A 563,761-nucleotide genomic window follows, 5' to 3' on the forward strand; every position below is an offset into this window, starting at 1 on the left:
CCTGTAATTGCCATCTTCATGTGCTTAAAGCACTGCTGAGGCCTGTCTTTCTGCTGGGACTCCTCCTAGATTTTGTCACTGTTGTCCCCGGTCCTAAATGCAGTCGTACAGCATGAAGCTGCTTTGTCTCCTTTCCTCACCTCTGTTTTATTCCCTTCCTAAGAGCGAGGTGCAGTTCTCTATGGGGAGACCTGGCCTGGCAGTTGCACTCCTAGCATAGGGCTTGTGCCTGCACAAACCTGTGGTTCCCATTGTTTGGGACAATTTGTCTTACAGACTCCACGTAGTGCTTCTTTCCCATGCTGGTGATGCTGGGTTGTGTCACAAAGAACAATTTGGGATGGCCTCTCTGTTCCTCCAGCCTTTAACAGATCTGTATGGCACCTGAAAAATATGCACTAGATTACCAAGTAAATAGCTGTGGCTTTTGATGTGTGAAGAGGGGCACCTGTGTTTAGATTTGGGGGCACCTTTGGACCCCTTCCCCTCACTGATGATAGTATTTGCTGGTTTAATCACAAGACTGCTGCACTCTTTTCCCAGCGCTTTTGTTGTATGTATAAATGATTTTATAGCCTTCTTTGATCTGCTGAGATCTGTAGGAGAATTCTGCTTTTGTTTATCTGGTCTTTTAATGGCTGTGTAGGAGGGAACAGGCTTTTATTATAGCGAGTGCAGCCATGAAAGTGGTCACTTGGCAGCAGAGCGGTTTGCACGGGGTCAGGTTGCTTTAGCACACATGCAAATTGCTGTTGTTTTTGCATTGGATCCCAAAGCAGGTGAAATCCTTCCTAAGGAAAAAAAAATCCTAGGATGAGAACATCATAGCTTTGCTATTACCGCAAAGCACTGAGCAGCGCCTGCAGAGTGCTGTCGTGTTTTATTTGCTCCCACTCAGTCAATGGGCTGACCTCTGTTTTGCATAGACGGCCGTGCGATTTGAGCTTAATGAGTCGATGGCATGTGGGACAGAGACAGGTGGCTCCTCTAAGTGCGGGTGAAAGGCCCATTTATGTGCCTTATGAATTATGTTAAAATTGATGGGAGTATATAATATCCCAAGTACTCTGGCGTTTAAAAATGCTCTGCAGCTGCTCCTGTGGCTTTCGGTGCTCGCACACAAGTACCTCGTGGCTCCGGTACCCTCGGGGACCGAGGTGGTATGGGCAGAAGACAGTGGGGGCTCCCTGCCCATGCACAGCTTGTGTCCTGGGGTGGGCAGGACGCAGCCACCTGCTTTGTACCGTTTCTATCCTGAAGCAGCTTGTGTATCTGCAGTCCTCCGCTTCCATCCCGAGCCATTCTACATGGCACCTGTGGTTTATGTCTGTGCCAGCTTCCGCTGTGAAATAAGGAGCTGTAGGCTTGTTCCAGGCTTCTCCATTTAGGAAAAGGCACGAGGACCCATCCTTCAGAGACAGATCATGGTCACAGGGTGTCCTGCTCAAGCACAGGGCTCAGAGCATCCCGTCTGGTGGGACCAGGCCAGCCCAGAGCTGAGAGTGAGGTAGGATCTCTCCCGGGACTGGTGAATTACCCCCTTGCTACTACTGCTTTGTAACACGAAAATAAACCATTGTCTATATATGAAAGCCTGCAAGGTAATTAATATCCTAGCCATTAAATTCTACTGTAGTATACTCAATGTTAATAAGCTGGCTAAGAGCTCTGCTTGAAATTAATAAGTTGCAAATGACCCAAGGGCCACTGCTTCATGCTTGCTTTTTTCCCCCCATTTACCCACCCAAAATTACAGAATTTAAATAGACAATTTTCATTTATGAGCTAGTATCATTATTCATAACCGGAGAGTTGTAAGGAATAAAAAGCCTTTCCGGTTAATTAGAAACTTGAGCATCTCGGGGAAATTTGGAAGGGAAGTAAATCTGTGCTCAATAGAGGGTAAACAAATATAAAACACAAATCAAAAAGAAAGGTAATTTCTGTAGAAACGTGGAAGTGCGTGCTCCCAGGTGTCCAGCTCTCTCGTACAGGTCAGTGGTTTCACTGCGGCGAGCGTGCAGTGTGCCAGGAGGTGCCAGGAGCAGAATATCCACGGGTCTCCCTCTGATGAGACGTGGGAGAGGTGTTTGGAAGAAGCAGGAGTGCGTGCCTCCCGGAGCAGGACACGGTGATAATGAACCTCGCTAGTTAGCTAACTCCTGTAGAACTGAGCGTCTGTTTTAATGAGGCTGACAGTTGTTTTTAATGGTCCTAGGTTGTTGCCTTTAGCCTTGGACTGACAACTCTTTAAGATGATTTAAACGAACATAAAGCTTTATATAATGAAGCCTTCTGCTGTAACGTGCCACCGGGGTTAGAACTTCTGAGCAGGAGAACTGAGGGATGCACAAGTCGCAGAGGTAATTGTCAGCCCTTTCAAGAGCACTACATGATCCTGGGAGTTGCTGCCTGTTATGTGGTTGTTGGTCCTTCTTTGGCTGTGGGCATCCTGGGGAAGCAGCTGTGGCCATTTCCTTTGATACCAAGCTGTAAATGATAGCAAAAAAAGCCAGCACTTCCCAGACAAACTCTTATCTTTTCATTGTTGGACTCTCCAAATTACTGAATACTTGAGATTGTCTTCAAGAGACCAAGCTCCCGGAGTCCTGCAAGTACAGGAAAGTTGTAGCCCTTACTTAAATAGGGGAGGGAGAAGGAATTTTCTTTCACCTTGCTCCTCTTTGTATTTTGGGGCAGACCTTCCAGTTGGAATCACCTCCTTCCTGAGTTCCCAAAGCAAATGTAGAAAACTAGGACCTTCCCCTCAGCATGGTGAGGCCAGGTGAGACACAGTCATTACTAGCTGTGTGCTCCTTGTCCACGAAGCTGGACACGTGGCTCCATCCTTGAGCCCTCGAGACAGCAGCCAGAGCTTGTCCTCCAGCCCCACGCTGCTTTGTGAGGACCTAAAGTCAGTGAGCTGCACCCAAGGAGGGACGTTCGGTTTTCCACGGGGGGGAAAAGAGCAGGCTGGAAATCTGTTGGGAAGGATTGTCCTTTTAATAAAGGCTCCTTGCCTTCAAGGCAGGAACTGACTGTTGATCTCTTGGAGAAGCCCTGCCTATTCAGGGGGATAAGAGGCCTCCAAGAAGTGTCTCTGGTTTTGTGTGAATGGTCCAGGCTGGCAATGACCAGCCCTGGCTCTGGAGATGCTGGGGGAGGATGGAGCTAGGCCTGGCAAGTCCCCTGGGAGACCCAGAGCTGAGACGAGGGGGCTCAGATCCCCTCTCCCCCTTTGACAAGGGGCAGGGTGGGGAGAAGCCTGCGGTGCTTTGTGTATGACTGACTTTTCTTGTTCTCAGGGCTGTCAATCTGCTATTCCCTGCTGGCAGCAGAAGCTCTAATTAAAACAAATTAGAGGGAGAAGACCTAGCGGTATAGAAATGCTTTGCTAATTATGTGGCTTGCTCAACAGAAGAGCTGGGCTGTGGTTTTGTTCCGCTTTTTCGAAGAGAAGGTGGCATTGTGGAGGTGCTGGGGGGGGGGGGGGAGAGAGGGTGGAAGAAGCTTGGAAACTTGAATTGTTTTGTTTGTGTCTGTGGTAGGCAAGTGAGATGCCTCTGCACCCGAAGTACCATCCCAATTCCTGTATTAATGACGCTCTTCCCACATTCTTTTAAAACCTTGTGTTTCTACCAAACTGCTGTGCTCAGAAGCAGAAATATCTCTGCTGCTATGTACCAGTCCCCCTGTAGCTCCAGATGCTCATCTTCTTCAACCCCCTACCCCATTCCTTAGGGACAATTAGGGAAGAGATTGTAAATTCATAATTATGGCCCTTTTCAAACCTGGATTAGTTCCTCCAGTCTATCAGGTAAATACATATTTATAAGTGTTCTTAAAAATGCACCATCCTTCACTCGATGAGGTGTAATGAATCCATCATGTAAATACATGCTCAGGTGCAGAATGGAAAAATCCTTAGGGTATTTTTTAGGATTATTAAAGGGATGTTCCTTGAGTAGCTTGGCTTCTCTCAAAAGTAATAAGAAAAAAAGTGATTTAACTGTGTACAATGCACAGATCATTTACTGGTTGTTTCTTCTTTATCAAAAGCATACTGGTGCCCTTCAGGCAAATGGGACTTTTTCTTATGTCTGCAACTTGGTTGATGTTATGAGTAGAAAGTTAAAGGAACCTAAGGAATAGCACACCTATGATGAGATCAAACTCTGAAGAGTGCATCTTCAAAATACAAAACCAAAAAACTCGGTTACTGATGCAAGGAATTGTTTGGAGAGATGCCTGAATCTGAGATTTCTTGTGCTCCCTTTTCTGCTCTGTTTCGCACTTCCAGTTTTGCTGTGGAATACGGAGCAAAGGCTTTCTGAAGGTGCTGAGCTGGTTGCGGTTATCCCAGTGCTCTAATCAGGGAAAAATACCTGAAGCCAATGTCTGGGGAAAGGGACCGGTGCCTTCCATGTCTGAGGTAGGTCTTAATGTGCTGGAGGCAGAGCATGGTGCATTTGCAGCACGCTGCTGAACTGCAGAGGCATCTCCAGACAGCGAGCTGCTGGCGGCAGGTTAAGAGGAAAGTGTCACCTCGGGCGTGCTGGCAGCTGTGGCCTGATGGAGGAGTTGTGCATCCCGAGTCCTTCGCTCCTGCCTGAGCTCTGCCAGACGTGCTGCATGGGGAAAGCTGCTGCTACTCCATGCCGCAGTTTTCCTAGTAGAAATCCAGGTCCTTGAGCTAGATTAACTGTAAATCCACGTCCAGTATTCCCTGAGCCTCACTGGACTCTGGTGGGTGCAGAATGGTCAGCATGGCAGACCTCTGACTTGTGTGCCTGGTGCTGCCTCTGGCGCTGACCCACGAGTGGCCTTGAATGACCAATTCTGCTTTGGTTTTGTGCTGCAATTTCTGAGTGCAGAACCTGGAACATTTCCTAGTGTTTTGAGTATCCAGTTCACCATTTTTCTGCAAATATTGGTGGGTGTTATGATAACACTAGGGTATGTCTCCGGGACATACATGTGATCACAGTTAATCAGGGCTGTGAGTGCTTAATGAGATTGATGCCAGGGCACTCAATCACACTCAAAATCAGACTTGCCTCTAAAATCCTCCTGCTGCTAGGCAAAAGAATACAGTTTCTCCAGATTACTGGGTGCGCGGGAGGGAAATATTCAGTATTGCAGCTGGAAGTGAGCTTTTCGTCTCTGAGCCAAGTTAGGAAAATTTCCAAACTTCTATTCTGACCCTAATTAATAGAATCCAGTCTACTTTCATTGCATGTCATTACTTAACCTCTTAGAAAGGAAACAATCATGCTGGAGTGCTAATAACGGTATCCTAATTTAATGTTGCGTGGAATGGCTGATGTGGAGCAAAATCTGGGATTCCATGGCTACAACTCTCCCTTTGGGATAGGAAAATTCTGGAGAGGCCTCTTTACTTTTCTGGAGTCCAGACTGAACTCACATGAACCCCACTCTCATCAAATCTGTGTACAGCTGAGTGGAAGCTGCATGTTACCAGCTGCCACCAGCCACAATCCACGCCTGCGCGAGTGTCTTTTTTAAAAAATAGGAGCAAGTATCTGAGTGTGGGACTGCCAGGCAGAATCAGGGTCAGCAGGCAGGGGGACGGTGCCTCCTCTTCATGGCAGCCTTTCTGTCCTAAATAACAATGCATCTGTCTGTAGGTGCTCTGTTTTAAGCCAAGTTGATGGTGTCCCCAGTTCTTACTGGGGCTCTCATGGGCTCTGCCACTGAGCTGCAACACAGAAAAATGACTTTTGAGTGCCTTTCTAAACCCTGATGGCTTGTGTTGTAAGCGATTGTGGGACTGGGCATTAGGGATGCTGAAGCTGGGGTTCTGCCAGTGGGGAGGTATTTGGGCTGCTCTGGTGCAGCTTTTCCAAGGGCTGTGTGTCTGTTCCGTTGAGATCAGCACACCAGGCTCTTGGAGGATCCCCTGAAATCCCCCTCATGCTCCTGGGGAGGCTGCTGAGAGGTTTGGCTCTGCCACCTGTGGCCGGCAGGTCGTCCCGATGGACAAGAGCAGTTCCTGGCACTGAGAGACAGAAGATCCCTCTCCAAGGATCTTTCTCTCCTTGTATAATATCCTGTTAAGTTAATCTCTAAAAATTGCTATTTCTAATGTTACAGCCTGAAAATGATGCTAAAAAGTTTCATTAATTGTTAACGGCTTATTATGGTTTAATTACTGTTTTTAATGCTGGCTAGCTTTCTGTAGTATGAATCTGTTGGCTTTCATTTTCTTTGTTCTTTTTTTTTAATGTAAAGCAGAGTGCTTTACCATCTAATTATAGTGGACTTCACAGAGTTAGCTGAGGGGCAGCATTAATTACCCTTTGCCCCAGCTCATCTCTTGATGCGTTTTCTAATTTTCTAATTATTTCTTTTTATGTTCTTTGCGTTGTGAAGGTGAGGAATGGAATTAAAAACAACCAGGAAGGTCAGGGTTTGGGGCAGGGAGAATTGTGTGCAAAACATCACCAATGCTTTCACACACTGCTGACCTGGATGTGGTGGGCTGTCTCAGGAAATTCAGAGCTGGGACATCGCTCTCTGCACTGGTTTCCCTCCTCTCTACTCTCTTTCTGCTCCTCACATCAGAGAACTGATGGATTTCTTTCCCCCTCCACCCTACCACGAGGGCTAAATCTAATGGCAAAGTGAGCAAGCAGAGGAAGATGGACAGAGGCAGCTGGCAGGATGCTGTGGCCAGGTACTCATTAAAGTCTCCAACTCTCTCAGCGACCATTAACGACTAATTAGTCGTGCTACCGGTGCCTCTGCTGCAGCACTGATTAATTTAAGCTCTCTCCATTACACGCAGTGCCCAGACTGAACCGTGGGGGCTGCATGGTGGGCAGAGGCCCCGCTGGCACAGGGGCGAGCCCTGCCTGGGCACCAGCCGAGGAGGTGGCTGTGCTGTTGGCCCCAGCGGTGGCCATGGCTTTGTCCGTGAGTCTGAGCATCCCCACAACTGGCCCTGCTGTTCCGAGTCCCCGCCTGAGCAGCAGAGGGTGCTCGCTGTTCCCCTGCCCCGCACGCGGAGGGGAGGCGGGCAGGAGATGGCTTGCAGGATGTGCTTGTGGCCTGCGTGCTCCTCTGGCTCCTGCTCTAATTTACTGAGGCCCTGTGGTTTATTAACTGTGGTCTTGGCATGATGGATGGGGCTTATTTAATGCGAGCCTGCCTTTGGTGCTGCTTCTTCAGCAGGTGCTGATTTGTTCTCTTCCCTCCTCTGCCTCAGAGCTGATAGAAACCTAGCAGGGATCAGGGTAAGGGTCTGTGATTTTTATTATTTTTTTTTCCCTCCTCTGACATCTATATGGATATGATCTTGTTCCTTTCCCTTCTGCTCCACCAGCCACCTCCTCTCCCTCTTGCCTTGATAAGAGCCTGGCGCAGTTTCGGGTGCAGAGACACAGAAAAGCCAAACCCTGACCATGGGTGGGCAGCTGGAGGCGGTTGCTGAGGGCAGGAGCGGGGAGCAGGCAGCAGGCAGCACGTTTGCCAGCTGGACAGGGCCAGCACAGGGACAAAGCTTCCCTTCCACCGGCAGCTGCACCTTGAGAAAGGGACCCCACATCCAGAGGGCTTCCTGCGTGCTGGAGGGGAGGAATGCACACCCTGGCTGCTCCGTCTGCCTCTGCCTGCAGCCTCCAAGGAGCAACCAGGAGCTGCTGCCTTCCCCGCACAGCGCTGGGCAGAGACCGGAGACAGCCCTGCCAGGGGACAAGGAGAGCAGACGTGGCTGTGGGGCAGGACCCAAACTGGCCTGGCCCCACCGGTGTGTGGCTGCGAGGCTGGTGCAGAGGCCAGGGGGAGGTTTATTAATTGCTTGGTGGTGCTGTGTTAACGTGGCCCATTTGCAGCTTTTTCTCTTCTGTTTTGAAACTGTGAAATGAGGCACAGTAATCAAGGAAGGTTTTAATAACCATCCCAGCTCTGACATTTAAATTACAGATGGCATTTTCAATTAAACAGGCGCTCTCAGCAGGTTTAATTTAGCTATCAGTTCTGCTCTGTTCTTTAAGTGCTTTCTTAAAAACGGTGATGAATATAAAACTTGCTCCAAGGGGAGGAGGAGCTGAGGAGGGATTGGAACTGGCTGGAGAAGGGGAAGCCCTGGAGGATGCTGAGTGTGCAAAGGAAAGCAGAGACTGAGGAGTACAGAGGATGTTCGATTCCTCCAGCACAGATCTGTGCATAGGATGTCCCACATGCTGCTCTCCTCAAATGTCATTTTGTGTGTCTGCATCTGTGCACAGTCACATGCAACACCACGCTTCCCAGGGCAGTGGGACTTGAGCATCCCATCTGCTCTGCGGCTGATCAGGTGTCTGCCTGCATACCTGCCTCCCTTCACTCCTCCCCTCGGTGTCCTACCTCTTTCCATCTTTCTGATGGTGATACCTAATGCATAGTATTAAAAAAAAAGAGAGAGAAAAGAGCCTGTCTGACATTTAATCATGTGTTGTGCATACAGTGCAGTGTTGCCAGTTGTGTATCCTGTATTCCAGCTCCAATGTGGATGGCTGTACCCAGGCCCTGATGCTTTGCCTGTGAGGAGCCCTGATCTCTCCAGATGTACCTATGTGTTATTGCACCTGTACTTCACGCTGCTCTGCCTCTCCATATGCATTATACACTGTCCTGTGCATGGTGCACTCTCCCAGCAGCACAGCAGCCTACAGATCTGGCCATACATGTGTGCGCTCACTTCACCAGGATGCCCCAAATGCACTTCCCCACGAGCTTGCACTATTTAGTTTGCTCGCTTCTTTCAAGCGAGGCTGAGGCTGTTTCAAGCCCTTCTTGACCCTAGCAAGAAAAGGCTGTAAGGGAGGTGGTGGGAATTACTGGTTTGGTTCAAACCGAGTAGTTTCCCTGGTGATTCTGGCTTGCTTTCCACATTAGTTACTGGATGTGCTGCTTGCCAGCTCACTGAGCTTGGCTTGAGCCCTTATGTGACCTGGGTGCTGCTGCTGTTTGGGGCTGCCTGAGCTGAGAAATGCCCTCCCTGCAGGCTATCCCAAGGTAGGGAGCAGCACGCAAGGTGTACGTGCATGTACGCATGTACTCCAGCATTCAGCTGGGAGAAGGGCTGCCCCTGAAAGCCCCCCTGGCACCCTGGATCTCAGTGGCCTGCAGGCAGAATGGTGCTGGAATTTGCTTTCTAACTGAGGCAGAGGTGAATTGGTTTCTGTCAGCCTGAAGCTAACCTGCAGCCTTGCTTGAGGTGGACACAGCTGCAGCTTGTTTGATATGGGTAATACCTGGTAAGCAGCCAGGGAAGGTGAGTTGTGTTCTTCCTCTCTTGTCCTTCTGTCTATGCAGTGCACAAATCTCCAAGTTGTGGTAGCCCCGTGCTCCTGGGTTCTGCTTTTCTCCATTCTTGGTATGACGAGAGCTGGGCAGCCAGCCTGGGTGCCTGCTGCTGTTGGAGGAGGAAGCCACAGGGCTGCCTGCTTCCAGATCAAGTCCTGATCTCCAGTAACAAAATCCTGCCTGACCTATTTTTTTTCTTGATATATGTGTGTTTCTAGTCCTCCATGGCAGAGCTTGTGATCCTCAAGATCAGAAATATCTCCTGTTGTCTACATCCAGCTGAAACAGCTGCAGTATTGCCTAGTGCAATCACAGGTTAAGGATCATTTGTGATGCTGATGAGGGAAACTTATTCCAAGTAGTACAACTTGGGAAAATCCTGCTTGGGGCTGAGCTCCAAAGGGGGACAGGACTGGCAATTGTGCTGTTGACAGCTGGTTCTGCACGCTGCGGGGCTACAAAGACTTGGAAGTCACGGCTCGCTGGAGGGGGTAGTTCCAGATGGTTCAGCCTACGTGTGCTTATGGCAACTGGTCCTCAGCTGGGGGCTGATGCTACAGAGGTGCTGCATAAATTAAGGCTGCTGTCCTGGGCATTCCTTTCTGGGGAACTGCCATGGGATATAGCGAAGAATCTTTTCCTCTCCTGCCAAGGAGAGAGCCCTCTTCCCAGCAGCTGTCGTGGAGCCTCCTCTGTTTCTCTCCAGTGTAAAACAGGGCTGGATAATTTCATCACTGCTAATAACATTTCTAGCAAGGCAAGCTACAATAATGATAAGGGTAATTGAATCTCATGCTTCAGGGATAAGCTGAGCTCTGGAGGGGGATCAGGGAGGAATTTATTTCCCCCTCCCCTGTGGAAGCTGCTTTGCACAGCCGATCATTTGTGTTGAGAGGCTGCTGCTTTCCCTGGCACAGAGGCTAGGCTGACCTTAACGGGGGGGCTCCAGGAGACCCCTGTTGCCTGCTGACTCTCCTCAGTCTCGGTGCTCTGATCTGGGGTTAAGGATGAGCTGCCAGCAGCCTCGTGCAGGCCATGCCTCACCTCCCATTATCACCACTCTCTGCTTTCTCCCCAAATGACTGCTGGCAGCTTACGGTGTGCTGGTTTCCGCAGGTGGGCACCAGGAGGCTGTGGCCGGTGTCAGCTGTGGAAGGTCAGTGAGAATGGACGAGGCTGCTAGGAGGAACAGAAGTGAGCTGCGCCATTAGCATGTCACGTACCTGTGCGGCTGGCTTGGAGTAGAAAAATCAGGTGAGCAACTTCTGGTAGTGGTAAATTGTTCTGTGTTCAGAGCACTGCTTTGGCTTCGGGAAGGTGAGTTAACCTACGGGGCACACAATGTCATGAAGAATATGAAGCCAGGCTGTCCTAGGAGTCACCAGGAGAATAACAGTACCATCAGTGGCTAATGTCTTTCGGCTTTGGATCATCTGCAAAACTTGGGAAGTCTCCTTTTACCTGTCTGTCCCATCGAAATTCCTAGGATTTCTCATATTCCTGCAATTGCAGGACAAAATTTTTTTGGAGTATTTATGGTGGACACTTAATTTCAGGTAGTATAATTAGAGAAAATCCTGACAGGGTCAAACCTTACAGGGGGCCTCAGAAGCAAAAAGCATTTCTGCATTACCACTTTGTGTTATCTCATTTTCTAATCCCATCTAGAGGTGGATGCATTTCAGTGGGGTCTGAGGGGATCTCTTAATACCCTTCTCTTACCTCAGAGGAACACTGTTTAATTACCTCATTTATGCTCATTTGGAAGCTTAAAGCATTCAGAGCTGTGGGAATGTAAGGGGTTATGGAGGACAGTACGATGTTGTTCGTTAGGAATGAACCACAGAGTGCTGCAGCTCAGCTAAATGGAGCCCTGCATCCCTGGGGTCCTTTCACACCTATCTGATGGGGTGGGAGCTCTTGGTGAAAAGACCTGGCAGGGCTGGAGGGGGGAGATCCCTGGCGTGGGGTGGGAGAAGGATGTCAGCAGCCAGCGAGTAGCCCTTGTTCCCTCCCTGTGCTCCATGACCATCCCTTCAGATGGATTTATTCCCTCAGTGCTTGGTCTGGATGTGATCAGGCAGTAGAGCTGTCTCAAGGTCAAGCGGGCATCTGAGACCTTGAAAATGAAGTGACGTGTTCAAGAGCCGTGCGAGGAGACTGCAGAGCAGCATATCGAGCCCAGAAGCACTGAGGTGTTAGGGATGTTCTGGAGTCTCCTGTCCTAGGAGAGAACCTCCAAGCTCCGCCGTGCTCATCCTGGAAAGAGAGCCCGAGAGGCAGGAAAGTATTGCTATTCATTTTTTTCACCTTAGCAGCTGTGAATTATTCATTGAACTCCTCTGGCTGGGAAAAGGATTTCCAGTTCATTATTTACTGATTTCTTCAGAAGCATTACGCTCTCTTCCTGGGATCTCTTTAGGGGCAGGAGAAATTTCTTCCCTTGAATCTTCAAGGAGTCCTCTGCCATAAGCCTCTGCTATTTATTCTTTATAATGAAGCTGCTAGAATTAATTCCTAAGAAAGACAATGTAAAGAAACATCCCTGTCATTAATCAGTCCTCAGAGCTGTGGTTAAAAGATTTCCAGGTGGCAAATGAATGCCTCAGTGGGCTCTGTCAATTGACTCATGATGTGATTGACTGATGGTGTCTAGTTTCATATCAAAGCTGTCCTTGATGTCTACCACCCGGCTCCTTTCCTAGCTGTGAGCACGGAATGAATTGGCTGCGGTGGGATGCATAAAAGCCCTGGTGACTGTGCTAGGAAGGAGTCCAGCAGAAGAGCTGGGGCCTCTGCTTGGTGGCCTGGGACTAGGCTTCTCGAGGTTACTTGTCCCCTAAGCACCACGGGTGTTGGTGTTAACATCATTAAATTTTCTTGGTTGCAGATCTGTGCCATGCAGCAGTGTCACCCCTTGTTTATCAGACGAAATCTGGGTCATGTTTGTTGCCTCTGCATCATGGCATCTCTGATAGAGGCTGCTCTGTGCCGTCATGTCCTGTCTGTCTGTCCTGGGGCTGAATGTGACAGTGACACGTCTCCTGCCTACAGTCCCACAGATGATGGCATTCACGCACCTGCCAGGAGGCACACTGAGTTTTTGGCTCAGTGGAATTTTTCTTTTCTTTTTGTCAGCCCTAGTGCTTTGTACAAATGCATGCACTACAAGCTCTGGCTGTTGTTTCCATGGGGCACTCGCTGTTTTCTAGAGGTGTTTCATCCTTATCTATTAATTTCTAGGGTTACACGTAGGGTTATTTCTCTGGGTCTGCTTCCAGGGGGAACTGTGATAATGTCAAGTAGTTAATTGGGCTCTGCAGTGTCTGAGGCCAGCTTCAGACTCCCGATGACCTGTGTGGATGAGCCATGTGAGTGCTGCTGTGCGTGTTGATGAAGACAAAAGTCTTCTGTGGGAGTCTGCCAGTCCATGGGGGTGATGAGCAGAGCTGAAGGTTAAGGCCCAGAGAGGGGGGGAATAAGCAGGGCAGTCAGCTGGGGCAGAAAGAGGACACTAGGGGTCTTTGTATGGCTATCTCATGGCACGCTCGGACAGCTGCGTGTTGTGTCCTGTGTATTGTGCTGACTGCTTTGGTTTGAGCCTGCTGTGCGAGGCCTGCCTCCTTGTAAGGCGTACAGCTCAGCAGGACTCATACCCAGGAGAGCCTACAGAAGGCTTTTGGAAGTCCAGAGGAGCAAAGTGAATTAGATGAGGCGTGAAGTCTGTACTTAAAGTCACAGTCCAGAGAAAGGCAGCAGGAGTTCATCTAGAGGGGAATTGCTCTCATCACTGCTATTCCCACCTCCTCCTATCCAAGCCCGTTAGAGTTGTGAAAGAGGAAAACAGGCCTGATTAAATTATTCAGGCAGTTCAAAGGTCTCTGCAGGCAGCTGCTGCTCATGTGTGCGTAGGGGAAGGTCGTAGCAGTGCTGATGAGTGTAACAGGTAAGGGAGGAGACCCAGGGTGGGTTGCTGCAGCCTGGCAGTTCTTGGTTTAGGGGTGTTGGCTCTTCTGCACAGCACCCCAGGGGCTCAGCAGGACAAGTTGCAAGGCAGATGTCCCTGCCTGGCAGCATGCTGCTCTGGCAGGAGTCAGCATGGCCCCTTTCTTCTCCTCCTGTGGTAGGCACCCTCCAGACATGCTCAGGTAGAGAGAGCTTGTGTGGATTCCCATCTGACACCAACAGGATTTTGTTATCGGGCGAAGTAGACTTGATGCTGATGGGGCTTGGAAATGAAATGTCATTCATTTTGCATGCAGGCAAAAAGCACAGTAAATGAAAGGATTAGACAGAGTATGCATGAAGGGAAAAGCTCTTGTCCTGATCAATAATTTAAAAATTCCCAAGCGAGAGTTAGAGCTGAATGTTCAAAACAGTTATTTGAGGCTTAAAAAAAATAGGAAGCAAAAGAAAAAGCCAAAAACCTTCCAAGAAGCTGTTTAAGACTAGTTTGCTAGATTTACTGATTGCACTTGAGCTGAGGGTTGAAGTTAAACCTAACTCACTTACGCATGTATGAGAATACACGTTTACTTCTGTTCAAATTGACCTGGACTCTGTCCATGTCATGATAGCATCAGGAAGAATAAAAAATTTCAGGGAAGCCCTGTCCGGTTATAGAAACGACTTTGTCTTACTGAGATCACTGCACGTCAAATGCTTTTTCTTAATGGATGCTGATTGTGTCTGCGTGGCTGTGTGCCGTGCTGGAGGCTGTACAAAGCAGTGAGTGTGGCTTGGCTGGGGAGGCAGCAGGGTTCAGAGAACGGGGCTGTGGGCTTGGAATTCATCCCTGTACTTGCAGGCTTCCTGCATGACTCCTAGCTAAGGCAGTTTTATGTCTCTGCCATCCCTGTGATAAAATAGGGATGATAGCTCATGGAGGGTAAAAAAAATATATCTGCTGATGGTTCAGAAGTACCTAAGTACATGACAGCCCTCATTCCTGGAACAAGCACTGTCTAGATAGAGATCAGGAATCAATGCATGCTATGCTTTTTCTTTTTTAAGGATGATCTTGTCTTTAAGCCTTGCTTGCTTGTATCAAAGCCTTTTCCCCACCTCTTTTCTATCCATACTGGATTCCAAGCTGTACGAACACAAGTACTGACCTTCATCATTGTCCATCAGCTGCACCTCCTTTTTTTTTATAAGGAGTGTGGCACCCTTATCTATGGCAACTTCTAATTTCTTTGCACTGAAACACCCCATGGCAACAAATTTATAGTGTTTTTTTTTCCTTACAATCACTGTTACCATTATTACTTCCAGACAACAAAGAATTCCTCTGCTTCTTCAAATGTACCATATTAGCTTTTCAGCCTTCCTTAACCCTGACCCTCTCCCAGTGGTGACGTGGTCCCCGAGGGGCTGCAGCAGTGCTTTGGTGTCCTGGTGTCCTCTGATGGGAGCTGGCTCTGCAAATCTGCACTGTGTAGGATGGGGCAGCATCTGTAAGGGGCTGTTGGGGCTGCTGCCTGATTTTTTTTTAAATGTTGCTTAGAAACCAAACAATATTACCTAACTCCACCAGATCTGCAGTGCAGAACTCATTGCACAAGGGGAAAGAATTTTTTTTATTTTTATTTCCTACTTTTTTCCTTTTACAAGAAATAACTCATTTTTCAGCTGTTGGAGAAGGTAGTAATTGATCTAGAGCTTTGCAGCTTGCCTTCCGGAATGGTTTTATTCTTAATGTAGAAATAAAACTCTGTTAGGTCAAATACACAGCAATAAATACAAGAAGCACATTAGCTTTAATATATTGGATTATTCCACTTGGTGGTGACGGGGAAAAAAAAACAAGATTTAATTCCCCTGGCAATGCAGGCAAAGAAAATCACTTTCCCTGCCCATTTTTTTTTTTCTGTTAAGTCATTTTTGTCTGTCAATGCCATTGCTGCAGGCTTTGACAAGGTTTGATTTTATTTTTATTTTTTTTCAACCTGGTGTGAAAATAAGAAGTATTTTCTCCAAGTAAATCGTCCACAAATTCACTCAATGCCTCTTATTTCTTGCTTACGAATTCCCTCCCTGGCAGGACGCGGGCAGCTGTCGCGAGCTGGCAGGGACGGGCAGCTCCTGGCTGAACCCCGCGGTTGGAGCAGGGCAGTGAGATGAACACGGCCACTCTTCTTCTGGGCATGCTGCTGTGGGTTTCTGTTCTTACCTGGACTCTTCCCAGCTAGAAGTAGGGTTTGCTTCTGTTCTTGGGATGCACCACCACCGTTCAGTGCCGCGACTGGCACACCTTGCCTTGTGCCCCATGGGCTGGCGGTGGCCAAGGGCTCCCATATGACGGTGCAGGTTTCCAGCAGGGGGTTTTCCCAAGCAACATGCCTTGTAGTGATCAAGTCTTTCATCTGATCCCATAGTCACTGTTTGTGCCAAGCCTTCCTGTGTTTTCCTGGGAGACTAATGGCATTAGATCCTTTTCCTACAATCCCTCCTTGTCTACAGATTTGTTTCCTGCCAGGGACAGGACAGATGGGAAGAGGCGGGGAGGAAGAGGCAGGAAAAATCTCCTTGCTCGTCATCATGGCAGCAAGGTGGGTAAAGGTGGCTCTGCCATGTACCAGTCAAGTACCTGAGACTGCGTCAGAGATTTAGCTTGGATAACAGAGCTGAAGCTTGTTGGCACAGTGAAAGATAAGATTTGCAGAGAGGGTAAAGCCTTTGTAGCTGAAATGCTCTGGAAAAGGACCAGGTGATAGTCAGGAGCGATGTACAGACGGGGGGCATATCCTATAGGCAGGAGAAAAGGGTTAGGCAAGCCTGTGTTTTCTGGCTGCTTGTGTGTGGGTCGCTTTTGTTTTTAAAGCATCTACCTTCTGCGCAAATTGGCAAGGAAGCAGCAAGGCAGGAGTCTCTGCGTGGTGAACTGAGGCTCTGTGCTGTATTCATCTGTCCAGGCAGAGTTATCGCTCCAATAAGCAGGGCTCCTCCACCAGCACCTAGACGCTATCTGATTGTATTTGTCTAAAACGAGAGAGACTTCACAATAATCCTGCTGGCAATTAATTGGCTTTTGTTCAGCAAGAGTGAACAAGATCTCATCTTAATCTGCTTCATTATTTCTCCTTGTATAGCAGAGTCAACACAAGATTAGGTTTAATTTACAAAAAAATGCAAAGTCATTACTCATATCTGGATCGGGATTTTATCTGCTTCGTTTTGCAATGCTTCATGTGTCAATATTAATGAGAGGAGCTGCACGCTGTGTGGTGAGGTGGAAATGGCACCACTTGACTTCAGGACCTTTTGGAAGGATCGCAAGTAGCAGAGCTTCAATATCATCCCTCCTCTATCCCTCATCTCCTGCCCTTCCTCAGAAGAGAAGCTGCTTGCTTAGGAAAACTAGCCTCTTTCCACAGGGCAGTGGACTTGGAGCTGGTGCTCTTAGCTCTTGTGTCCTAACTCTTCGTGCAACAGCAGCCTGGGGTGTGCATCTGGAAGAGAGCTATGGGAAACCAAAAGGAAAGGTTTGGGGTCCATGGGACAGAGTGGCCGAATTGATGGGTTCTGAAGTGTACTTGTACTATAAATATTATACACGTGAGTGCTCGATCAACCCTCCCATTAGCCAGGCTCCCCTTCCATCCAGTCCCCTCCCAGGTAGCTGGCTCACAGAGCAGTTTGCAGCATGGTGAGTGTCCCCTGGTCTCCCAAAGACACCACCTGCTCCTGCAACATGCTCGGTGGGAGGTGTCTCCTTGCTGATGCTTGCTCCCCTCCCTGGGTAGTGCTGAGCTTGTGCTGCAGTGGGATGCACTCCCCCGTGATCCATCAATGCAGAGGGCTCACTTACGACTTTATTGTGGCCTCTCCGCCTTTCTGGGTGCACTGATTGCACTGCAGTTAATGGGTCTGCACAGATAGCAGCTCCAGATGAGTTGCTCTAAGTGCCTGCGAGGGAGGTTAGCCAAGGGCACGTGTAATGTAGCTGGGACTCTCCTCTTGTTAGGGAGGGCTGTGGAACTTGGCATGCGAGGAAGGTAGCGAAGTGGCTGCAGGTGCCTGGGCACAGGGTGGATGGGGGTGCAGGCAGCTGTGCTGCTCCGGGTGTGATTCTGCTGATTCTCATGGGCTGGGTTAAGGTAAGAAGACGCTCTGCAAGGAAAGGAATGTTACTTATGTAGGTGATGGTTTTAGTAAATCAATGTCTTAGGATGAGGTTGGAGGAGCTCTGCTGCTTCTGATGGAATTTGAAAGCCAGGCCCTTATCTGTGTCTAAGAAAGCTTTCCCTGGTCTCCAATTAGTGTGTTACGGCTTACAAGACGGCCTTCATTCAGAACAACTGTGCAGTGGGTGTCATTTGCACAAGAGGCAGCTGTGCTTCCAGGATGCATGGGGTGTGGGTGACCCAGGTGGCAGAGATGAGCGTCAGGGGCTGGCAAAGCTGCTCTGCAAACCATGACAGCAGGTATTTAAACAGGATAGGAGAAGAAAACGCTAACTCGAGCCTAAGCTGTAGCCAGAAGAGACAAGGAATAGTGGTCAGAAACAGGCCCCCAGATATAACACTTACCGGGGAGCGCTTGCACTTCATTATTCTGCATCTCTCAGCGCTCAGCCGAGCAGGAACCAGAAGCACCCGAGGCCGGGTGGCTCCCGGCTCGCTGCCTGCAACCCGAGTGCCCTCTGCTGTCCCTGCAGCTCCGCGGCCCCATCAGCGAGCCCTGTCCGGGGGCACAGAGGGAGGCTGGTGGCCGCGGGGGGGTTTGGACATGGGCCCTGCCTGGGCAGCTAACAGGGCTGTGTCCGGAGTGCTGTCCTCTTGATGCTGTCAGCTAGCCGGGAGGAGGAGGTGAGAGCAGTCCGGTTGCTCTGCTGCAATCTTTCCTTGCATGAAACAAAGCTCTATTTCTCAAAAAAAAAAAAAAAAAAAAAAGAGGGGAGGGCAATACACAGCTTGTTTGGCTGCATCTGGCTTCATGTTCCCATGGCATTTCTCCCTTAGGCAGCAATCTTAACCACACACCTTCTCTAGGCTGTTCAGGTTTGTCTGGGTGCTCCTCGCTGTGCGTGCAGGCTGCTCTGCATGGAGATGCTCAGCTCTCCTGCAGTGCTCTCATGCAGTACTGATGTTTTCCAGCCTCCACGAGGCTTTTCCCAGTTGAACTCATTATGGCTGTTACCCCTCTAATTCCAAACATGCCTCCCTAGTGGGAAAGCATTGTTAGGCCCTTTATTCCTAACAGCTAGGGAGACTGAGGAGGCCGGGCCCTAAGGACATCAGAACCCAGCTGGATGGAAGGAGAAGCAGGTGTCAGGTCAGCCCAGTCCCAAGGCTGCTCACCCGTGACCTCTCTTGCTCCCCAAGGTACCTGCATGTTGTGGGACATGCTTGCAGAGGGGGACGTGAGCCCAGGGGATGGAGGCTTGTTCCCTGGCCTGGTGTTTGCCAGTTGTTAGAGGAACTCTGCTCCTGACAGGTGTGTGGGCCAAAATAAAGGATGAGCCACTGGTTTTCCAACCCATTTGGGACAGTACTTCTCTGCTCCGATGCCCTGCTATCCTGGCTTTCAGGAACTGCCATTCACAGCCTCTACAAAGTGTTTGATTTAGGAGGAATCAATCTCCTAAATTATCTTCCCTTTTAAACTGGCTAGAACAGCTGGGCTGCAAGCAACAGGGAGTTGTTTTTCTCCTCCTCCCTCCATCTTCAAATGGTTTTTTTGAATGTCTGGTGGGGGAGCAAACTCCTCCATCTGTCTGCATCCTCCCCAGGTGGGTAATAATAGATGCTTCATGTAGAAAAATTCAATTAGACTTGAAAAGAGATCTATGTTAGTGCTTCCTTGCCAGGGCCCCATCTTGCTGTGTTCTGTTCCTCTGCAAGAGACTGACTGTAGAAGCTATTGTGGAAGAAGGGGGAGGGGGGACAGACAAAAGCAACCACCCTTTTGAAGTATAATGGCATTTATAGCCAGGACTGGCTGGGGTGGGCTTTGTAAAAAAAGAAAATTGCAGAAGGTTCTTGAATAACTGCAGCCACCAAGATGCAATTGGCTAGGCAGGATGTCAGACTCCACGTGTGGGAGGAATGCCAGCTGCCGAGAGTAGGAAGGGATCCTGTGGCGTGCTGCATCTAGGGCTTTTCTTAACCTCTCTGAGGGGCAGAGGTGTGTTCATGCGTCTTGGCCAAATGTGAGTTGTTGGCACCTTTTAAACTCTTTCACTGATTTCTATCATCCAGGTGTTTTGTTCCAAAAGGGGACTTCAGAGGGCGTTTCCATTCTTTATTTTGTGTAGCTCACTACTGAGCACAATGGTGATCGACCCCAGAGATGGCTGTGGTGCGCTGTGGGCTTGATGTGCAAAGGCAATATGAGCACATTCTACAGCTCTGGTTGCTATGCTCAGGACCGGGGGAAGAGCTTTTGCTGTGTGTATTTGTTTTGTTTTTTTTTTTTCTTTTTAAGTTTCAACATGAATGTTCCAGCAACTCTTAGTTTTGTATTTAATACTCAGATTTCTAAATATTTTGCATCTGGCTGATGAAAGCATCTGCTATAAATTAATTTCTGCACAGACCTCTTCTGTCTGTATGGTATGTGGCATGTCTGCATTGGTAATCAGTGGTCCCAAAAGCTACTGCATAGTGTCACACAGGTGTTTGTTCGTATTGGCACAATAGGAAGCAGAAGGAACCCCCATTGGTCACTGGAGCACGTGTGATATAGCCCTTTAGTGGCTGAGAGTTAATACACTTAAACCGTTTTGTCACAGTTGTACTGACTTTCTGTAATCCTATGAAATTGTGTGGTCTCCATTTCCATGAAGTCTGTAACATGTGAGAGCCCATTAACCTCCTGTGCTCTGTTCAGTCATGGACAGAGGAGTTGAAATTGTCTTGGAATGGGATGTATGTATGTGTGTGGTGTGTTCAGACTCCTGGCGTTTGATCAAAATTCAAAAGGCATTAGGAGCAAAATATTTATAATGGCTCAAGTGAGCGAGATTTATTTTCCAAGTACACAGACACCTGCTTCTTGTACTTGCATTCAGCCATGTCAGTGCTAGAGCCCTGCTGCAAGGAGCAATCAGTCTCCTGAGGTCGGTGGCAGTTTTTGCAGAGGCACTCTGGCGCGGAGGTAGCTGTTCTCCTTAGCAAAGCTGTGAGACGCTGAATGTCTTGGAAAGCACATCTTGGAGATGGGTGGGAAGGTCAGGGCAGCTCTGCGGGATGCCCCTAGCAGTCAGCGTGAACATCAGGCCTGCTGGCGTGAGGAGGGAAAGCCCACGGCAGCTGCATTCATTGTAACATTGCTGCCGGGGAGGCTGTGTGCGTTTAGTAGTTCAGCCTAGGTAAGCCTAAAGTGGGGACTATGGCCCTATCCTGTATTTACAAGGGCCACTGTATCTGAAGGCTTAATCCTGGGGTTTATCCTGAGTGTAAGATGGTGGCTTAGGAAAGGTTCAGTTTAACAGTTGCATCAAGACCTGGTGTATTGATCCCATTGCTGCACTGATTCCTTAGGGACAGACCAGGGCCTTGTTTCTTCCATGGAGCAGGTCTCTGAGAGTGAGTTGAATATTAACTAGAAATTTGGTCAGCCACACTAAAGGCTGTGCTGAATAAAGTTGCATTGTGTGACAGTGTGTGCAGAGGTAACAGAGAGGGAAGAACTGAATTGGTTCTACTCTCTTGGGTCAGAACTACAGCTGAGCTCATAGTCGAGCTGAAGATGACCTGAAGGGTGTGGGTCAGGGATGGATGTTGCAGGAGCCTGTCTGAACCTCCTCCATGCCTTGCATGAGTTCCCATTACCTTTTGAGCACATCCCTGCAAGTGCTTCTGACAGGTTCAAGTTGCTGGGGTGGGGAACGGAGCATGCACCTTTTCCCAGGAGGCTCGTGTTATTATGTTAGTGTGTAAAGCCTCCTGTTTTTTAGATAGGACTAGTTGACACCTGACTCCACTGGAGAGATAAAAAGCACGCTTAAGCACAAGAAAACAAATACCCAGCACACAAAGGAAGATCCACATACAACTGTCATTTTTTTATTACATTTGCCCGGACTCTGGCTTGGCACAATTGTGGTTTGGAAGGCTAGTGTGCCCAAGACATCTGGGTGCAGCAGTGCAGAAAGCCTGATGAAGCAGAATGCACACAAAGTGACCAGCTCAGAAGTCCCTGTCTTTGGCTACAGGTTAATACCAGTACGCTGCACTTGTACCGGTGTGCTTTGCTGCCAGGTGGCATCTAAGTATGTGCTCTGCCTGGGCAGGCCAGGAAGAGAAAATAGATGGACACAAAAATGGAAGCATGTAGCTCTGGGCAACGTCTGAGGATGCTTTTCTGAGGGGACTGACTAGAAGGGACAGGCTTGGCTCAGGGAAGCTTAGATGTTTCCGTTCAGGATGGTGGCTCACAGCCCTGAGTGATACCGAGAGGCACTGGTGGGCGTATGTACAAAGTGCTGTCTTGGTGAGCATATGGAGCGAAGGCAGGCATGTACTTCTTGCAGACACTGTTAGCAGGCAGGAAGAACTGAGATCAAGCAGAGTTAACGACAGCTTTCTGTGTGAAGAATATTCTGTGAATCTCCTGCCTGCAAAGAGCCCCACTAGACTTGCATGAAGCATGCAGAGGCCAGGAAGTAGACACATTTTGTTTTCACTTGTTCCTGGGCCCCTTCTGCAATTTGCTTGTGAGACATTTCCCCAAGTCCTCGTCTTTCTCGCAGCAATTATTCTCAGTTGCTGTTTGAGAGCCAAATGAAGCTCCACAGTGAACACCAGAGTGGTTTCAGTTCCCAACACTTTCCCTGATAAATAGATGCCGGGAAAGTTGTAATAGAGAAGGATCCAATCCCTATTGCTTGGCATTATCATCTCTCACAATTGAAATAGGGAGCAGCACTTAGCAGCCAAGCTAGAGCTCATCTAAGGCAGGCCATGGCATCTATCACTTACAAATGGGAGAAGCAAAGATTCTCACTACAGGTCATAGAAATAGTTGGTGATAGAGTTGTGGCAGGGTTCTGGCTCTCCTGGTCTGTTCTCAGCATAAACACACTATCTGTGCTTTCTTTCTTTTTTTCCCCTCTTGAACTTCCTGGAAAATATGCCCAGAGTCCTCCTTAGAGTTAACAGTGCTCAAGTCTGGGAAGGAGGCATGAGAGTATCTAGTGCAGGCTGGGCGTTAGAGATAGGGGTGTCCATGGTTGGGGTGATACCTCTCAGGAGAGCAGTAAGGTCTGCTTCTCAGTAAGGATTTATAAGTAATCTATGTGCGACAGAGAACATCAGTGCAAACATGAGGCTGTCTAATGTGGTTTCACCCATCTGTTCCTATTCTTAGTCCTCTTAAGGAGAGATGGATGGTAGCCCCTGGCATCTGGCACGCACGTTCATACAGGAGTTGTATGCTCTACAGCCTGGAAGCAGCACCATGCAGAAGCCATCCAAAGCCCATGGGATGGCCTGAGGGAAGTCAGCTCTGGCAAGCAGGCCCCAGTTCAGCTTGGCTATGGTTCCACCGTGACGCTGCTGTTGGTAACACGTACACCATACCATCCCTTCCAGAACAGCGTGTCCTGGCCACCGTGCTCAAAGCAGACAAAGCGGACCCCAGGACCATAGTTGGAAAAGGTGTGGGAGATCTTTTGGGGTGAGAGAAACAAAACGGTTGTTGGTAAGTGTCAAACCACCACGAACCTACTCTCTAGTGCACAAGGCCTTCAACCCCACCCGCCCCAGCCATACTTACCAGCCTGGGTAACAGTGGGAAAGGAGATACTGGGAGCGCTTTGCCCAAGCACTGTTCAAAGGCCTCTGAACTTCTCCCAGATGGGCATCTCTTCCAAAATCCTACATACTTGTAGTGATGGCTCAGCAAGTTTCCAGGTTTTATCTAAGATACCTTTGCAGTATAATTCCTCTCCTCAAACAGAGTCATGGCTCCACAGAACTTATGACAGAGCCTTCTCCTCCCCAGGGTAACTACTCCCTGCATGTGTTTGCTTGAAAATACTCCTTGTTCATGCAGGTTGGGTGTCACCTGCTGAAACTACAGCTGTCACTCACCTCAGTCCAGTTGGCATCATTGTCCTGTGGGATGGCAATAGTCTCAGTCTTGTACTCAGCCAGCACATCCTCGTTCTCTGAGAGCAGCTTCACATAGAGCTCGTAAAGGCAGCCAGCATCACTGCGTCCTGCGTACCTACAAGGGAGAACCCAAGGTGCCAGCCTTGTCTCTGTGAACTTGACAAAGAGCTAAAGCAAGTAGTTGTGTCCTGCTGAATGGCAGCAATGTTGGCTTCAAACCAAGGTCCCAGGAACCTGGGGAGACTGGTAGAGGTGGTAGACTGTAACAGTTCTTACCCCAAACCACCACCTGCCCTTATTCCCAAAAGGAACCTGAACTTTAGATGTCAGGGGCGCCAACAGCTTGAAGCCTGTGGAGCCTTGTAGCCCTGTCCTACAACTAGAATGACACCAAAAGGGGTGCAGTGGGGTGAGAACAAGGGTTTTAAGGCCCAGTGCAGGTATATGCCCTCCCTGCTCTTCCTTGACTTTCTGCTGGCCTTCTAGGGCATCCTTGCTACTTACCAGTCTTTCACCACAACTTTAGGCTGGGTTGTATCCATCAGCTCTTCCCAGTAGCCCTCAGCTCTAAGGTCAATGACCTGAGACTTCCGACACCACCTAAAATACAAAGATGTTAATTGATAAAACAGCCTCTTCTGAGGCTAGGGGAAGCAAAATTGTACCCTTCCCTGAATAAGAGAAGAAAGCAGCCTTACTCATAAGATGTAACAAAGTATTTATGAACTCCTTCACTAGGGAATTCTTTTCCAAAGTCTCCAGGGAGCTCTTCAATTTTCCAGCCGTCACCTCCATTATGCACTTCTCCCCAGTGTTGCAAGTCTTCTGTAAATGGTAGAGAAGAGAGAATCTGTCTGGCCATAGTTTCTGTGGGCCTGGGGAATCTGACCATTTCCCACTGGGACCTTCCTGTAGCTTGTGACAGATGTGTTAATTTTATATGCGCTAATTTTATATGCGGATCATGGAGCTGTTTAAGTAGAGGTCTGGCAAAAACATCTAGTTTGGTTGAACATCAGTAAACTTGAGCATTCCCCACCAAAATGGCTATGTATATGTGGGCTTATTTAAGAAAATAATACAGTGAAATTACTTAGGTGTTGTGTTGTCTCAGCACTTTCATGTCCTGTTATAGAAGCAGTCTGGGGAAAGCTGATGACTTCTTTATTTCATTTTTGTTAGCAAATAACCATCATATACTAAATTCCTTGTTTTCTATTCTTCCTAGTGATATTTTTAAAACTTCGAGGAACATTGTTGGTACATAGTTAAATTGTTAAGCTGTATATCTTACATAACATTGATGTCAAATAGAGCCCTTTACAAAGGCTGATTTTGACAGAAGGCCACCTTGCCCGTTAAGTTATTTGACTGCATGCGTTAAGTGATTTGGGTCTTGAGTAAGAAGAAAATGCTGCAACCTGATGGCAACTAAGATCTATGTTAAAGACTGGAGATGCCCAGTTCCTAGTGACTGGCCTTCTCTTCAATACTGGGGCTTGTTACGCTTGTCTCTCACCTTCACCACATGGGTTTTTGATGAGATTCCTCCTTTTCTTACTCAGGAAGTAGAAGTTTTGCCAATTCTCTGCATTCTCCTCTGACTCTGTTCCAGTGAGGCCTTCCTGCTGACACTTCAGGATCCAGAGAGCAGCTCCATCGACCAGGTTCTTCCACTGGCAACAGACCAGGCGGCATGCCAACACCAAGTCCACTGCAGGTATGGAAGCCAGTATTCTGATCAGGACTGCTTCAGGGAGGGACTCCATCCTTGGGTCAGTCTGAATGGAGCTTTCTGAGAAAGAGGAGGAAAGGGGTAGTGACACAGTGGACCATCAGAAACAGGGTCTCTTGCCCCTAGTAATGCCAAATATTGAGGTGTTAGGGGAAATAAACATCTTTATCTGAAAGGCAGGTGCAGCATGGTTTTGGGGGCATTCTTAATCTGAATGCCTCTGGAGCCCTACTATTACTACCTTGAAGTATGTGGGTAGATTAATATTTTACATTGTAAGTGAAGACCTTAGTTAAATCTATCCACGAAATGCAAGTACCTGACATATACAGTTGTCTACAACTTCAGTGCCCTAGACTGGAATCACTCCTTCCCAAAATCTCCACTTCTTAAAAGATCAGCTGCTCTGTCTCAGTAGTGACTTCCTCTGAGGACGGAATGCTGCAGGCATCTGGGTTTGTTCTGCCTTTTTAAGAACCTCATTGATGACAAATGCTGCAGAGCAGTACCTAAATATCAGCGGTGAGCATCTTGCCAAGCACTTGCAGTGGTTGTTGGTTCTATATCTGGAAGGCCTCCCCTCAAGGGGTTGGCACTTAATGTCCTTAGTCATGAGCCCGTATAAAGCACAGGTCTGAGAATAAAATAACTGCATTATTTTCAGTTAAACTTCCTTTTTGTATGGTCTTACAACCTTAGCAATTGAGGTAAAAGCACATGCTTCTTACTTATTTGCTGATTCTGCCCTCTGACTCTCAATGGCTCTCTGCTACCTGGGCTTTAGGGCCAGGTGCTGCGGAAATAAGGACAGAGGAGTGTGCAGGTTCAGAGCTCCGTATCATCGCTGTGGGATGCGCTGTGACTCTGCTTTTATCTCAGCTGAGTCCTGATGCTGGGAAGCTGTTGAGTCTGCAGTGAATTGCACAGAGCCAGACTCCTCAGGAGTGAATCATTAAGCCTAGGAGAGCATTATTAACAACGCAGCTCAAATATCCTGACAGTGCTACTTGATGAAATACTGGCAGTGCCAAATCTGGCAAGGAAGGGAAGAAATAGGAAGTCGCTACTGTAACAGCATCCTAAATCTAGGTGGCCCAGAGGCAGAGCTGTCTTCTCTATCTGCATTGCAGACATCAGAGGGGAAAGTGTCATTTAAAACTCGCTGGCTTTTAGGGGGGAGGACTGGGGTTCTCCTATTTCTCCCTTGCTAGCCCTCTACTGCATTCCTGAAGGGCAAAACACGTTTAAAACCCAACAACACAAGCATCCTGGCTAAATCCCCTGCAAGAATTTCCCATGCCTCGCCTGCTGCCTAGTACCAGAGCCTCCCCTCTCTCCTCGCTTAGCCCTCTGTGGGGGCGAAGGCCCCGGCGGGCTCTCCTTTTTCCCGTCCCTTAGCCCCGGGTCAAGCAGCGCCCCTCACCGTTCCCCCCCTCGCCTCACCGGGCGGCTCCTACCTCAGGCGCTGCGCGGTGCGGGGCCGGGCCGGGCTCCCCTCATAAAGCGCCGAACGCGTTGCCCCCGCCTCCTGGCTCCCTCCTCAGGCCCGGCGGCCGCCCGCCGTCCTGGGCTGATGGCAGGCGCCGGGTGCTGGGTGCCGTAGCCCGCAGCCCGGTGCGGGGAGGCGGCGAAGTGCCCGCACGGCCCCACCTCCCCTCCCGGCTGCCCGCCCCGCGCTCCGCCCGCTGCGGAAGGGCGGCCGCCGCCTCACATCCGCGTCCGGGAGGAGGCCGGCGGGCGGCCCGAGCCCAGGTGGGGCCGGGATGGGCCGGGTGAGGGGCGGCGGGGCCGGGGCGCTGCCCTGGGCACGGCTGCGGGCCTCTGGGTTGAGCCCCGCGGCCTGGGGAGGTGTGACCGGTACGCCGGTAACCGGTACGAACTCCGCTCGGTTCCCGGTGTCTCTGCTGCAGGTGCCCGGAAGGCTTCCATCGCCTGCGCTCGCATCCCTCGTCGCCGAGGCGGTGGCTCGGTGATGGCGACCATCTGCGAGCTCCCCGAGGACGTCCTGGTGGAGCTGCTTTCGCTGCTCCCAGCCCGGGACCTGATCCACGGCTGCAGGCTGGTCTGCTCGCAGTGGCGGTACGTGGTGGACCTGACCACCCTGTGGAAACGCAAGTGCCAGCGCGAAGGGTTCTACGTTCAGGCTTTGGACAGAAGCATCTCCGACTGGAAGATCTTCTATATGCTGTGCTATCTGAAGAGAAACTTAATCAAAAATCCCCGTGCTGAAGGTTTGTTTAACTACTTAGAGCAGAGGGTTAAGATCATTTCCCAGCAGTCAGAATGAGTCAGTGTCCTGCATTACTCAACTACTGCTGGTGGTGTAGGGCTGTCCCGCCTCTGATGGGTCCGTCCTGGGTCAGATCCGCAAGGAAACAGCTGCAGTGAAACTATCATGGGCAAGTAAAGAATTGGTAAATGCACATCTGTGACTGAGATCAGAAAAAAAAAGGAAACTGTGAGTCACTAAGGCCTCAGCACTGTGGACACTGACTGGCAAGTATGATACAGCAATAAAACTATCAGCCTAATAGACTAAATAGTCAGGCAGCTGTGTCTTTTAGTTCAAGATGCAGCTAAAATGACTGCAGTTACTCTGTTTCATTATTGACTTTCAGTTTCTGATACAGGCAAAAAGTTGCTATGAATTGTCACAGCTGCTGATAGCTACCACAAACTAATGACAACATAGTGACAGAGGTCACTTTTAGCTTTTTAGAAAGATACAGCACGTCTGACTATTAATCAGAGGAGATTCCTGATATTTTTCTGTAGCTGACTTTTTAGTGCAAGCAGGGATAGTGGACGAAACTAATCTGAGGCCCTAACTCTCATTTTTGTGTGTGTTTTATTTTTTTAGAGAGCTTTAAGCACTGGAAACTTGATAAGAATGAGGGAGATAGATGGAAGATTGAGGATCTGCCTGGACCTCTTGGAAGAGATATACCAGACCCAGAAGTACACAAATACTTTGTCACTTCATTTGGGTAAGAACTGTATTCCTGTGACCTGATGCTGGAAGAAAGCTGTTTCTTCCTCTGTCTCCAAAAGCACTGTGGTTGGAGGACTTGAAGCAGGTCACTGAACCTTAACCCATCTATAGGAAAATGAAGGCAATTTCAACCTTTTGTACTAGCTACTCTAAAGAAACTATATACTATATACAGGATACTGCTGAGGAATTACTTAATCACATCATGTGCTAAAATTCTCTGTCCCTACCAGGAATTTCCTGTAACTTTTTCTATGGTCATAATCATGTGGGATCCCTGCTTCTTTTCCACCAAATGTGGTGGGCAGAGGTTAAGGTCTGCTGAACTGATCAGCTGCACTTACCTCACAAGGTCAAACCTCTTAACCCCTAGGAGTGCCTGGTGCATTTGTCACACTAACAGCCTGCAATAAAAGCTGTCAATAATAGAGGATTTACTGCTTTTACAACCTGTAAGCAGTAGTTTTGTCTTAACAACATATGCTATACAAGCACAGAAACTCTTCTTAATCCAGTTTATTTCTTTTTATGTGGAGGTGAAGCTAACAAGTTTGCTTCCTGGCTGGTTCTGTCTTTGGAAAAAGTCATGCCTTAGCCATGTCAGCCTTGTGGGCATTCAAGGTCTGGATGAGCTTTTAGCAAAAGCAAAGGTGTAAGGGAAACCATGAATGTTGAGAAGGATGTGTTTTGTGAAGTTGTTATATTTTTATTTCTGTTGCAGGCCATGCTTTAAGTCTCAACTTATTACCCTGAAGAAGGAAGGATACTGGAATGAGCTGATGGATGAGAAACGGCCTGAAATCATAGTCAAGGACTGGTAAGTGTGTGCACTGAAATTCTGCATAGAACTTTTGCCATTATGACCTAGATGTAAGCTGGGCCTCTGAAGCTTTTCATGCTATGTTCTTTACCCTTTGGGATCTGTAAGTCTTGAGTAAGGCATAGGCTAAATGTAGGTTTATTCAGTGGGGTATAAGAAGATGATTATCCTGTGAATAGAAAGATAACGGGAAGTTTTAGAACTCCTCCATAACTATGGGTATGACATTCCTTTCCTCGATTCACTTTGGAGACTCTTTCTGAAGGCTAAGGAAAATGGAATGCTGTGTACACAACCCTGGCTTCTTCATTACTCCCTGCCTCTTTAGGTACGCTGCCAGATTTGACTGTGGGTGTTGTTATGAACTTAAAGTGAGGCTGCTTTCGGAAGACTACATTGTGCTTGCGGAGTTCCATCCTGAGCCAGTGGTTATAGAGCAGTGGAGCGATGCAACGTGGAGAGAGGTAAGCAGCAGCTCTCCAGACAGTAGCTTTACATCAAGATTGAGATACGCATCTTTCAAACCTTACCTGGCTAAAAGTCACAAGTGGCCCTGCTTTCTCTGCTCTTCAGCCTCTTCTAACTCAAGATAAAATGTAAATAAGTTCTTGCTGTTGACAGTGCTGAAGAAACATTGAAAGATCAAGGTTGAGTTTGTAGGTGCGTGAGGTTTCCTAAAGAGTATCCCCCCTACGCTTCTGTGCTGTTTTAACTTGGTCTCTTCAAGTGTTTGTTTTTCACTTAAGCTTTTGTCTAAGTTAACTGAGTTATAGGAGCATAGCTCTTATTCGTATTGAAACTAAAAACTTAATTTTAAAAATTACTGCTTGGATGTAAGTATTGCAGACACTACTTTTCCTAAATTGCTAAACATGTTGAGCTTGGTTTGAATGGCTGTAGATTCCCTGTTATGTTGTTCCTTATATGACAAATGCTGTACCCAAGAATCAAGCTTAACATTGTTTGACTTAGCCTTCTGCCCTTTAATCATCTAAATAAGGCTTTTTATTTTTTCCTCCCCCAAAAAGGGGTATGATGCACTTTCATTAAAAGGTATTTTGGAATGAGACCTTCCTGAGACCAAGGCTTTCTTACCATAATTGTCCTAGTTTGAAGGTCAGTGCTGGTTTATTTAGGCAAAACAACAAGCATTTTCTTTCTCTACAGATGTCTCACACCTTCAGCAATTATCCAGCTGGAGTTCGTTACATCTGGTTTCAACATGGAGGCCAAGACACTCAATACTGGGCAGGATGGTATGGGATCAGAGTGACAAACAGCAGCATCACCATTGGACCCCAGACATCGTCGTGAAGGCACAATATAAGTGTTCTTTTTTACCTCAGGATTGTAACCAGGTGGTCTCAGGTGCACTTATTTGTATGTACTCTCTGGGTGAATGTCCTGGCTTTGTTTTGCACAGTTGATCTGGAATACAAGCAGCTAGCACTCCTTGTTCACAGCAGACCTTCTGCAGGCCCAGCCCTTTTGGAAGGACTTCTGTCTTCATCTGTCCTCCTCCTGCACCGTGGATGTTATGGCAATTACTAGTGCCCTTCCTTAGGAGGAAGACTAGGACAATTAAATATGACAACTATCTTTAGTTAATAGTGTTTGGCTGTAGCACCAGGACATAGTAATCTTAAATGGAAACCCTTTCCTGTTTTTGCAGCTTATGAAAGATAAGGCTAAAATGTATCCATTCAGATTATTAATCCCTTTTCTGAAAGACTCTGCTACAGACGGACTCGTTTTGTATTGTCTTTTCCTGTTTGTTTAATTATGTGTATAAATATGTATCTTTCATATCAGCCCTTCCACAGCATAAGGAAGCTGTCGAGCCATTTTCATAAATGCTGTGATGCTGATACCCAATTCCTTTTAGTTTCTGTAAGTATATATGATCAAAATGGTACATGCCTTCCCCGCCCAATACAGCCCATCATTGTTTGAATAAACAGAGAAAAAGGAGGTAAGGATTCCCTTAAGGTGGATACCTTATAACTTAAGTGCCTTTTGACTGTGCTGTGCTTTTTCCTTATTACCTTTGTACTGAGTACTTGGTTTGTACAGAACAGTCTAACCCTATATAAAACGTTCAAGCAGCAAACAACCTGGATACGCGGTGTTCTTGCGCTTTTTACTTTGAGGAAGCAGGGAGGTGCTCTGCTGGCTTTTACCAAGTTACCTGCCCAACAAACTCAACTCAAATACTATGAACCATCCCTTCCACCCCTGTATAAGCAGAGACAATACTAAGGCCCTCTTCCATCCCCTTTGATAAGAGTAGGATAGCAGTATTTTTTTCCCCCTTTTCTGCTGTCTGTTGTAAAAGCAGGACATCTGATAAGTGTCCTTGCTGGAGAGAGACATTCCAACATGCTACTAATGCCACTCATATGTGAAGGTTCTCCATGGTTGTACAGCCTTTCATAGGAACGGATAGATTCCAGCCATGTCCTAGAGAAGGTATGGAAAAGTGGTGGAAGCTCCATATGGAATACAAACCTCCATACAAAATTAAAGTACTTTCTCGCTAGAGGGACGGTTGGTATGGACAGAACGCAGCCTATTTCAGCTGGGGTAAAACTTGATATTTATTGAAGACTACTTGGGACAGTCACAGTGGACAAACGCTACATAAGGCCTCACTCACCCTTGGTATAAGACCATTGCTCTAGTGGAGTATACAACAGATCCCTGTATATCACTACTAATGTGCAATGGAGATGCCCTATTTAAGGCAAGAACTGGATTTGTACAAAGCGCTGACTGCACACTGCAGTCAGCTGTATCCTGCGCCCAGGGATTCACTGTAATGAAACCTATACTCACTCTCACACACGAGCGTACATGGGAACAGGCTCTGGCTCCACATTCCAAGTCAGTTCTATATACAGTGGTAAGAGCACTTGAAATAAAGAGGCAGCAGCTGCTCTACATTCATCCAGAAGGCCAGCTGAAGAGACTGGGTTATCAAGGTATGGTTTGTGAGAGATCTTGCTCCACTGGAAGATTGGACAAGGCTTGCAGGAATGGAATCAGGTGCCTTTGTGGGCTCGTTCTTCGACATACAGCTGCATCTGGAGGAGAGAAACAAGTGTCAGTTCTGTTTGATAGGTAGGTGAATGGAGAGAAGTCTGCAACAGGCTAAAGAGTTTGTACCTTCTCCCAGGTTCCCTATTTCAAGATGAAGAGTTTTCTGATTACATCCAGTTTCAGCCACCTCTTGGGCCAGAATGCTCTGCTCACCTTCAAGATATCAGATGTCATAGTTTTCAGTGGAATAAGCCGGGGGTCATGCATGTGCACATCTTGTTCATCAGCGAGGATCCATGGGAAATCCTAGGGGCAGGACAACAAGTAAGTGAGAGCTCCAGTGACTGAGGGAAGAAACAAATGGTAATGCTGAAGGTAACTCAAAAATTCTTCATACGCTTTAAAAGTTTTTGCTATTATGCTTGGCCCCAAGACCCAGAATATCATTATTTTCAGTTAGAGCCTAAAACTACACTATTAACCCATTATACTTATCTATATTGAGCTTGCACTTCATATATTTATTACATCAGCATTTAATTGCAACTCCAAAACGTTCAGGGCATTGATTTCTGTCTTACCTTGCAAATTCAAAGGCTGTCCTGCTATAACACCAGTTCCAGTTACTAAGCACTATAGAGCAGAATTTGGAAAAAAAGATATATATTTCACATGCTTTATATATTGTGCCTTAAGACATAAAATAACTCGCCTCTGGTGGAAAAAAAAAATGTTTCCCTGTTTCCTAAGCAAGGATACGCACAAAAAAATATATCTTGCTTTAAGATGTGATCTACACAATCTTTTCTTGCAAGATAAATATATTTGTGCACCCAAAAACCACAATTTTAATGTTAGCTTTCCTTGCTAGTTATTGCTAGTAACTGGCCATCTACACATGGTGGATGTGGGATGAGTTTTTTTTTGTTACTTCAAATATTTATGTTGTACATTAGAGTACTTTAAGTGACTGAGCTGGCATTATGCAGTAAATAGTGTTACAGTCTAGATCAGGCATCAAAGCAGCTATTACCTGAACTGCAGCTGGTGCATGGTAAATGTCACTTCACCCCTGAAAACTCTTTAGTGCATTCAAAACAAAGTTGTGAAGTGCATCACAAAATTAGCAATCTAGCACCCCTTAACCTTAGCAACACCAAAATTCTTCAATTTCCATTCTTTGCTCTGCCGTTTGCTCGCACACAGGCAGCCAGTGATATCACTCACTTTTATCACCTGGATCTTCTCCATGTTCCGCGTGGCAGCCTCCCGTGTGTGAACCAGAACTGTGAAGGTGCAACCTGCAAGAAAAACGGCAGGCTCCAGAGCAGGGGAAAACCAACAGCAGCTTGGACACTAATCTATAATCATCTCAAGTTGATCAAATCCATGCTCTCAGGCTGTGTGGACCTGCCTACCTGGGGGATTGTTGTCAAGCACGGCATCGCACACGCTGATCTTCAGGATGAAGGCACGCAGTAATTGCTCCACGTGGGACAGCAAGGACTCCGAACTGTTGAGGAGACACCAACTGTTACTGCCATACAGCAAAGTACTGAGGCCTGTAACTGCTTCCAGAACACCTCTACAGGTGCAGGGGTTGAATGTCATGAGCAAGCACTAATGGAAACCTTACCTAATGGAAAGGAGAGGTGGCTGGGTGATCTCAAAGACAAATCTCTCCACTGGGTGGTGCTCTTTATCCAGGATTACAACTACAACTTTCTCCACATCATTCTGGAAGGATAAATATGGTTAGAAAAAGCACTTAAGCTTTCTTCTGCCCCCCTTTATCTACTTCTGATAAAGTGGTAGTATGTTCACCCGCTGTGGAGCAGCACTAGCAGTTATCCAAACCTTGAGCACTGTCAGATGACACTAGCTTATTAGAAAAAATATTTTTGCAAAGCTATTTGTCTATAAATGTTAAACTGATAGCTTATCTCAAAGTCATAGGGAGATGAAATTCACTAAATAGTGCTTTGGAACCAAGGAGGAAGTGCACAGTGTCCATTGCTGAGTGATGCAATGAGATGAATGTAAAACTGTCCTACTTCCAGTCTCTAAATGTAGTATGATGTCTGTAAAGAGCAGAGAATGCAAACCCTGCCAGCATTTTACATTCTGAAATGTTTGCTATGGTCATATTTTTCTCGCACAGAACCTAGAGTTCAAACCTACCTTCGCTTTCCGGCTTGCTGCCCAGCATTCAAACTATTCTTCTGCCAGATGGGTGCTTAAACCTAACATTCTGCTTTCAGATACATTTAAGTTAATGCGTAGGATGATGCAACTGAAAATATAGAAATGAAGCCTCATGTTTATGTATTAGATGCAACTAAATGCCAATATTCAGCAGCAAGACAGCGCCTTAACTACAAGGAAAGGTTATGGATGTTATTTTTCTTAGCTCCTTTATAAGCTAGCATATTGTATATGGTAAATATGTAATAAAAGCTTTGCAATGAAGGCAGTATTTGTTTTCTTATTTTGTATCCAACCCCCTTGCAGTACATTGGGCCAGCCCAGGTCCTTGGTATGATCTCACCTTCTCAAGCAGTGGCTTTACACAGTGCAACGTGTCTTGGATGTACTGATTCAGCTCCGGGTGGCAGGACATCTGTAGCAAACAGAATGAAGAGTCAGCGCTGTGTTCTGATGTGAGCCAGGCCAATGCTAAACAGGAAGACTTAAACATAAGAGCGTGATGATTCCAGTCACGCTTGAAACGGAATTTTTCACAACTAACTTGCCAATTCAAGCCACTAATTCTTTCATGGAAGGGTTAATGAGCTGAGGCAGATCACTGAACCCCCACAGTTATATTACTCCCACTACTCTTGCTAGCTTAGAAGCTCCTACGTAGCATGCACTGTATACTGCAGCATACCACTTAAAACTGAACCATCTCTATTTCCTAGGAAGCAAGCTTTCACATTACGTCACTGCACATAGCAGGGGAAACATTCTACTGTTATCTGTTAAAACAAACTTTAGAAGTGATTTAGTTTGGTGAGCATTAACTGACTACTGGTATTTTGCTTATCTGCATGGCTGTCGTCTTCCAGGAACATCTCCTACCTGGACAGGTACATTGTATTTTTTCCTCTTCTGAAAAATGCCAATAGGGTAAACTTCTCTGACATACAAGATAAGGTGAACGGCCACTTCTAGAAATTCTGAAAGAACATCTGCAACAACTGAAAAACAAAAGTAATGCTGAAGGTTGCAGAGCAATAGGAAATTTTATTTTAATTCACAAGAAATTGTTAAAGATATTTTTCCCTGCATGAATTTCATCTCCTACCAAGCTAGAGGAAATTTAGAGCTAGAACAATCTTCCACCACCAATCCCATAAGCTCACATGCCAAAAAGAAATCCTGTAAGCACACCAGCTTGCAGCATAACACATTACCTTGCCCAAAATTAAGGTCCTGTCGTGTCAGTGTGGTCATCTTGCCCAGAACCTGAAAGGCAGCATAGAAAGAGCATTTATCCCCTGGCTCCTCCAGGCTTACTACAGTCAGCTCATGGAGCCATCCAATTCCCTGGTGCCACTGAGCTCAGGCCAACAAACTGCCCTCTAAGCTCAGAAACAAGCACAGAAACACTGCTCTGACAAATCCAAAGGCCCGCTGTGAAAGATTTGAGCAGCCTTTACGACCAGCAACGTGTAGTCAAAAGTCACCCATAGCGCAAAAAAAATGAAGACAGCATCTTTGTTGTGTTCTGGTTTACAGCTCAAATTAATAGTTATGCATAGCTTTATTTCTGATCTTTCTTTTTAATCGTGTTTTACTTTAAAAATCTGCCCTGTTCACAGCTCTTCGCTGTCTCTCTCCCTTTTTGACACAGTTAAGAATGGAGGATTTAAAATTCCTAAGACTTAGGCAAGTTTAGACAACCACTTCTTAGGAGCACAAGAAACACTACTTATTATTTAAAAGCCACATAAATGTTCCAGTAACATATTAGAACATACCCCTTTTCTAGGCTCTGTATCCTATTATAGCACAAGATTTCAGTTTTATGGGTTTATTCTCACGCCACCACAAAATATTCCTCGTTCAGGCCAGGATCTGCACCTTCCATCTACCCAACCCAGGTACCCATCTGCTATCCACTAACAACAGCTCCAGAGCCTCTCTCAAATCCCAAGGAATACAAACCCTGCACAGCCATATAATTAAGTTAATTTGGAATTTGTCCTGCAGGAATTTGTGACAAGGGCAGCACATCAGCAGCCAAATAGAATATCCTGTACCAACAATCAATCAGCAGATGTTGGGGCTCAACTTTCCAACAGTTTGTTATATACTGCAGTCAGTACCTTACACGTTTTAGGCTATAACGTACGTAATTTCCTATCACAAATTTTAGCGCGTTTCATTATTTTATTCATTCTCCATGCACGCAAACTCTAACCTACTCTAATCAGTAACTGATCGGAGCAACGCTGCACTTAACAGACTTGCACCTATTCCTTTCAATGTATTTCCTTTCTTCATGGGGTCACTTCCCAGTAAAAGCAGTCCCACCTCCCCAGCATAACGCAGAGCACTCAGAGATGGCTACAGCAAGCAAGGAGCAGGGACTAGGCTGCCTGCACGTCCTTTGCGATGCTTTTGGGGAGCCAGCAATCCCTTAGAGAAGAGATTTGGGAAAGAAAAGCGCAGCACAGGAGGCAGGAACATCGTGTAATTGGCGATCTGTCATCTTGACAGCGATGTCCTTTACGCAGGCTCCTGCACCAGCCCAGGGAAATGAGCACAGGCCTCCCGAATCAGCCGGCACCGCGCCCTGCCCCTTTCATGGCTTCAGAGGAGAGAAAGGAGAAGCCCAAGGGAGCCTTCCTCTCCTCCTCCTCCTCCTCCCGGCTCTGTACCGGCCGGCCCCGCGGAGGACAAAGCCCCAGGGCACGCACGGCTACCGGGGGTGCCTCGGTCTCGCCCTTTCCGAGCGCAGCCTTCACGCCTGCCTTTATTCCTGCCTCCCCCAGCCCACGGTGCGAGGTGCCGCCGCAGGGCTCCCGAGCCCCCCGATCCCCCACCGGGCTCCCACCCGCCCGTTCCCCGCCGAGGAACCGCCGGTGCCCGCCAGCCCCGTGCCGTACCGTGCCCGGCGGAGGGGAGCGCGGTGCCGGTCAGCCCCGTGCCGCTCCGTGCCGTGCCGTGCCGCTCCGTGCCGTGCCCGGCCGAGGGGCGCCCGGTGCCCTCCCGCCCCGGGCCGGGCCCCGCCGCTGCCCGGTTCCCGCCGCCCGCCCCCGCCCGGTGCCCAGCGCTACCGGCCGCGCGGCGGCGCGCGCCTCTGACGTCATGCGGCGGGCAGGTGGCGCGCCCCCTGGTGGCGGGAAACCGGGGAGGAGGGGCACGGGGCCGCTCCCGCTGCCGGTCCCGGTGCCAGCCCCGGGGGGGGTGGTTCCCGGGGGGTCCCCGCGTCCCGCAGCTGCCTCCGCCGCCGCCGCGGGGCTGCAGGGAGAGGGGCCCGCCTGCCGCCCGCCCCCCGCTGCCCTAACGCCGGGGTCCCCATGCGGGGAGCGGGGCAGCCGGGCCGGGACCCCCCCCCCGGCGGCGGGCAGGTGAGCGGGGCCCGGCCGGGGCTTCCCCGCCTTTGTCTCCGTCCTTTGTGTGCCCCGCTGCCGCCGGCAGCCCCCGCGCCCCTCCGCCTGCCTCGCACCATGGCCCCCGCACCGCGCACCCCTCCCCTGCACCCCGCTCCCCCGGGGCTCCCGGCGTCCCCGGTTCCTCCGCGCATTCCCCCACTGCCTCCCCCCCATCTCCGTCGTCTCCTCCTCCTCCTCCTCCTCCTCCTCCTGCCGGTTTGCACACCCCCTGCCCCCCCGCAGACCCGCTCCCCTCCCCTCCCGCTGCACGCACAGCCCCTGCCGGCCCTGCCCTGCCTGCCGGGCTCGGCGCACGCCAGGAGCTGCGGACAGGTAGGCAGCGGGCTGCATGCTCCCCCGAGCTTTTTTTCCCCGTTGCTTTCGCAGGGACGGGGGGCGAGGGGAGGGCGGCACTTCCCCACTTTCCGTGCACCCCGGAGGAGACAAAGGCCGGGGGGCCGGGGACCCCCATCCCCGCCGCCGGGATGCCCGCGGTGCCTCGGGTGGCGGCGGCATCGCGCGGAGGTGGGAGCCGGGGGGCTGGGGGAGAGCCGGGCGCCCTCCCGAGGTGCGAGGTCCCTTCGGTCCCTTCGGCCGTGCCTATTGTCGCCGTGCCGGGCAGCAGCCTCCCGGTGCTCCCGGTCCCGTCGCCCCGCTCGCCCTCGGGGCGCAGGATGCGCAGCGCCGTGCGCCTCCCTCCCGACACGGCCGGGACACGGCCGGGACACGGCTGGGACACGGTCGGGACACGGCCGGGACACGGCTGGCCCCTTCCCTGGCACCAGAGGCACCGCTGTTCGCCCAGGTGGGTGCTGAGCCCCCCGCGCACCCCGGGGGTACGTCCCGGCTCGGAGCTGAGGAAAGTGCCCGAGGGGCGAGGGAAGCTTTTCCCTCTGTCATTGTGTCTGCAGAGCCGCGTGCGGAGCCCCGGCGTACCCACGGGTTTATTCTCCGCTCTTCCTCTGTTGGTAAAAGTGAGACCTCGTTTCTGAATTAAATCAGTTTGGCGTCAGTTAATGGCTTATTACAGCCGGTAATTCATCATGTAGGATTTAAGTGACATTTATCCAATTCACACCTGAAGTCTTCCGTCAACCGGAGGATTTAATGGAAATGGTTTTGTATTTCCATCTCCTCTCCCTTGCAGAAGGAGGCGTTAATCCTACACGTTTTGGTTCAAAGTGAGAATGACACACAAGGAATAATGTTGAAAGCACAGCCTAACTGCTCTGCCACTTGGGGGCACGTCCACTGCTACCCACGGTGAGGACTGGGCCAAACCTGCCCCTCTCCTCCCCGTCACACCGGCGGGTGCTTTCCAGCCGGGTGAGCAGTGACCTTTGCTATTGGCTGTGTCTCATTTGTCACCAGGCATTGTGCATTAAACTGGAGAGTCTTCTCTGCCGTGCTGACAGCAAGCGACTATATCTTGGATGCTAATCTCAGACTCATTGCTATTTTAATCTCATTATTGGGTAGAGGAGCCTCTGGCTGATAGCAGGTTGCCTGTGATGGCTGTGTCAGCCACTCTGTGAAGTCCCAGAGGGAAGCAGAGCAGAGGGTACTGCATATTCATTCATGTGCCTCTCTTCCACTTCAAAACAGTGGCTTGCTGGGCTGCTCTGTCCCTGGAGGCTGCGCCCTCCCTGTTTGAGCATTGAGCTGCGAGCAGGGAAGCGCTCCGTGCGGGCCAGGGCAGGCACAGGAGAAAGGGTGGCACAGCTGCGGCTCAAGGTGAGAGGCATGCAGTGAGTCGGATTTGCAAGGTGTCCAGCGATCATCAGAGCTAGGGTGCTAGAGCTTAGGGCGACTTACTGGCTGGTGTAAAGCTGCCGGCTTCCTCACAGGTCTGGGCCGCAGGAGAGGGCGTTTCCTGGGCTGTGCTGGGTGAGTGAGCCACTTCGGTCCTCGGGGGTCAGGAGGGCAGAGCATGGTCTGTCAGCCAGAGCTGAGCGGTGAGAGGACAGGATCGCCTGGGCCAATGTGGCAGCAAAAAGAGAGTCCCAGTTCCAGCCCTTCAACTAATGGGGAATGAGCCACGTTTCAAGTGGGCACTGGATGCGGGCTGCCTTGGGGAGATGTTTTGTGGAGGCACAGGGGTAACTACAGCTACTGCTTAAACCCCTGCAAGCTCGAATCTGTGTCCTGTCTCCTGTGCCGCTACTGCATGGAATAAACCTGAATTTAGCCCTTTCTACAGCAGGGCGCTGTTCAGTGATGGCAGAAAGTGAGAGAAACCAAGCAAAAGGAAAACGTTTCAAAGGGTGATGGTGGGATTCAAGTAGCCGAGCCTAAATATCTGCAGAAAGAAAGTCTCTCACACCAAATGAGGGACAAGGAAACTGGAATCAGATAAGTATGAAAAGCAGGGTGGGGAGGAAAGGTGACAATGGATACAAGCAACCTAAGAAAGGAGGAGGACAGCTCTGAAGAGGGACCCAAAAGGACTGGCAATCTGTGATCTGGGGACTTTGCCACTCCATCATCCCAAATATGTCTGAGCCAGCAGGAAAAAAATATCCTTTACAAAGTGAGTGTGCAAGAAATGCTGGAGATAAAGAAAGTGATATCTTTACCTGGCGGAAGAAAAGAGAAGGGTGCATATAAAATTTCCTGTCTGCTTTTGGAGACCCTAGAAAAGTGTGTGTGTGGGGGGGGGGTGTCCCTTGGAAATGGGAGGGTCTTTTGGCAGATTATGTATGAAGCTTCTCAGCATTTGCCTCCAGAAACAGAAAAACAGATGGAAAGAGACCCAGCAGGGAAGTGAAATCTCATTTATCTGCACAATGCCATCCTCCTGGCTCCAGCCAGCTCTCTGCATGTCAGCTACCATAGAGCCTACCCCTTCCATTCTGCTCCAGGCCTTCCCAAGCCCATCCATCACCCTATGGCTTCTTATTTACAGAGAGCCTGGCACACGAAGCTGGGTTTATTGTCTGTCATCTGTGCCACACATGCACATACACACAACACCCATGTAGATGCACATACACTTTGTCTATTGCTGCAGCTTGGGGTTATCTGCAGTCCAGGAAATCTTTAGGCACTCCTGCCAAAGTCTGAGTTTATCAGAGCCAAAGAGAAATCTGGCCCAGAGCACGTGCTTGGGTTTAGCTCCTGAGCATTGAAACTGCATCATCTGTGGTGATAAAGGATCTCCATATTCTCTAATTCTGTGTGCAAGTGTTTTGTTCATCTTCGATGTGACACGAAGGACATACGTGAAAAGTTAAAGTCAGGACTGTCAGGTACCATGTTTTAAGTCAGATTTATAAACGATGATCTGATGTTAGCACTTTGTCAAATAAAAAAACAAATACGGCAGCAGAGCCTGCTTCCACACCAAGGTGACAAAGCTGTATTTATAGGGAGAAAACATGGCCAAGTTACTGGGTACCCATTCAGTCCCTGGCTGCGTTGCAGGATTACAAGCAGAGAGCAGAGTAATAGTAATTATATCAGCGAGTCCACAGAAGGAAACTGCCCACGGGGAAAATTACCCGAGATGCAAAAAAAAAACTTAATTTCCCTTACAGGGTTGTGACTATCCACTACTAACCCAAAATAGATCAGAAGTATTGGCTGAGAGACAGCACTGCAACTCATTCATCAGCCCTGAGCCTGCACCCCAGGTAGCTGTAAGCCCTTATCTTTGCTTTACACATTTTCTTGCTAGTAGGCAGATTTGCTACCTCAAGAAGCAGGTGGTTCGTAATCCTGAGGGCATATAAAGGAAGTGCAAAGTGCTGGGTTAAGTAAAGAGGGTGCAGGTCTGGCGTTGTGGAGAGCTGCAGGAGCAGGTTAGTACTTTGGCTATTTCCTTTATTAATACCCTATCCCTAAGAAGAGTATGATTTTTGGATTTGATATAACGTGTGTGTTTGGTTTAGAGCAATTTGGGAAAGGCGTCTCCTTACAAGGCCAGACATCTTTCCTCCTGACATATGCCTCGCTCAGGGCAGAATTTTATCTTTTACAGAAAAGGTGCATCAGCACAGTGAGAACGTTGCTGTCTTCTCTATCTGCAAGTCCTGGGCTAGCACTGACTTCCTTTGTGGACTGCACTCCTCAGAGGGGACAGGGTGGAGTTTGCTTTGGTACTTAGACACCGGGGAACCTGAGCACTGAGGAGAGGAACCAGGGATGTTGTTTTGTCATCTAGCTATCTTGTGGAAGTGTGAATTTTACAGCCTTTTTAGGGCAAGAAAACCTGAGGAGGTAGGAAGAGGTTTCTGCAGTTACAGATGGATCGCAGCATAGAAACACCTGTTTAAGAGAAGGCTGGGACTTCTGTACCTCTAGCTGCATTAATACAAGCTACCAAAACGGGTCCATTTTGTTTGGCCAAACAGCTCAGAGCTCCCCTGACAGAAGTGCAGTCCGGGTGCATTATTAATGCGTTATTAGTCATTTATGTACATTATTAATGCAAGATTCCCAGCGACAGTCATGCATCATGTTAGCCTGCCCTCTGAGCCAGCGCAGAGCTGAGGCAACCCATGTGCTCTAGCTGCACTTTCCTGCTGTGTCATGCCACCAAGCCAGCTGAGCAGCTTAAACGAATGCCCCCTGCACTTTGAAGCAGACCTTCTGTTTAACTGCCCTGCAGCATCTAGCTGTTCTCTGGCTCCTGCCGGAAACTAGGATCTGTTGCTAATGTGTCTGTCAGGTTCCTCATCAAAGGGCCCGTGTCTGTGTGCCTGAGATTGGAGGCACCTGCCTCGCATTTCCTTTGCGCTTGTTCTCTCTTGTTGGCATTTTGCCTATAGATGGAAAGGTAAGATGCTGTTTCCAGCTCTTTGAGTTGTTCTGTGTGATGCCTCGATCCAGCTGGTTTGCTCTGGTTCTTACAGAGAAAATTCTAGGAGGAAAAAAAAAAAAAAAAGACTGTGGACGCAGAGCTTGGGTTTTGCTTGGCTGCTATTTGTTACACTGGTTTTGAAGCAGGAACTTCAAGTGCTCTGCTAATAGATTTAGCTGTCAGTCTGGTTTTCCTTTGTCTCAGGTAGCTGCCAATAAAATGTCATTTTTTAGTGTTATGCCTTCAGGAAATGAGCTACTCAGTACCTCCCAAATCAGCCCTCAACTAGCAGTTTCTTGTCTTTTGTGGCCAGTGGACAGATCCGCTTTTCAGGCTCTGCATTAAAGAAAATGCCCGTGCTGCCTCTCTCTTTCCAGGGAGGTCTGGACTGAAATTTTGCTCCCAGTCTCTAAGCAGTAGCAGAGATGCGTCTTGTAAAGGCAGAATCTGCTGGTGAATGAGTGAGCAGGCTTTTTGGTTAAGAGGATGGAAACATCTCTAAACCCTCCAGATGTTCCATGAAGCTGGGGTTGCAATGATGGCAGAGGTTCCACTGACTGAAAACACTTCACATGCACCTCATGGGTTGAAAGAAAAGAAGAAAGGAAGGACTGAGGTCGTTCTTAGGGTGATTCCTGTCAGCCCTACAAAAAGGCACTGAGATGGGCTTCGAAGGATATTCCCCTTCACAGGTGACACAAGTGACAACGGCCGGTCAAAGAAAAGGAAAGGTCAGAGGAGGGGATTGAGTGAGGAGCTGGGGCTGTGAAGAGCTTTGTGACATTATTTCTCAGAGTAAGCACAGGACTGCTTTTCTGAGCGTCACGGGGAGCTCTGGCTCTAAGCATGCCTTTGTGCTGCCCGGGTTGGGCGGGACAGTCCAAGAAAGCTACCTGAAAGTGAAAGGCTCACTAAAAATGCTGAGTTATTTGCGGGAAAGCGCAGGGAAGAATGACCTAATTAGAGAAGTTTCTAACTTGTGCAATATCCCAAAGCCATGTCTCATAACACAAACACAGGGATGAAGAAAGACCCTTGAAGATATTCCACTGAAGCAGAATGAATGAGAATACTCCGTAGCCACTGTGCTGAGGGACTTGGTCTCATTGCTCTTTGGACTTGAGTTACCCTCCCAGTGAGAGCCTCACCTGGTGGGCTGAGGTGAAGAGACTTGTGCAGGGTCAGGGAGGGAAGTAGGACAAGCTAGAGAAAATTCAGTCTGCCTTCCTTCCCCTTGACCAGCATCCCCTGCTCTGCTGACAGCAGATTTGTTTTTCTGCTCCACTGAGATATCAGCACAAAATTTGCAGTTTTTTTTCTTCCCTTGACCGTTTTCAGGCAGCCTGCAGCAGTATGTGTGTGCATCACGCCTCTCTGTCTCAGGCTGCTCAGGGCTGTTGCTGGTCCTGCGAGGCCACCATCTGTCTCCGGTTCTGTTCATCTTGACATCTTCATTGCAAGGAAACCAGCTGTGGGGGGGCCGAGGGGGGAGACCTGGTGCCAGCCAGCCCCAGGATGCCAACCTGGCATCGAACTGGCCCAGCCTGACAGCTGGTGCTGTGCAGGCAGCTCGGGGGCTGAGGCCTGCAGGAGCCAGCCCCTCAGATGGCAGGCTGTGAATGGGAGGGTAGGGGAGCTAGTCAGCAATCAAAGGGAAATGTCCTGCTGATTGATGGCCCTCATTTGCACATGAAACTGGGACCTCTCAGCCCTGCAGGCCTTGCACGTGTGTCTCAGCTGCTGTAAACAGGGCTGGGAGAGAAGATATGGAGGAGGGAAAAGCTGTCTGCCAGCTCTGGACACCTTAAGTGTTGTCATCTAAGTTGTCCTAGGTTTGATTCTTGGTTGCCTTCACAGTTCCTTGAAGCTGGTTGCTTAATGCATTTTGTTGTTGTTTGTTTTAATTACAGGTGAGGCAGAGCACCCAGGATTATGGCAACTTCTTCCACCTTCTTCTCCGTGTTTCTTTTCCTGTGTGTGCTGGTTCTTTCTGACATCAGTGTTGCAGTCTCCCTGGACCCTGGCACGAAGCTCAAAAATGTTCCAGAGAACAACAACCATCTTCAAAACCAGGAGATGTGGCTGCAGCAGCCCAGAAGTGGGCACCACCACAAACACGGCTTGGCCAAGAAAGAGAGGGCCCACGCCATGCCTCCTAGAGGGCAGCCGGCGGGGGAGGAGGCCCTCAGGACGGGTAGCGGAGCTTCAGCCATGGAAGAACCGGCGGCAGGACAGCCAGCAGCCCTGAAACAGGACAAGGACGTGTTCCTGGGTTTTGAGTTCCCACATCCCGAGAAGGAGAACCAGTCCCCTGGGTCTGAGAGAGGGAAGAAGCAGAACAGAGAACACCGGCGACACAGCCGCAGGGACAGGCTGAAACACCACAGAGGTATTTGAGCTCCCAGGGAAGCTGAGGTTGTTGGGTCGCTTGAAATGAGCCTCAATTGTGTGAGGGCAAGAAGCTGCAGCTGTGGTAGAGCCACATGGGTGTGCAGAGGGTGTGGGGTGTGTGCCTGCTCGGGGGAGAAATTGGCCAAACAAAAGAGGCACAAGAAAAGAGGGAAGTCCAGAACTGGAGGTTTTTACTGCTGGCTGCAATTTTCTGAAAATGACCTGGTTTGCCTTACAGGGGAGAGCTCTGAAAGCTCCTAGGACTGGGGGGGTCGGTTTGGGGTGGCCTGCTTTGTTTTGTTGGCTTTTAAGCAAGTGGTTCAATTTATGAAGAAACATCTCCAAGCCATGCTCAGTCTCTCCACTGACTTCGAAACATGACCAGAACTAGAAATAATTAGAACAACAACAAAAAAACACTTAGCTTGAAGATCAATTTCTTTTCATCACAGCTTGTATTCTTCTGTGCTTATGCTGAACTATGAAAAATATAGCTTTTGCACATGTGAAATTGCAGTAATTAAGTTAAAATATGGCTGAAAATGTTGCTATAAGTTTTTGACCCGGACTGCTTTCCTTCACAGGTCAAGTTGTGGGTGTGTGTCTCTGCGGTATGGTGTGCTCAGTGTGGTAAATCTTTAGTTCTATTAAAGCCAGGCAATCTGTGTCAGTCCACACCATTTGACAAGTTGGGTGTCAGTGTCCCTGCCTTCCAGCTATCACCCCTCCCTGCATCAGTAAGAAGAGCTCTATTGTTTTCTCAGGGGACTGACTAAACAACTCCCATTAAGCAATATATAAGAGCATGCAACAAAGCTGGTTTGAAGCAGTATTTGCAGACTACAAAATAGGCCTCATATCTTAAGTTGCATATTTAGGTATAACTTAAGGTCTATATTAAAATTAATACTTTGCAAAAGCATGGATCAAGCTGTAAAGTTATTCTTATTTCAAGTTAGGTAGGTTCCGACTTGAGCTAGGTAGAAATAACCCGCTCTTAAAATGAAGTAAGAATGTGTTTACAGGAATTTGCAGAAGCTTAAACTATTAGTTTAAAAATGGTTAAACAGGTGCATTTTGTATTCCTGGGACCAGACAACAGGGATTGTTCTTAAAATAATTAGCTTGCTATGCTTATAGCTTCAAGAAATCTTGAAGATTCTCATTTTTCTTAGGAAGAAATCCATTGATTCTTAAGTAAGAAATATACATAACTGCACTTTCTTGAAGATATGTCTGATTTCAATGTGTAAGAATCAAGGTGCATCTACTCTAGGCCTGATCTTTCACTTTAATAGCACATGACTCTGCTTTACACTGGTCTCAACAGCAGCTCAGGTTGGTAGAAAACTAGGCAGTGGCTGGATGAAGTCTGGATTCCTTTGACTCAAATTTTTCCATGGCACACAGAGAGGAGAGAGGGGAGCACACTAATGCTACTGTACCTGTTGTCCTCTGCAGGGAAGACTCCTGATGCTGGGCCAAGCTCCTTGTACAAGAAGCCTGAAAGCTTTGAAGAACAGTTTCAAAACCTCCAGGCAGAGGAAGCTACAAGTCTGACTCCCACCACGCTTCTCTTCACTGCACTGGAGCTAGTTGTTTCCACAGAAGAGCCTCCTGTTCTTCCAGCCACGTCACCACGGTCACAGGTAAAGAGACAACGGGTAACTGCACTGTACCTCTGATGCAGACAGAAATCTCCTGCAGCTAAGGGCCAGTTTCTTCTTTTTTAGTTAAAGGTAAGTGCTTGCCTAACACCAAAGCCATCCCTCAGAGGCAGCTCTCTGTCTTGGAGACATCTAAGCACTCCATAAACAGTTCCTTTAGTCACTTCTCTTCCAGGCCCTATCTCTCCCTTAGCTAGCCATTTTCATTCAGGTTCAAGGCGTGGAAAGGCAGTAGTAGCACTTGGCAGGAGAGGCAGTATGTTTTAATGCTCCTTGCTGGCCTTTCTTCCTCACATGTAAGCAGTGGAAGCTTCCCTCTTGGTTTCAGCTGGAACAAGAGAACGCTCCTTTATTCTGAAAATGAGATGCTAAGAATCCCCAGTGGACGAGGTGGGGGTGAGGGCTGGGGAATTATGAAACCTCATTAAGGTATGAAAGCACAAGGAAAATTTGCAAATGCTTCCGTGTCACTACAGAAGTGTAATCCATTGTCTCCTTGGTTTCTTGTGGTTTGCAGGCCCGGCTCAGGCAAGATGGGGATGTGATGCCCACCTTAGATATGGCACTCTTTGACTGGACAGACTATGAGGACCTCAAACCAGAAATGTGGCCATCAGCTAAAAAGAAAGGTGCTAAACTTACATTGCTGAGCTCCCCATCCTCTTTCCCAGAAGTCATTCTGTAAGTCTTTGCCTATGGTTAGTGTTCACAGAAGGTGAATTGCTGAAGGATATGAGATCATAGTGGTGGGAAAAGAGCAAAAAATCATAATGCTGATTGTATTTTGTGTCTTGTTTCAGCATGCTTATCATTTTGGATAGACAGTTTGAGGGCAAAGGAAAAATGATTAGATGGAGGGTTGAGAAGAAGGAAGAAGACTAACCTATAAAGGCTTAGGGTTCAGATTGCTGAAGTTTAAGGCTGTTTTCACCCTGGAATGATGTAGCCTCCAAAATAAAAACACTAGTGTGAAATTTTCTACCGGCATCGATTCTTTTCCGTAGAGAAACGCCGCAGTAAGAGCCCCAACAGTGGAAATGAAACCGTGTCATCAGAAGGAGAGCCGTGTGACCATCACCTTGACTGCCTCCCAGGTGAGGATCAGCATGATAGTTGTTTCTCCAAACACGAAATTGTTTGAAATCCAGCCCAGGTTCTAATATAAGTAACCTGATTTTTAATACTGTCAGGAAGTGGTATGCCCAGGGTGCAAAGGCTCTCTGGGCACGTTGTGGGAACAGAGGATGTCTGTAAGACAGAGCTGTCTTGGATGCCATAGTTCCACAGGGGGGTAAACCAGCTATGCTGACCTTTGCTCCTGTCTTGCAGGCTCGTGCTGTGACTTGCGTGAGCACCTCTGCAAACCACACAATCGAGGCCTTAACAACAAATGCTATGATGACTGCATGTGCACAGAAGGTGAGTTCAGCTTCTTGCTCCCCCGCTTCCAGCTGGCTTTAGTAGTTGGCCAAGTTGTCTGGGAATAGCGGTTTCTAGGCAAAAATAGGAGCCAGCTCTGCTGTTCTTAGCCTTTCCCTGCCACTGACTCACAACATGACCAATGAGTCATCTAGGATATCTTGTTTTCTCTCTTGGAAAAAAAGAATCCTGATATCTACAAACCTATCTAACAGAAGAAGCCGTTGTATGGGGCTTTGAAGTCTCTCAGACTATGAAACTGTATTACTATCCTTGTTTCACATGAGTTTATGCTTACCATGGCATTTCTGGCTTAATTTCAACTGAAACTGTAGTAATTTAGTAGGTATGGGCAGGATGTGGATTTCTGTTTCTTAAAACTGTTTCTGGAGAATCCACAGCAGCCCTTAATAGACAGTTACGTTATGAAGGTGTTGGAAAGCACTCTTCTAGTCTGAACATATTCAGGATCAGCTCCAGGCACGGGGTCTTGTCTGCCAGAACACTGGCTGCCAAGTTTTGTGACCTGTCTTAAGTACCTAGTGACTTTGACCAGGTCATTCACCTACTTTTTAATCCAGTTAAACCAACTGATTTCCTGGAGTTGTAATGTTAAATGATAGTCTTCATTTTGGGCGTGTCATGCAACACTTGAAGGTCCTCATCAGAGAGGATATTCTGATAGATTAGCCTAGGAAAGTGTTTCTGCAAGTCTAATGAGTGCTGCCTCCAGCCCTGCTTTATTTTTAAGTTAGTTGTTAGTTGATGACAAATGTGAATCTTCTGTAGCACTAAAAAGATCCCCAGAGACAGAAGGTCCAGATAAGACAGCCAAGATGCTTAGATAAGAGCCAGAGCTCTGATCTCCTGTGCTCTTCTTTCTGGGAAGCCTAACTGCCCTGGAGGGATTGGTAATGAGGGGCAGAAACCCAACTTCAAGGTAGCCTGATCTCAACATAGCCCAGGGCACGCACTCCAAAAGGCTGCTCAGTGACCTGTGACATCGGATGGGTCTTCTGTGTACAAGTACTCGAGGACAGTTTATGGGCTGGCTTATTACAGAAGCTATAAATCACCAGCTTTCCCCTCTCTGGAGGTGCCGGCACTGTTGCTGTCTGCTCTGGAAGTAAAGAGAGTTGCAGTTTCTGGGATGGTAAGTCAGTTCTTGGCAAGAACTGTAATGATCAGATCCAGGACAACTGAAAACCAAGGCTTTCATGGAAGTCACTTGCACGTAGGCTGTCCCCCGTCTGGCCCACCTATGTATGCATTCTGTTGTAACAGACAATAGGAACCACAAGATATATCAGTACCAGAAACCAATGAGTTAGCCTGACCAGAGGCTCCCATTGCCTTCCACTGCCATGGGAAACTCTATGTACTGATGTTTGGTTTGGGGTTTTAACAAATAAATCCCCACCCAAGTATTCATCAAAGATATCTCACATAGCTTCCTTCAGACCCAGCACTTCTAGCATCTGAAATAGAGAAATTGAAGGAGATGAGCAGTGAGCTTTGGATCAGACCTCCCAGAGCTTCAGTCTCTTCCCTCCTCTCCCGAAGCTTCAGAGAAATAAATAGTGAGGGGAGCTCCCCAGCCACTGCTGCTGCACATTAAGTCTATGGTAATTTCCCAGTGGAGAGATCACTTAGACAGTAATGGGAAGTAATAGAGGGAAACCAAGCAGGGCTTCCATAAAATCACTGGAAACAATTGGGATAATTCATTGGTATTTCAAAAAGCCAGTGAAACCTTCTGCCAGAGCCAATGAATCCCAAACCAGAGCAGTGAGCCAAGCAGGATAAATAGCAGGGCCAAGGAATTAATCTGCCCTGCCCATGTGAGCCATTCCTCTGCCACCTCATTTGACACAACCCAGGCTTCCCAGGCCTGGGACTGTGCCCGCTGCAGGAAGTTTTGTCACAAACTGAAGCTGGGAGCTAACTGTTTGATATTACTGCCGTAAGGAGCGTCAGTCCCTCCTGCTCACCATGCTTGGTTTTTCTACAGGGCTACGCTGTTACGCCAAATTCCACCGGAACCGAAGAGTGACCCGGAGGAAAGGGCGCTGTGTGGAGCCCGAGTCGGCCAACGGAGAGCAGGGATCATTCATTAATGTTTAGGAGGGCGGGACTCTATCTCCTGCCTGGACGGTCGGTAGCTGGGGTCAAACCGCTTATACCTAGCAGCGGGGATTAGAGAGAAAGTCAAGCAAATGACTGAAGCTGCAGGACAGGCTCCAACAAGACTGAGGCTGGTGTTAATCATAAATAGAGTGGTCTCAGCCTTTTCCATACCAGGACTGTATTCCCCCCCCCCCCCCTTGACCTGGGTCCCCCTCTCCCAGTTGGCTGGAGATGGTCCTGCCTGCCAGTCTGATGGCCCTGGCAGGGAAACGCTCTGCAGTTTCATCTCCTCCTCTCAACAGAGTCAAGATATGAAAGATCCTTCAGGTCAAGGGGGAGAGGTAAAGCTTAAGCCTTACCTTTCAGCTGTTGTTTGAGAAGAAACATAGATGCTCCTTAAGGATCAGAGGTTCTTAGAGGATAGGAAGCTTGTAGCCTCCAGGTGGAAACAAAAATGGGAGATGAAGATGGATCAGCAGGAAGCTGACTGCCTGGGTGAGAGGGGACCCTCTGACGTTGCTCTTGCTCTCTCCTTTGTTCACTGCTACAGGCAGATATTCCCTACCAGTTACACACTACCACTTCCTACCTGTCTTCTTTGGGACTATCCGCTCCCATCCCTTCCTGCCTCTCCTGCTCCCGCAGAACAACCTGGTTTCTGCAAGGACGTGACATCCCAGCCTGCAGCTCTCACTCATTAGTTATCCTGCCAAGTCTGTTATTTTTAATGATTATTTTTAGGAGCTTTCTGGGGAAGTGATAGTTTTCCTAGTGAGCCAAAAATAAAGTTTTTGGTAACAGGAGATAGGAACAGGCTGTTCCGTTGTAGTAAATCCTGTGACATGTTGCATGTGTGTTTCCATGATATGTAAATAAAGCTATGATAGATATTCTTTGTGAAACTCTTCTGCTTCTTTAACTGCACCTAAGGATGGGGCAGGAGCTGGAAGGGCCTATAGGAGAGTTGGCCAGCAGGTAACACTGACACCTTCAGGTAATCAAACAGAGCAATTGTGTCACTTGGTAGAAAAATTTCTCTACCCAAAGTGGGTATTTAGGCTGCCCAGTATCCTCACTCAAATTGCAGCTAACAGTCTATTTCTGCCTGGTAGCTATCCAGATATTTAAAACTTCTCTAAATTTACTAAGTAACTACTGACTTCATTGACCTATCAAGGCAACACGGCTGCCTGTGTTATATGGGAATAGTGTTAATCGATAAAGATGTTCTTTTCTACTGTTGTCATCCCCAGCACCCTGGCTTCTGGTGGGAGACAGCTGTGAAGCCTTTTAAATGTTAAATTCCATAACCTGGATGTTTACAGCACTTTGTGTAGGAGTAGAAATATTAATCCTGGTGCTTTGGTCAGAATCCTCTTTATGCTGCTTCCTTAAATCCCCCTGTGTTCCATTAGGGGAGGCAAACCTCCATTTTGCACTCTCTTTCTAGTGTCACTCCGCGTTGTGTATTCACTCGGATGCTGCTAGCATAATGGTTTACGCCTCTAATATGAGTGCCCAGTCATGACTACAGAGATATGCTGTGAATACAGTAGTAGTTCTGACCCACATCCACCTGCACTGCTAGGAGATGCACCAACAGAGGAATTTGTAAAGGAGGGTTTAGGCAAAACCTGACGCTCATCTGGCCATAGCTGTTTAGATTTTTACTTACAATCTCAACCCCAAAATTAGGAGCAAATAAAGGTAGTTTGGCTCCAGCTCTGTGCCGTGACAGCAAGGATGCAATTTGTTAACCCAGAGAGAGAAATGCAACCCCTCCCTCAGCCCAGATGCAGAATAGTGGGTGGTACTGCCAGTGCTATTGTCAGTGAAAGCATAAAGGGAAAAAGGCCCTAATTGATCACAGTCAATTGCAGAGCTCTCAAACCCCAGTCTGTGTGACACCGATGAGAACCACATGCACAGTCTTTATCAAAGCCAGGTTTTAATACCACAGTGCTTTCCAATATAAGAGCTGAGGTCTGTGACGGACGAGTGCAAATAAAAGCAAAGCTGGAAATTTTGCAGGGATCTTTATCCTCGGTGAAGCAGGTATTCATTGCCCCACATATTTCAAGAATCCTTGTAGGATCCTGGGCAGTGTTTTGAACGAGACTATGTTGCAAATCATGTGCAATACAAGCAAGGGTGAATTTTGAGCCAGAGCTTTTAGATGTCAACAGGGGACCTCTTGCTTCTTCTGCTTCAGGTCTGCTATTAACTGAACATAAAGGACAGCTGATTCTTAATTGGTGGGATTAGTTAAATGTCTAAGGACAGTGAAAATGGAGTTAATTATAATGAATCGAGTCACAGGATTATTGGATTGATTGCTCGCATTGGAGTTTCAGAAAGAGAGCTCATGACCAAGACTCATTCTTTCTGAATCAAAATGTGATGTTGCAGAGGTGAAGCAGAAAGGGTAAGCAGCAGTGGTGTGTGTGCACGCTGCACTGCCACAGCAGGGCGAAAAGAATCAGACAACCTGATTTATAAATCTGCCAGATAAATTACTAACTTCACAACTGCAGTGCAAAGGAAAGCTGTTGAGTAAATAACATGCCAAGATGTAAAATGCGAGACAAGCTCATGACATAAAACCCTAGGGCAACATTTGTAAAACAGCAAGTCCAACCCACTTCTGAGCACCAGAAAGCTTTTTAGTGCTGCTCTGGGCTGTCTCAGGGGCCTGACAGCAGTTGCAGTGATATTATCACTAGGTTACATTTAGCAACTTTCCCCTTCCTTCCCAGTATCTACCAGTTGCAATGCAGTCAGTGACAATTCTGCCTTTGGGGGCATTAGTTCTGAATAAGAGAGGGAGACAAATGTCAAGCAAGTCTTGTTTTATACGTTCTTCTCAACAGATCATTTGAGAAACTCAAATTAAGATTTCACACAAACTCAGCTTCTCTACTGCCCCCAGAGAACTTAATTCTCTTAGAAGATTTTACTATTGTCTTGAAAGGACTTTGGATCACGCCCAAAACAGCCATAGCAGGGCTCTGTGGAATATTTTTGAAAGTTAATTGCAGTACATGCATGCAAGTAAGGTGAGTGACAGTCACACCCAAACTCCTGCTCTATAGCTACTGCTGTTAGCAGCCTCACAATGAGTCCGAGGGGTATACATCATTTTAAACCACTTCTCCAAGGGTGAGAATCATTAGACATGGAAAAGAGAGGACAGCGTGCTGATTTGACATAATCACCTCAGCAGCTGCCTGCTCTGTGAATGCTGTTGAATCTCAGAGATGTTGCTGGCAGTTGCCAAAATGATAACTGCAAGGGAGACGAGGAAGGGAAGCACAAATTAAAACACTTGGGAATCAGTCTGTCTCAGGTCTGTAATAGTCTGCATTCATTTTAGCTTGGGGGTGTTTTATTGAAACCCTCTCTCTCCCCCCTCCCCCAGTAATTACCGTGTTGTCAATCCACAGCGTGTGAAAGTGCTTCAATTTCAAACCCATGCTATACTAAATTGTTCACAGCTATGCCAGTCAGACTCTACTACATAAAGCCCATAGAAAACATTGCTTGCACATTTTTTATCAGAAAGAACGAGGGCTGTTTTCTTCTTTGAACATTCTGAGTACAACAGTACCACAAGTACCCCATAAACTCATTTCTGATATGTCAACTCATTTTTTAGAGGGCCAGTTAAAAAGAGTAGTCCCTCAATTAGATCTCTAGTTAGATTTTAGAAAAACAGAGGAGTAGCAGTTCCTTGCTGAGATTAGAAGGGACTTTTTAATTCTATCTTTCAAGACACCACATTAGTGTAATCCTCCCCACTCCCTACAAAACGTTGCCATAGACTGTTTTACAGTGAAGTTCCTCCCAGCGTAACAAAATGTCTTCAGTGTCCCCTCTGATCCAAATGATGTTTCTGCTTGCTGATTTCCCGCTGGGATCTAAATTTGCAGAGCCGGGACAACTTCTGTATGTCCTTACTCACTCCCTATTCAGAAAGGCTCTATTGATACTACATGCATCTGTGCAGAGCTCATGTTTTCAGTGCTCTTGGCTCTGCGGGCAGGGCACAACTCAAAGACACCACGGTGGCTGTGGCTGCAGTCATTAGTCACCTTCAGACTAGACCCCTAGTGAGTGACAAGAAGGCAGAACTGTCAGCGGTGAGCTTGTCTCTATCTCCATCGGCCAGATAAGTACAGCAGGAGTAATTGTGTTAATGCCCATACCTCCCCACAGAACTGCTGTCACCCTGCACACCAAAGGCACAGTGTCCTGAAGATGCAAAGGAAAGCATTTCTGCCTTATTTGCCTCACTTTTATGCTGCCAGGAAGGGCGTCAGCTGTGTATTAGGTTTTTACTTGGTCTACACAAGAAATACTACCAATACAATTGGCGTAAAGCACCTAATTGCTGGATATTAGGTGCAGTGAGCTGAACTCACCTAAATCAGTCTTCTAGTTAGGAAAATCTCCGTATCCTGTTTCCAGTCTCCTGGGGATGTCTGCTTCTCCCTGCAGGTCTTCTTTAACTTGCTGCTTATCTTTGTCACCATGTTTACATTGCTTTGAGTTATCAAGCCTAGGGAAGGGAACAGAGGCAGCAGGTTACACGGAGAGGCAATTTACAAGGTACAAGCAAAGCAAAGAAGAGATAAAAAACAACTAACCCCCAGATCAGGTAGGTGTGAGAGACGTGCAAATGCATAATGTCTATCATAGCTCTCATTGTTTTCATATCCATGAGATCATTAAGACATTTCTAAGTCCCCTGAGTCCATGACATGCAAGCCCAGGATATAATAAGCAGGGCTGAATTAATTGCACAATACTTTGATGAACAAAATGAAGTAAAGTGCTTTTATTGTACAAGGGGAAATGAATGCTTTGCATTAAATAGCAGTCACATCAATCCAAATTATGGCTCACACTGCATAAATGATAATGAGACTCCCTGTCTCACTCAGAACAAGTGAGAATGCTGAATGGAGTAAAGACACCCACAAACTGCTGCATCTGAACAGTGTAAGTGCTGCATCTGAAGTATAAGTGCTTATGCTTAAAGTGGGCTGCTGCACAACAGTCATTTGTCATTAAAACAAACCATAATCCCTTGCTAGATACTCCTCCTGGTAGAAGGGCATCTCTATTGCAGCTTGTACCCAAACACTGAGCCAGAAATATGGACATTCAGTGCTCTCTTTATCCTTTTCTTTTTTTCTTTTTTTTTTTTTTTTCCCAGATGTCAAATCTTCTTTTTGCCATTTAGGGTAAAATCCAGTCCTCAACATCACTGGGACAATTAGCACTGATCCCATTTGACACCAGTACTTCTGTGAATAGAGGCAGGGCTTCCCTGCAGGACACAGAAATGTAAATGAAGTCACAGCTGATGTGGCCATAGATGAGTTATATTTCAATCTTTCATCTCATAAAGTGTCACAATAAGAGATTTCTGGGGGGGACTTCTGTGGCTTATTTTTACTAATGTTTTGAGCTGAGTGAGTCTTCTTTTTCTGCTGCTTTTTCTGTTTAGCATTTTATAGATTATGTGATTTTAGCATTTAATATTTTGCCTTGGGAGATCTTCAAATGTGCTGCATATTAGCAGTCAACAGGACTCAGGATGCAGTGAAGGCCAGACAGGGCTTGTTTTTGGCTTGTGTGAATGTGTGAGTGTAGATTCAACACTGCATGACTCTTGTACATAACCTTGCACTGCACTGCTTGAACTGGAAATGGTAGCGAAGGGTGACTCATAACATTTCCACATCCAGCTTCTGCAATGAACTTCTGACTCCTTGCTCATTCCTGAGAGGCCCCATCTTTTCTGTAGGAGTAAATTACAACTGACCAAGTAAAATGTCTTGGTCTTACACTGCAGACAGGTAAAGGATACATTGGGAGAGGAAGGGAGGGTTTGAGAGGGGTCACCCTTACTTCTTGGTTCTCTTAGCTCATTGCCATACCTGGAGAGAAGACTGCTATTATGAACAGGGCAGGAAAAAAAAAAAAGTTGTAGCTCTACCATGGGGACTTGTGTTGATCACCTACCTACCAGCTCCAAAATTGGAAAAGCTTTCTTTCAGCACAAGACATGGAGAACTCCTGATTTCACCAGGCTTTTGCACAGAGATCAGTCATCTTGTTCTAGGGAAAAATCTAGGGCCAAAGGAACCAGCTAAATACCTGCCAGCTATTCTAGCTACGTGGCTAGAGACTCCAGCCCTCAACCACAAAGACTGACCTGAACATGACATGGTTATTGTGTGACACAGCTGAGTACAACTAGCATCCTGCATTTTTTTTATTGGTGTCTATTAAGAGCACCTTTGTCACTCCTCACACTTACTCCTTTTTTGTCACACTACTGGTGGGCGCACAAAATCTTTCTTTTTCCCCAGAACGCATCTAAGTCCTAAACACACATTATTAACCTTTAGACTCTGCCTACATGTTGGACCAGATGATCCCAGAGCCCTTTTCCAACCTAAATGACTCTATGACTCCATGCAGTCCAAGTACACTGTCAAACCTTCCCTCAGCTGCGTTACCCGTGTAACCAGCAGGAAGAACTATTTGGATGGATGTTTGGAACCAACAAACTCACACATCTAGCCTAGTGGTGCCTTTCCATCTCGGCGTTCGATACACGTCAGGTAGCTACACTACTCAGGCTACTTCCTCACCTGGAATACAGCCGTCCGGTAAGAGATCCCCACTCGCCATCCAGTCCACAAAGGCACCCTCCAAAATCCCCGTGCATGTGACAGAGGGCGCGGTGCGGGGCAGGGCCCAGGCCTCCACCTCCCTCCAGACCCTACAAAGGAGCTCCAGAACCAAGGCTTTCCCTATAGCGGAGGGGCCAAAAGGGCGGTGGAGCCGGCCGGGCGGGTACGGGGCGGCCCTGGGGGCTGAGGCGAGGCCGCGTCCCGGCTGCTCCCGCCCCGCTGCCCTCCTCTGGGCGGCCCCGGGCCCGGCCCCACAGGGAGGCGGCCCCGCCGCCGGGAGTCCTGGGGCGGGCGGGCCGTGGCCATGGAGCTGCCTGCCGTCAGCCTCAAGGTACGGGGGAGCGGGGCAGAGCCGCTGCCGGGCTCCCCGGGGCGGAGGAGGCCGGAGGGAGCAGGAGGCGGAGGCGGAGGCCGGGGCTGAGGAGGCTCCCGCCGGGGTAACCAGCGGGGGGAGCCTGCGGAGCGGGCGCTCGGCCCGGCCGCCCTCTGGCAAGGCACCAGCCTTGAGCCTGGTGGGTTGTGGAGGGCTTTGAGGAGGAAAAGCGGGAATTTCTGAGCTTTCTTCATCACGCGGGTAAACGCTGCGAAAGCTCTCGGTCGCCCAGGCCGGCAGGCGATGACTCCGAGTTGTCTCTTAAGGGCAGCTGCTGAAGTGGCCGAGGAGTGGGCTGGGGCAGCTGCCTGCCAGCTTGTGTCCCTGCAGCTGCCCGCTAGCCTGTGTCCTTAAAACTTGTGTCCCTGGAGGTTCCTAGCTCAGGACCAGGACTAATCTAGGATAAACACTACCGAAGAGCCTGAGGAGGCAAAGTTTTTGCTTGTCAGGCAAAACGCCTTGGGAAGGTGATCCCATTTGTTTTGAGGTTATCAGCACGTAGATAATAGAAGTTGCTTTTCTGGTTTTGGGCAGGGAGGGCTTGAATGGGAGTAATCTTAAAATTTCCTTAGGTATTTGATAGACAGAAATGGGAAATCAGGGACTTCTCACGGTTGCATTAAATTTTAACTTTAGGAAGAAGCACATCCTTGCAGAGAAGCTATAGGAGGCTAAAATCAATCGTTTGCTTTTGACATTGCTGTTTGATATTGAAGCCTTCCCTAATACCAGGCAGATGAAACTTTCCTCTATTTTCCCTCCTTTTATCATGTTTTCAGATCCCTGAGACTTCCAGGCGCACGTGTCCCTTTTCCCAGCTTCCCTGTTTTGTGTATCTTGTCTGGTATGGCAGGTTTCAGGAGCCGCCTTTGGTTAAAACTTTGCCTGAGGAATGAAAGCATCACAGATCACATCAGGTTTTGGCTGCTATTGATTCACAAAGCTGCGAGCGGTGGGAGCCTTGGAGCAGGCTGCCCACGGGTGGGGAGGACAGCGTTCTCTCAGCTGCTGTTAGGAATTCAGCTTTGTACGGGAAGGCTTTCATATGAATGTGCTAAATGAAAGCTGAGAGTTCATATAATCATGTTTCCCCCTCTTAATAGCGCACAGAGAGAAGTGACTTCCCTTTTTAGAGGCGTATAAGCAAATGGATTCTTCAAGGCCTGTCATGTGGATTGCATCACATTCTGGAAAGTGGCTGATAATTTGCGCTGACAAATTTCAACTACTGTGCAATTCCCAGAGCACTAGAAGATTAAAAGGTCTTGTGTTCTGCTTTGGTTTTTAACTGCGCAACCCCCCCCCCCCCATGTTAAAGCAGTGAAAAATTACATCTAATTAAAAAAAAATTGCCAATGAAATGCATGTTCCACCATGGGAAGTAGAAAACAGACGTAGTTCCTGAATGAACGAGTCACCATGACAACATAACTAAAACCTTGCTGTTCTCTTGTTTTGGGCAACCATTCCCTAATCTCTTCCTGGGTAAGAGTGACCTTGACCTGGACAAACTATTTTCAGCATTAAGAAGTAACTTTTGTCAAGTCTGCTGGTACTGCTCTGGGGCTGAAGGTCTGCAGCATAGTGAGTTAATAATTGTACCTGCATCTTTGTACTGTGCCTGAGTTATGGCTGCTTCTCTGAAACACATCACAAAGGTGGGGAAGGCTCTTATTTGGAGACAGACTGGGAATAAAACATGCTGCTGCTATTCATTGGCATTAACTGCTTACAGTTTCTGTGAGATTAAAAAGATGAGCCTCATGAAAGAAAACTGCAAGAAAAAAAAAAAAAAACTCCAAGAAAACTGCATGACTGAGTTGTGTTTGTGCCAGAACACAACAATGTTTTAGCTTTGAGGTCCCTCTCTAAGCTACTTGCAGATGAGGAATACACCCATGGAACAGCATCTACTGGCTCAGCTCGAGTAGTAGTGCTTATTTTGTCAGTGAATGTTTGACAGCTATGATTATTGCAATAACTGTGCTGAACCTTGACATACAAAGTTTGATCAAGCTTGGACAATGCCTTACAATGCATGCGCCTGGAAACGTAAGTTTTCATTTCAGGCATTTTCACGTGCTAGGTCACAGAATTATAAAATGATTTTTATTAGGAGAGACCTCTGTATGTCACCTAGTTCAACCTCCTGCTCAAAGCAGAGCTAACTTCAAAAGTAGATCAAATTGGTCAGCTCAAAATTCAGCTGACTTGTAAAATCTTCTAAGGATAGAGCCATTACAAGCTCTCTGGATAGCCTGTTCACTGCTTAACTACTCGTTATTACTCTCAGCTCGCCCTGATGGGATGCTTTGAAACACATGATCATCATCTTGCCCAGAAGAGACGGGCACCAAGTTTCTACCCCTCATATTTTACTGCCCTCAACATTAGTTCAACTCTTAGGAGTTGTTTCTCTAAAGAAATAATGTATGCCCTTCTTAGGTATGGACAGATTTCCTTGAACAGATGGAAGTAAAGTAAATTCTTCCGTCTTATTAGGAGACTGCCTGCAAATTACCTAATCTTTTGTGGTGACTGTAGCCTTAAATCCCTTTCATTAAGGATATGTTTTCTATGTTAAAGCAAACCAAGACCATCAGCAAATTCCATACTGCCCTGAAGAACTGTCAGGTAACTCAGACTAATAGCTAGGAGGGAATGTTAGTTTATCTTCATGCAGTCCCCCATGCTATCATCCCTCATTTACCTGACTCTATGCTAGTGACTGAGCATGCTTCGTAATTTAATAACTGCAATATTGATCTAGACAGCTTTAAAAAAAAAAAAAAAAGCATTAATTATGTTAACTGGTGAGCCTTGAGGGGTCTTGTGGGTATGTAACATGCAATTAAATACTACCTAATTAAGAATTTCCCTGATGTTGTGATAGTCTCTTGAGTAAATGCTATTTGCATGTCTCCATTCTTACCCAGGAACATGTTGTATTTTACTGATTTGTTTGTGCCTGGTCTCTGTGGTACAATTTGGGAGGAGGGGGAAGTAGCGGGAGGTGGTGAAGTATTTTGTAGGCTTTTGTGAGCAATTAAATATATCATTATTAAAAATCTGTTTAAGCAGTGTTTGAAGTTATGACAAAGTCTGGGCTTCTCAGGGTGAATGCCCAGCAGATATGCTGGGGTACCGCAGTGAAGCGAGAGCTTTATCTTATCAGATATCTACATTGTGATATCTTAGCAGAACAGTACAAGCCACAGCAGCTGCATCACTCCTGTTGATTTCCTGGCTCTGCTTCACTTGTCACAGCTTCATTGGTTATTAACCCGCCTTAAGCGACTAGTTCTGTGTGAAGCTAAAGCACGGGTAGAGGTTTTGAGCCAATAAACATAGCAGGGTGTTGGTAGAACTTAAATATTTATTTTTTTAGTGTCTTAATGCCCCTCTCTGCATACAGCTTTCCTACGTCAAGCAAGTAATTTAGTTCTTCTCTACTTACCCATTTCCCAATTGTGTGTGTTTTTATATTTATATATATATATATGGAGGGGGGTAGGCATGTTTCAGAGGGGTTTTGATAGTTGCCTCTGTACCAAAGTCAGTGTAAATGCCAGTTGGAGCCATTCTCACGGATGGGGAAAAAGGAAGAATGCCTGCCTCCCTTGGATCCTCTGATATGTAATAGAGTTGGGTCCTGGCTTCAGCCTTTCCCCCGTGAAGCTGCTAACAGGCCCTGCCTTCCATGTCACTGTTTCCATACCTGCTTAGAGAGCAGACACTGAAGAGTAATCTCCCATTGTCAAACATAGTTGAAATTGGCCTGCAGGTTCAAAAGCAAGTGAACACATGGATATATGTATAGGAAAGAGTGAAGTGGTATATTTTTGCTCCCATTTGCTGTTTTAATAAATGCGTAGAGTATATCTCCTTGGTTACAGAAATGTCAAGTGCTTGTGAAGAGAATCCTTGCATGACTTCTTCCAGGGAGACGCTTTCTTTTTGGATTTGTTGCCTTGAGCAGCACAAAGATCAGGATCATTACGGACACCTGAAAAGTACAGAATCTCTGGTAGTGTTATCTTATTGCTACTTAGGGCATTGTCAGAACTTGGGCCCTGGTGGCGTCACTGGGGATGAAAAGAGCTGCGTACTGTGGCAGGATCAGGTCCTTAGGCTCCTAGAAGATACCTTCAGGTCTGTTAATATTGCAGCGAGGTTAATCCACTGTTCTTAACGTGTTGGAAAGAGGTAAAAGGAGGATTTACACAGGACTACAGCAAAATTGCTGGAAGCTTCAATCTTGACTATCCCTGGACATCGTGGATGCCAAACTGGTCATGTATAAACTGCTAGCACAGTGTGAATGAGATTGCCTGCTTTCTGTACAAAGTCTTGTGGAGTTCCAAAATCAATAATGCATTTAGGAAAGACTAAGTCGGCCTGAATCAACTGTCAACAGAGATGACAACAGTAATGAATGACTATAGTGTAGCACCACAGGAAATACTCAGCAACAGAAGCAGAGAAAAATGGTTTTGTCTTCACTGTCCCAGTTGCTAAGCCAGCTTTCTGCAGTGGTTCATGGGTCCAGAGCACTCTTGGTGATGAGATAGTGTAATTTCACATCAATCTTCCCCCGGTTTTCCCAACTTGCTGACCTGTCTTCCTCTCTGTTTTTCCACAGGCCATCATTCTGGTACACTGGCTGCTTACAGTGTGGTGAGTAACTTGCCTGGCCTGGGTGAGAACAGGGTATTCCTTCAAAGTAGGTATGGGATGTTCTTGGGGAATCAGCACTCCCCATTTGTGCCGTGTTCAAGATCCTAAGCCCAAGTGCTTATATGGGAGGGATAAATGCAAACGCTGTTGCAGGCTTATTGTGAATTTGGGCTGGTTTTTTTTTGTCTTGTTTGGCAGGGGATGCATGAATTACTTGTTTCCAGCTTCCTATGCCTGGGGAAATTTCAGTATCCTTGCAGTGGGGATCTGGGCTGTTGTACAGCGAGATTCCCTTGATGCCATCATGATGGTGAGTATGAGAGTATTTGCCTCGACCCAGCTGCTTAGGGAGAGGGTGGAGGGCAGAAACAGCTCCTTTGAATCAGTGATGATCTTCAGCTGTTCCCAATATAGCAGTCAACAAGTCAAACTCACTTTTTTTCCCCCCAAGAGAGCCTGGATTTTACTTAAGCACTATAAACTGTGGTGAGAAGCACTCAGTATCCATTATTTTGCTTCCTGGGGGTAAGGAATATTTGATTATTATTTTTATACCAGCTGTTGTGACTTTTTTAATGCCAGAAGAGGGCTCAGTGTTTAGTATGCTTGAGTTAGAGGGGCTTTATAAATCCCTTCTCTGATCATTAAAGAGATTGGCAAGCAAAAATAAACAGCCTTGGAACATATCACGAGAAGGTGTATAATGGATGTGAAGGAAATGCATGACGTACGAGATCGTATGCTTAGGAATCTGTTTACCTGGGGTCAGTGTCAAGGGTTAGAAATGTGTGATACTGGGGTGAAGACATGATTGTGTGAATGCAGATTTTCCAGCAAACAGACCCTGTAACTGACTGTTACTCCTAGTGGTTAATCCCCTGTTCACCTTACATCCTGTTCTCTCTCTACTTCCAGTTCCTGACTGGCCTGCTGCTCACAGTCCTCACAGACATCATTCATGTCTGTGTCTTCTACCCTTCAAATGATTATTTGACTGATGTGAAGCGGTTCAGTATAGGCATGGCGATCTTCAGCCTTCTCCTTAAACCTGCGTCCTGCTATTTTGTGTATCAAATGTACCGGGAGCGTGGAGGAGAGTACACCTTTAATATAGGTAGGATGCTTCTTCTGCCTCTGCATCCATGTGGGCCCTATCCTCTGGTGTTTCTACTCTGTACCCTTCAGCCTGAGCCTTGTGCAGCTGGATTCTGTCCCCCTTTCCAGGGAGGGGGATGGCCTTTGTCTTTCTCATGTCTGTTTTCCTCTTTTGTGGTCCTGCCATGTCTTAGTCCTTAAATTTGCATTCTTCCTCTTTCCTTGCAGACCTGGAGTCCTCGTCTGACAGCAATTTTGCCCATTATGGTATTGACACAACTGCTGTCACTCTTATTCAGTGTAACTCAGGTTTTTCCTCTCTTCCACCTCCTGCGTTTTTGTGGGCTTTTTGGAAGTCTTTGGGTGTCCTTCCCTCTTTGTCAACCTTTTATTTTCTTTCTGTGGGGAAAGTAAAGGCAGCATCCTGTATAGCTGGATTATGCCTGAGAAGGAAAGAAGCTGGATTTCCTATCTCTGTGCTTATGTGGGTCTCATCTCCTAGCTATCCTGAATGCTTTGGACTTCTGTTTCCTCACCTGGTAAATGGGACTGATGTTTACCTCATGCGAATTTGCTTGGAGGCACTCGTTTTTCTCCTGGTTGTAGTTGCTCATGATAATGTGGCATACTTGCCAGAGAGAAGGGCTGTGGCTGGATGTTCTCAGCTTCTTTGCCAAGCATGCCTGGTGCTAGTTCATAGTGGGGCAGCTGCCAGGGATTGTTTGCTGCATGGGAGTTCACCCTGGCAAAACCAGCAGCTTGGCACAGTTAGCTTTTTTTCCTTCCTAAGGCTGTGCAGGACAAAGGATGGTGTAACTGACATTGCAGTGTTTGAAAGCTGTCACCTACCTTCTTTGCTAGCACCAAAGCAGTATGAGGCTTCCTGTGAAAAGAGGTGAATGCCTCCAGGGAAGGAGATGTCACTGAAGGAAAATGGTGGTTTCAGGGTGTTATGTGCTATTTGCATCTCTCTAATAGTGGAATGTGGATGTCTTCTCCATCAGCTGCTTGTGCAAATGCCAGGCAGATTTGTCTCAGCTATGTCAGAACGCCTGTGTGACAACTGTGGTGTTCTGCTATGGGCTGTGTTTGTGCCAGTTTATGAGCTGCTTACTGCTTATAACTGGGATTTGACATCTGTATCCCATGGGAAGTATAGGTATCATTACGGAGTGACTGATTTTCTCCCCCTTTGCTTGGAACTTGGGAATATTCTCCCTTTTTTACCACACTATTCCAACACAGGCATACTGTCAAAGAGTTTCTTCCTAGGCACAGGTTGGAATTCAGTCACTCTGCAGTTTCATATCTTCTCCTTAACTGTCTTTCTCACAACACTCAATAAGAACTCTGTGCTGTTTTCTGCTAAATGTGGCTGACAAACTTTCCCTCGTTTTCCTAATATCTGGTATTTTCCTTTTGAACTTAACTGTGCTGTGTCTTTTTTTTTCTGGTCCTCTCTCATTTTCTTTTCAAACAGGTTTTTTTCAGCTTGGCAGCATTCTTGCTGCGTAGAACAAGCCTCTCGTGGTTTGGGACCCACCTTTGGTTCAGGTTTTGCTTTCTAGCCATGGCAGATGCCTGGCTAGAGCTCTGGCACAGAGCTGTCTGTGCACATTTTTGGTTTCTGTCCTTTCCCCGCTCATCCCCTGGACAGTAAGGTGATTTTTGTACCAGTCTTGTACCATGGACAAATTGTTCATAGTGCAACTGAGAGCACTGCTGGATTCCAATGTAGTGCCATGGTGTGGCACACTTGAGACATAGCTGGGTTGTTGGAAGAGTGGTTCACAAATGAATCATGCACTTAAGTCCATGCTGTCAGCTGGCCGTGGTTCCTGCTGCTTCTGTTTGTTGCAAGTTCTATTGATTTTTCCATAAACTCATCTCATAAACTTGATCTTGCTGAAATATGCTATTACAGCAGCCTGCTATGTTGCTATGTATTATTGCAAATTTTGCCTTCTAAACAGCCCCATGGCTAAAAGCGCTTCTTGGGGAACAAAGGGGCATGTTCAAATACACCTCAGCTATTCTGCCTTTGTTGGAAGGATGTTTTCTTACCTTCTGCCTGTATACTGAAGGTCACAGAACATGTACTGGGGAGCTGGTAGAGTAGCCAATGTGGTATGCTCCTGAGCTTTTGGTTTCTTCTAGAGGATTCAGTTTCTGTGCTTTTTATTTATTTTCAAGCTTGTTCTCTTCCCCTTCTGTTCAGGTCTCACCCGTGCAGGCCAGGATCGCAGCACCTATGAGCCAATTGATCAACAGGATGCCTCTCCGCAGTGGCCTGACCCAAGCAAGGCAGCCCCGCATCCATACTGAGGTCCTCATCTGCAACAGAACGGACACCTCCCTCACCCAGTCCAGCCTTACACTACTCCCATGTCTGTTCTGATGGCACAAGACCTGCTACTGAGCAAATAGGAGAGGATGTGATTATACTTTTCTTTCACCTCCCTGAAGGTTAGGCAGAGGGGTTCCTGGAGTAAGTCCAGAAGATCTCTAATAACATGTTAAGCACTGTGACTTTGTAATTCCTGTACACTTTCCTTTCCTCTCTCCCCCATATCCCTCCGCTGTATATGCAAGTGGATGAACCTACTATGTTCTTCCAGGTTTTGTACTGGGCATCCTCTCTACTGTAAGTAAGGGAACCACTCAAATACTCCTGGACAAACTATCTTTAAAAGGCTTACAGACTGCTCTTAACACAGTTCTGCCTGCTTTCGTGCTGATACATTTCCAGGAAACATCTGGGAGTTCCTGGGGGGTGTTTTTGATATTTTTTTAATTAAGATTTATGACCATAACTCCCTGTGCTAGCTGTGGTTTTGCATACAGCTGATACATTGGTATCAAATGCTCTTGCTGGACCAGAGAGTATTCACTGATGCTTTTACGCAAGTTGAATGTCCTTTGGGATACTTAAAATGACTGTTAAATGTTGATTATAGATGTTCTGTGCCTTGAAATGTCCTTCCGCCTTCAGCTGCCTGTCTTAACAGAACTTGAAATGTTACATTTTTCTAAGAAAGCTATAAAAATGAACACAGATTTTGTGTTAGAAAAATTACACTGGTCACCTATGTCTTATTTGAAAATGTATGTATTCCCAAGGATTTGGGACTGTAGCCAGGCAGTCTGGGAGTGCCATTATGGGGCAAGATCTACAGGGCTTCAATGGTGTTAGTGTAAGCTTTACACAGACACGTGATGGGTACTGCAAGGGGATGTGTGTGTGGGTGATGAAGATAGGCTAGTAAAAGGACTGAGAAAAGGAAGAGGTGGGTTTGTGTAGCTCTACACAGCAGCAAACTCTGGAATGTGTCAAACTATAAATACTCATCTTATGCACAGCAAACCTGCCCTGCTGTGACTTTCAGGGTAAAATACTTAGAAACCTGTTGAACACTTGTTTTTGTAGGAGAAAAGATTGTCAGCCTTAGCAGAATGAAAATACTAGTGCTGGGAAGATCTGTGTTTTTTCTGAAGCAAGTTCACATTCAAAGCATACATCTGTTGTTTGACAATTGCATTTCTCTTCCGAGACCTGCTGCTGTGTTGACTCTTCAGTGACCAAAAGCCCTGTTAATTTTGCTTTATCCTCTAGAAACATGCCGTTTCTATTCTCAAAAACAAGCATTTTTCTCTCATTTCATTCCTTTAAACATCAGCAGATGCTTCATTCCTTATTCTACACAAGCATTACAGCGAACCGCCGCTGTACCTGGACCATCATCACTTAAGCTTGGACTGAGCGTGTGGTAAATGCCATAAAACTGCAATAGTCTGGTTTAGTCTCCTGAGATGAGTGTTGTGGATTCACTTTGCAGACTGCCATGTAACAAAGCACTGGACTAGGAATCGGTCTACTCTGTTATCAGGTGGGGAAGAATGAAGAATAGGTAGGCAGAATTTTCTAGGTTTTATAGAACTGCATGTTCAGCTACTGCTTTTCAATTCTTCAAAATTGTACAGTGAAAGTATGGATCCCTGAATAACATGCTTAAACGCTCAGACGGTAAGCAGTTTTTCCTTCCCTAGACCAGTGGACCACAGACAAAATGGCTGCTTTAAATGCAAAGCTTTTTGAGTATTTGCATGAACATACGGTTACATCTAATGAGGCCTTTCCAAGCTATTCTCCAGTGGAAGAAAAAAATCTATCAGTACCCATCTAGCTGACCTGCTGTGTGCATTCCTGTGGAGAATTTAGATCTGGGGAGCTGAGAAGAGAAAAAACAAGGCAGGGTTATTAATATGCTTACTGTGAATCAGGGATGCCAATTTGGGGTGTTAAATCAGAGACATGACAGTAAAAACCATGCCCTTCTCCTGGCTTCTGAGGCAGAGGGCGGTTGTTGGTTAAAATAAGCACCAGTGTGCTCTCAGATCAATACCTGATGTCGGAGGGCTTGTGGGGCCTCATCCGGCCTGTTGTGTTGCCGCACAGCCTGGCCTCACCACAGCTCACCACAGGGCCCCTCTCAGTGGGGTCTCCTCAGCCAGACGTGCAGCAGGTGCAATGCTCTGTTCTGTTTTCTTGTTTTTCTCGCTAATTCTCCAGTGCTGATGTGCCCTGGTGTGTGGTTTTTTTTTTTGGGGGGGGGGGTTGGCGTTTCCTGCCTGCAGTGCTGCTGACAGGAGCCGGGGCGTGGGGCGCCTGGCGGGCAGCAAGGGGCACTGAGGTGCTGAGCGGGCACCTGGCGCAGCTACACCCGGGAGAGGCCGCAGGTGAACCACCCATGCCCCACCTCGTCTGGGTCGTGGTGAGGACTCAGCTTTAATTAGCCATGGGCGAGAGCCGCTTTCCATCTGCAGCCCTGGGGACAGGCGGCGTTGCTAATCGTAGGGGATAAGCTGCTTACGGTGGCCCAGCTGGAGTGAGCTCACTGCTGGGGTTTGGGTGGTAAGGGGGGGGCAAAGCAGCGGGTTTGCCCCAGCGCCCTGAGGAGCAGGCACAAAGAGGCGGCTGTCCTGCCCCCGAGGTCCTGGCTAGGCCGAGCGGCATGTCCGGCGACGGCTGTCCGAGTGAGTAAGTGCCTGTGAGGAGAGGTTTGTGTCAGCACCCATGGAGACTGATGTGGACCCCGGTGGGATGCCCCCAGTGATGGGGCCTGTGCCTGCTCCAGGCCTGTGAGCAGCTCCCCCAGGCGCGGGTGGTGGGCGATGGGTCCCTGCTCCCTGATGCAGCTCCTGGGATGCTGGTTCCTGGCTGGCTGCGTGGGAAGGGCACTCCTGTGAGGCTGTTCCTCAGCTGCTGGAGCAGTAACTGCCCCCGGCAGCTTCAGGGAAGAGTACTTGTATGTGTCTTTTCATCTTAAAGTAAAAACGTGAGGCTCAAGGCTGAGCATGCATTAGAAATGATGGTTTGGTTTGTAAGAGCAAGCAGTGGGGTGATAGTCTTGTTTCTAAAGCATGTGTGGTGTGATGTGGGACCAGCCAGTGATCCCAGCTTGGACTGTGATCTTCAGGAATAGGAAAATTATCGTTGTCTGTGTGGTACTTACGTGTTTGTTATGTATTTGTCCTTGATATCATACCACTAAAGTGGTATTCACTTGAAAGAGCTTGAATTACTCTTCATGAATTATGCTATTTACTTTTGTTTATAACAACACCAGAAGTACATTGATCAGCTTAATTTTTGTTTACATAATTGGATTTACTTCATGTTTTAATGCATTAGTGTTTGCTGCACAATGTAAACTGTAAATAGTAAGCATGCGTTAAATGCTTTAGCTGGAAACATTAAAAACAACGTGAAATCCGTAGGTTGTGGATTTTTGCAGTTTGCAAAATACACAGCTTGCCTTGAATATCTCTTTTGGCCTCAGAGGAAATTTTGAAAAGCACTTCATAACAATCTTTTTGCCTTTTGAGTGAGATTAAATACTGCTTAAAAGTGGCTACGTTAAAATCCTGACTGGCAGTTATGGAAAGGCTTACAAACTGCTTTTTAAAGGATGCTATTTCTTTCAGGTCTCAATGAGACTGAAATTAGGAATGAGTCAGGTGAAGAACAACCACTAAAATAATCATGACAGTGTATTGGGTCTGGTACCTGGCAGAAAGAACTGGAAAAGTAATTGGGAAAAAAAAATGCGTTAGTTATTAAGAAAATAGATTGTCTAGGCTCCTGTGAGTAAAAGTCTGGTGCCAGGTTTCAGGTGCTCATGGAGCAAAACAGCACTGATAAGCATGATGCTGTCGTGTCCTTTCACCATTCAAAATCTTTTATAGTATTCCTTTGTGATGCATTGCTAGTTGTCTGGATATTCCTGGGATGCAAGGACAGCTTCTACAGATCACCAATCTGCTACATTTTGATGTTATACATTAGGGTAAGTGCCCTAAAGAAGGCATCGGTGCTTTTTCTGTTTGTTCTGTAGTTGCCAACTTCTGCTTGTCTTTAAAAAATAATGGAATCTTTCCATTCATGCTACGTTTGACATGAAAGGCAGTAACAGCAGTTCCCAGGGATAATTGCAACGTTGCATGACTATCTACTGTCACTTTAGCAATTGAGTGTACTCCCCGGTCTGTGGTATGTGAGGAGCACAGGCATGCTGTTTGCAACCAGGGATGACTCAGGCTCAGATGCTTTGGAAACAGACTCCAATTTGAAAGGAGACTTTCTGCTATTTGAGTACATTTGAAAAAGATGATGGGCATTTATTTTATAAGCGAATCTGTCTTTCTTTTCAAATTGCCTCTTTTTTAAGATGGCATAGGTGTGTCTTTCACAATGCCATTTTCATTCTTTAAATGAAAGATGGAAAAGAATGCTTAGAATGACAGAGTGATTGCTAACTTGTATTTAAAATTTGGGGGAATGAAAGTACAGTCCCCCTGAATTGCACTTACCCATTGGCAGCAACTTAAGGATCTGTGTTCTGCATGAGACTTGTATGTATAACCATCTGACTTAATGGCAAATTAGGCCTCCCGTCTATGTCCTGATTCTTCCATGTTAGGGGACACTATGGATTCTCTCTATATATTTAGAGAGAGTTTCATCCTGTAGTGTGAACAAGAAGAAACTGGTCTCTACATAGCCTTGAACCTTTGTGGGGCTGTAACATGATTTGTGAACAAATTTCCAGTTGTTACGCAGTTAAACAGTACCTTAAGTCCAGATATTGTTATTCCTACCAGCCTTGGAGAAAATGTGTGTGGAGGAGATCTGAACTTGATTTCTGATCAATGAAAGGCTGGTGAATTGGAGACAAGAGACTTACAACGAAAGTACCCAAAGCCTATGGCGAACTGTGGAAGATGTGATGAGAAATATGCATGCTCCTTTGTTTATATTTCTTCTTATTTTTCTTCAGAGCAAAGAAACATTCAGAAGAATGTGAACGTTGATCTGTATTTGGGTGCTAGAAGTCAAGTAGACATTTCTCATCGCTGGCCTGAGGCTGCTGCATTTGGCGTAACTCCCAGCCAGGCAGCAGGACAAGGCTGGGTTTGTACCACACCTCTGTCACCTGGGCAGAGCGAGCCCAGTCTGATACACACTAATACTCTCCTGCCCTTCTCAGCTGTTCCAGGACACCACCAGTCAGTTCTCCAGTTCCCGCTTCCAGCAGCAGAATAATCTCTGCTTCAGGCTGCAGCAGCACAGCTCTCAGTATGTGGCTCACAGGATTCCCCATCTTGCTTTGTCAGTGCAACACCATCAGAAAGCAAAGGCAGTTGGCACCTGCTCCGCACCTACTGCTCACCATCACTGTTCAGAAGGAAGGAATAAGAACGGTGACTACCCAGTAGAAAAACAGCAGCTTCGTCCTGTATCTTGTATCGATCCTGGGAACCCTTCACTGGTCAATAAACATTTGTCACTTCGTACTGTAGATTCCCCTCGTAGACACAAATTAGAGCTGTGTCCCTCTTCAAGGAGCTCAGGTGACAGTGTGAATGCTTGTCATAGTTCAGCCCTGACTTTGGGGGATCTCGGTCTACCTAATTTGGAGTCCCTTCAGACTCTCTTGCAGTTGTCACGGATTTCTGCTGGCTTGTACTGTTCGGTCTGGAGTCTGAAGCAAAAAATTGTTTTGATGGGAATACGGGGCTCCCTTCCTTTGGAGCCCAGCTCTCCTCCAGGCAGTGGCAGTTTGTGCTTTGCTCCTGATGATTCAGCTTCTAGTACCCTGAGCACAGGAGAGCAGCTAGCTGGAGCGAAAAACAGTGCTGCTCAGGCAAGGTTGAAATGGAGCATCCCATTTGCCAAAGGCTGGAGCCTTGATGCAGTGGCAAGGGACTTGAGTCATGCTGAACCTATCTCTGTCTCTCATGGATGTGGGTGTGTTGACTCCAGCATGTGGAGAACAAAACTTTCAGGTGACATCTGGCCAGAAAGACTGTCTGCTGAGGTGGGCTCTGGCAGGCTTGTGGATACAAAAGCACATTCCTCCAACAACTGCTCCCCTCACTTCAGATGCCAGTCCCAGGCAAAGTCAACTCCAGAAGAAACTGGTGGTCTTTGTGTTCATACAAAAATTCATTCTTCTGAAAAGGCTCTTAAAGAGACATCTGGTGGGGCATTCGCATGTCCTATACCTTGGAAAAAAGATCTTCCAGTCAGCCCGTATCCTGAGGGTCTGCAGGTGTCACTGGAAACGTGTTTTGAGGGAGCTCAGATGAATGTTGGTGTAGCCGTGTATGGGACTCCAAGGGAAGTGTGTTTAAGAGTCGCTTCTCCTTCTGGAGATCAAGAGTTTAGACCAATACAGCAGCTTAGTATTAGATCTGCAGAAGTCAACAATTGTGAACCTCCTGTTGAGTCCAGCAAAGTGTTAGAAGAGGTTTGTGACTCTACATCACAAGCAGCCAGGAGAATGACAGTGGTGGGCAACAGCCAGTCCAGCCCTTCCAGTATTCAGGTTGAAAAAGGCTTTGGTGAATATTCTGACATAGAATGTGGGAATGTGAGCAGAGAAGGAAGGAGAAACAAATGCTCCTACCAAAGCAGCTGGAGGAATTGGGAAGCTGATGCCAATCTTGACTGCTCTGAAGATCCTTTGGTGGAGAAGAATGTCCAAGAACCAGAGTACTGTGAAGAAGGGAACCAGGCACAGGAAATTGCCTCCAGAGAGGTGAGGGTGTGCTCACTGTGTAGCATCCCTGCTGACAGATACTGCTTTTTGCTAGAGGTGCAGAGCTGAAGCACAATGGTGTTGGGGATGCTTGTCCTATAGTTTTCTGGCACTGAATGGCCAGAATCTCCTCTGTGATGATCCGGCTCCATCCCAACATGTGCATCTTTCTCTTGCGTGCATCTTCCTAAACACCAGCTTGTTCACTTGGTTGATCTTGGGAATGTAGACACCTGTTTGTATTTCCAGGATCTACATGCAGATGGGAAGCATTAAGCTGGTTTTCACTCTGCATAGCTGCAGGGTCCTGAAATTCCAGTTCTGTTAATGTCTGAAGACAGTCTTCAACAGTGGGGTAGTGAAATGATCATGTGAGTTACTGTTTTCTGTTTATTTGCAGGTGTCAGAGAACAGCTGCTGGTCTTTGAAGGTGCATGAGCAAAGGTAAAAGATTGAATTTGTATGTGTGCTCTGGTAGTTAACGCGAGGAAAACTGGTGGAAAGTGGCTGAGGAACCACATCCTAGTTTTAGGATATAACCTACCTCATTCTGCCATTATTAGATCTGGAGCTACATCTACTTCTTTTCAAAGGTTTACTGTCTAGAATAGTGTGCTGTAAAAAATAATTTCTGTATCTTTTAAATTCTATCCCTTTGAATTTAACCTTGGTTGTTAGTGGCAATGAAAAAGCATTGGTACTGTATGTGTTACTTTTCAGTGCAGCAAATTCTAGCATGCTCACTGCAGAGTTAGTGAAGATTAAGAACTGTGCTTATCCATGAGATGGGATTCAAATTTGTGATCTGTGGATAAGACGTGTGTGAGATGGACACCTTAATTTGGTGTGAGGCTGCAGGTTCTTCACTCTTTAGAGTGATTTGAAATACTTGTTTTCAGCTTGATGGCTGAAGTCTGATTGCCACCTCCTAGCTGCATTTAATTTTTATGTCTGTTAACTGGAGATCACTTCTGTTTGTTTTTCTTTTTCCTCTCAAAGTTTCCAGCAGTTACATGACAGACTAATAGTAAGTAGGTATTTCCAAGCCTGGAGGGACCACATCCTCTGGAAGAGGGCTGCAGCCACACAGCTTTACAGGCGCCGACTGCTTCAGAAGGGCCTTGGGGCCTTTCAGTGGGCTGTGCACCTGAGGAGGATGCAGCTGGAGGTAGCCCAGCAGAGACATGCCTCGGCTCTGCTAGCTGCCAGCTTCCGCAAGGTGAGAATGGGCCAGTAGAAATAGTGCTATGAATTTTCTGTTCTCTGAAATGTTTTCTGAGGTCAGAGAAGACAGAAGTTGTATTTGGATAGGGAGGAGGAAGGAGTACCTGTGTGAAATTCAGTGGTGTGGTTTGCAGTTTGTTCTAACTGTGGTTTCTCCTTCAGTGGAATGAAGCTGTAGCGAAAAGGGGCAAGAAGCAAGCTCCACAGCCTGCGCCATATTCTTATACCCAAAGTTCATCAGTGGGTTGTTCTGGATTAGGAAGATTAGCAACTATGACAACCTCAGCTCAGCACCAGCTTACAGCAGCATACTTGAAGGAAGCTGAGCAGGCTTGTAGGTAAGCTGAGAGGATTCTCTTATGTTATCTCAGACAAGTGGAGATTTACAGACACAGCAAAATTTTTCTCAGATTGTGGAAAACTTGTTTCCAGGTCTGTGGATGTATTGCTGTGGATAACATTGCAACAGTTAGTAACTTAAAGCTCTTAAGAATGAAACAATCCTATTTCAGAACTTCTGGAACTTCTGTGCACTAGTGTTTCAGTCTGATTTGTCTGACAGAAATAGTCCCATACTGTTTCTTGAGTTCAGCTACCATCTGTTTATGGGATACAGGTGTAAATAGCATCACTTCATTCCAGTCTCAAAATCTCTAGCAGGACAGGGGATATGTCAAAAGAAAAGACCTTTTCTTCTGCCTGCTGATTCTGAAAGCAGGAGAGCGAGTCCAGACAGAAAGAGCTATCTAATGAGAAGTAAAGCTGTGGATTCTGTTCTGTGAGCATTTTTGATCAGAAGGATGTTAAAGCATGCTTATGACTTTCAGGGTGGAGAGTGAACTCTGGACGCAGCTTCATCGTAGGCAGGGAGATGAGTTCTGTTGGAGAGCTCAAGCAATCAGAGACATGAGACGTCTGGCTGGTAAGCACGTGTTCCGTAGCCTTGGAACAGTTTGAAGGAAATCACTCTTTTACTATATTTCTTGGCTAGTCCTTAGTTGTTGCTTTGACCTGACTCAGAACTTGATCCTGCAAATAGCTGGGCCAGTCTCTGGCGGTACAGGGTGGCTCACCTGCCCTGCCATACATCTTTTGCTTTGCTTCTTGTATGAGTCCAATTGCAGCAGATGCAGTTGCTCCAGCAGTGTGAGCTCTTTTCCCTTAAATGCCCTTTAAATGCCTCAGACAGGTGATGTTCAGCCTGGAGATGTTTGCTGTGTGACACTAACTAGTCTGAAGATCTTCTAAGTTATTTTTCTTCCTGTCAATCTCTTCCTGCCCTGTAACATAGCAGCTTTCAGACTGTGGTGCCTGCAGAAGGAGCTGCTGAGCAAAGAGGAAGCCAGGCTCCTGGAAGCACGTGCCCTGCTGGAAAAGAAGCGGCTACGAAACATTTTCCAGTTGTGGCGGTCCCAATGCTTAGAAATGAAAAAGATTTTACAACTGACAACTTGTATCCAAAGAAACTTAGTCTCCCGGTAAGTTGCTGGGGTGTATTTTTAATGTGGGAAGTATTCACTCTGAAACTCCAAGGAATGATGGAGCCAACCTAGACAGTGATGCATTGTTCCGTCTTAAAGCCATTGCATTCTTTTTGTTTTAGGAGTTAATAAATGTAGCAGTGTCTGTTGGTTGAAGACTATATCGGTTTAGTGGTAGCAGAAATTTGATTTAAGGGACCTGGAAGCCAAAGTCCTGAAGAAAATCAGTGGTTCAGCATTCTTTTTTTCTTTGGTCTTCTCAGGTGCTTCAGTGTGTGGAAGGAGACTGTTGAGCAGAAAGCACTTTACAGGTGCAACCTGGCCCATCTCAGAGTAGAATCACTGGGGAAATACTTCCAGCAGTGGGTTCAGATGCTGCAGATCAGAGAAAGCAATAAGCAGGTGATGGTGAACTTCTTCCTTCTGAGACGGAGGCAACATTATGGTGAGCACCTTTGGGCATGTGCATAACCTTAAGATTTGGAGGTGCCTAGGCTCATTCCTCCTCCACTTGTACAGTGGAGGAAAATAGCCTGGTAATAGAAGCTCAGATGGTGTTAACAAATACAATGGGCAGTGGATGGAGGGTTAGCTGTTCTGGATGTATCAGTGATACTATAGGCACATTGGTCTCTGTATCATAAACCCTGGAGGAAGCCTTAAACCTTGAAAGAAAGCTATTGGGGGCTGAGCTGGACTGTTTCTTATCAATGCCTGCTGACAAATGTTGTCTTTTGTTTATCTCTGTAACTGGTTCAGGACCAGCTGTAAGCTCAGTAGCTGATAAGACTGTGACAGAGAGGTATGACAGTCAGCCACGGTGGACGGCAGGGAGATGGTTTCCTGAGAAAACAGGCTACTCTCTCGATGACTTGTGCCTGAAGGTGAAACTGCAGAGAGCGTATCTGCTGTGGAAAGCAAGGCTTTACGAGCACCACAGAGCTGAGTGAGTGGTGAAGAGCCAGTTCCTGGAGCTCTGCCCTCTTTGGTAGCATCCATTTGACTACTAGTGCTTCTGGAAAAACCCCTTGTACTATCTGTCATGTCTGTACTAGTGTTCCCCTCTGGTATCTCTCTTCATTCACTTTACTGTCTCAGTGTCTTCTGTCTCAGTTCTTTCACTCAGGCTCTGGAGCAGTATAGACTCAGAAAAGCTCTGAAAGTATGGCATCAAAAGTTTCTCATGCTGAAGACAATTGAACCAAGTCCTAAGCACTCTCATGGGACTGTCTGTGAAGAACCTCTTGCCTTGCTGTTTTGTGAGGACCTCTCAACATCTTCTGGCTTCCACAGCAGCGCTCCAGCTACTCTCACTTCTCAAAGCTCACTGGAAAAGGTGAGGATGTCTTGATACAGGGCATCTCTGCCCCTACATTCAGACTGATCTGATATATTGTATTGTTGAAATTTTTCAAAATTTCTGCTTCAACATGGGACTGTTATTAAGAAACTGTGCTTAGTATTTAGGCCCGAAGAGCCCTCAGCCTGTGGGGCCCTGGAGTTTGTGTCATCAGAAATTGTAAAGTCACTTCTCTCTGCATGTTCCCTACTTCATCATTTAGTGATATGGGGAGCAGCTGAGCTAGTGTGGTTCTCTTGTGTATTTGTTCCTGTTTGTGGCTGCAATGTGGAAAGGGTGAGATTTTAAAAAAAGTCTTATCACTGTGAAAACTGGAAATGGGCATATGCACTGCCTCAGTGATGGTTTGCTGTGTTGTTTTGGGGTTAACCATTCCCAGAGTAGTACAGAAATAACTTTCCCATCAAGGATGTTTGCACTCCAGAGCTGCCCTTGCTAGCCTGCAGTTCCTTTGGAAGTATTCTGGATTGCTGAAAAGAGGATTAAATTATATGGTTAGAACTGTTAGCTGAGTGATTCCGTTGTAAGGACACATCTCATGGCATGTTCTTCTCTCCATGCATACAGGAATACAGCTTTAGTGACAGCAGCCAGCAGAGCTGCTCTTCCATTGTGACTGCTGAAGATGTGACACGTGTGCCATGTTACAGTTCTTTTCTGCAACTGCACCAGCGTCCAGAGCTGCCAGCTGAGCTCGATGGGGAGTTGTACTTGCAGGCCTCTTTCCCTTCACGAAGTAGTGGATCTAGGTGAGTTGGAGCCTGGTTCCTGGGGATGCTGTTGGAAGTGGCCCCTTGTTTGGTCTGGCAGAATTCCTTCCTTCTGGCTAGTCACTCATGTCATCTCACAGCAGCCTTCCAGATACTTTCTCTTCTTTCTCTACCTGTTCTGACTGATGCTTTTGTCTCACAGAGAAAACTGGTTTGTGGGAGGTCAGTTCCAGTCTTTGGCACTGCAGAATCCAGACAGTAATGTCCAGCCGCTCATCGGTAACTCTGCGTGGAAAGAGGTGAAGCTGAAAAACACACAACTGTTTTTTTGCATAGCCTGAATTAGCAAAGAGCCTTTGGGTTTCAGTATCAGCAGATGGAAGATATCACTGTTCTTCTCCTGTGTTCAGACAGAAGGCTTGGGGAATTGAGACGTTTCTCAGGGCAGCTCTTCCCTTCCACTTTCTAGTTGAATTGGAAGTTGGCCATATATCTAGAATTTAAAATGGATGTTAGGCCCTCATGTTTGGACGTACGTGTGGTGTGAGGGGGTTAGCAACAGGGAATTAAGTGTCAGCTTTCACAGAAGGCACAGCAGCAAGAATGGGCTGAGCTGCATGGAGTGACTGTGTCCAAGTAGGAGTTCAGGATCTCTTTGCTTTTCTGTGTTACAGGACTGCAATTCTGAGAGGGATGTGAAGAGCTGCTGGCACCAAGCAGAGAAATCCTGCGTGCAGAGGTACTTCATTGTCTGGTCATCTCTGAATCTGAGTTGTTCCTACAGTTACTCCAGTGACTTCTGTCTTTCTCAGAGTCTTTCTCAGGTGGCACCACTGGGCTGCGGAAAACCAGAAACAAAAAGCAGCAGCAGCCCTTAAACATCAAGTTCATTGCTGCCAGATGGCGTTCAGCCTGTGGAAGAAGAGACTGGTCCAGAAAGTGGAAGCTGACCAGAGATTCAGGTGTCACATCCAGCAGATGACTGCTGATGCTCTGTGGTGTTGGCATTCCTACTGTCAAAGTGAGTTACCCCATCCTACAGCAGCACTTCTCTCTGTATGAGAACACTGGGAATGGCTGGGATGGAGAAACGCCTGCTTCTGGCTGTAACTCTGCACTGCTCATCTGGAATGGCACACTAGTCCAGGGGCTAGGGAGCACCTTATTGCCCTGTTTTATGCTAGGGAACTGATTATCCTTGGGAGTCTGATTGGAGAAGGGGCAGATCTCACTTACCTGCACTACCAGAGGAACGATCAAGTAGTGCATTTTAGCAGCTAGGGAGTTAAATGCAGTTCCTGTGCTGCACTGTGAACTTGAACATGTTTCTTCAGATCCAACTGTCAGGCTTTGCTTCAGTGGGAGCAGGATGTATCTTTAGGGACTGCTTAACAGTCATGATCATGTCCCTCAAGGGATTCCAAGTACTTTAAATGTGTTAAATACTTATACTGTGCCGGGGAGGGAGCACTCACAATTTTTGATGTTAAACTGCCTTGTGGATGAGAGTGGAGTTGATCTGTGATACCTTGCTTGGAAGAGGAAATAAAAAATGAAGGAGGTCTGACACTGCTTCCTGAACAAAAACCAGCTCGGGGAAAGGTGAACTGAATAGTCTTTTCAGCTGCTAAAGAGAGAAGAAATCTTAGTATGGTCGAATTCGGTATTTGTAGCAGGTGTATTTTCTGCTCTTGTCTGGACTCTGTGATGGAGGGTGGGGGAAAGAAGTAGGACTCAGCTCAGCAAGCTCCTTTGTTTTCTCGCAGGGAATTGTGCTATGAGAGAGCTGCAGCAACGATGGGTTCAGCACAGCCACCAGAAGAAGAAGAGGTTGATCCTGCAGACGTGGTATTGCCAAACAAGGCAACTGAAAAATGCTGCTTTATTCTGGGAGCGTCTTCTCCTGCGCAGGTTTGTTTCCTGCCTTTGAAGCATTTCCAAGGGAATCTGTGAGTGAAAAGCAATTTATGCAGGAGTGGATCCTGTATATTTCGACCAGAGGTTGGGTTTGAAAGTACTGTTAACTTGTGCATGAGCGGAGCTTCTGTAATTAAAAAAAGAAACAAACAACAAAAAAAAGCAACAACTACAAAAAAAAGTAAAAACCTTAATGGCTGTGGTGTCTAGGTTTTATGCTCACCCTCACCCAATTGCATTTTCTTCTGCAAATCAGTCTGTGTGGGGGCACCCTAGCAGGAAGTGTGTTTCAGAGAAGTCCTTAATGTTGTTCCTTCCTGTGGAGTATGTCTCCATCGTTAATCTTCCTTCTGAGCTCTCCTTTGAGAGAGAGCTTCTAATTTCTCACCTGGACATCAGTAAATTAATCAGTTTACCAGTCAGCCTGGACATGGTACGGGCTGAGCCCCCCCTCTTCTGAGGGGTACATTTTTCATGCTAGGATAACCTGCAATAGATTATCTTCAGAGAAGCCTGCCAGGCAGAAGATATTTACACCTCTGCCCTATGGTGCAGTGGGGCAATTTGCATAATGAAGGCCCGAGTGGAATGAGGAACCAAAAGGACAAGCCAGGAGTTAAAAGCAGATTTGCTTCTGGGGTTGCACAAGGGGCCATTCTTGTATCAGCGTATAAGATATAGGAGAAATTATAGTAGGTGTGGATTTACAGTGCTGTTGATATGTTAATAGTAACTCCTTCTGTAGAATTTTTTTTTTCTTTCTAAAATTGAAGGGGGCATAAAATTGTCTGCATAAAGATGTATTTTTTCTAGCCATATATCCCATGTATGGCAGGTCCTTCTTTTGTTTCAGGCAAGAAAAAGATGAAAATCTGCATCTTCACAACAAGCTGCTAACTCAAATCCAGCCTTGCTTTACAGCAAGCAGATTTAACTGAGTCTGCTGTGATCTGTGCTGAAGGAGGTTTCGGCAGTTTTATTCTCATTCCATAAGAAAAAGCTTTCGTCTATAATGCATTATCTTAAAGATCAGCTGCTGGCACAGAAAAAGATCAGACTGACTTTTTTTTTTGACGGATCCACTAGGTGTAGTGGCAGGGCAGCCTGGGAAAAGCATTTGTTATGTCAGCAAAGGTAAAATGTTATAACATTGCATTCAGTTTGAAGGGGCGTTTGAAGAGCAGAAATGCTAAAATGACCAGAAGGAAGCAGTCATACTCTTGGGCTTCAAGGAATTAGAAGTACCAGCTCTGGGAAACTGAAGTAAAAGGAGGGGAATTTTTTAGCAGAAAGCAATTGTAGTCAAGGAGTCTGGGCTTATAGCTCCCAAGGACAAGGAACTGGAAGGTACATAACACAAAGAAAGATACATAAATGTTGATTGCAGATGGAGTAACAAGGAACAGCCCGTTTTCTTGTTGAATGCTCTTATGCTTGCTTTGATCACGTGTATGTGATACTACACAGTGGGTTGAAAAAGTAGAATTTGGTCCATAGTCTGTTCAGTGCTGTATCAGAAATGTGACTTTGAGTATCTGCCACTCTCCTGTGTTTGTATTATTTTCCAGGTGCCTAATCATCTGGGTCCAGGTCACTGCCTATAGACTGAGGCAGCATGAAGCCCTCTCTTTTTTCAAAAGAGTCAGAGAGCACCATCTCCTAATAGCAAGCTTTGCTGAGTGGAGGGTGAAATTCTTGACAGCTAAACAGCAGGTGCTGAGAGAGGAGAGAAACCACGAGTGGCAGGGACGCTCTCAGGCTAAAGCCTGTCACCGTTGGCGACTGGCCTCGAGGGGACGGCAAGCCTTTCGCCTAGGGTCTGTGGCTGCTGTGAAACAGGTAAGAGAGGAAGGGCCCTATGAGACAATTAAGAACGCCCTGTTCTCTTCTGAAGCCTATGGTGGGTTGTTAGGCCCTGAGATGCATTGACAGGGCTCATCAGAAAACCTGTTTGGACTTGTGACTGTGGTGACTGCTTAGTCTCTGCCTTGAAATTCTTTACAGACTGTGCACACAACTTCATAATCTGGTACTGATTGCAGCCACCATCTGGATCGCAGCATTAAAGAACGGGGACACTTTGACCAGAGAGACAAGTGCACTCCTTCCTCTCTGCTCAAAGATGAGACGGGATAATCACTGCCCCTGCAGAGCAGGCAGAGCTGTCAGAGGTGCATACGATTTCAAAAGGTTCACAGCCAGTAAACCACAAGGAGCTGGATTGATTTGGAAGGGCTGATTCAGTCCTGCTGGGATCTCATCTGTACAGTTTCTAGCCTGGGGTCTAGCACATTAAACTACCTGCAGGGTTATGAACATAAATGTACCTCTAAAGCTAGTTTGTGTGTCTGTGTTGTATGTGCACGTGTTCAGTCTTGGCTGCAGCTGTGTTAATTCTGTTTGCAGGCCTGCAACTACTGGACAAAAACAGCTGCTTTTTCCCAGTGCTCACGGCAATGCAGTACCCTGATAGGTGCAAGGAAGAGCAGGAAGATGTCTCTGTCTTGGTCCCTAAGTAAGCAGATGCTCCCTTTTCTCTTCCTTTCATGGGACCATATGGGGAGGGCGAGTGAGGAGGAAGGGCAGCAGTGTTTGCCAGCCAAATGACGGGGATTTCTCTGTGAAGTATGTTCTCAAGGCATTCAAATTTTGACTGTGAATTGCTTCTGGCTTTAGTGGCCAAAGGACTGATGGTTCATGACAGCTCTGATCTCTCTGTCTAGCTCCACTGTTAACTCTTGTGTGATCTCTTTTTTCCTTTGCTAGAAAGGAGAGGGTGCAGAGAAAAGGCTTCAGCACTAGCTTCCTTCTTTGGGCTTTTTCCCAGTGCTGTTCACCGTTGGCTGGTGATCTACAGAAACCAAACAAGAGCTGAAAGGCTGCTGCTCCCTCAGCTGCTAGAAAGACATGGCTTGGTAGGACCTATTCCTGCACATGCCGGGATCCAGGAGAATAAAGCAGAGGTGGACTCTGAGAAGCGGGATGAGAAGAGGCTTGGGTAAGCAGAGTGGAGGGCTCTGAGTTTCATCTTTGTGCTGCCTCCGGAGGAAGACTTGCCTCTGAACCCTGTTGGGCTGATAAAGATTGTTTTCCTCTCTTCTTTGCCTATAGGAGGAAGTATCTGAGGTGGTGGCATCGCACAGTGATGCTGCGCCGGTGCCAGCGTGGCAGGAGGCTGCGCTGTCTGGCAAGGGGGTGGCATCAATGGAAAGAAGCCAGCAGGGCGGTGATGCTGGCACAAGTGTTGGTGAGTGTCTGGTACTGCTCCGAGGGTGGCAATGATGGATGTTACTGGGCAAGCCTGCTTTGCTCGTAGCCTCACTTTGTCCCAGGAGGTGAGACCTGGGCATTTAACACGCAGTAGTGTGCATGAGAAATCCCTTTTTGTTTCTGTGGCTATTTTTACCGGATTTCTCTTTAAAAGCCCGCATGGCAAACTGGCGTACCCAGCTATTTAGTTGTGCTTTGCTCCATCTTACGGACAGGAGGCTGAGACAGGATTTGTACAGATTGTCTGCAGCCCGTGCAAAAAGTCCATAGCAAGTATTGCAGCCTGTGTTCCTGAGCATCCCTCTGGAGCCTGCAGCCTGCTGAGGGATGTCGTGTGGTCTCCCGTTCTGCTCAGGCCCCAGCCACCTGTGGAACAGACCCATGGTCTGTCTGGCTTCCTGGTCACGAACTCTGTGAGATGATGTGCTCTGACCTGCCCCTGGGACAAGGTGATGTGAGGCATGTGTAGCACATACATAGTCACTGAGGAGCTGCATGGTGTCTCTTAAAAGGGCACCATCCTTGCCCCAGGGTGCTGTAACTTAATTAGCCACAATATTTGCAGTAGATGGTAATTCAGCCAGAGCTTTGGTAGCAGCCAGCATTGTTCGTTGTTTGTTAGCAATGCAAAGTCATTCAAAAGAGTACTGGGAAAGCAACTGGAAGCAAGGTGGAACTAGATGGAAGTGAGGTGGTTTGTCTGCCAGAGTCCATCTAATCTGTATACTGCCTTTCTTCCTGGCAGGACCAGCAGCGGCTGATGGAAAAAGCCTGGAGGGCGTGGAGACGACGATACTTACAAAGCTGTGTGGTGCAGAACTTCTTGGAAGTAGAAGCCAGGAGCTTACTGTCCCAGGTAAGCACTTAGGACTGCTTCTGTTCTGACATAGTCCTCTGACACAAGGCACCTAACAGTTGCACTGTCTCAAGGGTTAAAAGGTTTAGCTCAGGACACCAAATGCAGTTTTGCAAACCTCTCTAAAGAGGGCTATTACTTATTCCTGCCTGGAAGGTGAAACAGAATGTAGGGATATTGTGTGGGCCCACATGCTTCTTCTCTTGCTCCTGTAAAGTGTCATGTCAGAAAATTAACCACGAACTGCCAGTTGCTTGAGGAATGTGAACCAAATCCTAGACACTCATGGCATCTTGTTGTGTGGGAAACAGCTTCCTCTTACTCTGTGGCTGGGTTTGTGCCTTTACCAAGCAACCAAAATGTGGAAGGTGACAGGCTCCGTGACTGACCAACAAGCACCCCAAAGGGACAACTGGTGTTCCCTGTATCTCTCTCCCTAGACAAAGCGCTTTTGTAAGGAGGAGTTGAATACATCAAGAGATGGGGCTTGTCCTTTACAAAGGGAAATAGCTTCCAGCTTTGTATGGGTTCATCTTTGGTTGTTAGTCGCAGCTTTGTGCCAGCAGTCAATTTCCCTGACATGTGCCCCTTCCCCAGTGTTATCAGATGTTAATCCACTAATCCGCTGCCTCTCAAGAGTCCACTCAGGGAAGAAACAGGCTCCACGTTGTTGCAGGAAGGCTGTGGTGACTTGCACCCAGGGTCAGGCAAATAACTATAAATTTGAGTGAGCAGGCCAAGCCCAAGATCTCAAATAGCCAGTTCCCTCCTTTGCTTCCCAAAGAGCCATGCAGGATTAAGTCTTCCTTTAACAAAATGAGCAAATACTGAAATGGAGGGCATTGTCCCATTGATTTGTACTCTCCACTTGCCTTGTTGGCTACAACTACACAAGGGGCACAGGGGAGGGCTCTCCTTGAATGGTGAGGCAGTTGGTATGGCCAGTGCTAGAGGAAAAGCTGTGTTCATGGATACTGTGAGGGTGGCTGCATTCCCTCATGGGTAACCTGAGTATTTGATTTGTCCACTCTATTTAAGGCCTTTGGAAGGTGGCGCCAGCTAACAGCATTCCAGCTCAAGGACAAAGGACACCGCTGAATGGTGGGGGCCTGTCTGCAGCTGCTCATTTCAGGAGCGGAGGATACAGCTGGCTGTCACAACAAAGAGCTGGTCCGTTGCAATCAAGAAAGCAGCACATGCTCTACTCACATAAAAACAGTGCTGCAGGCAAGAAGTGTGATAGCCAAAGGACAACCAAGAAGAGATGGTACCTAGTGAAAAGTCCTCTTTAAAGGACTGATACCGTACTTCCCTACAGCCACAAACTTAAACTTACTCCCTTTTGTTGTGAGATTACATCTCCTTCTCTTCTAGACCCTGATTTTGTTGGAGTTCTGATTAAAGGTCAAAAAACACCTTATAGGAGCTCCCTTTCATCTTTTTTTTTTGCTAGATGAAAGCCTAGTGTTGTGCATGGGAACAAGCAAGCACATTGGTCTTAGAGAGGTGAGCAGGAGCGTGCCTTTGGATTCTACAGGATGTAGCATTTGCAAAGTTTGGCCTGTCCTTTGTCAGTGTGAACATAGCCCTTTATTTTTAGATTTGGCTCTTCCTGTAGGTGGGGGAATTCTCCTATGGCCCCCACCCCCTCCCCAAGTCCATCAGCTCTTCATTAAGGTTTTCAGTGGGTGGCCAACCTCTTGACTGCTTCCTGCTGGTTCCTTTCTGTGCTGAATGGGCTAGGGATGAAGAAACCTGCTGGGAACAGCTGAGCACCAAAAGCTTTGCTGAGGCAAGACAGGCGTGTCTGACCCCACAACCTTGCCATTACTTGCTCCTGTGATTGATGCCCTGTAATTACCCTGGATATATGAGCCCAGTCTCAGACAGCTGTAATGAGAGGGTCTAAAGACTTTGGAAAAGGCTTTTCTTCCTTGCTTGTTTGAAAGAGATGCTTGCAGCTTGGCAGGGATCTTAAAATCCCACTGGGAACTGCCCCAGGGTCTTGTTTTTCCTAGCCCGTGGTAGCTTGGCAGGATTGTTAAGGGCACAGTGTAGCCCCCACAGCCTCTCATTTCAATGTTGTGAGGCCTAAGGCTACTAGAGTCATTAGGTCAAGAAAGATTAGGTTATTTTTCCCTACTGGTACTGGAGGACTACACCTCCCATGGCCTTGCAGAACTGAGCCAGAGGCTATAGCTGGTTGCTTTCACTGAATTTTAAGACTTAAGTTTTCTTGGCTCTACCAGAGCTTCGTCCATACTTTATTTAGGGCATGTGTTGAAAATGGAAGCAAAATAGGCCTAGGTCCAATTGTTTTAATAAAACTTTCCCTTGTGCCAGTGTAATTAGTTTGCAAACAACATTATTCTTTGGACTGCTTACAAGCATCTAATCTAGAACAAGAGACAGGCGTATTCATGTAGTTTATTGAAATAGTGTGATTCCTATTTGGTCTCATCCAGAAGTGAAATTCATATATTTCCTATTTAAAAAAAAAACAGGAACTATAGTAAGAGAGTTAAGTAGAAAAGTTGGAAAATTTGAACCGTCTTCTGGAGTGAGCACAAAAGAGAGATCATCAGTTATGATGCAATATATCTTCGGAGTGTAATATAAAAGCAGCTTGAGCTTCTTTGAAGGGTTGGTAACCACTGAAATATTTTCCTTGCATAGGCACTGCTGACAGGAGTGTTTCTGCCCCCAAGGCAGTGTATCTGGCATGAGAATGTTACCAGAATCCCACTAAGTTGTACCACATTGATGCACTAGAGTTCTCCTATGTTATAATCAACATAGCCATGATTAGCACCTTTCCATCCTGCAGAACTAGCCTTTAAGCTCAGTCTGGATCCTCACCTCAGAAGTTCAGAGGGTTCTGGCTGCTGTTCAGTAAGAGGAGGTCAGGGAATATTTGTGTTGGGGACAGAGGATGTAGTGTGGGTATATATCTGAGAGCTTGCCCGGCTCTGAGCAGAGCTGCTCATGGTGTTTAGGAGTGCATGGTCCACCATCCTAACAGGAGCTGCCTTTTGGCTCCCTACAGTCAGGGAATGGATGGAAAAAATAAGGGATTAGAAGAATTTTCACTGCTGAGTTGGAGAGTTCAAGAGCTCAAAAGTATCATCCACAACCTGCCAGAGGCAGTTCTCAAGAGGGAAGTCATTGTCCACGAGGTTGACCAAGTAATAGTTGTCATGGATGTACTGGATGATCATGCGAGAGGGTGACTCCTCTTCGTAGAGCTTGGCCCACTGCTCAATCCACAGAGCAAAGGCCTCATCCTGCCAAGGAAAGAGAGAGATGTTTGCAGGGGTGTCATGCACATTTTATTCTATCTCACTTGGGAAAAACTGCATCACACACGCCTGGCAAGCCTGGGGCTTGTTTCTTCTCAGTAAAAAGGGCAAGAGCTGAGCAAGGAGCATCCTGCTTTCCAGTCAGTGGGAGGTGCCCCAAGCACAACTGTTCAGAGCTGAATGAGGCACGCTTGCAGTAAAATGGCTCAATACTGCCCCTGTGCGTGTAAGAGGGGAGGGAGAGCTACTGCTCAGAGCTCTGGGGACTAGTACAGCAACAATGCACTCCCCAGCCCCCTCGGTACAGAGTTTCTCTGAAAAGCTCTCACTAGAGCAAAGCTCTGCATACCCTGAGGGAGCAGGAGGAATGATATCTAGACCACGGCAAGCTAATGTCACAACAGTCCTCAATTGCAATAAGTGTTATAGACTGAAAATAAACCAGACGCTCTGAATTTCCAGGGTATCACAGCAATGTATCTAGCAGCAGGAAGGACTCACCTTCCAGGAGAGGAAGCTTACAGGATCCACTACAGTGGGCTGGATGATCTCCCTGCCTGGGAAGATGCCCCAGGTGACAGCATTGGGTTGTAGATCAGGAGCATTGGTGATATTCTGGCCCTGCAAAGGAAAGAAAATCTTTGAAGCAGCTGCTGGAGGAAGGATTGAGTGAGTCAGCAAGTACATTTATCCTGTCCTTGTTAAGAGATCAGATGGCTGCTTCGGGTCACAGCTGACTTGTTTCACTTTCCCCTCCCTTCATGTTGCACTTTGTTCCTGGGGATGTCTGAATCTTTGCTATTTGCCTCTCTCCCAAGGTGGTGAAAGTATCCTGTAAACAGCAGCCTACCTACCTTGACATTGACAATGTGGTAGTTGACCCGCGACTCATATTTCTTCAGCACTTTGAGCAGTGCCGTGACGATCTCACTGGAGGTGAAGAACTCTAGGTAGGCCTGTGGGGATGTGGAAAGGAAAAGAGTAAGAGCCTTAACTCAAGGCAGAGCTGGGATACATACAGGCAACCAAAAGAATAGCTGCAGACTGTGCTGCTTAGAAACCAGGCAGCTTAAGACTTGCATGTCCATCTTCAGAAACATGCACTACAAAGGAGACTTGAGCAAAGGGTAAAGCAAATTAGTAAGAGAGATGGGAGGAAAAAAAATGGAGAACAGAGGTAACAGCCCAGGAACAGCCAGTTAAGGAAAGCTACAAGCTTCATGTTCTGCACCCATGTAAGCAGACAGGCTGGGATATGCTCCAGGCACTGTAACCGTAGCTGCTGGGCCTGGAAAGCAGCCTGTGCCAGAGCGCTTGGAAGAGGCCTGAGCTGGACTTCTGTTCTGTGTGGTCTGTCTGGCCAAGGCAACCCAGTCTAGCAGGAGCAGAAGTCTGGGGTCTCAGCTGGGCTCTCCAGCACACCCTCTCCTTTGTCCTGTCTCATCTATTGTCCAGTCCTCCCAGTGAGTTTATCCAATCGAATTCTGTACTTGCCCTATCTACTGCTGTTCTGTGCTTGGCTGCTCTCAACAACTGCTTCCCCTCCCCCCATTTCCTGGCTATTGTGTGAGATGATGGATTTCCCCTCACCTCAGGGGAATTTTTTTTTTTTGGAAACATAACTGCATTTACCATCTGCTTGTTTCATGGTTTCAGCAATTTGAATCCCTTTTGAACAGAGCTGCTTTGTTCCCTAGTATGGGCCACTTGCCTGACATTTACCTTGATGCCGGAGATTCCTATCACAGCCATTAGTAGCAAGGCTGTAGGGCCTGAAAATGCATGACAGTAGGAGGCAGACAAGGGAGATAAAGCTACCTGCAGGCCAGAGAAGTAACCTGGCAGCTGTCTGAACAGCACAGCAGTAGTGCTGTAGTAGAGGCAGTTGGTGGAGAACTCTGCCTTAGAGAAGGACAGATGGAAAAGTTAAATACCCTGTTAATACCATGAGAAGCTGGATGGTAGAGATACTACCTCATTGATTCCTATTATTTGAAAAACCTGAGTGCTTCTTGCATCACTGAATGGGATCAGCTGCAGTGGGCAGGCACTTATTTTTTATCTAAAATGTCATAGCTCTGCTTTGGAAAAGTAGTTACCACCAATTACTTGCTAAGAGTAAAAACAAGAAATTGTTTAAGTGAGAGAGAACCCCAGTTACGTAAGCTACAGAGTTGACATAATCTGTCTCAAATCACCAGAGGAGCTTTTCATTACCTCAGCAGGAAGGCATTAGAATAAGGAACCAGAAGTATTATCTGGGTGAAAGCCTAGGACCTCCCTACAAAACTGAAACCAAACCTAGCCCGGAATAGTGCAGTACCTTTTGGAAGACATAACCTCCGCTAGGCCCCCAGCCTACGATGGGGTCGGTGGATGGTTTTCCATTGATATTTGGCTGGGAGTTGATAGTCAGGATTCCTCGTCTGTTCACCTTCTCCAGCTGCTCCTTCAGAAGGTTGGTTTCAGTAGCAAGAGGGTCATCGTTCCAAGGCATACACGTAACCTACCATGAGGAGAGAGGATGGCTCGCAATGTGTGCAACAACCCCCTTTGTTTACCCGCTGGGCGCTGAAGGAACCCAGAAGAGAAGTGCCCTAGTGATCTTGAACACTTCTGCCTGAGGACAGAATTCCCATGTTTGTTTCAAGGGGCAGGGTATTTTCAACTTTAAGAATGATTTCCATAGTCTGTCAGTGCAGACCTGTCTGTCTTGTCCTACTGTAGCAGCTTCCCTTTTATGTTGAGCCCTAGCTCTGGCTCCTGGATTCCCTGCAGTAAGGGTATTCCCTTTAGCCACAATCTCAGCAAATCCTTTTAGATAGGAAAGTGCCAATTCTTGTTTAAAAGAACAATGCGATACCAGGAGCAAGAGGAAGTAAGCGCTGTTGTCTGTGCCACACTGACAGGCCCTTTCTGGACCATCACTCACCTTGTGTCCATTCTTGTTGGGCTCTCCGGTGATGTAACACGTGAAAACCTCAAAAACACTTTCCTCACCAGTCAGTTCTTCTCCCCACATCTTCAGGAGCTCCTCCCGGGGAGACTTGCTCTTCAGGTAGAAGAGATAATAGTCCTTCAGCTCCCCAAAGGCTGGAGAGGAGGAATTACCCCTGTAAGCAGAACAGATGAAAGATTAAGAGGCCACTAAAGAAGATGCACCAATTTGGCGATGGAGGAACGCAGCCAGCTACAGACCAGAAGCCTCAACATCTTGATGCCGTTCTCTTCACCTCATTCAAATCCAAGCAACTGGGGACTGCTTTGTTAAAGGAAACATCTCATCTGCCAGGCCCAAAGCATGCCCAGGACACCAGCTACAAGGACCAACTGTTCAGTACCGCACCTCTACCTCCCTGCCATCACAGGCTAACAGCTTACCATCGGCCGTTAGGGAAATCATCCCATTCTTGAGTTCGATAAATGTAGCTCTTTGGCCTGGAGGCCCAGAAGATTGGCCGAACATCTTCAACTCTTCTCTTGGGGTGAGCACTGACTGCCCAGGGCAGAGGTCTCCTGCACAGAAAAAATGGAAGTTAAGATCTGCTGCCTGTCCTGGAGAATTGGCCCGTGGAGAGAGCAAAGAACAGGGGATGAGAAGAATTCTATTTGTCAAAAAGTAGAACAAACCTCTTCTTGCTTTATGCAAGACCTTTTCTCACTCAGTTCCTTCACAGATGCTGGGTAGGTGTCTGTTAAATGCAGAACTAACACCTGAGATGGGATGAGGTAAGGGAAAAGCACTGTATGAAGCTATTTTTAACAAGTTAACCCTTTTCTTTTGCTTCCTCTTGCCTGTGGACTCAGAGAACCCATTCCCTATCTCAGTTGTAGAGCACTCTAGAAATCTGCAGTGGGAGCTTACAAAGCGCATAGCCTTTAAGAGGGCTATTGAGAGTCTTCAAAAAGAATGTTTCTTCTAAGTGGCAGAGTTTAGTTTTAAAGTTCCAGAACAGGCTACTTTAAAGCCACTTGATTAAAATTCTTCCCTCAGCTGCCTACTCTATTCTTCCAGCTTTTGTCAGAGACCTGCAGGAACCGTGAATTTCTAAATGCAGAAAGATACTTAAAAAAAACAGCAGAACAGAGATACAACCCATCCACTGCTTGTGCCTTCAACAGATGGAATGTGTAAGACGAACTGAAAGAAACCAGCATACTCAGCTCACCTGGGGTCTTCCTTCCAAAGGCCGAGGCGCTTAAGGACTTCAGTAGTAGCCACTTCCCGATTGAGGGTGTAAAAATGGAGCCCATGCACCATGCCACTGTCCAGCAGCTCCCGGCACATGGACACTGCCAGCTCTATCCCGTAGTTCCGGATAGCCGCATCGTTGTCCTTGATGGGTTCAATCACATCTTTGATTTCTTGAGGCACTTCCAGCTTGGAGAGCTTTACCAGCTGGCGCAGGGAGTGGTAACCCTAGATGAAGATACAGAGGATTTCAGTCTTTCCAGACCCTTTTCTGATGTCCCAGTAACACAGGTATTTCATCTCAATTGTGTAGCAGGAGACTTAAAATTGGGGGCTTCTGGATTTTGTACTCTCAGGCCTCATCCCTGAGATGGTAACACAGCCTAGTCATGTCAGTGGAGGTTATTTCTTCCCATTTCTTTACTCAGTGCCCGAGCCCAGCATGCTGACAATGACAACTAACAACTCAAGACTGGTAGACCATTGTCCTCTATATCCCTCTTTGCTATACGGGCACAGAAAACCTTTTAAGCTTATGCCTAAGAGTTGAATTTGGCGAACCACCTACAGACCTATCACATTTAGAACCCTCACTTCCCAGAAAGTTTTGAAGGGTATTTACAGACCTCTCTCAGGCCCTGACCCCAAAACACCTAACGTTCTTATTGCCTCCCCGAGCCAGAATTACTAGATTTCACCTGTATGGGGAAGATGCCAGGAATAATGGGACAGGTGATGCCAATGGCTTGACAGTCCTTCATGAACTTGAGAAAGGTTTCTGATCGGAAAAAAAGCTGTGTAATGATGAAGTCTGCCCCAGCAAGAACTTTCTCCTTGAGGCGCTTCAGGTCTGCCTCATAGCTCTCTGCTTCAGGATGACCCTTTGGGTAGCCTTTGGAGGAGGGGAAGAAAAAAAGAAAGCCAAACCCTGACGGTCAAGACAGTGCAGTAGAAATCAGAAAGTAGCCAATCGGATTGTGCTGTCATTTACAGTCCAGGTCCAGAGAAGGACTGCTGGGCTGATATCCCTCACACTCTGCAATGAAAGATACATACCTGCCACACAGATGTCAAAATAATCATCAAATTCATTGCGAATGTGCTTAACCAAGTCAACAGCATAGTTGAATCCATCTACTTCTTCCTCCCATTCCTCACCAGCAGGATCTGGAAAGAAAATAAACCCAGTTCCTCCAATTGTTATTTCTTCATTTTACCCAAGTTGAATGCAACAGCAACACAACCTCAGCACTACGCATTGTAAGTGCTCTAGGACAAAAGGATTCACCTCCACGCAATGCCATGATGTTCTTCAACCCCAGCCGCTTGGCCTTCTGCAGATGCCCTGTGATGTCATCCTTGGTCTGGTTGCAGCATGTCATGTGTAGGATGGTCTCCAGGCCACAGTAGTTGACTGCAGTGTTGGCAATAATCATGGAAGACGTTTCCTTGTCAGATCCTGGGTCCCCTGCAGGATGCCATGTCACATCAATGAAGAGTGGACCACCTGCTCCCATGCGGTCAAACCTGTGGATTTTAGAGGTGCGTTACCTTACCAGGTAGCAGACTCCCTTCTTTATGCCAGGGATATCTTGCTCACTGCTGGCATGCCATCAACAAGCAGAGAAAGCTTGGATGACAGCAGTAGGAGAGACAAAGAGAAGTGTTGAGCCAAGAGTATTTTCACATTGGCCACTTGCTAAGGATAGTCATCGTTTAACACTGTATGAGGAAGGGCTTAGAAACTCTTGAAGAAACAAGCTGAGTTGTCCCTGTAGAATAAACTTCCTCTCAGCATGCTCTGTTAGACTGATAAATCTGATAGACAACAATGCAAATCCATTCCTTTTGAGATGGAAGGCTATGCCAGAACCCTCTGTTCCCAGCTTTAACTCATACAGGCCACAAATATGGAAAGATGGACCAGATCTCTGTGGTGTTCCCAAGCGTGCCTAATGGAAGAGGCCCCCTACCTTGTTGCTCTCCTGCTCCAGCCCAGAACACAAGCTTCTGTTTAAAGTAGACCTGGCACCGGCACACAGCAGTAACAGAAAGAATTACAAAACTTCTTCTCCAGGTTGAGTATATGGTGGCTCCTGGGGCTTAGGCTCCAGGAGAACCTTTAGTTCTGGTGGAAACTATCACCTTTCATTTAGCATGTAGATGGGAACATCACTCTCAGACTGAACCTGTAGTCCTTAGTAATACAGAGGCATAAACCATAGCAGCTGGATGATTCTGAAAGCAATCTTTCCAGAGACTTGGGCACACTGCCCATAAAATAGTATTTTTCTGTTTTAAATAGGTACTTGTCTGCTCTGTTGTGGCCTAGTACTTTGCTTGAGCATGACAGTGGCCTTGCTCTGTCTTCAGAGCTTGTGAGAGGGAGAACAGTCTGGCACCCTCAATAACCCCGCTGTGACACTTAACTCTTCAGGGCCTCCAAGGAAGATAAGTTACCTGGTGTCCATTACCCTCCTCAGCAGGAAAGCACAGCCCCATTACCTGCTTCGTCACCTGAAAGGGGAGACAGAGCACGGGGCAGAGCCTGCCTCATTAGCTTTTTCCCAGCCCTCCACCAAAGACACTTCATCTGTCCCCTCTCCCACCCTGCAGCCCTCACCTGGAGATGAGATTGACCGCAGCATTGGCTGTGCGTGGAGGGAAGAACTCCAAGGAGAACCACCTGTCTCCAGAGTCCTGCCGGCGGCGCATCTTCTCCCGCAGTCGCTCATGACGCTCGGCATCGAGTACAGGGGTGGAGCAGCGTGAGCTGTCCTTGGAGCTCTCACTCCCGCTGCTGCTGCCGCCATCGGACTTGGAGCTGGAACTGGCACTGCAGGTATGCTGCGTCTCATTGACCATGGTGAGCTCTCTGGAGGAGGGGAACACAAGGAGCACGGTGGGTATAAGGCAGGATAGATCTCTGCTAGGAGAAGTTAGCGCTGGGGTGGGCAGTAGATGACAGCAGGTAAAAGGAAGCCTATGCCAAGCCCACCGTTAATCACCAATCAGCTTCTTTTGCTAGCCCTCCCTGTAAGCTGCAGTGGGGGTTCGGCTGAAAACACAAAATGAGAACGCAATCAATTTAGAGCATGCTGGAAGGAAATAAACATAGCAGTTGGCTTCACGCCACCCTGATGCACCTCTTCTGTACCTACTGGGTCAGATTTGGTTCTCAGAACAGTCAGGTCAACATCACTTTTGCCCTGGCTACAACCTAACAAGCCATGATGCCCACATGCATCAGCTGAGGTCGTCTTTGATCTTGTGGTCTTGGGCTGGACATGCCAGCAGACTTTTTCAGCTGCCCCTTGAACTGTATCCATCTTCACAAATTCCCATCTGTTTGCTCCCCCAAGGCAGTGTTTCTTTACAATGCAGAGATAAGGGCAAGTGCTAATGTGGCAGGTAGACAAGAATGCACAAACTATTCCTCTGTCAGGAAAAAAAAAAAGAATCCCGTCTGGAACAGGGTATCCCCACAAATTCTATCTTTTGTTTTGTCTTCATGGGCAGCCTGTTGCATTTCCAAGCTTTAGTCGCTCTCCACTAGACATATCTTTTCCACAGGCATTTGTCACCGCACACACTCAGCTATTTCCTTCACTAGGTACCCTGTTCACGTTCCTTTCCTCACTGATTGTGGCTGCTTGGAACAAGGTCCCATCCCTTTCTTCTCTGCCTTGTAAAACAATCAGGTGTGCTTGTCTGGCTTTACAGAAAGGAAAACAGCACTGCAAGTACAAGCGGGTCTAGGATGTCCAACTCCACTTATCTCCCTGGGCCACAACTGCTTGATATTTTCTCCCAGAAGTGTTTCACTCTATGCCTTGAAAATGAGATAGTGATTACATCTAATTAGAGAAGAGCTGCCATAAAGTTTGGATCCGCATTGTTTGCTTATCTAAGTCAAAGCTTAGAATTGTCACTGGGAAACAGCAGGCTGTCATTACATAACCTTGGAGCCTATTTTGGAGGAAATTGTTGCACAACCTAGTGCACAGTTTGTCCTTACAGAAACTGTGAGAGTTTGGGTCATCCGAGCAGACTTTGAACTCTTCTTCTACTGTTTACACTGAGCTGGCAATCAAGCAAAAACCCTGTGGGAGAAAGTCTACTTTTACCACCTGGGGACCTCTCCAGCTGGCAGGAGATAAGAGAAAGGAGAGCAGGGCTCCTGGTGCCAAGAGAAACCTGGAGTCTCGAATCTCGTGTACCAACACAGCAGGTCACAGTAAAACCAGCAGCTGTTGACAACTACACAAGCAACCTCTGGTACACAGTTAACAGCCTGCCATCCACATGGCACTAATCTGGGGAATTATCCCAAAGCACAGGGTGGTGATCAAACTAGCGGGTCAGAACCGTGTGCGGTCACCTCCCGCTACCTTATTTCTGAGGAACGTGCTACAACCCCTCAGGCAAAGCAAAGCAGGACTTTGGTTTTCCTACTTGAGATTTAACACCCAGCACGCAGGAAGGTTTGCTTATTAACGTCTCTACGCAGCGAGGCTTTCTCTTGAGGAAAACTCCTTATCTCGGTGGCAATCTAGAACCACACAGACAATAGAAAGACTGCTTAAGTTTTATCTACAAGCAGCGTTTGGAACAGCTTCCTTAGGCTTACACGCATCGCGGATCTGCTAGCAGAAACTTGCGGCTACTGTAAAGACAAAAAGCATCTTTCTAAGCAGCAAAAGCGGTCGCAGCATACATAAGACAGCGAAACACCAGCAGCTGGGGGGCAGCGCTCCCACTCCCCTGTGACCCCCACCTCTGCCACCCCACCGGGCTCGGGGCAGGGATCCGCGGACCAGCACGGCTACGCCCGCTGTGTTTACACGATCCCCGAGGCGCTGCTTTACCTCACCGCGGGGCATTTTCACAGCCCCCAGGCCGGAGCTGACCCCCAGAGGGCCGCACCCCGCTGAGCCGGGCGGCGCCACCCAGGGCAGCGCCTGCGGGGCCGCGCAGACACTTCGGGGGTGGCCCGCGCACGCAAACCCGCGGGGGTCCGAGGGACCGAGCCGCGCGTGGGGCAGCCCCAGAGCTGCTGAACCCGGCGGCACGGCCCCTACGGGGGCGGAACGAGCCGCCCACCCCCCCCCCCTTCCCCGGGGCCCCGCTCACCTCGCGGCGGGGCTGGGCGCTGCGCACCGCGCGCGGCCCCATCCCGCGGCGCTTTAAGCCGGGCCGGCGGCGGCGGTCACGTGGTGCCCGGCGCCTTCCCTTACCCAACATGGCGCCGCGGCTTCACCTCGCTCCCCTCCCTCCCCGCCTAACCTTACCGCGTCGCCCAACGTGCCGCCGCGGCGGGGGTCACGTGGGGGGTGGGGGGGTGTGGGCGCGGGCGGTGCCGGGAGAGGGGCGGTGGCGGCGGCGCAAGATGGCGGGGTGCGGCGCGGGGCTGTGCTGCAGCTGCTGCCCGCGGTGCTGCGGCGAGCGGGAGAGCCGCACCCCTGAGGAGCTGGTACGGCCGCTGCCCCTGCCCCTGCCCCGCGGCCTGCGGGGCTCCCCGCCTCAGCCTCTGGTGCCGCAGCCCCCGCTGTCCCGGTCCCCCAAAGCACCGTTGTTGGCCCCAGCTCCCGCTGGGCCTGGCAGCGCAGCCCCTGCGCCCAGCACCTCAGGCGGTGCTGAGCCTCCTGCCCGCCTCGGGGCTCGTCCTGCCCGGCTCAGCACCGCTCCTGCTGGGGGAGTTGGGTGCGGGGGCAGTGTCCAGCTGCCCAGAGCGGGGTAGCGCTGCCCGTGCAAGTGTCTTGTCCTGTGCCCTGTGAATTGTTGATGTGAAGGAAGGGGGGACGTGGGCTTGGCACACTGCTTTACCTCCACACAGCGGCCCTTTACAACATAGTAACGTAATATATTCGTGCTGAAGGGCAAGCTTTAAGGTAAGGCCCGATATATAGTCACCCCAATGTAAGTGGTGATCTGGTAAATCACACCCAAGCTTTACAACCATCAGTGGGCTAAGTCTTCCCTGATTTTAGCCTTGCTACCAGTGTTTGTGAGCACCAGCGTATGCATGCATTCCCCTGATGTTTTTTCATTCCCATGTTCTTTGTTTGTTTTGTAGACAATCCTAGGAGAAACTCATGAAGAGGAAGATGAGATCCTTCCACGCAAAGACTATGAGGTGGGAAGTTAACTGATACCAGCTTGTGAAACTGACGTGGCAAGAACTACAGACAGGTTTTGATCTGTTTGAATTTACAATGGGGTAGGCACTTAACTTGCATCACTGTAGCTAGGTTGTATTGGTACCAACAGAAATACCAGGAGCTGTTGTGCTTGCAAACACCTGTTGCTTATCATTTGATGGTGGCGTTTGTAGATTAATGCCCAGTGCTCTGAGTTTGCTGCCCAAGTCAGACTCCTATTGAGAAAATGCGTTTTCTGAATCTGTTACGTTGTTCCCCTGTTTTAACATGAGTTTACAGGCTCTTGTGGTCCTATGTCATCGTGACCGTGAAAAAGTATCTATAACTAGTTGGTCACTGTTGCTTTACTGCTGTCTGTGGTGTCATGCTGGCTCAGAGCAGATCTTACCTATCACATCCTGATTCTTACAGGAGACTTTTAATTTTTATGTGTCTGTATGGTGGCCCTGAGCTGTTCAGAGCAGTTGCTCTCAGCATGGATGTCGCCAAGTTGTTGCTGTTTGTTTTAACATCAACCTGTTACTGTTTGGCTTGAAAAGGGGAAGCTGATGTGGGTAGAAGCTAACGGTACTTCGTTCCTACAATGGGGCAACTATTACTTTTAATTTTCTCCTGTGATAAGGTTAAGAACTGGTGCTGCCTGTCTGGAAAGGAACTCGTTTCTAGCGCTCTTGCTGTAGTGAAGGATTAGATTTCATGTTATCCCCTGCACTGTAAAACTGGACACGCTTAAAGTCTAAATCTGTACATTGTGACTTTAACTTAAAGTTGTATTAATCACTGGTTTGGTTCTTTCTCATCTTTGGCAGTGAATTTTGGTCTGTTCTTTCACTTCCCAATTCTCTGAGTCTGCCTCTACTGGAAATATTTAAGTGAAGTTGTTTATGGAAGTTCTTCTCCTACAATTGTTTGCCAAACCTACTGTGGGGTTGTAATGACTTCTGTAATCTTTAGCAAGGCCTTCTGCCCATAGCGTTTTGCACAATCCGTGGGAGATGATTCTCTTACATTGCCCTTTTGGCATTCTTCCAGAGCTTGGATTACGATCGCTGTATCAATGACCCATACCTGGAAGTTTTGGAGAGCATGGACAACAAGGTAAGATTTTTTTTTTTTCTTTCAGTAGCTTGAGAGCTAAAGCTGTAGAAATACCTTCCACTACGGGAAGTTTATTTTTTTCTTCTTTATGGTAGAAATTCTCTCATTTTTTTGATGAAAAGAGTAAAAATAAGTGTAGAGATTGTAGCTCCCAGCATCTGTTCTGATCCTTGCTTTCAGAGTGGATGGGGTGTTAAGCACTTCCATCTCTCTGTTTTCAGTTTGCTGTTGTCACTATGTTCTGTTGATTTATCACTATAGCTGCAATTCACCTGTGGAGCCCAAATCCACCTTTATCTGGTTTCTCTTTGTATGTTGCTTTGACTTGGCTTTTTAAAAATCCTTTTCCTACACAGAAAGCACGGAAGTATGAAGCAGTGAAGTGGGTGATGGTTTTCGCCATTGGAGTCTGCACAGGACTGGTAAGCGTCATGGTGTTTGGGGAATGAAGACACTTCACGACACTAGGCAGGGATAATTTAGAAGTCAATGGCAAAAGAGAAAAGAGGAGATACCATTCACTGTCACGAAGTGGAGAGCTTAGTAGTTGGAGGTGGCTTTTGGGAATTACAGCATGTTGCTCATAGATTATTTTCCAAGAGGACTTTTTTTTGCTTTCCTTTCAGATCTTGCTGTGTTTTCGTTGCGAAGTATTCTGGCAAATTCTTTAATTCTGTGTACAGGAAAACTTGTCCAAAGTTAGCGGTTAATCCAATAGGATGCCAGTTTACAGTTGAGCTGTATTTGTTCTGTTTGGCAATACTTTCTTCACTGTACGTGCTTGAAAACTAGTTTTGCTGACTGTATGCCTCAGTTAAAGTTAGCTTTTTTCTGTACCCTGAAGTACGTTTTAGGTGTTTTTAAAAAAAAAAAAAAAAGGCTACCAGTTTAATATTCTGAAGTATATCTCTTCAGGAATAATTCTGGGATGGATCTGTCAAAGTGAGAACAAGGGAGGCAGAAGATCTGAGCTTTGTAAGCTACTTTACTCTGAAGAATGCTTTTGATTTCCTTTTCCTTTGTCCTCCCTCATGCATACTCATGGTAGGGCTTGCTAGGAGGTGGTCTTTGGTACATGTATGTAGTAATTTCTGATGACAGGTCTGTTTTTTTTTTTTTTTCATAGGTGGGCCTCTTCGTGGATTTCTTCGTGCGACTCTTTACCCAGCTCAAGTTCCGGGTAGTACAGAGCTGTATCTTTTACCTAGCGTTTGGTGTCTGGTTAGGCTTGAGTGACCTTTTTCTTTCTGTTGCTCAGAACAGCTGACTCGTAGACATCTGCTGCCACTCACATTGTTGATTAATCAAGTTTACAACTTGCTTATGTAATTCAGCTCTCGAAACCAAGGAAGTGGTTCGAATACCAATATATGGACAAAGGCTAATCACTGAAAGAGTGACTGGTTTCTCTTCCTTGTATATTAACTCTGAGCTCTGAAAAGGAGACCTGTCTTCTTGATGGGTTGTGTCATCTGTCCTGGCTGGGGTAGGAAGCACAAACTTTGCTCCTGATGCCCATGGGACCCCCAGACAGTACCAAATGGTTGTGTGTTGGTGGGAAGAATGTCGTTTCTTTCCTTGACCCTCTCTGCAGCAGTGGAAGAATGCACAGAGAAAGGCTGTCTTGCCTTGTCTTTGCTGGAGCTGCTGGGGTTCAACCTGACCTTTGTTTTTCTTGCAAGTCTTCTGGTCCTCATCCAAGTAAGATTTAAGTTTGCTGCTGCTCTTTACATAGGCTTCATTTGCTCTCGTGTGGTCCTGGACATGAAGTTTCCTTCTTGTCCGTAGCACTTACTGCCCAAAGGCATTGTACCAACTTCAGAGTGCTAATTGATTTAGCTAAACAGTGTTTCTCGTTCCCTTGCCGTGCTCTCTGACTGCGATACTGTCAGTCAGCTATGAAGTCGATGCAAGACAGCGTCAGTGTTTTCCTTTCTGCAGCCTGTGGCAGCTGGATCAGGAATTCCTGAAATTAAGTGCTACCTCAATGGGGTAAAAGTTCCAGGGGTTGTGCGGCTCCGGACAGTCGTGTGCAAAGCTATGGGAGTGCTCTTCAGTGTGGCAGGAGGTAAGAAGTGCTGCGGTGTCTTCATCTTTTTGGGGTAAGAAATCACCGAAGGGGGAGAAATGAAGGGGAAGGGCGTGGAAAGTTTCTCTTTCGTTCCTGTGAAATGATTTTGGGCCGGAGCCAGGTTGTGAGCCCTGGATACATACAGGGAGTAGAAAAGTAGATAAGACAGACGGATCAGGACTATCAGGGGAACAGATACTTTACTAGGTGGTCTAGTCAGAAGTGGCTCTTTGTGGCTCAGTCCAAGAAGGAGACCTGAGAATTCTCCAGAATGCGTTATGTAGAGTAACCTGAAGGCTGTGCTGTAGGCAGAAGGGCATGGTAACCTGGAGAGTTCAGAGTCCTTGAAACAACGGTTTTTGAATACTTCCACCCACTTGGAGTGCAAAGTCTGTGCAAGTCTGTTCACAAACATCTTGGGGGGAAACGGGCCAGCAGCTCTCTTCACCTTGAGAGGAGAGGGCGTAGCTGCCTGAACTCAGCTGAGGTTTCGGAAATTACCGAGATACTTTTATGGCCTGGTACAGGGAGGTTGTGCTATGCCATGGGAGTGGTGAGCTGATCTCTCCTGCCATTGTCAGCAGGGGAGAGGGTGGGGAGCATGCTGTCTCATCAGTCCTGTTTTTCCAGGTCTTTTTGTTGGGAAGGAGGGTCCAATGATCCACAGTGGTGCTGTCGTAGGTGCAGGTTTGCCACAGGTTAGTGCTGGCCTGGGTCACTGAGATGGGTGAGCTCTGGAGGCCGTTTATCCCTTTCCTGACTGAAATGCAGCGTTGCATTGGGTTGCCTCTTGGCCACAGTGCTGAGTACCATGCCTTTGCTTGACTACCATCCTTGGTCTCCCGCGGATGCCTACTCATAGCTCAGTTTGGTGCTAGAGGAGTACAGGGTGTTGGTGTGTCTGTGCTAAGTGGGGCAGAAAAGAAAATGATTCTGTTTGTCACTCTCCCACTGAGGTGGGAGTAGAGCTTAACATCTCTTGTAAGCTAAGAGCAAACTCTGCAGAATATTGCGTAGAGACCAGCAGTTCACACCACTGCTTTGTAAGAGTACTGTGAGGAGAAGGTTTCCTTCTCCCGTGTTCCTAAAGCTTTGCTTTCTGTGTAGTTCCAGAGCATCTCTTTGAGGAAGATCCAGTTTAACTTCCCGTATTTCCGCAGTGACAGGTACTGTATCCAGGATGGGGAGAGGGAGGAAAAGGGGAGAGAGAGGGTGGTGAATGAGCAGACTTCCTCGGGAGGAGGGTGGCTGCCTGGGATGAATCAGGTTTTTTTCAGTTTCTGTCTAGTACCCTGCAGTCTCATTCTGCTGGAGGACAGCACCAGGATACATAACTTGATTCTTCCATGCTACCCTTAAGGGATCCCGACTGGTCTCCATGTTCGTTGATGTTCTCTTGTACTGCTCAGCAAATCTCTACCCATTTAAAACCTTTAATCTGGATGGTTAAATGGCATCATTATTGGTAACAAGGTCAGTTATGCACCTGGTACGAACAAGATTGGACCAGCCTTCTCTGGAGCCTCCTGCAAGTGAACAAGAGCTTGTCCTTCCCTCACTGGAATTCTTTCAAGTGATGCTGGAGCACCGTGGTTTGGGATGTTTCCTCGTATGCTTAGCAGTCACGTAGTGCCACGGTGCTTTGCCCTGTATTGGTGCTCTAGAGAGAGCATATGCTGCTGCAACAACTTACTGAAAAAATGGTGTCTGCAGTGGCCAGTTCTTCTTGCAGCTGTCACTTGTGTATCTGTGGGATATATCAATAAACGGTCCCTTACTTTGCAGAATATAAGCATGTTCACAACTCTGCAAAGCTGACATTGTTTTCCTTTTCAGGGATAAAAGGGACTTTGTATCTGCTGGAGCTGCTGCAGGGGTTGCAGCTGCCTTTGGAGCCCCAATTGGGGGTACTCTTTTCAGCTTGGAAGAAGGTTCCTCCTTCTGGAATCAGGGACTTACGTGGAAAGTGGTAAGTAATGACTCTGGCTCTTTCTGTTTCTCTTTGAGCTGCACCTTGGGGAGAGCTTATCTGTGAGGGCATTTGCATTATCCTGTGTCCCCTGCCCTGGTAGGGAAGAGATTGCCTTCTCTATCAGTGCCCCAGAATTACTACAGGTCAACGGCAGAGATTAATCTGGTACTATCTAGAACTGCCGGATAACTCTGTAGGTGGCAGATTTATTGTACCTGAAAGAAAAAGTTTTTGTACCTGGACCTTTGCAGCCCAGTTCTTTGGGAGCAGACAGAATTAAGCAGGTGCTGGACTTCTTTCTGCTGTCCTCTGCCTTGGGGAGCTGTATTGCAGCAATGCCCTGTGCCTTCTAGTTACGGATTTCTCTGCCTCGTGCTTGCTTTCATGATGTAGATGGTTTTTCGATGAGTGTATCACATCTCATGATGCTTTTGGCATTTCTCATGCCAAATGTCATGTTGATGGGATTCATCTAGTCTACTCTTTCACAGCAGGGATGAAATGAGCGAGGGATTTGCCAAAATTGCAACTCTCTCTGAGCCAATGAAGACTTCGATTGCAACTCCAAACAAGCTGTGTTAGTGCCTTGTAATTGATTTCTAACTACAAATCAGCATCTGTGACAAAAAAAAAGTCACTGCAGGAATTACTGGGTGAAATTCCTAACTCTTCTTGTGAGAGAAGCCAGATCAGATAGGGTAGTGCGTTCTGGCCCTGCTCTCTTCTGCAGCAGGGAGTGGGCACTAAAACCGCAGTAGGACTGTTGTTGTAAAGCTTGATGTTCCATAAGCTTGATGTTCACGTAGCTTGATGTCCGTTGTCATAAATGCTTTGATCACATTGAACCATAAGTCTCAAGGAAGAGCTAACTGTGCCAGTCTTAATTTGGGGAGTTTTTATTTCTTCTAATTTTTCAACTTCCTTAGCTTTTCTGTTCCATGGCTGCCACCTTCACCCTGAATTTCTTCCGCTCTGGGATTCAGTTTGGAAGTTGGGGATCTTTCCAGCTCCCTGGGCTGCTCAACTTTGGGGAGTTTAAGGTAAAATTTAGCGCTATTATTTTTCCCCCTTTAATCTCCTGTCAGTTCAGTGTTTTTCTGGTTTTGTGGTTACGTGCTTGTATTTGAGTAGCTGATGTGTAGCAGGAACACACTGGTAGCCTATGGCAGTGTTCTGCTATGGTCATTGCTGCTGAAAGTCTCCTGCTGTCAAGACAGAAAGAAGTGTTGGTAGGAAATTGCAATGCCCAATGCTTTTCTTACATTTTTTTGCACGTAGTGCCCTGAGTCTGATAAGAAATGCCACCTCTGGACAGCTGTGGACTTGGGGTTCTTCATTCTGATGGGGATCGTAGGAGGCCTTCTTGGAGCCACCTTCAACTGCTTAAACAAGAGGCTCGCCAAGTACCGCATGCGAAATGTGCATCCGAAACCAAAGCTGGTCAGGTATTTGTGCTTTCTTGAGTTCGTGTGGGTGTGTCTGATCTGTGTTCAGTGTCCCAGTGCAAATGCATTGATCTGGAAGACCACTGGGAGGGGCTGGTGGAAAACCTGTTCCTATTTGTTATTGAAATCAAAAATGAAGCATCCATGGAACTTAAATGAACACCAGAAACCAGATGTTACAATCTCTCTACATTTCTGTAATTACTATGGTGTTATAAGGAAAGCTGTAACCCTCTTCTAATGGCTGTGAAGAGGGCTCTTTATCATAGTGGCTACAGCTGAGCAAACTGGAGCTTCGTCTCCATGCAGGATTTTTGTCTTGTCCAAACAGATGTGGAAAGAATAGCTGAATCCAGCTTTTTTACATTATTATTATCTCGGATAATTAAATCCACAACTGAGCTCTGTGGTATTTAGAGAATTGCCATGTAATTCTGGAAAATAATGTCTGGTGTAGACAGAATTCCTAAATAAGAAGCTCATTTAAAAAAAAAAAAGTATTTCAGTAGCTAGAAAAGAAATATGAAAGACTATGCATCAGTCTGTCCAGTTCTGTCTAGACGAGACAGACTTTTTACCCTGTAAAAATATAGAGAACATTGTTTCCATGTGAACAGTCTCATCACCAAACCCTGCCCTTTAGGTTTTTATATGCGTCTGTGTTCTGAGAGCAGAAATAGTGCCGTTTTGGGGCCGGCAATGAAAAAGGGAAGTTAACTTAATCCTGGCAACCGAGCCATAATTCAGCTTGACTTGCAAGCTCCCCTGCTTCAAATATTAAGCTGCTGTGACTGCTTCTTCTTACAACCATTTAAAAGTTGTGAAGAGGCTGGACTGGGTTACAGGTCTGAGTGCAGCTTCAGTGTATGGTTTCTGCTGTGTGCTTGCAGAGTCTTGGAGAGCCTGCTGGTGTCGCTGACTACCACGGTTGTAGTTTTTGTAGCCTCCATGGTTCTGGGGGAATGCCGGCAGATGTCTTCCACGAGTCACAGTGGCAATGACACTTTGAGCGTGCAGGTGAGGAATCTTCCATGAAGATTGTAGGTCTCCTTCATATTGTTCCTCCCTTCAGAGAAGCACAGGCAGGTATTGAGCCTTGATGGCATGCAGCACCTACAGAGAACTTGAGTTAAAACCTGTGGACATTTGTAGGACCTTAAAGTGACAATGAAAGCTGCGCTTTCTGCTTTTGTAGTTTGACAAAGCAGCTCAGACTGTGAATCAGGGAGCCTACTGTCTGCAGGCCTAATGTCTGCTATTGATATTTTGGTCTGAACATGTCAAACTGTGGGCGGACACCGTATACAGAAGGGTAACTCCTGTTCTGCACAAAGGCTAACATAGCAGGGAGTGGATTTTAACTGTTTGTGTCCTTTGTGTCCTGCATCAGGGTATGTCAGAAGATGTGAATTCAAGCATCAAAACTTTTTTCTGCCCAAATGAAACCTACAATGACATGGCCACACTCTTCTTCAACCCTCAGGAGTCAGCTATCCTGCAGCTCTTCCACCAAGATGGTGAGTAGCTAGCAGACAATGCCTCATGCCATCCTCAGGCTTCAGAGCTTCATCTTGCTTGAAACGGTTTCGTTAAATGGACCACAAAGCTAACAGCCTCTTCAAGCCTTTATGGCTCAAGAGGACTGCTGGTACAAAGGCTTAACGTCCCCTCTCTGGGAAGAAAGGCCTGCTTTTCCTTTTTTTCCACTTATTCAATGTTTTCATGTGTGTTTGGACTGGAAGACTGTTTTGAGATGGGTCTGCTGTGAGCTGAGGGGTGGATGGTGTGAGACTTACCATCTGTCCAGCAGGCCTTTTCCCCTCTAGTCATGATTCTTCTTGTGTTACAGGTACTTTCAGCCCAGTCACACTCTCCTTGTTCTTCCTTCTCTATTTCTTACTTTCCTGCTGGACATACGGGATCTCTGTGCCCAGTGGTCTCTTTGTGCCATCACTGCTTTGTGGGGCTGCCTTCGGACGTCTGGTCGCCAACCTCCTCAAAAGGTGCATTGAGTGTGTGTGAGAGATGTGCTGCAAATGCATGCTGACCTCTCAGTCAGGTTATTCTAATCTCGGGGCTCTGTCTTGCCCTAGCTACATCGGCCTGGATCACATCTACTCAGGAACATTCGCACTGATCGGAGCAGCAGCATTCCTGGGAGGAGTGGTCCGGATGACAATTAGCCTGACTGTCATCCTAATTGAATCCACTAATGAGATCACCTATGGGCTCCCGATAATGATCACCCTCATGGTGAGTGCAGGGTCTTGGCTCTAGCTTCTTGAACATGTACTAGCTGTAAACCTCTTCCTTTCAGGGCAGTGATGAGCCAAGAAGTCTTGTATTTGGATCAACAACTCAGTACACCCTCTGTTTGTTCTGCAGGTAGCCAAGTGGACAGGAGACTTTTTCAACAAAGGCATCTATGACATCCATGTGAACTTGCGAGGCGTACCTCTCCTGGAGTGGGAAACAGAGGTGGAAATGGATAAGTAAGGCTGCTCCTCTTGGCAGGACTGTGGGTTAGAGTTTGTCATAGGGTTCTTGGCTCAGAAAGGAATGCTGTAATGGGGGGATGATGCGTCATGTCCAATGAACCTGGCTGCACCAACTGCTGTGAGAAGAGTTGAAAGTTGTGCATCAGGCCTGCAGCAGGAAAGAGGTGCCTGGAGCCCTTGCTGGGGAGGAGTGGACAGGTGGAGATCTGAGAAATGAATTTGTGAGGCTTGGGAAGAAGCTTGATATGAAGCATGGAGCAATCTTGGGTTTTTCTGTTTCCTCAGACTACGAGCCAGTGACATCATGGAACCCAACCTGACTTACGTCTACCCCCACACCCGTATTCAATCCCTTGTTAGCATCTTGCGCACAACGGTTCATCACGCCTTCCCTGTCGTGACTGAGAACCGGGGCAATGAGAGGGAGTTCATGAAGGGAAATCAGCTGATAAGTAACAACATCAAATTCAAGGTAAGAAGTTGATTGTTCAGTAGGTTGAAAGGGTAAAGAGCTTGGTTGTGCAGGTAGAAGGTCCCTTCCTTTGTTATCATAGAATCATTCAGATTGGAAAAGACCTTTAAGAATCATCTAGTCCAACCTTTAACCTGTACTGACAATTTTAATATTGTCAATGCAGGATTCAGATCAGACATGAGCAATTACTGAAATACAGAGTTTTCAGAAATGCAATTTCATTCCATTCTCCTGGTTATGACAAAGGCAGAACAGTGGTCTGCGTTAGTATAGAAGCAAAACTGAACAGGACTTTAAGTAACCAGTTTAGTATAGAGGTGGAAAAATCTTGGATTCAGCACTGAAGTACTGAACCCGCCCTTGAGATCAGGAATGGTTGCCTAACTGCTTCTCTCCTTCGCGGGAGGGGGAATGGGGAGAATGCTTTAACTTCCTGGGAAACTTGAAATTTAAGGTTGGAATAAGCCACGTGTTTGTGGCATACCTGTGCTCTAGCAAAAAGGGTGCCTGACTTCCTAAATTGCAGATTTCCTGCCAGAGGAGAGTACAGTCCTACTAGCTATTCTTACAACTACTGCGACAGCACTAAGGAACACTTTATCTGGTGATTGAAAGCTACAAAAAATAATTTACAGTTAGCTACTCTTTGATAATTGTTGACCTGCTTAATGGGTATCTGAAAATTGTTGTATCCAGAAATCTAGCATTCTCACCCGAGCTGGAGAGCAGCGCAAACGGAGTCAGTCCATGAAGTCCTACCCTTCAAGTGAGTTGCGTAACATGTGTGACGAGCACATAACAACGGAGGAGCCACCAGAGAAGGAGGATTTGCTACAACAGATGCTAGAGAGAAGGTGAGATACTAGTAGGAACAAAGGTAGGGAAACAAGGTATTTCTTAACATTGGGATGTGTTGTGGTGCTTTGTACAGTCCCTGTTATTTCATATGCTGGAGGAAACAGTACAAGTATCCATGTTGTCAGGAGAAGTAACTTGTCAGTACCCATCAGACAGTGCTGGGACGCAAACCTGTGCCTGAGTCCTGGGCTAATGACTTGATGACTCAATTGTTAAATTTCCATCAAACACCTGCCCAAAAAGTATTTCCTGGAGAGGATAGAATACCTGGGGAAATGACTTGTCTTTAGAAATTAGTGCCCTCTTGTCCACAAAAACCTGAGGGCTCTGCAAAGCTCACTCTTTAAAAGAGAAGAGCTGATGACCTTGTTACCATACTACTTAATACCATCTTTCTGGTAACTGGGCTGAGTCACTAGACTTTTACTGCAGTTATTTCACGTAAAAGCCCAGTGTAGTTAATCAGTTTCTAACCTACTGATTGTGACATGTACAGGTGAAGTTATGACCTGACACTCTATCACATGCTTCAGCTGTTACTAAAATCTGAGTAATTTGGCACTGAAAATTGCTTCAGTAGCAAGTAATCTGAAACTGAGAGTTAGGAGACTGTCTCCATTTTACTGCTTGTGTAATGCTCTGTATAATGGCACTTGACTGTTCTCTGATAGTTTGCTTGGAGAAAAGGCTTGCTTGTCTCTAGAAAGAATCCCTGAAATATTCTGGAGAAGGTTGCAAAGAGATGAAATAGCTGTTGGTTTGGAGGATGGTGTGTGTGTGTGTCTCGTTAGGTTCAAGTGACTTACAATATGTATTCGATCTGTTGCAGATATACGCCTTACCCCAATCTGTACCCTGACCAGTCTCCCAGTGAAGAGTGGACCATGGAGGAACGCTTCAGACCTCTGACCTTCCATGGCTTGATCTTGCGTTCGCAGCTGGTCACCCTCCTTGTCAGGGGAGTTTGTTACTCCGAGAGCCAGTCAGTAAGTCTGCCGAATCTGGAGTTGTAGCAGACATCTCCACCCTCTGAGCTAAGCAAGTTGGGGATGATATTTATAAGCTGCCATGAAGAATTCACCTATTTTTCCATTTTAAGGAATGCATCTTTGCTTTAAAAGCTGAAGGCAGGTAATGTGAATTCTCCCTTGCAGCTCTAGAAGAAAGAGAATGGAATTTCTGTTTAAGCAGCCCAAGGAAGAGAGAACAGCTACTGCATTTGGGGGGGAAAAAAAGCAACAACCAACAGAGTCTGCATAAAGATGCAGTCAAAACTGGAGAATGGAGGGCAGATCTTAAATACAAACAGGGAAACCGGCAGCATATACTTTGTGTTCTTAATGTCATGTGCCAAGGTCTTCGGAGATTGGCAGCTGTATTGCTAAGATCACTATGAGCATTTGTGTTTGAGGCCCAGCTTCCACAGTGCTATTTTGTTGCTGCTCTCCAGTGTTGAGTGTAGATATTTCAGAGGTTGGAGAGTATATCCATAAATCTCTGAACTCAATGCTTGTATGGGTTTGCACTTCCATTGCTGAATTCTGAACAGAGATGTTAGGAATGCCTTTGCAGAAGTTTTGTGTGTGGGCATGGAGGGAAGGCAGTCTGGGTAAGCACAGGGCGTTGGGAGGCATCATTTGCTGTGCTGCTTGCAGGCTGTGTACTCTCATGGAAGGCAACATATTGATTTGGTGGCATTTGGTTTAATTTCAGAGTGCAAGTCAGCCTCGTTTATCCCATGCAGAGATGTCAGAGGATTACCCTCGCTATCCAGATATCCATGACCTGGACCTCACGTTGCTGAACCCTCGCATGATAGTGGTAAGAGATGCACTGTGATGTGATAGTAAGACTCTGCCTGTCTGCTTTAGCTTCCTTCTAGATTTGATTTCTGCCTGAGGGTGAATGGACTGGCAAACTTCTGGTATTTATTAGGAGTTCTTAACATTTCAGTGAATTAGAGCAGCTGTAGCAATTGCTTGTTAGTGATTCTTGGAACTACTGAAAACGCCTCTTGTAAATAACGTTGTTATTTCTTCTTTCTTAGGATGTCACCCCATACATGAACCCGTCGCCCTTTGCTGTCTCTCCAAACACTCATGTGTCGCAAGTCTTTAACCTGTTCAGGACAATGGGACTCAGACATCTACCAGTTGTGAATGCAGTCGGAGAAGTAAGTCCTTATCTCAGTTTTGTCTTAGCTGAGTAAGGAAGCAGATGTGGTTTTTGCAATGCTTTCCCCTTTGAGAGAGTTGAGATCTGTTTTAACATCAAACAGGTATGTTTTAATGGGATCAGAATGTGGTCTTAAGGCTCTGAAGCAGTTGATTGCTGTGACTTCGTTACCATCCTTAGTGTCCAAGTCTGCTCCCCACCTTCACCCCAAAGGACAGGACACGCAGTCTGTCTCCTTTCTCAGGTTGGCAGCATGTGGAAGCTGTTACTGTCTTGCACCTTTTGACAGTCCTTGAGCTCATCAGAGGTCACTAATTTGGCTTCCCCTTTGACAGCTTTATTTGAGGTCAAGAGCAGGATTTCCTGAATGTTGGGCAGGAGGTTCTTCTTTTGGACAGAAACTTGCATTCTGTTCTTACTCATAGGAGTAGAAAAATAAAGAAGCTTTTGAATGGTTTGCGCTTGATTCACTGTACTTATCTCTTTGCCATCTACAGTGCTCAGAAATAGTCAGTAGGTGTCAGTAACTTCCTATCAGCATAATGAGAAACTTTCCTTAAGCCTGAACAAGGAAGCAAAATCCTGATGATGATAATAGCCTGAGCTGGTCTTTCCTTATGAGGCAGCAGTGCTTTTTTCTTTTTTTGCCTCTAGATGTTCCTAATAGTAGGTATGTGCTGGGAGAGTGGGGTGTCTGTTCTGGTGAAACTTGAGCTTGAACCCACTGTAACTCTGCATTGGTCGAGAAGTACTTGAAGGTTCTCACATGTTTTTTTGGGGTTGGAAAGTAGAACGGCTCTACCACGCACGTCTCTTAGTGGCACATCTGTGATACTGACATATCATTTTTTTTCCTTTTTTCTTCCTCTTTAAGATTGTTGGGATAATCACTCGGCACAACCTGACCCACGAATTTCTGCAGGCAAGACTGAGACAACACTATCAGACCATTTGATGCCTCTGCCCCACTGCCGGTGTGGCTACCTCCCTCTTCCAAGCCTGCACATGCGCTCGCATTCTGCTTGGACCCCACAAGGCCCAAGACTTGCCGTTTGGCTTCTCACACGCATATCAAGCCTGGGGAGCTGGAAAACATCTTGCTAGCCAGAGAATTAGAGGAGCTGCTTGAGCCCGGAGCTGTTGACTGGTCTCAGGCACTTGGTTTGATCACTCTTGATCCAGGTTTTGTTTTTTTTTTCTGTGCGCCCAGCCTTTCATGAGATGTTGTCTTGACATTATACATTCTGCTTTTTTTTTTTTGAGGCTTGGACAAAAGAACCATCTAGCTCCACTGTGTCCTGTGCAGAGAACTGCAGCATCTTTTCCGTGTCTACCTGTGCGTTTATTTCCCTCTTCCTCCCTTGTTCCTGCAACTGTTGCCTTACTTGTGTGAGAGGGGGTTGCTGTCAAGGCTGAGAGGAGATAATGAAGTTTGCAGTTATCAAATAGCTGCTTTGCAGGATGGCTTTTCTCAAAAGTGGTATAAAAAGCCAATTCTTTGGAAATGCACATCTCTTTGTGGGTGTTCCCAGTTGCCCATATTTTTTCACTCTGGCTTTCTTTTTTTCCTTTTTTTTTCTACTCCTTACATGGGAGTGTCCTTGCTGTGACGTTTTTGACAACAGCTGACTTCAGAGAGCATCTAAGAGAATCAGGAGTTCTGAACAGTTCAATTCAATTTACTGTTTGGATTATAAATGTTCAATACTTTTGCAGAGCATCTCAGAGAAGGAGGCTTTCTTTTTCCCTCTTAGCTGTTGTTACTCTTATCTCCCTGTAAGAGAGTCTACTAAGGTACTCAACTTGTGGTACTCCACTTTGTCACTACCCTGACGCACCTGTATTTATAGGCACGGTGTTCTTTCCAGCTATGGCCATAGACCAGGGAACCCCGCTTCCTCAGAGCGTGGAGAATTGTGGATTTCTGGAGGCAGTTGTAACTGATGCCCTGTCTCTGGTTTTCATTGAGTTACCTCTGTGTTGTGAGAGGAGCTGGCGTAACTTTAGGCTGCCGTACAGGAAGGATACTTAGTGCTAGTAACTAGCAGGCAGGATTATACTGCAGCTTGATAAGTGGGGCTGTCTGGCTTTAAAAACTCTTGGGTAATGTTTGCAGCTGCAATGGCCAAATGTCTGTAAGGGTAAAATCAGCACTTAGGAGCCAGTTGCAGCCAGTTCACTGCTTTAGCAGGTACCATCCTGGCCAGCACCTGTATTGTTCCAGCAGGCACCTGCCTTTGTGAGTTTTGCATACAGATAACCCTGAGTGGGAAGCCAGCGTTGTGCCTCTGGGGACTGCAGAGCTGATTGGCTTGATAAGGCACAGAGCATTCTCTCAGCCAAGAGACTGGGCTAAGTAACATGGGGAATGTATCCTGGGAAAGCTTCTGCACAGCCTCCAAGCACCCCTGTTAACCTGTTGTCTGCCATAAGGAGCTAGCTAGATGAGAGCTGCGGCAGAAGGAAATCAGACACTGTTCCATCTCCTGAAATCGGGAACTCACCTATGTTGAAAATTCTCCTGAATAAGCGTAGCAGAATTGTGCTCTTTCCTTGCGTGTCAAAACACTACTTCTGTTAGAGCAGCCTCTTTGTGGAAGCTGACTGTTGCAGGGCAGTGCTTTGCAAGCTGCTGACACCTGCTACAGTTAGGGCTAGGAGGTTTTGTGCCCAGGGCACCAGCCATAGTCTTGATGTAGGGCTCTTTAAGTCACGGGGGCTCTTTAAACATTCGTGTAGTCTTTGCAGTCCAGGTAGTTGTGGGACAGATGTGTTCTCTGGCTGTGCTTGCAATAAACACAGATGAGTCACTGGATGCTCTTGATTTCTGTCCTGCAGATGAGAGAAAGCTTGGTCTTACGAGCAGTTCCTGAGGCAAAATTTTAGGGTGGAATTGATCCTTGTCATACAGGGCATAGCACAGCTAAGCTGGAAAGTTTTTTAGCAAAGCTGTTCATAAGCACTTAGATTTATTTTTTTTATCTTTTATTCCTCTCCATTGACGTCTGGAGGCCTTGTTTTTTCTTTCAGTGTTCTTTCTCTCCTGCCTTCTTATTAGGCCTTCTTACTAAGAGAGGAATGGTGGATCTTTGTTTTCAGGAATGGATGTTACAGCATTTCCGCAAAGGAAAGAATGGGCTGTGGTACATGCACTAGCAGTTGTTGCAAGGGAAGCTGGATCCTTTGTTAAACATGGTGAGTGTCCAGGGCTTCTTGGGAAAGGACCTATGCTAAAGAGCAGAGAACACAATTTATTCTTTTTCTTACTGTGGAGCTTGCAACAACAGCTCTTGTCTCCGCCACTAAAGTTGTTTTGCTGGCTTCTGAATATCTTAGTTCTATTTCAGGTAAGGCATGCAAGCTCTTAAACTTTCTAGAGTAAAACAAAGGTGTTTTCCTAGAGCTAGTACCCACCTTGTGCCTTTCAATCTGAACTCCTTAGCTGGAACAGATGTAGCATTGTTCCTAGAGCACACAAGTCAGCATTGTCCTCTGCTTTTGACTTGCAAGTTGTTTCCCAGTTGGTAGGGTAAGGACGTTTTCTCTGGATAGTCTGTGTAGCTGGTTTCTAAATGCCTGTGTTCCCTGAGCACTGGTTGCGCACTGAGCTGCCCCAAGGAACTTCCAGCACCCTTTTGCACTCCCTGAAGCTGCACTGTGGGTTTGAAATATGCTTCTGGTAACCTACCTTTCATTCAAAGGATTTGTGCTCTTGGGTAGTTACAAATTACAGGAATTCTGTTTTGGGATTTCAGATCCTTCTAGTGTGGAATTCACAATCCCATACTGTCAGAAAACCTCTCAAGAGTGCCCTCTCTCTCTGGTAAATCCTTTTCCTATCGCTTATGATGAGTGACTGCATGTGGAAGGTTCCTTCAGTCTGTGCACCTGAACCTGAGGTCCTTAGATTGTTGCCTTGAGCCAGTCATCTCCTGTTTTATTTGTGAACGTGAGCTGCAGCAGTATATTTTGCTGTAGAATGTCTTACCCTTACTATTAAGGCCTGTAGTTAGGTGATCCAGAGAAGACAGAAAAATCCTGCTAAAGTTTGAGCACCAGCTGTGTTTACCTGTGAGAGCTGGCTGTGAGCACTGTCTGCTCTGCCTGTGCATCTGTCTTATTCAGGACTTTCAGCTGGAAAACACGCCTGTTTCACTCCTTCGGTAAGGAATTTTTAAATAGTGATGGTGGGGGACCCTGTCGGCCTTTTTAAAGGGAAATCTGAGTGTGCAATCACCAGTTACGTAGTTTGCAGAAAGGAAGTTACAAGTTCATGTGACACCTGGAGATGCAGCATTTTACCTCTGACTGAAGACTGCTGCAAAGAGCTTGAGTTGAATTAGTCCTGTTCTCACACTTTTCTGGTAACTAAATTCCTTTCTAACAACATGCTAGCTGCTTTTGTTCTGGCTACTTAGTGGTTTACCCAGAACCTTGTAGCATAGGTGCCTATAACTTTTTACTCAGAGCAACACTAAAGGAACAGTAACCAAGAACTGGATTAGTACTGATATGGCAGAAGTTTGGGGTGATATGGGGCACTCTCCCCGCCTCATGTTTTCCTGTGCAGTGTTAATTATGCAGTTTTGAATTAACTTACTGTGAGCCATTCCAATGGTAGTAACTTACCTTTCCATTTGTTTTTTTGCACTGTTTTTGTTACAAAATGATGTAAGCTAATTCCACAATGTATATAAACTGTATTTTTTTTAAATTTGTATGAACATATTTTTATTTGAATTATGGCACTTGGGAAGTATTCATGTAACCATAACATGTCCGAGAGTAAAATGTTTGTGTGTCTCTTCAGCACTTCAAAGCCTCTTCATGTTTCTAGTGTTGTTTTATTTTTTGTCCTTTACTGTAATAAAACTGGTAGAACACTGCAGTATTCAAGAACATGATTTGGGATAGATGAGTAGTTGCTGTTTATAAGCTGTCTGGATCTGACAGTTTCACAGAAGGTGCCCTGAGGCTGGGCAGAAATAGAAGTTGTTATAAACATTTAGGCTGCAACCACTCTAGCCCCTTGTTCTCTCACAACAAAGGGAAGGAATTAACGAATGTATGATAAGGAGATGAATTGTGCACACTGTGCTAGACGTGACTGCTGCTTTTCTTATCTGGGAGCTCTTGCTTTCTGCCCTCCTGTAGGTAAGTTAATGAAAGATATTTAGAGTGTAGTGTTGCGCCTCTTGTTTTACAGGTGATTTCTCCCAGTGTGAAAAATCTTGGTTTACATCTTTAGCCCTTATTTAGTTTGTGGCTATACAGAAAAGAACCTGTGACAATTTTTGATCTTTCATCACTTGCTTAGGCCTGAATTGTGAGCAAGTACAGTCTTTGAGCACTGTAGTATTTGGCCCAAAAACTCACCATTTTTCCATGCTTGTTTTTCTTCATCGGGTAGCTGTGTTATACAGGATGCATGTAGTAGCTCGCTGATTCACTCTCACACAAAGTCAGCCAGCAGCTCATCTGGCTCCTGCCATCAGTCTCCTGTTTGGTGTGTATGTAATGACACAGAGGGAGGGCCTGAAATTGATAAAAGCATCTGTTGGGAGGAGATGGCAGAAAATCTGGGGTTGGGAGCAAAATAAGAAGTGATGTAGTCTGCCTAATTAAGCTGTGCTCCTATTATTCAGAAGAGATTCGGCAGGAGAGTAAGTGGGGGAATTCTGCTTCAGCTCTGCTACTGTCTTCAAACATAAATACAGTAATGTAGGAGGAAGTGAGAGCAGTTAATTTTCTTTCTAAAACCGAGGCACATCAACTGCTGCTTTAGAGTAACAGTAAATAAGGGAGGCAATAGACTGTCTTTTGCCTTTCTCCCTCAAATTTCACACACACAAAAAAGGGAGGTGTCTGGCACATTTATGCTTAAAGCAAATGGCTTCATGTTTAGATTAAAACCCCTTTCTACTGAGGTTTATAGGCTCATAAATCCAACCATGTGTTGTGACCCCAGTACTTGTAAACTGTGTTTTTAACAGAAGAACTTAGTGTTTGGTGAAATTTTCTTCTGCTTTGCTGACAGGAGGCAAGCCACCAGCTTCAGTGAGTGTATACACGTACAAGTGTGTATCTTGCAGCACCCACAGGAAGAAACAGCATGACTGCCCCAGGCTTTCGTTGCACTTATGCGTTTGATGAGATAATGAAGTTGCTCTTCTTGTCCAAGGTGCTGAAATGCTTTTCAGCATCAGCGAGAGACACAAGGCTTCTTTAACATCCACTGTAGTTTTTGAATTGCAGTGTGGGAAATAGTTCATTCACAGCCGGAAGGGAGGTGCCAGTGAGGCTTTCCTCCCTTCACCATCTGGGAAGTGAAGGAGAAGAGGTTTCAATGGGGTTTAGAGGTCACGATTTAAAATTAGTTAAGCTGTCCTTTTTTCCAAGCTGTTTCAAAACTGCACGGGGAAAAAAAAAAGGCGTGAGTAACTGTATGGGCTGTGTGTAGTTTATCACACATTTAACTGATATTTGAGCATCTAGGAGCAAGAGACTGAAACCCATTTTTACCTGTCTGTGGAGAACACACAAAGCAATGTTATGCTGAAGTATGCTGAAGAGCTCACAGCTCTAACAGGAAAGACAAGACAACCTTGAGAGCCTTGCTGCTTATGCTAGAGAATAGCTCAGTGAGATGTCCAACTTTACACACTGATTTTATCTTCCTTTTTCTTCCTACTTCCCAGCACAGTAGATCTCACCCGAACTGCCTCCTCTTGCCTTTTCTTAAAAGTTTCTACTCCTCTCAACTGTGCTTCTGTTTCTGTGCAGGATTCTGCTGGTTTTCCAAAAGAACAGTCAGGATATAGGAAGGGAAAATAGGGAAAGGTCCTACAAATCCTTCTTCCTTCCTTTCCTTCTCACATAGGAGCCCAAATTCTGGTTACAGCTTTAGGCTTTTTTTTTTTTTTCTTCGTTCATGAAAGCGTATCAGAATCTGCTCCTAGGAAAACAAAATACAGACAGGATACAACCTTTTGTTCATAAAGGGCAAGCTGTACTACTGAGATGGGAACTGATGTGCCTGTGACTCTTCAAACCAGGAACACCAGTTGTACTACTGCTTCCATTTTGTTCAGGTGGGTTGACAGGAAGGGAACACTCAGATATTGCAAGTGATCGGTAAAAGGGAGCAAAGATCGTGGCAGTTTCTGGTCCAGCAGTGAGGTGCAAGAGCTTGAAGAATGAAGCCTGCTACGTTCTGTCACTTGCTCTGGTAAAGGATTGGAGATTGGAGTCGGCAGAAGGATTCCCTTTTAAAGTTACTTGTCAGTAGCAGCTGTCACTGGGGTGGCAATGGTTCAACCCCAGCACAGAATGACAGCACAGGGACACTCTTGACTTGTTTCGAGAGGCTTCACAGTTGAAAGGTGTGAGAGAAGCACTAGAAAAGATCCCCTGTCCTGTCTCTCTCAGAAATGCCTCTGACTCTTGCTTCTTCATTGGGGAAATTACGAGACAAGCGTTGGACAACTGGGTGCCAACTGTCTGATGGAGCTGTACCTCTGGGGAAGCGTGCAAGAGACCCATGGAAGGGTTGCTCTCATCACAGCAGAATTGTCAACAAGCTTTCTGTTACTGCATGACCATACTGCTGGTAGCCTCCGTCTTTGGGCACGGTGCCATCATACTGTCAGCTGTAAGGAGCTGCTGCTGGGGATGACTTGGACGCACTCGTCAGCAGGTGTCAGTCAGCAAAAAGGCCTTTGGGGGGCAAGCTTCAGTGGATGTAAATCAAGCAAGCTGGATAGGGCCAGATTGTTATGGAAACTGGCACAGCTCCACTCGTCCCTGCAGCAGCTGAGGATATGCACCCTATACTTCACGTACGATTCCTTATAGACACAAAGCAGTGGTGACAGCTCCTCTTGGCATTCTTGCTTGCAGACGGGGATTTCGGTGATGTTCAGTGAAACATTTTGTGTAGCAGGAGGCTGGAAAGGGATAGTGTAGCCTCTGAGAGGGAAAAAGAAACTCTCAGGTCTGATTTGCAACAACAAAAAACCTGCAGGCCAACTGGCCTGCTCTTCCAAATGAGGTTTGTGCCCTACAGTGTGTATGAAGCATACCAGTGTAATTACTGTATTTCAAAGTTCAAAGGAAAGAAAGCTGCTGAATTATGCGCTACCAGTCAGGGTTACTGCCAGAAGTTATGAGGAAGCGAGGATGAAGTCTGGCATCGCAGGAGGTGGCAAATGTCATCGGAGGCCGGTGGAAGGTGTGAGGCTGGTCTCTCTCTGATCTCCCTGGGACATTTCTTCCTTCGCACAATAAGTGTGATAGCACTGGGGTACGTCCTAGGTGCTGTGCTATGGGGGTTGATTAAGTTTTATAAAGCACTCAGATGCCCGATGGTGTGGAGGAGGGCAGGATTTCAGAACTCTGTCCCATGGTCAGTGCTGAATAGTTGCTTGTAATGTAATTGCCGTTATCTGGGTCTGACATCAGCTCTTCGTAGCAATAGCTTTGTCCCAGAGGCATCCTGTTTCTGAATTGTTTACAATTACAAGCTACATTGATCCTCTGTCTGACCCATAGCACAGTTGCTAAAGCAAAGCTCTGAAGTGCTGGTTTGGTTGTGTGGCCATCAGTCTTTTTCCTACGCTGTTATTGACACGCACTGCAAACCTTGCCTTCCCTTAGGGGGAGTTTCTTTAGAAGATTTGCAATGTATCCTGGATAGGTGTGAAGTCCTAGTAGGAATGCATTAATCTGCAGTTCGTGTTCTCACAACAGCCTGGTACTGCTTATTTCTTCTCCAGTCTGGTTCCCCCTTTTCCTCCAAAACGTTCTATCAGGATTAATTTCCACAATTTGTAGGCGCCAAAGGCAGCTCCACCATAAATCTGAAGGAAGCTGCCTCACATTTTACACGTGGGTCTGTGCAGGACCGGCTGCTGCTGGAAGAGAGCATGCCCTAGTTAGAAGGAATGCCTGCATCCCTCCATGGCTAACATGCAACTGTGTGAATCCGCCACAGTGAAGAGCAGAAGAAACAAAATGCCATTAGGCGTCTGCTTTTATCTGCATGAAATGCCAAGACTGCAGCATGGCTTTAGCACCTCATGTGGACGTCTGGGACAACAGGGCCCTCCTCTGAGTGTCTGAGCCATGAACACAAGTCCAGGTTGCTGCGAAGTGAGGCAGAGCACGAGCACTTGATGCATCTCATGCTGCTGTAAGTGCTTGTGCCTCAGTCCTTCCCCTGCTGCAGACGTCAGCCTGCTGACCTGTTCTGTGAACCAGCTGATAAATGAATTCACATGCTAGCTTGTTCCAGGACCTTCCATTCCTGCACACGCTGACTGAAATTCCTCACCTCGCTGAAGGCAAGTTCCCAGCGGAGCCTTTTGGGTCTCTGTAGGCACCCTCCTGGCCAGAGCCTTTCTGTACCCTCTTCAGAAAGCAACCGATACACCTCCAGAGAGGAGTTCAGCTTTCAGGTGTCCTTGCTCTCTCCCCAAACAGTGGGCTGCTTTTGTCTTGTGCTTGTTTGGGACCGCCTGTTCCCTCCTCTCTTTCCTGCCCTCTCTGACCCGGCTCTCACAGCACCAGTGACTCACAGCACTTTGCTCATCCCTGGGGGTGCTTCCTCTCTGCCCGTAGAGCTTATCAGTGCTAAGTCTCTCTCGTTCAGCTTTTCCAAGTGCTCTTTTCCGTGTGCAGTCCTACTCTGACCTGGCTGTGAGATTTCCCTGGGGGAGGTTTACAGCTCAGTGTGTTTATGGGAGCAGCAGTAAAAATCCGGCCGCAGAGATGCTTTTTTCCTAGATTGCCTGCTCTCAATTAGGTTCTCCCAGACTGTAGGGTCTATTAACATGCTGTCTGCAAGCCAATACAGACTTGTTCCACCGGGAACTGGCTTGCTGTTAGTACTGGACCCACCTGGCTTTGGGTCAGGCAACACCAACTCTTCTTGCCATTTTTAGCACGTTCCATTGAACCCATTAGTGTTTTGTGCCCTGGGGGGCTGACAGGGAGGGATAATTTACAGGGTCTTGGTGCGTCCGTGCAAGTTTTGCTTGACTAGGTAAAATTCAGCTCAAGCAAGGGCTATTAGTGTTAGAGCATGAGGATTGGTTGTACTTCCTTTCATAACAGGGCATGGGGAGCCCAGCGTGGAGGGATCCACCTGTGTTCCCAATAGCTGCAGCAGGAAGAAGGTGGCTGCAGGGCTGTGTTTGGAAAGCCTGTTTGAGGGGACAAAGCTGTGTTGTCCTCACAATGGCTCCCCAAAGCCGTTTACCAGCAGGAGGCCCCTTGATTTATAAAGCCACCTCTGAATAAATGCAAAGTCACTGTAGCTTTTCCCTACAGAGCCATTTCGTGGTTGCTGCTGGGAGCCTTGATCTGGGAACCAGTTTTGCTAGAGAAACCCCTCTGGACGCTATTGCACGGAGTATTTTGTCTTTGGCTGGCTCTGACTAGGAGATGTTCCGACATGTCTCAGGAGGTGTTGGTTCCTGTTGCAGTGGAGCAAAATGATTCCCTCGGGCAGGTTTCTGCTCTTCTCGCCTAGGGAAGAATCACGAGGGCCAGCACGGCGGGCAGCATCAGGTGCCTCTTGGAGGCCTTGTCAGCAGCACGGGGAGTGCCTGGGAGGGCAGCTTGTCAGAAATGCCATGTGTGGCATAAGCCTTTTAAAGGGATTCAGCAGCCTTAGCTGTAAACAATGTGTGCAGGAGTGGTGTGCCACTCAGCACCCCATCTTATGGTGTCACTGTAGCTGGGGTTTCTGAGAGCCGTTGTCAGCAATTTGCATGTCTCTGGCACCTCTGCCTGCCCGTGGCCTGCCTCAAATATTATTCCTCTCCCTACAGACCCCTTCAGTGGGGGGGTGTGCGCCTTCAGCAGCTGAGTCCAGCCTGGTGCTACTGTGTTCTTAGGCCCTGGGAACAAGACCCTAAATCAGATCCTCAGAATAACCCAGTTTCTAGTGGGATGTGGGATCACAGGACAGTTGCCCACAGCCTGGGCTCAATGCTGGTGCTGCAGCTGACCAGGGAACCCAAGTGATTTGGTCCTTGCGATGCTAACTGGATGTGGTCTTGGCAACATAACCCTATTTGGGGGGGGGTGCAGTGGCAGGGAAGTGGGGTTCGGGCCAAATTCAGATCAGAGGTGTGAAATTCAGCTAAAAAGGTTTAAATGAGATCTGTATCAGGCTTGCAGTCTGTGTGTTAGTCATGTTTAGAACAGCTGTGTGAGGGGCCGTTCCCAGAAAGTGATTAATGTTGTACCCAAGCTGCTCTGTAATAGGAGTGACCCCTCCTTCCCTCACATGTAGAAATACTGTGGTAGGATTCACGCCCTCTGAGGATCCTTCAAGAGGAACTGGGGCTCAGCAGCTTAACCCCATACAGAGTGAAACAAGACACAGTCAGTGACGTATCTTTCTGTTGATGCTTGTAGCCTTTATTTGGTCAGTGCTAGAAAGCATATACAATGAATTCCCTTTCCTCCCTCTGGTTATCTTCTTACTTGTGAAGTTTTGCTATCTTTCTAATTTCTTTTCTCATAAATTTTGCTTACACGAGGGATTTGTGGCAGTGGAGTGGCAATTGCCTTGACTGAATAAGCTATATCAGCAAAAGGACTCTCTTGTTACTGAAACCCTGTCTACAGGAGGGCTCATGTTGGTCTTCCAGTGTTGAGCAAGCTTTTTTTTTCCTGATAATGTTATAATTTCTTAGTGCAGGGAGGGAAACTCTAGTGAAAAACTCATTTTCATTTCTCCCAGGTTCATACTTTCTCAGTATTGTGTAAGATCCAGCCTTGTGGGTACCAGAGTACCAATAAAACGTAGGCTTTTGACGTTAGGAAAATACAAGAAATTTAATGCAACAGACAGGAGAGAGGTCCAGCATAGATGTCTAATGTGTTAGTTTTATTTAAAGATGGTCTCTTGGTGCTAGAGTAAGAAATGTTCTTTAAAAAAATCAAATAAATAAATAAATAAATAAATAAAAATAGGAATAACTTTCTGTTGACGAGTTTAGAAAGCATCTGGCTTTCATCTTGGGAGGAACGGGTACTGTAAAGCATTCTTCAGAGCACGGGTAGGGAAGTTGTCCTAATTCTTCCTGGAACCTGCAAGCCAAACATGCAATAAATGTTACTTGAATCTGTTTGTCTCCCGGTATACACCACTATTGCCAGCAGTGCTTTTATCCATCAAATCAATAGACACATTTTCTTTTGAAAAACCACTACTAGCTTAAATTTCATACTGAAGTGAACTCCTTTCCCAAACTGTTTAACTATTTCTTATTATTAAAGACTTAAATGAGAGCCTGCTCCTCCCTTGTTGCCTAACACAGGTATAGTCTGTTCTGTTCACCAAGATGGCTTAGGTTGGACTCACCATTGCAACCCATTCCACTCAGGGAGCCAATTCTGTCAATTCTCCTCCCAAAGCAGCCAGAATCTCTCATCATCCTGGGCATCTGCATCCCCCTCAGTCTCTTGAGGAAGGGGTCCCTGTAGGACAGAGGGGTGTTGGGTGCTAGCTTGGACTCAGTCTTCTGGTCATCAGTGTCATCTATGAGTTCTGGTGGGATCTCCTCCTGGGTTTTGGGCTCTTGCAGGTCAGGATTGGACTCCAGGGCTTCAATCAGTGCAAACTTATCCTCAAGTCTCTCCAGCAGAGCCTACAAGAGAAGAATTAACTTCATGAAACTCAGAGTTTCATGGTCATTTACTAGCCCTTCCGCTCATCTGATTCTGCATTCACCTATGGCCTTAAAGCCACCCCTAGGGAGTCTCTCAGGTTGGATTCTGGAGTTGCTGGTGGTTCTTGAGCTCTGCAGTAAATCCACTAATTCCACACTAATTCCATCTATGGGTAGGTCTAGCCAAAAGCTGATAGAAGCTGTCTTCCACAGCAGTGTTTCTTACTGGCAAGGTTAGAACAGCTCTTGGCAGAGAAACAAAGTAAGGTCTGTGTTGCACCAGGAGATAAAGCTCAACGCATCAGTGGTACACAGTCTCAAAGTACTTCTAAATCCATAGGGACCCCCACGTTCTCAGAAGTTGCCTGCAATGCTGCTTGTCAGCTGTTGGCTTTCTCTTCTTTTTCTGACTAAGATTGTCTGCTTGCTTGTCACCACTTGCTGTTGCAGTGGGCAGCACTGTGAGAAGCTCTTGTTGTCCCCACTAATCCCAGGAGTTGCTGGATTTCTGCTCCTTAAAGTAACATGCATCTCCTTGAAAATACCTATATGAAAAAAATGTCTGCTATCTGACTTCCTTCTGGGTACCATTCTCTATAGTTTTTAAAGCTTTGAATAACCAGGATCAGGAAACCTCCCCAAGGGCAGCTCAACCAATTAGAAGAATCTAATCGTCCATCTCTAGAAGTAGGCTAGAGAGGAGTGAGCCTGACAGTTTGCTTGAGGGTGAGCGCATTTGGCAGCCACCCTCCTCAGCTAGCTGCTGGAGACAGCGAAGCCTGGAGGCGTGAGGCAGTTTGGCTGACACTGTCCTAGTTATCTTAGGGAATTTGGTCTTGGTCTGATGCTGCAATTAGCTGGCCACTGATACCATTCCAAGGAAATGTTGAAGTTGTCAGATTTGGTCTTGCAAGACTGAACCTTAAGTTTGTATTGCTTCCCAAACTATTGTAATAATGTTCTCTAAGTATCACTCTCTGTTCTCTAAGTATCACTCTCTGTTCTCTACATATCACTCACAAAAGTTTGCATGTGGTAATTTTGTAGCTCTAGGGTCTTTTCTGGATGAGTCCCAGTACACGATGATACCGTTCCTCTCGATTTGCACAAGTTGTGCATCTTCTAAAAGTTTGCCTTCGGGTGCTTTGCTTTACCTCCTCAGCTCCCACCTACATGCAGCTCCGTTCTCTTAAATCCACAAAGCTGGAGCAATGTAACTGCCCTGCTCCTCTGGACCTGCCATTTAGCAGGACAAACAGACAGAGCCCACCCGTTGTTGTCTACTGTTGTAGAAAGTTGTCTATTTATTCTCCTAGAGCTACTGCGATGCATTACTTTGTCCTCTGTCTGCGACATTGCTCCACTTCATTAAGAAACCTGAAGGGAGGTGGCTGTTTAAGAGAATAAGAACCAACAACCCAAAGCAGACAGCCCACAACATCACAATTCTGTTTCCCCAGGAGCTTGGGTGATCCCAGCGCCAGAGGGGATTGCTCTACAAAGCTTCGTTAAACCCCGGTGAAGAACTGAGACTTCATCCCCCAGCATGTGATCGCTAATGCGGCTACCTGGTTGTACAACAGAAAGGCAAAGACACCACCTCACACTCTTCTAAGCCCCCTGAAAGTTTAACCTTGCAAAAGCAGAGAGTCCTCACCTCCATGCTGGCCAGTTCTTTGGCAGGGCTGAGGCTGTAGATGGGGTTGGCTTTGCTGGACTGGAGCTGGATGAGAAGCAGCAAGAGGAACCCACAGGAAAATGAGCCCTTAGTGTCCATGGTGCTGCCTTCGTTCGGAATATGGAGCGTTCGAGCTGTTTCTTCTGAGATGGTCCTTCAGGTCTCTCTCTTCCTTGTCCTATCCTCTCTCTTCCGAAGCTTGTCTTTTATACTGTTTGGGTGTGATCTCTGCTTCCTAGGTTATCAGTGGATTTATCTGGGGCGCATTCCAGTTCTCCTGCAGGCATGCAGCTCTGTCAAGGGAAGATTCCCTTTATTAGCTGTCATTAGGCAGCAGCTGCTGTTGCTGAGGAATGTATGTCACAAGTCAGTGATTTCATGTCACTCCCCCTCCTCTTGATACCAGGCGCTGTGATTACATAGTCCAGTTGGAAATTCTTCGCAATTTTCTTTCAAGAGACCCCTATGGTCAGGTTTATGGAGATGGGAAGGAACCCCGAAATGGCTCTAAACTCTGCTCGATCAGAAGATTTCCATAGGGAAATTACCTTGTATAGGGAAAGCAAAAAAGCTTTTCAGATGAGCGCTTGGTGGAGAGCAAAGGCTGAAGGATACTTTTAGGACACCTAAAGTATCATGCGCACTTTCCTTCTATATATGGCATACGCATAGCCACCGCATACCACGGAGTGTGCTGAAAATCTCAGGTTTGGGCCACTTCTCTTTCCCCATTGCCATAGAGGTGAGATCAGCGCTGAGTCTGTGTATTTGTGTGTTGCCAACAACAGAGGCGCCCCGATCCGCACCTCGTTACAGCCGCTAACGTCTGGACTGACTGCAGGGACACCGAGTGCCTCCGGCCCCCAGGCACCCAACTTCGGCACCACGGAAAAATTAGTCTTTATTAGCAGCTACACATTTAAATCAATGGGATTTCTTTAGACTTCGATGGTAAGGCTTGACCTTGCATTAATAAAATGTAAAGATGAGATGGTCAAATTCAGGAATAATTTTCTTGTACTAGTTTTTAATGCCATTGTACCAGAAAGCAACTTGCTCGGTGAGAACTTGAAATAAATGGCTTTCAGTGTTGTTCAGCAAAGGTATCAGAATCTGGCCCAAAGGAAGAAAGAATGAATTTTGTGTTTATGTTTGTTTGTTTGGGGAGGGGGTTAAATGAAACAGTTAATATTTATATCTTTTGAAAAGCATTTATTTGTTTCTTTGAGTGCTGAAGCTTTCAAGATTAGCTGAAAACTGCTTACGTTTAAATGAGAAATTACAAAAACGCAGATTTGCTGCAACTTCCTCCTCCAGCATTGTTTTTCTGTGTATAGTGCAAATAAAAGTTGCTCTTTTTACATAACTATGGGAGATTTCTAAATAATAAAGCGTATTGTTTGTGCTGCATTTTCCTAACATTTCTTGTTATTTGACATTGAAACAGGAACAAATATATAAGGAAGTTGCATACATAACAATTCGCTAACTATTGATATGAATATAGATCTTGAGAGAATCTCCAAGGTAGTTACTTAATAATAGCAGAATGATAAAATATGTTTCATGCCCTAACATAGTGTTTGTATACAAATGTGCACACACTGTTCACATGATCAGCTTCCCAAATTTATACTAGAAAGGACATTCCCAAGGTTGTGAAATCAAGCTCAAACACTACTTTTTCCTAATATAGCATGAAGTCAGCTCAACTCCACTTGTGTTATTATGAGAACACTCCTTATTTTTTCCTCAGTGCTTTTTTTTTTTCTCAGTACATAGAGGCAGTACTAATTTATTTTATTATTCTGTGTCCTAGCCCGATCTTATTTAGTCCTATTCAAATTGTGGTTAAGAAAGAATTAAGAACCTGATAGCTTTTTTATCGACACTCCAATGCCACAGTGTCTATATAGTTCACTAATTAATTACAAGTATTTTCTTTCTGCTCTTCTTCTGTGTGTGTTTGTTTATTTGCACAGGGCATTATCTTCATTTTCTAAACCGAGAAAGGTGAGAATTCATTAATACCAAGTGTCCAATTTAAGATAACTAGGGTCTGTTACTGTTCTATTTTTTGTTTCTTTCCTTTCACCCCCCCACATGCCAAGTATTCTCTAGTGCTGTCTCTGTGCTAAAAAAACGCTGTCATTTCATCTGAGTTTTGCCTGGGAGCTCAGCACATCTGTAAAGCAGCCCCTGGGTCACAAACCCAGCTCTAAGAAAGTGAGGAACATGATACCAGTCCCAGTTGTGAAATATTTAGCTTTGAGTGACCTGTCCCTGTGGGACAACCTAATATTCCAGGATTTCTTTTAATAACCTGGACCAAGAGATACTCCTTTCTTTTACTGGCTGGTTCACTTTCCATCTTTCATCTTCTGCAGAAGATAAATGAGATCTAGGGGCTCGACTTCAGCCTTGACAGTATTTTTCTAAGATGGGGATGTCTGTGTGCTATTCCTGTAGGATGTATGAAAGTATCTAGAAGAGATAAAATGGCTGACCCCCACAGGAGCTCTTGTGTTTACAAAGCCAAATTCTGCCCTCTATTACCCATCTCACATCTCTGCCAAAACAAATGGAGCGTAAAATGTCAGAACTCAGCTATAAAATTCACTTGTTTGTTTGCTTGTGGTATCTCAGTATCATCACCCTTGCAAGGCTTGCATAAACTTCAGGCTTTACAGTCCAATGATGGAGAGACAAGCCCAAGTCATTGCCCATGCTCTGCTGGCCATTCGATCGGTAAAAACCCTGCTGGGAGTCTTAACAGAGCAGTAGGTTCTTATTAAAGTTGTACTGTGACCAGTTTTGGAAGAGGAAATCGGCACATTGTCCCACCCAGCCCCCCAGGGTACGGGACAGGAGGTATGGGGACTCGAGGCTGCATTAGGAAGCAGCACAGGCTGTTGAGAGCAGAGAGGGAGAGCATCAAGGGTGCTGCCTGCAGCCCAGTGTCCGGATCCCTGTGAGGAGGAGGATGGTGGATGGACAGAGCTTAGCTGGGGGTAACTCTGCCACTTCCCCAGCAGGATGAAGCAATGTCCTTTGTTCTTCAGCCCTGTGAGGCTGCCCTAAGGGCTGATGTTTTGTGGATCCCTTCCGCCAATACACCTATTGTAACCAATGCCCTTGCCTGCTGCACATCCTTCCACGGATGTCCATTTTGTTGTCATAGTGCAACTGAAGACTGCTGGAGGGTGGACTGACTGTAAAGAGCCTCTGTAGTCCTGTTCTGGGTTAGAGGCTGATCTGGATTCCTTTCACCCCCCGGTGACCAAACCTTTTGACGAAGCTCTGCCATGCCCTACCCAAGCTCTCTTTCCTTTCAGTTAGGTCAGATTAAGAAGGAAACAAAGAGCCGAGGCGGCCAGCGTGGGAAACAAAGGCAGAAAGTAATGATGTCTGATGAGCTGCATGCACGCCATGATCCCAGGACAGGCCACGCTGCAACTAAGATAAGTGGTGCCTCACTTTTTCCACCGGGGAGGAAACTTATCTTCATCCCAGCCACCCCCTGCCCATGGGGCTATGGGTTAGGGTGCGGGGTGGCTGCTCCCGGGAGGGGGCCGCCTGTCTGCCTGTCCGTCTGCGCAGCCTGTCCGTGCTCCGCAGCCTTGCCTTGGGAAGCCGGAGGGGGCTGCGCTGCGCCCTGTGGCTCACGGCGCTTAGCACGGGTTAAGCCGGACTGCGCATCCCCCGGGAGGAGGGAAGGGAGGCCGAGCCGAGGCCGGGCTGGGCCGAGCCGAGCCGAGCCGAGCCCTCTGGCGTCTGTCCCCGGTGCTGAAGGCCGGCTGCCCGGGGCCCGCAGCGCAGCCCTGCCCGCCGCCAGCTCGCTCTGAGAGCCGCCGAGCCCCGTGCCCGCGGGGCTGCCCCGTGCCCAGCTCGGCGCTGCCGGCAGGGCTCAGCCCGGGCTGCCTGCGACAGGACCCGACAGTGCCCGACAGTGCCGCCACCACCCCTCCTGCTGCCGCAGCCCTCGGGCTAAAGCTGCCCCAGACCCGGCGGGATGCTCCGGCCCGTGTCAAGGACCCTCCGTGCAGAGGAGGAGGAGGGCTCTGCGGGGGTTTTCCGTGTGCTACACCGTGACCCCAAAACCCCACAAACCACTCACAGACGGCCACGCTTTGTACAAAAGGTTTATTGCTGCGTACCCCAGCCCCGCCGAGGCTCCGGGGGGAGCGTGGCTGCCCGGCGGCTGGACGCCGGCCCGGAGGCTCGACGATGCCGGTCCCGGCTTCAGCTTCTCCCTCTCCTCCAGAAACCTGGAAGAAAAGGGGAGGAGAGCTGCGGGGGTGCCCCAGCGCCTGCCCCGGACCCCTCGGCTGTGGCAGGCCGGGACGAGCCGCGGGGCAGCGCCGGGGCCGAGCCGGGACCTACGGGCTCTGTAGTGGTTGCATCCCAGCCCCGTCTGCGCGCCGATCCTCTCCATCCTCGTCCCAAAGCAGCCGGAGAAGTGCCTCCGTCGGGAGGAGGAGAGGAGGCTCCTCCACCGGCTCTGCCCCTCCGCTGGCTCGGTCGGGCTGGGGGCCGGGAGGGGGGTCTCCGGCAGGTCCCACTCGGGGCCGCCGTCCTCAGCTCCGGCCTCCGGCTCGTCCTCCAGAGCCGGCCGCCCTTCCTCCTCCCGCAGCTGCCCCAGCGCCTCCAGGAGGTCCTGGGGGAGAAGGAGAGGGAAGGAAGGAGCCGTGGCAGGGGGACGGGGAGCCCCGCTCCTGCTCCCCCGGTCCCCGGTGGGACAGGAGCGGGTGGCCCGCCCCGGGAGCCCCGGCCCGCCCCGGCCCCGGCCCCGGCCCCGGTACCTGCAGGGAGCGCAGCTCCGCACCGTGCTCGCCGCCGGCTGCTTGAGCCCCGGCCCAGGGCAGGACGAGCAGCAGCAGCCAGGCCCTGCAGCACACAGCCGGCAGCTGCATCCTATCCTATCCTATCCTATCCTATCCTATCCTATCCTATCCTATCCTATCCTATCCTATCCTATCCTATCCTATCCTATCCTATCCTTATCCCTATCCTTATCCTTATCCCACCCTACCCTACCCCAGCTCGCCCTGTGTTTTTGCTTTGCCTACAGATGCCTCCCCTTATATCCCCACTCTCTGCCTGGAGGGAGCTTAGCTGCCTCCTGCCAGATCCCCGCAGGAGCCGGAGCCCTGTCCCCCGGCTCCGATAAGGGAACTGGTTACAACTGGCCCCACAGGTGACCCTCCAGGAGAGGGGGGTTCCCTGAGTGCAGCACCTCCTCCAGAGGGAGAGAACAGCCCCGAGTCATCTCCTCCCCTCCTGGCAGCACTCATTTTCCCGATGATTTCCTCCCCTCCTCTCCACTCTCCATCACTGGTAGGTAGGTAGGAAGTGATGCAGTGGAAACACCTTGTGCTTTCTGCCAGTTTGCTCTGCCTGACATCTGCAGGCACACAGGATCTGTGAGCTGGCCCAAGCAGGGTGTTGCTTTCCCCTCCAAGAGGTGAGGGATGCATCATTTCTCCTTCGTGGGAGAAAGAAGAGGGGGCAGCTGTCTGTAGCAGCTCCCAACAGTTTTTTCTTCTCTGTATAGATATTTTTGTGCTCTGTGAATAGACCAAGGTCTGAGGCTTGCTCTTAAATTTTCCTTCCTTGCAAGTTCATGTGATGATGCTTGTTGCCTTCCTCTGGCATTCCCCACAAACCCACCCCTCTATAGCTAAGAGTCACTAAACTTTTAGTGGCCTAAGTCTGCCTTGAGCAATGCTACAGCCGTCCACTTCGCTGGACAAGTTACTAGCTCTCCAGTCGTGCCTTGGCTATAGCAGCGAATCAGTCAACCACCCTCTCCCCATACTCCACCATTTTACCCATAAATGATGGTGCATTCTGTCCCTCACAGATGGGGTTGGAGTGAGAAATTCCTATGGAAAAAGGGTTCCTTCCAGAAAGATCGGTGACTTTGCCCAAAGAAAGATTTTGTGGAACTTTGGCTTTAAGCTCCCCAGACAAAAGTGTTGCAATTACCAATTTGGCAACTGTAACAGGCAGCCACTTTGTACGAAACTTTCTCGTATTTTGCCTCAGAGCTTTGCAGCACTTTCTTATTAACTTTCAGCATCTCTCCTGTGTGAGTGGCAAATTTCAAATATAAATGAGTACAATTTCTACTGGTCCTGGGGTGCAAATCAAGATGACCCTGTTAGATCCTTACAGAATTCAGTGAGTGGAGCAGCAGACAGGGTCCTTTCAATCACTGCCTGGGTGACATTCAAGCAATTACAGTAAGTCTATGCTTTCTGCACCCCTTGTTGGTTAGACAGACACTCATAAATCTCCCTGGTTTCACTAGATATCCAGTGATTTCTGCTTGGGCCTTTAGCTCTGAGTCTGTCTTGAAGCTCAGCAAAGCCAAAGAAAATCTTGCCTCTGACTTTAAAGAATTTTGAACCAACCTTTTGTGGACTTTTACTGCCATGTGTTGCACAAGCAGCAACATATGTTATGTTTCTACATCTCCCTCTCTCCCTATCCCCCCTTTTTGTGTATGTGAGTCTTTCTGTTCCACAAATTTGCTTAGAGCTGACATAATTCATCTTAGATTGGAAGCAAACCAGCAATGTCAGATGGTATGGGACTGTGATCTCTGTCACGGTCTTAACAGCTGGCAAATTATTTTTTTATAATGGCTTCACAGTGAAGAAGAATTCAAAGAAGAATCTGGCGGAGAGAAATGAGGCACTTATTTTGAAAGTATGGCGCACAAATGAAGGAAGGAGCTGTTACGTTGATACAGAATGAGAGCAGATAGGTAAGGTGAGGGTGTGGAACATCCTTGATTTTGTATGTAGGACAGGCAGGAGTAGGAAGGGGTAAAGCAGTGAGAGTGTACGTGACCAAGACAATTCAGCCTTCTAATGATAAACTAGACCAAATCTTTGTTGCTGCCTAACATCATTTATAAATAGGTACCCAAAAGGAGACACTTTTGGAAAAGATATCTGTATGCTTCTTTCTGTGTGGCAGTCACTTTACTGTAGGCTTTTCTTCTCAGCTACTTCTGTAACCCCAGCTGGTAAATTCCTGCTTAGCAGAGATGGAAATCATACAGCTAGAGGTGAGCTTCCCCTGTCTGACTGGCACGCTAACTTCAAAGCTTAGCCTTGATTATTTAAATGCTAATAGAACTCAGCAAATTACCTAAAGTACGAACACACCTGGCTTTGGTCCTAGGGATCTAATTACGGAGCCTTTTATGTGAAATAAATTGTTCTTAGTTTCTGAAAAGTGGCTTTTTTAAATATTCACAGAAAATGCCAGGTGAATGGCACATTACAAGTTCAGCCTCTGTGGGATTGGAGCTCTTATCAGTCTCATCTTCTGTAGGACTCTGTTCACAAGTGGGCAGCTCAGTCTTCAACATCTTCTGATCTCTGTTATTTTATTTGCAAATATTTGCAGTGCAGCATAGCTGAGTTTAGAAACAGGATGAGGATGTTCAGGAAACAGACCCAGCAGCACTCACCCTTTATTAGGTTTTTAGTGTATTCAGTGTTGAAATTCCAACATCAAGAAGCTTTCATGCTTATGAGAATACACCTGCTCCTAGGGTTACTGAGGGGGAGATCTCAGACCCAGCATCATTAGGAAGAAGGCAGTAACCTTCCCGTTGTCACCAGCTGTCACAACATACTAGCTCTTCATTGTTTGATGCTCTAATGTCAGTGGGCTGTGTGGATTGACCTTTCTACCATATAGGTTGCACCTGGGCCAGCCTTAGGGCTAGCACACCCAAAGAGGGAATCTATTTAAGAAATCTGGATGCTTCCTGCCAGGTTTTCTGCAAGTCAGCATCTATTTCTTCTTATTGTAAATTTCTGTGTATTAGGGGAAAATAAGTGAAATTCTTTTTCTGACTGTGTGAAGGTCTGTTAAATCAAATTTCTCTGCTCGTATTTGTGAGGAACAGAGGTTTTTGTATGATGGAAGCTACAGAAAGGGGGAGTTTTATCTCTATGGTCCAACAAGGCTCTAGGTCTCCAGGAGGATTTGCCCATGAGTTGCTGTGCAGTCTATGGGGCTTCTATTGAGAAAAGCTGTTCACGTTGATCATGCTGCATCATTAGCATCAAGGTACGTGTAGCCTGTCTATTGAAATGTGAATTATGCTGATAAATTGAGTCATTGTTTTATCTTCCATTCCCCCACTTTAATTCTTCATCTGATTAATAAAGTGCTTCATGTTCTTCTTCTTTTGCTTAAGAAAGGCAGCACAGAGTACAACAAGTGAATTACACGGCCTATTCCGCCGTTTGAGAGCTTGTGCTCAGAGGTGCCTGTGTAAGTGATGAGGCTATTCCTTACCTGCAAGGGACTGTTTAGGGTGTTTTCACTGTTGTTGCTGATTTGTTATCAAACTTAGCTTAAACACAGTAAGTAGCAAACAGCAGAAGACCTCGCAAAGACTGAAAACTAGAGAGGCTTCAGGATATGTTGTTGGATTTTCTGCTTAGGACTTGTGGCTCTGTCGTGTTGTTGATAGCCTTGTTACTACTGGTCTGAGGAGATAAAGATTCTGAAGGCTGAAATAGCCATAGACAGGTAGAATTAATGCTAATTTCTATATATGCAAGAGATTGAAAGGAGAAAAGATTGGAAGAAAATATAAAGAGCTGTTGGTAGCTTGGGCAAGGGGAGACCCTCTATTAACAAATGATTCTGTGCTTTCTTGTCTCTGGTAGTCAGCTCTTAAGTGTTGGAATATACTTATGGGCTTGTACTATTGATGTGCTTAATAGAGCAAGTCTGTGGCTAGAAGTGAAAGCTGTATATTGAAACACGAGCAAAGAACCAAACTTTCCTAGTTTGGCTCTGACTAGTACTCCAGCAGGTCCTGGATTGCCTTCATTCCATGGGAATTGCAGTTGGAAGGAGCAGAACCAAAGCATAGAGTCTGAATGATTGAGACAGGCCCAGAAAGTAGAGTTCTGGATGTTCTGTGCAAGCAGGTTTTCTTAAAGAGAGCTGAACTGCCAAAAAATCATAACACATACAGCTAGGGGATTGTTGATATGCTTGCTTTATGTATATGCTTGTGCTCTGTGTTTTTATCCAGGGGTCCTTTTAGGACTAGGCTTACTACCACAATATTTTCTTCCAGGAGCATCTGTCTTGTGGACAAGAAAATGGGAGGAGTACAACTGTGTAGCCCATCTGTCTGGAAGTATACAGCTGTGCCTTCATTTGTGATTGTTGGTGTAGACGTTCATGTGAGCAGCCTTACAGATTTCCATGGAGCTGCTTGCAGGGTTCAAGCTCTCATCAACATCAGGATAGCACAGTCATGATCTTGGCAAACCAGCTTTCATACAGAATTCCTTTTGCTCAGGATGTTTGCCATGTATCTGTTCTCCAGTTTGTTCATAGTTTGATTCAGTGAATACTTGGCTTGCTTAAAAAAAAAGAGCAGATCAGATGTGTTTTTTATATAATCTTGACTTTGCAAATCATTTTTCTAACAGGAAAGTAATATCTGGATTTGCCTATGGAAGAGTAGGGTACCCTTGAACTTTCGTCTAAGAAGGTTAGCATTTTTAAGGGACAAGATGAGATATACTAGTAAGAAACACATTTGTTTTCATAAAAATGTCTCATTCCTCTGTCAATCACAGATCCAAATGCAGAGTAACATCTTTATAATGACGTCTGTAAAAGCTACCCTTTTAGTTCAAATTTAGTTCACTTGGTCAAAGACTTAGTGCTTTGTGTCCTGGATTCTGATTATTCTCTTGTGAAGAATGTTATACATATGTTTAGATAATTGTATCTTAACCTGAGTATAAAGGGCTTGTTTGGTTGTGTTTTGTTGTTGTTGTTTCTTTGCTTTTTGTTTTAAGAGCTGTTAAAAATACATTTTTACCAGAAAGCAGCTTTCAAAATGTTTCTGACTTCTAGTGTGTTGTGTTTAATTGCAAGCAGCAACACTGCTTCACTTTCAAAAACGATATGTGAAAGGGAATCACAGCAAAAAACTGAAGCAAATCCACCCAGTTATGGGAAAGAGTTTATTATCCATGACATAATGGAATTTGTTCATTTATACATTTAGTACATAAGCAAAACAAATGTTTTGGTACTTAAATTTCAGATAGATGTTCACAAATCATTACTTTGGTACAAATAAGTGATACAGCAATGGGGTATTCTATTCTCTCTCCCCTAAGAAACTCAAGGGAGAGGTGGGGTGCAACTTGTTCAGTATATCATCTGTAGATGGATTGGTGGAGCCAGTGTGAATAAGGGCTGAATATATCACTCAGTGCCAACACGTCCTTTGAACCTTCAGAGACAGTCCTGTCAAGAAAGAGGAATAAGTAAAAGAAAGGGAAGTGAATGGGATTTCACACGTGGAAATTAACTGATTTCTTACTGTTCTAGGGACAGGTTCATCTCCAATGTTCTGTTCAGAGGAGTTTCCTTGGATTGACACAAAAATCCCTAAGGAGCTGGTGAAAACCTCTCTGATCTGGTTTCTGTGGCAAGATGAAATGTATACATCTGACTTGGAGAAAGGAGTGAAAAGCAGGTAAAGCAGAGAAATGGCTTTCACAGGTTCTAAGTGTGCATCTGATGATAATGAATTCTGAAGAGGGTGAAACTGGTAAACTGTGTTTGCAGTAGGAGGGCAAAAGTTACTCTAAGGCACCCTTTCCTGAATTAAATCAGGTCTTCTACATATTTATACAAGCTATAATCAAATATGCAAGCCATCAGCCTCTGGCTTTCTCTTACCATAGTAAGCAGTTAGCATCCCAGTCCACTCAGTGACCCAATTCTGTCCAGCTTGACACCAAAACAGCTCCTGGATAGGCCCTTTTTGCTTCTGTCTTGGTATGGCTGGGGTAAACCTAGGAGCTCACCAAGGAACCTCTGGACAGCACTGTCCCCAATGGACGTGCCCCCAGGCTGGTCCCTGGTGTTTCGGGTCCACTGGAACTCTGCATCTTGCTGATCAAAGGCATCTGTTGGGATCCTGTCATCTTGCTCATGGTCCCTCTCTTGTGAAAGCAGTGGATGCTCCAACTCCTCATCTATCAATTTGGACAGACTCTGAGAGGGGGGAAAAAAAAAAAAGAAAGGTATAGGGATGAGAGATGAAAATAGAGGGGTTTTGGGATCTTTCTCATTATTTTTGTGTAGGCCATACTTGGTGATAAGTTTGGAGAAACTTTTTTTGGTCTTGTATCAAAAGATGAAAGTACTGAAGTGATTTCTGAAGCCAGGGCTGGTCATCTTTAGCTGCTTCTGACCCACTAAGCTTCTCTGAGCTAACACTATACTCTCACAAAATGCTGTAAGGCTCTCTATACACTGTTACTGTACTCTATTAGTTCTAAGCTGTCAAACTGCTGGTTAAGTCTTTCCTGGAGCTGGGAGTCTGGGATGTGGGATAAATTGTGAAAGACAATGAAAGAGGCTTGATCAAGAGTGAATATATAACAAGAAAAAATGGTTTGGATACCTTGGAATGATATGAGTAGACAGAAGACATGCTGAAACTGGTGCTAGAAGGATACTGTGTTTTGTTACAGGCTGGGAGGTTACTTCATATTTGGGAACACCAGATCACTGGTCAGGTAGCTGAAATGTTTTTTTTTAATGACTTGGAATTCCTACACACACAAATACACCCCTGGGCACGCACACACACTTTCTTCCTCATGCTCTTCCTCTGGACTGCATTGCTGCACTGCAGAACCAAGGAGGCAGTCCTCCTCTTAGTCACACAGGCCCAATCCATCAATTCCATTTTCAGCTTTAACTAGGGCTTTGAGAGAAAACTGTGCAGTTGACTGCTCTAGAGCTATAGTTAGGAGTCCTTCAAGGCAAATTTCTTTCGCTTGAGAAGTTTACTTCACTCAGTCACAGAATGACCCTAAATTTGCAATCCCCAAACTGACCCCACAGAAAAAAAATAAAATAAATTTAATTTCAATTTCATTAATTGGTCAGAAATTTAAATCCAATAATTGATTACTTCAGTTTCCCTCCATTTAATAACTCTGTTTGCCCAACGTCAGGATTCCTGCTGTCATGAATGTCTCCTACTGTTTTAGCTGGGGTTGGAAGAAAAACAGCTAATCTGAAGTGTCTAAGTGCTAAGAACATCAATTTCTTTCAGTTCCATTGAGCAGCCAGTCACTTACCTGTAAGCTGGAAATAGTCTTGGCCATTGCGTGGTTCTGACTGACAATAAGCAGCAGGAGGAATCCAGGGCAAAAAAGAAGTTTCAAGTTCATCTTTGTGTTTTGCTGTCTGTTTCCTCCTCCCTTGAGTCACTCCACTTCAGTGCTGCTCTGTCTCTCCAGCTACCAGCCTTTATATCTTCCTCCAACCCCTCCCAAGTCTACCTTTTGAGTTCCAGCCAGTGCAAGGATTGGTTTGAGGTTCTGATCTGTTTTCATCCTCCCAAGAGGAGGAGGAGGGAGGTAATAGTTCTTTTTTTTCTGGCAGGGAATGAAAGGAGCATTTTACACTTAGGCAATGCAGCATCATTCTCTTGCTGTGAAGCTGAAGTTCTCTGCAGCCTATGATCTTCATGCCACTTATGTATGTCAGTTTGCTTAGCTCAGTGTTCCTTGTGTTGATCGCTAAACCTTTCCTTTGTCTCCAGAAAAAAATATAATTGTAAGAGAAGTACTGACTCAGAAAGGAATTGTTTGCTACTTATTCACCAGATTCCTTTGTCACTGTGAAGTATGAAATCAGAGGGACGGGGTCTCAACATATGCTATTTAAGAACTAAGTATTATTACCTAATATGATAATATGGCATTGGTAGCTTATGAGACAAAAGAGTGTAATTTCGAGAAGGGAAATCCAAGTCCTAAAAATATGACAAGTGGTGTTACAGTGTAAAATCTTACTGGCCTGAGTGACAGGGAGCATGGCTGAAACCAGGCTGACATGCATAGAAAGATCCTCCATGGTTTAAGGTGAGGTAGAAAGCAGTCTTCTCCCCTGGATACAGCTTACAATATTTCCTCTATGTGTTTTCTTTATCTTTGGCAATTCATAATAAATCTGAAATTAGTCTGACAGGAAGCACAGCCCGAACATCTTTCTTACACGTGTACAGTTACATTAAAAAGCTGTGTTTAGTGTATTCTCTCATTTTTATTCTTGTTTTACTTTGTGTGTGTGTGAAGTGAATTGATGCACCAGCTTCAAGTAAATGGATTTTGTGAAGTGTTAGGGGGAGCAGAAGAAACTGAATCAGTTCTTAGCCAGGGCCTCAAGGGTATTTAAATCATTGCTGTTGGCCAGACCTCTTGCTAGTGTAAACGGACCTAATAGATGTGTGGGTGCCCTGATGAAGATATATGTAGATAATTGATCCTCCAAACCCCTCATCTCTTCTGATGAGCTTTTTACTAGGTTCCAAATCAAGAAATGACTACTCCTTGGGCAATGGGGAAGGGCAGCAATGACATTTTTTGTGTGTTTTCTGGGTGCTAGAAATTTGGCCCCCACAGAAAAATGAGAATGTTCATGAGTACACAGCAATACATCTTGATCTTTTACTGCATTTTTCCACACATGTGGTGCAGAAAGTTAAAGGCCATTAGTCTGGATCTGTATGGAGGAAATGGAAATGAAGGACCATCTGGCACTGTTCATCATATCTTTGAGGTTAACTTTGAGATTAAGATTCTTGTTGGTACTGAAAGCTTGGAAAAATAATTCTGTGATGTGCCAGCAGGTTTAACATTTTCAGCCTCTCTTCATCTGCAGATTACTTTAAGACGTAATAGTTACATGTCGCTAGAAGTGGGTATTCTAAGGAGACAGCTTATAAACGTTCCCCTATCACAGAAAAGGAGGCCTGATATTATTACGCTGTTGGGATTTTTTTTGTTGTTGATGTTGATTAAAACCACATTTGATCTGAATCTTATTAGAAAATGAAATCATAGCACAACTTCATCAGTGGCACATGAGCATTCCTCCTGGAGAAAGTAACTTCTCATTTCACAGGACTGAGGTATGTACTTTGCAGTGTAACAGGATATTAGGAGAAGGTCAGAGCAGTTTCAGGCTCATCTCTTCTCTGAGAAATCATAGGGTTGTTTTGTTCATTTGATGGCTTGTTACAAATCTCCATATATGTGGATAATTAATCTCCTTGGTCAACTTCTTCGAACTTTTTTTCCTGTTTGAGCTCAGGACTTGTAACTGTTTTATGAGGCTTCTGAATGGTCTCTCTGGTAACTGTTGGAAGCTAGCACTTGCTAGGTCCACTAGCACAGTGCTGTCCTTATCCATGACCGTGATGGTAAAAATAATAGAATAATTAAGGTTGGAAAGGATTTCTGGAGGTTGTTGCTTCAACCCTGTGCTAAAAGCAGAGCCAACTTGGATCAAATTGCTCAGTGCCTTGTCAAGATGAGTTTTGAAAACCTTCAAGAAAAGAGATTCTATAACCTCTTTGGGCCCTGTTTCAGCATTTGTCTGGCCTTGTGAAAAAAATTGTTTCCCAATATCTAGTTGGAATTTTCCTTGTGCAACTTGTCATTGCCTCTCATCCTGATGCTGGTCCATAAACAGAACAAAAGGATGTTCCATCTCTCAAATCAATGCTACTCAGTGTGACTGCATTTCACAGTGCTGCATTACCTAGAGAAGGAGGATAGCTTCACTCCATCTCGTCTGCAGCTGCCTTCAAATCAGACTTATTGCAGTGGGCAGAAGCAGTTAGAAATAGAAAGCCATTCAGCAAAAATCTCTGCTTTACTGTCTGGATCTCTTCAGGATTCTGATTAGCATCAGAAGTCAGTGTCTGAATGTTAGCAACAATTTCAATAATTACCGTTTGGGATGGTGGAATTAAAAGAGCCTTCAAAAATAAACTTCATTCTGTGAGAAAGGAGAAACTCCTGAGAGCAGCAGAAAATATTTAGGGGGGGAAGGAAATAATAGCTTTGTGGCCATTTCTGAAGTAATTGAGTGTTCATTTGTTTGAGAAGTCCTCCATATAGGATAGAAGGGGGTATGAAGAAGGCAGGTTGGCGTGTGTTACTCATCTCCAACAGGGTTTTTTTTTCCTAGTTTACTGAGATGCTTCTGCTGCACCAGCAGAGATCTTATTAAAAAGAACAGGGTTAGGGCACACTGTTCCTATTGGGGATGTTTCTGCCCCATCTCTGCAGGCTGCTGTGAGAAAGCCAGGCTCTAAAGTTGATAGCATGTGGCATGCTTAGATATTGTCATTAGAGCACTGCCACATAACTCATTATCCTTTTTCCTAGATCAGTGACTCCTTTCAGTCTCCCCATCCTTCCCAATTGCTCAGGCCAACATTCCTGGCTTGCTGCAGCTGGCTGAAAGGGCAGTGACGTGTTTGTAGTACTTTCGTCAAAAGGGGATCGCCAAATTCTTCATGGAAACTGGCACCAGGGGCCCCTCATTATAAAACATTAACATTTAGCTGTGGTATCCAAGCATTTCCCTGGTCATTCCCCTCCCTTGCCCTGTCCTGAGTCTTTTAGTGGCTGAGCTTGGGTGGTAATTACCCAGCCGCAGGTGCTCTGCTTGCTCTTCTGGCACTTTATTGCCTTCAGCTTAGATTTTGTGTTGACAGCAAGGCCCTGCTGCAGGAGGGGGTGCGGGGGGATCCGCAGCAGTAGCTCTCCCCACAGAAAAGACAGCGGGCACAGAAACTACTGAGCTCACTTACCTAGTGCAAAGCTGAACATGTCCCCTGGATCTGTATCAGCATAATCCAGAGCAGAATTCGGTCCCTTATCTCAAGGATGGCTAGGACTGTGTAGTAGAAAGAACTCTGATCTCCCAACATCTGTGATAGCCTGTCTGTGGGGAATAAACCAAACCTGAACTTCCCTGGTGGGCAGGTCATCCCACAGCAGCCTACTGCATGCTTTCCCTCTCCCCACTAAAGGCCTGGTGGGGCATCTCGGCTGAGTTAAAGCCTGGACTAGTTGGACTCTGGCTTCAATCCATCCTTTTACCTCAGTTTGCCCTGTTCCGTTGCTGATCCAACAAATGCTGCTGTCGCAGCTGTGATGGCTCTCCTCAGGAACCCTCACGTGAGGGATGTCAGCACAGGGGCGTCAGGCAGACAGAACTCCTCAGCCTACTCTGCAAGTTGTCGCAGGTCCTGAGCTCACCAATGCTACAGCAAGAGCGTTATGTTAGCAAATAGGCAGAGCAGAGTTGTGCATGACGAGGCTGGAAAATAGAGAGGGAATTAAGTTTCTGCCTCTGCATCTGTCCGAGAGGACACCTGGACAGAAAGCTGGGCGGTGCTGCCTCCGGTTTCACTCAGGTAGGGCAACTTTTCTCTAAAGTGACTACCTGTTGCTTCACCATAGAAGAGTAAGAAGGGGGAGAATATTAATTCATCATAGGGAATAAAATGACAGTATACAAATATTGATGTGAAGAACACTCTGCGTTAACATACTACCTTTCTGTCCAACAGCACTTTCTGAGGGACTGAAAAGGCCAGTAGGAGGGATTCAGTGCTATCACAGCTCTTCTCTGGGGTCCCAGGAATGCATTTTGCCTTTGCCTGATCTGACATGCTCTCATTAATGCTCGCTGATCTCTTTGACGAGGTGAGGCAGGGATATTTTCCTCTGTAACCCTTTGGGATGAGAAGGGGCCTGGGCCACTTGAGGATAAGGAAGGCAGCAGCCTGGCATTTCGCAGCAGGTCATAGGTGGTTCTGCAGCGTTGGGTTTTGATGGCAAAATTTTAATATTAGCTTTGTCAGGCGGATTTATCACATTCAGCTGATGCTAATGAAGCCTAGCAGGGAAAGAGCAGCGAGGGAGGGGATGATATAGCTGGAGACTGTACTCAGTGTTAGTCAAATGGCTGTGTGCTCTGTGGCTCACTGCTGCTTGCTGGGAGAGGAGGTGGGCCCAATTCTGATCTCTGCCACAGCAGGAGTGGAAACAAAGCAGCCACATGGGACTTCTGTATCTGGCCTGTTGCTGCCAAGATCCAATTCTGACTTCTCTCATTATCTGCCAGTGTTGGTGCTTGGATGACGTTAGAGAGAAGTGCAACATCCAGTGATTCATTGCTGGGTGTTCCTGGCCCCCTTTCAATGATTCATCTCTCGAAGGAGCCTTTTCTTCATGCATAAGGGCATTCTTAGATTCAGTGGTCATGCTGTGTGGCATGGTGCTAAAGATTCACGATTCTGCTCTGTGCTAGTGTTGCTGATGGTTATAACAATTTCTCTGTAAATTCTTTGACATCTAGAAGCCAGCTGCTTTTTCCAATGTACTTTAAACACAGAGTCCCCCCCATTGGTGCAGCACTATTCAGCAGATGGAATCCTCAGTTCTCAAAGGAAAAAGTGGAGAAGGAATGGATTCAGTTATAGATGTAAATAACAGTTGTAGTGTTAAGTGGGTGAAGTGTGAAAACAGCTGGAGACCAATTATGAAAAACCCAGAAGTATGTTATAGGCTGTAATACTGGAGAAGTTTCTCAGATTAATCGTGTCAGGATGACAGGAAGAAGGGAGCGGTTTTGTATTAGACCAATGTGAAAAGTTAGAAAGGGGGGTGAAGGTTAGGCAAACGTTGTAGGAACAGCTGAAACAAACCTTCCAGGTTTTGGAGACACTGGTAAAATCAAAAACAATTTGGAAACAAGCTGAGGTTTTTGGAGCAATGGCACAAGGTTGGTATGTGGTGAGAGGTAGAGACTTAGAGAAGTATTCATGTTCCATAAGTCCTCACCCCAAACTGTTATTTTAGGCTAAGCTTCATCTCCAGTGAGATGAACAGAATCTTACTGCACAGTTGTTTTGGAAAGGTGGGGATGTCTACACAGGCAAGTTGTAAGTGTTCACACTGCAACTGAAAGCATGGTTTAGCTGTGCATGTATGTGTTTTAAACCACTCTTTCTAGCCCTGTAGTAGCCAGTCTTGCTCCCCCCCCGACCTTTAAATCATTGCTCAGAAATTCTGAGGATGATCTTGTGCTAATCTGGCCAGAATCTTTCCTCCTCTTTATGTTACATACCTCTGGTATTTAAACTGAGATCTAATTGGTATACATATTATTCCTTACTGTGGAAAAATTGCACTTTGAGTGGGAGCTACATGAGATCTCTGTTGGTAAAATTCTTTGTGTAGCAAAGCTTACGGCTAAACAGCAGCTGGAAGAAGAAAGGCTACTACATTAATCCCCAGTTCATGAGCTCTGGCAGGAGAAAGAGAGAGAACCATTCCTGGACAGCATGAGCATTACATATCCCCAGTTATTTTGAGCTGAGAGGGAGATTTCCCCAGCAAAACTGGAAGACCAGTCTGGTGAGATCCCACCTAACCTCCTTACTTTGGGTTGGCTGTCTCTATCATTACTGAGGTGTGTGGTGACCTCTTCTGGTGAATGCCTCAAAGTTCGGTTAGAATAAGTTAAGGTTTAAAAAACTCTAACGAAACACACAAACCTACCAAGCAAACAAATCTACCCCAGCAGATCAGAAACTGTGAGAAGTTCGGATAAAATGACCACTTCAGTCTGATTCATGAACAAACTGCAGACAGTACCAGAAGAGGATGAGTGGCTCTATCACAAGCTTTAGCCTCTAATAACTATGTAAGAATGTGTGAGTGGTTCAGTCTTGGGAAGGCACGTGGTATGTGTGTGATATATGAATGAGTATAAATTATGTATTAAAGTCTGTGTGGACAGCAGACTGTCAGGTGTTTTTGGTGGGTGTCCAAGTTTAGATCCACCACTAGATGCGTTGGTCTGGACTCATCATGGATTTTGCAGAATATAAGTTTCTGTAAGAAGCGATGGCATTGAGAAGGACACTTCTGAAGTATTTTGGCTGGGGTAACATTTGCCAGGTTTTTCTTTGCAGCCTTGTGCATCCTGAAATATCTCTGTGCAGTGTCAACAGTGCCCATTGATTTAGAAGGTTTGCTAGCCAAGAAGCCAAATAAAGGGACAAGAGTTCACACTATCCCATTGTGCTATTTATTGCTGCGTGCCATTGTCACTATTGAGCAAGCAGAATGAGAAGCCATTTCTAGAAATGGCTAAGCAGCTACAGGAATGAAATGGCACCTGTCCTAAAAGTTGCCAGGGTTGTTTACTTCCCCTCTCCCTTTCCTGAATGACTGGTGATGAACCCAAGAGTAACTTGACTAATTAAAAATGTTGCTGTTCCATAAAGCCACTCCTCCACTAACAGTCTGTAGAAGTTGTTCAGCCTGTGAGAGAGTGGCACAGTGCGTAACATCAATTTTACATTCCCGGGGCAGGATCCCAGTTCCCTATTAGTTCTGATGCACTTCAGACCTGTGGACTTCCCTTGACTGGAGACAGGTAAAAGGAGACAGCTGGATAGGTTTGGCCCTGCTCTTTGAGAAAAGGGAGGACTGACTAGGGAAACTGTCCAGATTTCTGTTTATCAGAGAACTCGTGTATGCATTATTCTTCCTTCTGCCTACATTTACAGTCCTCTTCACCAATGCTTCTCAACAGTTCAGGCACAACTGGATACGTGCATGTGCCAGTGCTTGCTCACTAAGATTAGAAAGCAAGTGCTTCATGTCACAGTGTGGCAGCAATTAGTTGTGCTAGGAAGACTGTCCTGGAGGTCTGCAGTGGAGCGCGGAGAGCTCCTTGCTGCTTTGAGTGGGTGAGCAACAGTGAGAGGAATGCAGCTTCATGCAGCTCTTAGCTAAGCTACTCTTTATTAGTAACTCACTGTAGTTATGGTGATTCTTATCACCCACTGTTCTTGATTTGACAACCCTTCTTTGTTTTCCCAGAAAATACTCAGTGTTCGCCAAGCCTCTGGAAATAGCTACATCCTTATGTGGTGGAGGATGGTGTGGCCACAGGCCAGAGGGGCAGGATATTTTAGCTGTTGCTTGTCAGCGCAGTGAGATGGATGAGCACCATTTCAAAAACTAACACTTCTAAAGCCGTGATAAGGTGCTCAGGCTACAGGGCTGGAGCCTGTGTTCATGCTTGAGATAAACTCCACTGTCAGCGCCACATTCACGCCTCCCCTGTCACATTAGGCACCCCATGGTCTGCCTTTCTCCCTAGTCAGTTGCTACAAAGCCTCAGCACGGGGGGGGGGGGGGGGGGGGGGGGGGGGGGGGGCGGGTATCAGCCCTGTGACTTCGTCTGCAGAGTCCCCAGGGCTACATTGCTCCCTTTGTCTTTGTTGTGACATTGAGGTGGCTAGAGGAAATAATGTGTGTTAGAATAGATTGTTACCTCTTCACCTTTCTTCTTCCTTGAACCTTCATTGGACCCAGATGCTCTCCTTTGGGATGTACTATCTAGCCCTTACTGTCTTGACAAGAGAGAAATGTGTGGACTAGCTCAGGACTGCTTCCTCATGTGAATAGAAACATGAAACATGCTGTCTGAAATGACAGGATGGGGAGAAGGCAGCAACTTTTTTAATCCCACTGTTAAGTCTGCCTGTGGATACCAAGGAAAGTAATGATTTCACTCTAAGTTACTTATAATCCCTCTCTCTAAAAAAAATTATTTTGAGTCTAGTGTTTAATGGCTATGGATCAGACAGAGTTATTCAGGGATTAGAGGATTTCATGTAATTAATTTACAAGCTCAAATGACACTTGTGTAATGCAGCTGAATGCTATTAGAAAACTCAAAACATTTGCAACTGTGCCAATATGTAAAATCATTCTATTCAGGACAATTTGGGGTTCAAGGGTTTCCTCCTACGTACGTGGTGTCAGCTCAGCTCACAAAAGAGTCCTTCTTGTAAAGAAAAGTAGTGTCACAATCACACTTCCAAGGGGCTTATATGGATGAGATTTTGTGCTAAACTGAGCAGAACTTAAGTCCTCTGTTCACTAAGTGATCAGACAGTTAAGGTTACTTCTTAAACTTGTATAACTGTCAACCAGATTGAGACTTCATGACGCTGGTCCTGCTGATCAACTGAACAGATACAGCTTCAGTTTTCTCTCTATATAGGTGTTTCAGTCCAGACTTTAAAGGACTTTCACCTTGATGGGGCTAAATTCTTTATCCTTATAAATGATACAGCTCTGTTGTTGGACTAGAGAGGACCAATGATTGTGCTAGAAAGCTACAGAAGATGCTGTACCCACTGTCCTGTCGTGATTTGGTCTCCATGTCCTGTTAAAAAAGGGCCCTAGATGACACCTGTAAATCCGAGCTTTAACACCCTGGTTAGGGTGCTTCAGTACTTTCTGAAACACAGGAGAACCCACCAAAGGGTCTTCAGCAGAGCACTGAAACAAACCTTTGAAAAATATGCCCTACTGAGAGCCCTTCTTAATGACAGGGGTCATATCCCTAACAACAGAGATAGCAGTTTATTGTATTCATTGTATTTAATTACATCCACGTTATGGAAACTTGTGAAACGTTGTCTATGCTGTAACCCTTAACTGTGTTAAATTAAAACCAGCATAAGTACAGCTCCTCTCTTGCCACAGCTGATAGATGCCACAAATCCAGCAAACCAGAGGCAGAAAATGTTCTTAGCTTCCCTCCCCACTGGACAATTCTTCACATAACCTCTGCATTGTTTGACCAAGAGGATTTGTTTTACCATGTCACCTCCTGAGGATAACAGCACCATTTTCTGCTGAGTGTTGAAGTGTGAAGACCATTGTAAAGCGATGACATCATATCTCAGGCCAGAGCAGATCAGGAAATGACCAAGAAGGCCTGAAATATTGGCCCTGGGAAGAATGAATGGAGGAGAGAAGGGATATGACACAACAGCATTCTTTAGCTTAGATAGGTCAGATGCACCTGACAAGGTAATGGGACCAGGAGATCTTTGACACTTTAACACCTGATATTTTGTGCACAGAGATGTTTATGAGAGGTAGAGGTGAACTAGGGTGCAAATTCAGTAGCTGACATGCTAATAAATCCTAGCTGCCCTATGACAATAAGGAGTAAAGGGGATATGGGCCTGTCACTGCCTAACTGCTTCAAATCTAACCTTCCTTTACCTCTATGAGGCTTAAAAAATCTTGGTCCTAGTCTTCCACAGCTAAAACCGTAATTCCCTCCAGGCAACAAAACTACAATGAGGACAGATATGTGTAATAAGGGGTATGGCTGTTTTGGGGGCTGAGGGGAGAAGGTAGGGGACAAGGGTAAGGGAACAAATTGAGCTACACTTTCTAGAAAATGTAATGGTATTTGCAAAAAAAATGCCTCATAATGATTTCGGTTTTCATAAACTAAATAGTTTCAACTATTTTTGAACTGATGTAAACCAGAAAGAGGATTAGACAGTTTAAAAAAAATAGTAGGCAAACTGTCTTTAAGGTCTTGCTTCATGTGTTACAAAGCTGAGGGCTTGTTTTGGTCCAGGTTCAACAGCCGTGGGGCTTACACACTGAAGTCAGAGTGAAGACAAATCTTCAGGCAGGGCCATGTCAGTCTCATATTGCCCACAGCACAGGAGGCACTTCATTAAAGTCCAACAGACCTGACTTACAGACAGATTCTTATGTTGCCTTGGTGCTAGTATTGTAAATAATCTGTTTCTCCCAATTGCTAGAGACATTTCTGTGTTGTTCTTTCTCCTTGTTTCCTAGTGTCAGGTTTTGAGAGGAAGATTTGATTGCCCAAGACTTCACTGCTTTTGAGTCTTTTATTCTATAATTTTATGGGACATGGGATTAGCCAGTGATTAAAGTATTGCTTTGTGAATTGGAGATGTGCACTATTCTGTGATCTTGTCCGTGGTCTAAGCAACTGTTTTTTCTGTGTGTTCCCCCTCCATGATGTGTATGATGCTCCCCGTCTTACACAGGTGTTTTGAAACTAGGTTGTTGTCTTTGCAGCTTTGCAAGCATGGAGCCAAGAGAGAATAAGAGCTTTTGCAGATGCTCAGTAATTGCCTGCTGACCAGAAGTCTTCTACTGGAGGAGAGAGGCTGTGTTTACAAACTTCTATATCTCCTAACTGTAATGCCGCACGGCTTTCCAGAGCTATTTTTTACACATCCCTAATCGTTTATACTACTGTACTTTAAAGCTCAAACATGATCCCTACTTGTACAGGTCTGAGAGCTTGATTTGGTACCCTTAACTTAGCTTCAAAGCAAGGACCTTCATTGAGACACAAAATGTCCTGTCCTTCCAGGCTGAGATTCTAGGCCTAGTGCCCACTGACTTGTTCCCTGATGATCCTGCCAGCTCGAGGCTGCTCAGCACAGTGTTTGGGAGGCATGTGTGGAAGGCAGAAAGCTCAGAAAGCAGGAATTCCTGGAGAGCAGCAAGAGGAGGGGGGCATGACAGGAAGAAGGGGCCAGTATTCGTTGAAGGGCCCATCACGAATAGTGCAAGAATAACAGTTCTCTGTCACGGTTCCAGATTCCCTTATCTGGGAGCGTTAAGCGGCGGGGCCTGTCGACACCTCTGCCTCGCGCCCTGCTCTGCACTCAGCCGCCTGCAGATACAGAGTGGCTTGAACAAGTTCCAGTGCTCGCTCTTGGAGCTTCCCAAGACCCCTGGTTGCAGCACAGCCCAGAGCCATCGGGCAGCCAGGTGACATCACTGCCAACAGCCATGGAGGCGCTTCCTGTGTCACATTCCCCACTGAAGAGCCTCTTGCCAAATCCTTGTCGTTCTACACGGTCTTTTTAGGAACAGATGGGCTAATTTTAGCCCGACTGCCACAAACACCTTCCTGAAATAGAGTCTGACTCCTCCTGTCTTGTGCATGTTCCTGAGAGTTTAAAAACAAAATCCCTTGTCTTTAGGGTCCACAGCTAAGGCCTCTGTCAGCCTAAATTTGGCAGTAAGAATTACTGAGCAGTGCACTGGGGAAACTGCTGTCAGTGTCAGGCCCATACTGAGCTGTATGGAATGTTCCAGCAAGGCAGAAGCTCAGATGCTGGCATATCACAAAGTCATATGGGTCTGGTCCAATATGAAGGAGTTGTTCTGTATTTCAAGGACTTTGCAATACAAAGAAATTTTCTTGACTAGCTGCAGCCAGATATGACATTTACAAGTGTAGTGAATGGACTTAGTGTCCTCTGTGGTCTGCCTTGGACAATTGCTCTAATCATCATCCTTTCTTTCTGGGGCCTGACTACGTAAGCACTGCCCTGGGAGTTAATAATCCTGCTTCTGGTCCCATAGCGAAGTCAGTTCACACCTGCCTGTGCTGTACTTGATGTATGTAGCACTGACCTGCTCTGAGAACAGCAAATGAAAGACACTTAGAGAAGAATTAGAAATCACTGTCAGATGAGGACAAGGAGCACAAACTCCACAAAATCACCGGGTTTTTATGCTCCTGCCTTTTGCTGTTTCCATGAGCTTGAATCTGCAGGCTCTTGTGTTGAAGGATCAATGCAGGCCTGAGCTGCTGTTTCTAATTAGGAGAGTAAAAAGCCATGTTGTTAAATAGCTTCCTCTAGATAGGAAAGGAAAAAAGGTTTTCAGGCAGCTGTTGTTTTTATGTCACTCTTTGGAGTGACCCCCCCATCCCCTATGTTCCTTTAGACCTGCTAATTAAGCAGTTCCTTGTATCTGCAGGTCAGTTGATCAGCTAATGGGCTCCCCACAGCCTCCAATGCAGCATGTCCTGGAGGGTAAAGAGGAAAAAGGCAAAAGACCCTTGGAGATCCAACTGGGTCCTGGGCTGGCTTTGCCCGTGGGGCTCTTCCTGAGCAGTACTGAAAGCAAGCACATGAAACAAAAAGAATAAAAGCCCTGGAGGTTGTTACCTGGTATTTGCCAGGGTCCCTGGGTATATGGCTTAGCCTCCACGGGATGGGAGACTATTAGCTAGCCAAGCTTCCCAGCTTGCCATCATTCAGCTGAGACCTAAAATACTGATGTCTCACATAAGGTGAGCGCAAAGTGGCTGGAGTTATTGAGTACTCTAAAGGCCAAACCCCTGGCACCTGGCTGCAGCTGGGCATTAATGGATGAGAACAAAAGTGACAATAGGGTTCCTTTACTGAGTGTCCCCCCAGGTGGTGGGAGTATGCCAGCATGTTAATGGAAGCATGGAAGGGACTTGAGGGACAGGACTTCTGCATTCTGGGTGAATGCACCTGAATCACCCCAACTATTGTACAGCTTGGGATAGCTTTTGCTCTGTTTTTCTAGCAGTATCATATAGGATTTTTGAAATGTCACTGGCAAGAATTTTGTCAAACTGATTTACATGAATCATTTTTGTTTCCAGTTTCCTACCCCTCTCTCACTTTGACACATTTCTTCAATAGCAAACTTCTTAACACCCCAAAAAGAAGTTCAGAGCCCAAAGGTTAAGCAACTTACTGGAGGTCACCGAACAAGCTGTTAGTGAAGTCGGCCTTGATTTTTCTTGCTTCCATTTCTGAGTCTGGGCCATAATAGACACCATCCTCACTGTTCTGGAAGTTGTAAAAGTAGGGAACAGTCACCACCAAAGCAGGCTTGGGAGTCAGGACCTGCTGCTTTGCTAGGAGCCAGCAAATACTCCAGGATATGCTCTTTTCTATCTCATCATATTCATTTGCCTCCCTTTTTACCTGCTCTCCAGTTTCAAGTGCATGTTCCCTTTTAATGCTTCTCTTTAAAGGTCTGTTTTGCCCTTCTTGCTTCTCCGACCTTCTCCATCTCAAGAGGAAAATGCTGTGGCAGATCAATGACATTCCCTTCTTCTCCTTTCACTGCTTTCAGAAGCTTCCCTTGTGACAAAGTTTGTGGTACTCGAGTAGTCTGGCCTCTTAATGTCCCCAAAAGGATGCCTTAAGGACTGTGAATGCAGCATACATCAGGCAGGTCTGTAATGACATCTGGCGTTCAATCTAGGAAAACGCTGATTATTGCCTCTCCCTGCTGGTGTTGTGAAAATTCAGATGTCAGCAGGCTGGCTGAAGGGGGAGCAGAGATTCTTGTTTCTAGATCTGCTAGGAGGACCATAACAGCTTCTTATTCAGACTCTGCATCTCATGTAACTCAGCAGGATGACTAAAATAATCCCTTTGATCTTTATGAAAATGAGGTGTAGCCTTTGAGTGGTACTGGAGGAAAGTTATAGGTAAACTGGCTTCATATGGCTAACTGGAAGAGGGGAAACATAACCCCCATTTTCAAAAAGGGAAAAAAGGAAGACAAAGGGAACTACAGGCCAGTCAGCCTCACCTCTGTGCCTGGCAAGATGATGTAGCAGATCCTCCTGGAAACTATGCTAAGGCCCATGGAAAATAAGGAGGTGATTGGTGACAGCCAACATGACTTCACTAAGGGCAGATCGTGCCATACAAATCTGGTGGCCTTCTACGATGGGGTTACAGAATTGCTGCATAGGAGAAGAGCAACTGATGTAATTTACCTGGACTTGTGCAAGGGATTTGACACTGTCCCCTCTTATATCCTCGCCTCTAAGTTGGAGAGACATGGATTTGACAGATGGACCACTCGGTGGGGAAGGAATTGGCTGGATGGTGACACTCAGAGTTGCAGTCAATGGCTCAGTGTCCAGGTGGCGATCGGTGATGAGTGTTCCTCAAGGGTCAGTACTGGGTCCGGCACTGATTCATACCCAGGCTTTTCAGTCCAGAAAATGTTTCATCTTACCAAAAGTCAGCCTCAGAGGTAAGCCAGCCAACCTTCCAAAATCTTTGGAAACCAAGGCACCATATCAAAGCATCAACAATATGCATATAAAGTAGCTCATCACTTCCTACTTCACCTCTGGAGAGGGATTGTTCAGAGTTGAACCAAAGCATGTTTCATTAATAACACTAATTGCTGTCTATCATCAAGAACACGGCCATTTTCTGCTATTTTCTAAATTAAAAATCCACACAGAAGCCTCTGAAGAGATGAAGATCAGAACAAGCTCAATTTTCCATGCAAATAATTTGCCTCTGATCTTGAACCAGAATTTCCATAACAATTGGAGCCAGTGTGGGGCTCCTGTGGCTCTGAGCTGCCCTGCGGTACCCAGCTGTCCCTCTTCTCTTTTGGTGGGGTTCCTTTCATTGTTTGTGAGGGCGTATGTGCACCTGAGGCATTTTCCTTCACTGACTTTGACGTTTATCTCTGTTCCCAGTTCCCTGTTTTATCCATATTTGATCCTACTTGCTGAGTGCTGAAAGGAAGCAGATGAAAGGATTCAAGTCTTTCAGTATCCATACTGGCCATCAACCTAGATAAGGGATTATAGTCTTTCTTATTAGCTCAGTGAGTGCTATGTCCAGACCAGCCTTGAGATGCCCAGACTGGCTTCCTCTGTAATGAAGAAGAGCTGGAAAGACAGAATGCCTCAGAGATGTAATAGAAGTTATTTAATATTGTTCTCACTTCTTTTGTTCTCTGAAGCAATGATCAAAAAGAGTAATTTACCTGTCCTCTTCTCCATCAGGGTCACAGTACTCCCTCTTCTTCTACCTACAGTTACACACGCCTTGCAAGCAGTAGCTTACAAGAGAGATGTACAGGCCATTTTGAAATAAGCTGGCTCAGGTTCTGGAAGTGTCCTCACTATGTCTGGACTTTGGTTAGATTCTGTGTCACCTACAAATACAAATCTAGAGTAGCTGTACTGGAATGAAAGGAGTCATATTGCTTTCTGATATTTTATCTACCATTTCTGCTCCTGCACTTCTGAAGGCTTTTCTTGCTTAGGGACATCTTGCTATATTTCTACTGGTGTACTGGTGTCTTAGGTTCTCAAGTAAACAGACTAGTTAAAAATGTGAATTATAGCTAAGAACAAAAGATAATATTTAAAAAAACTTGTCTGCCTGGGGCAGTTGAGTCCCCCAGCAAATGTCATTTCTTACCCTGTCACGTCTCAGCTACAAAGCCTGGAGAAACTCTTTTTTTCCTAATGCTTTACAACCGTTGTCTCCAAGCTGTGCCCTGTGTTCTACCCTGGCACCTTTGCCACCTTCCCCAAGGCAGGAGAGCTCAAGGAAGCAAGATTCCCCTGTAGGTTCTGGTTAGAGCTTTGGTGAAAGCCGTTCCTCTGCTTCCAGCTTGTGCCATGGGTGGCACTCTCAGGGGTCCAGGCTGGTCTGGAACTCCCTTGAGGGTGACTGTCAGGGTTCTGCTCATCCCAGGACATTACAGGGCTCTGGTCGGTCGGTACTGCTCCACAGTGCCTGTACTAAGCTATAACAGAGAGTAACACATATCAGAGCTTGTATTTGCACACAGCAGATCCCTCTACTTACAGGACAAAGACGCAAGTTCTACATATCTCAGCCATTAGTGAATGGCTCGCCCTGCTCAATGTTCACCTCCTTACTTGTTGGACAGATCCATGGCTACTTTCCATCTTCTTTTTCTTGGAAGTTGCTGGATTCCAGTGACACACCAGGCTGTCATTTTGGACACTATAGTTCTTGTTACCAAGAAGCCAGTAGGTTTTCATTTTCCCTTTGCCCTGGGACAAGAATAAGGAGAGAGAGCAGGGAGTGGCTATTTTCGTGGGATGTGAGGCAGAGCAGAGAATCACTATGCCTGGGACTCCTATTTGTACTGCATTGTACTGCATCTCTCTCACTATCATGAGAAGCTGCTGCTTAGGAAAAGAATTGTAATTTGTATGCAGTTTGAGTGCTGGTAGTTCTTCCAGTGCAGAAGAAGGCCTTGCTGGTCACTGGCAGTATTTCTAAGGGTTTAAAATCAGCCTTGCATCTGTGTCTTTGTAACTTTATCCTAAGGCTTTCACCCATATTCATGTGGTTCTGTGCAGGGGCACACACACCAGCTGTATTTCAAAGCACACAGTAACATTTTTGCTTTGGTTAGGAGAAGTAACGTTTAGCCATTTCCAACTGAACTAGCAAGAGAATCTTGGTGTCGTGGCTAAAAGACAGCTTGCAACACAGAGAAGAGCAATGGCCAAATCCATCCTATCCCATTAAGCTCCTCTACTTTTGCAAAGTTACAGAAAAGCAGTTACCTTGACATCAATTTCTCCTCTCAGTTCAATTTCATATGCATCTGTAAGAAGGGCGTTGTATGTAGCAGAACTGATGTGGATCTTCTGTGCTAGGATTCAGAACAGAGCATTAGAAGGGAGTGATTCCCCTGTTCCTGGAGAGCGCACATTGGTCCTCCTGCTTTACCAGTCCAGCATTTCTACTTCCTCTTTGGAAAATATAAGGTTAAGGAAGAAGTACAAAGAAGGGGAAGATGCCCAAATGGAGGATGAGGACTGTTTTGTCTCCGTGACGCTGCATGCAGATGTCGGTTAAACCATAGAAGCAGTTTAGGTTAACAGAACCACTGACATGACTATGCAGTGCTGCATGGGGTACCTCTGTACAACAGCGCAGTACATGTATGTGGCATTGGTAGCAAAGGTAGCACAAAAAGCTGGGCCAAGAAAAACATACGCTGTCCCCTTCTGCGTAGCCACAGTGTTTCTACCTAATGCCTTTGTTGTTCAAGTCCTTAAAATGAAACGCAGCTTGCCTAGTGCTATTCAGCACTTTTTACCCTCTTTTCTTATTTCCAATCACTTCCAAGAAATAGCAAAAGAGATATAACTTTATTTGCCACATGAATGCACAAGAGTTTCTCTTGCTTGTTTGATTAGTATATGCACAGGGATAGTAGCAGCTACAGGTCACGCATATGCTTCTTTAGATCTGTGGGAATTAGTTCTCTAGCCTGGCATATTCCCCAGAGAATGCTCTCCTCCTGTATGAACCTTATTTCACACTTGGCCATGCCCAGCGTGAGGGGATGTCAGGGGGTTTCCTTTCACTGCAGTGCCTAAGAGGCATAGAGTACAGCTGGGAGCCTGGCTGGCACACGAGGAACGTGTGAGTGTGCCCAACTCACTTACGCAAGCTGGTGGACTCCATGCGGGAGGCTGTGTTTACTGTGTCCCCAAACAGGCAATAGCGAGGCATTTTGTACCCCACAACTCCAGCTACACAGGGTCCTGAGAAAACACAAGGCATAGAGAACCTAATAAGAAACAAGTGGAAGAAGTGCAGGGAGATGCCGAATGTAGACACCTTTGCTAGACAAATTCTGGATCCTCAAAGAGCAACAGGAATTGGGAACACTCACTGCATCTAGCACACAGCTGCACAGTATTTACTAAAGGAGAGAAGGAATCATTTGATTAGCTGTAGATAATTGGTGTTGATGTCAGGGGAAGGCGTGCTTTGCAGATACTGAACTGTGTCACAGCCCTTTCCACGCTGATGCAAGCAAAAATCATTTTGCCCAACTGTTACTGCTGGAACCTGGAGAAATACTCATCTTGGGGTCCTGTAGGGTGTCAGTGGCTAGTACAGAAATGTAGAAGTGTTCTTCTCACGCAATTAGGCACCATCCTGTTCTCTTTCAAGCCTCTATCTCAGCTCACATACCTGTGTATCCCAGCCCGCAGCTGCAGCCTGCCAGTTGGCATATGAGGGATCACGACTTGACGAACTGCTGTCACCAGATCCAGAGACATTTTGGCAATCTCATCAGCGTGTTTAGTGCCATTCCTCTCCGGCAGGCCACTCACCACCATGTAGGCATCACCAATGGTTTCCACCTGCAGGAAAGGGACACCTGTCACCGAGTGGCAGGCACTAAGCTTTTCTTTCAAAATGAAATCAGAATAAAACGCATCTCAGCTGTCCACCCCTTGCTAAGCTGTGATGTAGGCCCTGGGTAATGGGGGATCTTGGATTTCATGGCTTCTGGCCAGCTGTATTTAACATTCACCAGGGAACGCAGTAAGTAGGATTTCAGCTAGTTCTAGATTCCTTGCCTGCAAGTTTGTACTCACCTTGTAAACATCGTAAGACTCAATCCTGCTGTCAAAGCAGATGTAGAGATTGTTGAGCATCTCAACAACTTGCAACGGGGTGCAGGAGGCAGCAATGCTTGTGAACCCCACAATGTCTGAAAAAAATAGTCACCTGTCACAGGGAAAAGGAAGGCGTGAAGTTAACATCTCCAGGCAGTAGAGACAGAGTCTCTGATGAGTATGGGGATTTGTGAAATTCTGAGCAGAAGAGCCTAAAGCACAGGCTGCATATAGAACCAATTTTGCAAAACTGAATAGATACAAACGTAAATTAGCAAGCTCTGGCTCTGAATTTTTTCTATTACATTGCTGGATAAAATATGTTTATTTCCTAAGTTTATCATCTGCACTTCTTTGAATACCTTGCATGAGATGGGAGACTGAAAGTCAAATGCTTTGCAGCTTGTAAGCAGGTCAAAAACAGGCTTCATATGGAAGTAGAGCCTGATTTTTCTTTTAAAGCAATTTGAACTGTGCTGATCAAGACTGGGTATCTGAACAGACCAAGAAATTAAAACTCAATTGCTACCTGATTTCTTTTTGAATCAGGAAATATTAACTGGATTTTGTTTCTCTTCAAATGATGTTCATCTTTGTTATGATCAAATAATTTACAGAGAAACTTATTATTTTTTTAAAATCAAATTATAAAACAAAGTACAACAGAAACCATAATTGAATTGAGGAAGGGAAATGTGCAATAGCTGGCAAAAAATTAAGTGTTTCTTCTTTGTGCTGCCTGAACTGTGTCAGTGTTTAAACTAAAATTGTTCTTTTATTTGACATTGGTAATACCAATTAATTTAGAAAAGCAACCATTTCACTCCCTGCATTGGCTTAGCTACTTTCAATGTCATAACTATTGTGAATTATAATTAACTGTGCAACTGCATGTCACTGTTTTGGTAACGACACCTACAAATTAAATGTAAACAGTTATTGTTGTATTTCAGAGCTGAAAGTAGCAGTGTGTCCAGGTGGAAAAGAGTGAAGAGAATTGCAATTATTGTAGCATCAGGATTTTGGCTGAGGGCTATGTTGAGCATTAGTGACCACAGGCATGGCATGCTGTGTACACGTGGTCTCATGATTCTGGCTGGCTCTCATGAGTAGTCTCTTAAACCCAGGTGAGACAGCTTACAAGTATAGGCCTTTGACATCGAAAGCTATACTTGTGGAAGTTTCAGCTCTTCTTCCTGCCCCATCAGCCTAAGTAGCTAGGTACTTTATGGCACATTGCACAGCTCTTTCAAAACCCTGTAGTGAATATTAGGATTTACATTCACATTCAACTCTAGGTGCAAAAGCAGGTTCCTCAAAATGGAGGCAAGGTGAGTGCTCTTTTTAACAATATTTTTCTACCCTAGGCAATTGCATCCTTTCCATTTGCTAACGTACAGACTCTGGATTTACCTGATCATAGTTTTCTGCCTCAACTTTTTGCCTTTTCCTTAACTGCTTGGCCACAGATTTTGGCAACATCTGGTGCAAGAGGTCCTCAGCTAGCTGCCTCTCCCGTTTCAAGTCCTGTGTCTTTTCCTTGAGGTTCCTGGCATAATTGTGTATCCATTCCATCATTTGCTTGAAGGATATAAGGATTATGGGGTAAACGAGGCAGGCTATCACTAGCAGACTGATCTTAAGGCTAATTGTGAACAGGATTTCTTTAGATTTCTTGACAAGCTTTTCCTGTCCCTTCTGCAGCAGGCAGCTCTGCACATAACGAAGTCCATTTAACAAGGCTTCAGTGGAGACAAATTCATCTGAGCTCAGGAATGGGATGGAAAAAGAGATCCCTTCGTAGTGAGTGAAATGAAATGAGAGATTGACGTTATCCATCCAGCACTTATGTACGTTCTCTGATGAGAAGATAGCATAGTTCAGAACGGTGGAAAGTTGATGCAATGTGGTTTGAAAACCTGTAGATACTGGCATTAAGTGAGCTTTAAGCAGGGCTTCTCTTATTAGAAGGATGAGTTTAAAAGCTACTATGTCTGCCCAGTCAGGATTGTATCTCATAGCTTTGAGGTTTTCATGGGGACTACTAAAAAGCTCCAGCAGTTCAGAGATCACTCTGGATAGCACCTGGGTAGCTTCAGTATCACCTGTGCTATTGATTTTTTGTCTCATGTCAGTGATGTAAAACCTACAGATGGAGATTTTCTCCTTCCTGCATTGACAATTCTCACAGTACAGTTCTGCTTCGCTTGCCTTACAGAGGGAGTTTAAATTCTCCAGTAGCTGATCAGCACGAAATGGGGTGTTCCTCTTAGCTGCTGGGACCAGCCAACTGTGCCTTTCTTCCTGCAGGAGAGAGATGAGGCGAACAGCCCAAAGGTTTTCACAGGAGGCAAGTTCCTGAATGGCCTTTCCTGTGTCTTTCCATATTTCCAAGTTGTTGCTCAAATCAAAAGAAATGGCTCCAAGAAGGCTGCAGAGGGAGATGGTGCATGCTGTCAAAATCCTTTGAACTGTTTTTCTACCACCAGCATTGGAGGAGTGAGAACATCTAAAAAAAAAAAAAAAAATGAAAAAGGAAAGAAAAAAAGAAAATGGGTGGGATGGGGGTGGTGGTGATGTCTGATCACTGAAGCTCCTGAAAATATAGCTAGAGCAGGTAGTGATATTTAATAATGTGCATGCGTTCTGAAACAACGTACCGAAGTACCAGGGAGTTAGCTGCATGTTATAGAAAGACATCTTTTGTTCTATTTTTCCCTCTGACATTTTGTTTTAAAAGAAAAGGTGTGGTAAAGAGACAGTTCTCATGACAGTCTCAGAGCTGCAAAAACACAGGAACTAAATCAGTTTTACTTCAAGTATTAACACTGATGAAATAATTTGCTGCAGGTTTTATTCCTTGTGTAACTTCTATGCAGACCTTAAAGACCACAAAAAATGGGCTCATGATTTCAATGATCATGAACTGTAATTGCTGACATTTTTTAATCAAAGGAGATACCAAAACTTTTAGAATTTGTTCTTAATAGGAATTTCCAGAAGATTAGTTTGTGCTGATATTTTAAAATAAGCTTAGATGTTTCCACTATGTTGTCTAAATATTTCAAAAGAAAAATTAATCAAATTTCAGTTTTGTTTCAGTTTTTACAGAGGCATACATACCCAATTATCACTGTTTGTGCTTGATCACCTTTTCTCCTTCTCTTGCATTCTGCACCTAACTGATATCCATCTGCACAGCTAAGTAACCTCTAACAGTTTTGATTTTCAGAACTATTAATCATTTGTAATCTTTCGTTAATGATAATCATGAAAACAACTGATGTTATGACGAAGCTGGTGAATCCTGAGTACCCCTGCAACCCTTTTTTCTCACTGAAAAGAACAAACCAAGAAACTGGGTTTCTGATCAATCCTTTTTTATTTTTTCCTTTTTCTCTCCATAGTAGTGGTGACTGGGGGGGAGAGCCCTCCATGTTTTCTCTTATTTATATTCAATATGATTTAATACAATTTGTCTTGATAAAACACAAATGTGTTTAATCCAAAGGTAAGAAAAACAAAATGTCTGATTGAAAGGAACCGCGAGCCTGGAAGAGCTTGTCTCTGAACCCAGATGCATTTCTAGTCTCAGAATCAACTTCCAATCTTTTCCTTATCTTTCCACTGCTAACCTTTGAATTACTCGCCCTCCTTTTATAATCGATAAAATCAATATAATTGATTTATACTTTTGAATCTGCCTAAAAATGTGCCAGAAGGCAGAAGAAAAACAACAAAATCTGCCTCGATTTTACACTGCCTAACTTTTATTGTGGTCAGAGAAAGATAAAGAGGGGCTTTAATTTTGTGCCAGGTTAAAATGTTGTGATTCTGCTTGCACTTTGAAAAAATAAAAATAAAACCCATTTGTGTCCAACTGAGTGTTGGCTGACGGCAACAATTCAGAAGTCTTTACCTGGTATCTGAATTCATTGAGAAAGAGCAATGTGGGCACAAGGGAGAGGGGTCTGCAGCGATGCTGCCAGGGCAGCTGCCTGCCAGCACTTGCTGCTGCATTTTAACATTCCTGTTGCTAAACCCCAAGATCCCAGGGTGTTAAAAACCTCTCTAAAAGCAGGCACTTTGCAGCACTCCCACACTCACCTGCATTGACCTGCTTGCACTCGCGCTGCCTTCCTGCTGGGCATTGCACTGCTTGTCCTGGTGAGTCCTGCTCGCAGGCTTGAGGGTCCTGTCTCCTGCCTGCCTGCCTCCTCCTGCCCTGCTAGTTCCTTGCTTTCTCACCGCTCTACCCCTAGAGTTCATCCCATGGCTTTCTACTCTTCCTGGTGCCCATCTTCTTCACAGCAGGCTGGCATCTTCCCCCAGGTGAGCATCAAGCTCCAGCCCAAGGCAGGGGAAAGCCTTTAAAAGGTTTCCAGCATTATCACTAAATACAGGCTCTGGTCTTGACAATACACAAGACGAATTGACAGGGACACGTGTTTTTCTTTCATGTTGCAAAAATAGTGTTTATTGCAGAGTTAAAAGAATAATTCCCAGCTATTTGTGATCAAAGGTGTCATGATTATGTCTTTATTCAAACTGCTCTCCTTCTTGGCACTGATCTGATCTGTCATCCAGTTCTCTGGATTAGTTGCTTTCCATAACCTACAAAAATGTAAAATGAGGCAAAAATCAGATCACAAGAGATACGAATTTGTGAATAGTGTATGTTGCTTCCAGGATGCAGCATTTAAATAACTGAAACAAGATTTTTGATCCTCATCCACTCTTTAAATTAAGGTCTATATTATCTTAAGAAAAAAATTGTTGCTCCAGACTTGAGCAGCATGTGCTGCCTTCTAGGATGCAATTGTTCCAATCAGTGTTATTGATAAATACAAATTTAAGTAATCGCTTCTGAAGTCACAACAATAAATCTTTTTCTAATGATAAATACATCTGTAGTCTAAAGGGAAAATGAATTCCTAAACATAGAGACTTATTTAAAAGTAGAATATAATTTGGATAACTAATTTCAAAGAGGATTATGTATTTTTGCTCAGGGAATTGTTTTTGTGCTGGTAAGGGCTTGTCTACAGAGACAGGTTACTTGTATGTAAAGTATCATTTAAATTAAAAGTGAAACAGTTCCCTGAGTAGGTGGCAGAAATGTCAATCAGAGATAACTTGAATAATTTTTCAGGTGCTTTTTCTCTAGAAGACACACCTTTAAAACATCTTTTTCTCCCCTGGGTCCTCCAATAATGACCTTAGAAATAGCTAAGAGTCTGTATTCCCCAGTATAAATGCATAGAGCCTTACTTGCTGGATCCAGCTGTTGTAAGCAGAGACCCGAGTGAAGACAGAAGGTTTCCGATAATAGTTGCAGCCAAGAGAAGAGCCAAAGCTGACAATACCGTGCACTTCCCATCTGCCATCAGCACCTTGACAGTTCAGTGGGCCACCAGAGTCCCCCTGAGAGGAAGGGGGATAATAGTTAATTGTGGTCATTGTGTGAATAGTTCTTCCTTGTGTTTTAAGCTTTCCTTCTCATCAGGCCTGTTTGTGTCTGAAACCAGCCCCTAAGAATGATGTTCTCTGGACTCACATTACAGCTGGAGGTGATTCCATCCCCACCAGCGCAAACCATGTTGGTTTTCACTGTGCTTCCCCACCAGGTAGGCCTGGAACAAGTTGCATAATCCACCACCAGCAAAAGACCTTGCTGCAGTTCATCTGGAAGAGCTCCATTTGCTGTGAGGGGATAGAAACAAAGGAGTCACGATACCATGGCACTGAAGGAAGAACAGAAGTGCATCGTTAATTTTCTCTCAGGATGTGGACACTATTCCTCCAGGTAAGAAACTCCATATGAGTTGTATAATCCATTCCTTATATGCATTCTTTCACAAAAAAAAAAAAAAAGGCTGTAATTTACTAATGACTTAAAAATATCTCTTTGTTAGAGAAATAAAGGGCTGCTTTGTTTGGAAGTTTACAATTTACTATATCTCTAGGAATTGCCTCTTGAGTTGAGCTAACACTTCTGCTGAAGAGATTTTTCTTTATTTCTGTTCCCTTATTTGTCTTTTCAGTTATTCAGAAAGGTTTATTAGGACTAGCAAATTCATGCTATTAATGTTTATTCGAATAGTTTCTGAAAGCTGAGTACAGGGCCCTCTAGTGCATTACTAGCTCAATTACAAGCAAAATAAATGCAGGGAAAAATCATAGTGTGGGTGAAGTGGCCTGATCAACTTGGGGTCAAGGGGATCTTGAGCACCACCAATCCACCTTTTTCCAGTCAACTCCAAAAGAGATGGCAGTACTAAAAGACTTTGTTTCAGTTTTGCAAATCTCCAAGTACTTACTCTGCAGTCTTCCCCATCCTGTCACATAGCAAGCAGTGTTGGATGACAGGATGCTTTGTGCAGCAGGGAGGCAGGCCAGCTCAATTTGATCACTCAGGCTGACGTGTTCAGTGAGTTTGATCAAAGCAATGTCGTACCTGTGGTCACATGCACATATATGAGAATGGGGAAGGCAAGGGGTGAAGAGGATTGCAAATAGTTAAGACATAGCAGCACAAAGAGGTGCTGTTGTTCAACACTTCACCTATTTAAAAGAGATGCAAGGGAGCAAGGAGGCCACTGCATGAACAGTAAAGATTCCTCTACCCTTAAAGCAGTGGGGAAATCCATACACTGGAAGACCATTCCCTACAGAACTGTCCACTTTGCTGGCAGCTTTCTGGAGCTTTTATAGGTTTTCTTCACTAAAAACAGGTGCATGTATGAGGACTAACTCCAAGCACCCAGAAAGTGAGGCAATTTCTTTGCTAATGCACTCATCCTGCAGGAATGCATAGGAGTCCTTCAGCAACAAACATATTAATACTATTTATCAATAATTCTCTGTGTTTGTGCTAGTCATATGAGAGCTTCAAAGTGTTGTTTAAATTGATCAATTCATTCCCTTCTACAGTATGAAAGAAATTATTGCATAGAACAACAGTATCTCAGCTAAACATAAACATGCACAACGGCAGCCGAAAACACAATTAGTCAATAATCAATTAATACTGCCAGTTCCTTCTCTTCCCTTGAGGGGGAAAGGTACATACTGGAGTCTCAGCTCTCATCTTCTCATCTATGAGCAAAGGTTTAGAAATACCATTGTAAGCTGTAACAGGAGACTCTAAACATCCATTTAGCTCCTACAGCTCAGGGTAGGTGGGATTCAGTCAATTTGATTTTTGTCTTGCATCTAGTATGTGAAAAAATACTTTCCACCAACTTACCCATTTGCAACATTGTATGAATTCCATTTCTCATGGACAACGATTTTTTCTGGAAAAGCTGTCACAGATCCTTTTTCCTCTTCTGCTAAGTTATATTTTCCAAGAAGTACCCGATATTGCCTGGTAGAACTGGACAAGAAAAGGACTGACAGTTACACAGTTACCAGCTTGCTGCTTAGTCATCTGCATCTTAGCCACCTGAGATACCAGCAAGGTTGTTATCAGTAAGACTGTTAAGACTGGTTATCTTAAGACTGTAGTTTCACATCACACACATGATTTGGCTGGAGCTGAGCCAATGTCTGACTTATTTACTAAGGACAAGACATTGTATGATGGGCTTAATACTCATTTAATCTCCAAGCCATCCTGTTGACTCCTGCTTTAGGATTCATTATCAAATGAAGATGCTTCAAATTTTCACAGGATACAGGTGGTATTCTCCAATTAATAAACAATTTGGACTGTCTTTTTGACAACATGATAGTATTTGCTCATAAGAATCTTCACTGGTAAACAGCTGCAGGACACACATAATATACAAAATTAATAGTAATAACATGCAGCCAATCCTTCTTATTTCATATGATGATGTTTTCTACAACCTAATGTTGCAATAACCAACATGTAATGTATACACATATTCAAGGACGTATATTACCAAGCCACAATGGGTTGGCTCCATGGAAACAACTTTGATGATGAAGGGGCATATGTGTACCTGATGATTTCTTTGTTACACTCTCCCATAGTATGAAGAGTATTCTGAAAACAACAGGGAAATTCAAACCATTTGTGGTTACTTTTTCAGGGAGTGGATTGAGTTCTCTGTGGCTCTCACTGCCACGTATATAGTAGAAGTAGGCAACGTAGCTGAATTTTAATAGCAACTTGAAAATGTAATGATTCTTTAGGTATCTACAGGAAATTAAGGATATAATTAAGTTAATAGTATGAGATTTCTTTTTCCCCCTCTACTTTTATTTTAAGGAAATTAAAAAATGTGCTCCTTCTTGTGACCTATTAGTTATAATAAAAGATATGAAACTTGAAGTTCTTTATTGGGAAAGGAAGAACTGGCATTAATACTATTTTGCTTTCTATCTCTGGTCATGCACTGTTTTCTGAGTACAGACTAACTCAATGATTTACCTGATGCAGTGTGCAGCTGTCATTACCCAGTTGGTTGCAATGAGGGTTCCTCCGCAAGTATGATACCATTTGCCACTTGATTGATATTGAAGGGAGGCCTAGAATCAACATATCAAGTAAGGTTTGGGTTTTTGCTTGCTCATTTTTCATTGTTGCACTTTCTTCCTGCACGCATAACACACTTTGCCAGTTGAAAATGGTGGGAGTTTTTAAACAAGAAGAGTTTCTAATTCCTGTCCTCAGGTTTCCCTCCTTCCCTATCATCCAAAATTTTGATTTTATAATGTTGTTTTTCCCAAAGTCCTCACTAAGTGTGGTCCAAATAGAGCATTTCATTTGCTTCAAAAAGCTATTTGTTAACCATGTACAACTATGCTCCAGTAGGTATTGCACTTTCCACTGAATTTTACAGTCTTCTTGCTTAAATATGGCATAGTGCCCTAGTCTAACGCAAGAACATGAGAGCCTTTCTAACCAACAAGAGGTGGCACATTCAGAGCTTTCTTAAATAGACTGGAAATTTTGAGATTGATCAGAAGGTAATATTCAAAACCTAAGACATGACAGATAAGATGCAATGATCAAATGAAACATAAGACCTGGCTTTGTTCAGCCATGTTTTGTGAGGGCATCACAGGTCTAATTGTTCCAGGGAAGCACAAAATGACTAACCTGCCAGGGCCAGCTGTACGGTATTGCATTTTCCCCTCCAACAACTCTAGTCACAGCAGGTGGGAAGGCAGGTACCCCACAGCCAAGGGCTAGAAGACATACAAAATAAGATGTGTGATTTATAAGTAGGAACTTTAAAAAAATTTTCTAAGGGAGGTTGGGTTTGTTTTTACTAACTGTGTTCATACAGAACATTGCATGGCACAAATATAGGCTATAATTTGTTGTGATAATGATCAAGATATATCCATCAGTCAAGACTGACCAATGTTACATAAAGTCTGTTTTCTGACAGTAACCAAATCATGTTGGCTTAACCAAATTCTCAAGAGTCAATTGAGATGCAGCTCCTAACAAATGCAAAACAATTTGATGTGGATTAACTCTATTTCAGTGTATTCAAGCTATGTAAATTAGCTTTTATTTTGCTATCGGATGAGAGCAGTAACGCTAATTGAGCTCATGTAATAAGAATAGAATAGCATAGCACCTAGTTGCTGTTTTCAGAAAACCTTTTAATTAACCACCTATGCTGTATTTCATTCTGCTTTGTTGCAGAATGTCTAATCCCCCCCCCTTCCCCAAGAAAGGGAAAGTTGCTATTAGATTGTAATTCATTATGCCTTTAGAACTAATACTGAAATTGAGTACAGACCTGCAGCTGCCAGAGTCAACACGGCAAAGAGAATTCCAAGCATGATGCAAGTTGGCTTTATGCTGCAGGCTCTGCTTTGCAAGCTATTTTATATGTTACCATTTATCTCTAGCGTATTACTTAAAATGCAGTGTTATTCTGATACCAATGGAAAACTTGCGTAACTGTGGGATAATTTTTTATATGCACAAATGCTTAAGAAAAAATCAAACAAAAGAAAAAGAAAAAACAGGAACCATGTTTAGATGGACCTTGAATCCAGGCTAAACATACAACTTTGGTTAGAAAAAGACTTCACCTAAGTTGCATATAATCTGTAGCAGCTGTTTGCTTTCCCATTGCCTTGAAATTTCATCACAAAGGTGTTTCTAGAAGGAAAATGTTAAATGAGTTATTCTAACTCTTGATGCAATAACACTATCTGACATTTCAGGCAGTGATATTCAGACACGTCAGCGGGGTTGTATTGAACGATCTGAGGCCCCTTCTGGGCTTAATTATTGTATGATTATATGATTACTTGAAATTTTATTTTATTCTGAATTATTTTGTGACTGAACAGCAACTACCACTTTGTACTAACTGGAAAACCTGTGTTTTCTTTTCTAGACCAAGTTGCATGTGTTTTAGCATGTCATACTTCTTCAATGAAACAAACTGTAAGCACTTTGGAGGGGATACTAGAGGGCACTGGGAACCATAGGAGGTCTCTAGAGTGCCCTGGAAAGGTTCTAATGGGTGCTAGAGCACACTGGAGAGCCCTGAAAGGTCTTCTGGGGGCCCTGGAACTCCTCTGGTGTGCACTTGGGAGGCCTCTAGGTCTCTCTAGGGTGCACTGGTGAGCACTGGGAGGTTTCTAGAGTGTACTTGGAGATACCTAGGGCACCAAAGATTTTACTGGGAGGCCTCTAGAGAGCTCTGGAAGGTTTCTAGGGGATGTGAGAGCACTGCAAGGTCTCTAAAGGGCATTAGAATGCACTGGGGTACCCTGGGCACCTTCCAGGAAATACTATACCACTACACTGGGAGGCCCTTGGAGATTCTAGCGTGTGCTTGGAAGCCTCTAGTGCTCACTAGAGTGGAATTGGGAGCCCTGGAATTCCTCATGGGCATCCTAGAACTACATGTGGGGCCTGGGAGGCCTTTGGGAAGTGGTAGAGTTCACTGGGAGGCCTCGGAAGGTATCGAGGGTCCACTAGAGTGCACTGGTAGGCTTGGGAGGCCTCTAGGGGCCGCTAGAGCATATCAGGGGCACAGTGGGATGGCTGTAGATTAACCTAGAGAGCACTAAAGAAGCCTTCAAGGGGTGCTAGAGTATGCTACAAGGCCTTGCAAGGCCTCCTAAAGGTTCTAGAGTACTGGAGGGCCACAGGAGGCCTCAAGGCTGCACTGGGGGGCTGCTAAGGCATCCTAGAGGACACTGGGGGTAACTGGGAGGCTTTCAGAGGGAGCTAAAGTGTCCTGAGGAGCCCTGATAGATATGCAGAAGTTCTAGGGCAGACTGGAGGGCCACTGGAGGCCTCTAGTGTGAACTGGGAGGCATTCATGGAACCCTAGAGGACAGCGGAGAGCCCTGCCAGGCCCTTAGCTCGCTCTAAACACATTGGGTGTCCCTAGGAGACCTCTAGCATGCTGTAGAGTATACTAGGGAGCACTGGGTAGCCTCTAGGGTGCACTAGGAGACCTCTAGGGTGCCATAGAGTGCACTGGGGGGCCTGGGATGCCTCTAGAGTGCCCTTGGAATCTTCTATGAAACTCCAGAGCACATTGACACACTGTAGAGCCCCACAAGTGCTCCAGGGGGCTCTAGAGCACACAAGGGGGGGTGGAGGGAGTGGGGGAGCCTACAGCTTTCCAGGAGGCACTAGACACACAATTAGGTAGGCCCTGCGAACCTCTTAGGGTGCTTATTATAACGCCTCTCGTGCTCTCTAGAGTGCACTGGAGAGCACCTCAGGATCTCAAGGGAGCTCAATGCCCACCCACGGGCCACTGGGAGGATTTTCAGGGGGAGTTTGAGTACACTGGGGGGATGTTGCGTCGACTGCAAAGGCTCTAGAAGCAGGCTGGAGGGCCATGGGAGGCCTGTAGTCTGCACCTGGAGTCTTTTAGGGGGGTGCTAGGAGCTCACTGGAGAGCCCTGCGTCTCCAGGGGGGGTTAGAGGCACCACTGGATGAGGGACCCCCTACCAGGCCTCCAGAGGGCCTTAGGCACCAATGGCAGAAAACCTGGGGGTGTATCCAGGGGGTTCTAGATTGTATGGGAGTCCCTTGACGGGTCCTAGGGACCACTGGGAAGCTGTAGTGAGCCACTCAGGAGGGACTGAGGTTCCCTATATGGCATCCTAGAGCAAACTGGGAGGCTTTGGAAAGTGATAGAAGGTACTGGAAGGCCCGGGGAGGCCTCCAGGGGGACACTAGAGTGTACTGCAGGGCCATGAGATGCCTCAAGGCTGCACTGGGAAGCCTCTGGGGCATCCTAAAGGACACTAGGGACCACTGTGAGGTTTCAGGGATAGCTAGAGCATACTGGGAGGCTCTGGTAGACAGGCACAGGCTTTAGGGTGGACTGGAGATTCACGAGTGTTTAGTGAGCACTGGAAGCCAATACGGCACCCTAGTGGACACTGGAGAGCCTTGCAAGGCATCTAGTGGGCACTAGAGCTCACTGTGGCGCCCTGAGAGGACTTGAGCGTGCCCTAGAGCATGCTAGAGAAGCCCTGTGAGGCCTCCAGGGGGCAGTAGATTACAGTAAGTGTCCCTGGGATGCCTCTTAGTGTGCAGTAAGAGGCTCCTAGGACACCTGAGAATGCACTGGAGGGCCCTGGGAGCCCTTTTAGCGAGCACTGGGAGGCCTCTAGGTCTCCCTAGAGTGCTCTGTGTAGAGCCACCTCCCTGGGCCCTCCACATTGCATTCTCGGGTGCCCTAGGAGCCTCCTATTGCACCCCGGAGGCCTCCCAGAGACCCTTACTGTGATCTGCTGCCACCTGGAGGCCTCTCAGGGGTCTCTAGTGCACTCTAGGGCACACCAGGAAGGTATTACGAGAATACAAAGAACCATCAGTCCATGACGACAGAGAAACACTGGTGCATGGTAAGCCAGACTTTATTTCTTTTCCTATTTACCTTTAATTGATAGATCAGTAGCACTTCCCTGGCAGAGGACAGGGATTCCATAGCATCGCAAATGAGCATTTTCATACCCCCCAATCAGCATGCCTGACCTGCAGTAGAATGCCGTGTGAATTTGTCAATGAAAGAGGGTAAACCACCTATTTCACCAAAGGACAAACTAGGCAAGGAGTAGGCATTTAGAGGAGCTGCCACAAAAGAAATACTGTGTTGTAATGCTAAAACTAAAGGTTTCCATAAAGCTGAAATGAACCTATTATTTAATGTTAATATTAACAGCAGCAAAATCCACGATTGCATAACTTCCATTCAGCAGTAGGTACTGATTTGGATGAAAGGTGCCTGGAGCACATATGTAGAAGACAGAAATATATAACGCTTTGCTGTTTTGTCTGCCTCTCAGGAATGTATTATCCTACACCAAACAATAGTGCTTGAGAAGCTGCATTCTGAATTTCAATGGAATCAACCAAACTCTGTTCTGGCATCTTGTATTTATTATGTGACAAAAATAAAAATCGGGATTGACAAGCATAGAAATGAGATTCTAAAAAACTAAAAAAAAAAAAAAAAAACAAAACACACAGGAATTTACACGTGAAACAATGTACTGTGCTTTCCAGTTTTAACTTCCATATGGCTTTCTGTATCCTATATTTCCACTCTTTTCACTGAATACTAATTAGAAAGTATAAATTTGGATGTTCAGTTGCTATCTCCATTTTCCTGTTTTGTGGGTATGGTCTTAAACATGGAGTTGTGTTTAGTATTTTAAGCATTTCTGCAATCATTTCTTAAGTAACCTGCTATCTTACATATTATAGACAGAGAAACCCTATTTTGTCTTTCTGTTCCATTTTGTCTTTTTAAAGGTATGCTAAACAGTTATTTTATTACATGGTAGGGAGGTTAATAAGAACGACGATAATTTTAATGAAAAACCCCCTCAAAACCTTTTTTGTTGTGGTTGTTCCATTCCTGCTTTATGTAACAACTGCTTATCCATCTTTTGCAGGTCTAAATAGGTTTGAGTATCTTTCTTGGACTCAGTGGACATCATACTGTTGGCAGTAGTACATCAAAAACCTCAGCCTCCAGCTGATACCATATGGCTTTGAAACAGCTCCCTAGAAGCTCTTATCTCCATGCCAGCTATTTCACAGAAACTCAGCAGTTCCTGGGACTTCAAGAAGAGAGAGCCCAGGAACTTCTGGTATGTTCTGTTAAAGCATAATAGCTAACATACCTGTTAAATATATACTTAACATACAATTACTTATGTACTCTGTTGCTTCACTTCTTTTAATCTATTCCCTTGTAGGGTAGTAAACATGCTAGACCAATTAGTAATTGGAGCAGTCTCCAGACAAGTAACAGATATAAAAATCTACTTTTCTGAGGGAGGTTTTTCATCTGAGACTAGACAGTAACCTATTTAAAAATCTGAAGTTAAGTCCTGCCCCAGCTTTTCACTGGGAGCACCATATGTGCCATACTCATTTCTCGCTAGATGGCCATTAAATCTGTTGCTTGGTTTTTCTCTGGGTCTATTTTTATGTGTTCTTAAATGTTAAGCTTGGCCCGCATGCTTCAAGATGTAACAGTGTTATCTTCCAGCTTCTGCCTTCAAAAATGTTTCCTGCTTAGCCATGTTTATATATTGGTTTTTACACTGTATTTTTTTTTATATCCAAACATTTCTGTAGCTGACATTGGACAGAGGTGTAACATAAGGCTCTGCTTGTTCTAGACTGGGCCAAGAGAAAGGAAAGGAGATAAATCAAAACACAAACAAACAAAAAACACACTTAGTGATCAGGTTAGACTAAAAGGTATTTATTTAGAAACAACAGCTTTGGTATTTGAAAACCAAACAACCTTTAAATCACTAGAAAGTGAGATGTCTTCCCCAATAGCCAAAACAAATTAATGCACAAAGTCTCAATATGCTCAGAATAGGAAACCTGAAGATTAGCATTTCCAAGTGTAAGTCCAGAAAACAATTTCCTTAAACTGATTTTGCACTCTACAATCATAAAGGCTGAAAAATGTTACCTGCACTTAGATATCTACAGTTCAATTGACTGACTTGTTACTGAACTGGAGGCAAAATTATTAACATCTCCCCCAACCCCCCCCAAGCAATAAATTAAAAAATGTATACCAGAAAGGAAGTTATACTAAAGTTTTCTCGTTAAGTTAACTCTCTGATGGGAATCATTATTCTTTAGTTTCCTGTGGGATTAAAAAAAAATCAAATTATCAAAGGATTCGGTATATCTTCAAGTATTTTCACCAAATGGATTACTCTTAGGGAACACAACAGCTTACAAGGAAAAAGAAACATCTGTTATACAAGTTTCTGGGATAAACTCTTGAATAACCACATGTTCCAAGTCTCAGATTCCTTTCTTAACAAGGCACAAAAGGATTGTTGCTTTCAAAAGGTCCTTGTTCTCAGCTGCAAAATTGTCAGATGTATTGTGCAAATGGAGGCTGAAAGCAGGACTAAGTTCACTCAGACACTGGGATATTCCCATTCAATTAATAAAACAAGGTGCTATTTCAACACCATTAATCTTGCTTACTGCTGTGGAGATTTTGAGCTTCAGCTGGCTTCCACTTCATCCCTGTTTTTGAAATTGAATTCTGCAACATCTTCATTTTAAGTAGGTCTAATTAAGACCAGGCAGCAGACTTGTTTGCTGTACACTGCAAGGCTTTTTGCAATTTCAAGAAGGAAGAGTAAAGAGTTAAGTCAGCCCTGGCATGTAGCTATGAAGTTTCTTGCTACTTCAGAAAATAAGGTCAGGGACAGTTACCTGTAGTCATGGTTAACAAGTTATTTTGTAAAAGGCAGAAGGCAAGTCTTGTAGATGACAAAGGCAACCAGACAGCAGTGAAAAAAGGACATAATTTTATAATTTCAAGGGAACATTTCCAGATGCAGCTGTATACACAGTAATTCAAATTACTTCCTTACCACTTCCTCCTTTTGCACTAAGGTTTCATCATCATAGGCTTGCAACTTCAGTTGTCTTTGATACACGTATCTTTTCTACCTCTTCCTCGGTTAGTTTGTCTAGCCACAAGCACCTTCCATCTCATTCTTTCAATGGATAACAGGTATTCAGACCTGCTAGGATGGGGCCAGATTTGCAATGCTCAACATTACAAAACCAGAGAGCTGTCAGGAAAATGGCCAACTCATCTTAGACACCGCTTAAGCACTGACCATCATCATTAGTCCAGCACTTCTTGCCCAGCCTTAGGCAAAATTTAATTTGCTTTTATGATTTGGATAAACAGGGCATTCCAAACCCTGAACTTTTCCTCTGACAGCTCTATTTAACTGTGTCTTCAAAAAAAAAAAAAAGGCCAGATTGAGCTGTCCAACCCTAAAGATCCCTCTGAACAAGATTGCCTGCTCACACAACAAATCCAGTCTTGTTTTTCATTTCTGTTCTGTATAAACACACAAAGTACCAGTACCGAGAGCAGAAATTGCTTGTCTAGTGTCTGTTCTGTACTAAGTTATTACTAGCAACCAAGTTTTCTAGTCAACTCAAAACAAGCATTTCAAATCTTTTGCACCAAAGTGAGAGACGCTTGAAGTCAGAACCTCCAACTCACAGTAAATGCACTCAGTGCTTTTCTTAAAGCTGCACTTTCCCAAAATGATGGTGGTGATGTGGCATGATGGAGGATTGCAGTGTCTGCATAAACATTAACCAGTAGTCCCAACGGTTCAGCACCTTGACCTAAGAACATTAGTTTGCATTTGTGTTCTCACGTGTCAGGACACGCATTCAAACCAGGCAGACAAACGTGCACATCTCCCACACAGCAGTAAAAGACATGCGCAGCAGCGCTCTCAAAAGCACCTCCATACAGCTTAACAAGAAACATTCTCAAGGGACACAGCTGCAACTGTTTGCTTAAATACAGGCTATGTCCTACACCAATGTGTGGAAAAGTGACAGAAAAGTTGTATCTGCCTTAATCTGCAGCCTTATGAATGTTTAAGGACTGACAATGAATTTATCTTTTTTAGTATTTGTGAGCCCTATCGCTCCAATCCCTGCCCTAACCCTACTTCTTGCAAGAAGAGGTCACAGATCACTTGTTCTGAGAGACTGAAAAGCCTTGCAGAGAGAACCTCCCTAGGCACGGCTGACAAGAATAGACTGGTGACATTCAGAAGAGAGCAGCCAGAAGCAGCAGCCTTACACCTTACTCCTGAACAGCGGCTTGGCTCCTGGCCCACAATATTCATTGTAGATGAGCTTGAACAGAAACAGGTGAAACAGTGTGATCAAGGAGGCCACGCTGAACCAGAACAGGAAGGGTAAGCCCGGGTATTGCTTGGCCATGTGTTCCTCATGAGCCAGAATAGCTTTTAGATGGAGTGTGTGTCTCAGGTCCTGCAAGTGGACCAAATCTGTCGATATATAAAGCAGTGGTGTGATGGGCTGAGTCACCATGACGGGGAACGTATGACCTCGTGCCTCTGAGGTTAACTCCACCGGCTCATTCAGACAGCCTGCCTCACACGCATAGAGTCTAACTGGCTTATCTTGGAATTTCACAGACACATGCAAGAAGGGCTTTCCTTCAGCATCCAGCAGAACAGCGAGGTTAATCAAATCCTTGTTGTAATGGATCCCACGTAAGGAATAGCTGTTATGAAGTACATCCGGGTCAGCCTGAAACTGAAGATGGTTTTCTGTGAACTGCAGACCTCCAAAACTAAGCACCATGCCCTGCATAAGTCCATGGACCCCAGCTGCCACAAGACCCTTACATCCCCGTTTCTGGAGAGTTAGCTTCCACAGGTCCGAGAGCTGCAGGATCTGGGGGACACTGGTCAGCTTTGCCGGCCACAGGTTCTCTGCGTGCATGGTCGCATGGCCACTGAAGCAATGGTCAGCATAGTTCAAGCTGGCTTCCATTTTTTCTCTGTCCTCACTGCTAATGACTGGATCTAGCAGAGGAGCTGGCATGCTGGACAGCATATAGTAGAGGGTCATGTTAACAGTCGCACTTGATGGTGTATGTGAATCTGTGATCTTTCTCATTTCAATGCCTGTAATAAATGACAACAACCAAGAGTCAGAGGACCACGCGTGAATGACATTAACTAGGAGAAAAAAGTTCAAATGCGCATGCTACATGATGTTGTTCAATACACAGATGTTCTTTATTAACATCAAAGAAAACTTCAGTGAAACGCCTCCTTGTGTTTTTTTGGCTGCTCTTTCTGCTTTGAGACTGAAAGCCAAGCTCGCACTGAAGGCAAAGCTACCTTGATATATCTACAGATGCCCTGAAGAGCTGTCACCGTGACTCTGCAAGAATCGTCTGTCAAAGGACCATCTATTTTTTTTACTAGCCGTAAAATACCAAGTCCTACATCACTTGGGCAGCTACTCTTTTATGCAAGGCCATGAGAATCTTATTTCAAGAAAAAGCATCCCTGAAGTATCAGCAGGACAATCCTCCACTTCCCTGGAGGAGTTTAAAGATACTCCTTTGTGCTGTAACTGGAGGCCAGCTCTATTTCCAACTTACAGCTGGCTTGCTGGGCATGAAAGCCAGTGCATCCAGAGCTGTGATTAGAAATGTCCTTCCATCATTTTATTTATTCAGTAAGGATGACTCTGATTTTTAAGTACTCTAGGTTCCAAACTAGGAATGCTGTTTTCTTATTCTACAGCATCCCTTCTGGCTCCTGAAAGAAACCTGTCAAAAAGAGTGGGGCCTCTGGAAACCTTACAGGAACCAGGTCACTGAGCTTTCTGTTCTCATCCACAGTAATTGTTTGGAAGTCAAGCATCGCTTTCCTTACCTGAAATAAACAGGTCTGACCAGGTCTGCTGATGCTCCTGGAAAAGATCTTCCACCCCCATCTGCATCACCTCCAGCATCTCTTTCCTGGCCGACTCCCTCAACTTGCTGAAGGTCTCCTCCAGCCTGGCGACTTCGATTGGCTCCGAGGTGTACACCACAGAGAGCACAGTTTCGTCAAAGTGGGATTTGGGTGCCACCTGCACCCGGCTCACAAGCTTCTTGGCGGCCACTACCATGAGAACCACCCTGGAGCTCCCGGCCAGCAGCAGGCGGCCAGAGGAGAGCAGGAACTGCCGCTCCTCCGCCTTCTCCACGCTGGTAGCGAAGCGGCTGCCCAGCGAGGGCGTGGAGCCGGGCCCGCCGCCTCGAAGGTGACCACCCTGTCGGTGGGGTTGGCGACGCGGATGCGCTGCAGGTAGAGGTGCGGCCGGCTGCGGTGGGCCACCACCTCCTCCCGCACCGTCACGCACTCCCCGGGGCTGCCGCTCGGCCCGGAGCCCATCTGCACGCAGCGCACCCTCCGCACGGCGCCGTCCCGCAGCGCCGCCTGCGCCGCCCGAGCCTCGCCGCGGCCCCCCAGCGCCCTGAGCCTCACCAGCGCCGGGTACTCGGTGGGCAGCGCCGGGCCGCCTCCGTTACCCGCCGCCCACACCCAGAGCCGCCCGGCGGCCACGTCCAGCAGCAGGAAGCCGTTCCCGGCCAGCGCCAGGCCCGCTTTCGGCCCGCCGTCGCCGCCCTCCTCGTCCCCCTCACCACCGCCCGGCAGCGGCAGCGCATCGCCGCGCTCCGCCTGGCCCCGCCAGGGCCCCGTGGCCGCCTGCAGGCAGAGGGCGGCGGCTCCCCGGGGCTCGGCCCCTCGCCGCCCGCCGCGCCGCGCCCCCAGGTACCAGCAGGCGACGAGGAGGAGCAGCAGCAGCAGCAGCAGCCGCCGCGCCCAGCTGCTGGACAGCAGCCCCGGCAGCCCCTTCAGCCGCTGCTGCAGCCACATGGGCGGCGGGGCGGGAGGCCCGGCCCGGCCCTCCCCCGCAGCGCTCCCGGCCCCGCTCCCGCCGCCTCGCAGCGCCCCTCACGCCGCCATCGCCCGGAAGCTCCGCGCCGTGCGGCGCTTTGCGACAGCGGAGCCGCGCCTCCCGCCTCCACCCCCCTCACGGGAGGTGCTTGGCGGCAGCCCCGGCCCACCCCCCCCCGTGGTCTGTGAGGGGAAAATGGCTCCGCGCCCCCACCCCCGCCCCCCCAAGGCCCCCCAGGTGGCTTTTCTGACAGGAAAAGCCTGGAGTTTTCCCTCATTTCAGTGGCAATTTGGTCGCGTTCCCACAACACAGCCTAGTTTGGGAAAGCCAGTTGTGTGCCTCCAACGTGTTCCCCACTGCGTAGTGAGCAGGAGAGCGAGCTTTGTGGCGTGGCCAGGACGTGCGCGTCGAGCCAAGGAAAACTTTGCACTCCGGGCTGCTCTCAAAAGACAGTAGCAAACCCCACGGAAAGCCTGTGGGTTAGGATGAAGTGTGAAATTCCTGCCCAGCCAGAGCCGGGGAGGCAGCTCAGGGAACGGGAGCAGACGAGAGGCTTTCCTGACTTCGTCCTGCTAAGGAGATGTCTGATTTTTTAAGGCTTTTTGATTGTTTGTTTGTTTTTGGAGGGGGGCATTGGACTCAAAAGGGTGAGATCTTGTCTCTTGCACACTTCAGTGGTACCAGTGTTTCCTCCAGAAGGTGGGGTGTGTACTGAGGCTGCCTTACAAACTGAGTTCTGCTCCGCTCAGTTTTAGGAAGTTGCGGCCCTGCTCGGAGCACGTGTTGCACGTACTCACAGGCACATCTGCACTGGCAGCTGCCTCTGTTTAAAAAGACAGGCAGCCGACTCCAGCCAGAGCGCACAAAGCAGCACAAACATAGAAACAGGAAAAAAATCTGCTCGCTGGGTTGGCATAGCTACAGAACGCAAACAGAGCTGTCACATAGGGACAGACTGAGTACGGCACTATGAACAATGATGCATTCATGATTTTTAGTGTGCAAAACTGCCTTCATTTTAGAATGGAGAGATTTAACGCCCTTAAAATGAGAAACAACGTTTCTAAAACTCTAGACTGAGTCGCAGACCTTGGTCTGTGCTTTGTAGATGAGGGGCTAAACGCCTTTGCTGTGGCTCCCAGCTTAAATTGTAGAGGCTGCTAAAGATTTAGCAAGGGCTTTTTCAGGGCTTCCAAAGTACAGAAGAAATCTAAAGTGAAAGTGTGTTTGGTTTTTGTTTTGTTTTGTTTCTTTTTTTTTTTTTTTGTGAAACTGGCAGTATTGAAAAAGGAAGTTTCCTGAAGTCACCATCTTAGGGACAACTAGCATTTCCTTGGATTGTTGCCTGCAGTATGTCATTTGAGCATGAGGACTATTCTGTTCGCCTGGTAATTATGAGGGAATTCCTGCTTTGGGAGAAGGGAGTGGAAACAAGAGCTCTTTGAAAAGAATCAAGAGTATTCTCAGTGAACAAATTAATAAGAAGAGTTGTTCTTTGGGAGGATGCTGTTATGAAACATGGAGAATATTAGCTACATTGTGGCCCTTCTAACAGGTGCTTATTTTTTTCCAGGATCCTACCTTCTCGTGTTTATTCTGAAATTTTGAATCCTATAATACATGTGCTTTCTGTTCATTTTAGTTAGGGAAACTTGCATATTATCCCAATCCTCTTATGTCTCCATAGGTGTATTTCCAGCTGCATATTCCATAGCCCCAGTGCGATGTATTGCATTTCTTTTTTATCTCAATGCAAATTGTTCACCAACTGTCAGCATGCATCCTTCACTTTTTATGCCTCTGCTAAACCACCTACCATTGGTGCTTTCTCCCCAACACCTTAATTTTCTATTTTTTTTTGATACATGGACCAACCTTGAGTAGGGCTGAGTCAGTACATCTCCTGTGACGGCTTCAATAATATACCGCAACTTGTCACTTTCCATCTATTTAATATCAACTAAATATCATTGATCGCACACTACGAGATAGAAAATAAGTAAACTCTTAATGTTTCTTTCAGTAATGGAAGCAAAGTTGGCTTTATTTAAATACAGTGCCTAAAACCAGGGCTCTGTCACTTCTAGGCATTTGCTTTAGTAGAAAAAAAATGTGTTGCTTGAGGCCTCACGTAACATATGTGTCAGCAGTAGCTCCTTATTAGTTGTTCTTCAGACTCAAATGTTTCCCTGCATCTGAGTCATAAATTCATTGCAATATAAAAATGACCTTGAAACCAATTAAAAGACTGTAATTTTTGTAAGTATGTTTATTTTGTCGTCAAAGTCAAAATAAACTAGAAAAAGAATCGTCACACTAGAGCAAGAAAACCCAGCACAAGGACAAAGAGTTAAATGTAAGACAGTAAGAAGCACATGTAGCTGGAGAAAAACAGCACAGGAAAGTACCGCAGCAGATTTTGTATTCCAGAAGGAAAAGTTTGAGATGAGAGGACAGGTGAAAAGAAAGTATTTAGTAAGGGTATTTAGTATCCAGAGTAAGGTATTTAGTATCCAGAGCTGTGCATAATCCATTTCTCTTGTGCCTTTTTCCCACTTAATGACTGTGTCAAGCAGATGCAGCCTGGCACTAACTGAAGCTGGCCTGAAAGCAGAAAGTCAGCCCCGCTCCGACAGAGGCTCACACTTGCTTATCGCGTGGTTCTTCTTCTGCAGCCCCCTGCCCAGCATCCCGCCCGCAGCAGGACTTGCCGGGCCCCGCACCCCAGGTAAAGTTGCTGTAGCCACAGGACCTTTCCCGCCGGGCTCTGAACGCCTGCAAAAGGCAGATGTTATATGTTCCCTTGTTTTGCTCAAGCCCCGGCCCCAGCGCTTCCTGCTCCCTCTCCCGGCTCCGGGCCAGCTGCCTCCCCGCCTCTTGCGGGGGCCGGAGCCGGGGCGGCCCGGGAGGAGGAGCCGCCGCCTCCCCTCTTCCTCCGCCCGTCCCCGCCGGGCGGGTCTGGTGCGTGGCACAGGCTCCAGCAGCCCCGGAGCTTTCTAGAGCCGCTCTCTGCCGGGTCCTTGCGGAGCGGGGCAGCGCCCGGGGCCGTCCCGCAGGCAGCGCCCCCGGTCGGTGTCGGCTCCCGGACCGGGATCCAGGCGGGGAAGTCGCCTCCATGGTGCCCCCGGCGGTGCTGCTGCCCTGGGTGGTGCTGGCGCTGCTCGGGGTGGAGGGTGGCGGTGCCTCCAAGCAGGAAGGTAAGAGAGGGGGCTGCTCCGGGGCACTGGGTGGGGGACCGGCTGCACGGGGAGCTGGTGGCCAGGCTGATGGCGGGGCACCTCTGCAGTTGGTGCTCTTACTGCTCTTAGCTCCCCAGTGCAGCTCAGAGGCATTGCCCGACCTGGGACCGGTGCCCACTGCAGAGTCTGAGCTGCTGGTTGGCATCCAGAGCCTGCTGCTGAGCTCGGAGGCAGGGCACAGGCTGGTGTGGGTGCTCTCTGCACGTGCTTCTTGAGTGCCACAGTTACCAGACAGGCACACGCCACTCAGTTGTGTGAGAAGAGCTCTGGACAACATTTCGTGCTGGTAAAGTCCCCTGGGCTGCATCCCACCGGGGACAGCCCTTCCTGCTTTTGAACTTACACAGTTCAAGAAATAGGTAAAAGAGAGCTTTTGATCCGTAGCCTGGCCATGCTGTTACCTGAGATCCAAAATGCTCCTAAACCAACATCATTTTATCCTCACATGTGCAGTTGGTACATGCTGTGAAGAGTAATTGGTAGAACAGTAGAGGGTTAGGGAAGCTATTGAACGTCAAGCAGGCTGACAAAGAGGTTCACACACTGTCACTTTGCCAAGATGTTTGGATAATTATCTTTGTCTTCATTAGGGAAGTGGCAATGAAGAAGAAAGCTCATCTTGTTATCTAGAATATTTCCCTTGACAATGAGTGATTCTGTTTTAATTACCTTCGCTGTGTATATTACTTAATATAGTTAACATGTATCCCTAGGAGTGTTGGGAGTTATTTAGCGATACTGGCATTGCTAACGCAGTGCCATTTCCGCATTTAGGGTTACTATTAGATAAATACAAGTAAGAAATGAGTCTCGGTGTCATCCTGCTTTACACACCCCAAATCATCTATGCTTTCAGCGAAGTTTTAGAGCACACTAGAGATATAAAATGGGGTGCTGGGAATAGACAATCAGGTATGTTGTTTAGGAAAAGGGTATTGGAATTAACTGTTTTCTGAACCCGTCACTTCTATCGTGGCTCAGAAAAAATGCCCTGCCCTGTCTGTGCTTTGGCTTCCCCAGAGTAATACGAGAATAATACCTATCTTCTCCCTTATAAGTTCTTTTACATTTCTTCAGAAGCTCTAAGCATAGTTACATGCAGTTTTTAGTTGAGTCGTTACCTAAAAACTTTGGTAAATGTGAATTTAATTGCATTGAATTGTGCGCTTGATTTTTCTGTTTGATCCCAATAGTAGTGGTATTTTCTTCGACACTAACTTAACAGGAAGCTACACAATAAGATTTCCCAAAGCATAGCCTAGGGATAAATTCATTCCATGTCCTAAAATGCAGCTGCAGCTGTGCTTTTCCTGTCGAGTCAGGGCAGAAGTAAATAACTCTGAAATTTGTTGTTAGTGAACTCATCGCTGATTTTTACTAACCTCCCTGTAAAAACTCAGAAGTCTACCCAGTCGTTTCACTGTGATGTTGATATCAAAGTTCCTGAACTAATACTTTGTCTCTATTGAATCCTTGTCATTGGTAGCGCTCAAAGAACTTCACAAAGCTGTTAAATGCCCTTTGTTATCATTTTACAGATGTCAGTGACGAGGGATTACAAGACCGGCTCCTTGTTGCAGAGCAGAGCTAACAGTACAGTTCAGCTCCTCTGGTTGCTAATCCAGCACTTGCTTCATTGAGCCACGCTGTGCTTGTATTTTGCAGTCATACCATTATTAAACGTATTTCTAATGTTTCTAATTGTCAGCATGGCCCAAGGAGTCTTTGAGCCCAGCTTAACAAAATAGGCTGCCATTTCTAGATATGAAAAGTAACTGTTATTTGGAAAATAGGGAAGAATAAATCTGCTTTTGGAGGTTTAAAAAACCTCCACGCCATCCATGTGATACTGAAATTAAAGGGGCTTACTGCTGTATTTCTGGAAATACCTATCAGCTGCACCAGGAAAACCGCTGAGAAAGAGAAAAAAGGGTTAAAGGAGTAGGAGCGGAGGCAGCATAGCTCAGCACAGTGCTTCAAGTACTGGGCTGAAGGAATGTCTCTTGGGATGGAAAACTCTTGCTACTGCAGAGATTTCTGAGAACAGAAACTGAGCTTATGCGTCTTGGAGTCCTACCCCCGCAGACCAGTAAGGAGAAGGGAATCAGTAACTAGGAATTCAGCTGCGGAGGATAGAAGTCTGTGTGCTGGCAGTTCCATGCTCCAGTGGGCTCACATGCTACACAGTCAAACCTACACAGAAAACTGCCTTAGAAATCTGACACCGCTTCCTGTTCATCCACTGGAGCCTTTTGCTCTCTCATCTGGTCCAACAAACTTTTGGCAATTGTATCAAAGGACGTATAAACAGATTGTTGCTTTCTTGGAGTGGTGGCACAAAAAATGATTTATTGATTTATTTAATGTGAGATACCTGAGCATTCAGGCTGTAATAATTACACTGCAGTCAGGCTCTTTTCTTTTGTCCTTAGGATATGTTTTCTCTTCTCCTTTCAGGTGCCAGAATTTGATGTTTATCTTTACGCTTCTTGCTGGCAAGCCCGCATTTGCCCCCCTCTTCATTGGCAGTATGATCTCCAGTTTCTCAGAAACCAAGAGCTTAGAGCTATCTAGTAAAGCTGCCATGGTTTTCTGCATGCCATCATATGGCTGGAAACATTAATGGCTTTAACATATTCCCCAAAGAAATGCATATTTTACTCATTTGTTTGCACCCTCTGACTAGACAGGGCACAGGGAACTGGAGCATGCTGAAGGAGCTGAATTAGGAATGCACTTCATACAAATTAATTCTGCCTTTAAAGGTTGCACTTATGCAGGATTCATATTCTTTTGTTTGTCACTCTCTTTGTCTGTCTGTTTGCATAAATGCAAACAGAATGCAATTAAAGCTGACCTTATATAGACTGTTGTCAGTGTCTCCAGTCTGTGTTCTGATGCAGATTTCCTTGGGAGCACCCTCTTTCTTCCTAACATAACCTTATTTTTGACTTCTGCTATCTTTGTCAGGTCTGTCTAGGACCCCTGCTCTTAGATCCCTCCTCTGTAAGGTCAGACGATATCAGCTTGGGTACACTGGCAAGATTTATCTGGTATATCCATTGAAAAAAATCACTGTTCCAAGAGAAGTCTGCTCCAGCCAAGAAAACATCCTTTCAGGTTTTCCTGGTATTTTCTGATGTTAAAATCAGATGGTCAGGATTCACATTTAAACACTGTTGCCAGAGCCTATACAAATTCCTATTTAAGTAAAAGTATGAAGATGAAGTATAGCATTTAAACACTACAGTGAAGAAGCCAGGGCCTCCACATAAAAATTGTATTCCAGTGATAGTCTAGAGAAACTTTTGAAAGAGAACTTCAGGATTTAGCTTTGCCATTTCTAAGGGACTGGAAATGAAAAGCAGTTTAGGAGGATGTAAATGAAAGAGATGGCAGAATTAAATTAATCATGCTTATGTCTGAAAAAATCTGGAAGACACCTATGGATTGCAGTAGAAAATTGGAGCAGCCATGGAGGGAGAACGATAACATTCAAACTAATTTTGGTTTTCCCTGCACCCAGTCAATGCTGAATGACAAAAAAGCAACTCTTTGGGGAACAGGAAGCCAGTTGCACTAAATGGGTGACTTCCAAGTGGGCATTTTGTAGTAGTTCTGTTTTTCATCTTCAAGTTTAATTTCCTTCAAACTGTCTGTGAGAGAAGAGAAGAGAAGAGAATGGTAGCTTTCAATAGCAGGGCAAAAAAAAACACTCAGTAAATTGTATTTTCTTTTTTCAGCTTATAACTCAGGCAATTAAATTGTATCTTTCTACAGTCTCCCATTTTAAACCCCGGACCAAGTTCTAATATCAGCTGCGCAAATACAAAGGCAAAGGAACAGTTTTGCTTGCACTGTAGCTAGTTTTGGGTTGTTCCATCAAATGCTGACATTTCTGGGCACCTTTTCCCTACAATAGTTTGTTCCTCCAGTAAAACAATAGCTACGTCCATGCATTCTTTTTTTTCTCTCTATAAGTCTCTGAGGAGTTGCTGCCAAGAAAATCCAGGTAGCAAATAAGTAAGATTTGAAGCTGGTTTTCTTTCTGACAAACACCTATAGCACTTAGCATTGTACAGGGTAGAGATACTTGGGTGAGGCGTAAGCAAGCTGTTTGCTTCTCAGTGGGAAGTGACCACAGCTAGACTACCTCCCTTGCCTGTTTTAAAATGAAACTGGACAGCTGTCCGTGTTATATGCAGCAGACATAACCTGTGTCCCTCAACAGCAGTGACTGAGCTAAGTTGGGACTCCTGGATTCTGTTGCTGGATTCATGACCAACTAAAAGCATGATACTGAGAAAGTCCAAGGGTTGGATTTTATTCCTAATGACTTCCCTTCATCAAATCCATCAAATACCTTTAAGACGAATGATCCCAAACTCGGCTCAGTGTCTTGTGAGTAAAGCGTCTTCATTAATTGTGGAACAGCAGATTTTGAAAACAATGCAAGCTGATCATGTGTCTCTTGCGTTTCCTCCCATATGCAGAAAACCTGCTGGTTCTTACTGTTGCCACCAAACAGACTGAGGGATTTCGACGCTTTAGAAGATCAGCACAATTCTTCAACTACAAAGTCCAGGTGACGACTAGCAGCCTCAGTGGTGGTTGGTCAAAGGGAATTTTGAAATGGGCACTCCTAAGAGCATGGAATAGATAAGACTTGGCCACAGAATGATTAAATAAAATCTCAAGAGAGGACATGCCCATTCAGTCAGCTGAAAAATACTGTGACTGAGGGCATTTCTGCAGCAGTCTTTCTTATTCCATCCCCAGTGGTGGCTTGAGCTGAGTTCCATAACTCCCGCTCAAGGGAGTCCCATGGCACTTTTCCATTACGTTGCTGAAACATACACTACAGATTAGGATGCTCCAGTCCCTGATGCTGAAAGTGCTTTGTTACTGTGCTAAGTGTTGCTCTGACTGTCCATCTCAGAGAGCGGTTCAAAGGCTGGCATATATGCATAGTCTCTCTGTCTGGATGCTTTTTGATTTGAACTGGGAGTTAACAGGGGTAGTGAGGCTGTGCGTTCTGGTTCTTTCCTGTGAGACCTGCTGGAAAAATTATCTGTTCAGTAGACCCTCTGCCTGTCATCTTTTAGGTACTTGGACTTGATGAGGAATGGAAGGGTGGAGACGACAAGAAGCCAGCCGGAGGTGGGCAGAAGGTCCGTCTCTTGAAGGCAGCTTTGAAGCAGTATGCAGATGATGCAGACTTGATCATCCTTTTCATAGAAAGGTAATGGATTGGAAAGGATTTGTCAGGAACTGAATCAGAAAGTTGTTTGGACAGATTCTTATTAAGAAGAAATTAACTGTGAAATGGATTCCTTCTGGGAGGTGTGTACAGATCTGTGTTTTTTTCCCCCTGAATTCTTTGCAGTCGCTTGAGAGTTGCTCAGAGCTGCATCCGTGGCAGCTGGGAAGCTCTGACCAGAGTGGGCTAATTCCAGCTCTTATATAATACAAAAGTTGATAGCGTTGTACCTGTTTTTGCCAGGGTGGAATTTGGCTGCCACTATCTCCAGAGAATGAGCAGACAATTTCTGTGGACCCAGGCAGGCCTTCCTTAGTGGAATTATTTTTTTATAAGGTGAGGCAGGCAGCAACACAATCCTGAGAGCCAAGAAATAGTCTGCCAGAAATATATGGAGAGGGAAAAGGATGGTTCGGAGTCTCAATGTCTTTTCCTGTGCCCAGCAACAGGCAGGGCTGGGATACCAGTATTGTCTCTAGCTCTCGTGGCAGGGAGATCGTCTTTTGCAGCTCTGAGTGTCTACGTGCATTTAGAGGTTGGGAATGATTCATCTCTGGAATGAACAACTTTTTACTCACCACAAGTGGGTCTGTAGTATGCAAATCCTCTTGGAAAAAATGCAAGTCTCATTCTGGGAGTGGTGCTTGGTAATTAGTTCTACCCAGTACTGAAGAGGTAGCGGCTGGTGTCCTGCATCCAGTGACTATTGTCCAGTATAGGTCCCTCATGAAGATTTGCAGAGCTCTATGGAGAGTGGCAGGATGCCAGAACATTTGAAAGGCATGACCTATGGGTTTGTTTAGTTTAGAAAGGAGTGTGGGTATAAAGGAATGGCAGAATAAGTCTTAATGAGTGAGGACACCAGGGCTTCACAGTTGCAAAGCAGGGTAAAGAAGAAAAGATCAGCATGTTTTGCGGCTTGGAAGTTTGGGTTTTACTATCAGTGAAAACTTTGTAGAAGTAAAAATGGGCATAGGTTACCCCAAGACATTGTGGAATCTTCTGCAGTGGAAAGCAACATCTTCCACTCCATGAATAGGACTTCACTTTAATTGGCTGTAATTAAGACATATACTGTGAAGCAGAACTAAAAGAATGGGATTCCTAATAAATGAGCTGTTTCTAGAAGCTTTTTGTGCTGACACATTTTTCTGACTCCATTTCTTCCTGTCCTTTTTTTCGTTTGTCTTTTACTCTAGCTATGATGTACTCTTTGCTTCGGGCCCCACAGAACTGTTGAAGAAGTTCCAACAAGCCAAGAGCAAGGTGGTCTTCTCGGCAGAGAACTACATCTATCCTGACAGAAAGTTGGAAGCCAAGTATCCTCAGGTGCGAGATGGAAAGCGCTTCCTGGGTTCTGGAGGTAAGAAGCAGAACCTTCTTTCAGCTGAGAACCACTCTTAGCTTTGTCCTTGCATTAGAAGGCCTTTGGGAGAAGTATGAAGGAATCAAGGGTGGAAAGCATCTCTGTAGAATATGGTGGGTGCTGAAACCCAGGGCAAAACTGTCCATAATGGAAAGGAAAGACTAACAGTGCTGCTGTCTTTTACCTGCAGAAGGAGGTATAGCTATGAAATACACCTAAAGGATAGGAACCCCCTCCCTATCCCTTCTTTTCTGTGAGCCTTGTTATTTAGGGAATGAGCATCTGAGGTTATCTGTTCAATCTTGGTGTAATTCCGTGCTAAGAAGGGTGGTCTATACATGCTTTTGCTGAAAGCTGGTGTATCTCTGCTGCACCGTAGGGTGGAATGAGACTCTCTGTGTGACAAAAAGTGAGAGTATTGGTATACAGGAGTACTTAACATTTTCTGTTTATCTGGGTTGAAATACCTCTTTTTCCTTATTCCTGCAGGCTTCATAGGTTATGCGCCAAACCTGAAAAAGCTTGTAGAGGAGTGGAAAGGACAGGACGATGACAGTGACCAGCTCTTCTATACGAATGTCTTTTTGGATCCAGAAAAAAGAGTACGTGTAGCTAGACTTTGGGATTAAGAAGAGTTGTCTGAGAAGCATCACAGTTAAGCCTTTTCTGTGCAGTATCCCTGTTGACTTTAAAATAAGTTAATCAGATATATTTGGCCCCAGAATTACTACTCTGGCATTCTTACATGGAAAATGCTAATGGTATGTTCTGTTAACTGTTAATCTTGTGAAAGTTTGCATTATAGCAACTACACCTTTGTTCTGTTATTAGCAGATTTTATCTTTTAGCTTACAATGTGACTGGGAAGATAGGCGTCTTAAAATAAGTCTTACTGGTAACACATACCAATAGCTCTGTGTGCTGATGTTTAAAGCTATTGAGTGTGGCAGAACTAACCAGCCTTCTCCCAGGGGATGTGAAACCCAAACTTTTAAGTGTGTATCTTCCCTGTGCAGCTCTCACTTAGAGATATCCAACTTAGCACTAAAGTACGTTGTAGGTACAAGTGCAGATAAGGCCTGAGCAGATCTGAGGGGATGAAAAGAACAAAGGTTCACAGTCTTGTAGCCACTGTTGTGCCACAGGACAGGGACCATAGGCGTAACCGAGTAACCCTGCTAGAGCAAAGAGGCTACCACTGCCTTCAGCAAACACCTCCGGATCCTGACTGACAAAATTTGCATTAGCCTATGCAGCATGCCGCATAACATCACACAGAAGCTTGGAATGGACCCTGGAAGTATCGCTGCCATTCCAGATTAGCCATGGCAAATCATCCACCCCACAGGATGACTGCTTCTGTTGTGTCTGCCCAGCTCTGCATTACACAGTGGGGGCTGTCCTTGAGGGACGTCACAAATGCATGAGGATTAAGAAGTGAAACTGTAACAGTAGAAGTCAGGAGGAATCATTAGAAATAGGAAAGTGCTTTCAGATCGATTAGAGGAGTTGTGCTTTTTTACCTCCCCAAATATGAATACGGATCGTGACATTTTAACATAAACAGTTCCTTTAACATTCTCATCTGCAGTTCTGGCCCTATGCCACACAAAGGCTGAGTAATTCTACTAACTTGGCATTCAGACAGTGGATGTTAGCACCCTGCTGTCCTTTCCAGTAATCAATCTTAACAGATGCCTGGAGGGACACTGAAATCTGTTAAGTCAGAGCTGGATTTTAGTCTGACAACAATCTAGTCCAGGTGTGACTTGTAGCAGGAGATAAAAGCAATGATTGCACCAGCTGGCCTTACACCCTTACTATGTTCTGGTTCGACACCAGTACCTGAGCCCTTACCTGAGGTGACACTAGCCCTGTGGACAGATGGCAAGAAACTGTTTTGACAGCAAATGTTTTTGTTATCTCGGCATTCCTGCATATTATATATGGGCTTTATGTGACTGTGCTGCAAGTGTACTTCATTAATACGTTACATATTACTATTGGTACACACAGATCAGTATTTAAAATGTTCATTTGTATGGTTTTGCCTAATATAATATGTTGAAATTGTTTTAGAAAATGGTAACTTTTCCCAGATTCTAGTGAAAATGAGGATGATCTGGGAGCGTTTCAGGCTTCAGAGCTTGGAGATTGTGGAAATGATTATAGGAATATGATATATCTCTATTCAGCATAGAGTCTTTCACATGTGAAGAATGGATGCCTGCTTGTGTTCTAATTAAGGTTATTTATCTCATTCTCTTAAAGGAAAATATCAACATCAGTCTAGACCATAGAAGCCGGATCTTCCAAAACCTAAATGGAGCATTAGGTGAGATGGTAGAAAGAAGCCAGTTTCTCCTTGGAATGCAACGGCATGCTCACACCAGAAATAAAGTTGTGTTGTGGCTGAAGGGATTAAATTTCAGAAATTCCTGTCCTTGTAGAACAAGCTCCAGCAAAAAGCCTCTGCCAGAGTTCTGGGATTTATTTGCAATTCCACTGTGACCAACTAGGTTCACATTGCAATTCCCTTTTCACTTGGGGGAATGCAGGTCAGGTTTTCCATCTTACATCTCCTTGCCACTTTGATCTCCAAGCATGTCAGATTGTATTAGCCTTAGGGATTGAAACTGGGAGGCACTTCACTGCAAGTAATAACACATAACACTGCCTAGGGCTTGCCTTGTCTTTCCGCTTTGGAACAGTGTCTGGAATGCCATAGGAGGCGAGATGCAGCCAGACACTGCCTTGGGCACTCGCTGACCCATACCAGGCTTCTGACCAGCTGATTGATTTTGCCAGTCCTTGCTAAATTGATTCACTTACTCTCCTGATATTACTGCCTAATGTTTTCAGTTTATTGTCTTGCACCAGTCCATCTTTATTTCAGTCAGGTAAAAAATGAAAATGGCAATGTAGCTTTTTTGTTCCTATGCTCATTATAACAATGAAAGACTGGAGCTTGGGTCTGTACTAGTCTGTTTTCCAAAGGATTATCCAGATCCGTGCATTTGTCTTTCAACAATTGTTCAGTAGAAATGGGGCATTGTGCTGCTAATTTTTAGTAGTGGCGTTCCTCTGATAACATGATGGCAATATCATTTCCAGATGAGGTGGTTCTGAAGTTTGAAAACGCACGAGTGAGAGCAAGAAACTTGTTATATGACACTCTGCCTGTGGTGATTCATGGAAATGGACCCACCAAGGTAAGGGGGCATCCTGAGAAAAAGGTTTGGTATGCATTTGTTGCAAAGTAATCCTTTAGATTTGAATGTATCAGGTTACTGTCTTCCCATATACTGACTTTCCCTGTGTACATTTACTCTGAGACACAATAAGTGGCCTAGGTCCATAGCAGCAAGGTGGGTCTGGTTCAAAGATCAGTGTGTAGTTAGACCCTCAGACTGTCAGGCTTTACAGATTCGTTAGTCCAAGGAGAACATAAATGAAGTATGGTTGAAATGTGATCTTACACTGGGGAGTGATAGAGGCAAAGATAGTCCTCTGCCCTGTAATATATAACGTGGCAAGTTCCCTTTTGCAGCTGCAGCTGAACTACCTGGGAAACTACATTCCTCAAATATGGACATTTGAGACTGGCTGCACTGTGTGTGATGAAGGTCTGCGAAGCCTAACAGGTTTTAAGGTAAGGCTGATGTCTATTCCGAGCTCTCAAGGCAGGTGTTAAAATTACCATGGGATCTTAGATGTCTGATGAGCTACTGCTTTTCTTCTCATTGAATGTAGGATGAGGCACTGCCAGTGATTCTGATTGGCATTTTCATTGAGCAGCCCACTCCATTCCTTTCCCAGTTTTTCTCACGGCTTCGTAAACTTCATTACCCAAAGCAACGAATCCAACTCTTCATTCACAACCATGTAAGTAAAATGGGCCTGTGATGGCCTGCTGGGAAAATGTATACCTCCTCCTCTACTCTAATCACCTTTGGCAGTCTACTTGAAGGTTGCAGGCTTTATAATCCCAGTACTCATCTGCAATGGCACCTATACAACAGCTGCATTCAGCTGTAAAGACGTGAAAGTGGGAAGAGCTGTTGCTTGTCTGGTTTGGCATTCTCAAGAACAGGAGGCTGAGCGGCCTGGGATGAATTCATCTCACCTGTTTCTCCTTATTTTTCCTCTGGCATAGGAGGAGCATCACTTGATGCAGGTGGACTCTTTTGTTAAGGAGCATGGCAAAGAATATCTCGCCATCAAAGTGATTGGACCAGATGATGAGATGGAGAATGCTGAGGCGCGTAACTTGGGCATGTAAGTGAAGAGGCCAGACATGATGGCTAGCATAGTCAGCCTGTGTCCAAGCTAAGGCAGTCTTTTTTTTCTGATGATCATCATGGTCAAGTGGATTTTTTTTTCCTTTCAGTCACTCTCAATTTTCCTAATGTTAATTCTCCATGCCCATTATACATTGGGGAGAAAATCAGTCCTTACTCCTTCAATTTCACAAACCAAATTCTCACTGGTTGTTTGCTCTGTTAGGATAATAGCCCTCTACCTCCCACCCTCGATAGTCTATATGCCCAGTCCTACATCACAAAGAATATGCACCCATATTTCCAAAGAAAAGGAGTGTAGTAAAGCTGAGAGTTAGTGGCAGAATGTCTTGTTATCTGTGATCAGGAGGTGTGAGTTTGAGCTCAGGTTTGGAATTGGGCCATCTGTAAATGGGAACCCTCTCAGTCTGTGCTGGGGGAACAGTTTGCTACATGTGATACACACATCTCAGCATGTGCTGTTGGCTGCTGAAACTGATGTGCTTTACTCAGCTAGCCCTGTGGATTCTTACATTAAATTAACTTTTCTAGCACTCAGATGAAGACTCTTAGACTACAAGATGAGAGAATTCAACCTTGTGTAGTGGAAGATGTCCCTGCCCATGGCAGGCTGGCTGGAATTAGATCATCTAAGGTCCCTTCCAATCCAAACCATTCTATGAATTCCTGCTGTTCTGTCCCTTGCCTAACTGTTCTAGGAAGATTTTGATGTGACTTTTCTTGTTCTCTGGCTATAGGGATTTGTGCAGAAAGGATCCTGACTGTGACTATTATTTTAGCTTGGATGCTGAAATAGTTCTGAAGAACACAGAGACTCTAAGGATCCTCATTGAACAGAACAAGTGAGTTCTTGGGGCTAAGCAGTCGTTACTGGCCATCTTTCACACAAGGAATATAGTGAGTTCTTCTATCAATGAGATGAGTAGGGCACTAGGTGGACTGTGTTGGGAGTGGAATGTTATACAAATGCCTCTTACTTGGTCCCGTTTTACTGTAGTTGGAATCCCTGATTTTTAAGCAATGAATGTAAATCATCCCCAGTTTTGCTTTTATATAGTCACTAGAACAAATTGGATTCTGAGAGACCTGCTTCTGGATGCAGTTAGGTATAAGATTGTAACCACATTTGCCCTTGCATGTGTGGAATTTTATTTCAACATAGTTAACGGAAGCAGCAAGTAATAGAGAATCTGCCTCTTATGATTGCCTGGTTTGTAAATCTTTCCCTTTACTTCCTGTGGTAACATCCCTTTTCTTTTGTGCTCACAGGCTAGTGATTGCCCCACTGGTAAGTCGTCATGAGAAGTTGTGGTCAAATTTCTGGGGAGCGCTGAGCCCTGATGGATACTATGCCCGCTCAGAAGATTATGTGGATATTGTTCAAAGGCGGAGGGTGTGAGTATACAAGGAGAGTTTCTTACTGATGCAATCCCTCAGATACAAAGCAGGCTGCTGCACATTATCATCAAACCAGCTAATGTCAAAGAACCACAGAATGCAGTTGTCTTTGGGTATAGAAAAGGAAAATAAGTCTGTTCTCCTGGTTGGAAGCTGCTCTGTGTTCTTCCCTGAGCAGAGACCATAATGTACTTCAGGCAGATTTTATTGTGATCAGAGTAAGGTGTTGAGAGTCCTGACTATGCTGAAATCATTTCATCTTACTCATGTCATGTTTTCCCACCTGTGAATGATAGTTAGTGTGATCTGTAAAATCCCATAAAGAGCTGTATAATCATTATCAGATCATCTTCATAAAACACCAGGTGACCATGGAATGGAATACTCACAAAATATAATTGTTGGTTTATTCATATTCTTGAGTGGCCTTTGGGGGGGCAATAAATGCTGGAAATCAGCTTATGCCCTTTTGGCTGGTTCATTTTTTTTTAAATCATTAGAAAAAAATATGCTGATCTCTCTGGGAAGAGATTCAAGCCATTAACTGTGTCCCTAGCAGAAATACACAGTATCAATTAATTGCTTTCACAGTGCCCTGCCATTTGTATGCCTTAAAGTCTCTGGACAATATAAATGATTTTTCCTGGAATGACAATTCCTGCTGGCATGGTTTCTCCTTACTGTTCTGAGTTGGCTCATTTAAGGCCAACCTGGCTGATAGAGCAGTGCCACCTGCCATCCCATCAAGTCTAGCATTTTCTGTACTACTGTTATTTCAAGTCTTACTCTCCTACTCCTGTGTTTCAGTGGGCTTTGGAATGTTCCCTACATCAGCAGTGTTTACATGGTTAAAGCTAGCACTCTGCGATCGGAGCTTGACCAGGGAGATCTCTTCCACAGTGGCAAGCTGGATGCTGACATGGCTTTCTGCCACAACGTACGGAATCAGGTCAGTTGAGCAGAGAGAGGCTGGCAGGGGAGAACTGCATGCCAGTGTGGAGGTGACAAGATTAAGTGGTTTCAAGGCATTCAGCTCTGTCGGTGTATTGGGCAGGATGAATTGGCATTACTCGATCCTGTGCAGGCTTGGAACAGTGTAGGATTTCTGTCTTGCTGTGAAACCACCCAGAGCCAGGGACCGATAAATGCAGATAACATATTTGTTCTTGGGCCTATTCAGGGCTGTTCTAAAAGGGTGCAACTGGGTAAGAAGGAAGAACCTAATCTTACAGCAGCTGCTCTGTTCTGTTTCCAGCCTCGGCTGATGATAGGCACAGAATTACTGTCTCTTGCTATAACTTTTCAAAATTTCTAATATCCAGGGTAGAAATTAAAGTAAAAGCCCACAGGAGAAAGAATGAATAGATGAACTATTTGGGCAGAGCCATCATCACTGGAAAGCTGTCTAGTGCTTTTATTTCACAGATTCTCACAGAAATATGAGGTCTGGAAACAAAGCTTGATCATTTCTTTCTGTCCTGCAGGGAGTCTTTATGTACTTGACAAATCGACATCAGTTTGGACACATACTGTCCCTGGAGAATTATCAAACAAATCACCTCCACAATGATCTCTGGCAAATATTCAGCAACCCTGAGGTGAGATAACCTACATGCTCTGCGCGCTTAGCAGGCTATGTGGGATGTGAAGATTTGATGACCAATTTCACCAATAAGGAAGGTCCAGGCTTCGTTATACAATATCTCTCAACTGGGATCAGGAATTTAGTCACAGAATATAAAGAGAGGCTGTGTGATTCATAACATTTGGATTTTCAAAACGTGTGAAATACTGCTGTACCCTTGCTTTTCATTGCATCTCTAACTAGACCCTGCAGAAATGACTGCTTTGCTTATCTTTTAATTGCAGGACTGGAGAGAAAAGTACATCCATGAAAACTATACAGCAGCTCTGAAAGGGAAATTGGTAGAAATGGTAAGAAAACATTGCTCTAATCCATCAAAATGGGACATAAGCATCAGGATAACACTTGTGTTATCACTGTTGTCATTCTCAGGAACAAGCAGTTCAGCATGACCTTGTAGTCTTTCAAATCCAGAGGACACATGACCTTGAAAGTATTTTTAGAGCAAAATTGTTATTCTAGAAGTACATCTCTAGCTCTCCTAACTGGAAGTAGGGCACACACATCAGAAGACAAACTTCTATCCTTGATATTTTACTTTCCACTTAATCTGACCCTATCTACAGTCAGTTTAGTCTCATTCCTTTTGCCTCAAGCACCTGTCCTTGTATCTGCTGTTCTCACCTATCCACATTCTGCAGCCCTGCCCAGATGTTTACTGGTTCCCTATATTCACCGACACTGCCTGTGATGAGCTGGTGGAAGAAATGGAACATTATGGCAAGTGGTCCACAGGTGACAATACGGTAAGAAAAAGCAGGAGCTGTTTGATTTCTAGGTGACACCATTTTCCATGTATACTTGGTGACAATAATGCCTCCTCTAGAAAGGCATTAGGCCCTGACGTTAAACCAGGATACTGGATGCAATACCCCTATTTTTTCTCCTGATTTACTCCACGATTTTGCCCATGTTCTTAAATGTAAATTAATTTTTCTGAGTCCTTTACTATCTGCTGAAGCTATCTGCCCTTTTGATGGTAATGTTGTTTACCTTGGGGTTTATTTGTTGTTTGACATAAGGTTTCCATCCTGAAAATCCTGATAAATAAAGCTCGTATGTATCGGTAATTACCAGAAACAAGTGCTTTTCATTCTTGGAAGTTCAAGGTGCCCACCCTCATGGGTATTTTCATGATTCATTTTCAGGACAGTAGAATACAAGGAGGCTATGAAAATGTCCCAACTATTGATATCCACATGAACCAAATAGGCTTTGAAAGAGAATGGTATAAGTTTCTTCTGGACTATATTGCACCCATCACTGAGAAACTGTACCCAGGATACTATACCAAGGTAGGTATACCTTGGCATGGAAACGCACAGTCAGCACAGCATCTGCTACAATCACAACCGTGTGAAAATACTACTAGAATCCTTTAGCAATATGGATCCTGTTTCCCAGTATGGAGAACTGATCCTGGACTGTGACTTGAGTATGTGTATCAGGAAACACACAATTTCTCAATAACTTTCTCCTGCCTTATTGTTGTTTTTCTCTCTTATCAGTGAGATGCAGTTTAAAAATGGCACCCTGTCCTGCAGCTCAGTAGTCATGGACTGCTATAGCCCTGTAACAGATGTGCACTGTGTTCTTCTCTCCTGCAGACTCAGTTTGAGCTAGCCTTTGTAGTCCGCTACAAACCCGATGAGCAGCCCTCTCTAATGCCCCATCACGACGCTTCCACCTTTACCATTAACATTGCTCTGAACCGAGTTGGAATAGACTATGAGGTAAGTGCTTGCCAGTGTGTCAGGAATGAAGTACAGGCTCTCAGGCAGTCCAGGCAGCTGAAAACCCTTTCCTTATCCATATCTGGCTTCTCCACACTAAAGATTGCAATCAACGACTGGGTTAGGTTAGAAGATTTTTGAGAACATTAGAACCATTAGATTCCCCAACAACTTTCTCACACTTTTAGAAGGGCTGCCAAGAGAAGGCAAGAGACCCATTCCCTGAGGTGCTTGTACCAAGCTGATGTGTTTCTTGGTCTGTTTCTCTCAGGGAGGAGGCTGTCGGTTCCTGCGCTACAACTGCTCAATTCGAGCTCCACGGAAAGGGTGGACCCTTATGCATCCAGGACGCCTGACCCACTATCATGAAGGTCTTCCAACCACCAAAGGAACCCGTTATATTGCAGTGTCCTTTCTTGACCCCTAGAGCCATGCTTCCAAGGAAAGACCTTTCCCTGGCCCTGCTCACTGCTGACTTTGAGTGGAAACAGGGAATGCTGCTGAGAGTCTCTAAGGCATTGATCAAAGCTATGTGGATATTGTTTTTTAATGATATTTTAAGACTCCACTACTGGAAGATCTCCCTCTCTGATACTGCAGGTAATATCTAGGAATGTTGCTGTAGAATTGGAAGGAGATTTTGTGCCTTCATTTCTGATTCTGCTCCTCATCCGCTGTTTCTTGGAAATGCAATTTACTTGAACCTTCACTGCTCGGTTAGTTTTACAGAAATGCTTTCTTGGACTGGAAATCCAGCTTTTTGGAGGCAAGTCACAAGCTCTCTCTCTCCAAGTAGCTGGAAGCCCTTTTCTATCTACAGCATATACAGGACTGGACATTAGAAAATCATTTCTGGATGCTATTCCAAACATAAACAATCAGGGAGCTGGCTCCAAGAGTCATAACAGTTTAATGTTGTACCAGATGAAACTCAGTAGTAAGAGCCTGAAGATCATCTGATTCCTTACCTCTTTGCAGTCTTGGGAAACATATCACGAAGTTCAAAGCAGCAGCAGTGGCAATACAGGTGCTTCCTGTTAGCTAAAGGAAGGTCCGCTAATGATACTTTACCTCTGGGATTAGTCTGAAGACATAAAAAATAGCCTCCTTATCTTGTAATACTGCAGTTTAAAGGGAGAGTGTATAACCAGACAAATTCAGAACATGTCAATATGTGCAGATTAAATATAAGAAAGGGAAGGCTGACAACAACTAGATCAGCGAGGAGGGCTTCGTTGCTGAATTAGCTAAGCTCTATCCCACGTTAAGATTTTCAAGAGCTCTTAATCATGGGATAAAAATCCTGAGGCCTTACTGGTCTTTGATGGCCTCAGTGATTATTTGGATAATTTTTCTTTGCATCTAGCTAGAATTGGCCATCACTATAAAAGAACTATTTTCTGGTACTTACAGGAAATCATTATTCAGTATTTCTATTATTTGAGATTCCAAACCAAAGCACTCCACTGCAGACACTTCTCCAGTGGGGTTGAGACTGAAAGAAATGAGTGGTTGAAAAGTGCTAAGATATTGTGGTGAATCAATAAGTATAAAAATCTGCCTAGAATAGTAGGGGCAAATAGGGAGAAACCTTTTTGCTGTTATCTGTGAGATACCTGCTCTGCTTTTTAGACACCTTTATTCTCTCAGTCTGCCAGACTAGAATGTTTCACAAGCAGTAAATCCACATCAGAATTGTCCTTAGAAAAATATTCATCTTAGTTCTGTGTGGCTCCAGCCTCTGCTATCTAATTTTCAGGTGTAAGAGCCACTTCATCTAGGACGGGACCTACTGACACAGGCAGGATAGCTTTAGTTGTGTACATTTTGGCAGAGAACTCACTCTCTACAGTTTGAGTGGACCTGCAGAAGGTACAACAGGTCTTTTCCTACTGTTTCCATGGGCTGTTTAGGTCTGTTTCAGTGCTACACACTCACACACGCGGAAGGGAGGAAAAAAAACGCCAGACAATCAACTTGAGTAAAACGGTCGCAATGCGTTAACTGAAATCCATAACAAATGACCCACACGGTTGCCAAATAAAGGGACTTCACAGGCCAATCATTGAGGAGATGTTGAATAGGTGTATGTATTTATTTAGCAGGGTTTTTTTTTTCCCCCCACTTATTTTGTTGCGTTTTCCTCTGCCCGGTACTGTGATTGGAATGAATTAGGAGTCTGCGTGCTCTGGTGTTTCACACAGGATGTACAATTTCAGCCAGGGGAATTCGCATTAAACCATTACAACACGCTGGTGTCTCGCAGTGCCTTTGATTTCCTCATGGACCATTGATGGGGCCCTCCCGCCCGCACCTCAGGCGAGGCCTCGAGGCGGCAGCGCCTACGGACTACGCCTCCCGTGACGCCCCGGGTCAGGGCCCGCCCGTCGCGGCGGTGACGCGCGGGGCCGCGCCTGGCGGGTGACGGTGCGTGGGTAACATGGCGGCCCCGGCGGAGCTGCGGTGAAGGTGAGAGGCGGGGCGGGGCTCCGGGGGGCGCCTCCTGTCAGGGGCCGATTCCCGCCCGCTGCCGCGGCAGCGCTGAGGAGGGGCCGGTGGCGGCCGCCCTGGGGAGCGGAGCCGGGCCGCTCAGGGCTGTGCTCCTCGCCCCCTGCCGCAGGGACGGGCTGGGCTCCGCGTCGCTGGAAGAGCTGCGGGACCGAGTCCGGCCAGGGCGAGGGGAAGGCGGGAGAGCTGCGCTCGTTCGTGTTCCACAAGGGCTGGAGCTGACCATGCCTGGCTTGTGAGACGGGACCCTCATCCTGAAAGTAAGCGGGGCCACGGGAGGAGCGGTCCCGGGTGGGCTGGGGCCTCTCTGCTGGAAGGGAGAAGGAAAGGTGACTTCGTTTCCAATATTTGAATAATTTCTAATTGTGGGAAATGGAAAAAATCCTTTGTTAAAAGAAGATGGTTGTCCTTAAAATGTGTATATGTCTAGTTCTTGGCAGGTGTCTACCCCTTGAATGTTGGACATTTGCATAGCTGTCAGTTGTGGGTGAGTTACCTTTATTTTCTGGATTTTTTTTCCCTATAGCGCAATGTCCCTATTGTTTAGTCGTTCCAAGTCAATAGTTGCAGTGAAGAAGGATAAAAGACACATGGCTGAGGTAAATGCTTCTCCGCTTAAACATTTTGTCACTGCAAAGAAGAAAATCAATGGTATTTTTGAACAGTTGGCTGCATACATCAATGAGAGCTCCTCGTTCCTGGAAGGTAAGCTGAACTCTTCAAATACAAGCCTGTAATGGTCTTTTGCCCACACCTGATTTCCCCAAGCACTGACCAAAAACCCTTATTTGGTTAAATAGTTCTACTAGACCTGTTACTGTTTTTATTTATAAAGGCCAACTCTTTATATGTCAATATTCATATGAAGGACAAAAAAATATTTTACTGACTGTGGGTGAAGTATTCAGGGTTCATATTTTAAATCTGACATAAGTAGTTCATACCTGTTATGAAACTGAGCTAGATAGGGAGCTACTTTTTTGTCGTTGTTGTTTGGGAGGATTGTTTTTTTTGTTTTGTTTTAATGAACTTTGCAAGGCTCATTTGGTTTTCTGCCTATAATCTTTACAGTGTTCTAGCCTAGACATGTCATTGCTAGTGATGTGGAACTTACGCCAGTAGCTGGCATTACCAGCTTCACATGCAGAAGATTTTTGAAGAGTGCTGGAGTGTTTGAAGTGTTGGATGCCTTCTGTTTAAGGCAGTCCTAAGGATAGGAATGGTTATTAGATACGTAAAAGAGACCAGCCGATGCAAAATTGCCTCAGGGTGTAATTGTATGTTTTAAGATTACCCCTGTGGTCTTTGGGACACATTAATATTTGGTTGTGTGTGTTACGTTATGAGGAGATGTTTCATCCTGTACTTAGATGACTTCTGGAATTCAGAGGCGTGATATATTTTGATTTTAGAAACACACAAGAATGTAGAGCTTGATCCTGTCACCACAGAAGAGCAAGTACTGGAAGTCAAAGGCTATCTGTCAAAAGTCAGTGGCATTAGTGAAGTGCTGGCAAGGAGACACATGAAAGTGGCTTTTTTTGGAAGGTGAGTCACGTGCTTACGTTGCCTATGCTCCCTACTTGGTAATGCAATTTGCATCTTTAGGATTGAAGCCAGTAAAAAATATTTATAGAAGCACTAGCGCTTCTGCATGCAACGTGTAGCAGATGTCCCTGGTGCTAGTACTTTGTGAATTGGACACCAATATTGTGGAACATAATCTATTTGGAAGAATTTTTAAAATAAAAAATAGAAAAGTTTTTCTGTAAGTTGCCTGTGGCACCTAAATTGTTACTTCTGGAACCGCTTTGGTTTAGAAAGCTTGTTTTTTTGTTACATCAAAATGAGTATACCTGAATCTTAGAAGCCCAGCTATACCATCCTGTAATCTCGCTTCAGGACAAGCAATGGAAAAAGCACAGTGATAAATGCTATGCTGTGGGACAAAGTCCTTCCTTCAGGAATTGGACACACCACTAATTGTTTCCTGCGTGTAGAAGGGACAGATGGACATGAAGCTTTCCTGCTTACTGAAGGCTCAGAGGAAAAGAAGAATGTTAAGGTACAATTCCCTTAAGCATAAGATAAAGGAGAAGAGCGCTGTCCCTATTTTAAAAAGTGCCAGAAAAGGGAAAGAACAAGAAAATTAAAGCACTATGAATAATTTTTCACAGTTAAGGATTTTAATTATTAAAGGAGCAGAGATTAAGAGCAGGATTTTTATAGATGTAGGAAGGGAGGAATGAAGGAAGCTGTAAGACAGGGCTTGTACATTTTATGTGAAAGTTGATATGCTGTAATTGTGAGTGATAACAGGGAGCTGAAATGATTCACGAAGTTCTGAGCTCTGTATAACAGACTAAGGTTACAGCCTTCCTGATAGTTCCTCAGCCTTTCTTGACAGGAAACTTTCTCATAAACTCTTATTAGATGGTTATTTTTTTGACTGGGGAGACTCAAACAAGTTTTATGTGGGAAAAAATCCCAGGGAGAAAAAGGATACAAAGGTGGGTTTTATTGTTTTATCTTAAATTGTGAACAACCTTGAGGGAAGATAATTGTGTTAAAAAGTATTAGCATACAGATTTTTTTTTTCTGTTTTGAGTAGACAGTGAATCAGCTGGCTCATGCTCTTCATCAAGATGAGCTTCTGAATGCTGGCAGTCTAGTCAGCGTAATGTGGCCCAATTCCAAATGTCCTCTCTTAAAGGATGACCTGGTGCTCATGGACAGGTGAGAATGTCTTTCTTTCCTCTTTATCACAGATTTATTACATAGATGTATTCAAATATAAATTTAGCAAACATCGACGGAAGTGACCCTGTTCTACCCTGTGACAGTGACCAAAGTCCTTTCCTGTAATTAACAGCCACAATTTCTCTTGATTAGTCTGCATCACCTCTGGACACTGTAGCTCAGACATGGGAAATGAATGCCCTGAATAGCTGGAACACATTTCTTATTAACGTTTAAATTATATGTTTAGTGTTTCTACAGCATAGTAACGTCTCTTCTCTTTTTACTGCTAGCCCTGGCATTGATGTAACCACAGAGCTGGACAGCTGGATTGACAAGTTCTGTCTAGATGCTGATGTATTTGTCCTGGTGGCAAATTCAGAATCAACGTTGATGCAAACCGTATGTTCAAGTCCACTTGCTAGTTTTAAGTGAATTTGTCTAAAAGTTTAAACGCTTTGACATATTAATTTAAGAGGTTTTGTTCCTTTCTGCATAGGAGAAACAGTTCTTTCACAAGGTGAATGAACGTCTGTCTCGACCCAATATATTTATTTTAAATAACCGCTGGGATGCATCTGCCTCTGAACCAGAATACATGGAAGAGGTTTGTGGTGTATTTAAACTCCTCCTATTTGCATGGACATTATAGGATCCGCAGTTTTTTTTTTTGCCGTAGTGTGGAGACTAGGGGGAGTATAGCACAGCAGTCTGAGCAAGACTCTTGAGATTTGTAAGAAGGAAATAAAGAACATTCACTGGAGCATTTTGAAGTTAGATGACCTGGATAACTTCTGGAGGATTTTTAAACAGCAAGGGTTGTTATTATTAATACTGTTTTACGTTGGTAGCTTAGACCAGCAGAGGGCATCTGTGTACCTGATCTAACTTTTGAGAAGGAGTATAAAGTGGATTTAACTGCATGTAGAGTTTTTCCTGTTTATCCCTCAGGTGCGTCGACAACACATGGAGCGGTGTACCAGTTTCCTGGTAGATGAGCTGGGTGTGGTGGATCGAGCACAGGCAGGGGATCGAATTTTCTTTGTGTCTGCGAAAGAAGTGCTGAATGCCAGGATTCAAAGGGCTCAAGGGATGCCGGAAGGAGGTAAAGATAACTAACAGAGACTTTCAATTTTCTTATAGAGAAGAAATATAGAATTCCTTGTCCCAAAACAAGACAAAACTGGGGTGGGTCAGATTATTAAGAGAGCTGCCAAAAGTGAAGAGATAACTTAGTAACTCTTCTGCATTGGCTCCAAGGTGAAGCTGGAGTATTTACTGATGTCAAACATCTTACTGCTTTCTCAAAATGTAAGTGGTTGTTTTGTACTTTCCTTCTCTCAGGTGGAGCATTGGCAGATGGGTTTCAAGTGAGAATGTTTGAGTTTCAGAACTTTGAGAGAAGATTTGAGGTGAGCGTTATGTGTACTAACCTTCTCTTTAGGCTTTTCTCCTGAAAGGCTGGGGACTAGAGTTTATAAACATGTGTGACCACATTTTGGAACTAGATTATACAAGAAGGAGAAAGGGTGTTAGTCTGTTTCTGCCCGGCTGCTAATCTTGGCTTTTACATGCAGGAATGTATCTCCCAGTCAGCAGTAAAGACAAAATTTGAGCAGCATACAGTGAGAGCAAAGCAGATCGCTGAAGATGTTCGTCTCATCATGGATTCTGTGCATATCGCTGCCCAGGAACAGCGGTGAGGAGATGCTGATATTTGATACATGACTGGAGCTTGCATTCTGAGAGAAATTTAAGGGAATGTGAGCATTTAAAATACAAAGCAGGATACGGAGGCTTTGGGAGCAGGAAGGATGTGAACTAGTAGTCTTGCTTCTAGTGAATTGTGAAAGTACTGGGAGAGGAAAATCTTTTTTGTTCTGTATGCCATGTATATCTAATGTATTATAGATACTGGCATGCTTTGTTCTTGGGCAGGAGAATGTCTTTTGTCTCTGGGATTCCAAAGGTATATGCAGATAAGAAATGCACTTACCTGGCTTTTTGATGTGTTCTTCTTACCATCAGAGTTTACTGTCTGGAAATGCGAGAGGAACGACAGGAACGTTTAGGTTTTATTGACAAACAGCTGGAGCTCCTTACCCAAGACTACAAGCGGAAAATAAAACAGATCACAGAAGAAGTGGAGAGGCAGGTAAGGAGTGACTGCTGAAGAGAAAAGATCGTCTGAACCAGCCACCAGCATGGTGGTGGAAATGCTCAGTGCTGACAAAGGTTTGAAATAATAGGGATGTGAGAGTTACAGGTGGGAAGAGAAAGAATATTTTCAGAAGAAGGGGATTTTTTTGTTTGTTGTTTTGCTTTTTTTTTCCTAGAGATAATAAAAGGAAAATTATAATACTTGGGGAAAGCTTTCAAACAGACTCATATAAGATGCTTTAAACAAACAGATTAATGTTTGAATTATTATTGCTACTACATTTTGCCATTGAATGCTTCATAAAATGATATAATGTTTCAGACAAGTTTCCATATTTTAGTCTTGAATAACAAGGTCAATTTTTTTACCGTCAATAATAACATGCCATTTTAACTCAATTATGAATATATAGAAAAAGCCTATCCATTTTTCCCACATCCTATTTTGACTTTTTTTTGTCTGAATTGTTACACAGAGCATAGGTTATGTATTTCTAAGTATCTTCTTTGTTTGCAAGTCATTGGTATTGCATTTGGCGGTTGGCAAACGATGGCAACATGGTGCTGCAAAATCATAGTGTCCAGTGTTTAAGAGTGCTTTTTTGGAAATGCATGCTTCAGCGGTGGTTTTCAGAATCTCCTTGGGGCACAACGTATAGTAACCATCCCATATGGCTGTTTCTGCAGGTATCAAATGCAATGGCAGAAGAAATCAGACGGCTTTCCGTGTTGGTAGATGAATACCAAGCAGATTTCCATCCATCTCAAGTAGTTCTTAAAGTTTACAAGAATGTAAGTGGTGGTTGGCTTAAGCAACCTGTAAGAAGCAGGCCTTTTTTTTTACTCATCAGGCTCTGAATCAGTACTTACGCCAGCTCTTTGAGATGCTTAACATTCTTCCAACTGGGACGAACTGGGCTTTTCATATTATGAAATTTTTTTCACATTTCTGTTCACATTTCTTTTGCACTTGGACAGCTTCTGTTTTTTTAAAAAGAAAAAAAAAGTTTAAAGAAGGAAATCTTTTAGTGTGTGTTTTTTTTCTTAAGCTAACCTCAGTGATAATTGGACACATGTATGATGTATTGCATTGTATACATCAAACAGAACCTTCCCTACTTTGCAGAGTATGTGAGATTTTGTGGATTGTTTTTTCTTCTCCTTCACTGAAGAAAGGGAAAAATAAACTAATGCTAGAAGACTGGGCAGACAGAATGCATGCTCCTCTTTTGGGAGTTTTGTTGGGTTTTGTTTTGTTTTTTTTTTTTAACTGGGAAGCTCTAGCACCTCTAACTTGCATCTTACCTATGTTTATTTAATCTCAATAACCTTTGTAACCCTTTTTTCTTTGTCAGGAGTTACATAAACACATTGAGGAAGGTCTGGGCCGTAACATGTCAGATCGTTGCTCCAATGCAATCACAGCTTCTCTGCAGACAATGCAGCAAGAAATGATAGGTCAGTTCTGCAGGAAATGTTTCCCTTTTTCCTCTAACTGTTATACACAATAATTAGGTAGATGTTCTGGTTTTCTTTTTACTCTGATGGCTGATGTGCAGCAGCATTGTCTTAGTTTCCATTGTGATTAGTAACACTTATATTTAGAGGACTAGGTATTCCTGCTTTTCCCACCATGTGCTTGAACTTGTTCTGTGCTTTAGTAATTAATATAATCAATCAGCTTAATCCATTGTGACTGAGAGAGCAACACTTTGGGAACTGGCCTTCAGATTCTGTTTTCCAAGCTATTGCTAAACTGTAAACTACAGTTACTTGTAAGGATTTGGGAGCATCCATGGAAAGACTTCTGAGATGATCTAAGGAACTAAGAATTGCATAATATTTTGTGATGTGGCTCTTGCTTCACAATTTGCTTGGCTTCAGGAAATTTAAATACTAACAAAAATAACTGCAGAGAATTGAATAACCAATAAGCACTCTGATTATGGAATGCAAGTCCTTTTAATTAGTGTGAACTCTATCACCCATTTATTGAATGTGTCTATATTCTGTTGTTGCAGATGGCTTAAAACCTCTTCTCCCAGTCTCTTTGCGAGGCCAGATAGACATGTTAATTCCTCGACAGTGCTTCACGCTCAGCTACGATCTGAACTGTGATAAACTTTGTGCTGACTTCCAAGAAGACATAGAATTCCATTTCTCTCTTGGATGGACAATGCTGGTGAACAGGTTTTTGGGACCAAAGAATGGTCGTCGGGCCTTGATGGGCTATAATGACCAGGTGAGATATCTTGTTGAGTGGTCAGAGCTAGGTGTGATATTCATAACTCCAGTGGTTGTTGCTGCCTTTTTGGTGGGAAGGGCAGTCTTGCATTCTTTTTTCCTGTACTTTGTTTTTATTTTTTTGTTTTTGTTTTTGTCCTTGCTTTTCAAATTAGGTTCAGCGCCCTTTGACACCAGCGAATCCTAGCCTGCCTCCTTTGCCTCAGGGTTCTATGACCCAGGAAGAGCTCATGGTGTCAATGGTCACTGGACTGGCCTCGTTAACTTCCCGAACTTCCATGGGGATCATCGTGGTTGGTGGCGTGGTGGGTTGACAGTCTGAGAAGCATTTATACAAATAACCTTGGCACTGACTTGAAAAGTACTTGCACTGCTGAGTCTTGTAGATATTTCCAATTCACAGATAATGAAATACTTTATCTTCCATTTGAGTGCAAATATTGTGCTTATTTGCATATTGGTTATGTTGAGAGTCATAGTTGTTGTGAAGATAAAAAGCTTTCCAAGTATGTTATAAAAACATTAAATAGTCTTTGATATTTCTGTGAGAATAAAGGAAAAATTAGTATTCGTCCCATTGACAGAGGGACAGGGGAACAGGGGTTAAAGGTGGGGGGGTGGAGGGGGAATGTTTTGAATCCCAAATCTCCCAAAACTTCAGAGGAATAAGAGATCTAACTCAAGTTGCATGATAACTCCAGTTCCTGTAGCAGAAAGAATTGGAGTTTCTCCAATGTTGATTCCTTGCCTACATGCTGTTTCAGAGTGTCTAGGGGTGAACAATTTCTCAAAGGGAAAATGGTTTCCTAAAATTGCCTTTTTCTTCAGAAGCAAGGATTCTGTGAAATGGGCAAAGATCGTTTGCACGTGTAATTGTAACTTAAATGTCCTGGAAAAGTTAACCCATTGGTGGTATTATGTTGTAGACAGGACATCAGTAGTAAGCTATCTAACCAATGAAACTACTTGCAAGTCAGGGTTGTCTCTGGAGGTTTCTGGCTTATTTTTGTGTCCCTAAAATACAAGTGCAGTGTTCCACGCACCATTGTTAGGAGGCAGCGTCATTCCTAGATGATGATTGTGTCATTTACTTTTCCCTGTGCTTATTTTAGGTCTGGAAGGCTGTGGGTTGGAGACTGATTGCTCTCTCTTTTGGCCTTTATGGGCTTCTTTATGTATATGAGCGTCTCACCTGGACTACAAAAGCGAAGGAGAGAGCTTTCAAACGGCAGTTTGTGGAGTATGCTGGAGAGAAATTACAGCTCATTGTCAGCTATACAGGATCTAATTGCAGCCACCAAGTCCAACAGTGAGTTGCCCGTATTCACCTAACTAAATTCTGTTGCATTTTTGTTGTTTTGTTTGTTTTTTTGTAGGGTGATATTCCTTGTTAAAGCAAGATGGGTCTGCATATTTAACTCAATTTAAAAACGTATGACGTGTTTTAAAAGAATATCATGGGGTAGGGTGAGGTTTTTTTGAATAACCTGGTATATTATGTGGGTGCTATATTAACCCCTAGTCTTAATGTACTTCAGTCTCTCAAATGTTAGAGATCTGATGGCTGTAACATATTCTTGTGCAGAAGTGGAAAGATGTTTTCATCTGAGTCAGTGTCATCACTGTCCATCAGAGGGACTTACTCCTTGAGTTCAGTGCTTGATCTTAATTCTCACTGTCCAACTATTCCTGTTTCTTAGGGAGCTTGCTGGAACATTTGCTCATTTATGTCAGCAAGTGGATGTCACACGGGAGAATCTTGAGCAGGAAATTTCTGCTCTGAATAAAAAAATTGAAGTTTTGGATTCACTGCAGAGCAAAGCAAAACTGCTCAGGTGAGATTTTCTTATTACATGTGTACAAACATCTGCATACAGTTGATTTTCCCATGATTGTCCCAAGATGTTTGGATTAGGATGTGTCTCTGATCTCAGTCCTTCTTCTGTCATAGCTTTTGATGTGCAGACATCAACATCTTTCCATAACAAGTTGGGTTCCCTTTTAGTATTATATTTAAAAAAATTGCTGCAATATATTGTTTTGATACCTCTGCCAGACATTTCAATATTCTGCAGCCTCTAAATAGAAAGAAAAGTTACTTAGATTCTTTGGTGAGAGAGGATATTCTTGAGGTGTTGGTGAGCAGTGCTTTTTTTTTTTTTTTTTGCCTGATAGAGGAAGGAAAGATGCTAAGCCCAGGTACTGTCAACAGTCATTTAAATCTTCTATCTCATAAAAACATCTTTTTCTTCTTTCTTTTGGTTTGTATGGAATTAAAATTCCTTTTTGTTTACCAAACCATACAGCCCTGTACTTCTACAAACTCTTCCAGGTTATGAAAATCATGTAAAAAGTCTCTCCCTCACCCTTGTACACAATTGGGTCTGATGTTTGTCTTCACCCTGCAAAAGCTGTTGGGAAGAATTTTTCAAACATACCTTACCTACACAAATAATGAGATCAGTTTGAAGTTGTGACCAAGATCTCACTACGAACCTCAAAACCGCTGGCTAGTGTTCCTGACCTGAAGGAGACGAGCAATGCTAGCAGCATTTTGGAATGGACCTCCTTGGCACTCCTCTCCACACCTTGCTGTTGACTAATCTTAGTCGTGCTTTTTTCAGATTGGCTTGAGAAGAACTACTTTACTTACCTAATAGAGATTTTTTGTCTTCACAGGAATAAAGCGGGTTGGCTTGACAGTGAACTTAACATGTTCACACATCAGTACTTGCAGCAAAGCAGATAGTGTGGGAAGAAGAGGAAAAACAACACCCTTTCTTCCCTTCAGTGCTCTTTCAGTTACTGCAGAGAACGTGGTGGGTGATGGAATCCCTAAAGGGAGTGAGCAGAAGCCTATCGTTATGTTTCCAGTTGCTGTGTGAACAGTAGGATTCTGCATCCTTGTTTTGTGTTCCACCTCTAAACACTAGCTGTTTATAACTCTCTCTTCCTGCTTGGGAGACCAGGCTACTTCAGAAGCAATGTGTGCTTCACACATTTCCAGGGGGCTTTTAAAATCAAAATAAGGTACAGTAACAGTCAAGTTTAAAAGCAAATGTTTATCAGGTTAAATGTTATTCTAACACATCTTTCTTTATGGAGTCATTCGTTTTACTACACGAAGACAGAGCTTTTGACTTCAAAGCCCCAAGTTTATGTATGTGACAAGCAGCTGTTTTTCTAAACAGTGATCTCATGCACACAAGTAATAGCAATTTCACAATACTTTTATAGCCCGTGGAAGCCTATCTCCTAGGTAAACCTTCTGTTATTGTAGAACATGGCAAAGAACTGCTGCACTGTTTCTCTTCATAGAAAGGTTTATTGCTGTCAGCATGTTTAAACCTGTGAACAAAACCTAGTTCTCTTCCAAAGCAAGACAGACCAAGATTTTGCTTTGGTACGTTTATTGTCTTTGGAGTTAATTTCTTCCTCTTCAAAGCTATTTAATAATGCAGTCTGACCCATTTCACATCATAGGTAAATAGTTTGCAAAGACATAGCTAGCTCCTAGGAAGGAGTTAGTGTTGATAATTTGGCATCTTGTTGAGGAAGAAAATGAGGAATGAAAAAATGAGCCACTTAACAGAATGTAAATAACTGCTTTATGAGATAAGTTGATGAATGTGGGGGTTTTCTGGCATTGCACAGCTGTGTTTCTGGAAGCAGGCCTTTGGAATTCCATTACCATTATTTGGCCACGAGGACAGCATGGGGATTACAAGCTGTAAGAGATTATGCTTCATGTAGAGTTCCCATAGGATGTTACAGTCCATGCAGTAATATGATTCGTTGTTTCTCTTCTGTTAAAAGTCTGAAGGTGGGAGACCTGTCCTTCCTATTTAATGCCAGGGTAAGAATGGGTTAAGTTTTTTAAGACATTTTTTATTTGCAAACGGATCAAATTGATTATTGAGTTTTGCCCTGAAGCAAATTAATTTTGAGTATAAGATTTGAGAATTGTAAGGACTTGATTCTCTTTGTGTTGAAATTGGTAGAGGAGACATTCCCACTGATTTCACTAGTACCAGGATCAGGCTCCTATGTTGCAAAGCTTCTTTTCGACTTGGTGGATCTGTATTTTACCATGTATTGGGTATGACCTGTATGTTCCCCACAAAACATCCCTCAGGAATCCAGAATCAGATCCTGTAATTAATTCTGAGGTTAGGGTCAACCAAAATCCGTTCAGTATCAATCATTAGAGAATATGGATCATCTGTGAGCAGGTCACAGCTGAATTCAGAACTACTAAGGTGTTGTTGTTGTATTGAGAGTAAGACTTCTCACTTGAAAATGGTATCAGCTAGCCTTAGGACTTCTCATTTGTGCTCAGGTGTGAATGTATGTGCCTGTGACAAGTTCACCACTTCGTGTGATGTTCCAGAGGAGAAGCTGCCTGATACTTGAGGGAGAAAAAATAGCAGAGTGTCAGTAAGTACTTCAGGCTGTTTAAAGATTTGCAGTAAGACTCGAAGTATCTTGGTTATGTAGGAGCTGGCAGTGAGACTCTTGTTAGGTCCCTGGAATGCAGGAGGCAAACAAACCTTTCACTTCCTGGGGACAGCTTTGAATGCAACCCAAACTGAAAAGCTGTTTTCATCAGAGGGCTCCTTATTGGCCTTGTTCAGTTTCCTCGGGCAGCTGCCAGTACACAAATATGGCTTGGATCAGAACTGAGAATGGGGAAGAGAGAAATTTGAGTCCTTGCCTTTGGAAATGTGTTCTCTAGGCTTGAGGTGACGTATGCCAGGGTAAGTGGAATCATTCACTGTTATTCTGCTGTAGGTATTATGTGAATAAATTCAGATCTTTAGTCTCCCAAGCTATGATGTACGCATTTATAATAGGCAATGTGCAATGCTTTCGAGTTAAAACATTAAGCAGATCTCTGATACAACAGGAAATTGTCAATTCGAGGTAGAGGGAGATGATGTACTACTCAGCAGCTCTAGACTACCTGAAGTGCTGATCTCGCCTTTGAGGACATGCTGCTAGTATCTCTACAGCAGGCCTTTAGAGGAAATCTGATAAGTGATCTGATCTTCAAAGTCAGGGTCAGATTTGTAAACGGAAAGAGATTGATGGGTTCTTAGAATCTGGTGTGCTGCCCATGTGTGCGTTTCTGACACTGTTCGGATTTTGGTGATGTAGGCATTCTCACTGTAGGGGTGAAACCTAACCTATAGAACAGGGGAAAAAACCACTTGAATTTTTTAAGAAGCAAAACTGCTAACAGGGGAGGGAAGTATTTTTTAAGTATGTGCATAACCCTTGACACTAGAAGCTGAGTGATCGAGAATCAAACTTTTAACAGAAAGACCTATGAGTAGTTTCCTCTTAAAAAATACAGCTGTACTTCTTTAATTCAGGTTGGTGGATGAAAGAACACTATTAGCAAGGAGATTATCTTCTGCTTGTCATAAGGAATGATAAACTAATCTTTAGAAGAAATAATTCCAAAAGTACTCTTCCCCCAAGCTCTTATTAAAGAATGTCAGCTAAATGCACTTTATCTTATTGCTGCTACTTATCTTCTGATTGTGTTATGTTGATGGAGCTCTTGGAAAATACTCTTACCAGTGAGTTTTCTCTTTGCTGTATTTAAGGTGATAAATTTGCATGAATTATTCCTGTATCAATGCTGTAAGCAATGGAAACCAAAATAAAAATGAATTGGAAAAATATTTCTTCTGCTGTGTTCTGCATAACTTGATGCAAAGTCTTCAAGTGTAAGTATGATACGTTCTGATGATGATGTGCTGTGTTGTAGTAAATTGTGTGTTTGATAGCGGCTTTTATCTGTATTCTTACTGTGAGAAGTTAGAAAGGAGAGCGATGGTACTGAAAGAGCTGACAGAAAGCTTGTGAGATTCCTAAGTTATATGAAAGTGTCGAAACTGAATCTCAAGTTCTTGAGAATATCGTAGGATGTAATGGCCAGCAACTACTGCATTAATAGAGTGAAAGGGTTGTGCGGAGTGAGTATTCTCAGCTCCTAGCTTATGCTAGGACTGAAAAAGCACTTCCCGTGCTAGGCTTTGCCTCCTAGCTTCCCTGGGACTTGGGGTAGTTGGGCTGCCCAGGCACTGAGCCCGTGAATCCGAGAGGAGCAGGGCTGGGGGCCGCCTCCCCCTGTCCCGGGGCCGCTCTGTGCAGCAGCCCCGGGATAGGACGAGGCTCCCCGTGCCCAGGGAGCTCCCTCTGGGCCCTCTTCGGCGCGGCGGGGCCGGGGCGGGGCCCAGCTCCCCGCGCATGCCGGGAGCGGCGGCGCGGGCCCGGCCCCGTGTGGTGGCCGCGGGAAGGGCCGGGCCGGGACTGCCCGGGGGAAGCCCGGTGGCGGCTGGAGCCGGGCCCGGGGATCCCCCGGCCGCGGGATCGCCCCGAGGGATCGCCCCGAGAGGCGGCACAGGTGGGCCCCGAAAGGCGGAGCTGGGGGGGGCAGCGGGAGGGCCCCCGAGGCGGGCGTGCTGTGCAGGGAGAGGTTACCGGCTCTTCGGCTGCCCGCCTCGCCTCTGTGAGGCGGGAGGGGAATTTTGTAACGCCCGGGGCTGTCTCCCCCGCTCCTGGTGGGTATGGGAGAGCCGAGCCTGCTCAGGAGCTGGCCTGGGAAGCTCTGCAGAGGTGTTGGACGTCTCCAAGATGCGGCTGCTTAGTTCCTGAGGGAACTGTTTATGTTTTACCTAGCCAAACTGAGCTCCCTTTCGCAAAGGAATCTCGCTCAGGCAGTTTCATAAGCTCGAACCCTTGGGGTAGAGCATAAAAAGCTAACATGAGCTTCTTGTCGATTATGCTAAGAGTGGATCTCGTCTGGTAAAACCCGCCCAGAAAGTCCCTTGACTAATGTTAATTTCTGAGTATTCGATTTCTGGTGAGCAATGATGAGAGGGTGCCATTAGCTTTGTCCTGTGAATGCGGTGAGAACTGTGTTGTTTAAACGCGCTCAAATAAATTTAGTGCCTCGAGACTGATATTTCTATTTTATGTCCAGTTGTGCACCCTTCTTGTAACTAAGAGATGTGTTGTGGGTGGGTTTGGTTGGTAGCACTGCTCTTCGCTCCTCCCAGTGCCATTGTACAGTATATGTGTTTGATTCCTTACGTCCAGTTGCCAAGGTAGCAGATGCAAAAACAAATCAGATGAGCTTTTAGAGAAGGACTTAGGGATCTTTTGGTCGTAGAGAAGGTCATAGAGAAGCATATGGTTCTAATTTAGAACTTAATCAATTATGTTAGACAAAGACCCTGTCTCTTTTTTTTTTAGTAAAACACTTTCTGCAAATTTAGAGGACTTTGTGATGTTGTAAGCATCTTGAACAGCATGACAGAACAACCAAAATAAGTTCTGTTTGTTTTGTTTTAAAGTCGTTTTTTTACCTCTCTTCTAATAAAAAGGCAATAACCCTTAGTGATTAGTGTGTGGGACTGGGATTGTCAGAGCCCTAGTACTGAGTCATCACTGAGCCTTTTGAAGTCTTCCTGCCTGAGGAGTGTGGAAAACACTTGATTTAATATTTCTTTTGGCTGTAGTAAATAAATTCATATTTGTATTCATATGGTGAAGTTGTTGTGGTACTAACTGCACGTTCATATGAATTTTGATGCTTAAGAAGAAGATGAAAGCAGAATTATATACGGTTGTCCTAAATATCAGCCTCTGAATCAGATATCTCTCATTTGGCTTTTTGAAGTGACTTTTTCATGTTTACTGTTTCCCCTATAAGAATTTCCTGTCTCTATTCAGTCAGCTACTAGTTTTTGGGTAGAAAATACTTGACATTACACACAAGGGTCGGAGAGGTATGCAGTGATGCTTGTTCTTAGCGTAAAGAGTTTTGAGACTTATCTTTGAACATTGGCTAATTTCTCAGGAGCAAACTCCTAGTATTCCAACACCTGTAAGTGATTTTTGTGAAAAGTCTTCTGAAAGCACAATTATCTGTTGACTTTTTTTTTCCTGTGCCTGATTCTTTGCTTAATGCTTTCATTCATGTGGTTCACCCTTCTCTGGCTTTACAGGAAAACACATCCATAGGATGGAGTTAGAGCACCTGAGTAGGCTGCGTCAGGCCAACAAGGACCTTCTACAAAAGCTAAGAACGAAGCAGGAAGAGATCAGAAAAAGTCTTCCCAGCAAGCCACTTATTCCAGCATCTCTTCCTAATGTAGCAACTACGAAAAGATCTGTCCCCTCGCCCAAGAGAGGGGTATGTGTTGGGTCTGTGCTAAAAGTGCTGGGAAGCAAATGGGCCTCGTATGGTAGGCAGTAGCTCTGCTTATAGAGCAGTGTGAACATGGAACAGCTGGTGGAACATGGAATATAGAGCTTGTTAGAAAAGTAGCTAGACTTTCGGTTTTTGTTTATGCTGTGGTCTCAAATATGTTCTCATTGCAAAGGCTTCAAACATCAGCTGCTGCCTAATAAATGTAGGTTTCTTAATGTAAGATAAGAAGGATCATCATGGAACATAAACCTTTAGTTTCTTCTAAGCATGAAGGCTGAAAGTTTAGCAGCTTCTCAGCTCAGGAAGAAGCTGCATTTAGCTGTAAGCCAGCTGTAAGCGATCCCTTTCTTACCTTCTTCAAACACTTGATAGAGGTCCCATGAATGATATTAAGACTGTTTTCCCCTCGAGAATTTAAAGGCATGAGCAGACTGGATTGAGAAATTGATTTTTCTCGTCGAGTATGCTGTCCTCATAAAAAGTGTTTGTAATCTGATGCCATGTGATGTCCTTACAGAAGGAAAATCAAGTTGATGCTGTGTCTACTCAACATGATCCTGCAACGTTGGTGTCTGTGGAACCCAGAGCTTATGCAGCCAGAGCAGCCCTCTGTTCCTCACTCAAACGCAGCAGAAATGACAGAGGGGTGCAGCAACAAATGAAGGTGCAGGAATTAGTAGGTTTGGATTCCAGCTCTTCTGATAAAGAGAAGAATGTTATGCCTGCGTCTGCAATCGTTGCATGTGGTAGAGAAACCTGCAGAGTGGATAGGTATGGCCAGGATCAAGAAAGTGCAGAGAACGAAACTTTCCTTCTGGGACATGGAGAGAACAAAAACCAGTCCACTCTTCCACATGGTCTCAATGAGAAAAAACAACCTAAGGCTCACTTGGACCTATCACTGAACAAAAAACAAAGTGAAGAGACCAGCAATGAGCCCATAACCCCTAAATCAATCCTGCTGACATCTCAATCCAAAGAGTGGAAGGTAAATGGTGAAACCAATGCCTTGCTCCTTTTCTTAAGTCAGTAGAAGGATGCAGGGAAGGGTCAGGAGAATACTGCTTACTCTGAGCAAATTACTAGTAGAGCTATAGATCCAGCCGTAAACTAAGCCACAGCTGTCTAATGTAAATACCTGCCAGTTACCTCCCAAGCTGTGCCTTTGAATGTCCTGCTAGATGTGTAAGAGGTCTTCATGAATTGTTTTTCTTCCCAGAAGGAAGCTGCTCATGTGACTTTTCAGTCTGAGCCTGAAGAATATGCCTTGCCTATGAGTAGCTGGTCCGTGTGTCCATTCCTGGGCTATGACTGGATTGCAGGTAAGTCTTAAACCTGAAGCAAAGCACTTGGCGTGATGTGTAATATCAAGAGTTAAAACACAGGTTATCCTTCCGTTAAGTTCTGATGTGACAGAAGTACAGACGTGAAGCCCATGGAGCCAGTCTCAGCAGAGGAGCTGTAGTTTTGTCAGTAGCTGTTGCTGCACCAGGACAGAGGTGATCTGTGCTTCCATGTCATGGTGAAGTGGCAACGGTATGAGAATCCAGGCAGCAAATGGTAAAGCTCAGTGGGGTCAGAGGAGACAGCAAGTAACCAAAATGAATGAATGCGACAAGGAACCCAGATCACACCAGAAACCTCTGACTTGACATGATGGTGTGCTCTTCTCATTATCCACTTTGGTGCTCCAGACCTTTGGCTGACTTGATCATTTTGCTCGAGGCTTGCTTTGGTGCTTTCTCAAATTCAGTAAAGCCTTGAACTTTTTTCTTTGCTTCATATTTTCAGGGCTTCTAGATACAGACTCTTCAGTAGCAGAAAAATCTGATCAATATTTTGCTGAGCTGCATGAGTTCCGACAGGCCAACAAAGAAGCATGTATCCATGAGCAGCACCTGGAGTAAGTGGGTACAAGGGGAAGGGCTGAAGCAGCTATGTATCCCTTTAGAGTAATAAGTATGGTCTAACTGCAGTGGGAAATTGTAAGGGTGGCTCTGCGGGTCTCTACCTCCCAGTTAGGAATGTATGCTTGGAAAGGGTGGGGGCTGTTCAGAGGACCTACACCCCTGTCACTAACTGTTGTGTTTGTGTGTTTCTTTAGGCCCAAGGCTCTGGATTACATAATTCCTGAACAAGAACAAGATTTGATAACCAGTTCCCATAAGTGTAAGATCAGATTTCTCATAAGTGTAAGATCAGGTTTCTTCCTAATCCAATTTCTTTGAACAAACAACTAAGCATTCTTGTTGCTCTGACTAAGCCCCACATCATGTAAGACAGTGAAAAATGTTATTTTTCACTGTAATTTCTAATCCAGACTTGACTTCCTCCTCTGAAGAGACTTCTAGGCATCCTCTCTCAATCAGTGTCATCTTATTTTGTCAGGGCTTATTGTAATTGATTACAGTTCTATTTTTTGTTTGAGGGGGTTGAGTTTTGGTTTTGCTTTTTAGGAACTTATTTGGGGACAGGAAATGTAAAAGATATTTTAGGAAAAGCAGCTCTGTTTCTATAGAATGCACGTGTAGCACTGTGGTAGAAGACAGCTTTATATTGCAAGTGTTGAGGAACCTTGTGACAAACTAGAAATGCCGTGATGGTTCATTGTTCTGCGTGGCAGGTGTTTACTGTTACCGATTAAACCAGCGCCTCTTCACTGTCCCTGTGGATTCAGAATCTGCCTGTCCCGTGTGTAAGATGCCACGTGCCCACCAGCCCCCAGAGACACTGGAAGAGCCAACCTATGTCAGGTAGATGAACATCATTGCTTTGTAACATGCAGGACTCAAGGAGACGATGGGAAGAAAAAGCTGATCATGTGAGGGAGAAAAGAGCATCAAAATAGCTCCACAGAAGGATGCTGCTCTCGAGGCAGAGAAAAATCTCTTGCTTAAAAACTCCCTACAAATCTTTTCCACAAGCAGAAATAGTTACAAAGCTGGTGAGAAATGCATGTTTTATCAGAATTTGGTCCAATATCTGAACGTAGGTGTTGTGTCTAATGCCTTAATCCAAAACTGCTTGCCTTCGTTTGTTTTTTGATTGACTCTGGATTTTGAGTGGAGAAAACATGCAGATTTCCTCTGCGTTGTGGAAGGTGTAGGCAATTACTTCCTGTGTGTGGTTGCAGGGTCAGCATTCCTAGGTCTACTCTTCTGCCTGCCTACAAATACAAAGCTCATCGCAGGAATAGCTTTGAACCAGCAGACAGTCTAGCGTTACCCTCGGTAAGTCACTGTTGTCTTTCTGGTACTGATTGCACAGCCCAGATTGAGCATTGTTGCTGTACAAGAAGGAAAGAATTTAGGACTCTCCCCTCCCTCTCATAGTTTGTGCTGAAATTTCTGAGCTGAATGGTTGCTGGACCGTGCGTGGTGGTGAGTGAAGTTCTGATCTGGGTTGCTGACATACCAAGAAAAGTCATTTGCGCATGCTTCTGAGTTCATGCCTTCATGTGACTGGTATAAAGTATATGACTTGTCTCCAAATGCTTTATGCTGAGGAAAAGAAAGAGCCATATGAAGCTGTATGCTGCTGGGGCGTAATTCAGCTGATCGATTTCAGGCATCAAACTTTCAACTAGAAGAACCATACCTAAGAGCACCTGTCTCTGTTAAAAGACATTGAAGAGTCTAAAAGACAAGCTTCTGTGAAATATCCACATGGTACAGAGATCAGGAATAACCGATAGCGGCAAGGTTGGATTTAAAACTGTTTTTGCAGAGTTGGTCCTGTATACCAGCCACTAGGCAATGCTGCAGGCAGTGTTACTAATCAGACCCAGCCCTGCCCTAGAGAGCTCCAGAGAATAAGTAGGAAGAAGCCTAGCTTGAGGTTTGGGGCACTGGATGAGTCAGTTGAGACAAGTTCAGAGGGGTCAGGTGTTTGAGTTCACAAAGCAGGAGATTGGTTTAGAAATAACTAGCCAGAGAAAGATGGAAGAGGGGATAGTTATGCAGTTTTGCATAGAAAAGATTTCTTCTCTTTACTTTTAGTGATTTAAAACTCTTCAGAAATTAATTAGCCTGCCAGTGCCTTCCTGTGGAGTATTTATCTAGAAAGTACTGTCATATAACATTCCTCTCTCTTCTCACAGCATTGCCTGGTTGGCTGGGAAAATATCATCCCTTCCAGTAACTCCACACTCAGCAATTTGGATCTGCGAGCTTCACTGGAAGAGAAGCCTTCTCACCATCCTCGCGTGGTAAGAATAGCTTTTAAACACTCCATGGAGATGTTGTGAATCGTACAGGTGGGGATTGCAATTCCATCTCTCTCAAGAGTATGATAATTATTGATGGCTGAGCAAAAGAAAATGTCTGGAAGAAAAAAAAAAACAGAACTGGATAACAGCAGCACATAGGCAGAAGTCTGTTCAGCTCCCCGGTCTTCAGCAAAATGGGAACAGTCGCTGTGGCATTCTTTGATTAATGATGTCTTCATTTGGATTCCAGAACTTGGTGTCCAGAGTGTCAGGAGGAACCAGAACTGACCAGCTTCTAAACCTGACCCGTTCAACACTCTTCAGATTTAGCAAGGCTTCTCAGCAGAGGGAGCAAACCAAACCTGGACACTACAGAGCAGCTCCAGATTTAAATAGTACTACCTCAACTGTGAACCACTGACTTGTTTGCCTTGGGGAGGGGGTTGAGGTGGGGAGTGGACAAGTTAATTTGGTTAAAAATAAATCTTGAACAAGAGATTTTTTTCTAATTTTCATAGTCCCGTGTCTCTGTCAGCAACCAATACACATACCTCAATGTACCAACCCTCATAACCCTCATATATGTCTTTTCACTTTTCTTTTTGTGAATTTTGCAGCTACTTCTAAGCAGATGCATGAGCTTTCCTCCCTGGGGCTGCATAAAGAGTTGAGAACAGGAAAACTAGGAGAGGCACAGCAACAGATATGCAACCTGCCGCCTCGATTAAGTAAACCAGAAATGTAAGTTTAGCTTTGAATGCAAGGGCAAGGAATTAGTCTATGAATGGCCAGGTTCAGTGGGATGCATACAAATATGCTTATTTCCAAACACTTGAAACATGACACACAATTTGCTAGTGCCTTAGACTTGAGTTACTCAACAATTTAGTTAAAACAAAAAAAAATCCAGTCAATTTTCAGTTCAATGTCTCTAGCTGTAGGAGGGTGTATTACACCAGAGAAATAAACCTGAAAAATGACATTAAAATAAAAGATTTTATTACTCAGCCAGAAAATGCCTTAAGATGTTTTCAAATTATGCTTACCTCTGTTTTTGCAAGTTTTTTGGAGATCAGCCAAAAAACTTTGTGGAGTTTTAAAAACTATACCAAAACAAAGTGTATGATGTGATACGATTTTTTTGAACTTGATAAAATGATCTTACTTTCCTTATCTAAAAATGATTAAATGGATGTCTTATTTTGTCTTCAATAAGCCTCAAACAGAATTTCCTGCCTTAAGAATTCTGTAAGTTACTGTGAAATCTTTACTAGTAATTGCATTCAGAAGCTTTGGTTTAAATTTATTTCTGGGAGTTAACATGACAGAAGTTCTTGGGTTTACACCAATGACGTTTTTGGCTTCTTGCTGTTCAGTGTTATTTACTTACATGTTCAATACTTAATTTAGAAATTAAATGTGCGATTAGACTTTTTTAAGCAAGGAAGGAATGTTGCAAGTTTATGAAAACAATGTGAGACTGTTGGAATGGAAAGTGAACAGCATGACTGATCATCTTAGCTTTGGGTTGTATGTGTAGGGCAAAATAAACAGAATTAGTCACATTCTTTTCATTAAAAAAAATAATTTAAAAATAAATTGAAATGTGCTATGAGTAGTTCGGGTGTGAATACATTAATGAATTATAATGTAGTAAGAAGGTTTCGTCCAGTGACTTTGTCCTGCAGTAAGTGCCCTCATTCCAAAATATTATACCCTTTCATGAAGGAGGGTGGCTGAGATGGCACCTGAGGGTGATTGTAAAGGAGTACATCTATTTGCAGGCTGAAAAATTATATTTATTTCATCCAGTGTTAAAGCAGCTTCTGTACTTGGATCATGGACTCTGCAGCAGCCTGAGCTGTGATGAAACCAGTGCTGGAATCTGCACTTCAAGGGGAGAATGGAGGGTGGGAGTAGTGTGCTTGGGATGCTGGGATTCTGGGCTAGGAAAACAGGAGGTTGAGAGGCCAGGGATTTCTGGAGAGAAGGCTAAGCAGAGGTGAGACTGTGGGGATATACAGTAGGAAGCCAGAGTGGTAGGAAGGGTGGTAGGAGGCAGAGGTTGTGAAATACTGGCAGTGTGGAGAGGGGGGCTGGATTGGGAAAGCAGGAATGTAAGATATGGGATGGGGGGAGACCTTTACAGATCTGCAGATCAATACGATATGGTAAGCAATAGAGTTCCCAATGGTGCACCAGTACTTCCAGGATTATGTCCTTACCCACAAAATAATGCAAATACTAAACTCTGTTGTGCAGGCACAGGGTTCTGGGATAGCTTGTCTCCCATTCCTAGAGGCAGTCGTGCTTCTGTGAGGCCTCTGGCCAAGATTTAAGGAGATTTGTCTTCATACACGTTGGTGAACAAGAAAAGGGGCAACCCCACATGTCTGAGGTGCACAGTAATTCACAAGAAGGAATTCTCTACCACAGTTGGTAAGGAAGGATCTGTAACTGATTTGAAGAGCTCAACTATGCCCAGAGAAAGGTAGCAAATCTATTCCTAAATGTCTCCTGCAACAGGCATAAAAGATCCATTAGGCAGAAGGCAGGGATCCTCCACTCAATGTGTGATAGCAGTGGAAGAATTTGCTTGGAGAATAATGTATGCATTTGGCAAAACTGGAAGCTCCTGTGTTGCTCACACTTCTACTAGAAGCTGGGATAGACACAGTGAGGCCATTCTTGTCTTGGTCTGGATTTTTTTTTTCTCTTCATAGCACTTGGAACATGTTTGCTCAGTCTGTGCAGCGATATCTTCTGTTAACGGCTGGCTCCGGTGTGTGTTCCCTTTTATATTAGTTCTCCTTTGGCATGAGTGATAACCACCAGTTGCTTTGATGGTAAAGCTGGAAGTTCAGTTCCTCTTTCTGACTGTATATAACCCTGATTCATAAGTTGGGAAATCCAGCTTTGCTTAATTAAATATGGCACAGTAAATAATGCATCTGTTCCTTGTTTTAACAGAAAAGCGGAGTTCAGCCTTTAAAACGTAGCTCCATCTGTTTCTTGACAGCAGCATTAGACTGCCATCAGTGTTATTTTGTTTGTTTGCCTCCCCTTGGATTATTGTGAGATAGTTTTAGTGATGTTTCAGGATTAGGTGTTTCTTGCTGTCAGTACAAGAATTAATACTGAATCTTGAATGAGTGTAGTGCTGATTAATCATTCTGTGTAGTTATCAGCATGTCAAGGAATGACATCTCCAGATGTCTCCACAACCCCCAGGTGAAACATTTGCATGTGGCGTGAGCTTGCTTTCTGAGTGATTTGTAAACTTTGATTTTGGGTCTTTCATCTTTTTAGAACTTGTGTTTTCACAGCCCAGAATTTGTTCTCAGTGTGTGTCAAATCTGAAAACATAAGAGAAACTGTGCCCCTTCTTTTCTCTGTTAAAACCCTCGATTTCACAAATTTCCTGGGTAATGTCAGACCAAATGTAAGGACGTGGCTTTCCACTTTTGCTGGTGTATTGCAGTGGTTTGTGCAGAACAAAACCATGCTGCTAAGAAGAAGAAAATAAGAGCCCAGAATTTCAGTGCTTAGATGGTCGGTCTTTGAAACACTCTGGAAAAAAAGTGTGATCCTGAAAATCTTCCTATTCATTTTTTCTTTCACAAAAATTATTTAGTATTTCCCTAATTTCTTTCCTTTGCTTCAGCAGAGGAAAACTCTTTTTTGTTTCTGTTAATAGATAAACTTTATAACTCTCAGCTTTTACATGAGGAGAACCAGATTACCAAGAAAGGAACTGTTACCATGAAAGTCTGTGATGGAACTGGGAACTAATCACTCCCACTCCTGTGGTTTAACCACATGGCTAGTCTTTCCCAAGCAATTTTATTTTTGATTTTGAATTAGGATAAATACAATTGGAAGCTTTGGTGCTTTTTCAGTTTCCCTGTTTTACTTCCTAGAGGTATACACAGAGTGCTTTTCAGTTGCAGCAATAACATTACAATTGCGTGAGTGAACAAATATAAAAACTTGCACAAATAGTATTTAACAAGGAAAAGTTGGGCCTTGTCTCCTCATTATTTTGTACTGAGTAACATTCTTTTCCTTTCTAGTAGTATAGATCCAGAGTTACTCTGTCGAATTCCCTAGAGTTTGTCTGGATTTGTATTTGTGTAAATGTGAGCAGAACTTCTTGTTATCAGAAGGAAGAAAGATGCTCATAATATCAGTAATCTTCTGAAAGGGTGTATTTATTCCCAAAGTAAAAAATCAGTTGATATTGGGAGCACAGTAAGATCATAAGTAATTTCCAGTAAATGGCAGAATAGTGTTTCATTCTGAAACAGCTAGTTTATTTGGGAGCTGTTCACTGACTTACAGATGAACTTCACGGGTTAAATGCTTTGCTGCAATAAATGAACCTGGCTACAGAAGACCTGCCTGTCAGTTCACACATGCAAAATATCTGAAAGTAGAACTTTAGTGAAATGACAGGGCTCCGCAAAAGCCTCTTTTACCTCTCACTTTGGTTCTGTCCTATGCTTGGATCTCTCGCTGTGTTAAGTACTTTACACTGAAGTTTTATTTAGCATCTTCTGCCAAAAGTTTTCAGACTGGAAATTGTTGAGTGCCTTAGTATGCTTGCTGTTTTGATTCTGTTCATGGTTGAGTAGCATCTTCTTAAAACAGTGAAAACTGGATCTGATGGGTTTGTTTTAATGAACAAGGGAATCTTGAATAAAACACCTAGACCGGAGTACAAAGAACACCATTAAAATGCTAAGTCTGGTGCTCAGAAGTTAAGAAATGCTATCATTAAAATTTCTTTGCACATATCCACTCATTCTAACACAGTTTTTGTTCACAGTATCCAATCAGTCCAAGCTTCCCTCATCAGTTGTCTTCCTACCTAGTGAGCTGGTCTCCTTCCTCTCCAGTCCCAGTTGTGAGTTTCTTGTAGTCTAACTTTTTTTCTTCCCTTCAATTGATTCTGTCTGAAAGCAAAGGAGACAGTCTTCGTCTTAGTTTCAGTTCCTGATCATATCCTTGTGAGGAGAAATTACTATAAAGTCCAGTTTTGCTTCCGAAACCCCAGGTGGGAATACAATGATAAGATGATGTGCTACAGCCGACTTTGGGAGCAGTGAGAGGCTTAAGAATGCTTAGAGAAGGAATTTGTTACAGATCTCCCTACTGAAAATCAAGTACGTTCACCAACATGAGGTATAGGGGGTATTCTGAGGCTTTTGGCTGATCAGTTTTTGGCAGGCTTTCATGGCTTCTCAAAAGGTACATTCCTGATACAGGAGTTGCCTTGTAACAGGGGAAAGCAAAAATTCAAATTGAGGCAAATGTCTGCTTTGACAGCGATCTGCTCTCACACTGCAGAATTTGACCAGCTAGTATGTAGCTGAAAAATGAGATCTTGTACCAGATGAAGCTCAATACCAGACTCTTGAAGAATAACCATGCAATCAATATCAAGTAATGTAAGCCTTGAGTGTGCTTCTTTGACTATAACTGTAACTATTTCAAGTAGACTTTTTACGTGGGTTAAATTATTATGAAATAAAGGTGGGAATTTACTGCAGCCTGGCTACTTGTTATTAGCTTTGTGGGTAGACATTCTATGCATTTAGAAACTTGCTAACTAAAGGCAAGTACACGCTTATTTTCTTGCCTTTTACCAGTCCTTTCATGGAGCTGATGGCTTTATAGAAGCCTTCCTGCACTTTGTGTGAGATTTATAGAACTTCAGAGAAAGATCTTGATACGAGTTAAGACAGCTAAAGTCAAAAGCTGATGCTTGTGGATTTATTTGTATCAGTGCCATGGCTGGGGGTGTGGGAAGAGTGGCCCAAATCAACTGCTGGTGGGTGTCATTTTGGTTAACAGCATGATTACTCCAACAAACAAGCAGCAGAGAAGACTTTTGCATTAAATTAAAACAGTGCTAGGGAAGCATGAAGAAAGGACATGAAAGGTCTTTGAAAGGCTTCAGCATTCACATGATAGTACCTGTCTGATCCTTATTACCTGCTGCTTTATTTAGAGCTGTAACAATCAAGTGGCTGTCCTGTCTGGATCATGGAAAATTCACCATTGAGCCTCTTCGTTTCTTGCAAGGTATGGGAGGAAGGGCGTAATTCAAATGATATTCAAATAATACCATCTCTGTCAAGAGCTTTCTCTGTGGAGAATGACAACATGTAAACCTACTGCTAGCTTTCAGTAGCTGTAGTCAGAATTACTGAAAGTACAGACATGATGTGATCTTTTTTCTAAGGTTGTCTCTCTCTCTCAGCCAGCCTGTGGACATAGTAATTCTGTGATATGGTTTTGGTTTCTTTCATGGAAGCCAAGTCTTTCCTGAGAGCACTGAGTTCTCTGTCAGCTCTTCTCATGTTTCAGTCTGACTCAAAATGCACTTTAGTTTTGAAGCTACTGTGCACCAGAAAGAAAAGATAGACATTTTACATAGATTCTTTTTTCTTATATTAGTTATTTTATCTCTCTGTATAAAGTAGTAGAATTAGTTGAGAGGACAAAAATGGGGTTATAAGTTTTTGTGACCACATCAACTTTATATAAATGACATTTGTAAAAGACATTTGATTGAAAAGTAAGCCATGTTACTATTATTCAGATGATCTGTGTGACACATTTTTAGCTGCTTATTTTTTTGTTTCAATCAAAGTTCCGAATGAGTCAACTGAATCAAAAAGTAAATGCCCAGGTTGCCCAGAGAAGCTGTGGATGCCCCATGCATCCCTGAAGTGCTCGAGGCCAGGTTGGATGGGGCTTTGGGCAACCTGGTCTAGTGGGAGGTGTCCCTGCCCATGGCAGGGGATTGGAACCAGGTGATCTTTAAGATCCCTTCCGACCCAAACCATTTTACGATTCTATGAATAAACTTACAGATGTATGATATTTTGCAGGTAAACACTGAGTCCAAATCTGTGTTAGCAGAAATGCAGAAAATTTGACATTTTAAGCATAACGATACTTAGTGACGTTGTTTCTTAAAGGCCAGAGCGTAGCACAGCCATATATTGTACTATTTAAAATGAGGATATGTTCATGTGGAAGTGACTGGAATGAAAACTAGGAAACATAAATGAAGTCAATGGGCTTTGCATGTTAGGGTTTATAGATCTTGGCTATTGCGAGACCTCTTGCAGTAAAACTAATATCAGCTGAGAAAATTACTTTTTTCCCCCAGTACAGCTAGGTTCACTGCTTTCTGGAGAACTCTTCCAACTGCTGTGTTGTAGCTCAGAGTCAGCAAAAACAATTACTGTCAACAGTACTTCTGAGCTTTCCTCATCAGGAATTGGCCATTTCACATAGGTACTTTTTGACATTGTATTCTGTAATTAAAAAAAAAAAGTTACGTTATTGCTTGGAAACAAAGACCAGGACACATCTCCTTCCGTTGGTTGTACGTGAATTGACAAGGAATTTCCTGTGCTCTGCAAGAACACAGCTGATTGGGACAAAAGTCCCCAGTTGCAAACAAACAAGAACTTGTGTGTTCTCCTTTTCTTTTAGGATGCTAGTTTGCATGTGTGTGAAACTCTATATAAAGCAAGAATGTTAATTTCTTTCTCTGTTACTTTTACTAGAGAACAGAAATGCTGTGAGACTGTCCATCCGCTGAGGCTACAATTACTGAAATGACTTGGGATTTCCCGTATGCATTGGGAATTTATTATGACCCCATCTCATTACAGCCATGTTTTTCCTGCTGGGAACTCTTGTTTTAAGTCACTGCTACATTTCAACAAGTATATAACAACAGCTCCCATACCATCTTTGTTGATCAAAATAGACCAAGGTAAATGGCTAAATCCATGTAACTTTGCAGATCACGTTATCAGGAGCACCTGCAATGTATTCTTTACATATTGCAGAGTGGTTTCATTAATGAGACATAATTAAATGGACTGATAAATATTTAATACAAAACACAGGGGAAGTGTATGTGCAATAAAATAAGGATCAATACCAGATTGGCATAGGGGGATAGAATATTGCAAATGTGTAATGTACTCAACATAAATGTTTTGGGTTTTTTTTTTAGCACATTCAGACAAGTTCAGATGTCAGCTACAGCTAGCTCAAACTCCAATTGCTTGCTTACTAAGTGATGTTTCTCAATGAGATCACGTTGTACCAGCATTGCCCTCCCCTCCATCTGACCTCTTCGGGCTACTGAATGACTTCTGGGGAAGTTTAGTATGTTGGCTTCACTTATAATGCCTAAAATTCTTGGGATCTTGGATGCTCGCACTGTGTTTTTACCACAGTGCCGCTTTACCACAAAGAAAGCTCTCCAATGGCTAAAATGCATACATACGTCAAGAAAGGTGTCAAGAAAGTCATTCTTTGTGCCTGGTTGCTTTCCTTCCTTTTGCCATGAGATTCTTTGTTTTTTATTTCTTTGTTTTCTTTGTTTTACCTTCATTTTTCTTTTGTTTTTTTTTTAAAGTATTAAGCATTTCACCCTTTACTTGTACCTGCTATGGTATGTAGCATGCATCCAAATGAACACTCCCTGTGGCACTGCTGAGACTTCGGGTGAAATTTTAGGGTCTGATTTTGTTTCATCTGGCTAAGTAGCAAGACTTGAGTGATTTTCGTCAGCACATTGTGTTGCTCTAAATAGCAACCCTGACAGACACTGAAATACAGATTTTAGACAAGGTTATTTTGATGTGTCCTCTTCAATTCAGTGGTCTCCTTTGTCTGTCTGACTGTTTAGAAATGATACTTCTCGGTGTTTTTTCACGGCTAGATATATATTTAAAAGCACAGGGAATTATGCTAAAAGTACAGTGTAAGACTAAAATAAACCACTTCAAAATTAGAAAATGTCAGTAGTACTATTGTTTGAGCATGTGTGTAGCAAAGCTATTTCTGTGTTATTCTATTACCACTTCCTTCACTGGGCTTTCTCTGTTAGCAAAATGAACAGAACCCGCTGAAGGAGTGTCTTGGGCATGTGTTGGAGACTTTTCCTCGTGGCATTTTCCTCTCTGCATTCTTTTGCTCCATGAATCAAGTGACATTTAAGTAACCACTGACCTAGGGGACCTTCTCCGCTTCCTCCCACCTCATCTCCCCACAGCAAGTACGGATGACCAACACAGATCAGATACCTCGTGTGGAAATGAAACTAGCTAACAGAAAATGCCAACCAGCCTTGTCTTTAGCATTTCTACCTTGAACGTCTAAAACAAGAGGAGATTCAGATGCTGAAGACAGATGCTTGTAATCAACTAAGCATTATAAATAATAATGGCATACTCAAAGGGGCTTTTCCTTTTTTTTTTTTTTGTGATTGACGTTGTCCTCTGATAGAAGGACAGAGAAATGGGGCTTGTTTGTTTGCTTTGCTTTGTTTGTTTTTGGTTTTTTTTTTGAATGCCATAGAGGATTATTTTCTAGGAAATCCAGGCAACATTTAGAGAATGGTAGCGTGGGTTTGTTTTAAAGCAGAGGTGCTTCTTCCAGTTACTGATATGGCTCTGTTTGGAAAGCCCCTTTCATTGTGTTTGAGATCAAAACACATCAAGTCTGAAATGAATGCGTTTAGATTAAAATACATGCAGGTTGGAACATTGCTCTTAAGCACAATCTCTTCACCCTTTTCTTTGTTGTTGGTTTTATTCCCGACTTGTAATTAAATTGTATGATATAATAGCCTTACTGAAAAGTCAACAGCAACAGTGAGCACTTTCCACTTCCCATTGTGAGGATGGAAGCTGGGAAGCCTGCTTTCATTTTGGACATATGGGATGGGTTCTCTCTTGTCTGAGGTCACTGACTTCCCACTGCAGCCTTTCCCTCAGTGAGGGCATTGCTAGAGTCTTTCCTCTTGTATCCAAGTCATCTACTTCCACAAAACCTTGCAAAACTTAGTGCATCCTCAGCCAAATTTCATTGAAGTTATCCAGCAGGTTAAAAAATTACTGACATGATTAGAAAGGAGATGACGTGAATATTCTTAAAATGCTAGATATGCTCAATTCAGTTGTACCTTTTTTTTTCTTTTTTTTTTTTTTTTTTTCTGGAAAACAGGCCAGGAACCCTTCTGTGTTCCCAGTTCTGCGAAAATATTTCAGATGTGGTTTTTTTTGTACTTGGATACTTTGGGTTTGGATCGGATAGATTGACCTCAGCAGTACAACTTTACAGAGGCTAAAGTCAAGGGTGTGAATGGGGCTTTCCAGGCGATATCTTTCATTGGTTCCTGACCTTTTGCTAGAAAAACTTAGAAAGGAGCTGATCATGGAAAAAAAAAAAATAAATAAAACTCACACCAAAACCAAAGCGTACCAATTGCCCTGATTACTGTGTCATTTGAAACAGCACTTTATAAATTGTGAAAATTGCCTAATGGCATAATACTGCACAAAATAAAGATATTTTCTAGCCCATTATTTAATTAGGAAAAAGAAGAATGTAATATTTGGACTAAATATTTAGTTGTCTCTGGACTGCAAAGGTATATATACCACAATCAGCTTTTATAGGCAAGAGAGCTTAGAAATTTAGAAGTAAGCTGATAAAATGATGAAAGGTGGGTAGATCTAAAAGTGTGTGTCAAGTACACAGCACTCTGAAAATGCCTATTTTTTTGTAAGATGGTATTCTTGAGAAAGAAATAGAGGCAGAACTTTAAAAAGAAAAGGGTTACAGCTGTGAGTTAAAGATATTTACATCATCTCAGGGTCCCTATGGAATGCTCTCACCCTTAGTATTCTGTTGCAGTGGCATTGAGGCAGCTTTAATAAAATCATCAATTATCATACTTTGTCTTTTCTCATTTTTCTTTTTCTTTGTGGTGATAAGGGTGAGAAGAACCAAAAAAAAACCATGAGTGTGAGAATACAAATTTTCATTGTTTTCCCAGGCACCTCAGAAAGGTTTTCAAGGCAGGCTGCCCTTTTTTGAAGTGGCTGACTTTTACTTTTGACAAAACTTTTAGGGCAGATAAGAAAGCTGCATGACACCTAAAACCAAATGAAATCTTTCCAGGCATCGGAGCCACGAAGAGCCGAAATGACAAGTAACAGTCCAAGGGCTGACTGTCAGCAGCAGGAATTGATCTCAAGTGGGACGGGATGCACAAAGATGCATTCTCAAGAGGTAGCTCTGCAGTATGTTGGTGTTTAAATTGCAACACGTAAAGCCTAAACCTTCACTGAGTAACCCCAGGTGGTTGTGAGTTTTCACATGCTCATTCAAACAGGAACAAAATGACTGTACTGAACTACTGAGTGTGTTTCTTACTGAGAACTCTTTTGAGTCTTGGTTGCAGTTCTGAGAGTGTGGACAGGGCAGGGCTTGGACTCATGCCTGGCTTTGGGGAGGTGAAGTGCTCGCTGAGGGCAGCCTAGATGACTCAGGAGTCTGTGTTTCTGCGCAGCCAGCCGCGTCCTCAGATGACAACCTTGATGCATGCAACTGACTCACAGAAACCCGACAGCTCTGGGACTAGTGATTGACGTGGTTTTGTTTTGTGTGTGTTTTTTTTTTTTTTATTATTTTTACTTTACTTTCTTGGGCAGCCCCTTCCTTCCAAATTGTTTTCTCAGCTTGATTGAGTCTCAAAGTCTGTCGCCTGCATGTCTTGAACAGCTGGAGTGGCTCTGAACTGAGAAAGCAGACGCTGAGCAAGGCTGGACTGGATCCTGGGAAGACCGCAGACTTCAGGAGGAGCAACATGTCTGTCTGACCTGCGATGCTGGGAGCTCAGGAAAGCTAATGCCACTGCAGATGGCTTCTTGCAGCCTTGTACCGGGACTGTGGCTCCTGCTGCTTCTCCAGGATATCCAGGGAGCCCCACAGGTAAGGCAGGGCAGTATCAGGATCCTACAGCCCTGCAGGACTAAAGAGGACCTGGGAGAGATTTGGGGGAACCCTGGGATGCAGGGCAATTCTGCCCACTACCTGTGTGCAGGGTAGTAGGCATCTGTAGAAACAGGCTTTGTGCAACACAGGGTGATAAAGGTATAAAGTAGAGCTGTCCCAAAGCAGCCAGGAGAGTTTGCCCTCTCTGGGAACCTTGCAGGCAGGAGCAGGGGATAGAGCTCTGATTTGCATGTTTTTCTTGGCATTGCTAGTGTTACTGCACCTCCAGGCATGCCACAGCTAGGAAATGAGGAAAGATTTCATATAGGGATGGAGGACTGCTCTCATGTATTTTGGGTGAATCACTTTTACTTTTGTCCAGAGGGCCAGGTGCTCTCAGGCACATTCCCTGCAGAACTTGGCTTGGCGGGCTTTTGCTCTGCTGCTGTGAGTCAGGGCTGGCAAAGTGAAAGGTGTAGAGGCAAACAAAACAGCAAAATACCTTCCTCTTTACACCCACCCACCCCTCTGACACTGACTTCCCCATGAATGGGCTATCAAATTGAGATAAAATAGACATAGCCCACTAGTCACACTCAGCTGATGCTGTAGGTGCAAGCTAGGTCCCTGCTCAGATCATATCGTCTCTTGTGCATTTGCTCCCCCCTTCCACCCTCCTTACCCCTCCTCTGCTTCCTCCCCAGTGGATCATATGGCAACGAGCCCTTGGTGCCTGGCATAAATCCAGGTGGTTTCCGTGGCTGACACTTATGCACGCATGAGAAAAAGAAAAAGGTCAGTCACAGAGGCTCTTTGCATAGGTAAAGTCAGTAGGTGGCTAATTGCCTGCTGAGTTGGATCCTGAAATTGGTCGTTTCCCTTGCATTGGAAATATAAACGTATCCTAGCTTAAGACACTTGTCTGTGTATTGTAAATGGATGATATAGCGCATCACATGGGCTATTTCACAGGAGATTTTTGACAAGAAACTGACTCCAGTTAGATCTTTGAAAGTAACCAAGTCTGCATCCTTTTCATATATGTTTGAAAAGGCTCCTCGTGACTCTTTTGGTAAGAGTAGGAGTTTGCCCCGGTGTCTGTAGTCGTAAATTCCCCTCCCACATGGCAAGTTTGCTCTACTTTGCTCTGGTTTATCTGCCCTGCCACCATCTCCATCCTGAAGTACATCAATCCCTCTGTTCTTCTACAGGATTACAGCCTGCAGTCCTTACTCATCTGACAAGTACCTAGGAGGACATTCAGATGAACTTGTCTGGTCTGCTGAATGCTAATTGCTTTAGGAGAAAGGTGCTAGAAAAAAAATGGCATTTGTGCATTTGACATCACTTTGGTGTATTGTTCACGAAATGAAAAGGGCAGAGAGAAAATTTGGTTTTCTAATACTCACTGTCAACTTTCAAACTCACAGCAAAATCATCAGTTATCTGGAATAAGCATGTCGATCTTGCTGGGATAAGCAGTTGGCTTCTCACTGTCTTTATTGCATCAATCACAGCAAACTTGGCTTTTGCTGCTAGTGGAGAACAAGTGGTACTGTTTAATGCAAGCAAGTCACAGCTTACTGATTGTATTTTAAACCATATTCCACCTCAGATCAACCCGCAGTTTGGGATTTGGTTGTTTTAATTTTCAGTTAGCTCTCACTTGTTAATGTCTCTTCTGTTGAGCATGAAGCTTGACTACTTGAAGTCTTAGATTATCAGCTTCTTTCTTTCATACTATCAGAATTTGGTTAGAAGCTTGAAAGGGAGTCAACTGTTTTGCTACAGTATTAGTCAGTTCTAGAACAGCCAATACTGATAACTTTTTTTTTTTTTTTTTTACCGTAATATGCTCTCTTTCTGACTTACAGCTTATTTGTAGCAAGCTGATTTCTTGCTCTGCCTCACCATCGCTTTTTCTCTATGAGCTCAAAAGACCATAAATAAATGAGTCAAACCTTATCCTGACTGAATTGTAGAGTAGCCCACTGAATTCAGCACCATCTTTGCAATGGCCATTATTTAAATTGAGATAGCAAACATGTTTGTAGTTTCAAGGATAGGGAGAAGACACCCAAAAAGTGTATTTTCTAAAAGAAATTCTCAAAAACAAACACTGAAAAAAGCAAATACTTCGTATAAAGTATGTTTGTGGTTTTTTAATTGTTATTATTGCGGGGCCTTAATTGGCAGCATTTTAAAGAAAGACAAAAAAAAGGCAGGGGGGCGGGGGGAGGAGGTGAGAGAGGGGTTGGCGTGGTGGGTCAGTGAAAGAACAAGGCCAAGGGATCCCTGGCCATCCCATCCCAACAGTCCAAACTGTTACGACTTGTAGTCTTTTCTTTTGGAAAACATATTCCAGCTCGTGCTATATCAGAAACCTTTCTTTGACTCCATTCATAGAAGGATTCATGAAATTCAGTCTCTATCTCCTTCCAATTTAACAGGATGCTAAACTGAATTGAAGAGTTCCTGGCATTAGAGCAAAAGCAGGTACAAAGTACTAACCTGGTATAGACACATGGCTTGTTCAAATTTGTTCCAAAAATGTGAATGGATTAACATTGTCGTGGCAGGCTTTCTGCTACACTGGCAATTGTTTACTATAACAGCTTACCTTCTTGTTCAAATATTTATCTGTTCTTCTACAACTGGCGTAAAGACACAGTAACTCTACACTGTGTCCTCAAGTCCAATCCAGATCAAAGCAAGTCTGAGATAGTAGATCCAGAAATAATATCCATGAGGTTTTGTGTTACGGGCGTGTGCAACAACAGTCATGCAAAGGGGAGGCCCTGCTCCTGGCTACACAATGCCACCGACTCTTCCACCCTGAGTGAAATGAATGTGCAGCCACAGGGTGCATTGTTCCAGTGCAGTAACCTCCTGGAAATCCAACTTCACCAATTCTAAAAGCAGTTTTCAATCAAATCAGCTCCTAGAACTGATTCGTGCTCTGAAAACATAGTTGGTCTGCCTTAAACGGTCAAGGAGTTAGAGGGGAACAAAAACGTTTTTAAGAAGTGAGAGAGGAAGTGGGATTGCATCCTGGGATGGCAAAGAGATTAGCAGGATTAGCATAATTGCAGTAGACACGTATTTCCACGTTGCTGGTCCATTCTTAGCACAGATCCATTCATACAGTTTCCTTAGAAGCAGCAGGAAGGACAAAGACCAGCTCTCCGTCAATGTTTGGATTCCTCACCCACAGCCCCCAATACTGCTGTGATCTTTCTTGAATGTTAAAGTTTTAGTATTTTACATACATACTAAAAGAACTTTACAAGTAGAGATAGAGGTGTGGTGGTTGGTTGGTTGTTTTTTTTCTCTCACTGGTTGATTTTACTCCCAGGTTACAGGTATGGGCTAGACAGGAGGTAAGGATTTTAAGGATTCAAATGGCATACTTATATATATTGCTTTTTGACTGTTGGACGATGCTACATATCATTGGGATAACATTTGGTGTTTCTTCATTGAACTGTTTGCTTCCCTGTTTTTCAGGGAACACTAGAAGGTGTCGCAAATGCTGCCTTAAAAAGTGAAATTTTGCTAGGATTTTGAAGTTCTCTGGGTAAAGATGCTGAGTCCTGTTTCTGTCTGTCTTGGGAAATACAATATTGCAGAATTCTGCCCTTGCAGAAATGAGGACAGTAACTTCTCTTTGTTCTGTAAAACTTAGTGGAGGTTTCCTTGATGAAGCAAAGCCACAACCTAGTTGCTGATGAATATGAATTATACCACATTCTTCGGTGTTTCTAGGCATTTCAGGAAAAGGGGGGAACTATCACATCCACGTCCTTCCCACAAAATAAGCAATAAGAAACAAAAATGATTAAGTGAATCTCTTCTCACTGGCTAATTGACTATTTTTAAAAGTGTTTTGGAGCCAGGAGAAATAGCACCAGAAATATATCAAAAATGTCTTAATGCTGAGATTTTTGTCGGCAAGGAGAGCAGTGAGAGCATATGCGCTTTTCTTTCCCATGTCATCTTCTTGAGCTCTGGTATGACAAAGCACCACTTTTTACATGAGTTTTTCCCTTTTCTCCTCACTGTCCTCATGATTCCTTCCCTTCTTTTAGGTGATGCCTGTTCTGATTAAGGCATGGTAAGAGGGACATTTTCTTTAAAATCTTGTATTGCTGGCTACCATCAGCTAGGTCACAATTCTGGAAACCCAGCAGAGTTGGCTCTCACAGCTGCATCTGTTGGTAACGCAGCTCAAAAACATGTCTAGCCTCAGTATGTATGCTGGGGAGATCAATGCTGCTGCCACTGGTGGGAATTTTCCTCAGAATTTCCCTCACCTAAAAAGAACCAGTATGTGCTGTCACCAGATTCCTTTATAGCTGCGGTGTAACAGGACAACTTCTGAGCAAATTGCATACCTGTTTTGGACTGGGCAGATGGTTTTATGTTTCACTGGAAAAGCCTGAGAGAACACAAGGTATAAATTCTGCTGTAGCATACTAACATAGCCTAATAGGTGTTGGCCTCACCTTAGCAATTGAACTACTAGTGTAAGCAGGATAAGAAGTGTTTTCAGCTCTATTGGTGACTGACAGTATGCATTCTGTCCTGGAACAGTGAAACAAGCATGCAGTAAGTATTTTGCAGCCCTTACAAATTTGGATGGATTTGGTGGGTGAAGTCTAGTCTTCTGCCATTAAGAAGTAGCCAATAGTTGAGGAACGAACCACCCGTTCTGCCCCCAAGAACCAAAAAAAAAACACAACAAAAAAACCCACCACCACCAAAAAAAGACACACACCACCACCAAAAAAAAAACCAAAACACCACATCAGTCCTATCACTTTGAATCTTCCTGCAGAGTGGTCTAAGGATTTATGATGCTGGTCAAATCAAGAACATGCAGCTTTCCAGAAGTACTGAATCATGAAGGGAGAGAGACTGGTAAAGTTGCAATCCAGAATCCCCTGTGCTTCTTGTTGAATTGTTTCCAGCAATCTCTTCCTAATTTGAGCTACTGAGCTCATCAAAATCTCAGAAGTCAAACAAGCTGACTTCCTACTGCAAACTTGCACCCTAATTGTAGAAGAGATTTAAGACGTGGTATTTTACATGTGGGAAGAGTAGTTACAGGTGGTGAAACTGAGGTAATTTACATATTCAGTCATTGAGTGGGTAAATTACCTCAGTTCAGGCCTTTTGCTACCCGCTAATAATGCATATTTTTGTTCCCTTTCTACACAATATGTCTAGCTTGCTATCTTTCATTTTAGTTCACTTATTACTCTGACATTCATTACACACAGAAAAATAAAACAATTACATTACCTTTTTATGGCTGACATTTCTTTACTTTTTCCCAAAAGTAGCCTAATCAGTCAGATCCCTGTAGAAAATTAGATAGCACCGTCATTTTATGGAAGACTGACATCTTTTGAGACCTTGGCCCTTCACCTCTGCCATTCCTTCAAGGCATGTTCTTTGGGCACTGAGTTGTTTCATTCCTCCACAAACTCATGGGAGTTTAGGGTGGAGAATGGTCTTATGGCAAGATTTTTTTATTCTATATGATGCATGAAAACTTGAAATGGAGCTTACAAAAGACACTGTGCAGGTAGCTATGAATTAGAAGTGGTGGGCTCAGAAGGTGGTTTCTCAGACGTAGAACTGTGCATGTTATGATTTGTTAAAATGACCTTTTACAGCAGAGCACCTTGGGATTGCCTCGTACAGGTGGCTTCAGAGCTGTGCTTGTTAACTGGATGCTTCACAGCAGCATTTGTTGTGAAGCTACAGGTGTTATGGAGTATGTTACAGAGTATCTAGTAGGCTGTAGTATATAGCTGCCCTCTTGTGGAAAGAAAAAAAGTGTTGAGGACTTTCATATGTATATTTACATAGTTGTGCAGTAGTTACGTGTAATTCAGGCAGTAATTTATCACAGCACTAGCATCAGGGGAAAATTCATAATCGGGATTTGCACCACATTACCTAAGAGCAGCATCTTGTCCTCAGCTTGGGATTTCAGTATTTTAGACAAGATCACTTTTTAAAAAGCAGCTCTTCAGTCACACTTGTATGCAGAGATTATTCCTTTGACCACCCTAAAGACGCAATTAAATAATCTGCAAGTTTATATGCTGTAGGTTTATATGTTTGTATCATTCAAGAATTGTGTCCCCATTCTGTTTTAAAGTTCAGCATCATTTGAAGGCAGAGTTGGTTTTCTGAGAGAACCAGGAAGAGAAGATCGGTTTTTTGTGGTGGTGTTTTACAGATGTTAAAGAGAAACTAATCCAGGATAACTTAGATATAGCGAGGATGCTGTTGTTTCTTAATTTTTCTTTATAAACCTAGTCAGTCCACTTCATACCCCTGAAATGACTCCTAAATAACCCCGTGTCTAAGTGTGACTGGTCTCATTGTGTCATTTCCTGTTATTTAATTTAGTCTTAGATGGCTGGCTAACCGGGGTGCTTCTACACACAGATGGAAGGAGATTCCACTTCCTTTTCCTATAGTCTAAGGCTTCCTCTTCGGAAAAGACAAATACAGCGTACACATTTGTAAATTTGACTTGAGTCGGGCTGAGCAACCAGACCTCTGCTATTTCCCCTGTGCAATAAGGTAGAAAAAAATGCTTTGCAGGGAGGCTCTGTGGCCTAGTGGTTAGTGCACAAATGTGAGGCAGGATTTCTCAGTTCTGTTATCAGAGCTCAATGAAATTTAATGGTTTCAATGTGTTTCTATTTCTTGTACTTCTGTTAATTTCCTCCTCAACTGAAAGTTCCTGTTTTCTCATGCAACCTGGGGCAAGTTATTTAACTTTTTTCTTTTTTTTTTTTATGGTCCAGCCATGAAAAGAACAGCGCATTAAACAGGAGACTATGGTTTTGAGATCAGTTAGTAAGATTCTACCTGGCATACAAAGGCAGTAGGAGGCACTAGGTATTCTTTTTGAGGCTGGTGGGAAATTCACCTTCAGAAGGTGGGATGTACATTTCTTAAAATATTTGTTAACTGTCCTACCAGTATCCTGTGGGAAAATCTCTGGAGAATCTGCTGATTCAGTATTTACAGAAAAAAGTTGCCAGTTACTTCTTGCAGCAAATAATGAAAATGAAATTATCAGATAACAATGTTTGTAGGGGATTATTAGGGGAGATGCCAAATTCAAAAATCAGACTTTCTCATCAGAAAACCTGTAGTGCTGTAATTTCCCACAGTGCCTAGTCACCCTGCTGTATGTAAATGAAGCCTTATTATCTGCTTTTTGGTACAGTTCATAGCAGAGTGATTTTTTCTAAGCTAATATTAGAACTGTTGTGGCTTTTTTTATTTTTAATCTAAACAAGTATCAGTTATGTAATCAAATCGAAGGTTGCTCCTGAAAACCTTAACTCACAGAAGTAGTGGGATTAATTATTTGAATAAAGGCTTCACGGTGTGAATAAATGTTTGCAGCTTTATTACCAAGGCAAAAACCACTTGTTCTCAGTGTAGGATTTGTCCCCAGATGAAAAGTGAAAGAATTTATTGGTTTACAGTAAACATATCTTTAGGTTGCTAAACTCAGATGCTATGAGTGGATAAATAACTGAACAGAAAGATTTGTTTGCTGCATTGATAAATAGTGTGAAAGCAGCTAAGCACAGTAGGGTAAACAAACAGGAAGAACTATGAAAACAGATTCAAAGATGCCTAGAAGTACAGATGCGTAGAGTTAACAAAAGTGACAGGATATGTAGAACCAATATACAAACAACTGTAAATTTAAAGAATTAGCTTTGTGGGTTACAGCCAATTTAGCTAGCCTTAGATGATGTTCACTATGGCACCACTTCTCATTTCTGTGCAGAGCTGGAAATCTAATACAGATATTCGGGGATTTTTTTTTTTTATTTTCTAAAAAGTTCTTAAGTCAAGATGGGATCATTTTAAGGACAGTGATTTTTAGCCTTTTTTCATTTGTTAACTGCAACAAGGTTTCTAAAGGAGAGGTAGACTGCTGCACAAGCTTATCTTGGTAATCTTTACTATCTTGTACCTAAGTTTCAAAGGGTGTCTAGAGCATTGGCTAAAAACCATTTTGGTAGAGCAATGCCACTACACATTTTGTTGCATGAAACAAGGAGTTAATTTCTCAGTTCTGAAATGCTTGGTGAAAAGGTCGAGCCACAGTATTCATTCCCTATGTTTGAATCACTTTCAGGGACGAGCCTGCTAAGTGAAGACACATACTGAATTATTGCTAAATACACTGAATATTGCTATCTTTGCTTAACTTTATGGACAGCAGTTATCTAGATGTTTTGGAGGATGGTTGAATTGTCAAAAATCTGTAGACTTTTCCCTACCATTTGTAGTCACCAGAATTCAACACCAGTACTGGGATCTGCCCTAATTGTTTTCTGATTGTGTCTTTTCTCTGTTTAAATTTCTAGCCATCACTCACCTCATCTGGTTCCTGTGATACACTCAGGAATTGGTTCTATGATGAAACTTTACAAAGGTGCTGTTACCGGTGCCCCTCAGGTCAGTATGTTTATGATTCAGTCAAATTAACATGGAGCCTTTCTCATAGGTGTAGTATGAACCGTGTATATCTGCAGAATTGCATTTTGACCCTGAAGTGCAGTTTGGTGAACCGTGATCTGGTGTGGATCCAGATGGGAATTTGTTCTTCACTTCCCTGCTCCTGTTCAGTCTACATTCAAACAGTCTGTAAATTGCAAACAAGATAACTTGCAATTATTATTTTTTTAATTGATTGACTTGACACTCAGAAGTAGCTAGAAGTAGCAGGTGTAAGAATTAATTTCAGTTTGCCTCAGCGTATGAAGTAGCGTAATGATATTAGGCTGAAGATGTTTCTGATCAGAGACACAAAGTATAAAATGATTGTGCAGAAAATCTGTCATTATCCTCATATTCAAACCACTTTAGAAAGCATCTCACATGAGGAACGGAACATTCACTCGTCAGGGGACAGAGTGAGCTTTGCCAGAAGCTAGCTGTGAGTCGGAGGCATATGAGCTCAGAAGCAGGAAACAACTTAGTGAGACAAGGGTTCTGGAAATGTCTGAAACTCGATGGGTGGGACATTTTATGGTACTTCACCATCATCAATCTCTTCTTTCGGAAATGTTTTCTCTTCTCTCTCTCTCTCTTCTCTCTTTCTTTTTTTGGAAAGGAAATTTTTGACATTTATGTGTGCTCTAATAATACAAAGAGGTTTGGTGCTTGGTTGCTAGCATTTGCATGCAGTTATATCAGGGACATCCTGTACTGCTTCTGGGCACATCACTAGAATCATTCAGAAAATGTATGAGAAAGCAAGACCAAGGGATGGAGAAACTGGTCCTGTAAAAGAGGAAAAGGGGCAAGAACTCTGAGCCAGTTCCAAGCAAAGAAGCTCTTTTCTCCTTCAAAACCATACTTTGCAAAATGTCCCACATAGTATGGTCTTGTGAAAAGCAAAGATCTGATCTGCATCTAGCTGTAATGAGCTGTAATTCACAAGCATTTCACCTCTGCTTATTCTTAAAACTCATTTTTTTTGCCACATCCTAATGTCTGTCTTGGACATCTCTTGCCATCCTCCAGGGTCTCCTTTACAACAAAAACTCATAACAATCTTTTATCATTTTAATCTTCCACTACTCCTTCAGACAATAACCCATTCATATCTGCTACTAACTCAACTTCTCGTTGCAAAGAGTAGCTTTTCTAAAATTCCATTTAATCAAAGTGAGTGTATTAGAGTCTTGATGCAGTCTGGCTTTACTTTCCTTGGCGTTCCAACCTACAGATGTAGAGCTTTCCATCTGAGCACGCTGGCTCAAGTGTAAGCCACATCATCTGTTTCAAAGTTCATTTCAAGCTCAATTTCAATATAAACTTTAAACCAAACCTCATAAGATCATTCTAATCGATTTCTACAATTGCCACACTTCTTCTCAGGTGCTTAATTCTTCTTCAGGTAAAATGAGACTTCATACCTGGGACACCAGAAGAACATTATCTTTCTGTCATCACAGAACAGAAAAAAGCCCCCTCTCAAGGGGAGGAATAGAGACTTTCACATGAAATAATGATGTTCCACCTTACTTCTGTTTATTTTGTTTATATTTTATCTTTTTATCTTTTCTTGTTATTGTTGTTTTTGGGGCTGTTGTTGTTGCTTTTGCTTTTAGACTCTAAATCAGATATCCAGCTCCACCAGATAGTATTGCATTCAACACTGAAGATAATTTCCTGCTCACAGTTAACAGCAAATCCTCAGGAGTGAATGAACACACATACTCAAAAAAGGAAAACACTTGTTTCATCTACTTACCTTCAGTACATTTTTCTGTACATACGATTGCAGCTGGTATTCCTTCTGCTTAGGCTTTGATTTGGTTGTTGAGCTATTAACACAGTGAAGGACGGTACCAGAAGACATGACTGAGCAAGCTTCAAAGCTAATCTACCTGGGGCACACATCCCCCAAGAGAGGGGGAAATTTCCCATTTCATGTGTACAGGAAGTCTCAAATGACTGTAGTTCAAGCTTTTGGGACATTGTGGGAGGAGGAAGGAAATAACACGCACGTGGAGGTAACTCGCCTGCAGCTTGAGTGTTGAGATTCAAACCACTCCAGCAGTCAGCCCCAACCTTCAAAAGGATAATCTCAGACAAGTAGTTTTGAGGAGGTACAAGCGATGTGTTTGAAGCTTGTCTGGTGGTATTTGTAGGGCCAAATATAGCATGGCTGGTTTTACTTACACTCCTACACCATGCTTGCCTAAGCAAATAGTAGGTGAGTTATTTTCCTGCCAGGTCTTCCATCCCTGTGGTTAATTAACCCTTTACAACTAGGTGATGCAGTCTAGTGCTGAAAACGGGATACATTTCTCTCCTGTTTACTACTCATGAAACATTCAACGTTCAACTCTATCTTTATGTTGCTGCTTTTGCTTTTCCTTTTGCTCCTGCAGCTGTCACTTTTCCTTACCAGTGTGGTTTAACCTGGCAGGCAGCTAAGCACCACACAGCTATTCACTCACACACCCCCACCCCAGTGGAATGGGCGTGAAACGTGGGGAGGTTTCTGAACAGGTATCCTCCACATTTTGCTTTTCTTTCTCCAGGGTATGCTAAAAGGAAAGCATGTCCCACGGACCCAGATGAAGACTGCATGAGATGTGGACCTGAGCAATATCTGAACGAAGAATCCCAAAAGCCACATTGTGATGCTTGTGTGTCATGTACAAAAGGTAGTTGGTTTACTTTTTATCACACATACTTTACCATTAGAGCCACTCTAAATACTCTCTTTATTAGTATTTTATTAATTTAGAATTTCCAGCAGCAAAGTTATCTGTCCTTGGCTACTGTTCTAGAGAGCAGAATGCTACCTTGCACATAACAAATACCATTTCTTGTTTGGCCTGGGACTGCCTGAAAATTCTCGCATCTAATGCCATCCAAGTCTGATTTCTGCTTTCTGTCTTCTATTACAAACTATTGTCTACAGCTTTGTCCAATTGTTCATGACTTAAATTGCCATCGCAGAGTGTCAGAAGCCCGTTCTGCTTCCCAAGCCTTTGAACTGGTGTTGCTCAGCTTTGCCCCCTGCTTTGCCTTTTCCTTGCAGGGTGATCCTTTGTTACTCCATCTGCTTCTTTCCTGCAGAATCTGACCTTGTGGAGAAAGTGCCCTGCTCCTTCAATTCTAGCCGCGTGTGTGAGTGCCGACCAGGTCTGTTCTGTCAAACCGCTGTAAAGTACACCTGCATGCGATGCCAGCAGCACACTGCTTGCAAGCCTGGTTTTGGAGTCAAAGTCAGAGGTAGGAATTCCTCCCTATCTAGTTTGTCTTTTCTGATCTTGGCCATAGTTCTGGACCTATGGCATTTTGGTTAGTCAGTCAGCAGTCATTGTTTTTATTCAGGCACCTCAACAACTGATGTTTCTTGTGAAGAATGCCCCCCTGGGACCTTCTCTGACCAAAACTCCAGCACTGACATCTGCAAGCCCCATACTGAGTAAGTCCATAGCTTTTCAAAGTGTTTAACTGATTAGCAGAAGCTAATAAAAGACCCAAAGGGACTTCTGTCACTTCTTCTGGTGCAAAGTGTACAAATTCATTTTAGAGGCAGTGTGATAGCTTTGAGCCTATGTGCAGAGTTTTGAAGGCCCCTCGTTATGCTTGTTGCACGGCTCTGTACTGAAGGAAGGAAGGACTCTCCCTTGCCTCATTTTCAGTGCTCTGCATATGGTTAGATTATATGCACAAGTGATTTTTCAGGTTTGCATCCAGGTTAAGAATCAGTGCCACAGAGGTGAGAAGGAAGTTAATGACTTCCTGACTAAAAGCAATAAATGCACATGGTACAAAAATGACCAAAAGTGATGTTTGCCATATAGAACACCTTACCATATATCAGAGCATTTTCTTTCAGCGCTGATACACTGTTCTCTCTTTCATTCCCTAGCTGTGCCAAGTTAAACAAAGTAGCACAAAGCAAAGGAAATGCCACACATGATCAGGTTTGCCTGGACCAATTGCCCACCTACCTCACCCCAGACACTTTCTCCACCAGATTCAGCAATGAAACAAGTAACTCTGACCTACTGAGGCTTGAGGCGAACTTGGTCACTATTTCTAGTATTCTTTTAAGTGCTGCAACAACTGAAAACCCCAGTTCTACTCCCAACGAGAATGGTCCGGCTGGCACTCTTCCCACCTCAGACAAGGGGGAGACAACAACAGGAGGTAACGAAGATAAAGCATTTACTCTTTCTAGCGTATTTTATTTGGATGTATCTTTAGTAAAAGCAATTTTTATGTGGGAGCTTCCTGCAAAACCCTTATGACTTTTAAAATGATATCCATCAAACACACAGATCTACTGACAGTAGGCAGTGCTGACAGAAAAGGCAGTACTCTGCCTTTTCTTGACCTCTCTGTCCTCCCTTTCCCCTTCTGAACAGTAGGTCTTGTTTGGGGAGTGGTTCTCTCTGTGATGCTGCTACTTGTGGGCATGCTGTTGTTTTGGAAATGGAAGATTTGCAAGAGACGAATCCTCATCCTCAAAGGAAAACGTGAGTTTTTAAAGTTGTAACACATAGCATGCTGTTTAACCTCCAAGGACATGCCACCTGGGAACTATAATATCCTAAAATTTTATGGAGGCCAGTAGGGGAGACTATATTTACTAGCCCTGGTGAAGACAGGCCAAATGTTCTAGGCAATCTGTGCAGCATGTTGGAGAACCTTAGAAAAAGACTGAAGCAGCTGTGAATTTATGGAGGAAGATGCTACAAGCTGGGTGAGGAAGTGGTAACCGGTGATTTTTTCTCTCAGTGCAGACACTAATATTAAATGATGCCTGAAGTCTTTTGCAAGTATTTTCTGCTTCCTAGGAGAGGGTTGGACTTTGAACCTGTTTACTGATTGTGACTCTCTGTAGCTTTGCATAGAGTTGCACGTGGGGCGTGCCTGCATAACTACATTCCCTCTTTTGTAGAAAGCAGGATGTGCAATTTGTAGGTTGCTTGTAGACCTGTGGGTGTGGTAAAGCTGTTATAGTCCTTGTGCTCCATGATGAGTTTTGTTAAACGAATGTTTTATTTTATCAGCACATCTCACTTCACACAAATCCAGGATCAGATCTCACGGTGAGTGACTGACTGACCACTAATTGTAATACATATGATTAATGAATAAATGGCTAGTTTTAATGTGGGGTTTTAATTTATGAAACTTTAAAACATGGAACCAATTTAAGTCAAGCGTATGTACCTGTAGACATGCAAAAGGCCAGTCCTGTGGTCTGTCCTGTGTAGGCAAGTACTGCTGTGAATGTGACAAGCCACTAGATGGCAATTTTTTCCCATTGTACCTGAGTGACTGGGTGATGCAGCAGTGTGGGGAGGCTTTGCTGGAAAAATGTCAGGTTCATTTCTGGGCACTCAAACCTGGGAGATGTGTTCCCAAAAACGAGACCTATACATATCTCCTAGATTACATACATTTTGCTTAATTAACTAATCCTCTCTTAGTATTGCCACTTCCACTGACTGCTCTATTCTCATCTATTGTGGTAGATATTTCTGATCACTGAACATCAGAGCATTTTTCACTCATTTATTCAGGAATATGATTTAACACCTCTCACATGAGCTCAACTTTCTCAAAGTGGAATTGTTGCTTCCTGACTTGCTTTACACATTAGGAACTGTTGCTCTGCAGCATTATAGAGCTGATGTTGAGAATAAAGGTGGCTGCATGTCAGAGCTAAATTAGTTAGTAGGCCCGAGCCTGTCTAGCTAGCTTCATGGTATTGTAAAAGGATGCTGTACACTCCCTTCTTCCCACCTCCCTTCTTTCCCCAGTGTTCCCTTCCTCCATCCTTGCATAAAATCCCACCCTCTTTGTATTAATCTGACCACACAATGACTTGATGCAACTTGTTAATCCAGTAGAAAGCTATTCACTTTTTATTTTTTAATTTATTTATTTTGATAAGACAGTCTTCTGCTTCTTTAGAAAGCTTAATCAGTTCATGATGTGATCAGGTGAACACCAGTTTTGGTGTGTGGAATGTGATAGGACCTCACATGGTTGGCAGCAATGTGTCACTGGTTCACCTCACCCCTACCATTGAAGTGTGTCCTCTGTGGTACAGAAAGAAAGATACAGGTGAGTTAGGCTGTAGAGTAGTTTAGGACGTGGGTGGGTGATATTTCAGAGAAAATATTAATATTCTTGTGATTGCTGTGAATTCTCTTCTGATAATTTTTCTTCTTTCTGTTGCAGGTTCTGATCTGGTGAACGGTATTCCGAAACAGATCACTTTCTTTTCCAATGTAAATAGTTAACAATATTTTTTAAATGTTCTGTTAAAAAGTGCCAGCCTTTTTATTTGTAATTTTCTTTGTAACCTGTGATCATCTAGGTGCAGAGATGAGACATACTAGGGATTGCTACTTTCATGTCTTGGGCTCCGTTTAACGTAGTGTTAAATAATGTGTTTCTGCCAGTTTTGCTTCTGAAGGGAGTATATAAATTTGGAAAATATCTTCTTAAAGTTTTTCCTGAACCAAATCCCTTCAAATTCTTACCTCCAGAATCTATCTTTCTTACTGATGTTATATTCTTTGCTGAAAGGTGCCACTGAGCCTCAGCCCCCAGAATGCAACTGCTACTGTATTGCAGGGTAGCACCCTCTGCAACAGAACATACAGTATAAGACATGCGACAAAAAGCCAGAATGACAAATAAGCAGATTTACAAAGGTTCGTCAGCATCTAAATTGCAGATGAGGCAAGTGGAATTTACCAAAGCATCCACACAGGTTCAGGAAACTAGATTTCAGTGGAAGTAAGGTACATTCTTGCAAATCTCACCAAAAAAAAATAAAAATCTGTGCATTTAGCTTAGGAATGCTATTTTTAAATATGGCCTTAAGTAATACAGGAACCTAATTCAAAGGAACTTAAGTTCCTCTATCTGTTAGGCACTTTGAATTTTTTTACTCCCTGTGACAGTGGTGCTGTTATGTTATTCTGGCTGCTACAGAAGGATTCAGTAGACCTGTTGCAATCTTCACAGTGTTCTTTTTGCATTGACCCTATTTCTACTCTTCTCTTTGTATTTGCAGAAGATCATGCTTACTACTGATCAAGGGCCAGAAGAGAAGGAGCTAATTGACAGAAACCTTCCTTTGGAAACCAATAACAACTTGGTTTCCAGCACAGAAAAAGCATATAGTCCTGATTTGAGTCTGACTGATGTGACACAGAGCAATGGAAATGCCCCAGATTGCCCTGTCGATTCTCGAGTGAGAGACCACACAAATAATCGAATTGGTAAGTCTTGCCTTTTTTATTTTTCTTTCTTTTTCCATTTTTAAGCCATAGGCACATAATATCAATCTGAAATTATTAGTAAGCTGGAAAATTATCTAAAGCTCTTAACGGAGCTGGCCCTGGACACTCGACTCTGTTTACCATATGCAGGTTGGGTTATTTTATGTGGGGGGGGTATGTATGTATGTATGTATTTATTTATTTATTGATGTGAGTCAAATCCAAGGAGTTATAATGGCTAAGCTGATCCAGAACTGTTTTCTTAGGATTGCTGGGAACCATTAATGCTTTTCTAGAGGGCAAGAGAAGACAAAGCACAGAAAAAACAAGGAAAAAGGAAAAGCAGAAAATGTATCTTCTGTTTTTAGTGCCGCAGATCAGCAAAGATTTTTGTTATTCTAAGCAGTTCAAAAAACAGGCTTTTGCAAAATGCCAATTCCCTGAACTGGGAGAGAGAAGGCTGTCTGGGGAGGCAAGGTAGTCAAAGAAATGAAAACCAGAAATCCTTAGCATTCCCTACATTTCTGTACAGTGCTGAACTTTGCCCAAGGACTGCTTTTAATACAGATATTTTTGCTTTTCAAAACAGCAGGAACATAAACATTGAACCATAGCTATCTTCCCCAGATCCCAGTTAATCACTTCTTCTACAGGATTCTTGTGAATATCTTACTGCCTTTTCTGATCTGTCTTTCTCCTGTAGTCCTTCAGCTTCATTACAGCAGCTTTATTACAGGAGAGCTAGATCTACTTGATCTAAAATGCCCAGAGTCCCCATGGCAGTGATCCAAAACCACGCAGTGTAGCTTAAAATGAGCAGGCCATCTTTATCACTTAGCGTGTTCAATGCTTTTATTGTAGAGACAATGAAATAGGCAAAATATGTGGGTTAGTGAATTCTGTGTTTTCTCAGTGACACACTTGATTTGCATACCTCTGATTTTAAAAAGAAGCAAATAAAAGCTGAATAACAAGTTAAAATTGTGTGTGAAAAGGAACCATCTCTAGGGACAGACATATTGTTACCTATGCTCAGCACTATTTTTTTCTTTCCTCAGAAAAAATATACATCATGAAAGCTGATACTGTTATAGTGGGGTCCATTTCAGAAGTGCCTGGTAGCAAGAACTGTGCTGCTAGGGGATGTGAAAGTGATGTTGATATCCAGGAAAACACGGAAGAGGAATTGGAGATGCACTATCCAGAGCAGGAGACAGAGTCTTTTCCAGGGAATGATGTCATGGTTCCTGTGGAAGAGGAGGGAAAGGAATTCCATCACCCCACCACTGCCACTGAAAAGTGATAGCCCACCGAGAAGGCGTGCAGCTACAAAAACACCCAGTGTGACACTAAGCCCAAATCTACAACAAGGGAGGTAAACACATAGTGTCTTAAATAATCTGAAAACTCATGTAAAACACCAAAAAATATTCAATCAAGGAGCACTATAACCTATTTCATCTAACTAATGAGAGGATCATCCAAACTGTTGGCCTTTGTAGATCACATCAAATATTTTCACTTTCCCTTGCTCTCCCAGTATCATGCTGGAAAAAAATTTGAGTCAAAGCTACAAAATTCAGAGGACTTCTGGATGCTAACTCAAGTTTCACAGCTTGCTTTCTCTGTGTGAAGGAATGGATCAAAACCTATGTCTGATTACTTCTATTAGCTATTAAAATTCTGGCCATAATTCCAAGTTGATCTTGACACCCAGCCATGTTTCACATATTGTTTCTGTTTTTCTTTTACCAACACTTCCAATTTTGACACAGATTTTGCAACATCTAGTATTTTTCTTAAAGTCTCAGCTCTTGAATGAAAGTGGTGATAATTTCAGTTTTCACTAACAAATAGGACCCTTACCTTGTGGACTTCATGAGGAAACAGGATCAACAAGCTCAGGAAACAGAAGACAAAACTAGTTGAAGTTCATTGTACTTTAGGCCAATCCTTTTATTTTTGTCAAGTCTGATTCATGTTTCTTGACTATTTTAAATCATTAGTAAGCACAGAAAATGGACTCTTCTAATGGAAGCCAAACTAGCTGAACATTTGGATGTTGAATGAACTATGGGTTTAGGCCAATGTGAAATCTGTAAAAAGGGAAAATAAGAAAAACTGGTTTTCTACAAAAAATGAAGGACTGAAAAATAGGCTAGCAATTACTTCCTGTCACATTGTCAATATCTGCTTGCTTTAGAAGAATTGCTCATAATCATCAAAGTGACACTGAATTGTATAAGTTCTTTAAAATAATTCTGTTTGGTTTTGTGGTCAACTGCTTTGTGTTACGCAGTTTCTCAAAGTTCATGCTGCTTGTTTGATAACTGTAAATGTAATAGTGCTGACTATGTTTTTGCACAGGACAGTGGAAAATAAGCAAGGTGACAAAGTGTGCTTTAGTAGTAAAAAAAGGAACCACAAAAACAATTACTTGCTTTGTAGTTTTACCCTGGACAGAGTACTGTAATAACAGCTGTGCAACTTCAGTGCCTTTTGTCTTAGAAGAAACAAAAGGAACGTAAAGGCATAAAAAACACCTTCTTGAGCAAGACTCACAGTACAAGTTACCCGCTATTTTTTACCTGTGACAGTGGCAGTAAGAGATGCTATTTAGGGAGAGAACATAAGCCCAGTTAATATCTGCTGTTTTCATTCCTCATACTTCTGCAACATCAGCTGTAATTGGATTAAGGATGTTAAAGAGTTTGTCCCAGCCTTTAGAATTTCTCTTGTTGCCATTAATTTTTCTTACCTCTTCTGAATTTCCTGGTATAATCTTTCTCCACAATCACTCTGTGACAACAGATTACAGATAGTTTCAATTCACCATGTAAAGTACTTTTACTGTTTTTAAGATGACCTCTATTCAGTGAGTACCACCAGTTCTTGTATTACAGAATTTTGTGCAATACTGAGTTGCCGTTATAATACTTGACTGTACTCTCCCCAGCATCCAAGCTGAATTCCTATCTTTTTATATTTCTTGTGTAAGGTATCTGATCCACTGCCTTGGTGATTTTAGCTGACCTCTTCCTTATCTCCTCTAACTTCACTATGTTCTTCTGGAGGTCTGGATACCAGAACCATGTACTGCACTTAAGAAGAGGGTATGCCAAGGTTCTAAGTGGTGGCAAAATTATAATTTTTATTTTGTTCTCAGCACCTTTCTAGATGATGCCCGGCATATATATATATATATATATATATATATATATATATATATGTATATATATGTATATATATATGTTTTTGGGGGTGTGAGGGGTGGGGGCTGTCCTTGCACAGAGGATGACTCCAAGATCCCTTTTCTGAGCCATAACTGATGGCTACTAATTCTGCACCACGCAGGCCTGGTTTAGATTATATTTTCCTGAATCATAGAATGGTTTGGTTGGAAGGACCTTCAAGACCATCTAATTCCAACTCCCCTGCCATGGGCAGGGACACCTTCCACTAGATCAGGTTGCCCAGGGCCTCATCCAGCCTGGCCTTGAACACTTCTAGGGCTGGGGCATCCACAGCTTCATGGGCAGCCTCTGTCAGTGCCTCACCACTCTCATAGTGAAGGTTTTCTTTCTTGTATCTAATCTAACCCTACCCTCTTTCAATTTAAAGCCATTACCCCTTGTCCCATTGCTACATACCCTTGTAAAAAATCCTTCTCCAGCTTTCCTGCAGCCCCCTTTAGGCACCAGAAGGCCCTTGTAAGGTCTCCCCAGAGCCTTCTCTCCAGGCTGAACAGCCCCAGCTCTCTCCATCTGTCTCCACAGCAGAGTTGCTCCGGCCTCTGATCATCCTCGTGGCCTCCTCTGGGCTCGCTCCAACAGGTCCATGCCCTCCTTGTGCTGGGGGCCCCAGAGCTGAACGCAGGGCTGCAGGTGGGGTCTCACAAGGGCAGAGGAGAGGGGGACAATCCCCTCCGTTGTCCTGCTGCCCATGCTGCTTTTTGTGCAGCCCAGGATACAGTTGGCTCTCTGGGCTGCAAGTGCATGTTGCTGATTGATGTCAAGCTTCTCATCAACCAACATCCCCAAGTCCATGCATTCAATTCCAGCGTCCATGTCACCGACAAAGATGTTAAGCAGCGCTGGTTGTGATACTGACCCCCAAGGAGCACTGCCACTCATCACTGATCTCCACTCAGACATCAAGACATTGACTACAACTCTTTGAGTGCGACCATCCAGCCACTTCCTTAGCCCCGGAGTTGTCCTTCCATCAAATCCACGTCTCTCCAATTTAGAGACAAGGATGTTGTGTGGAAAAGTGTTAAGTGCTTTGCACATATCACGCATTGCAGCCTGTTAAATGTATTATACTTGATTACTTAAGTAACACTGACAATCTTTGAATTAAAATCACCATGGATTTTATCCTGTAGCCACGCTTTTTGTGTCTGATATGTATATGTTTCATTGCTCTTGATGCTTTCAGTACACAGATCAGTTGCAGAAAAAATATTTTTGCAGGAGAGCAGTTTGAAACTTAAGAGGTTATTAGTCAAGTGCAGTTTTTCTCAGGAGCGGAGCAGGAATTTAAGCCCTCTTAATACGATCCTGGCAGCGTGCAAAAGACATTAGCGAACGCGGTGCGGCGCAGTATGAATGAACGCTGTGAAACGTAAGTTCATATTTTGGGGGCTAATAAATAAATAAGCATAAAGAAGAGCATAAATAAGCCCAGAGCGCGTGCTGAGGACCTTCCCTAGGCTACAGCTTCCCGGTTTGAGGGCGGAGACCGCGGCTCTCTACCCCTGCAGACCCCGCGATGCTCAGCCCGGGGCAGAGCCGCGCTGCCCGGGGGCGGGTGCCCGGCGCTGCCTCCCGCAGGCACCGAGCGCGGCCCCGGGAGCCTCCAGCTCCGCCCCGCCGCCGGCCTCCGTCGGCGCGATGGGGCCGCGCTGGCTGCTGCTCGCCGCCCTCCTGCGAGCCGCGGGCGGCCGGGTGAGTGCGGGGGGCTCCGGGGTCTCCGGGGGGCTGCAGGGGGCCCGCGGTGCCGGGCTGGGGGCAGGCGGCTGCCCGCCTGCGGGCGTGGAGGGGTTGCAAAGCGGGCGTGCTCCCGCAGGGCAAGGCGCCAGCGGGCATCTTTTCGCTGTCAAGCTCAACGCCGTGAGTAGGCTGCCTCCCTCTGCTGCTCAATTCATCGGGAGCCTCAAGGCTCTTAGACTTCTTTCCCAGCTCGTCCTGCTCGCTTTGGCCGCGTCGTTATTTCCTGGCTTTCCAAAGGGATGACTAACCGTTTTTTCCTGGATTTTCATTGGAAATGTGTTGGTTTTTCAGGCTTGTTTGAGTATTTGCAAAGATTGTGAGGGTCCTGGCAAGTGCGGAGTGTATATCTGTCCGTATTTAACACGTTATTTAAACAGGAAGAGCTTGTTGTGCTCTACTGCATCCCTTAAAAACATTCCTTATTTACATAGAAAAGCCCTTTAATTTACATCTAAGACCTGATGTGATGCAGCTGTGACCGTTCTCTTCTATATCTTGCTGAGGTACTGAATTCTGTTCTTCAAAGTATCCTTTTTACTGTTTAAAGCAAAAAGTTTCATGGGATCTATTTGACTTCGGGTGTATGCTGTGCTGGTATAATGGATAGCATTTTTCTACCTGATTTTAAGATTTATTGGACTGTGAAGGTAAATGTGGAAATAGTTCTGAGATGTCCATTTCATTGCTTTTTCATGGGATGTGTGTGTTATTTACACGTTTATTTAATCATATTAATTGAGCCTTCATAAGACAAAGGTTCAGTGAAACTAGGTTAGGGTGTCAGAGTGTATATTGAACCTGGAATCACAGAGCTGCCTTTTAAGGAGGACTGGGTGCTATATTGGGTTTGATAATATATCATTTTTTTTTCAGCTGCATTTCATTTTAAATTCAGCCCCTGTTTGTAAGGTGGTAGTATTTTGAACATGATTCAAATGAAACACCGTGGACTGGATGGGTTAGAGCAGATAAAGAAGGGAGAGCCTCAGAAATGTGGCAGATAGCATCACCAAAATGTAAACATGAAGTTTTGTCATGCTTCTTTCTGTCAGCCTCAACAAAGGGTTTGTATTAAAAAGGAATTAACTTTTCTGTCACCCTAAACATTATCTTATAATGGTAAAAAGCATGGAGGAAAGTTTCAGCATCACTTTTTGCATTGTCCTTGGGATCCTGACAAACCGAAGTCCATATATAAATTAGAAAACCAAACCCAGTAGCTTCAGACACATCATCTGCCACACAACAACAACAAAAAAACCCGTTACATCAATTTTTAAAAGTGCTCAGTTAAAGAAAACTTAGTGTAGCTTCGAGGGAGAGAAACTGGTAAAGCAATAGCTCTCAAGTGACACACACTTTCTTGTGTTCCTCAGCCTAACTAATCTGAAAGATTCTAGCCTAATTCCCCGTGTTACTCACAGGAACTGAACATATTTTTTGCCATTTTGAAGACCTCAGTCATCAGACTTTTTTTTATTGAGAAGCTTTCTCAATAGCCTCAACCCTAAATGACTGTCCTTTGCAGAGCAGTACAGTGTGCTCTGCAGTGGAGTTGCTGATGTGTGCAGAGGAAGCCATCCTCTGGATGCTGCTGGCTGGTTTAAAGGAATGCTGCTGGTGTGTGGAAGGTGCACCAAGCTGCAAAAGGATAAACATAACAGAGGATCTTATGGAAAAACCCTGAAATAAAGGGCTCAAGGCAGACTGCTCAGATGCCCTTCTTTTTTATGGTCAGAGCTAGGAAGGCCGTGGGTGACCTGCACCTTTCTGTTGTACATACCCTCATTTGTGGTTGTGCATCAAAGTTCATGGTAACTGCAAGTCTTAACAGACCACTGCAAAAGGCACCTGTGATACAAGCAACACCATTCCAAGAAAATTCTCGGGCCTGCAATCTGTTATTCCACCTGCTTTCCCCCTTGTTTGCCCGTGTAACTTTGCTTTCTGCAGGGTAAGTACAGATTTTAAGGCTCATCAGCTTTGAAAGTACCTTTAAGTATCAGATCTTGATTTAGTGGCTGATATCTTTTATTAGGGCAACATTTGGGAAAACAGAACAGCTTTTGGGTGCATAAGCTGGAATTTTTGAAACATAAGAGCTGGTATTCTGGAAATATATGGATATTGATAAGTGGATATAATATATGAGATACTGGGTCTTCCTGCAAACTGCTTTGCATCTGTAATTTCTGTGTTGCTTCCATATTCCATACCGCCTACTGCCACCTTGTTCTGGAAAAATGTTCTCATGTTATAGTGGTGAGTGGCAGTGAAGTAGAAAATCCCTACCAGTAAGCAAAAAGATACTATTTTCTCAGGAGGTGGGGAAAGTGTGGTTGTCAATCTGTTTGTGGCTATGCAAGGACTCCTGGTTTACACAAATAAAGTTGGATATAATATGGGACAGCAATTCATATAATGGACCTTAATCTTAAGACTTCTTTCAAATACCGCTCTAAGATTAGGTTATGCTTTGAGTATTGTTGGTATAGCCTGCTACCCTGATACAACTCCCACTGATTTTAGTGAGAATTGCTGTTATCTAAGACAACTCTAATCTTCAACTGAATTCTTTCTCTAAATGCCCAGTTCAAATATTTTAAATATAATTTTGTTTTTTTCCTGTCTTCAGAGATTTGGTGGCTCAGCAAATGGTATCTCTGTACCCTGAGACCTTTCCATAACAACAGATTTTTATGTCAGAGTCTTTGGTGACTTCACTGTGGTTTCATTTGCGTAAAGACTGTTATACACCAGATATAGTTCCTGTTCAGACTCCTTTGTTTGACAGCTTCAGTGTGAAGGCAACTGTATGAAAAGGAGACCAATAAAAGTGTAGAAATGTGACGGGATTAAAATATGGGGTTAAATCTCTTTGTTTTAAATGACTTTTTTGAGTGAAACTGAAAAGTATATGAATGGATGAATATATATATATATATATATATACACACATGTAATTAGCTTGTTTTATTTCTAGTATTGAAGTTACTTAAGTTAATTATAGATGAAGTCCAAGAATTCGGGGACAAACTATAAGGCAGGAAGTAAAGGAAATTATTTTTATTCTAATTAGTATTAAGCATATAGAGAATGCATTACATTGTCACGTGCTGGGAGAAGTTGACACTTGGATTTCTGATCTTGGCCTTGCTCACCAATAGGTAGAGCCAGGTTCCGATCCCTTTTAATTCTGAAGAAGTCTGAATCCAAATCTTGGTTTGGCCTTCATGATTCAGGCTCAGCTCCAGGACGGATACTAGGGTCTCGGTTGTGGTAGGCCTCCATGTCCCTGTGTGGGAGGGTGCAGGTCTCAGGCCCTTTCCCTTCGCTCGAGCAGCTCCACACAGCACAGACAGCTGCAGGCCTGAAAGCCACGCCACAGTTATGTCCTCTGCTAGTTTTATCTCCTGGTGGATAGGAAGTAGGGAATCTTGGAAACAATTGTGCATACATATTGAGAAGAGTCTATACTAGCCTCTCAGTTGGTGGGGAGGCTGCTTTTAACCCACTCCTCTCCAGTGACAAATTAGGTCACCTATCTACTGGATGTCAGTAGCACAGATGGGAAAATGAGACAAAAAATGCAGGGACCCTGGAGAGAGGATCTTGAGTAATTGACTTTTTGTACGTAACTTCTGTTGGTAACTTATTGCTTAAAGCAGAGATTGCAAAAATCTCCTGAGTGAGTAGTGTAGTTAAGGGCAAGCACAGAGTTTACTCATTTCTACTTTGGGTGATTGGGGATTACTCATCCTTCTTATGCTGATATCCTAGCACAAGAATGAAGATACGTTGCCTAATTTGATTGATTTGCATAGAAACAGACTAGACATGTTTAATAATGTCTGTACCTCTGCTGCTGGATAGATGAAGCATTTTGCCTTCTACTTGTACCTGTCAAATTAAATGATTTTAATCATTTAATGAACCCCTTCCAAATTCTTCATTTTGTCTGTATAGATATCTTAAGTCTGTTGCTATTAGACACTGCTGCCAATTCTGAGAAATGCTAGGGGTATGATGCAAAAGATGCAGCACCAGCTTAACTTCCTTCATGCTTATCTCCTTGCAGAACAGAATCATGGTTAAAGCGGAAGATAAAATATGGGTATAAGAGATACAAGCAGTAATAAAATGTAAAGATTGTGGGATAGAATCAGGCCCTCGTACTCATTGGTCTTTCAGACTGAAGTAGCTAATGGATACAGATGCCAGAGAATTTCGTTTGGAGCAGCAAATATTGCACAGCCCAACTCAAACCCTGAAACTGGTGAAATGCCTAGAAAAGGTGGGGTCTTCTTGTAGCCAAGAAAGCTAGGAGAAATTTACACCTAGAAAGAGGCCTACACTTGCCCTGACAGAGTACGGGACTTGTTTACTGGCTTTGACAGCTTTGGTTAAGCTATCTTACATGGGAATTAACTACTGAAATTACTGGATTTGCTCCAGTGCAAGCCAAGTTGAGCTCATACGTGTATATAAATTTGATTTAGGTGAGTCTCTTTTGGTTTTCCATAATGTTCTTTAAGGCTACTTGGCAAGAAATTGTCAATTGTATGTCGTTGAGAGCCACAGCTCATCAGATAAACTTTCAGGGAGATTTTATCGGTCAGAGATATCCTTTCAAGCACAACTTAAGAGAAACAGATGTAAACCCATCAACCAATAGGTTTTCCTGTGTCATTAACTCACAAGGCAGTATTTACAACAGACAATGCAGAGGATGAGATAAGAACACTTTTTTTTTTTTGCCAGGAAGCCTCAGCAGCAGGATAATTTGTGATGTGGTTTGTTGTATTTCTTTCCTTTTTTTTCTTTTTTTTTTTCCTGTCTGTGTGTTTTCACTGGAGTTTTACCAATTATAATGACTCTCAAGTGCTTGTATTGATGAAGTTGATCATAGTGACAGCAAAAATGCAACTACAGCACTTTGACTTCTCTTAATAAACATCTTGATCTTTCGTCTCTTAATAAACAAGAAAAGATCTAAAATTTAAAATAGTATTGATGAGAGCAGAACTGTTTTCCTCTCCTTTATTAGAGTTTAGTGTCAGTTTACACTTGCAAATAGTGTGGTTCCTCTATTGTTGTCTGTTACCAAGTTCAGCATTAACAGTTATCACTGAACCTAGAAGGTATTGAAAAGACTCATTTTTCTTTTAACTCTTACGATTGTTAATCTCATTGATCATGATGAAACTGATAATGTTGAAGCCAACCTCCTGTTTCTGCTTCAAAGTCTTCAATCTTTGTGTAAACCCCCTTCAAATAAGCTTTCTTAACTGAAAAGCAAAACTGGAGGCCAAAGTATTTTTTTTGGAGATGTATGTGGCTGCAGCCTGGTTCCTGCAAAACAGTCTTTCTTCTCATCAAAAGGCAAACAACAGTATTTGAAGTATGCAGCTTGCACTCAGCAGCTGTTTCTGACTTCAGCTGCCCTGCTGTTTAAGGAGATTTAAAAAAAATAATAATTTTGGTGTCATTCTTCCTCACCCCATCATGGTTTCTAGCCTGCTGAAAGGGTCTTTTCTAGTTTTTTCTTCACTTTGCAACTGGTCAGTTTCTCGTTAATCTGTGAGCAAACGGGGCAACTACTGGTGAAACCCGTCCCCAGTCTTTCTGGTTTTGAGTCTTCAACTCAACTGACTGATCAGAAGAGAGCAGAATTGTCCTGGTTTCTGGTCAGTGCTACCAGTGTTCACAGTGGTTTAAATAGGAGTGGTGAAATTTCTACTTCGATAGTTTGGTTTCCTTTTTCCTGGAATGGGTATTCAAACTTACGAAGGCCTATCTCTGCCTTCACATTCCCAGGAAAGGCTCTTTCTGTCAGTGACTATTGAATAGATGTGTTAAGCCCTGTTTCTGATATACAGATAAGAGGCAAAACATTTCCACAAAGCAGTTGTTGAGACCGGGAATTGTTAGTCCACTTTGTCAATAATGTGAAGATATAATAGGTAATCAACATGTTTTTTCAGTAAGGAGGAAGGATATTTTCATTACTGGCCTCTAAACGGCTGGTTCCTGTTTTGATTTCTCTTTTTAATATTTTTTTTAAGTACTTCTCTAAATGTGTGTAGATTATACATGGAACAATCTCCTCAGACTACAGACAATTGAGCAGTGTCACAGACTCTTTGATCACCTTCTTTCTGATCTGGCAGGAAACTCCTACGCTTATACTAACGTTAGATTTTTTCTTTTATTCAGTGAGTGTGTATTTCCTTTTGAAAAGAGATGGCACTTCCTCAAATATTTTGACACTTGTTCGTTGAAGTCATTGATACAGATCTATATGAGCTGAAAATTAGGTACAGTGTATTTTATGACTGTTTCATGTGCGTTTGAACTGCCATGAGAGAGGTTTTTTATTACTCTTTTTTAAAGACTTGTAGCCAGTTGCTTCTTTTCAGAAGAAGACGTGCTTTTTTTCAGAGACATTGTTTTCAAAACATCAAGGCCTTTCTTGTTTAAAAAGGGAATCACAAAGTGTTTGGAATTATAAAAGCTTTATTTTTATTTTTTATTTTATTTTTCCTCTTTCCTTTGGTCAAACAGCTTTAAGGGGTAGAGGTTCTTTCACTGAAGGGACGGATTATTTTGCCTGGATATTGCATGGGTGTAAGCAAGGGCATAATCAACACTGAGCACAGTATAAGATTCAGTTTAGCCTCATGTGTCCTTTACACCCTCTGATGAAAACAGAAAGATTCCTTCAAGCATTGCAGTAGTTCTAGACCCACAGCTCCCTTCTCCACCAGCTTGGGAGGCCTGGGGAAAATAACAAGAGGTAAAGTCAATCTTTTAGTTGGCTCTAAATGTGTATGGGGAATTGACCTGCTAAGTAAGAAAGTATGATTTTTCACATAGCCATTTCGCAGACAGTGATTCTCCCTGCAAAGCCAACTATAAGAATTTATGTTTCACTGGTGTTTTCTCAGAGGTTGCTTAAGTCATGCCAACAAAGAACAGGTACGTAGTCCTTTGTTTTAGGGGATTCAGTAGTAACCAGGTGTGCTGCTAATCCCATGGTTCCATTGCATTGCTTTGAACACAAAACCTGGAGAAATTACTTTGTTCATTGTGACAGATTGAAAAGATCTTTGAAAAACAGATGAAACACTAAATGGTCTCAGGTAGGTCACAAGCTGTGTGTTCTTCAGTTTTCTGGCCTCTGCTGTTTTCTGATTCATCAGGCCTACATCAGCATCTCGGAAAGGAAGGGGTAATAACTGCACTGATCATTAAGTCTTTGTCTCTTTTGACTCTCTGCTATAGGGTCAGGATGGATTTGTGACTCATGGTTTTCCTTCAATTTCTCCTAGGATTATTCATTGCCTTATACGCCACAGTTTGCACAATGCAGAGACCCCAGCACTGAATTCTATGAAGAAAGACTTAACAAGTGTTGCAGCCAGTGCCCTCCAGGTAGTTTATAATTTAAACTATTACTTTACACAGCCAAATTCAGACAATTTTCAGATGAGTATAGTACGTGTTGATTATTGACACATCTGAAGAGCATAAGATTTTTGCTGCTACAATGGACTCTTAGCTGGAAGACAGTAAAGTACTCTGACTGTAAAAATATCTGCAGAAGAGACATATTGTTCATCAGAATTGGAGTTGTGTTACAAGTTTAACTTGGCTGGGGCTTATCAGGAGGACCATGTAGGCTGCTGAGCTCTTGTAAGCACAGCTTGGCATGGTGTTTTAATTCAAGCATTTTTAAATGAACATTTGTGTTTAAAAAAGAAAGAAGAGCAACAGCTAACTAATGAAATTACAAATATTGAACAACATTGCAGACCCAAGCCCGCTAACAACAGATATATTGTAAAACGGGATGAGGTATAGCTTAATTTCTGTACTTTGACGTATGACTTACATAAGGGGCTTGCCGCTGGGCAGGTTAATCTCTAATTGCTCACTAAGGGAGTATTGTTGTCTCTTACTGTAAATCAGACACTGCAGACCACTATCAGAGACGAGGTACAAGACTACAGAAACTGTCTGCTTTGAGGTTATGTCACTCCAGGGATAATTATTAGTGGCCTTTTGTTAGCAAAAGCTGATGGCAGAAAAGAGCGTGTGGAGAGTGTTTTTTATTTTTTTTAGGGTATCATAATGCCATTTGTATATTTTAATAGTGGAGTTTTTGCAACAAGTTGGCATTATAGAATTACATTAGACAGAAAAAAAATGTATCTTTGTCTCACAACATGCTGAGCAAACAGAATTTGTCTCCATAAATGCTGAGTTCCTGTCAGAGAGATCCGGAAGTTTAAGCAGGAAATTAGTATGTGCTGAATTAGACACAGTTGTTTGAATTAACTGAAAATGTCTAGATAGATCTGTCAAGCTTCATTTGTTAAAAACATAGTAGAGGAAAGATGATAATTCATAATTAAAAATATTTTTTGCCATAATTTGTCAAAGATTGGAGTTTAAAGCATTAGTAGGATGTGGGAGGTGGAACTTCAAGTAAGTACACGCAAAACAGTCTTGGGAAATAATTTCCATGGCTCGCCTCCAGGGCCCCTTCTTTTGGAAAACATTCTACAAGCAGTTCCAGAGATTTTTCCTAATGATGTCCCCTTCCAACCATATCTTCCAGGATATTTCTGTACAGGATATGAGACATTGACTTTTATCTTCTTCCTCCTTTCACGAAAGGAGGAAATGGCAACTGAGGTGTTTTTCTTTCTCCAGAAAGGATATGTTGGAGCTCATGTTTACTTATTGCCACCACTGCACTAAACTCTGTTTTTGGTGAGAAGCATTGGTGGAAAGAGGAGTAGCAGGCAGTTACTGGCAAAAGCACTAAAACCTGACTGTTCACCTCACTGTGTTCCTGGAGAAACTACCTTTACCAGCTTTCGATACTGTTTGGAGTGCCAGTAGCTTCAGAAACTCATTGCTTTGATGTGTTAAGACTGGCTGATGATATTAGGACTGACTAAAAATGTGAAGGAAGAAGAGTGAGCATTTCTAAAGAGCTACAGCTCGTGTCCTCTCAGTATTGACTAGTGCTAAAGTTCTCATTCAGCTCTGCTTGCTGTGACACTTTATTTTGCCTTCTTCATTTGTTGCTGTTAACAACAGTAAAGGCAACACCCAAATCATAGAATCATCAAGGTTGGAAAAGACCTCCAAGATCATCCGGTCCAACCATCCCCCTACAACCAATGTCACCCACTAAACCATGTCCCCAAGCACCACGTCCAACCTTTCCTTAATCACCCCCAGGGATGGTGACGGCACCACCTCCCTGGGAAACCCATTCCAATGCCTGACTGCTCTTTCTGTGAAGAAATGTCTCCTAATTTCCAACCTAAACCTCCCCTGGTGCAACTTGAGGCCATTCCCTCTAATCCTATCGCTGGTTATCTGCGAGAAGAGGCTGACCCCCAGCTCCCCACAACTTCTTTACAGCTACCTGAACGGAAGTATGTCATTTTAGCAGGTGCCTGACTTTCAGCATGAAACACGATCCTGTGTATTTCACCACAAAACATAGCTTATGTGAGGGTAAAAATCTTAGTTTTATGTACTGTGTTAACTGCATCTAAGTACATGCTGAAGTGTTTTGTTCAGGACTGAGGCCATCTTGTTTTGAAGATGGCTGGAATTCACTGAAATGAACTTAGGAAAAGTGATCAGGCATGAATAACATAAAAGAAGTCAGAGTTTCCCTGTGTATACATGCAGTCCCCCTTTAAAGCAGTACTTTCTTGGTATGCATTACCAGCCTAATAGTGGTGATGAAGGGAAAAGGTTTCCATAGCTAAGAATGAAACATACCTTAATCAACTCCTAGTGATCTTTTCAATGAGATGCTTTCACCATTTGTTTGGTTTTTATAGGTCAGTATAAGACAGAGAGCTGCAGTCACAGTGTGGACACAAAGTGCAGTCCTTGTAGACCTAACACATATACAGCCATCTGGAATCGGTCTCCTCAGTGCTTTGCTTGCTCACCACCCTGCAGGAAAGGTAAGCTTGAATTATGAAAAAGACATTTGTCTTTGACAGCCTGCTCAAAGAGATGGCTTGGTTTAAATTTGACTTTTCTCCTAGGAAAACTCTTAAATAATGTTTGTCTGTGACTTATATAATTCCATTCTTATGCTTTTGCTACTTGTAAAATTTTGGAAAAAAAACACAAACAGGGAACAGACTTGTAAGGACCCCTTCCCTCTTTCTTTATAAGCCATAAAAATGAGACACCAGTCTTATATTCTTGGAAGGTAAGGTGCTACATTAATAAAATATATACAAATGTCAGAAGTAGAGATGAGCACAGGTAACACAAATGTGCATATTTATGGTTATGGTGCTATATACTGTACCTGCAGCTGCAGGTAGAGTTTCAAGTGTGAATTCCACAAATGCAAATTTCAAATCTCCTATACAGACAGACAAAACTCTTCAGAAAATGTAGATGTTGAGGCACATAATGTATTTGCTTTATGAAGTTATACTAGTCTGAAACTGCAACATTGTCTTTAGTCTGTGGTATGCAAACATCACCTCATATTCACTTGATATATTGCAGACTATGATTTTAAGTGTTTCTAATGTAATCTTGCTTTATTCTTGTTTTAAAAACAGGATTTGTACAGAATCAAACGTGCACTAATTCACAGGACAGAATCTGTATTTGCCCACGCAATGAGTACTGTATTTCAAAAATATACCAGAACTGCCAGATATGTAGAGTGCATAAAAAATGTGGAAAAGGTTACCGAGTTTTCAAAAGAGGTAATTTAATTCTCAACTCTCAGAATCGACACACAAAATAGATCTACTGTATGGAGATGGTTATTTATTGCCTAAATAGTCCATTAATATTTTGAATCTGCTTCCAACTTGGTAAATTACATTTGGTAAAATACATTACATATTGTCTTTTAATTCCCTACAGTTTTGCATTCTTTTTAGTACAAGAATTATCGTAGCACATAGACAGTAAAGAGAGCAACAATATTCTCAAGAGACATATCCAAAGAAAGAGAATGCTGCAATCTTTTATTGCCATATACCGTAAAACTCCCCAATCCAACCTAATCTGCTTTTGTTTTGCTCTGCTGTGTGATTTCTTCCATACATGTCAGATTCAGGACCACATATTTCCTGTTTAAATCCTTGAAGCAGGGCATCCAGTTGAATTTTGCTTACATTAAGTAATGAAGATTCTATGCTGCCCAGCAGAATGAATCTCTATTAGATGATAAAATTCACATGATAAATAATATCCAATGAGTTGGAACACTGAATATTATTAAGAATCACTTGAAAAAATACAGAGCTCCAACAGAATTCAATAGGTGATCAGCCTCTTAGGGACTAGGGAAAAAAGCTTCACTGTTGTCTGTAGTGCCACATTTTAACATTTTGGTAGGTTTTAACCTTGACTATCAAGGGTACCAAAGTAACGGGTAATTAATCTTCTGATTTTTGTGTGGGTGGAGTGTTTCAAATTAATCTCTCCCGCAACAGTCAGACTGCATTTTGTATACCGCCCCTGTATCACTTTCAGGATCTGTACCACAGTTTGGTTATTCATTCTTGTTTCTCACTATATGACTAACTGGAGTTCTATTTCTTTAAAGGAACAGATAGCACAGATACAGAATGTAAACCTTGTCCTCCTGGCACTTTTTCAGATGAGGAATCTTATGATACCAACTGTATACCACACACAGTGTAAGCCAGAGTTTCTGTCAAATAGTCTATATCTGTATACAGGGTTGCTTTCTTTTCTAACTTCTCTTTTTGTTTCTTGCAGTTGTAAATCAGTGGCTGTTCCAGGAAACAGCATGAATGACACTGTTTGCCATGACTCAGGAAGAGCAGCTGCCACAGTTCTACCTCACACTGTTGTAAATGTGCTCCCAATCCAAAGTTCAACTTCCAACAAACCTGACGTAGTAACTCGACCTGTCATACTAAACTCTGTACCCGACATGTCTCACATCATCGGTGAGCTATTAAGTCATTTAAAGTCACTTCTGTCTGGCTAGGAAGCAAGATTATCTTTGGTTGACAGCTTGTTTCCAAAACCAATTACCTGTACTTAGACAGAACCTCAGAACAGCTGAGTTAATTCAATGACACTGCTTGTCCTGTGTTGCATAATATTTACCTATACATCTGCCCTGCCCACTGCATTCCATGTTGTCTTAGATTCTGGGCTGAGGCAAGCTTGACTTCATAAACCTCCTGGAAAGAGGTCTTTGGAGACTTCTGGCAGCCTTTCCCAAGACAGTGAATCCTTATAGCATTCACAAGTGTGGACATATTCTATACTGTTCATAGTCTATCCAGAAGGCATGTATATTTAGCAGTATTCAAGACTGCCTGGCCTTGTATTTAATGAACTGCTCTTAGGCTGGTGAGATACCTTTTGTGACTGAGGCCAAAAGTCTGTCCTCACTTTTTGGAACATGAAAATTCAATTTTATTTTGGTGGAATCTGAAAATGAGACTTTGGTATTCAACAATGGAGGCCTCACATGTGAATCTCAGACATACCTGGTACTTATAAATTTAGTTGTGATAACCATGGAAAGAAACTACAAAACTGCTTACTTCTAATTTTGTCCCTTGACAGACTGACCTGCTAAATTACTTACCTGGTTTTTGTTGTTGTTGTTTTCTGTTTTTTTTAATTGTTATTACTCTTTTATTTTCAGGATCAGTAACAGGGCCGTTGTTATTGGTCCTGTTAATCACTATTTTGGGATATTGCTTAATCTCAAAAAAAAAAGGTAAGATTCATGAAGCAAAACCAAACCGTTCTTATAAGTATTGTCACCTCATTTTCTACTAATTTGAGCCTAGTAGTTGACCGATGCCTTAGAAGGTGCTAGCTGTCTTTGAAGCTTTTCTTGTTGCTGGTTATGGATGAAGGATCACCAACATGTAGATTCATTGACATCTAATAATATATGAGTGCATTTATTTTTTTTCAAGGGGAGAAGGCAATGCTTTACAGATTCCTGCCTCACTAGCTGGCAGCCTTATAGCATCATGAAACTCTGAGGAACTTTTGACACCATTCCTCTGTTACACTGGGGGGTGAAATTTGGCCAAAGGATTAAAAAGTCAAAAGGAGAGAGACTACCAGAAACCTCATGCAAAGCAGCTTGATCACATAAGTTTTGCAGGCACAGAAAATCAGAATTAAAAAATACACCAGGAATTCCATGTGTATTTAGAGTAAAAATGTCTTTATTAAATCACAGGGTGAATTTCAGCTTAATACAGGGATACGCTGAGGCAAATATCCCATTCAAATCTCTCTTGTTCCTTAGATTTTAGATAGTTTTCTAAACATGCAATGTGCCGGGGGAGTTGGACAACTGTGAAACAGTTATGCTCCTAATGGAGCTTGTTAAGTGTTTTGTACTTCACTTAAATATTGTACATTATTGAATGTTATAGTTATCATTAAACAGTCACAACTGTAGTTTATTGTTATCAATACCTTTTCTCAATTACACTATACTAGAAAAAATATTAATTTATGCAGAGGGTTCTCTTTGCTCACTGGCAAAATTCAACGTAGCTTACAAACTTAACACAGTATGACTTTCAGCATTTTCAAATCACATGTACTAAACATGCATTTGGAGTTCACTCCAGGAACAGACTATCTGAAAGAGCAGCTCAGACTAGCTGAAAGAACAGCTTTTGCAACTGAGACAAATTTTGATGCTAATGAACCATCTTTACTCATTTGCAGCCCTTGCATACTTGCCACCAACTAGAGAAGCAGATGCGGTGAGTGTCACTCATTTCTTTCCATCTTCTCCACTTTAACATAGACTCATGGAATTTTATCTAATTACATGTATAAGAAAACTGCACAGTAGAAAGACAACTGGAGTGAGAAAGGGGTGGTTTGGACCCCAAACTTAGAGTGTAAGATGTACCTTTTATAATCTATGACACTAATTTTGTTGAATGCCTAATGAGCTAGTAGGAGTTTTACTTACAGTAATCTCTACACAAATGGGGATTATCGGTGGTTTCTTTAGCTGCCTAAGTACTGACCAGTTCTTTGCTAGTGTTCTTTAAAAAGATAATTAATGTTTTGCATTTTTCTGCAACTGTTTCAGCCTTTTTCCCCTTCAGAGAAGCAGTGTGACAAAAAGATAAGAAATACGGGATCGCAAAACTCCAGCAGCTGTCAACAGGAGGAGCAGCATCTCTTGGAAACTCCTGGGTCAAGTAGTAGCTCCCTGAATAATCCAACTGGGTCTGCAAGAGTCAGTGTAATAAATAACAAGAACAATGAAAAGAAAGAAACAGAAGGATTTCCACAGCAATATTCAGCTGCAGAAGGTTGTAAGCTTCACAGTGGAGACAGACACAACTCTGCAAGTTCGGGTAAGAGTCTCTCAAAGAATCTATATTGGAATGTTCCAGAACCTCTTGAAATTTGATTGTCAGTTATGAGTCTTTTTAGAAGTTTATATGACAGGATAAAACATTATGCTGAACATGGCTTCAGCAGAGAGAGTATTTGGCTTCAGCAGAGAGAGTATTTAGTAACCTTTGAAAAGAGAAAGTGATTGTTTTAAGTTGTTGGCCTGGTATAGTGGAGACCATGCTCAATGGAGAAAAAGTTATTTGCAGACTAGGGAATCAGAGTGATGGTATCTGTAAGTGGGACAAAGAGACAAAGGGAGCAGTAAGAAATGAACATTGTCCAAAGCATTCAAAATGGAAACAAATGGATAGGGGTTTGGCTGGGATCCAGAGCTCTGTATTAATTTTTACAGCTTTTTATCCCTGGCATAACACTTAGATTTTATGGTACCACCAAAAAACTAAAAGGTTGCAGAACCAACTCCACCAGTTTACCTAAATTAAGTGAAACAAGAAGGTATCTAGTATCTAATTTAACTTTTAAATCAAAGAACTGGATAAAAAAATTTAACCGTCCTGTTCTGCGCTGCATTCTTCCATGCTTAATCTGATTTTTTGCTCTTCAACAGAACACTCTGGTAATGGAGGAACACAGGTGAATGTGACTTGTATTGTTAAAGTATGTAATCCAGATTGTGGTTCCCAGTTCCCAGAACAGACTAGTTCAACTAGCATGGATTATGGAAACGTTCGTTATTATTCTCCAACAGGGGAAGAAATTCCCCTTTCAAAAGAAGAAAACTCCTTGAAAAAAGAAACAGAAATTCACATCTCAGTGGAAGCCAAGGACAATTTACTTCAGGACTTACTTCCCGAAGAAAAGAAGTTTCCTCTGGGTGTTCAAGATGTGGGGATGAAAACTGTTTAAAGGAGATAACAGATCATACACTGATTGACTGATAAATTCATCAGATAACCCCTTATCTTCTAAAATAAACATGTTAAATGTAGCATTCCTACAGAGTCCTGAAATTTCATCTGAGTATAGACATTTATTTTTTGAAGTTTTTAATCTCTTCTTTGGCAGCTTTAAGAGTTGAAGGATCACCATTGCAGCTTTGAAAAAGTTACGATTTTTAATGCTTTTTCTTTTAAACTGAATGGCCAACTCCTCCCTTTCTTCTGTGATACTCTGAAGAAACCTTTGCTAGCTTTGAAAAGAAATGTTTTTCTAACTTGATGCCATTTACTTTTCTCCTGAAACTTCTTGTGATGATAATTTGGGATCAGGTGTGCCATATGTCAAGAACATGACTGTGAACGCCACTTCTGAGTGACTGGATTAAAATTATCAGTCATACAATGCTAATGAATTATCCATTTAACTTTAGTTTTAAAACTATTGTGTTCAATTTCCCATCCCATATTTTCAAGGATTTGCTTTTCTCCAGCCTCCTGGATATTTATTATTACAGTTTGCTTTCTCTCCTTATTGGACCAAACTTTTCCAATCAACCTTACATATATCAAGGAGTAGAATCTTTTACAGGACCTTTTTTTTTTTTTTTTTGCTAGATTATTATGTCTAGACGATAGCATTATTTCATTAGCTGTACATAGTTCATTTTATTTTAGAAAGGAAAATCTAGATTAAATAGTTATTTTCTTCAAGTAGAAAACAATTTCCTGTTATTGACAGCTCTAAAATTTGTCATCTTTGTGCTCTGGCTGATTTAATATGGTTCCCTGATTTGATTCTGACCTTGTTTTTGAGGTTTTTGAGGCTAACCATGAACCCAAAATATTCTTCTCTACATTCCAGTGGATATTAGAGAAGATCCAGATGAATATGTGGGCCAGGCAGCTCACCCCCACTGATCTCAGGAAAAGGACGCTCTCTTGACGATTGCATAACTTAATCTGTAAAAAGTGGAATTGACTCAGACCTCAGAACCAGAAAATCCTGTTGTCTTCCACATGTTGTTCAATGCTGAAGATCCATCCACGTCTTACAGAAAATTAGTAGAAGCATAGCATTTATTCTACAGCTACAGAAAAAAGACTTTAAAATACATATTTTAAACTACAAAAAACTGAGATTTATTAATATTATTTCTAGAAGTGGAAACTGACAAAAAGGTCTTTAATTCTACTATGATTCTATGAAGAAACTTTTTACAACTGTATATTAAACTTTTACTTGAGGGTCATTTTCAGAAATGACTGTGAAACTGGAAACACTGAAACTAGTGCAAAATTGAAGGATGTAGGAAAAAAAAGTTTTATATAGTACTTTGAACCTCTTCTGTTGTACTGAGTATTTTAATATCTTGCTCATCAGCTCCCAGTATTGGGACCACATGGGAGAAGCAGCAGCAGCTTTTTGAAGAAGTTTTAAAAATGTTTAAAAAGGAGGATCCAGTTATGGTAGTTAATTTACTGTGTTTTCAAATTATGGAGGAGTGTGACAGAAGGGAAGTCCAAGTTTTACGGGGAAGTATGAAATGTACTTGTATTTGTTAATTTAAAAAAGACTATTTTTATACTTGTATCTTCATGGTTCCTACCTCTCTCCTAAACAGAATTCTAATTTTTATCTAATTTTTAGAGTGGGTTGTTTCATTCCACAGGCTAAACAATGGCATTCAAAACAATTTTATTTCTTACTGTTACTGCCTAATTAAAAGAGGATTGATACACTGCAGTCTCATCTCCCATTGTCTGTGCATAGGCACTCTGAAGAGGATTCTATATGCAAATATCACTGTTCCATTCAGAGTTGATGAATAGACATAATATTGACCTCCTGTCTGGCCCAATGGACCTTTAATGCTTTTAAGAGCCAAACAAGTTGTTTATTGTAACTTGCTTGACATTGTAGTTTCTGTGAGGGGCCGGTGGTGCCGTCACCTTCCCTGGGGGTGTTTAAGGAAAGGTTGGACGTGGTGCTTAGGGACATGGTTTAGTGGGTGACAGTGGTGGTAGGGGGATGGTTGGACCAGATGATCTTAGAGGTCTTTTCCAACCTTAATAATTCTATGATTCTAAGTGCTGCTAAAGCGTGCCGCTTATTGGTCACTTGATGGTCTTTGTACTAGTAAGAACAAGACCGAGGAAAAACTGCTTTCTTCAGTCAATAAACTAGGCGGTTGCGTGCAGCGTGATGCCACGAGCAATGCCGGGCTGCCTTCCTTAGGCGCCGGGTTCCTACTTCACGTGCGGGTTACGACGCTCACAAGGAACCGCATCGCGCCCTCCCTCAGCAGCCCGGCCGCGCCTCAACGCCGGCGTGGCCCTCCTCGGGGCCCGGCCGCTGCTGACCGCGTCCCGCTGCTGACGGGGCTCCGGCGCCCCCCCAGCCTCAGCGCCCGCCTCACGGGCGGCGCTGCCCCGCCGGCCTCATGCCTAGGCCCGCCCTGCAGGCGGCGCAGAACAGAGCGGGCCGGGCCCGCCGCGGGCCCGCCTCAGAGAGGCGGAGGCAGAAGCGCAGCGCTAGCCCGGCGCTCCCCTGCCCAGGCGCCCGCCCAGTTTCTCCCCCCGCCGCTCGGCCGGACACCGGCTGGCCCGCAGCCCGCCGCCCCCCCCCGCAGCGCCGTGGAGGTGTCCGCGACCGAGAGCCGAGGTGAGTGCCGCGGGCGGGGGATGGCAGCCCCGGGCCCCGGCCGTCGGCTCCTCCTGCGTCAGCCCGCTCGGCGCTGGCTGCATGGCCCAGGCCCGGCGCGGGGGTGCTCCTCCCTGCCTCACGCCCCTCTCCGGGCTCCGCCCCGCGGTCCCGGCCCCGAGGGCCGCGGAGGGCGGCCGCAGCCCCTCCACTGCGGGGACGGGGAGCCAGTGGGGGGGAACGCGGTAGCTTGCCGGGGCTCTGCGAAGGCGCCTCGGGGCCCGCGGCCGGGCCCTGGCGGTGTCGGGCCCCGGCTGTGTCCGCGCCCCCCTCCGCCCCCCGCGTGCCCCCGGCCTCTCGCTGCTCCCTCAGGGCTCCGCCGGCCGCCTTTGGGCAAGGTGACCTTTCGCTTCGTCTCTCCCCCACGTTGGCGTGCCAACAGGTCTCCTCTTGCCTTTCTCCTCTTCCCCACGGTGTATTTGTTCGTATGGAGGGAGAAAGTGTCTTAAAGGCTCACCCCCGCTGCCTTTTTTTTTTTTTTTTTTGGTGTAGCCAGGAGCTAATCAAAATGCCCTCCCCACCCCCCCCCCCCATGCACTGACCAGGCAACACCATGCCAGCTTTCCTTCCTTGACTTAAACTGCCCCCTGCTCATGGACTCAGACCTCAGACTTCAGAGCCTGGGTTGTGTCGTTTGCGTTGCAAAAAATACATGTTTATCCAGAAAAAGTAAGCCAGCTTTAAGTGAGGTCCTGCTTTGGACTTAAATTCTCATCCTGATAAACGCATACCATTTCTTTTTTACCATGTATGTGAAGGAAATAAAAGCGCTGTAAAAGGAAATAAATATTTTGTTTTTCTTACCACTGGCATAGCAGCGGACTAGAAAGTTACCAAATATACGTGCCTTAAAACATTTGGAAGATACAGAAATAGTTATTAATGTTCCACAAGAAGTTTGGATTAAGGAGGTGACTTTATTTGCTGTTCTTACGATGACTTCAGGCATGGATTATTTCATGCGCTGGATGTTTTCAGTCATGGGGATGCTAACCTCTTACATGTTTCTGAATGACATGTCAAGATCTTCCCTCTGATTTGGCTCCTAACAGCCTGTAGATCCCTTTTTTTTTTTTTACTTGTTTAGTTTTTTGAAGGGTAATGTGACAAGGCTTAATGTATTTGCTTTTGTTTGAGCTTCAGCTTTCTAGTCAGTTTTATAAGAACAAAAGTCTATGCAAGGTGGTGACCCCGCATGTATGAATGCTAAATCTCTATTATGTAGAACTTCAAAACTTTTGGTTTTTGAAAAAATATTTGGAAATATTACAAAGACAAAAATGGTATATGTGCTTAACATGAAATATGCCTCATTTGAATGTAATTTGACCTGTGTTAGTTCTATTTGTATATCATTCTGCATGACAGTATAGTTTCACTTCTCAGCCTTTAGAAAAAGCCCTTTCATTATTTGCTTAATTCTGGTATTGTCTTTAGCTGTATTAGCTAAACATGTTCACCGATTTTTATTTTTATTTTTTAGAGAAGTGGAGGATCAAATGTATAGATGCCTTGAATCAAGCAAACCTCATTATGGGAAAGCCCTGAGTTTAATATAATTTTTAAAATGTAGCTCTTGAAGTTGTCATTTGCTTCTTGTTATCAGACATAACTTTAATGTAAATAAGTCTGACTTACCTGGCACTGGCACAGGCTGCCCAGAGAAGCTGTGGATGCCCCATCGCTGGAAGTGCTCGAGGCCAGGTTGGATGGGGCATTGGGCAGCCTGGTCTGTCGGGAGGTGTCCCTGCCCATGGAAGGGGGTTGGAACCAGGTGATCTTTAAGGTCCCTTCCAACCCAAACCGTTCTATGATCTTGCTTTTCTGCTCTGCAGAACTCAGTCTTTTATAAAGTGGCATAAACAGGTTTGTGGGGTTGAGAGACATTTCTAAATACCAAACTGCTACAATACACTTAAAGCATTCTGACCAGAAGATAAGGCAGGAGCGCTTTTTTTTCTAGCTGTATTAAAACATTCTTGGTCTTGGTCTTAAAGAAGCTAGTAGTAGTTTTCCAATTCACTGGTTAAATTTCTGCAATCATTTCTGTTTCAAGTCGTGGTAGAGTGCAAAGGGAGGTGTTGACAGGTATGACCAGTGTTGCTTTTCTGACACAGCTTTTTTGCACCCCTTGGTGCGGTACTCCACGCTACCGCTTTGAAAACCTTTTGGAGTGATTTTTGATAAACTATTTACATGATTTATATCTGATTACGTCCCACGCATACACTGTTCCCCAAAAAATGGTTTGGCTAGGGTGAGTTGTTTCACAGATAAGATTTCTACAAAAGTACAGTTGAAGGCTCTTGGTTGTAATGTGATTCGGATGCCAAATTGACTTCTTGCTGCTCAGCTGAAAGTGCATCCTTCCACTACTTGTACAGATATCCTTTGTGTGAATTTGTAGGGCTGGTGTATAGCTGTTTTTTTCTAAAATCATGTTCATTGTTGAAGATTAATGGCGAATGTTTTCTTTCCTGCTGTATTTGACATAAATGTTAAGTGGCACCTCTATTTTAGAAACGTAATTGTTCACCACAACTGGAAAGGAGTAAAAACAATATAAACGTTTCAGAAATGCGTTGGGTGCTTTTTCTCAATATTGGTCATGACTTTATTCAGCATAAGTAAAATCTGTAATTCAAACAAGTTTGGAGAAAAAGCGTGTGCTCTCACTTAGCATTGTGCATGGGATACAAATGCTCTTAGCTCTAGTTATCTTAAGTTTCCTGTGAGGTTAGAAAGTCCTTCACCAGAGCACTTACAGGGTATGGGGAGGCAGGATGATGCATGCTGTTCTACTTAGGGAATTTTCAGCATGTTTTTAATTCAGAAAGCTTAGTGTTCTGGCTTCCTAGAATGGGAGTTGCAGATGTTTGGGCCCACAGAGGCGGATGTGAGGTGTTCCTGGTGGCTGCAGAGTCTCTGCGCCATAGGTATTTGTTCCTTTTTTCAATATCCAGTCTTTTCCCGGTATGTTGTTCCAGCCTAGTAGTAGTAGTAGGCTATAATTAGGTCTTCTAGTAGAATAATTTATAAGTGCTGACTCCAGAAAGTTCTGTGAAGAAGCATGATAAATGGAGGGAGAATAATAAATAGTGTCAGTATGATCAGCCCTTATATAAGTTGAGGAACAGTCTGCTTCTTTCCCCAGTTTGAAAACTGACAGATGTGGCGTAAAATCAATTAGAGAGTGGCGCGTGCAGAAGGACACCTGTTACTGTCATCTAGACTTCCAAAACCAGAATGCTGGCAACTTGAAGAAAATACTGGGAGTGGAAGTCGAGGAAGCCAGTGCAAAACTGCTGCAGCTCAGAGCACAATTTTAGTCTTCCCTTTTTGAAAAGAGGATTGTTAATTGGCCTAGTTGATAATCATCACTAAATATGGTGTTTTGATTAGACATAGGTTGGAAAGATGAATTTAATTTGCCAATGGGAGTAATCTGTAATCATCAAAGCTCAGTGTGAAGCTCTGTGCTTTGGGACTTAAAAGGGTATGGTATGAGCTTGACTTCTACCTTTTAAAAATTGCTTTAGTATTTTTACTGCTTTTTAGCTTGAATACAGTATCTTAGGTTTGCTGAGACTGTATTTCAGACACTCATTTTCTTCATGTTTTTTCTTTCAGGGTGAAACCGCAATTATGGAACAGAGATCCAGAAAATGACAGAAAAATGTTAGTTGCCCTCTTCTAGGACACAGTCATGTTGGAAGGATTGGTAGCCTGGGTCCTCAACACCTATTTGGGCAAATATGTCAACAACCTGAATACAGACCAACTTTCAGTTGCTCTTCTGAAAGGTGAGGTTTTGGGGTATTTTCTGTAATGTTTTTGTTCTGTGATTTAAAAAGGAAAAAAAGTTGCTTTTTTTTAATGGAAGATGGAATAGAAACAATCACTTAATATTGTGTTTAACATTTATATAAATGCTTCTAATATAAATTTTTTTGCTAGCACTTGACAATCAATGGTAAATTCTCGTATTCCTGTTTATATTCCTTTTAATCAACGTTGTTAAACTGATTTATATGGGACTCTCAACTGCATGGTAAGCTTATCTTAACAGTTTGTTTTGTTTGCATAATGTTTGCATGTCATTCTTCTCAATACTGTTCAATAACTTCCCTGTTGAAGGACTGCAGCAGGAAATGTCCTGTAGTCTTTACCTCTTACGTTTTGGTGCAAGTCGTTACGCCCTTTTAATTAAGACCTTTGTGAAAAAGGTGGCATAAGGATATCTTGTGCTTCTATAAATCAGTAGTTTCTAATTTACCTTTTGCTGCTATTATCTGCTATTTTATAATATTTCAAAGCTTTTGTTTGGGTACTTTTGGTAATACTCAGAAAATACTTGAAGTGTCCCGTTTGGACGAAGAGTAGAAGCTTTCTCCTTGATGGCAATAAAGTTCAGAGCTAAGTCCTTGCAGAAGATTGCTTCTAGATCACCTCATCAAATGTGATCAAATAGTTTGAGTACGTGGCACTGAAAAATTAATGAGCATGCTAGATATTCATGAGAGCTGTTGCAGAAGGTGGTATGATAGGTTGGCTGTTCTCATGAAATCCTAATTTTTTTTTGTTCTTTGAAAGATGATGCTAGTTATTTTAAACTTAAAATGTTCAAGTTGGCATTCTTCAACATAATTTTGCTCAACAAACTTGTCTGTTCTTTGTGTTTTCAACAGGTGCTGTTGAACTGGAAAACTTACCACTAAAGAAAGATGCCTTGAAGGAACTGGAATTACCATTTGAAGTAAAAGCAGGTATGTATTTTGCCTGTGTGTGCGAGACAAATATTTATAAACAGGAAATATTGTGTATGTTAGAAGTTGTTTTACCTGTGAGTCAGAAGCTTGAACAAGTGAAGTAACCTGATGTTTGGGTAGTTTTTAGTTTGTTGGTTTTAGTTTGTTTGTTTCTTACGCCACTTTTCCTTTCAAGTTTTCAAGGGGTAGTAAAAGTATGTTTACACAAGAATCTGATAGCATCTCTGTTTTGTATTCGTAGGTTTCATTGGCAAAATAACACTACAGATACCATTTTATCGCCCACATGTGGATCCATGGGTGATATCTGTCTCAAAACTGCACTTAATTGGTGCACCAGAAAAGAAAGAAGATTTTGATGAGGAAAGGGAGAAGTTTCAAGAAAGAGAACATAAGAAAGCTCTTCTTCTAGCACTTGAAGAAAAATGGAAAGTGAGTTGCACTTGTATTTCATAGTAAAGAGACTGCTTTTGTAAATTAATTGCATTTTAAGTCTCCTAACAAGTATATGAATTCTGAGAACAAATGCATAGGAAACTAAGTTAGAAATTGATACAAATACGCTAACACAGTGCAGTTTCCAATCCCTGCCCCCCAACATGCATTGGTGATACTGAAATCTGTTTTTCTTCTCTCTCTCTCTCTCTCTCTCTCTTTCTCACCCCCCCCCCCCCCCCTCTCTCTCTCTCTCTCGTTCAGTAATTTCAGTATAATATGTGTACTGTTTCCTGATCAATTGTTAACAGTGGTGGTTAATGCTTATCTCTGTTTTCTGTTTTAGAAAGAACGACAACAGAAGGGGGAATCTTACTGGTACTCAGTTACGGCATCTGTAGTCACCAGAATTGTAGAAAACATTGAAGTAAGCCTTTACATTGTAGAGCTTTTCCCATTTGCTAAAAATAACCTGTGCCCACTGTGCTTCACATTGTGTAGTCCCCAGAGAAGAAACATGTAAATGAATGATAGATGTTTGCCAGAGGACAGTCCCCTTCAATCTCAAACTAGTCCTGAGAGGGACTTGTGAACCTTACACCCTACCAAGGGGAAAACAGCAACTCTTTTTGGTTTGTAATAGTCAGTGGATAATTAATCTGCATGAAAATAAAAATAAAAATCTGGCATGTCTCTACTAAATTTCAAAATGACTCAAAAACATGACTGCTAGGCTCTGTAGCTTTTTGTCTTTGGAATTCCTTATGTAGTTAATGACATTTTAGCATTTAGAAGATGTTGTAGGTTATTGAACTGTATAGTGTTTGCAAAATAAAACTATTTAGCAACATATACATTACTAATCATTTATATTTAAGAACCTGCAACTTTCTACAGATTAATTGCTTGTCTGCTAGTCTCCACGAAAGGACTATTCCTTTCTTCTTCTTGTGCAGATAGAATGACTATATTATTTGATTGCTTTTCAACTCACTAGAGGCAATTTAGAAGCAAGATAGCTCAGACCAATTGCTTTTCCTGGTGTCTGAGAGGGATGTATTTGCTCATGTGAGAGTATCTATACTTATCACAGTCCTGGACTTTACATTCACTGCGAAACCGCCATAACTCAGTGTTCTTTAAGGGTTTACCAATGTAAAATTACTTCAGGTCATCTTGTGCTGCTGCTAGTTTGTAGATCTCGCCTATGCTGATGATTCTAGTACATGGAACATACTTGAATCTTTGTTACATATTTGTTTCAAAAATGGAGAATAATGGTAAGATAGCAAAATAAAGTACACTCTTTTGTGAAAGTGGCTAACTGTTTTGGGGGGAGAAGAGCAGGGAGCGGGGTATTTGAGGAGAAGATAGAACCAGAGGGTACAAAACCAGAAGTGAGGAACAGCATTTTGAGGTCCAAATGAGTACCAGAAATTTGCTGGAGGATTTCAGAAATGCGATATTAAATGGCTTCAGTGTTAATAAATAGTACTGCTGTGCACTCTGATGTAAATAGTTGTCTCTAGTAATTTTTTTTCCTGTCTAGTTAAAAATTCAGGATGTCCATCTGAGGTTTGAAGATGGTGTCACAAATCCTTCGCAGCCTTTTGCATTTGGAATATGCATCAAAAATGTATCAATGCAAAATGCAGTATTTGAACCAGTAAGTATAGCTCTTCTGTACAGGAATTTATGGCAGCTAAGATGTTATGCTGTACTTTATGGGTGCTACTAAATATATAGTAAAAAGTATAGCTTTATATATATAACCAGAAGATTATTAAACAGATTGTGGGCATTTTCTGTTGTTTGTCAAGTATGTAGAACTAAAAACTACATGGCATGTGGTGTATGAGCTTGACTTCATTCAATTTTTCTACTTCAGGTGGAGAAACTGATGCGGAAAAAGCAATTAGATGTTGCTGACTTCAGTGTTTATTGGGATACCGATTGCACTTTATTGGGTGACCTACCTCCTGGACAGCTGCAGGTACGAGAGAGAGATTTCTCATATGAAAGAGGTGTTTTTGTTTATTTTCTTTCCAATAGTTTCCTTGCTATATTTTAGACCTAACTGACATAAAAGTAGTAGGTCCAATAAATTCTAAGAGCAGCAGAAGTTTATGGCTTCATGCTGTCATGGTAGGATATGTGGGTAACCCAAAAAGGTTGTGCTGTGACATACCATATGTTTAATCTTTAAAGAGAGAACACATTGAAGAGGTTTTGTAAATGGACTGATATATTGATGGAGTGTATCCTAATGTATTAAACCAATATATCCTAATAAATATTTTACACTCCCTTCATGTAGAAAAAAATGTTCTTGTAACCCCCAGGAAGCAATGGATAAAAGTATGGAAAGCCGTGATCATAATTACATCATGGAACCTGTATGCACTTCTGCTCTTCTGAAGAGAAATTGTTCTAAGGAGCCTTTAAGGTCTCGCCAGACTCCGCGGCTTGAATGTGACATTCAGCTTGAGACGATACCCTTGAAGCTTTCACAGGTAAACACTGATAATCTTTGTTTAACTCCCAGTTTCTGAGATGGAGATTGCTGAGAAGCAGAGTAAACGAGGCCATCGTGAGCTCTGTGCTGCTATCTATCTATGTTAGGCTGCATTGACTGTCTGAACTAGTTAGGCTTCAAGATTGCTTGGGTATCTGTGTGCTGTATTGCACCGTACTTTGTGGTCAGATTCTAACAAAATGACTGATTAAAGGAGGTATTCCTTTATTTTTTGGTTATCACGATGTCTGCAAAGTCAAATTGGTAGTTTGATGTAGAGTGTATCTTTCCTATCTCACCTACTGCATATGTTGTTCATACGTCCGTGCTCCTGAAGATTCTGCTGGTAAAATGCAATCTTGAATTATGCATCTCTAAGCAAAGAGTTGTTGCTTCAAGCAGTGAAATACTTGCAGAATTGTTGCAAGTTCTTCACCTCACTGGTTGCAAAGCTGGTAGTGTTTGTAACAGCTTAAATACCCCTAGCATAAAATTAAAACTTTCTTAAAGCTTTAGGTTTAGAGGCAACTGAAAGGAATATACTAAAGAAGTTGTTCGGTTTGAAATCAAGCATTCCAAATTATTTAATTATTTTTCTGCAGCCTATTACTGCAAAAAAATACATTTTTGTTTACTGTAATAATAAGAAGGATGCATGTGTTTTGTCGTTGTTTTGTTTGTTTAGGTTTTTGTTTGTTTAGTGGTTTTTTTAGTCTGTATAATGTACAAAGCAGCCAATATTAAGTTGCTTGCTAGTCTTGACCTGACAAGTTTCATGCTCTGTGTTTGTAAACAAGGAAGCCTGTAAGTTTTATCTCACACACTAACCTTTAGCTACTGGAAGAAGATAGGTGACACTAGGGAACCAAATTATGATAAGCATCAGTCTTAATTCTGAAGCCATGTGCAGATCACTGATGCAGATAAGCTAAGCCTGTGGTTGTTTCACCCTCCCTGCCTTTGATTTGGAAAGCACTCTAATATTGCCAAATTGATATTGTCTACTCTTCAACTAAAAGATGCAGTATCAGCAGATCATGGGATTTTTGAAGGAACTGGCTAGAAAGGAACGACAGCTTAAATTCAGGAAGTGGAGACCAAAGGTTACAGTAACAGAGCAGTAAGTATTATCTATGGATGTCTTGTTGAATTAGTATGATATTAAAAATGCTCTAGGTAGAATTGAATGAAGACAAATAGGAGATAGTAGTCATGCTAAGTTTTCATGTCTTATTTCCCTACCTCATAAATCAGTTTTAAATATTGAGACATAATCCAAGCTTAAAATTATTCTTACTTAAGTCTTTCAGTCCTCCCACGGTTCCCAGGAATTGAAATTAAATTGGAGGTTCTTCTCCAATGTAGACACTGTGGTATTCTGAAATTTTCTTTGTGGAAAGAGCTCCTATAAAATGTTTCATCTTACTTTTAGTAAGAAGAAAGATGGTATAATTTCAAACTGCAGGTCCATATAACTCAACATTGTGGCTTTAATGACTGTGCTTGATGTATAACAGATATACTAAATCCCATTAAAGCAGTGGGGACATTGCAAAGCACTTCTTAATACTACACAATTTGTAGAATTAGCCAATAAGTGCTGTCTCTAATACTGATGCCCTTTCTGATCAGTTGCCCTCTGTTTTCTCTCTGGAACTTTCACTAGTTTGACATACATTTGTTTTTTGGAAATACTGGTAATCTAGTAATTTTAAAATATTTCAGCTGCCGAGAGTGGTGGATCTTTGCTTTGAATGCTAATCTTTCGGAGATCAGGGAGCAGAGACGACGTTCTACCTGGGAGTTTGCATTACATCGGGCCCGAGATGCAGTATCTTACACTGACATGTATTATAGCAAGTTGAAGGGGGAACCACTGTCTACTGCAGAGGAGGTATTTAGATTTAAGATTTTACAATGTTGATTAATCATCTTCTATTTGATCTATTTTGTCTTACCAAATTTAAGTTTGTTCTACTTTAGAAACATCTTTAATTTTACTGCAGGTCATTTTCAAGGAACCGGCTGTATTTTGACTACAGCTGAGTTCTTAATGCTCGAATCCTGGGGTTGTGGGAGGTGTGTGCATGACAGGATTCTTGTATTTTTGTTTTGCTGTGCAAAAACTTTTTGAGCTGTAACTGGTTTTCATCAAAAATAGAATTAGCTCTCATAGAATGCTCACGTCAGTCTGTCAAGCTTTGTTAACCCTCATTCTGTATAGACTCAAAATGTATTTAAATATCAGAAGCGTTGTCACATTATGCATATGGTGATGTAGGTAACGTGGGGAAAATGGTGGCTAGTTGTTCAGGGGTGCTTTCCTTTGATTTATTTTTTTAAACTTTTTTCCAGTTGATGTTAGGATGAAAAAATTCAGAGGGAAAATGACCCTACTAATCAACCCATGTTCTACTTTAGGAGGAAGAAACCCTGTGAACTATAATTAACTGCTTTATATCTCTAGGTGCATTGGGACTTAAATCAGTTTCCTTAAATCAGTTCAGGGCACCATGTACAGTCCTATTGAAAGCTTAGGTTGTATGTAATCCTTACTTGTATTATTTAGATGTGAACTATAGGGGTAGCTCAAAGTACTGGAAATTTTTATAGTAGTATTTTTGCTCATGGCTAAGCTCATCTTTCTGTTAAATCAGGTTACTTTCCATGGTTTATATTTTGTGCTGCAAACCTTGCTCCTGATGCATGACAGAAGGATATAGTTGAGCAAAGATTTCTTATCATTAAAAGTGTTTAAATAATGTATTTTACAATCTAAATAAATATACCAAATAAAAGTATTTGAAACAGCAGAGAACGTCAGTATTATGGCTGCCCATATGACTTTATTTTCATATGCTTAAGTACTTGGATCCTGACATTAGTGCCATATTAGTTTTTCCATGAATCTCAAATGTAGTGCAGAGAGATTTGTCATGTTTGTGAGCAAGATGCTATTTTCTCTTAGAGTATTTACTTTACCTTTTTTTGTCTTTTCAGGCAGAAATGCGTCGTATTGAGAATGAGCAAACTTACGAAGAGTTGGAGATACTATGTGAGGTAGTTCATGATAAATTTCATGACCTAGCTGAGGTGAGAAACATTTGTCATACAGGGTAATATTTGGAATCTTTGAGTGAATTATTTTGAGGTGGTGTTTTCTGTTCTGCTAGAGTGTTAGTATGTATTTGTTTTGATTTTTGAAGTGTGGTATCAATACTAAAATGGCAAACAATGCTTGGTTCCTCAAGTTTTACTTTTGTGTCACTTGCATGGTGAGCTTATGCCTCACCATACAATGGTCTTCCTCAATAGTATTCTTTCCAGAGTTACCGGGGCAAGTACTTTCCATCTTAGAGAGTGTAGCAGTTGCTCCGGAAGACAAATGCCTTCATTACAAGCGTCCTCCTGTTCATCTTCTCCCTCCCCCCAGCTTTTATTGCTGAGCATGGTGTCCCATAATATGCAATAACCCTTTGGTCAGTGTAGGTTGGCTGTCCTGGCTGTGTCCTGCCCCAGCCACTTGTGCACCTGCAGCCTACTGGCCTTCACAGAGATGGGGGTTGGAGAGACGGCCTTGATGCTGTGCCAGTACTGCTCAGCAGTAGTCAAAACATTGGTGCACTATCAACACCATTCTAGCAAATGTGCATCAACAGCAAATGCAGTATCAACCCCATTCTAGCAAAAAAAAAAAAAAAAATTTAGTGCAAAGCACAGCACTATATGGGCTGCTGTGGGGAAAGTCAACTCCATCCCAGCCAGACCCAATGCGGTGTTTCTAAACTAAGACTTAGATAATTTCATATGACTTCATATATGAACATGCAGCAATTAAATGGTGGTATGTTTGTTGTTTCTTAGCCCATATAGGAGAGCATCTGCAAAGTATCGATTGTAAATATCACTGTTGGCATACTGAATTTAAGAGTGCCAAGTAAATAGTAGATGGAATCATATTGTTACTCTGATGCTTTTGTGTGCTTGTGACATTCTCCCACTTGCAAGCAGTGATGTATGTGTCTTCAATGTTCAAACACAGAGTGTTAAAGAGCCGTTGCCTGATTCTCCTGGAGTTTCTCCAACAGCAGAATCTGCACGTGGCAGTAGCAGTGGAATGCTGCAGTACCTTCAGTCTTGGTTTCCTGGTTGGGGAGGCTGGTATGGATATGCGCAGCAAACATGTGAAGGTGAAGCTTTTGAAGGACTGTTGCCAGAACAACAGGAACAGTGGAATCCGGAAGACATACTAGGTATGTCAGCATGCGGTTTTCTGTTTCTTCTTATTGCTGCTAACACTTTCATGGTTAAATACGTGATAAAGATGAACAGAAAAAACTTCTTGGTTCAGTACTGTTCAAAGAATATGTGCGTCAGCTGACGGACTTAGGCAGCAGAGCCTGTCTAAAGCTTAATTACCTGTTAAAAAATTCAGTGCCTGGTGTGTTTGCTTATTTCTAAGGGGGTATATGGGATATGTTTGCTTCTAAATATTTTAGATGCTTATGGCAAAGAGCTTTGGGACTTGTTTCCGTTCAGATGGGTGGGGGTAATGCAGTGTACTGTGAATGTGTACAGCAGTAACAATACCATGTTGTTGGGATTGTCTTAATTGGGGATTTATTGTACCATAATTGAAATAAAGAGTTTTACTGAATATTCAGTTTTGTTAAGGAAGATGGTGTATCTGCTTTGTTTTATGTATTTATTTATTTTTTTAATTCAGAGTAACCCTTCTGTTCTTCAGTCGCGTTCCAGGAACTTGATTTATATAACCTAAGTGATGTTTTTGTTTTTTGTTACTTTTTTTTTAAATTAGGAGCAGATGATTTTTTGATCCTGCTGCAGATGCCTCTAGCATGAATACATTTACAAAAAGAGATCATGTTTTTGCTAAATTAAATCTACAGTTGCAAGGTGGCTCTTTTACTCTGTTGCACAAGAAGAAGAAAGTGGTGCATATTGAGGAGAGTGCTTTTATGCAGCTGGAGTTTTCAGGTATAAAGTCAATTTCTGTTTGTTCTTTCTCAGCAAAGATGAGCTTTGTCTACCTTCAGACCTTCCTCTGAGTCTTGCTTTTAGTCCTTTAAATTACTGTACTGAAACAAAGTTCAGAATGAAAATACGAAGCCACTTAGAAATTGATGCCTCAAATTAGAAGTTTTTTCAGTTAAGATATTCACATGATTTCAACATAGTAATCTAATTTTATATGTGTGAAAGAAAAACAAATGTAGAAATATATGCTTCACAATCATTATTATATATTTAAAATTGAGTTTTTAATATTTTAGTAGAATTAAATATATATATATATATAAATAAAAGACCTTCAAACAGATTTGTTTTACATTATAAATAAAAGCTATGCTGTGTGTATTCATAAAACGAAATAAAGACATTTTATGTCTTTATATTTCAGGTGTAAAGATCTTAGCAGAATCTCTTCCTCGACGAAATTCTTCCCTTCTAAAAATTCAGCTTGGTGGTCTTTTTCTGAGGGATTTGGCAACAGAAGGGACCATATTTCCTGTTCTTGTTTTCCCTAATCCAGTAGGTGAAAAAAACTCTCTCTGAGTTACTGTGTAGGATGCGTAAGTGTGTATGAAAACAGTTATATACCAAAATTCAACACAGATGTTTCCCTTGGTTTGTGTCTTATCCCTGAAAGAGATGAGTCTTGAAGAAAAACCTCCACTTCTTGAACTTTTACTCTCCCTTTCCAAGGATCATTCATAGAACTCTTCATTGTTTGCTTTGTATGCTTGCAACTTCAACATTACAGTTATATGTGTTGGCAAGAAGATAATTTGTTGAACAAGATTTCATTCCGGAACAATCAGCATTGCTGCTTAATCAGTAATTGGTGTTTTTCATAAAGCTCTTTGGTCCAAGTAAGGGTTTATTTTACCTGCTTACTGTTACGCTATCAGCAGAAATACGGAAGTTATTTTTCATAATGAAGCGCTAAAGAGATTTTAAGTATCTCTTCTAAGCAAACAAAGCTTTAGTGCATGGGAGTTTCTTATGTGTCTTTTTACTTTGTAATTTGTAGAGAACTGACTGAAAGTGGCACTTCAACCTTTGTCTGTCTACTGCATAGGTAGATTACATTTGCTTTCTCATGTAGTCATACTTGCTTCTCATTTGATTTCATCAAAGAAAAATACACATAAAATAGTCTCAAGCAATACATATGATTCACTTAAAGTGACCAGAAGACTGATAAAGACTTCTGTGTTTTTATCAAGTGACTTCATTTATATTTGTCTAACAATTGTTTTTCTTTTAAATTCTTATAAGCAAAAAGAGGTTGGCTGCGTATCTTCCTTTGGACTACAGAATTTGTCTTCAGAAATGACTAATCAGAACATTGGTAAAGACTTCATTTTATGTTTGATCAAAGCAAGCATATGCGATTATTCCTACTAACTAGAAATTTCAAAACTCAATGCCTAAAGTTTGATCATTGTATTCATGCAAATACTTGTTGCAAATAGTTTCAAGAAACATAAAAGCTTTGTTAGGACATACAAGTGCATGCAAGTTGTCTGACTTCTGACAAAGTGAGTAAATATATATTCAAGACAATGTGAGTTGCAGTTATTCTTTGTCTTGTCTTAAAAGAAAAAATAGGTTAGGAGTTCAACTGTAGGACCCCTGTCCTGAAAATGTTTGTGTATACAAGCATGTTGAATTTTGTTGATAATAGAAGTTGATCTTACTACTTGCTTTTCAGTTAATGAAGAATTTTCAGGCAGGCACTACTAGTAGTACCAATTAAAAATTAGTGTTTATGTACTTTGTAGTTGTGTTTTTTTTTTTTTTTTTTTTTTTTTTACTTTGGGTTAGTTATGTACTTTGGGGTTGTTTTTTTGCTTTTTTCTGTTTTTTTTTTGTGTATGCTTTTTTTTCCCAACTGTTTTTTGTAACTTGCATTTTATTCAGTTGCAGATCCTGATGCTCCAGTGTTTGAGATGCTTTATGAAAGAAATCCAATCCACAGCAATTTTGAGAGGCGCCTGGAAGTCAGTACCAGACCTCTAAATATTATTTACAACCCACAAGCCATTAAGAAAGTAGCTGACTTCTTCTACAAGGGAAGGGTTCATACCTCAGGTTAACCTTTAATGTTTTTGATGTGGGATTTCTTTTGGTTTTCTGTCTTTTCTTAATGTTGATTTTTTTTTAATTAAAAGTGATTTTTTTTAATCTTTAGAAATGTAAACTAGAAGAAAAGTAATCTCCATTTTAAATTCAATTAAGGAAGCTCTGAGACTTCTCTGAATGATTTTCTTGTTTAGTTGAATAAGAGATTTTGCTTGGGCAGACTCCTGTAACTTTTACATTAAAATTGCAAGTTGCTACTATACTACACGATGAGTGTTCATGCTGCCTAAATTAAAATGTCCAAAGTAGGAGGAATCTTTCTGTAAGCTCTCTGGAAAAGGATCTAGAGAACTGGTTATTCCAGAGGACTGTTGGAAACAGAATATTTTCTATGGTAGTGGTACAGGCAAAATTCTTGTTGTATCTCTCCTGTAGATTAAATTAAGTCTGACCTTTGTTAAAGCTGTTTGAGGTATCTTGTGTTTTAGATGTGGGACAAACAGCTTCCATAAGCTTCTAAGGACAGCAAGGTTTAGGAGTCTAGTAACATCATAAAGTAACTGCTTTTGTAGTTTCAGTTGTTAAAATTTGGTTTCTGGGAAGATAAGGGGTGAGAATAAGGAACATTAAGACATTCTTAATGCACCAGTTAAGATATCTGAAGGAAAAAAAAAAAAAAGGTTTAAGTACTTACCTTTTCTGTCAACTCAAAGTAGGTCTCTCTATTTTTTTTCTGATTCAATAACAAATGAACAAAATTATACCTAATCCTGTTTTATATGTCTTGTACAGGTTTTGGGTACCAGTCTGAGTTAGAGGCAAAAGTGGCTGAAGCTGCCAGAAGACAGTACAACAAGCTGAAAATGCAGACAAAAGCTGAAATCAGGCAAACTATCGATCGTTTACTAGTGGGAGACTTCATTGTAAGTTTTTGACCCCAAGTGGTTACGTAGGGTTTCTTAATGAATGTTTTAGCACTTAAAGTTCTATAGAGAAGGCTTTTTTGTTGTTTGTGTGGTGTTCTTTTTGAGAAAGTGTGAAGTTTTACACATGGTAGTGTATTGTTAGGCATCTTGGCCTTAAAGGTTGCAATCAAACGTTTCTATAGATAAACCTAGAAAAGGGCTTGTGTGTTTGAAAGCTCATTTACATTTATACGTGTAATTGTTGGTCAAATAAAAACATATTACCTCCACATATGATATGGAAGTTTCTGTAAAAGCTGAGGAAAGTTGTTTAAGCTCTCCTGGAAATCTTTTATCTGTAACAATTTTTTTTCCATTTTGCTGTGAAGCAGTCTATTTTTCTGGTGTAGGCCTGTTGCGATTAATGGCAGATTAGTATATTTCTGTTCTTGACCCTGTTACTGAGATAATGAGATAATTTCATGCCAACTTCTTGGCTTCAGTGTGTGTTGGAGGTCTGTTAGGTCAAACTTAATTTTGTGTGTCACTTATTTAAGGATTATTTTCTAAAATCAAGATTTTTTGTGCCTTTATTTTTTTATTCATCCTTAAAATTAAACCAGCAGTTTTCAGGTAACATTACCATATGTATCAGTGTCATTTATCCGTAGGCTGATGCAAGAGAATTTTGTTGAGGGTTGTTTTCAGTGAAATGAAAGATAATTGTTCTCAACAACTAATAATTTGATGTTTGATAAAACACAGTCTAGTGCACATTGTATTTATGGATAGCCTTGACAATTCTGCGGAAAATGATAGATGTCTTCTCTAAGCTATGGAGGCAGGTTCAGTCTCCCCAGCCGAGAGATGGGGTGTTCAGTTCAACTATCTTAGCATGGAACTCTTCGCCTTCTGAAAGTGTCTCTTCGTTGACTGTAATGCAAGTCTGAACGGCTATTTTGAACAAGCTGCCAAACATTTACATGTCTGAAGCTTTGTGAAAGTTAGCTCTTCAGCTGGAAAAAGTGCCTAACTAGAGTGATTTGTTTGGCTTTTGTTAGTTTTGGTTTTGCTTTGATTATGTTAAGGGAAGCTATTTCTTGTGGGCCCTTATTTCTTTCTTCTTAATTTTCAGGAAAACAGCAAAAGCTGGACAGTGTGCCTTGATATTTCTGCCCCTCAGGTGATCTTTCCTGATGATTTCAAATTTGTGGATCCAGTGTTAGTTGTTATAGATCTGGGAAGAATATTACTTACCAATTCTCAAGGTATGGTCTAGAATTATTGCAGCAAAGAAAACAAGGGTTTTCTTTGGGGTGGAGGGTGGGGGGCTGTAAAATTACCTTTTAAATGAAATGATTCCCTGTGATATCTTAACTCCTCTTGAAGGCTATGAACAGGTATGAAGCTAGTGTGTCAGGCACTTTACTGTAGATGAGCTTTTGGCTTAGAGGGATACAAAATATAGCTGTAGAATGCTTTTTTTGGGACAGTTCTCCCAGGGAAAGTATGCTTTGAATAAGCCCTCCAGCTCTGGAGTCATATGGGTCTCTGTTCTTAGCAGATGTGTCTATAGCTAGCCTAAAAAAAACTGAAAGGAAAATTGATGTTCTTTATTTATATCAAAAGTTAAAATCATTGCTTCGTAAACAAATCATCACTTCTTTCCTGTTCCACTAGGAAAACAATGAATGAAAGTTAAAAAGAAATTGCAGTGGAACTTGTAAATAAAATTAGACCTATTTAAAATCTAGCTGAACTTTATGGTGTGTGAGAATATGTTAAAAAATTTTGAAAGAGATAAGTATGTGGTATTAATTTAATTTTTAAAAAGTATGGCTGTAGGGTGAGCAGTTGTGTAGTGCAGTTGAAAGTCAAGGTGTCAGGCCCAGAACTGTCCACAGTAGAATTTTATTATTGTATCTTCTGTCTTAGGGCAAACTAGAAAAAGAACACATTGTTTACACAGGGTAGATTTGGATTTCCCTGTGAAACTGAGGCATCAGCCTGTTAGGAGTATCTTGAACTTAGTTAAAAAAAAGTGAAAGAAAATTTGGAGAGTGGGGTTTCCCATCATTAGGTAATGATGGGAAATACCTAAGGAGGGGGGAAGAACACTTTTGTTTACTTATTTTTTTATTTGTTAATCCGCAGACGAATCTAAAAGGAATGCGGATACTTTTTCATCAGAATTCAATGAACTAAGTGATGAAGAATATAAAACGCCTCTTGCAACTCCTCCCAATACTCCGCCGCCAGAATCTAGCACCAACAGTGGTATCAAAATGTCTGAATTTACTGGTGTAGAAATAAGTGAAGAGCAACTACAAGCACACTTAATGAGTAAAAAAATGTATGAGAGATACACACTTTCGTTTATGGACCTTCAGATCATGGTGGGCCGAGTGAAAGACAACTGGAAGCATGTTCAAGATAGTGATGTGGGTCCAACACACGTGGTAGAAAAATTCAATGTTCATCTGCAATTGGAACGTAGATTGATATACACATCTGACCCAAAATACCCAGGAGCAGTCTTGTCTGGTAGTCTACCAGACTTGAAAATTCATATCAATGAAGACAAAATATCAGCTTTGAAGAACTGGTGTACACAGCTGAGTGCATCTGAAGCTAAGTCTTCAGATGGCCTACATTTAGGAAAAGACAAGATTTTTTCAGAGGTAGACCAGCTTGGCAGTTTGCATGATTCTGTAATGAATCTAACACAGAGTGTTGTAATGCTAGAGCAACATACCAGGGAAGTTCTTGTTGAATCTCAGCTGCTTTTGGCTGAATTCAAAGTAAACTGTATGCAGCTGGGTGTTGAAAGTAATGGACGATATATTTCTGTACTCAAGGTTTTTGGCACCAATGCCCATTTTGTGAAAAGGCCTTACGATGCAGAAGTGTCCCTGACTGTTCATGGCCTGTTACTTGTTGATACTATGCAAACATATGGAACAGATTTTGATCTCTTGATGGCTTCTCATAAGAATCTGAGTTTTGATGTGCCAACGGGGAGTCTTAGAGACAGCAGGGCTCAGTCACCAGTTTATGGACCATGTGATGCACATCCCATTGATGCAGCTAGTCTGACAGAGAGATGCACTGCAGCATCAAACACTTCATCTGGTAACAATGGGAAAGATCAAGAGTCCCTGATAAAATTAGAGTATCAGTTTGTGAGTGCAGAATGCCCATCGATGAATTTGGATAGCAGTCTGCAGGTAATCTCTCTACAGGTCAACAACCTGGATATCATCCTTAATCCAGAGACTATTGTTGAACTCATCGGTTTTCTCCAGAAATCTTTCCCAAAGGAGAAAGAAGATTCTAGTCCTCAGCCTTTAATGGCAGATTTGGAAAGAGATTGGAGGGAGCAGGAAACCTTTCAGTCTACTTACGTGCAGAATACAGAGGTAGCAGTTGATATTCACTGGCTGAATATACTCCTTCTCAGGACAGTTGGCATGACAAATGGAGAAAAATATGGCAGAAAAATTGCTACAGCCAGTATTGGTGGCACCAAAGTCAATGTTTCCATGTGTAATAAATTTGATGTGAATGGCTCTCTTGGATGTCTTCACCTTATGGATTTAACCCAAGACAGCATTAAGAACCAGTATGTTGTCAGCATAGGGAATACAGTAAGGTATGAGAATCTCATTGGTGATGTAGATTACCTTGAATCATTGTTCTTTAGACTTGATGATGGAAGTAGCCTTCCAGATGCTTTAAGTTTCACTTTGACAGAAAAATCAAAAGAGGAATGCTCTCTCAATCTCAAAATGGCCTCCTTACACTACAACCACTCAGCTAAATTTCTGAAAGAACTAACTTTGTCAATGGATGAATTGGAAGAGAATTTCCGCAGCATGCTGAAAAGTGCAGCTTCCAAAGTTACTACGGTCTTGGCAACTAAAACTGCCGAATACAGTGAAATGGTTTCTTTGTTTGATACAACACCAAGATCAAGAGATGTTGCCAGCTTAGAAGATACTGATGGCTATGCATTTGGATCACCACCTCTCAAAAGTGAAACTATTAAGCTTATACTAAATGTAAACATTGAATCACCAATTGTCTCAATACCTCGAAAGCCTGGTAGCCATGAACTGCTTGTAGGCCATCTAGGACAAATATGCATTCAGAATTTTGTACCAGGAGAAGATGAGTCTACAAGTGATAGACTGCAAGTTGAAATTAAAGATATTAAAATGTATTCTTTAAATAGCAGTCAGTTTATGAGCAAGAAGGAGTCTACAAGTGAGATACCTCATGGGCTACATTCTTCAGGTCCTGCCAGTATTAATAGCCAGGAAGAATCCCATTTTACTCGTCATGACTTCTTTGAATCGTTACATAAAGGCCATGGTATGTTAATTGGAGGATTCTTAATTATTTTGATGTAATAGATAGCACTAAAAATGGGTGTTGACTGTAGGTCTGATTATATATTCTCTCACCCTTCCCCCAGAAATGTCTTGCTCAATTTTAATTACAGTAGACAAATTCTTTTATTTGTATCCATTTTTATTCTCCTAATCAAGAACTGAGTAGTGCCTTTCATGCAGAAATTTTACAAAACATAGCCAGATCTACTTATTTTAGCATTGCTAAGAAATTCTAGTTAACAGCTCCTGTACAGGCTGTACAGCAGGGATAACATCTATGTTATAACATAGATTTCATTTCACTTTCTCTTAACAGCTTTCCACATTCTGAATAACACCACCATCCAGTTTAAATTGGAGAAGATACCTTTAGGGAGGGATCTGGATGTAACGTTCCTGCTGAACAATGAAGACTTTGGAATATCAAGCATTATGAAGATTGAAGGAAAATTCGTGAACCCTCTTCAGGTATAGTAACCTAGTAGTTCTATTAAAAATATGAATATATTTCACTACATAGAAGATAAGTATTTTTCAAGCAAATATTTTCAGATTTAACATATTGGTAGTTTAGGAATTGGAGCCTTGCACATGTGGTTAGAAGCCACAGAAGTCTTATGGGTCACCACGATGATCAAAGGGCTGGAGCACCTCTTCTATGAGAAGAGGATGAGAGAGTTGGTGGGACTGTTCAGCTTGGAGAAGGGGAGCTCAGAGGATCTTTTCAATGTCTATAAATACCTGAAGTGAGGGTGCCAAGGGGACTGAGCCAGGTTCATTTCAGTGGCGCACAGTGCCAGGACAAGAGGCAGTGGGCACAAACTGGAACACAAGAGGTTCCATCTAAACATCAGGAAGCATTTCTGTGCTGTGTGGGTGATGGAGCACTGGCACAGGTTGTGGAGTCTCCTTCCTTGGAGATCTTTAGAAGCTGCTTGGACATGGTTCTGGGCAACCTGCTGTAGGTGACCCTGCTTGAGTGGTGGGGTTGGACCTGATGACCTCCAGAGGCCCCTTCCAATTTCAGCTGTTTTGTGGTTCTGTGAAGTCATAATGATAATGACCAAAATTTAATCCTGTTTTGGGGCATTTTAGACATCTTTATAAATAAGTCTAGCTTTTAGTTACCCTGAACATGTATCGCAGAAGGAAAATGAAGTGTGTCGCTGTCCAAATTCCAGCATTGGATGTGTTTATTTGTGGTTCTGGTAGAAATTAAGAATTCAAATGATATTATTCTGACAAATACCTCTGCAAGGGCAGAGATTTTTAAACATAGGAAACAAACCTAAAAACTAAAAACATAAACAGTGGGTGGCAAAGTGGAGTGTTTCTTACATGAGTTACTGTATAATCTCAGCATGGTAATTTAAGGCTAGTTTGTATGGTGATTTATTTTTAATTAACTCTGTGTGGATGCTTTCTACTTAGGAACGCATCCTTTTCTAGGATTCTATCCTGTATGTTTTTAGAGTGTGTAATCTTACAGAATTAAAACAGGAGAATTGTTTTATTTCAGCTTTGCATTGTACCTTGTTCTGGATTATTTTTCACTTGTGAACAAGCTTAACATTTTTCTGGTTTGAAATACCACAGTTTTTCTGCTTGAGAGTTTTAAAATGTATGTTATGATATAGAGAGCTCATGTGGTAATTGTGTTGTTTTTTTTTTTTCTACATTGTAGGTCGTGTTAGCAAAACATGTGTATGAACAAGTCCTGCAAACTCTGGATAATTTAATTTACAGTGAAGACTTGAACAAATTTCCAACTGCTACTGTATTTTCAACTTGTCAGACTTCTCCTTCAGCATCAGTTCATAGTACAGGCACAGAATTCTCAAGTGAATGGAAGGATAATGGCTTATTCAGCCATTCTAGTTTTTCTTCTGTTACGAACAAGTCGTTGGCTATTAGGGAAACAAAATCTTTTACTCAAATTCAAGCAAACTTCCATATCTCAGAGCTCCAGGTTCAGTTAAGTGGTGATCTTACACTTGGTGCACAAGGTCTTGTCAGCCTTAAATTTCAGGATTTTGATGTTGAGTTTGCTAAAGATCATCCGCAGACTTTGTCTGTTCAGATTGCCTTGCGTTCTCTACTCATGGAAGATCTTCTGGAAAAAAAAACAGACTCTATGTATAAGAACCTTATGGTGTCCCGTGGAGCACCCAAACCATCCAGTTTAGCACACAAGGAGTATCTTTCACAGTCTTGTCCCTCAGTATCCAATGTAGAATATCCCGATATGCCACGTTCCCTACCATCTCATATGGAGGAAGCGACTAATGTCTTTCAGCTGTACCAAAGACCAGTTTGTGCCTCGCGTAAGAAGCAGAAAGAAGATACTGATTCCGAGTATCCTCTGACTCCACCTCCTTCTCCAACAGCAGATAGATCCAAGTTGCCTTGTGGAAAAAGCCACTTCGATGATTCGTTGGTTCACATCAATATATTTCTGGTGGATAGGAAACATCCTGAATTTTCTTCTCGCTATAACAAAATTAACCGTAGTATAGACGTTGATTTTAATTGTCTTGATGTCTTAATAACTTTGCAAACCTGGGTGGTGATACTGGATTTCTTTGGGATTGGATCCACTGCTGATAATCATGCTATGAAGCTACAGCCTGAAGATACTCAGCAGACAACTAAATCAGAAGTAAATACCTCATCAGTTTCTCAAGTCCAAGAGCCTGTAAACACTAAACTGGATCTGAAGGTATATATGAGATGCAAAATAGTAATTGGATTGTCTATGATAAGTTTTCATAAACCGTAAGTTTTAAGATGACATTTAAATCGCGTTAACATTTTATAGTGAAGAATGCACATGAAACAGATTCAGAATGTGTATTTATGTAGGGTTGTGTTTGTTTTTAAAAAGAGGGGCAGCGGCAGGAGTTACAGAAAAGCAAAAGGTTTGCAAAATGATTGGCTCCGTTGCGCTGTCACCCTCCTTAGGTGTGTATATGTCTCATCAAGGCAGGCTGAAGTAGAATGCTCCATGTTTATTGACCTTATGCAGCCCTCATGAGTGGAGTTTGACCCTCTCACCTATCCCAAGTCAACTATAGGCATAGGAGTCTTAGAAAAGTGTAAATCTCGTGGAAGGTGATTCTTATTTCCCTGGGATAACAAAGGGCACGGCCTAAATGTCTGTGATCTCTGAAATGGTGTGGTTCATTCAATATTGAAGACCTGATGTACTGAATTGGAACTGTTGTTCTAGGTGCTAAGGAGTTTACTTAAAAATATGCATAGATACATATACATAGTCTTATAAATGTGTATGTGTATATACCTGTATGTGCTTAGACTTACTTTTTAAGATGAACTATACATATGTATACATGTGTATGTATATATGTATACGTGTGTGTGTGTATAGTCTTTCTCCAGAGGTCCTGCAGTCTGGGTTACAAATGGCAAATCTTGAAAGAGGATGAAGGTAACAGTGCTAGAACGATCATTCTAAGATGTTTGGGAGACTTTAATGTGCAAGCAAGTATGTAAAAAGACTGCTTTTATCCACTGTCTCCCAATCAAATCGTCCTTGTTTGCCAGTTATGAGTTATAATGTAATTGTCTTGAAAAAAACTACCAAAATGCTCCAGTTATGAGGTTATATTGTTGAATACCAACCTATTCCTTTTTATTTGACCCAGGTCCATTCTTTATCTTTAGTACTGAATAAGACAACTAGCGAGCTTGCTAAAGCCAGTGTGTCAAAACTTGCAGCTCACTTGGAGGTAATTGGTGAGTAGATTGGTGGTCTGACATGATATGCTGTTTAAAATAAAAGATGTGCATTAGAGTTGTGATTTGAAGTGATTTTATTTTTTTTGTTCATTGCTTCGGGTTTTTGTGTGTGTCTGTGTGTGTTTATTTCCTAGGGGAGACGCTGTTTTCTTCCCACTGCTTCTTCCTCCCCATCAGGGTATTTCAGTGTTAATTTTAAATTCTTGCATTCCCCCCAGTTGCCAAACCCTTTATCATTTCAGTTGAAATTGGCTAGGAATTTTATATTTTATTTTCACAGAGCAGAATAAAAGTATATGTTACTGTTTTAGAGGAAAACAAGTTCTGTAAAGTTTTCACAGATCAAAGTGCTGTGATCACAGTGTGTAAATGATAGGGTTATGTTTGGGTTAATGCAAGCTTTGTAGCAGAAGAATTGCTTTCAACATGAGGTTTTATGTTTAATCAATGTCATTTATTATTTGTAATTAGCTTATTCCACTAATTAAAAAAAAATACTTTGGGGTTTTAGTAAGTTACGTGTTTGAGGAGACTAACTGTCTGACTTTTGTTTTGCAGATGGAGATCTAGCCCTGCAGGGAAGTATTGGAAGTCTGTCCTTAAGTGATCTTACAACTCATGGAGAATTTTACAGAGAGCGTTTCACTACAAGTGGTGAAGAGGCACTCATTTTTCAAATCTATAAGTATGAATTTAAACCTCTTGTTTCTGAGTATTAAATATATATATACACACCCCAAAGCAAACAAGCAAGCAAACAACAACAAAAAAAATCCACAACTTTCAGGTTTGCATGATTCTGCAGGGAGAAAAAAAATGTTTTTTCTTCAAAAGCTGTTCTTGAATGTATTTAGGTGATAGTTTTTCCTAGATAGAATAGTTGTTTTTTCTAGAAGTTGGAAGAAGTTTTCAGTTGATGATAGGTATTCCATTGCTTCTTAATTAATTTTGAAATTAAGAGTTTTCTTTTTCATAGTGCACTCCTGAAGTTAGGCTTTTTGTAAAGCAATAGTTCTTATCCTGTGATGTTTCATGGTTATCCACTCCCTTCTCCACCCACCAGAATTATTCAGATTCAAAATTATCAGTGGAACATTATACGATTCATCTCAAATATAATAGCACACTGATTTAAGAGTTGAATCTGTTTTTATTATCACGGAAGATCTGCAAACTATCATGCAGTAGAGCACTTATTTTAAGTCACTGTCCTGATGTATAGAATAACCAAAGGTATATCTATTAGATGTTGAGGTTGGAGGTGGTACATTTCAAATTTCTGTTTGCCTATTTAAAATTCAGCAGTGCTTAAACATACGTAATCTAAAAGTAATTAATATAAAATAGAAATAATTTCACATTTTTAGTTGAAATTGTTTTAATTATATACTGTGAACATCAATTCAATCCTATGTGTTATTATTTTGAATGTAAATAATGAATAGCTCTATTTGTAAAATGTCGGTTAAGATAGAAAGCTAAATGTTATTTTTGACCTCTCTCACAGATATGGGCGGCCAGACCCGTTGCTGCAGAGGGAATGTGATATTCGTGTCACTCTGCGAATGGCATCTGTTCAGTATGTGCATACCCAGCGCTTCCAGGCAGAGGTGGTATCTTTCATCCAGCATTTTACTCAACTTCAGGATGTGCTGGGGCGGCAAAGAGCAGCAGTTGAAGGACAAACAGTATGTTTATTTTTTTTGTTCCCTCCACCCCGTTCTTTCCTATCGTACTTATGAAAGTTGAAATGCAGCTTAGAATTTGTCTTACTGCATCAACTCTGTGAGTTAGGAGTTCAGGAGGAAATTCTTCACTCAGAGGGTGTTGAGGCACTGGAACAAGTTGCCCAGAGAGATTGCGGATGCCCCTGAAAGTGTTCAAGACCAGGTTAAATGAGGTCCTGGGCACCCTGATCTAGTGGGTGGTGTCCCTGCCTATGGCAGGGGGTTTGACACTAGATGATCTTTAAGGTCCCTTCCAACTTGAGCCATTCTATCATTCTATGATTCTAAGTGAGCTTTTAGAGTTCTGATGTTAGTGGAGATTGGTTATGCTTGTCTTTAGGGCCATCCTACTGCTATTTGAAAGTGTAGTATACTATATTTCCACATTAATTCACAACTTCAGCCTCTGCATCCTGCAGTATGCACTGATGCAGGTGTTCTCCTGTCTTTGTGATTCTGGAAGAGCAGGCTCAAGTGTTACTTTGCCTCTTTCTCTGCCATGCATGAGGAGAACCAAGTGAGAAGTCCTTATGTGCTACTTTGATTATATATGATAGCTGGAAGACTGAGAAAATCAGATGCTGAACTTCTGTAGAATACAATAAATAATTGTGACAGTCATAAGATGCTTTTGTACAAAACTTAATGTGGCAATAATTAATATAGTTAATACGAATAGCCTTATTTAAAAAGCCACTTCATATAATTGGAAGAAAGGCAATATTTATGTATATTAAATTGCATCATTTAGGAAGCTTGAAGATGATTTGGAAACATCTGTTCTAAAAGATATTTTTTCTTTTTGTAAACATTTTTTCTCAAGTAATCATTTAAGTAGTACTATCTGTCATGCCTCTGTTCAATGGGGACAGTACACTGATCTTGATTTCTGCACCTGTTGTGAAGGTTTTTGCTGTTTGCATCAGTCCTTTTTGAACTAGCCTTTGTTCTCTGCTGAAAACAAGAGTTTAAGAGTTCCTTTTTAAATTTTTTACATAAAATGTTGTCACAAAATTTTGTCTTAGTTTTGTGAATTGAGGAATAGCGATCCTGAATTCAGTGCTAATCACCTACTGCCTGTAAACTAGTTTTTTTATGATTATTGTTTCTAAATGTATTTTTAAGAGTGTAAAAATGTCAGAAAGCCCTAACAAGAATCTCTTTCCTATGAAATATAAAATTCATTAAAAATATTTTATTCTGTAAATGTTATCAGAGAAAAACTTCATAAAAAATACAGGGGGGGAAGCAAAATAGGCCACGTGCTTGCAAGTTTTTCTGATATTGTGAACTAAGTTTTCAAGCAAATGTTTGCTCTTCCTAGGTAAGAGATAAAGCGCAGCGAGCTTCCCGAGTTCTTCTTGATATTGAGGCTGGTGCTCCTGTTCTGCTTATACCTGAAAGCTCAAAGTCTAATAGTCTTATTGTAGCTAATCTTGGAAAACTGAAAGTCAAGAATAAATTTCTGTTTGCGGGTATGCCAGGTACTTTCTCATTAAAGAACAAGGTAAGAACATTACTTCTCAATGTTGCATCTTGTGTTTTTTCTAGTGCTTGTGCATTTTATTTCTTTATCAAACTGTTAATTAAACTTACACTTTAATTTTTATGCAAATTTTGTACTACCAGTAGTGAAACCAGTGTTCTAGGTATTCTTCTAAATCTGTCCTGCTGATAATTGTATGCAGCTGTTCCATTCTGTGCTTGCCTACACCTGTGCTTGCTTTCTGAGACCTTCAGGTCAGAGGGGAGACTGTTTTCTGGAAATTAATGGCACTGGACCTGTTAGAAAGTTCAATCCAACAGGTTGTTGAATAAAGGGCTTTCAGCTAACACTCTTTACTAGCTTTTTCCTAAAATTTCAACAATGTGAGTAGCAGAGAATGGAGATCTTTCTCAGCTGAAACTCGCTGGAAAATGTTGGAGAACAGAATTGTTCTTAATGTCTTTTTTTTTTTTCCTTTCTGCTTTTACTTAATGAAACCAAGTATGTGTGGTTGGTTTCACTAGGTAAAACCTAATGAAAGGCTTCCAGTGCAGTTTTGACCCTAAGGCTGTAAGTACAGGACAGGGAATAGTCAGTGTTATTGAGAGATGCAGCCACAAAATCTGGGGTATGGAAAATCCTTCTTGGAAGGGTTTCTATATCTAATCTATGCAACAGAATGGGTGTGTGTTTGTTCTGGGAATCACCTATTCTGTTAAAGTGGGGGGACAGAATTTAGGTGGACTGCAGTCATCACTACAGGAATTTTGTCTGTTACCTCCATTTGATTAGCACCTAACAATGCCTTTATTGTAAGGCAGTACTGGATTGTAGTATTTAGTTTTCTTCTGATGTATTTAAAGATTTGTAAGTGGTACATTCCCAAATTAATGTTGTAAGAGTAAAGAAAGGATGTGTGTATAGTAGTCTTTCAATTTAAAGAGACTGTGTTCCATAATACTTTAGATATTTGGTGTTTTGAAATCGGATAGAGTGGATGTGTTTTGGTGGTGGTTTTTTTTGTTTGTTTCATTTGGTCGGTGTTCTTGTTTAGTTTTCTTTTTTCTTTTCTCTGCCCAATGTTTATTTTTGAGGATCTGATTTTACAAGGCAATGCATACAAGGATCCAGTTTTATTTGAGGTATTTCACGTCTTTATAGTAGTGTTGAGGTGCTCCTCAATCATTGAAAAAAAAAATAAAGAAATTTTCTTGTGGAATTTAGCACTTAAAAGGTTCCTATCTACATTAATATGTAAAGAACTTGCTAAATTCCTTAAGATTTAGAGTTAAATTTATTGCTGTGTGCTTTTTGTGCATGTCTGAGGAGCCACTAATTTGGATTTACATAAATTCATAGATTTACAGGTGATGTGATGGTTTTTCTTTGCATGTACTTTTCAGTCTCATCTTTACAGGGCAGTGTTAAATGCTAATGCCAAATTGTTAATCTTAAAATCTTGAATCATGGCTGCAATTGTTAATCTTAAATTCTTTAATCATGGCTGCAATTAAGTTTTCCAAAGAATAATAATTTTAAACCATGTAAGGCAAGTAAGATTAATAATTAAAAAGGGAAAGGAAAGTTTAAGGGTAAGGATTGTATCATGACGTCAGTAAGGTGGCTACAAAAAGAAGATGGGAAATGATCGTAACAATACTGCAGTCATGGGTAAAGTCAGTAATCCCAGAGTAAGGAACCAAGTGGATTGCTAATGACAGACAATTGTATCTGCTGGGGCACATGAACTTGAACAAAACTGAAACATGAGATTCATAAAATTTGAATCAGGACAGAGTAAACGAACCCTGAAATGGGCAGTGGGGTTTAAGGTCAGTGTGTAGACCTATCCCACTGGACATGTTTATGGGAGGATAAATTCCTAATGCTAGTGCAACTCATTTGCTCACTGAATAGTGAACTATACCCTTTGCAGGTTTCTGGTGCTAGACAGTATTGTGAAGGTGGAAACTCCATAAAAACTCCTCTGGATATGTGGTGGTGGGGAAGTGTAAAATGTTATGCACCAATATAAATGAGCTTTTCTGTTTTCGCATGTGGGGGTTTCGAGAATGAGGATAGGAAACTTTGCTGTCTGTAAACTCAGCTACTGCAGAAAAATTCTGGGACACGTTTTGGTATTATGATGGAACTTTATAGTGCATAAAATCATAATATTATGTATAGAATTGTTTATTCACTTATTCTAATACACATTAAATTGCTGACATGATCATGCAGAAATCACTGCATATGTTGAAATCATTTGAAGATGTTCTGAAAAACAGCTTTTAAATATTTAGCAGTCTTTATTTTATAGATATGCTTGATATCTTGACAGCTTTAGCCTGCTATTTTATGTTAATTTTGTTCACATGGAGGTTTTTTTTGGTTGTGCAAAAACAGCTGGTTTTGAATGAATTTATCATTGTTTCACAGCTTTCTTTAAAAATGTTTCTGAGGTAAGCTTTTTGTTATAGAAAACATAATCTGTTAAGGCGATAGGAAAAAATGCTTGACCGTCTTTCTGCAGTGGTAAAAAAAAAAAAAAAAAAATACTGGGATTCAAATAAAGTACTTAGTTTTTTGACAAGGACTTGCTGTAGCTTGAACCTTGGTATATTGGGTCCTTAGTAAGTTAGATGAAAATCTATTGTTAATTATAAAATTGCTTTCATTAGCAGGATTCATTTCAATTTTCATCTCCTTTGGGAACCCCAAAACACAGCATGAAGAAAACAAGTGCAGATGAATCAAAAGTAGTGACGGAAGGGTTGTTCATGAAAAAGTCATCAGGAGCAAATGTTTCTAGGCTGAAGAGTGAGCCTATGCTGAGTGCATTGAGTAAGCAACAAGGGCAACAATCAAAATTACCTGTTGTACCAAACCCTGACAGCCCAGGTATGTTTTAAATGGTAGAAACGCAATTTAGTTCTTGTTTTCCTGCGTAAAATAGCGCAGCTCAGTTTCACATGTATCTTTTGTGACTCAGGAAGATGTAAGGCTGTGGGTCTAAAGACTGTAGGTTTTAAAATCAGTAACTTCTTAGTTTAAGTGTTGCTTTTTGCAGCTAAAGGATTACAGAACTTTAGTTCAGTTTCTGGAAGAACAGTGCTGCGATTTGGGTATGTTTTAAGATGTGTATTACAGACACAAGGAGTATTGTGTCTATTGAATAGTAGTGAAGCATTCACATTTATCAGTGAATGAGCTTGGTATCAGATAGTTACAGAAATTGATGTGTGTGAATAAAAATCATAAAAACAATCAGAATAACTTCCAGGAGAAGCTAAATTTCTTTTTTAGGTAAGTTGCATTAGTTTTGCAGATTCTTTTTTTTTTCTTTTCTTGTTTAATGTGTTCTCTTCTGTGCACTTGCAGAGGATCACATCTGCCTCTTAGACTGCATTGTGGTTGATCTGCAGGACATGGACATATTTGCTGCGGAGAGATATCCGAGAGAGTATTCTAAGGCCGTGGAAGATACAAGTGCAGACTTGAGCTTTCCATCATACTTTGTGAGGCAGACAGGAGGAAGCCTATTAAAAGAACCTTTCAGACTGAAGCTACAAGTAGAGAGAAACTTAGACAAGTGAGTTGGCCTATGCAGGAGCATTTTATGCTGTCTGCCTGAAAACAATGTTTTACATGCCTTCTAATGTATCTTAAAGTATTCCCTGCTGTGTTATTGCACCTTGAAAACCTGGATTTCTTTCCTTTGGTACAGAGAGCTAAGTCATGCAGTTGCAGACATATTGATACACGGCAATCTCTCATCAGTCCATTGTTCTCTGGATTTGCCTAAGTACAAACTGATACGTGGATTGCTGGAGAACAACCTTGGGGAGCCTATAGAAGAGTTCATGCGACCTTACGATTTGCAGGATCCAAGAATTCATGTAAGAGGAACTATGGGTTTATGAAGTTGAAATTCTGTCCTGAAATGTTATGTTTTCTGATAAGGCATAATATCTGCTATTTTGTTGTAGCTTGAGATGGACTGGTAGATTTTAAAAAAATGGTTAGAGGAGCAGTGAAGAACTTTCTTATCTGTAGATATTGCTGGGAGTTTAGGTTTTTCTTGGTAATACCTTTGTCCTTTCAACAGTAGCTTGCACTTATTTCATATTTCTGAGATTCTAATCTTTAGAAGAGACATGTGAGAAACAGCCACCATGTTGTGAAATGTAACTTTTGTTCCCCAGCAACGGTTAATGAAACGCTTTGAAGGAGAAAGACATTCTAACCGTCTGCATTTGTCCTAAATAACAAAATTTAATTCAGGAATGAAACTTAAACAGATGTTCTTAAAAAAAAAATGTTCATGTTTACCACTTTCAGACAGTTTTGAGTGGAGAAGTATATACTTCTATGTCTTTCCTCATTGACATGGTTAATGTGAGTCTGGAACTGATGGATCCAAAAGGAAAAGATGGATGCAGCTCTTTAGCCAGGTATGAATTTTCTTTTGTTACTGAATACATTATCTGGAACACTATGCTCATCTGAGACATTGTAGGATGGGAATTAATGTAATACACAAATTTATGATTTCATAATGTAACGAAATAGTACTTCTTAATTTTAGTCCAAATTGAGAGTTTCAGCTGTTGTGAAGGATGAAAGGGAATGACGCTGTTCAAAAAATACTCTGTTTCTTTCTAGTTGTCCTTGAAATCACAGTTCAGAAATCAGTTGACTTGACTAACACAGTCAAGCTTATGCTGTTTTAGAAGCAACATAGAAACAGCATGCTTGACTAACTGTGCTGTTTCAGAAGCATGTCTCTACCATGCTCTTTTTTTTAATCCAGAAGGTTCTGTATCAGAGGTAAACAGCACACACAGTACAGATCCAGTTTGCATCTCTGTGGCATGAGATGTGATTATAGTTGTTTCAGAAAATACCTAAAAGAGATATTAGCAATATACTATGCATACCTCTAAACCAAGTGACTTCTGGAAATAAATGAGCTGCAAGATCCTTAATTGTATTGTTTTGCTTTTTATTCTACTAGGTTTGATTTTAAGAAATCTAAGTTACTTTTTGAAAGCTCTTCGAATAGAACTAAGTCTGTAAACTTAGTTTCCCATTCCATGATGGCATTTGACACACGTTATGCTGGACAGAAGTCTACTGCAGGCACACCCAATGTGTTCAATTGCATCTTTCAGTCATCAAAGAATACTAGTAGTCCGGGAGCAATCCAGATTGAATTGCATTACAGGTTGGTAGTTCTGAGATTTATTTATTTTTAGTGTTGCTGTTTGTTGTTTTGTTGTTGTTGTTGTTTGTTTGTTTGTTTGTTGGTTTAAATCAGTACTGTGTAAAGCTACTTGCTAAGTCTGGCCTATCACTTGTATGCTTGTATACATTCATATTACAGAGTTATGAATACATGTTGCACAAGTTTTCCAGTAGGTGTCACACGTCTCTTTCCAAGAGTATCAAATAAGTACAGCAATTACACTTCATTCAAAAAACACTCTGCTTGCTTTACTGCATTCTATTCCACATTGTTTTTCTTCATCTAAATATCATGGGATGCTTAAAACTGTCGGAAAGTGGATAACTGTTTGGTTCTAATTTAATATTGAAAAACTGAATATAAAATGTCAACATTTAACTTTATTGGCACAGTGTTGCATTGAGGGATGTTAACTAACAAAATGAGGATGAAGGAGGGTGACTACAAGTGTTGTATTCACTTTCGATCAGGCCCCCTGACCAAACTCAGCTTTCCAACAGTTTTATTCATATGATACTCCCTTGAAGCAGTTGCAGTAGCAACATAGAAAAAAAAATGGACTACTTAAGTCCAGTGGAAGATGCTGAAGACATTTGTTCTGAAGTTCTAGGCAACTGAGAGAAATTCGTTGTGCAGATTTGGAGAATACATGATGGTTTTAAGTACTTGATGTTTTTCTAAATGCAAACTTATCCTTTAAGATTTAGACTTGAATAAAACTAAAATCCTATGGGATTTATGAAAACAAACAAAGGAACAACAACTGAAATGTTCTGGATTTTCCTATGATTATTGATCTAGTATCTGCTTAGTTTGGAGGTTAGTTTTCTCAGTGTAGCCTAATCTGGTTTATGAGCAGTTGTTTCATGGAATTTTCCTCGCAAGTGTTATGCTTTTAAATTATAGCCACATAAGCATGTGTTAGATTTTTATTGGTGAGAGCATCCTTGGCACTAGATGTAAGCTCTTGCGGAGCTCCATGATAGCATTATACTGGTTCGTGTCTTTTGGAAATATCCTGGAGAGCCAGGGAGAGTTAAAGGATTTTAATGTTGGAAGCAGCACAGGCAGGCTGCTTCTTACAAAGGAATTACAGTTCTTTGGAGATTTTATGTTCCAGAATGGGTTGGATATAAAATTGTTTCTTGGAGTTTAAGCACTTAGGTTATTTTCCAGTTAGCATGACCAAATATAATTGGTATTTCAGATCATGAAGTCAAACAGTTTTAGCCTTCTTAACCAGATACTGAGAATGTGATGCTAAAAGTTCAGGAAGGCTAGCGTTTCTTCTGAATGACAAAGAAACTTCCTGTGCTACAAAATGCTGTCAGGGTGTGAGAGGAAACACATTGCATGTCTGATCTTTCAAAGGGGCATGGAGCCAGATCTAAATTTCATACGCAGTGTGTTAGCTTTGATACTGAACAGATGTAAAGTAGTAATAGTCTCAGTTTAAAAAACCTGAGTTATTGCAAATTGATATCAATAATGCAGATGTCTAAAAGGAGCTTTTATAAGCTAATTGCTTGTTACATAGTTTTTAAATTTACCTTTTGTATCATTACAATTTAGAAGCTGTCAAAGTTTCGTACAATTTAAGATATGTTGGGTTTCTGTGTGTACAGCAACTTGATGAATTTCAGTCTGCTTAAAAATAGATATTTTTAAAGGCCAGACATTCTGTAAATTACATGTACCCCTATAAAGCTCCATAGAGTATTAATACTGTCTGGCAAGTAAGAACTCTATTCTCAACATAATTTTAAATATAACCAAAATGTAAGATTCTAAAGTATGCTTCTCTGTCTGTTTTTTAATAGGTCTACGAAGGATTCCTCTAGTTTTACAGTTGTACTGAACAATCTTCGTGTATTTCTAATATTTGACTGGTTGTTACTTGTTCACGACTTTTTATATACTCCTGGAGATACCAAAAAACGGGAAAATCTCCTTTCTTCCCGGCAACGCACTTACAGCAGTGAAACAACTGTAGTTCCAAAAACAGTGAAAAGCGGAGTAGTTACAAAACGTTCATCACTGCATGTGTCTACAGAAAAACAACTGGAAGTTAAGGTTAATGTGACAGGTAAATGGGTTCTTTTCTGTTTAAAAGGCATGTGATAGGTACAAACAGGACCTTTAAAAGGCAGAAAATAAAGAATCCTGCTAGAAATGCTTAAAGTACCTTAATGGTATTTCAACTTCTGTTTATTATTTAACATTCTGTTTTGTTCAGGAACGGAATTTGTGGTTGTTGAAGACATGTCTTGTTTTGATACCAATGCAATTATTTTGAAGGGAACTACTGTTCTCACTTACAAGCCCAAGTTGTTAGATCGTCCTTTCTCTGGAAGTTTGTTTGGCATTGAGGTAAGTAGAAATAACCTTGCTTTTGTAAAATATCTAAAATTATATGAAATTGTGAAGATGCTTGAAATACGTATTCTACAGAAGTAGTCTGCAGATCATTTTTAGTGTGTTCATTCCCATCAGGTGCTGTTATTCTACAGCAGTTTTAAAAATGAATTTGTATTTTTTTGCGCTAAGACACCGAAACACTTGACTATAATCTCAAAATATTGCTAGCTAATAATCCAGTTTCCAACCATAAACTGTCAAATTAAGTTGGGGCATAACTGGATAGGCAGAAGCCAGTGTGTTCAATAAAGGCCTGCAGGTTGTACTCATAATTAATTTGAGGTGAACAAGCAGTATCATGCCATTGGAATATATGTGAGTAGGGATCTTTTTCGATTAGGAGTTCTGAGTATACAAAGTGATCCTGAATCCTGTTTAGCAGAGTAAGACCACAGCTGGTGTGCTGTGGCCAGTCCTGGGTAAACAGATCTGAAGAAGTTACGAACAATTGAGAGGAGAGCAGCAAGAACACTGAGAGCTGAGGAGTACTTAATACATCAGGTTTAAAAGAATTTTAAAAAATCTAGAAAAAGAAGGCTGTGCAGAGATGTGATAAATTTTAAATGGTTGTTGTAGACCAAAGAACAAAGCACTTTCCATATCCGTGATGGGAGGGGTAGTGGAATTATCCCAGCAATAATGGAAATATTTGGTTGGATATCAGAATCTTTTTTCCTGAATTTAGAGCATAGTGGGGCACTGGAAGAAATTGTCTGGAAAGATTTTGGAATCTCTGCTGCCTTAAAGTTTACAAAGGGATTTTCTGTAGAGAACAATTTGGTTATAGTTCATATTGTTTTGTGGTTGAGAGTCAGTCTTTGATTTCAAGGCCCTCGCCAGGCTTGTGTTCTCATATTCTAATTCTTTTACATTATTTTTAATTCATAGGTTTTTTCGTGCCGTTTAGGAAATGAACAAGAGACTGCACTGTCAATTATTGATCCAGTACAAATTCAGGTGGAACTTGTTGGGAATCCTTCCTACCCAAGTGGTTCAGGACTGTTGGATGCTTTCAACAGTGAGGATTTTCCTCCTATTCTGGAGGTAATATTAAAGGACTGAATAAGAACGTGTGCAGTATAGGATACGAGATTGTGATCTTATACTGATTTTTCATGCCCAAGAATCCCATGAATAATTTCAACTGTAGAAGACGTGTTTTCCCCATTATACAAAAGCAAAAACATTTACTGTATCACTCCCCACTGTACTGCCCCACTATTTATGCTCTTGATAATTAGTAGGTAATAATAGAAGTTTAATAATTTTATTACTGGAGCTTTAAAACAGTATTTTCAACAGATTTTAATATTAAATTTTGTCTTCCTTTCAGAGAAGATTTGTTATTATCCAAAGTATACAAGAAAAATGTATAGAAAGGGGTAACAGTCTTTTTTTTTTTTTTCCATTTAGGTCCAGTTGCAAGCACTGGATATCAGACTGTCCTACAATGATGTTCGACTGTTCTTGGCAATTGCTAAATCAATTCCTCAACAGACTAGTGCAGCTGTGCCTGACTCAACTATATCGACTGCTGAAAGTACGACTAACACTAGTTCATCACTGGTGAATGAAACTTCTTGCTTCACAAATGAAAATAGAGAGATACCCAAACGTGTTTTGGATCCTGTTCTTGGTACGTTCTTAACCATTGGAGTGAAGTTGTTTCCTTTTCTAAGGAAGGTTTCAGCAGTGTAAAGCTAGACTACATGCTTAACACAAAAGATGTTATCTTCATCGTGAAAAAACTTTCATTTCATCGATTTGAATTGTCTGAAGATAGCATTATACTGATGATACTATAAAAATAGTAGAATGTTTTGTTGTTTTTTTTTCTGCTTGTAGTATGACAGATTGTTTTATAGAAAATTTTAATAAGTATCACTTGTCATTATACGTCATCATGATGAAGTACATAGAAAATATTTAATGGGGGTGAGGTGCTACCTCTTCAAACTTATTTAACTGGCAATGAAATGGAAACCATCATAATAATCATAACCCAGCTGTCTCTTCATGTCCAGCAGCATATTATTCTGTTTCGGTGACACTGCTTTTTTTCAAATTAAAAATTGTGTGTGGTTGCTGCCTGACAATGAATAAATACACACCAGTGAAAACGACTTTCTTCCCTGCTACTGTGTGCTTGAGCCACATGTTTTGTTCAAAATAAGTGATGAATTGTGTTCCAGGTGAAGGATTTGGTTTACAAAAAAAAAATTCTTAGTCCCAATTGAAATCTGTGGGAGTACGTAAACTTTTTGCAGGTAGATAAAAATAGTTTATAGTAGTATAGTAGATGCACACATACGCACAGGGTTTTTTTGGGGGGTTGCTTTTTTTGTAAGAGCAGCGCTGAATATTATGCTTTTTCTACAGCTGCAATCTTAAATGAAATACAGAAAGAAAATCCTTTTTTCATACAGGTATATTTACTTTCAGAAATTAAAACAAGTTAAGTAGATAACTGACATGGATTTGTATTTAGCTAACTGTTTAATTGCAGAGGTACAGCTGGCTCGCCTTCAGGAATTGGGATTCAGTATGGAGGATTGTCGTAAAGCTCTTCTGATTTGCCAAGGTAACCTCAAATATTCTTAGTTGGCCTTTCAGATTGTTCATGTTATCTAACTTTCAGGATGTAAGGTAGCTGATGGACAGACAGTATTTCCTTCTCTTCTTTACTTTGGCCTCCAATTACCAAAATTGTCTTTGTTCTGACATCTTAATCATTCTTATTTTTCTGTTCCGCTATTGCCTAAAACCCACCCTCCAAAGATTCGTCTTTGCTTTTGAAATGTCATGTGTGGGCCATGTGGGTGGGTGGGTGGTGGTGGTTGTTTTTTATGGTATACCGTATTTCTTACTGTTATCCATCACTTTATCTATAGAGCAAGTATTTTTGTCTCCCCCTGTTGAATCGTGTATTTTACCTGTTTCTACATGCAATACATAGCAAGAAGATTCTTGGATTCTTTTTCTTTAGCATTGGATGTTTCTCACCTTATTTATAGGCACTCATAGCATTTAATATAGGTTTATATTATATTTTAACTTGGTTTGCAAATGTCAAACGTTTCTTATTCTTAGAAAATACTTATATTTATAATCTTGCCTTTATATATGTTATTGAATAGAACACATTGAAGATACTGTTAATATCTTGCTACCCTTTCTAAGGGAAAGGAAATTAATTTGTTTCCATATGTTTTTTACATCATCAACTACATTCTCAATGAAATGTACTTGTTTGGTTTTGTCTAAGGTGACTTGAAAAAAGCAGCAAGTTGGTTATTTAAGAATGCTGAACCTCTGCAGTCACTTTCCCTGACTTCCTCTGGCCGAGATAGCCGGGGGATTGTGCCTTTTCAGTTCATCTCTGGAGTGGAAATAAAAGCAGAAAATATATGTATTTGCTTTATTGATGACTGCATGGACTGTGATGTTCCTCTTGCTGAGTTAACGTTTTCACGTGAGTATCTGTTTTGCTAAGTGAGTTGCATAAAAATACTGTCAGTTACTGCACAGGTTTCTTAGGACTGGTGAAATTTTAATTGACAGTATTTTGGCAGTGGTGGTTGTGTGGCTGGTTTTTGTTGGTGGTGGTTTTATAAGAGAAGAAATATACCTGTATCTATTAATGCCTATCATAAGCAATCTGTTATGTTTAAGAAACTGTGGTGGTGTTACTTTTTATTTGCATAGTAATAATGCTTAGAAGTTATTGCTAAAAATCCAGGTTCTGCTTAAAATAATCACTGAAGAGAATCATATGGATATGCTGTCACTACACTTTTTTTTTAAGTACTTTCTTTGATTAAACAGATTTCTGCTTCAATAAAAATAGCTTGCTTCTTGAGTGAAAAGAAAACAATTTGAAGTATTTTGGTATGCTTTTTGTACCGTTGCAATTTAAAAGACACATTTTCCCATTGCTTATTAATACTTCACTGGTTTGCGAAACTTGATCACACTTGTTTTGCATAACATTCACTTTTTTGGCAGGTTTGAATTTTCTCCAACATTTGAGAGCCAACCCTGAAGGCTATGCTCATTTTACCCTCTCCGGAGACTATTATAACCGTGAGCTTTCAGGTATAAAATACTGAGGGGTTTCTTTATTTAGGTTTAGGAATACAATCTTGTGTACTACAGGAGCATGAAATTTACCCAACATGAGATTGCATGTAAGAGAATATAAAAGTCTAAGTGTGTGTGTCTGTTTGTGTATACATGTGGTCCTGGACAAGATATCCTAATTTGATATCTGATGGAAAGGTGTGGCAAGTAGAGAAGTTGCTGTTATAAAAATTAGACTGAAGTTATGCTTGTAATTATCGTGTTCCTGGATAACCTTTTTATGTAGTCACATAACTACCTGTCTCTGTATTACTTACCTTTTTTTGATGCTTAATTGCTTTGAAGCATTCAATTCATTATTCATTTTAGGATGGAATGGGACATGAGAGAAGCAATTAGGCGAAAGATGATGAATCAACTATTGTAATTTATATTCTAGTTACAAAAAAAGCAAGTTATGCCTCTGTACGGGTCAGCCACTGACAAAAGAACTAACCTAGTTGTCTTTTTTCTCTGAGCTGAAAAATGAAGTTTTCTGTTACAAAATTGATGGTAACAACCTCAGGAATTCTGTCAATATCAAGGTGTTTTTTATATTTCAAAATATATAGGATTTTTAACAGCTATGTCAGAGTTTGTTCTAGTTGCATCACTCCAGTATAAAACTGATTTCCATTTAATACTTTTCTCAAAATTAAGATATTTCTGGAAGTCTCTACACATAGTATACTCTGGTTCAAAAGGAGGAGCTGGAGCAGCTTTGTATTAGTTAGCAAATTAAAGCTGTAGGCTCACAAGTTCATCTTGAACACAGATTGAAAATAAGGGAGCTTGTTATTGAAGCTGTATTATTAAACACTTAGGTATGTAAACAGCATTCCAATGTGGCCTTCGAACGCGTAATATGTGTGTCATTTTCTGTTTGGTCTCAGGCTGGGAACCATTTATTGAGCCGTGGCCATGCTCAGTTTCCTGGCAACAGTATGCTTCAAGCCGCCTCCACCCTTCCCGACTGAAGCTGGAAATTAAGGCTAGACACCGTTTGGATATAAACATTACCTCTGTTTTCATAGGTATCTAGGAATATTCCCTGAGAGCATCGCTATATAGTCTTAATTTGCACTTTCCTAAAATGATAGGTATTTCTAATTGAATCTTTCTGGTGTCCCATAGATAGAGAGAAGGAGACTTGGCACAAGTCCCTAGGTACTTCAGATGGTATTGTACACAGGTGTACATTTAGGCAGCCTGCATTTTATCAGATACTGTGAAAGTGTAAAGACATGAGCTACATATTTTAGAGGTTAGTAGGAATTCTTTCTTTGGTCATATGAATTCTATCAAATTCATATGTTACTTGAAATTTATCTTTAATCAGAAACAGGCTTTCATCTAAAGCTTTCCATGCTTTACACTACTTAAAAATACTTTGGTAAGCTCATCAATTTTCAGTACATTGACAGACATAGTGGGGAGCTGCTTATTTCAATTCTGCATTCTCTGAAAACTGGAGTTGCCAGTTCCCACCTCAGGAAATCAAAATATTTTGTTCATCATTAACTCAAACTTCATGGAAGTTTCTATGTTGTGAGGCTATGATTGTGTATGTTACCCAGAAATATTATTGCTTATTCTGCATGCAAATCTGTGTAGTTTGATGGTCATAATTACAAATGTAAAAGGCTGAGCAGGCAGATGAAACAGAAGAGCCTTCCTTGTTCCTTGAATACTCACTTGTTTCGCCAGCAAGATCTGTGGGGTTGTCAGAAAGAGGGAACGAGGTGGGAGGAAAAGTTGCCAATCAGTGATTCCTAAGAATTCCCATGTTGCTTTTTACTAGTAGTTATAACAGTAGGCTAATTTATGATTAATAGTGTGCCAGAGCACTCTATTGGTGTCTGCATATTCATGCAGGAATAGGCATGTCCATCTTAAAAAGAAAAGGGGGAAAAAATAGAGACAGCTTCTGACACAAAAACATCTAAGCTTAATTGCCTCCTCAGAGGGACCTCTTATGTTGCCAGTGGAGTATCTTGAGACAATAGAATTCCACTGGAAGTTTGAAGAAGGGGGGGATGGAATAAAAATTAAAACATTAGAAAAGCACATGGGAAAAGCAGTGGAATTCCTTTAACATTGCTGTTAAAGTGGACCAGCTTTAGCTTTATGAATTTAACATACTTTTCAGCTACTTTACTTAAGGCCACCTTGCAGTTATTTACTTTGTATGTTTATATTTCTCTAGAACAGTACACAAGTACCAAACAGTCATGGATGGAAGATTACTGTAAACAGGACAAAGAAGTAAATGCCATCAGTTCAGAAGATTGGATGGGCTCTTCAGTGGATTCACCATGTTTTGGGCAGAGTATGATACTCATTAATCACACTTTGTTTGAAACAATCCTGACATGCACGGTCATTTGTCTAATGTATTACAAACATAAGTATTTGGTCTTCATAGTATAAAATGAATTGTTAGAAGTATCTGGCAGCAAAGACGAACTATATTTTCTGTTCAGCTGTGTTCCATTCTTTAATAACAAAACCTGCTAGTTCTGCTTCCCTTTTTTAATCACCTTTTTTTAATTCCCTTTTTTAATCCCTTTCTCAGTTAATGAGTGACTATCCTGTTTTTTTATTAAAAAAAAGGTCCTCAGTGTGTGCAGTTCAGAGATGTTTTTTTTACGTGATACAGGACAAACTTTCACCATCCTTCCTAGCCAAACAGATGTTTGCTTCTAACATGATTGAAATATAAATGAGAATGCATGTCTGAGGCTATCATAAAGATGAAAATAACCCAATTAACAGCTTTCTAAGGAAGAGCACATGATATGTGGAGGCCCTTTTCAAGTTCTTTTCTCTCAGTGTTACTTCTGGAAGAAGTTTTAGAAACTCAAATGCCAATCTAGTGGAAGTGAAGGGATAGACTCATACACTGATTAAATGATGCTGACTGTGCCTATCTTCCTGATGCATGATGGGGAAGAGATTACCTGCGTTTGTGTGTTTTTTCTTATCTCCTAACTTTGTCTTTCCTGTCTGCCAGGCCTTCCTCTTGTCTACCTTAGAACTAGGAGTACAGCCAGTTTGACTAATCTAGAGCATCAAATCTATGCTAGAGGTACTGTATAGCACAGAGAGATTAAAAGCTTTTTTTCTTTGAAAACTCTTGGACAGTAAATACTGTGTTGTATGAGTAACTCGCCAGTAGACTGGCCTCTGTATTTTAAAAGAACAAAAAACCAAAAGTTAACTGTTTTTAAGCTACTTAACTTAGCATTTCATCCTGTGTATCACTTTACAGTCTTCTCAGGGCCCTTCGGGAAAGAAGGGAGAAGCATGGGAACTGCGTATGGGAAGACTACCTTTTGGGGAAGGTTGTATGGATTATTGATTACTCAATGTCCATTTTTTAGTGAGACAGAATAATGAGATTAAAACCAGCTTAATACAATCACAGTATTTAAATTTTATATTCTAAATATATCTAACAGTCTGTTTATTATACATTTGCTTGAATGAGCATGTGTGTTTAGATACTTAAAACTTTAGGATGGCTTCAGTAGGAACCTAATCTGTTTTCAGTGAGCCTTAGGAAGTAGAACATACCTCATAAATGACCTTTTAATTTGTTTGTTTTATATTTGACACTACTAGCTTCAGGGAAAGCCGTCCAGTTTAAAGACCACTATTATTATTATTATTACTATTTTTTAAAATCTGTGGCATTGTGAAAGACAAAACAGCATATTTGATAAATAAGTTCACGTTGTACAAAAGTGGATAAATGGTATAAATGGGAGAGAAAACTTTTTATTAATCTGTGGCAAAATTTAGACTGCCCCTTACAAATATTTGTCTCTTGAGTGCTTGCAGTTTGTCGATGTTTAAGCCAAAAACCAAACAACAGTGCCATCATTCTCTCCCACCCCCTACCCACCGCCCCCCCCCCCAAAAAAAAATCACCACAAAACAAAACCACATGCATACACACACACACATTATAATGTGAAATGACAGAAAGATTTATTTTTCTGAGGTGTTTTTCAGGAAGATTTTTCTGTGGGGAAAAATATTTGTTACTTGCTTTTAGTGAGTGTTGCAGCTCAGGGAAATGACTAAATGAATTATGAAAAAAATCCTTTTGATTATAACTACTTTGTTTTCAGGCAGTAGTAACAAGATACAAATTTTATGTTCTGTTCTCTTTCAAAAATCAAGCCACAGTCCACAAAATTATTTTTTTAAATGTCTCAAAAAAAGAAAAAAGTAGCCAACTAATTAAATACCTGAGTAGAAGTTCATATGGCTTCTGGTCTGTGATTTTGTAGAACCTGAGCTAGCCAGAAAATTGTATTAAATCAAGCTCTACACCAAAAAGATTTTCGGTTTTAGGTTGCATTCGGCAAAAAATGGAGTTTTCATTTTAAAGAAATCAGCGTTTGTAGCATTTAATTGTAAAAAAAATTCTCAGATTCAGAGAGATCAGATTCATGGCTCCAATGTAGGGAATATAGTCATTCGTTGTCATTCGTTTGGAAGAAAGTTGTATGTGATCATCAGTAACGCCTTCAAAAACTTACCTACCCTCTTCTGTTCCCCCTTCTTGCCATTGTAAACTTGTGCTTAAGTTATTCTTGGTTAGATGCATGCTGCCTTGGGAAGAGTTGGTCTAAGAGTATGGCGTGCTTGAACTTGATATCAGTCCTCCTTTGGAGTGAATGCAGATAAACTCTGTGAAACGTTTAATTTCTGTCTTTGACCAGCTGATTTAATGTGTCTGCCTTCTTTCAACTTTTCACGTACAGAAAGATGTATGCATTTAGGGAGCAGCCATTTATTTTCATTTCTAAGTAGTTACTGGGATTTGGCAGGTTTTGTTGGTTTTTTCTTTTTTTTTTTTTTTTAACTGTCCAAACACAGTAAGTATTTTCACAGACATGACGTACTACGATGTGGAAGATGTGCTTGTTAGTAATGCATACTTGAAAAAAGCTAAACTTATTACTTAAGTATTAGTGAATGTGGTTTTAATATTCTGAGTGTTTGAATGCACGTGAAAAGTTACTTGTTATGATGGGGGGGTTAGTTGAGTTGTCTGCATGTTAGTTTTCAGAGATACTTTATAAAGCTTGATATGAAGAAACAAAAGAACAAGTAGATTAAGCTCAATTCCTGTTATGTTTTTTATCGTTTTTTTTATATAATTGACTAAGGAAAACAATTAATGTAGGGGAAGATTTTCTGTGCTGTTTCTGTAGTAGCTAATACACTTTTAAATGGTTTTAGTAATCTGTTTCCTAGATTGCTTTTCCGGAGTTCATGTGGATTGTGGTTCTCCAGCCATTGTGTCTCATCCTGTATCAGCATCTGTTGAATATTTCTCTCATAAATATTTAGACAAATCTGTGTTCTATTTTATAGCTGAGGTGAAGACCCCAAAACGTAGACAGCCGTTTGTCCCATTTGCTCTGAGAAATCATACTGGATGCACTCTGTGGTTTGCTACCCTAACTACAACACCTACCCGGTAAGAAGCTGTTGCGGGGTCACTTCGACAATACTTGTCTGGCTTCTCTGGGATGTGAGCCAAACACTATTGTCTTCAATTGTCTTGTTTTCTTGCAGGGAATCATAGACAACTCCCAGTCTATCTTAGTTAAGAGCCTTTTCTTTAACAGTGAGGTGGTATTAGTATTAAAAAATAATAATAATAATTTTTTCATGAGACTTGAGAGAACGTGAAGAACAGTCAGGTATACATTCATTATGTGTTTGTGCTTACTGCAGGAATTTTGTGGACTGAGGCAGACTAAAAATGACTTGTTACTTGAAGCAGTCATTTTGTCAGTTTATAAGATGGTGTGATTCTCTTTACAGGGCTGCATTGTCTCACAGTGGGAGTCCAGGTGTTGTTCCTGAGGAAAATGGGACATTACTGGATGATGCCCATAATGTCAGTGAGTGGCAAGAAGTTATCACGGGGGAAGAAATTCCATTTGAATTTGAAGCCAGAGGGAAACTCAGACACAGGTGAAGGAACCAGGCTGTGAGATGCATTTTGACACACTCATATATGGAGCTCATGGGATCATAGTTGTGAGGACACTAGCAGATAAAAAAATAATTATTATTTACTAATTTACCTTGCAGTGTTTTGTTTTTAAATATTTAAAACTCACATATAGTGTGAAACTATCAATGGTTTAGCGAGCAGCTCATATTGTGATAGGTGGAAGCTGTTCCTAGATATGAGTTGAGGTTAGATCATTAAAAGGTTTTAGAAAGACTTAGGGCCTTCAATTGCAAATCATATGTCCTGTATTCTAACAGTCTGTGGTTGGGGCAGGGGGAGTACTGGCTGTTGAGCATAAGTGTTATCAGTGTTAAGAACTAGAATAACTAATAAATATTTAGCATGCTTTTTTGTTTACTTGTATGACTTAGTTGTATTTATTTCTCTATGCTCATCAGGGAGTGGAGCAATTGAACAGACAGAACGTCAGGTCTGTCTTTGTCCATGAAATGAACAAACTTGAGATTTTTTTAAATGGCTAGTTAGTGAGATTCTTTTCTCATAATCCAGAGAATGTATTTTATATGAACTGTTTGGTATTTGCAATGTAAGATAAATATTTAATAGTAATTTAACGTAATCTAAACTGGTAGGCACACACACGACCTGAGAATTCATCAGTTGCAAGTGAGAGTAAATGGCTGGGAAGAAGTCAGTCCAGTGTCTGTAGACAAGGTTGGAACCTTTTTCCGATACGCTGCACCAGACAAGAACTCATCTTCTTCTACTGTAAGTTCTGATTTTGAGTGTAAATCTTCACAGGATATGTAACTTAAGATTAATGATGTCTGCCAAGATTTCGGTCTTAAAGCGACTGCTATATGAGGTTGTCCTCTTTCAAGTTAGCTTGGACTGGGAGAGTTTGAAAGTGCTAACTGGCTGTTTTATGCACAACAGAAACACAGAGTAGCCAGCAGTTTAATCTGTGCTTAGCAGTCAGAACTTCTAATGACAGGACTAATATGTTAGTGGCAGCGTCAGGGTCTCATGGAGATTGAGCTTTAAATCACCACAGCATTTCAGCAACTATTTTATTTCATTTATTGCAGCGATGTTTTTTCTGTGGTTAATTTCCTTAAAATAAACAACATCGGCAATTTCCTGTAAGTCTAGAGGTTGTTGAAATATGTGGCTGCTTAGACACAATATACTTGTCATGAAGGAAAAACACGATTGTGATAACCAGCAGGGTAGCAGTTGTGGTTGAGGCTCAATGATAAAAATGATCTTACTGGATTTTGAAGTTATGTTTAAAGACTAGCTATTGAAGGTTGTTGAACAATGCAGAAATTGTAAGTGGTCTTTTTGACATAAAACAGGATTAGAATTTACTACTAACCACAACTAATAATAAGAGCAACTGGTCTCTTGTTTGAATAATTTCTGATGATTTCATACTCAGGTGTAAAAAGCATCATCTTTATATGCAACTTGGATCGTGAAGGAAAAGAATGCAAATTAACAAGAATTGCTTTTCAGGAATATCTGTGGATTATTTTTTTTCCAACACTTCTCCTTCAACTTCTTTTATTTTTAAAGCAGTATTACAATTGGACTTTGCTAATATAGTTCTGAATTGTTTTCAAAATTGTATTGAAGATCAGAAAGACTAAATGAAGAATGTGTTCAGTTTATTGTTCTATAATAATCTGTATTACAACTGTCAGTAATAGCTTAAAGTGAACACGTACCTTTCCTGTTTACTTTTCTCCCAGGTTGGAAGCCCAATAAATAGAACAAATATAATACATCCACAAGTTTATGTGAGTATATATTTTCACTTTTTGAAAGCTTCTTAAATAAGACTAGTGTAATTCTACAAGTGAACTGTTTTATTTTTTTTTCCACCTGTGTAGAAACTTTTTGGTAAGAAACAAAAGTAAAGCAAATAAAAAGAGTTTCCAAATCAGAGCAATCATTTTCATGTCATTTAACATTCATCACTATTGTAAATGACTATTTAAAGAGTGGATCTTAACATCCAGTATGTGAATTCCAGCATGTGAGAACATATAAAATGTGGCTTTCAGGATCCGAGTGGCAATGCCTCTTAGACGGGCAGCTCAGAGCAAAGAAGACATGAATGTTTCAAGTATACTCCACCTTAGTTTTGAATTTTGACATATAGGAATGATGAGTCACCAGTAATTAATAAAACACATTAAACTATATATTAATTTACTTTCTTGAATGGAATACAAACTGAATGATACCTTAGTAACTAAGTATTATCTGCTCTTCAGCTGTGACAAGATTCCTCAAATACAGGATTTTACAGTCTGAGTAAACACTGGTGCTAGGCTTATGTCCACATAATAAAACTCTTACTTTTGAAGTCCTGAAACAATGCAGCCAATCATCTACCTTCTTAAGAAATTTAGGATGATATAATTAGGGTGATATAATTCTTTTTTTTTTTAAGCACACTGAAATAAGCGCAGTTTTAAGTCTCTACTATGTAGTTAATTTCTATAAAGATCATATTTTGTGGTTCCAAAATTTGCTATGCCATTTTAGAAAATGGAGAATTAAAATATGCTCTGGTGCATAAACATTTTGATCTAAATAACAGTAGCAGAAGAGGTAAAGTAAGTATGTCTCTTTTGAGACTGCTGAAATACGTACCACTATACTACTTTATCTTGTCAAAACCTAAAGTAATATGAACCCAAAATCAATATGCATAAATAGTAGGATCATAAGCCATACTGATGCTAAAACCCTGACTGCCTAAACACAAAAGCTGGGTTGTGAAAACTCACTGATGTGTGTAATCAAGCTGTATTGAAATGTCGTCTTCACAGAGTTTATTGAACACATTAATGCATAAATTTGAAGGTATATAATCTACTCTTCCTGTTATTGTCGGCAGAGAGAAAAATCTTTGAGTAATTGTAAAGTTCTTCTTATTCCACCTGAATAAGGCTTGGAATTCAAACTTCAGGAATTTATAAAATAATGTAATTGTGATATTGTGTATAAAGTGTGCTTTCAGAATCTACACCATTCTTACTACAGCTTGTATCATTTTGGAAAAGATACGGAGTTACTAGTGTTTTGAAATGCTTCTTGATCACTTTACTGTGTTTTGGCAAGTAAGAACAGGATTATAAACCATAATTTTGAAAGTGTATATATCTTGGTTGCTCTCAGTTCACAAGTTTTCATTCCAGCAATTACAGCTTCAAATTGATAGGTCCCTCTATTAGATAAAATTGTTACCTGAGCTTTTTATTGCTTTTATCTGTCTTCCAGTTTTCTTCATTGCCTCCAGTTCGTGTGGTATTTGAAGTAACCATGGAAGGTAGCGCTCGGAAAGTGATAACGGTGCGCTCAGCCTTGATTGTGAAGAACAAGCTGGAAACACCGATGGAACTAAGACTAGATAGTCCTTCTGCTCCTGACAGTAAGTGTTGTATGTTCCTTCCGTACTGTATAAAATCTTTAGTTTTGAAAAAAATTCGTTGCTGCTTCTAATGGTTAACAACAAAGTAGACCTCCATGTATGGGGAATGGGTAATGTTAAGAAGATAGTGATCAGCAAGGTAAGCTAGAGAGCCTAGAGTAGGATTTTTCCTTATTGCTCAAGCAAACAGATAAAGCTGAGACTCCATTAAGATGAATTTGTATATCCTGTATGTAGTATGTTTTATCTTCTGGCAGTAGTTTAGGTTTCAGGTGTTAGCATGCGAAGGTGCAGTCTAGAAATGTAGTGACATGCTGACAACATGCCCAGAACATAATGAATGTGTTCTTTTTGGAATATGCTTTTTCACTGAAGCATCCAAGGAGGAAGAATTTGAGCTTCAGCATCTTTTTAGTCTGTTCCAAGTTTTAGATTTACGTGCCTAAATTTGTCTCCTGCCAGATTAATAGGGCTTAAAGCAATGGACTGATATTTGGAATGTACATAAAGTAGCTAGTGTTTAATTTTAAAATGTAACTCGTTGCTTTGAAAATAGATTGAGACTTACTATTTGAAAATGTTATGATTTTCAGTAAAGGGGCCAGTTTTGATATGTGTATTTTCTTTTCTGTTTGGTTGCAGAACCTGTAGTTCTTCCAGCGGTTATGCCAGGAGATTCCTTTGCTATTCCACTCCATCTTACATCTTGGCGCTTACAAGCCAGGCCAAAAGGACTGGGAGTCTTTTTCTGTAAGGCTCCAATTCATTGGACGAATGTTCAGAAGACAGCAGAAGTATGTAGCAGCAAGCGAGAGTGTCATTCAATGGAGTCTGAAAATAGCCGATTTTTCAGGTAAATTACAACCCAATTGTTTTTCAGTAAACTGTAATCCTCTTCTGATAAATGAAATACTGTGAAAGTAAACAATAGGAAAGAAAATACGTAGAGATAAATGCTTCTGCAGTATAATGGGATGTTTTCCTTGGTCACTTGAATAATCAGAAGCATTGAATGCATAACTACTATATTTCTGTAGGGCTCCTTGAAGCCCCTCTGACAGTACCTGTTAGCAAATGTCTGAGAATACAAAGTAAGCACACTATTAATATGTATTGTAAAAGAGGAATTGCTAGGAAATAGAGTATAGACTTTTTATCCAAACGCAAGTTTCAGTTATTCCATTGAGTTAGTTAACTTCTTCTCACATACTTTTGTGTCTTCACAGGTTTTGTGTGGCGATAAAGAAAGAAAATTACCCCGATTACATGCCCTCCCACATATTTTCTGACAGTGCTAAACAGATTTTCAGGCAGCCTGGGCATACTATTTATCTCTTGCCAACTGTGGTAATCTGTAACTTGCTGCCTTGTGAACTTGAGTTTTATGTTAAAGGGATGCCAATTAATGGGACACTTAAACCTGGCAAGGAGGCAGCATTGCACACAGCTGATACATCTCAGAACATTGAGCTTGGTAAGGCAATTTATAAGATGCTATTTCCTAATCTTCCTAGAGGAGCACCTCAAAAATAACTATTTCCTTTTACAAGGAACAATGGTAAAATATTGGGAAAATAGTAATAACAACAACAAAAAATTTAAAACGTGTATATGATGATTTCATTGGGTCGCAGTGCTTCTTACGGTTAATAACCAAGTGCACACATCCAAATAGTAAAAAGTTAATATTCCGGTCGTTCCCCTAGATCTGCCAGCTGTCTTGCTCTGTTTCTTATTTGGCTCTTTCCTGAGAGTGGAAACAGTGGAAACTGGAGAGAACAGTGATAAAGATGGGAATGAATCAAATAACTCCCCAATGTTATGAGTGTTTTTGCTGTTTTCAGTCTGACGGAGAACACATGCGTTTTCAACACTGGCTGGACTTCTGATGCTTAAGGCAATAATTAGCCATAAGCAGAATTCTTTTATAAAAGAAAAAAATTCTGCTTGTGACTTAAATTTAAGTGTTTATTAATGAGGCTAGAGATTAATACACTGGGTAGTTTTAAAAGTTAACGTGGCTAACCTCTATGAAATATTTAGAAAGACCAAAAAATATGAAAGACTAAACTGTATACTTACCAGAAGCTAATGTTTGTCCTGTTTTTGTTGGTTTGTTTTGTTGTTTTTTTATTTTTTCTAGGGGTATTGCTAGAAAACTTTCCAATCTGTAAAGAACTATTGATTCCTCCTGGGACACAAAACTATATGGTGCGGATGCGATTGTATGATGTCAACAAACGGCTGCTAAATTTGACCATAAGGATTGTATGTCTTGCTGAAGGTTCTCTAAAAATATTCATTTCAGCACCATATTGGTTAATCAATAAAACAGGTAAATTTACAGTGTTTTGTTCCATAACTATAAAGGTGGAACTTGGAAGATTTCATGCAGAGTTTTTATTTTCTTTCTAGATAAACAGAGCTTTTTAAACACCACTTAATCTTTCCTGCAACTTTAATTCATCTTTTTTTTTCAGTGCCAGCACCTCTTGTGTTGTGATTTGCAAATTACTTAGATGTTTTCATTGCTATATTGCAGATTTTTAAACGTGAGCTATGTAATAGACTTGATGTAACTGTAAATAAATCAGCATAGATTAGACTCCTGTTACAGTTCTGGCTTTCAGTGACTGAAATGCCTTCTGTAAGCAACAAGTCTTGAACAATAAATTGCAGTTACGCTGTGTTAATGTCCATTGGCATTATCAGAGCTACAGGAGTTCTTTTTTTTGCTTGCAGCAGACTCCACGGCTCTCAGCTATAATAGGCTTAGTCCTTAAGCAGGTTAGACATAGAATGAGAAAGATCACATGCAGACTAATGGCTAACATTCCAACAGAGGTATTTTAGGTTGTTCTTTAATTTGAAGTAGTTTTTACCATTCAAATCTTAAATTTGTGTAAAGGTTAAGTATAACTTGACAGGGGTTTTTTGTGTTTTCTTAAAGGCTTACCACTTATCTTCAGACAAGATAATGCAAAAACAGATGCTGCAGGTCAGTTTGAAGAGCATGAACTTGCTAGAAGTCTCAGCCCGCTTCTGTTCTGTTACGCTGATAAAGAACAGCCAAACTTGTAAGTAATACTGAGAGAAGAGTAGAGGGGAGGAACCTTAGAAAGTATGAAAGTAATCAGCAGAGAATTGGCTGCTGGTATATTAGTATAAATATCATTTAGGAAAAACCTTTCTTAAGATGACCTGTTACTTAGTTACTGAATACTGAAATAAGCATACTGAATCTTTCAGCGTTTCCTGCTGAAAACTCCTTAGATGGTTTTATTTTGTGTGTACTCATGCTTCTTTACCAAGGAAACCAAAAACCTGTTTGAAGAGAATTACCAAGTTGTGTGAATATCTGTTATCTCTAAAAACAATACCAAAATGGAAAAAAAAATCTGAACTCTGAATGTTAATAGAGTTGTAGCAGTCACTTAGTTGGAAGTCCACGTACAATAGCCTTATACGTGACACAGTCACTGAATCTTCACCCATCTGTTAAAAGAGCTTAGAACATCCAAAGAAAAATATGATCGAAATGCAGAATGAATTATTAAAGAGATTTATCATGGCTTCTGATACTGTTATATTAAAACAGAGGTGTTATTTTTGTATCTGGGTACACGTTTGATCATCAGCATTGTGTTGATATCTGATCCTTCATTTAAATGAGAAAATGTTTGTGTTTTCTTCTTACCCTAAGTTGTACAATGCGGGTTGGAAAAGGGATCCATCCTGAAGGTATGCCTGGCTGGTGCCAGGGTTTCTCTTTGGATGGCGGTAGTGGTGTCAGAGCCCTTAAAGTGATCCAACATGGAAACCGACCAGGCCTCATTTACAACATTGGTATGTGTTTATGGGAACATTGGAGAAATACTGTGGAACTTGCTAGGACATGTTGTCAGTGACACCAGAAACAGAAAAACTGCAGAAGGGAAACTTACATTGCTAAAGGTTTCTGAGGGTTCAGAGGAAAAGTATTAGACAAAAGATAGTATTCAAAATACAGATGTAACAGTTCTTAGAATTTTGTTAGCTTAAAAATCAGTTTTCAGTGATTGTTGCATTTCATCATTGAGTATTAATAACTGTATTTATGGACTGTTCTTTCAGCTTTTGTGTCTTCCTTCATATGCTACTTTTAAGTACATTACTTACTTTTAAGTAAGTACTTTCTTAAGCGCATTACTTACTTCTAAGTACATTAATTACACTTAATTACTGTCTCTGATTATTTTGAGTGTCTATATACTGCAAAAGTATAAAAAGATTTGAAGGATAATCTCTTTTTTTCTTGTAAATAATAGCTTTGTTTTTAATTTGTTTCTGTTCCAAGGTATTGATGTGAAAAAAGGCAGAGGTCGTTATATTGATACATGCATGGTAACATTTGCACCCCGTTACCTGCTAGATAATAAATCAACCTATAAGCTTGCCTTTGTTCAGCGGGAATTTGCCAGAGGCCAGGTAAGATGGTTCATTTATATTACTACAATACACGTAGTTAGTCACAGCATCTTCTAACCAGAAAGAATGCAAACATTATACTTGAAAGTATTGTTGGCTGGTTATGACAATCTTTATTATTATTCTAATTGTGATCATTTGCCTAACAGAGTAATTGCTGTGCTAATATTTAAAAGGTTTATAGATTAATATTGTATTTTTAACACCTATAGGATATTTGTTTACCAATTTCTATTACTAGGGAACATCCAATCCTGATGGCTATCTCTCCACACTTCCTGGTTCCAGCGTTGTGTTCCACTGGCCACGTAACGATTATGATCAACTCTTATGTGTGAGATTAATGGATGTCCCAAACTGCATTTGGTCTGGAGGATTTGAGGTCAACAAAAATAACTCATTCCATATTAATATGAGGTAGTTTATTATACAGAAATCTTCTGTAACATGCTTCCATTTTTTAACAGAAGCAGCTGTTTAACACTTACAACTGCAGTAAAACACATCAGAAACCTGCCTCTCATACACTTGTTCTTTCTTGTTCAGGGACACCCTGGGAAAATGCTACTTCTTAAGAGTAGAAATTACTCTTCAAGGAGCCACATATCACATTGCATTCAGTGACACAGATCAGTTACCACCACCTTTTCGCATAGACAATTTTTCCAAGGTAAGGGAGCAAAAAGTCATGATTCTGTTTTCTTTTACTAAAATGTATATCTTCCTTGCTTATATTTTGTTTTAGACACCTGACTTACTTGGTGTTTAAAATGAGAGGCATTACTGAGCTGAAAATAACAAATATGAGAGGTGAAGCAGCAAGTTCCATGTCAGTAATTATAAAAAATCAGAGAATTTTCTTTGCTTATTTTGCAGTAACTTACAAACTGCCTGGTGATCAGAGCAGGAGATAGAGCTCTTAATACTTACTGGTTGTTATTATGGATTTTGCTACTGAATTGCTAAATAAAACTAGGCAAGTCTCCTAACTTTGGTTAGGAAGGTTTGAGATGCTACCATGGGATTAATGACATTTTGAACCAAAGATGATGGGTAAAAGCAAAGGTGATGTTTCTAGTCCCTTTGGGATTACCTTTGAGATTCAAATGGAAGAATGGGGTGAGGGAAGCGAGCTGAACATGTTTCAATGACCAACTCCTGAAAAATGGGTAAATGATAGTAAATAACTTGACTGATTAAGAATTTGTGTGAAACTAAATCCTCTTTCATAACTGTTACAGGTCCCAATTGTTTTTAATCAGCATGGTGTTGTCGAGCCAAGACTATACACTGAAGTGAAGCCTATGACCTCTCTAGATTATGCCTGGGATGAGCCTGTTCTACCACCTTTTATAATGCTGACAGTTAAAGGGGCTGGCTCCTCAGAAATTGTCTGTAGCATGAATGACTTCCAAGATAGCAAACAGCTTTATTATGAAAACTTCATTTATATTGCTGCTGCGTACACTTTCTCAGGGTAATTATTTATATATTACATTAAAATATTTTGCATGTTTATGGTGTTGTAAGTTTTTACTCTCTTAATGATCGTCATTTTACACCTTTTGAAAGTATTTCAAATTCAACTAAACTGTTGTTGACCATCTAGCTAGCAGAAGAAATTGAGAAGTTAAAAATTCAGAAGTTGAGTCTGGCAGAGTCAGTAAACTGTGTATCTTATGTTATTTGGTTGTGATAACTTAGCTCTGTAGGTGCAACTTGTCAATGTTTATTTTCTCACATACTGAGGAAGATTTAGCATGTGGCATCTACTGTCAGCCCACTGTCTGATCTTAAAAGAGCAAGGATGTTTAATGTCATATTCAGGAACTTGATTTCATTTGGTGGATTAAGAACACTTCACTACAAGATGTACATGTTATGACATGCTTGTGATATTTCAGCTTGCACTTTATGTGCTGTTAAAAACAGCTATGGGAGAATGTAACATATTTTATTGATTTTCCCAGTATAAAGTAGAAAATTTTGTTTGGAATTCATCTGATCTCTCTGTGAAGCTGCTAGTTGTAGTGAGAAATGAAAACCCCTCTTAAGAGTGCAGTCAAATTGACAGTTTATGCCGATAATTTCAAAATTAACAAGAGGGAACAAAACAATATAAATGATTGTCTGGCTGTAGTGCAATTGTGAGCTTTCTTGGTTTGTTTTTGATACAGATCTAATTTAATCTAAAGAAGCAGCAGCTACTCTGACTAAACATGATGAAATTTTCTTGGTGTTCTAGTTTACAGGAGGCAAGCGTAAGGCCAGTTGCTTCAAACAGGGATGCTGCATATGCAGAGCTTGTCCTTGATGTTTCTCCAAAGACGCAGCGAGTTATACTGAAAAAGAAGGTACAAAGACACGTTTGATTTTTTTAAAATGCTGTTGCTGTGTGATGAAGTAAAATCAGGTGCTGGGAGAAGGAAAAAAGAAAAAAAAATCATGGTAACTTTTTAGGATGAAAATAGTTATAAATTTATAATACTTGATAGCAAAATAGAGCAGTAATATTTGGTCTGTACTGCTGTGTTCATTTGAATCTTGATTTTTTTTTTTTTTATGCAACAGGAGCCAGGAAAGCGATCCCAGCTTTGGAGAATGACTGGCACGGGAATGCTTTGCCATGAAGGTTCATCAGTTCCTCATAACCCCCATAAACCTTCTCCTAGGTCTGTGGAGTCTTGTATGATTTTAGATATTGCAGGTCTGGCAGCTGTCACAGATAACAGGTATTGGAAATACAATTTCTAATGAAACTGATGTAGATACTAACTATGTCTTTGCTTTTACATGATGTTCTCTGAATAAGAAAATAAATGATTCTGAAGGCTTTTGTAAGAGCTAGACTTTTATCTGTCCTCAGGAACAGCTTTTGTGACTTTGGTGTATTTTTAAAAGCATAATTAATGTCTTTTCAGCTGCAAATTGTTAAAACAGCACTTTAGAATTGAGATTAGGGAAGCGAACTTGAACAAAAATACAGGACTGAAACTGGGAAATTGGAATCATCTAAGTCTTGGTTGGCATGCTTTTGTTGTAGGTATGAGCCACTGATGCTGAGAAAGCCTGATCGACGGCGCAGTACCACCCAGACATGGAGCTTTCGTGATGGAAAGTTGACCTGTGGTATTCATGGACTTGTTGTCCAGGTCAGTGCTGCTCATACTCGAACTTGTTTTGACTGTTGCTGATGTAGATGACAGGAATTTGATCTTAGTATTGCAGAGAAGAAAAGCTTTGAACCCAAGGTTCAGGATGTCAATGAGACCAGACTTTCATAAATAGCTTACATGTTTTAAATTGATGTTTGAAAGTTCTTATCAATTACAAATAAATAACCGTCTTACATCATTAACTTGAAAGTAAAGCATTAGAGAATTAATAGTGTGTGATTGTTGAAAATAATCAGTATGATGATAAGTAGGGTCATTATGTTCTCGTACATACTGAATTTAAAAATGCTGCTGAGTGTCAACTAATATCACTGGTGAAAGTCAGATTTGTGTATACCCAGCGTTTCTCAGAATCATGGCTCTAATATTTCAATAACAAGAATTTAAAAAAAAAAAGTTCGAACTGTTTGCTCTTTTGTCATGTTCCAGGAAATGCTGACTTTCAGAAAATAAGCATTGGCAAACTACTTGATAATTCTGCCTGCTGATGTCAATTTGTAGGCACAGAAACCTGGATTGCTTTTATGAATTCTAGTACTAAATGTTAAAAGAATTTTGATGCTCATACTTTTAGTTATTTCTGCCATATTTATCCATCATTTACAAGCAAGTGGAATACATGATCCTGCATATTGTTGAAATAGCAAAATATACTTGTGATAAAATATATTATTTCTAGTGTTTTATTATGAAAAATAAATTATTTGCAAGCTACAGCAATGGAAATCAAACTCAATTCAGAGGAAAAAGTGCTTTCATAGTTAATATGTTAGCTCTGTGATGAAAGTGTGTCTTATGTGAACAATGAATCTGGAATGGATCTGTAAAGTACAGGATGTTAGAAATATCACTTTGAAAGTTCTGTGGATAGGACATGTACGTTCTATTTAGCTTCTTTTTTTTGTTTCTAAATTCCTTATGACTTGTTTGTGTATTTTTCCAAAACACATGGTTCAGATACTTGTTCATTTTAAAACAAACCAGCAATGACTGAAAAGCAGCATCTCAGACATTTTGCTCGCTTTCTCTGAAGGAATATAGGAAGGATACTAGTATACAGTATATATAGTAATAGTATAGTAAGGATATTGGTAATACAGTGTTTCTTTGCTACTTTTGATGATACGTTTCAATTCTAATACCAAAAAACAGAGATAAATATTGACTTAGGCCCATGACATTGGGTTGATCATTTTGTGATCAAATTACGGTAGCTTAGTAAGTTATTACCTGTCAGTTTGAGGTAAGAGGTAACCAAAAAAGCCCCACGTTACTGCATTAAGCTGTTGACTCAGTAAGGATTTAAATTCCTATCTTCCCTGCAGATCCAGAGTTCATCTTTTAGGAACCTTTCTATCATGTTGAAAAAGTTTTGAGAAGGACTTGCGGTGTTTGATCATTATAGCTTAAGTGTCTGAACATGCAGGGGGAAATACTTAATTATTGATCTTGGCTATTTTTTCTAGCTGCCAAGCTGATAAAAGATGAGTTACTAGAAGACTAACTAGAGTACTTACTTACTCTGAAGAGTAAGAAATGTGTAATTTCCATCACTCCCAGACTACTCAGTCTGGGACTGAGTCTCAGACTACTTTCTTCTCCAATTGTCTGAAGAGGGGGAAGTAAAATACACTTTAATGTATATAAATAGTTATCTGAAGTCCTTACCTATCTTTTTCCTTTTCTTTACTTTTATTTCTTTCTCCAGGCAAAGGGAGGAGTATCAGGTCTTTACGATGGAGCAGAAGTTGTTCTTGGTCCTGACACTTCTCTTGAACTTTTGGAGCCAGTTCCACCTGAACAGCAGTTCATAAACCAGAAGATGAGGCCTGGCTCGGGAGTACTAGCTGTTAGAGTCATCCCAGATGGGCCAACTCGAGTTCTCCAGGTGAGAGTGAGAGTCCTTCATTAACTGGAATCTAGTTCCATAATTTACTTGTACTTGAAATACCTTTTTATGCATTGCATCTCTAAATCTAACAAAATGGTAATTTTGTAATGATGTGGAGGGGGGGAATATCATAAATAACTACGCTGAAAGTTTTTGTAATTCATTTTTTAAAATAAAAAGTAGGATAATATAGCTATTATTTATGAATAGGAAAGTGATCATAGTGGTAATCTGATGTTTTGGTGTTGTTTTTTTTTTTTTATTAGATAACAGATTTTAACCAACGTAGAAATGATCGTTTATCTGGTGAAGGAGATGAATTTCCAGTTATGGAACAAGATCTACGCAAGTTAAAAAATCCAAATATGGAGCAGGAATTAGAAGTAAGATATTATAACGAGTATCTATTTTATTTCTGTTAGCTTTTTTGGTCTATTTCAAGGGTTGGGTAGTGGGCTTTTTTGGTTTCAGTTGACAGTGGTTGTTGTTCATTTGCCTTTCCCCATGATAAACTCTTGCAACAAACCTGTAGATGTTCCTGCTAAAACACCTCATTCTTAGATACTGGGTTTAGAAATCTAAGCCCTCTTTATTTGAAGACTTAATCATCAAAAGCTGTTCAGCAGCTCTGGAGATAAGTTTAAAAAAATAACTTTTTTGGAGGAGTATGCACATTCAGTAGCACAGGTATGTTTTTTTCCTCTTCAAATACTCTTTTCTCAGGTGCTTGTGAGACTGGAAGGTGGAATAGGATTGTCTTTAGTCAACAAAGTCCCTGAAGAGCTGATATTTGCAAGCCTCACAAGAATTAATGTCCACTACACACAACTGTCAACAAGTCAGGTGCTAGAGCTCAGTGTGCAAGATGTACAGGTATTTGTCATATTGAAACAAATTTATTTGTTCATGGGTTTCCTGGAATTTTGAAAAACGTTTAGAGCTCTAAGATTTCAATTCCTGATTATCATAAATGTTTTGATCAGTATCAGTGTCTGTCTTTGATTATCCTCTACTTAATAATAGTTGAGATAATGATGTTTTGTGCTCCACACAGTTTATTTCCAACTGTTAGACAAGGTAGAATCTTTCTTTTTTTTTGTTAACAGGTCATATTGAAATTTTTCTCTTTACCTTTGTTTTCAATTCAGTCTTTCAAATTCAGAGTTAACAAGTTAAATCAAACACAGTGAAAACCTTTTCTTTACTAAAAAAACTCCTCTGAATTATTAGAATTCTGTTCCCAATATGCGAAATTTCCGTGAGGTGTGTATGCTCTTGCATACTACAAAAGATAAATGGGTACTTACATGTATCAGTCAAACTTTTTATCCAGGAGAAGGCTTACTCTACTGTTGATTTAATATTTTTGGCTGTGTTTTTAAAACACAAACAAGAAAACAGGACAGTGAACATACTGATTTTGCTACAGTTTTTGTTTCGTTTCTTGGTAGCTATAAACGTTTTCATAATGAAGGTTATTTCTGAGTATTCCGGGGGATGATCTTAGTAGTGATCAGTAACCCAGTATATTCAGTAGCTTCCTGACTCAAGGACCACTTGTTTCTGAAAGCTTTTAACTCAGTTAAAGAAACTTGATTTTACTGTTTATTGTCGGCTATTCTGATTTTGTTGTCTATCATATCCACACTGTAGGTGGACAACCAGCTTATTGGCACCACACGGCCTTTCATGCTCTTTCTGACGCCTAGGATGAGTGAGAATGAGCCTGTGGAGACTGGTCCTGCAGTGCAAGTAAATGCAATGAAATTTCCCAGTAAGAATGCGATGACTGATATATACAAGGTAAACAACAATCTTTTGTTTGTGCCATGCAAATATCAGTCTGTTTAAATGACCTTACTTGTTGCTAATTTTTACTAGCATCTGAATTAAATCATTCACTGAATTAATGCTGTGTTGTAAAGGACACTATATCCAACTTACCATGTTAATAGTGCTTGAAGCTACAGTACAGTGATGGACAGGATGATTAAAAAAAAAATTAGACCACTGCTAGTTCATGTCCATGGCCTAACTTTTCAAGATAATTATTCTCACTTCAGAATTGGTAGGTACCATTACAACATAATGAACCCAAATATCTGTGCTGTGCTTCTCATGTCTTGTGTACAAGGTGATTACTTCTTTCTGATAAGCTGTCATCTTGCAGCATAAACCCTGTTTTCTGTACTGCTGCTATTAACGTTGTTTGGAATTTTATCCACCAACTGAAGTATGCATTGTGAGGACAAAATAGGGTTGGTTTATCAAGACCAATTTCGTTACTTGGAATCTTCATACGTGTTTTGACACACTTTTGAGTAACAGCTGATTTCAGCTTTGGAATCAGTTAAGCATCAGATTCTCATGTGTTGGTATTGACTAATGAAGCACAATACCTTCCAAAACAATCTAAAAATCAGAAGTTGTAGGTAACTTCCAGTGAAAAAAAAACACCAAAGACATTTGGAAGGTGAAAATCTCAACACAATTCCATTCCAGTGAAAATATTCTGTGAAGTAGAACACATTGTCCTATTTAATGGCTTGTACAGATAATATTTCTAGTATTAATACTGTAAACTGAAACTTGTTTATCTTTTCAGCATCTGATGATCACTGCTCGGAAGTTCACAGTTCAAATTGAGGAGAAACTGCTTCTGAAGCTGCTGAGTTTCTTTGGCTATGCTCAGTCTGAATCAGGTATAGTATAAAATTGCAAAGACCGGTTTTACAGTATGCATAGGTATGATCTTTGCATGTAAAGTAAGTTCAAAATGTCTGGCAAACTCTTAACTGCTTGGAAATGTCCAGTGAACAGAAAGTTTGAAAGTTAATGTCTCAGTGGCCCTCACAAAGCTGTTTATGTGTATTGTGCTTGTTACAGTATTCAGGCAGTGACCCATGTAAAATGGCATTGTCCAATATGCAGTGGCTGAGCCATACCTCTGGGGGAGGGAGTTCAATATTCATCATAAGCTCATGTATATAAATTGGTGAAAAGGTTTAAAAAAAAAAAAAGTGTTATTAATTTAGCAAGCCACTTAGGAAACTAAGTTTAAATAAACCCTAGGCTAGATATCAGGTATCTGTTCATTTGTTCCTTGGTCAGTCCCTCATTCTCAGCTGAAGGAAGATTTTGGCTGTCTGACCCTACGGTTCTGATACCTATTACCCCTAGCTATAATTATAAAAACAAGTTTTGCTTTCATTCAGTGAAGCAAAACAAAGCTCTTGAATCTTCTCAGCCCATAGATGTTGTTATAATCCTTCTATTGCAGTGCTTGTGTGTACTTTGGAAACTTTCTGAAATGTCTGTTTTGAGGTGGTAATTTAAAAAGTCACTTTTATTACACAGTAAGGGTATGTAAGAATATATAGTAAAATAAATTCCAGGAAAAAAAACAGTTTAGATATATTTCCATATGCGGGCAAGCCTACAAACAATGCGTAAGAGTGTAATGTCTTGCTAATTCATAGTATGTTCTTAATTGTCTTTAAAAAATACAAGTATTACCTTTCCCAGTTTCACAGACAGAGGACTTAAAGACTTAAGCTTTGAAGTGATGAAGAAAATAAAGATCCTGAATTTCACTCTGTTTACTAGTCTGTCCTTTCGTTCAGTTTATGATACCTTTGCTTTTTTGTTTTTTATTTCCTTACTTACTGTACGCACTTGGTAGTTTATCTACTGATGCTGATGATGCCATCCAAGATTCAAAGAAAATCTATTTTGTCATTTACATTCAACATACTTAATTGTTCAACCTGAGTTCTTAAGATTTTTGTCATCTTTCTTCATTCTTGTTAGTCAGTGTCAGCCAAATTTGACTCAGTCAGTATATAAATCAATCTGTTGAGTGTCTTCTGCATAAGTATTTTTTCCATTTGGTAGTGATGATGAAAAACATCAATTGTTTTGTACGTATATTGATAGCAGGCCATATAAGGAGATATAAAGTAGAGAGAGGAAAACATTGTAAGATTGTGACTACTCAGTAGGAAGGAAACATTGCATAGTTATGTTTGTATCACCTTGCTTCTATGTAATGACATATATTTGAAGCAAGATTAGAAGCTTAATTCAGACTATGCATTTGGATAACTTATTTTTATCTAACTACAAATAAATTCAGGTTTTAGAAATGCAGGCAGATCTGAAAAAAAAAATCTTGAGCTTAAAAGGTCAAGTTCATGTCATAAGGCATGAATAATTTTGCTGGCTACACTAGCAATTGCACATACTTTTTATTTGTACAGAGAAATTGTAACTCCTTATGGAGTATGCATTCATAACTACATATATATTTAATCTATTCTGATTCCTGTGTTTCCTCTGGATGTAGAGGTTGAAAAGTATGATGAAAACCTCCATGAAAAGGTTGCTGAAAAAACTGGAGGACAAAAGCGATACTACTTTGAAAATCTCAAAATAAGCGTGCCTCAAATAAAGTTGAGCGTCTTCACTTCTAATAAGCTACCTTTGGATCTCAAGGTAAGCCAATGTATTCACAGAATATGCTTCCAAATAAAGTTTCTATCATAGAAGGAGAAAGAAACAGAAGCTTCTACTTACTGCTATTAATAGTCATGTACTCTTCCATTACTTAATTCCAGTAAATTTCACTATTTGCATCATTTCCAGTCTTGTCTGTAATATTCCTTCATTTCTGTTATTTCAATTGAAGCACAGCCAACTTCACCTAATAAGTTACTACTTTACAGAGGACTTTAGTTACATTAATAGTAGTGTAAAGAGGCTTGAAGTGAATGACTAACATATGGGGTGGCTAAGGGTGGAGAACGATAAGTTACTGAACTTAGGGAACAAGAAAAAAAAGGGAAAAAAAAACCACTTTGTGGTGACTTAGTGCACTGTTTCTCTATGGAGGGACTGAACTCCTGCCTTTTGAAAGCTGCATTTTCATAGAAATTTTGGACACTGACCAGGCCATTTTGTGCACTTGAAATTATGGGCATTAATATGTGCATGCTTTTAAAGAAGTTCAGTGTTGTGAAGTAAGTGTGTATCATGTAGTCTGACCAAGCTAACTCAGAACAACATCAGTCCTGCACTCTTGTATTGCTTTGGCCAAATCTGTGTGCAACGGAGGACAATTCAATAGCAAGCTCTAATATTCCTTACCAGTCAGTGTCTTGAAAGTGTGAGATCTTGTACTTCAGCTTCACCATAAAAATGCTTACCAACCGATTATCTCTGAATTTGAGAGTGAAAATGGTGTTAGTGGTGAGTGCCTTTAAAAAACTAGTAATGTGCACTGTTTTTTGGATTTCTTACCACCTTTGGAAAAAGATACATCTTGGCAGCTGCTGGGAATGTTCCCAAGAGAAAACTTGGCATATACATTTTTTGTAATGATAACAGTCACTGACTGTATTCTGTATGTTAACTTTCACAGAAGGAGTTCATTCAGTTTTGTAGCATGGGTGAGTTCAGGGTAGAAGTGAGAGAATAATCACAGTAGAGCCTTTGTGTCTCTCTAACAACCTCTAATGTTTCTGGAAGGCTTGGACATTGCTGTCTGGTAATGTGGGGTAGACAGATTATTTTTATTAGGTACCACTATTAACAAAGTTGCCTTATATAATATCTGATAGTTAAACAGGAAATTACTTCCTACCAAAGTGAATAATGAGGGCTACTCTAGTTAGTCGTCCATTTACTGGAAAAATAAATAGGTCCTTTCTTACTTGCAAACTGAAGTCAGACATGTAATTTACCTTAATTGCCTGCAGATGGCAGAAAAACTCATACTACTTACTACCAAGCATGATTTAGTGATTAATGTAGAAAGATATAACAAGAATATCAGGCTTCTTGCCTTCTTCAGATTTTCTGGTGTTGGCACTGTGCACGTTGTTATCAAGAACTGAAATAAAGTGATCTAGAAGAGAATAGTTCAGTTGGGGCCTTCAGAGGTCCAGTCCAGCTGCCTGACCTCTTCAGGGCTAACCAAAAGCTACAGCAGATCAGTGAGGGAGTTGTCCAAATGCCTCTTGAACACTGGCTGGCACTGGGCATCAGCCACCTTTCTAGGGAGCCTGTTCCAGTGTCTGGCCACCATGGAATCTTAAACATGTCTTGTTTTGAAATACAAACTTCAAGTTTAGGAAACAGATTGCATCAGGAAGGGTGTTTAATTGCTAATTACTGAACAAATGCGGTTCTAATAATTTGATCATCATTTACAAGTAAAAGGTTTATGGAGTGATTGCCCTCTATCTAGATCAAAGCATTCACTACTCCAGCAGCTACAGATAAGCTATTGGCTTGTTACCTATTTAAAGATTAATTCATTTGGGTTCTCTGAATGAGAAGTAAAAAAAAAAAAACATTAAGTAGCAATATTTTTTATTTAATTAGGCATTGAAGAGCACACTGGGATTTCCTCTAATCAGATTTGAAGATGCTGTGATTAATCTGGATCCTTTCACTAGGGTCCATCCATATGAAACTCGGGAGTTTATCATTAATGACATTCTGAAACACTTTCAAGAGGTAAGTGTTATACAGATTTTATTGGAGGAAAGGCTAAAATTCTCTTGACTGAGTTCTGTAGTGAGGATGGGGGGAACTCTTCCTTGACTATCAGGTATTTACTGTATAACTTTTTTTTTTTTTTTTAGTATAGTGAGATAGCATCGCACATTTCTAGGATGCACTGCGCTTTAAGATGAAACTGTTGATTGTACTGGTGCTTGTGTATTGTTTTATAGTATCTCTTCATTTTTAATCAATCTTGCTGGTGTTAATGTGATCCAGAGGTGATATTTCAACCTTTATATTGATTTTACAGGAGCTGCTCAGTCAGGCAGCAAGGATTCTGGGTTCTGTGGATTTCCTTGGCAACCCAATGGGTCTACTGAATGATGTTTCAGAAGGTGTTACTGGACTTATAAAATATGGCAATGTTGGTGGTCTCATCAGAAACGTCACGCATGGAGTATCAAATTCAGCTGCAAAGGTAACAATTATGATGTTAAAGTTTACTAAAACAGTAAGTTAAAAATAGGAAATAGAAAAGAATTATTTACCATCTTTAAATAGATTGCTTTATATCCTGTTTGTTTTGTAAAAATTGCATTTGAAATGTAGATTTACTTATTTCATATGCTTATACATATACTTCAGGGATGCTGATAAACCTGCAGGAGGTGGTGAAACAACTCAATGCCTTATTATTAATGTACATGCATTTTTCAGATTGAATGCAGTTGTGAGCAATATTTTAGTTCTGTGATTCAAGTGTGGCATCATCTTATTGAAACCAGGGCTTTACGTGAATTGGAGTATTTAAAGGGTTATTTAGTATAACAAAAGTTATTAATTTATTTTGGGAAACTGATTAAGCTGACACAAATATGAATTGTTACGCAAACACTTGAGTTAATTTTTTTTCTATACGATATAGCAACAAACTAAAGGATTCTTGAATTGCTATGCATTTATATTTAGCTTAATTCCAGAATCTGTGCATGGTGGACATTCTTTTGTCCTTCAGTAATGATTGAGAGAACACTATTATATCAGTGCTATTAGTTGAAAATAACGGTCTTTGCTGCCTAAGAGAGGTATGATCTAAACACAGCAGCCAAAAATAGACAGTGGTTTAGATCATAGTCTATATTGTGCTTGATACTGAATGAACATATGTTGGCTTTATAGAAAAAAAATCTTGAGATATTTCTCATCAATTACGTGATTTGTCAACACATACTGAAAGTGAACTTTATGATTGTGGGTAGTAATGGAATAGTGTTTCCTTTTCATGAGGGCTTGTTATTAAAAGTAGTTTACGTGGTGCTCTAGTTCCTAAATGTAGGAGGTTTATGTGCATGGAGAATGATGGTATCAGGAGGGAGTTGTAGCAAAGATGACATAAACCAAATTTGGTCAGTAAGGATTAAAAGTGCTATCTGTAACAGCAAGATCATTTAGCAATATAACAGTGTCTAGTTAATGTTGCATTTGTATGTTTGCAAGCAGGTGGCATTTAAGCATATAGTGGTTAATACAGCCAAGTGAAACACCAACAGTCAAAATCTGCATTTCTCAGAAATGGTTGTCACACAATATACAGCAGTTACTCACAGAAAACCAAATGTTTTCCAGAGGTGTTCTGTAGACAGAATAATGGAGAAAAGAGAGATTAGTGATGATGCAGAATAAGAGATGATGAAATGATTTAGTAATAACTGAAAAATAGAAAAAAGTTCTTGGTGTCGCCCTGGTATGTTTGAGGGTGTGTGTGTGTCTTTTTGCTTGTGCAGTCTAGTTTTCCTGATACCATTGTAAATATGTGAAGATATTGTAATGCAGCTTATAAGCTTATATTCAAGAAATTGGGGGACAAGAAGTAAAACATCCTTCCAAAATTATCCTTGTGCTTTCACCTAAAAAAATATAGAGTGTAGGTAACTAATAAGAGAGATTTTTTCTTTCTCCCATTACCCAAAGAATGATAAGAATAGTCAAAGAAAATAAACATTGAATGGATGAAGTTTGATTGTATTCCGGGATATAAATAAAACCTGTTCGTAGTAATAAAGCTACTCATCCAGTACATGAATTTAACTTAGAACCAAAACTTTAAAGCATTCTAGAGCTGTGAAATGTGGTGACTTTAAGATATATGCCAGTTTCATTTTTCACTTAATGTTTACTGCTGTATTTCCGAGTTAGGACAACAACTTCGTAGGACTATATGTGAGTTTCAATCCTTTCTTCATAAGTATGTATTTACTGACAGATATGTTACAGGAAAGTGAAAATTCTTTCCTATTATTTTCATTTTCCAGACTGGTAAGTGTGTTTATGTTGGTTCATCCTTTCACAGCCTATTCCATTTCTTTGTATACATGAAAATCTACTTTCTTCCCTGTAGTAGTGGGAAAAGGTAATTCAGAAGATGAGAAAGGTGAGATGTAGAATTTACACAATTACAGATAACTCAGGACTAATATTATCGGACCTAGTTAAATGCCATGGAGATCCTCAGTCCATCACCATGTGCATAGTTGTGAGTACATCTAACCCAGACAGTTGAACTATGAGGAAAGATGACATATACATTCTCTAATACAATTGTCTTGTTCCCAGGTTAGCCCGTTAGGACCTTTACAAAGACTTAAAATGAAATAACATGTTGCTGATATTCCTGTCTTAATCCCATCTTACTCTCTTTTTGAGATTCACTACAGAACATTTTAAATGTGTAGCTAAGAGGTCTTAAAGCATTATGCTGTTTTCTTAGTATCAGCACTGCTAATACAGGTTCATCCAAGCAATCGGGTAGAATACTTACTGAGCTTCTGGAATGCAGTATCCATCTGCACAAACGAGTGCTTTTGTCCATGCTTTCTACTCGTAGTTCTAGTCTCTTGTGGCCCATCCACTCCACCCAATAGAGTATGTTTCTTTAGAGTTTCCTTTCTATAAAGTGTTGTTTCCTCATTGCAATCACATCTGTAGCAACAGACTCATAAATCTTTCTTTAAAAGGCACGAGCCTTCCTACATTTCCCACAAGGGCAAGGTCATTCTTTGAACTTTGGAGTCATTTGTAACCAAGGGTTTTGTGAAGGAAGACTTTCAAAGGCAGAAGGGCAGTTGGATGCTGAACTCCTCTCAAAATTCAACAGGAGCTGACTGTCTGCTTCCCGTTTATACCTTTGAAAATCACCCCATGGACTATTTATCTGTCTTCCCAGGTATTGTTTTTTCTCCTTGATATATCCAAAATGTCTGAGGTGCAAGTCTCACACAGTTGCCTTTTAAAAATCTTTTTGTATCAATTATATATCTGTCCTCTCAGAACAAGTGAATTCTTTCCCTTAGGAAGGCTTAACAGCACATTATGGGAGCTCATGGATTACTCTTCCAAATATTCTGCTACACGGAAGATAGTCATAAAGAAGTCTCAAATAATAAGGATTGATTTGTTTGTATGTTTTACACTGCACTTAGTCTTCTAGCAGATTTAGATGCCTAAACCAGGAGTCTCCATATGATACGAAGTTGACATTTCAGGTACAACTTGTGACATGCTATGTCCATGGTATGTTGTAGAACTTGACTTTCTGCTCTACCACATATATGCCTTATGCTTGTTAAGTTTTGGTAAAGAACAAAACGGGGGAGAGGAGTGTATAATTCCAGTTACTCAAGAAAAACGTAACTGAAAAAATAGATCATTTTCATCTTGCTCCCTTGTTGCTTTCTGTAGGGAAAGCACTATTAAGTATCCTAGAGGTCCTTGTCTATTGCACCTTATTCTGCAGAGCTGGTAACTGAAGTAGTCAAAACTAGATAAGCCTCTGTTCTGCGTATAAATTGATGGCTGGAAAAAAAATCATTTTTGGTTGTTTTGTGTGCCTGAGTTTCAAGTGTCTTAAACAAAAGTCTACACAAGAGTTTAAGATGAGTTAGATTTAAGGTGTGAATGGATAGATAGATAAATAAACTTAAAGACTGTAATCATCACGTTAAATCTAACACTGCACGACTGAATTGAAAAGTAAGCTATTTGAGTTGTATCTGGTTTTGTAATTTTATTGCTTTTCTATTTTATAGTTCTGTTGATTATTCCTGTAATGGCTTTTCCATGCATTTCAGAACATGCAGTGGGTAATGCCTTCTTTCAAGTGGATAGCTGCAGCATATTTAGGTTGGCACAAAACCTTAGGTTAAATAAAGTTCACTACGGAGAGTTTTGTAGTTTTTATCCCTTGGAGACTCAAAGTTCTGTATTTTAAAAAGTTCTTTGATCCTAAATATAGACACCTGAGGGAATTTCATTCCCTCTGAATGAAGATTTCTATAGTTGCCATATGCGTAGAAATGTCTTGAATTCTTGGCATTCACCCTTTATTTCCCCCTTTAGGCATGATAGTTCTAAATCCTAAGTTATTCCTGTTTCAGAGGTGTTTCAATTAGAATTGGATATAGAACGCTGAGTTACTGTCTGAAGAAAAATGTTCCATAGCTTATATACTCTGAATGGAAAATTAAGCATGGCTGAACCTATTGCTGGCAAATAGGTGTTGCGCTGACATAAGAAAATTCCCGGTTGTAAAAGGTTTGAAAAATAAATCAGCTTCTCAATACTGTATTTTGTGTCTGATCCGTTTGACCCGTATTAGGAATTCTGTTATCTTTTGTGAGTTATGAGCACATAGTAATGTAGTTGTTACGGCTCTACAGCTAGGCTTGGTTTCTGTGTTACAAATATTGGATGGAAATGATCCTCTCCCCCCCAAAAAGAACTTACTGACGTTTTTTATGCACAGAAAAATAGTGCAAAACTTTCTCAATATTTCAGTGCTTTTGTTTCGGTCCACCTTGTTCTGGCTTTGCAGTATTCCCGTTCTTCACATTCCAAGTATGTCACTTGAAATAAGCTTTCTGTCGGTTTTGAACAGACAGGAGCTAGTTTATATGTCCCTTTCCTTGAATTAAAGGAGAGATTGCAGTCTGGTTGCCAGGGATAGGAAGGTTGTAGGCTTTACGTTCACCCAACCAAAAAGAGCAACCAAAACCAAGCGTTGTCTTGCTTGTAGGTAAGATAGTGACATAATTTTATTTCTCAAGAAATACAGAAATTTCTCAAGGTTTTTTTATTCCTAGAAGTGATTTATACAGTTCAGGTTAAAAGTAGTTTTACCTGTGTTTTCTGACTGCCTCCCTGTCTGTCTTTGCTGTCTTTTTTGTTATGATTCGTTTTTGATTAAGATTTTTCTCCTCATATCTTCCCCAATTTTGCCTAGGGGCTAGTTTCAGCTTGTTCAGGTAATGCATCCAGGTGGCACTGCAGATCATCTTCAGTTTAGTTTGCATTTCATTCTAAGACTGGCAGCACATGTGCAAGATCAAGTGCTGAGCAGTGAAAATCAGTATGAAAACGTGAAGATTATGAGAACCCGTGATGGAAAGTAATTGAAATTTCCAGGTAGAAATTTTCAGTGCTGGGGGGAACACAATAGATGAGGCAATTTTACCTGTTTCTAACCATTTTAAAAGGTGGTAAGATTTATGGCCAATTAATGACAATCAAAAGCCATGGGAAGTGTCACCTCTTACATTCAAAGCACCTGGTATTGTGAATCTGTATCTTTGAAAGAGATTTTTGGGATAAGAAGTGAAAGATTAAGGATCACATCTGGGAACTTTGAAGGATTATATTGTTGTTCCTGTCTTTCATTCATACCATGGGATAAAATGTGTGTTGCTAGCATCCTGATCATAAGGTCCCTTCAGAGTTTGAGTTAAATTCAGTGTTTATTTTCCAAAGCTTCTTACACAAAGTGTTTCTGAACCTGCTTTGACTACAGTGTATCTTTGTGTGGAGAAAGGGCATTGGTAAAATCAAACAGAAAATATGTATTCTTGTGGGAATAAACATTTTGACCTGGACTTGATGTCCTAAATGTGCCCATTCAGAATCCAACTGACACACTGGTGGAGGCTTTGAATTAGCCTTTCCAAGAGAAATTCCTCAGTAGACAATGAGGATCCTGACAAGTGCAAGCAATGAGATGTTTGGCTTTATGCAGAAATCTACAAGTGACCATCTCGACAATTTATTAAAACTTGAAGCTTTCTTTTTACACCTGTCTAGAGCTTTACTTTGAAGGATGTTACCAGCTGATTTTCTTGCAAAATAAAATACAATATTCTTGTTTTGCTGACTCACTGGGAAATGAGGTGAACAAAGGAGAATTTGAGATGTAGTATGCAGAGTGCTGCTAAAAGCACAAACTATAAAATCAGAAATGAACAGTTATCATTAATGATAAAATGAAATTTGGTCTTCACCTACGGTTTTTAAATGGTTAGCATGTCATGAAAACAATCACGTATATCCCATGTATCACAATTAGAAACTGAAAGAGAAAAAATGGGATGTGGGTTTGAAATTCATCACTCCAGCCTTGACGCAAGACTAAGTACGCCACCCTACTGTATATTTTAAGAGGGAGCACATACAAAGTTGTGTATAATATGTTAAGCAGTACAAATTTAAACTTGAAATTCTTTAGATTAGTATCGCCGAGGAGGGAAGACAATATTTTTACATCCAGAGGAGGTGGCCAAGGTTATCTTCTGGAGCTGTAACAATAGATAAGATGATTGCCATCAGTTTTACAGATCTGAGTGAGTCATCCTTCAAGGAATTGTAAGCTATTTACACTGCACAAACGATGGCAGGCCAAAAGAGGCTTGCAGGAGGTTTCCTCCAAAAATCTAATGGAACACAGAAAGCCGCTGAGGTTTTATAATAGAAGCTTCTTGTGCATCCCAAGTGCGGTCATAGGTGAAAGCGCAGAAAATGGGACTGGCAAGTCCGGTGTATTGCTGGAAGGAAGCACACTGCAATGTAAGCACTGGAAATAACGAAGTTGTTGTATGCAAGTAGCAAGGGGGTTGGTGAGGGTGATGGTTAAAAACAATCTGCCACAGCGCGAATACATTGTTGTTAGGTATTAACTCAAGGAACTGGACTAGATCTCTTCAGGGTTTTTTTGCCAGCTTTCAGTATGTAGAGGTGTGTTTGTTGTGGTTTTTTTTTTTGTTTAAGGAGGGGGTGGAAGAGAGCAAGTAATACCATTCCCCAAAAATAAACAAACAGGAAGACCTTAAAGCTTTGCAAGAGTTAAAGTGGGGGGGGGGGGGGGGGGGGGGGGGGGGATTATCTGTTAAGAGTATTAGTTGTTTAATAAAGCGCAGTTGTCCTCCAGATGAACCCGCCAGTGACTCTGCAATTGGGGTCATTCCAAGTTCATGCTGTGGACTTTTGACTGCCTTCTGTGTATGTGAAAACAGCCGGCAGTTCCTGCAGGGATCACTCATTCAACCCTGTAACACAAAACTATTGCCAACGGGCACCTGCTGGTGCAGCCTCCCAGGAGGTCCCCGAGGGCAGCTACCCAGCTCATCAGGCAGCTGGGGGACAGAGCCAGCGGGGCTCCCCCGGGACACCCGGCTAATCAGGCAGCCGCAGGCAGCGCGTCAGGGGGCTTCCAGATCACCCGGCCAACATGCCGTTGTCAGGATGCATTAGGACGCTCAGTTAACGATGGGATGTGAGCTAATTAAAGCTCCTTTCCTTCGCTTATATGACAGAAACAGGGTTGGAGATCGCTGCACGGGATCTCAAGCAGCATATGCTTGTTCGGTGGGAAAAGTCGTTGCCTCCACTTAGTTGTCAGTAATTTAGAGAGGGTCAAAGTTTATGTATCTCTTAAAATGAGAAGCTGATTATAGCGTTTTGCTGGTTTGGTATTTTCTAAATTAGGGCTGTATCAGTTTTGTTCATAGTTCCATTACGCATTTCTCTCTGCGTGATTTGACCTGGTTATAAATGTCTTGGGCTTGGCCTAAACCATCCTCTGTGCTTAGGGTAGCGTTCAATAGTTCACCTGGCATGGAGTAATGTGCAAAGGAAAGTGTAAAAAGCATGTAACATATAAATTTGTCTGAAATCCCAAACCTTTCTGACTGAATACCTGGGTAATCATTTTCTTAGGAAACTGACTGAAGCCATGGTAAATATATTTTGTGGAGCAGCTTCAGATAGGAGTTTTAAATCTGAGAAATAAACGCTTGTTATGTTTTCAAATACTCAAAGCATTTTGTTTATTAGTCCCAGAACAATGTACAGCTGACCAAAGAGAGAGGTAAGAGGAGGAAGCTGTGTTGTCTTTCTGCCTACTGATGTTTGTAAAATGAAATATGTAGTGTTTGCCTCTTCCACTTCTTAACAATGCACAAGTAAAGAAGCTGCTCTGAAAGTTATTTTCATGGTAAGTCACAGAAACGTATTAAGTATTATTATTAATCTTGAGACATCACAATAAAAGTAAGGGAACTTGGACTGAAGAATTTCCTAGACACCTTTATCTGTCCCATTGTACCTAGTCATTGTGTGTATCAAAGAATACTGCATTTTACACTTTCTAAAGAATAACATCAAGATTTAAGGATGGCTAACTATTCTGAAGCAGGGTTTCTTTACCATACCAAATCCCAGCAGCATGTACATGTCGACTTAGCCTGTAACTTGTATACTGAGATTTCTGCCTCCATGCACTGAGAGAAATACATAGTTTTGAATCATTGTATTTTACTCTCAAGTCACCGTAAAATCTTTCTACCTCTAAGATACATATAACAGCTTTGAGAGAAGTAGGAAATAAAAATAGTTTTGAATGATATTGCTAGAAGGCAAATAACCACAGGGTATTAAACTTAGGTGGGCATTAAATGCTTAGAGGTAGTCCATTGTATTTAATCGCTCGGCTGAACAGTACTGCCCAAACTTCTATTCAGCAGGGAAGATGTGGATGTGTTCTTTTTGTTTGTTTTTTAAACAAAACTCCAAAGCAAGTAGCCTCTACATTCTAATGATATCAATTTCCTTGAGTTTACTATGTAAGTTATAGATATATGTAAGATAACTGTTAAACATACATAAAATGTGTTGACGTTTTATTATATTTAAATATTATCTAAAGAAACAAATTATCATTACATGATAAAAAAAACACCTTATGAGTCTTAGAAAAAAAATAAGTAAAACGTTTTGTATAAGATAAGTTTAACAATATATACTTTGGGGGGTGTTCAGTATTTCCCAGCTAATATTTACTGTATTATTCCTTTCAGTCTGTACTGTGATGCTTCTTGCTTCTGTTGGAAGTACATCAGAAGGCAAATGTCAGGGTAGCAGAGGGGAGGAAAATGCAGTCCCGAAATTAGGGACGTAAGGAAGAGTGTATTTAACAGAACTCTTGTTCAGAAATCTGTTTATTGCTGTTCTTTCCCTATCAGTTAATTACTTACGCAGCCTTTGTTTCCTGCAATAGGCAGCTCTTCTCTTTCACGTAGACACTTGGGTATATTTAGGGGAGTTACTGCTGAAACTGTGGAATGACTTTTAGTCATCATGACTAGGGATTTTCCTGTTTTGGAAAATGCAGGAGTGTATGTGAGAAATGAAGATGACATAATTCACAGTTTGCGTTAGACTTTCCAACTTTAAATATATTTTAAATACTCTTATCTACTTTGCTAAAGTAACATGCTTACATTGGTGCTTTGGTCTCTGAGAACCAGGTACTGAGATAAAAGCATGAGCATCACCAGTGTGTGGTGTCTGGGGCTAGAGTTGCACAAACATTTTTAAACAACTTTCTAAAAAGAAATTCTGCAGAGCGAGGCTGAAAAGTGAGTAAACCCTGTGATTTCTAATTTAAATGCAGTTTATTATGAGGTTTGCACAGAAGTTATAACTGACCTATATTTTATTTAAATTAGTCACTTTCTTCCTTAAAATTCCTTGGAATGTTCTACTTTGCTCAGTCAATAATATTTGTAAAAGTACAATTCTCTGATGCTAGAATTACAATGGAATGTTTGGACTAAAGTCATAATTGTGTATTTATCCTTTTGGGATGTCCTTAGAGAACAAGGCAGTGCCAAGAGCTTAAAAAGACTTTAAAAGATTAGTTAAAACTGATTTCCATGCTGTGTGCCTCATGCATCTGGCTTAGAGGCAACATGCAGTACAAAGTCTAGAATTAACTCAGTTTTCATTTGCTTTGAATTCTTCTTGTGCCCCGTAAGTCTTATTATTTGGCGTCAGCCTTGGCCCCCAGACACTGTGTATGGTATTATTTATTTATTTGTTTCCCCTGTTGCTTGAAACAGCAAGGGATACATTGTCAGTTGTAAAAGTTCTTGTGGCGTATCTTCCTTTACTATTGGGCCTCTAAAAAAATAAATCATGAGTAGATTAGTGTTCTGTATATTATTTCAACTGCTTTAGCAGATCGTGGTAGCTATCAATATTGATGGATTACACTATGTAAATGTGAAACAAGAACTGATGAGTAATCGTAAGTTTACTTGGGACTATAAACGCAGAATGGGTAAGGCAAAGACAGCATTAGGTAATGCTTATTAGTGATAAGCTGAAGTATTTTTAGTACCTGAAATGACAGAACTTTAGTTTGTCTGGACTTCAGTAGCCTGGAAAACCAGTACTTAGCTTCAGTCGGAGATGCTAGGTAGACAAGTAAAATACCTGCCTTCTTACGTGTACCTGACGTGTCAACTTGCTTCATTCAGTAGCAGGGAAAGGATTTGTAAAATGGGGAAGAACTCGAGATAAATACCAAGTTGCTAAGTTCTTTTTTGGTAAGCAAGTAGGCAAAGGACACATGAACGTGGAGGAGGAAGGGGGCTAGGTTTTAGAAGTCCCTTGTTTAGTTTTATGTTTGTTCCGTAGATGGGCTGTATTTAGTTCTGTTGGCATTTACACGGTTCTTAACTAGCCTTTGAAGTTATCACGTCACACCTTATTAACAAAGGCTAAGGAAGACAAGGGTGGATAACACTTTTGTTGTCACCCTTGTTTATCTGGAGACTATTTTCCACATGATTGGGTTAACAACTCAATAAGCCACCATCACTGCTCTTCCATAAGTCTTAATATCTTAACATCTAATATTGCGCTTCCTAAAGGAGGCATCTAAAAGCAAGGTCTCTGGGCCAGGGGAGAGGCAGGGAGGAAAGGCAAAACTGGTTTTATGCATTAACGTTTTCAAGTATCCCTTACAAGTTGGTGTTTAAAACAGACTTAAACTGCTTTAATTTCTAGTGCTTACTCAGGTTCCTGAACCAGAAATAACTTGCTACTGCTGAATGATGTTTTCATAATACAGTGATTTTAGTCTGCACAGACTGGGCACAAGGGTGTATTTTATTCTATGCTAGGATTTTTTTTTTCCTTGTTATAGGTAGGTACAGTCATGTTGTTGAAAAAGGCTCGGAAACTGAAAATATATCTGAGGTGAAAGGAAAAAGATGGTTAAAAACTTCTGATATCCAGCAGTTGTTTCACTTGTGGTATTACATATATTGGGTAACTTGAGATGACGTAGCTCTTGTCCAGATCATGAGCCAGGATAATGCCAATACCACTATTAAGTGTGAATCTTTATTGCAGATAAGCCTAAACTTGGCAGCAGAAAATGGCAAGTTGCTCACTTGCTCAGCAGACCTTAATGTGACTTACTAATGCCTGTGAAATGTCCGGTTGTTATTATTTGCTTTTACACTTAATAGAGAATATGATTTTAACCTGTGTACATATATTTTTCTTTTTCTCCTCCTTCCTAAGCAGATAAATCATTATTACATTAAAATTCTTTCTATGCATGAAAAAAATGAATTGTTATTGAGTATTAGGTGTCAAATTCTGCTTCACTGAGGAAGGAAAAATATGACAAAATAACAGATTGTACTTAGCAGGAAAGCTGGTGTAGTGGAGCTGGTTAATTAGACAGGACAAAAAAGATACCAAAAGGTGTAAAGAAAGCTTACCAGTTTTATCAGTATTAATATGTTGGTTTATTCCTGCTTGCTGCTTGTCTAATTATGAACTAATGTAGCTTTCAAAATGTATCCCTAAAAGATAACTTGCAGGACTTGACAGGTTCCTTAATGAGATTTGATATTTGAAGGCCTGTTGAGCATTTTAATTTTTATAGCAACTCCTCTAATCCTTACATCAGGTTGGTTTGTACTTCTAGGCTAATTAAAAAAAAAATCACGTCTACATTAAGTTCACATGGAGGTCAGAAGTAATTCAGTCAGTGATGGCTATGCTCTGCTTAGTGTCCATATGATCAAGAAGGGTCATGGGACTTTATTTTCATTCATGTTGTTAAAACCTGCTTGTTTAGATAATTGGAGCTGTTGCACTAGTTTGTCTTTGAGCTGGACAGAAGTATTTAAAGCACAGGAGAACTTGTCACTGGTGAAAAGGAACCCAGCCTTGAAAACGCTGATAGAAAGAGGGCATTGCATTGAGCACGTGAATTAGCTCTTTGTCTGTTTCTTTTCTCATCTTTAGTGTATCAGGATTTCATACAAGGTTTAGTAGACTTTAGGTGCATACCTTAATCATGTGTTTGTTTTTTTTAATATAAATTATATGGATGCAAAGGAGACTGTACAAAGCAAAAGCTAAGCTGAGTTGTGGAAAGCAATGTCCATGTACAGTTGTTAAAGAATGAAGTACTTGTCACAGGGGAACTGTGATCAGCGCAGGAAAGGATTTCACCACTGCTGCAGACATCCAGTATCTGATATTCCTGTGGCATCTGGTACATTCCCTAGCCATGGTCTAAAACACAACAAGGCACTAAATTATCTTAAATAATAAGTTTGTTTATTGAAAGGAGAAAATTTTAAGAACGCTGATGCTAGTTGAGGGAGGTACAGAAGGTGAACAAGTGTGCATAACCCAATATAGCTACCTATTGGAGATTATTATAGAAAAATGCTTGCTAGGAACTCCTTGCCATAATAGTATCTTGAATATGAGGTAAAGTTACAAGATTTTTTTTGTCTCCCCTTTTTTGGAGCCTCCCTCCCCCCTTAAGCTTCTGTTTTGTATCTGATTACATCAAACCTGAAGGTCAACAGATCACAATCGATCACTTTTATTTGGAACTTTTTCATTGACTGATACTCAGTAACGGTTAGAGTTCTTGGAATAAATCCTGCTTGGACTTGTATACGTTCTTTTATCTATTTCTCAACTCTCCCCTCATACTGTTAAGTGCAAAGAGTAAAACTGTGCCAGACACAAATTTAAGGTTCCCTTTAGATTTTTGTTCCGCAGTTCATTGTACCTGTGGACACTTACCAATTTCGCCATCTTGCACTAGATCAGCCCATGTGCCGCAATGAGTGTGGTCCGACTCTTTTCAAAATAGAGCCAGCCATTTCAACATTGTGTTACTAAAAAGAATTTAAGCAACTCTTGCAAATGTTTCAGTCTCGTGTCAGGAATATTTGCCTCGAAGCTTTTCACATATCTTTGCAGAAGAAAAGCTTTGTATCTAAACATTCTTTTGAGTTTTCTGAAAGGTTACAGTTGGGTCACTAGAACTTCTTTCAGTACATCTTTCACAGGCTTCGTTTCTTTTGGCTTGACCACCACAGTTGAGCACCTATTACGGTTTTGACCATCACCTCAAGATTTAAGTTGCATTAATAGAAAGCACAGGTTAATGGACTTCTTCAGAACTTTCTTCATTCGGAAAAAAAAAAAAAAAGCTGGAGTAACTGTGCATGTGTTAAAGAAAAAAAGTATGAATACATATTTCACAACTAAAATACAGGATTTTCTTCAGTAAATCTACATAAGGGAAACAACTTTTTTTCTTTAAATAACAGAAAAGGTTGTTCTCTTACAGTTTGCTGGGACCTTGTCAGATGGTTTGGGTAAGACAATGGATAACAGACACCAAACCGAACGAGAATACATTCGATACCACGCTGCAACCAGTGGAGAGCATCTTGTAGCTGGAATCCATGGACTTGCACATGGTAATCCTTAACTGTAATTTCAACTTGTTTCACTCTTAAAGTAATGAGCAGATAGAAAAGAACAGTGCACTACAGTTTGTATTAATCTTGGGTGATTAGTTGCAGCCCAAGAAGTTTAAAGTAACATTTCACCAGTTTGTTGATTTTTTTATTTTTTTTTTCTTTTAAGTCTGGTAAGAACTAGAGTAATGAATTTGTGTAAAAGACAGTGGACTAGTCGTAATTTGGCCAGAATCTCACATCAATTTAGCTCATGATTTATCTGTTGAAGAGAGTGAAATCAATACAAGCCAAGTTTAAATCAAATATTTATATTTTGCATCATCTTGACTCAGTTTGTTTAAATGTCATTCTTTGAGTGCAATTGTTGCAGCCTGTATAAAGATAGTCTTGCATTTACTAAAATGGCGATCTTTTCTATGCTAAGCTAAAGTCTTTACGCTGGTGTTTTCTCATAGAGACCATGCAGGTATTCGAGTGGATCATAAGAGGTCTCTCTCATACTGGTGTGTTGTAAACTCTGGTGTAAGCAATATCAGTATAAATTGTGGAAAAATGAAATATTTCAGACTGCTGAGAAGTCAATTAAAAGCATTTAATTGTGTCATCCAATAATTAATAGGACTGTTTTAATTTCAGTTCTGTGGAGTTCTTATATGCTGCCCATCCCCCCACCCCAAATCCTATCTGTTGAAGTGGAGGAATTAACCATAATCTACAGTTATTCAAGAGAAGTGTTTTAAATACTTGGTGCTATGCGCTTCTCAAGTTTTCAAGATGCAGCCTGGTCTGTACTTAAATTATAGTACTTAAAAGAACACCTGGCTGCTGGAAAGCTAAAGAGCCAGATGGTGTGAGCATTTTTATGTCTTAAGCCAGTTCATCAAAAATCGTGAGATTTTAATCATGAAGATATGATATCCATCCATAAAGCACATTCTCAGTTAATATGAGCTGTTTCAAGTCTTTTGAAGTCTCTTTAAGTTCTTGATTTCTTCTGAGCACTTAAATTCTCAGTGACAGAAAAGTTCACAGAAATGTCCTTCGGCAGCATCTCAATTAAAATCACATAACGCCAGTTTAATGTAGTTGACTTTTTCCAGTGTACAAGTGCAGTTTTACATTTCTGTCTCAAATTGTATAAGCTTTTGTGGTAAGTGAATTTTGTCACACTCTGGGTAACCACTTCACCTCGGAAATAGATGACGACTCTGTAAATACACATGGGGAATAAAATAGTATAGAAATGTAACATGATATACATTTAATGGGTTAAATCTTTCTGTGGGATATTATCCATGTAATTTGTTTGTAATGTCTGTGTGCATGCATGTATATACTGCATGGGTTTAAAAATATATGTTAATGTATAAAGTATAAAATTATTAGCTAATGAGTTGTAAAACAGTTTTTGTATTACATGTAATGCACAACACATTTTTATCAAGCTTGACAGTAAATCTTAGGCAGACAACATCAGCTGGAACAAAACTGTGTCATTTTTAGAGGCAATACTTCTGGCTTACTTTGCTGTTCTTGTCTTCGCTAGGTATCATTGGAGGATTGACAAGTGTAATAACTTCAACAGTTGAAGGTGTGAAAACCGAAGGTGGTGTCAGTGGTTTCATATCAGGCCTTGGGAAAGGCCTGGTTGGCACAGTAACCAAACCTGTGGCTGGAGCTCTGGATTTCGCATCAGAAACTGCACAGGCAGTGAGGGACACCGCCACTCTGAGTGGCCCCAGGTCAGTAAGCTGTTTCTATTTCCGGTCAGTAAGCTGTTTCTATTTCCAGTCAATAATATTGTAAAAATGCATCTTACAATACCTGCTGCAATTTCAAATCTGGTATATTTCCTTACCCAAAGGAACAATGGTTTTCAAATCAAATATGCTGTGTGCTATTAGTGATGTGGCCCATTTTAATCAACTTGCTTTTTCCTTGGCAACTTTTTTCTATGGTGTCTGTTTGTGCTCTTGTATTAGTAAAATTTGCACAGAAAAGCTGCAACATAAAATAGGAATTCCTAAACTACAGCATTAGACGAAAATTCTAATTTTCACTTTGTACAATGGTTCTTTTTTACCAGAAGTGTGGCTATATGCCCTTATTTGCACGTGCTCATTTGTTTACCTGAATGTATGTGGGTGGATGTAGGAGTCAGCACATCTGGACAGGTGCACTGGCTTCCTTCCTGTGTTCAGTGAATAGCATAATGTGGCCTTGACAAAATAATGATTATCTTTAATGTAAATGAATATTAGCACTGACTGTGAATGTGGAAGAGGGAAAGGGCAAAGTTTTAAAAGCCTGCTCTGAGAGAAGACTCTCTATTCTTTGTGGCCAAGAGTTTACTTTAGATGATAATACTATGCCAAGAAGTCCTTCTGTTGTATGCATGCAGGATCCTGCATGCTGAAGTGAAAGAAAATCCTAAGTAGATTTTATTGTTGGAAAGCTTAGAGAAAAACGTTTGCGAAACGTTGGGTTAGTTTGTCTTCCCATTTGGCTTTTCCATTTCCTGTGTTTTATGATGCCACACTTAGAATCCTGAGGTGCCTACCATCAGTGTTTCAGTAAGGAACAATAAGCTTGATGAAGTGTGACTGAGATGCAGGAAATTTCACAGAACGAACCTAGGTGTACTTTGTTGTGAAAATGGCAGTGTTTACATGTATGTCTCATGTATTTGGTACTTAGCTTGATTTGTAAAGCCAAGAGGTTAAGGATTACAATTTGGTGAGTAAATATGTATACATAAAATTACACAAGAACTATAAGCGCATCCCCTGAGAAAACACTGTTTTGTTTGCGTGTTTCCTAATGTTGTAAGTGTGCAGATTTATTTATTTATTAAAAGGTGGGGAGAAACACACCTGGCTATTTTGTTACTTGTCTCACCAGTTGAGCTGTGTTGTTACTACCGTTTGTATCAGGATGCACATATACTTAAAATTTGTGTTTTGAAATATTTCTCTGATCCCAGGCTTTATGCAGGAGCAGTGATGTTAGCAACAGTTGATAAACCAGACAGGGTACAGGAAAGGGAGGACCCCCAGCTAACCTTATCTCCAGCTTGTATTTGCCTGTGTGGCATATTTCCCTTTAACTTGTTAACTGTCAGTTATGAGATTAGGGCAGATGAGCTGAACCATGTTGTAGCTTCCAGTGAATTCTGAAATACTGTCGTTGTACACCAGCACTGTGAAATGACATTCATTTACATACATTGTGAAAGTGTCTAACCTACCAGCCTGCTACAAGGGAAAAAAAAAAAAAAAAAAGAGAGAGAAAGAAAAAGCTTTGCCACTTACTACAATTCTCCAGTGAACAAAATCTGATCAAAACTTTTCTTATTAGATAAATGTGGTTGGGAATATATAGATAATGGGGATGGAGGACGCACAAGCTATAAGCAATCTTGCACCCATGTTCTGTTTGGTAAAATTTTTTGATATATAACGAAGCAACCAAATTGTTTTTTCGGGGGTATAAAAAAGAACAACAAAGGATTTGTACGTTTTTGGACTTCTGTGTACCAATATCCCCCTGCTGCATTTGTTAACTGTTCAAATATGTGTGGTTTGGAATCAAAATAGAATCGTGTTCCAAACCCAAGTTGCTGGCTCCTGTTAATTTTCTGTTTTAAGTATGCTGGGCCATGTAGACTCTCCCAAACTAAGTATATAAAAACAGATAACTGATGAAAATAAGTTTATGTCAGTAACTGATCTCAAGTGTAGTTCTGAACAATTGAACACAGTAGGAATAATAATAAGCATGGTGAGAACTATCTTAACCTTATCTTGACTGACAGCTTATCTGCAAATTTCAGGTATTCGTGCAAAAAAGTTTTGTGAAACAGTTAAATACAGTTGCATTTAAATGGCACAGTACATGACCATAAATTAAAGGCCCTTGCAAATTTTCATAATCATATGGTTGAATCTAAACAACAACAACAAAGCCACAAAACAAACAAAAGCCCTGAAATTATGCTGCTTGACTTTAATTACTGAATTATTGGAACAGTTTTCCAAGAGATGGGGAATTTGAATTTAGGCTGTAGGTTCTGCTGAAAGGCATGTCCCAGCAAAGTCACTGAATTTTTGTAGAACACTGAAGGAGACTCTGTAGCTTGTGTTACTCAGTGATCATGCTACATGGACATCAGTCTCTTTTGGCTTCAAATGTATTGATTTGTACTGGGATTCATGCAGCTAGCAACAACCCTGTGAACTCTGTGTACAGAACATGGAGCCAAACTTGTACAGCTGAGACACAGACGATGGCTTTATAGCTTATTGCAGTAGTTTAAAATGTGATGTGTTTGAAGTGCAAGAAAATATTTTAAAACCTGACTTTAGGCTGGACTTTCTCAAAGCTAATCTTAAAAGTTATTAATATATAATGTATTATGTTTGTAATTTATGAATAAAGCTGTCTTAATAGCTTTAAATTTTAATGCAGAGGATAAATGAAAACAATTGCTGACAATGCAGTATACATCTCATTTATTAAAAGTTAATGCCTGTGACTTGATACCTTTTTTGAGTGAGTTTTATGTGTTCCAAGTACTGCAGTATCACATGCAAGAGTTCTGATTATTTCCATATTTGTCATATACTGCCAAAAGTCTTAAAGACCAGTTCAAAACAGGAAAGCTGTTTTGTCTATAGATATGCCTGGAAAGCTTTCTCCTAGAAACATGTTTTAACTCCTAACGCAGCATATCTTAAAAGAATATATATTTAGACGTGTACCTAACTTAACAGGTAGTGCACAATACTGCCATCATGCTTTCTCTCAGACTTCTGCTAGGGTCAGAAGTCTTGCAACATCTTAGTTAATTTTGAACTGTTGTGAGGGTTTGTGTTGTCCTCAGAACACAAAAAGTAAGGAGATTACTTCATGACCTACTAAATTCTCATCAATTCTCAGTAAGCTAGACTACATTAGTTAAGAATAGTTTGAGATTTGCAAGTTGTTAATGGTCCTGGAAAGTTCTTCTGTAAATATTTGATTCTTTTAAATATGCTTCACCTGGAAAGAAGCAGCTCGTTCTGGTTATTTGTTGTTCACCACCTCTCACACTATCACTCAGAAATGTGCAATGAGGTTGCAAAGTGCAACAGCACAATGCTAGCAGTAGGGTTTCATTTATTTTTCTCCTTCATGTGTCCATCTCACTGTTAGCTGTGGCTCTGGCTGTAAGAACAAAAGCAGTAGACTCGAGAGCCAGAGAATACCAGTAACCCTGCAAAGAGGAAGTACAAAATATTTAAGTAATTGTATGGAAGGTCATCCTAGCTAATATACTGCAAAGAGGATATTCTCAAGGTTCTCAAGTTCTGAAGGTAAATATTGCTTGAGAATTAACAACTCTGTATGTGTCCCAGGTTCCTTCCCTACCTTGTTCTAGATCTGACTTCGAGTCTTTACCGTACTGTCAGTCATGCGGACTGCGGTGAACTAGACTTTATTCTCCTGGGAAGCCCTTCGCAAAAGTTTTGTCCAAGTTAGAGATATTACAACTACCAGCTAGCATGCATTGTGTTGTGTAAATCTGGAAATGGTTCATACAGTACGGTTGAGCTGATTTATCAGACTGATCTGTAAATAACACCAGCACTGTGATTTCCTTCATATCCTCTTACCTCTTTTCTCCCAGTGGGATAATAGGCCTTTATTATGAACTGTTTTCTCAAATGATCTGTTCTTGGTTTGTTGTTGGGGGGGGAGTTTGTTTATTTATATATTTATCTGAGCAAGTTTGTCCCTTTATCTCCTGTGGCACCATGTGAAATCATGTAGCCACTTGCCTTTTCCTCAATGTTAGCTCTACTGTCCATCTTTAGTTGCTGTTGAACTTTTTTTTTTATAGTTTTAAATTTTTGTTAGTCTGTCCAGATTCTTCCATCACTGTTGTTGAGCTACTTTGAAATCCCCCCAGTCTGTAAGTTCCCATCAGTATTGTGTGAAAAGGGACTGTCATATCCCCACTCAGTGACAAGCTGTACTCTGCAAGTCATCCAAAACGGTGTTGGCTCGTTTTACTGCCATATCACATTGCAAATTGATGTCCAGTTTTCTGCTTGCTATTTTCCCCCAAGAGTTGTTTTGTTTTGTTTAACTGCTTTGCAAATATCTCCTTGTCATTTAATATTTGCATTCTGGATTATTTTTCCCTAGATGAACTGGGTTGCAGTTTTGTAGGTTGAATCCATTTCATTTCCTGCCATATTTCTGACCTCTTCAGCTTCTTTAGTACTTCACTGTCCTCACTGGAGTTTTAAACACCTTTTAGTTTGTCCTCTGCAAATATAATTTTATATGCTGCTTTTACTAGATCCTTGAAGTTAAGCAAGTCTGGTTTTGCGCCCCCACATTTCGCATCAGTAGACACTTCTGTTTAATTGGTTATTTTCTGTTACCAGTCTCACCTGCTCAGTATTACTCTGTTAGGTTTTAAATTTATCATTGGTAACTTTCTGTTGTTCTGTTGGAGATCCCGTTCAGTTCTTCAAATGTCTACTCTTGTTGTGTGGGTGAATGTAGATTTTCTTGCGGTGGAAGTAGTTCCTCAGACAGGAGCCCCACACTTGTTCGGTATGGATACTTTTATCTCAGAACTTGAGAATTTGATTTTTTTTCTTGAAAATGCATTTCTCAGCTCTGTTAGTTTCTTAACTAGAAAAAGACACTAACCCAGCATCTAATCACCTAAAATTACTTCACCTTCAAATCAGACTACCCTTAAGAATGAGCACAAAATAGCCCTCTATTCCTTTCTGCCTATTCAGAGACTTCTTACTGATGTGAGTAATGAATGTGACTAATGGGGATTTCTGTCAGAAAAGTCTGAAATAACGATTGTGTTTGCCTGTAAGTGGAATCCTGTCAAGACTGCCTTGAGTCAAGACTCCACCTATTTCCCTGTAAAGCTCTGTTGAAGGATTTCAAGCGATTGGGGCATCTCAGTTACTCCTGTTTCTGGAATATCTAAAGCCTTGAGAAGTGGGGATGGAGTGCACTGGCAGCCCCTATTTCACTGTGTTTCTGTATCTCTACATACTCATACAGTGACTAAGAAATCAATCTTTGGGTAATAAAGCTTGTTTTTCAAGAAAGGAAAGTATAATTTGCAGAGTGATAAGTACCTTCTTTTGCCTTTTCGTTCTGTCTGAGTCCAGGAAGGAAGGATAGTAGAGAGAAACCCAGGAATTTCTGTATGTGAGAAAGAAATGCACTGGCTGTTACTGGACTGGTGGGTGGCCAGGGGGGCTTTTTTTTTGCCCCTCTGTTTCTTTGCTCCCTCCTTCAGGATTGACAGACTGGGCTGCCTTTCTCCTCTAGGACAAATTGCTAAGGAATAATTACTTGGGAGCACAGCCTGTGTTCTGCACAGTAAAGCAGAATTTGCTATGCATGGTTGAAGAAAATAGTTCTGATGCATGCAGGTTTTTTTTTAATCCATGGGGTATAGTAAAAGAAGGGGAAACCTTTAAAATATTCAGGTTGCTTAATCTTATTGTATTGTAGGGTTTATAATTCTAGAACCGCATGTATAAAAATGTCAGTTAATTTCCAGAACAATACACGGTTCATTTTCTGAAAGCACTGTTAGCTGCTTAGCACCCAAAAGAAGCTCAGATGATGCAAAGAATCCAAACTCTGCATGAACATATCCTTCTCCCTTTCCTTTTTAGTGGGATGAATCGACATAAATTGGTACCAGCTGTAAACCAAACTATAATGCCTCTTTATGCACTGCTGCAAATACCTTTACATTTAAATAGTATTTCAAGGAGGTTATTGCTAGATATATGTGTTACTAGATATCATGTAAAATGCATTTGGAATAGTTGTGAAATCAGTTGTCTTTACAGGCAGTTTTCTCTGTCCCCTTTTTTGAACTTGACCCAATTTAACTATTCTGAAGGAGTGGGAGAATAAAACCAGTGTTTGGATGCATGGCATCTAGCTAACGCTTCATTAATATTGGATAGATGTGGTCACTTTCACATCTGCTGTATATGAATGTTTTTATTAATAGGAGGTTTTGGGGGCGTTGGGGAAAGCAATTACGGGCTTGTGTTAGGCGATGTTTAATTGTACAGGTCTCACATTCAGCATCTATTACACATGATTAGCCTCTGGAGCCTGCAAGCTAGAATGAGCAGCAGGGCCTGACCTGAGGTAGGTAAACTTGAAAGCAAACGTCTTACCTATTTTTAAAATGACACCTCTTCAAACTGGAGGATTAGAGTTGCTGAGGCTGTTCATTAGACCTTCCATTTGCATTTCACTTCTGATTTTTGTGTACCCTACGTATTTGCAGAGTTCTAGATGCTTTACATTCCAGTTGGTAGTGCTAACCTTTACTTAAGCATTGTGTAACTTCCTTCTGTTTAAAGCCTTCTGCTCTGCCATGACAGAATGTATTCCTACTCTTAAAACCGAGTGAAAGATTGCTTTAAAGAAAACTGTGTGGTCACTGGCTTCACCACCGGTAACGCTTCTGTTAACATTAAAAAGGGAGGCTTTATGGGTGCCTGAACTGTAATTCTTAAGACCAGTGTCTCTTTTTTAAAGTAAGAAATATTTTTCCACTAAAACGTCAGTGTTTAACTTGACATTTAAGGACAGAAAGATACCCTGACTGCATACATGCTGTTGGCTAAGGGACAGAAAGGGACAGAAGTATAGGAAAGGAATGTTGCGAGGGGAGAACATGTGAATGAAAGTAGAAAACATTAAAGTGAATAGTGCTGGGTAGATAACAGAGCATGAAATATGAAATTGTGTTTTGCTTTTTAGATGTCTGTTCATGGTTATCAACAAATAGTTTCAAAAAGATAAATGAATACAAAGTTCTTATTGTGATAGTCCCCACAAAGCTGAAAGACTGGCTAGCACCTTGATAACTTACAGCTAGGGGTAAGTATGTGTCCATCACTGGTCAAACAGTCCAGCACTGAGTGGAGCACATAGCTTTTACCTTAAACAAAAGAGCATTCCTGTGGCTGGGATCAGAACAGGAACCAGGTTAGGCTTCATTTCACAGAGTACAATAATTGGTTTTGAAAACATACGCATTTGCGAGGAAAAAGCATATTGTATTAGACCAGTCTGGTGGGAAAAGAGACAACTAAAAATCAACATCATGGGTACGCGATATCCTTCTACCCTTCTCTTTGGGACAGGCAGACTTTTACAACAGGTAAATATGTTTACTGGTTTAGGTTATATGTCAGGTACTGTCATGTAGGCCTGGTGTAGTCTGTCAGAAACGTAAGCAATTTTACAAAGCTTCTTCTGAAAAGAGCTGATAAATCCCTTGCTGGATTTGCCACAGATTTATTCTACCACTTATACTTTAAGTGGCAGTTAAGAGGACTGGATTCAGTCTACAAAATGAAATTCCTATGCTGTGTGTCCACTAGTATTTAGCTATTAACTTCATTTCCATAGGATTTTAAACTAATTGGATGCAAAGATATACACTGAAAGGAATTCATGTAGACAGGGAGAAAAAATTACTTCCTTAGAAATATTTGTATTTCTACAGCCTCCATATTTTGCCCAATTACCTTATGTTTCAGCAAATGCTTTCAAACAACAACACCAAAAAGTAAAAGGAACATTTAACTGTGTTGTATGTTTCCTATTTTCTGTCATTCCTGTTGGTTTTTTTTTTTTAGATCCTTCCTTACTCAGAAAGCCCTCTGCTAAATGATACCTCTGTTTCAGTGTATTCTAGGCAATAGTTGTTGATTTTAAACTATTATGCAGAGCTTCAGACTTAACTAGTCTGCAAGGATGCAAATCTGTGCAAAAGTATCTCCTCAAATGGAATTGGGGAGGCTTTGAAAAAAAAGTTAATGTGTTAGTATCAGCAGAACAAGCTAAAAAGTCTGCAAAGACCAGGCAATAAAGTACTCACAATTTCCATTCACAGATCTACTTGCTTAGAATTAGGTGGGATGTTAAAAGCCATATATGCACCAGAAATGGACAAAAACTTTATTCAAAACAGACGCGTCTCTTGGAATGCATCAGGACAAATCATCAGACTGCATTAAACCAGTCGGACTCGATCCCCAGAATTGAAAACATTTAATGCACGTTCTGTGGGTTTTTATAATGTCTTTTGGACATGTTATGAGTATTTTCAGTTCATAAAAATAGTAGAAAAGATGAAACTGGTGTTAATGCAATAGGAATATAGCATTTGTTTATTTACTAAAGCACAAATGGCACGAACTGCTCGCCAACGCAGTGGCTTTATGACCTCGTGTCCTGAAATACCTGCTGGTTGTGCCAGAAGGGTGAAGTCTGGTACAGCAGGTCTAGGGCAGCTTTCTGGGAATAAGTTTTACTGGTCTTGTACTGCTGAAGGTAAGCATAGATATTTTCAGTACATGGATACCTTTTATTATACCCATAATCAGTAAGAGTCATTGTGGTTTTCCATGTATGTATCTGTTTCTGTTGGATGTATTTGGAATACTATCTTTCAGGTTGTCTTTCCAGTCACTTTCACTCCAAATGATTTTGCCTTGCATCACTTTAAAGGTTTCTTTACATCCTTCATTTTCATGTCCTGTATCAAGTGTCCTTTAATTACCACAGTAATAAAGCTTTGAGGGGAGAGTATATTCAAAGGTAGACTGTTCCAATTCCAAGACCAAGCATGAAGACGTAGGAAATGCCAGTTATGTACAAAGTGAAAGTCTTCTCTACATCTGTACTTCCAGTAGTTGTGTGTTATAAGAATTACTTCCCACTAATTCCTACCAAGCACAAATATCATGGCAGCAGGTTCTCAGAGGTAAGTTTAGAATGATAGAAATATTAGAAAATGCCAATGGACAGGTAGTGCTGTTTGCACTGACAGGTTTTATTTTCAAATTGAAGATGCAGCATTGCAGTAAAATTAATACTGTTTCTAGATAGTATTTTAAGCCAGATTAGTTTAGGTTCATAGTTGTGTGGTAATTACAGGCTTACTTGAAAGCAAGTGACCTTGCGACAAGGTATGTGCTAACATACTGTTAGCCTGTTTACCTGCTACTAGACAGACTTTTTTTCCTTTGTCATTAATAGTGAGGTTTTATGTTCAGTACTAGTCCAGAGTCTGTATATGGGAGCCCAGGGCCTGCTGGGATAGGGTTTTACACTTGTGCTGTCCTTTTGCCCTTCCACTGAACTCTTTTCATTTCAGTCATGAGCAAACAGTCAGTGCCTGAACTAACAACCCTGCAATCCTCCAAAGCACGCCTCGCTTACAGTACCAAACAAAGGGAGGCCCGCGTGGGCCGGCCCAAGCCAAGGAATGCAGCTTCGGGGTTCTGCTCCATAAATTTAACCAGCACGACAAAAAGGAGATAATATGAGCCTTCGTGATGATCTGAAAGGGGGAGGTTTGTGTCCCATTGATTGCGGTCTGGCCTATTGCCAGGCCCCGAGCCTGACCGACAGTTGAACCATATCGTTAAGGCGTGTAATACAGCTCAAGTCTTGTACAGCAGCCAATGAGTACATATCCAGAGGGCAAAAGTTTATAAAGAGTTGAGGCTGTCCTGTTTAACCCTCTCACACTGCATGTAATATATACTGCTGCCATTCAGAAATAGTCACATTGCTATTAAAAATGTAAACTTTCAACTTTCTTTACTTGGAAAAAATACATATGTGTCCGATTTCTAATGTGCAGCAGATTTATAAAGTGATCTGAGAAAAATATGTAAAACTGATCCTTTTAAAAAAAAATCCAACCCACTTTTTTTCAGTACTTTATCCATGGAGTTAGTTACTTTTGTGTTCAGAGATGTCTTCTGGGTTGTTATACAAACTCTTTCATACAGATGGAGCTATTTATTGCCTTGATGTCACCTCATTTAGCATGGGGTTGGTATTTTTATAGATAATTTTTTCACCTAATGTTGCTGTTAACATGTGGAACGCTCTTTATCAGTTTTGTGAGCACCAGCCAGTTGATTTAAGTTATTCTTGCAACTCTTAACTTTAAAGATCAAAACAAACTTTCTGAGGAGCTTTATCACTTAGTGAAGTTTGTTCTAGGAGACTTTGCCGTTCCTGTTGCAACACCAGTTGTACTGACTGAAAAGTATATGAAGGAGGGTGTGAAGAGAAAATGCATAGGGCCAACATAGTTTCACATAGTTCTTCATGCACAACTAGCAGGTTACTGTTGAGCAGGAGCCAGTGATTTGCTTTCTCCCTGAAAGAGGATTTGCTTTCCCAAAAAACTAGCAGTACAAACAATATGGTATCATTTCTTCAGTAAGGCAAGTTCGGCTCTTGTTCAGATTAGGTGTTTGCAAGAAAGCCCTGCTAAGAACTGCATCTTTTGTATGGGAGCATGCATCAACACCTTGGTGAGACAGGAAACTTCAAGGTGAGAACTCTAGTAATACTGTTCTGCAGTCAATACAGGAAGAGCCCGTGATAAATTGGAAACTGAGAATGCAATGTTACCTTTTTTTCTATGTGTAAAGGTTGATGATATCAAAGTGCTTGAAAAAGTATTAAGTTTGTCACACTGTTAAGTAGTCAGAGGTGGAGAAGTACCAAAGGTTGAGCACTGGTTGATGCACAACTGTGGTAAGTGCCATGCAGTTGTCCAGTATACAAGCACATGTAAATTACATATGCAGCTCGTGGATTTCTAACATGGATGTTTTAATAATGTGTCATTTCGGTGAGTATATCTGCTGCTCCCCATTTATAAGGAAGTGATTCTTGATGTCAATTTCTTCTCACTTCCTTTTGAACTTGGAACCTGAAGAGGTTGTATGCAATCATAATCCCAATGAATAGTATTCAGTTTTGGTTTGATGTTGTACACAAAAGAAAGGGGGGAGGGGAGAAAATAGCTCCATCTCAAAGAAGTTGGCAGGAACAGCCTATATGATAAACAGTTACTTCTTCAGCATGCTGCGGCTCTCTGAAAAGCATATTGGGTCAGATAAAGGTCTTCAGTATCTGAGCTGGTAGATCCCTCAAAAGAGGAGGGATTTGACTGTAACTGGGAAGTTTTAACCCTAGGCACCATTTATTTGCATGTTTCTGCCTGAAACTAGCATTTTGGGAACACATTTAACAAGTACAATATATTCCATGTATTTGCTGGAATAAACGGTGCATATAAGCTTCTTCAGATATGCAGTCAGCAGGGAGCTGTCTGGCTCATGATTTTACACATTCTTGCATCTAACTGAGGTATTCTAATGCCAAATCCAGTACTCAGACTGCACTGCGTGCATATTTGTAACACACCTTAAAAGTATCTGTGTCTCAATTGGTGAATGAATGCCATCACAGATCTCTGCCAACTCTCTGGGTTTCTGGTGGCAGATTTTTCCAAGAAATCATCTGCCTATTGGGAACTGCACCCCTAAAGCCCAACACAGGGAAGTGGGCAACTTACTTACGAGTAGGAGATATACTATTACCATTTGCTGGTACAGTCACAATGAAAACATGAAAGCTAGATTGTCAGAAAGTTCTCTGAAACTGGGCCCAAGTCATGTAATGTTTGCATTCTCAGATGCAGAGAACACATGGTTAACAACTAATGCTCTCTGTCCCTTTATGCTCAGTAAACGTGGAGTACATTCCTGCTTATTGCCATGGTGCAATATTTGAAACAAAGTACATGTAAGTATATCAATAAGGAATCATGGAAATGGTGGACTTTTACTATTTTGCAAAAGTATGATAGGAAGTACAGGCCTTACCAGAAATGGTATACATTTGCTTTTGTTTGTTATTCTTATGATCCTGTGGTATGAGAACATCATCTGTAGTTCTGTTGTGATTGTTGAACTTTGAGGTCATTCTTTAATTGATTCTGGGACTTCTTATGCTTCACGTTGTGCTCTCCAGTCATGGATTTATAGGACAGACAAGTGCTGTCCTCATTCTGTATTTTGTGGAGATGCATCATGCATGGGATGATGGTACTTACTGAAGGGCTGCAGGTAAAATTGTCTTGAACAAATGTGGCAAGTATTTTAGTTATTGCATATTTTATGACAGAAGATGCAAGACTATTCCTCCTTTAACTTACCAGATTAAGTCTCTTTTCAGTGTCTGAAATGGACTAAAACCTCCTCAGACAAAGTAGTCACTGTATTTATGAAGCAGACTTTTTCCAGAACCACACAGGTAACAGATTTAGCATTATTTCTCCAAAATACCAGCAGCAATTGAATTCATAGGCTTATACTACCTGCCATTTATAATGGAAGCAAAGACAGAATTTGAGCTATACCAGAACCAGTAAGTTTATTGCTTTAAATGGGTTAGAATGACGAGGCTGTAAGACTGGTAACCTTTATGAACACAGTGCATTGATGATAGTGGCTGGAAGTTTTTGGCAGCAAGAACTGGGTCTAGCTGAAGAAAATTATTAGAAAGTGTGGGAGAGCCCTGTGGCTAGAGAGAGAGACCTCGTTGGAGGCTTACATGGCAGATTTGCACACCAGAGTTTGTCACCTAGAATGGACTTAGCATAGGTGTCAGTCAGTCAGTACAGCAGCTGAAGTGTCTGTGAAGAGCCTTTTCTATTCAATACTGTTTTGATAATGCCAGAATTGCGTCTCTTGGCAGTTAGAGCTGTTGTTTGCATTGAATTTTGGGTGTCCTTGTGCTCTTCTGATTATGGATCAAAATCTGTATGCAGGTTATATGTGGCTCAAGTTGCCTTTTTAAATGGGTTCGTAGTTGCCACTGCTGCTCTGTTCCCAGGACAGCAGATATTAAATTGTACAGGTACACATCCTAAATGGAAAGTCATAGTGATTGCTGTATTGGTCACAGTGTTTTTTTTTCTTTTTTCCTGTTGCTTTTTTGATCGCAGGTAAAGTTGGAGTATTCTGAATAATAATTTGGGTGTTAGTACTAAGGAAACTGAAGGGTGTAATAGCAAAAGTTGGTGCATTTTTGCATATAATTTTAGGAGTGTGATGTTTTGTTTTCACAGACTATAATCTGTTGATAAACAGTTTGTTACCTTCTGTTTTTTTTTTTTTTTGTTTGTCTTTACAAAGCAACCTAGCTACACTTCAAGGAAGTGTTTAGAGACTGTCCAGAGGACAGTCAAAGGTGAGTAACAGTTTTGAGAACAGTGCTGTGCACCTCAGATACCCTAAGAGCTAAAGCCATAGTGAAGGAGGAAGGATAAAAAATAATTCCCTAAAGCGTGTTATGTCTGTTGTAGAACATTTTTCAATCTAAGTTGGTAAATAATTCTCATCAGTAAAATATGAACAACTTCCTTATATGACTGGTCTGTGATCTGTTTTAATTTAAAAAATTCTGGCTCAAAACTGGTCAACTGAATCACAGGAATCCTGTGAACCATTAAGCAAAAGCCAATCAATTAACACTGCTAACTGTTTTTAGTGGATGTACAGCCATCTGAAATGAGATGCTCCAGCGTTCAGCTTTGTCTGAACAGTGAAGAACTGTAGTGTGTGCCTCAACCTTCTGACACCATTTCCAATCTCTTTGCGTCTCCATTCAGGAGCACTCTTCCCTGCTGTGTCTAGTAGACGTGAGGGCATTTCTGTCTTATATTGCATTTTGTGAGCTTATTAGAAAAGAATCAGCAAATCTGTTGAGTGCATGTTTAATGCAATACAGATGAGGGCACACCACCATTCATTCTGCTTTACAAATCTTCACTTTTTGCATTTCATCAGTGTTGCTTATTATTTACAAAATGTAACTTGAGAGTGTAGAACCAATTTTTAGATTAGAAAAAAAAAAAAATCAAGTTCTGTGGAATGCTGTTAGCTGTCCAGACCAAATAGACCAGTTTGCCAAGGGGCTGATGGACTAAATCAATGCAATTTATGCTAGCACTAGTGACACTTTGTTGAAAAGCAGCTGGCCTTCTTATCACCAAGATGAGAATTAACTTTTTTCACCAGGATGAACATTTTTATTGTGGAGTAGCAGTAGAGACAGTAAAAGCTGTATTTCTTAATACTTCTTGTATTAAAAAATAACCCCCCAAAAAACCACCAAACCTAAAACTGTAATTTGCCAAGTCTTTCGGAAATTCACTATGGTAACTAGTACTTCTGCTGGGTCTGTCTGACCTGCTTCTAAGCCAGACATTAGAAACAAGTGTTCACCGATGTCCTGGCTGCTACAGAATAGATCTGATTAAAGGACCCGTTCCTTTCTCATTTTTGCAAGAGTCGTGCTTACGGTGTTTCAGGTAGCCCTTCCCGTGGTGCCACATCATATTAGAGAAAGTAGCACAGCTGACTGTTTATCTAAAAGACAGTTAATATAAAAACCATTATGCAGTGTTGTTACTCATTCCCATGTGGATGGTTGAATGCTCCATTATCTAACTTCCCTGAATGCATAACGGGGAAAGAAAGTGTCTACGTGAAAAATTAATGATTGGCCCATAGTGAGTTAAAAAGCATACATTACGCTTCAGACAGTCGCTCTTTAAACTTGTCAGTAGAAGCTACAGGTGCTGTAGAGAGGTTTAAAAGCCAGTTGGGGCTGCTTGGACAAGTAAAATTTTGTCATTTTCCTGCTTTTGGAAGTGACGAAGTAGGACAAGTAGCAAGATGCGAGTATCACATTGGTTGGAACCTTTTCATTTATTTGGAACTTTGATGTAACGTTTTCCATTTCATGAAGGCATGCACATACTTTGTTTACTAATTTGTAAGAATATGTAAAAAGAGGCACTGATTTATTCAAAAATATAGCAATACTACCATGCAACTGTGCCCACTACAGACAAAGGTGATTTTACAGAGGTGGTTTGTTCCAAAGTGATGGTAGTTAATGGTGAAGTTCTAACAACTGTATACAGCTGTTATTCAGAGGAATAGTTTAGCCATATATAGGTTGTGGAAGTCATCTGTTCATCTAGTGTTTCGCTTATTCTGGTTCAGATAACTCATACCCATGGAAGAATACAGTTTTAAGGCATTAAACTTTTTTGCAAATGAGGGAAACAAAGTACCTCTATGAAGCAAACTGAGTTTTCATATTGGCATTTTTTTGCTTGGATGCCTAGCTCTAATTAATTAATGAATGTTTTACCAAAACCCGAAGCAGTTTAGCAGGACAGGTAAATACTGGACTATTCCAACAGTATTTACTGAAGCCAAGAAGGGAAGGAGCAAAAAAATTGTCACGATTAAAGGGCATGGGTGTCAAAGACTGGAAGGAAAACAAATTTTAAGTGTGCATGTGTTAGGAGTCTTGGACAGGACTGCTGAAGGGGAAAGGTAACAAAGAAACAGGGCTCCAGAGAAAACATCTGCAGAAAGCAAAGCTTCGAAGGCAAGTACTCTTGTGTGCTATTGCCAAGCAGCTTAGAAAGAAAAGCCGTTGTTACGAGGGATTTTTTCCTCCTTTCTTTTGATCAAAAAGGATAGAAGCAGTTCATTGTACAGGGTCTTTAGAAAGTATCAAGACGGGAAGTAGAGTGCACTAATCAAAAACGGTGCATTTGGCTTGAAAAACTAGTAACAGCAGTAGGTTGGGAGGTATGAAAAACCATGCACCAGTCCCAGAGTGATGCTATTGGGTAAGGACAGAAAATAAAACAAGGCTGCGCAGCCTGTAACACAATTCTTCAGGGGTAGGGCGTTCCAAAAGCTTAAAGGAATTCAGAATATTGTTTTTTAACAAAATACTGCTAGGGGAGGAACCTACCCTGCAGTTTTTTAGCACTGTGGCCAGTATCAACCTCTGATGTCTCTTAAGCCATGTGTGTCTTTGTATTACTGTCATTTTTAATAGCTACTCAAGAAGGGTGAAGTATACTAAGCCTTGCTCAGAGATTCTAATTGTAGGTTTTTCATTTAACTTCACTGCATGTTCCTATTTCTGTAACCCTGCAATTTTCAACTACGGGCAACTGTCCGTTAGTGGGAGCGCTGTCTCGGTCAATGCACTCTGTAGAGAATTGAGAAGAAACTGTCAAATCAATGGAATTCTGCTGATAAATAGATCAAAAACTTGCAAACCATATACTCAGTTTATGTTGCTTCTTCATTGAGCTCACTGCCCCTTAATTGTAGGAGAAAACTGGGAAAGATTTCTTTGAAATGCAAAGCCATATGAATAGATACCGTGTCTTCAAGGCCAAATATTACAGAACCCATATGCTGTATTTGTGAAGACCTTGTATTTTTAAAGGCTTTATCACACCTCATATTTCAAAACAAATAAAACTCTTGTGTGCTGACAGGTTTAAGTGGAAGGAAAAGCCCTGCTGTTGCAATAAGTCATTTTTCTGCATCTATTTTGCATGTAGGACACAAGCGGAGAGAGTGAGAAAGCCACGCTGCTGCAGAGGACCCCAAGGGCTCTTGCCCCGCTATTTAGAAAGTCAAGCGGAAGGACAAGAACAGCTGTTCAAACTGACCGACAACATCCAAGATGAGTTGTAAGTACTGACACAGTTACTTTAAGTAGTTCCATTTGCTACCATTCTATCTTTGTGTCTTTGGGAAGAGAGACAAAAATTATTTCACATGCGTGCATGCACATACATGTCATTCGTTTTCTCCTGGTACTAATTAGCAACACAGTACTAGCATCTGATGACTTCCACAATGGCCTGCCCACTGGCTATATACAAATGTCATAGCAGGTGCCACTGGAGACCATGCTTCATCTGCTGCTAACAGCCATTGATCTCACATGGCATGCAGTCTGCAGAAAAACTGGAGCCTTGGCTTCTTGACTTAGTCCTTTTAATGGTCCTGCTCCCTTCTCTTATTACAAAAGATGAAATTTCTTTAAGTTTCTAAGCAATCAACAGTCCATTTAACATGCATGTTCAATGCATGCCCAGCCTTTCCTGTGCATAAATAGATCTGTGTTGCCAGAACGTGTACTCCTCTTCCTGTGTAACAGAAACACATCCATACAGGCAGAACTAGTATCAGTTCCTTTATCTGCCTCTGTCTGCTATTTCTCACAGTCAAGGGCCTAGGAGAGTGGCTAGTGGCTCCATAATAGCAGTATGTGAATCACACTGACCTGTTACTTGTGTACAGTCTCAGGTGGCTCTGGTTTAGATATGAGAGAAGCTAACTTGGATGCTTGTAGTACATGTTATTCCTAAACTAAGAGTGTTAATAGTTAATGATCAAAATAACCTGCACTATATGTATATTTATGTATTCATTTTTCCAGAAAAGCCTATGCTGAATGATCTGAATGGGTAATAGATGCGCCATCAGTTTTGCATATATGCTTGAATGCTTTGGCTATCAGTGCATGAAAGCAAGTGAAAACAGCAGGTGATGTTATATTAGTGGTCAGGGTTGACAGCATGAAAAACAAAAAAGTGTATTGAATAAAAGCACAGAAAGATATCTCTACATTTGTTTCTACAAATTTGTTTCTACAGGACATGTCAGTTTGCTGGGTTAGGGTCTCAAGGCATAATTCAGTACTTAACCACATCCTTCTCTATCACAGTTACCTGAACAGCTGTTTTCAGTATTTCGTATAATACTATGTTTTGCACCTATTATCCAACAGAGTATGTGTCAAGGCAGAGTAGTTAGAATGGTTTTCAATGCCTCAAGAAAAAGAAGTAAAGCACGTGGTGAAGCTCACAGAGGGCGTTACCCATTCAGCAGTCTGTCCTAACTCCACCAGCATCAATGATCAGGCACCAAAAGCCAGGTTACCTCCAGCTGCCTGTAATGAAGAGTTTGTAGTTTGCCACTTGCTTGTGGCCCTGTGATCTTGCACTCTTGCTATTTTAATCTCACATAAAGAATCTAAATGGCATATCCAGTCTGGCTCTTAAGTGAGGAGAACCAAAAGAGAGCAATTTGTGACAAAAAAAATATTTTAGCGTCAACTTTTCGCAAGTATACCCTGTAAGCAGATCTGTGTGCATTTGTCATTGAGTCACACTGTTCAATCACTCTGACTTTCACCATTAAGAACATCATTCAACAAGAAAACAGTGTTTCTTGTCATGGAAAGTAAGTACAAAATTATGCCTCTGACTTTTATCCCAGTATCATAATCAGAAACACATTTAAAGACCTGATTATTTGCATATTTTCCTTCAGAGTTAAATCCATAAAAGGGGGTTTAATACCTTGCTCTACTGTTCTAACTAAATGTTTCCACATTTTTTTCCAGTTAGGCTCACTGTTTCACTTCTGGAAAATATTGTGTAATTACTTCCTGATGTTGTTAAAAACCCACAAATTCTCCAGAGATCTGGTTGCTTCTGCTTTGTTCTACTGGATCATGTTTCATTTAATCTTTCATTTTATTAATTTGAGATTTTTTTAATAGTGTAGAAGCATGTTTTAAAAAAAACAGTCAACTAAAGTATTATCTTGAAGTAGTATCTTAAAAGGTTAAATACTCATTTTGAGAACTAGGCATAGAGAAGAAAATAATAGTTGGCAAAAGAAAATGGGTAATGATGCATGACTCAAACTTAGAACAAAATGTAGAGCTTGAACTACAAATTAGCTAATGTTTCAGTGCTTCGCCATAAAATGTGTCCTCTATTTCCATTCCTCAAAATATATACATGACAGCAGTAAAAATCTTGTATGAAAAATCTGAGAGAGAATCTGTTCTTCTTATGGAAAAAATACAAACCTGTAGTCTGGTTTCCCAGTTGTGTGCACTGAACTTTATAGTAGCTTTTGGTCTTTCAGTTCTCTCCATGGATGTCCCCATATATACGACTGTAATGGCATACATCAGGAAAAAACAGCTGTTCTGCTTTTGTGGATATACAAAAACTTCTAAAATTTCTCAACTTCACTTGGACAATTGTGAAGAACACTGACAGAACGTTAGGAATTTCTGATAAACTTTCTTTGAATTTTCTTTCCCATCAAGGAGGGGGGGAGCGGGGGGAAGAAAAGAAAACCAGTGTGCCAGTGGGTTTGCTTCCAGTGGAAGTCCAACCTGAGTCAAAGCTAGGATCTGCGTAAAATACTGGACTTGTTTTCATGCGCCTATTCAAAGGAACAAGACTATTCTGCCGGCTATAATGTGACTGTATTTTAAAATGAAGATTTCTGTGCTACTTCTTAAAAAAACACTCTCCTTTATACTTATTTCAAAGACAAAACCTTATCCTGAGGTGTTTGAACTTTGAAGGAAAACTGAGGAACAAATGCTCTTTTCAGTCGATGTGTGAACCCTTTTGCCTACCGTTTTTGTTTTAAAGTGGACAAAAATGAATGCTTCTGCTTCTTTTACTTAAAGGAACCCACTTCTATTATGCTATCATATCATAGTCATATCATGCTACTCTTCACAGCACTTAAATGAAAATTTAATCTGTTAACTCAGATGAGCATGTATGCCTTTTTCAATTTTATGGAAGCAAAAGCATTTGTCAGCTGATGTGACTATAATACATAGGGCAGGGAAAAGACAAGTTCAGCACGGAGTGGCATCTTTCAGAGAAGTATCAATAGAAAATTACTGGCATTATTATTTTGTACCACAAAAAGAAACCATGATCTCAGTTTTTGAAATATTTTTGGCTACTAAAATTCTGCTTATAGCTATAGGTTTATTCAGATGTGTAGCTCTTGATAATTTGTGCAAAGTGTTATTTAAATGGCAGAACAGACAGTAGTTCTGGAATTGGTAATTGGAGATGGTAAGTTTTTCTGTCTATCAAAAGCTCTTAAAACTGAAAATCTTCAATGTTTTCAAAAACAGTGGAGTGTTTTGCATAATATAGGGCAAAAGCAAACAGATTTGTACAAGCAACTGTTTGGAAAATAGTAATTTTGAACCTATCTGACAGCAGGAAAATCTTAGTTCTACAGATACTTGTACTGTCGTGGGTTGCTGACAGCATTATTACTCTGTTTAGCACTCTTTCCTAGTAATGTTGTATATTCCATATATAATTTTCTGAATTTTTCAGCATTAAAAAAATCACTAATGAGGTTCATTTCAGGAGTAAATCAAAAGTGGGGGAGAAGTGTTTGTGTGTGAAATATCTATTCCACTTTTGCATTCCTTACTGCTATTTTTTACACATCAACCTTTCCAGCCATCGTAATTCTCAATCTTCTCAATTCACTCTTTTCTACCTCCCCTATTCATCACTTGGACTAATCTCTCTGGGGAAACCTGCTTGCTGCTTAACCTTTCACCCCAGTGTTAAACAGCTAATTTCTCTTTTCTAGCTACTGGTCCAAGCAGCAGGTTAAACTTGTTTTTTTTGTTTTTAAAGGCAAGGGAGGTGTGTGGTAAAAGGAACTACAGTAGGTTTATAACATGTAAAAGGATAATGCTTTTGTCATAAATACCTGCACACCTTTTTCACATATCAGTAATGGAACTGGAGTTACAATTAAACTTCAGCGTAAGACTTCCAGTGCAAGGAAATTAATCTTCCTAAGTCTTGTTAAAGGATATTTTTATGTACCCTTTTAATGTCCAAAGCTAGAAGCCAGGCATTTAGTGCTAATATTTGATTTACAGCATGATCTTTTTCACCTGAGGGGGTACTCACCAGCTTGCCTTTTAGAACAGTTTAAATTAAATACAAATGAATTGTACGTGTTATGCTATTAATTTTTCTGAAAGACTTCTAAAGGTCACTGAACACAACAGGTTAAAACATTTATTACAGTTGAGTATTTTTAGCTTCAAGTGATTCATTTCTTGGGGTTGTTTTTGTGGTTTATTTTTTCCTTTTTATTTTTTTTGCAGCTTCATAGCAGTGGAGAACATAGAGAAGTATTGTGTTCTCATTTCATCTAAGGCTGTTTATTTCCTCAAGAGTCGTGACTACACAGACCGTGAGGCCATCTTCCTAGAAGTCAAGTATGATGATCTCTACCACTGTCTTGTTTCAAAAGATCATGGAAAGGTGTATGTACAGTTGACGAAGAAAGCTGTTAATACAAGTAGTGGTGTAGCAATTCCAGGTCCATCCCAACAAAAACCAATGGTAAGGATCGAGCGCCTACTGTTAGATTCATGCAGGGTTTCCTTTCCCCTCAGTACTAGTGCCGAAAATGTTTGTAGTCGTCAGTGTTTGGTTTCCTGTACTGCTCAACAATGAAAACGTTCTGACAGCAGTGAAAATAACTGCTGCCAAAAAGATTTAAGTAATGATAAAATTTGTTCCATAAAGATTCTGAGAAAAGCTGATGGTAAAATCAAAAATATTCCTGAACAACAAAGTTACAATAGGAAATGTTTCTTTACCTGAGAAAAGATTAACTTTACAACACGTACATGGAACTTAAATACTATGCTCTATGTTTTTACTCTAGTTTTCTCTTCTCCTCACATATATAGTATTTTTTACTGCAAAATGCCGAGGATTTGAAAGTCATATGTATGTCATACATGTAAAAGTTAATCAGAACTCTCACCTCTAAACCCGTTAGTTTTTTTTGCTTCGTTACAGTAGTTGCTTGGGGTCTGTTTTACAGACAAGGTTACAAGCTCACCCCTGACCCAAGTCAGTTTACATTCCAAACAGACAAGCCAGATGAAAGGTAGGAGAGGAAGCGAAGGAAGTAACTTCAAATATTCCAAGATGTTTCTGCTCTCACGCAGCAACACCTAATCTCTGGCTACCTGCCTGTCTGTCTCTCCCTCTCTCATTTCTTCTGTGCTGCACCTCAGCACTGAGAACAGATTTCCACTGAAACATTTCTATTCCTTTACAGAGACTTCAAGCGTAGCCAACCCAATTTCTTCAGTTAATGAAGTAATAAAAAATAAATATGTTCTGCTTTAGATAATAGTAGTGCCAAAATAACAATAAACACATTTCTTTTTGCAGGTCCATGTGAAATCTGAAGTTCTTGCCGTAAAGCTCTGTCAAGAAATAAACTATGCAAAGAGCCTATATTATGAACAACAGCTTATGTTAAGACTCAGTGAAAATCAAGAACAATTAGAGCTGGACTCTTGAAACATCTTCCTTACTGACAGAGTGAATTGCAAGAATCAGTCTGGAGCTGATGGTATTCTGTAACTAGAGAAAATACTATATGGGAAGGAAATAAATATGATTTTAGTATTTAACTATATGGAATCATTGTGAGTAAGAAAATAAGTGTGGTGGGCTTTGTTTTGTTTTTAAAGCATTAGTTGTATAACTAAGATACAGCTGAAATGCATCTGGTTCTGGGAGAAGCCTGTATTTTGCTAACATGTATATATGTAAAAGTGTTTCTTGTAAATAAGAGGGTACAGACCAGGGTGTTGGTATAAATAGAAGTCTGTTTACTGTGTAAAGAAATTAAAGGATCTATACTGAGTCTTACTGCAGTACCTGAAACCACCTGTTCTCTCTCTCTCTCTCTCTCTGCTTTTCACAGTTCAGGAATATAGGCAAGAGTTTAAAAAAAAAAAAGTTAACTGCAGCTGTTGGAGCACAGAAGTCCTGTAGTTTTTAGTTTTAACACTGTAATTAGGTGTATTGGTTTTTTTCTTTTTTATCACTAGTACAGCTAAATGTATGTTTACTTAATATTCCACTGAAATGTCATTGTTTTTAACAAAATAATTGTGTTATGTTAAATATTGCAATGACTCGCTAGTTCAATTACATTTCCAAAATACTAGAAAAGAAAAAGTTGAATCTGTTCTGATCCAGAACTCAAACTTAGCAAAGTCTGTACTTCTGAAGGCCCCTGCTTCCAAGTTGTTTTGAAAACAGTTTAAGTGAGCAGCCTTGGAAATCAAAATCTTTAACTTCAGTTTTCCCTCCACTCTGATTGAGTAAGTGTAAATATAGTTAGCTGGTTAGTGTGGAATTCTCCTAGCACTGGAAATGCCTGGGATGGGGGGGGGGGGGGGGGGGGGACATCACTGCATCATTTGTCTTAATGACAACCTCTACAAAATTAAACTTTTTGAAATAATAAAAATAACATGTTTTTTCAAATGTTGTATATCAAATGAGTATTTGTCTCACCAATTTTAACCAAGCTAGAGATTGAGGAATGTAACAGAAGGGATACCCTGCAGGTAGGTGCGTCGGTTTTTTGTTTTGTTTTGTCCCCCCACCCCACTCTAGTTTTCATGTGTGCTCCCTGGAGATAGTTCAGCAACTGTGCTGAATATCTGCATGCAATACAGCACTGTGCTATGCAAGCTTCAAATGTGAGTACACAATTTTCCCAAAACTGTTCAGTAACCTTTTGCAGATTTCAGGAGCCTTTTAAAGTGTTTATTTTGTAAGCCTCTGACTCAAAAATAAGACGGCCACTATAACTTTGCTTTCATCTTAATTTACCTTTTTATATCCTTTATGATAAAGGCATACAGGAATATTTTTTAAACTGAAGGTTAGAAGTAAAACTGTTTTTAACGCTTGTACTGTGAAAGGCGGAGGACCACTGTGTAAGGACAAAATGTACTATCAGTGGATGTGTGTATGGTCTGTGACTGGAAATCGAAATCCACAAAGTCCATTATGCAAATGAAACTGATTTAATGCACCACTTTTGTATATTTCTCTGTATAGTTTTTAAGTAAAGTGTAGAATTCAACAAGTGCATTGGCTCAACAGTGCTTTAACATGTCAGTCCCGTTGGACTCTGCTACTAAGACTTCCTGCTTCTCTCCCCTGTAAAATTCTTTTTTTAATGCAGAAAATGTCTACTTGCTAAAACTGGAAAGTAGGTGGGCAAGGTGAATAAGTAGTAGTTCACAGCTCTGTGGGGATAAGTTACAGGCAAAAGGCCTGCATACTTTGTTTTGCAGCAACTATGTAAGGAGTTGATAAGCAAACACCTAAAAAGAAGAATGGTAGTACACCCACTGAGTGACCTGAACCCAGGGAACCACAGGAGCTAATGGATAGAGCTAGTGTATTTCTTTATTTCTTTTGGAATGTGCGTAACCTGTTTTTTGGCTGGTGATAATGATTAAACAGAACATTATTTAGAACTTCAAGAAGTGTACCCACTACCCTAGATGTACAGGAGTGCCATGGACTGTAACTGGCCTAGATTATTCTACTATGTTACAATACTGTTCCAGCACTGATACTGTGCTCCTTCCAAGTACAGTGACTGAAGTTGCTCATTCGTATACAGACATGCAGAGTTTTCTCTTATGGGTACATATACAGTGCTGATTACAAGGCGTGAACTATAGCCCTTCATGCAAGAAATGTATTTCCTCATTTAGCATTCCAGAACAAATTCAATTAGAACTTCAGTTTTCTATTTTTTTTTTTTTTTAAGCTCAGATGATATTACTTGTTGCTGTAACCTAACTATTTTTATATCATTTCAGAACTCTTACTGTGGACTTCCTATTGTTATTGGCACTACTAACATTATTACTAAGTGAATAAATAGAACTTTCAGATTCCAAGAGCCATACTCAGAAATAGTTTTCAGAGGAGGTAGAGAGTAAATGCAAGTCTCCAGCTTTCACTGAAATTCTTAAGAAATCAAACACCAGCTGTAAGCAGACAAGACAACATAATTCTGTTTACCAAATTATGTAAAGTGCTGAGCTTTATGAAGACAGCATGCTTACTCTTTAGCCTGGTTTCATTTGAGGAGGAGGTATGACTTCTAGCAATAAAAGCAGATTGTCTTGATATATCAGAAGCTGTGGAGGAAAAACAATTACTGATGAGAGACAGAAACACAGCTTTCTCCCCCTGGACACTCTTTAGCACACAACTAATACAATTAGGAATGAAAATACTTTTTTTATGCTCAGTTGCTCAAGTATCTGTAAGAAACTGTTGATATAGTCCCCAAGTAGCCACTCACCTTCACATGCTGATAAAGGTTAAATAATCCCATCAACAATGCAGGCACTATTTATGAAAACAAACAAAAACACATAACCCATGCACTGATAATGCTGAAGGAGAAATACTCTGCTACTGCCTGTTAGCTGTAATTTAATTTAACCCAGATTTTGATGAAAACTGTGCAACCTGTTCTCTGCCTACTCAAGCCAACTTTGTTTTCTTACTGTAGCAATTTTTTTTTTAAAGTACAGGCAGTGAAACAGGAAATACAAAATGAGATATGCCTGAAATAAGGTAAACAGCATGCAAGATGTGGATAATAGCCTTCCCTTCCTTCTGCTCTTGAATAGATTTTTCTAATAAATCAGCTAGATACTAGCTAAACAGCTTAAGCTGTTTATCAAAAAAAAGTGCAGTGCTTACATTTTTGTGGAGAGAAAGTAAGTGGCTAGAAGTTCCACATCTCAAAATAGAGACAATAATCATAATGCATACTTATGACAAGGAGACTTTGAGCTATTTGCTATCCCATTTCCTAGACTGCATGATGTTTTATACCATTTATCTATTCTCTCCTCAATCCTAGATTTCCTTTCTAAGCTCACAGGCCAAATACGTGTGGACATATATACACGCACAAAAAAAAAAAAACAACTTTCCCCCCATAACACATTTTAGCACTGACCTGTTTCCTACAACAACCCAAACCACTAGATGATGACTCCTTTATGAATAACCTCACTTGCTCTGCTTCTCTTCCTTGAAGAACATTCCTCTAGCTGTTAATCACAGTGATTTCACCTCTGGTACCTTGGTGTGAAAAGCAGCTTTCTAGGTGTACACAGGGCAGGTTACAGGCAGCTGCAAAGATTTAAAAGCAGAAAAATAAAAGACACATTTTAATATAACAGTTGCACAAATAGCTAACTTGGTTTCTCATAAAGAAACATTGTAGTTGGCTTTGTGTGCATACGTATACATAATAGATATGAACTTCTTAAACTAATCTTGAAAAGTGATAGCCATACTCCTTATAATCTCTATTCTTAAAAGTGTAGTTGCTATAAAGAAGTAACACAGAAAAATATGTAGTCCTGAAAAATCAGACTATGCCCAGAGCTTTGCATTCCAGTCCAGACTTCTGTAACATTCAAGCTTGATGGCAGACTATTAATCAGCACAGCTGAGGATGCTGTTTTATCACAGGTGGGGCTAGGACCAAAACAATTCCACCTCCCCATTTGTAGCATTGGTTCAAATTGATTACAGCATTGTGATAGTTGGCCTGATACTCCGACAGCCTTAAAAAAGGAATCAGGACAGTTCAAATCTATCTGCCTCGCTACCACCATAGTTACCTAGCTAAGAAAATGTTTCGTTAACAGAGGTCAGATCAGTTTCTCCAAGGCAGAGCTGTATTCCTTTCCTAGTTCTCTATCATCAGACTTTCTGAAATGGGAGAACATGAGTAAAAAACAGCACCAGATGTGTACACAAGGCTGGGTCCTCACACTGTGACTGGATTTGCACATGTCTCAGCTATAATACAGTGCAGTGTTAGTCATAAAAGGAGGTCTGCCAAAAAGGGGGAAAAAAAAGGTTACTCATTAACCACTGACAAACAGTGAAAATTTCTTTCCCTATTTTCCCTCAGTGGAACTACAGCATATTCAAGTATAGAAATACAAATAATCTTGGAGCTAAATGCAGTTACATAAGAGGTGCATACCTACTGCATTATATCAATTCTATTAACAGCCTGTTGTACAGTTATGTTGCCTCAATGCAATCAGACTCCAGAATCACACGGAGTTGATTTGGGGGTGGGTGGTTTGGGTTTTTTTTGGTAACTGACACACTGCTGCCCAAGCAATGTGCCCAGCACATACAGTTCTCTCGGGATAAGAATAACCTTGCACCTCAGGCCTATTCTGGTCTGACTCAAAAGTACTAAAAGGCCATGAGAGAAGTAAACAGCTTTCATGTGCGTTTACATTTTGGATAAATGGATGGGTCACCCAAAGGACAAGGATCGTGTATGGAGGCTACAGAACAGTTGTTTCTGTGCACTAAAAATGCCAGCCAAGAAAACAAAACAAAACAAACACACCACTGGATACTCTGGATACTGCAGCTGTAGAGAAATTTTAACCAATAGAGAAATCTATCAAATCAACCAGCCATCAGCACTCTAGAAACTGCACCAGCAAACACTTGCGTTGACCTTGGCGGATGCCTGACCATACCTAATGACTTCGAGGCAAGCACCCTCCAGTCAGAAGTGCAAACCAGCACGTAACAGAAGAATGATGTGGCAAAAAAAAATCTGTGCCTGCATATTTAGATGAGGAAAACGATCACCAACAAAAAAAGCAACACCGTTTTCAGGAGCAGACACCCTCAACACACCCAGATCCTTATTTTGATAAAGCCCTGACAGTAACTCAAGCACCACCAGTGATTTCCCCCCCCGCCCCCCCCCCCCCCCCGCCACGTGCACCACTGAACCTCAGACCTGCTCTGAAAAATGTTACCAAGCAGAGTAAGCACAGAAGAAATTTTCGCCATCTCACAGAAGCAACACAGCACTCATTGTAAAAAACAGCAGAATTTGGCCCAATTTCAGGCACTTAAAGTAATAAAGTTGACAGCAGTTCAGTATCTTAGATGACTAAGTTTACATGCAGTAAAGTGCAAGGCCTGCACCAGAACCTGGAATCTTGCTCCCACTTCCTTACCACAAGGCCTGCCTGCAGCTTTACAGCACCCTAGCTCACAGGTTCTCCACCAGCACAGTGGGCAGATAAATGAGACCAGCACTAGCAAAATCAGGTGGCAGCACTGAATGGTCGGTTAGGTTGTGCTTCTTTCTGGGCTCATGCATCTCCCTGCAGTCACCTGAAATCTACCAGGCAACTGAAGCCTTTTCCTCTATTTTTTCCCCCCTCCTCTTTTTAGTCATATGATTCTCCCATATGTGGACAATGCTCTTGCAACGAGTAATATTTTAAAGTTAATTCTTAACATTTAACCACAGAAGTAGAAAAATATATGCAATTTTAACTACTTCAGTAACACCTGTTAAGGTATTGCTGTGCTTATGTCCAGTGAGGGGAACAGCCCAGAAATGTAAAGACTATACTTAACACTCCTTTCGGTGACAGAATATGTCTTTATTTGTGGTACGATAGCAGCTGCACTATGAGTTATCTGAGGGTTATGCAGAGACAGATATACTTAGCTGTATAGGCACGTGAAGACACTGGCATTATAGCAAGATCTATTTGCTGTGTGAGTTATTTCAAACTTCCACAGGAACCCACAAGGCACACGAATACACTTTCTCACCTTGCACACACCAGCAAGACTTCTGGACCCACCAGTTTCCTTCCATTGTTCACCTACGAATGCTGAGATGTGAGCAATCTGCAATTGAAACCATGTCACTAACCAATCAATGAGCCCTGCACGCACAGCCCCGTGCCTGCATATTCCACAGAATGAGCATCTCCATCCTTTCTGGGTTACAGTCAGCAACACTTCTTCCCACTACCTGCACTGTAGTAAGCAATGGGTTTCCACCCTAAGCAAGACACACAGAAGAGTCTCAGCACTTGCTCTCAAAGAGACAAGGAGAGAGGAGGTATTTCTGGAAGTCTGGCTCCTATTCAGAAGAGAAATGTTTCCTTTGGCTTGTGAAAGTTGCTCAGACTGAGAGCAGTAAGAGGCTGAAGAAGCCAGCTTTCTATTCCCTGTTCCATTACTCTTTTTGATTGGCACTTTAATGAGGGCGCTAGGGGTCGACCCCCTGCCAGGGGGCTGGTTCATGCCCCGTTTATCTCACAGTCCATGTAAGACTAAAATAACACGCCAGGCTGAGTTTCACTGGCTTGTGATCCAACAGCCCACCATGATGGATTGAGTGACTGCAGCAAGTTGGCAGCTAAAGTGTGTTTTAACAGTATCTTTCTGTCAGCGCAACACAATGGATTTGCTGATTCCTGGGTTTTCCCAGTGTTCACCGTCACCATCGGCTCCGAATTTTCTAAAGTTCATTTTCCAGGGGGCTGCAAAGTGATAATAAATAACATACCAAAGGTTATGCCAAGCTTTTCTTCCCCTCAACTGCCCTGCTGCTGACAAAAGTAGGGCTGTGGTGCCAGCTTTACTACAGCTGCAGGAGCAGCCCCAAATTCCTATTACTTACTTCCAGCAAGGGGCAGCTGTATTACTCTTTTCATGTGAGCTCATTCTGGAGCGCAGGCCGTGTCACCCCAAGCAGCGCAGGGAATGCCATCGGACACGAGAGGAGGTTGCTATGTACAGGTCTCGCCGGGAGAGCTGTAGGCTCATTTGGGGGCCAAGTTTGCAGAGTGCAGAAACAGAGCTGACAAGCCACAGATTTTGTGACCCCCTCACTTACTTTGCATGGCTCAGAACCATGAAAATGACCCACAACTGACCTAGAAAGTCTGGAAACCCTGTGTGAGGGATGGATTATGCTTTAGACCCGTTTCTTTAATGTTGCAGCATAACCTCATATAGCCTTTTTAGGAAAACACCAAACAAGAGGTTTCTTTCCTTTAAAAAATGAGTTATTAGGGAATTAACTGAATTTTTATTTTAGCTATCTAAAGAAGTGCTGCATGCACTACTAACTAAGGCCTTTGTCTCTGTGCCGTACTCTATGTACTTTTTATTCTCCTTGCCACAGCCTGTGAAATGAACAACGCACCTCAAATACAGGGGAGAACATTCTTATCTTCAGCTGTTGCCACCTTAACCCCTCCCAGACAGCGAGCAAATGACCTCCACAACAGAACAGGCTTTTCACTTATCATATAATGATTTTTGGCAGCCCAAATTTCACCAAGGTAACTCCCCCACTCCCCTAAGTCAGCCAAATACCCCTGCATCCCGAGGCTAATAAAAATAAGGAGGGTGAATGCCGTTCTCCTTGCTTAGGAGAGAACAATCATGTACGTCCGTACAACTGTCTACAGTTGCCCATTTCATTTAGTCCTTGCACGAGGCAGTGCAAACAGCCATAAATACTTCGAAATGCAGCCTGAGAACTTCAAGGGCCCTAACATCAGTGCATTCATTGGGGGCAACCAGAACTGATTCCGCTTGACCCCTTTCCATCTCTAGGACATTAGATCCAGCTAACTCTGGGCAAAATCAAGTGTGGTCCTGCCAACAAAAGGAGTGACTAATACAGAAAATGAGCAAGGAAGGTAAGAGCAATAAGAAAATGGATGCGTACAGGACTTGAACAGGGAGAAAGCATAGGGATATGAAGAAAGAGCATGATGGGGAAAAGGGGACAGACTAAGGAGCAGGTTGAAGAAAATAATGGCTGCTCTCAACAGCACCTTGCTTTCTACATTGACAATATGAATCACTCCACACCACAGATTTCAACTTGTGGTGCTGGAGAAACAAGCCTCATGAGTTACAGATCTGTGTTTGCGAAAGAGAAGCAATGTTCTTAACTGCAAACTGGAACAGCAGCAGCACATAGGGTCGCTACTGGAGCAAGTCTCTGCTAGCATCGAGGTAATTAGCCTAATTCTTTGCAGAACTCCTCTAGAGAATCCAGTTCGTAGTTCTGTGCACCCCAACGCTGTAGCCTGCAGACACATTACTCATCCAGCTTTGATCTAGCTACCTCAGAGACTGCCAACAATACCGACATAGCAGAGTGAAACAGAAGATGTGCTGTGAAAGCGGTTTGGAGCTTTACTGAGGCCATCACCAGTCAATCCACCTAGCCAGTTCAAACCCAGCTTGCATCTGCCTACACAAGCTGCTGCAGCCAAGCCCTAAATGCTCCTCAGGGGAGAGCTAGATACACCTTAGCACACTAACACAGAAGAGGGCATACCAAGCATACAGCCAGAAAGCCTGGGAATTATTAGGAAAACTGAGTGGGTGGGGGAGCTCAAGGGACCAGTGGGAGGATGCGGGAAATCAGTAACACTGATTTGAATAACTGGTAACAATTATTAGATCTTTTTTTTGGTATGAATCATCTCTCAGACTTACCATTTGAATGATGTCACTCAAGGGGCAGTAAAAAAAAAAAAAAAAAAAAAAACAGTAGAAGGAACAAGCCTCCCCTGACACAAGGGTTTCAAGCCATAAGGTGAATGGCCAAACAGGTCTGGGAAACTTCACCAACATGTCTAAAAGGGAGTGAGTTTTATGGTGCACATACACTCTAACTGGCAGATCAGACAGGCAAATTTGTCTTTAGGAAAATCATGGTGTTACTTAGAGCTCTGCTGAATCTCTTCAAACTGATAGAAAAAGAGTGGCCTTGCTTATCTGGTGGCCACTGAACTTGTCCTTGCCCCATTCCCTCCCCAGTGGCGGCACTTGCATTTGAAAACCAACAGTCTGCAAAATTAGTCAGTCAGAGCCATCCCCAGAGGGCAAAACAAAATCAGAACAACAAACCAAAGGCCCACAACAAGCAAAGGGAAAGTGCGTTTGAACAGAATCCATTCTGTGATTGGGTTCACCAAACGTACAAAAATGTTTCTGTCATTGCAGGGGAAGGGGCAGCAGAGAGCAGTGCTGCCTTACACAGATTTCAACTAGTTTTTATTTTTTAAATAACTGCACAAGGAGAAAAAACATTTGATAAAAAGCTAGTAGCATCAGCAACAGGCTGATGCAACAGGCAGGCTCAGGAACCCAAGTGCAACCCCACTACAGTTCATGCTCTTACTGAACCACGTCCCTTTATGTCAGTACAAACACCGAGCTTCCGCATCCATTCTACGTTTCTTTATCACCTGCCGGGCAAAATGCTGAAACATTAAGAAAGCAAAATGACATTCTTGTCCTCTGGTACAAGAGGACAGAGTTAACTGGAAATGCTGAAGGTAAGCTCTACAGCAGGCAATGCCATTCCAGCTCCCACTTTGGTGAACCCTTCCCCCCAGTGCTGGAGCCACCGCCAGGGTAGCTGCAGCCCACAGCTCCCCGCTCTGCTGCAACGCTGGGCTGGCCTGAACGCACATCTGGACAACGCGGTAACGTCAGTCTGAGCTCCTGTCCTTCCTCAACACCCAGGAATTTGGGATACCAAGGGAGATGCTGTCAGTACTACTTTGCAGCCAATCACCTAATGTAAACCTGGCAGTGGCTGAGGAGCTGTATGTGAACCGAAATGTGCATGTAGTGCAAGAAAAACTTGACCTCCTTCCCAGATCCAAAATGGGGGAGGGAAACCATCATTCTGCACTGAGCAGAGCAGGAGGCAAAGCTGAAAATACTGCTCCAGGAAGGCTCGCAGCTCCCTGAAGTCAGCGCTTATCTCTAGGTTTATACAACGATCTTTCCATTTCAGACACAGAGCTCCTGGCATTTACCCTCTGAAGCTTCACTACCGGTAAAAGTCTCTTAAAGCCTCTGCAAGGACCTCTTTTACAGAATTTAAGAACACACACACAAAAAAATACAGGACTGGAAATACTATGCAGCTTCTAAACAGGCAGCTTCTATTGGTTTCAGACCTTCCTTACCTACAATGAGTGAATAGGAAGACCAGAGAACTCAAAGTTCTAATTTCAAAACATTGATTTTAACCTAGAGAACTAGGGTTTAAGTGCTCTACCAGATATTACTTTCCAAAGAACTTGCCACCCTATTAACTTTAATTTGCTTGGAGCTTTGTTTGGAGACAGGAGAAGAAGCAGTAGGCATTTTGGTAAAGGTCAACAAACCAAATTCTGCTCTTGGTTCCATATCTCTGGGGCAAAGCCCATGATTTACATAGAGGTCATGTGAGTAAGAGCCAAACTACACCATGTACAGCTAACAATATATATTAGTAACTGAGAACAAAATTAAGCTTAACGGTTAGCATAATGCTATGTTTTTACAACATCTGTCAGCAATTATTTGTATTTACTTGCACTGCAAATGCAGAAGAAAAGTCAGAGAAATATAAACATCAGAATTCCCTGAATTCCCAGTCTTGCATCTTCCCACAAAGAAACTCTAATCATTCCTGTTTAGACGCTATTCGTTCCCTGCCCTCTCCAGCATGGAATTTCTCCCCGATTCTCTACGACCAGAAATTATTGGTCCTGTTTCTACACTGGAACAAACACTAACCCCACTGCAATTAGTGGCATAAACTTCAGTGCTCTTAAGACAGCAATTAGACCTCTAATACTTTCTGGACTCCAAACAGCAGATCAAACTCCTTTCGGTTCCTGCTCTCCCCTTGGCCATGCTTTGCACTACAGCAAAAAGAGGAGGCAGGGAAAGCAAGGGTTGTGCTCTACTCGAGTTGTACTCCACCTGTGCAATGCAGGGTGAGGAACAGGTTAGCTGGGTGAAAAGTTCACTGCAAGCTGAGCTGTCTGTTTCTCTTGCTTAATTTATCCGATATTTGGCTAACCTTGCTCTGAACCCAGCCCCCAAGACCCCCTTCCTCTCATCCCTCCCCAGCGGGCTCATGTCAGCCAAAGACACCGCCCCTTATCCCCTTCTCCCTGACCCTGCTGAATGGAGCGGGGGCTGGGACAGAGGGCCAAGCACAAAGCCCTTGCACTGGAGAGAGAATTATTTATGCTCAAAACTCCAACAGGCCTCGTCCTCAGGAGCAAAAATATCAGTTCCACAGTCAGCAACATTTGCCTGATATCATGTCCAAGTTTATCAGTTTTCCCAAGGCTGGATGGCACCCAGCCCACACACCCCCGCTCTGCACCATGACGCTCTTCCAGGGACGTGGCGCTGCCTGAGGAGCTGGCAGCCTAAAACAACCCTGATCCATGCTGGCAGACCTTGCAGGGGGACTGGCACACTGCTCCTACTAGTTGTACCCATCTCCAAGGTATCAGTTAGCCCAGTATGTCTATTGCCTCCTTTCTGCAGCTTGAGAGAGAGCCTCAGAAAGGAACGTAACAGACAAAATATTGCAAAAGGCAGACCATTAACTGCAATAACACAGGGAATAAGTGGGAAAACCCTTGACGGTTTTCTCCCCTTAAATCCCACGAAGACATTGAAGGAAAGGCTGGGACAGTGAGCCACGTTACTGCTGGTCTTTGGGAGGAAAGGATTCCCTGATCCCACGGGCCTTTATGCAATCCGTAAGCTACTCCCTACAGTGCACTATGCAAAAGGCTTTGTCCATCTCTGCAGACTGACCGCTGCCAGTGCCTGCAGCTTTCCCACATGTCCTCCCCTGCCCCCCAGAGGTGCTCCAAGAGCACCCTGCAGTCACCCCGCTGCGCGGGCAGCAGCAGAGCACAGCCTCACCTCCCAGAAAGCACGTTCAACGTCACCTCTTGATTACACACATCAGAGCTCCGAGCCAGGTGATGCAGGCCACTGGAACAACTGCCCAAGAACATACATTTTTGACAGGCTTTCATTATTTTCCTGCTGTGCTCGGGACTGCTACCAGCACTCTCTGGCACAATAGAAAATGTATTTGATGGCCTTCTCAGTGACTGGATACACCATCAGAAAACAGCACACAACCCAACCCTGCCATGCTTTCACTGCTCTGCCAAGCAGCTAGCACTCTCATGTTTAATATTGGACTTTACGAATCAACATGTTTTTATATCCACCTGCTGGCACTCTCTGCCTCTATGAGATGGGGAGTTAGGATGTGTCTAGACTCAGCTAATTAACTCTGCTAACTGATAATAATAGTTTCCTGTAAACCTTAATTTCATTATACTCTTTGACCTGACAAAGGACTGTATAGCTGTTCCACAGCTTTGATACACCTAAGCTTTTAAGAAATCAGCAGAAACTCTCACAAGCAGCATATTATTATTGACGTGTATCGTCACAGCACCCCAAAACACCATTACAGTATCATTGTACATGCAGGGAACAAAGCTGATGTCCCACTGATGGGGGCAGGGGAACAGCCTGACAGCTTTACAGTAAGTGGAAATTCCTCGTGGTCTAAGAATAATATTAAAATGGCTTCTCAGGATCACCAAATGACCTTGCTTTGACACACAGCTTAATTTGTCTGTAAACAGCGCAGACTGGAGTAGTTCTGATGTGGTCACCAATTTGGTGACACCATCCATTTCAAACTTCACTACTCCCACACCAAGGTAGCACAAGATCAGTCTGCAACAAAAGAGTCCTTGTTATTAAAGGAATCCCAGTCCCTTATCAAAGAACATGATCCAGCATCCCCCACCTAACCCCTGCATATTTTCAGGGCATGAAAATTGCTATGAAGAGCCAAACAAGGTTGTCAGGAAAACATCAAACTTCAAACAACTGCATTAGAAAAAAAAAAAATCAGAGGATACACACCAAACTCTCAGCTCACGTCGCATAACTCACCCAGTATCTGTATTTCTCAACAGTAGAACCTGCACAGGTACCACTGCATCAGGATAATCTCACCATTAAAATAAGAGACAACTGTTGCAATTGTCCGTATCAGCAGTTCTTTGTGCAAACTTTCAAAGCCTTCAGGAGAGATTTTAACACCTCTTCAAAACTGCTGAATCTATTCACAGCCATGTAAAAAGGAACGTATGCAGCAGCTGTACAGACTGACACTGAAAATCAGTAGCAGAATTCAAGCACCCCATATCCCAGTTCTGGGCTCCTTCCATTCACCACACAGAAAAGCAAAATATTTTTTTTTTTTTTTTGGTGAAAGAATTTGTGTGAATTATACCAGCACGGGAAAACTTAGGGCAAGTTGAACAGAAATGCAGAGCGCAACAGTTTACAACTTCTGGTTTAAGAATCACTCCATTAAAGGAAAAAAAAAAAAAAAGCTGATGCGGTTATTTTAATAATTTATGGCCTATTCCCTAAACTCCAGCATTCACAAACTTCGAAAAAGTTTAGGAAAGCACCTTTCACCTTACAGACAACACACACAGGGCCTGCCACGGCCCTCAACATGGCCGCCGGGCCGCCACCCGCAGCCAGGGCGCACAAACGGTTTCTCGCCCTTGTTTTGAGGCGTTTTCTTACGTTTTGTTTTGTTCTGCTCCCCCAATAAATAAATAAATAAATAGATAAACAAATAAACTCGGTTCACCTCGATCCCGCCTCTTTGGAAGGTTCGGTGACAGACGTCACAACACCGCCCCCCCCCCCACACCGGCTCCTACCGGCCGTTAATGGTCCCGCCCGCGGCGGGAAGGGAGCACGCGCAGCCCGATCAGGGCGCTGAGGCGAGGCCGGCGGCCAGGCCCCCGCGGGAGCTGCTCCGCGGCGGGGCCGAGCCCGGCCGTCCCGCGGGCAGGCGTGCTACCTACCGAGCAACTCAAATATTAAAAAATTGCTGCCATGTGGAACCTATTAGGACATTTTAGAAGGAATTCACGTTCATTGTTTCACTTGAAATATAAAGGTTATAAAACTTAATGGCTGCATGACAAGGAAACTATATGAAACACTCGGAGATTTACAGAGCAACTGTTATGCTCTTTAGGCATGTGGGCCGAAAATTGCTTTACAATAGGCAACGCAACCTGTGGTTTGAGCGCTGAGGTTTTCTGGCTTCTCCCCCCCCCCCCCCCTTTTTTTTTTTGACCTTGCAGACTGGTATTCAGTTACCACAGCAGCTCCAAAGTAAAACAGAAACACAGCTTGTATCTTCTTTCAAGTATTTATTTCTTTTGTCCTGTTAACATCAAATAATGAAAGGAATTGTAAGGATTTTGAAGGGGGTTGTAAAAGAATGAAAGCAGGAGAAAGGAAAAAAATACCAACATAATGGCTTAATTTCTCACAGCATGTGCAGCGCAAATGAACAGTAAACACATACCACAGAAAAATGCAAACAAAGGCTACGTTTGCTAAAATGTTCAAGAAAAAAAACACTGGTGAGTGCCCCAAGCAACCATTTCTGCACTTAAATCCTCAGAGCCTTTGCATTGCCAGGCCAGGCCAGCACAGCAGGCACCTGCCCCTTGCCCACCATGTGCAGTGCCGCGCTGTGTCAGGCCGACATTTCCAGCCTGGGTTTGTGGTGCTGGTCTATTGTAATTATGACATTAAGACGAAGCTGTAATCTAATCTCAAGGGTGAAGTACAACCCCTATTACAAATTTGCCACTAGGGTTTGTCTATACAGAGTGAGGTAATGAAGTCAGCAAAAATTCATGGGCAAATGCTACGTTTTGCAATGCTTCCCAAATGTGGTGCTTTGCAGTGGCAGCACTTGCCTCTGAGCTGGATGCCAGCAACATATGACCTAGGCTGCTGTCATGCAGAGGCTGTGGCATGACCCTAGCAGTTATACCATCACTGCAATTATATACTGCCTCCTTCTGTGACATCAGGCAAGACCATATAGTTTGCTGTTTCTCCTTTGCCCTATATATACAACAAAAACTGAAATGCTCTGGTAGAGCAAGGTTTGCAAAGTGCTATGTGTGTCAAATATGCTACTTGCAGTTTTGATATAGGAGTTTCAAATCTATATTCAAAACTCTGAGTGAAGATGGAGAGTATAAACATCAGGTGAATTGAATTATGCTCTGCGGCAAGCACAATCTTTCTACTAATGCGCCCGTGTTCTCAGCGCATTTGGATATTCTGCTCCTTTCCTATGTTGTTCACTTTCTAAATGTAAGTGCCAGTACGACTTTATTCCATTTATGATTCTATTTTCTGAAATGAACTAGGAGCAAGTATGCTGCAAAACAAATCCCAAAGAATCATAAAGCCAATTCCCTCATATTAAAATATCCCATGCCCTGATGTCAGGAGATCACGTCCATAACAGTAAGCTTTTTCCAATATCAAGACAGCATTTTTTTTTTTTCCTTACAATCTGAGGCTAAGGAAGAGGTGAATCCTTTGAAAGAATCAAAGTCTGACTGTGAACATTTGCTGCTATAAGTAAAGGCAAATGCAGTTTTGAGAGTAACCCAAGATTTTTTTTCCCCTTGAAGATTTCTGTAAGAATGTTTTTGATCACAAGATTGGAATATGTCATGAGAGTGCATTCAAATATGCATTTGCATTAATATTGTTGCCAGAAGCCATCTTACAGTCATCATCAGACATATTGGAGCCCCTACAAAGCTTTCTGTGGGATTGGAAGTCATCCAGCCAGGGGAAAGTAAAGCCACCGTGAGATTTGGATGGCCAGTTCCACAGGAAAACTACACATTAATGAATGGCAAACACTCAAAGCGGTAGTTATGGTGAATAACTCACAAGCAAATTATTGGCTGAGAACCACTGTGTATTTAAACTATTTGATAAATTATATTTTGAAAGAAGTCTGTTTAAAAATAATCCATTAAAAGAAGGCAGGCTAATTTTACAACAAGATTTGTCAAAAAGTACTGCTAGCTCTAATGAAAACCACTAGAATATGAGTTATTATCCTTAAAGCAGATCCACCATGATCTGTACTTCATGCTGCACGAGGACGCTTTTAGGTATCATTAGATCCAATCTATGTTAATATTTCTGATTTGTAAATTAACAGAAGAAATCAAACAGCAGTGCTGGGTATCCTGCAGTTCAGGGCTTGCACTATATTTCCAGCATTCAGACAGATGCAAGGTGTTTGTGTGCTTAATTGTGTATTTTCTGCTTCACCAGTACTGATCTATTAAGAGCCACTAGATCCAAATTTCAATTCTTTGTCCCAAGAAATGAGAACATTGCACCTAAATCTGTGTTAGCACTCTGGACTTTTTGCACCTGTATTGTGCATGTCAGCAAACTTGCCTTCTTTCATTGCTGATACTTGCCTTTATTTTACAATTCCCCTTTTTAACTATGATGTTCAGGCCTACCAGTACCTAACAGTCCCTCCCAGTTCAAATTCAAATCATGAAGACCTTTAAAAGAATATGCAGTTGTCAACTCGTTAGGCAAGCATAATGCAAGCTCTGTGGGCTTTTGGTACATTTCATGCTTTAAAGGAAGCTAATCTAAAAGATATTTAGGGCAGTTTGCAATGTTAATGTATGAGGAGGTGTGGACACAGGCACGCACAGGTGAGAGACTGCCTGAAGGGAAGGCGAGGAGATGAATAATCTGCATGCACAGCATTCTGGCTCAGGAACTCTCAAAACACAGGCCTTGCCAACAGGAAAAATTGGAATAGATAGATGGAATGATGAAAAATGAAGGGATCAGCAAAAATCAAACCCAACTAAAGTAAACTCAGCATGGCTTCTATGGCTCATTCAAAAGAACGTCTTCTCTAAGAGGTCATTTGCAAAAATATCACTGAAGAAACGTAGAGTATAAATTCCTCTGTAGTACAAGATTAGAAGCCATGACAAATCTGGCTGAAAGATGAATCAGTTTTCAAGGAGAAGTACTGAAGATTGCAAGCTACCAGATTGCCTCACAGGAAACATGACATCTCTCTCATTTTTTTTTTTTTTCTTTTAATTGATGTAGGGAATGAGAGTTGTATGGAGTACTTGCCTGAATTAAAACTCAAATTATAATTTTTACATGAGAAAACTTGTAATTCTTTAACTTGTTTGAATGGAGAAGATATGTATAATGAAAATTATTTTTAAAACTGGAGTGAATGATGATGCATTGACTCTGTATGTTTAAAACTAATCAAAATGAGGTCAAAAGGCTCAATGCTGTAACTGTAATGATAGAACCAAAGCAGTCATTCTACTGACAGATTAAACATAGCTGTTTGCACATGACTTTTTTTTTTTTAATAGTTGTTTGTGTCATCATCAAATTCCTCCTGAAGAAATTCAAGGCTATAATTCATTTAATTTACATGCTTGTTAAACCTCACCTACGCCAATTGGACAACAAAGAAACTAAATGTGTTTGCTTCAAAAGTATGATAATAATTGATGTGGGTGAAGATGCTCTTTTTTGCATTTGAGAAACATGTCAGATAGCGGATACTGAATAGTCAAGAACATTAAAATATTAAAAGTTACAGACTATTCAGCTACCGAAGTACATACTATATTGCTTGCTGGTGCCAATCTCACTACTCTGTTTAGCATAGCCCTTAGAATGTCAATAAACTATTGTCCAGCTCTACAAGTATTCTCCATTACTTTAGAGCCCTGGTGACAGTCCAGAAGATACCACAAGGTATTTTATTCCTGGGAAAAAAAAAAAAAAAAAAAGCCAAGCAATAGCTGACAAATTGATTTGTGATTGTGTTTAATCCTATTGCTGATTTTAGTCACACTTTTCCTACTTTATTATTCACAGTGATAAATGTCACCTGACACCTTAAGAAATCAGCTAGAAGATGCTGTGACTTTTCTTTCAGGTACCTGAAAAAGTCTCCTCCATTATCTCAGGCTGACACTAAACCCAATAATTGCTTCAGTCTCTGATGGATGGATATTAAAAAAAAAAAAAAAAAAAGTATTTTTTTCTTCACTAAACAGCTGAGAGAGCAGAGACAATGAGCTTGTCACCTCCAGTATACTTGTAATAGGCAAAGTTGCAGGGGGTATAATGACAATGCAAGCCTCTTGTGAACTGACTTGACTATAGCATGTCTGCATGAAATCAGCATTCCCAGCAGGCTCCAGGAAGAGGAATTGTGTTTTCTGATCTCACTTGTTTTCCATTACAACCTTTTCCATCTTCTGTTAACATTCTTCTGAGATGAGCCCTTATTATTATAAACCCCTATTCCGTATGACAGCATTTTTCATATTGCCAAATATCCCAGAAATCATATCATGTCCGTTTTTATTTCTGTCCTCTCTCTGCATAAAGACACTAAATAGTTGACTTTCCTGGCAAAGATAGCAATGAATTGCCTCCTTTTCTCATACCTAATGTTAATATTGTGCTGGGGCAGTATCTGGGAGCACTCAATAGCAGTGCCCAAAGCAGAAGCAGCAGTTGGTGGCTATGCTGCAAAGTGCCTAACGCTAAATAGAGAAGACAAAGAGTTTCAGTCTGTGTGTTCACAATGCTCAATGTTTGCAAATGGTGATTCCAGGGAAGGAACTGGTCAGGGGTCAAATCTCAGTGGTGAACTGCTTTGGAGACATATAGGAAGTCAATTTGGGAAGGGTCATTTCCATACAGAGCCAGCAGGTTTCTAAGATTTCTAGATTTAGGTCAATGATGTTCAAGTACTGTTCATCTACATTAATTCTACATTGCTTGAGAAAATGCTTGGGGAAAATCTCAGAAGTAACATCACTTTTGTATTCTTTTCATTACCACTGGATTAACAGGGAAATTTCATTACTGAGGATGCCTCTCTGTGAGAAGCCTGCACAATACAGAGGCAGCTCTTTCGGATAAATAAAATTCAAATAACATAATTTTTTTGCATAAGGGAAAAAAAAAAAAAAGAAGTGAACCACATCTACCTAGTACTACTAGGTTAGCATGACTCCTGTGCAACCCGAAGAACCACATGTCCTAATACTTAGGCATGATAGATGACCTTTGCAGCTGTCTAAGAAAAAGTGAGTAGTGAGTCAAAAATGATCCTTCCTTGTTTTTACATAGATGGGTTTCTTCGCCTTCCTCAGAAAAAATAAAACAAGAGACAGCAAACCATAACTGGAGTATTTGGAGTGTTCTGAGCCAGCAAGATACAAAGTTAACAGACTGCTTTTTAGGGCATGGTGACCCACAGGAATAAACAGCAGTAACAAACTCTTTTTATAGACTTTGTATTTGGATGGAAATCACAATGCCCCTATTATTATACGACTTCAGGAATATACAGTGGAGTCTTGCCTCTGGCTGTTTAGGGCCACCACACTCCACCTAAGATTGTATCTATCCTCTGTTTTGTTTTCTCACGTACTTGCACTTGGTCACTCTGAGCTGTAATTAAGAGTGCTTCATTCCCTCACTTAAGGAGGAGCTGTTCTGTAGATTTGTGCAGAAAAGTCAGCATATAGATGTGGCTTATTTTTTTCTATGTTAATACGACGTGACACCCATAGCAAAGGTGAGCATATGTATAATATCTCGTTATGTTTCTGTTCAGATTTCTCTTCAGAAGAACAGGAATGGGCTCTGAGAATTCTTGCTACTTAAGACAGTGCTAGCACAATCTCCTTACTTTAAACTCAGATATGGGGCAAATGCTAACATAAGGAACTCATAAGCCTGATCTCTTTGGGAAGGTGTGAAGCTATAAATCGTCTCCTCAGAGGTCTATTCTTTTCAGTTGTATCCAGTCCACAGAGGCTAGATCAGTATGTTTCTGCTAAAGCCTTGAGGGCTTGAGGGATCTGTTACAGAAACAAAAGGGGGTGTATGTTTAAAGAAAAGAAGACAGGAGCAGGGAGAACTCTCTTATCATGAAACTGGCAACAGCAAAGTTGTGCCTTGTGTCTTCCATCTCTAGCCCCACATTGGGGTACCTGAGCCCCACCAAACCACGTCTGGTCTCTCTGAGACATTACCTTGCCGATCTGACTCTTCTCAAGAATGCAGAAAGGGTTGTTTCTGTTGAAACTGTCAACTCCGTGAAGGTATTGAAGTAAGGTATTGATGTGATCTCAGTAGAATAGAGGGTAGGAAGACAGTTTGTTGGTTGCTGAGGTGACTGAATTGCCAGCTTCCTGTGGGACACGCTGGATAAAAAGAGAATGAGCAGCAGGGAACAAGGTGAAGTTCAGGTTTTCTTCTTGCCTTTCTCCGAGTTGCCAAAGTGTGTGAGAGGTGCCTGCCACTATTCACAACCCTCTTTCAGAAAAGCACTCCAACAAAGAGTGTCCTGTTTACTGCTGACTGCAACTGCTGCTTGTGACTGACAGGGTTCGCTCAATTTCCGAACTCCAGCAGGCTGAGAAACAACACAAGACTGAGGATCTCAGCACCAGGGAGGTGCGAGCTGCAAAGACAATGCAGAATATCCTGGTTCTCAGAGTTGTTGTTTGTTTGGTGAAAAATGTGTAAAATGCATTTGACATAAGCTTGCTTTACCCCAAAAACTTATGAACAAGGGCTGTCAAAAAAGTGGCCATCGCCCAGATTTAATTTATTAAAGACACATGAAGAAATAAAAGCAAAATAGACGATCCAAGGTCACCCTGTATTCTTTTCTCAGCAGTCGAATGTCAGCTAGACGAAAACACTAGGCCGAATTCACGTCTGCTACAAACAGATGTGTTCTCTTTGAAATAAATGCACCCACTTACACTGTGCCTGCATTAAGTCTGTTAGTGGGCTTTTATGAGATTTGGCAAGTGTAATGCTATCTGTTAATATCTCAAGGTGGGAGTGTTCAGGGAGTTGTCTGAAAGGCTTGCAAGACTAGATCTGGTCATATCCACCCACACTAATTAACACATTACATAAAAGTACAACAAGTTTCTCTTTGCAAACAGTAGAATCGCTTGCCCAGGCACTTTCTGTGATTCTAGAAGAATTATTGTGATGGACTCTGTCACTTTTTAACCTCAATAAAACAGTGCATGGGTAGGTAGGGTTTAGTTCCCACTTTCAGGGCTCACTCCTCTTTTCTTCATCCTCCTAAAAATACCATACAGCAGGAAGGATCTTTTTAAAGTTTACCAAGGTTGCATGAAGGCATGAGATTATTTTTTTTTAATTAAAAAAAAAATATAAATACAAAATCAATAAAAATCAGATTTACTTACAAATGACTCCTTCCAGCCTTTCCCTCTCTCCCCCTACCCTGACTTGCTAATTATGAAAATTCCTTGGTACAAATACCAGATTTTGAAACCACCTGGAACTGAAAATATTTAAAATTTAAATAGAGGGTCATTTAAATACAGGGTCTTTTCATTTAAATAAGGGGTCTTTTTATGTCAGGACAATGCATGTCCCACAATGACTACCATTTCTTTATCATCATTCCAATTTTAAAACAGCAGCAATCTCCTGTATATAAACTACAGTAAGGGCCTTTTAATTCATAGATTGGAGCAAGTAAAACCTGAAGAACTTACCTAATTTCATACGAAACCTCTGTGACCTGCTCCTACAGCTTCACCTTGATTCCTCCAGCTGCATAATAAATACATACCCTGATTTAGATTTAGTCCAGACCCTTTGTATGACATCTGGCTTCAAGATGGTGGCACTGAAAAGTGCAGTAATGACACAGGAATACAGAAGGAAAAAAAAAAAAAGTTTAGTGGAGTGGAAAGCAGGAGGCAGTGGAGAGAGCAGGGAAAACCAGAATTAAAATAAGTCAAAGGGCGGAAATGCCTTTGAGAAGGCCTTAGGCTTCTACAAAGCTTGTCCACATTTGCAGCACTTCAAAATTACCCAATACCAACCTTATGTGCAAAGGGACAGCAGACCTCAGCAGGCATTCCAGAGGCTTTCTTTTAAAAAACAAAAAAACCCCTCTTCATATGTATTCATCCAGACTTGCAAGTATCTCACTGTATGTAGAGCATTCTATCTCGCAACATTCACAAGTGAAGAAACTCTCTTACCCAACTCTTCCTTACTATCTGAAAAGCAAAGTCAATGTTTTCCTCATTATTTTCTGTTTGCTGCATACCTCTCCCCCACTGTGACTGCTATTTGACCTGCTGTCCGCTCAGAGACCCTGAGGGAAAGAGAGAGGGAAGTGTGCATGTGTGTGTGTATGAGAGGAGTGAGACGATGAGTCTCTGCTACATTCTGACTTGTTTATATTCATTAGAAAGAAATCAACAGCACTTAGTATGTAAGACAAGCTCTGAAGATAGGGAACATCTTTTATGCAGTGCAGAGAAAGAGCAGATTCATGTAAGGGACAGGATTTGGAGATGAGTGGAGAATGCACTTCAATGTGTGCACTACTTTTTAACCTCACTTTTGCATTAGGATGTCATTAATGAATAGAGTCTCAACATAAAGGTTTGATTTAAGGAGGACACTGTGAGGTGTCCTGTTTCACCAGTTCTGTTTGCTGTCACATCTACAAGCCTGGCATTCCTGACTGTGGTCAATGAGAAAACAGAAAGGATGACAGTGCCTAAGGTGAGGAATCATCCTTTCCTTTCCCATGGGTCTCTTGGTTAAGTGTAGTACCTTCGTATTCCTGGCAGATCCTGGAAGAGTTCTCCCCTCATTGCAGCTGTGTTTTCAATGAAATAGGTTTCCTCTCAAAAATTGACAAAAAATGAAGCTGAAAGCATCTATTAGAGTGGGCATCAAAATCACAGAGATCAAAGTTTCATCCTCTCCAGACAGCCTCAGACATCTAGGAATTCAAAACAAAACTCCATTGTAAGAAACCGTGTCAAAGCTGGCACAGTGCTACAGCTTGTATGTTCTGCACTCAGAAGGAAAGCACTGACCTAGAGAGAACTCCTCAAAGTACCCGTGCAGGCAAAGGGGCTTGCATCAATGACATTTTTTGCAATATCTTCCTCTTGAACTGCTTAAGAAGAGATACATCTACTGATTTGTAGTAAGGATCAGGCCTTCAGATTTTAACATTCACATCATTGCTTCTAAGTAGTTGATCTCCATTCTACAGGGCAGAGCCAAAGAAACATCTCGAATGCAGCTCACAGCTTTTTTGCTGGAACTCAGATCTCTGTAAGAAATTATAGATTGCAACCTTTGAGGTATCTGTTTTTTCCTTTTTTTTTTTTCCTTTTTAAAATTTTTGCATAAAACCTTTCTATAGCGTGTTCCATTTGAATTTGTTGAGCATTTGACAAACATTAAGGTAGTAAGACAACTTTTGAGGTAGGGGAACACTAGAAATATCTGTTTTGCAGGTCAAGGTGCACCTTGAGATTATCATCTTGCCCGGGGTCACACAGGACATCTGAAATAAGGCCAAAATTCAAGCCAGGAGTGCTAACTTTACTCCTGTACTTTAACCATGGGGCTTTCCTTCAGACGCTTCATTCAGGTGTTCTCCAGTCCCGCTTGCTACGTTCCTGTATTGCAATTACATTAATGCCTCTTAGTGGTGTTCTGATTTGTTTCGATTACATTACTGTGCCTAGTGTTGCACGCTGCATCTGGCACAGGAATGCAGTGTTGCTCTTACTGGGCTGTCAAAGAGAGTATATCATTACAAAAATAAATAATGTCTAGCTGCTTCTGGCATTTCAGTCCAAGCAATAGTTATCACTTTTGGCTGATTATCACTTTTGACATATCAGTGCCCGATTCAATGTCCCTAAAAACAATGGGTATATTCCCAGTTGAATTCAACGTGCATTTAATCAGATCTTTGCTAACTGTGCTTCCAAACTTCACATTTCATGAGCACTACAGTACTGTCTCTTCTATTTTCAGAGAATTATTCCACTTATTTCATTGTGCAGATTGATACAATGGATTTTACTCTCTATGGATTGTCAGTGAATGTGTGTTTGTACAAGAAGGCTCTAGCTGTAGTTCTAGATTTAGTTCATTCCCAATCTGATGCTGCCTACATGCGTGGCAATCTGGGATTAATGCTAAAATATATATATATTTTCATCATAAATGAACAAAAATATTCAGAAAGACAATTAAATTTCATATATGAGCTCACTGATGGAATCTTCCACTATTCAAACTGTATGCTCTCCTGACTGAGCATCCCCCTCCAGCCCTCACAGGTGCAGTAAGACAGGTTTCCTGGACACAGAACAGTCCTTCTGAGAGGAGATCTGGGTGGCCTTTAACAAAGAAAACAGCAGTTTGCTCCACAGCTTGCTCCTTCCTTGACATGAGCTGGGAGCAGCTTCATCAACGTCAAGTGAAGGAAGGGAAGGAAGCTTCCATTAAATGTCCATAACTTGTAGTTCTTCAAACTATTTTTTAAGTTTCCCATTCAAAAAGCTGAAATGAAATCATAATCAATTTGCAATTGCAGTTCCTCTGAAGAGAATGCATAAAGTCTGGGGTGTGATGTGCTGCCTCTCAGCTGAGACAGCTTACAGACACTTTAAAAACAAAAATTACATCTTAAACCTATAAGTAGATTTAACAATTGAACTCTAAAGAATTAAACATCATATAAACATTTCACGCTTTTGTTTTTTTCTTTCCAAGGTTCCATAGTCTAGTCATTCAATCCTGTGCAAAGGTCATGTTACTATGGATATGACCTGCAAGAAATGTGTTGCCTCAAAGCAGCGCAAGTCACATGAACAGGCTAAAAGCCAAGACTGCTGATTCACAGTCTTGTCAGGATTTTCATGCTTGTGTTGGTTTCGCTGAAGAATAGTCCTTCCACCACCAAGTCTATGTTCGGCCTTTAAAAGTGTTCATGCAGGTGTAGCTTCCAGAAAACTTGTGGATTTCTTCAAGTGCTGCCTGAGGGAGAATGCTGCAGGAGAAACAGAAAGAAAATAAGCAGACCAGACAAACCTTTTAGTCTATTCCAAAAAGAGGAGGTGTAAATATGTATACGTGTCTTTCTTGTTCAGCATGCAGTATTGTAATTATTTTTGACAGAAATCTCAATGTCTTGTTTCAGTTCCTGACCAAAACAGGTTTTGCAAAGACTTTGGTGCAAACTTGCATGGAAGCACGTTTTTAAATGTCTTTTGTATTCAGTTGTATCGGGATATGAAGTTATGACTTTCTTTCCTTAGGCAATTTAAAATTCCTTTCCTAATCATATAGAAAAATGTTTTTGACAGTTTCACGGCTTTAACAACGTTCTCTAAATACAATTGTGATATACATACTTTATTGTACAGAAATCCTTTACAATACAAAGCACAGAGTCCAAAGAGTGGCTTACTAAATCAAAATCAACTTAATGCATATGTTAGTTGTTAAGAAATTTCTCAGATATCAGTTCCAAACTCAGGAAACAGAATTTTGGGAGTGAAACTCATTTCATAAAGGGGGTACTTTATGAAACAGGTACAGCAAGAAAATCTGCCATAAGAACCTCAAAAAGTTTTCCCTCTTTTGCTTCTGACTCTCCTGGGAAGGGATGAATTGGTCTGATCCTGATCATCAGGTAACAGTCAAACTGAGGTTTGCCTTGGTGGACAGCAAGGATTGTAAGTCAATCTTGCCTAACTAGCAAGGCTATTGCTGGGCAAGAGAAATACTTACCTTTTTAGGATGACAAGAACATGCATCGTCCATGGAAGGAGCAGGAAGGCTTGATTCATCTGCACGGCTTCTACTGTCCTCCTAGCCACAGTCTCTGGCTTGAGAGGAGGAAAAAGATTAGGGAACCTGAATAAATAAAGTAAAAAATAAAATAATTATTTGTTAACCAAGCTCCTTCTTTAAGATATCACTGTCCAAGTCCTGTTATTCACTGAGTTTTCATTGGCTACTGGCGTTCAGACATCCCCCAAAGCAGGCTGGAAGTAGCAGAGAAGTGTATGAAGTCCTGTTCCAACCTGTACTATTACTAAGTTAGCTAAATAGTTAAGGAATGTGCATGTTGGTGCCTTTAGGATGAAGTGGCAGAGAGTATTCAGGACCTTGACTCAGGGACTTTCTTAAATTGTCTGCAAACCAATGCCAAATGCTGTCTCTTCAGTGTTGGTGTTCTTCCTCTCTGCCGCGCTTAGCTTGGTTCAAATTCTTGACAGGTGAAAGACGAGTATTCTCCCTCCTTGCTTTTAGTACCAAACACAAGGCTTTTCCTGGCTCCTACAGTGGCTTGACACTGCATATTTCCTTGACTAAGAGAGCTCAAACTAACAGGTTATTTTGCCGATTGTAAAAGATTAATTTGGTCTGCTTTTTTTTTTTTTTTTTAATTTAGCTTGGTCTCTTAGATAGAGGTAAAAAGGAGGTAGTGACAGCCTTACTTCAGTAAATGGATCTCATTCCCTTTAGTGGGAAAGAATTGAGTATTTCAGTGGATAAAGAAGGAATTTGTACCTTTAATTCTCAAGTAATTTGTAGACTGCTCCTTTTTGAATGACCTCAATTTTCAGATTGCCTACCCTCCCTCTCTAGTGGCTGCAAATGGCCCAAATACACCCAGAGAAAAATAGCTTTCAGATTTCTCGGTAGAAGCAAATGTCTCACACAGTACAGGCAGGCTGTACGAATATGCCAGCAAACTGAGGGAACCAGTCTGATGAGTCCCAGGTGGCCTAGAGTGACCCTCTGTTCCCAGGCAGCCAAATGAGACATCAAATTCTCTTAACTAAATGAAGCATTAATTAGGAGTGTATTCTGATGATTCATTTAAAATGAGACGCTTTATTCTAGTTCCCCTGGACTGACCTGATTCTCATGCCCTGAAACATCTCTGTGCTCGTGTGGAAGGGCAGGACTGTTGTGGCATTCACTCCAGGACAGTCTAGCAGCCCCAAGGTCAGGCTCTCCATAAAGGCAAAGGACGAGGCTTTGGAGGTGCAATAGTCAATGGCACCAGGGATGGCTGACAAGGCTAGGACAGAGTTCAGGCAAACAATGTGTCCATTCTGCAACTCCAGCATCCTTGGCAGGAATGCTTTGGTGGTCTGAAGAACAACACAGGGAAAAAAAAAAAAAAAAAAAAAGGTTTGCTCAGCAGAGATACAACAAAAACAATAGTTACTTAGGTACTGAAAAAATAAGGTGACAAAGAGACAAGTTAAACTGCACTGTCTTTTAACTTAGGAAAGGAGTGGGAGAGGGCCTTGTTGCCTTGCATTCTCTGTAAGCTTTTAAACAGGCAAAGTTTGCGTAAAAAAAAACGGAATCTTTTCTAGAGCAGATGTAAGCAGTGCCCACAGATAAAGGCCACAAACAGAATGCTTTGTATTTTAAAAACATGTTGTAGAGGATAAAGTTTTCAGTGAAGTGATGAAATCACAAGAAGCTATTTTTTTTATTACTATTATCTAATTCTGAATGGAATGAGTTTCCTTCCCAAACAAGGCAGTCTCATGCTCCTCTCATGCTCCATACACATCACTGTATAGACAACTCTCATCTATGACCTCAGGATTTCTCAAAAGACATCAGATATTTTGCTGGAAATCACAAAACGCGGATACAAGGGCTTTGAATGCTATGCTACTGGAAGCTTTTAATGTGGTATTTTAGAAGTAGCTGAAATCCATTTGAGAGAACCTGTCAAACTAAATCTTTTTTAGACTTCTTTCCTCTGGCCTTTGACCCTCATACTGTGTTTCCTGCTTCCATGTCAAACTGATTTTACCAAGCATCACTTAGAAAGACCTTGTAGCAGCCACGTGTTTACTGGCTGTTATCTGTCACTCTCATTCCCAAGTCTGAATACATGAGATACGAGAGCTTATCTTACCCAGAACTGTCCTAGGGTGTTTATATGTTGTGATTTGAGCAGTGCATCGTCATCACTGTCCATCAGGCTTTTACCATGGACCACAGCAGCATTGTTCACTAGGATAGTGATATCGCCCACCTGCAAAAAAGCACACGACTTGTTATAACTAATATCTCTCCTCACAGATCAGCAGTTACTATTATATCTGAATACTCCCTTATTTTCATAGCTTTTGGCGTTTTTGCCTGCAGGCCGTGTAAATCTTCTGAATCACTTAAAACAGATAGCTGGACTTTGTACAATATAATCTGGAGGGCTACCTTTTTTCCAAAGACAGCGTTTTTCCTCATCAAAGAATTGCTAATTTCTGCCTGCACGCACTGTTTCCACACACACTAACCTTCTCCCGCACAGCTTTGGCTTGCCGATAGACCTCCTCTCGGTTTCCTACATCACAAATGAAATAATGGCATTCTGTCCCCATCATCCTGATTTCCTCTGTGGTCTCCTTCAGGCATTTCTCAGTTCGACCCCACAGGATGATCTGCAGCAAAAAACTTTTGTTAGAGCCAAACTGCTTCAAATTTGAAATAATTAAAACATGCTTCTAACTTCAACAGTTAGATGAACATCTTTGATGTGTTTTCACTGCCAGTCCCTGTTGCATTGTTTCATTTAAGACTAACAATGACTTTGTATTACATGGAGGTAGGACTTCAGTATGGTGGTGGTAGATGGATCCCACTGTTGATACTCTGTTTACAGGTTGTTTACAAGCAACACAATAGCTACAACAAAAAATCAGATCTTTAGCCTAACACAACAAATATACAAAACACTTGGCAGATTTTCTCCGTCATGAAATTTCGTATCTATCCCTGTTTTTGCTAGACACAGTCACACACAGAAAGATAACTTTTAATGCTAAAATAACTGACCTTCCTGTATATCTGGTATGTTACTTATTTCTGGTTCTACACATGGAGATAGCATCTGCTCTGCAGTAAAACATTCTTTTTTCAGCATATGACAGGTAACAATTTGCAATGCTGACTGTTTGCAGGCTGGTGTCCTAGCTGCATTTTAAACAAGAGGTTCATGCTAATCCAAATATTTAAATGAGAGATTTCAAGCATTCATTTATTTTGCAACTAATGCACGTAAGATTTCATTTGCTACTCCCAAACACTGTAAAACTGATACAATAGTTCCTGTACAAAGAACAATACTGGATATCCAAGGAAACAAGACACTCAAATTGTATAGCATGGATTCGGTGTATAAGGAAGACATAACGAATGCAACCCTATCTGTGTTTCTGCACTACCACAGAAGTCAGAAATAGAAACAACCTGAAATGTTACCAGGTTCATTAACTGTCACTGTAGGGTTTTACCCAGTATGATTTTTCCAAGTGAGACAACAAGGTTAGTCTCAAGTATAAAATGGTGTTTCCCCCACTATCTTTAAACTATTAATCTACAGCTAAACAGATTTAACCAAGTTATTTTTTCGTAGTGCATGTAACATTTTCTATTTCTTTTAAAGCTGAAAAAGAATATAATTCTGTCTCTATTCCCTAAGACACCTATATATGAATCAGTCTATCCTTTTTGCTCTTCAAACTACAGCCTTCTCAGTACTCATCACGTTATGAATGGTTGGTCACTTGTCATTCTGCAAAAAATAAACTACCGAATGAAGTCTGTTACCAGAATAATCTGACTGCTCTGTGATTCAAACAGCAGGATCCAAAAGAGAAAGAACAAAAGATGGCTACTGCTCACAACTGCAATTTAGGACAATGCAATTTTTTTCACAGTAGGTTGCATTCATAATGCAAAAATACTATTTGGTACTATAATTGAGGACATTCACATAATCAAATGCAAGTTTACTCTGATCAGGGAACTGGGAAAATGGACCTTGAAAATGGAAACAGTTTTGTTGCTCTCGGAATGGTGTTATTTCCAGGCAGTGGCCTTATCACCTGTGATCCAGGACTATAGTCGTTTCCTATATCACTGGGTACTGAGTATGAATCTGACTGTTATATTGATTTTTATGGTTAAAAAGAAGTATACTTAAAACTTTAAAAATTTAATAATCTTTAAGTTTTCCAAAAGTTGAAAGAACAGTGGAAAAAAACTCTAAATTACATCACTGCTTATAACCAAATCCCTACAATTAACTTAATATCAGCAGAATAAGCATAAAAAATTAGGACCTGCGGTGTTCCCTTCCCACAATGAATGCCTTGTAGAAAGCTTTAACACGCTTATTTTTAAGGACTAGTTAAGCCTATCTCATAACTGGTACTAAAACTAATTTCTGGCAGGGTCAAAGAGCTCTTCCAGTACGACTAAGCAAGGCTGAAACCCAAAAACCTTTAGCAAAGCTAAAGCCTCATCCCATTTCCTAAGTGAGTTAAATTTACAACAAACCCCATTTGTAAATCATTGGTGCATCTCTAAACACACCAACGAACTAGCGAGTTGGTTCACCAGAAATGTCAGAGAGAGTATAATTATGTCAGAGCCATTTCATGGGAAACCTTAACTCAGATGATCTCATTTTCAAGGGAAAAGCTGTGTCCAGACTAAAAAGCTGTAAGAAAGCATATAGCTAAAAATTTGGCTTGTGTACTGGCCTGTCTTCGAAAGCCTCAACATAACACCACTGGCCATCGGGCTTTGGCATCTACACAAAGCTTGTAAAACTGAAGACCGTTTACATGCTCCTGCGCTCAGAGCTAGACTAGGTGATATTTTGTATGCCTACTCTGCAGACTTCAAGGGAAATCAAGAACCTGTGAGAAATTTCACAAGCTTTCAGGAAATATTTACAAAATACTGTTCAACTGTAACTGTAACTGCACACAGTCACTTGCTCTCTTTCACAACCTACATCTCTGTGGAAAGGGGAGGAGAAACACTACAAACTGTCAACATAAGCATCAAGTTTGATGTGCAGCCTTTGTATCAGTGTGGACTTCAGCCTCTCAGCAGGATTGGATCAGTTAAGTGCAGCAAAATCTGCCAAGCTGAAGAGTGATGGAAGGTAGAGCAGGAAGAAGAGAGGGGAGTAACAAGGTATCAGACAAGGGGAGTAAATAAGGCAAGAAATGGACCTCACATACCCAGCACTCCAGGCTTTCCCTCTGCTATTGCAAAATAAAAAGTAGGTCCTTCGCTCTTCACTTTCATCTGTTTCAAACATCCACACAGCCCCTATTCCCCAGAGCTGCCACTGATGCATTGAATGTCAGGAAACATACATGGAAGAACAGTTAAGCAAAGGATGACCTGTCAAAGGAACATCTGTCTGTGATGCAACTCTTGGACATAACATTTTTTATGCCCCAACAGTTACTTGGGGACCTCTAATATCCTACAGGCAACTCTTGCAAGGTGACCCCATTAAAATTTGGGCCATCTGGGGAAGACAATTTGCTGGTTATCCTGCTGACAGCATTAACTTCAGTACTGATTTTTTTCCATGGGAAGTTTTCATGTCCTTGATACTGTTCACACTCAGGTGAAGGCTTCAGCCTGTGTAAGAGACAAACAGTAAATAAAAGACCATTCTTTCAGGAGAGGTGAAAGTTCCCTAACGACACAGTGGGAAGTGAGGTTTCCTGCCGTCATTTGTGCTACTTTTTACAGGCATATAAAACTCCAAACTCAATACAACATGCTTTCGGTCCAAATTCAAGCTTGAATGCTCCTACAAGATCATATGAGATGTTCAATTCCTTCCTTACATCTAATTCTTACAAATTAAACTGGCACAGGCTTCACTCTGGTCTGCTAGGATTTCAGGCCTTATAGAGAGACAAGACTTCCAATGGCTGCATTAGCCTCACAGTTGGGGTTTCTTTCATTCCCCAACTCCACCTTTACAGAGAGCTTTGGCTTGGGTTTCTATGCAGGCAATATTTCTGTCTTGTTTTCTTGCTTGCCACAGTTTTACCACTGTTCCTTAGCCCTCCTTTAGGTCCTGTTGCCTCCTGAGGAGATTTTCTACAAACTTAGAACTAAGCCCTCTGGTCTCCTGAATTCACCTCCTTCTGCAGGATCTGCAATTTGACAATTTGCTGTTTGGCACTCGTAAAGTTGTGTTATTTGTTATATTATTAGCTATTCTCACTATGCCACTCAACCAAACAGCTTACGAGTCGGATCACTCATGTTTTCAATGCTCCTGAACAAAAAGTTTTGCTTGCTGTTGAACAGATGAATGGTTGTGGGGCTGGGACTGTTTTGTTCTTGCCTGCAAGCTCCAGCTCTGCGCTGTTGGCACATTGCTTCCCTTTACACTCACTGCATCCTTTGCTCAGCCAACATCAAGAAAGCTTTAGTTTACCTTTATTCTCCTCTCCTTAGGATCTGAGGGTTCTGCATTTGTAAGGAGTCTAAATTGCAGTTCAGGAAAAGGTCCATTTTATTAGGAAGCAGTTTAAAAACATGGACATGGGTCTAAGAGTCTACTCTGTGCCACCATTCCTTTTTAATTCCAAGTTGGCAGTATGTGTATCCTGACTGGAGGCTTAGTCCTGGACAGAATGAGTCTTACAGACACAGAAGTTCCTGTCTGGGAGAGAGAAAAATGCAGAGGTATAAAGGAGAAGAGACACAGCACTGCTTATTACACACGGCCTGTCAGGACATTGCACAGTCACCCATTTACGGTAATTTAATGGTGGATAGAGGAATATTTAATCTGTGCCTCGGAGAAGTTCTTGGACAGATAGCTTTCTGCCCTGGAAAGAATCCAGCCACCATTTCTTCTCCCCCTTCATCTCATCACCCTCTCCTGCCTGCCCCTCCCTGCCGCACCAGACACACTCTCCTTTCAAAATGTTACCGACCAGAAAACTGGGGAGGGCAACGGCCCAGCGAGGCGGCTAACCCCTGCTGCGGCAGGCCCGCTGCGAGCCTCCTGCCCTGCTCTTACCTCCGGCTGATCCCGGCTGGCAGTCGGGGCAGCAGGTGGAGTGTGAAAGTCATCGCCCCCGTGCCAGGCTGCCAGCAAGAGGCGGCCAAAGCAGGGCAGGAGTCTTCCCATCACTGGCAATACAAAGTAAGAGATTTATGGTGCCAGAGGAACTTAACACGCCTTCCTCTTATTTACCCCAAGAGTAGCTAGCGGCTGTGACATCGCGGTTTACTGTGGATTTTCGCAGGATTTATTCAGGAGCAGATTTTGCAAAACAAAACTTATCTCTTTATCTTCTCCCCTCTGGCAAGCCAGAGGAGTCCTTATCTGGCCTTAGGAAAATCATTTCAACCAGAGTGGCAGGCTCAGTAGACGCTGCACCCTCCACTCCCAGAGGACTCGTTTAACTCTGGGCTTAATCTGCTAATGAGACATGCCCCGAGGTCAGAGGGGAGCCAAAAGGAAGGTATCAGCTGCTGCTGGATTAAGGCAAGACTTTCTAACAGAGGCCAGCACTGGCTACATGCCAAAACCCCCAAACCTTGCTACAGGTTTCAATCCTTACCTTTCACCATAAAGAAAGTCAGCAGGAGTTATGCTTTTGACCGCCGCAGAATCAGATAAGGCCACTAATTTATATACATAGGTCTCAACTGAAACTGTTATCAACCGTAATATGCTTGTGTGATCTGTGCTCCCAGAGTCTCAGGTATTTTATTAGTGCATGAGATGAGGTAAGGGTTAATTTTATCTCATTTACAAGGCTATTTAACTTGTTTGGTCCAATCTTACTGCTAGCCTAAGTCAAGAACAACAGCAGAGGAATGTTGCCCTCTAACATCTTCAATTAATTTGGCACAGTGTCTTCAGCAGACCCGCTGGGCTAGACTTTGCACCTCCAGTGAACTAGACCAGTACTGGAAGGTGTCCCATAACAAAGGCTGTTCTGAGACTGACCATGTGCCGCTTCTTGACACTCGGGATTATCTGGACTGTATTTTAGAACAGAATTGTTCACCGCAGGTCTTTTCAAACACACCAACATGCATAGTGATTAGGAGATATAACCCCCAGTCCAAAAGCTTCTGCATTTCACGAATCATGAAGCAATTGTCTGTATCAGCTTGCAGGCACTGAAAGATGAAAGTGTTGCAGAGAGACAGAAGTGCCCTTCCTGCCTGATCTTGTTACTGCTGCCTGCACTAATCAACCACTGCTCCTTGCCACAGATCAGCAGAGATAGGAAGTACTGGGTAGGTCAACACACTTCATTCCCTTTCAACCTCCTTCCTAGTCCAGGGAAACAGAAGTTGCTCTGTTGACTTGGTATCTGTAATTGCACAGACCTTTGTTCAAATGAACGCCTTTCTGCATCCAATACTGACAGTTTCTGTGTACTTTTAGGAAGTACAAAGTGTAGATAATCCACTGAACTATGTCAGTCTTATCCCTGTGTATTTGCAAAACCTGTTAGTACTAACTCACAGTTGGTCCTCTGAAGACATGCATTCCGGTGTATTCCATAATCCTGGCAGAATTTTGCGTATCATGAGCACAGGAGGCTAAATCCCACAGCCTCAAAAGTGCTCCTGTGTTCTGCTTGTCAATGGCATAAGGGTTTTCTCCTCCACCCCTTCCCCTCTCTTGCCCCCAGGGCAAAGTCAGACAAGTTATTTCAGGAGTCCTTCATGGGAGAGGCATGCTAAAGACAGATTACTGAAAGAGTGAAAGGTGTGGCCATTCAGTGGGAAAAGCCAATCTTTGCTTTAGAAAGGAAAAAAAGAACCTTTTGATGCCTGAAGTAGGTCAAAATACTTAACCCAGCTCCTTAGTGACACTTGTATAAAAATAAGCAAACAAAGCAGGCCACTGGCAAAATTTTCTCAATTCCCACAGCAGAAAGTGAATATCAAAGCTGCAAGGGACTGGTATAAGAAAGATTGCAGGTAAGCACGGCGGTCTCAAAAGAGTAAGCCCGTTTAACTAGTTTACACACAAGCATTTCTGGATTGGTATTTACAAGTTATAAAAACATCAGACTATAGTAATTTAATTTAAGTTTAACCCTGCCACCGTGGTAAACACAACACACAGTCTTTATTATCTTTATTATAAGCTGCTTTGAGTTAACACCAGGAGTAACATACAGTAATGAGGATAAAATTCAGGTCCACAGAGACTTCAGGAGACTAAAAAAGTGAATTCCAGTTCCTTTAGTCTAGAGTAAGAATCTTATTACTTTATATTTTGACTTAGCACTCAATGGGATTAACATAATTCCCCTAAAGCAATGTCAATTTCAACTGTACCCCAGTTGCCCCTTTTTCTTCCTCTGCAGAAAGCAAAGCAGCACCTGAAAAGTCACAGAAAAGTATGTAAACACCTGTCTCCTATTCAACAGAGGTCTTCCTTGGAAAGAGAACTTTTCATAATTGTCTGCAAACAGGCATTTAAGACCAGCTCCTTCTAAAGAAGTGAACAAATGCCTACTGTTCTCACACTCAGGACTATTTAAGGACAGGTGGCCCCATGCTGACTTTTTTCCAGTGGTTTTTCCAATTGCTTTCGTCTGCAACATGAACTGCGTCTCCAGACTGCCTTGGGAGCAACACTTCTCAGCTCTGCAGTACAGAGCAGTTGAGGAAGGGGAAGGGTTAGGGTTGTTTGCAAGAAGAGGTCACGCAGGAGTCAGCCTTTACAATCCTATTAACGCTGGGACAGGGTCAAACGGAGTGCACGTTCCAACAAAAGCACCAAGTGGCCACAAGCTGTCACCCTGCAAGGGTTCATGGAGGCATTTGGGGGGGAAAAACGACAGATTTTTAATGGTGAATGTCTGCCACACCATGTGTTAGAACCGGCCTCTGCTCCAGGGAACCAGAGCACACAAAGAAATATCCAGCAATAAAATCCTCTGGCTGCAAAGGAGAAAGAAGTGGCACATCTGGGGGCTGCAGAGAGGGACAAGGTTTTGAAAGTTATGCATTTGAGCTAAGGCTTTACAGATAGCTACCAACAGAACATAAGATTCTGTCCTGTAAAAATACCAAGCGTGCTGCCGCCTCCAGTCGCCTGGCATGCCATCCCTATAATCTAGATTCATATAAAAATGTCCACAGAGATCTCAGGAAATTGTGGCAAGGGCAAACACGCAGGTGCAGAAAACCCTTTTGTACCGCAAGGACAGCAGACAGGATGAAGCGACAGGAAGTCAATAAATAACATTTCAAAGGAAAAAAAGAAATTACTAACTCTGCTTGACAAAAATGCCACGGTCTGCTGTTTCCATGTTTTCTGTCCAAAATTCTGCATTATTATTTTTACTTCTTGCATATAACTCTCAGGGTAAAGAATTCTTCGCATGTGGCAGGTTTAATGTGCACGTAATACAGTTAACCATTTACAAAGTTGTGTTGGCACTGAAGGGGAAGTGTTTTTGTGAAGTCAAAAACAACCAGAACTTTAGAGGACAGGGAAATGTTAGAAGTAAGGGACATGCAGTTAAGAACTTGGATCCAATTCAGTATTATTTCCACCACCTTGACTGGGTGAAAGTAATTCCTCAAATTGCCCGGTTCAATCAACAGCCGACCAAAAGGTCTGCTACCTCTTAACTGGCACATTGGAAAAAATAAGACCCAACACAAATTTATGGAAAACAAGAATTACAGAGCTACAAACTGGGGGCCAACAGGATCATTTTTTAAAGAGTATGCCTTTATGTTTGGGAAATGACTTCTATTCTATAACGGAGTGCCAAATCTTGAAGTGTTTCAGCTTCTAGCGGAGAAAGTTGGCCGCTGCATCACCACCACCTTTGAAACTGCACCCAGAGACTCCCAGGGCCAGTCCCCTGTGTAGCTTACAAAAGGAGCAGTTACACTTGAACACCACCTCAAAGAGTAAAAAAAGTTAGCTTTAATTCAGAGCATCTTCAGTTTTGCTTTTAAACTAAATCATTATGAGTATTTCATCAGCTCTTTACTTATTTGGGGGATATATAAAATTCCATTACGATCTCTATTAAAAAATACAATTAGTCAGATGCTACACTCAAAAGGCAGCTTCATCAGCCTTCTAACGTGGGACTGGCTCTGAACCTTGGCAGTAATCTGAACGCTGCTGGATGAACTGGACGGACGTTCACTCTACATTGTTAAGTAGTTCTGTGATGTGTCATTACGGTCCTCTTACAGGCAAGGGGACTTTGTATTGTGCTGTGCTGTCACGTTAGCAGAATCCCAAAATAAAGTGGACAAAATGGTAAATGGATTGGAAGCTGTGATGGACAAGGAAAGCCACAAGGAATGTTTAAAAGCCAGAAGAAGACACAGCTGGACAGAAAATCCCAGTTCTTGTATGAATATCACTGAAAAGAAAGACTAGGGGAAGTTTTTGAAGTTATTAAACTTAAGGAATGCTTGCCATGAAAACAGACATGGAAACCTACGGATGAATAACATTTCTAACACCATCATTATAAACTATCCTCCAGAAAGTCCTGAAATGTGCTCCAGGTCATCCACATGCATAACATGATGCAGCTTGACTGAAAAAATAATTTCTCCCATAAGGCTACAGGAGAAGTTCTGGGAGTTAAAATACCTACATTAAACCCATTTATAATCAGGATGCTAGGAACAGCTCCAGACAAGCTCCCCTATAAGCCTCCTTTCTTTGTTTCCAAAAAATCAGAGTTGCTACCATTTCAAAACCATACAAAAGCTGTCAAAAGGAGTGTAAGTATTTATTATTCAAAGAAATATGGGCTACTGCTTAGGAGAAAGCTCAATATTTAAATGCTTAACTGGTTTCCCATCTTTTTCTGTATGTTCCAAAATGTTATTTTTTAATGGTGGCTGTTGCTATGCAACAGGGCAGAATTTCTAAAATCTATTCATCTGTTGTATCTGTTGACTGTTATCAAGATACGTTTAACTCTCTCAGCCTATTAAGCCCAGGAAGATGGGAACCAGTGGGTTATAAGCTCCCAGGGCATGCATCCCCCAGAGGGGCGCACAGTGCCTCAAGGGACCTTTCACTGGCGATGCCAATTCCCTCAATCCACAGCGAAGATGAAGGAGCAGTTACCCTGCTTATAAAAAATACGAAAACCAGCACAGCTCTAGCTAAATAAAATGGGATCTAAATATAGAAACAAAATTCACGATAATTACTTCTACCCAGAACTGATCAAAGCAACTCTGATCAGCCTTCTCTACAATGATAAGGATTTAAATTAAAGGGGCTGGTCAGGCAATCCCAAATCAAGCTCTAGCATATTAACAAGTTACTGCTCCCTCGAAGTTTCCATCCTTCGGATGTGATTGCCTGTCACATGCATGTTTTTTAGGCTACTGCAATGCAAAATAAAGTTAATTCACTTGAAACGTGAACATAAAATGAATTAAACTAACAAAGAACACGAGATAAGCTTTACTTTCCAGTAAAATACACTACACGAATTAACCTGGTCGGTGACTAAGGGGGCAATAATGTAATAGGGAGGTGCGATAACCCCTTAATGTGTTCCAACTCAATCACAAGCAGACCTCTATGCTCCTAAGGGTTTTCTACCCACCAACAGCCTGCAGAGCACAGGGGATCTGCAAACTATTTCTATGAAGAGTCGGAAACTTAGCCCTAAAAACCAGCCCGATCTGGGGCAGACACACGTGCCCCGTAGGATGATCCTTACTTGCACTGCAAAATATTTAGAGGCACACAAAAAGACTACAATAATTGGATGAACTGACCGCAAAGGACTGACCTGCGGGAGTGGTGACTGACAGCACTCTCCACGCACATCAGTGAGAGATCTGGAAGGTATGTCACTGCTGAGATTGCACTTAGAAGTCTAAAGCCTGAAACAAATAACCAGACTTGGCCTAAATCTGTGCATCAAAACCAAACAGAAGGATTTAACTGTTTTTATGGATTTTAGTGACTAAAGAAGCCATTCTCACTTCAGGTATTGCAGAATAATTCATCCTAATTGTACTGACTCCCTTTGAAATGGATTTTTTTCATCCTATAACGAGCAATCTGGTTATTTAGTTGCACTGAATTTTACTGACAGCCTGATGTACTGTTCTTGTCACATAATTTCAGTGGCTAAGAATTTCCTATTTTTTGTTTCCCCCTCTTAACTCAGACAGGAAGAGGAACTAAAATTGCTTTACAGAAGTAAAATGCTTTTCTAAATTTCTGATTCTGCAAAAACACTGGCCTAAAATAAGATAATGTCAGTGGCCAAACCCATCAGCACAGCACTTCCTCTGTGTGAGTGGTAAACAAGTGCAATGATGTCAGGAGGAGCTGGCTGACCCACTGCTGAACTCGGGCTGCAAAGAGACGCAAGGTGCCAGATCACTGCGCGCAGACTTACCCACACACACATATGCACGCGTGCACACATGCATGCCCGTACAGCACAGGAAGTGTCAACAGAGCAATCTGCAATGGTTACATGTCAACTAGGGAAAGGAAACCCTGAAGGAAAAAAACAAACAAACAAACAAAAAACAAACAAACAAACTTCACACCCCCCCCAAGAAAAAATACCCACCTTCAATGGCCAAGCATTTTGCTTGCAAAGAGGCAAACCTTTTGCTTCCATAAAGCACACATTCAAATACAAATACAATCCAGACAATCTCTAAAGTGCCTGGCTTAAAATCAAATACCAAGCAACACCAAGAACACTCCAAAACATTGCACAATCGGCGTATCTTAAAACCCAACTCAAACAGCTCACTCCAGGGAGACAGGACTCCCGTGTGTCCCAAGAGTCTTGGAAATGTTCTTACATCACTTCTGACAGCTCACCATGGTCAGAGCCAGCCCTGGTCTCTTACTGCTTTGGGAAAGAAGTATTTGGACCAGCTGGATGTCTTTAATATTCTACTTGGAAGCATGACCTCTTTAAGGCAGTAAGCTGAGTTGTGTCCCCACTGGTAAGTTTGTTTCAAGAGGTAGGACACAGGGAATTTGAGTTTACAGTCAATGTAAATCCAAGCTGCTAAAAGTCAGCCTTGGGATTTCCTGTTCCCTCTCCGAACGACAACAGCCAAGTCTCTCCCAGTGCATGTGCTGATCACAGAGATGAGGTGGCTCTGTTTACTACTAGCAAGGGGATTAAAATGACAGATCTAGGACAAACACTAATTTAATCTTCACACAGAAAATATCTGATTGTCCGCTTTTGTTACTGTTGATCCCTTCTTCTGTAAGGGCAAGGACAGATGTACTGTGCAGTGTCTTTACAACATTTTCCACTCACATGAATTTATTTTAAGTCTTGTAACATTTGAAGTTTTCCTTAGAGTCCAGTACCAAGCATTAAATGATTATCTAAGAATTTCTGCTTTCATTTGAAGTGGTGCAAGCTTGTCCACTCCAAAGATATGAAGAAAATCTTGAAAATGTACCTTGGGTGTACCCAGAGATTCAAAGGGCAAATAGAACGAACAAACAATTCCAATTACTTAAAACCTCATGCCTCTTCAAGCAGTACATTGTGATTTCTTAGTACCTCATGATTTCTTAGGCCTAGCAATACAGAAGACCTTTGCTGTAAGGTGAAGCTTCAAGAAACACTGAAATAAGATTTTGGTCAGTGTCTGCAGTTTTCACTTTCTGATCCAAGCTGGCTCTCAGAGAAACTTCGCTAGCAGATTCAGTGCAGGACTTAGAGGGAAAGAGGAATTCTCTAAAAGACAAATGCTCCCTATCAACACAACTGGGGCAAACTGATGTCTGTGCTGGCTGAGAGAAGAAAAACTAACTGAATGAGAAGTCAGGCTTGAACTCCATTTGCACCTCTTTTAAAAGGTGAAAAAATTTTAAAATTTTCAGTTACATACAGGATGAAATGTATCAGTGAGCTCATACCGAACACCAGCCCTCCTTTATGTAGACTATTTCTTGTGGCTAAAAACATGCCAGACTACAGAATAATCACAGTCCAGAATCTATCCAGGCATTATTTTTATAACACCTCAAATATGTATAATTTTAAGTTGTTTAAGTGTACTCAAAGGTACATCTGCCACTGATTACACACTGAGAGCCACATTTATCTCACAGTCATATTGGTAAGGCATAACTGACTTCAGCAGAGCTTCATTTCTGCTTTCAAACACCACTTTATTGTCATTAAGTTGAGCATTGACACATTTCCACTGGCAGTGTTAGACAACAGAAATCTCCACGTTAATCAAAATAAGTGAGCTCTGTAGCACTGTACATTGTAGCTATGAAGGTGGCAACATAAGAGTGGCTGTCCCCAGCAACCTTTCATAATTATGCATAGTTTATGGCTAAACTAATAGCACGAACAATTTAAATTAGTTACAAAGTCTGCCAAGGTACTCATCTATTCTCAAGTCTATTAATTAGAATTAGAATCAATTTTATCCCTGCTGGGATAAAGGACAAACAACATGTATTTGACCCTTTCCGAGTGGCGCCAGTGTCTGGCAGTGCCTGGCTCTGACCTGTTCAACTGCTCAGCATGTTGACGTGATGCTTTGAAGAAGAGAGTCTGGGCCCAGCTAAGAAGATCTCTCTAATAATTGCTGCTTTATATTCCTGAGAAGCACACAGGTTTAAAACTTCCACAGTTTGCTCTCATGGTGGTCAGCTCTGAGGATGTCTTTAAGAGTTTTCCTTTTCAGTCTCCCCTCCCCACACAATACCTTAAGACAGCAATGGTATTAGATCTGTATCTTCAATTCAGTCCAGAAATCAAAGTGAAAAATGAACATTAACTACTAGCTGATATTTATTAATTCACTTTAAAAGAAACACTGAAAATCAATTATCATTAGCTGAGCTCTGCTCTCTGGGGACAGCAACAGGACCCGAGGGAATGGCATGGAGCTGGGACAGGGGAGGATCAGACTGGGTGTTAGGGAAAGGTTCTGCACCCAGAGGTGGTCGGGCACTGGGACAGGCTCCCCAGGGACACAGTCACAGCACCGAGCCTACTGGAGCTGAAGAAGCATTTGGACAACACTCAGACATAGGGTGTGAGTTCTGGGTGGCCCTGCGGAGAGCCAGCAGTTGGAATGGATGATCCTTGTGGCTCCCTTCCAGCTCCGGATACTCTGTGATTCTATGACATTTCCATACTGCTCAGATGCAAAGATACAGAATTCACCCTGTTTCATGGGAAGGAAATGAAGAGGATTGTTGTCTCTTTTCTTGCTCTGATACTTCCCGAAGAATTAATTGGCTACTTCTGTGGAGTTCGCCATCATCTGTTCATCCTAGTTCTTGGAAAAATTGTCATAATACTTTCATACCTCTTGGGTTACTGTGGGGCTAACTTCCTGGTCATGGCTTCAGTAGTATGCTGTAAATCAGCAGGTTCTTGGCATACTGGCATTGTACATGCTCTCTTTGAATGCTGCTGATCTGCTTGAGGAATGGCGTTCAGAATATAGTCAGAGTTTTCCAACTTCCTTCTTCATTCATATTTTACTAGCCACTACACATTGTCATCCTAAATGTCCCAATCAGGACAGGTTTCCATAACAGGGTAAAAAAGAAAACAACATGAGATCTTTGATTCCTTCTAGACATTGCAGTCATAATGCTTAAAAATGTATGCAGGGCTTAAGGTCATTTTCTTAAAGCAAATTGCTGTACCGGACTAATTAGACATTAGCTCAACAGCATGTTTAACTCATTTTATAATGCAGTAAAAACTATCTATATATGTTAGTGCTTTAGATGGAAATAGTTCTACAAATCTGAGTCAACTTTTTCCTAGCGTGTGCCAGACTTATGACATAAATGTAACAAATGCACAGCAGCACACTTACAAGTGACGGAACCACACAAAGAAAGTAGGGACGAACCCCCTCAGAAGTAAGATGAAAATCACAGACTAATAACATCTTGTCAGCCCTGAAATTCAAAATGCACCAATTTTCTTTTCTTCAATCCAAGTAAGACTAAGATTGTATACCTGGTTTATGGCTTTCACCACGTCAACTCTCATTTCAAATGTCACTGCCTCTTCTCCAAGCTTTCCATTTCTAAGGTTTTGTGTTCACTTTGAAGGCCACCATCCCCATTTTAGCAATCACTCTCCACTTAGCCTCAGAGCTCCTGCTGCCACCTTTACCTCCCACCAGTACATTTTCAAAAATCATTTGTTTTCTACTGCACTGTCTATGTCTTAAAAGTGTCCTAAGTGCCTGCACCTCTGCAAACATTCCCCCAAACACTCCAGTGTTGCTAGGCTAATCCCACCTTAAAACCTCTGCTGCTGTGATGCTTCTCCAAAAGCTTAAAAATGGTTAAATGAGTGGTACTGAAATCACTTGCTTAAAAAAAAACAAAACAAAACAAAACAAAACTTCAGTACAGACTTCTGTGTTTGTATGAAGCTGTTTGCCTTTTGGTTTATACCTACATTGTAAATTTCTTACAGCACTGTCACAGTCCCTTTATTTTGTCAGAATTTTCATTTAACTATCTTGATCCCAATCCTTAAGTACTTTAAAAAGTGGTGGATTTGGGTATGACAACATAGCCCAGTCTCGCTGGGACAGTATTTCCACATGACATCGCTGCATCCTGATGTGAGATGACAAGCTGTTACTCTGCCAGTTCCTCCTCTTGTTATCATTATTTATTCTCCTTACAGCATGCTCAGTAACAAAAGACAGGTATGTTCTAAATCATAAACTAAAACAGCTCCAGTCAGAATGCTGCTGATGAATGAATGATGTCTGCGAAGACATCAACAGATCTGCTATCTGATAAATTCTGGCTGTGCTTGCCAACAGAGACACTTATTCAGCATGTTACTCAAACTGCTGGCCTTGGCACCGGTACACATAACAGGCTTAATGCCATCTAAGCCTGGGACTTGAAACAAGAGTTCTTCTGCCCATCCTTAAGTTCAGTCAACAAGGAAGTGAGCTGACAACAGGAAGCCGTTAAATAAAATTGCTGTCAGTACATAATCTTTACAGAAAGAAAGCCGTTCTAGAGAATATAAAAGTAACTCAATCAAATCTGTGCTCTCACAGTTTACCAAAAGTTCCAAATTAATATATTATTTTGCATGACATGGGAAAATGTTCACTCCCCAATTCTTTTCACATACTTCTGGTTACTTGTAAGTTATGACAGGCTGTAATAAGTCACTGCATGATTAAGTTCTTAAATTTAAATAAGATTAAAGGAACCATTAAAAATTTACCTGAAACTGTTCGGTTCCTATGACTTTTTTCCAAACTTCACACACAACAGGAGAAATTAATTACTTAGAACCTCAGATTTGCACTATACGTAAATATTCTCTTTCTACTAAAATAGCTACTAAATAGAAAAATAAATCCCTTTGATGCACAATCTTTTGCACTTCGAGACATGTCAGATTGCTATTTCTGTATTTGTGCTGCCAGAACTCCTACAACAAAATTCATTAGATACATGGAGTTTCTGCCATTCTGGTATCTGCACAGGGCATAAAAACGATTCAGTATGTGGACAGCTGCTCTGTTGACAACATTGTCTTAGCACTGGTACCTAAAAATATACACGTAAATTTTACAGTAAGCCTTTTTTCAAATTATTATACACCACGCCAACTAAACATCTCTTTGTGCAGTAAATTTGCATGCTGCAACTGCATTGGGTAAGGTGCATCAAGAACTGTGTCTATTTCTTTAATAAAAATAATGAATTCATGACACCTTTACAATGATGTTAGATCATGGTAGCTGTTAAAAACAAATACATGGTGATTAATCATAGGCTATGGAAAACCGGTTCCTCTCAGCTGTGCAATTTTGTTATTTTAAATCAGCTCCTTTCCGTATATCAGAACTAATCTCCTCTGAGGTGGCCAGATCAGGTCTGTTCATGTTCTGAACTGACAGTGGGTTGCAAGATACACATCAGAGATTACTGGTAGAATGCAAGCGTCATCTTGAGGACTGGCTCAGCCACAGTGGATTTCAAAAATGACAGACAGCAAGTAGGAGGACTTGCTTAGTGAATTTACTCCTGCACATATCAGAAATTATACTCCTTTGTACATGACAGAAGAAAAGTTTTCTTGTTTGGAGCACTACAGCCTTTCTAGGTCAAACTCCATGGCAGATAAAAATTCCTAAGCATTAAGAATTTGATGTCACGTTCTTCTTTCTGTGAGAGCTAACATTCAAACACAGATTAGTAGAACATTTGACAGGTTCTGAAAGTGAAATCAGAGATGAACAACTGAGAACGACCAATAATTGAAGAAGTATCTAAGATTAAGAACTCTAAAATCCATGTGAAATCCTAAAAGCTTTTATCCTACACCTTAAAAAAGGTCACAGATTGGAATGACCTACTTTTAGCATCAGTCTCAGTATTTTGCCCGCACTTCAGGAGATCAGTATTACTTTCATTTCCAGCTATAGTTACAATGCACTTAATCTTTTAAAATATAGCATTGGTATGTGTTACCAAAATTAAAAAAGTATATACTAATTAATACACAGCAGGACTATGCTATGTCAACACGATTTATAAAGACCAACGTTAAAATATTCATAGAACTATACATGCGGCTTGAGCAGACAATGTGAGAGGCACATACCATTGTAGAAAAGGATTTCAAAGTTTGCCAGATTTTCCATTACTGGGCATACCAGGCTAAATTCTAAAACTTCGTGCCATCTTTCTGCAATACTCTCCTCCTAGTCAGAATTTATAGCCTAAAAGCTCACTCAGCTAAAACCCTCCAATTATAAATGGCTCTCAAGCACCTGAAATTTCTATGAGGTTTTCAGTTCTGTTGAATTTAGTAGAACACAGAAGAAAACCCGCTCCAGTCTTCCCTGCAGCAGTGCCAGCTTTGTGCAGCTCTCATCCCTTCCTCAGAGCTCCTTCCTCCTTTGATTTATTCCCATCTCAACTGCAACTGCACTGAAAGAGGTTAACCCATCCAAATCACAAGGGATCTTCCTAAATGAAGATACTAAGGTCTGACTTTAAAAATGTTGTGTAATGACAGAATGAACAGCCAGGATTTCAGGAGGGGAGTTGTAGCCTGATCAAAACCAGGAGTGATATAAACCATATATATATATACACACATATACACACACACACACACACACATACATACATATATCCCAAAATAATCACTATGTTGTTGGGTTTGTGTCACTCTGCAGCTGCCCACCACATTGTCATCTTGTTAGAAGTACCTTGCAGACTTGCAAACATAACTGTCTAGACTCCAGTGCTGACAGAGCGAGGTCATGGCTATCAAGCAGTACATTCCATGCAAGAGCAAAGTTTCCGTTTCTTGTTTTTGTTGGTGATACTAGCTCCTTGCCATCCAGTAAGGGCTCTTGTCTGTCCTGATATTCCAGACTGCTTACCTCATCCACCGCTCAAGCATGCAAATCCCTTGAGCCTTCTAGTCTTCTGCAATACAGGAAGTGAACATCCAGAGAACAAAACAGGGAAAGGAGAGATCTTTCCATGTATTACCAGGTCATTTATTGAACAGTGTTGAATATGGAGAACTCTCAGCAAGGTTAATAGGAAGTGTTAGACTCTCCTCTGCAGCAGCATCACCCTAACAGAAGGCTAGGGCTGCCCCTAACCCACCTGGTATTTTGGAGACATGTCTCTTGTCAAAACACTCTTGATTCATCAAAAAGGCAAACAAATCACAGCTGGAGGAAAAAAATAAAGCAAAACTAGGAGGACAAAATATACATACTTTGAAAGAAACTGAGATCACAAAAATGATCACAAAGAAACAACAGGAAAGCACTCCTAAGATCTCTTGTAGACACGCTACTGAAGATCCATATTGCTTATTGCTAAGCCCAGAGCATTAGGTGTAACTAAAAAGACTAATGAAAATCAATGGCATTTGGCCATTCCCCCCACAGGAAAGGCCAAAGATATTCTTCCAAAGTCACTGTCAGATAATCTTGAACACTAAAATATATATTAGAGTCGGGGAATGTGTTTCTATCTTACAATTACAACTTCTTTCAGTACATTTTATTAGGTTTTGGTAACACTTAATAACAAAGAATGCCTAAGAACCAAGCATCTCTTTCCTGTTCAGTCAGACCTCAAATTAAACCATCTGTGAACAAAATAAGTTAAAATTACTAGGAAAAAATTTAGACATCAAGGAAATGCCCTAAAAAAAGAACTGACAAAGAGCAAGACATACAAATGACATACAAAAGACATACAAATCAAAACTTCATCACTGGAGATCATCAAAAACAGGGCTGACAGATCTCTGGCAAGGGTACTGTAATAGACAATGCTGTAGGCGAAGCGAATGGCATAGAGGAACACCAGAAGCATTTTCCAACTCTAACCATCAGTGAATGAACCCATTCAGCCCCTACGTCCCTCTGACTATTCACATCTGTAAAGGGCTGTTCTTCCATGCAAGAAACATTGTTCAAAGGGCTCCGTCTTCTCAATATTAACTCAATTATACAGTATGTTCTTTGCAAAATACCATTAAGGTTTGGAAGGGGATTTTTATTTCATAGGCATTAAATCATGAACTCAAAAAAAAATCTTTCTCCCTTTTCAGTAACACAGATATACTCTCCCATTCTAGCTAACCATAGAGTATCAAAAGCTAAGCACCTTAACAAAATTTCCAGTGTGTGAGACTGAGGCAGATGTGAGGATCTGCTGGTCACATACATTTATAGCTACAGGACGCATTTAAATCCTCAGTGCTTCCCATGGCCAAGTAGCCTTTGAAAACTTACCCAAAAGTGAGCAGTGGTGTATGGATCCTCTGACCTGAACGGGAATGACCTAATCATTAAAGTCTCTCATTTCCTAAAAATTGCTGGTAGTCTTAACTGAAGAAACTGGAAGATACATACTTCTATAACTGAAGAGACAACTAACACTGCTGTGTCCCCTTTTTGGCAATTTCATCGGAAAGGCCAATGAACAGCAACGAGAAAAGAAACACCTCTTAAGAAGAAAATGTCTCCTAGACATTTATCTCTTCAGGTCTTACTTGAGGCACAATGACAGAGCAATGGAGTTAAAGAATGGGGGTGGAGAATGGGAACCAGGGCGGATTTACATGATCATGCCCAAGAGACTTCTTGTCTGCCGGCTTAAGAATTTTAGTCTCCATGCTCATCTGTCAAGCTGAAGACACTGTATTTCCATTCGCCTAAAGCCTTTTCTGATTTATTTCTTGACATCTTCAGAGCTTTAACTGCAAGATCACATTTTACACTTAAAAAGTTGCAGATGTGACAATTCTTAATCTTCGTGAAATACAACACTTGTCATCATACGTAAAAACTGCTCAGATACATCTAATTTGTGATTAACAAAACAAGCTTCTGAAAAGAAAGATAGAGCAAGGTGAAATCCAATCCAGTCTAATTATCAGAGGAAATTTCATATGCTAACAGTCTCAACTAACCCATCTTTCAGAAGATTCTAATCTCAAAAATATGGTTGTATATCGCCGCCTACCTCCAAAACTCCGCCACTATGTCTGTGTGCGCAAGCGCTGTGATAACTTTTTCAAGATATACTGCACACCCACTATTAGAATCTGAATTTAAGTTACTGTTTTCATTCACCTGTAGGTAACACTGTGCATGGCCTCAAATTTTGCGCCTTGGTGGAAGCATTTTTCCGAACATGGAATATTGTGAATATACCACCTGACAATCAGAATCTGTTACAAATTATTAATTATGATCAATAATTCAAGATTTAAATGTAATTATAAAACAGCTAACCGCATATAAAGGCAAGAGAAAAATAGAATAATTAATTCTCAAAAGCCTTACTGAAAGATGACTTGCTAGCCACTTCAAGTCTTTCTCGGTTCTTTTTGATTGTCTAAGGCAAAGCAAAAAATCAAAGAGTAATGCCAAACAGAGGGCTTGCATTCTGCATGGAGACTGCACTAGACACAGAAAGTCAGGGTTGAGCACAGAATGCAGGAAAGCAGTGAAACCTCAGAGCAAAGGGAATTGGAACAACCACACTGAAGTAAAATTGTCATTAAAGATGTTGAGGAAGAAAAAGATAAGCCTACTTCACTGTTGCTAGAAAGATGTGCCACTTCCAAAGTACCAGAGAGGATCACAACTTGCTGAGTACCACGTTTGGCTCACAGGATAGCCATGGTTTGACTGAAAGGAGAATCTAATTCAAGTTCAATAAGAGCAAAAAGTGAAACACCTTGATGACAGGCATGGAAAAAAACATACGACAAAAAAAAAAACAAGTTGTAAACAGTAACTAGCAACCACACCGCATTTCATAACACCATATGAGACAAGTACAAAGCTTCCCGAGAATTATTCTCTTGTTTATTCTTTCCTTCTAAGATATGTAAGGATTGTAGAGATAAGACATACAAATGAACTACAGTCTGTATCAGTTTACAAATCCTCAACCTCAGCTCACTAGCTCCTCTTGGCCCATGTCAGTTAGGGCTGACTACCATTGTTCAGCTTGCAGCTGAACTGTAGCTAAGCAGCTCCTGAATTAGCTGGAGAAATGGTGGCACTTTAATACTCAGCTTAGCATAGCAACCAACCGGGCTAAATAAATAAATAATGAAGCACGGTATTGTACCAGATAATGTAAATACACTTTCAGCAAATTGCTGGGGTCCAAAGGTCAGTCAACTTGTTTGTTCTGTCTCCAAAAATTTGTAAATCTCAACATGATGTTTAAACACAAGCATATACAAACATCAAAGTTCAATGCTGACATATTTTATGCCTCAAAGTTGTACACCAGAACAGCTCCATATAGAAACCACATATAGAAAACTGTAGTGCATGTATAAGGAAGTGAAAAAACAGTATCCTAAACTAAATGAATATTTTTCTTTAAATATTCCCCCATTCTGTATTTTCCTTCTGCTTTATTCTGTATTTACTTCCATTCATCCTCTCTCACGTGTTGTAGTATTTATGCAGCTGTCTAATTTCACGTTATTCCTCCATTCCATTACCCCTAAATGGGGGTAAAGATGAAACTTGAAAACTCAAACCTTGTTTCAGGGTATATATATTTTTTAATTATTCCGATTTATTCATGTGTATGGAGACACCTGTAGTTAAGAAAGCACAACATTTCAAGGTGAATGGCAGTTCCTGAGCTAGAGAATGGGCACACCAGCTACACTGACATTTCTAGGCTGCAGTGCAGACAGACCGTTCTCCCAGCCCACGTGCGAACAAACTCCCAGCTCACACTCACGCTGTGCTTTTCTTCCTTGCTGGGCCAGCATTCACCTTACCTTTGAACAGCTCGGGGCTGGCAGAAAGCAAAACACAAGGGACTTCAGAAACCACTTTGCACGTGGCAAAGCATTAGGGTGAAGCTGAACTCTTCTCCCCCCGTTCCCCAAAGCGGGCACCCCCCCGGTACGGGCAGCAGGGCCCTCCCTGTGCCCCCCTCCGGCCGACGCGCCCGGGGGACCGCAGGCTGCAGGGGGGGGGATACCCCGCGCGGGGGCCCCCTTCTCACCTTCACGTTTTCTTAGCCGAGGTGTGGCGAGCCAGGATGCCGAGGAGGAGGAGTGGGCAACTTCCGAAACGCGAGGCTCGGCACCGGCTCGGCAGCGCTACACCCAGCGCCCCCCTTCTCCCCTCTCTGTCCGTTTGAACGCGATCCCGGCAGGCCCACCGCGAGGTGGGGGCACGGGCTGCAGCCCCCGGGCCGGAGGCTCCCCAGCAGAGCAGCAGGTGGCCGCTTCCTTCCCCCATCCCCTCCGGGTGGATGCTCACCTTCCTGGCTCCTCGCCTCGCGAACTCCCTGGCCAGGTGGCGGCCGATGCCCCGGCCCCCGCCGGTGATGAGCACGCTCTCCCCGGACAGGTCCCGGAGCTTGGGCGGCAGCACCGCGCACACGGCAGCTTTCACCACCAAATAAACCATCTGCACGGGGAAAAGCAGCAAAGCGCCCAGCCATTTCCAAATCATCCTCTTCTTCCAGGCAAGCCAGGAAGGCAAAATTCTCTTCCAACCCTTCACAGAACCAAGTTAAGAGAGAAAGAAAACCACTACCCTTCATGCACCCCCGGATGGGTGACAAGTCTTCAGCCCCCTTCCGAAACGTGGGGGGCAACGGATTCTTGGACTGGAAAAATCCTTCTGTTCCCCTAAAAAATCGGGGTAGGAGCAGAACAGTGCAGAAGACCAAGTCACTCCCCTGCTTCTTGATCGATGTCCTTTGGGATTGTCACATGCAGGTAGAACGGTTTCCTCGCTGTATAACTGGGAGACAGTTTTTTTTCTTTTTTTTTTTAATTAAAGAGAGAGAAAAAAAAAAAGTAAAATTAAAAGTAACCATACATCCCTCCGTTTCAAAGACTGTCACAAAAATCCAGTATCCAAGTGGAAGGTTTTATACTTGGAAAAATAAAATAAAGCAGCCTATGTCTCCAAATTTCAGCCTGCAGTGCCTTCCAGGCAGCTCATTTCTATTCTTAGACTCAGGAAATTGCTTAAATAAGACAGAATTGCCAGGACTTTCTTTTTAAGAAAGGGTCTATTCAGGGTAAGGTTGTTGTTTTTGTTTTAATATCTATAAATATCTCCAGACGTCCTGTCCTGAGCCTGTTGCAGAGGGTGAGCTGATAACCGCCTCTCTCTGCCCCCTCTCCCGGGTTTCGCACTCGGAGGCTCCGTGACCACAGAGCAGGAATTATGCCGTGCACTATTTCAGCTCTGGCTCTTACTCATTTCTCCCTATTGCTCTCTCTGCCTATCACAGCCGCCGCGCCGGGGAGGTTTTATACCCCATTAAGCCTGATTGACAGTTAAAGTGTCGGGGAGATTTCACTACTGTTCCTGTGAGTGGCTGGCTTTGCTCTCCCCTCCCCCAGCACGGTCTCGGAGCCGCCGCACGGCGTCCGCACCCGGGACGGCCGCGCCGCAGCCGGCGGGCAGGGGCTGGGGCCGGGCCGGCTGCGGGCTGGGGCTGGGGTCGGGGCCGGCTGCCGGTCGGGACGGCTGTGGGTCGGGGTTGGGGTCGGGGTGGCTGCGGGACGGGGCTGGTTGAGGCCGGGGCTGGGGTCGGGGCCGGCCGCGGCCGCAGCGCGCGCCCGCCTCTGACAGGAACCTCCTCTGTTCCTCCCTGACAGGAACGCGGCAGAGGAGGGTGCTGGGGTTTGACGTGAGCCCAGGAGGGGGGGAAAAAAAGAAGTTCCAGGAGCGGTCAGGGTTAAGGCTGAGTTCAAAGGAGCCATCTGTGCCTTGCGAGCTCCGGGAGAGAACTGCTTGCCCAGGTTAAGTTGGTGTTGATGGGAAAAGTTATTGCAGCCCTAGAGTGTTGGGCTCAGTCCAGCCTAGGCTGATAATCATCAACATCTATTACCACTGAACCAGTGTGTCTATGGACAGCATGACAACTCATGGATTTTCCAAACTGGAAGATGCTTACATTGCTGAAAACTGGTGATTGGTACCTTCAGTAGCGGGGCAATGAAAAAAGCAGGCTCTGACCAAAGCAGGGAGACGTGCTTTCTCACATCAAAGGGTGTTTTTCTGCTCTCCTTTTCCAAGACTTTTGTCCAGATATGAGGGCATAATTGCAACACAAGGTCTCCATAGCACTTTAAAACTATGTTGTAACAGGAGAAAGGGCAAAGCGTGTTGCAACCAGGTCCCCCGACTCGTTTGTTTGCACTGTTAGGCATTAGGTAGGTAGGTAAGTTATATATTTAGCTGTCCTGCTTAAACTTTTCTCAGGAGGATCTAAGTGCGCATTTGAACTGAGAGCTGCTCACTCCACAGTTACTGGTTGTGGCGGCAATCAGAAATAGTCCGAAATGTCAAGTTATCAGGATGCCAGAAGATGCTCAAATATGTCAAACCTCACATTGTTGTCTTCTCAGTTGTGCTGGGAAGAGCTTTGTTTTTATGACTGAATATGTTACTAAGAAGGTGCCCAAATGAATCCAATCCCAAGTTACTTCAGGAGGTCTGAATATATATCCACTATCCTGGGAAGCCATCTAGTGGTAAAAACTAGAATTACTGAAGAATGACAAGTGAAAGATTCTCAAACTTTGAATTCATCTATAATTTGCTAAAGGACCATTGCAACGGAAGTGTGCGAGTCTAAGCATCTCTATATAGGCAGCAAAGTTATATTACACGACCAAGAGATGAGAGTTAGGAAGCTAAATCCCTTTGAAAATAAATTCTTTTTCTGCTTCAGAATCAAACATTTTTGAAATGGTCATAGTTCAAAGTGGCCATGTAACAGTGTTCAAGGGTTGTTTGGTAACAAAAATAAGAACAACTGAGTTTTTTGTGCTGCCTACATTCAAAAGTCATCTCATACCTGGTTCTTTTAACGCATAATATGAGCAATATCATAATCTCTTGAATTTCAGCTCTGTTGAAACTTCCACATAAGTTTTCAGAAGTGAAAAAAAAAAAAAGAAAGAGAGAAACTTGCACAGTTCTTACCTTTAAATGCCAGTTTACCTTATATGAAGTAAGCCATAGGACTCTCAGAGCATCATCATAGTGTCAGGAGAGAGGTTTCTGGAGAGAAGAAATTGAACCATTCTAACTGGAAACTGCAAGTCTGTACAGATTTTCAGGATCAGGTGGTGTTCCCTAACTTAGCTGCATCTGAAATAACCAGAGCTGTGAGAATTTCCATTGCCGCTTGGCAGCATTTAGCACCTCTGTGTGTTTTTACAGTAATACCTTTAGAAAGGGAGCTGGGGGAGGCACCTGGCATTACAATTTTCCTCTCAGTCCAAAAACTCTGAAGGGGAGAGAGAAATTACACAGAGAGCCTAGTGTCTGGTTTAAACAGGAATGACTCAGTGTCTGGACTGGTAACAAATATAACAACTTTCTGGGATGGAAATAAGAAGCAGCCTTAAAAATGAAGGGATATGAAGTTTGAGAAAGTGAGTTTGATTTTTTGATTCCTGAGACCATTAACTTTATTTTTTCTGCATAAATCTCTACAAATACATTTAAAATAGAAAAGTCAGCAATATTACACCATAGGACTATGTTCAGATTAAACAACAAAGTTAATTATTAATTTCAAACATTTGCAGGTTCTTTGATGCCAATGGGACTAGTCTTGTGAATATTTATTTCTTGTATCTGTTTCCTGCTTGAATAATATTCTAAAATGTATCAGAGGTGTTACTATTATTATTATTATTTTCATTCATTGGGATTATTTTCATTCATTAGGATTTTTTTCATTCATTAGGATTTTGGTTTATTGAGCTATGTGAAAAGTTGCTCCAACATTTGGAGTTGGAATAAAAAGACAAATTACATATTTAACGTGAAGTATTTTTCCAATCTGACCTTCAAATTTCAGTGAACATATGAACTATTTTACTTGTTTACTACTTTACCTCAGATTTACCTCGACCAGAAGTTTCTACATTACACAAGTGCACAAGAGCAAGAAAGAAAAGCAGACTTATAGTAAAACTGAAGTTACTGCATCTTGCCTGTAATTTATATGGTGAAAAATATATGCAAGTCATTTTAAAATTCACTTAACTGAAAAATCAGACAGCTTAAAATTGTACATGTGCTGAGAACAGCTGAGGTTTGTCTACTTCAACTGCAGTTCCATTCTGAAAAGTGGCAAAAGATTAGTATTCTGGGATTTCACCTGATTGTTGTACAGTAACTATTACACTCCTGTTTGGCGAGAGATCTTTTTTCCAAACTGTCACCTTTACAAATCTAACATATGTTTTGTTCAAAAAGTTCATCTCTGTTGGTAAAACCTTACAAACTATACCTTCAGTTAGGTTTGATTATTCAAATTGCTTTCAGTAAATGCCTACAGGTGCAAACAGACACTTGGTACATACCTTTGTTGATGGAAATGAAGATCTGTCACATTGCAGTAGTGGTTCCTAATTGTAATTTTAAAGTCATCCCAAAATGAATTCCTTCCATGTTCTTACTCAGAAGTCCTTAACCAGTGTGCTGGAGCATTCAATAAGCAGGCCTGTTAATTTTGTAAAATTGCATCAGTTAGTGCTATCACTTAGATGCAGAATAAAATTTCCATTTTGGATAGCTGCACAGTACCTGAACTATTTGCTCCCGGTATATTTACCCACAACGAAGTATAAATTACAACAATTCTCCCCCCTCCCCTTCGGTTAAGCCATTTCCATGCCATTTTAATGTATGTTAACTCCAGTTTGCAACACGAGCGAGAAGTCAGTCATGTAACACCTCACAGTGGTAACTCATTCAGTTTTGACTTCTGCTTGTCTGTGTAAATTTCTGGGTTTGTACTTCTTAACAGAAGTGTTAAAGTGTTAGGCTTTAATACACTTTTACTAATCTATTGTGAATAAATTTAGATCATACCTGAATGACTAATTCTTAGGACCAAAGCTCAAAATATGCATTTGTTTTCTGAATATTTAACCACAATAGTGCCTAACTGCAATAGCACCAGCGTATATTTACTAACACTCTCAGTGAGTCATAGAAGCATACTTTTTCTCACTTGCCCAGTTGTGAAGGAATAAACAGCAGTGAAAAAGCAACTTTTAGCTCCAAAACAAGTTGATGCACTCTGTATGCATATCACTTGCATAACAAAGGTCTATTTTTTGCAGAACAAAATTTTCTGGTTCTATAAAGAGGCTCAGGTAGAGTGTTTGAATGCTTATATCTTGACTTTGCATCTGTATGGGTAGGACTCTACATTTGTTTACAGAGCCTTTGCAGCCCAGTTCCTAGTGAACTTGGAGGTAAATTTATGCACATGAAGTTGCTAAACTGCAAGAACTTTTGGAAGGAAAAGGAGCTGGAAATTAAAAGCATGTTCAAGACATGTTTGAAAGCCATTTGGGCTACTGTTTCTGTGTTTTCACTTAAATACATATACATATATATATATATACAGAGATTGGTAAGCAGATGTGAAAACCTCAGAACACAGTGCATAATTGTTGCACAATGGAAAATCTGTTACTAGGGTGTCTAGTAGTACCAGTTTTTCACATCAGTGCAGGGTTCTTGAACATTGACAATCTATCATGGTCACAGATTAAAACTAAGCCTCCTTTAAAAAACTGAAAACCCTTTGCCAAGCTGATCTGTTTTTTTGTTACATGAAGTACTGCTGTCAGATTTGGATAAATCATAGAGCTGTATTTTTGTGCTTCTTGATTTCATTCTTCCCTTGAGTTCACATTTTCCATTTGGAATGTGTCCCAGTGGTTCTATGATTTCACACTGTCCTTCTATATGCTATTAAGTATTAACAGTCTGATACTGTTGCCTTGTAAGTGGAGTTTGGCCATGGACTAAGCTCAAAGGGACCAGGTTTATGTTTAGCTTCCAGACTTGACAGAAAACAGTCAGTGTCCAGCCTTGTGTGAAAAGCTAGGTTGGGATGTCTTACTGCTTTCCCTGGGTCTCACAACAAATCAGTATAGTGAATAAATACCTTACTGAATGATTCTAAGTTCTAGATGACATAACCTTTCCAAATTCAGTATGTATGAAAACAATTGTCTTTATAAGTAGAACAGTGTTTTCAAAGCGCATGGAGATGTTAACCTGGAATTCAGACAAAAGGATGCAAAATCAAGTAATTTCTGTCAATTGCTTAATTATTTTCTTATGTTAGATTTTATAATTTATAATAACTGCCCTTCTTTTTCTCACTTATCTTTAATTAGGAGCCAGTTTGGGTCAATCTATTAGCCTGCTTCTTCATATGAAAGACAGAACAATGAGAAATACCACATGTTAATAGGAATGGAGTGGCTACCTTGTGTTAAACTGGTTAACTCATCTTACGTTCTGTTTAGTACATTTACCTCATCTTTAGGCCACACAGAATTTGCCATACCCTCTGATTAACTCCTCAGTCCTGACAAAACCTCTAAGACACACAAGGAACTAGGGAGGCAGAAGAATTAAGCCCGTAAGGCTGTCAAAATTAGAGAAGGAGTTTATTGTTTCAAGAGTCTGAACTGAAATCTTACTAAGCCAATCTGATAGAGATTTTGACAAAAACAGAACAGTGGGTTAATTCTTGTAATAGTTTTGCACTGGAAGCTTGTAAACCAGCTTAGGAAAAAAATCCCTAGATAAAATGCTCCCTGAATCCTTACTAACAATGCCTTCTTTAAAAGAATTCATTATATTCCGTTATAATTTTTTTTTCAGAGCTAGTGGTTCACTAGAAGGAGAAAAAATTCAAGTCTTCTGTGACAAGTTTCTTCAAACTTGACAGTTCTGAAAGGAAGCTAAAAGGAGGAATGTTAGGAAGAGAAAGCTGGGTCAACAGCAAACTTTTTTTTGGGTTGGAAGGTGGGAATGGATCAGCTTTAGTATATGAATTGATGTGGGGGTAAGATCAAATTATAAATCAGATTACGGAAAAATAAGATCTCTAGAGAGATTCAGCTGGACTAAGGCAGAAGGCACACAACCCATGATATTTTTTATGCTGATTTGAACAAGGATCAGCTGTACTTTTAAAAACATATCTGGAAATTTCGAGAACTTTACCCGCTGTTAGCAGAAAGCCAATTTGCTCATTCTTGCTGAATCACTGCCATTAACCTACGAATTGGTATAACTAATATTGTTAAGCAAAGAGCAGTTTTGCAGGCATGCTCTGGAACAAATGATACATGAGGTAAACAACACAGGGCTTCCAAAGGCCAACTGAACCTTCAACTCATTTATAGGGACTTCTGCATTTTTTAAACATATTTTATCTGTCCTGATGTGCAAAAGTACAAGTTATTACAACTCTCTTTAGGACAGTGAGCATTAGCTGATTCTTTGGAGGAAGAAAGATCAGTTATAATTGTAGGATGTGCAGATCCAGATGTTTCCTAGCAGCTGACCTGTAAAATAAACCAACAGAGATGCTTTTTCAGAACAATCATCTCTGTCCTCCAATTACATTGTCCAACAACATTTGATCAAAAACAAATCCCTAAACCAACAAGCCCCAGAGTCCAAGAACCTCTCTTTACAGGACTCCAACTGCTCCTCCAGTATCTCATTAGATGGTTGGTTGCTGATCTGAGAGTCCTGACATCATGGAAAAAATATATGTATAGTGGGAGCTCCCAAGTGATTTCAAAGAAGGTAGTTGGTATTTTGACATCCAGCATTTAGGAGGAGAAACTGGGATATTCTATACTCTTCTCAGATGATGGTATCAGTGGAGTGTTTAAATCCACCACAAAATGAATTAAAAATGAATAAATGGAGATGAAGTGTCTATATGGGGACATTCAGAACTTAAAACCTATTCATTTCAGGATGGATTACTTAAAATCTTTAAATCCCAACCTATATATTCCTTCCCAGAAATAAAAGTATGAAAATAAATAAAACCTTGTTTTTTTCATTTGTTTATGTTTGTCTTTGTTGTTTTTTTAAAAATAATTAAAGTTGCCATATCCCCACAGGTCTGATGGCTAAGAAGATGGGGGGATTCAGTTAAGTGTGCTGCACCTCACAGTGGTGGAAGGGATCAATGATTCCCCAGCTTAGTCAAATAATGTGAGTCAGAAAAGATGGAAAAAGATGCATACTGTGATCATGTTCCAGGCCTGCTGAGCTAAGCTGAGGGTTCTATGATACAACTTTCTTACATGGATTTCTTATGCTTAACACCTTTTTTGAGGGTTTTGAACCACATAATTGAATCGGTTGTGCTTGCTGAATTCCACTGAAGACAACAATTAGATCTATTCTCTTAAGAATCCAGACAGCTCACTCTTATCATCTGGTAGTTTATCTCTTATGACTCAGGTTGTTTACTGTCATTCCACATAGCTTCAGTGTACTGACTAATCCACATTAAAGTTTATCCCTATTTCCTCTAAGTAGAGGCATATTTTGCATAAATGAGATTTTTTCTTAGTAGATATATTTCATCTGCTTTTTTCATGGTTACAAGAAAAGCTAGAAATGACTCACCTTGTACCACTACAGGTTTGTTAGCCAAACCCAAAATCTTATGGCTCATAAGGAGGAGTACTTCTCTTCTACAACCATGATTACAAGCTTTCATAAGGGTTTTAAAAGGGAATACCTATGAGATTATTGGAGATAAAGGAATATTTCAGAGTGTTTCGGAGATAAGCATGGATTCTATTAATTGCGTCAAGCTGAGCTCAGGTTTGCTTTTTACTTTTACCCAAAAAATGTTTGTGCAGTCACATGGTGCATGGAAGTACATGAAGCTGTACCTAGTCATTCATTCCTTTGCTATCATCACCTCTATATGCACAAGCACGTGCCTAGCCATACGGTCTAATCACAGCCTAAATTAGAGCAAAGGATAATGTAGAGTTGTCTTGGAAAAAAAAATAGCAAGCTATTAAGTTGTTTGTTGTTGTTGCATTAAAGACATCAAAATCTTTGCTTTAGAATGCACCAGAAAAGAGAGAGCTGAAGCTCTCCAAGTGAAATTTTCTTTCTCATTTCCATCTCATATTACTGGACCTTTGGTAAGCCAAGACCCTTGCTGCATGCTCAGGGAGTTTCCAAAGCTGATAGCTCTGTACTCACCTCTAAAAGCAAAATTCCTTTAGATCTGCTTCAGAATGTCTGTTCTAACTGTTCTGGCCAGCTGTCTGCCTCAGCAAGATAGCATAAAATAAATAAATAAATATAGATCAGCACTAAACATAAAGCCTTAGGATCAAACTGGAGTTCAGCATTGCCAGTCCTCCATGCATTCATAAGCAGAGGTAGTCTCTTTCCGTACAGTGACGAGTACACTCGGAAAAAATCTCACATAGCTTTTCGGGCCCATAAGTCAGAGTACAATTCAACTAGATAAAACATAAAGTCCATCTACAACTTTGGAATATACAAAATAGTGAGCGTGAGTATTGTAGGCATTAACTTTGGCCATGCTAAACAAAGTTGTAACAGCAGTCATTGCCGGATGTTTGTCTACTGCTAGCACCTGGCAACCTGATTTGGAGGAGGAGGGTGGATGAATTTTGGTATGCAAATTACTTCTCTGTGGAGTCAATCTAGAGCATATAAATATTGACAGAATCATATCGAAGAGTTCTCTAGTAAATCATCCCCACCAAAGAAAAATGGAATTCTCTTATGCTCTGGCACTAATAGCAGGAATTCTACTTGCCTTTATATTACTGGTTTTAATTGCAACTTTTTATGATTCTTTCAAGGCAAAAATTCCTCCTGAAGTTGACCAGCCATCAAAGCTCAGCTTATACCATTACTTTTATACTCTGGTGGAAATTCTGGTGAGTTTATCATGCTCTATGATATTGTGATTTTCAGGAAAGGAAAAATTTGAGTAGAACTATAAATGTAGCATTTAAATATTGCAACTGTGTGTAATAGGAACCATATGGTAACACAGATTTAAAGGCAAAGGCCAAAATTTGATCTGGTATTTTAATACTGTATATAAAAGCAGCCTTCATGAGGTGAGCTCTTTTAAATACTGAGATTCGCATGTTTACACTGCAATTGTAACTTGATTGCCTTCTATAATGAAATGACTAGTCCTGTGAAAGACAGAATGGCTGAACAATAATAGCTGCACTTTCTGTATTTGAGTGCACTTTGATATATTTGAGGTAATTTCTTAAACATTAATCTACCTGCAGTAATTTTATTACCCATTAATCATGTTCTTATTTCTGCAGTGGCTGAATTACTGTGTCTTGGTGAATTATCATAGAATTATGTAGATTGGAAGGGACCTCCACAGGTCATCTAATCTAACCTCCTGGACAAAGCAGATTCAGTTAGAGCTGTTACTACTTATTATTTAAGTACTTGTAAACTAGACTCACTGTGCTATGTACTTTGCCAACAGAGTAAGAAACAGCTCTTACCCCAAAAAATTTCAAAGAAGACAACAGGAGCAGACATGAGCAGCCCAAGCCCTGTCATGTTTGGCATATACTGCATCAAAAGAAAGTCTGCAGGAAAACCACAGAGTGATTTCATTAATGTTTGTATGGGGCTCATCTCAAGCAGAGGTGTTCTCTAATCCCCTACTTGTATGTGTTGAACACAGTAACTAAGGCTCATATCCTGAAAAGTCTTTTGGGGCAATATAATCAATTAAAGACTTACGTGGGTTGCTTAAACTCACATAGTAGCATTCACCAAATCAGGTCCCTCATTCTCCAGTGGCCTACAACCCATGTACCCTTCTGCATTGTCTGGCATGAAAGAAGACTTGCTGTCCTTGCATATCTAAGGCTGCTCTTCATGTTAAGCTATATATATAAACTTAAAATAATAAAATGACTGTATGTTATTAGGTACTCTATGTTTCTATACTTGGTTTGATGAAAAGATTATTTCAGATGATTCTTTTTACTGATGCTACTTCTACAGCCTCTAAGTGGCTGTTCTGCAACGGTACATACTCTATCTCCATTTATAATGTTCCAGAATTTTCAACTTCCTTTTCTGGATAGTTTTAAAGATGCATTCCCACATTTGCTATGCACTGAATTTAAATTTCTTGAGCCCTTTGTTGTCAAAAACCTTTATACATCTACTTCTGGTGAATTTCTAGGCTTATTTTTATACTCGGAGGAGTAGTCCTCCTCATAGTGAGGACTTCACAGGTTTCTTACAAAGCATATGATGCTCTGTGCATTACACATGTGCAATGAACATACCCTCTTCGTTCTTATGAATGGAGCTCTTCTTGTGCCAGTGACTTATCTGTTTGTACTCCCTATCATGTATGTTGCAGCAAAGACCTCTTTTTTTCTGACACAGGACAGTCTTCTGCTCTTTACTTCCACTTATTTGGGATATCTCTTAGAAAACCTGTATAACCAGTTGAACATGTATCTTCTAGAGCACAGTTATACATATGATGCTCCTGCTGCATCTACGCACATGCTCTGTCTTGAAGAAATCAATGACAATCTCAAACAGAAAAGATAAGAGAAAGCCTACTAGTTCTTATCCTAGCTTTTGTTTTAATCCATTTCTACAGATATGCATTTAGACTGTGCATATTTTACTGTGATATAAAGCTTTGATAACCATTTTAATTGGCAAATCGTAACACTTCAAAGTGACTGAGACAGACAGACTGTCAAATGTAGTCTATAAGTCCATGAAACTCAAATGGAGTGGTCTTTGCTATCTCGTATGTGATTTCATAATTACTTTTAAAGTAAAAATCTGGTCACCATATGATCTCCCACGTAAAAAGCAAGTCTGTGCCAGAATTTAGGCATTCCAGCAAACAGTTTTTCAAAGAAAGACCCTATTTCACAAGTATAGGTATACTGACATGCTGATCTGGGTCCTCTTTTTCTTACACATATACACTTTTTAGAACCTGGCTTATACGATACGTTTCATCTACTAATGCCAATCACATCTGTCTAGGAGTAGTTATCCCTTCTATTTTTTTTCGTTTATTGTTATTGGTTTTGAAGTATTTTGTAATTATTGATTAAGAAGAAGTTTTTCAATAGAACACATACCAAATTCCCCATTCTCCTTCATGACATTTTCTTCCCTGAAACTGAAGATGCCTCTGTGATGCCAAGAGTTCCTAAGATAAGGAATGGAAAAAGGATATTTGTTATATTCTGATACCAAGTATATTCTGATACCACTATAGTATGTTCTGATACCAAGTTTATCATATATATTATTATCTGTCATCTGAGGGCTCTTTAAAAAAACAGGCATGTTAGAAAATACAGATGAGATTAAATAAACACAATACAGCAATTCTATTAACTTCAGTCATTCCAAAATTATCACTTCAACAAAAACACTGACTTAAGAGTCACTAGAATTTTTGAAAATTGCTCTTTGGGGAAGTTATATTGACCCCGTGGTTTCTGCCAGGATTACCTTGACTCTTATATTGATTTTCTGCCTTCTCCAGGATACCTAAAAATGTGCATTTTCAGCTGTAAGGCAAGAACTATATCTATCCAATTTGCCTATGGGAACTGGAACTTAAAACAACACAAGCACTGTTGGCAGTGGTGGCACACAGTGTTATCAAAAAATTCCAGATCATCTCTGGGTTTCCATTTTTGTTTTCAGATAATTTTCTTTCTCTTCCATGGCTCATGATGGCTTCTTTTATTGCTCCTCACTCAACTTGAAAAAAGAAAGTACTGTTTGAAAAAATGCTTTGGTGAGGAACTGTGTGTTGCAACACACTTGAACCACATAAGTTTTGGCTTCATATGTATGTGATAGCTGAGCTCATGCACCTAAGAAAATCTGCATCTTTGTCTTATTTTTGCATTCTCATGCAGCAAAATTGCTATTTAAGGCCAATATTTGAATTCTCTCCAAGACAGAGCAAATCCGAGTTAAAGGACAGCTACATGAGATCAGAAAGACCAATTTACAATAGCATAGCTGGCTATTAATTTATGAGGCATTGATACAGCATGTACGTGTATACTTCTGTTGCTCAGAAGAGGAAAATACCATTTGCAAATTGCTTGTTATGATTACCATCACTCCAGAAGGATGAATTGTAATAGTCTGTAATGGCAATTAAGTCACCGTTTAATAGGGAAAGAAATGTTCCTAGCAGGAAATGCATCACTTGCAACCTGTATTCAAAACGAAGGAGGATTCCAGCATGATGATCTTCAGGCTATCTCAATTATTGGCAATTGAACAGCTTTGGATAAGAAAATGTTGTGACACATTCAACAAACCTACCCTGTCTTCAGAGTATCAGTTTTCCCTGAGAAATTTAAGAAACTGGCTGAAGTGCCATTTCCTAAATACCTGTGGGATCTTGATATAGGCAATGGTTTTACTAATGGAGAAGCAGATCAGATTCAGAATCATTCTCACCAGGTTCTTCATTTAGGCCAGCAGCACTTTATTGAGAAAGCACTTCTTTACTGTGAGGGTGACAGAACACTGGAACAGGTTGTCCAGAGAGGCTGTGGAATCTCCTTCTCTGGAGATATTCAAAACCCGCCTGGATGCCATCCTGTGCAACATGACCCTGCCTGGCAGGGGGTTTGGACCAGATTTCTCCAGAGGTCCCTTCCAACCTTGACCATTCTGTGGTTCTGTGATAGGCACTACTGATTTTCTTAAACCTTGTTGTCACTGTCACTGTGGCACGGAGACGACCCAAGACCAGTAAGTTACTGCATCTGACATCATGCTACGGACATTTTCATCTCACCTAACCCTAAAGACTTCAACTGAGGCATCTGAAGTAGATAGTCTCCCTTTATAATCAGTGGAGACAAACAGACATTTCCAGAGCGTGACTTCATGCAGCTGAAATTGGAATTGTCCTCTAGAAATGCCTCTTTCTCTTCATGGACTAGAAAAGGAGCCTTAGGCCTCACGACAGCTGAACTGCATACCTAAGCAAATTCTTGATGTTACATGTGATAAAACCAGATCACAGATATAAGAAGGTATTTATATATTTCCTGGAACAAGCATTGCAACATTCCTCCAGAAATAATGGTATCTCAGATTGTGAAGATGTACATTTCCACTTTCACAAGTGCAATCACAAAGCCACGAGAGTTATTTGCGGAAGCAAAGTAGCAAATAACCAATAAATTTGGTTTAATAATAATAATAACCAATAAATAACCAATAAATTTGGAAAATAGCAAATAACCAAAACACAACATAGAAAAGGTAACTTGTGGCCTTTTGTGGCCCCTATAGAGTGGAAAGACTTAGATTTCTTATACTGATTTCTCCTGTTCCTATACTGATTTTTTCCTGTTATACCTAGGCAAAGAACTCAGAAAGTTTGGGTATCTTTAAGGAGCACATACTTATAAGGTTGATTTTTGGTGGACTGCCAGCATGCAGGGATTCAAAGCTCTTCATAAAGGATCTGCATTTTGATGGAGTGCCAGTGAGGATTTACCTCACAAGATTACCATCTGCAAGCAAACGGAGAGGAGTCATCTTCTTCCATGGAGGATGCGGGATGTACGGAGGCATAAGTAAGGAACTGAAACAGAAAATGTGATTTTTCTAATTATTTTTAAAAATATTTATGGTTGTTAACTATATATATGTTTATAAATTCTCCTGAACCCAAGTGACTGAGGTTTAGTTTGGGCAACTGAGAGACTGAAAGCATTTAATGTTTGTTTTTACTTTTTAAACTCTTTAATCTGTCTTTATTTAATATCCAAATTATTCTTTATAGGATATCACCCTCTTTATGGCATATATCTTCCTTATAGTAAGTTGTGTTGCTAAATAAACAAATTCTTTTTGGTCTGAAAACTTAACAGCAGTTGTTAGTTCCTGCATTCCTCCCTTTGATCTCTACCTGCAGGATGTTTATTGGTTTGTCTATAAACAGCACTCATTGTAATTCAATGGCCTACAGCAGCCATTTTTAAATATGTGCCCATGCTGCATGGACTTTAGTTAGGTTGTCTTTTTTCAGTTTAATTTATTAGAGAAAGCAGATAATTGCAAATATGTAATTGACAAGTCCTAAAAAATACTGTTTCTACAGGCAGCAGACATACACCCATATTTAAAGGTGTTAGGATTCTGTGATTTAAGGTAGAACACATCGTTGAACAATACCTGTAAACCAAATCTTCTAAATGTAGCAAAGATAGAATTAAGGCTGATGAAAAACCCAGTGTATCTTTAAATACATCTTAACAGGCATATTTCTGCCCACAGCCTTACTATGGGATAATTTTATAATTAGACATTTTAATATAACATAATTTGGATGCTTTGGATTTCTGCCTGAATTAGCCACAAAGAAATATACTGATTTCTTTGGAGGCATACCAACTGCATCTTTCATTCTTCAGCAAATAGTCAAATCTCTGCGTCGAATATAGAATTTATTTAGACTTAGCTACAGTAATGCAATTAGCATTTCCACAGCAAAATGATATGACATGACTAAGTCAGTCTCAGACTCTCCCACAATTAATTTGAAATAATGTAATAATCTTTTATGAAGATCTCAAGGTACTTTATCCGTTACAATCACTCTAAGAAATTGTATTTAATAACAAATAATAATAAATCCTTATTTTCCTTACAGATCAACAGTCTCCCTAAATATATGACTGTTACAGTGTGTTCTGAGGATTAAAAGTCTAGACTATTTTATCCTAGAGAAAATTGGAGTAGCTCACTAAATAGGCAAGGGGCCCACACAGAGGATGCAGTACCAAATGTCGTCTCTCTTCAATAAGACCATTAATTGGTTAGCTCTGTGTAACTCAATCATGGCAATATGTCATAAGAAAAGAAGGGAGGATATTGCTTCAAGTATTCGAAGCTATTAATTCCATTAACAACATTTGTTCTGCAGGAAGCCACGAAAGAGTATGCCGGTACATAGCCAGAAAATCTGATTCCGTGGTCGTGTCTGTTGGGTAAGTGAGCTGCCCCCAGTGCTGCTCCCTGAGCTGGAGAGGTCTTGTGCTTCTCCACCTCTGAACAAGCCTTATTTTTCTTTGCACAGAAGAAAAGGAAGTGAGCTCTAGTATTGTCCATCCTTACATTGTCAGTATGTGTGAGCAAGCACGTGCCATGAAATGACAACAAGGTACACCTGGTAAGGGTTTATAAAGTAACCCAAACAGTTTGGCAGCTGTTTTCAGAACAGACATTTTTATGTTATCACCACAGAAATCATGACCTTTGTTTGATAATAATGTATCACAAACTGCTTTCCTGATTTCATGCTATTACTTAGGGAGCTTCAGGAATGATTTTAAAAAGTAAACAATAAGCCTAAAATTTAATATATATTTAAAACTACATGGGCCACTGCTTCCTTTTAAAGGCATTCTGCGTATGGAAAATGGCTGATGGCAAGAAGAAACTTTATTTTCCAACAAATTCTCCTGTGGAAAAAAAAATCATTACTAAAGAATTTTATTAAGTTAGGAGAAATTGGTTTTGAACATGAATTGTATATTCCATATGTGAGTGAGTCATGGTGGGTTAAAGTGACTCTGAAATATTATATTGACACCCTTTTATTCCCTAGTTATTAGGATGTTTACTTTATGAAGCCACTGAGTTAGTTTAGCAGAATAGTGAAAAAACAGAAAAGCAGAAGCAGTGTGCCTCAGCAAACAGTGAAGGGTTAACAGAGATTGCCTGCACCGCTGCCTCGGTAGTATTTAGCTTTTCCTTATTAAACCTAATATTCTCCAGAAAGACCTAAGACTGCACTTACAGAGAATAAAGAACCATGGTTATTAAAAATGCATCTTGCTCTCAAAGGAGAGGTCGATATTTCATTCCCTTTAACCTGACTGGGTGTTTGCCTGGGCTGTTATGCCTGCCTAGCTTTTTTCATCACATGCAAGTATGTTGTTTGTTAGGAACTAAACAAAAAGACTGTTACTTTAACATCACTCTCCCACAATCCACTTGTTTCAATTAACAAAATAAATGAAATAATTGTCCGCAGGAAGCTACTTTGTCACCACAGTATATTTACTGTATGGTTGCTTATAATATAATATTATTAAATTACTATTATTATGTTAAAGTGTAATAATAATATACAATACTGTACTAATATATACTAACATAATAAAAATATAATAATCATTGCCCCCGGCATAAAAGCCTTGGGAGCCAGAACTTGGTTGATTCTCTGGGCAAGCAGGACTGACTTGCAGCTATACATACATACATGCAGTCAGTCCCAGCAAGAGAACTGCAAACTTCCCTGCTGACCAGAAAATGAGTAAATGTGTGGTTTTCTATATTGTGGGTGATTGGACTGCACTACTCAAGCCCCTGTGTTCTTAAATTATGCTAAAACAAACCTCAGTGATCAACAGTCTGTGAATTTTGACAGAAATGGGAGGGGAAGCTGTTCTGTTTTGCTTCAGTATGTAGAATTTTAAACTAAGTCAGTAACACTGCTTTTGGAAAGTTTTTGTAAAAATATAATCCATGAATGCATTTAAGTTGAGACATTCAAGCAATTATCAAATATATATATTTGTAGAAATTGCAGTCTTGTACATTTCAGGTATTGTTTATCTCCTGAGTGCAAGTATCCAGCCCAGAATTTGGACTGCCTCACTGCTACCATTCACTTTTTGAAGACTGCAGAAAACTACGGTGTGGATCCTGATCGGATTATTGTATGTGGGGATAGTGTAGGGGGCACTTTTACTGCTAATGTTTGCCAAGAACTAGTAAACAGAACAGACATCCTGAAGATACGTGCCCAGGTCATGATCTATCCATTTCTCCAGGCCTTGAACTTTAATCTGCCATCTCACCAGAAAAATGCCTTCACTGCCTTATTGTCTCGGGAACGTACAGTCCATTATATTCTGAAGTACCTGAATAAGGATTGCTCCATGAAGGAAGCTCTTTTGGCAGGTTCTCATGTCCCTGAGAGTATGAATTTGAAATACAGAAAATGGATAAATCCAGATCTTATCCCAGAGAAATTCAAACAGGATTATGAGCCACCAATACCCACTTCATGTGTTCCTCAGGTCCATGAAGAAACTAAAGAACTGTTTGAGACAAGATTTTCACCGCTGCTAGCAGAGGATGCTGTTATTTGCCGACTGCCCGAGGCTTGTATAATTACCTGTGAACATGATGTGCTCAGGGATGATGGATTGCTGTACAAGAAACGCTTAGAGGACAATGATGTAAAAGTGACCTGGTACCACATTGAAGAAGGCTTCCATGGTACAATAGGGTTTTTTGGTTACAGTATTTTCTCCTTTCCATCATCAAGTAAAATAGTGGATCACGCTGTAAACTTTATAAAAGGCTTTTAAAATGTATTCTTGAAGACGGTGACCTAGTGTGCAGACTGAGTGTATTTCAGTTAACCATTTGTAGCTGTTGGATATCTAGGCAAGAAATTAGAATCTCATCAAGAAATAATAAGTTATGATAGCATGGTCTGCTGAATTCTGAATTTCAGTTGCTATTATTTGGCAACATGTAACTTGGGAACATGCATCTTTCACCTTCTTTTTTTTTTTTTTAACCCTTTAATTGGTATCCTTGTTTTGATGTTCTCTTATTCTGTTGTAAGAATTTTTGTTCTCTTATGTCAAAGAATAAAACCTCACCATTTATATAGCAAAATACATTTTACAGCTTGCACCATATGAATAATCATAAATATGCATACATATATCCACATAACACACACAAAATCAGTATGAGAGCACAGATAAAATCCTTCCCCAAAGCTTCTGGAGAGTAAAGATACTTTCACTGTTCCTGAGATGAGCAGTAATCATCAGTCTATGTACATAGGCAAACCATCGGTTTGGGCTTGGTTGTAAAATCTGAAAGGGGTAATTGGGTTCTACTTACAAATCTGACTTTAAAGTGAAATGGGTGGCACAGAAGGGAGGTATGGAAATGAGAGCTGTAGAAATGAGACCGTTACCTCTAGGTATCTGAGACTGGCAACACAGAAGAAGTAAGGGAAAACCTCACAAGCAAAACTGAATGTCCTCTAAACCATTTTCTGTAAAGTTTCTTTCTGAGAGGCACTTGGTTGTATTCAGGGAAGAGAGAGACACCCAGTGCTTTTTGCCATTTTGTAACAAACAATCAACTGAGAATTTGGAGAAAAATATAAAAACAGCACCAAAGCTGCTTGAACTGTTTCTGTTAAGGTTCAAAACACATTAGAAAAAAAATCACAGGTCAGTGGTTACATTAAGACAGACCCACATTTGTAAAGGCAGATGCCTGATTAACTGCATGTCAAAACAGCTGGCCTTGCAACGCCTAAGAACTGTAAAATATTTCATCATCGTTACGCAATCACCTAGCACTTGTAATAGCTGTAAAACATATGCAAGTGTGGAAAGAGGTTAGTATGTTATCTTCATTCTCTGCCAGCTGAACTCTGAGTAGGAAGAAAATGTAGGGTTAAATTCTTCACCATTTTAATTAAATGTGGTGACATGTTAGCAGTTACAGATCTCTGGAGCAACCAGTGTTTAACTTGTGAATTCTTGTTCTCCAGTCCCTCAGTAAAATGAAATGATGATTCTTTACGCTGTCTTGACACCAGAGAAATTTAGTTTCATTTTTCCTATTTCAGGTACTAGTAATTTACTCTTGGAGCAAATAAATTCTTCCAGGAGTAAATAACATGATAAAGCTCACAATGTTCCACTGACTGAGGTTTACAGGATTTGTTTCGGTGATACAACCTGATATGAAATTGGCAATTCATTTTGGTTTCTGACCTCAAGATGAAAGTTGGTTTACCAGCTTACATGTTGGTAGCATGAGCAAGAGCAGCAGTGAGTCAACAACTGCTCTAAAGGAGATGTGAAAAGCTGGATGCAGTTAATCCACGTCGAAGTCTGTTCTGCCACAGCAGTATTGTTATCTGCACATGAGCAGGCTCACTCAAAGTCAGTTTGGGTATGTCTTTATGAACTTCAGTCAAACCTGTGAGTCATCAGACTTATCTTTATTCAGGATCAGTTTATCACACATACTGCATCTTCAGTACCTGTTCTTTTGATGATTCCCACAGGTGCATTTTAAAATTTCTGGAATCAAAGTCCCTCCAGTCTGATTGGAGAGAATTTTGTAACTAAACTGAACAGAAAAAAGTCCAAAGGCCTTGACAATACTGCACATGTGCATCTCTCCCAAAGTTATCAAACAAAAGAATTGACTAACAACAAGCGCAGCCTATTGCATTACCCTGTAACATTCTTAATCCTCTTCATCCACCTAGTATTTTGAAACCACTATACAACTGATAATTAACTTTTGCAATAGACAGATAGATAGATAGATAATTTGCCACTGGTAAATATCACAAACATCTTTGTGGCTCTTGGCAAAACCACCCAAATATGCCTATATATAGTACTCCAAAATTCTTCCTCTGCCGCTTCCCCACCTTCCAAGCAGTGATTGTACTGAGCAAAATCTTCTGTGAACTGTTTCACCCTCCTTGCACCTAAATGATAAGCTCCCTGAAAGACAGCCTCTTTCCCCATGCCGTACTGGTGACCAGCAGAGCAGAGGTGTTCAGGGACAGAAGACTGAAAGGCATTCCCTGTGTAGCCCTCCCCATTTTGAAATCCACTTCTCTGCTTGGTCATCAGTGTTGCTTTTGTTGTCCTGAACACTCCACAGAACTTTGCCAGTACAGACAATGTGGGAAGTGCCAGAACTAACGATGTCCATACAATTCAATTCCACCTTGTATGGGACATGTTATGAGATGATCACATACCATTTTACATACATCTCATTCATTGCCCTGAGTGTTATACTCCTAGCCAGTTCAGCAATCCATACCAACTTTCTTTTTATTATTCAATGTCTGGACTTAGGTATCATTTATGGCCCACTCTCCAAATTCTGCACTGATCTACTACTGAGGTTTTGCCATGGTCCTTTATCTGTAGGTCTTAATTTACTACAAATGTTAATCAATTTATCTTTGTAATGTCTGCAGTATTATTAGCTCTTTTTAACACATGCATTTTAACCTGTATTGAGGGTTATAACCATGGTAGTGCAGATGGGTAAGCGGAGAACAGCAAGTACAGAAACAGCGTGTTCCTTTTTTAATAATGACTCCAATATTTTCTGAAATTTAGAAAGTAGCAAGATCTAATTGTCTCCATGGAACTTCCCGTCCTCTGATTTAATTAATTATAGATCTGCTATGTGTCTCACATTTTTGAGATAGAATGCTTGTTCATATAAACATTTCATATGTTCATATGAACTTGTTCATGTAAACCATTTTATAATTTCCTAAGTGTGGAATTAGCTTTCAAAATTATCACTCATTTACATATTTTCCTATCTTCTAGGGAAAGACACAACATAATTTTTACTCTCCTCTTCACTCAAGCACTTTCTAACAGCATGTCCCTCTCACTATCTGTATGTTCAATGAGCTACAGTCAAGTTCTTAAAGCACAATCACAGACTTGCAATGTGCCTACAGAATTATGCGCAAATGCCTTTTCCCCAAGGAATTACGCATGCAAAGAAATAGATAGTTACAAGCAGGCACAAAACAAGTCACTGCATAAAACAAGCCATTAACAGAGTTTGTCAGTACTTTGCATGCAAGCTTACAGCACCAAGTGTGTGCTGGTGAGGATTCGACTGGGGGAGTTCAGCTTTCAAGTTCAACTTTCAGCACCAGATGGCACTCCTGCTATGGAGGACTTAACATGAGCTTCTTGGGTCCAGCAGCACCTGGACAGAGGTGTCCATTGGCACCTGGTGTGCCTGAGTCTTGGCAGGTCACCTCAGCAGCACTGTGATTAAGAAACAGGCAGAGAGATCTTGTGACCACCTGAAGACTACGTGAAGGGAAGATTTCATGTCTGTTCCAGCTGGCTCAGTCTCCCCTAGCATGTGCAGACACAACAGAGTAAAAGCTTAAGGATGTTGATGATGTTGACAAGAATGATTCAGGCACTGGCATTTAGCTCTACACTGGAAATCAGTAAGAAAGGAAGATCCTGAGGCAGGAGAAAATGGGATTTTGGCCACAGGGACAAATTCCTCTGGTCTCTCCTACAGGAGTGAGAGATAAGGTAAAAAAGGCAGAAGCTAGAGAGAGAGAACATACCTTTGGAAAGGTTATTTAGTTGAAAAGGTTATTTCTCATCCTGGGACTGATGCTTACAAATTCCTGATGTTTGTGCTAATAAAATGTTAAATGTTACTCCATGTACATGCAATGCCCAAAGAAAACTAATTTCTTACTTCATGAACCAACTAGTTTGTTTCTTTTACTGCTGATATCCAGATTCTTGAAGAGGTTTTACATGGAGGCTCTAGCAGTGATGACAGGATGTTGGTGGGGTGCTGTGATGTCCGGACCTACTTAACGTGTCCATAAGAGTCCAAGACTTACCAGCTCTCCATAAAGTGGCACCAAAAAGATTTGAAAACAGCTGATCACTAGGTGGTAAGAACCTTAGAACAAATGTTCTGTCACAGGTGTCAGAAGACTGCTGAGGTTGCCAGAAGGGCCGAATCTGATAGGCATACTTAGACCACACCTAAGTCCTTTGGACAGCATGAAATTCAGCACAAAGCTGAATAATTACTTTCATTATTAGATGCTACGGAAGGGAGCTGCAACCACACTTTGTGCAATACTATTTCCTAATGCTCTTGTCTGAGCTGTGAGAAAGCTGATATGCACCTCAGTCGTGATAGGTTTGAATTTTCTCCTTCCATTTCCCAAGAAAGCATCCCAATCTCCAGGCTACAGGCAATGTGCCTCTCACCAATATCCCTTACCGAGCTGGCTGACACAACCGCAGCATGAAAGAATAAACAAAAAGGAATTAGATTTTGTACAAAGCATGTAAACAACCTTCTGGCAAGGGAGAGATAGGGAATGGGATGTTGGGATATGAAAGTTGCCAAAGTGATGTTGGATAACATGAACAAACAGTTTGGGCAGATGAAGCAGAACATGGAGTTAAGCTTCTTCTCAGAGACTGAATCTCCACACTCTAAAATTAACTTCCTTCTTGTTTATTCTAAACAATTACTAAACAGTTTCTGAAGCCAGGAATTAAGCATGAGGTCTTTTTTCCTATGCAGGTCATAGATTGATAGATTGTGCATTCTAAAGCTTTGGGGTTCTCTGAGTTTAAGTTTCATTTTAATCTACATCTCAAGGTCAGCCTACCCTCTTTCTGAAGGGAAAAAAAAAAAAAAAAAGAAAAAGGAAAAAAAAAGCACTCATTTTACCCATACTGATACCTTCCATAGTGAGAACCTGTTGCCTTCACAGTTTGAACAGACTGGTAAAGGGATACTGTTCGCAAAGGTGACATCATATGCACTGAAAAAGCCTTGCATTACAGATTTTTGTTTGTTTCAGGTTAAATCTTGAAACTAATGATTCGTGTACTGAAGAATACAAGCATGTTATTTCCAGAGGAATGCACATGGAATACACAGAAAAGAGCAGGCTGCTGATGTCTCGTCATTGCTACCAGTCCTGAAACCACCAAGTTCATGTCTAGTTTTCATCAGCTGCAATTATATTTCTACCTGAAATGGTATCTGTAAGCAATACTTTCATGAGAAGACAGAGACTGCAGTACTCTAAGGCTCAACCAAGAGGCTGCTGAAAAAATACCACCACCAAAACAACCAAAGAAAACAGCTGGCACAGGCTTTCACCTGCTGGAGAGAAGATAGGAATGAGGAACAAGCAAGATGCAAACAACTGACAATTCAGACTGCAGCTGCTTCTAGTCATGTTAGATTCAAAAATGTAATTGCATGATCGTGTACAAAATCAGTCAATCTATCAATCAATTTATCAAGCTGCATCCCAAAGAGCAATTCTGGTTTGAGCTGGAGCCAAGACAGCCACAAAGGGAGTTGTTGGGAATGAGTTTCCTTTCGTTTGTTGCACAGTGCACAAACTCTAATACTAAATTACCGTGATATTCACCCCTGCAAAAAGCACAGAGACTAGTCACCATCTAAAACCCATGTAAGATATATTTCAGTGCTTTTGTTGAATCTGAGTACCAGATAAATATTTTACTTGCCCTCTGTGAATGAGAAATGTTAGGGAACATCATCTCACCTGAAAACTGAAAGTCCCTAATGATGCTTGTATCTGTCTTGAGATGACTTTCATGTACTTAGGAATTGCTTGTAATACCTATCAGAAATATTTTTTCTAAGTGCTACACGTAATGTGCAGTTACTTATACCTCTTCACACAAAACTGTCATACATAATTTGAGATCAATCTCTACTGCAAGTCTTGAATCCGAATCTAATAAAAATCAGGCTAACTCTGTTGACTTCAGCAGAGCAGATGCACATCTGATAATACTCTTACCGGGAATTATATAACCACCCCTATATCCTTCAGAGAGGACGCTGTTAGACACTCACAGGGTTAAATATTATCACTGGAGATGCTTCTGGTTTTTAACAGCTGTAATTGTTTTTTTCTTTTGGCTTGTTTGTCAGCTGTTCCACTATTATTATTTTAGCAATAATGCAAGCATATTCGAATGCTCTCAAAACTAAATCTTAACAGTGCTATATAAAAAAAAAAACAAACAACAAAATACCATCCTTGCTTTGAAAAGACTCCATTCTAAGCTAAAGGATCAGGGATAGGGTAAACGCATACATTTTCACCAGAGGTTTATGTGTTATTTGTATAGATACACAAACAATTTATATGACAGGCACCAAATAAAAGGTGAAGAGAGACGTTCACAACGCTGAAACTTAGATTTCACTAGAAGTCTGAAAAAGTAAGGCATGGGGGCACAAGAAATCAAGAAACTGAACAGGTCTGAAGGCGATGGCTAAGAAATCCTGTTCCACAGGAACTCAGAAAAGATACAGGCTTGACTGTATTCAAGCAATAGGCAGAGACATAACAAGTTTTTGTCTTGTAACGCTGATGCTACAGATACGGCAAGCACTAGTTCTACGGTGATGTGCACAGAATCAAAACATGTAAGCTGTAAATATGAAAAACTGCTTATGCAAGCCTCCCTTGTGACTAATTGTTACTATCTATTTAATTGTATGGTTTGATTGCCACATGCTTTCATTTTCCTATTGGGATTTTTAAGAGCTGGATGATGGGATATGAAGAGAATTGCTAAACCTGCACCTTTACCTTCAGAAATATTTCCAAAGTCAGAGGGGGAAGGAGGTCACAGCTGCTTCTTCCATTTGACTCCTAACAATACAGCAAGATGGAACTTCTCTTCACACTTTTTCTTGTTGTTTTGACTGTTTTTGTGGCAATGTCTTTCTATTATGAACACCCCAAGGCAAAAATCCCGCCTGGAATGAGTCAGCGCAAAAAACTTTACGCTTTTCATTATATCATGAACTTCGGGTTTGGTCTGGTAAGTAAACTTTGCTTAAAGCTGGACTTTTTAATTTCTGATAGAGGGATAAAGGATTGGTGATTTTTTTTAGTATAGATGTTTAAATATACTGCAAATACACAGCTCGATTTATTTGGTACCACTGCAGATACCTTCAGCTCAGCTGGGTGCAAGATGACTCCATTGCTTGCTATACACTAAAGGTAAAAATATAGACAAAATTCTGTGGACAGTCTAATATCCCATCTTTTCTGATCGCGTAAGTTTTAGCTTTTTAATCCTGTTGCCTCATGCAGTGCTGGAAAATGTGAGGAGAATAGAGTTCTATGTGGAACTTTGCTCTGTGTAACACAGTGCTTATTTAGGGAATGAGTAACTAAATGCCCTATGTGATCTCAGCTCTCTGCTACAAATGTATTGCTCTACTTCTGAGCCATCTGACAGACAGCTGCCACATTCAAAATCTTTGGCCTTTCAGCATGTCTATATGACATCCTTTTTTTGAGTTAGCACACATTTAACAAACACTTCTGTGATTGCTAAATCAAGCTTTTCTTTTAGCATTTTAAATTATACAAAAAAAAAACAAACTTCAGTTTCTTTGTGTTGTGCATGACATTTCACTGCAATTCCATGTTCTAATGTTATTATTTTTTCCTCCCTTTCCCTACTACACTGCTTATTAAGTTTTTTTTTTTAAGTCAGTAAGCTTCTAAGGACGACTCATTACATCCCTTGAGAACACCTCACCCAGCTCCGAATGCTGCTATGATAGTAAAGCAATGAAATAAAATGGGATAGTAAGTCAAATTAAGTTTTCTTACATACACTGTACTATGTGTGGACCTCCGCATTTTCAAAAACAGCGTAGGAATACTCTTTATCCATCAGACAAAGTTTTACCTTTGTGTAATTCATATATAAGATGCCAAACTGCAGAATTTAGAAGCTCACTGGTGACTAACGTAGTTCTCAACTTATAATCTGCTGGCCAGTGAGAGGCCAAGGAAAAGCATTGTACCACATCACCTCAAAGAAGCAGAAGGATAAGGATATTAATGTATGATTAAAGCGAAGTATAAATGCAAGGAAATTTTGAGTCTGCTGTCAGGCAGATTAGTTATGCCAAAGTAGCCAAATCCTTTCAAGGGATGGCAACCCATGAGGTCAAAACTGCAGGGAAAACAAAAGTTTACTAGGACAGACCTAGTGTTCAGTTGAGACAAAAGATGCATGTGAAGTCACTGGAGACAAATCAGTTTGAAGCAGCTATGTGCAACCTAATAAATTTTATGAAGAAGTGTTTGCATTCACCTAAGAGGATATACTTAAATAAAAAGAGCTATGTCTTAAGAAGTGTTTGCATTCACCTAAGAGGATATACTTAAATAAAAAGAGCTATGTCTTAATAAGGTTGCCCCGAGGAGCTGTGGATGCCCCATCCCCATAAGTGTTCAAGGAAGGCCAGGTTGGATGGGGCTTTTTGCAACCTGGTATAGTGAGAAGTGTCCCTGCCCATGGCAGGGGGTTGGAACCAGGTGATCTTTAAGGTCCCTTCCAACCCAAACCATTCTATGATTCTATAAAAATTCTTCATAGAAAAATCTACCCATCCTTTATTTTTTCACTTAGTATTTGGTCTGTAAGAAGAAAAATGGACAGATCAGTAAAGCTAAACACTAGTCAAAGGGTTAAAACCTGTCCTTCCTGGGAAACGGACCTGCAGTGATCGAGGGGCTGATTAAACTATGCTATGCACTGCTATGCACTGTGTTAATAGCTCTGTAAGCTTCCTGGACCCCATTTATCCTAGTAATGATCTAGGCAGAAGGGCTGGCAGACATCGGGTGCAGATGGCAGGCCTCTGTACCTGTGTAAAGAGAACAAAGGACTCACGCCACGGTTAGCACAGCCAGCATGGCCCTCCCGCTGGCACCAGTTGCTACGTGCATGTTGCTGCAGGCCCCAGCCCTCTGCCTGAACACGTATCTGGATTCTCCTTTGTAATCTAACTCAGGTTCCTCTCTGCCTCCCACACAGCTTTTCTCCTGGTGCATGGAAACCTCCATGCCAGTTGTCAGTGGGATCAGTTTTTCAGCATTTCACTGTGAATGACAATTGGTGGGCAGACACTGCTGCGCTTGCACTGACTGCAGAGGCCAAGCTAGGCAACGCTTCAAAGGAGGTCGCAGCTCTCCAGTCCTGTCCTTTGGCTGTCTCATGCTACCCATAAGTCTTTCTTTTCAAGCTGTCATGTCAGCTATCATTTTAGAAGATCCTTAATCAATCCACATCCAACCTGTGCAACTACTGGTTTACAAATTATACTGCTAAGCAGTTGCATTTCTTTGCGAGAGCCAAAATGTACATCACGTTTGGCCAACTTGGCTAATCACCTATGATTAACCAAGCTTTATGAACGTGAAGATCCCGAGAGCGGGATTTCTGGTAACAAACTGGTGATGACTAGTCTTGATACATTCTAAACATACCTTTAAGTACACATAGCCTGGTCTTGCAGCTGATGTGTAAGTGATGACTTTTTTTCAGAAACTGTAGGTGAAAACCCAGTACTGCATTTGGAGGGAGCATACAGACTGAAGAATGGATTTGAATCAGAAAAAGCAAAAATGCAAACTATGCTGATTCCTGTAGAACTTCCATTCACGGGAACTGTGCAATTTAAAACACCACCAGATTAAAATTTCATTTGCATATTACCAGAAATAACTATGAAGATTATGTGTGATGATACTAATTACCGATGTCCTTCATAACTGCAATTTGTTGCAGGTACTCCACAGCAGATATTCACAACTAACAGTGAAGTGACTAAGAACGGTATAAATAAATGCCAATCTCTAGGAAAACTATTAAATGTTTAATGAAAATGAAATGTCACACTGCCAACACTACACACAGCAGCTGATAAGGATTCCTACTTTTGTTTCATATTTCCAAGACAAAGATGATGCCTATGACATACACAAACAGTATAGCTAATTACAGGAGTAACCTTGACTGTTACAAAAGTATTACTGTAAGGAAGAAAAATACAGGAGGGAATTGGAGAATTAAAGAAACAAAAATTATTTTCCCATGGACATCATAGAGGAGATCTGTAGAAGGAACCAGTATGAGACTAAAGCTAGGCTACAAAATGATCCTTCTTGTAGATGGGATCAGCTCTTCAAATGGCATAAAATGGGCTTTCTGCCGTATTTAACAGGACCACATTATTAAACTACATGAGGTCTGTGAAATGTGAGGTGAAAAACGCAAGACTCTCACTATGGGATTTTAAGATACATGCAGTATATACCTTTGTATATATAATGCGGTTTTGGAACACATATGTATGAATAATGGCAACACAACAGATTATATTACTCATTAGAGAAGACAAAAAGTACAACATTTGACCCAAACAGAGTGGAAATGAGTGATACTGCCTCGTATTTTTCATCATAGACTAGATCAGACTGCAACCAAAACAGCTTAAAGCCATCTAGACGCAACATAGACTAGCTCAGACTGCCTCCAATCTTCAGCCTTGAATGTTTAAGTACAAATCACTGAGCTATGTGAATATTGAGCTAAGGTTCAAAATTATTCTTGTTGGGGAGGCCAGCTGTGGTAGATGCTACAGAAAAATGTTCTGCATGTTAAAAAGCTGTGGGAGTTTGGGAAACCAAAGTATTAGCCACAGAAGGAGAAATTTTAAAATGCTGTAACTGCTCTCTCCTTCTTTTGTTCAAGCACAGGGCTACTTAAACACCTAGTAAATGGAAGTATTTGCCCCCTCTATCTACTGTTAATAGCTTGAGTGTTCTTCCACTGATATAATCTAAGCCAGGATTTCACCACTGCAGAATGAGTTCAGTTGAAAAACACCATGCCAACATCTAAACTTTCTAATATAATCCAGAAATTATTACCAAAGCTAACCCTGTGTTCTGCTAGATAGTACTGATAACATTTTTGCCAGAGATGTATGATGGTATTAACGAACCAGTTACAGTGATACTGTGAAAGTGACTTACAGCCAGATTTGCCCACAGGAAGTCTTTGCTTCTGGAGACGCATGGACACAAGGCAGAAGATTCTTCTCAGGCAGCTACAGAAGATAAATTCATCCATTCCTTTCAAATCTACTGCTGAGTTACAGATTTTCTCAGGGTTTGCATTACAATGAAGGTGTATCCACATCATCATAACTGGCCACTTCATTGTCAGAACCATCAGGAGACAAAGTTTGAACTGACCATAGAAATTTAAGCTTTTGTGCTCATTCTCCAGATAAGATGGAAATTTGTATTAATTTGTGGTTTCTTTTCCTTTACTAACAGGCAACATTAATGGAAAAAATTGGTATCACTTCAGAAGTCCATTTCCTCAGGATTATGATGGATGGAATACCGCCACCAAAAGATAAACATCTTTTTATCAAAGACTTAAGATTTGAAAAGGTTAAAGTAAGAATGTACCAGCCAAAAATGTCAACCACTGGACAAAGAAGAGGAATCCTTTATTTTCATGGCGGAGTTGGACGGCTTGGAAGCATTCGTAAGTAATGTAAATAATATGAGTTGTATCTACAAATACTATGCAGTTACTGATCTGACACTGTATTTCTTAAAATACAAGAAGAGGTAGTAGGTAAAGCATTATAAATAAAAAAAATCATGTCAGGATAGCAGAGTAATTTTACTTACATGCAGCAGGCATCAAGTTAAATGATCTTTCTACAGATCATGTATCTAGAACTTCTTCGATCATTTATTGTCTTCTCCCTCATACTTATGAGAAAAGTTGAAAATTTCATAAGAATTTTATTTTTTTTCCAAGAACTCAGTTCATGCTCACATATACGTGCAAGCTTGTGTATATGTATGTATACTGTTGTGCATTTACAATGGAACTGTTTACAAGGAAAAAATATAATTTGTATTTAGAGATTAGATGGTGTCTCCTGAAAAAGAAAAAATAATACGCTAGATGTGGCTGCTTTTTTTTCTTCTTTTAATAACTTCTCATCTTCATTGCCACTTTGGCAGTAGCAGCAGTGGTGCTTTCCGTTAACATTTCAGTGAGGAGAATGAACCAATGAATGGCAAAAATTCCAGGTTTCTTATTGGCAAGAAGATTCCCACAGATGCAATGAAACTATGAGGAATGCCCAGATTAGATCATACCAACAATAGGAGATTTACAGTGTAGCTTCATCACAAAACAGAGATTAAAAACTGCAGAATATTTTCATCTGACTTATTTTTAAAACAAGTTACAACTCCATTGAAATGTTTTGTTTTTATAGAGGCCTATGAAAGAACATGCCGCTACTTTGCTAGGAAAACCAACTCAGTGGTTGTGTCTGTTGGGTAAGTGGAGTCGATCCAAACACACAACGTGACAGCCATTCGTGTCTCCTTTCCAGGTTTATAATTCTTTAATGCTTTAGTCGCTGCAAGCCAAGTTCCTAGCAATCTGCATCGAGTATTTGTATTTAATGATCACATGCATTACACCAGCACTAATTACCCTTAGAAAGAGCTAGTCAACTAATCCCCACTTACTTATTTCCAAATTTCCATTATAGCAATTTTATAATTTGTAGCTACCATTAGATGAGGATGTTTTTATTTCCTAAATCCATACACAAAGCACTGTAAGCTGAAGCCTGCATTGTGTTTGAAGTGTAACTACCTCTGTTGATAGCACAGTTGCCCAGACCACTAAATACTCATTTTAGTAGTTGTTCTGAAAAACTGTGTGCGCACAGAGTCCACATTTAACTTGCAACCAGAGATGACCATTTAAAATCTTTTTGTGATGAGCTGTAATATATTTTTAAAAGAATCAAATTTTAAAAATTCACAAAAACGGTTGTTGTCTTGGAATTTTATTAAAATTGCACTAATTGCTATTTACATCCCAAAACACTTGGAGAATCATTAGCTCTTATTGATTCTGTTTATAAAGAATTCAGCTTACAGAAAAATGCTGAAACCTTTTTGTATTTTCATTATCCATTTTCTACACTCATATTGTCTAACCATTTGTTTGGAAATTTTCACTTTGATTTCTAAGTAGAATTGCTGATAGATTAATTTACGCATATGTGCCTTGCCATCTAATTGTACAGAAAGTCAGTGTGTGCCCTCAGTCCCCTGAGTCACCTAATAGGCAATTAAATACATATTTTGCAAAGATAGAAGAATGCACTGACCCCCCTCAAACATTACCAATAGTAGCAATAAGACAGCATAAGCAGTAATTATTAGCAATTCTGTTGATGTAATTATAATCTCAGAAAGTTGTCCTTTCTTCAGAATGAAATATATGAAAGCATGAATGTAAGGACAACAAGGGTACCATTCGTTAGATATGACTATGTTAAAACACTTTCATTCCTATTTAGGTATCGCTTAGCTCCTGAGTACCCATATCCAACCCAATTTGAGGATTGTCTCACTGCCACCATACATTTTATGAGGACAGCACAAGATTATGGAGTAGACCCTTCTCGCATTATTGTCTGTGGAGATAGCAGTGGAGGTACACTCACTGCTGCTGTTGCCCAAGCACTGGTAAACAGAAGAGATGTCCCAAAGCTGAGAGCACAAATCCTAATATATCCTTTTCTCCAGGGTGCAGACTTTAATTTGCCTTCCTATCAGCAGAATGAGGGCATTCCCGTTTTGTTAAAGGAACGAACCGTCTCTCTTGGTTTGAAGTATCTCAATACAGACTTGTCTGCCATAAACAATGTGCTTCAAGGCTGTCATGTTTCAGAAGAACTGAGACTGAAGTATCAGAAATGGCTGAGTCCTGATAACATCCCTCATGAGTTTAAAACAAGAGGCTACACACCAAGTACAGAACAACCATTCTCAGAAGAAATCTATACATTGGTCAAGGCTTTTCTTGAGCCTGTTTTTTCACCACTGCTATCTGAAGATAGTGTTATTGCTCAGCTTCCTGAGACTTTCATTCTGACCTGCGAATATGATGTACTTAGAGATGATGGACTGCTGTACAAGAAACGATTAGAGGATCAGGGTGTAAAAGTGACCTTGTGCCATCTGCAAGAAGGATTCCATGGAACAATATTCTTAGCACTTTATGGTAAGATTACATCATTCAAATCTGGACTCAAAGGCCTGGAAAAGATAACAAAATTTCTAAGGTTGATGTAAGACTCTGTTTCTTTCATTCTCTTTCCTGATTCCTATTGCTCACTGCTTGCAAAGATTTTTCAAAAACACCTTCGATTTTCCTTTTCTTAAATCATCTCTTGAAATTTCGGCATTGGATTTATTGTCCTTTTTATCCAAGAAATTGATTTTGTGATGGCTTTCTCTTCATTTTTACTTACGGTATGCAAAATCAGATGAATTTACCTTTCTTCTACTATCTCCTTCGGAGTTTTCTGTTTTACCCATAAAAGATCTGGCCCCCATGGCAAGTGTTTCACAATGCATCATAGATTAATAGAATCATTCAGGTTGGAAAAGACCTCTAAGATCATCTAGTCCAACCTTTAACCTAGTACTAAATTCTACCACTAAACCATGTTACTAAGTTCTAAATCTACACATTTCTTGAAGACCTCCAGGGATGGTGACTCAACCACTTCTCTTGGCATGCCATTCCAATGCCGCACAATCCTTTCAGTAAAGAAAGTTCTCCTAATATCCAACCTAAACCTTCCCCTGAAGCTTGGCTTAATAAAGTTCGAATAATAATATATAAACTGCGATATATAGCAAGCATGGTCCATGATTTACCAAGATATTTATCTTATGAAAGCTGAGTTTGAGACAGCCTTGAAGAGAGGTGAATGTAGCAGAAAAGATGTGAGCATAGACATAAAAGAAAGAAGTTTCAACCCTGCAACCATACTCCTGTTCTGGGACCCCTAGTATGAGAGAGACCTAGACATACTGGAAAGAATCCAATGCGGGACCACCACGATGAGCAAAGGACTAGAGCACCTCTCCTGTGAGAGAGCTGGGACTGTTCAGCCTGGAGAAAAGGAAGCTCAGAGGGATCTTTTCAATGTCTATAAATACCTGAGACATTTTGCTGAAATAGTAACCCTAACATTCCTGGCTGTTAGTAAAATCACTTAGAATGATATAAATACATGAAGATAAGAGGAGAATGAATTTATTGCCTGTGATTAGAAATGATGGTAAACTATGAGAGTTTAAAAAAAACAACTAGCAAACAGGACTAAACACATTTCCAATCAGAGTATACTTATTTAAAATTTTAAATGTTTTTCATGACAAAGTTCTATCTATTTCCACATATAAAAGTTGATATTCCTTGATGTATAATCAACACAAATAATTACATAAAATATTTTATATCTACATTTTACATGCATTTTGATAAAAAAGAGTTTGCACATAGGATTTGGCATTTAACTTAGATCTGTGTTAATGATTTGTAATTGATAATGAATATCTGAGATGGAAGACATCCTCGAATAAAAATGTCACTGTGATGTAAATATACTTGTTGCATTCTATTTATTTCATATTTTGATATTAGAAATGTGAGTATTGCCAAGAGATGTCAGTAAACATTTTAATGACACTGTTCTCCTGAGGTGAATGTTTCACACTATAATTGTTTCCTCTCTGTTTTTATTATACTCTTATATCCTGCATTACAATAATTTCTCATGCTATTAGACACTAATATCATGAATTCTTCAGTATGTTGGAGACATACTGCATTTCCATGCAGAAATGGAAGCATGGGTAGGATGTAATTTCACTTACAGTCAAAACTTCTGACTATCTTTGATTAAATGAATACCCGAAACACTGCCCACACTATGAACTACTTTTGTTCTTGTCAGAGAAATTTCTAGCTCTATAATTTAAAAATAATAAGCTCTTTATCTGACATTATTGCATACATCTTCTGCCCACTACTGGCTTATTTAAACTATAATCAAAAGCAAAGAATGCTGAAGACAATTATGTACGGGAAGTCTTCAGGTGGAATAAGATACCTTACAAACAATGGAAGGATGTTCTGCTATACTCAGCATGGCTCTGTTATTTATATTCAGCATACTGGAAAATAAAGCCTGCTAGAACAATCTGAATGCCATCTAGCTAAACTCACAAAGTCTTTAAAAAATAAGTATATAAATATATATATATTTACAGGGTTTTTCCACATGGTCTTTCAAAATTAACACAATTTGCATGACCAAAATAGCAAAAATCTCCTACATATCTAGGCAGACATATCAGTTATACTGACTTTTGAATGCTATTCAAAATGAATTTTGAACTATTTTGCATATGGGCAAAAATGATACTAATTTTGAGGTTTACGTTCTTCATTGGCATGGGTGGCAATTTGTCCATAAAGTTATAGAAGAATACATTAGAAGAATATGTATTAGAAGAATAAATACATACAGAGAATGTCAGAGTGAGACAAAGAAAAAGGCTGGCAACTGTTTAGGTAATAAAGCCCCAAGAAGACATGCTGAAGACACTATAGATCTTTTCTTTCTTTAATGACTCGACTAGTAGTAAAATAACTGGTTATTCTGAACATTCAGTACTCACAATAAAATCTCAGCGCACGTATTCCTTCAACAAAGTAATGGAGCGTGAACAAGACTGGTCCACTCCAGAGGTGTCAACCCTAAATAATTTGGACAGGAGCCACATTCTAGTCTGTTCTCTAGACTTTTGCACATAGGCAGTATATCACAAATAAGAGGATTCAGGAACAGATCAGAACATTGTCAGGACATGAAAACTAGTGAAATGCTGAAAAGGTCTGTGAAGCTGGGAGGTCTAGATACTATTTGAATGGCTATATATTACAGAAAGATGTTAAGAAAATTAAGAAAGGGAAAGCAAATTGTTGTGCACCATTCCAACCACCAGATGTCAGTATACAATTGATATTTCAATGCTATTAGAATAACCTGGGAAACTGCTTTCTGCTCTTGGGCACATAATCTGAGCACCCGAAAGACATTACAAAAGGTCATAGAACGTTTTAGACTTAAATATTTTTACTGAACCTGCTGCTATGCCTTCATATACTAAAGCAGTAGGTTTAACAACACAGTAGGATTTAAGCCATACTAATTTTCGAGTTCAATTACCTGTTCTAAACCAATCAAGTTATAGCGGTTTATTACAGAACTTTACAACTTCAATTATCTTCTGTTTTGCTATCTTTACATTACCTCTTTGTACTACTCTATTTAAAAGCCAATACACAACAGGTATTTTGGAAAATAAGCAGGCAATTAGAAAATACTCCAAATTTTGAATTCAATTATTAAAAAAACATTTAATATTATTCTCTACTTATGATGCACATTCTCTGTAGGATACTGCTGCTGAAATAAATAGAGAGAATCCTGTAAACTATGGTTTCTTTTATTCCTGTCAGTTGTCTTCCAATTGCCCGTTACCCCAGTGATTCATTGTGTTTATTGACTCTCTCATGATAGTGAACAGAACAGAACGGAACAGAACAGAACAGTTGGAAGGGGCCTTCAAAGATCGAGTCCAACTGCCTGATCTCTTCAGGGCTAACCAAAAGCTAAAGCACATCAGTGAGGGAGTTGTCCAAATGCCTCTTGAACACTGTCTGGCACTGGGCATCAGCCACCTCTCTAGGGAGCCTGTTCCAGTGTTTGGCCACCCTCATGGTAACGGAATTGTCCCTAACACCCAGCCTGACCCTCCCCTGGCGCAGCTCTGGGCAGTTCGATGCCATCAGTTACCTGGGAGCAGAGAGCAGTGCCTCCCTCGGTGCTTCCCCTGCTCAGGGCACTGCAGAGAGCAACTGGGTCACCTCGTGGCCTCCTTTTCTCCAAACCGGACAACCCAAGCGTCCTCAGCCTCTCCTTACAGGATGTGCCCTCCAGCCCTTTTACCAGCTTTGTTGCCCCAAAATGCAGTTTGCCCTCTTGGCTGCCAGAGCACACTGCTGGCTCATGCTGCGCCTGATATCACCAGCATCCCCAGGTCCCTTTCTGCAGGGCTGCTCCCTCCAGCCACGCATCTCCCAGTCTGTACCTGTGTCCGGCCCTGCTCCATCCCAGGTGCAGCATGCGACGTTTTCCTTTGCTGAACTTCATGCCATTGACGACTGCCCAGTGCTCCAATCTAGCTAGATCCCTCTGCACAGCCTCTCGTCACTGCAGGGAGTCAACAGCACCTCCCAGTTCCATCTTTGATGATTACCATCAGCAGCAAACTTGCTGAGGATGCATTCCTCTCCTGCTAACCTGAATATTCTGAGTTACAAGTATCAGCTGGATCTGGCCACAGCAAATTAAGGCTGTTGCAGTTCTGCCATTTACATTCAAACTGCTTATGACTCAAGAACACATTTTGGTGTGGTGGCCTATCATGAAATGCCAGGTTGAGGTTCTGGAGCAGTTTATTTGGACTCTGGGTGGAGCAGAGTTCACCCATCCTGAGGAACAGAACTGCACAGCCACAGAGGCACACACATCCAAGAACTCATCCACATTTCAGAATGCTACGTTAACAAAAGCCTTCCACAGAGTCATCATTTCGAAAAAGTTCCTGCTCTGAATCGTACAACACAAAATCTGAATTTTTCATCACTGAATGCTAACACATAATACCTGTTACCATTTTTACTTCAAATTTTTGACACAGTACAGCTTTTTACTGCAGAATTTGTTAGCAAGTGTTTAAGCTGGGAGTCATTTGGAAGGGATATATTTCATAGCAGAACTTAGAGGAAGAAAGGTAAGGAAAGACTTACAGCAGACTAAATAGAAGGCGATGTTCAGTCATGAATGAGAGCAAAATGCACAAGGAGTGGCTACTAATTTGGGTGGGGAGATGGAGATAACAAAGAGGGAGGACACCAAAAGGGAGGTAGGAGGCAGGCTGAGTGAAGAAAGAGACAGATCAAGTAACTATACGGAACCTTTAATAAACAGTATCATTTAGTGAGGACTAAGCTATAATTTCTCAAATCTTTTTATTGTCCCTCTAAAGGCCACAGTAAATCCATATCCCAGATTGGAAGAGTACGGTGTACAGGTGTGAGGAGGTCTGAGACGCTTTCAGTCATTTGTTTACATAAATCCAGAAATCTGAGCTGGAGGACAGTACGATTTCTCCTTGGTGAAACTGAAGTTAGTTCGCATTATAGAATCTAATTGTCATACTACATTACCTAGAGTAAATAAACACATAAACACAACCAGGTAAATTATATATACAGGAGTGTTTCATTTCAAAAGGTACCTGAAAAAACAAACAAACAAACAAACAAGAAGAATTAAAAATGGTAACATAGCAGCTTATTTCTGCTTTTAATCTTTCCTTGTAATACTTTTTTTTTTTCCTTTCTACGTTCTTAGCTTTATGACTTCCAGTTAGTTACTAAACCTGGCTATACGTGACTGAATCAGTACCTCAGCCATTATATCTAGCAACTTTATCATATTTTAGTTATTGCTTGTAGTATTTCCACTATTACACATAGTAGCTTCACAATAGTCAACTGTTTCCTAACACAGCCTACAATCAGAAGTGAAATGTTTTGCAATATTTTAAGGAAAGACATTACAAAAACAATAAGACCTGACGTTCATGTAACTCATAAGCATCAGCTACCCTGACATTTTTGGCTTTATTGGTGTTTGGTTTGAAAGCTGCCTGCCTCTTACACTGATAAACAACAGATGTGAAATTGATGAGTTTTATGCATTCTCTACCTTGAATGCACACCAATTTAGGCCTTACAGAAATCAACAGGTTAAGCCTGGTAGGGAGGAAAAACATAATACAACAAACCAGCAACGATCATATTTCTATCAATAGGGATTGTGATAATCCTTTCTCTTGCCATCATTACTATGTCCATTAGAAATATGCTGAAAAATTATGAAAAAAATGAAAAAAATGACTATCTTCTTGCATAAATGGAGACTCTCTGGAAAGAATTTACACTACGTCAATTATGTACTCACCAGCTGATATATTAAACATGTCCATCTCCAGCAACTCTAAATTTGATGAATAAAGTATCAGTTTTATGAGCTCTGAAGAGTTAAATGTTTTATTAGAACAAAGTATCACATGCATGTCCAGAAATACACATTACAACTCCAAACTCCAAGCTGTATTAGTTCTATCAGGTTTAGTTGAACCTCTTGAATCTTTAGCAAATACAAACCAGTTTCTTTTACAAACAGGCAAAGCATTTGGGGAAGCTGGGGTTTGCAATGAGCTTACTGAAAGAGTAAAAGAATGGATGTATGACAATACATCAGCAAAGAGCTGCAGTGTAAAGAGCTACTGGTAGTAGCTTTTTATCCAAGATAGATTTCTCTCTAGTGCCAGAAAGAACATTCTGTTGTCTGCAAAAATTTAAGGTACTTGTTTCATCGACTGGACTGAAAGGGAAGAAAACATGTCTTTTTGACAACTGAACACCTCAAAATAATTGGAAAAAAAACCCACACTGACTGTTAGAAACATGGCACCCTCTGCTCAACATGATCTATGAGAGATTGACACCGACCACAGATACTTCTGTTCATACACCTGCAGGTACAGGAATGGCTGACCAGGTATGAAGCGTCTATGAACAAGCATCAGTTGAAAAGTAACATGCAGCAACGGGATTATTTAAGTTTAATTTATTTAACACTCTTTCTTCTTTGGTGCTTTCATAACATCTTGGATGACATTACTGGTAAGGTGAAATTAATTAATAGGGAAATTATTGGAAAATTTTCCTTCCTTATAGCAAAATAATGAAGCGGCCTTGAGAGATATTTAGCAGATTTCTAAAATGCAATACAAAAAAGGGAGGGCAATACTTTTAAATTGCTTTTGGTTTACAATCTGTGTTCTGATATTGATAAAGAAAAAAAAAGAAAAAGAAGTTGATAAGGTTAGATTAGAATGAGTATTGGCCATGGATGGCTGGATATGTTTCAATACTGTACAATTTGACATTACTAAGACCAACTAGATTGCTAAATTGGTGAACTATACAAGTAAAAGAAGGCCCCAGTCACCAAATCTCAGCAAAGAAAAGCCCTTACTGCGAAGAGCTGAGGGCTTGCCTATTTCACAAATGTTGGGGCAGATATACATTGCTTTGTCCCACACATTCTTATCTCCACCAGCTAGAATTGTGCAAGCCAGCTGACCTGATTGTTTTGATTTAAATATTGTGCTAATGAAACTAAGGATGAAATCAGTTTTCAGACTGGAATTTCATTTTAAAACCCAGGAAAAGAAAAAAGTTTGGGAACTGTAACTTCATGATTGAGTATAACATTCTTAGAGGTTAATCAGTGAAAAGGTTTTACCAGAAACAGCAGTGGCTTGAATCTCCAAAGATATCACATCCTGCACCTGGAGAGACCTTCATGTAAGTTAAGAGTGGCGCAGCCTAGCACTGATTTTACAGTGACCACCTGTACTCCTATATCAGCCTGAAGAATTGAATCTATGCTAAAATTTCACAGCTAAAGTAATAAACATCACATAATCAGGCAAATATTTCCGCAAAACTGTATCACAGGTTATATTCCAAGCAAATGTCCTCTTACTTAACTGGGTCTGTGCATTCCACTATGAATCAAAATCAAAAAATATGGATTTGATTATTTTTCTTCTTGGAGTATCCACCTTGGTGACAACTGCAAGCAGCTGCACATCTCTAAAATTGACAGCTGCAGTGTCCCTCCATAATGAGCCCAGAACAAACAGACAGAGACGATCTTCTCATGTGGCCCCTGGACAGGCATCTCTATGTCAGTGAAGAACACACGATATAGATCAATTCCATACATTTCGAATTTCTCCTTTTGTAAAGAGTAAATGTTTCCCCCTCCTCCTTTTTTTTTTTTTTTTTTTTTTTTAGTATAAGGAAGTGTTGCCAATAATATCATTAGCAAAGAAGGGTGGAGAATATCAGAGTATTGCAACATTAATAAACTTATTTCTGCTTATAAACTGAGTGCTTAGTCTCCTGTGAAGACACCGCTTGAAAAACGAGGCTTTAGATAGAACAGGGTTTTTTTTGAGTTCACTTCCATGGAAGTGAAATGGCATTCATCTATACAGGTTTAGCAATAATTGGAATGGTTTTCATCTCTCCTGTTATAATACCAGCACTGTTTCTGGGGGGGTTATTTTATGACTTTTTCAATTCAAAACTGCCACCTGGAATTGACCAACCTCTAAAGCTTCGGTTTTACCATTCCGTGATGATTACAACCATGATGTCGGTAAGTTAACTTTCTTAATACTGGGGATTTCCTTTTTATTTTGGTATGATGCTTGGGAGCTGGAAGATAATGGCGCAAGGAAAAAAAGTAAAATGGCAGCAGCAATTCACCCACCTGAAACCTGTAAGCACTGGTAAATAAACCAAATGATATAATTTCTTATGTGGCTAGTTCAGAAAGTAGGATATAGGCATATTTATGAACGATAAGCTTGGGTTTTTCTCATTCTTTAAAAATGCATGTGTGTCAGTGTGTGTATTTACTCACATGAATGTAACATGTATCCAATATATCTACTCCATAATATAAAGACAAAATTCTTTCAAACCAAAAGCAGAAATTAATTATTTTGGAAAAAAAAAAAAAAGTAAAAATGGGAGACCTTCAGATTCAAAAATTCTGGAACTTGTTCCTTCCATCTCCTAAGTCATGTAGGATTTTCAGCGTCATAGGAACTTAGTACAGATTTGTAGAGAGGAAAAAAGAATCAACATAAAAAAAGTTGTTAGTGAGTGTGTTACATCACATTCTAGATCTACATGTTAGTCTTAAAACCAGAATTTCCTTGGGCTAAAAGTGACCACTGAATCCACTAAGAGTCTGGACATTTTTCCCTACAAATACCACAGTATTTTGACATTGACTTCAAAATGGTTGATTTTAAAGTTAAGACATTATGTTGCAGCTGGAATATAGTTAGTCTTTTCCACTAAACCTCAAAAACTTCTTCTCTGGGTAATTAAATTTTCTTTGTATTTTTTCCTACAAAATATATAGTATCTTAAATATAAAAGATAATAAAATACCTTCTAAAATGTTGCCCTCTTCATCATAGCTTTAAGAAGTAAAAGCAACCGCTGTTGTTTGTGTACATAATGAGCTTAACACTCCCATAGATTTTAGCAGAGCTCAATTTATAATTTAACATCTAATCCTCTTTCACCACCTTCATGCCGCCCATAGTTGCTTATGACACTAATTTCCAAATCAAAACTTATTTTACTCCTTTCCCCCATATCTTCAGCTTAAATACATTTGTAATTATTTTTCAGATTCACAAAAAGAAACATGCAAACATAGATAATGAGTAAGAGGACAACTGCTTATGCAAAACGGGGTTTGCTGTGTTACATTTTGGCAATCTTCAGTGACACTCAATTCAATCAAACCAATTCAAAGATTTCTCAATAGTCACCATAACTCCACTGAAGCACTGTCTCCAGTACCTCTTGAAATACAATACAGTAAAATAAATCTGAGATTTTTATTATTATTGTTTTAATTAAAGAGAGTTGGAACCTTTCATGTTAATTTGCTGAATTCTTTCTTTTCAACAGGGAAAGATTTTGCAGAAGCTAGGGGTCTGCAGTGATTTAACCTTATTGCGATTTGTGCTAGATGGAATACTACCATGCAGAGATTCAAAACTTCTTATCAAGGATCTCAAAGTAGATGAGGTACCTTTGAGGATTTATCAGCCTAAGTGGCCACCTACTGGTAAAAGAAGAGGAATACTATATTTTCATGGAGGCGCTGGCACATTTGGGAGCATTAGTAAGAAATCAGAAAGTTCTATTTCTAAAATCAAATCTAAACCTTTACCCTTCGGAAGTGTGTCAGTCCTTTCTCTGGTGCTTTTGCTGTCTTACTTTAAGAATCAAAGAATCAAAATGAAGCATACATATGCTTTAATACGTGAGCATTAAAAATAAAACCAATTTGGGGGAGTTTGATTCTTGTGATTCAATTGCACAAAATAAATGATTTCTTGTTCAGAAAGGGAGACAACTCTTTGATTGTCTCACTGGTTGCCTGCTCAGCCTCTTAACTGTTCTGGATCTCTTTCTGAGCAACAAAGTCTACGTGGGCTTTGCTTGGAAGCCAAGGCACCTTAGCATGGAAATCTGAATTTCATTCCAGGGGTCATACAGGGAAGTTTGTGGGTTTTGAATCCTTTGCTGTTTCAAAGGGTAAGTGTCCACGTGCACGGTGTCAGACAGACTTCAGTTCCCCACAGCTCAGGTTGTGAGCCTACTTGGCTTGGTTCAGCATCATGTAGAAACAATAGCTTATAGTAATTCAGGTCCCATTCTGCACTGTGGCAGAAATACTCTACCCTCATTTCACTGCACAGCATGTAGTCTGAGTGGAGGGCCAGACTAACACCAGCTGTGATGCTTCTAGTTCTAGAGCTAGTCTGGGTCGTGGTGAGGACTCGAGATACAAGCCTCCATGATTTAAATGAACAGTGAATTCTTTTCACTGGAAGAAAAAAACACCATAAAGTTGGACAGTTGTTTTTCAAAACACAATTGCCGTTGCATAATCTGCACATTATAGGAGCTGCATCATAATGTGTCATGGTTTAATATAATACCCATACCTATACATTGACTATACCTGCATGTGACCTTTCACTTGAATTCCCCTTGGTATTTGATAACAGGAAAACAACTAACATAATGATACGTTTTTAAAAGGACTTGCAGACTAGAAAGGCTGAAGTCCAGAACTGGCAAATTAGCAGAAGCCACAATGAGAACAGAATTGTTGAACGGATAAATATGAATTACTCCTTAAAATCCATACAACTTGTATAAAATGAAGCTATGCTTCACAAATCAATTTAAGCTTTTCATATGAGTCAGCAAATATATGAATAAAGGAAACTTACTTTGATTTCCAAAAGACTCTCTTAAAGATGCTACACACCCATGACACCTGAGTGATGATCCTTTACTTGGATAAAAACTGACTACAAGGTGGAAATAAGGTGGCTTGCAGGAGGTTCCTGTGAGATTTCCATAAGGATCTGCACTGGGACCAGTGCTAACCAGTGCTATTCAAACACAGAAAAGCAGGTGAGAGGTGGTAAGATAATAACTCCAGCAGTGCAGGTAGCAGCTGGCTGAAAAAGTGCAGAATGCCTTTAAGATGTCAGAGGATTAGGTAATAAAATGGTAGGTGAAATGGAGAGCAGAAGTCAAACAGATGAGCAGAACACCCTAACGTTATAAATAAAACAATAACTAACTACTTTGCAGGAAGATGATTTTGCAATTGTGTTAGAAAATTGCCTGAAAATGTTGACGTAGTGCAAAGTAGCAATCAAAAAGACAATAAAGTGCCATGATTTTTTATTAGGAAAGGAAGATAGGACAAAACAGGAAACCTCTTTATGCAGCTGCAATAAATCCATGATGTATTTAAATACTGCATACTGCTTAGAGAGGCTGTGTAGATGATGAAAGTGCTTCCTTACAGAGAATAAGTGAACAGACTAAGACTCTTCAGGCTGGAAAAGATGGATAAAGACAGATATACTGAATGCCTACAAAAAGTCTACAGAACCGTCCTAGCCTACAGAGAGTGGAAGAAAGGACAGATATCTGGGGAGGAATACAGAGAAACTCTCCGATCAGGTTAGGAAAGCTCAAGCCCTGGTAGAACTACATCTGGCAGGGATGTCAAGGGCAACAAGAAAGGCTTCTATAGGTATACCAGTGACAAAGGGATGACTAGGGAAATTGTGGGCCCTTTTGGGAAGGGAACGGGAGACCTGGTTACCTGGATATTGAGCACGCTGAGGTACTCAATGACTTTTTTTGCCTTTCTAAAACATAATTTCTGATAAACTTTGTCTTTAGGAGCCTTTGAAAGAATATGCCGCTGTATTGCCAAAAAATGTAACTCAGTGGTTGTTTCTGTTGGGTAAGTGCTACTTTTACATATAAATATTTATGGTAACACAGCTCTCACAATTGAAACATTTCTGAAAAATATGCTGGAGATATTTGCTATTTTAGATGGTGTTCCCCATTTCTCGCTTTAGCCTTTAATTTAATTTAGAAATGTGCTTACAGGCCAAGTATTCTAAAATAGCTGTACACCATTACTTTGTTTCACTCTACATGGAGTTAAAAACAAACATAAACTTTAAAATTTAGATAAAACGGCCCACCTAACTACCATACCAGTCACCCAAGAACAATGCAAATTAAATTTTTATAATTACTTTGACAATAACCACAATGTCTTTGACATTTCAGTTATCGTTTGGCTCCTGAACACCCATATCCAGGGCAATATTTTGATTGTCTCAATGCTACCTTATACTTTATGAGGAATTTAGAAGAGTATCACGTGGATCCTGCTCTCATCATCATTAGCGGTGACAGTTGTGGAGCTAATTTTGCTACGGTTATTTGCCAAATACTGGTAAATAAAAGGGATCTCCCAAAAGTACGTGCACAGGTCTTACTTTACCCAGGACTACAAGGGCTAGATTTTCATTTACCTTCCTATCAGCAGAATGCTAGAGTCCCCATGTTGTATCGGAAGCTAGCTATCTACTTCTGTTTTCGTTATCTTAATAGAGAACCATCATTTCTGGAAGATGTCCTTCAAAATTGCCATGTTCCTGAGAGTATGAAACGGAAATATAAAAAATGGATAAGTGCTGACAATATTCCTGATGAATTTAAAATTAGAGGCTACATACCGCAGAAATCCACTTCATATAAACATGAAGTCCATGAAGCAGTCAAAGAACTGTTAGCAATAACATTTTCCCCCCTTTTAGCTGAAGACTCAATTATTTGCCAGCTCCCTGAATCCTATATTGTGACCTGCGAGTTTGACGTGCTTAGAGATGATGGACTGTTATACAAGAAGCGATTGGAGGACAATGGCATTCAAGTAACCTGGCATCATTCTGAGAGTGGTTTTCATGGAATTTTAGCCTTTTTTGGCTATGGGATTTTTTCCTTTTTATCTGGAAAAAAGATAATGGATAACACTGTGAATTATATAAACAGTCTATAACAGTATTTTTCAGAAAAATGGTGTGAGTCTTACATTATCCATGGTGAATTTACACTTGGCAAAGAATGCAAACACGTTTGATTTATTTTTTCTATTTTGACTGCATGAGGAAGTGCATTTAATACTTTCTAATTTCTTCAGTTACTCTCAAACAAATGGTAAGATTATTTAAAGCACCAGCATTCTAGAAAACATTATTATAAAAACACGCAAATAAGATCAAGCACCTGGCACTGTTTCACTTCACCTCCAGCAGTTCTAGTACCTCTGCACAGCTGGCACACATTCAAGGCAAATGACAAGAACATCTCTTCCGGAAGCTTCTATCGCAACCCAGAAATGCTGAAGAAAACAGCTGGGAGCTACTTTGGCCCTTGTGGGAGGTTGGAGATAGTAACAGTACCAGATAGAGGGCACTGTGTCTTAGGTTCTGTGGAGTCCTATGTCAGATAGTGAAACTGCAGCTACGCATTTTAATTTCTAGGGTTAGCTTGCACAAAGACTACGCTTTTCTTGAAATACAGGTGTCTGTCTGGGACAGGCTTTCTCAGCTGGAACTACTATGGGTTTGACTTTGTTTGGAACTTGAGAAATGATGTTTTGTTTCAGAACTTGATTCTTAAACTGGAATCCCTACACTTCAGTGAATGTGCGTGTGTTAGGGGAGTGCAGAGATGAACCTTCTTTCCCTTCTGGTACTCTTTCAAGATTATTTTATGCTTATCATATGTGTTTATTAAAAGAGTTCACAGTTGTATGAAGGTAGAGAAGCAGAACATTATCTTATCAAGAAGCTGTAATGTCACAGCAACTTTGTAATGCCTTCGTCAATAACAACAATAAAAACTAGCAATTCAAAATCATCTGTTGCAAGAGTAAGATAAATTTGCTAAACTCAGTAATAAACCATACTCGGTAATAAACCTAAGTAAACATTTCTTGTTGAAAGAAGCAATGTAACACTGGCAGACCAGAGTCAGTCAACAGATGTCAGTCAACTCAGTGCACAATAATAAACTTACGAAAGAATTGGTCTGTCGAAAACTACTGTGTATAGTCACCTGACTGTAGAAACAATACAACTCCAGAAGCACCACTGGATAGGATTTTTTTTTTAAATCACTACTATGTTGTGTTTTTTTTTAAACAAAACAGGTCCTTCCATTTCAGAGTACTTTATGAAGAGCATCTGCCCTGTCAAAAACACTCAACTTCTCATTGAAAAAAAAAATTTGAAAAAATGTTACTTTCAATAAAGTTTTCTAACTAAAACATCATGGTACTTTTCCCCATCATTACAGTTTAACTCAAAAATTATTACGGCTGCCTAATGAAGTTAGATTTTAACCTCTTTAATTTTCCTGCAAAACTGCAATTTCAACAGTGTTCTCACATCCTACTTGTTTTAAGAGTTGCAGACTCAGATCCACAACTAAAACCTGAAGTGTCATTTAAACAACAGCAGCTCTACATTAACAAATTCTACTCTGCAGCAAGTACAACATATAGCAGCATGACTTGAAACTACTTAAATTCTGACTACCGTAAGTCATTTTATGACGTACCTTTTGCTCATACGGGAAAGCATACTGAGTTCCTGAGGTTTACCTGATATGAGGTAACCTGACCATGAGTCTAAACTCAGCTTCCCATGTTGTTTTTATAACCCCGTTCTGCTCGCTTTGCCTGACCCACTAGAAGTTAAAAGCCCGGTCACTGATCTTTCAGCATATTTTCTAAAGGAGTTCAGTTCATATATTGTCAGTATTTATTAACTATTTATTCAAATAAATTACAAGTTGTGACAACCAGCTCCTTGTTCCAGGAAATAAATTAATTAGAATAACAATATAAAAAAGGAGAAACTAAATCATAAACATTTCTTTAAACTAAAATTTTCACCCTGCCCTAAGGGGAAAAAATAAAGCACTACTCCAAACAAAGAGAACTTTTGTTTTCAGCTAACTTTTTAACAAGACACACATAAAAAACAAGCAGGAAAAGCTGGCCAAAGAACTATAAAGCTGTGAAGTTTCTTTGTGTTAACAATGATGAAGACATGAAAGCAGAAAAAGAGACACTAGAAAAGATCTGAGCGAAACAGAAAAAGAAGAACAAGTGACCAAACTCCTTACATAGGCTGTGATAATTCCAGCGAGGTTGGAGAAGCTTAAAAAGAACTGTAATTGTGTGTTAAGTAATGGAGGATGGGGCTAATTGCAGTGTAGTCTTTGTAGCTGATGTCAATAGGAAGCATTCTTCAAGCTGCACTCTAGAGAGCTAAGCCTGAGGAGAGCTAGGCAAGAGGAGTTTAAAAAAACAGCACCACAATAAAATTGTAGTAGAAAGATGGAAATTCTTCCTTGTTAGACAGAAAAACAAAAATAAAAAACATGGCTTTCTGGAAATGCTGATATAATACAGAAGTTATGGTGAGGTTGAAAGATATCCACTTAATTTCATTTCCCATTTTTTGAACTATGTTCTAAAGAATAAGAGCTAATTTCTCATCTAGTCAGTGTAGACTGAAGTATCTCAGTTTGAATTCAAGGCAAAAATCTGTCCCATCTTACAACCATGAGATATATGTAGTTTTGTTCTGTGTGGTATCAGGATTAATGCACAATTACAACAGGAAGGCCGGAACTGCTTAACTTCTTGGCAAGAACAAGCCTGCACTGTCACCTGGAAATTTCTGAGGGATTTTTATTTTAAGGTAAAATACTTTACATGGACCTTTTTCCTGTCAGGAACTGTTGAAATTGATGTACTCAAGACTGCTGCCAAGAAATTTTGGATTTCTTTGGTATTCTGTATTCTTTATTCCACAGCTTATTTTTATTGGAGCCAAAAGAGATGCTTTATCTTGGATTACTTAAAACACACCAAGTCTGTTCAAAAGTAACAGGGAAGGATTCCCTGTTCCTATTGTAAGTTTGTTATTACAAACTAAAAAAAATAAGAATTTTTAATAGTAATGTCTTTAAAATTGGGCATCAGTGCCTGTACACTGAGATGCATTGATTATATTTCTTAATTCCTTTGAAATAGCTAATTAGAAACATATTTTTTAGAAGAAAACACAAATATGAAACAGCTGAGATTCTGATGTAATGTCATAATTTTGTAAGTGCATCTTACCAAAACAACAGTGGTGACAATCCATTTACCCATTTAAAGTGCTGTTTGTCCCACGTAGGCTCCCATTTCTGCATAACCTTAGACAAACTCTTCTGAAATGTGCTTCATAGTGTCACAAACTCAAGGCATATGAATGCCCTGTGTCCCTTTTCCACCTCTAATTATCTTAATATTAATGCAGTCCTTCTCCCAGCTAAGGACTGTTTTTTGCAAAAATTCTGAAATGTTGCTGGCATAGCTTTTTAACAGAATTCAGGACTTGAAACAGTTTATCGTTTGTGAAATAAAGGGAGTGGGGAGAGAGGGAGTGGGAAACTGAAAGATACATACTAATGTATTTGCAAATGGGAGGAGAAAGGTTTTTTTTCTTTCTTTTTTTTTTTTTTCCTACTAGAACAGCCCTATGACGAACAAAGGTATCTGAGAATCAGGAAGTAACCAGGCAAAGATATCTGGGAAAGTCAAATCAAAGACATTTCAGATCACTTTGTCTACTGCTCAGCAAAATGGCAGCTATTTACACTATACTGGTGTTATTCCTGGCAGTTTTTGTTGCTGGATTTATATTGTTGATCATGGGGGCAATTAATTTTGATTTCTCCAACTCTGAAATTCCTCCTGGAATGAATCAACCTGTGAAGCTCCGAATCATTCATATTATTTTAATATGCATAGCTGTGGTGGTAAGTTAACTACCTGCATATGATTTCTGTGGGAAGAATGGTGAATCTGTAAATTTTGAACTTGATGCAGTCCTAGAGCCTTGCTTGAATCAATTTTCAGAGAGGCAAGCAGGGCATAGCAATCATGCTGTAAGCTGCAGTTAGAAGCTCGGTTTTGCTAAAGAAACCTTTACCAGATTCTTTACATTACACTACATTATTGCAATCAGATTCTGCCTTGCTCTTACATTAGGCAGTACGGGAGCGCTGACTAACACAAGGGTCTGAAAGCCTGACTGTGCCTGTAAAATGAATTGTGCTAACCTAGCAATTTGATTAAGAATGGTTAGTGGAAATGCAATAGAAACTATTTCCAGTCCAGGTTCACAATAGATCTGATGTCTTTGGGACATGCTTTCAAGCTTGCTTGGAGTTGGGGGTGAGGAGTTCTGTATTTATTTTGAAGATTAAATTAGTAACTGAACTTTCCAGAGCTGGTTTTGGGAAGGTGGTTGATCTTTGTCAAACAAGTGACAAAATTAGGTGATAATGCCCAAGAGAAACCGAAGGAATTCCATCTCCCCTGAACACATTTTCGTAACTTCTGAGCAGCTAAGCAGGCTCATTTTGACGGGAATGAAGAGTTCTGGCCAGCCTGACTTCTTAGGGTGAGCTGGCATGTAAAAGAGTGGGAAGCTAACAAGAGTTAAAGCCCTTACCAGCACCCAACTTTTGGTGATCTCTGCTAACAAAGGATCTCACTGAATCAGGAGTATTTTCATGTAATGACAGATGCATAAATGCTGATAGGAGGGCTAGGAATATGTGAGAAGTTGTGCATGCACTTAATAAACTACTATAGCACCTCCAAGAGAGACAAATTCTTTTAAAATGATATCGCATATACACACAGAGACAGGCATATATATATACATATATCAGTTGGGAATATTCTAGATTATAGTGGATCACACTAAAGAATTCCAGCATGTATATTCTCATGCTGTGTCTCAACACAAGTTGTAATCAGAAAATATTGACTTCAATCCAGCAGTTGAAAAAGGCAGCTCTCTTTTTACCATATGTACACTGCCCATTAGTACCATAAACTAGACCTGTATGCTGCAACATAATAAAGAATGAAAAAACAAACAAACAAACCAAACAAGTTCAATGTTAACGTGAGAACAACTTTGTAGTTGTTCCATTTCTGCTTGCAAAACAGCAAATTACAATAGAATAAATCATTTCACCATGTTTGTATAGAACCAGAAATACTAAGACTGATTTCTATAGAAAATTAAAATCAGTAATGTTGCAAAGCTTGTTATTTTCTTCAGCCTCAAAATCAAATATGGAGAACAGCTATAAATAGTCACTGATGAATAAAACGCCTTTCACAGGTAGGTATATCGAGCGATAACACTGTACTGACAATCCATAGAAACATGGCAGTCTTTGATGAGAACCCCCTAATAAGATATTGTGTAATAAGAGCTTGAAGAGTTTGGAATGAGTAAATAGAGTATTTCAAAAAAGAGGTTAAGGGCTTTTTGGTTTTGTTTTGTTTCTGTAAAGTTACCTTGGACTTGTAGTTCTCAATTGGGTTGTTTTCACCCTTAAGTGCCTGGTGTGAGTATCATTGGCTTAAAGAAGGAGCAGGTGCTTAGGCTTACTAAATACCTCAGGAACTTCCTACAAATATATTGCCAACACCAGTCAATATTTCTGAGATGAATCAAAAGGCAGTTATCAAATACATTCTTATCTTAACTCATCACCAGAACTGTTATCCTTCACTGTTTTCCCATCTTCTCAGAGGGCAAAGACAGAACAGCCAATGAAAACCAAACTCATTTTCAATGACACATAAAGGACCTGCTCAGAAAGCAAAGGGATATACTTCACCAGTCTTTGTTAATGCTGCATTGCTTTGGGATTAGGCTCTTTGGTGAACATGGCTGTTCATGTGACCTCTCCCGATGCTACTGTTATTTGTTCAGTTGTACTGCACCAGTAAAACTACTCAAATATTTAATGATTCTCCTAAAAGATGTGACTTAGACTTATATCACAAGTATGCTGACATTGCAGTTCCTTTACTTGGGAAAATACAGAATCTTCTGAGTGAATTCCCTATTCTTTTTGCCTTTGAACAGGGAAAGATTTTGGAAAAGATTGGTATCTGCAGTCAGATTAACTTTGTCCGGTACATGCAAGGTGTAAGGACTCTGGGAGCAGACCAGAAGCTCTTCATCAAGGACCTGTGTTTTGGGAAAGTCCCTGTAAGGATTTATCAGCCTAAGGCTCCATCTTCCAGCCAAAGGAGGGGAGTTATGTTTTTCCACGGAGGAGGATGGACACTTGGAAGTGTTGGTAAGATAACTAGCAGAAAAATTATTATAATACAGTTTAAAAAGTGACCTCCTCATAAATGGTAAAGTTGATTGTTGCTTGACCTATAGCAGTTATGGAATTTGAGTATAACCACAGAAGCTTTCAGAAGAAAGCATCTGCTATGCGTTATCTGACTTCTCTTAAAGGGAAGAACAATGAGGTATGAGACAAAAAAAAAAACAAACTGCAAACAGACAGTGAAAAGGGAAGATAAGGGGGTAAAAAAGATCTGCAGAGCTATGTTGGAAGGGTCAAAGAAAAGTAGACAGTATTTTTCTTTTGCAATTCTTTGCCATACACAATGGACGTCAGCACTGTTGAGAGGGAAAAAAATCAACAAAAACAAAACCCACCAACAAAACCACAAATGAGAATGTTTCTTTCAGACACCCATGAAAACCTATGCCGCTCTCTTGCCCGAGAAAGTGACTCAGTGGTTGTATCTGTTGGGTGAGTCTTTTCTTATGCCATTTTTTAAGAGATTATTTCCTACACTGCGAATAGCACCTTATAGCTAGCCTGATCATAGCAACAACCATTCTCAGTAGATATTTCCGAAGGACTTATCAGGCATGTGCTTTTACAAATTTACTCTGCTCTTGTTTGAAACCACCAAAGACTGACTCAGTTTTTACTGTCTGATTAAATCACAAATAATGCTTATGAATATTTAACTGGAAAAAGAAGGACATGCTTTTAACTCCCACCTAAAAATTGATAGTAAACAGCCAGTAAGTCAAATATTCTACTTAACCCTCATTCAAAGAAAATACTTGATGCTTACAGGAGCATTACATGAATGACAAGCTAATATTATCATCAATATACTAACAGCGATTTGGATGATGATGATAGAGTTGGAGCAACAAAGACATAGAAAGGAAATACTCTCATTGCTACTTGACACATGGAAAGCTAAAGCATAAACTGATTAAATGACTGCCCATAAGACCTGGACATAATTAGCAGCTGAGTACTCCTGTGTTGTTCAATACCTGAGCAATGCCACAAAAAGAGATGATGATCCTCACAAATTAACCTCTACTATCTGAACCTACTACTCACAGTTTATTTAAACAACCTATGCAGAAAGGGAAAATTCTAAGGTAATCGGTGTATTGCTGGTTGCAAGAATCAGTATTTTCAGCAATACGTTTAAAATTAACAACATTTCCTTCTCTTTCTTTTGTTGTCTCCTTCTGCTTATCAGGTACCGTTTAGCTCCTGAACACAAATACCCTGCTGCGTATGAAGACTGTCTTAATGCTACCATACACTTCATGAGGAACACAGAGCATTATGGGGTGGACCCTGCCCGTATAAGTGTCTGTGGGGACAGTGCAGGGGGCAATCTAGCAGCTGCTGTTAGCCAGACCCTGGCAGGTAGATCAGACCTCCCAAAGCTACGTGCTCAGATCTTGATCTACCCACACCTTCAGGCACTGGACTTCAATTTACCATCCTATCAGCAAAATCAGGGAGTCCCTCTCTTATTCCGAGAACGTGCTGCTTTTTTTGCTTTGCAGTACCTAAATGGGGATACATCACATATGGAAGAGGTCTTGGAGGGCTCACATATTCCTATAGATATTAAATTAAATTATAAGAAGTGGATGAGTCCAGACAACATCCCTGAAAAATTTAAGGCCAGAGGCTACAAATCACATGTGCTACTTGACTGTCCAACTGTAGTTTATGAGACAATGAAAAGATTCTGTGAGCCCAACCTGTGTCCCCTGATAGCTGAAGATGCTGTTATTCAGCAGCTGCCAGAGTCTTTCATCTTGACTTGTGAGTTTGATGTGCTGAGGGATGACGGCTTGCTGTACAAGAAGAGACTGGAGGACAATGGAGTTCAAGTGACCTGGTACCACCTTGAGGATGGATTCCATGGAATCATGAACTTTTCTAATAGTGACTGGATGTCCTTTTCATCTGGAGAAAGGGGTCTCAACAATATTGTGAACTTCCTAAAAAGCTTATAGAAACAATTTCTTTCCTTCCATAAGAATTACCAATTTTCTGTGGTCATTGTGCTTCTAAATTCCATGTAAGAGGTTTAGATTGGACAGTTTCAGAGCAATTATGCCAGCGTGATCACTCCAAAAGTATATTTAAAGAATGTTGTGAAAGTTTACTTTAGTGCTGTTTGAAATGTTCCATATGCAGTCTCTATTTTAATGATCTATTTGGACTAGGCACTTGCTGCTTTCTCTATAAATATTAAAGATGCAGTAAAATTTTAAATCAACATCTGGTCTGACCCATTTCATTCAATTATGATCTATGCTTTTATTCTTCCTAGAAGACTAAGTGCATTTCAGCAAAGGAGAAAGGTACCGATATTACAATACTATAAATCAGTGCGTTTGCTATATGTTGCATGTAGCATCCAATCCTAAGAGTCCCAGTCACTGTCTTCCGTAAAATTTCCATGGGCTGGGCAACTGATATTTTAGACTTGCAAAAATGGAGTCAAAACTGCAACCATCTCTGACAGAGCTACTCTGTTAACAGCTTTGTGTAAATCACAATGGAGGATCTTTGAAATGCTCTAAGTATGTTCCTACATTTATCAGACATACGAGTGTGTAGATAAGCTTGTTTCAATATTTAAAAACTCTAAGAACAAAACAAGGTCAACACATTTACTTTTTTGAAGCCCATGTTAGCCAGCTTTCTTCCTTTATAAATGTCCTTGTTAAGACTATATACTTCAAACTACTTAAAGAATGTCTACAACACAAGAAGCAGTATGTTGTGGCTGCAGATCATATGCGAGAGACAATTTAACCTCTACATTAGTTGGCTTGCTCCTCTTGTCAACAGCAACATATATCCACAATCCAAGAATGCCATATAGTATACCACGCCCTTTATCAATCCCACAATTAACAAGACGCTAAACAGGAAATTAAACACATTTTCTTCTGCCTCTTCTCCGATGTGATGCATGCTGGCACCTTGCACAACGTCTCCAAGGACTTTTAAGCGTGACAGCTGAAGGAACTTGTTTTAACTTGGACTGCTCTAAGAGTCCATGTTATCTGAGAAACCTAATCAAAGATAGGCATAGAGACACCTCGTCTTTTGCTAAGTGAAATGGCATTTTTTTATATACTGTCAGTGATACTGCTGGTGATTTTTACTGCTTCATTCATAATAGCAATTACGACAACAATTCAATCTGACTACTCCAATGTCAGTATCCCTCCTGGAGTGAATCATCCTGGAAAGCTTCGAATTGTCCTTGCTTTTATGATTAGTACATCTGCTATGGTGAGTTACTTTGCTGTTATTTCTGCCAGAAGTGGGGTTTAGGTATTTTTTTTGGTCACATTATATAGATAATTAGCAGGATCCTGCTAGCTGCATTAACACTTAAATCAAAGCTTTCCTTTTTACTTTTTATTTTATTTTATTTTGGTTGTTAACTTCAGAGGGCAATTTTTTAGAAGCATTTCTATTAGACCTCGGATAGTTTCATTCAGGATTTCCCTATTAACTTAAGGGTGAAACCAACCATGAAGCCAAACAGTATCTGCTGAGCTTTCCTATCTCAATTTAAATGAATTATGTATTAACAGCAAGATGGCTTTGATTTTTGTTTTAGCTAAGCACAGATGATGTTTTCAGGGCATTCATGGGGCTTTCCAGTAACGCTGGTAGAAGGCCAGGTGCTTTTTAAGCAGATAAAAACATAGACTCTTGGGAAACCTTGGAGGAATGACATCTGGGCTGTAAGGTGGTAAGTGGTGGGAGGTTGGTATGAAGCCGTAGGACTTGGTGACACTGAGAAGGGAACACCCTGTCTTCTTCCCTACAGCGTGTTGCCTGACAGGGCATGGGTCGGACGCGCGGGCCTACCTGCTCAGGCGCATGGTGCCAAAGCAACCCCGCTCCCCCAGGCCCGTAGCCTCGCAGGGGACCGCCACGGCTCCATCTTCTCCCGTGACAGCTTTCTGCTGAGAACCGAGCCGGAGCAGCCGCCAAAGGCGAGGGTAGCGGCGAGTGGCTCTGGAGTAGGCTGAATCCCGCTAACACGAAGCCTGGATGCCCTCGCAGCGGCCGGGGGAAGGCAGGCGCAGGGTCTCCCTCACAGCAACCTGCCCGGCGGCCGGGCTCGGCTGCGCGGCAGCCTCCCCTCAGGCGGCCCGCGGCAGCTCGCTGCACCGGGGAGGGCGCCCCGCGCTCAGCCCGCCTCTCCTCCCTCTCTCCGAACAGGGGAAGATTTTGGAGAAGATGGGGGTGTGCACAAAGATCGCCTTCACCCGCTACATGCGCTCCGGGAGGAAGCTGGGGCCGGACCCGCAGCTCTCGCTAGTGGACGCGCGGTTTGGCCGGGTGCCGGTGAGGCTCTACCGGCCCCGGGCGCCATCTGCCGGCCTGCGGCCGGGCGCCATCTTCTTCCACGGCGGCGGCTGGCTGTACTGCAGCATCGGTAGGGCGGCTCGGGGCATTTGCGGCCCCGAACGCAGCTGTGAGCTGCTGCCGCTGTCTTCCTGAGGTGTGAGGGGGACGAATTCCTCCCTGACACCCGGGAGAAGGGCTGAAGTCTGGCTCAGCTTCCCCGTGACCCTCGGCAGCGGAGGGCTCCGGGCGGAGCGCTGCTGCTCGCCTCACGGGAAGGCGGCGGGGCTGAGGGGAAGGGGGAGAAGGCGAGGGAAGGGGCTGCGAGAGGAGCTGCGAGAGGGGGCGTGGGGCCGGGGGAGCATGGCCAGGATGGGACAAGGCGGCCGCTGCCCACCCGAGCCTCAGCGGCTAACGCACCCCGACCTCTTGCAGACTCCCATGAAAACATCTGCCGTTACATCGCCAAAGAAAGCGAGTCGGTGGTTGTGTCTGTTGGGTGAGTTCAGTCCGCACTACCCTTCTGATATTCATATATATGTATTTCTTTTTTCCTTCTCTGCTAATGCAGGGAGAGTGCAAACAGACCCACAAGTAACGTTCAGGTATCTCTCAGCACAATTCAGAACTATGCTGGCACCACACAAAAAGGAGGAATGCTTCTTAGAAGAGTTTTCTAAGGAGCTAAGTGACTAATGAACAAACTTGGAAGGCAGTGGTTCAGTAATTTGTTTAGACGTACACTACAAGGAGGTTTCTAATGCAATCAAATGGTAATATATAAAACTGGTAAGACACAAAAATATAACTGCCTCAATTACTTAAATAAAGAAAAATAAAATTTAATAATTCTCAAGGGACATACCCTAAGTGAAGGTGAGGTGCAGCCTGATTAAATTACATTATCCACAAGGAAGATGCAGTCTACACCAGAAGACCACAATGAACTTGTATCACTCATGTTCTAATCAGCGTTCTTCTAAGAAAAAGTTCACAACGATGCTACGTCCTTGGAACTTCCTCCTACTGGCTATTACTAATCTGTGATAAATTGCTGGAAAAATACATGTTTATCAGAGTATTTCATTGTTTTTTGCTGAACAAAAAATACTCCAAGTAAGAGGGAAATGCAGGGTGTTAGGAAAATTGTATTTATAGTTATGACATTTCCATCTCTTACTCTTGTCTCCTGTGTATTAGGTACCGTTTAGCTCCTGAACACAAATACCCTGCTGCGTATGAAGACTGTCTTAATGCTACCATACACTTCATGAGGAACACAGAGCACTATGGGGTGGACCCTGCCCGTATAAGTGTCTGTGGGGACAGTGCAGGGGGCAATCTAGCAGCTGCTGTTAGCCAGACCCTGGCAGGTAGATCAGACCTCCCAAAGCTACGTGCTCAGATCTTGATCTACCCAGGCCTTCAGGCACTGGACTTCAATTTACCATCCTATCAGCAAAATCAGGGAGTCCCTCTCTTATTCCGAGAACGTGCTGCTTTTTTTGCTTTGCAGTACCTAAATGGGGATGCATCACATATGCAAGAGGTCTTGAAGGGCTCTCATATTCCTCCAGATATGAGGATGAAGTACAGGAAGTGGGTGAGTCCAGACAACATCCCTGAAAAATTTAAGGCCAGAGGCTACAAACCACACAAACCTCATGAATTCAAGGCTGAAGTTTTTGAGAAATTTAAAAGGATTTTTGAGCCCAGCCTGTGTCCCCTGCTAGCTGAAGATGCTGTTATTCAGCAGCTGCCAGAGTCTTTCATCTTGACTTGCGAGTATGATGTGCTGAGGGATGACGGCTTGCTGTACAAGAAGAGACTGGAGGACAATGGAGTTCGAGTGACCTGGTACCACCTTGAGGATGGATTCCATGGAATCATGAGCCTATATGGTTATCGTGTTTTGAAATTTCCATCTGCAAAAAGAGGACTGGACAGAATTGTTAAATTCCTAAAAGGCCTGTAGAAACAACTTTCATTGGTTATGTTTCTCTATCTGAGAAATCAGTGGATGCTCCCAAATCTTGGATAGTAATTGTCAGCAAAAATGTGATACCCCTTGGTGTAAAAATATCAATTTTGAAATGAGTGAACTTCAAATCCCATCTGAACAGTGGTCTTTGTCCTCGTGAGACTATTGACAGTTTAGCCTTTACGGTTTTAGTATTTTCCACAGGCTGTTTTTCAATTTCCCATCAAAACAGCATGTGATTGATTCTTTGTGTTTAATTAAAGGATGATTTATGTCCCTGTAAACATTTTTCATGGAATGATTTGGATTAAATAACTCCTGTGAATTACAGCCAGGATCTTTGTGATGTTCATTTGATAAGCTACAAAGAATGACTTTATCTTATTTAGATAAAAAGTGCAAGTTATGTACATAGTGAGCCGGAGGGAAGAGTTAGAGGAAAGCTACAGAAAAAGAGGAAGAGATCAAAGTCTCAGCAAGGAGATTCAATGTATACAGTGGGCATTACAGAACCACATCTGCATGAAGAGTAGCCGTAGAAGGCCTGTGTTAATTTGGGTCACCTTCTTGAAAGCAAGTAAGGCCGGCCCTGATTTTGAAATTACCATAGCTGTATAAACTCCTATTTCATTTTGGTATGTCTCCACTATGCCCTCTGAAGCTTAGGGCAACAGATACTGGTTGAGAGGAGTACTTAAGGACAGGTTTTAGAAAGACAGTAACAATCAGGGAACTGGGCTCCTAATCAGTGTATCATAAAAGGCTGAGCTTAGAGAGAAAATATGAACCAAAATATTCTCGTGTTCTTTCAGAGAGAGGTTCCCTGTGCTGTGACTTTTCTCCATGTTTTGAGTTTTCGTTAGAGGACAAGGCAGTGGTGTATCACTTGATTTCACGCCTTATTGTACTCTGCTGATGAAAGCAATGAGAAACAGTAGTGAATATATTCAAAATCTTAAGACTGAGGAAAAGAAAATCCTATAAAAAAAAGCAAATCATAAGACTAAGGAGATCAGAGATTTTTACAGAACAAATGCTATACTTCAGATTTTCCTGGGTGTACACAGAGGCGACGTTTAAAGCTTTCTCCTGAAATTCACCAGAGTAAGGATCTTTTTTTAATAGCAGCTAAAATTCCTGGGCAGTTACGGGATTGGTAGGTCTGTCTGTTGAAGCACATTCATCAGTGGTATCTGCTTGTAGCAGAGAAACTTTCTATGAAAGATGTAATTGAAAAGCTAGCGTAGCCAGTAGAGAAGAGTCATTATTCGTGAAATCTGAGCTGTCACCTCTTCGCAGTGCCTGCCTTGCCCTTCCAGCAGGCCGCCTTCGGACAACGAATCCCTAAATTTAAGGGATGCTCGCGGCGATTTGAGGACGGAGCGGGCAGGAACGCGGGTACCCTGCCGGGCTGCGGCTCCGCAGAGGCTCAGGCTCTTGGCGAGCGGGCTCAGGACCGGGACGCAGGGCTCAGGACCGGGACGCGCGGCTCAGGCCGTGCCTCCTGGCACCCAGATTACGCCCGTGTGCCGCCAGCAGCGCAGCCGCCCCCCGGTGCTCGCTGGCCGCCCGCACCATGACCCCGGCGGCGGCTTTGCGGAGCTGTCACAAACGGGGCCGTGACGCCGCCGGCCTGCGGGGGGTGGGGGGGGCGGCCGCTGCCGGGCCCCGCCGCGGGCCGGGGAGCCCCGCGGGGCCGCCGCCGGGCCATGGCGCTGCTGCCAGCGCTGCTGCTTCTGCTGCTGCTGCTCCTGCCCCTGGCGGCGCTGGTGCTGGGCACGGTGCTCCTGGCGCTGCCCAGCTACGAGATCCCGCCCGGGGTGAACCAGCCCGCCAAGCTGCGCCTGGTCCTGGCTGTCCTCCTCGGCACGGCGGCCCTGGTGAGTCCCGCGACCGCCCCGCGGAGCGCTGCGGGGCCCCGGGAGCCGCGCACCGCGGGCGGCCCCCCGCCGGCACAACCCGGCCCCCCGCACCCCGAGCCGGCCCTCGGGAGGAGCGTGCGGGGGCCGGCCGGGGCTGCGGGGCTGGCGGCAGGCGGAACCGAGCCGGAGCCGTGCTCCTGGGTTGCCCGCTAGCTGCCCGCAGCTGCAGGGGAAGGCGGCTCCTCGGCCAGGGGAAAACCGCAGCCCTTCAGCCGCTCCTGCCGCGGCTGACATTTCTGGTACAAAATCCGGTTAGGGCTGCTTTACTTAATCCCTGGACTCACTTTTACAGCATTGCATAAACGGCATTAGAGCTCTCCTAAACGCTTCCTCTGGCACTTGCGGCGCCTTTGGATTTTCAAAAAATCTTTAGCTTGCTCCGTTAGCCCCAACATCCCCCTTTCTGACCACACAGATCTCGTTTTCCTGCACGGTTTCTTACACCATGCGCATCCTCCCGAAATGCACTTACCGTGCTCCCCAGCTCTCCTGAATCCTACCAGAAGGCAACAAGGCAATGGATAAAGACTCACATTAAGCATTTAAAATTGTTTAGTAACTGAGTGCCCTGATGAACTCGGTTAATTTTGTTCCCACCTTCTCTTTACTTGTTCACTTACTACATCGGATTTATATTCGAGTTAGTGAGCTCATTGCAAGAGCACTCGGAAAGGATGCTTCTTGATTTTGTTCAGTAAGTCTCTTGTGCAAATAAAAAGCAGTAACTAACTTGCACAACACATCTCAGCACTACGGATTTGTAAATCCACTGAGTTTTATAGTCTAATTCAGCAGTATTAGTTTATGCAATGATGAACTATAAGAGTTTATGAGGATATTTCTGTATACACCATTTAATTGTTGTTATCAAGTATAAATAAAACAAGAATAAGCACAAAGGTGTGACGGGCAAAACCGACAATTAAAATGTATATTCCAAGATGGCCAATTTGGATGCACTATATAAAATTGCTAATATGATACTAGAATGACACTGGATTTGAGTAATAGAAGTAGGTTTTTTTACTCTATGTAGGAAGTGAGAGACTGGGAAAATTGTTTTTCCTTAATTAAAGAGCTTTATTTTTATCAAACAACAGGGGTCAAGTTGCTGTATGTGACGCCTAGATTTTTACATCTGATTCTTCACAAGATGATCTGGAAGATTCCAGTGATTGCTAATATGATATAATTTAGTTCTCCTTGGTAAAACTAATCTAGGTAGTCTTAAAAGAAATACAATTTTTTCACTCTATCCTGAGATCTCTCACTTTCTTAGAACTGGACATTCTTCTCAAGAAAACCAACTGCAGAGTTACATTTCCTCACTGTTTTCCAAGAGTTTATGAAGGCAAAAAAGGGACTAAACCTATGAGAACGAACTCTCCTAGCAGTACTTAGAATACAAGAAGCCATTTAGAAAGATTTTAGGAGATGCTTGCATAGCCATTATCTTCTTAGAGTGGTTCTCATGGTGGTTATTCTAACTTATTACACTGTTACTATTGCATGTTATTATAGAATACTAATGTTTTACGACACTACCACTTCTTGTCTTGTGAGCCTTGTGTTTCTATAAAATTTTCCTCAAATAGAGTTCAAGGTAAGTATGATGCAGATTTTTTATAACTTGGCTAAATCAAGACTTTTTAAGAAGCCTTAATTTCTTTTACCTTTAACAGGGAAGGATTTTGGAGAAGACAGGGCTTTGCAGTCAAATCACTTTTGGCCGATACGTGCGACAAGGACGGAGACTAAGGGTAGACCCAAAGCTGTTTATCCAGGATCTGCAGTTTAACAAAGTACCTGTGAGAGTTTACCAGCCTAAAGCTATATCACACGGGCGAAGGAGAGCTATCATCTTCTTTCATGGAGGAGGCTGGGTATTTGGAAGTCTTGGTAAGATATGTGCTGGAGGGATTATAATAATGTACAAAGAACATACTCATGTTTTCATTAAATTGAAATGAGAGGAGGTTTAAGCATGTGATTTTGGAGAAAGTCTGAAAAGAAATACACACCTTTCTAGAAATGAATATTCCCTTGATGTCTCAAAGATTAGGTCACTAGCAAAATACTAATGAAAATATTTCTTTTCCAGATACCTACGAAAAAGTGTGCCGCTACATATCCAGAGAAAGTGGATCAGTAGTTGTATCTGTTCAGTAAGTGAACCCTACCCAGTTCTATTGTTCAGAGACTATTGTTGCTGTGGTGCCACAGTAGAGCTGCACTGTTTTTGGAGATGTTATATTTTACAGAAAAAAATTCTAAAGAATTCAGGGAAGTATATAAAGAGACAAATAGTGATAGCTGTGATTTCACAGCTCCTAACTGTTCATGCACTGATATACTCAGAAAAGACTCCAATGGGAATATTTGCCACACTAAGAAAATCTAAAAAACGCCAATTTAGAACTTAGGTAAAACAACTCTTCCTTGTGCTGAACATGAACATATGGTGAGATGTTCCAAACACTTGTAATTTACAGACAAAGAGAATAATCACACTATATTACTCCCATTTTTACACATAGAAAGCAGAGGCACAAAATCATTAAATAATCTTGTCAAGAATACACCGGGGGTTTCAGCACAACTAAGAAATGAATTACAATGTTTCATTCAGTTTCTTAATTAGAAGACAATCCTACTTTCCTGTATCTTTGTGATTGAACACACAATTTACAGCTTGTCCACAATCGCCAGCTGAGAAATGCCTGCTTAGAAGGTAATGAATATGGTGACCTGAAGGAAAAATACCCCAAAACAATGGGGCTGGAAGGCAGTGTAGGATAGCATTTCCAAATTAATACTAATGACATTTCCTTCCCCTATACTTGTCTCTTTATGTATTAGGTACCGTTTAGCTCCTGAACACAAATACCCTGCTGCGTATGAAGACTGTCTTAATGCTACCATACACTTCATGAGGAACACAGAGCACTATGGGGTGGACCCTGCCCGTATAAGTGTCTGTGGGGACAGTGCAGGGGGCAATCTAGCAGCTGCTGTTAGCCAGACCCTGGCAGGTAGATCAGACCTCCCAAAGCTACGTGCTCAGATCTTGATCTACCCAGGCCTTCAGGCACTGGACTTCAATTTACCATCCTATCAGCAAAATCGGGGAGTCCCTCTCTTATTCCGAGAACGTGCTGCTTTTTTTGCTTTGCAGTACCTAAATGGGGATGCATCACATATGCAAGAGGTCTTGAAGGGCTCTCATATTCCTCCAGATATGAGGATGAAGTACAGGAAGTGGGTGAGTCCAGACAACATCCCTGAAAAATTTAAGGTCAGAGGTGTGAAGCCGCTTAGGCCCACTGATTTTGTGGCTGAAGTTTATGAGACAGTGAAAAGATTCTGTGAGCCCAACCTGTGTCCCCTGCTAGCTGAAGATGCTGTTGTTCACCAGCTGCCAGAGTCTTTCATCTTGACTTGCGAGTATGATGTGCTGAGGGATGACGGCTTGCTGTACAAGAAGAGACTGGAGGACAATGGAGTTCGAGTGACCTGGTACCACCTTGAGGATGGATTCCATGGAATCATAAGCCTGTATGATTATGGGGGGTTTTCATTTCCATCTGGTAAAAGGGGATTGGACAGCGTTGTTAACTTCCTAAAAGGCTTATAGTAAACATCTTAGATTCCACGAGTCTGTTCATGCCTCAACCTAGAAAAATATCTTTTTAGGATATTTAATATCAGGTGATGGGTAGTCAGTCAAAGGTGGCCATTAACAACGATAAACATGGCTCATGTGAAGAGCATTCCAGCTGTTAGTTGGACCATGGAATATGCAAATGTTATACATGCTTGTACCATGCTGCAAGCTCTTATCTTTAGCTATGTCAATAAATAAGAATATTATTTTGAATGGACACCCTGGTTCATCCTGCTCATTTAAAATAAAACATGTCTATGCATCTATGCAGAGAGACTGTGTGTAGTGCAGGTGTGTGTGGTGTGTTGGTGTAAGTGAGTAAATCACATATCACAGTGCTCTGATTGTGAGCTCTACTACAGAAAAAAATAGCCTAAGTGAGTTGGTTAGGAGCCACTGTTTCACTCAGTAGGAATTATGATGCAGCCTAGAATGTGGTTAGGTCATTGTGGGGACAGCAAACACAAATGGTTCTAAGGCAAAGCAGTTTCGCACATCACCCATGCTTCTCAGCACCCTGGCAGGCAGAGCCCTCTCTGCCCTAGTTTTAGCACTGGACTACTGAGTAATCTTTCATCCACAAAACTGGAAGAACAATTATTCAACAACCAGGGAGGGCAGCACTGGTGAGACAAAAAAATATGATTGCATCAATTAAAGATGGACGGGATTGGTGGAAAATTGAACCAAAATACTCTGGTAAAGTTCTCATTGGAAACTGGCTGGAAGAGAGAAAAAGGGTAAGAGCATGAAAGAAGTGTGAGAGCAGGATAGAATGGGTCAAAATCAACTCTGCAAACAGTACACAATTGCAGGGGGAGCTGGAGTCCAGGCTCATCTCAGAAGAGTAATAAAAGAGAGAAGGTTAAGCATCTTGCTTGGCCTCCATTCATTCATTTTATGATCTGCCATTCTTATCTCTAAGTCAGGACAAAAGCAATGTCTGAGCACAGTGTATGTGACGTGGTTCATACAAGATACAAAGTTTGCCAATTAAAAATACTATAGACTGCTATAAAAATAATATATACAACTATATAACAGTTATATATACAACTATACAACAATCATATATACAACTAAATAGTATATAACAGTATTATACAATAGAGGCTTCTTTTGCCCTTCCATAAGTTGATACTTATTACTTCTATCAATGGATCCTCAATAATTTGGATGTTGGTTTCATTTGTGCAAACAAGAGCATTTTTTGCTAGCAGAGCTGCTCTACAGATTGCATGTCCTACTTAGGAGCTGAACAAAATTTTATCATTACACATTTAATTTTGTTAAAACACGCCAGCTAGGTTCAATATTGGAGCTATCAGGAAAATCTTCCTGACTCCGCTAAAATTACTTCCTTTAGATTTCTTCTTTTTTTTTTTTTGCCTGACATTTATGAGATCTGATGTGATCTCAGAAGATGAACACAGTTTAAGGGTATAAAAATTATGTAGAAAAAGAAATCCATTAAGTATTTCACTAGATTATAAATGAGGGTGAAATAAACTGAGAAGTAATGAGAATATTAAGAAAAAGCCTTTGTAACTGAAGAAATAAGCCAGTGAACAGTCTTCCAGAGAAGACAAAACATTTCTTAGTATTTTTCCAACTGGACTTGAGCAAAATGCTAGACAATATATTGCAAAGCCTGGCCTGCTGCAGCAGGAAGTTGGGAAAAAGAGAGAAAAATGGGTTAATTTGTCCTTTTCAGATGTTAGTTCACACGGCAGGTGACAGTATTTAACACCAAACCATGAATAATTTTTCAAGGGCTGTCTTGCATCTTACATTTACACCAAGGAATCAGTCCAGAATTTTACAATGGCTGATTACATCTGCTGACTTTACTATCTGAGAAAAAGTACGTGGTGCAGAGTTCCTTTCAAATAAGTGCTTCTAAAATGCATAGATGAAAAAAGTAGCACTGGAACAGAAGTTCTGTAATTACCAGGTTGCATTTGCTATCTCCTGAGTGTTGTATATCTCTCTAGTTTATCAAACCCACTGGGAAACTTGGCTGCAGCACATACAGCACAGACTTCATTTGCTTCCCAGATCACAAACCAGAACAAACACTAAGAAGAACCATGATGAAGAAATATGAGGTAAGTAAAAGGAATTTCAGATGCAGGGTTGTGTGTGCTAACAATCCATACAGCAATGATTTATAACTACTACTTAAGTCACATTTTATATCCTTAAACAAGTATATGTGTAAAAGAAGGCACTGCAGCTCTATGGCCAGTTTACAGGATCCAGAGTGCTCCCTTGTAGACGTGATTAAAGTGGGATGCCTTTCAGAGGCAGACAAACAGCACATACTTCTTGGTTTTCTCTGATTGTTTCCCAGTGTCTGCCTGGTAGGGAAACCCGTGTCCATGAAGAAAATCAGCATGTTACCAGCTAGGACTGGGGATCATGTCTTCGGGACATTCTGTGGGCTTTAGTGAGAGCTTGCTGGTAAAAGATGATCAGCACAGCCCCAAATCATAGGAATGAACTACATTTAAATGAGTCCCAGAATAACACTTTTCCCATAAGTATCATCTGTTAGAATGTCCTCTAATGTACCTCTCCATCCTCAAATATGCTGATCATTCTCTCCAGACAGACAGCTACAGAGTATATGAAATGCTAATGCACAATGAAACATTCCAGCAGCACAAGAAAATCAGCTTCTCAGCTGCAGGCTTAAATGTTCCTGCAAATGTATGATGAATGTCTTGAAATCAGACAAATCAGATCTCATGGTGTACAGATGTTGTTGTTTAACTGGAAATTTACCTTCCTTTAAAGGCAAATGCCTTTATTTTCAGGGATTAAGTTGTAAGTAAAAGTAATGTAAGTATTTACAAAATTTTGTGGTATCACTGGTAGCACAGTTGGACTCAAAAGCATGCTAAGCCATCTGAATGCTATGCACTGAGACAAATGGCATGGTTTCATCTGCATCTCCTTGCAGGGCCTGCCAGCACAGCACTTCTTCACACATCACGAGGAACCAAGAAGCCGAAATTTAGTATCAGAGTATGAAGATAAATACAATAGACACAGTTATGACCCTGTGCTGCCTCCCCTCCGCAGCTGGAATGGACGCAAGCTTGCCTGGATTCCTCAGAAACCAGATTTCCCCATTCTTGGTAGCTTTTGGTGTTATTAATTCAAACAGATGAAATGGTGCAGTGGTGAATGTATAGACTTAGAGCCAGCCCTTCTGTTTTTAAAATCATTCTGAAAATGGATTTTCCAGTGAAGTTTAGCTGCTTTCTTACCCAGTCAGTAGCTTATATTTATGATCATTAAAGTGGAAATGTTATCCATGTAACTACACTTAATGACTGCAGGGAAGCAGTGAAGGATAAGCCTTCAACGGAAACATTTCTCTTCCCTATGCAATAATGCCAGACAGCAGCTGAAAACAAGGGGACCTGTGAGGTGTAACTGGTAGGAGAATTCACCAAGTGTTAGTATGTTTCTGAATTTAAGTGATATATACACCTCTGCCAATTTCTTTAATACCTACCAGACAGACTATGAAGAATCAAGACTCCTACATTTGTATCATTATTGCTTTCCTATCAATATCTAACAGTGATTTTCCCCTCCAGCCAGAGGGATGCACACATGCCCTCGGACCAAAAAGATCTCAGTCTGTCCTCAATCTGTTGTCAGAATAGTACGAGCATTCCCTGTGCTCCCTGTGGAATAACAACACCAGGACCAAATATATAATTTTATCATTCATAACATCTAACCATTTCTTGTCTCAGAACCACCCACCAACTATGGCCTGCTCGAGCACCTGATGAAAAAATGGCACAAGAAAGAAGCTGGAACGATGAGGAGTGTCTACACCATTTCCTATGAAAAGCCACCAATTTCTGCTTTTGCTAAAACTCATGGCCTCTCTTCCAGGCAGGGACGTCATCCCCATAATATTGGTAGAATCCTGGACTATGAAGGGAGTCAGAAATATCTGCAAGCCCTCGGCCAACTAGCGAGAGACAGAAAAGCAAGAGATGCCTCTATGTAAACAGCTTAGTGTGATCTTAAGTACTACTTAATACAGCTTGTTGCTCATATACGTAAGAGTGATCTGTTCTGTGCGGAAGGAATGGGAATTAGGTTACGCAGGCAGAGGGAGGGCTGACTGCTGGTTAGAACAAGTTGCTGGGTTACGTTCTGAGCTGCAGATGGCTGGGAATATTTTTTCAACAGAGGATATTAAATCACTGAAAACAAAATTTGTATCTGTCAGACTCTAGTCAATAAGTAGCTGCATTAAAAAACAGAGTGGGGCAGAACCTGAAAGGTTTTAAATCTTTTAGTTGCTTTGTCCTTAGTTGTTATTTCATTTTTATACAGCTTGCTATACATTTCTTTACAGAAAAAGGAGAGAAGAAACTTGTATTATTCCATAACACGCCTGAAACATCCAAAAGTAAAGTAAGCATATGAAATGGCTGAATACCTAAGGACAAGGTGAACCAAGGTTTCTCCGAACGTAGTAAGCAAGCAGACCTCAGCTGCCCTTGGCTTTACATACTGAATAGCACTTAAGGGTAGATAAGCTGCAAACTACATTAGCTGGCCTTATATTACCAAACAGTAAGCCCAGAAAAAATAGCAGTTAGCGGCCTTTACGTTGCTGGATGGGGCACCCTGACACTTAGTGCTGACAGAAGTCCAAATTCTTATTGCACTTAGGTGCAAGTTCTGCATTTAAATCGTGCTTGGTCCAGAGAAGATATCTGCAACGTTCAGCTGCTGCAGGTCTGAGGTTCAACAATAAACTTGCAGCAAATTAAAGTCTTAGATTAAATATATCTGTAATTAATTCAAGGCATATTTATCACTTCCTTCATCAATTTTGCTCAATATTAACAATACTGTAAATATTTTTAGGCACAAGATAAAGCATGTATGTTACTGGTGGCATGGACAAACCTCTGGCCAGAATGTACACGGAGTTCTACCTCTGCACAGAGATACATTTTAGTCACTGTGATTTAGTTTTGTTTTTTCAAGGTTGAACTGATTTTGAACTGAAGGACATTGATGATTCAGACATAAACGTGTTGAGCAACAGTGGCACCTATTGGCAAAGTGATTCTTCACTAACCTTTGCAAGACATCTCTGCCAGAGATGTATGCAGACCTCCAGCTCATTGCATGAATCAGAAACGTTATCGTTCACTGTTTATGAAATCTTTTAGAGAAGCAAAATCCCTTAAAATTAGATAAAGTGGCTTGTGGCTTGTTTTTGGCCTCCAAGCCTTAGGGAGACCAAAGACAATTTAAAAAAATTTGAAAGCAAAATAGGTGAAAGTAGTCAGTGAACTGCCAACCAAAAAGTAACGTGCTTGAGGTGCTGTGTTATAAAAAACATATTCTCTTGAAAAGCTATTTAAAAAATAATCCATAAAGAAAGAATTCCTTACATGGAATGAAAATTGGCAGATATAGAAATCCTTGTATTTGCAAGGGAGTCCATCCAGATCCCTTGTATTGTCAATATCACTACAAAAAGTGTATTTTTTCTGTTTATTACCCATGTGCTAATATTTTTAATGAAAATATAAAACAGGCATCCATCTCAATAGTGAAACAAAGCCCATGTAATATTTGGAATATGGCTGAGACAATTACACAAAGATACTCTTCCATTTCATACAGCTCTATCAGTTTGTTTAAAAGTCTGGTCATCAATCATTCATAAATATTAAATATTTATAGTAAATTAAACATTTATGATTATTACCTACTATGCTTCTAAAACCAAAGCTTGTATATGGAAAGAAATTACTGCTTGTGGTACAGGGAATTACTGAGATGCACAAGTACTATCTATGCAATTTGTATGAAAACATACATTCCAAACCTGTAAGCTGACAGGGCAGGGCTCCCCAGGCATAGGTCTAATCTCTTCAACTATTGAGCCATTTACAAGTAAAATGCACAACTACGACACCCAGAGGAATCAAGCAAAGCATGCTAGCTAGCTAAGTAGATGAAATGCATTTTGATAGAGAGCCTCTTAAATATAAAAAACGCACAACTCTGTAAGACATGTCAGTTATGATTAATAATACCCGGTAGCAAAATATCTGCTTTGAACTGTTTAAGTGATTAGCTGTTTTCACTTCAGCAATACTAAATATGCATCATGGATATCTAACTAGCCTTTTGGTGACTCAAGCCTCCAAGCCTGCTGAACTTGACAGAAGGAGTCAAGGCTTCTCCATCTCTTGGTCTGAGTTCAGTGAAGGTGGAATCAAACCAGTAGCAAAAGCTGAATGTACATATTGTTATCCTGAATGCATTGCTCAAATAGCCTGCAAGACGAAACTTCAGATAGAATAGAACTGATAATAAGGCTTTCCCCCACCCCTTTTTTTTTTCTAATGCAAAATGTAATTGACCTAAATTATTCCAGACAGAACCCCCCAAAACCATAAGGTTGAGCCACTGCTGAAAGCAATACTGCAAACAGGACTGCATCGGTAATACCTCATTTAATACTGTCTTGCTGGCCATTTGGATCTATCATAATCCTAGGTTCTAATGCTGTATATCTAGTTTATTGCCAATAGGTAGAGGTAAGCATATACACATGTTTTTTTCATGTACTATACCGGGTAAGTGCATTGAAGTAAGAATAGCAGACAACAATGAAGGATACCTACACGTACAGTTAATAGACAGCGATGCTTCCTGTAATACAAACCACGCCATTTAACCCTACACTTTCAGTTACAACATTGCTGCGATAGGGAGTCATTCCATAATAAATACTCTTGTTATGTCTAACACAAATACATTTCACAACCCCCTCAAATCTTCAGAAATTTTAAGGACTTACATTACAGAGACACTGAAACAACAGTCTTTTCGCCTATGCTTTAAGAACAGCAAACAGAAAATGCAGTCAACTAACAGAAACATACAACAGAAGTGCTGGGTTCCACTATGAAGATGTGCACTTTTCAGGAATATGAGATACTAACAATGAAAATAGCATAACCTCACAAAGAAGAGAGATCAACTGGAAACAGACCTGGTGATAAATATTCTTGGACTTGGAGGCCTCTGAAATACAGATCCAGTCTGGAACTTAATTTCTACCAGACAAGTAGATAGATAATGTTTATTCTAGGACACTCTGAACTGGTAAGGCATAATTCATCTATGTGTGACAAGCACTTTGGGAGTCTTGGGAATCATTATAAAATGCAAAGGATTACCTAATGGTCAAGACAATTGCAAAATATCCAACCAGGCATTACCATGAAATATCACTATACCAAATAGTTTTTTCTTCAAATGCAAATTATTTTGCAGATACGTTGGATTCATCCAAGCTTTTCTTGAAAAACTTTTTTTTTAGTCTCAGGGCCGTATGGTCACTTGTGACTGGAAAGCAAGAGTGCACCAGTCTCTTCAATTTTGCATAGAGATACAACTGTCTGTTCTGAAAACATTCTAGACAGCCTTGATTGCATGAAATCAACCTCGCATTTGAACTTCTGTGACATTAAAGAGACAAGGTGGTAGTTAGAATTGACGCACATCTCTCAAAGCAAGCATATTTCTTGCCTTGAAGGAGACCGATGTCAGCCTAGATGAGCTGCACAAACAAGAAGCTACATTCTTTGGACTGAGAATCTCAGTCAGTGTTGGGATTCAGACATGGAACAGTGATGCTGGTTGGCAAGTTCTGCAGTAACTGTGGACTGTGGAAGCCAGCTGTGAAGTGAGGGTGGTCACAGAGACAAAATGGCAGGATATCAGGGAGAAAAGAAATAGGTTGTTGACAAGAGGTTGTTTGCACGGTCAGAAGGCCTCTTTCAGAAATTATAAATATTCCTTGGAAGGTGCTTAAAAAGAGCTAAGTCAGTTTTCTGGTAAAACAGCTTCATTGGTCTGAATTTAAGCACTACCTAATGAAGATACAATGCCTGCCAAGTCCTGTCCTCCAAATCCGCACACACCATTGCACTGATTTCCTTGAACAGCACCCTTAAGCATGCATAGCTCCTGGGAGTGGGATTCTGACTTACCCAGCTCCTGCAAGAATGTAAAAAAGCTTTCTTTGACGGCAGTTACTCTAGCCACACATATCTGGTAAAGCTTGCCTGTATATTTAAACATGTATTTTTCATATTGGTGACAAAAACACTGAATTGTCTGTCATTAGTAATTACTCTTTTCCTTTAAACAACCAACCAAAACCAACCTTTTGTTCTGTTTGTTGAACTGAGATCATCTCTTCCACGGCACTATCTTCAAACGATGCCATCGATGTGCTTTTTGCTGAAAGTTTAATCAGTCTAAGCAGATCTCAGTTGCAGTACATTTATGATATTCTTACTGCCATATGGGGTTGTACCATTTCAAGAAAAAAAAATTACTAGCTTCTAAAAAGAATTCATATTTGGACCTTATTTTCTAGACTGTGGCTTCCCTCATAGAAATACTGCCTTGTTACTCATTAGAATGAAGAGTGCATAAACTTCCCAAAACGTGACACGTTCTTTGTTGAAACTTTTATTTAACCCATACTTCATGCTCACATTTCAAAGGAGCCACCTGTCTTCACAGGCAGCTATAATCAGTGAAAGTGCTGCAGTGTGTCATGAACCTGGTCTGTGCTATCTGCTGTCTCCAGTGAAGACATCCTCTTGGTTCTTTTATTTTTTTCCTTTTTGTTTTCTTTCGGTCTTTTCCTATCATTTAAAATCTAATCAAGTTAATAAGGCTATTTGTATGGAAATTACTTCACAAAGGACTAAATCTGGGATATTCAAGGACTGCAGGAGAACAGAACTACAGTTTTCTATACGTAACTGTGAAGCAACTCCTAAGTTAGCTGGTGAAGAGAAGAACTCTGTCTTGGAAATAATTTTGTAGTCATAGTGACAGGGGCATTTACTTTGGGTACTGAAGGACCCAAGTTCTATTCAACAGTGACCCATAAGGAAATTGTTATATAAGTAATATACTAGTTGTTTTGGGGCAATAATATTTGCTAAGAAAGAAAAAATCTCTAGGCACAGTCATTTTATGGGAATTTGCTCTTTATCATCACTTACTTTTATTCTTTCAGTTGCACCAACCCCTAAGGACGCCAGCCTCATTGTGCAGAACTCAGCTGTAAAAAGACAGCCCCTGGCCCAGAATGCTCCCAAGCCTAGGACTGCTTAAATACACTGGTAGGATTTTAAAAATACATTGAACAAGCCAGTCCAGTTTTTGAAATAAGCTGCCAGGATTGGCTGCATAAATATGTACTTACCTGCTTCAGTGCTGTCAATATGTAATTTAGGCTGCTGCCTTATGACATATTTTGGGTCTAATTTAAGGACCTGTATATTTGGGCAAGAGGGTCTGGATGCCTGTCAGGTAAATATTGCAAGTTGTAAATTTTCACAGCAGATTTGTCACTAAGTTTAGTCAGCACTATATTTAAAATGAACATTGATCTGATGGTAGTCCTTGTCCTTGACAGTGGTTGGCCTGAGAGCTAGTCAAAGATCCCTAGAGGAACGCTGCTGGAATCCCCCTTAAGTTTCAAACAGCTACCTTCTTACATGGCAGTCCTGATGTCCTTCATATCAGTAGCATCAACCGTCAGGAAACTTACAGCCTTGTCCTCCCAGTTCAGCTCAAGGTGGTGACACTCATGCCAGACAGAAAAGTGCCTATGGAGAATGGGCTTAGAGGCCGTGCATTGCCTAAATGTCCTGTGTACCCCAGCCTAGTAGCCAATACAGAGAAAATTTTGGATTTTTTAAAAATGAAAAGAAAGCAAATTTGATTTCCTGAACTGATACAGAAGATCTGGCTTTCCGTATGCTGGTTGCTGATACTTTCCAGAGACAGCAATTTAAACTCTTCCTTTTGAGCTATCCTGAGGAATGCTATAAAAACCCACTGGTAGGTACAGGCAAACCTACATTTTTCTTCTGTTCCCTCAAATGCTTTAGCTCTGACAGGGCTTTTTGTTATGTCAGTGTTGTCATTGGACAGCCTGCTTTCCCTCAGAATTCCTGATATTTTGTGTTTTCAGTAATTTTAAATATATATTCAGTGCAACCCAAGTATTTGTTTCTGCAAAACAGGCTTGGACATTTCTCACCATGTATATCACTACATACTGCGGGGCCGGTTTTCACTGCTGCTGTTACTTACAAATATTGAGAGCAAATCACTTAATCTGGCCTCTGAAGTGTTTTAGGCTTAAATACAGCAATCCCATTGATGAACATAATCTCAGTAAAATCTCAACCAGGTTGGAGCAGCCCAAGATTTAGTCTGTACACTGAAAATAAGGGCACTGTAGATGTGCAGGGAAGCAGTAGGTGGCAGAATTTGCTCTGTTTTTGTCCTCTCCGAAGCCTGCACTATGGTGCCTTGGGTTCTCTGGCCTCTAACAACTACCTAAGAGGAGCCATCTCTTGGTGCAATTTTTCCAAATGTTTTGAAATCCCTAGAGATGAAAGGTGCCGTTGTTACTATTCTTTATTTCTGTTGCAGTAGTAATGAGGTCAAAGCATGGTAGAAGGTGAACTGTACTTGGTTTTGTATAAACAAGACAGAAAGCAGGTAGTTGTTAAATGGTACACAGCTGATAGACGAGGTAACAAGAGGTCTCTCTCTTTCCTGAATAGTATTTTTGCCTGGAAATAGTTGATGCGCTACGGGGTACTTGAAAGACAGAAAAAGTTAATGCAATCCAGCCTTAAATGATCTGTAGTGTTTCAACAGGAACAATTTGCATTGTCACACAAATTCATAGGATTTACATGGTGGCCACTTTTACCTCCCACACTCCATGATCTGAATATATTTGAAGACATGGATATAATCCAGAAGTGTTGCTCCCACAGTTTTCAGGGGGAATTTGGCCCTTTGTCAGTGATTAAATGACAAGGAGGCAAGGTGATTCGCCTGCAGCTAGTCAATAGGAGAGCTGGAGAAACAACACAGAATTTTGATCCTTATTCCTGTATTTTAACCACTTGACTAAACTTTCTCCCTGACAAAATGTTAGCATATACCAAACTGTTCTGCTTGATTGTTCAGACAGCATTGTCAGCCTGTGTTTACATGATCAGTGTTAGGCACTGTTGTTGGTCTGTACCTGTTTCCCTGATTAATGAGTTTTTTCTCTAGCTGGTCATTTCACAGGAAAAAAAAACAACTTATTTTCCATTTATAAGGGACGTTTGCAAAGCCACATCAGTCAGCAGCACAGAAATCTCACAATCAGCAAACTGCTACAGGCAAAAATATGTTCCAGTTAATGTTAAATGAGAAATGTGCTAATTTCCCCCCCTATTTCAGAGCTGCTAATGAGGAAAATCAAAATAGCATTTTCCAGTGAACTGGTGACAGATCTAAGGTGTTAAAAATTTAAATCTTAACACAGAGAAAGCACTCTCAAGCCCTCAAATACCAACCCTGTTAATGGGAAAATGTCAAAAATGCCTGTGAGGTTTGAGATGGCCTTTTTAAAATCTGAACACTGGCACCAAAGCCCAAAAATAATGGGCCAGCGTGTTGCCAAGTTAAGAATACATTTATTTATTTATTTATTTATTATTTTAAATGAATGTAGCTTTGACTTACAGTACTAGTTTGATAGTCTTAGAGACCAAAGTCATCTGCTTCAGCCTCATGGTAGGGCAGCTTTTAAAGAGATTACCAGTGAGGAATCAAAATGGTAGAATTTGCCAGCTTCACAGAAAAAATAACATTTTTCTTTCTTCAAAACTTACTGAGTCATTGCAATCTTCCAGACATTTGAAAGGCCTATTTTAAGGAGACCCACTATGGCCAACTATTTTCTTCATTTTAGAATTGTGCAACAGCAATTATTTCCTTATTTTATGTATCTCAAGGAATTCCTATGTCAGGAGTACCATAAATTGCCTACATACAATAAATACCGACATGCAGATTTACCATAATATCAGACACTGTATGACTAAGTTGAAATACCTAAGCATAAATTTGCTGTGAAACCAGCATTTATCATTGTAGGTCCATAAACTCTGCTGGAAATGACATCGTAATATGTATATCACAGCAGGGACCCTGACTGTATCTCCAGGGAGGAATTAGGAATTCTACAGCATGAGATACATTATATACAATATATTCCAAAGTAAATTGAAAACAGTGAAAAGACTCTCAACATATGGTCAGGCTGTTAATATTGAGTTCTTAGAACTGCAAGCACTGAGATTACACATAATTCTATTTCTAGACTGTGATGATTCACAAGAAATCCCCCCTTTGTTATACTAACTCGTACTTCAATGTTTTGGGGGAGATTCTTCCTCCTACCTCCCTCTTCTTTTCTTTCTTTTTTTTTTTTTCTTTTAGAATAGTTTAAATCACACCCTATATGATTAGCCACTCAACCTTGAAACTGAGAATTCTTGTTTTTAGATTATGGTGGCAGATAGCTGAGTAGCACCAGCAATTGTTTTTAATTTGGTTCCAGAGGAAGAGTCACACTGTAGAAGCTCAATACCCCCTGCATCTTCCTCTTCTCGTCATGTTGGGACTTTCCATAAATGATTACAAAATGTTTTAGCACGAGATACTGACTGTGGTCCATCTGTGTTTAATTACACAAGTAAGCATGTACTGGCATTGCTGTGGACATGGGTGAGTCTACAAGCAAGTCACTGATGTGAGTTCGTTATTAGGAATGCAGCAACTTTTAAGTAGCAAACCTGGGTACTTGCGGCAGTTTAGCTACAGTGCATGGAACTCAGCTTTTTGGTTGGTTTTGCAGCTTGTGCCACGTTTTGCAGCTGTGATTAGACAATTTCTTTGCACCTAAGGTAGTCAACACTGCAGTCAGAAAAGCAGTATCTCTTTGGTCAGCACAAGCAGTAATAGCAATCTTCCTCCCAGCCTGAATACAGCCATATAGCACTGCCCTTTGCAGCATCAGTACTCCCGCTCTCCAAAACCTTTTAGGTAAAATTCTGGGCCCACTGAGGTCAGAGGTAAAAGTTGCATTTATCCAACTACCTGCTAGAAATGCAAAAGGGTCCCCAGTTTGTCATGACATCCCTTTTCACAGGTAGGGAAAGGCAATAACCACATCCGTTCACTTGCACCAAAGCTTTTGCCATCACAAATTTGATTTCAGAGACAATTGCCTTCAGGCCTTACAGCTGAGGGCAAAACATGTTTGAAGGGGTTATTTCAACACTTGGCCTCTCCATGGCACAGCATGCCACCAGGGAAACAAAACCCAGAAACCTGTGTTTTTAAGAAATAGCCTATAAAAACGATAGCTGTTGATGCTATGCACCTAACCTCAGACATTTGGGCTGTCAGCCTGAACTCTGACCGGCTGTGGCCTCCTGCATCTGGAAGCCATGTTCCTTCATCAGCTAAATACGTTCAGATTGCAACAGGGGCAGAATCAAAAATCAAACTGCAAGCCTCTGCTTGCTGAACTAAGGGATCAATTCCCTAATTCAGCTGGGAAAAGTAATCAAAGGAGACTGGAACAGCCACATTCCACCCCGCAGACAAACAAGATTGTATTGGCTACGTATCCCAAAATAAATATCATGTGAACGCTCTACTCGGCCAAGAAAACAGAGACAACTAAGAATGAGTCTCTTTTGTATCCTGATATATTGACATATTTTGTTCTAGCTTTTACATGTGCTAAGAAATGGAAATTACAGGTGTTTGGGGGTTTTTGGAGGGAAAATATACTCCTTTGCTGTTCTATAAAGTTGTAGGAACTCCAAGTATTTCTACTTTAGGGGCTTTTACACTTTGTACCCATACGTACAGAAATGAGGTGTATTTCAGTAGTATTTCATCATTTAAGCAGTTCCTCAGTTGGATACCCGAGTTTGCCACACATCAAATTTTACCTGCCGGGACAAATAGGTTTGCCTCAGCAAAGGCAGACAAGGCTAATGAAGTAGCTGCTCCACTAATTTGTGCCAAGAAATTGTTAAAATTCATAATTCTAGAGCACATATTCATTAAAAGCTTGCTTAGAACAAAACTTATTTGCCTCAGTATCTCCGAGCTATAACAAATCCAAATCAGGGACAGTTATTGCTTTCTAAATATATTTTTTGGGGTAATTTGTCATCCTAATCAGATCCATATGCATGCTGAGCTCTTTACTGCATCACTTTGTCTAGAAGATAGCATAAAAAAATGCTTCATAACACTGTAAAGATGTAGCAGAGACCAACATTTCACTATGTAGGGGGTAGAATGTGCTTGAACTGAAGTTTAACAGGAATGCTAAGGCTTCCCAGTACTCTTACCTTTATGTAAAAGACAATACACAGGCTCTAATTACGGGAAGCAATCAGAACATTGCTTCTGAATACAGTAATCACAACTCGATGGTATTGTAATTAATAAGAGCAACAAAACCAATTAAAGACTTACCTGGGCTATCACAACTGAAAAACTGTAACAACAAAGCCTAGAAAAAGTAATAATCGTATTTATTAATTAGATAATGGAATAAAAACCTATGTCAATATGAAACTACCTTGATGTCCACTGGAGAGAGAAAAATTCTGCTGCAAAGCTGAGCCATTTAATGCCTGCTCTTTTATATTCTGCTGATTGTGGTATTGCACAAATAAGTTTAAAAGGAAGGTGTTTGGGGCAGGGACAATTTCTCTCCATGTATTAACACACCCTTGGACACTCACGATAATTCAGCAGGTGGGTTACTGATGATTTTTTATTTTGCAAGTATGTTTCTTTTACTGACAATGTCCACGCTTTCTCAATCCATAAATTCCCTATTTCTCTTCCCACTTATGCTTTTGTCATAATTTTATTTTTATGAATCTTGCTCTCCTTTTAACTTGGGCACTATGCAGATGGAGGAGACCCTGATCTTTGGAATGGGGAGGCAGTTCTGGAGAGACAGAACAACAGAAATCTCCTAAATGAGGGAAATGTCGGAGGGGAAGGACAGCTACAGGCTAATGATCTCTTTTGAGTGAATCTGTAGCAAACACATTTTACCAAGGCATGAAAGGAAAAAAAAAAAAGCCATAGAATTTTTTATGATAATTTTCTCCTTTAATTTTAGAGAAACATAATGCTTGGCTGGATATATTTAGCTAAATGTTTTGTGAATTGGGAGTCTCCCAAGCTTTTTTATTTAAAGAGCTCTTGATATTCTTTTCCAGTAAGTCAGCATTACTGCAGTAAACACGGAGCCTTTCATAACCTTGCTATGTGTGATCCCTTCTGAAAGTCACTCCGCAATCAAATGTACTGGGATTTCATAATAGTAATTTGCCACACTGTCAGAAATAGGCTTATCATGCTGCTGTCATTGGTATCATGTGAACATCACTCAGTATGCTGTGCCCTTCAAATGAAAGCCAGTGCTCTGAGCCAGTGGCAGAGAGAGAAAGATGGGAAAAAAAGGAAGAATAAGAGAACATTAACTCTTTAAAGTCAGGTACACCCTCAGCCTGAAGGAAGAAAATGCAAAGCTACGGTATATGGTGTGAGCCCCTGTTTAAACATCAGTAATATTTACTGAATATTCACTGGGTAAGAAAGTTGTGTTTTTTTCCAGTTCACTTGAAAAGTCTCTGAAAAATCTGTTCCTGTTGTCTCTCATTATGTGGAGTATGGCATCTACTAATTTCCAATGCCCACAAGCTGTTAGCTGATCTTGACTAGTTGTTCAAGTTTTTAAAATGTATTTCCATCCCTTTCCTCTTCTGCTTATTTGCAAACATTTTCCTGAGTAGTTTCCTAAATAAATCTGTGAAAAGTCTCAGAGATTTGGGATTCACAGAGCTTTGAAGTAGCAATAGGTATCATCTTTTAAAAATGATTCTTTCCTGCACTCACACAGCTGCAATAGTGCTTTTCCCAAAATTCTTTCTCCTAGAAAAGTCACACACTTTGTGAACTCCTCAGTCATTTCCCTAGTTTGTAAAGGTTCTGTCAACGAATGAGGGAGAAAAGAACTGTCATGTAGCTTAGACTGACCAAGCCAGCTTGAAGGATAGAAACTTGAATGGATTTTTACAAACACAAGTCACTGACAGACGTGGGTGCTTTTAAAGACTATTCAGAAGCCCATTTTTAATGAATAAGTAGAGAAAAATATTAGCCTGGTCAATTCTATAAATTCTAGCAACAAGCAAAACCTACAGCTTTCATACTGCAAGGTTGTTTGGGCAACGGATTAGATGCATGTGCCTGAAGAGGATATACCTTGGTGGATGAAGCTTTAATCTTCATAGCTGGTGAGGATATTTCTAAACAGCATGGGAAGGAAAAGAAAGTAGATGAAGAACTCAGTAAACCAACAAAATCCCCAAACATAATATTTGTAACGGCTATAGTGTCGCAGGTTACACACCTCCCCCCCTCCCACCCTTTATTATTTTTTTCCACAGAAACTTAAATTATACAAAAGATCTGGTCTTCAGGTAAAGAACTAAAGCTACATGTAAGATTTAGCATTTTAAAACTTACTGAAGTTATTTGGTTACCTCAAAATGTTAGTGTTTTCCAGACAGCAGGTGCTCAGCACTTTCTTATGGTCAAGGTCCTCAAGATATCTTAAGTTGCACACTTGGAATCAGTAGTTACTTTACAAGGTGTTTTCCAAGGGGTTTATTTGTTTAAGAATTCAATTTATAAATGATCTGAGACAGTCATAATTAGAAGCTGGGGGACTTTCCTGTGAGTGAATCAGCAATGTAGCATAATCAAACTAATGTATTTCTAATGTCATGGCTTTGCCACTCAGTGTGGATGTCTGTTTCAATAACACTTTTTATTTAATTTAGATCACTCTAGCTAGGTTGCAGTTCTGAATCTGGAAAGTCTAATTTTCTAAGTGACTCTTAAAAATATATATATATAATAAAAGTTCTGTGAGCTAATGATTGCATCTACTATAACAGTTTCACATCACATTAGGGCATGTGTTCTTTATGACCTTCTTATTTATCTGTAGACTCAAGATATTGCCACTATTTCATCCATGGAAGCTTGGGGCTGTACCATTGTCCATTATCTTGTAAAGAATACACATGTTTTGAGGTTCTAAGATAGCACAAAGAAGGAAACCTCACAAAACTGGATGTGCATTTACTTCCCCTTGTGGAACTACAGCAGCACCAATGGGGAAATGAATGGTAATTACAGTATTTTATTTTATTTTATTTTATTTGTGCCTGCAATGCACACAGCATTAAATTTACTTAAAAATATTAGGTAAGGCCTGCATACTGCAGTATATAATAGGTAAACTGTTCAAATATAGTTCATTGTTGGTTCCTATTTATCCTGGCTGTTACATAAAAGCAATTATATTTTATCATAAATAAATTCTTGAATGACTCAACTACTTTATTAGTAAAATTAAATATCTTAATAATTATTTTTGAAACTGTTGGAGGGCACTGTTGGAGGTAGAAGAATAACACCTAGGATGATACGTGGTCATATTCCATGGACAATCAGTCTGAAATGTAATGCCAGGTTCTTCTGCAGAAATTATTCATACCGAGCTCCCCATGAAGGTGTACCATTACTTCCCGTTCTCTCCCTCTCAGGAAGTCTGTTCTGTTCATAGAAGCCTACTGTGGTTGTTAGAGGAATGTCTTCAACTAGCTTGTCCATTTCCTTCTGATCCTGGGGTTAAATTAATTCAAAAGACCGCCTGCCAGGACAGAGGTCTGAGGTTGTGTCAACATGTCATTAGAAATGCTTTAACAAGTTGCTCTACATGTATAATTAATAGAGATGAAGGAATCCTAGGCTGTCAGAAAGTCTGAGCTCCATCCTGGTACATCTGTCCTCATGCTTCTCGGTATTTCCTTTCCTCTTTGATGTTATTTCTGGGACATTGATATCGTTCACCATATACTACTCTCAGAAAGGTTGATCTTATAAAGCAATAATATGGTAATAAAACTATTTTGTCCCTCATTGCAACTTTTATCCAGTGAGCTCAGTGTTTTAACAGAGCTTGATTAAAAATTAAAGGTCAGTACAGCTGCGTAAGGCAGGTAAGTAGTGTCATAGCCATTTTACAGATGGTTAAACACAGAATAGAAAGGTTAACTGCCTTGGCCATGGCTGCTCACTAAGTTAGCTGCACTGTTGGGAGTGAGAACTCAGGCCCGAATAAGTGGATTGCTTGATTTGGTAGCTGATGCACAAATCAGAGAAATTGAGTTTTCAGTTTCACTCATTTTATGTATATATACATATATATTTAAGTGGCTCCTTTAAGCAAGTGGAATACAACAAAAATTTTAGTTTTTGTCAACCAAAAATTTAGTTTCATCCCAAAGGAAATCGTACTGAACTCTCTTGCTAACCTTTATACAAAGCTTGGGTCAAAGTCAAAAACAAAACTGACATTTTGAAAACACAAGTTGTTTTCTGAGGTGATTCAGCGAGTTTTAAACAATTTGTTTCACCGGTGACAGTTTCGACAGGCAAACTGACTGGTACTTGGAACTGGTTTGAACAATAGTGCTATCCTACAGGGCAGTAGTGACAAGTCTTTTTCCAAAGCTACAGTACTGATGACATATATTTAACACAGTTAATATTCAATCCTATACAGAATACAGAAGTTCTTTCTGAAAAAAAGCACCACGACTGGCAGTCACAGAAGGTAGGGCTCCTGCCTTCAGAGATACTTCTCCAAAACCTATGAAAACAGATTGCAAAACTCCCCGCTTTGCAGCTGTCAAGTATATAGCTGTGCACTGAACAGCACCCTCCTGCTGGCATCTTCCACGTAGGGAAACACATCAACATGCACATAGGTTTTAGCCTGAGCTCTAGCTCCCTCCAGACTTGAGACTTTCGAAAGTATGTTCCAGATAAGGCAAACACAACTGCATGGTGCATGCCGTGCTGACAGTTCAGAGAAAGTTCTCTCCCTCCTTGGCTCCCCGATAGAGCCAGAGGCGTTCCACAGGAAAGCAGCCCTCTGTCGAGCTTATGCCGTGGTTTTGGCGAAAAAGCAGAAGGTACAGAAAACAAGCACAGCACTGTGGAAAGTGGGATTTGACTGAGTGATTAAGTCTGCCATCCAGCTGGTGGACACAGCAGCTGTTACTATTACAGTCCGGATAGCATTTCATTTATTTTAAAACCCTATCTTAAAGCTTTAATATCACATCCATTTTAAATCACTTCATTTGAAGGTGCCAGCAGGGGGGATCATCTGGTAAAGAACATGGGGAAAAAAAAGACAAGTTTTACTTGTCACTTTCTGAGACAAAGCTTCTTACACTTTTTCATTTAAGATTGAATGTCCTTAATTTTGTAGCTCCAAGATAGATAATGGACCAAAACCCTGCTGCCTGTAGATGTGGGTACATTGGTACAGGCTTGCAGGAATAGCATGGCTTGCTAACAGTCTCAATTCCTGCATCTAAGAAAAGAACAGATGGACTTCAGGAACGGCAAATGGACAACTAACTGAATGGCAAGCTTTCCTTACATGAATACATAGACCATATGTGCTTAGAAGAATCTAAAGACATTTTGCTTGACAAAAACCTATCCAGTAAATACTGAACTTGGTGGGGGGTCTTCACTTCAGCAGCAGTGTGATTTAGATCAAATCCTCAAAGATTGAAAATGGTCAAATAAGATGTAACACTGTGCAAATAACAGGCAACACTCTGCCAAGGCTTGCTACCTTACTACTGCCCTACGAACTACATGAACTCAGTGATGCTACAACGATGAAAACGAGGATGCATGGACGAAAATAATGAGCCCATATTTTAAAATCTTTTCCACTTTATCTAGTAAATCAAAGATCATCTGAAAACAAAAACCAAGCAATTGGTCTGAACTTTCTATCATTTGCTGTAACACTTGGAAAAGTAATAAATTAAACTATCATGGCAAAGATACTCCCCCAACAGATTAGTCCAGACAAAGTAATTATCTCTGATTTTTTGTTTTAAGTGGATCATCAACCCTATGTACAGGATAGTTCCTCCCTTCATACACTGTAGAAATTAAACATTCCACATACCTAACACATACCAAGAGATTAGTGTCACTTCTCAGTAACTCAGCTGAGAAGCAGTAACGCTAAACTTTGGCGCATATGTTCTGTAATACATAGCTCTGAAATCTGCAGTAAGAGTGATGCAACAAAATAGGAAACATCTACCCGATTTCTCTGCCCTCTGCATTTTAAGAAAGCTGATAGAGAAACGTCTACCCAACTCTACGTAACAGTATCACCGAGGAGACCCTACAAGTGACTGCTCACAGGCTTGGCTGATGTAAGCACTACTCCAGCCCCCTTTGCTGCCCCTGCTGAGGACATAGGTACATCTCTACTACTAGCTCTGACAAGCCTTTATTCTCCTTGGTGCAAAGGTTATCATCATATTTGACTGTGGTGCTCTGCACAGCCTGTCTTCTGTACTGGGCATTCATGCTAAGCTGGGTTACAATCTTACTTTGTTCTGGTGGGAGGAGATGACTCACTATTTGTTCTGTGAGACTACAAGGGGACACCTTGAAGCAAAAAATGGCTTTGAAGTGCCAGCTTGCTTCACAGAGCAGATGGCTGGGATAGGCTGAGGTTAAAGACATTCATTATAAATCCATCATCAAACTAGGACATAGATGTACAGTGATTATCAGATCAAGAGAATGTGCTCAGAATGGCAACTTCTCTGTTGCTGCCTGAGCTACACAAGACTGCGGCCAGGCTTTGGTGAGTTGGACCAGACTCTCCTTTCACAGACCTGACAGCAATACCACCGAATCCAGAAAGAAGCTGGAAAAGCTACATGGCTTCTCTCTGCACAGTGTCTGTAATACCCAAATACTGCCAGCTAAATGAAATTAGTAATCACCCTCCAATGCAGAAATTACAAACTCAGACTGCTAACATACATATAGATCATCAGTGTAAAAGGCCTGCAGAGTTCTCTCTTTCTGCATGAAACTGGAGAGAAGAAACACACACAGAGGGCTGCAGAGCTTGCATTTTGCAGGCAGTATCTTCCCTGGGTAAATCAGCATTTCACAGTAATAAAGTTAATGGAGCCCTACCAACCTTTACCAGATAAGGATTGGATCCCAAATAATTTAGTAGTGAAATGAGAATTGAGGCCAACATGCAGCTAAAATTATTTTTGTTTAAAGCATGGTTCAGGTTAAGCAGAAAGCAATTATTTCCTTTGATGCACTCGCACAAACACTACTCGGTGGTGAATAATCTGTGTCCCATATGCCATTATTGAAGAAATTTGAAGAAATCAGCCTGCATGAAACACTTTCTTCTGAAAAAAATACAAACTTCTCAGCCTAATGACTTCTGTTCCCTCAAGGAATAATATAAATTAGGCTGTGTTAAATTTGTAGTCATTTTCTTGTCACATAGTATAACGTTCATGAGTTTATGGTTAGAACACTCCCTGCTTTCATTTAAAATCCAGTGTGGCAGGGTTTATCTTACTTTGTCTGTTAAAAAAAGCCATTCCAGACTGAATAATTACTAAAAAAGATTTTTCTTGCAATATATACATATATATATATATATATTTTTTAAGCTGCGGACACAGTATATCTTATTTTGGACTTACTTCAATATTATACCACTCTTGGAAACATAATTTACAATTGGATTTTGAGTGGCAAAGTAAATACGGCAAAGTAAAAATATGGAATATTTTATACATCACTCCCCTGCCACCTTTTAAACAGTCTCCTCTGAGGTTAGTTAATACAATGACATTTGGGACTTGCTATGGGAAGAAAACAGTAAAATCAATTATAGAGCAACATTTTCTTGTTCCATCTTTTGAAGATACAAATCAGGGTTAAAAAAAAATGAACATAATCGCAAGGCAACTGAATTATTCTGAATAAAGCAAGGCTCTGCATAGTGAATCAGCATTGATGGGCAGACGTTTCAGGACTACCAGTTAGGACAGTGCAGCTCTAAACCAGTACCTAGTACTAACTGCTTGCCACTGTTCCACGCTTCTCTGCCACTATGTAGGCTTTAACATCACCATGTTAAAATTAAGGTAAGTACTCAAGGAAATAAGAAAATCAAAATTAACAGTCACCTACAAAAATACTAGTCCTTAATCTCCTTAATCTCATTATGTCTCATTCCCCTCATTAATGATATTTACGGCACATCTGTCTCATCTCTCTAGTTAAAACCTTGCATTTTTAGAACCATTAGGGGCCATGTTTACATGGAATCTTTGGGAGTTCAGAGAAACATTTCTTCCTCTTCAAGTACACAGTTTATACTGTTAATAAGAACATCTCTATGCATTTGCCCAACTGACCAAAATGACCTTTAAGGGATTTATTCTGGTCATTTCCTCCTGTGACTCAAATTCACATTTGAAGCCAGATCTTCAAAGGATAAAGAGTAATACTTTAACTCACTGCAAATTGCAAACCTAATCTACTCTTAAGAGAGTGACAGTTACTCAATTTGAGAAAAATTGGTGGGCAAAAATAGACTAGAACTGTTTGTCAAATGTGTTCACAGCCATTTAATTCCCTGTTAAATACCATGACGACTATACATTATTTCTGCTGTAAAGTCTTTCAACACTAATTAAAGAGCAAAAGCCCTGCACAACACCACCGAGCTATGTCTTGGAATGTTAGTCAGCTGAACTGTATCACATTTAGATTTTAAGCAAAGGTCACAAAACTGGATTTACTGCTCAACTCAATTAATTTTTTTTGCTCACTCTCCAAGCTAAGGGGAGCTTCTAAGGTGGTGTACAATACCTATCTTGTGTTTTCTTATCTCACGGTGAGTAGCATGACCAGGAGGAAAAAAAAAGGAAGCGTCAGCGACCAACCGCTACATTCCAGTGATGTCAGCTTGGAGGAGTGACCTCACATATTGGTGAAACAACTGAAGCATATCTTGCTAGCATCATCGTCTGTATAGATGTTTCTTACTTTCAGTTCTGGGTTGATCAGATGACAGATTTTTGTACAGCCTATAACTTCACACATCACATTTCTGTTACAAATTAAAGCCTTCAAAAAGGCAATTGGTGCTTCACCTGTGAGCAGTAAGCTCTATCAGAATCCATTTCTGTTTGAAATACTCTTTAAAAGGCTATTTTATTTCAAACCTGGGCATGAACTGGCTAACCTTTAGAACTCACCACTACTAGCAGAAATCAGAGGAAAAGCAGCTCTCCAGTCAAAACAATGCTGCTGTGAAGCAAACTTGACTCTACTGAACAACTCTAATCCAACCTTCTTCACTCCTTATTTGCTGCTAACCTCCCTGCAAACTTTTCACGTTCCACAAAAACAACAGTAGAAGCCTGCTCTGAAGCGTTTACTTGGATGTTTTTTGACAACCCCAAAAATGCACATTATGTCTGCTAACCCAATGTTACACAATTCCACAGGGCTTCATGAAGCTCTGGGTGGGGTGTGAGAGCTGATGGGAACTGGAGAGACACATCACAATTCCAGCATTCGGGTTTGCAACAGAAGGTCTCCTGTTGCCCTCTGTCAGTTTAAAATCAATAGGTTTTTCCTGCTAACTCTTTGCAGTCATACATGGATGATTGGTGAGTATAAACAAAACTGTGTTCTTCCCAGTCTGATGGCTATTGTTGGTGATTTGTGTTGCTGTACCATGCAGCAACAGTACCGGGCTGGGCTTCTGTTGTTCTAGGTACAGACAAGATATGAAGATACGGAAGACAAGACACAATGGGAGAAGAAGATGGCAAGATGAGAGCAGAAATCTTACTAGCAACTGAAGTATTTTTATTACAAAGCTTAACTTATCACTGGATGATGCTAGATGATGTATTTGAGGTTCTTCTGTAGATATTTTCTAGAATTCTATGACATGGTTGCATTGCTCCAACATTAACAGGTGGGACATGAAATAAATGTTTCTGGTGGCCTGTGCGTATTACAGGCTGCTTGGTACTCAGAGTCTTACTCTACACCAAGAAATTTAATTACCTACCTATTTCTGTTTTCTTTATGGAAAATGTATGTGAGGATTTAGCATTTCAATGACACCCTCACCACAACGAATCACGACTTACCTCCACAGTAAAGCGTCTCGGTTGCCACTAGAGGTCAGTAAAAACAGGTTACACCACAAATAGTAACATCGTTCAGCGGTACATTCAAGAATGATGGGATTCAGAAACTACCCGAAACCCTGCTCCTTTATTTTGGGGGACACGGACTTAAGTCAGGAGCGTGCCAGCTAGCACCCTTGGAAACTAAATTCATTTACTCACGTAGTAGGCAGGTACCACATGCTGAATCAGTAAAAGGTCCTGCACAGAGCTGCTCCCATGGGTTTGAAAGCCAGTACAGAGGGATCTCCGCTAGGGATGAAGGACTGTCTCAGGCTCAGCATCCCCATCAGGCTTCAGCTGTTCCACTGAGGCTGTCTACAGGGGTGATAGTTACAGCAAGCTCTAGTATTGTGATACACACACACCCTCTCCCTACTGCACAAGCGTGCACAATCCTATCCACATTTATAGGTGATTGCACACACAGTGCTTTGCACAGCCAACAGACAAGACCATTTTTGGTTATCTCTAAGTATGCCTGGCTAAATTTTAGCTGTCAGTGTACAGTGGCTCACCCTGCAGTATGCATCTGAGGGAGACAAGCAGTATGCTCCTCTTTAAGAGCTTCCAGAACCATCCCTTCAAGGTACTTTCCCAATGTATTTTTATGCTGCTCCAAAAATTGATCCATTAATATTCACATCTGAGTGAGAATCACAGCAGGAATGAAGCTGCCTCAGAAAGATACTGGCTGACTGAGGATGAAATGCTAGGTTTGGACAGTCGCTTCAGGTGATCTTTATTTTAATATTCCGTGGATTAGACATTTTCTTAAACCAATGTGCATGCTTCTAGAAAGTCAGTCTGTATCTCAATTACATTATGCAGATTTGCTTTCTTGCACATTTCTTGGATTCTCACGCATACCAAGATCCAGCATTTCATCAAGGAGACATATCTGCAGGCAATGTGACAGCTGCTTCCTGGCTCTCTGAGCCGGCAACATTTTATTTGGGTCATGCATAGTATCCTTCCTTCTCCTTGAAGCAGGTAGAATGTCTGCTCACTTCTGACGGTGGGAGATACCAACACAAAAATTAAGCCATTTTAGAAGGAAGACTGTCAAGGAAGACAAAGTTCCTACTGCACATTTATAGCAATGCATAGACAATGTTTCCTGAGCTAGCAATGCATTGCATGGGAAGCTAAATTCAGCTTTTACACTTGACAAGTGCAACTTCACTCATCTTAATGGGAGTTACTGCAGTCTGAGAAGATTACATACTCACTGGATCCCATCCATAGAAGGATCCCTTCACGGGAAGACTTCTCATGTCCACAAAGCTGGACATGGGATTACCTCTATGCTACTACCTTTGTGGAGGTCAGATTGCAATAATAACGCAACCTTCAGGCCACTTTTTCAAGAGTTCTACTCATGGTGAAATTTACTTTTAAAGTTTTGCAGGGGAATGTTTTGCTCTGAAGATTACATAAAATAACATAAAATAACAAAAATCCCAGTAGGAACTAAATCCAAGTTCTGTCTCATTTACTAGCAATTAGAAATATGGAAAATCAATATTAATAGTAGGTTACAGCTGATGCCTACAATAAATAAATATTGCTAACTGGAAGAGCTCAATACTTATGAATTATACATTACATAGTAGGGGAAACATCATTAAAACTTCTTATCTGGAAAAAAACCAACATACTTTGCAAAATTACTTTGATGTGATGGAATGTCCAGAATGGCAGCTTCATAAATAAAGCTTTCCTAAGCCATGCTCTTCAGTTTGCACTGGATTATGCGGGTGTCAGCTTGGTCTGTTCCTTGCTGTTCTGAGGGGTGCTAAGATCCAAATAAAATCAGTGCTTTCAGGGCTTTATGTTGGATTGAACAAAATGCTACAAACTCTACACAAATCTAGATCTTCATTTTGAGGCATCACGGTAGGATGAACCTGCAAGTAAGAGCAGAACCCAGTCAAAATAGTTGAGTATGAGCTAAGACCTCTGTAAAACTAGTCACCGTTACAGAATAATGAAAAAAACAAAAACAAAAACAAAAACAAACAAAAAAACCCACCATAGGTTTGTGACTAAAGGATGGGTAGAAATTTGCTGAAACATTCACTGACATCTCACTGGAAAGTTTGGTAGGACAGATCATTTTGCCAATTGGACGCAAGCTTTGAGCCTGTAATAAAACTTGCCGACAAAAAGGTGTGACCCAGTTTCTTATTCCACCACTGAACCGCTTGCACAGCTCTAAATATAAAACTGTTGATAACATATCCATATTTGTTGCAAAGGGAGCGTACTGCATGAACTGCACCAGGCAACAAGTTGTATATTTCCAACCATACTGCAAAACCGCTCTTTTACTTTTTTTACATACAAATAAACATGAAAGTCCATGATGAAATTATAAATATATTTGTGTTATTTTTAAACATGGCACTACACAGTGAAAGTCATGTCATTTCATTTCTCTTGAAAGAGTAAGAATAACATAAGACAGTATTGATACAGAATATCCTCTTGCTGTCCCACTTAATTCTGTTCCAGTGTGTTTTTAGAAATAATAATCTTAACAACGGTAGGATTAAGTCACATTGAATAAGCTGTAGAGCTAACAGAAGTAAACACTCTTGTGCTGGTTTTAACCTCAGCATGGTGCAAACTCCATTCCGGTTGTGTTAGCCAGTGGAGTAACTCCATTGACGTCATGACTCCACAGCTAAGTCGTGCTGATGTGAGATCCCAATAGATCTGTCATGTAACTTCTGCATCAGCCTTACATACGTAATCATTAGACATAGCCCCAGTACAGTGCCTCCCTCCCCCTTGTATATCTCGAAGCACTTAAAAAAAGATAAATACTTGTTATCTTCATTTCATAGGTAGGAAAATGGAGGCACAGACAGAAAAAGTGATTTGCTGAAAGTCTTCGAGCTGGTCGCGGTTAGACAGGGACAATACCCAGGTGTCCTGAGTCCTAATCTTGTACCCCATCTACTGGACCACAGTACCCCTCAGCACACACAGTGCATTCACTCCTGTCTGCCTGAACAACCAGCGTGACAGATACAAGAGATTTGGAACTAACTGTCCATAAAGTCCATTCATATTAACTGAGCAAGGCAATATTATAACCAGAATGTTTTTAAGAAATGATAGCATTTACAGTAGTTAAATAGATGCTACTTTTTATCAGTTCTATTTTTTTATAATAGCATACAGTCGTTAGATTGTTATTACTATGTTATTTCTTAGTGTAAGTAAGCCCTCATGGCTATTCTAGATAATACTTCAAATACACAGAGCTTTAAAAAAATATTTCCATTACAAATATTTTAAAAATATACTTATCCTAAAAAGCTGTCCAGCACTATTCCAAAAATCACTTGTAATAAATGTCTCTTTTCATTTTAACAAAAATATCTACCGTTATATAGAAGAGCTCAAGTTTTGACAAATCTTTAATAGTCAGAAATGTCTTGGGCCAGATTCCACTCTTGTTTATACAGTTGCCAGTTTGGATCACGGTGTTCACTTCATTTGTGTTACTCTAGTATAATCAGGAGCAGAATATAGCCCTTAGTGCTTTAAAATAACTAAACAGACTGAATACTGCAACAGTTCCTTGGGCTAGCATTACAGGGATGGGAATTCCTTTACTTCAATGTGTCTAAAAACGCAAAAGAATCTTGTAGTTAATATTTGTGCCATAATCAAAGAGGTGCCAGGCAGCTGCATTGGATGACTCAGATCTAGAACCATATTTCACCAATAGAGAAGAAGTTTTGGCTCAATGATGCCTGCAACTGTGCCATTAAAAGAAGAATGAACGTTTAGAAAGAACAATTAGAGAGAGAAAATGCCAACCTTCCTATGCTTTCTACAGTTCTAGGAATCATTTTAATTGCATTTTGTTACTTGGAAAATTGCGTGAGCTTATTAGAATCTCCCACTGCTTAGCTCTAGGAAAGACAGTTTTAATTTGCTTCCATATTTCCAGCTGAAATGCCTCCATCTAGTCAGTTCTTTTCAAAGTGCATTTGAAACAAGCTATTAAGTGCTTGCAGGAATCTGCATCTGACCGGATGGACAATGTGGAAGCTGTTAGTCTTTTTAAAACACTAGATTTTTTTTTCCCTTTCTTCCTTTTTCTTCCAGCTTTCAAATTTAAATTGTTTGATTAAGGTTCATAGAAATCAATCTGATCTCATTGCATCAGGTTACATATGCACGTAAAACTAACAGCCTCAGATGTAAATGGCAATTCCTACCTTTGACCTTCACAAAATTAGAATGCAACCTTAAACATTTCATCTAATTCATATTTAAAGCTTTTAGTCTAGTTTTCTTCCTAGACATTGGCTGATGATCTAGTAACTTACAAACCAAGGAGATTTAAGTATATAGGCTAAGTTCAGTCCTCACTGTTGTCTTCATCATCATCGTCATCTTTACTGGGAGCACATCTTTGGAAGCAGTGTACTATAGTTGCTAGGAAGAAGCTTGATAGAATTGCAGCAATGGAGACTGCGACTCCAGAGAAGATGATGATAAAAAGGTCCGTCAATGACAAACTAAATTTGCATTCACTAAAGCTGACCTCAGATAATTCATTCAGAAAGATTCTTCTATTTTCTACAGGCAGGGAACACTGGATTTCATGGAGACCTGCAAAGAAGAGGAGAGGGAAACAAATCAGAGGAATATTGATGAATCCTTCTGTTGCTCTGGACAGATACTGAATGTCTGAAGAAAAACTGAAGAAAAGGGTTAATTCCAGGTTTATGAATTTGTATGAAATTCAGGAAAAATTTGAACAATATCTGACACTATCTAAAAGCCATTACATAGCCCCCCTGAGTGCCCCTTCAAGAGATTAAGCTATTTTCACCCTTACTCTTCCACGAGGTATTACCTGGGGCTGTGATTTTGAGGATTAAAAAGCATGAATACTGAACCCAGTACGCCTGGAGACTCGGAAGCATTTCCGTACTAATTTCTGAACACAAATTCTGACTCCAAAACAGGATAAAAGGGACACTGAGTTTCCTTCCACACCTTGGTGCCTTCTACACTATTTTTTTTTCCATGCACAAAACTACAGTTGCCTTTTTCTTCTGGTCAAAAAAAAAATAAAAATCTTAGGTTTAAAGGATTCTTGTTTGACTCTGACCTGATTTCAACCTTTTCTCTCCAACACTCCATACACAGACTAACAGATATTATTTCTCCATGCATTACTGAAGAATGCCTACAGGTGGGTTCTTTATAGTAAAAGTAAAAAAATCAAAATTTAAACAGTGGTGAGAATATAATTTGGTAGTAGGCAGTAAAGGCGTATCTTCAATTCCCTCTTCATTCACACCAGGAAAAATAAGGAGAGTATATTAATGGGCTGGAATGGAAAAAATAGTGAAGTGAATAAAGTCTGTATCACTGTTAGCAAGATAGCTTTTATCTTGCTGTTGAGTATATGAATACAAAGGGGAAGTACAAGAACTGCGTATTAATGACATGAGAAGTGCTGCTGTTTTCCCTGACACACACACTTATTATTGTCTGCTGATGATCACAAAATGTGATCCCAGTTTCACACTCTGCATTGCTGTGAGCACTCACTGTACACGGTGTTTCCATTGCACAGCTCCACATTGTGCCACTTTGCAGAGAGGATGTGGGATAAGGTTTTCGCTGCTTTTACAAATTCCATTTTTTCTTGTGCTTGAATTGCTAAGGTGCATTATGTTTTATTACAAAACCCAGGCTCTTAGCACTCGTGGTGCAAATCTGACTAGTTATCTGGATCCAGCCTGGCTGTTATGTTAATTTGAGAGGGATTTTTAGCCAAGGCAGCTGGGGATCCATTAGATGCATCACCCTGACTTATTTGACCCGTTATCAATGATGACTGTATGAAATTTTGATCCCTAAAAGCCGTCATGTATCTGTCTTATATGCCTAAAGTTCTGTTGCTTTCCTTCTTTTCTCACCCACAACCTAATGAAAGCTGCCAGCAGAACAGGACACTAGTCAGCATGCCCAAGGCTGAATGGCTTCCTCTAGGCAAATTGCCACCTGAATACATGCGACATTTTTTCCCTGAGCCTGGAGCACACTGCTGGTGCATGGCAGATGGCGAGGCAACTTGCTCTGCAGACCTCTGAAACCTCTTGTCTGTGGAACTGGCCTGGAAGGGAGAGGAGCCACCCGGTTTCAAACACTCTCTGAGCCTTTTGGAAATCTGGAACCTGCAGTATTCACACACACTGTGCCTTCTGCACAGGCTGACACAGTGGAGCACTGGAGTGTGCCTGTGACTGCACAGATGGTGAGAGGAAGTACACACTCCTGCACTCTGTAGCTTGTGATAGAGCTCTTTGTACAAACCAGGAGAAGTTAGAGTTGTTGGCACTGAGTCTGTATTTTCTTTTCATCTAGACTTGAGAACAGCAACTCCAGGGGAAGAGCCAGAGTGACAAACAAAAGAGGACACAAATGGGTACCTTTCTATTCAAAGCCATAAGAAATAAGAGAGGAGAGAAAAGCCATAGCCTTCGACTCCAAAACCTGTGTCTTTCTAGTAAGCTTTTAAAAAAGGAAATGGTTTTCAATAAATTAAAGTGGGTAATCAAAGCAGTTACTGCTATTGTACAGAAACAGCAAGAAAATGAGTGTAACCTATTGAAAAATTGTTTGAAGAGGAGTTCCTCGCTAATAGGAAAAGATCATAGCAATATTTTGACTGAAATGCCATCTAAAATTCCATTTCACTTGTAGGAAGCACAAACAAAACAAAACAAAACAAAACAAAAATATAAACCTTGTTTCTGTAAAACAAACCATTAATAACTGCTGAGTTCTTATCAGCACTGCTATTTTCATAACAGCTGAGCTGTGTTCTCAGCGTGTCTAAAGAAAGATTGCACAGGTGACCATAAACAATTCTACTTTGTGAAAGAAATTCTCTGGTGTCCTCATCTGCAAGCTTTTAAAATTATCTCTGTGCTGCAGTGGCCTTTATGAGCTGAGTAGCAAATCTAAGCTTCCACGAGGAATGCAGAAAAACAATATATTATAAAGAGAAAGAGAGAGGGGGAAAAAAACACAAAAACAAACAAACAAAAAACAACTAGCATTCTAAACAGCTCTACTTACTGCAGCCCTCGCCTCTAGAAATAACTTGCTGTTGTAGCATCTGCTCATGATCCTAGAGGGAAAAGAGCCCAATTGTTCCACAGTGTTACCAGCAGCAGTTTTGCCACAGACCTAAATGGAACCTCTAGGCTCTGAGCTCTATTCCTCTTCCCCGATGCTTTCTCCTAACATCACAGCACACAGAATACAAACCGAAAAGAATCGCCAACGTACCAAGTCACTTAGAGGATATTTCTTGCTAGGAGAATCAGTGTACTGTAATGATTTTGAGTCTGATTATACAATGGAGAGATATAAAAAAGCTCTTCTCTCTCCATGTAGCAATCGGTACTGAAATCTAGGTCATGTTCTCAAACCAAATAGATAAGATAGGAATCTTCTACTTGCTTTATTTTTCAACACTCCAAGGTGCTAGCTTAGCCTCCAGTTTTTTTGCAGAATTCTTAGTCATTGAAAACAGTAGATGCCAACAGGCAAAATACAACATCATAAATCAGGAGCCGGTATAGAGGCCTTGCTATCTCCCAGCTAATGTTTCACCCACCCTGCATATGCACCATTTGCCCAACAAGACGTGAATGAACGGACTTCCATCCACACATAAGGCAGTCTGCTAAAATCATACTGGAAATCATACTGGAAACCTAGAATGACTGCAGAGCGCAGTGGAAGCATGGCAGTGACTGAGGGAGAGAGGACCATTTATTATTACATCCTGCCCAACGAATGTTGGTTTGGTTTTTTGTTTCTTTGCGGGGTATTTTTTGCTGTCTTGTGACACTATTGCAAACCCCAATACAATTAACAGAACCTTTTCTTTTGACTCCAAAGAGAATTTGGAGTACTTGGAAGGGCCTGTATTTGTAATAGTAGTAAGCTTAGCAGCTTTATTTCTAGTGACGCAAGAAATTTCTCCTCCCAAAGCTAATGCAGCCAGTATTAGACCAGAGCTTCCAATTGCTTACCTGAAAACACCACAATGTGAAGGTCAGGGGCATGTCCATCTAGGACAACACACAAACAATGCCATTTCAGCTGCCTCCTTCCAAGCAGTATGGAACTTTGTATTACGTAACAGTATGTTGGCCTTAAGAAATGGGCATCCAGTGTGTGGAGCACTGATGTTATGTGCTCCACCTCTCCTATTACATTCGTGCCTAGCAACATGGCCAGTTTTGTTCTTTGCTTAGGCAGAAAGTAATCCCAGGTTATCATGCACCCTCTACATGAGCACCCTCCACACAAGTCTTGCAGAGGAGGACAGTGCCATTTAACCTTAGGGGTCTGCTTTCACACATTTTGACCACTTGAATCGTATCATTTTCTGATATGTAGATACACTTTTAATTCAGTACAACCTGTTCAATTTACTCTTGTAAAAAATCCGTTAGGCTTCTTGTAAAGGGTATCACAAGGAGGTTCAATATTTATTGCAGCAAGAAAACCTTTGATGATAGTTATATATATCTCATTGCTCCCACAACATGTTCAAAGAGTTGCTTCTTCATACCAAACAAATCTGTAAATGAAATAACAAGTGTGAGCATGTTATAAATACGCAGCTTGTTATTTTGGTCAGGGCCATCACATTATCTGTAAAAACTCCAGCTGTCTCAAGGACAATGTCATGCGCTCTTACTTTCTGCTACGTCCTCTGAAGAAGCAGATGTACTACACTGCCAGGCTGTAATGAATTGTTTGCTTTTAAAATGGGAATGCTTTGAAGTCCTAGTCAAGGGCCAGGTGCTAGATTCTGCAGAGGCTGGTCTCTAAATACTGAAAAAATGAGTTGAAATATGGGTCTGTTCCCAGATATCTAAGTTATGTGGGGAGTGTGAAGTTGTTGGAGCTCTAGAGCCTTATTTTTTAAAGGGAGAAGCATTGGATTTTTTTTTGTTTTGCTTTGTTTGTTTTGTTTGGTCTTTTGTTTGTCTGATATTTTGACTGCATTGTGAGTTGTGCCTTTTTTTATATTCCACTGGCTAAAGACAAGCAGCAGCACATATCACTTACACAGGTCGACCTGACTATTTGAAGGACTCCTTGTGTCATGATTTCTTAATACCTATGCTAACTATACCTTTTATTGGACAACTTCCGAAATTCATTATTACTTCAATATTGTGGTCTTTGCCTGTTAACCCTCTGTAGCTGGGAAATCTTGCTGTATTTTTGGAGGTTGAGTTTAAAAAAAGAAGAAAAAGAAAGGGAAGCCCCAATTCTATTGGGTCTTTGTAGACTTCACATAATACAACTATTTAAGAAATATATATATAATTATATATGCTCTAATATAATAATGTACAGCAGTGCACACTAGTATGGGATTATGAAAATGCCCGCTCATACATACACTGATATATACAGGAATACATGCAGAACAATGTATGAAACAAGCCATAAACGTAAGTGTGTTTCATGTAAATGTGTTCATGACAATAACTGTAAGAGCACTATAATATGCTATTCAAATATTTTAGGAAAAATAAAACTGATATTTGCCTTTTTGGGTGCAATTCAGCTGTTCTCCCATGGCACTGAATGTAGTTTACACAGACTTGAAATGTTTAAGTGTGGTGTTTTATTTCTTGTATGGTGTTTTCCCTCCAGCTATAGTTCTCTTTAGTCTATTTAAACATCATCACTAATGTATTAGATCTATTAATAAGCAGTGAGAGAGGCCTTGCTTCTGAAGAGATATGGAATTTCATTAAAATTAGCCTCAAGCTATCAGAAAAGTAAGGCTTAAAAAACTGAAGCCTATATTTAGACCCCTAAATAAATTTTTTTAATGGCCAAATGCCCTAGAGTCTCCTAGTTTAACATCAGAAGGTACTTTATATTTAGCCATTGAAGCAAACTGTCAAGTTTAACATTAGGTGCCACACTGCAAACTGTCCTCACATCTTCAAATCCTGAGAGATGGAAGTACTCCAAAAAACCTTAGGATGGAAGAAACAGCGAAAAGACAGTGGCAGCCAGATCATTTTACTGAAAATGACTTGGATATCACCTTATGTATTTATATATATATACGTATATATAGAAACAAATCTGTTGCACTTGTTAGGTAATCTTATTTCTCTTAGGAGTTTCTGCATGAACAGAATAAAAGCTGCTGAATGGGCATTCTTAGGGCTTTTAATTCCTTTCCAAAAACTGGATATTATGTTCTATACTAGTGATGTGCTAGCATGTGCATGATATCCCAGGAAGAATTGAGCTGTAATGGACAGAACAGTCTGTCCTGGTTAGCAGAAGCTTGCTCTGGTTCTATATTAGTGCATGAAATTAAGGCAGCCTTGTCTACATAGCAGATGAACATAGGTACTGATAAAGAACAGTAAGTCAAGAGGACTTACAAAAAGCTGAGTCGTTTTACCAGCTTTTAGTTAGGTTAGAAGGTCAAATGAAGCTTGCACTCACATATAATTATGATGCTGTGTTTTTAAGACAATGTTTACCATTTTCAGTGAGCCCCTAAGGGCTACTCTAAGGGCCTAGACTACAGAAGCATGACATTATTTTTTTTTTTATTTACAGAATAAATTTATTTAGTAGTATATCTTGGATTGGAATGGGATTATAAAAGGACGTGGAGAACCAAGACATGATCACCTCGGGCACAGCCTTTCTGAACAGGCTTACAAAACCCATTCCATTCTCACTGCACTGATTCAATACTAAATCTCGTAACCACTGCTTTTTGTACTGAATTCAGTTCAAGGACCCAGCTCCAGAAGGCTGCTTACAGTCTCACTGTCCCCTGCTCTTAGCTTTTTTCCTGCCTCTCCTCTCACTACCATCCTTCCCTCCTATTCTTTGCATGGATGGTCTTTACATGGAAACACACCACTTTACCACAGTTTAACTATCCATCCATACTGGGGAGGTACCACCTACAGAAGTCCTAGAAGTAGCTAAATAGAACCCATACCAACACTGGCACTAAAAAAATGCTCTGGGTCACTTAAGGATCTGTAATCTTGTGTACAAAACTTTTCAAAGTGGAGCAACAACTGATTAAATGAGGAGGAAAACATGGTCCTAGATATAGCCTTCATGTTGTCACATAGGCTTTGCAGTCCTCCCCTATAGGTCGTCTTACTCTGATTTTAAACGCTCAAAGCATATATTGCCTTTATTTATCAAAGAGAGTACAAACCTACTGGGAATTCCATCTCTGGCCAATCCTGAATGAATTTTTCAAGTCTCTCTGGAAATATCAGTGTGCAAATAAGAATGATTAGTCAAAAACTTCTCTGTAAATTGCTTAAGGTCTTTCTAATACTGTTATAATAAAAAGGGCAGCAGAACCTTTCATTCATGCAATGGATAGCAGGGAACTTAAATGGAGTATTTGTTAACTACACAAGGTTGAGAAAGCACCACTGCGTCTAGTATGAAAAGCACACAATGTTTCTTGCAGTCCCACAAACTCTGCACAACTTCCTGAAACATTTTTTCCAAAGAAACTAAGGGGAAGACAAAAAAAAAAGGGAAGATGATGGAAAGGAGACACTCTGTCACACTAAGGAATAATTAAGCACTAATTAAAAGTCATGTTAAAAATGCATTAGTAATTAGCAAACAAGGCTCAGCTGCCCAAAGCATGTTCACAGAAAGTAAAAATCAGCAGCAGATTTCAACAAAGCACTTTAATATGCTGACTGCAGACCTCCTGCATTTGCTTTTGCTATGTGCATTTTAACTGAGTCCATTACCTTCAAGATGAGATGCTCAGAAGGATTCGAGAAATTTCTTTTGTAGTGTCATGCACTCTAAACAGCACCTTTCACCAAGAACTTATTCCATCAAAACTTGCTGTACTTAAATGCTGGAATGGCAGCATTTCTGAAACTCATTTCTGCAGGTAATGGATGCCCACAACCTTCTGCTGGATGAGCCCAGAGTTTGAAACAGTATTATTGCAAAAATTAGGATAAGAGACAAGGCAGGAAAGGAAAAGTGCATTTTTAGCAAAGATAAAATGTGATACAGAACACAAACTTTGAAAGTAGAAGAAAGCCCCTCCATACATTAGAAATTGGTGAGTATTTTTGTAAGATTTCCAGTTCCCACCACAGCAGAAAATACAAATCTCAAAGGTGACTTGATCTAAGAAGGAAAGAAGGAAAGAAAGAAGGGAAGAAGGAATGAAGGACGGAAGGAAGGAAGGAAGGATGGATAATGGCAAATTTCCTTGGACTGAATTCAAAGCTTTGAAGCGTTATGCACAAAAGATATTTAACCAATAATCATGCTTCCCCTTTATTCAGTACCTTTCTTGCTTTCTATCACATTTTTCTTAATTACTTCTGTCAGATTCCTAACAAACTCTCTTCTTCTTCCTCTGCTTTCTTCAATTCCCACTTTAGCAAACTTCAGGCTTATGAGATGCTAGTTGTAAAATTCAAGAAGATAAAAAGGATTCTGTGGAACAAATACATGCAAGCAGAGACTAGAACATAATAGCATACACCTCAGATATGCAATTTCCTTGAATTCTTTGAATAACACATTCAAGACCAAGTTAGACTTCTGTTTTTTCAAGATATTCTTTGTTCTGAGAGTTTGCTTGCCCCACCATGGAATAAAACCTTCCATGAAAGACAACTGTCTTTAAAGGGACAGAGATCTTACAGAAGCTTTTCTATTTCCAAAAAAAATATCCAGTATTCTTAATCTCCATACTCCTCCTACTGGGAAGCTTTTAATGTGCATCATCAACCACCATGCTGCCATTCAGGCTTATCAAATGCCTGTAAAATCAAACTCACCCTTCCACAGAAAATCTTTTTAAGTTTTACAACTTAACTGTCCCATTGTGACCCACAGTGAACACTTTCTGTCTTCTCTAGGAAAAAAACTGTTATATGTTCTCCACTTAGCACCATTTCACTGACCTTCACAGTTCCTTCTTCTACACTGCATTATGCACATCCATTTGTTTTTTTAATCCATATTAACCAAATCAGAGGGTAAAAATGTTGTTTGGTTTTCAAGGATGATGAAAATTCCATTATTGATATCTGTCTTACAAATAGAAAAATATATTTGCTTTTCTATTTTTTTAAAGCAGGTAGAATGCTGAGTTTCGTTGCAAAACTTTTAGGGCAGTTTCTTCATTAAGTCTGCTTGCAAATTTGGCATGTGAGAGTAGTTTCTTATTGCCAATCAATGCTTTAGTCAGAAATTTAGGTTGGATGCATAAATGCTGGGATCTGTAAAATGATTCAAATCCCAGCTGCTTGTGTGCAGCGACAAGCTAGATTTGCAGAGGCAGCACAGCTGGAATGAGGCTTTCCAGTCAGCTAGTCAGGCAGGCCAGCAGAAGTTGTAACTTCACAAGCTTTTTCTGGTAGCATGCCAGAAAGAAAACGGACCTGGCTTTTGCAAAGCTAATGAGTTGAAGTATGTCTTTTGTTCAGATCACTGAGTTCTCCAGAGGCCTTAATTGCAGAGGTAGAGAGTTTCAGGATCAATTATTGAGATTTCTGTTCTGATTGACAAAACTCCAATTCTTAAAGCAAGCTGGTATTTCTTTTGCAAAAAACAAGGGCAGGTTTGACCAGCATGACATTTTACTGCAGTGCTAAAATTAAAAGGTGGAACAGTGGCTAGGCTTCATAAACAGTTGCAGCTCGAGTGATTTCTCTCAGACATGCAGACAGGGCACATTAAACTATTTTAAGTGTCATTGAAAGTGAAGAATCCAAATGAACTCCCTATACATAAGCCTGTCGGTGTATTTCTCCCAGACATTTATCTTCTGTTGCTACTGGTTCTGACTCCCCAGGGACTGCTATGAAACACTTACAAATTGCACACCTGGATCCTACTTCATTCACAGTATAGTTGGAGTGTGTTTCTTTTCCACTTTGGCATACCTTTTCCCTTTCTAGTCCATTCTGAAGCATCCCAATCCAGCAGAAGACACACATGACACTGTACAGAGCCTTTAGCTTCTTTGTAGCTCTTTGTACTTTGTGTGAACACGCTGGGGATCACTGATGCAAGTTACTGTCATTCACCTTTCCATATTCTTTCCCTTCCCAGTAAATCCAGGTCACAAAGTTTGTCATTTAAAAGCTGGGGAACATCAGTCTGTCACAAAACTGCTCTGTAGCGTAAATCACTGCATATTCTTAAAGAAAATCAAGAAAAGAAAAACCCCAGCCAACCCTTTTTTCCATCCTTCTGTCTTCCATTCATAGAGGCCATGCAATGGAAATGCTCGAGCTTCTGCAGCATTACAAGAGACAAATATATAGCCAAGATAAGGAAGCTCTTTTCTTGGGCCCTGAAAATGTATTCTTATATTTCTCTTTTGCAGTGTTTCCAGACAATGCCTGCTGCCCTACTTATCCTCATGTGTTTGCTGCAAGAATACTTGCCTCCAACCTCATAGCAGTATCATGAGGAAGCCAGCAAGTCTGAATGCTGAGTCTTTGAGTTGCTCTTCCCAGTCCTCCCAGGGAAGATGTAACACCACCAGAAATGCCAGGCAAAGAGGGCTTTGGACAAGTATAAGCAGACAATTAATGCTGGCATGATTAGCTCCTAATTGGTAAAATGTTGCAACTTCATTATGAACTCATGACTGTGTATAAAACCTGATCAAAACCCAATCCTAAGAATTAGTTCTACACGGACTTTCGGAAAGTTGCTTTGAAAGGCACTCAACTGTGGACATATTGTTTTAAAATGTCACCCAGAGGGTCTTTTCTTTTGGTGATTAGTTTTGCCCTCACCTTCAGGAATAATGTTTTACTGATCTATTAAAGGAGGCAGCCAGCATTTTTTGTGACAGCAGCTCACAAGGAGCAATCAAGGTGCTGAGTTTGTGCGCTCTTCTGCATGCAGGCACTGAACCCTCACTGACATGACTGGCTGCAAAGACATGGGTAGATCTGCACCTGGGAGTAAATGCAAAGCAGAGCATTTGCTTAGGCAATGGTCAGGTGAGCAGCTCTGAAAAGCAACCATTTAAATATTTGCTTCTTTCCTCCTTGTCTTCCCAAATCAAACCAAACTGAAACTTTGAAAGGTATGGACAGGTAAATTATTATTTTTTGGTTGTTTGACTGAAACACAGCTTCCATTACTTTCAGTGAGCTAAAATACTGTAAGAAAACATCTGCAAGCTTGCAAGAGGCTGGGGAACACGGACACCGAGATGGAAAAGCTTAGGTACTTGAGATTTCCAGACATAAGAAGTTCAGATAAGCTTAAAAACACTGACAGGACAGGAAAGAAAGAGAGATGGGCTGCAACAGACTCTAACTGAACAGACTCAGTCTGGATGAAGGGGAAGGAGCTTAAAGTTCATGAAAAGATGGAAAGTATGGGGAAGTGAGCTGATGTTTGGCTGAGAGCCAGCAGGAGAGATGGGCAAATACTTGGCTCAAACAGAGTGAACTTTCACTAGAGCACTGGGAAGGTGGGGGAACAGCCAAGGTTTGGTGTACAAAGGGTAAAGATTTCACTGAGGCAGACAGGAAAAAACAAACAAACAAAAAACACTTTTCCCTCAAATGACTTCATTATTATTATTATTATTATTATTATTATTATTATTTACAGCTAAGAATATTTAAGGCAACCTAGATGAATATAATAAAAAATGCCACCCAAGGTCATGAGCATAGAAAGAGCTTGAATAAGTGATTGCAAACTAATGATCAAGAGAGGAGACAAAAGACCTCTGAAATTTCTGGGCGCTGTTTTTCTTCTTTTGCATCTGAAGTCAACCAACCACTTACTCGACCTCAGCCCATTCTCCTGAGATTCTCCCCCAGCCTTTTACTTCTCACCATCTTCTTCAGGGACGTCATCCCTTGGACAAAGCCCAGACCCCAGTGATTTTGTGTACACCTGGACACCCTTGGCAGCCCTTACAAGCTTTTATGGTCCCAGCAGTCGCCCTTCTGCTAGCAGCTGGGCAGCTCAATGGCAGGAGTTTATGCTCCAGTGCTTGTTGGGAGGCAGGAACTGTAAGGTGATCTCCTGTTAAAGCTGGGTTAAGGATGGCTTTGGGGTCAGGTGGGAAATGAGGAGCAAAACCTTGGATTCCCAGGGACACGTGGCAGTCTTCTTTGTCCATGCTCTTCTGAAAATTACTGGCCCAAATACCAGAATTACATATCCTGTATTTTGGGGTGTTCCAGAGCCATTTTAATTTATTCCTAATATTGGAAGCAGTGCTATTTCAGTAAAAGCACCATAATCAAGCTATTGAACAGAGTTTCAGAACATCACAACAAAATAGTTCTGGGAAAGGGGTGACAACCACAGCTGCATAAACTGCGGATTTAACTCCTCTGTAGCAGCTTTGTAGCTGATGAGTAAAATGCGAAGAAAATCAGCTTTCCTAAGGAGTTGGCACAGAATATTTAGCTGTTCAAAGGGCTTACTGTAGAAAGAAACCGAAGTCTGGAAGAGAATCAGCTCTGGGCACAATGAATCTGAAAAGGCTCCTTCACTGCCTATGTGAGTTTAGTCTATAAATTGAAATTATTATGGCTTATTTTTAAAGCTTATTTCTTAACTGGGAGGAAGACCTGCTGCTAAAAAGAAACCAACATCATTTTAATGGCCTCTTTTGCTGAAAGCATGCAATTAGAGTTCGACCAAAAGGCAGTTCAGGTCACTGCAGGCAGGACACACAGGCAGTTTGACCAACAACCCTCCTTCCCTCCAAGACACATGTACAATGCAACGTGCACACTGTGCTCTCAGCCACCGAGCTTTACCTTTCTGGAGCTTGGATGCATTGTCCTGTATCCAGCTGAAAAGGTTGGCAAAGTCACAGTCACAGACCCAAGGGTTGCCCTCTAAGCGTATAGTCCTCAGGGAGGGCAGCGCTTCCAGGGCTGCCACGTTGAGGCTTTGTAAGTTATTGTCATTCAGTTCTAACACTTGGAGCTGTTCCAGGTTCTCAAAAGCAGCCTCATCCACATCCACCAGGTTATTGTTTCCAAGGCTCAGTTTTATCAGTTTTTCTGCTGACTTGAATATCCCAGCATCAAGCTGCGTTAAATTATTGTAGCTTAAATCTAAATACACCAGTTTGGTAGAGCTGCTAAAAGTGCCCTCTTCTAAAGAGGTGAGAGAGTTATTCCTGAAGTCCAAATAGACCAAATCTCCATAAAATATAAAGAAGTCAGCTGGTATCGCCTGAATGTTGTTATCGGCTATAAGAAGTTTCCGTACATCCAATGGAAATGGATTAGGAACACTTGGGAGTCCTTGATCCCGGCAGTCTATGGTGTGGTAGTCCATACAGCTACAGACAGCAGGACAAAAATGACCCCCGGGTAAGAAGAGCAGGCAGACAAAGACAGAAAAAGGCAGAAGGCAGAAAGGAAAGCATGGCAACATCGTCAAGGATTTGAAAGCTGTGATGAGCACCACTTCTAAGAGAAGGACATTTTGCCTAGCTGAGCAGCAGTGCCTGGTACTCGTGTGTGTGTGCTCGTCTCCAGGAGATCACATATCATCCCCGATCCGATGGCAGCGGGCTCGGCAGGGGGAGGGAGACAGTGACTGAAGGGGAGAGGGAGGCAGGCATATGTGAGGATTTACACTGTCAGAGAATGATAATACCGTACAATGCAAGGGAAAGAGCGATGATTGGGTAAGCCGAGGACCTTTCGAAGGACTCCCTTGCTTTTGTGAGCTAAAAAAAGCTGGGAGCCTGGTAGCATATTTGCTGTATATTCCAGCAAATGGGAAATCACACCTAATCCTGTGACTCTGGCAGCAACAGCTCATGTTTAAAAAGCCCTTCAGGTAATGCACCCTGATGAAAAAAATGATTTTGTTTCTTCACATGTGCCTACATCAAAGTGACCAACACCCGACAGAAAAGCAGGTGAGGGTCAGAAGTATCCGGCTGACTGCTAAGGTCTCTTTTCTCTTTTATTTGTAAAATAGGGAGCAGAAGAGCAGCAAAGACAAGGAGAAATAGCTTGTGCTGTTTCTGGATGCCTTGCCAGCTTTTAGGGCAAGCATATTAACATTATTTAAATGACTCATTATCTTTTAATCAATGAGAATAATCTACTGCAGCAACAAAGAATATGGTCTCGAAAATGAGGGTGTTTGTTTTCCTGTTTTAATAACCTAAATAACCTAAAGCTACTTTCTAATATGGCACTAGTAATGTCCTTCGGGCCAGATAAAAGCAAAAAATGTGGATCAGACCTTCAGCTAGTTAAAAATGAATGGATTTTCTTCATTTTCAGGGCAAAAAAATATTTGACAATCAATCTGCCTGCCTCCTGCATCTCTGCTTCAATCAGCAGAGATGATTTTGCAAGAAGGCATCTGTGTTTTTGTGACACCCCCAAATCCACACCCAGAAAGGTAGGATCTCTGCCAGCTGCAAGCTTAACTTTTAACTCCATCACTCCCTCTTTACATACATCCTGTAAGTAGACAGAAATGGGACTCTAGTGCTTGGGCCACACCTATGTACTATGAACGAAGATTTTTCTAAAAAGACAGACTGTATTTTGGTGTGTACATCCTGAAGATTAAAGCACAAACTCAAATGCCTTTGGCAAGCTCATTCCCAGGTCAAAGAGAGGCCAGTGATGTTGATTTAAGGTCATTTCATAACTGAATTCAGAGTACATAACTGAATTCAGAGTATTCATTCTGGACAGGGTACAAAAAATTCCATCTAAGATATCATATCCTCCCAAGACACCAAGAGTTACACTTAAATACAGAAAGTAGTACCATCCTCTCCTTCAGTGAGTGATACTGTTTTTGTAAAAGAAGACCCCTCCCCTTCTCCTTTCATTCAATAAAGACCCTCCTTAAATAGCAATCTGAAGGTGAGACTGTTCCATGCATCTGCTCCACCAGACAGTGCCAGGCACTGCTGTGTCATTCTGTTATTTAGCATTATTACAGACTTAAGAGTGAAATGCCACAATATCACTGTTTTTTCAAACACGTTACACTGCACAAGACTTTGATTTTGTGTTACGGCTTATGGTGAACACAGGGAGCATACCTTTTGCATACTTCCAGTGGAAGTCTGTTTCCTTCCACAGCCTTTCTCGTTAGCCCCAGCATTTCTGATGACAGCAGTGTTTGCTGAAGGTGTGCAGCAGGAGCTGAGAGTACCGGCCTGATGTACAAAGGACGAAATCCAGTCGGTAAAAGGGAACTTTGGATAGAAGGCCAGGGTGGGCACAAAGAGGGAACAGTCATGGATGGGACAGAAGCCAAGGCAGCACTTGCAACTGTGCTGCAAAACACACACAAGTTCACACACACACAAACACTTGAGAAAACCCTACACAGGGATGATTTTCTAGCATGCACAGAACCACCTTAGATAGCTAGTACTATGCTCCACAAAATTCTAAAGTACAGCAGGAAAGATAATTAAAACCTTTCAAAATCACCGGACCTCTTACATAACTCCTTCCTAATGGGCACTGGAGCTGGAGTGACTGACAAGCGTAACTGACACGGCATTTTGCAGTACTGACGTACCTAACTTCACATTCCTAGATGGTTCTCCAGTGAAGTTATCAATATACAGCACTTAAGGGTCCCCCTGTGCAGACTCCTTCTTTTTTCCTATCAAATGTACGAAGTCAGACCCTGACATTTTCTTTTCCAAGATGTCTCAGCATTATTACGCCTATTTCACAGATGGGAGACTCCAGACAGTAAGGCATGATTTGCGAAAGATCCAAGAACATGTTAGTGGCAGAGGCAGGAACAGGACTCAGCTTCCCTGAATTCCAGGCCTTGCTCCAATTCCTGCTCCTTTCTGTATGAAAGGGACCTTCCCATTCTCAGCTGTTTGTGTGTATTCTTGCTGGTGTAGGGGAAGCACTCTAAGCAACGCTATTTTCACAGTGATGCTGCACCCTTGCATGCAGTTTGCAATTTCTCCACAGTATTTGTGGAGCTTTCCTGTCCGAGATGTTTGTGGAGGGACTGGTAGGAGGCTATAGATTATTATTTTGGGCTAGGTATCCCACCGGTTTGTCAAACAGAGGCAGAGCATCCAGGCAAACAAGCATTTCAGTGCCAGCACATAGCACTGATCTTCTGCCAGACAGGACCAGCTGCAGTGCCTGCCATCGCAGGCCACCTGCCAGGGTCTGACACCTTCCTCTTGCCGCCTTGGATTTCTGAGTTTCTCTCTGACCTGTCTTCCTCTGTATAACATTTCCTGTTTCAGTTTGTCTGTTTCAGCTCCATTCTTTCCCTAGCTCCTGCTTATTTCTGTACCTCATCTGTTTCCCTCAAAGATCAGAAATTCTCTTTAATCTTTTAGAAGCTTCTTTCACTTGCAGACATTTCAGGCAATTTTTGGATGGCACAAAGGAGATTCTGAAAAGCTTTCTACCTAATAAGATAGTAAAGCTTTATTTCTTTAATCTTTTATTTGCATCAGTTGCATACAGTAACCTATATTACTACACACAGGGCCTGGCCAGCTATCTGCTAAGTGCACAGCACCCTCTTGTGCCCTGCGGGACAGCAGTCACTCCACAACCACTGTGGGCTCCTACCAGAAGCTATCAGTGAGTTTTACCGTACTCCTGTAGTTCTTGAGTTTCATTGCTTCCTCTTCCAGTGGCCTCCTAAAGACACCCCAATCACTCCAAGCAGGAAAATGAGATACATAATTTTGGTGGTGGTGTTCTCTCAGGTGCTCCCTTTAGAGAGGTGTACACTAAACAGCAGCAGCAGCACAGAGCAAGCCTCACTGATGCGTGGACCTGTGAAGGGAAGCAAATGCAGGGAATAAAGCGAGCCTCTAGTTCCCTGCTTGCACTAAGACACGGGAGCTGAATTGCACACCTACTGTCTGCTGCAACTCCTGGCATTGGAATTTCATTCTACCTGCATGCTCTGCCGTATCTTTTGGCTGTAGTAACTGGGACACCAGATTACAGACAAGCAATTGCTTAACAAAGCTGGAGGAAATGGTAAAGAACTTCACAATAGGTAATACACATCAGGAGCTTCTGCTTGGCTTCAGTTGACAGTAATGTATAACACAGAGCTGCTCCACCAGTGAGAAGTCTCACAAAAATAGCTTTGTTTATAAGATGTGCTTATGGGATTCCACATGGATCAAAGCTCAACTATTAGCTCTTTAGTGATGATCCTTGTTTCCAAGGCTCCCCCAAGGCGAGGGACATGATCAGTATAAAACACATGCTTATGAAACAAAGATGGTAACAATTTCCTAGTCAGAGAACTAGTGAGCATCCCTACTTATCCTTTTTATTTCTATTTTTAATTACTTTACAATATCTAGCACTCTGCAGTCCTGGAACTGACAGAAGCTACCAAAGTTATTCTTTATGATAAAGTATACACGCATGTAAAAAAGCAAATCCATCTCATTTAACCCTCGAAAATGAGCAAGGATGTTTTGTGTCAAATCCTTTTGTGGAGAATGAGGAAATAAAAAAGTATCTTCCGTCATCCCTTCTCAGCTGTGTGACTTGAATAAGCATAACAGTAGGCAGGCTTTGGATTAAAGTCACAAAGATCTGGCTTTCAATCCCTTTAACTTTCTGTTCAGGACATCACTAAGAGAAACTCAAATAAAACAGAGTGACCAGCCACAATGCTCCTAGACCTTTAGAGTGCTGCCAGTTTTATAACATGGCAAACAGTAGGAAACTAAAAAAATATATTAAACTCCTTGCCTAGTACAGTAAGAAATAGCTCTAGGCATCTTTCCCTCAGAAACTTTGAGCTCTCCTCTTAAGAATGCTCAGAACTTCCCAGAACAGCTTGAACAATGGAAGAAAAAAGAAAGAGCAATCACAGTACAGACACACATGAAGGATTCTGATATCATAAGAAATCATTACTTACAAGAGAATGAAACAGAAAATTGTCCATCCTCATTCGTATTTGTGAGCAGCTAATTAAGCATGTTTCTCTGTGAACGAAAGTTGTTATTCTGGGCTTATGCTTCACTGAGTCAAGGTACATGTCGTGTCCCAGGCTGCTGCACCAGGTGCACACAACGATTGCAAAGGGGTTTCCTAATTACCATACATAAGCAATGTGTCATGTGGAGCAGTGTTCAGACTTGAATGACTAACAATAAGTTAACCAATCAAACACTGAAATCAAGTGGTGAACAACATCTCTGAAAGAGAATCCCATTTTTATTCCGATATTTACCATCTTGGCTTCAGCACATTATTCTTCTGAGAAATAGCTTGCCCTGCTATGACCAGATGGGTTTTTATGAATGCAGCCAAGGGGCACCTTTGGACATTTTTCCCTCTGATCTTGCATCTAAAATGGACTGAAAAAGCGAAAGAGGAAGAGGGATATATTCTTTTGTCTTACAAAAGAATAATAGAAACTGTGAACTGAAGCTTGTATTATACCTGCCCGCTGCTGCTGTTGCTGCTGCCATGCAACTGGGAGGGAAATCACATCAAAATTAATCAGCATGACAGCAGCAACGATTGAATTTGAAAACTTGAGACACTGCAGTTCAACAGCCAAATGAGAGCAGCCTAAACCCATCAGACTGCTTCCATCATCTGCTCTAGGGATGACATGGCTTTCTCAGACATGTGGTCACTACCTTATTATCAACCATTTACAGTCACCATAAACACTCTCAGGAGAAGAACCACTGTAAATTATGTTTCCTTTCTCCCCCAGGAAGCAGTTGGTATCCAGCCACTGTTGTCAGCTGCTTATCCTCTACGTAGTTTTGTTCCTGCCCAGTCCTACCACAGCTGGAAAGCAAATTAAAGGCAACTAAAAGTGAAAATTCTCCTAAGTTGTCAAACGGATATGCTCACGTGTATCCACCAGGTATGAGATAGATTTGGGACTAGATGGATCTTTGGCATGACCCAGAATGGCTATTCCTATACGTAAGAAAGTTGCAAGTACAGCTGGACACAGGTTTCTTCTCAAACACTGTTTATCTGGCCAGATTCAAGAGCGGGTCTGTCAAAATGTGAAGACCCTTAGGCAGACCTGAGAGTCTTTGGAAGCTCAGAGCTTCTGAATAGATATATATAAAAAAGTCCAATGCAGGTTTTGTAGACGAAAAATTACAAAATTCAGTGACTTTAAAGTAGCAGTTGGATTTGAGCATCTTTCATAACTGAAACTTGTTTCAACCTGTAGCTAAGTTTCAAACAGTGAAGCTAAACAGAAAAGGAAGTTCAAGAAAGTTCCCAAAGACTTGCCATATCGCAGTTCAGTCCAGCTCTTGTGAAAGGCTGAACAGGCCGTGATTTTTAATCTGTGATTGCCATTATAAACATATAAAAAAGAATATTTGCTTCAAAAGACAGGAAAATAATGACTGTGGGAACTGATTTCTTCCAAATTGCATACTCATGATATAGAGAACAACTGCTACCTCTTCATCAAGCATTCAGGGGCTGAATGTACCCCTGTGCAATCTGGCTGAGCAGAGGGTAGAGCACGGCAAGTGGCGTATGTTCTGGGGAATCGAAGGCAGAAAACCATGTCTTAGAGGAAGGAAAACAAGAAATGATTCTGGAATATCTGGGAATTTGTACTGGTTCAGCAGGATGTGTACTGTTTTTATTTGTGCTCTGTGCAATCCAGGAAAACCTTGGAGAGTTCTTTGTTCAAATGAAGAGCAAACAGATTTACAGCAACTAAAACAACTGACAGCTAATGTTTATACACACATAGTTTTTGAATATAAAACCCCTTCAGTTCATTTTACCCATAAGAGAGTAAAAAAACAAATAAAAATGACTCACATTCATTTTGCTGTTAACTTTGTAATATTAATGGGTACTAATGGGCTGAATGCCCTTTCCAGACCAAAGAAGACTGTGTACTTGCGAGGACTTAATGCAAATTGATACCAAATACACACCCAGCAAGAAAACAGTTCCACTTACAAACAAGGGCACAGCGAACTTAATTGGACATCAAGGTGTTTTAACGACTCCTTAGGCTGCTTTGATAAGGGGGTCTCACGAGGATGTTACTGTATTAGCTTATTTGATGTGATACAAGCTGAACACAGTGGGAAAAACAAGCTAGACTTTTTTATTATTATTATTTTTTTTTTTTCCTGCAGAGACAAACCCATAAGACAGCCATTGGTAATTGTTGCCCTTCACCCACCTACCACGCTGACTATTGCTGTACACACTCCATGGATGTAAATTTGAAGGAAGGGTTTGTGTCAGTGGACATTCCAAGTATCTGATGAGTGACAGAGATAATGGAAATAATTATTAAACCCCTCTGCTGTTCTTTACCATAAAAATACCTCACCAAAAAATATAACTAAATGCTTAAAAGGTCAGAGTACATTTGAAATAGGGCTTGAAAATTGCCCTTTGAATTACATCGCAGACTCATTAAATTATGTGCACCATCACTGCAATCATGCTACCCCCCCATCCTACAGGTTACTTCTGAACAGCTGGCTACCTGCAAAACTAATTACTCCACAGAAATGCACTCATCTCTGCCTTGGAACCAGACAGCATTAACAAGTACAAAGAGACAACAAACAATAGTTCAGGACTTGAGGCAAAAAAGGGAAGACTAGAATCTTGCACTGTGTTCAAATGAAAATAAGCAACAAATTAAGTTTGTGTGTACTTGCCCATATCTGAGTATACAGGCAGTTCCTTCTTTTTTATTCTTTTTTAAATTAAAAATGCAACACCGGAGTGGGGCAGTCTAGTGGAAACAACTGAAAGTTTGGCCCTAACACTTTCTTTGTGGAGCTCTCTTTGTGGGCAGGTCAGTCAGCCTTTTCAATCCTGTGTTAAACAAAGGCAACCCCCTTTGTAAATTCAAGCAGTACCGAGTGGTTTCATACCCACATGACGAGCAGAATGAAACAAAATGTTGACAAAGATCCTTGAACCAATGCAGTAAAATCTCCTCTGATGCAAAGGACTTGTTTTCACCTTTTAAGTATGAAGTATATGTTGAAAAGGTCTGTATGCTTTACTGTATGCAAAAAACATTTGCAGGATGACAAAAATTCATTATAGAAACCAATCTCCTGTGTAACTGTAAAATATCTATAGTCCCGTTCATGGTAAGTGATCCCGGTCATTCACATGTCTTCACTCTAAAGTGATCTTTCTATCCTCTTACAAGTTTCTCTGGCTATACAGAAGTGTAGTGTCCTTAGGGAATGCAGCATAGTTTGACTTAATGGCTTCTGACATTTCACTCGCCTTGTTAATATGATGGGTAAAATGTCAGGTGGAATTATATCAGCGAGTGCAGCAATCCTCCAAAGGGAAATATTTGGAGCCTTGTAACACTGCTGCTGGATTTGCTTTTTAAAAGTGTGTTGATAACCAATGCTGATTATTACAATGATTAGTTTTCCTAATTGCTTCAGAAATTACATATCTCAGTGAGAATGAACTGGAGGTACTCCTCTGGTACTCAGTGATATCAGACATAACCTCTAGAATTTTAGTACAGTTCGAAGCGGTGCATTAGCACAGCTAATGTCCAGCACAAGTTCCTCCAGCCTAAATATTGACACTGCAGTTGTACATCAGAGTTTTAAATACTACAACTTTGGTAGGATTCTTTGCACTGGGAGATGGAGCTGTTTTAGTATTTGGCTGCACAGGTCCAGCCCCCAGTGTCCCGTGCCACTGTTGTGCAAAGGTAACTCTGTCAAGAGGCTTATCTGCTTGGATATATGATTAATGTTTGGATGAACCCCTTTACACATCTGCTTATACAGGCTTCTACAATTTTTGAGGTTGTCACATTTCAGATATTAAAGCTAAGAAACATCACCAAAAGAAAGTCAAACTCCCTGAGGAATGTAGTGAAGTTAGTGGGCATCAGTTAGCAGTATCCAGACTGTAGTTCTCAGCCACTAAAATCTTTGGGATTGTCCTACATCAATTTCTTTTTTATTAATAAATAAATAAATAAACCAATCTCCAAAAATGGAATAAGTGAAGTCTCTTAAATTTCGAAGTTGAATGGAATCCAGAAGAAAAAGTGTGTTTGCTTCAGGCTGTTGTAAATTTTTCAGAAAGTTAATGGCACAGAAGATGAACATAGTAAAAATATTGTTCATGTGGTAACACATGGAATGTTCTATACACTCCATTTTCTCAGGCTATGCTATAAGCAAAAGGTATTTTTAGGGAAAATGGAATGGCTGCAGACTAAAAATAGAGAAGCCAAAAGTGTCCAAGAAAACTCTTTCAACAAAAACATAAAACTGAAAAAGTAACTTCAACTGCTAATTTCTGTTTCCTTTGTTAAAAATGTTTTCAGTTTTTAACCAGGGATTTCATCTGTTAATTCTCACATTTTCTATATAACATTTAAACTTCCGAAAAGTCATCTCCTAAAACATAAGATCATTCAGTCAGAATGATCTTATCTAACTAAGCATATAGTGAGAGGCTTCAATTTATTTTTTCATATAGTCACTTATGCATTAGCTGCTCCTACTGAAGCTAAACAAAGATTTGTTAAAACTCTGTGTGTGGCTTCTTCTCACAGAGATTTTACTTTGCAAGTATTTTATTTGCTTATCCTGCAATAATAATCTAGCTTCCTGTTTTTTCATTATCAAGGTTTAGTTGTGTTGAGAAGAGGAAGATGGTGTGAAGCTAACTTCTTAGTAGGTACATAAGCAGACCAATTATTCAAAGCTCCCAGAGATGGGACTACGCCAGTGTCAAACCATTTATGTGAGTACCATGGGCACAGAGGCCTGGGATAGCTGTCAAGGCATTGATGTAAGAGCTGTGCCATCCTCCTTCAAAGTTATTCACCATGACACCACAAGGTAAAAATGTTTGAAGCTATTAACAATGACCGATTTTGATTCTGGTGGGAGGGCCACTACATTTAAAATGACTTTGTTATATTGTTGATGTTGGATCCCCTAAAAGGGGACTTTTCACTCCAAAAATATATGAAGTTGCACATCACAAATATCTTCTCTTCTGGCTGCATTTCCAAGCAAATACTGCACGCTATTCTGTGGGATGGCAAAAGGAATATAGTCACAGGTTGTACCATTGTGAAGCGTTGCAATGACTGCTTTTGGAGTAAGAAGAGATAAATCATTCTAGATGGACTTTTAATGCTCAGAGAAATCATTAAACCTACAATGGATAAGCTAATGCAAATGTCAGAGAAAGCAGTATTGATTTTTAGTTTGCTTTTAGACTTGTCACTTTTCAGATAATATAGTATACTGAAATACTGTCACAGAGCATGGCTATTTGGCATCACTCAGTTGAGCAGACAACTTACTGTTCTGTCACAGAACAGTCCCGTTACTTTTAAAATATGATGTTGTGCACTGCCTGCTGATGTGGGGAACACCTTCACTCTTGCCTTCTTAAGTGAGAGAGGATGAAGGGCTGCAACTGCTGAGTCTAAGAATACAGCCCCAGAACTCCTGATAAGCTTTCTGGAAGATTTATGTGCATAGTTTTATGCAAAAATATTTCACATTTTAATAAAACACAGGTCAAACTCCCTTGATATATGTTCCGAAGCAAAAAAAAAAAAATCATTAAAATATTCATTTTACCTTTACTCATACTTATGTAACACCTCATGCTTCAGTTTCTCCTTTTGAAACCAGGGAAAGTATAGAACTGCTACAAGAGTTATGGGCTATATAGGCCATAAGACAAATGGATCTAAATCCTTTGATTTAGAAGTAATCATACTCCAAATAAGTTCCAAAGGACCCTTCCTCTGAGAAACAATTTCTTTTTCTTTGAAAGATGCTACATTACCATTACTGCTTGCAGGCAATTGAAATTGTTAATATTCTTTGTGTTGTACTTGGTGTACAGCTGCCTACGCCCACAAACACATGATTCATGATCCTCTAATTCAGTGAAACCAAGAAGAGATTAACACTCTAGTAAAGAAAAAACTCTTAATTCACTCCTTATATTGAATGAAGGAATTTATAGAATAGAGGCAGTATTGGCACTGAAGGCAAAATCTGAGGTTCTTGTTTACACTCCTGATCTACTGTGCAATCTCAGAGGTCACTACAGTGCTCAGTGCTTCAGCTTCCCCACTGCTTCATACTGAAATAACTAAATCCAGCTGGATGGACCTTTACAGTTAGATTATATTCACCTCAAAAGTCTTTGGTGTTCCCATTTTAAAAGGCATGGAATTTAAAATATTTACATTTTAAGAATACAATAGTGCCTTGATCTGAAGACACGTGTAGGTGACTTGGGGCTATTAAAGTGGTGAGCAGGCCTCCAAGAGAGCAACTACCTTGTTCTCCTTTGTGTCCTAGAATTGGTTGATGCAAGACAAATCTTGCAAACACAGAGCAAAGCATAAAACATTTATTTCCTAATTTAAAGCATGAATTAACTTACCCATTAGATAGGAAAATCCTGCATTTGAACTGCCTTCCCTTCTCTCCCATGAGTTACTACTGACAAGCTAATATCACAAAAAGGGATCTCGTAATGGCTTGAGTAATGCAAAGATAAGTTCTCTTTTTGTAAGTTCCAGTTCAATTGCACCCCTCTAGGCCCACCCTCTACACAGACTGGGACTCCTCCCCTCTACGCATTCTCAAGTCATCATTTCATTTTATCCAGACATAAGTGATTTATAGCATAGTTCAGGGAATAACCTGAACCCAGTCATTGTGTTAGCTATGATGAGCATTCATTACATTTTTTGGCATTCTTTGTTGTTCTTGCTTCCCTTGCTATTAAACATAATGGATTCTTTTCCTGAAAAATAAAGTGAATGAATATTCTAAACATTTAGCGGAAATATTTTTAAAGCAACACAATCAGTCTAGTATTTCTTCTAGACAAAGCATTAGGAATTGCAGCTGAGACCAATTCTTTGCTGTAATATTTCATTTTTGGAGATTACAGTATAATATTCGACCATGTCAGTGAGTGTGAAAGAATCCAGATTTTGCAATATAACTGAGGCATTCGTGATTCCTCCACCTCCCCATGATTTCAGTGCGTAGTTTTGTTTTCATTTGACGTACGCTTTGCTCCTTAAAATTCTTCAAATCACTCTATCTGTTGAATTCGGTTGCCAGTCAGAAGGTGAACTGGGGTCACTCCAACAGCTGTCACTTCAAGAAAACCAACGGTTGCTACTGCTGAAATGTCTGTGCCTTGCATCTACCACTGAAACTGTCTCTGAAGCATGTATTTTCATACCCATTTGGACATGCAGCCAGCGTGGAAAAACACATTGCTGCTTGAAAATGTGGTAAAGCAATTGCAGCCCAAAGCCTGGCTTGTTTGGAAGCACATTTGTCTGCTCGGTTTCCTCTCAGGCGCTGGGGAAGTGGCAGAGTCCAGCCCTGCAGGGAGAGTTTTACACAAAACCCCACCAGCGACCATCTCGCTCCCTCTGGTGGCTGCAGAGTACCATGTAGACGGCCTAGTTCTGTCTGCTCACTTACAGATGCTATTTGCAGATAAATCCCAGTTCTATGAAATGTGCCGGAGCCAGGAAAGGCCGCTGTAGGACATCTTTCCGCAGAACCCCCTCCCCACAGCCATCAATACCCATCCCCGCACACAGCCTGCTTCTCGGTCCCCACCCTCCATCCCTCTCATGTGAAGCACAGCTATTCTCGTTCCACCAGCTTTTGTTCATCTTTCCACTCCCTTCATAAAGCTACTTATTCTCGGGAACATGCTTTGTATACAAAAAGGAAAAGAAACCACATTACTTTACTTGGGATTCCTCCCTAAAAACAGAGTTGGAACGAGAATTTTGCCGTGGACCTTAACGGGGGGAGCATTTCTCACGTGTTCATCCACGTGCATCTCATTTCTTCTGCAAGACAAGTTCATTCAAGGTGACAATTCCTCATTTGCAGAAAAACTGACTGCACTGTTTGTGACTTAGTCCATCCATCTCCTTGCAAATCCTGGCAAATCCTGCCCCATACCGAAGCAGCGCAGACAGCTGTTGTCCTGACCGCTGGGGCATGGCATGGCTTCGGAGAGCACGGGGATGAAGTTTGGTGCAACGTGGTCTCAGCCACGCTTCGGGCCACAGCATTACTTGGTGTATTTTCAGCATTCAGACACAACATATTTAAGAAAAGTCAGGACATGGAAATCCCTAATGACAGACGTTTGCTTATAAGTATAAACTCACTATAGAAGCAGTGAAAGGCTTTGGAAGTATAAAGAAAAACTCACAGAATCTTTTTTTTTTTTTATATATAAAGTTCTTTTGGCTCCACTGCTGTGTTGCTTTCCTTATTTAACTGTCCTAGTTAAAAGAACACTCTTGACCTAAGAAAACCTACGTCAACCTCATAATTTTTTTGTTTAAATACATGGTGGTCATCCACAGGTTTAAAAGTAGTAAAGAGTGGGCATTCCGTATTTAACTCTGAGTCACGCCACTCTGTGTCACGTAGAGACAGCTGCTGGTGTTACTCCGTCGAAAAAAGGTAACAAATCATGCCTTTCTGTTAAAAAGGTCCAAATTCATCTGCTTCTAATGAAAAGCTTTACACTATGAATGAGAAACAATTTCAGTTTTGAAATGATAAAAGCAGGAAATAAAGCCACTTCAAGGCACAGACTTTGAAGCACCATAAAGTGTTGACGTTATATATGGACCAACTTGCTGTTACCTAAAACTGCTGTGTGGAGACCTTTCTGCCATTTCCTTTGCCATCACATCTTAACTGAGTCTTTGCTGGACTGACCGAAAGGGGATTAGAGAGAGCAGCAGCTTGTATAAGGACAACTGCCCAGAAACCTAAAATGAAAGTAGTGCGGGTGCAGATGCTTCCATCTTTTCCCTTAAATACTAGTTCATTTAGAGAATCTGAGAGGCAGGTGAGTACATGGGAATTTCCTGGCTGGGCTGGGACTCGGCTAGTTCAGTGTTGCTCTTTCTCTCCACCCTGACTGCTTTATTTCCCAGAGGCACTGGCTCCGTGTGTGCCCGTTTATCAGATCGTGAAATAGTTCAGCTTGCCTCTATGCCCCATAGGTTGGAGCATTTGTTTGAGAAAACTTGTGTGTACTCATTTTTGTGAAGCTCTTGAAGTTATATAGCTCACATCTAGCCCCATCTCTACAGCTGACTGATGACTGTTCCTCATTCTAGGTTAGGATCTCCAACTTCAAGTCCTGTTACAATTTTATGATTCAATAATCTCTCTTCTCTACATCTGACAGTGGTGCTCCCACACGTGCACATAATATTCCACAGGAACACAAATGGTCAACAAATCTTAAAAACATTTGCATATAGTGAATAGTTATGAGTTTATGTTAACACTAACAAAAAACTGAGAATAACCAATTCCTTTCTATGGGACACATTTCACTTTTCAAACACTGAATTATGCTGTCTTATATCAGCCACAACTCTGACTTCGTATTAGAAGTGGTGTCCTTGTCAGGCAGGAAAGGCTGCCTGAAATGTAAAGAGTGTGAAAGTAGCATCTTCCAGTTCTCCCATTCCCTGGCAGATGCTTGATGGAAAACGTCTGGATTTCTATTTTAAAGGCTAAATACAGGCCAATCTGTACTCTCGTATCTTGCACACCAAATTCATTTTCAGAAATTAGAAACTAGAAGCACAGTGACCCAAACCCAAAAGCTACCACAAAGCTACAGCTATCTAAGGCCTATACAAATCAATGAAGAGATCTGATGGACTTCAGCTTGTGACTAAGGGAAGGTAAAATACATTTCTGACTGTAAGGCTCCACACTCCTGCAGAAGCCTTCTAAGAATCTGCTTTCACGCAAGCAACTCCATGAGACTGGAACATAACCAAGCATACTCTTAGTATGCTCTTACTCTTACCCTTTCACAAAATATACACTCAAAAAGTGTAAATTAAGCATCCAATTTGATATCCTTTACAAAGCCACTTTTACTAGAAAGATACAGTCCTTTTCTGTTGCTGAATTTCCTGTTTCGGTACCCTGGGGGCAGCTGTAAACCCTGCAATATTTGTTCAGAAGCATAAAAACTGTTTTCTGCAAGATTTTCTAATTTTCAAGTCATTTCCTGTTTTCCCTCTGTAGTCAAAACCCACCCTTTGGCAGGTATTGAAACACAAAAGCCCCCAATTCAGTCTGAGGAAATGTTCTAGTACTTGAGAGAGGAGACCCAAAAAATAGCTCCAATTTTCCATTACTTGCTCTCAACAAGGCAACATTGCTTTACTGTGAAGTAATCTTCCAGCAAATCATGCCGTATAGAACAACCCTTCTCAATTCCTGAATTGTTTATGTAATAGAGTTAGTCTTGGAAAACACTGTGCAAGCCACAATCAGTGTCATCCCCCTCCCCCCAAAAGAATCCTCTAAAAGGAGAAATAAAAAGCGGATTTTGTTATAGGTTGTATTTTTCAGAACTGATGTTTAGGCAGCTTCTATTGAGATGTAACCCAAAATGTAAAAACAAAACAAAACACCCAAACTAGTTTGTGTCCAGTTTGGGACATCAGAGCCTGATGAAGATGAACAGGCATGCACAGCTCCAATGGAATTTACAAGCGCTCTGCATGCTTGGCACACCTCACCATCAGTCCTGAAAGACATAAATGTCCTCAGAGGATTTCTAGAAGTTATACAGAAAAATCATATATCAACATGGGTAACCCTGCCCTGAAAAGTATATACCTTGAGATACATAATTCCTCGTGGTTTTAGAGACAGCTGTAGTAAAAAAGGGAATAATTCCTGAGATATTTCAGGAAAATGGTAAGAATTTTGTTGTTACCTGAGATTCCCAGCACAACGAACACCTGGAGCTCTGCAGCAACAGTGCCTCCTTCTCTCCAGCCCCTTCCAAGCAGAAGCTCAGCCAGCACAGTCGATGCCCCGCTTTCATGGTGACACTTCTCCCTGCTCAGCGTGCCTCACTTTCAGGATCGTAGTAATGTTCATTGGTGGGGAAAGGAAATCTGGAGCTGGGTTTTTGCGGTGTAAGTGACATAATGTACACATACAGATTATTTCATTCGGCAGAGAAACGCAATCCTCTTCTGCCAGGCAGTTTGCCAATGGTAAGGCCAAACCACTACCACAGAAGAGATCACCATAGAGAACTACAGTTTCAGAAGAGCGCACTTGGGTGGAACAACCAGCCCTAATACCGCCTGCAATCTACTCCCTACATCCCTCCAGCTGTGTATGAACAACCGTACACAGACGTGCTCACCAGCGACCGAAAACATGCTGCCCAGCCTGGTGTTGGTGTTGCTGCCCAATAGCCTGGCTCCAAGCCTGGTTAGGACACTGGGGAGACGTCCCATTGCCTTTGGTGCTTGTGGGGGCATCTTGCAACACTGACTGAGGCAGAGGAAAACACAGCATCCCACCCAACTTCTGCCACAGGGACATAACACTTCACAGGATGTATTTGCTGGTTTCTCCTCCTCCCCTGGCTACATTTCACGCTTTGCTCTTACTCAACTGGAGACAGCCCGAGCCTTTCACAAGGCTGCGCAAATGACTGATAGGGTCAGACAGGAAGAACAGATTATGAAATGAAAACAAAAGGGCTGCTTGTACTTCAGGTCCTTTCCACCTCCTCCCTTACACTGCTCTGATTAAGGACATACAGAGCAGCCTTGAAAAAAACAACCAAGAAAACCCTAAAACACCACACACACATGCAAAAAAAAAAAAAAAAAAAAACACAAACCAAACCAAACCAAACTAAACCAAAACAAAAAACACCCCATCAACTAACCAAAAGAAAAATGAGAAACAGTGACCCCTGCACATCCTGCATATCCATACATTCTCCGGTTGGAAAGAGCTTGCTGAAAGACTTCATTGGAATCATCATAGCGCTTCCTGAACAAAGACCCAATTGCAACGTTTCTGTATAGACCTAAACTTTTTTGTAACAGCGTTTAAGTAAATATGTAAGTCCACCACCAGCCAGCAAAGACAACACTTACCTACAGATAAGTATGCAGTATGCACTACTTTTAATTACAAAGCAAAGCACGTAAGTACTGCTTTAAATGAAGATGGATTGTTAAATCAGAACCTGAGAATAATTCCCTTATTTTCACAAAACCTATTGGCTTAACAGAATTATGACACAGTGAGCCACAGTTGCATTAGAAAACCTAAATTTGGTGGAGTTCAGAGGAAAACTGCTCTCTCATTTCTCTATTTCCATACCCTCTCCCAAGGGTACATGGGCCTTTCTGGAAGCATTTTTGTTTGTTTCCAATAAGCGGGCTCAGCAATGGCTCTGAACTTTAATACCCTTCCTCAGCACCATGCTGTTCTCAGAAGCAGGCAAGTTCCTGTCACTGTTGTCCTTAAGAAACAGTTTCATCCTAAGATGGCAATCGGTAAGAGACATTCCTAGCTTTTTCACTAACTCGTTTTGCATCTAGGGGCAAATTTCTTTCCCTTTTTTGCACTTATTTGATGAATTTATCTAAATTTTTCTGAGGAGTGGCCTGGACCAGAAAGGAGCTGGAACTTGGAAGTCTCTAATGGTGTACTTTCCATCTGCAGTCCTCTTTGCATGACTGTATCTCTACTTATGTTCAAACTTGCTTTGCTCCTTTATATCACAAAGTGTTGTGGGGTCTTCATGAGAGCTCTGACTCATTACTGAGCAAAACAACCTAGCCATGTGGTTGGTTTGTTGTTGTTGTTTTCTCCTCCAAGTTAAAACCTCTCCCACAGGTCTGCTTCATCCTTCTGCAGAGGTTACCTCCTCTACCACTATCAGTAGAAAGGAAGCAAATCCGTATGTCAGCTGCCATGCTTCATGGACTGGTGTCCTAGCGCTGCAGGACACCAAGGTACAGAAATCAAGGGAGCAGAAGAGGCTGCCACCCAGCTAGGAGGAACACTGGTATAGTTAGCTTCCATGTGAACACTGATTAAGACTCACAACGTCCCTTAATAATAGATGTGGTTTAGTAGATTATTACTTGCCCAAGTTTCAGAAAAGGATTAATATAAATCATTGCTGCCAGAGTCCTGCTTCACCCCCAGTCCCTGTGCTGCAGTCCTTGCCTACCTGAGAGCAGAATGTTCAGTATCTGTTACAGATGTTTGTAGAGTGATAATCTAGTCTTGCATATGTGCATCTTGATGCTGATGCACAAAATGTTTACCAGAAAATAGTAACTAGCACTGTACAGACAATTGTACAGCTGTTCTACTTATAGTTATACATGGAAAGGAAAAATCCTCTATCTCTAGCGGGTGAAATTAAAACTCTCAGGCTTGAAAACCTGTGGACAAAGATAAATGTTAGAGCACAGCAAGCATAGCACTTGAGGACACAAGCTGAAAGAGACTTGGACACGCAGAAACATTCAGTTACTATTTACTACAGAATTAAATACCCCGTTCTGAAACTATTTCAGTATCTCTAAAAGCACATTCATTACCAAACCTACTTATATAAACATAGGGGCTCACTTTGAAATAAAAACAACATCAATTCACTGCTGGAAATAACAGGAAAAATATACTTAGTGTTGGTCCTTAAATATTTTTAAGGAGAGTTTGCAGAAGGGAGGGAGCTCCCTGAACACCTCGCTCTGCCTAAGTCCCCTTTCCCCCCTTTGCTAAATAAAAGTCTTCTGAAAGCCATGACAGCTCCTGTAACTTTAAACCTGGGCTGAGTTCATAATTTTAGTACTGACCAAACAGAGTGCAGAGGGCGGGTCTGGCTCTTCTTTTTGAGACCACCTTAGGCGTGCTCCCCTCCCACCCCTTGGCTAAACAAAAAAATGCTGACTCCACTCAGACACTTTGCTTTAGCTGTATAGTTATCATCTGGGAAAACCTTCCCCCTTTAGCAACAGCAGCTAAAGGAATACTTGGAATACCAAAGTAGTTTTTGCAGTGATTTCTTTTTGCACTCTTGATTCTCGCCTGCCTCTAAAAAGTTATCAGAATCTAAATCCATCTGGTCTCAGAACTGGAAAGCTCTTCTCTAAGCCGAGGAAAGATGTTTATTAAAGTTCAATTCTTCATCTTCATTCTAGGGAGTGTGCCTTTCATAGCGCTTGCTGAAGAAGGTAAGAAAAAAACTTTGTTTAAAATTATTTCCAGTGATTTCCTTTAATTTAACAGTTTGTGTGCTTACTAATAGATGATACAATTGCTCTGTCCTGTTTATAAAACTCTTCCTTTTAATTCTTATGCTACCACTGAGCATATACTATGGTTGTAGCAGGAAAGAGGCGCATCAAAAGTTTTCAGATGGTTAGAGTTGTGCTCTATTAGAAAAGACTTCTGTGCGTATGTGCAAGGGAAGGAATAGTTTGGAAGCAGCCAGCGAAAACATTACATCAGCAGCCCTTGGAAGTGTCTTCAGTTTCACCATATAAAATATGCAGAGAAGACTGCAAGCAGTAATTTAGTTATAACAGAAATTTCGATGGTGAAACTGCCTGCTATGAAAGTCACCTATAAATCTTTCCATTCAAGAGTTTAACTTCTACGCTTAGAGGCATTACCACAACTTGGAACTCACGCCTTATCAAGAATTCTGCTAGTAATAATTTGGCCATAGGCAATATACTTAAGTGAGGGAAGCTAAAAGAGGAAGAATTATTACCTAAGACAGATTTGAGAAATGTTATGTATCTACCCAGGAAAAGTTAATTTTGTGAACTATTTCTTTTGAATTTTATAAGAAAAATACCAAATATACTTTAAAATATAATAGATTTTAAGTCTTACTAAAGATAAAGCAAAGAGTGATTTACTGACAGTAATCAGAACTGTCCTGAACAGTACTTGATTCCAGGAACAGCACATTCAAGTTTAGTCTGGTTAGCATTTGACTCAGTCTGAATGAGCTGGCCATCAGGCAACGGGCCCGACGGACGCCCATGCAGACAGCATGCACAGCAAGCGTTGCTGCAGGACACAGGCATTCCCTGGGCCAGCTAACACTTCTCTGAACACAGCGACCCGAAACTCAACCCACTAGTTTTCCAAAGCATAAATCCATTTTTCTGACTTGGATTTTGGGATGTGGCCTGATTTTAGCCTGGTGCCAACCAGTATCGTTCTGCTGGAAATAACGGCTGTATCAATATGCAGGATGGGTAAATGTTGGCTTGCAACTTAATTGGCATTCCTGGTGTTCTTAGTGTCTCAAAGGTTGGAGTTACACTTCAAAATTTCACAGAAAATCTAAAACTGATCAATGTTAGTCAATTCCCAAATATTGCTTTTCTCTGTCCTAGAAACTTAAGGCTCAAATCACTGGCTCCCAGCTAGCTGATCCTTAGCAAGCACCAGTATTAAATATCCCCAAATTTACAGCCATTAACAAGACGACAAAAAGAAACCACCATTTTACAGAATTATCTTAAGCAGTTTCTAGGATACCAGAACTTCAAGAAAAGAGATCTTCCATCTTAAGGCTTTTGGGGAGTTTTTAAGGATATTTTCTCTCAACTCTGAGTTCAGGAGCCCAGCAATAATGAGGTTGAAACCCCGCGACTCAAAAAAGTTAAAGTATTTTAAGCAGAAGATTTCTGTTAAGAGTAGCACAAACCCAGGAAATCTTAACAGGAATTTTTGATCCCAAAGTCAGTAACTTGGTTTCCAACAGAAAGGATAAAGCTCTTTTAACTGGGTCATGTAAAGCAATACAGAACAAAGCTGTGAAAGGATAAAACACAATACTGATGTGGAAAAGAAGAAAATTAATTCATTTCCTTCTTTATATGTGAGCTTCCAAGTAAAATTAATGACAGAAATTAGCAGAAATACAGAAAGAAAACCTAATAACAAATCTTACCTCACTGTCTACTTATAAACCCATTCCTGTATACTTTGTATTATCCATTCCTGATTTAAATCCTGACTGAAAGAGCCAAGTATTTGGTCATACTTACCACCCAAGGACAGCCCTGAGCACCCTACACAACCTGATGAATTTTTAGACTAAAGCATTTCCTTTTGAATGACTAGGAGATACATATTTGTCTTTCTGTGATCCTGTTCAGCATATAAAAACCTCAGGCAAAGCTTAGCACACAGGATCAAAAGAAATGAAATGGAAGTTAGCCTAAAATGTTTCTGGGCACAGCATTAATCACATGATGAAAAGCACAAGTATTCCAATGAATGCTTTAGAGGCAACACATTTCCTGACTTGAAACCTTTCCTATGGTGCAAGTATCATTGAGGATAAGAGGATTACTCTGTAGGCTGTCACATAACATGAACAAAAATTAACATGATTGTTAACAAGTTTCCACATGTCACTTGAGCTGCATCAACTGTACATGTGCCTGATCTTAACCAGAGGCAAATACTACGTAATGCCTCCTTATGCAAGCCTCAAAATAAAGCAGGTCTATGCTAGGTCACATTACTTTACATTGGGTTTGGTCTCAAGGTTAGCACGTGGACAGGTAGGGTAATTGAGATGAAAAGGTTTTTACATGGTAAGAAAGGAAACTGAAGTTTACAGTCAAACATGGAAGTCTACAAAGCTTTCTAAATTTTTCAAAATCAAAAACGCGGACTGAAAAATTGCAAGAAAAGGTTTCTCCAAATGTATCTTGATCTACCCAATTGCCACTGCCAGTTCAGTAGTGAAGATAAACAGTGAAGTTAGGCACCTCTAAACTCTTCTGAAAAAACAAATCCTGTAACTGCAGGTAAGAGAGAAAGTGAACAACCAAAACAAAGACTCACATGTGAGTGCAAATGGGAATGAAAAGCTAGGCTTGTGTCTGTGGTATTTTCAGTTATTAGAGCAAATAAACCATGACTTTAAGTCATCTTTTTGCTACAGTATTTCACATAGCATTTTGCTACAATTTCTGCAGAGATACACTCATTTCCTTATGCCTAAAATCTTCCCTCCAGTTCTGGCAGAACTGAGGCCTCCCCCTCAGAGGTCAGATCTGTGTCGGTAAGGTCCGAAGTAAGGGACCTGCAGAAGGTTGCAGCTCTCCATATACACAGTCGCAGCTCTTCATACATACGATCACTGCTCCATAAATGCCCCAGGAGACTTTCCCCTAGGCCTGCTGCCCCACCGCACTGCCTGCTCTGGCTCTTCTGCCCTGATGGAGCACGCGGGACTTCCACCCTGCATCCGGCTGCATCGTGGATGAGCGCACTTTTGCGTGCCTCTGTATGTGCCTCTCGACGACTATATTAGCTGGATACGAATCTAGCTGTACATATCCCATACCCAAAATTTAATTACCACAAAAACGTCTCACTAAATCTCAGTTAGTGGGCCTGCAAATTAGTGAGTGCACGTTGCAGCATCTTGGTAAAAAGATCAGCAGAGAGCACATTTTTCATTGGAAAAGCAGGGATGCTTGTGCAGCCATTTCTCAAAACCTAGGAGTTAAGTTTTTGAATCTGTGTAATTTTGTACAGAAAGGAAACGGTCATATTTAAAAGCTCACAAGTGGGCCTTTCATTAACTCAGGTGGCACAGTAAAAACGGGAAACAGAGACTGGATTCTCAGCTCCTGTAATTCAATAGCTTCCACTGAAACCATACATTTACCCTAGATCTAGCACTTCTAAACCATCTGCAGAAATATAAGCAGCTGACAACCTAGAGAGATAAAAGAACATATTAACAGATAATCAAAAAACAGTAAAGCAAGGTTAGCCCACAGCGTACAGGCTGTGGCCTCTGACAGAAGCACCCAGTGTTTCCTTCTTGTGTCATCTGAGGCAAACCATACATGCGTACCACAGAAAAAACTACTGTTTGCCCAGCTCTAACATAAAGTCTCTGTCTCAGTTGTTTGTTGTGTTGGTTTGTTTGCTTTTTGTCTGAGTGCGGTCAGGGACTACAGGATGGAACCCAGATGCTGCCAGGTCCTGCTCTGCCCCTGCATCCCAGATCCACGCTGCAGGCAGGCAGCCTCCAGGCGGCCTCCGCCGCTCTGCGGGCACACAAACCCCATCCGCAGCTTGAGTTAAGGCAGCAGCACAGCTCCTTTAGCTGGGTGGTGTGCAGCTTGCTCCTTGTTATTTGGTAACAAAACACACGATTGGGAATACAGGGGCGCTGGGAAGTTTAAAGAAAAATGAGAAAAATTATTAAACAAATTTATGACTTATTTCCAACTCACTGTCTCAGATGTCTGGCCAAAGACTTAAAAGGAAACAAACCGTGGTGTTGTATACGTTCTCCTGTTGCTTTATCGTGCTCGTGCTTGTCCACCATTGTATTTCTTGATTTTAAAGACTACAACATCCAGCTTAAACTGTATCAAAAATCCTTTGCAAGGGTACAATTCAGCTGCGCACCCCATTTCAGGCAAGCAGGCACTTTATTCACAGGACTTGAGTAGTACACGAGCTGCTGCTAGATGTCTAAAGGGGATATACTTCATTCCAAATACATATTAAAATGTTTTTATGACTGTGAAACCCATCCAAACATTAGCTTGTGTATTAGTTAGGATGAATGTCAGACTAAACATATTTGAATGGCTCTCGCTTGCTGGCAACGTTACATTGTGTGGCAATCCACAGCAACTAGCCAAGAACCATTGTGAACAAAATTAAAGGCCAACCAGTTTCCAGTTCTAGTGTTTAGCATACATATTTCAAAGAAATGAGTTAGGAAATGATCACACAAACAGTTCTGCTGACACATTTAAGGGGCTAGCAACCTTTGTGATGGTTGTGATAAACCACCCCAGGAAGTAGCTTCCTCGAGCTGGCAGCTGTAAGAGGGGATAGCTATGGCCTCGGAGTTTTTGGCAGGAAGTGAATCAGAGAAAAAGATTCTTTTATTACTGTATCCAAAGTAATTTCTTAATTCCTTTCATCTGTATTCACAGACCACCATATTTGGACACAGACTGTCTGCTTTCTGCTGCATACCCTGTAAAATTTGTCGATCCACTGCATGAAATCCTGTACTTTTCTCCTTGTCAACCTGAGGTCCCTTGGAGAGTCCCAGCCCCAACACTCCTTCCCTTCCAGCCCTGCTGTGATAAACAGTACCGCAGTGCTGCAGTTTTAGGTGATCCAAATGAGCCCAGAATGATCCAAAAGAGACTCACACCCTGATCACATACCTCCAGTCTTGTTGCCCCCATCAGACCTTTACTGCTCAGAAAACAGAACATTGCTCATAGGACTGCAGCAGGGCAACCTTGTGGTTGGTTGTGGGGCAGCAGCAATCATCCTTAAGAAAGTGGGTTTTTAGACAGGTTCATGAGAGAGCAACTCTGAGGTCAGTGTACACAGTGGACAATCAGTGACACAGCAACGTTATTAAAACCAGAAGCCTTAGAAGACTTAGTTCTACATGAATAGTTTAGAAAGAAATATCCCATAATGGAGTTAGATACTGTTTTCCTTAACCACAGGTTTGTGGCCAACTTTATCATAATAGAAAAAGCTTAGTAAGTTACCACCTTTTCCTCCTGTGGCTTTGTTTCATAACTTTGGTTGTGGGTCACATACGTGTAGTAAGCACACGAAGAGCAACTGATTTTCCTTTACATCTGCCCTGGTTAAAATGTGCTTTTTGTTTTGCCTTCCTGAGGGTATCCACATATGGACAATGTACAGTATATTGCAGCATTCAGAAGATGTGATTTACTTTAGAAACAGCTGAGCGTTTCCTTGCTACTCTGCACTGTAGATTTAAAATCTGGCTTAGTTTCTCTGGCTAACCCAGTCATAGCAATAGAAACCAGCTGCAGCAGGGTGTGGTGACCAAAGGAAACAGTTCTGAAAATTCAGCAAAATGTTGTCATCATGAGCCACATGGAATAGACGAACAAAGTCAGTTGTGCTCTAAATAAGGTTTAACTAAATCCTTCCTTGTGCATCATGGATGAGTTTTCAACTGGCAAGCACTTGCCTAAGTTCAAAGTATTTTTGTCATCCAGCTTCCTCTGCTACAAAAAGCAAAGCCGGTCAATCTTTGCATAGGGAAGCAGCAATAAGCACTCCAGGATTTTGTTAGACAGAGTGTACTTTCTCCTGAACAATACAAAGTCTAAGCACTTAAACATGTTTCAGGACATTTCTTTATGAGGGCATGACACACTAATCCAACTTCCAGAAAAAACTAACAGGAAAAAAAATGTAAATGCTGTGGCCCCAAACGGGCTGAAGATACAAAGTTCCGAGGACACCACAGATGCAATGAATTTTGCAGGAGCCACAGGTGCAAACAAGAATTGCAGATCTCACATTAAGGAACTCCTTTGCTTTGCAAAATGTGAAAATTTTAACTGTCTAGATGCTCAAAACTCAGAACGCAAATAAAGAGAACCCAGTATATTTTATTCTTCAAAAGCTCAATTTTTCAGAAAAAGTCCAAAAAAACGTGTACCCTGGATTTGGCAGTGTTGAAACATTTCACAGGAAGAAGAACCTATATGCTTTTCTATATGCCTTAAAACCAACCAAGCAAAACAACAACAACAAACTCTCAAATAAAATAAAAGAAAAATAATAGAAAACTACTTTGGGAAGTAAAGTAAATTGCTGAAGTAGGTCTGGGAGGTAGGTACTCCTGTATTTGGGGTACATTTAAAAATGAAGATGAAGCCAAACAACAGAAAACAGAATTGTATTTGAAAACTACAATACTGCCACTCAGAAATTATGTATTCAAAAGGAAGATACCTTATGAAATTATACATTTTTGTTAAGCTCCCACCACCAGGAACAGAAGTTCCCACTGAACTACAACTGAACAAGATTCCAATAGTGAGATAACAGATAAGGTATGGGTAAAAATAAACTTGAATTTTAAAATCAAAACCATTATTTGACAGTTACCCTGTTTTTTTTGAACTGTTATAAATAACTGAAAACATATATATGTATATATATTTAATAGGAGCAGAGGTGAAAGGAAAAAAAAAACTCTTTCAGCTAGAGAGAACTACTAGAGAGAACTTACTAGAGAGAACCCTTTAAAGTTAGAAATTTTTACCTACTGGTAAGAATTTTGTCATATTGCAGAGAAGGAAACAGTCTATTTTGAGGGCTTTCTACCTCAAGGACAAAGCTAAAATATTGGCTTAAAACTGCCTTTGCTCACTGGCATCTGGGTTTACTCAGACTGCTGGGAAAGAAAGGAGATCCTCCAACATTCTTCTTCTTCAAAAGTATCTTTGTTGTTTTTGGAGATACCTGAAAGAAATGCTAACTGACAACATTTTTACAGCTCGCTCTTCTTTCCAGCACAACCACTGTGATTTGAAAGCAACCCTAAGAGGTTTTTCTAGTAAACTGTCGCTCTATGAATAACAATGAGTAGTGAGCTCATCTTTCCTTAAGTGGGTCATGGGATGCTTACCCACACAACGTTTTCAAAGCAGTATTAAACTTTTAAGGACATCAGATTTTCTCCTAGTGTGAGAAGTTGCAGCCTGATAGCAGCTGGGGACTTTGAACTGAAATGCACCCAGCTGGAACTTGGGCAGAAAGAGATGCAATGATGAATTCACATCCACAGCAATGTATAGCTGCAAAAAGAAGAGGCCACAGCAGTATCTGCAGACAAAACCAGCACTGTGAGGCAATGTTTTTATTTACAGCCTCCTGTAAGGTACTGATAAGAACGTTTACAGAAGCAGTACTTAACCCTATGGCTCTTGCTACATTTGGCCCACATGAGATGAAGCCAAATGATTAAAGCACACACACCCTTACGTTGACATTCTCTTGGTATATACGCCTTGTCCTGGGTAGAGGGAAAGAAGTTTCATATCTGGTAGATTCTCTCAAATTTCATTTAAATATTTTAAAAAACTTTAAAACTTAGAAAGCTTGAAGCTAAATTTAGATGCCTTTTCCCAGGGCTGTTTTCGCCCTCCCTTTAATTCTCCCTCCCCACACTGTATTGATCTGAAATCAAAGGGTTGCTTGTTTGCAACCAATGCTGGCTTATTCTTGCAAAGGCATCTGAGAAAGCTAGCCTTTTTACACTGCTTTTACTCTCTCATGTAAGGTGCCAGAGTCCATCACGTCTCTTTCAATATGCTATAGCATCTAAGAATCCACAAAGTTCAAAACAAACCAACACTGCTTTCAGTTTATCTAGCTTCAGCTTCCAAGGATTTGCCTGGCCTTGAGCTTACTGCAGCTTTCCCTGACAAAGAGCTGTCCGGTCTCTGCTATCCCTTCCTACAAATGCAGGACACTGATAACTAATCAGCTCCCAGCCTTCTGATGGCAGCTCAGCAGCGTGTTTACCTACACACCACCATCTAGACCACATCTGTCCAGACACTGTCCATAAAACAAACCTGGAAATACAATCCTGGGACCACTCTCCATCAAACACAGGACCTCGGCTTTAAGGCAGTATTATTCAGAGTGGGCAGGGCTGGAACAAGACCCACGTATTGGTAGAAATCAGGTCAATCTGTGAGTGTTAGGAAGTTAATATGGAAGCCTTATTATTCTAGTTTCCTTTTACAGTTGAGAAAAGCACTTCCAGAGGATGACCCAAATCTCAGGAGAGCTGAATCACCCTCTGGAAGTATTTACCTTTCTTTACGGACTGTAAGAGAAGGGCACAGACCTTATTTAAGCACCTTCATAAGAACCTAAAATTAGGTCAGATCAATCTGGGCCATTACCTTTCGTCAGTCACTGTATCCTGAGGGAAATGTGCTGAAATAGATTTCCTACATGCTGCTGGTCGCCAAGAACCTTTGATAACTTCACCACACAAAGAATAATTATTTTCATGATTCTTTGTGACGTTCACTAGTTCTCTGCACCTTTGCTCTATGACACTGTTTCCTTTCCTGCCTTCACTGTCAGGTAATTCTTCAGGGCTGAGAGCTACTGCCTTGCCAAGGGTATAATTAGCTTCCCTGAGTGAGCTGCTTGTTTTTAACATACTAAACTTATTTCACTTTCCATCTGGGTTTTTTTCTCTGGTAATTGGTTTTCTCCATCTGTGCTTATTTTGTCACTAGTGAATAAATGATTTTTTCATTTCTGCCTGGGATCACAAACTTACCTGATCCATACAATTCATGTTTAGCTCTACTGCAATTTCTTTCTTTACATTTAACATATACATACCATAATCCCAATATTCTAACTTAAAGGCTTTACTGTATAAACCAAGCCTGAGGATTATTGAATAGTGCCATACCTTAAAATGGCCTAATATTTTAGATGGCTAATGAACATGCCTGGAAGTAAAGCCCCATAAATACTTGTGATCAAAAATGATGAAAACATTATTTTTACCATATAACTTAGACCCTGTTCTGTTCTAGTAGTTCCATGAATTATAAGGGCATTTTTGGGAGTCTGGCTGGCTTATTTAGCCAGCTATATTAGGCTTCATGTTGGCATAACATGAATACACTTTCTTCATCTGTTAGTGCCTCAAGTACTATTTTCACACCCTTCTTTTGGCTCTTAAATAGAAAGTGTATCTGTATGCAGGTTTATAAATAACAATATAAAATATAAAGTTCTTATTACTTAAGTAAATATGAATTTAGAAATCCAAGTTTAGATCAGTGTTTAGTATTTTGGGGAAGGGACAAAGCTCTTGGTCTTGTATTGCTAGAGACTGATGACAAAATAATTTGGTTCAAATACTAGTTTTGGGAACAAGGAAAGTATTTGCAAGTTTCCAATAGAATTCAGTGGCAAATGGAAATGGAGATTATATTTACTTATTTATTTTAATGTCAGGTCACTCTTCTGCATGAAATGTTTCCTTTAAAAAGGCTGGTGCATTTTGTTAATTAGTTTCAAAATGAAATTTTTCTTTTTTCATTTGAAAGTACATTTTACATTTAAAGAAGGCTTTTGAAAATTAAATAAAGGTTAAATGGAACTAAAGTTAAAGAAAAATAATTCCCAAGTGATTATATGTACAGCTGATACAAATTGATTTTAATTTTTTCTCATTTTGACACAGTAAAATGCCCATTCTTTCCAATTTTTCAGCCACAGAACAAAAATTCTGTTTAGTTGCCTCTAAATCAAATACAGCATGAGTGTAATGCATTTAGAGGTATAAATATTAAAGTCTTTTATAAGAAATAGAAATAGTCTAACTACTCAGAACTGGTCTAATTAGTCAGTAATAGTCTACATTCAAATGCAGAAGAGGTGAGGATGTTTTCAGGTCACTAAATAAGAGAAAATAGTAGAAACACTGCTTAATATTTAATTAAACAATAGACGCCTCATGAATATTTCTCATATTTCTAATAAAATTGTTGAGTAAAATTCTCTTATTAAATAACTTGTGAATATTGTCATCTCCCTCCCTGAGACAACTCTCCAGCACTACTAAGTTTTCCAAATACAGAGGTATGAAGAGTACTGTATCAAACTACTCTATTCAACAGCAGAAATGCTATGGTATAAACTACCTTGCAAAGGAAAAAAGGATTAGATATTTTGTTCATAATTAACCTATTTGCAGCTGACAACGGTTACCTTATATACACCACAGGTAAATGATGTGTGAGTATCCAGGCTTTTCTCCAACACCTCTCCCTGCAAATCTCTCTGCTGCTTGAAGGGAACGAACATGGCTCTCGTTCACAGAACCTTCAGCTACCATTGCAATATTTCCTTACAGTAGATCAGTATTATGCTGAAAACGTGTGAACTGATAAACTGGGTTTTAATGAATTTGGACTTTTGCCCCAGCTGTTGAAATAAAAGTTTGGTGCAAAATTTGAATGTTGGAAATAATTACCCAGAAGTTTTAGGTTTTTATGCCTGATGTTTTTGCTCAGGAGAACGTCTGTCTATTATTAGTTCTTTGCTTAAATTTAAACACTGGTATCTGGAATTAGCAGAAGTCTTATGCCTCAGGCAACAGCAAAACAAGCAGCTTCACCTCCTAGCTTTACAGTCATGGTGAATTAAAAACTCCCAAGAGATATCACGCTACACTAACATCATAATGTGTATGGTCATAGTTTTGTGAGTCAGCATGCAACTTAGTCAAACGATGTGTACTTCCAACATTTTCTTGATAACTGCCAGTTATCTTCATGTACACATATTTTTTGTGTTCTACCTTGTTATGTCTCATTTTCCCTATTGATGATATTTAGCCATATTTGTGAGAAATGGTTTAGGTCAAAATTAAGTGTTTGTTATACCAAAAAGCATAGATGACATATAGGTCTAGAATAAAAAAGGAGACTTAAAAAAAACAGTGAGAATTACAGCAGATAAGGTATGCAACATTAAAAAGCCTCTCGTGTAGTAATATTTTTTAAACTATAGCTATACACATAAACATTAATGGCAGTACTAAAAAGTAAAGGTGGTGGCTGGGACTATGCTGAAAGATGGGAGAAAACTCTTACTACTTTAGAAAAGCAAAGATGCTTAAAGTAATTCATCCAGATATATATACTAATACTTGAAGTATGGAGTAGTTGCATTCACCCGTACAGAGGGGACGACTTCTATTGAACAAAAATTTCCCTTGGAAAAAGTGTTTAGTGTTCAACCCTGACACAACACAGAAACACTATAAGCGATATGCGCTTAAGTTCTGTCCTACGGCTTTCTATAAGAATATAGACGAAGCCAGAAAGTCAGTCCAAATAATTTTGCAAGCCCAAGTGCAAAGGTAGGCAGATTGAGTGCTACCTATATATATCATGTTTAACATAATTTAGATGTCAAAGTAGCCAGAACATGCAGCTATCAAGTAAAATCCTAACAAAGATCTATCTTTAATTTTCTAAAATTTTATTCAGCAAGTGCAATTCTAGAAGGAGAAGAAAGTGCAACAATTGATTTCAAAGACAGAAATGACACAGAGTTTGAAGAATTACCAACCCTGGTGAGTATCAGTCTAAATAAAGGTTGCTTTCCATTACCCTGATTTCACAGTCCTGGTTTTGACTCATTGCTTAGATTTTAAACAATCATGAATTATAGAGAAAAACTCTGAGTTATAAAATAAAAAAGACCATATGCTGATGCTTTTGCTTTGCAAGCAAGTAGGTTGAAGGCGACAAAGCTGAAAACATTTTTGGCAGTTCACCTGTGCTGCAGAAAGCGTTCATAACCTGCTTCTTTATTGCCATTTGCCTCTTCTAACTCCCTGTCTCTCTGTTAGCTCCTGCGAAACCAAACTGACAAACAATCAGACAAAAAAAAAACAACAACACAAAACCACAAAAATCAAAAAGAACACGCAGGTCTGCAACCTTCTGCAGTCTTCTCCTGCACTTTAGTAGTCCTGTTGAGAATTCACCTGATCTATAAAGTCTCCGTCAGGAAAGACAAATCAGCTTGCTTTGGGTTTTGTCACTCTTCATAAGGGACACAAAGATGACAGGCGGTGGCTAGAAATTCATGTTCAGGGCACTTGGCAGATCAAGACATTTAAATGCATACTTAGACTGAACATACTGTGGTTTTCTTTCCCCTCTGTTTTTCCCCCAACTCTTTTAGCTGCCCACAAGTCTACACAGTGTAACAAATCTCTTGCAGTTTGGACAACTAATGACCACAGAAAGTGCATTTGCCCTGCCTGAAGACAGTGACAATTCTACGGACTATGAAGTTAACACTGAAAGTGTTGATGGTAAAAAAAAAATAAAAATATTTCATTTTCCATTTTAATACATTGCAATCTTACGTCTTCTACTAAACATATATCTGGAAAATTCAAATACCAAGTTTAAGCTGCTCTCAAATGCAAATTCAATTCCAGAATTAAAGAACTGTACAAAAAAGACTTTGTACAAGTTTCCATGCACAAAAACAACATAAACTGATCTGACTTAAATTCCACTAGTGTATATTAGATATAACCATTTCATTAGATTTTAGTTTGTATTTCTATAACTTCAAGGAGCTCCTTGCATTCACTCTTGAGCTTTTCATTTGCTCAGTCCCTGTCCCAACAAAAGAGCAGCCTATAATGCAGCTCTCATACTGTTGTGATGTAGCTGATAAAAGTGTTCCTTGGATATGTCATTGTGAATTGGGATGCAGAACTTGGTATAAAGCACCTAAGTAATTATTCTCTTTCTGACTTTACAGGTGGACTGGGTGGGGAGAAACCAGAGAAAACTGAGAAAGGTATTAAACAAAATAACTGATTATAAAGACAAGGGAGAGCTCAATTGTCAGCTCACACCCTTCTTGAAGGCACTAGTTATGCCCATGCTATTCTTAAAAACAATGTCAGGAGGAGCCATGGTACACCCCCTGATCTGCCTCCTCCTGTTGACACGATCATTGTCTCTTTTCATCACATCTTTGCGGAGCCCTGCAGCCCAAAGGCACATTTGCAGGCCTATAGTCTACACAGACTATGAATCACTGTATGGATGGCTTTGCAGGTCTCAGTGCACAGAATAGACCATCTCAGTGACTTCAGCAAGTTTTCAATCTAGCACATACGCTACAAAAAAAAAAAAAAAAAACAAAAAAAAAAACAAGGAAAACTGCTGAACTTATCAAATCCACCTGAGAGTTCACAAGAAACAAGGAAATCTACACCAAGGACTGGGCTGCAGCAGAAAAGTGTCAGTTCTATCTCTAGCCCCTGTTATCAATGGTCTCCATGGGAAACAAGTTAACATACCCAATTTCTTCTTTTAGGTGGTCTGGAAACTATTGCACTTGTTGGAATAATTATTGGAATCATAGTAGCCGTTGGAATCCTTGCAGGAATCATAATCGCTGTTGTAAGGAAGATGTCAGGCAGGTACTCGTAAGTAAATTGTTAATCAGGCTTTTCAAATAAGCAGAATCTTCTGAGCAAGGTCACAGGAATAGCTTCTGAACTTTCTAATACTTCCAGTTTGTGAAAAGTAACCTATTCAGAAAGAGCTGCCAACGTGCTGTGAGTGCTTTAAGTCCCCTGTGAGACACTTCAGAAAGATCTGTCACACATTGCATGCACACTCTCATAATGCCTCACCAGGTGCAGCAGTTTGGAGTTAGTCTACCACACATACATGAAGCTCACTACAAAGAATTGAATGACCAAGTTCTAGAAGTGCTGGACAACATGTGAACACTGACAAGGGATCTTTGTCTTAATAATCTGGATATTTAAGGAAGCTAGTACCAATAACATTCATTGCTGCCACTCAATCAAAAATGCTTTACAAATTTTAGAGTAGTTAAAAAACAAACAAAAAACTCACATTGCATTTAACAAATACTGTTCACTCGGCATTAGTCAGTGGGCAGTAAACGAATACTTCCAGTAACAGGGATAGGAGAAAATAAATTACGAACTGGGAGGAGAAATACAGAGGTGACGGGAAAGACAGGCAAGGGGAGGAAAACAGATCACGTACCTAACATTTGGGTAACTTCATGAAAAACAATAAAATGTCTTCATGTTTTTTTTTTTTTTTCTTTACAGGCCCTGAAAATAGTTGAAAAAGCAACCAAGCCATTCTATGCCAGTAAATACATAGCAAGTGCTTCTTACTTTATAAGAACTAAAGACTATTCCTGTATTGGTGTGAGAAGATGATCCATGGAAAATATGGTTGAAGAATTCCAGATCTATGGGGATCCCACACAACGCTCCCAAACACTATTTTTTACAGACTACAGAGAATGGAACATTCACATAGGATTTTTATTAACCAGGAGTTTACTAGAAGAATGAAAAAAGATTATTCAGTAGGAAAAAACTCCAGCGGCAATGACATTTACATCTGAAATATGATTTGCAGGTAATGTATGCTAGCTTAATTTTAAATGCTGCTGGCAAAGACTATTTCACATCACATTTTATGCATTTCTTTAAAAAACATATCAAGAATCTTTTCTGTCAAGTGTTTTGGCTGGTTAAGTGCTTATGGCATGTTCATCCAGTGAACGTATAGTTTGGCAAGATATGAAATTTCTTATCAAAAAGAAGGAATTGCTTCAGAGAGAACCAATTATATACAAATTCAGAAAATGTTCGGTACTGGAAGCTAAAACCTTTTCACTATCGTTACTGATTTTTTGCTGTTGATACTTACGTTATTGTGTGGCAAAGTGTGATAGGTCCAGCTGGAACTGACCTACCAACTGAAAGCTTGTGCATCTGACTGCTGCGACAAGAATTTCCTGCCTCCTCTTGTTGCAGAGACACAGGGATTGAAATACACATCCTGAATTAAAGGGTGCTTGGAAAATACCCACTTTTGATGGGTCAACTTTAACCAGTTACTCAGCACGCTTTAGAGCTGATGTGTAAAAGCTTTTGAATTAATGTATATGTGTTTTCTTTATAACTGTCATTTTCCAACAGTGTAGCCTGCTTGATCACATGTGCACGACACTAGATTTGAGCATATTGGTAAGGTATAAAGCATCTTTGGACTCTACAGCTTTCCACTAAGGCATATTAAGCGCAGAAGTACCTGAACATGCAGAGTTCAGAGTAAAAGCTTTGCATGCCAAATGGCTGCAATGCATCGTGTTTTCTAAACTAAGGCATTAAATGTTTGGTGTAAAAATCATTAAAATCCATATGGTCAATATGTATTAAACAATTTATCTAAATATGTTTTTCTGTTTCTTCCTTGTGCCATGAACTTTCATATCGATCTGATCTTTGGAAAGAAAATACAATGCAAACTATGTCGTGTTTTAGAGTAATTGTTCTCTATTTTTTTAATTTCCTCAATAGCTTTGCTACTTGTCTTGTCAATTCTGACACATTTGACACTTTGATAACACCTGAAACATTTAGTCTGTATCAAAGCTAAACATGAGAAAAAATAATTTAGAGTCTTTAGCACTGTTCTTACGCTCATGTGGTGGGGATGATGAGTTTATAAACTGCAAAAAGAGTAAGATGAGAGACTAGTAAATACCTCAATTGAGCAATATAAGCTTTGAATACAACTGAAAAGCCTCCACTTGGATCTTGTTAGGTTAAACTTCAGTAATCTTTGTCTTCAGACTGGCCTATACTAAGAACTCCACTCTAGATCTAAAGGCTTTGATTACCAGATATGGCTGCTTTTCTGTCCTATCTATTAAAACACTTTTTTTTTCCTGAAGTCTGTGTTTAGACTTTCCTTTAGTCTCAGAAATCAAGCATATTTGTATACAAGATTTTGGTTTGTAGCTTGCTGTCAGCAAATATAATCATCTTCAAAGCGCTGACCTTACTCCTGGTAGTAATTCACCTGAAACAGTCATTCTCTTCCTTATCAAGGAAGATTCTAATGTAAAGTTCTCCACAGGAATGACTTTCCCCTTGAATAAATTATTCCCATCACATCTCAAGCAGTATCCAGGCAGGCAATTTATAATGAAATGGAAGTACACCTTAACTTGTTTTGAAAGTCTGCTCTGATGAAACATGGTGGAGATTATCATGTGTAGAGTATGTATGTACCCACACAAGGATGCAATTTACATTAAGGAATCTGTCATGTGTTTGCATTTACATACTAATCCTATGCAGTGAAACCTCAGATACCAAAGCATATGCATCCAGAATCTGTCCACAGTAATATAATTACTGCCCTTTGGTTCAAGGTAAAGCTTTATTAATCTTAGGTGACACCAATCATTAAACAGACGGCCCATGCTCCACTGAAATATAATCTGGGGGGCTTCCAGCACTGGAGGCTTAGTACTAAATATATTGTGCTGTAATAGATCTGAAGCAGTAAAAACATAAAGACACAAATTCCCTTCTGATTATCAGCTGGGGTACAGAACACTCAGTATATGACTAGAGAAAGCAGGGGCTCTAAGAATCAGCATACCACCATTTCCCTTATTCTGCCAACAAGAAGAAACAACAACTGCTGCTGCACTGATGCATTTAATCCTATGACGATTCACACTGCCTTGCTGCCGAGAAATCTCCAGTGTAAAACATTCTATTCTGCCTCAATCAGGCCTCAAGAAACAATGACTGTGAAAAGTTTTGTTATGTATTTATATGCTACTGAAGAATTCGTAATTTAATTCACTTTTGTAACTTCATGATACAAGCATTCTAGAAATATAAACTAAAAAAAAAAAAAAAAAAAAAAAAATCAACGCAGAGGTCTACACTCCTACGTAAAGTACAGCAGTGTGCTGGGGCTGAGCTTTCACTGACCTGGATTATTTAGCTTCCCATTACTAGTTCAGAAATTCAACAGTAGGTTTAACATGAGCTACCTGTTTGGTGGTTGTTTTTTTTGTTTGTTTGTTTTCATGGAATATATGTGGAAGATGGGATCTTTTCTGCTTTGGAGAAGTCAAACAGCACATTGTCCTAGGGCAAATACTTCCATAAGCTGAAATGAACGATCAGTATACATGCTTGCAGAATCAGGGCCCAAGGTCAGGAGACTTCCTATGAATGTGAGCACATCAGGAAACATCAGTTCCATACTTTGACCAGCTGGCCAGGTTAGATTTTTATTCACCAGGAATGACATTCAATATATCAACACTTGTTGTTAACTTAAAATCCTGATTACTGATCATGTTCATTCCTTTATAGTTAGTAACAGTAATGTTCCCGTTCACAGCTTGGCTTTGAGTCATGACTGTGGCTCTCTCTAACAGACAAGCAGGCACCAGGCTTCCTCTGAAAATGCCAGATGTCACCAAAAAGTATCATAAACATGGTCGTCCCCTTATATTTGTGTCTGTGAGAAAGATATACAGGGGTAGTATACTGTGAAAGTAATGATTTGATGCATGAATATTTATAATTCTAGGTGTCAGTACAATGATTCATCATAAGGCTTTTTTTTTTTTTTACTGTAAGAACAGAAAACATCTGAAGAATGAATTCAGTAACTGGCAATAACTAAGTATTCACCAGAAGAATATTATGGAAATCTCAAACTCCTCCCACAGATTTAAAAATTATTCATAAACAGTTAGAACACTAATTAAAACATGCAGCAATTTTAAAATCATTATTCAGTATTTTAAGAGATTACATTATAATATTGCAAGTATCTTAGCTGCATGCTATTTCAGACTTGCATTAAAAAGTACAACCTGCACACTAACACAAAGTTCTCAAACTCAAAAGCGCTGATGCATCGTCCACAAAAGGACAGTAAGTACTACCTCCGGTTCAGGAGAGAATGATACACAGATGAAGTGACTTGCCAAGTGTTATATCTATGGGTAAGGGAAAAGCCATCAACACATGAATCTTTAAACATTAGTCCTGTCACAGCTTTCTATTACTTCAGATGAAGAGATGTTTCATTACATTATGATTACATGATCCTTTTTATTCTGTAATATAAAACAGTAACAACAGGCACAAGAAAAAAGCAACTACAATCTACCAGGAGGCCTCAGGTCAGAAATGCTCTCATGATTAATGTTTCTGATGAGAAGCCACTCCATCTAAAACAGTCTCTCCTGCACATATGAAGTTCTGTAGTGTAGGTACTACTGAACCACTGCAATTTAAAGCTTTAAGTTACAATTGCCGACACCACGCCTGAACACATTGTCATAACTATTTATATGCATCTACTTAACTAGATTAAGTATAAGCTGATCATACCTGTCCTTTCCCAGACAGCTTTTTAACATGAAGTATCAATCATACCAAATTTCTCAGCACCTAGTTTTGCTGGATGGCTACTGATCAGCACAGAAGGTAACAGCAGATACGTAACTTGATATTAGGTACCATAACATACATTTCTCACAGCTGCAGCATGGAGGTATTTATGTATAAATAAGCCCAGCATCCCCTGTGTCTTTGTCCAGGCCTTGTGGATTCAGGCATCAGACCAAAACCATAGCCCCCCGCTCTCCAACAAACAGTTGGACAACGCCACAAAGATCCCTGTTCAATCACGCAGCTTGTTAGGCTCTTCTAGGCTGGAGTTAGTCTCTAGCAAATGCTACATTAGCAAGCGTCTTAGCCAGCAAGGAGTGCTGCACATTCCATGCATTTTCAAGGGTGTATTCTGTTTCCAGAAGGCATTTGGCAAGGGTGATTGATTTTGAGAGTTGAGAAACAAAACCAAGCAGTACCATCCAGAGAAGTGAAAAATGGAAGGAATAGGAAATGGTATAGCAATGCTGGCATAAACCAGGTTTAGTTTTTCAAATTGAGGATAATCTAAGAAGTCACTGCAGAAGCAGATATTGCAACCTTATTATACTTTCCCTTTGAAAGATGAGGGATACTGATGCAACGCAGCAATAAGTCCAATAAAACCTGGGTAAAACTAGAGGCTCCTCCTGGTTCTTGAGAGGAAAATAGTAAGAAAAACCTGCTTGATTCTTCACAGAAACCCTTCTTCTCCCAAGCAGAACAGGAAACTACTGATCAAGCAATTCCTTTAACTCATCTTTTCCCTACAAAAAAAACCTGTCATCTGGTAATAACTTAAAGGCAATATGATCAGCAACTGAGTTAAATCAACTAGAAGTGGACCTAAGTCCTTATCAAAAAAACTTCCACCTTCCCTATGGAATGAAGAAACGTTCTCTAAGAAAGCAACTTCAGATGTACTAATGATTATCTTGGTCTTATGAAATTAGTACTGTATGACTCATTTGAGCTGGGAAGCAACTCTATTTCATACTCACATCAACTGTGTTATCCTCAGGTAACACAGTTCTTTAGAGACCTGTGGATATTTTGCCTCATTACATTTGATTCATCGTATACAGGAAACAGGGAAGGGATTACTAGATTCAACAGGGAAAAAGATGGGAATGTCAGTTGTTCTTCACTTCCTATCTAGTCTTGGAAAAAACGACCACAGGAGATGAATAAGCAGTAATAACTGGCCATAGCACAACATACTACCTTCCACCCTGAAGGAATGTCTTCTGTCTCCTGTGCACTTCTTACTGATGCTATTTACCGAGAAATAAGGAACAGCCATTTGCAGAACTGTCAGTGTTCTCCTGCCTGCAGCCTTATAGGCTCCTTCCACGGCAGAATTTCTCACACATTTATTGTATGAGAGAGAGCCCTATCACTTATGCAAAGGCTACACATTATGTTAGTCCTTCACAACAAAATATCAGAACACCAAGGGGAAAAAGGTGTATTAGGGAGTGTGCATAAGCTTTTGCATATTCTGACATATCGATGTTAATTGTGTCCTGAAAGGTTTTTTTATAGCACTCAAAACATTTCAACTTGAAACTCTACATTCCTGTTACACTTTGGCATAAAGACAATTGCTGAAGAGACATGTTCTCTTTAAACATTGCAATACTTCATACAATCGAAACAGCTCAAATTTTACAGCTGTGAATGTTCAAGTGACGTTACTTTGCTTCCACGATAGTCAGTGTTTGGTCAGCCTAGATCTACTACACTAGTTTCAGTTCTTTCACCTCGGTTGATCAGAGACTGACAAAAGGCTGAGGATCACACAGGGGAACCTATTGTTTCATACAGACGCAGATAACACTTGCCTTGCAAAACTAAAATTACAAAAAGAATTAAGCAAAGGCCACTTCTCAAAATTTAACCTTAGTTTTATAGCTTGGTGGTAGGAGAGATTTTGACCCAAGACCCAGCCCTTAAAGGTAAGTTATACAATAAAATATAGCTTGCATTTTTAACAGGCAGCCTTGGCTTTATTAGTAAATGGTGAAAGCATTAAGATAATATAAATTGCTGCATCAAGTTACCTCTGTAATCCAGAGTGGGACTTCACCTGAGGAAACTACCTTGGCACTAACACTCTTTGAGAGACAAAAAAAGTAATGAAATCACAAAAACATACATTGCTACTAACCACAATTCCCAGGGAGGCAAAACCTACCCTCTGTTCATTTAGAACTAGAAGTTCTGGGCTTAAGAAATGTTTTCCTCTAATTATGAAGTTACCCCTTGAAAACAGCTTTCCTGGTGGACTTGCCTAGGTCATTTTGTCATGATTAATAATTAGCTTACTTCTACAATAAGTATGCTTGATTAACTGAGTGGAAAGCAATAAAAGTATCTGAGAAGGTAAAGTATTTCTGCATTTCACGCAGAGAACTGGGCAAGAATGACTTAAGACTTGATATACCTGACAAGGAGCAATGTTTAAAAAAATACACAAGCAGAATACCAAAAGGAAAGACTTCTCACTGCAGGCTATTAATACAGATGCAGTATGACGGCATACCCAGTAAGCTGTATCATAGCACCAGCTAGTGGTAAGAATTAATGAAGGCATTTTTACAGGAAAAATAACAAGCATGTTCATAACAAGAAAGCTTCAGATTATTGTATGTAGTCTCTTAGCCATCAAGCCTATTGCCATATCTGTATTTTAGATATGGTTCAATAAAGCCAAAGTTCCATATCAGTTTCACTGAGCATGCCTAATCCATCTATACTGCATATCAAGTGGTTTTGATGTAGCTGCTAAATGTTAGTAGTGTGGACAACAACCAAGCACTAAGTATGGGAAAAAGTGTTACTTCATCCTCAGAGCCAGCCTGTCATTAGACAAGTATTAGTTAACCAAAACAAAGAAGTTAAACACTATTTTATCATGTTTTTACCTTCCACGGAGTATTACCAACATTCTCCTTCAACATAAACTTACTGAAATACAGGATTTTCTCTACTAAGTTAATTACTTAAATATTTAATGATCAATCATTTTCTGGTCCCAATCCTACAGTGTTTGAAGTTGTTTACAGAGGCAATCCTAAAACATCTACTCTAGTTTGCAGTGGAAACCATCAAATGTCAGTTGATATTCTAACTTTATTTGGACCTTATTTTTATCCCTATGTCATT

At 41.5% G+C, this 563,761-nt stretch overlaps 28 protein-coding genes and 2 long non-coding RNA genes across 75 annotated transcripts; 20 read left to right on the forward strand and 10 right to left on the reverse strand.

Moving 5' to 3' along the window:
• Positions 1-21,301: 21,301 nt before the first annotated feature.
• On the reverse strand, positions 21,302-25,138 carry LOC121058386 (F-box only protein 2-like). Its single transcript, XM_040533887.1, has 5 exons — positions 24,889-25,138; positions 24,068-24,194; positions 23,874-23,969; positions 23,349-23,484; positions 21,302-22,924 (listed from the first exon to the last, which is right to left on the reverse strand). Exons 1-5 carry the CDS (start codon positions 25,136-25,138, stop codon positions 22,790-22,792), a joined length of 744 nt encoding a protein of 247 aa, XP_040389821.1. The 3' UTR covers positions 21,302-22,789.
• A 1,627-nt stretch (positions 25,139-26,765) lies between these two features.
• LOC121058385 (F-box only protein 6-like) lies at positions 26,766-31,026 on the forward strand. The gene is made up of 6 exons (XM_040533886.1): positions 26,766-26,856; positions 27,015-27,335; positions 27,965-28,091; positions 28,818-28,913; positions 29,245-29,380; positions 30,084-31,026. The coding sequence occupies exons 2-6, from the start codon at positions 27,077-27,079 to the stop codon at positions 30,228-30,230; spliced, it is 765 nt and encodes a 254-aa protein (XP_040389820.1). The 5' UTR covers positions 26,766-26,856; positions 27,015-27,076; the 3' UTR covers positions 30,231-31,026.
• Positions 31,027-31,495: 469 nt separating this feature from the next.
• Positions 31,496-56,765, reverse strand: MAD2L2 (mitotic arrest deficient 2 like 2). 6 transcript variants are annotated; one of them, XM_040533884.1, is made up of 10 exons: positions 56,629-56,765; positions 54,385-54,521; positions 35,372-35,423; positions 35,037-35,155; positions 34,504-34,575; positions 33,592-33,692; positions 33,374-33,468; positions 33,183-33,256; positions 32,169-32,261; positions 31,496-31,999 (listed from the first exon to the last, which is right to left on the reverse strand). In XM_040533884.1, exons 3-10 carry the CDS (start codon positions 35,409-35,411, stop codon positions 31,958-31,960), a joined length of 636 nt encoding a protein of 211 aa, XP_040389818.1. In that variant the 5' UTR covers positions 35,412-35,423; positions 54,385-54,521; positions 56,629-56,765; the 3' UTR covers positions 31,496-31,957. The 6 variants fall into 6 exon arrangements, 5 of the variants coding, with proteins under 5 accessions (XP_040389818.1, XP_040389816.1, XP_040389815.1 ...); XM_040533882.1 differs by having other exon boundaries at positions 31,496-32,036; positions 32,133-32,261; positions 56,629-56,761; XM_040533881.1 differs by lacking the exons at positions 54,385-54,521; positions 56,629-56,765 and adding an exon at positions 37,070-37,244 and having other exon boundaries at positions 31,496-32,036; positions 32,133-32,261.
• On the forward strand, positions 37,787-50,851 carry DRAXIN (dorsal inhibitory axon guidance protein). Of its 3 annotated transcripts, none has more exons than XM_040533878.1 (7): positions 37,787-37,891; positions 44,270-44,748; positions 46,212-46,399; positions 46,935-47,046; positions 47,422-47,511; positions 47,747-47,836; positions 49,848-50,851. In XM_040533878.1, the coding sequence occupies exons 2-7, from the start codon at positions 44,292-44,294 to the stop codon at positions 49,958-49,960; spliced, it is 1,050 nt and encodes a 349-aa protein (XP_040389812.1). In that variant the 5' UTR covers positions 37,787-37,891; positions 44,270-44,291; the 3' UTR covers positions 49,961-50,851. The 3 variants fall into 3 exon arrangements, with proteins under 3 accessions (XP_040389812.1, XP_040389813.1, XP_040389814.1); XM_040533879.1 differs by lacking the exon at positions 37,787-37,891 and adding an exon at positions 40,677-41,358; XM_040533880.1 differs by lacking the exon at positions 37,787-37,891 and adding an exon at positions 42,559-44,169.
• Positions 55,869-65,888, forward strand: LOC121058387 (angiotensin II receptor associated protein). 3 transcript variants are annotated; one of them, XM_040533889.1, is made up of 6 exons: positions 56,848-57,001; positions 61,686-61,720; positions 61,919-62,030; positions 62,636-62,834; positions 63,044-63,082; positions 65,034-65,888. In XM_040533889.1, the coding sequence occupies exons 1-6, from the start codon at positions 56,975-56,977 to the stop codon at positions 65,138-65,140; spliced, it is 519 nt and encodes a 172-aa protein (XP_040389823.1). In that variant the 5' UTR covers positions 56,848-56,974; the 3' UTR covers positions 65,141-65,888. The 3 variants fall into 3 exon arrangements, with proteins under 3 accessions (XP_040389822.1, XP_040389823.1, XP_040389824.1); XM_040533890.1 differs by lacking the exon at positions 63,044-63,082 and having other exon boundaries at positions 56,865-57,001; XM_040533888.1 differs by lacking the exons at positions 61,919-62,030; positions 63,044-63,082; positions 65,034-65,888 and having other exon boundaries at positions 55,869-57,001; positions 62,636-62,773.
• Positions 65,889-70,124: 4,236 nt separating this feature from the next.
• Positions 70,125-85,224, forward strand: C21H1orf167 (chromosome 21 C1orf167 homolog). Its single transcript, XM_040533872.1, has 20 exons — positions 70,125-71,916; positions 72,317-72,360; positions 72,916-73,135; positions 73,303-73,478; positions 73,968-74,062; positions 74,435-74,618; positions 74,885-75,066; positions 75,381-75,567; positions 75,735-75,957; positions 76,549-76,730; positions 76,894-76,990; positions 77,366-77,430; positions 77,504-77,712; positions 78,458-78,602; positions 80,177-80,447; positions 81,015-81,123; positions 81,375-81,606; positions 81,720-81,855; positions 82,624-82,734; positions 83,773-85,224. The coding sequence occupies exons 1-20, from the start codon at positions 70,879-70,881 to the stop codon at positions 83,830-83,832; spliced, it is 3,966 nt and encodes a 1,321-aa protein (XP_040389806.1). The 5' UTR covers positions 70,125-70,878; the 3' UTR covers positions 83,833-85,224.
• MTHFR (methylenetetrahydrofolate reductase) lies at positions 85,149-95,505 on the reverse strand. 5 transcript variants are annotated; one of them, XM_040533873.1, is made up of 12 exons: positions 95,359-95,505; positions 92,849-93,100; positions 91,514-91,752; positions 91,282-91,392; positions 90,924-91,117; positions 90,203-90,453; positions 89,415-89,549; positions 88,966-89,146; positions 88,357-88,539; positions 86,888-86,989; positions 86,535-86,654; positions 85,149-86,018 (listed from the first exon to the last, which is right to left on the reverse strand). In XM_040533873.1, the coding sequence occupies exons 2-12, from the start codon at positions 93,088-93,090 to the stop codon at positions 85,821-85,823; spliced, it is 1,956 nt and encodes a 651-aa protein (XP_040389807.1). In that variant the 5' UTR covers positions 93,091-93,100; positions 95,359-95,505; the 3' UTR covers positions 85,149-85,820. The 5 variants fall into 5 exon arrangements, with proteins under 5 accessions (XP_040389807.1, XP_040389810.1, XP_040389808.1 ...); XM_040533876.1 differs by having other exon boundaries at positions 92,686-93,100; positions 95,359-95,449; XM_040533874.1 differs by lacking the exon at positions 95,359-95,505 and adding an exon at positions 95,094-95,309.
• An 80-nt stretch (positions 95,506-95,585) lies between these two features.
• Positions 95,586-127,199, forward strand: CLCN6 (chloride voltage-gated channel 6). 2 transcript variants are annotated; one of them, XM_040533891.1, is made up of 23 exons: positions 95,586-95,698; positions 96,302-96,361; positions 97,419-97,484; positions 97,841-97,906; positions 98,611-98,677; positions 99,079-99,185; positions 99,426-99,552; positions 100,186-100,253; positions 100,663-100,721; positions 101,392-101,524; positions 102,454-102,567; positions 102,806-102,972; positions 103,863-103,989; positions 104,363-104,489; positions 104,822-104,975; positions 105,066-105,225; positions 105,358-105,464; positions 105,756-105,942; positions 106,642-106,799; positions 107,633-107,789; positions 108,517-108,624; positions 108,851-108,976; positions 126,675-127,199. In XM_040533891.1, the coding sequence occupies exons 1-23, from the start codon at positions 95,615-95,617 to the stop codon at positions 127,182-127,184; spliced, it is 3,039 nt and encodes a 1,012-aa protein (XP_040389825.1). In that variant the 5' UTR covers positions 95,586-95,614; the 3' UTR covers positions 127,185-127,199. The 2 variants fall into 2 exon arrangements, with proteins under 2 accessions (XP_040389825.1, XP_040389826.1); XM_040533892.1 differs by lacking the exon at positions 126,675-127,199 and adding an exon at positions 109,853-113,781 and having other exon boundaries at positions 95,587-95,698.
• LOC121058396 (natriuretic peptides A) lies at positions 110,692-124,730 on the reverse strand. The gene is made up of 2 exons (XM_040533908.1): positions 123,319-124,730; positions 110,692-121,640 (listed from the first exon to the last, which is right to left on the reverse strand). The coding sequence occupies exons 1-2, from the start codon at positions 123,436-123,438 to the stop codon at positions 121,302-121,304; spliced, it is 459 nt and encodes a 152-aa protein (XP_040389842.1). The 5' UTR covers positions 123,439-124,730; the 3' UTR covers positions 110,692-121,301.
• On the reverse strand, positions 127,171-128,328 carry LOC121058395 (natriuretic peptides A-like). 2 transcript variants are annotated; one of them, XM_040533907.1, is made up of 3 exons: positions 128,142-128,328; positions 127,723-127,996; positions 127,171-127,607 (listed from the first exon to the last, which is right to left on the reverse strand). In XM_040533907.1, exons 1-3 carry the CDS (start codon positions 128,250-128,252, stop codon positions 127,582-127,584), a joined length of 411 nt encoding a protein of 136 aa, XP_040389841.1. In that variant the 5' UTR covers positions 128,253-128,328; the 3' UTR covers positions 127,171-127,581. The 2 variants fall into 2 exon arrangements, with proteins under 2 accessions (XP_040389841.1, XP_040389840.1); XM_040533906.1 differs by having other exon boundaries at positions 127,171-127,996.
• A 2,830-nt stretch (positions 128,329-131,158) lies between these two features.
• On the forward strand, positions 131,159-156,610 carry LOC121058397. 3 transcript variants are annotated; one of them, XR_005814185.1, is made up of 4 exons: positions 131,159-131,433; positions 133,738-133,885; positions 134,892-134,936; positions 135,482-136,411. It is a non-coding gene; the product is annotated as an uncharacterized LOC121058397 (long non-coding RNA). The 3 variants fall into 3 exon arrangements; XR_005814187.1 differs by lacking the exons at positions 134,892-134,936; positions 135,482-136,411 and adding an exon at positions 156,335-156,610; XR_005814186.1 differs by lacking the exons at positions 134,892-134,936; positions 135,482-136,411 and adding an exon at positions 146,482-147,897.
• Positions 156,611-158,088: 1,478 nt separating this feature from the next.
• On the reverse strand, positions 158,089-163,496 carry LOC121058443 (chymotrypsin-like elastase family member 2A). The gene is made up of 8 exons (XM_040533998.1): positions 163,455-163,496; positions 163,190-163,321; positions 162,518-162,615; positions 161,366-161,494; positions 160,437-160,573; positions 159,674-159,819; positions 159,388-159,540; positions 158,089-158,730 (listed from the first exon to the last, which is right to left on the reverse strand). Exons 1-8 carry the CDS (start codon positions 163,494-163,496, stop codon positions 158,713-158,715), a joined length of 855 nt encoding a protein of 284 aa, XP_040389932.1. The 3' UTR covers positions 158,089-158,712.
• A 5,296-nt stretch (positions 163,497-168,792) lies between these two features.
• On the reverse strand, positions 168,793-173,830 carry KIAA2013 (KIAA2013 ortholog). Its single transcript, XM_040533898.1, is given in 3 exon segments — positions 168,793-172,063; positions 172,826-173,153; positions 173,156-173,830. Coding segments are annotated over 3 exon segments (1,848 nt in total). The 5' UTR covers positions 173,816-173,830; the 3' UTR covers positions 168,793-171,203.
• Positions 173,831-174,799: 969 nt separating this feature from the next.
• On the forward strand, positions 174,800-195,032 carry PLOD1 (procollagen-lysine,2-oxoglutarate 5-dioxygenase 1). 2 transcript variants are annotated; one of them, XM_040533895.1, is made up of 20 exons: positions 174,800-175,225; positions 176,411-176,565; positions 181,570-181,661; positions 182,182-182,318; positions 183,536-183,699; positions 184,192-184,304; positions 185,974-186,037; positions 186,817-186,914; positions 187,253-187,354; positions 187,456-187,587; positions 187,859-187,980; positions 188,741-188,845; positions 189,273-189,398; positions 190,209-190,350; positions 190,886-190,999; positions 191,271-191,336; positions 191,688-191,792; positions 192,195-192,341; positions 192,654-192,779; positions 193,051-195,032. In XM_040533895.1, exons 1-20 carry the CDS (start codon positions 175,203-175,205, stop codon positions 193,204-193,206), a joined length of 2,289 nt encoding a protein of 762 aa, XP_040389829.1. In that variant the 5' UTR covers positions 174,800-175,202; the 3' UTR covers positions 193,207-195,032. The 2 variants fall into 2 exon arrangements, with proteins under 2 accessions (XP_040389829.1, XP_040389828.1); XM_040533894.1 differs by lacking the exons at positions 174,800-175,225; positions 176,411-176,565 and adding an exon at positions 176,737-177,034.
• An 87-nt stretch (positions 195,033-195,119) lies between these two features.
• Positions 195,120-208,099, forward strand: MFN2 (mitofusin 2). Of its 2 annotated transcripts, XM_040533896.1 has the most exons (19): positions 195,120-195,248; positions 195,400-195,547; positions 195,814-195,992; positions 196,700-196,835; positions 197,190-197,352; positions 197,899-198,023; positions 198,320-198,428; positions 198,526-198,633; positions 198,978-199,131; positions 199,371-199,438; positions 199,604-199,725; positions 200,055-200,181; positions 200,874-200,978; positions 201,542-201,644; positions 202,208-202,428; positions 202,586-202,735; positions 203,543-203,739; positions 204,131-204,265; positions 205,110-208,099. In XM_040533896.1, exons 3-19 carry the CDS (start codon positions 195,818-195,820, stop codon positions 205,177-205,179), a joined length of 2,268 nt encoding a protein of 755 aa, XP_040389830.1. In that variant the 5' UTR covers positions 195,120-195,248; positions 195,400-195,547; positions 195,814-195,817; the 3' UTR covers positions 205,180-208,099. The 2 variants fall into 2 exon arrangements, with proteins under 2 accessions (XP_040389830.1, XP_040389831.1); XM_040533897.1 differs by having other exon boundaries at positions 195,400-195,992.
• Positions 208,100-208,673: 574 nt separating this feature from the next.
• On the forward strand, positions 208,674-215,370 carry LOC121058393 (migration and invasion inhibitory protein). Its single transcript, XM_040533899.1, is given in 11 exon segments — positions 208,674-208,845; positions 210,452-210,639; positions 211,175-211,645; positions 211,877-211,979; positions 212,449-212,560; positions 212,762-212,826; positions 213,281-213,410; positions 213,791-213,887; positions 214,757-214,864; positions 215,115-215,206; positions 215,208-215,370. Coding segments are annotated over 11 exon segments (1,572 nt in total). The 5' UTR covers positions 208,674-208,688; the 3' UTR covers positions 215,257-215,370.
• Positions 215,371-215,535: 165 nt separating this feature from the next.
• On the forward strand, positions 215,536-245,265 carry TNFRSF8 (TNF receptor superfamily member 8). Of its 5 annotated transcripts, none has more exons than XM_040533900.1 (12): positions 215,536-215,605; positions 226,472-226,681; positions 235,105-235,195; positions 237,796-237,921; positions 238,340-238,495; positions 238,598-238,691; positions 239,142-239,422; positions 239,641-239,751; positions 240,289-240,327; positions 241,469-241,518; positions 242,313-242,520; positions 243,579-245,265. In XM_040533900.1, the coding sequence occupies exons 2-12, from the start codon at positions 226,598-226,600 to the stop codon at positions 243,821-243,823; spliced, it is 1,485 nt and encodes a 494-aa protein (XP_040389834.1). In that variant the 5' UTR covers positions 215,536-215,605; positions 226,472-226,597; the 3' UTR covers positions 243,824-245,265. The 5 variants fall into 5 exon arrangements, with proteins under 5 accessions (XP_040389834.1, XP_040389837.1, XP_040389838.1 ...); XM_040533903.1 differs by having other exon boundaries at positions 239,644-239,751; XM_040533901.1 differs by lacking the exon at positions 215,536-215,605 and adding an exon at positions 225,623-225,979.
• Positions 245,266-247,288: 2,023 nt separating this feature from the next.
• Positions 247,289-264,421, forward strand: LOC121058398 (tumor necrosis factor receptor superfamily member 1B-like). 3 transcript variants are annotated; one of them, XM_040533910.1, is made up of 10 exons: positions 247,289-247,469; positions 254,846-254,948; positions 257,387-257,515; positions 258,134-258,283; positions 259,135-259,228; positions 259,311-259,504; positions 260,218-260,292; positions 261,270-261,307; positions 261,646-261,916; positions 262,528-264,421. In XM_040533910.1, the coding sequence occupies exons 1-10, from the start codon at positions 247,416-247,418 to the stop codon at positions 262,824-262,826; spliced, it is 1,407 nt and encodes a 468-aa protein (XP_040389844.1). In that variant the 5' UTR covers positions 247,289-247,415; the 3' UTR covers positions 262,827-264,421. The 3 variants fall into 3 exon arrangements, with proteins under 3 accessions (XP_040389844.1, XP_040389846.1, XP_040389845.1); XM_040533912.1 differs by having other exon boundaries at positions 247,314-247,469; positions 263,721-264,421; XM_040533911.1 differs by lacking the exon at positions 247,289-247,469 and adding an exon at positions 247,587-248,161.
• Positions 264,422-277,370: 12,949 nt separating this feature from the next.
• VPS13D (vacuolar protein sorting 13 homolog D) lies at positions 277,371-368,246 on the forward strand. 4 transcript variants are annotated; one of them, XM_040533913.1, is made up of 59 exons: positions 277,371-277,531; positions 278,098-278,276; positions 278,701-278,831; positions 279,582-279,654; positions 280,227-280,397; positions 281,181-281,311; positions 282,429-282,561; positions 283,448-285,667; positions 286,004-286,155; positions 287,372-288,406; positions 289,353-289,443; positions 290,005-290,131; positions 290,954-291,134; positions 292,498-292,680; positions 295,341-295,560; positions 296,041-296,251; positions 296,387-296,558; positions 297,001-297,113; positions 297,677-297,886; positions 299,728-299,993; positions 300,144-300,277; positions 301,214-301,369; positions 301,739-301,961; positions 302,832-302,906; positions 303,591-303,797; positions 304,331-304,420; positions 305,338-305,478; positions 306,651-306,773; positions 307,458-307,532; positions 309,836-309,941; positions 310,292-310,444; positions 311,081-311,216; positions 312,203-312,250; positions 313,743-313,893; positions 314,536-314,746; positions 315,120-315,367; positions 316,037-316,228; positions 316,844-316,970; positions 317,597-317,739; positions 318,230-318,360; positions 318,602-318,777; positions 318,907-319,030; positions 319,602-319,837; positions 320,606-320,714; positions 320,932-321,092; positions 321,404-321,512; positions 323,245-323,424; positions 323,694-323,810; positions 324,151-324,300; positions 325,081-325,230; positions 326,033-326,129; positions 327,773-327,921; positions 329,812-329,946; positions 330,245-330,412; positions 343,715-343,847; positions 345,397-345,592; positions 362,179-362,310; positions 366,597-366,837; positions 367,684-368,246. In XM_040533913.1, exons 2-59 carry the CDS (start codon positions 278,138-278,140, stop codon positions 367,813-367,815), a joined length of 11,724 nt encoding a protein of 3,907 aa, XP_040389847.1. In that variant the 5' UTR covers positions 277,371-277,531; positions 278,098-278,137; the 3' UTR covers positions 367,816-368,246. The 4 variants fall into 4 exon arrangements, with proteins under 4 accessions (XP_040389847.1, XP_040389848.1, XP_040389849.1 ...); XM_040533914.1 differs by having other exon boundaries at positions 295,344-295,560; XM_040533915.1 differs by lacking the exon at positions 307,458-307,532.
• On the reverse strand, positions 343,860-381,902 carry LOC121058412. Of its 5 annotated transcripts, none has more exons than XR_005814193.1 (6): positions 381,686-381,902; positions 371,312-371,487; positions 370,401-370,475; positions 364,509-364,597; positions 348,891-349,104; positions 343,860-345,058 (listed from the first exon to the last, which is right to left on the reverse strand). It is a non-coding gene; the product is annotated as an uncharacterized LOC121058412 (long non-coding RNA). The 5 variants fall into 5 exon arrangements; XR_005814191.1 differs by lacking the exon at positions 343,860-345,058 and adding an exon at positions 351,008-351,074 and having other exon boundaries at positions 348,975-349,104; positions 381,686-381,898; XR_005814192.1 differs by lacking the exon at positions 343,860-345,058 and adding an exon at positions 363,507-363,578 and having other exon boundaries at positions 348,975-349,104; positions 381,686-381,898.
• A 3,355-nt stretch (positions 381,903-385,257) lies between these two features.
• On the reverse strand, positions 385,258-419,488 carry DHRS3 (dehydrogenase/reductase 3). Of its 6 annotated transcripts, XR_005814188.1 has the most exons (7): positions 418,462-418,842; positions 396,132-396,275; positions 395,750-395,869; positions 394,723-394,961; positions 393,586-393,711; positions 390,864-392,842; positions 385,258-390,766 (listed from the first exon to the last, which is right to left on the reverse strand). XR_005814188.1 is itself a non-coding variant. In XM_040533926.1 (6 exons), the coding sequence occupies exons 1-6, from the start codon at positions 418,654-418,656 to the stop codon at positions 392,758-392,760; spliced, it is 909 nt and encodes a 302-aa protein (XP_040389860.1). In that variant the 5' UTR covers positions 418,657-419,488; the 3' UTR covers positions 385,258-392,757. The 6 variants fall into 6 exon arrangements, 5 of the variants coding, with proteins under 5 accessions (XP_040389860.1, XP_040389862.1, XP_040389863.1 ...); XM_040533926.1 differs by having other exon boundaries at positions 385,258-392,842; positions 418,462-419,488; XM_040533928.1 differs by having other exon boundaries at positions 385,258-392,842; positions 418,741-418,874.
• A 1,682-nt stretch (positions 419,489-421,170) lies between these two features.
• LRRC38 (leucine rich repeat containing 38) lies at positions 421,171-523,629 on the reverse strand. 3 transcript variants are annotated; one of them, XR_005814189.1, is made up of 8 exons: positions 522,833-523,629; positions 510,305-510,590; positions 507,614-507,862; positions 506,115-506,270; positions 432,495-432,676; positions 430,185-430,255; positions 422,547-422,686; positions 421,171-421,230 (listed from the first exon to the last, which is right to left on the reverse strand). XR_005814189.1 is itself a non-coding variant. In XM_040533933.1 (3 exons), the coding sequence occupies exons 1-2, from the start codon at positions 523,458-523,460 to the stop codon at positions 510,337-510,339; spliced, it is 882 nt and encodes a 293-aa protein (XP_040389867.1). In that variant the 5' UTR covers positions 523,461-523,629; the 3' UTR covers positions 506,687-507,862; positions 510,305-510,336. The 3 variants fall into 3 exon arrangements, 2 of the variants coding, with proteins under 2 accessions (XP_040389867.1, XP_040389866.1); XM_040533933.1 differs by lacking the exons at positions 421,171-421,230; positions 422,547-422,686; positions 430,185-430,255; positions 432,495-432,676; positions 506,115-506,270 and having other exon boundaries at positions 506,687-507,862; XM_040533932.1 differs by lacking the exons at positions 421,171-421,230; positions 422,547-422,686; positions 430,185-430,255; ... (1 more) ...; positions 506,115-506,270; positions 507,614-507,862 and having other exon boundaries at positions 508,322-510,590; positions 522,833-523,626.
• LOC121058406 (arylacetamide deacetylase-like 4) lies at positions 427,765-436,796 on the forward strand. Its single transcript, XM_040533924.1, has 4 exons — positions 427,765-427,958; positions 432,452-432,668; positions 434,021-434,084; positions 435,707-436,796. Exons 1-4 carry the CDS (start codon positions 427,788-427,790, stop codon positions 436,476-436,478), a joined length of 1,224 nt encoding a protein of 407 aa, XP_040389858.1. The 5' UTR covers positions 427,765-427,787; the 3' UTR covers positions 436,479-436,796.
• Positions 443,337-451,271, forward strand: LOC121058407 (arylacetamide deacetylase-like 4). Its single transcript, XM_040533925.1, has 4 exons — positions 443,337-443,579; positions 447,911-448,127; positions 448,879-448,942; positions 449,983-451,271. Exons 1-4 carry the CDS (start codon positions 443,424-443,426, stop codon positions 450,758-450,760), a joined length of 1,215 nt encoding a protein of 404 aa, XP_040389859.1. The 5' UTR covers positions 443,337-443,423; the 3' UTR covers positions 450,761-451,271.
• Positions 458,570-463,912, forward strand: LOC121058401 (arylacetamide deacetylase-like 4). Its single transcript, XM_040533918.1, has 4 exons — positions 458,570-458,856; positions 460,194-460,410; positions 462,504-462,567; positions 462,906-463,912. Exons 1-4 carry the CDS (start codon positions 458,674-458,676, stop codon positions 463,678-463,680), a joined length of 1,239 nt encoding a protein of 412 aa, XP_040389852.1. The 5' UTR covers positions 458,570-458,673; the 3' UTR covers positions 463,681-463,912.
• Positions 467,152-472,074, forward strand: LOC121058404 (arylacetamide deacetylase-like 4). The gene is made up of 4 exons (XM_040533921.1): positions 467,152-467,504; positions 469,643-469,859; positions 470,267-470,330; positions 471,091-472,074. Exons 1-4 carry the CDS (start codon positions 467,328-467,330, stop codon positions 471,863-471,865), a joined length of 1,233 nt encoding a protein of 410 aa, XP_040389855.1. The 5' UTR covers positions 467,152-467,327; the 3' UTR covers positions 471,866-472,074.
• LOC121058403 (arylacetamide deacetylase-like 4) lies at positions 472,655-476,539 on the forward strand. 2 transcript variants are annotated; one of them, XM_040533920.1, is made up of 5 exons: positions 472,655-473,159; positions 474,105-474,321; positions 474,666-474,729; positions 475,431-475,833; positions 475,987-476,539. In XM_040533920.1, exons 1-5 carry the CDS (start codon positions 472,983-472,985, stop codon positions 476,203-476,205), a joined length of 1,080 nt encoding a protein of 359 aa, XP_040389854.1. In that variant the 5' UTR covers positions 472,655-472,982; the 3' UTR covers positions 476,206-476,539. The 2 variants fall into 2 exon arrangements, with proteins under 2 accessions (XP_040389854.1, XP_040389853.1); XM_040533919.1 differs by having other exon boundaries at positions 475,431-476,539.
• Positions 477,904-482,014, forward strand: LOC121058405 (arylacetamide deacetylase-like 4). Its single transcript, XM_040533923.1, has 4 exons — positions 477,904-478,091; positions 479,816-480,032; positions 480,235-480,298; positions 480,993-482,014. Exons 1-4 carry the CDS (start codon positions 477,921-477,923, stop codon positions 481,765-481,767), a joined length of 1,227 nt encoding a protein of 408 aa, XP_040389857.1. The 5' UTR covers positions 477,904-477,920; the 3' UTR covers positions 481,768-482,014.
• Positions 482,228-485,882, forward strand: C21H1orf158 (chromosome 21 C1orf158 homolog). 2 transcript variants are annotated; one of them, XM_040533935.1, is made up of 4 exons: positions 482,228-482,537; positions 483,792-483,905; positions 484,763-484,940; positions 485,409-485,642. In XM_040533935.1, exons 1-4 carry the CDS (start codon positions 482,439-482,441, stop codon positions 485,507-485,509), a joined length of 492 nt encoding a protein of 163 aa, XP_040389869.1. In that variant the 5' UTR covers positions 482,228-482,438; the 3' UTR covers positions 485,510-485,642. The 2 variants fall into 2 exon arrangements, with proteins under 2 accessions (XP_040389869.1, XP_040389868.1); XM_040533934.1 differs by having other exon boundaries at positions 482,239-482,537; positions 485,571-485,882.
• An 18,187-nt stretch (positions 523,630-541,816) lies between the features above and the next one.
• Positions 541,817-557,567, forward strand: PDPN (podoplanin). 5 transcript variants are annotated; one of them, XM_040533937.1, is made up of 6 exons: positions 541,817-542,129; positions 553,797-553,882; positions 554,500-554,632; positions 555,094-555,132; positions 555,658-555,759; positions 556,433-557,567. In XM_040533937.1, the coding sequence occupies exons 1-6, from the start codon at positions 542,060-542,062 to the stop codon at positions 556,447-556,449; spliced, it is 447 nt and encodes a 148-aa protein (XP_040389871.1). In that variant the 5' UTR covers positions 541,817-542,059; the 3' UTR covers positions 556,450-557,567. The 5 variants fall into 5 exon arrangements, with proteins under 5 accessions (XP_040389871.1, XP_040389870.1, XP_040389872.1 ...); XM_040533936.1 differs by having other exon boundaries at positions 541,818-542,129; positions 555,658-555,769; XM_040533938.1 differs by having other exon boundaries at positions 541,818-542,129; positions 555,658-555,763.
• The last annotated feature ends 6,194 nt before the right edge of the window (positions 557,568-563,761 follow it).

The sequence above is a fragment of the Cygnus olor genome, chromosome 21 (genome assembly GCF_009769625.2).
Source record: "Cygnus olor isolate bCygOlo1 chromosome 21, bCygOlo1.pri.v2, whole genome shotgun sequence".
NCBI classification, from domain to species: domain Eukaryota; kingdom Metazoa; phylum Chordata; class Aves; order Anseriformes; family Anatidae; genus Cygnus; species Cygnus olor.

Bases quoted from the DNA above. Each gene is read 5' to 3' on its own strand.
- LOC121058386 (XM_040533887.1), bottom strand. From the start codon at position 25,138: ATGGAGTCCCTCCCTGAAGCAGTCCTGATCAGAATACTGGCTTCCATA. The intron at 23,970-24,067 runs GTAAGGCTGCTT...TTTGTATTTTAG, and splicing joins TACTTTGTTACATCTTATGA to GTGGTGTCGGAAGTCTCAGG. The intron at 22,925-23,348 runs GTGAGTGACAGC...TCACCCCAAAAG, and splicing joins ATGATGCCAACTGGACTGAG to ATCTCCCACACCTTTTCCAA.
- LOC121058385 (XM_040533886.1), top strand. From the start codon at position 27,077: ATGGCGACCATCTGCGAGCTCCCCGAGGACGTCCTGGTGGAGCTGCTT. The intron at 27,336-27,964 runs GTTTGTTTAACT...TTATTTTTTTAG, and splicing joins CAAAAATCCCCGTGCTGAAG to AGAGCTTTAAGCACTGGAAA. The intron at 29,381-30,083 runs GTAAGCAGCAGC...CTTTCTCTACAG, and splicing joins GCGATGCAACGTGGAGAGAG to ATGTCTCACACCTTCAGCAA.
- MAD2L2 (XM_040533882.1), bottom strand. From the start codon at position 35,411: ATGACCACACTGACACGACAGGACCTTAATTTTGGGCAAG. The intron at 34,576-35,036 runs GTAGGAGATGTT...TGTTTGCTACAG, and splicing joins AATACAATGTACCTGTCCAG to ATGTCCTGCCACCCGGAGCT. The intron at 32,262-33,182 runs GTGAGTGATATC...TCCTGCCCCTAG, and splicing joins AGAAGATCCAGGTGATAAAA to GATTTCCCATGGATCCTCGC.
- DRAXIN (XM_040533878.1), top strand. From the start codon at position 44,292: ATGGCAACTTCTTCCACCTTCTTCTCCGTGTTTCTTTTCCTGTGTGTG. The intron at 44,749-46,211 runs GTATTTGAGCTC...TGTCCTCTGCAG, and splicing joins CAGGCTGAAACACCACAGAG to GGAAGACTCCTGATGCTGGG. The intron at 47,047-47,421 runs GTGCTAAACTTA...TCTTTTCCGTAG, and splicing joins GCCATCAGCTAAAAAGAAAG to AGAAACGCCGCAGTAAGAGC.
- LOC121058387 (XM_040533888.1), top strand. From the start codon at position 56,523: ATGGATGTTTGGAACCAACAAACTCACACATCTAGCCTAGTGGTGCCT. The intron at 57,002-61,685 runs GTACGGGGGAGC...GTTTTTCCACAG, and splicing joins TGCCTGCCGTCAGCCTCAAG to GCCATCATTCTGGTACACTG. The intron at 61,721-62,635 runs GTGAGTAACTTG...CTCTACTTCCAG, and splicing joins CACTGGCTGCTTACAGTGTG to TTCCTGACTGGCCTGCTGCT.
- C21H1orf167 (XM_040533872.1), top strand. From the start codon at position 70,879: ATGGGAATACGGGGCTCCCTTCCTTTGGAGCCCAGCTCTCCTCCAGGC. The intron at 73,136-73,302 runs GTGAGAATGGGC...TTTCTCCTTCAG, and splicing joins TAGCTGCCAGCTTCCGCAAG to TGGAATGAAGCTGTAGCGAA. The intron at 82,735-83,772 runs GTAAGCACTTAG...ACTCTATTTAAG, and splicing joins CCAGGAGCTTACTGTCCCAG to GCCTTTGGAAGGTGGCGCCA.
- MTHFR (XM_040533873.1), bottom strand. From the start codon at position 93,090: ATGGTCAATGAGACGCAGCATACCTGCAGTGCCAGTTCCAGCTCCAAG. The intron at 91,393-91,513 runs GTGAATCCTTTT...TTTTCTTTCCAG, and splicing joins CATCATGGCATTGCGTGGAG to ATCCTGCTGGTGAGGAATGG. The intron at 90,454-90,923 runs GTGAAATCTAGT...ATCTTCATCTAG, and splicing joins CTGGCATCTTCCCCATACAG to GGTTACCACTCCCTGCGCCA.
- CLCN6 (XM_040533891.1), top strand. From the start codon at position 95,615: ATGGCGGGGTGCGGCGCGGGGCTGTGCTGCAGCTGCTGCCCGCGGTGC. The intron at 104,976-105,065 runs GTGCATTGAGTG...GTCTTGCCCTAG, and splicing joins GTCGCCAACCTCCTCAAAAG to CTACATCGGCCTGGATCACA. The intron at 108,625-108,850 runs GTAAGAGATGCA...CTTCTTTCTTAG, and splicing joins TGAACCCTCGCATGATAGTG to GATGTCACCCCATACATGAA.
- LOC121058396 (XM_040533908.1), bottom strand. From the start codon at position 123,438: ATGGACACTAAGGGCTCATTTTCCTGTGGGTTCCTCTTGCTGCTTCTC. The intron at 121,641-123,318 runs GTGAGGACTCTC...CTTCTCTTGTAG, and splicing joins AAGAACTGGCCAGCATGGAG to GCTCTGCTGGAGAGACTTGA.
- LOC121058395 (XM_040533906.1), bottom strand. From the start codon at position 128,252: ATGCAGCTGCCGGCTGTGTGCTGCAGGGCCTGGCTGCTGCTGCTCGTC. The intron at 127,997-128,141 runs GTACCGGGGCCG...CTTCTCCCCCAG, and splicing joins CGGAGCTGCGCTCCCTGCAG to GACCTCCTGGAGGCGCTGGG.
- LOC121058443 (XM_040533998.1), bottom strand. From the start codon at position 163,496: ATGATTTGGTTACTGTCAGAAAACAGACTTTATGTAACATTG. The intron at 161,495-162,517 runs GTAAATCATTGA...TTTCTTGTCCAG, and splicing joins ACAGCTGCACACTGCATCAG to TTCTACCAGGCAATATCGGG. The intron at 159,541-159,673 runs GTGAGTCCAGAG...CCTTCCTCTCAG, and splicing joins GAATCACCTCCAGCTGTAAT to GGGGACTCTGGTGGCCCACT.
- PLOD1 (XM_040533895.1), top strand. From the start codon at position 175,203: ATGAGGACTATTCTGTTCGCCTG. The intron at 175,226-176,410 runs GTAATTATGAGG...GACTGTGTCAAG, and splicing joins AGGACTATTCTGTTCGCCTG to CAGATGCAGCCTGGCACTAA. The intron at 187,981-188,740 runs GTAAGTGAAGAG...CTCTGGCTATAG, and splicing joins GAGGCGCGTAACTTGGGCAT to GGATTTGTGCAGAAAGGATC.
- MFN2 (XM_040533897.1), top strand. From the start codon at position 195,818: ATGTCCCTATTGTTTAGTCGTTCCAAGTCAATAGTTGCAGTGAAGAAG. The intron at 199,132-199,370 runs GTAAAGATAACT...TCCTTCTCTCAG, and splicing joins TCAAGGGATGCCGGAAGGAG to GTGGAGCATTGGCAGATGGG. The intron at 200,182-200,873 runs GTAAGGAGTGAC...CTGTTTCTGCAG, and splicing joins CAGAAGAAGTGGAGAGGCAG to GTATCAAATGCAATGGCAGA.
- TNFRSF8 (XM_040533900.1), top strand. From the start codon at position 226,598: ATGCCACTGCAGATGGCTTCTTGCAGCCTTGTACCGGGACTGTGGCTC. The intron at 238,692-239,141 runs GTAAGTCCATAG...TTCATTCCCTAG, and splicing joins ATCTGCAAGCCCCATACTGA to CTGTGCCAAGTTAAACAAAG. The intron at 241,519-242,312 runs GTAAATAGTTAA...TTGTATTTGCAG, and splicing joins AGATCACTTTCTTTTCCAAT to AAGATCATGCTTACTACTGA.
- LOC121058398 (XM_040533910.1), top strand. From the start codon at position 247,416: ATGGGGCCGCGCTGGCTGCTGCTCGCCGCCCTCCTGCGAGCCGCGGGC. The intron at 259,229-259,310 runs GTAAGCCAGAGT...TGTTTCTTGCAG, and splicing joins AACTGTATACCACACACAGT to TTGTAAATCAGTGGCTGTTC. The intron at 259,505-260,217 runs GTGAGCTATTAA...TTTTATTTTCAG, and splicing joins CGACATGTCTCACATCATCG to GATCAGTAACAGGGCCGTTG.
- VPS13D (XM_040533913.1), top strand. From the start codon at position 278,138: ATGAATACATTTACAAAAAGAGATCATGTTTTTGCTAAATTAAATCTA. The intron at 304,421-305,337 runs GTATAAAATACT...GTTTGGTCTCAG, and splicing joins TTATAACCGTGAGCTTTCAG to GCTGGGAACCATTTATTGAG. The intron at 323,811-324,150 runs GTAAGATATTAT...CTCTTTTCTCAG, and splicing joins ATATGGAGCAGGAATTAGAA to GTGCTTGTGAGACTGGAAGG.
- DHRS3 (XM_040533926.1), bottom strand. From the start codon at position 418,656: ATGATTTGGAAATGGCTGGGCGCTTTGCTGCTTTTCCCCGTGCAGATG. The intron at 394,962-395,749 runs GTAAGATAAGCT...GTTGTTCTTCAG, and splicing joins ACACCCTAGGACAGTTCTGG to ACCACCAAAGCATTCCTGCC. The intron at 392,843-393,585 runs GTAAGTATTTCT...TTTCTCCTGCAG, and splicing joins GTTCTTGTCATCCTAAAAAG to CATTCTCCCTCAGGCAGCAC.
- LOC121058406 (XM_040533924.1), top strand. From the start codon at position 427,788: ATGGAATTCTCTTATGCTCTGGCACTAATAGCAGGAATTCTACTTGCC. The intron at 432,669-434,020 runs GTAAGGAACTGA...TTTGTTCTGCAG, and splicing joins CGGGATGTACGGAGGCATAA to GAAGCCACGAAAGAGTATGC. The intron at 434,085-435,706 runs GTAAGTGAGCTG...TGTACATTTCAG, and splicing joins TCCGTGGTCGTGTCTGTTGG to GTATTGTTTATCTCCTGAGT.
- LOC121058407 (XM_040533925.1), top strand. From the start codon at position 443,424: ATGGAACTTCTCTTCACACTTTTTCTTGTTGTTTTGACTGTTTTTGTG. The intron at 443,580-447,910 runs GTAAGTAAACTT...CTTTACTAACAG, and splicing joins TGAACTTCGGGTTTGGTCTG to GCAACATTAATGGAAAAAAT. The intron at 448,128-448,878 runs GTAAGTAATGTA...TTGTTTTTATAG, and splicing joins TGGACGGCTTGGAAGCATTC to AGGCCTATGAAAGAACATGC.
- LOC121058401 (XM_040533918.1), top strand. From the start codon at position 458,674: ATGGCATTCATCTATACAGGTTTAGCAATAATTGGAATGGTTTTCATC. The intron at 458,857-460,193 runs GTAAGTTAACTT...TCTTTTCAACAG, and splicing joins TGATTACAACCATGATGTCG to GGAAAGATTTTGCAGAAGCT. The intron at 462,568-462,905 runs GTAAGTGCTACT...TTGACATTTCAG, and splicing joins TCAGTGGTTGTTTCTGTTGG to TTATCGTTTGGCTCCTGAAC.
- LOC121058404 (XM_040533921.1), top strand. From the start codon at position 467,328: ATGGCAGCTATTTACACTATACTGGTGTTATTCCTGGCAGTTTTTGTT. The intron at 469,860-470,266 runs GTAAGATAACTA...TGTTTCTTTCAG, and splicing joins ATGGACACTTGGAAGTGTTG to ACACCCATGAAAACCTATGC. The intron at 470,331-471,090 runs GTGAGTCTTTTC...TCTGCTTATCAG, and splicing joins TCAGTGGTTGTATCTGTTGG to GTACCGTTTAGCTCCTGAAC.
- LOC121058403 (XM_040533919.1), top strand. From the start codon at position 472,983: ATGGCATTTTTTTATATACTGTCAGTGATACTGCTGGTGATTTTTACT. The intron at 474,322-474,665 runs GTAGGGCGGCTC...GACCTCTTGCAG, and splicing joins CTGGCTGTACTGCAGCATCG to ACTCCCATGAAAACATCTGC. The intron at 474,730-475,430 runs GTGAGTTCAGTC...CCTGTGTATTAG, and splicing joins TCGGTGGTTGTGTCTGTTGG to GTACCGTTTAGCTCCTGAAC.
- LOC121058405 (XM_040533923.1), top strand. From the start codon at position 477,921: ATGGCGCTGCTGCCAGCGCTGCTGCTTCTGCTGCTGCTGCTCCTGCCC. The intron at 480,033-480,234 runs GTAAGATATGTG...TTTCTTTTCCAG, and splicing joins CTGGGTATTTGGAAGTCTTG to ATACCTACGAAAAAGTGTGC. The intron at 480,299-480,992 runs GTAAGTGAACCC...TTTATGTATTAG, and splicing joins TCAGTAGTTGTATCTGTTCA to GTACCGTTTAGCTCCTGAAC.
- C21H1orf158 (XM_040533934.1), top strand. From the start codon at position 482,439: ATGATTGCATCAATTAAAGATGGACGGGATTGGTGGAAAATTGAACCA. The intron at 482,538-483,791 runs GTAAGAGCATGA...ATATCTCTCTAG, and splicing joins GGCTGGAAGAGAGAAAAAGG to TTTATCAAACCCACTGGGAA. The intron at 483,906-484,762 runs GTAAGTAAAAGG...ATCTCCTTGCAG, and splicing joins CCATGATGAAGAAATATGAG to GGCCTGCCAGCACAGCACTT.
- LRRC38 (XM_040533933.1), bottom strand. From the start codon at position 523,460: ATGTTGCCATGCTTTCCTTTCTGCCTTCTGCCTTTTTCTGTCTTTGTC. The intron at 510,591-522,832 runs GTAAAGCTCGGT...TCTTCTTTGCAG, and splicing joins TGCATCCAAGCTCCAGAAAG to GTCTCCATGAAATCCAGTGT.
- PDPN (XM_040533937.1), top strand. From the start codon at position 542,060: ATGTTTATTAAAGTTCAATTCTTCATCTTCATTCTAGGGAGTGTGCCT. The intron at 553,883-554,499 runs GTGAGTATCAGT...CAACTCTTTTAG, and splicing joins TTGAAGAATTACCAACCCTG to CTGCCCACAAGTCTACACAG. The intron at 554,633-555,093 runs GTAAAAAAAAAA...CTGACTTTACAG, and splicing joins TAACACTGAAAGTGTTGATG to GTGGACTGGGTGGGGAGAAA.